The sequence below is a fragment of the Pinus tabuliformis genome, chromosome 2_1, assembly GCF_031772625.1.
Source record: "Pinus tabuliformis cultivar Carrire ecotype Pingquan chromosome 2_1, CPIR1, whole genome shotgun sequence".
Classification (NCBI taxonomy): domain Eukaryota; kingdom Viridiplantae; phylum Streptophyta; class Pinopsida; order Pinales; family Pinaceae; genus Pinus; species Pinus tabuliformis.
Genome location: NC_142299.1, coordinates 18,633,609 through 19,124,962, shown reverse-complemented (window position 1 = coordinate 19,124,962; position 491,354 = coordinate 18,633,609). Strand labels below are relative to the sequence as shown.

The window sequence follows — 491,354 nt, the reverse complement described above, 5'->3', positions numbered from 1 at the left end:
TCCGTATAAGGGATTGCCTAGATAAAATTGGCGACTTCACTGGGGAGCCTATAGCCCTTTCAACCCTCCTTTTGCATTTGGCCTTTTTTATTAGTTTGGACACCTTTCAATGATGCCTGGTTTTGATTTCCTTTGAGTTTATACTCTGAGTAGTCGGTCATTTAGGGTATCAGGTCTAGGATTTTGCTCAAGATCTACTTGTTTTTCCTAAAATTTCCTCGCTCAGCGTGTTTTATTAGTTACAGTCGTGTTGACAGCGCTGATTTTTCCCAATACAGTCACGCTGGAAACCCTGTCTTCCACTATTTGCACGTGTTGGTTCAGTTTCTTGTCCAGCATAGGTTTTGTTGTGTAAAGTAGTGCTACCAGCATGGATTTTGCTATGTAAAGTAGCATTGAACGGGTTTTGCTATGAAAAGTAGTGTTGGTCCTTAAAATTGAGAATTTGTAGGGTTTCTGCTAAAAACGTCTTAATCTCTGAGGTCATCCTCTTGCTCTGTGTACATCAGATCCTGTCTATTTGCCTTCAGTTACTTTATGGCATGTAAAAGTTTATCCCATGCTTGAAGTGGTAAAAAAAATCATTTTGATTGAGTCTTTCATACTTTGAGTCAATTAAAATATTTGTTTGTTGTTTATATGAGTGGGAAAATACTCATTTCCTGTTGATTAACTAGCAGTGGTACTTTTGCAGTCATAAGGAAATTGATTTCGCATTCATTTAGTTTTCATCTCATAATTAACCTTTCGTAAAGTGCATTAGATCACATTGCATTGAAAAGTCATTCTTTGATATTTATCATTGGACATAGATTACATTGTTTAGTGATTGAAAGCTAAAAGTGCATCGAGTGCATTCTCATTCATTGAAAGAAAAATGAGATTATTTCGCTTTTGGTGGTTGCATTTGGGAAATGAAAGTGAAAGTTCTAGTTAGGAAGCTTTGTTTGCTGCATTTTTTGTTATTGCATCACTGTTTGAATCTCTTCCCTTAATATATTATCTTTCATTGAAACGGAAATAATCATTTTATCACGATAGTTACATCATAGGTGCTTAGGTGACATCATTTTGAGCCTTAAAATCGAAACTTAATTGAAGATAAACTTAAAAATTATCTCAATTAACCTAAGGAGGATTTGTAAATTAATGCAAACATCTAGAGGTCTAGGCTAGAGATGTGTTCCAACATCGTTAAACGTAGGAGTTGTCATTATTTGCTAACATTGTATCCCGAGGGTGAAATCCCATTCCACGTACAAAAGTGTATAGGATCGCTCTTTAGTACTTTCGGGTACATCAGAGGCACTCCACGCATGGTAAATATATGGGAACGCTCTAATCAAAAGGTTACACATTATACAACACTACTACAGACTGCACTCCCACGTACCAACGCGTATATTTTGGGAGTCCCCTATAGGTTGTTATCCATCCATAGGTAACCGAGTTTTTCGCCTTGTATACCGTGATATACCAAACACAACATTCGGGGAGATTGGTTGTTGTACGTTAAGTCCTTGGTTCGCCAAGGTGTATATTGCAGTTCATAGTTACTTGGCAAACCTTTGTGCCTAGTTACCCCTTTTTTATTTATTTGTTGTTAATTTTTAAAAATTTATTGATTGTGGAATAATATCCTTCCTATGGAAATAATCCTTAGTAGACCTTAGGTTGAGACTAATGGCGATAGTTCCTAAGTCTACCAACCAAGGAAACCCCTTTGATGGGAATCCTAGTTATTTTCCTTCTTTTGGAAATGTTGGTGCTCCCTATATGGCGACTGTTGGGTGTAGAAATTTTGAATAATTTAACACATATTCAATGGAGATTATCCTGATCATGTACTAATGCGGAAAACATACACAATACATAAGCTCCTCTACGTTGATCAAGAATATAGCAGCATCAATAACAATAAAACATCAAGAGCATTCACACATTAACACAGTATGTATCACGGGGAAAGCATCTCGCTAAAAACCCCACACTATCTGTATATTAATGATTGAGTCATGTAACATTACACAGCATAATACTTCTCACAAGTATCTCCACCTCTGTTACACACAATACAGCTCAGATCTGATCTCCAAATCTCTTCCACTGCTTGCCTGCCTCCACTGCTCAATACCTGCTCAAGAACTGATGAGAATAGCTTCCCAAACTCGATTTTCACCTGCAAAATAGTCACTCACTCTTTGTGGACGTGAGCAAAGGCTAAAATGTGGGCCAAATACGTGAGCAAACTCATTGGCATACTCAATCCCTTGATTGTGCAAGATCTGGTGCACAACTATAGTCACAACTGATAGCAATCTGATTCTCTACCACCTGTCCCTGTTGAACTGAACATGCACTGACATGCAACTGAGTTAACTGATGTATTCTTTAGTTGTATTATGAGTTAATAATTAGTTTAACAACTCATCATTAGTCTATCTGCAGTTAGACTAACTACAACCAGTTTAACTAAGTTAAACTGAACACAACTCCATCAACTGTACCTCCAGTCCACTAAACTCAACTCACTTGAGTTCTAACTGAAGTCATGCATGCAACAACTCAACTGACTCATAAGAAAAACGAATTTCCTTCTGACAGCTGCATGTGCCACTTCCGTAGCTCAAACTGAAGTGCTCCAAGAGAATAAGATTAAGTTTATAGTCCAAATATTATTGTGAGATAATAATATTTGACTTTTCTATTTTTGACAGCCAGTCTAAAAATAGACTTGATCACTCACACTGTGATCACTCACACTTTCATCAAAAATAGAAGTCCATCTATTTTCCCAACTTGATCAATCATCCATAAACATAGACATGATCCATATGTCTAAAAACAGACTTGCGCCAAAAATAGCCTGCGGGCCCACTTAGTGAAGGCGACTCTTTTCACTAAGCTCCATCATCTTGTTGCAATCTCAACATTGGGTGTGTGTTATATTCTTTCCACGACTAGCACCAATATTGAAGCTGGGGGATTAAAGGGGGGGTGGCCAGTACCCCCTTTGTTGCATCAAGCACAATGGGGGGCTTAAGGGGGGTTGTAGGCCCCCTCTATGGGGTTCGGGGTAGCGTCGCAGGGAATTTTTTTTTTTTGACCCTATATTAGGTGGGTAGACCTACCTATGGTTTTGTGCATGGGTTTTTCACATGGTTTTGGGCATGATGGTTTTCTATCTATGGTATCTTGTACATCTGGTCAAGGGAACTATGGTTATGTTCTAATATAGGGTTAATGGATTGGGGTTTATGGATGTTTCGGCATGTATATATGTATTATAACATTGAAAGGAATATAATAAAAAATCAATCTGGTAGTCCCGGTTTTGGGATCCAGGGGAGAATCTTTTGTATGTCTATATTATGTTTTATGCTCTTGCTATTGTTTATTTTTTGTTTTTAGAATTCGTAGGCAAGTAATTTTTGTATGGGGTTAAAACCTACATTTGTTATCAGAGTTGTTTCGGCTTCAAGGGGATGCTTTTGTTGTTGAGGGTTTTGCTCGAGCCTGCTGTAGACCTTCTTCAGTGGGAGATCTGCGAGATCGATTCTTGTGGTGAAAGAAGATGGCGAGAAGTAAGAAAATAGAGGTCGAGAAATTTAATGGTCATAATTTTGGGTTGTGGAAACTCAATATGGAGGATCTGCTGGTGGAAAAAAGATCAGTGGATCGCGGTAGATCCGGGTACTATACAACCGGCAATGTCAGCTGAAGACTGGACAAAGTTGGATCGGAAGGCAAAGAGCACAATACGGTTGTCTATCTCAAATTCAGTATTGTTGAATGTATCAGGGGAAGCTTTGGTGAAGGCTTTGTGGGACAAGTTAGGGACTTTGTACCAACGTACGTCTCTAGTGAATAAATTGTTCCTATGGAAAAACTTGTATAACCCGAGGATGAAGTATGGAGACTCAGTGACATACCATATGAACGCATTTAATACTGTGGTAAGCCAGTTGTTATATGATGATATTAAAATTTCAGATGAAGATAAGTGCATCAGTTTGTTGTGTTCTCTAGCATATTCGTGGGATAGTCTGGTTGTTGCAATAGGTAGCAATGCAACTGCCTTGTAGTTTGATGAAATAGTCTTATCCTTGTTATTCGAGGAGATGAGACAGAAAAATATGGAGGGGCGAAAACAAAAATAAACAAAAATAAGTCATCGAGTGGGAGATCTAAATCTCGAGGAAAGCCTTTAAAGGTTTGTTGGAAACGTGGAAAGGAAGGGAACTTCAAAAAGGACTGTAGATTTAAAGCTCCTGAGAAAGGAAAGGGATCTGATTATGCTCCTTTTGTAGAGGTGAAAACCACCTCAAATGAAGGTGGGGATGTGTATTTGGATTCTTCTTTCAAGTACACATGTAGATCATGAGGCATAGTTGATTGACTCAGGTGCATCATTTCAATTCACTCCCCACAGGGAGTGGTTTTGTGGGTATGATAAATATGATGGTGGTGATGTCTTCTTAGGGGATGACAGGAAGACTAGAATATTCGGTCGCAGAAAATTCAAGTTGAGTTGCAAGGTGGAAGGATTAGAACACTTCTGGGTGTTCTACATATTCCTACATTGGCTAGAAATATGATTTTTGTAAGCAAGATGGCTGATGCAGTTGTAAAAACAATGTTTGAGAAAGATACCTGCAAGATGTTTTGGGGAGCACTTGTACCACCTTCGGCCAACCTTGATGGGGGCGCCCCATCACCCCCCACCTTCAAACCAAACATCCTAAAGAGCCCTCCAAGCATTTTCATTATGGACTAACGGAGCGACAATTGCTTAAATATGTTTGTATTGCTAGAAGAGCCAAAGGCTCAACGGGTCAGGTCTTATTGCAATTACTTGAAATGGATGTAGGGAGTCCGGATTGGAACTTTATACAAGCTTCAAGGTAGCACTATTATTGATGGATGCAACATTTTTGTGGTTCCTGAAAGTGGAGCAAAAAATCTAGTGGTCTCTGGAGAAAATACAATGCTATGGTATCAAAGGCTTGGACATATTGGAGATAAGGGCCTTCAAATACTTCATGGTAATGGTATGGTGGAAGGTATGTCGAATTGCTCTCTGGATTTTGATTTTTGTGAAAATTGTGTATATGGAAAGCAGAATCGGGTGAGTTTCCCCTTTGGTGTTAAGACGAAGAAAATAATTTTAGAGCTTGTGCACAGTGATGTGTTTGGACCTGTGTCGGTTTCGTCATTAGGTAAGTTTGTGTACTATGTATCATTTATAAATGACTTCTCAAGAAATAAATGGATATATTTCATCATGAAGAAATTTGAAGTCTTTAACGGGTTTAAAGAATTTAAGGCTCTGGTGGAAAACTAAACAGAGAAGAAGATAAAGGTGATGAGGACAGATAATGGTAGAGAGTTTTGCAAGAAGGAATTTGAAGAGTTTTTTAAGAAGTGTAGTATAGCACGACAGAAGACTACTCCATACACACCTCAGCAAAATGGAGTTACAAAAAAAATGAACAAGACGTTGATGGAAAATGCAAGAAGCATGCTTAGTGGTGTCGGGTTAGGACAAGAATTCTAGGCAGAGGCGATGGAGACTGCATGTTACCTGGTCTACAGATCACCTTATTTAGTATTGGAGGATAATATTCCACAAGAGGTATGGACTGGTAAGAAACCCTCTCTTTCACATTTGAGGGTATTTGGATGTGATGCATATGTACATGTTCCAAAGGAGAAGAAAACCAAGTTGGATAGTAAATCTGAAAGGTGAATGTTCATTGGATATAAGGATGCTTTAAAAGGTTATAAGCTTTGGAACCTAGAAACAAGGAAGGTTGTGTACAACCGCGATGTGGTGTTTAGAGAGGTGAAAGATGTTATTAAACATGAAGTCCTAGCAAAGGAACCTATGAAGATAGAGTTTGAGCTAAAGGAGGAGGAACTAGACTCTATAACAGAAGAAGAATCAGAAGATGGAGAGCCACAAAATCCAGCTATGAGAAGATCAGCTCGAGAAAGAAGACATCCAAAAAGGTATAGTCCAGTTTATTTTTGTTCAAGTTTTTCTCTATCTGTTACTAATGATGATCCTAGAACTGTGAGGAAGGAGTAGATACATAGGATGGAAAACTCTAGAAAGAGGCCATGGTTGACGAAATGGCATCTTTGCACAGAAATGAGGCTTGGTATCTGGTATAGTTGTCAGTTGGAAGGAAACCCATTGGCAAAAAATGGGTGTTTAAGAAGAAGATGAATGCAGAAGGAAAGGTGGAGAAATACAAAGCTCGGTTGGTAGCAAAGGTTATTCCCAGGTGTCAGGAATTGATTTTGGTGATATTTTTTCTCCTGTTGCCAAGGTAGCCTCTATTAGATTACTTTTATCTATTGTTGTTGCTTTTGATTTTGAGGTAGAATAGATGGATGTGAAAACGAAATTTCTTCATTGGGATCTGGAAGAAGAGATCTACATGAAGCAACCTGAAGGATTTGCGGTGAAGGATAAGAAAGAATTGGTATGCAGGTTAAGAAAGTCTATGTATGGGTTAAAACAATCACCAATGATATGGTATCATAAATTTGATACATATATATGGGGACTTGGCTTCACCAGAAGCAAAGCAGATCATTGTGTGTATTTTAAATTAATTAGTGACCGTGTTATTTATTTGATCTTGTATGTAGATGATATGTTATTCATTAGAAATAACAAAGAAATTATCCAAGAATTGAAGACCCAATTATCCTCCAAATTCGACATGAAAGATCTTGGTGCTGCAAACTATATTTTGGGCATGGAAATTAAACGAGATTAGGTAAAGAGGAAGCTCTAGTTAAACCAGAGGAACTACGTCGAGACAATATTGCAAAGGTTTAATATTCAAGATAGTAAGTCGGTGAAGGTTCTTATTCATGTAGGTGTAAAGTTATCCGTTGAACAATGTCCCAAGACACAAGAAGAGGAAGAGGACATGTCACGTGTTCCAAACGCAAATGCAGTCGGTAGTCTGATGTATGCAATGGTCAGTACTAGACCAAACATTGCACATGCAGTGGGAGTATTAAGCAGATTTATGTCAAAACGAGGGAACGAGCGTTGGACAACAGTGAAGTGGGTTTTTAGGCATTTGTGTGGCACTAGTGATTATGTTCTATGCTACCAAGGAAGACCAATATTGGACAGAGTTTTGGACATACGTGGCTTTGTTGATGTAGACTGGGTTGGAGATATGGATCAGAAAATATCTACAAGTGGGCATCTCTTTAACCTATTTTGAGGTGAAGTTAGTTTGATGAGTAAGAGACAGTATGTAGTGGCACTTTCAACTACAGAGGCTGAATACATGGTGGCCACTCATGCAAGCAAGGAAGTAGTTTGGTTGCAGAGACTGTGTTCAAGTATGGGGTTAGTACAACGAGCTATAAGGATAGACCATGGTAGCTAAAGTGCAATGTTCTTGGCAAAGAACCTTGCTTATCATTCAAAGACAAAGCACGTTGATGTTCAGTATCACTTTGTGATGGATATGGTTGAGGACAAAAAGGTGTTGCTGGTAAAGGTAGACAATTTAAAGAATACTGCAGATGCATTGACAAAGCCTGTGAGCACTGAGAAGTTCTCTTGGTGTAGAGAAACAATGGGAATTGCAAGGTTGGACCAATGACTAAGCTATCCAGTGGCCCCTTGTCGAAAGAAAATAACAAGTGGGAGAATGTTGGGTGTTATGCAACCAACTCACAAAATAGAAGAAAAGATAGATCAACGACTTCAAAATCAACCTCTTCGAGGAGGCAACCTCCTTTACATTACACAATTGATGATACCTCCTTTTTATATATAGGAGTCTAAAGGTTCACAACATAATCAGAGTCGACATAACAATAATAATGTAAGGGCACAACAATAACAATAATGGGTTTTTATGGGACACAATAATAACAATATGGGGACAACATGGGCACAACAATAATGATAAGGGGCTATAATGACAATACTAATAAGGGAATACACTAGTATTATAGGGACCTAACATGCCCCTCTGCTTCAGAAAATTGTTGTCCTCAACGCTTGAGTAGTTATGGACGCTTCTGTATAAAATTATCTTCCTCCCATGTGGAATCTTTAGTGGGTAAGTTCTTCCACTTGATGAGATACTCTGAAATTGATCGATTTCGTAGCTGTCGAGTCCTTGTTTCTGTGACTGCTTCAGGTTCCAATATGATGACACTTTTTCCTTAGGACTTGGGTAAACCTGTGATAAAATCCATTAAAACCTCCTCCCAACATTGACTTGGAATGGATAAAGGTTGTAATAGACCTGGGGTCTTAGTTGTTTCAACTTTATTCTGTTGGCAAACCAAACATTCTGCCACAAATTTTTGAATATCATATTTAAGTTCATCCCAAAAAATTCCTTCTTAACCCTGTCGTAAGTTTTTAAAAATCCTAAGTGCCCTCCTAAGGGAGAGGTGTGCAATTACACAAGAATATTTTGTTTGAGTTGGGAATTCTTGCAGAGGTATAAGCGATCTTTGTACCATAACAAATAATTTATCCAGCTAAATGTATCAGATGTAGTGGGATCTTGTTGTAACTTTTGAATGAGTACCCACACTTCTTTGTCATTCTTCCATTCATCCCTTGCTTCTTTTATCCAATATGGTTGGATAATAGAAATGGCGCAAAGAAATGCTTCCACATCCTCATTCTTTATTGAGAGTGCATCTGCAAAAACATTTTGCTTCCCTTTTTTGTAGATGATTTCAAAGTCATAACCCAACATCTTTGTGACCCATTTTTGTTGCTCTTCTAAAGATAATATTTGTTCTAAAAAGCATTTAAGACTACCATGATCTGTTTTTACCTTGAAGTGTCTTCGCATTAGGTAAGGTCATTATTTTCTTAAGTGCAAGTAGTATTGCTAACATTTCCTTCTCATAAATAGCTTTGTGTAAATACTTTCCATTGATTGGACGACTTTCGAAAGCAATGGGTCTTTCTTCTTGCATTAAAACAACACCAGTTCCATTTCCTGAGGAATCACATTCCAAAATAAAGGTTTTTGTGAAGTATGGCATAGCTAAGAACTGTGCTTGGCACATGGCCTCTTTAAGATGTTCAAAGGCCTTTGTTGCTTCTAGAGTCCATGAAATGCATCTTTCTTCAATAATGTTGTTAGAGGTGCTATTATTCTCCCATAATTATTAACAAACTTGAGATAATACCCTGTCAACCCAAGAAATCGTCGCAGATGCTTTATGGATGTGGGGATTTTCCATTCCTTAATGGCTTTACTTTTGCTAGGTTCTACCTTAACACCTTCATGCGATACAATATGACCCAAATATTCCACCTCTTGTACTCCAAAGAAACATTTGGAGGTTTTTGCATATAATTGTTTCTCCTCCAATAGTTTGAGCACTTTGTCAACATGTTGAACATGACCCTTCCAAGACTTGTTGTAGATTAGTATATCATCAAAAAATACTAACACAAATTTTCTAAGGAAGGGTTTGAAAATGGAATTCATCAAACCTTGAAATGTAGAAGGTGCATTAGTAAGGCCAAAAGGCATGACCAAAAATTCATAATGACCCTCATGAGTTCTAAATGTTGTTTTCGAAATGTCTTTTGTCTTCATTCTGATTTGATGATATCCTAAACAAAGATCCAACTTGGTGAAGTAAATTGATCCATGCAATTCATCCAATAATTCATTAATGATAGGAATGGGAAATTTATCTTTAATAGTGAGCTTTTTGAGCTCCCTATAATCGGGACACATGCGCCATGATCCATCCTTCTTGTGCATCAATACTAGTAGAGCAGAGAGAGAACTTTTACTACGTTGAATTATACTGGTCTCTAACATTTCTGCAACCATACGTTCAATTTCACTATTTTGGGCATAGGGATATCTGCAAGGCCTGATGTTTGGAGGAACACTTACCGGAATTAATTTATCGCATGATCATGATCATGAATAGGTGGGAGGCCTTTGAGATTCTCAAATACCTTGGAATCATTGTCCAACACTTTTTGGAGATCTCAAGAAATAGATGATTTCGATGTGGGAACCTCTAGCGAACATAATTGTGCAATTACGATGCGTTGTTCTTTCTTTAGAAGCTTTGTCATGTCGTTAGAGCTGATTATCTTTCCCAGTTTCCCTGCGATACCCCTTAATTCAATTTCCTTTCCTCCTGAAAAAAAATTCAAGAACGTTCTTGAAAATTAAAAGCTAGCGTACCCAAACATTGTAGCCATTAGACTCCTAGTACAACGTCAACACCACCCATTGGAATGGAAAGCATTGGACTATTCAATACATATTCTCCCATGGATAGCTTGATATTATGGTAATTTCTAGAGCAATTTATCGTTCCTCCATTTGCAACCATCACTTGACACTTTGGTGCTGGATATAGGAAGCAATTCAATTCCTTAGTTTATATTTGTTGATGACTATTCTCGTAAATGTTGGATATTTTTCATTTAGAAAAATGATCAAAATTTCACAAAGTTTTGTGAGTTTAAAGAATTGGTGGAGAAAGCATCGAGCAAGAAGTTTAAAGCTCTATGGAATGATAACAATGGTGAGTATGTCTCAAACAAGTTTAAGAACTTTTGTGCAGTGGAAGGGATTAAACAAGAGTTGATGACACCCCATAACCCTCAGCAGAATGGGGTGGCCGAGAGGAAGAACAGAAGCATAGTAGGGGTAGCGAGGGCAAGGTTGCATGATCAGGGCCTACCATTACACTTGTGGGTTGAGGCATGCAACACGTCGATTTATGTTCAGAATCGTGGCCCACATCGGATACTTGAGATGAAAACACCATAGGAGGCTTATTCCAATAAGAGGCTAGATGTTGGTGACTTCAGGATTTTTAGGTCATCGGTATATTTCCATGTGACCAAAGATGCATGGAAGAAGCTTGAGCCGACAGTAGAGATGGGGATATTTGTGGGGTACACTGATACACCTCACAACTATCAGGTGTAGTTACCGACAAACAAGATGAGAGTGGTTCGCAGGGATGTCAGATTCGATGAGGAGAAAGCCATGCGAATTTCCCTTGAGAGGGAGCTTGATCTACATGAAAATGAGGAGCTTTCAGCTCCTAAGGTTGAGGAGCCTCAGATTGATGTGGAGGAGCCACATGTAGAGGATCCAAGAGTGGAGACATCCACTTAGGTAGAGTCTTCTAGAGAGGGAAGAAAGTGCACCAGAGAGGCTGACAGATTGTTGGATGATGCACGGGAGAGTGTGGGAGCACCCACTTCTCAACGTAGGTAGAGGAGGTCACCTCAGAGGTACAGTGGATACATGGCTCTTATGGGAAAATGTGTTGTGTCAGAACCATCTTCCTTTAAGGAAGCAGTGCAGCAACAGGTTTTGGTTGATGTCATGGTGGATGAGTATGACTCCATAGTATGTAACAGTGTTTCAGATGTGGTCTCGAGACCGGAGGACAAGTCAGTGTTGAGCTCTTGTGTTGAAGAAAAGGGTAACTAGGTTCGATATTTGTTAATATAATTTTGATCTTGTACTTGTCAAGAAAAAAAATATTATTTTTATAAATTATATGAATGAGTTTCTTGCTCATTTTATAGGTTTAAGAAAGTCAAAGAGTCAAAATTATATTGAAGAGCTCTTCTTGAGAATTTATGTAATGAACATGAGTCAACCTAGTGTCAAGCAACCCTCCAAGACAAGCACCATCCTTCAAAGAAGAAGCCTGCAAGCAAAACAATGAAGAGAACATCATGTCGGCCTATATATATATATATCTATATATATATATATATATATATATATATATATCTATATATATATATATATATATATATATATATATATATATATATATATATATCTATATATATATATATATATATATATATATATATATATAACTATCATGTCAACTCAATAAACAGACACAACGTTTCACACTGTATGTCAGCTCATTTATGGAGACGTGACCACTATAAATACCCAGCTGGGGTATCCGCAAAACACAGAAGAATATTCGTACACCTCTGAAATTTCGTATGGTGCAGGAAGCTCTAAAATTTTAGATTTCGGATAGGTGCAGGAAGTACAGGAGGTATAGGATCTCAGATGTCTCAAGGATGATTGCAGTAAGGTATCTCGGATACCTGCAACGATTTGAAGGGCTGTTATAGTATGTATTTCAGAAGTCATTCCACCATATTTTCAGCCTCCTTACAGTGTCACAATATTCACCATAGCAGCATAATAGTTTCAACATACTTGTCAATGGAAGGTTCCTAAAGTAACACTCTTTGTCTCGACCTACTCTCTAGGTGTCACTACAGTTTCGACATACTTACCAGTGATCTCATTCCAGCATTCTAGACACAGTCAAGATCAAGGTGAAGTAGCAACGATAAACTCTGTCATGATCACTATCTCGGAGTAGCTCACATGCAAGTATAAAAGACCTCGTTGATATGGTGATGAAACAATGATATAGGTGGAAGTACAAGCAATGGTGAAACTACAAGAACCTCAGTGGTACTATGATGATGATCTTAGTCAAGCAACAATAATGATGATGATGATCTCTACAGTAAGAAGAGGATTGATGTCATTGTTGTTGGCTTGTTGGGGCCTAACCTAGGTTCAGAGTTAATTAGCCAAACAAATCCCTGTACTACTAGCCCTTTTGGCAACAGTTCGCGGAGCGCGGACTGAGGTCTCACCAAAGTAGTATGGGAGGGGGGGGGGGGGGGGGGGGGGGGGCGGGTGCTGGAACCAGATTTCTTCACCCTTGAGATGTTTGAGGGGTTGATTTGGTCCAACTGTGAATACCTTCATGCAAGTTACTTTGCGCACTTCCCTCGTCTGCAGGGCCTTCGCGCCCTGATATACTTGCCTTCTCGCAGCCCTAACCAACGGCTATGGGGCTTTCGCACTGGAGCAGCGATCTGCACTATTTTCCCAAGTCACAACATAGATCTTACTTATCTTCTTATACCAGTTAGTTATCTTCGCATAAGCAGAAGCCTTGTGTTATATCCACTTACTTAACACATTTATATAAGTTCGCAGAACAAATAAATAGAAATCTTGCAATTCATACCCAATAATGCATAAGACAGGAAAAGATACACATAAATATGGTAAAACTTCTCTTTATTAATACTTCCAAGGGTTACAGACTCGACCTGCCCTGCACAATCAGCTGTAGGGGTCTGCGCACTTAGCTGCGGACTACTAGGCCTCTACGCACTCAGATGCAGGGGTTTGCGCACTTAGTTGCGGACTACTAGGCCTCTGCGCACTTAGCTGCAGGGGTTCGCGCACTTAGCTGCGCACTACTAGGCCTCTGCGCACTCAGCTGCAGAGCCTTCTCCTACTCTACGACCCAAAGACACGATTCTAAACTTCGACTCAATGCTTCTATTCCTTTGTCATCAATCCATCATATTATTCTATTAGATCTCTTTTTACACTTAGAGCCTCACTCTATTTATACAATCCCATGGTCCACGGACCATGGGAAAATCTTTCAAGTCAACATTACATTACAAAAACAAGGGCGGACAAGCCTATGACTATTACAACTTCGCGCTTTTCACCCACAATTCGCGGAGTCTTTACAATGGACTTAGTCAAAACTTGCTCTTTAAACCCCAAGACATGCCTTGGGGGGATTCCACTCCCAACATGCCCCCAACACAAACATCGTGACTTGCCCTCGAGTCAATCTATCGACGAAGAGATCTTTGCGTGAAGAACCTCCAACTCTGCCCGGAGAGCTACAAGGACGGCAATGCACTAAACGACTGTCTGTTGAATCTCATGTGCTCGTTGTTCCGAGACCGCGGTGTCAGAACTGATCCCCCACATCTGTTTACAGTCCCGCGCCTTCTTCCAACTACTTGGAGCACGAAGATTGTGCTTTTGTCGGCTAGTCAGATGGTCGGGCCACCCGTGCTTGGCTTCAACCGACTGCCATTCACTTTGCCTGGGAAAGCTTCTCCGTTTAGCTTTACCAGCTGCATCGCGCCTCCATTTGTGACCTCCTTAACAACATACGCCCCCAGCCTATGCATTATGAACTTTTTCGGGAATTTATCAAACTTACTGTCATACAGTATCATCAAGTCATTTACCTTGAAGGTGTGCAACTTAATACGTCGATCATGCCAGGCTTTTTCGCGTTGCTTTTGTACATGTTGATGGAATCCAGGAAAAAACCGTTCCTCTTCGAGTTCCTCCAAATGTGCGAGCCGCTCCTCCAGGGCTCTGCAGTCCATCATACCTGTGAGCGCTGCTATGCGCAGACTAGGCACAATATACTCCATTGGCATTACGGCTTCCACTACATAGACCAACCAAAAAGGTGTCTGTCTCGTCAGTTTCTTGTAGGTTGTCCTATAAGCCCATAATAATGTAGGTAGTCGTAGGTCCCAATCACTTTGTTGCGCGTCCCATAATTTAGTGAGCGCAGTCTCTAGTATTTTGTTAAATTCTTTTACTGTCCCATTGGTTTGTGGGTGATACGGTGTGCTTTTCTGATGATACACTTGAAACTCTTATGTTAGCGCGCTGATTGTTTCGTTTAGGAAATGTGTACCGCGATCGCTCATCAAGATCTTCAGACATCCAAATCGTGTCAATATATGTTCGAACAGAAACTTGGCGACCATGCCGGCCGTGCAATCTTTTACCAGCTGTGTCTTTGCCCAACGAGTCAGGTACTCTGTCGCAGTGATAATGTATCTCACACCCGTCTTTCCCTGAGGTTTGATAGGTCCTACGAAGTCGATCGCCCAATTTTCAAAGGGCTGCAGCGTCATTTGTGGATTCATAGACATATCGTCCCTTCACGAAGGGTTACCTATTCTTTGACATACATCACAGCCCTTGCAATGTGCTTTTGAATCCTGATTAAGGGTTGGCCACCACAACCCTGTGCGAACGATCTTCTGTGCAGTTGCTCGTCGTGCATAGTGTCCTCCCGTAGCGCCCCCTTGTGCGTCTGCAAGGATCTGGCTTCGTTTAAATTCGGGTACATACCATTGCAGCATTTCATCATTGGCCATCTTATACAGGTGCCTCATAATGACAGAAAAATCTGTCGCGCGCATGACTAGTTCCTTCTTCTGCTGGACTGAGTATTCTTTTGGCGCAGTTCTCGTCGTCAGAAATTGGATTATATCTTCAAAGTGTCCATTTGTTACGCGCACAACAAAGAGTTTTTCATCAGGTAATCCTTTATCCAAACTAGTAGGTTCCTCTCCCGTCTCGATGCGCGACAAGTGATCCAGTCCCGCGTCTAGACTTCACAACGACCTCAAAATCATATTCTTGGAACAATAAGAGCCACCTGAAAATAGAGTCCATGAAATGCATCTTTATTCAATAATGTTGTTAGAGGTGCTATTATTCTCCCATAATTATTAACAAACTTGAGATAATACCCTGTCAACCCAAGAAATCGTCGCAGATGCTTTATGGATGTGGGGATTTACCATTCCTTAATGGCTTTACTTTTGCTAGGTTCTACCTTAACACCTTCATGCGATACAATATGACCCAAATATTCCACCTCTTGTACTCCAAAGAAACATTTGGAGGTTTTTGCATATAATTGTTTCTCCTCCAATAGTTTGAGCACTTTGTCAACATGTTGAACATGACCCTTCCAAGACTTGTTGTAGATTAGTATATCATCAAAAAATACTAACACAAATTTTCTAAGGAAGGGTTTGAAAATGGAATTCATCAAACCTTGAAATGTAGAAGGTGCATTAGTAAGGCCAAAAGGCATGACCAAAAATTCATAATGACCCTCATGAGTTCTAAATGTTGTTTTCGAAATGTCTTTTGTCTTCATTCTGATTTGATGATATCCTAAACAAAGATCCAACTTGGTGAAGTAAATTGATCCACGCAATTCATCCAATAATTCATTAATGATAGGAATGAGAAATTTATCTTTAACAGTGAGCTTTTTGAGCTCCCTATAATCGGGACACATGCACCATGATCCATCCTTCTTGTGCATCAATACTAGTAGAGTAGAGAAAGAACTTTTACTAGGTTGAATTATACTAGTCTCTAACATTTCTGCAACCATACGTTCAATTTCAATATTTTGGGCATAGGGATATCTGTAAGGCCTGATGTTTGGAGGAACACTTACCGGAATTAATTTATCGCATGATCATGATCATGAATAGGTGGGAGGCCTTTGAGATTCTCAAATACCTTGGAATCATTGTCCAATACTTTTTGGAGATCTCGAGAAATAGATGATTTCGATGTGGGAACCTCTAGCGAACATAATTGTGCAATTACGTTGCGTTGTTCTTTCTTTAGAAGCTTTGTCATGCCGTTAGAGCTTATTATCTTTCACAGTTTCCCTGCGATACCCCTTAATTCAATTTCCTTTCCTCCTGAAAAAAAAAAAAAAAAAATCAAGAACGTTCTTGAAAATTAAAAGCTAGCGTACCCAAACATTGTAGCCATTAGACTCCTAGTACAACGTCAACACCACCCATTGGAATGGAAAGCATTGGACTATTCAATACATATTCTCCCATGGATAGCTTGATATTATGGTACTTTCTAGAGCAATTTATGGCTCCTCCATTTGCAACCATCACTTGACACTTTGGTGCTGGATATAGGAAGCAATTCAATTCCTTAGTTTATATTTGTTGATGACTATTCTCGTAAATGTTGGATATTTTTCATTTAGAAAAATGATCAAAATTTCACAAAGTTTTGTGAATTTAAAGAATTGGTGGAGAAAGAATCGGCCAAGAAGGTTAAAGCTCTATGGAGTGATAACAACGGTGAGTATGTCTCAAACAAGTTTAAGAACTTTTGTGCAGTGGAAGGGATTAAACGAGAGTTGATGACACCCAAGAACCCTCAGCAGAATGGGGTGGCCGAGAGGAAGAACAGAAGCATAGTAGGGGCAGCAAGGGCAAGGTTGCATGATCAGGGCCTACCATTACACTTGTGGGTTGAGGCATGCAACACGTCGGCTTATGTTCAGAATCGTGGCCCACATCGGATACTTGAGATGAAAACACCATAGGAGGCTTATTCCAGTAAGAGGCTAGATGTTGGTGACTTCAGGATTTTTAGGTCATCGGTATATTTCCATGTGACCAAAGATACATGGAAGAAGCTTGAGCCGACAATAGAGATGGGGATATTTGTGGGGTACACTGATACACCTCACAACTATCAGGTGTAGTTACCGACAAACAAGATGAGAGTGGTTCGCAGGGATGTCAGATTCGATGAGGAGAAGGCCATGCGACTTTCCCTTGAGAGGGAGCTTGATCTACATGCAAATGAGGAGCTTTCAGCTCCTAAGGTTGAGGAGCCTCATATTAATGTGGAGGAGCCACATGTAGAGGATCCGAGAGTGGAGACATCCACTTAGGTAGAGTCTTCTAGAGAGGGAAGAAAGTGCACCAGAGAGGTTGACAGATTGTTGGATGATGCACGGGAGAGTGTGGGAGCACCCACTTCTCAACGTAGGTAGAGGAGGTCACCTCAGAGGTACACTGGATACATGGCTCTTATGGGAAAATGGGTTGTGTCAGAACCATCTTCCTTTAAGGAAGTAGTGCAACAACCGGTTTCTGTTGATGTCATGGTGGATGAGTATGACTCCATAGTACGTAACAGTGTTTCGGATGTGGTCCCGAGACCGGAGGACAAGTCAGTGTTGAGCTTTTGTATTGAAGAAAAGGGTAACTAGGTTCGATATTTGTAAATATAATTTTGATCTTGTACTTGTCAAGAAAAAAATTATTATTTTTATAAATTATATGAATGAGTTTCTTGCTCATTTTATAGGTTTAAGAAAGTCAAAGAGTCAAAATTATATTGAAGAGCTCTTCTTGAGAATTTATGTAATGAACATGAGTCAACCTAGTGTTAAGCAACCCTCCAAGACAAGCACCATCCTTCAAAGAAGAAGCCTGCAAGCGAAACAATGAAGAGAACATCATGTCGGCATATATATATATATATCTATATCTATATCTATATCTATATATATATATATATATATATATATATATATATATATATATATATATATATATATAGATATATCTATATATATAACTATCATGTCAACTCAATAAATAGACACAACGTTACACACTGTATGTCATCTCATTTATGGAGACCTGATCACTATAAATACCTAGCTCGGGTATCTGCAAAACACAGAAGAATATTTGTACACCTATGAAATTTCGTATGGTGTAGGAAGCTCTAAAATTTTAGATTTCGGATAGGTGCAGGAAGTATAGGAGGTATAGGATCTCGATTGTCTAAAGGATGATTGCAGTAAGGTATCTCGGATACCTCCAATGATTTGAAGGGCTCTTATAGTATGTATTTCAGAAGTCATTCCACCATATTTTCAGCCTCCTTAAAGTGTCACTGTCATCACCATAGCAGCATAATAGTTTTGACATACTTGTCATTGGAAGGTTCCTAAAGTAACACTCTTTGTCTCGACCTACTCTCTAGGTGTCACTACAATCTCGACATACTTACCAGTGATCTCATTCCAGCATTCCAGACACAGTCAAGATCAAGGTGAAGTAGCAACGATAAACTCTGTCATGATCACTATCTCGGAGTAGCTCACATGCAAGTATAAAAGACCTCGTTGATATGGTGATGAAACAATGATATAGGTGGAAGTACAAGCAATGGTGAAACTACAAGAACCTCTGTGGTACTATGATGAGCCAACCTAGGGTCAGAGTTAATTAGCCAAACAAATCCCTGTACTACTAGCCCTTTTGGCAATAGTTCGCGGAGCGCGGACTGAGGTCTCACCGAAAGTAGTATTGGCGGGGGGTGCCGGAACCAGGTTTCTTCACCCTTGAGATGTTTGAGGGGTTGATTTGGTCCAACTGTGAATACCTTCATGCAAGTTACTTTGCGCACTTCCCTCATCTGCGGGGCCTTCGCGCCCTGATATACTTGCCTTCACGTAGCCCTAACCAACGGCTATGGGGCTTTCGCACTGGAGCAGCGATCTGCACTATTTTCCCAAGTCACAACATAGATCTTACTTATCTTCTTATACCAGTTAGTTATCTTCGCATAAGAGGATGCCTTGTGTTATATTCACTTACTAAGCACATTTATATAATTTCGCACAACAAATAAATAGAAATCTTGCAATTCATACCCAATAATGCATAAGACAGGAAAAGATACACATAAATATGGTAAAACTTCTCTTTATTAATACTTCCAAGGGTTACAGACTCGACTTGCCCTGCACACTCAGCTGTAGGGGTCCGCGCACTTAGCTGCGGAGTACTAGGCCTCTATGCACTGAGATGTAGGGGTCTGCGCACTTAGTTGCGGACTACTAGGCCTCTGCGACCTTAGTTGCAGGGGTTCGCGCACTTAGCTGCGGACCACTAGGCCTCTGCACACTCAGCTGTAGAGCCTTCTCCTACTCTACGACCCAAAGACACGATTCTACACTTCGACTCAATGCTTCTATTCCTTTGTCATCAATCCATCAGATTATTCTATTAGATCTCTTTTTACACTTAGAGTCTCACTCTTTCAAGTCAACATTACATTACAAAAACAAGGGCGGACAACCCTATGACTATTACAACTTCACGCTTTTCACCCACAATTCGCGGAGTCTTTACAATGGACTTAGTCAAAACTTGCTCTTTAAACCCCAAGACATGCCTTGGGGGGATTCCACTCCCAACATGCCCCCAACACAAACATCGTGACTTGCCCTCGAGTCAATCTATCGACGAAGAGATCTTTGCGCGAAGACCCTCCAACTCTGCCTGGACAGCTACAAGGTCGGCAATGCACTAAACGACTGCCTGTTGAATCTCATGTGCTCGTTTTTCCGAGACCGCGGTGTCGGAACTGGTCCCCTACATCTGTTTACTGTCCCGCGCCTTCTTCCAGCTACTTGGAGCACGAAGATTTTGCTTCTGTCGGCTAGTCAGATGGTCGAGCCACCCGTGAATGGCTTCAATCGACTGCCATTCACTTTTCCTGGGAAAGGTTCTCAATTTAGCTTTTCCAGTTGCATCGCGCCTCCATTTGTGACCTCCTTAACAACATACGGTCCTAGCCAATGCATTATGAACTTTTTTGGGAATTTATCAAACTTACTGTCATACAGTAACATCAAGTCATTTACCTTGAAGGTGCGCAACTTAATATGTCGATCATGCAAGGCCTTTTCGCGTTGCTTTTGTACATGTTGATGGAATCCAGCAAAAAACCGTTCCTCTTCGAGTTCCTCCAACTGTGCGAGCCGCTCCTGCAGGGCTCTGCAGTCCATCATACCTGTGAGCGCTGTTATGCGCAGACTAGGCACAATATACTCCATTGGCATTACGGTTTCCACTTCATAGACCAACCAAAAAGGTGTCTGTCCCGTCAGTTTCTTGTAGGTTGTCCTATAAGCCCATAATAATGTAGGTAGTCGCAGGTCCCAATCACTTTGTTGCTCGTCGCATAATTTAGTCAGCGCAGTGTCTAGTATTTTGTTAAATTCTTCTACTGTCCCATTGGCTTGTGGGTGATACGGTGTGCTTTTCTGATGATACACTTGAAACTCTTATGTTAGCGCGCTGATTGTTTCGTTTAGGAAATGTGTACCGCGATCGCTCATCAAGATCTTCAGACATCCAAATCGTGTCAATATATGTTCTAACAGAAACTTCACGACCATGGCAGCCGTGCAATCTTTTACCAGCTGTGTCTTTGCCCAACGAGTTAGGTACTCTGTCGCAGTGATAATGTATCTCACACCCGTCTTTCCCTGAGGTTTGATAGGTCCTACGAAGTCGATCACCCAATTTTAAAAGGGCTGCAGCGTCATTTGTGGATTCATAGACATCTCGTCCCTTCACGATGGCTTACCTATTCTTTGAAATACATCACAGCCCTTGCAATGTGCTTTTGAATCCTGATTAAGGGTTGGCCACCACAACCCTGTGCGAAGGATCTTTTGTGTGGTTGATCGCCGTGCATATTGTCCTCCCGCAGTGCCCCTTTGTGCGTCCGCAAGGATCTGGCTTCGTTTAAATTCAGGTACATACCTTTGCAGCATTTCATCATTGGCCATCTTATACAGGTGCCTCACAATGACAGAAAAATCTATCGCGCGCATGACTAGTTCCTTCTTCTGCTGGACTGAGTATTCTTTCGGCGCAGTTCTCATCGTCAGAAATTGGATTATATCTTCAAAATGTCCATCTGTTACGCGCACAATAAAGAGTTGTTCGTCACGTAATCCTTTCTCCAAACTAGTAGGTTCCTCTCCCGTCTTGATGCACGACAAGTGATCTGGTCCCGCGTCTAGGCATCACAACGACCTCAAAATCATATTCTTGGAACAATAAGAGCCACCTGAAAATAGAGTCCATGAAATGCATCTTTCTTCAATAATGTTGTTAGAGGTGTTATTATTCTCCCATAATTATTAACAAACTTGAGATAATACCCTGTCAACCCAAGAAATCGTCACAGATGCTTTATGGATGTGGGGATTTTCCATTCCTTAATGGCTTTACCTTTGCTAGGTTCTACCTTAACACCTTCATGCGATACAATATGACCCAAATATTCCACCTCTTGTACTCCAAAGAAACATTTGGAGGTTTTTGCATATAATTGTTTCTCCTCCAATAGTTTGAGCACTTTGTCAACATGTTGAACATGATCCTTCCAAGACTTGTTGTAGATTAGTATATCATCAAAAAATATTAACACAAATTTTCTAAGGAAGGGTTTGAAAATGGAATTCATCAAACCTTGAAATGTAGAAGGTGCATTAGTAAGGCCAAAAGGCATGACAAAAAATTCATAATGACCCTCATGAGTTCTAAATGTTGTTTTCGAAATGTCTTTTGTCTTCATTCTGATTTGATGATATCCTAAACAAAGATCCAACTTGGTGAAGTAAATTGATCCATGCAATTCATCCAATAATTCATTAATGATAGGAATGGGAAATTTATCTTTAATAGTGAGCTTTTTGAGCTCCCTATAATCGGGACACATGCACCATGATCCATCCTTCTTGTGCATCAATACTAGTAGAGCAGAGAAAGAAATTTTACTAGGTTGAATTATACTAGTCTCTAACATTTCTGCAGCCATACGTTCAATTTCACTATTTTGGGCATAGGGATATTTGTAAGGCCAGATGTTTAGAGGAACACTTACCGGAATTAATTTATTGCATGATCATGATCATGAATAGGTGGGAGGCCTTTGAGATTCTCAAATACCTTGGAATCATTGTCCAATACTTTTTGGAGATCTCGAGAAATAGATGATTTCGATGTGGGAACCTCTAGCGAACATAATTGTGCAATTACGATGCGTTGTTCTTTCTTTAGAAGCTTTGTCATGCCGTTAGAGCTGATTATCTTTCACAGTTTCCCTGCGATACCCCTTAATTCAATTTCCTTTCATCCTGAAAAAAAAATTCAAGAACGTTCTTGAAAATTAAAAGCTAGCGTACCCAAACATTGTAGCCATTAGACTCCTAGTACAACGTCAACACCACCCATTGGACTATTCAATACATATTCTCCCATGGATAGCTTGATATTATGGTACTTTCTAGAGCAATTTATGGCTCCTCCATTTGCAACCATCACTTGACACTTTGGTGCTAGATATAGGAAGCAATTCAATTCCTTAGTTTATATTTGTTGATGACTATTCTCGTAAATGTTGGATATTTTTCATTTAGAAAAATGATCAAAATTTCACAAAGTTTTGTGAGTTTAAAGAATTGGAGGAGAAAGAATCTGGCAAGAAGGTTAAAGCTCTATGGAGTGATAACAACGGTGAGGATGTCTCAAACAAGTTTAAGAACTTTTGTGCAGTGGAAGGGATTAAACGAGAGTTGATGACACCCCATAACCCTCAGCAGAATGGGGTGGCCGAGAGGAAGAACAGAAGCATAGTAGGGGTAGCGAGGGCAAGGTTGCATGATCAGGGCCTACCATTACACTTGTGGGTTGAGGCATGCAACACGTCGATTTATGTTCAGAATCGTGGCCTACATCGGATACTTGAGATGAAAACACCATAGGAGGCTTATCCCAGTAAGAGGCTAGATGTTGGTGACTTCAGGATTTTTAGGTCATCGGTATATTTCCATGTGACCAAAGATGAATGGAAGAAGCTTGAGCCGACAGTAGAGATGGGGATATTTGTGGGGTACACTGATACACCTCACAACTATCAGGTGTACTTACCGACAAACAAGATGAGAGTGGTTCGCAGGGATGTCAGATTCGATGAGGAGAAGGCCATGCGACTTTCCCTTGAGAGGGAGCTTGATCTACATGCAAATGAGGAGCTTTCAGCTCCTAAGGTTGAGTAGCCTCAGATTGATGTGGAGGAGCCACATGTAGAGGATCCGAGAGTGGAGACATCCACTTAGGTAGAGTGTTCTAGGGAGGGAAGAAAGTGCACCAGAGAGGCTGACAGAATGTTGGATGATGCACGAGAGAGTGTGGGAGCACCCACTTCTCAACGTACGTAGAGGAGGTCACCTCAGAGGTACACTGGATACATGGCTCTTATGGGAAAATGTGTTGTGTCAGAACCATCTTCCTTTAAGGAAGCAGTGCAGCAACCAGTTTTGGTTTATGTCATGGTGGATGAGTATGACTCCATAGTACGTAACAATGTTTCGGATGTGGTCCCGAGACCGAAGGACAAGTCAGTGTCGAGCTCTTGTGTTGAAGAAAAGGGTAACTAGGTTCGATATTTGTTAATATAATTTTGATCTTGTACTTGTGAAGAAAAAAAAAATATTATTTTTATAAATTAGATGAATGAGTTTCTTGCTCATTTTATAGGTTTAAGAAAGTCTAAGAGTCAAAATTATATTGAAGAGCTCTTCTTGAGAATTTATGTAATGAACATGAGTCAACCTAGTGTTAAGAAACCCTCCAAGACAAGCACCATCCTTCAAAGAAGAAGCCTGCAAGCGAAACAATGAAGAGAACATCACGTCGGCCTATATATATATATAACTATCATGTCATCTCAATGAACAGACACAACGTTACACACTGTATGTCATCTCATTTATGGAGATGTGACCACTATAAATAACTAGCTGGGGTATCTGCAAAACACAGAAGAATATTTGTACACCTATGAAATTTCGTATGGTGTAGGAAGCTCTAAAATTTTAGATTTCGGATAGGTGCAGGAAGTATAGGAGGTATAGGATCTCGGATGTCTAAAGGATGATTGCAGTAAGGTATCTCGGATACCTGCAACGATTTGAAGGGCTGTTATAGTATGTATTTCAGAAGTCATTCCTCCATATTTTCAGCCTCCTTACAGTGTCACAGTCATCACCATAGCAGCATAATAGTTTCGACATACTTGTCAATGGAAGGTTCCTAAAGTAACACTCTTTGTCTCAACCTACTCTCTAGGTGTCACTACAGTCTTGACATACTTACCAGTGATCTCATTCCAGCATTCCAGACACAGTCAATATCAAGGTGAAGTAGCAACGATAAACTCTTTCATGATCACTATCTCGGAGTAGCTCACATGCAAGTATAAAAGACCTCGTTCATATGGTGATGAAACAATGATATAGGTGGAAGTACAAGCAATGGTGAAACTACAAGAACCTCTGTGGTACTATGATGATGATCTTAGTCAAGCAAAAATAATGATGATGATGATCTCTACAGTAAGAAGAGGATTGATGTCATGGTTGTTGGCTTGTTGGGGCCTAACCTAGGTTCAGAGTTAATTAGCCAAACAAATCCCTGTACTACTAGCCCTTTTGGCAACAGTTCGCGGAGCGCGGACTGAGGTCTCACCAAAGTAGTATGGGGGGAGGGGGGGGGTGGGGGGTGCTGGAACTAGGTTTCTTCACCCTTGAGATGTTTGAGGGGTTGATTTGGTCCAACTGTGAATATCTTCATGCAAGTTACTTTGCGCACATCCCTCGTCTGCAGGGCCTTCGTGCCCTGATATACTTGCCTTCACGCAACCCTAACCATCGGCTATGGGGCTTTCGCACTGGAGCAACGATCTGCACTATTTTCCCAAGTCACAACATAGATCGTACTTATCTTCTTATACCAGTTAGTTATCTTCGCATAAGCAGATGCCTTGTGTTATATTCACTTACTCAGCACATTTATATAAGTTCGCACAACAAATAAATAGAAATCTTGCAATTCATACCCAATAATGCGTAAGACAGGAAAAGATACACATAAATATGGTAAAACTTCTCTTTATTAATACTTCCAAGGGTTACAGACTCGACCTGCCCTGCACACTTAGCTGTAGGGGTCCACACACTTAGCTGCGAACTACTAGGCCTCTGCGCACTCAAATGCAGGGGTCTGCGCACTTAGTTGCAAACTACTGGGCCTCTGCGCACTTAGCTACAGGGGTTCGCGCACTTAGCTGCGGACTAGTAGGCCTCTGCGCACTCAGCTGCAGAGCCTTCTCGTACTCTACGATTCTCGTACACTTAGAGCCTCACTCTATTTATACAATCCCATGGTCCACGGACCATGGGAAAATCTTTCAAGTCAACATTACATTACAAAAACAAGGGCGGACAACCCTATGACTATTACAATTTCGCGCTTTGCACCCACAATTCGCGGAGTCTTTACATTGGACTTAGTCAAAACTTGGTCTTTAAGCCCCAAGACATGCCTTGGGGTAATTCCACTCCCAACATACCCCCAACACAAACATCGTGACTCACCCTCGAGTCAATCTATTGACGCAGAGATCTTTGCGCGAAGACCCTCCAACTCTGCCCGGACAGCTACAAGGTCGGCAATGCACTAAATGACTGCCTGTTGAATCTCATGTGCTCGTTGTTCCGAGACCGCGGTGTCGGAACTGCTCCCCTACATCTATTTACAGTCCCGCGCCTTCTTCCAGCTACTTGGAGCACGAAGATTGTGCTTCTGTCGGCTAGTCAGATGGTCGGGCCACGCGTGGATGGCTTCAATCGACTGCGATTCACTTTGCCTGTGAAAGGTTCTCCATTTAGCTTTACCAGCTGCATCGCGCCTCCATTTGTCACCTCCCTAACAAGATACGGTCCCAGCCAATGCATTATGAACTTTTTCGGGAATTTATCAAACTTACTGTCATACAGTAACATCAAGTCATTTACCTTGAAGGTGTGCAACTTAATATGTCGATCATGCCAGGCCTTTTCGCGTTGCTTTTGTACATGTTGATGGAATCCAATAAAAAACCGTTCCTCTTCGAGTTCCTCCAACTGTGCGAGCCGCTCCTCCAGGGCTCTACAATCCATCATACCTGTGAGCGGTGCTATGTGCAGACTAGGCACAATATACTCCATTGTCATTACGGCTTCCACTCCATAGACCAACCAAAAAGGTGTCTGTCCCGTCAGTTTCTTGTAGGTTGTCCTATAAGCCCATAATAATGTAGGTAGTCGCATGTCCCAATCACGTTGTTGTGCATCGCATAATTTAGTGAGCGCAGTCTCTAGTATTTTGTTAAATTCTTCTACTGTCCCATTGGCTTGTGGGTGATACGGTGTGCTTTTCTGATGATACGCTTGAAACTCTTATGTTAGCGCGCTGATTGTTTCGTTTAGGAAATGTGTACCACGATCGCTCATCAAGATCTTCATACATCCAAATCGTGTCAATATATGTTCGAACAGAAACTTGGCGACCATGGCGGCCGTGCAATCTTTTACTAGCTGTGCCTTTGCCCAACGATTCAGGTACTCTGTCGCAGTGATAATGTATCTCACACCCATCTTTCGCTGAGGTTTGATAGGTCCTACAAAGTCGATCGCCCAATTTTCAAAGGGCTGCAGCGTCATTTGTGGATTCATAGACATCTCGTCCCTTCACGATGGCTTACCTATTCTTTGACATACATCACAGCCCTTGCAATATGCTTTTGAATCCTGATTAAGGGTTGGCCACCACAACCCTGTGCGAAGGATCTTCTGTGCGGTTGCTTGCCGTGCATAGTGTCCTCCTGCAGCGCCCCCTTGTGCGTCCGCAAGGATCTGGCTTTGTTTAAATTCAGGTACATACTTTGCAGCATTTCATCATTGGCCATCTTATACAGGTGCCTTACAATGACAGAAAAATCTTTCGCACGCATGACTAGTTCCTTCTTCTGCTGGACTGAGTATTCTTTCAACGCAGTTCTCGTCGTCAGAAATTGGATTCTATCTTCAAAGTGTCCATCTGTTACGCGCTTAACAAAGAGTTGTTCGTCAGGTAATCCTTTCTCCAAACTAGTAGGTTCCTCTCCCGTCTCGATGAGTGACAAGTGATCCGGTCCCGCGTCTAGGCTTCACAACGACCTAAAAATCATATTCTTGGAACAATAAGAGCCACCTGCATATTGCGCCCCCCCCCCCCAACACAAGCTTATTGACCAAGTATTTCAGCACGTAGTGATTTGTATACATCCTGAAGTGTCCCCTTAGTAGATAGTGCCGATATTTTTGGAGCACGTACACCATAGCCAATCCGTCGCGTTTAGTGGTGTAATAGTTCTTTTCTTCTTTAGACAATCTGCGACTCACGAAGGCGATAGGGTGATCCAAGCCCTCTCCACCTCCTGTGTTAGTACCGCTCCCAACACTATACACGATGTGTCAACGTGGACATGAAACTCCTTGTCCCATTTCGAGAAGACCAGGATCGGTGCAGAGGCCAATTTTTCTTTTAGTACATCCAAGCTCTTCATGCAGTCATCATTCCAGCAGAACGTGACATCTTTTTTCAACAACTTCTCCATCGGCGTGGTGATGTGGGCATAACTTTTGATGAACTTCCTATAATACCCCATATGTCCCAGGGTAGCGCGCAACTGTTTGACACTTCGTGGCGCTTCCAAATTCAGAATCACCGCAATCTTTGCGGGGTCCACCATCAATCCCTGTTTGCAAACCACATGTCCCAACAGGTTCCCAAAGGGAACGAGGAACGTACACTTCTTGAGGTTCAGCGCGATTTGGTGTCATCGGCAGGTATCTAGCATCAAGCGTAAGCTCGCTACATGGTGCTTAACCAATCCAAATATAGTCCAATCATCCAGATAAACCTCCAGGAACTTGTGGATATATTCCTTGAATGCTGCAACAACTATGCGCAAAAAGATGGCCGGCGCGTTCTTCAACCCAAACGACATAACAGTGTATTGAAAGCAGCCCCACTCAGTCGCAAAGGTGGTCTTGCTCCTATCTTCTGGCGTGATTTTGATCTGGTGGTACCCTAAGAATCCATCAGTAAAAGAATATGCTTCTTGCCCACCAACATTTTCCAATACTTCATCTGTGAACAGAGTTGGGAATGGGTCATGCACACACGCATCATTCAATTTTCTAAGATCCACGCATATTCTTATCTCGCCCTTCTGCTTCTTTTCCTGCACCACCATAGGGCTTACCCAATTGGATTCTTCCACTAGTTTAATGATTCCTGCTGCGAGCATTTTGTCTATTTCTGCACGGACCTTTTCCTTGTACTTCGGATTCAAGCGGTAAGGCCTCTACTTAACTGGCTTCGCGTCAGGTTTTAATGTGATCTTCATCATCCCTAAATCGCCAACAATTCCCTTTAAGTCTGTGATCTTAGTCGGGAATAGGTCCTGGTACTCGCGGAGTAACTCAGCGACCTTATCCACCGTCGCGTCATCCCAGTAGTCACCGAGCGTTGCATACTTAGGTTTGGCTTCCGTACCAATGTTCACCTGCTTTGTCTTTACCGGCGCGGTTATGTCAGGGTCTTCAATCAGTGGTCCTTGAACCTCGCGATGGCCTTCTGTTTCTAGAATGTTAACTTTTCACGGATCCTCGTCGTCTTCTTCAGTGTTTACATTATAACATTCCAGCGCACAGCTCAGCTGAGTAGCCCATTTAGGCTAAACCAATTCTACTGGCTCTTGGGGTATCTTGAAGATTGCTACTTTTACTACTTGTGGCGCATCATCAACAATGTCCCACCAACGATCCTCAAAAGTGAAGGTTAATAGGAACCCTTCACGCAGGATATCCCATTCGCTCATCCCATGGTGCAGCTCTGTCTCTATATACCAATTCATGGGTATAACATCTAGGGTATGGCAGAATAGGTGCACACACTAAGGTTGTGGGTCATCCCCATAGACTTTTATCCACTTGGAAAGGTGTGCGCGCGGATCATCGTGTTTATCATACTTGTCTGTTAGACGCATTTGAGGTTTCCCAGAAAGCATGCAAATCATTCTCCTGCATTTGCGGCAGTTCTTAAAGCTTCCTTAGTGCGTACCCCACCACCTCACAGGCATAGCATGCAGTACCCATTTCAAAGCCTCGAAACATTGTTGTTCTAGCACCTCCCGTTCAAGAAAGCATCTACCTCACATAACCCATCATAAGTAGGGAGATCCCTTACCTCTGTCGATTGATCTGATAATCACCCTATGAGTGACCTCAGTTGAAGATTTATTAAACAAAAGGTATTACAGACTCATGTGATTGTGTGTGTTCTGTGTTATTTAAGCAATGGATCGATCAGATTGCCAATACACAAAAAATAAGTAGAAAGACAGCAGAGAAATACAGTAAGCAACATAAAGACACAAGCAGTTTTTAATAAGGAGTTCACCCTATTCTCCAGGGCTACGTCTCCGGTCCAGCTTCAGTGGTGGCCTTGTTTTATTGTGTCTTTCACCAGAGAAATTAAAATACAGGGACTCAATGTGAGTTCTCTTGAAGCAGATTTTGCTTGGCAGGGTGGTTCGAGTACACAAACTCTTGTTCTTCTTACCATCTCTGTGAATCTTGGTCTACAGTAGAAAGAGCCAACTGTGAGGCTCAATCTGGACAGATTCCTCTATGGGAAGGCTTGATTCTGCAAGCTCTCTGGTGCTCGATGTTGCGTGTGGTCAGCTCGGCCCTCTGTCTCCTCTGCTTGGCTTTACTGCTCTCTGTGTTCAGTCCTCCTCTCAGGGTTTACTGTTCACTGTCTCTCTTGGTCGCTTGGACTCTTCTCTATTCCTTCTCTCTTCTCTTAATTCCCCTTCGACTGTCTCTGTTCATGGTTTTAGCCATTCGATCTCCATTTTTGTTCGGTTCCTCTCCCACCTATGTCGATTCGCCTACTACCTGTGCGCTCGGAGTTCCCTGTTCGGAGTCAACATGAGTGCTCAGGAAGTAGCCACGTGTCTCCATCGGAACAGTGCCAGCCTGTTCGTCGATTTGTTTCCTTATCCACCGTGGCGGTCAACGAATTCCAAATCCCCTTAAATTGTGGCTTATTTCCTTGTCGATTCCGCTTCTGTCTATCGGGCGCAATCTTAGCTGTCTGATCTGGGCTCCTCCAGATCCAACTTCATACGCACGTCGAGTGCGGTTGACTTGCTTGACCGATAACACGCGATCACGGCGGTTTTTCTCTCACCTCCGCTGCCACGCGTCGATCGTTGAGTGGGATCGCTCCGCTCTCCTCCAAAACCTCTTACAGTTCAAGGGCGCCCCGATCAAACCGTCGGTTTCCAGGTTGTGGGTCCCACCTTCGTACGATGGCGCTTTTCGTTTCTCCGCCCACAGTCCTCTGTCTCCCAACGTGACCAAGTGCTTAAGGCCCTACCATTTCAGCCCTGTTCGCCAAGCGCTAATCGCGCATCGAAAATCAGCTCCATTTCCAGTTTTGGGGCTCCCAGGGGCTACATCGACCTCCTGCACAGTCTCCATGGGCCTCGGTCAGCACACTTTGACCGAGGTCCTCGTCGTTCCACGCCGGCTGCCATGGCCACTGGTTTAGGGTGTTTTCGATTGCTGTTTTGGATTTTGTTCGAGATTTGTTCGACCTGATTTAGTCACGGTTCTTTGACAATCGTTTATGGATCCGATTTGGATCACGACCTCCCTACTGAAAAGCTTTTGGACCACCAAAAGTTGGTTTTCTTAGAGCATCGACTAAGTGAGGAAACTATTGTCTCACTTGTCCAATCTCAATCCACTTCGCACTACTCAGCTTCAAACCTTTAAGCCCAATCTTGAGGTATTCCACCTGTCCACTGCGTGTCGTCCTTACCTTCCTGTCCAACACTGTATCTTCCTGCAACTCATTAAGATATTCATGTAGCAGGTCATCAACAGAAGGCAATTGACTCTGCTCTTCAGGGTCCTCAATCATTGAAGGTTCAAACAACCTCAAGCAATCTGCATTCACGACTGAGTAGATGTGCATGTAAGCTGGCAGATCAAGGCGAAAAGCATTTTCACCAATCTTCTCAAGTATCCTGAAGGGTCCATACCTAATAGGTTTTAGCTTCTTTCCTTCACCTTGCATCCTCTCCTTGCTGATATACAGCCAGACTTGGTCTCCAACTTGAAAACTATGCTCCATCCGATGCTTATCATGCCTAGCCTTGTACTTAGCCTGGCTCTTTTCCAGCTATTCCAGTACTACCTCGTGGATATCCTAGATCTATTCAATGAACCTAGTCGCCCTGTCCACATCACTGTGTCCATCAACCATGGTATCTTTACCAAAGATAAAATCTAAAGGAGACCTTGGTATGAAACCAAAATAGGTCTCAAAAGGAGATCTCTGGGTAGAAGAGTGTTTGGCTCTATTGTAAGCATGCTGCACATAACACAAGTGTTCATCCCAAAGCTTAGGGTGTTTTTTGCAATATCCTCTCAGCAACTGGATCACTATCTTGTTAACTACTTCTGTCTGGCCATCTGTTTGTGGATGAAAAGCTGTGCTTTTCTTTAATTTGGTGTCCATTAGTTCCCACAGACTGGACCAAAACTTTCCCACAAATCGGGTGTCTCGATCAGATATAATAGAAGTGGGTAATCCAAAATGAACCCATACATGTACAAAGAATAATTTTGCAGTTTGTTCAACTGTAATCTGTTTACTACAGGGTATCAAAATACACATTTTGCTGAACCTATCCACAACAACATATAGATAATCGTGACCTTTCCTGGATTTAGGCAGTCCTCCAACGAAATCCATGGAAATGCTTTCCCAAGGGTGAGAAGGAACTGGAAAGGGAGTGTATAAGCCCATTTTTCTGTTGCTGGGCTTGCTTTTAGCACACATAGCACACCCCTTTACATATCTAGAAACTGTCTCACTCATTCTTGGCTAATAGCATAATCTTTGCAGCTGTTCAACTGTTTTACTTACCCCAAAGTGACCTGATATCAGAGAAGTGTGTGCTTCCCTAATTATCTTTGCTCTCTCAGTTTGTGGAATGCAGAGTTTCCCACAATGATATAAGATTCGATGCTGTTAGCGCTTGAAATTTCACCTCAGGCTGAGAAAGGCAAAATCCAAGGAAACATCAAACCACTTAGCCTCGTAGCTAGCCCTACGGGGCAGGAGAGGGTTCTCTCCGGTCTATCTCGGCAAAGATCTTCTAAGGGCGGAGATAACCAATAAAGAACATTGATTTTAGGCTAGTAAACTGATAAAAGGTTTGATTTGCGATTTTATGGTTTCGGTGGAAAGTTGGGGAAAGGCAATTTTGGGTGCGGGGATTGGACACAGTTTTTGCAGGGGGTTCTTTGGGGCAAGGTAGGAGACTATATTGATGCCTTTGAAAGAGTCAGATGGGCAAGAATGACTGGTGAGGAGCTAAGGAGAGCAAGTAAACACCTTGAGTTCTCCTTAAACAGATGAAAACATTGATATTAAGCAAACTTAAAAGCAGAGCATGGCAATCATGAATTCTACTTTAACACTTCATTTGCCTAATTTGTAGAAGGAAAAGTAAGAAGATGATTCACATAACAAACTTACAAGTACAAAGAGAACACACCATCAATACATGTAACCACAGGAATCCCAAAAAGGACTGCAAAACCCTGGTCTTTCTTCCTTTGCCAAAAATGCAGAGATACAATGAGTAATACAATAGAAGCTTTTTCCCTCAAGAGTCCAACCATGAAAACGACCAACAAAGTACATAATATAGGCAATCTAACATCTTTCCTTGCCTCTAGGGGTTAAGATCACTATCCTAGGAGCTGTTTCAACCAATTCCAAACTGAGCACTAAAATCTAGGCAGTCAAAACAACTTGCCTCTATAAGCTAGGAAACCAATTCATTCATTAAATTTTGCCTATTTCATGAATGAATCTTCTATAAGAGATAAATAAGTGTCAAAGTATCATAAAATTACATCATTTACATCAAGGAGGATCAAAATCCACTCCAAAAAGTCAAACCTAGTCAAAACTGCGTTTTGCTGAGCTGTAGGTGCATTTCTGTGAAAATAGCCTAATGCGTAGCGCCCTAAATCTCAACGCGTAGCGCGCCTTTGGGCCTGCTTTTGAGGCACTTCCCGGAGTCCAAATGAGGCAAAAGTGGGCTTGTTGGAAAGGTCTGGATGTCTACTTTCCAACCCAAGTGTAATTTCTTAATTTGGTGACCATTTTCCCCTCCAAAATTGCAATCTCCCAAGACTGCTTCATGTGTGTCAAAAAGGTGGCAGAAAGTCATTTTTTGCTTGTTTTTTGACCTTCTGGAGGCTCAAAACTTGGTGAAATTTCTTGGCAATTGCTGAGCAAGTGTATTTTTGCATGACAAATCCAAAAATGCTGAGTTTTCATGAAATGGAGTTGCCCATCTTCAGGGTAGCGCGCGGCGCGCTACGCGTTGGGGAGGAAAACCTGTTTTTTGCCCAAAAAATTCACAAATGACCAAAAATGCTCAAATTTTTTTGAAATTTGTGCAGAAGGTAAGTCATTTAGCACCATGCTCCTTCAAGGAAGCCTCAGCCAAGATGTGGAGGGGATCGGGCCTTTTTCTTCGTTTTAGTGCCTTGGCCAACCGTCCTTTGAGCACCTTCATTTTTGCCTTACATACGTGCATTCGAGCCCAATAATGATTTTTCATGTTCCGGAGCATGTCCTTATCTTTGTTAGCCTTGGCCAGCAACCTCTCCAAATGAGCATTGACCTGGAGAAGCATAGCCTCTCGCTCAATGGGTACCAAATCATTGGGTCTCTTACGAGCCAAGTTGCGGTCTTCATGGATCCTCCGCAACTCATCAAGAGTGTGTTCATCTTCTAGTTGCTTGTTGCGCTGCTCTAAATAGGTGATTGTCCAATTTTCCATTTCCAACCTTTGCTGCAACGAGTCATTTTCAGCCCTCAGTTGCTGGATGATCTCCTTTGGCTCTAGGCTAGGAGAACTGATATCGAGGTCAACAACATCTATGCCTGGATCACCTGATGGCCCCTCATCAATCTTGGGCTGCTTGCCTCTCTCTTGTACCTGTGCTACTGTCGAAAATGAGGACCCTTCCACCTGGTGTGGAGATAACACTCGCGGTGCTGATGAAGAAGGCGAGACCCCTTCCACCTGATGTGGAGAAAATACTCGCCGAGCTGATGCAAATAAGGCCCTGTGGCCTCTCTGATATGTGACCAATGGAGGGGAGCTGACATGTCTGGGCTCAGGGATGTCATACTGCTATGAAGGTCCTCCCTCCTCATGAACAACCTCAGGGGGTGGTGGCGCTGTGAATAAATCTTAAGAGATGAAATCCTCCCACGGAATACCCTGCTGTGCCAACTGATGCATGACCACAATCTTGATCAAAGCATAATGGTAGATGCTCCTGTGTTGCTGTGTTGGGCTCTTTCTCTCCACCAAGGGCACCATCCTCTCAATATTCCGGCACATGAAGAAAGGAATGTTCATCATCCGTACCCATGTGAAATGCATCAACAAGCGGATATGGTACGAATACAAACGTGAAAATCTGCCTTCACAGGTGAAATAGCGAATGATGACCCTCATCAAGGGTGCATACTCATCCCTCAAGAATATGAAAGGAAATACACCAGTCATGTGCCTCATATATACAGGTTTAATGTAGGGCTCATACTGAAATCTGTCCAACAGCTGGCGCTTGTTCCACTCTTCTCCAACATTGGGTATCCCTATTGCTTGAGCAACAATCTCATGTGATAATGTAAAATCCGTCCCTGCAAGATTCACATGCCCGTTGTGCAAATGTAATACAAACAAGCGGACCAATTCCCTGTGGTGCTGAATTTGAGAAATTCTTTCGTAATATTCATAGCATGCTTGATGACGGAAACATGTGACTGCAAGTGGACAAGCTTGCAAATAGGCCAAATAGGTGGGCTCCTCTCTCACATGCTGACCACCCTTACCACCCCTGTGAGGCCTCCTTGGCACCTCAACCTCCGGTGTTGACTCACGGTCATCACTTTGCTCATAGTCTGTTTCGGTTTCTGACATGATTTCAAGAGCAAAATGGCTGAAATGTACTGTTGCTTCTGCTCAGATGACCTGCTGTTTTGACTGTTTGAATGCTGCTCCAAGGGGACAAAAAACACAAGGGAGATGTTAGGGAGGGGGAATTTTAAGGGGACTTAGGGAAAATATATATAAAAGGGAATTTAGGGAAGGAATTATGACACATACACCATCACATAATCATAGTTTGCAGGGGTTTGATAGGAGGTAGAGTTTAGGGAGATTTTATTGAATTTTAGGGATAGGTAGGGTTTTAGGGCTTTTGATTTTTTGTTAGGGAAATTAGGTGAAGATGACAAGGGAGGTGATAATGGGAATGTGGGGAAATGGGGGAGTGAAAAAGATGACCTTGGGCAGCAAACTCAAAACCCTAGCTTCACTTGCAATTTGAAATTTTTAACATGATACATATGATTTTCTTCATGCTTCATACTTGCTGGTATTTGACACATTTTCCATGCTAGGCAAGCAAAAAATATTGATGATTGGAGGCCTACTTGTAAAACTTAGGAGATTTGAGGTCGTTTTGAAGCTTCACTGGCGGTTTCTGTAGGTGAAAACCCAACGCGTAGCGCGCGGGTCCTGACGCGTAGCGCGCGCCCAACGCGTAGCGACCGATCAAATCTTGCACTCCAGAGTGTGCCTTGACGCGTAGCGCGCGCCCAACGCGTAGCGCGCAGGCCCTGATGCGTAGCGCGCAGGTGCTGTCGCTCAATTCGCCCAATTTCACACTAAATCGCCTTTCACACTTGCTCTTGGAGTCTTGGAGGCAAATGAATTACAAAATGAGGAGAGAGGGGCTTTTATAAGATTGATTTAAATTTATTTCCCTTCAAACCCACTTTATAATGTTTATAAAATGACACTTTTTAAAACTAATTACTGCTGACTTGTGGTTTCCTTTTTGTCATGAAATTGGTTGAAATGATGCTTTTTCTTGAAATTTTTTGCAGGGATAGCTTCTGAGGAGTCTTGGCAAAGGAGACCAAGGCCGCATGCCGACTTCTGGAGAATTTGAATTTTTTACAAATTTTTACAAAAATGAGAAAATGACCTTGCCTTCAAAAACAGGGTTTTTGAACTCAAGGTAAAAATTAGCTGTACAATATGAAATCTTCTCAAGTGGTGCTTTGCTGGACATCCCTCTGGCCTGCTGGGCATTTATTGACCTTAAAGACATGACCTCAAAAGACAAAATTGGACTAAACCCTAGACCTAGTACTTTGACTTCAAGACAAGACCAATCACCCTGTAAAGAATTTATTAACTGAAACAAACTTAATCCAGCAGTGCCAAGAGGGGAATAAAGACACAAGCTCCTCCATCAGGGTTAAGGCATGCCTAATGGAATGCAATAAGATGACACTGATGAGACACCTACTTATGCAAATGCAAAGAGCTTTGATCGCTGGTGGAGGGCTACTAGACCGACTCTAACAAGTCCTTCACATGATAGTCCAATTCTTCTTCTCTTTTGCCTTGACTCAAAGTTGCATATACATCTTTAAAGTCCATGTCTTGAGCATACTGTTCTATGTAGCTTTCATGCAACACAGAATTATGCTTAAGTATGGTAGATGCATTTATAATGGGTCTAGATAACATGTCTGCAACCTTGTTATGTATGCCCTTTTTATATCTGATGACTAAATGAAATTGTTGTAGAAAACCCATCCATTTGTAATGTCTTGATTGTTGCAACTTAGTTTGGGAGTGTAAATATTGAAGTGGCTGATGATCAGTATGTATTACTATTCCTTTGCCCATTAAGTAATGTTTCCACTTTTTCACACTCTGAACTAATGCATACAATTCTTATCATATCTAGGATAGTTGACTACTGCAGGATTAAAAGTCTCATAATGATAATATATGGGTTTACCGTGCTGTGTCAACACTGCTCCCATGGCATAGTCACTGGCATCAGTTTGGATCTCAAATGGTCTTTGTAGATCTGGCAGTGCTAGTACAGGTGCTGTACTAATTTTTTCTTTCAAGGTGTCGAAGGCTTTCTGCTGTTTGCCTCCCCACTGAAACACCTTGTTCAATCCTATCAAATCATGTAAGGGAGCTGCAATGGAGGAAAAATTTGAAGTGGACTTCCTCCAATACTGTGCTGCTCCTAAGGAGCTTCTCACTTTTGTAGCAGACTTGGGTTTAGGCCAGTTTACAATGACTGCCACTTTAGAGGGATCTATTTTCAATTCACCTCCCCCTACTATATGACCCAAATAATTTAGAGAGGTTTTTCCAAATTCACATTTGGAGAGTTAACATACAGTTTTTCTCTTTTCAAAAAATCTAATGTCTGCTTAACATGCTTTAAATGTTCTTCCCACGTTTTACTAAAAATCATAATGTCATCCAGATACACAATAACGAAATCATCAAGAAAAGGTCTGAGTACATCATTCATTAATCTCATGAAAGTAGCAGGGGCATTGGTTAAGCCAAAAGGCATAACCAGCCATTCATACAATCCCTACTTTGTTTTGAAAGCAGTCTTCCATGCATCTTGCTCTGCAACTCTGACTTGATGGTATCTGTTGTGCAAATCCAGCTTGGTGAAATAAAAAAATTCCTTCAATTGATCTAAAAGGTCATCTATGCGAGGAAGGGGATAACGATTTTTTATTGTTATCTTATTCAGTGCTCGGTAGTCAATGCACATTCTCCATGAGCCATCTTTCTTTCTCACCAAAACGATTGGTGACCCACATGGCGATGTGCTAGGCCTGATGAACCCTTTCTCGAGCAACTCCTGCACCTGCTTCTTGATTTCAGCATTCTCTAAAGCAGATAACCTTTTATGACTGTAGCTGCAATGATTGTTTCATCTCCCGAGTCTGACCCTAAATATTTCTGAATAGCTGCAACAGTCTTCTTCTTCTTGCCCTCAGACTTCTTAGGTCTCAGCTCTGGATGCAGAATTCAACCGTGCTCATCATCATGCCCCTCCTTTTTACAGTGAGTGCATGAAGCTTTGCCTTTCTGTGCAGTGTTAGTCTTCCTTGCTTTCCACTTCTGCTTTATTTTCTCCTTGCTCTTGCTTACAGTGGGTTGGGATGGTCCCCCAACTTCTGGATTTCCATTCTTTCCTCTAGCTTCTAGATGAGTGGCTTGTACAGATACCTCATCTATACTAGTGGGATTAAACATGAGGATGGTATGCCTCATGTAGCTGTGTAGACCACCAATGTACTTCAAAAGAGTTTCTGGTGAGTCTAATGAAATACCCAACATCAATGCTCTCTTTTTGAACTCTTGAGTGTACCCTTGCACACTTTGCCCTTTCAACTGCCGAAGAGTTTGCCAACTCATCATGGCTTGTTGCATGTAGGCCAATGGATAGAACTGCTTTTTGATTGCAATAACAAATTCACTCCAGACAGAGATGGTCCTACCATGCTTCCTCATATCAGCTTGGGTTCTGCCTTCCCACCAAACCAAGGCAGTGCCTCCTAGGCGTAGGCTTGTCATCTGAATCTTACATTTGTCCGAGTCTATGTTTTGTACTCTGCAATACACATCAATTTGTCTTATCCAATTGTCCAACTTTTCAGCATTTAGCTCTCCATCATATATAGGCAAATCAAATTTAACATCTAACTTAATCAAAGATGCTTTCTTATTATGCACGAGGCTACTAGGAGGTGTAGGGAAGCTTTCTTCTTTCCCCTTTCCTTTGGAGTGGTCATGGGAATGATATTTCTTCTTTATCTTGTTTAGAGCCTGATGAATCCCCATCCTTATGTTTTCTAAAGTCCCTATACATTTCTTCTACCATGGACTTTATAGCTAGGAAACTTTCTATGAATTGAGGGTCAGGCCCTATAGAGCCTTTTTCTGACATTGTCTTTCGAGAATAGACTCTCCCAATTTTAGGATTAGTTTCCACCAACTCTCCTTCTCCTAATTTGAGCTTTGATCTAGTGAGCATTCACAGCTAAACCAACACAAGCTTGTCTAACCTTACAACCCTGAGATTTGATACCACTTGATCTGATAATCACTCTATGAGTGACCTCAGTGGAAGATTTATTAAAAAAAAGGTATTACAGACTCATGTGATGGTGTGTGTTCTGTGTTATTTAAGCAACAGATCGATCAGATTGCCAATACACAGAAAATAAGTAGAAAGACAACAGAGAAATACAATAAGCAACACAAAGACACAACCAAATGTAAACATGGAGTTTGGAACACCTTGATTCACCGTTGCCATTGCCAAGAAAAGATGAGCTCGGTTGGGAAAGGGACAAATATTAAATCAAACTCATAATTAGGGCACAAGAAAAACTTTAAAAGTATTTGAAAATAACCATGAGCAATTATCAACAACATCATAGTATGATGAGAGGCTAGTAAGAGCTCACAGATTAGCCTCCATCGGAGCTAGAGAAGAAGTAATACCTCTATAGGATATTGGAAGGGAGATACAGGCAATGATTATAGCACCACAACTAGCATTCACAAAGAAGGATACAAAGTCGACTAAAGAAGCATTATCGTAGTATCTGGTGGAACCCACGAAGCTACATACGTGGCTCACATCGTTATTTCAGAGAATCCAACCTTATTTGGAGACAATGGGTGGAAAATGGTGCCTAATACATGTGAATATAAGGTCATCAACGAATGTTTAATTTCAAGAAAAGTGTTATTTATTGCAACAGACTATAAAGCTTGGCACATTCATATGTCCCGAGAGTTACAAATCCAAGTACAAGCCTTGTTAATTATGGAGTTGAGCTCAAATTAGGGTTTATTTTATTTAAAAGGTTATTTTGGCATTTTAATGTAATTATGTAATAATAAAACAAAATTTCAAAAAAAGCGTGAATTATAAATTAGATATGAGGGTACGGGAAAAGGCGCCTCACTTTTGTATAAATAAAACCCTCTAGTAATGAGAGGATCTTAGATTTTGGACCCTTGGAGGATTTATGAAAGGGAGAAGCTTGTAATCACCTTGAGGATTAAGTTTCACCTTTATGTATTCCCACTATTGGGATCCTTGAAGATCCTTTATGATTTGGAATTTGATGTTCAACTCTAATATTTACAAGCCCGAAGGGCCATGGCAAGAACTTTCTTATCATGTGTTATTAACTATTGTAAGAATTTTCTTTAATGTTGTTTGTTATTATATGATTGTTGTACATTTGTGGCATGTTACTGAACTATTTTGTTAGATATAATTTATTATCATTATAAGAATTTCTTGTTGGTTTTTACATGTATTTATGTTGGTTGTTAATTCTAAATTATTTAACAATTAATAGCTAGTATACTTTAGTTGTCATGTATCTTGATCAAATATTGTTATCACTCTTTCTTTGAGATATGTTTATTATAAATCTATTTTAGCATTATGCATACAAACTCATTCAAATCACTTTATTTGAAACCGATTTTACTTGCATTCCATCAAGGGCTTAATTTGGGCTTCCCATTCATACCCCATTCATCCAAAATTCTAACATTCACAAAAACGTAAGATGGTAACAGGGCCAAAAGTCGGATGGGACTCTCATCCCAAACAATGTGCAGCCTAATTGGGGCCTCATACCCGAGAGACCCCCTTAAGACTGTAAGTGGTGCATTGAGCCCTATCAACAACACCATCCACAAATAAACACAAGAGTTACCCTAGAAAACCCATTACAAGATGAGAACCCAACTAGAAGGTGAGGTCGTGATGCTCTTTTTTTTCTAAGATACAAATATGCTATTATAAATAAATTGATACCCTCTCTCGAGTAATATGAGACGTTGTGGCCTATAAGGCTGCTATAAAATCTTATTCCCCTCTGTTTTTCTCTCTAACTTGCCACCTCTAGTTGCTTTACTCAAATATGGAACAAATACAATGATGTGGAATTGAACCCCTTTATCTCTTATCAACTTAACATAACCTGATAGCAATCAAAGAGTATGGATTTTACTTCCTCAATCCTCACTGTGATAAGGCTTTGGGCGTTACAGAATCTTCTTGAAGTTCCTCATGTGTTTAGTGCCATACATGTGAGTAATGGGGGTTTATGGGTCATTCACTCGTACCATGGTGGTTAAAAAGGTAGGACAACTTCTAAGAGGTAACTTTTGCATGAAAGCTCCAATTAAGGCAATTTTCACATCATTGGAAAGGTCTCGATGTATAGATCAATATCAAGGGCGTGGAAATAAGTTATGGGCCTTGCACCCCTAAAAAATGTCGCTTGATGCCTCAAAATATCCCCAAAAGGTTTCTACCCCACTTTTTCAAACGAAGACCTATTTCTAAAATGGCATTGCAAGCTAATTCCTCCAAATTTTTCGACCCAAAAAGTATCGAGATGATTGAAAAATAATATGATGATCTAATCTCTATCAACAACATGACTAGAGATAGTTCCCTATTTTTATACAAATTACTGGTTAGTGCATAAAGAAAATGCATTAGATTAATAATTGCACTCCACCATGTGCAAATGCATTGGTTCATTCATGGCCATCACATATTTTCTATATACAAATTGCCTAGTCTTGGATTGCATTTAACTACAAAATAGGTAGAGGATTTCATTAGCAAACATGATGCATTTACATAGTATAAGGATGGTGGTCTTTAAATAAATATTTTCAAAAACCACCTTAAGATTTTATGCTACCACACACTTAAAACTTGTAGTGCTAGATACCTTGGTTCTAATATAAACACTTCAGTAGGAATAAGATACCACTCATTTGTAAGAGTTATTGGAAAACAAGATAATACTAAGGGGGGGGGATGAGTATTATGACCAATTTTAACCATTTGTATACATATTCACATATGGAGGAAATGATAATCTAAAAAATGCATAAATCACACAACAATACCATAAGCATCATACACATAAAAGAGAGAAAACCACCAATCTTCTTTTTAATTTTGATGAAAAACGCAAGCACTAACTTCCTTTTACACCATATTATGTAGGCACCAACCTTCAAGAGGCTCCAACCTTTTTTTATTTGCAAGCACCTACTTGCTGGAAGCACCAACTCCCATTGTTTATAGACACTAATTCACTAATATTTTTCCAGCATCTACTCAAAGGAGACACCAATCCCGTAATAATGGATGTAAATATTTGTTCTATCTAACTCTTATGGTCTTCTTTCTATAATACTCTCATTATTTTCGATCCTTTGCAATTTCCTTATACAAAACAACTTATGTTTTCACCCAATCTCCACCTACAACCTTTGTTTTGTGCTTTTGTTCCTTATTTGCTTCAGATTTTTTACATTTGATAGTTTTTTCATGTCCACTATTTATCTCTCTCTCTCCCTCACACATTGTTAATTTGATCAGGACAACAACAAAAAGTATATATTTTTTTAATTACAAATCCAAGAACTAGTTTATATGAGTCTCCTCGCATATGTTGTATATTTTCGCACTCACAATTATCAGGGATTAAATTGCCTCAGGTTCATGCTATGGGAAATTCACTAGTCTTGTTTCATATTCACATTGTTTTATATTCATTGATCATTTAATCGAAATCACTAGTTCCTCTCTTCATTCTTCCTTAACTTCAGTTTTATTCGCAACTATGAATTTGTTGCTCAAACACTAGGTTCCCTAAGACAACAAAATTTCTTTAATGTTAGATTTCGATAGCCTTAAATCATCAACTCCTTTAGCCTTGTGACCAGATTCGAGAACCAAGTGCTTAACCATTTAACGTTGAAATCCAATATTCGGGTATTTGTCCTTTGAAAGCAGATCTCAAATACCTCATATGCTTCTTCAAGGAATTTGATATCTGGTTGCTTTTGCAAGCAAGATAATTTTCTTCAAAGGTGTATCCTGAATACTTTGGATGGCTCTTGTTGGCCCTACTTCCCAATTACCAATATTTGAAAAAAAAATCATTAACACTGAAAAATGTTTACAAACTGACCCTTTTGGCATGAGTCCCAATACTTCACAACTTCACTTTTTGATGTCATCATGTCATCTTGCCCTCCACGTCAACTCCACCTATATGTGTTTCCTACCTGTACATATTATTTGACCTCGTCTTCCAACTCGATTAATTGTCAATTAGTCACCCTTCTGTTTGATCAATGAGTGGGATTAATTATGAGCTCGTTTATGCCCAACAGTTGATGGAGAGGGGTCCACATTTTGTTGGTTCTATGGTTGAACCCCATGCACCTTCTTGCAAGCGCATGACTAACATATTTTCCCCACTTGATCCGCTGGTCTATATGAATAGCGCCCCCACACCCCGCCCCCACTCCCAAATGCCTGATGGAGGGGTGTCTGGAATTTGGCATTTCGTGCATACGGAACGAACACCAAAAACCATAACATTGCCATGCCACCTCAACTTGTTCATGCTAGAGCCCACTTGTTAGTCAAGTTATCACCTATCATCACATCTACTTCCACATGTCTCTGAGTCAAATACCATGCCATCATGTCCTCATAACCCCGAGTAACTTGTCTTGTTAATGTCATTCTCACATAATGATGCCATCATCATGCCAATTGGAATCATATGAGTGGTGTCATGTATCACTCAACTTTAGTTGACCTGGCCACTAAGAAGGGGTAAAAACACCTGCCACACGTCTTGTGTATGGAATGTGCCACGTCATCGCCACCAAGTACTCCAACTCATCTACCAAGTCATCCTCATCATCCAATAGTATGCTTCCACATATTCTAGTACGAGACAAAATTTGGCATCCAAATGATTTCATTTTTCCCTTTATTACAATTTTCGCAAGGTTGAATGGGTGGATGCTCGAATTTACCCTTGCACAACGTGGAACTAAAATCGATGGAACCATGAAGAGACTCGTCGAACAGGCGAATGATCTTGTATAAATGAAAATGCGCATATTTCTCCAATGACCTGATGGACCGAGATGATTCTAAATGAACCAAGATGTTTAGATCTTCTAGATGCATGACAAATTGCTTGCACCCTGGATTGTCAAGGTTGCCGAATAAGCTTAGATGCCCATATTTATTGACTACTAAACTCGACTGAACTTAAGGGCTTGTTTCTCATAAACCCTTATGAGTTTTTCTAAGTGTTATATACATTGGAATGTTCTATGAGAGGACTACACATTGAAACACTTAGTTTTATAATTTGAGGTGAGGCATTAAGGCAAAAATTCCTTCAAAACTTCAAAGCTATAACCTCCATCCTTGACTGACATGGCTCCCGCTGAACTTGACACAACCAACATTCTCATAATTCTTATTTAACACAAACAAACAACATTGACTAAACTCTGGCATAAATGATAACATGTACAACTTTGACATGAATAACAACACTCTTTGACATCAATAACAAAATTTTTCTCAACAGTTCCCCCCTTTGGCAATGATGGCAAAGCAACCAAACATTTATAGTCACTGAAGGCAATACTACTTGGCAACACTCTTCTTCAATATCTTTATACAAAAAAAGACATCGCATTGCATTGTTTTAATGCTAATGTTTGCTCATTCTCCCCCTTTGACATCAATGGAAAAGGCCTGGATACTCTATCTCTGAACATTCTCCTCCTAAGAGAATATAATATGCTACTGATGATACAGTCTTGGTTTGACAACAACTTCCAACTTTAACCTTTGCTCACTTCTCCACTATTGTTGTATGTACATGTTGTAAGGAAACCAATGGTTGACCACCATCCATCTTCCAATTCATCTATGTACCAATAACAATAGTGTATCTCTCCAGTGTTGTTTCAATGTTTTCTCATTCTTTGATGCTGCACTGGTGTATGGATTTTGGCAGGGAATTACTGATTAATCTCCCTATCTGACCATGTTTCCCTTGAAAGGGTTGTTCAACAAACTAGAAGACTACTAAATTGAATTGTTGTTGAACATACTGAAATGAAATCAACAAATCGTATAGATATGTGGGTTTTTCACCGGCAACCAATCTAGTTTCTTCTCTCCATGTACTCCAAAGTTAAGGCTATTCTCATTTGATCGTGTTCTGCTTCAATATTGATCAACATACATGGGTTGCTCACTCTTTCTAACTACATATGCTTGCTCAATTCAATAACTACTCACGATTTTCTCCCACTATGAATGTTTCCATTTATGCTTCTTGTGAATGTTTCCATTTATGATGTTTTCTCACTCTTTAGCTTTGCTTTTTGAGAAGCCATTAGCTATTGAAATATGTAACTAGGTTCGGTCTTCATAATGGCATATGTAATCGTGATTTTATATATTTAATGAAAAGAGAAAAATAAATTTATTATTTGTGTTCTTGAGGCATGGGTTTCATGCTCAAGGAAAAATTATTTTTAGGTCAAGCACCCATTGAGTGCTTTTAGGTTTGTCATAAAATCAATAGAGTCATTGTCATGTATTGAAGACCCATTTGGGCATGCTACATATTGTAAAGAAAAAACTATTGAGTCAAAATAGAGTCAAAAGACCCTCCAAGATCTCATCGTGGCACAAATATCATGTCGGCCTACATGAAGGGACAAGTCAGTCTCAAGATAACAATTTGTACCCCTCACAAGTCCATAAATAAGAAGGAATTCGACCTCATTTGCACACTCACTCAAGCAAATTAGATCTCCTCAAGATAAAAGTTGGAAAAGGACGAAGAAGAAGAAGAAGATCAAGATTGAAGTTTTTGGGCCTCTCTCTCTCTCTCTCTCTCTTTCATTAGGGTTTCTACAATTTCTAGGATAGACAAGATTCTAAAGCTGCATCAAAGTTGTGAAGCTACAAGGTCGAAGTTGTGAAGCTGCAAGACAAAAGTTGTGAAGCCACAAGGTGAAACTGTGAAATTGCAAGATCAAAGTTGTGAAGATGCCTCTAGATCGAAGTTGTGAAGCTGCTAGGTCGAAACTATTGAAGTTGAATCAAGGTCAAAGATGTGAAGATGTTAGGTCGAAGTTGCAGAAATTGTTGTGGGGTTGAAGTTGTTGGAAAGGTCGAAGTTTGGTGCTGGAAGTTGTGTAAGGAAAGCTCATCAAGAAGGAAGGATGACTTGGTCTTGATCAAGGGTCGTAGGTCTTGGAATTCGTCAATTGAAGTTCTATAAGAAGAGAATGATCTTGGTGGGTTTTCCTCTCAGTTAGAGAGGTTTTGGCCCTAGTTGATGGCCTATATATTGTGTCTTACTGTCTCATTATTGTATATGATTTGGTAGTTGTTTGATGATAGGGAACACTAATAACAATAAAGGAAAAAAGTTGTTAATCAAGTAAATTAAAAATACATCAAAATAAGTTATCAAAGTAGGAGAAATCACCTACACTTGTTGCCCCCTAGATTTCTCAACACTGGAAAATCACTCTTCGCCTGAATATAACCAACCGCTGCTCCTATTAACCTTGTTGAGATAGAATTCTCACTTAGTGCACACTTACCATTTTCTCCATAAACCAAATATGTTACCGCTATATAAATGGGCCAAAAGCACACTAATAGTTGTTTCATAATCCAAATATTTATCATTTCATAACATGAGACTCGTCATATCAGTTGCAAAACATATAGGATATGCAAACATTTGATTTCTTGTTTTGCTTGAGCAATCAACTCTTCTCTAGGCCAAATAATGATGCATGATATTGTTGATTATGTAGCTCCCCTTGAGCTTATGCATTATCCTTCTTTTCAATATCCCAACGTAAAAATTGACTTATCACTACCTTACATCTGTCTTTTTTCCTTTTCCTATTGGCTATTCCTGTGTACCTGTCTCTTCAATCAGTGATCTCTCACAATTCTTCTCTTGAAGCTCACCCTCAAATATTTTTATCTTCCTTTTTTGTCATAAGGTGATGTTGTCCCTCACTTATCTTTTATTGATAATCTAAGAAAGATACTACTCTCTTACTGCTATCTTTGGACTTGACTTTATCAAGGACACATGCATTGTTTGGGGTCCTTATTGTTGTTGTTGCCAGTTTGCCAATTTCTTGCTTCCTTATTTTGCAACCTTTAGAATAAAATATGACTCCATGCCTACTATCCATCATTTAACTTATCCTTAGAATATTGTGCTTCAAATCTTCAACCAACAGGGCATCTTTAGCTTTAGCCTTTTTATTGTATAGACCAACTAGTCCTTTTCTCATTATTATGGCTAATGTTTTATTTTCAAGAATGACACTACCTCCATTTATTTTCTTCAAAGAAAGGAATAAACATTTGTCTCTTATCATATTATGAGGGAATCTACTATGCATAAAGTACTAGATCACACTTCTCTTTGTTCATCTTCCTTTCTTTACCATATTTCCATGCTTTCTTTTTGCATGATCTACGTTGGAGAATTAATTCAGTTACTTTTACTATCACTTGCTTTATGTCCACGATTATTATATTTGATACCTTTAGGGAGATTAATTTGCTTACCATTACTCTTATCAGATCTCGGAAGATCCAATGCACGACTTCTAACATTGAGTGCAAAACCATACTCGTATACCTTCTTATGTTTCTTTTCTTTCAATGGTTGAGTTACTTCTTTTATTAGCTCATTCTAGGAGGGAGATCTTACCTTGCCATAACTATACTCAATTGCTTTGTGCCCATAATTGGCACACTTATAACACTCAACATAGTTTAGGAGAGGAGAAAAGGTATTGTAATTTCTAATATCAATCTCACCATAATCTCTATTGTTGCTTACGTATCCATTCTTGGGTATAATATATGTTGTCTTGTTTTTGTTACTCAACTCATTTTGATTTCTTGCATAATATCGATATCTATTTATTTGTGTCCAAAATTATCGCAATTTCTAATATCATTCTCACCATAGTCTCTATTGTTGCTTATGTATCCATTCATGGGTATAATATATGCTTTCCTGCATAATATCTACAATTTATTGCTTTGTTTCCAAAATTATTGCGAGAAAAACAATAGCTATTGAAAAAGATTTGATACCTGTGAGCACTTTTCCCATGAGAGAGGAAGCTTATGAATATTTGATGACTTCAACCTTGAGAGAAATATAATATCTGTTGTTTTTTTACTTGTTCTCTATGGTTGTTCAAATTGTCGTTGCGAGCTTTACTTTGTTGATGTTGATACACATTTCTCTTATTTATTCTTCTTTAGTTTTATTGCTCCATGGCTGTTATTCACTTTAGTTTCCTACTATAGATTTCCTTGCTACTGTTGATGTCCATCACTTCCTTTGGCTTTATTACTTTAGGATCCTTTAACTGCCTCAGCATGGGTGACTGATTTTTTTACCTCTGCTTTCTCAAATGTTGATTCTTCTTTGAATCACAAACTAGTCTTGATTAGAGGGCATATTTGAGTGTTGAAAATTCCATCTGAGACTCTAGTTCTATTCCAATATTGATTTAGTTAATAATTAGCTTTTCTCATATAATTTTTTAACGAAAAAATCTCAACTTCTACTTTCTCACAATTATCAGTCAATTGGTTTGTCACTGCCTTATTCATTCTTTTGACTTCTTCTTGTCGAGTCTTTAGAATAACAACATTTTTTTCTTAATTCTTCAATATCAATTTATTTGTTTTCATATTTTTGCAGTTGTTCCTTTTGCTTTAGATTTGTTTCTGAAAGATTCTTAATATCTTCTAAAGCAGAGATGAGTTTTCTACTAAAATAGATATTCCTCTATCTCATTAGGGGAACTAACAAATTTACAACCAATACCTATTTCACTCTCATCTCCTTCTTTATCACTACTAAATTTACATTCATTATCTTCATCAGATAAAGATTCATCTTCTGAAGAATAACGACTCGTTCTATTTTGTTCATAAGATACTCTCTCAATTTTAAGTTCTTCTTCATTACACCTATTTTCAAAACGTGCTTTTGAACATTTAAGGATGATATGGACTATTTCTTTAAAAATTACAACATAATAACAACTTACATGTAGAGTGCTCCTCACAAGTATCTTCTTCACCCTCATCTTCTTCCTCTAAACGTACATTGTTCTTTTGAATGATCAACAACTTCAAATTTTACTACAAGGGAGTCTTCTTCATGATTTGATTCACTACTTTAGCAACAATTTTCTTCAATCCTCTCTAGTGCTAGCGGATTTTATCTATCATTGATATAATCCAACTTATCTTTTGCAATCTCACAATGTTTCACTTTATCAAAATTTAAACTTGACAGTCCACTCAAGATAACTTTCTTGGCTTTTGTATCATATTTATTCTTCTTTTCATTTTCTCCAGATAATCATACATTTACATCAAGAGCCATTAAATAAGCCTCCATCCTTATCTTCCAAAGTACATAACCTGGTCCATTTAAAAATGGTACTCCATGGGTAAGCCAATCATGATTATCCATGGTCTCTTGTGATCTACTTTCTAGAGTGGTGTTATACAGTAATTTGTCACACTCCCAGTCTCATATCCTAAGTGTCACACTTTGTGTCGTCAATGTTGCAAGTGTTGCAAAGTGACGAAAGTTGTCAAGTGTACCTATCATCATACACATACAAAAACATCCATGAAGAATAGAAGAAAAATTGCCCTTAGTCAATTATGGAGAAGTTTCCCTGAAACCCTAGTTTTAAGGACCAACGCTCTTTGCTCCATTGCTAGCTCGTGTTGATGGCAGGGTGCAGTTCTTTGACCTAGCATTGCCAACGCGGGTTTTGATATGAAAACCGACGTTGAACCTCTTTTGGAAAGTTTTCCCAAAATGAAGGAGAAGCTTTGTATGCTAGAAACTTTGAGAAACAACGAGCTGGATGTTGTTGGTTGCAGATATGGTCGAGCTCTCCCATTTGGAGCTCTTGATGCTACCTTTAGGGCCTTCCCTTGAGATGTGGAACTTCCTCCCTCTTTTGTGGATCCCTAGCTCCCTCTCCCTTCCTATAAATTAACTCCCTTCCATCCCCAAATGGTTGGTCATTGATTGCATGCATTCCTATACTGAGATTATGTTCAAATGTTGCCCATTCTAACTTGGAGAAGGAGTGATTGAAGAGTCTTGGCTTGTACTTGGACATCCACCAAAAGGAGGTCTCCAACATCAAGGCAATGGTTGTATGCTTCCCTTTTTAACTTATTAATGTATACATCTAATGTTCACTTTCCATAAATGTCTAAATATTTATGCATTTAGCTTAAGACTCCTTGATCTCTTAAGTAGTTTATGTTTGATATATGTCATGCATGCTCTTGTATCCCTCTTTGTATTTTGATCTCTCTTGCAGGTACTCAAACATAAGAAGCAAGCAAGGAGTGAGCCTGGAAGAGAAGGGATCGAGGTCACCATCAAAGGATTGAGCAATTAGCATCAGAGCTCTCTCTCTCTCTCCCTCTGCATTTTAAACATAAGCTAGGAAAGTCTTCATTAGTTTGTTCAGTTTGTTGCTAGACCCACTCATTGGGCTAGAGAGATTGCCTCTGTTCGCAAAGGGGATTTATCTTCACAACAAGTGGATTGTGCTGAATTTGATTGTTCTCCATTAGCATCTCCTGACACTTTACCACATATAGTACATTACTTGTACAATCACAACCTTTAACATGATTTTACGGCTTCTTATTATTCTTCCTTATATTGGCCATAATTTCTTGGATCTACCTTTTACTGGTTAAATTGTTCTCGAAGGAACCCACTCTAATACCAATTCTTGGGAATCTTGATTGCCATTAGACCAAAACTTGCAAGTGTTAGTCAATGATCGCATCGCCAAAGATAAGGATCCACGAGAGGCGATTAGTCCATGTCGCAAAACACACAGGGAGTGCTAGTTTATCCAATGCCCAACAAGAGTCTTCGTTGCCTATATTTTGTGAAATTTTATACGAGGAAGCATTTTTCAATTGGATTAATATTCTTTCAAGTAATTAAATATTGTAATTCAAGCTCAAGCCATAAGTTTTCATTCTTCATGTCCTCTTACTTATTGTACATTATTTATGTCATGAATGCTTTCCTTGGAATGAAATGGAATTGGAACCCTTTCCATCTTCCCATCCGTATATATTGTCACAATCTTTGGAAGACAAAGTGTAAAACTAGGTACTCTTTTCTCTACAACCAAATTTTACACCAAACCTATAAAATCATTTTCGGGGAAGTTGTTGGGAATTGTTATTAATGTAGATTGATGGATGACCTTGGAAGTTGACTTGCCAACTCAAAGGTTTTGATCAACTAGACATCATTGATTGAGGTTTCAACTAATTGGTCGTAAAATATGATGGGAAACATAAACCATCTATCTTTTCTTCTAAGTTGGGTGATCAACTTGACCAAATCAACCATGATCTAAGATATGGCTTATGCATTTAAGTGTAAAAATTCATGGTACATGGGTCAATGTATATGAGCAATTATGTAAAAAATGTTCTTATCTAATGTGATGTCTCAAAAATGTTTCTAAACATAACTAATCCTTGCATGGAATTGTTGAGCTCCCATATATTGGGCCATTACATTGTCACTATGATATTATTGCCATTATTATTGTTAACTCATTATTTGTAATTGCACCCTTTATCTACCGTGTATACTTAACTATTATGGTTATTGAGAGTTATTTGTTGTGAGGTCAGGAGGGTAACTCCACGAATCAATTGTATTTTTGCATTAAGAGATAACATTGATATATACATTGATTTTTCCTGATCACAAAGGTGTCAACATTCCCCCCCTAATCTGAAGGGATTTTGGTGAGCCTAAGTATCATTCTGAATCTTTCAAACTTTTCTCTTCCAAGCACTTTGTTGAAGATGTGTTCAATCTGCTCATTTGTGGAACAATGTCGTAGGTGGATTTTCTTAGCCTCAACATGATGTCGAATTAGATGATATTTTGTAATAATGTGCTTGGTTCGATCATGGAACTTTGGGTTCTTAGCCAAATTTATTGCATAAGTGTTGTAAATAAAAAGATGAGTTGAATGCACTTGTTTCTCCTGCAAATCTTTCGCAATTTTCCCGAGCCACACAATTTCTTTTGTTGCTTCATCTACTACCACATATTCTGCCTCAGTTGTGGAATCTACTGTAACTGATTGTTTGCATGACCTCTAGGAGACAACTCCTAATCCAAGACTCGTAACATAACATGAAGTAGATACTCCATTTTCTTTATCTCCATCAAGATTTGAATCAGAGTGTCCAATCAAGTTGAAGTCGTCCACCTATGTATATTTGAGTCCAAAGTATTGAGTTCCCTTCAAGTACTTTATGACTCTTTTTGTAGCAGACTAATGACTCTCACAAGGCTTTTGCATAAACCTGGAGAGGATTCCAACAACAAATGAAATGTTTGGTCTTGTAGTTGTCAGGTAATTGAGACTTCTTACGAGTTGCTTGTACTTTGTTGGATCCTCAGATTATTTTCCTTCAGCGAATGTAAGCTTTAAGTTATTTTCCATTGGAGTAGTCCAAGGATTGCACTCAGCCATGCCAAACCCGTTCAACATATCTCAAATTTATTTCTTCTGAGAGAGGAATATAAAATTCAGATGTTGGGTTACATCAATACCAAGATAGTAGTGAACACAGCCAAAATCTATCATTTCAAAACCTTTCCTCAGTTATTTCTTTATGGATGCAATGTATTTTTCATTGTTCCATGTCATCAAATGATCATCTAGAACCACCACAAGATATACAATTGTTTCGCCAACTTTCTTGACAAACAAAGTTACATCATCAAGATCATAATGTTTGAAATTGAGTTACAAAAGATGCTTAGTCAATTTCTCGTACTAGGCTCGCAGTGCTTGTTTGAGGCCATACAAGGATTTGACAAGCTTGAATAGTTTGTGTTCCTGAATCTTCACAACAAATCCTTCTGGTTGGGACATAAAAACATACTCTTTCATATCTCCATTCGAGAAAGAATATTTTACATCAATTTGATGGACTTCCAATTGTTCTGAGTTTCCAAGGCAAAGAGTGTTTGAATGGTATCCCATTTTTTTGTGGTGGGGGAGTTCTTTTCATAATATACCCCTCCCTTTCGTGTAAAACCTTTTGCCACAAGCCTGGCTTTATGCTTGGTGGATTTTTGCAACCAATTGGTTTGGTTCCCAATGGATGATCAAACATCTTCTAGGTGCCATTCGTTACCAAAGCATCATATTCTTTTTGCATCACTTCTTTCCATTCATTATGAGTAGCGACTTATTTAAAGGAATTTGGTTCAAAATATGTAGATAAATTTAGTTCACGATCATAATAAACATCCATATCAATAAGTGATCTGAAATGACCATAAACCATATATTGATGTCGAATTGATTGGCCATTAAAGAGTTTAATGTTAACTGAAAGCACGGAAATTGAGGTAAACTGCTTGAACAAAACACTTTATGACAGTTGATAAACCATAAGTTAGATGCAAAACAGAAGTGAAAACAAAAAATACATAGATATACCAGACAAAAATATTGATTACGGAATTCTTCCCTGATAGACTACGTCTCCGGGTCCGCTTTCAAGATGGGCGATTGTTTTATAAGGAATGAGAAGGAAGGAGTCGATTACACAGTGATTTAGTCAGATTGAACTTGCACATAAGCAATTCTGACCTCTATCATCAAATGGCTCTCTGAACAAGCTTTCCAACGCCGCTTACGATTTCCAATTACGACTCTGGATGCTCCTGAAACACTGAAAACAAAAACAACCTATGTCCTCCAGAACCTGCATACAAAAACCCAAAACCACCAAGCCATTCTTCAATGTGCAAAACTACCTCTTACAGGCCTTAAAGTACATGGAAACCTCCTTGACTGCATTTGAGGTGTATGAGCTAACTTCTAGGGTTGAATTAGGGTTTTTGGTTATGTTTTGCCACCTTGGTTCATTATGCCATGGTCCTCAAATTAGCTGAAAAACAAATTAACAATATAAAACCCAAAATAACTTTGGATTAACCCCGAAACCGCTAGTTGTCAGCTAAAACCGGACAGTTTGGACAGCTCATGTGAGGGCTGAACAAGGCCCGCGATTAGCGTGCCAGCGGTTCCGCTTTACAGTTACGATAAACTCCGTCCGGTTGATGTTTGACTCCCAACTACTCACATGCTGCGCGCTGCGGCTTTCTTCGATGCGGTTAAAGGCCAGCGGTTAGTGTTGTGGTCAAGACAACTGTTAACTCCAAGGCCTACACACTGTAGCTTTATCCATTCACATGACACAGTCCCGACGCAGCTAACCGTTGCGGTTAGGGACCTGTCATATGGTTATTTGTAATGTTTTGTTATGTTTTATGTTTTGCAAAGGCCCGAGGGTTATACATTGTTTTTTAATGGGTTGCACATGTATTGAAATACATAGGTTTTGGTTAGGACTAGGGTTTTAGCATAGGATTTGATTTGATACATGATTTTAGGCATGAATTTGATTAGGGTTTTAGGTTTAGTTTTAGCCATTAGGGCTTAGAAGTAGGATTAGGGTTTAGGTCTAGAATTTTAAAAACCATTTTACAATCTTTTGTCACAATGTGACTTGCAAACCCTGAAGATGACGATCATGGATCATTCTTGACACTCCAAATCCTGGCGAAACTGACAAACCCACATGCCTATCATTGACAAACGACAATATTGATCCTTTGCCACAATGACACCCATGTCGACACTAATTCTGCTTGTTTCACAACAAAACACATGTCGTCAACTATTCCTGGTGGAACTGTCGATGAATTCAAGTCAATAGCTAGGTACAAACCATATCAACTGAATGCCATGAACACTATCAACATTACCTGAACATCTGTGCAATTGGATCGACGGATCGTCCTGGATTAATAAGTGAATCAAGATCGTATACATTGCCTCCATTTTGTCTAACATAGCTTTGTGTTCCTGTCTTCCCAACCTCATTAGGAAGAACACTTTAAAGTGTCTTTGTTAGCCATTTTGGAGGACCTTTCTGAGATGGCCCAAGTTGCTCAATTGACTGAGATGAGGCTTAACCAAGAGTTAGCCTCCCAATTTTGTCAATTACATCAATAATCTTGATTAGTTGTTGGAGCTTCATGAAGGGGAGAGAGTGCTTCAGAAGGAGATTCCATAGACTAATCCAGTGTAGGGGTCCCCCCTTCAAGATGTGGAATCTCATTATCAAACTCTTGAAAGACTTTGCATGTACGAATCTATCCAAGAGATGAAATTGTCGCTCAACAACGTTGTCAGTATTAGAAGATGCAAGAAAGATCACATCTCTAGATATTATAAACTTTTTTTTTCACTTCATCATAGAGACGATATGCTTTGGAGGTATCTGAGTACCCTAAGAAGATATATTTTCAACTCCTTGCACCGAGTTTGTTTCTTTGTTCCTTAGGTATCAAGGCATAACAAGTGAAACCAAAAACCCTAAGATGCCTCACCCAAAGAATGTGGCCATACCACATTTCATGGGAAGTATTGTTTTTTATAGTACGATATGGACACCTATTCTTTATATACACAACATGTAATGTTGGAAATTAGATAAACCAACGCTCCGCGTGTGTTTCGTGACATGGAATAACTGGCTCTCATGGATCTTTATCTCTGGCGATGCGATCATTGACTAACACCTACAAGTTTTGGTCTAATGGAAATTGTGATTCCCAACAAGTGGTATCAAAGCATATGTCATGAGTTCGATACACACCCAACTCGCGTTGGGGGGGTGCAGATTGTTAGACATTGGATAAACCAATGCTCCCCATGTGTTTCGTGACATGGACTAACCGGCTCTTGTGGATCCTTCTTTGGCGATACGATCGTTCACTAACACTTGCGGGTTTTGGTCTAATGACAATCGTGATTCCCAACACATAAAACTGCATCAACCCAAAATATCAACTTAACATTCTTGAAAAATATCATTTAATGTATCATATTTAAAATTGTCATGATCTTCTTTCAGCTACTCTGTTCTGTTGGGGAATATAAGGCACAATTGTTTGATGTTTGATCCCATGTTGGCGAAGATAGTTTTCAAATTCATTTGAAGTATATTCTTTTACATTACCAGTACGAACAAAGCCAATATGAGATTGTGTATCATTTTCAATCTATGCATGAAAGTTCTTGAATGTTTCAAAAGCTTCAGATTTGTTCTTCAATAAATAAACCCAACACATTCTGGTGTAGTCATCAATAAATGTCATTATATATTTATTACCATTTGTAGAAGGAACAGACAATGGGCCACAAAAACCATAATGAATGAGTTGAAGCTTTCTATGCACTCTAGAATAAAAATAATGAAATGATTGTTTGTTATGCTTTCCTAAGATACAAGCATCACATTACTTAAGTTCCCTAGGAATTGTAGGCAAACCAGTAACACCATTTTTCTTCAACAAACAAAGGCTATCATAGTTCAAATGTCCAAATCTAGCATGCCATAAAAGAATTGATGGAAGTGTACCTTCATCATAGTGAGAATTGTATGAAAAGTTTTGTGCACGAGCAAAGGTTCCTTGCAGCTTCAGAAGTCTTTCTTGTTCTATCCCAATCATGACAAGTGAGTGATATAATTTTTTTTTTACCTCAACTTTGTCATCAAATATGTGAATGGAGTGTCCTTGCTAGCGGATGTGGACCAAATGCAACAAGTTTCTCCTATGGTACGGGAGGTATAAAACATCATGTAGAAGAAAGTTTGGAAGACCAGGCAATTTGAGCCTGATGGTGCCAAGCCCTAATGGCTTGAGTTTTGATTTGTCTGCAAAGTAGACTGCTCCATCAACATTGCTAGTGAATTCTTCAAAGAAATCTCTTCTGAAAGTCATATGGCAAGTTGCTCCTAAATCAAGCAAACATGCATCTTTCCATGAAGAAAGTGAAGCATTAAATACGTCTTAAGTTACTCCAATGTTGCAATGTGCCACAAGATAATGAACGGACTCGGGTGATTTCCCTTTCCCTTTACTAGGTCTTTTACCTTCCTTTTTTCATTTCTTTCGTGCTCGATTTTGTCCCAAGGCAACTTACATGTGGAAGCATCATGTACATTTTATTACACCGTATGCAATTACTTTCTCCTTGGAAATGTCTGCCCTCCCTGCCTTTAAAATTCTTCCTTCCAAATCCTCTTTGGCCACCTCTTCCTCTAGAAGAATCTTGTCCCTGATTCTTCTGTTTTTGTGTAAGGCATACAACTTCTTCAAGAGATTGAGCAGTTTTCTTATTCTTCCCAAAAGTTTTCTCTCTTTCAACAAACTTGTCCACCAGAGAGTCAAAATAAATATCTGAAATTTTTCCACTTGCTTGTAATGACTCAAGATAGTGGGAATAAGTGGTATACAATGCCTTGACAAAGACAGTGAGAGGAACATCTATTTCAACACGAGTGGCTTTTATGCCATGCATAATGGGTCTTATTTCTTATGTTAAGGCAAGAGGGTCATCATTTTTCAATTCAATATTGAACAACTTGATCATCAATTGAACAACTTCAAGCTCGTATTGAGAGTCATATAATTCTTTAAACTTCTTTAAAACACCAAAAACATCTATAAAGGAGTAATATGATGACTCACCTCTTCATTGATTGATGCTACGATCAAGGCATAGGCCTTGTCATTCTTGTTTTCCCATATGGCAAGCTCTTTGTCAGAAGTGAGCTTATGAGGTGGATTGCCTCCTCCTTCACAAACTCTTTTCCATAACTCATTAAAAATTAAAATGTGCTTTACCTTTCTCGACCACTCATAATAATTCTCTTTTCCAGAGAGAACTACTCCTACAATAGGGATTAATGAATGCATCATCAAAAATTACTATATACTTTTGATTTCCAAAATAATTATACCCTTACTTCTGCCTTCTTACCAAACTAATTTAAAAAATCTTCACTACCAACTTCACTCTTCATTATACAAAATCAAGACTTACTCATCAAATATATATTATAGGATAGTTCCAACATATACTTTTTCATTCCATATAACATATACCCATTAAAAAAAGCTCAACGAATTTCATATGTCATTACATTATGTATGAACCATTATATATGGCACATCCAATTTTTTTTAAATCCATTATATACCACCATAAAAAAATTCTCAATGTACTTTAAATACAATGCCACTATCTTTAAGGGAACTCAATGTACTTTAAATACACTACCACTATCTTTAAGGGAACGCACATGAGTCATGGCTTTAAAAAGGAATTTCCACATATATATTGACCATATATGTCTTTTATGACCCATATACAACCAATGCCAATGCATTTTCTGTCCCATCAAAGTATATTAGACACTATCACACGACCTTCAACAAAAAAAACACATACCATTTTCAAGAACAACCAACATTAAGGGAGACTTTAGTGCACATACAACTTCCAAATGCATCACGGGCACACGGACTATCGACCTTTACATCCTAGCACTCATAATGCACGCAAATGAACAGTCAAAGAGCCTTTAATATTTATGCACCAGTCGAATGGAGAATTTGTGGCAACGGGGCTATGATCTCTTCTCTTTTCAGGGAATTATACACAATATTGAAAAACAGAACCCACAGTCATGCACGAGTCACAATCACCGCTTCGACGCTAAAAAAAATACTCATTCAAACGCACACAGCTGGCAGATACCATGTGAGGCCAGGGGTAATTCAACAAATGAATTGTATTTTTACATTATGAGAGAATATAGATATATTACTAGAGAATATAGATATATAAGGACAGGGAGATTATTGGGATTCATTTCCTAATGTCTCTTCTACTATGTGAGGCGACAAGGTTAAATCCACAAATGAATTGTATTTTTACATTAAGAGAGAATATGGATATATATAAGGAGAGGGAGATTATTGGAATTCATCTCCTAATGTCTCTTCGTCTTCCAATTTCTTTTTTTTTGCTATTTACAATATTTACATGGATTTTTCTTAATCCCAAATATTAGGTGTCAACATTTGTAAATCTAAAATGTTAAGGAATTGCCCCTTGAAGTGACACTGCTATGTACTTATTTGGCTATTTAGGCCATGACATTTGATATTGTTATGAACAATCCTTGGTTCAGTACATTCAAATAAGAAATCTTGCCATTTTCATTCTAACTGTCTTTTGTGTCGTTTGAATTGTTTTGAAGTTTTTTTTTTTTAACAAAAAATTACAACTTTTTATTATGAGGAAAAAGTTACATTTTTCGGATGCATCAAGTGCATTAAGTCCTATCCAAAAAAGCCATGAGAGCATCATAATAAACATGAGTGACTAAGGCCATATACTGTGAGGCCCCTTGACCAAGAAACATGTCATAAGGTGTATATTTGACCAGAAAATATATATAAAAAAAATTAATACCCGCATGAGTGACTGGAGCAAAATATAGTCTGAAAACCACATATAAAGTGTTGAAGACACGATTACCGTTACACCAAAACCCGCACCCCCCCAAATGTGAGCCCAGTGTGTTTTGAACTTGAGACCTCTAGCTCTGATACCACTTGTTAGAGTCACGATTTCCATTACACCAAAACCTGCAGGTATTAGTAAACAAACACATCGCTAGATTTAAGCACATGCCACGAAACACACAGGGAGCGTTGACCTTCTACATCACCATTAACAGGGAGCCAACATAAAGTTTGCCCCTAGCATAATTGCTAGTCGTCCACAAAAAAGAAAGGACTATAATCCTGTAGCTTGTATAAAAAATAGGTCTTTATCAAGATGTAATCCATCTACAAAAGGTTGATGCATATAAACCTGATTTGCGCCATTCATGTGCTCTGAAATATGCTAGAAACCCAGAGGTTGCCTAACGTCCTCCTTAGATAATGTATCTGCTTCATGATTTCGTTCCTTGTAAATATGACAACATGTAATAGAGTCAAAATGTTGGGAAGTTTTTAGTTGACAAAGGAAAGATAGAAGTATATTGGTTTGAAGTTTCAAATTCTAGTTCACCATCATAGGTTGTATGAGTTAAATTTTTTGTTCAATCTTTAAGCTAAGCTTAAATCGGTGGTTTCAATAAAAACAATCATATCTAAACATTGTAAGAACCAAATCAAGTGTTAGTTGTGGGATTCAACAAAAGATAAAAATATTTATTCAAGCCCGAATTTAAAAAGGTCTACATAAACACAAAATTATAGGTGAAAAAATGTAAAAAAAGATACAAAAAAAAAATTATAAGCTTCCCTCTTTTTATAGAGCAGAAATTACACAAACATATGATTATATTTCAAAAAAAAAATGTTAAATAGCTATAATTAATATATATATATATATATATATATATATATATATATAGAGAGAGAGAGAGAGATAATGAAAAAAATTAGGCACTTTGCATTATGTCAAATGAGGATTACATAGACCAAAAAATTGTGCTACTCGTCTACTTGAAGGGAAACCAAATCAATAACATAAGTTTAGAGCCTTGAGGTTACTAAGACCTCGTCTAACTAGAGCATCTTGTAAATAGAAACTTATTAAAACAAGTTGGTTGTGTGAGACCTTGACATACATCAACATGAGAAAACAAAAAAGACCACTCGGGCTACAAACAAAAAGCCAGTGAGTCATATCAATAATTAGCTAGAAACTCCAGGCATCCGCACTGATTGTTCACTACGCTCATCCGAGGAGAAGGAGATGTTAGTCGATCTTCTGGTTATAATGGTTAGCCTGCTGTTTATACTGTCATTTTTTTCCTTCAGTTTTGCCAATATGATTGAATTTTCCTACCGAGTCCTCTTGTACCTCCGTATGCGGCCTGCAATATTCATATGATGTTTAACCTTGTGCTGACTTTGTGCCATAAACGATGAAGTGAGAGATGCACATATAATGGGCTAAAGCATAATGAAAGCCACAAACCCCTTTTGTGTGAATTTACATCACGTCAAAACAAAGGGCAAAAATGTCTGCTCCTTAGCACCCTGCTCGAAGGAACTCTCTTTATTTTTCAATATATACATGTCTATATATATATATATATATATATATATATATATATATATATTTCTCTCTTAAAAACAATATTATACAAATTCCTAAAACCTTTATTAAATAAAAAACAATAACATAAAAAATTCCAACCTAAAAATATCATTAAAAACAATGCTATACAAATTCATAAAACCGTACTTAAGTAAAAAACAATGACATAAGAGCGAGTCACTGATTAAAAACACCCTGATTAAAAAAAAAAACAATGACAATAAATGTCAAGCATGAAAAAATAAATAAAAACTATTCAACCAACATTTCCAAAGAAACGTAAATCTCAACATTTATAGCCCTTCTACTACGTCATCCTAAAAAAAATCCCTTGTACAGTGGTCATCAAAAAGTTTTCTTAAGCATCCTAAATTGAAGTAGGACCAATATATCTTTAACATAAAGAAAAATATACACGAGAAATTTATTGGAAAGATGATCACGTTGCTCCAAGGTAAAAAACAACACCTCCTTTGATTAACTCCCTCCCACTTTCGAACATGTGGTTAAATGAAATAGGATTAAAAGTTCTAAAAGTAATGCTCCCAAATTATTTCAACATCCATTTTCACTCCACCTGCGAAGACCCTCTTCTATTATGTTCTTTGTCCAAATATTTGGTTGAATATATGTAAATAGTGTAAATAGTAAATAATGGAGAATGAGAATATGAAGAGGCACTAGGAGGTGAAGCCTAAGAGACTCTCCCTCCATGTGTATATCCATGAGAAATCTTAATGTAAAGATAGTATTCGCATTGTGGAGTTACCTCCTTACCTGACATGGTATCAGAGCACAAGTCCCAACCTCTATTTTTGGCTCTCTTCCTGCCCTTGTAATTCCCTCCCTGCCTTTGTCCTGCCTATATTTTGTAGGTTGACACTTCTGTTCTACCATTCAAATCTCTCTGCTTACCCCTCTCTTTTCTTTCTGTGCCATAGTGTTATTCTCGCAACATAAGGAGAAGATTCATCTTTGTCATGGTGTGGTGTGGCTGGTACAATGAAGACCAAGTAGTGAGATGGCGCATTGAAGCAAGAGCGGTGAGCTCGTGCATCTACATGGAGCATTACTGTGGCACAAATGGTATGTGTTGTGTTGTATTTCATCAAGAAAAGTGGTATTGATATAACATGAACCCAATTATCGTGACTGTGTTAAGTTTATTTTCTGCATAACTCCTCTGCATAGTTAATACCCTCGAAACTGGTGGTATCACTGCTCCTCACACCAGTTATATGATGTAATATTACATTGAAGCATTGTTCGTTGTCCACGTTGTCTGCCTCACCTCCAATAGCAGTCCACATCTCCCACCGCCTCCTCCCACTGCAAAGTGATAGACCGCAACTGTGTCAAAATTCATGGGCATCTAACGCAACAGAAGCGTGATTGCATTGGTGAAGTTATCTACCTGTTGATGTAGTTATAGTGTCGTAGGGAAGCATGACTATGTTGGTGAAATTAGTTGGTTGTTGATGAAGTTACAATGCCGTGGCAGAGGTATGACTGACTGGCTCGATGAGTAACTACATCTACCTGTTGATGTAGTTATAGTGTCGCAGCGGAAGCATGACTATGTTGGTGAAATTAGTTGGTTGTTGATGAAGTTACAATGTCGTGGCGAAGGCATGACTGACTGGCTAGTATAGTTTCATTATTGTGTTTTGAAGTTCCCTAGTTGTGTATGTTCGTTGTTGTGTTTTTGTGTAACCCCTCGACCCTTCCACCTTTCGGCTTCGACTTCTAATCCATACTCCCGCACCATCGGCCTCCTCGGCCCCTCATCTCCTCGGCCATTATATTTTGTCATGTATCCCAACTCCCATACCGCTGTGCTCCTGTTTCTGCGTTAAACTTCCCATAACACTGTGCGATACCATTGATGCCTAGTGCAATGCAACCCTCCACTAATTGGTCGATACTTCTTGCTTAGTTGTATCTCTCCCCATACCACCATATCGTTGCTTAACAACCACCATACCACCGCTCTCTTTATGTGTTGATTGTGGTTGCACCATACGACCTTGCTCCCATACTCTATAATATATAACGCCTATATTATATATCCCACAGTTAATAACTCCTCTGCCATTTCAGTTAAACCTCCCCCATATAACCTTCCCCCAAATACTCCCTCCCCCACATACCAAATCCCACATGTTGATGTCTGGTAGTATCGGATGTGCTCTAAGCCTCAAAATTTGCAGGGAGGCTTGGACACATGTATTCCACAATACCGATAAATCGTTTTGGGAAATTCCAACTGGAGAAAGTTTTACTAAAATAATTAATTATTTTTAATGGGTGCCTAAGTCTAAACTTAGGAAATTAAAATAATTAAAGGGTATTAATCTAACTATGGGTGAAACTTCTAGAAGAAGACGGAGATCGAGCCCAAATGATTTGAGCCAATGATTAGAATCTAATCTCGGTCATTGATTACTCAACTAAAGGATGATAAGAAGGACATCGATGGGCATTTGGAAGATACATCGAGTGAGAGATCAGAGTTCAAATTTGTGAAGAGAGTAGTGCATCAGTTGTCGAAGAGAAATTCAAAGTTATTTCTTGTAGTTTCAGTTGGATATTTTTCCTGATCCGGGAACACTCAGTAGAGGAAGCAGAGAGAGATCTGGGAGAGGCGGTGTAGAGGCTACACTAGGAAGCGTAGGATGATGCAGAGGCAGTGCAGAGCCTTGAGGAGATCCGTATTTTTGTTAGAGAGGTCGATTTCTGAAGCCGGAAGCTGGGGTGTGAGACCGGGAGGACAAAATAGAAGTCTCAGAGGCAAATCAATTAGCAGAAGGGGTGATGTTGTCCCTAGACGCTGTGACACTGGGCCTACGCAGTACCGACATAGAGGCAGCAAGGGACTAGCCATTTCGTAGCTGGATCAGTCATGATCGCCAATGACAGTGTGAGGTATTTAGTCACTCATATTCTTTGTACTGGATAGCCAACAAGGCATCCAGAGATTGTATTAAGAAAACCACTGCTTAATAATACAAACCCTTAGCTACTGCATCGGTTTTCCCGCATTGGTTTTTCTGGGGACATTTGTCCAAAAATAGCAGTGTAATGTGTTGTGTATTTCTTTCTTACTCAATTTCTTGTTTTCGCATATAAATTAAATTGTGAATACTGTGGTGTATTAGTTTCGGTGTTTACTGTAGGAAACAATAAATAATTTCTTTAGTAATTAACAAATAGAAGGAACTTAATTAGTTGTTACAGTAGTGATTCAGGGTTTCTTGATTTTTCACATGCTATCAAAGTTGCAGGTGAAGCAAGAGAGCAGAGTGGGAAGAGCCCAACACTAAAGAGAAGGACGGTTAAAGCGCTGCATATGCAACAAATTGAATCCCGAGAGGGATTGCGTAGTCCAGGCCATGAGGGAAAATATTTTCGAGGAAGGTCTCTCTCTGAGTGAGTCGACAGAGAGATAAGATTTCCAGATCAAAGTTTGCCAATGTCAGAGGAAGCAACGCAAAAGCTTCAACGGAGAGGAGGTTTTTTGGTGTGACACAGTTTTTTGCAGCAGTTGCTTGGCAGAAAAATGTCAGAAGAGAGAAGGAGGCACTGTTGGGGGAATTCTTCCTTAGAGGAATTCCAACCAAGAAGTTTGAATTCTCATTTGCTAAGCAGCAGCAGGGAACAAAAAATCTACTAACTCCAGTAGGGAGTGCATAAAGCCAGCCCAGCAGTAGCGCAGAGGAGAGAGGAGACAATTCGACAATTCATTGGCAGAGATGTCAGCTAATGGGTTGCAAGATCAGGATCGGTTGGATGGTGCATCCAACTATGTGATATGGAAGGAAAGGATTTCATGCCTTATGGATGAGCACAATCTCAAGGCTTATGTTGACAATGTGGTAGCTAAGCATGCAGATCTAGATCCGCTCAAGAAGTACAAGGCCGAGATGGAAAAGGCCAAACGAGTAATCCTCGATGGAGTGAAGGATTAAATAGCGTGTCACATTGTCGGCAAGGATATTGTCCGACAGATGTGGGAAGCATTGGCTACGCTATACAAAGGATATTTCGAGCAATGGAAGATGTACTTGGAGTAGAAGATGATATCCATGCAGATGAGAAAGGGGGACTACATTGATCTGTTTCTGATGGAGCTTTAGGAAATCTGAGTCTCGTTGGCAAATGTGGGGTCAACACCTCAGCCTACCTCAACCTACAGAGATGGTGAGGCTAACCCTAAATTCAGTTTCAGAAGAATGACAAGTATTTTCCCAGAGCATCCTAGCTAATGAGAAATTGTCGGATTAGGAAGGAATGTGGGCTGCTCTTCAGCAGGAAGAGATGAGGAGAGATTTGGTCAAGTGAAAACTTGACAACAACAACAGTAGTGGGATGAAGCCCAAGGAGGAGGAAGAGAATGCAACCCTTGCATCTAAGGGGCAGAAAGAGCAGCGGAGGCAGACGAAGGACATCTCAAAGATCAAGTGCTTCCGGTGTGGCGAATTTGGTCACTACGCTACACAATGTCCTGTCAAGAAGAAGGACAAGGATGAGAAGCACGATCTGAAGGTTACATCCGTGAAGATCGAAGAGGAGGAGTTTTCCATGATTGCCCATATACCTCAAGGAGAGAGGTTGGTTGATCTAGAACCATAGTTCAAAAGAACTACGATTGGGCAAGGTCCTTGAGGAGTCCACCTCTTGGATCAATACCTTGCTACGCCAGCCCAAAATCATAAGTAGTAGGATGAACCAGTGTTAGTTCACGTAGAGGAGTGCAAGACTGGCAATTGCAGTGGGTAGGATCACCGGAGACTGAGCAACGCAAAGCAGAGTCGACAACAGTGCAGTTGACATAGCGCAGAGTCAACAGCTACGCAGAGACTAGCAGTAGTCAGAAATCGAACAACAGATGCATCATGCTGAACACATGTTCAATCATTTTGGATGCTTTTCCGTTGTTGAAGCAATAGCAACAACAATTGGAGAAGGTTGCGGTGCAGATGCAATGTTGGCAACGACAAGGCCAGCAACACAGATGTAGAATTTGAGAGGGAGTTGCATTACAATGCAATGTTGGTAGTGGCAGGGTCAACAACAGTACATATGCAGTGTTTGCGTAATATTTGGTGGGCAGTGATGTCAGACATCAGTAATGCAGAGGGAGGTGTTACAGAGTCAGAGTGATGCTTCAGCAAGTTGCATTACTATAGCACATTCCTCACTAAGAGGGAGTGTTGAATTCCAGTAGCATCGGATGTGCCCTAAGCCTCAAATTTTGCAGGGAGGCTTGGACACATGTATTCCACAATACCCAGAAATCGTTTTGGGAAATTCCACCCGAAGACAGTTTTATTAAAATAATTAATTATTTTTAATGGGTGCCTAAGTCTAAACTTAGGAAATTAAAATAATTAAAGGGTATTAATCTAACTGTGGGTGAAACTTCTAGAAGAAGATGGAGATCGAGTTCAAATGATCTGAGCCATTGATTAGAATCTAATATGGGTTGTTGATTATAAGAAGGACATCGATGGGCATTTGGAAGATACGTTGATAGGCATTTGGAAGATACATTGATGGTCATTTGGAAGATACATCGAGTGAGAGATCATAGATCGAATTTCTGAAGAGAGCAGCGTAGTAGTTGTCGGAGAGAAATTTGAAGTGATTTCTTGCAATGAGGGGCAGGGATAGTTCCGGTTGGAGATTTCTCTTGATCCGGGAATACTCAGCAGAGGAGGCAGAGAGAGATCTGGGAGAGGCAACATAAAGGCTACAATGGGCAGCATATGTTGACATAGAGGCAGCGTAGAGCCTTGAGGAGATCCGTATTTTTGCTAGAGAGGTTGATTTTTGAAGCTAGAAGTCAGGGTGTGAGATCGGAAGGACTGAATTGAATTCTCAGAGGCAAATCGATCAGCAGAAGGGGTGACATTTTCCCTATAAGCTGTGACACTGGTCCTACGTAGTCACTGTGCAGAGGAAGCAAGGGACTAGCCATTCTGTGGTTGGATCAGTCACGATCGCTAGTGATAATGTGAAGTAATTCTCACTAATATCTTGTTAGTCATATTCTCTATACTGGATAGCCAACAAGGCATCCAGAGATTGCATTAAAAAAACTACTGCTTAATAATACAAACCCTTAGTTGTTGCACTGATTTTCTCGCATTGGTTTTTTCCGGGGACATTTGTCCAAAAATAACTGTGTAATGTGTTGTGCATTTCTTTCTTGCCTAGTTTATTATTTCTGCATAAAAATTAAATGGTGAAGACTGTAGTGTATTAGTTTCAGCGTTTACTATAGGAAACAATAAATAATTTGTTCATTAATTAAAAAATAGAAGGAACCTAATCAGTTGTTGCAGTATTGATTCGGGGTTTCTCGAATTTTCTCACCCCATATACCACCTCCCGCAAGTCATACCTCTTTCCTATATATATCAGAGTGCTTTTTTTTTACAATAAATTACCACCAAAAGTGCATTTTTTGCCACTGGAAGTACAATTTTTTGTAGTATACATTTTTTAAATGCATTCATTGATCTCTAAAGTTGGAGTAGTTCTCTCTGGGAAAGAGAACTATCCAGAATGGTCGCGGAATATAAAGCACATTCTCATTTTCAATGAGTTGTGGAAAGGAGTTTGTGTAGGAGGAGATAATGAACCGACAAACCCACCTCAGGTAAGGAGATCACCATTTGGGAAAACAAGAGCAACAAGGCCTATGCCTTGATTGCAACATCTGTAAATGAAGAGGTGAGTCGCCATATTCAACCATTTTCAAATGCTTTTGAAACCTTACATAAGTTGAAGGAACTATATGACTCACACTCTGAACTTAAAGTTGTCGAATTGATGGTTAAATTGTTCAATCTTGAATTGAAAAAAGATGATCCTCTTGCTTTAGCATCAGAAGTAAGATCTATTATGCATGATATCAAAACCATTGCTGTTCAACTAGACATTCCTCTCATAGCTTTTGTCAAGGCACTGCATCCTACTTATTAAAATTATCTTCAGTCATTGCAAGCAAGTGGAAACCTCAAGGAGATTACCTTTCACTCCCTTGTGAAGAAGTTTGCTGAGAGAGTGAAGGCTTTGGGAAGAAGACAACTCCTCAGTCTTCTGAAGAAGCTGCGTGTCTTGCACATAAAGAGAATAATCCTGCTCAAGATTCTTCTAGAGGAAGAGGTGGTCGAAGACGAAGAGGAAGAATAAATTTCAGAGGCAGGGGGGGGCAGACACTCTCAAGGAGAAAAATATGATCTTCATTGCATACGTTTCCATAGATATGGACATGATGTATCTACATGTAAGTTGCCTTGGGACAAAATTGAGCAGGAAATAAATGAAGCCAAGGTAAAACCAATGACAAAGAGAAAGGTAAAGCACCTGAATCCGCTCACTATGTTGTGGCACATTGTAATATTGGAGTAATTGAAGACTTGTTCAATGCTTCACTTGCTTCTTGGAAAAATGATTGGTTGCTTGATTCAAGGGCAACCTGCCACATGACTTTTAGAAGAGATTTTTTTGAAGAATTCATTAACAATGTTGATGGAGTAGTATACTTTGTAGACAAATCAAAACTTGAGCCATCAGGGCTTGGCACAACCAGGCTCAAACTTCCTCATCTTCTAAACTTTCTTCTACATGATGTTTTATATCTCCCAGAGCTGAGGAGAAACTTGTTGTCCTTTGTCCACATCTGCCAGCAAGGACACTCCATTCATATGTTTGATGGCAAGGTTGAGGTCAGAAATGCATTAGATCACTCACTTGTCATGATGGGGATAGAAGAAGAAAGACTTTTGAAGCTGCAAGGTACCTCTGTTCGTGCACAAAGTTTCTCATGTAGTTCTCATTATGATGAAGGTACATTTCCATGAAGTCTTTTATGGTATGCTAGATTTGGACACTCGAACTATGACAGCCTTTGCTTGTTGAAGAAAAACGGTGTCACTGGTTTGCTTACAATTCCTAGGAAACTTAAGCAATGTGATGCTTGTATTCTAGGAAAACATAACAAATAGTCTTTTCATGATTCACATTCTAGAGCACATAAGGAACTTGAACTCATTCATTTAGATTTATGTGGTCCAATGTCTGTTCCTTCTTCAAATGGAAATAAATATATGATGACATTTATTGATGACTACACCAGAATGTGTTGGGTTTATTTATTGAAGAACAAATATGATTATTTTTAAACATTCAAGAACTTTCATACATGGATTGAAAATGATGCACAATCTCATATTGGCTATATTCACACTGATAATGGAAAAGAATACACTTCAAATGAATTTGAAAACTATCTTCGTCAACATGGGATCAAACATCAAACAAATGTGCCTCATAATCCCCAACAAAACGAAGTAGCTAATGTCGTTCTATGTGCTGTGTACATAAATAATAGATGTCCATATAATGTTATTAGAAACAAGACTCCTTATGAAATGTGGTATGGCCACATTCCTTTGGTAAAGCATCTCAGGGTCTTTGGTTCCACCTGTTATGCCTTGATACCAAAGGAACAAAGAAACAAACTTGGTCCAAGGAGTCGTAAGTGTATCTTCTTGGGGTATTCAAATACCTCCAAAGCATACCGTCTCTATGATGAAGTTAATAAGAAGTTTGTTGTATCTAGAGATGTAATCTTTCTTGAATCTTCCAAAGATGACAATGTTGTTGAGCGGCAGCTTGATCACTTGGATAGATTCGAACATGCAAAATCGTTTCAAGAATTTGATAATCATATTCCACATCTTGAAGGGGGGATTCCTATACTAGATCAATATGTGGAATATTCTTCTAAATCACTCTCTCCCCCACATGAAGCTCCAACCATTGATGATACTTTGAGTGATGTGATTGACAAAATTGGGAGAATCAATCTTGATTCAGTCCCAACTCAGTCAACTGAGTAGCCTGGGCCATCTCAAAAAGGTCCTCCAAAATGGCTGACAAAGACACTTGAAAGTGTTCATCCTGATGAGGTTGGAAAGACAAGAACAAGAAATTCAACCAAGCAAAATGGAGGTGGATGTTTCTTATGATTGTGAGTTGAATTTGTCTACAGAGTTTTGAACCAACTTCCTTTAAAGAAGTCACTTCTCATGATGAATGGAAAGAAGCGATGCGAAAGAAGTATGATGCCTTGATAAAGAATGGCACTTGGAAGCTGGTTGATTCTCCATTGGGAACAAAACCAATTGGCTGCAAGCGGGTCTATAAGAACAAGTATAAAGTTGATGGCTCACTTGACAAGCACAAAGCCAAGCTTGGGGCAAAAGGTTTTGCACGGAAGGATGGGGTTAATTATGAGGAGACTTTTTCCTCCACAACAAAATGGTCTACCATCCTGACACTCTTTGCCTTAGCAACTTAGAACGGTTGGAAAGTACATCAAATGGATGTAAAATCTGCGTTATTGAATGGAGACCTGAAAGAGAATGTTTTTGTATACCAGCCAGAAGGATTTGTTGTGAAGGGCCAAGAACACAAAGTATACAAGCTTGTGAAATCCTTGTATGGCCTCAAGCAAGCACCGCAAGCTTGGTATGAAAAATTAATTGAGCATCTTCTGAAACTCAACTTCAAACAATATGATCTTGATGATGCAACTTTGTTTGTCAAGAAAGTTGGCAAAACAATAGTATATCTTGTGGTGTATGTAGATGATCTTTTGATGACAGAGAATAATGAGAGCTACAGTGTATCCTTAAAGAAGGAATTGAGGAAAGGTTTTGAAATGAATGACTCAGGCTATATTCACTACTATCTTGGTATTGAAGTAACTCAACATCCAAAGTTTATATTCCTCTCTCAAAAGAAGTACATTGGAGATCCGTTGAACAGGTTTGACATGGCTGAGTGCAACCCATTGATTACTGTAATGGAACATAACTTGAAGCTCACATCCATTGAAGGAAAATAATTTGACGATGCAACAAAGTATAGACAACTTGTAGGAAGTCTCAAATACCTAGCTACTACCAGACTTGACATTTCATTTGCTGTTGGAATCCTTTCTAAGTTTATGCAAAATCTTTGTGAGGGACACTGGTTTGCTTTGAAAAGAGTTCTAAAGTACTTAAAGGGAACTCAAGACTTTGGACTCAAGTATACACAGGTGGGCGACTTCAGCTTGATTGGATACTCTGATTTAGACTTCGACAAAGACAAAGAAACTAGGGTATCAACTTCAGGTTATGCTATGAGTCTTGGATCAGGAGTTGTCTCCTAGAGATCACACAAACAATCAGTTCTAGCAGATTCCACAACAAAGGCAGAATATATGGCAGCAACTGAAGCAACAAAGGAAATTGTGTGGCTGAGGAAAATTCTGGAAGTTTTGCAGGTGAAAAGAGTGCATTCAACTCCCCTCATGATTGACAACACCTCTGCAATAAAGTTGGCCAAGAACCCAAAGTTCCATGATCGAACGAAGCACATCAATACAAAATACCATCTGATTCAACATCATGTTGAGGCCAAGACAATCCATCTATGCCATTGTTCCACTAATGAGCATATTGCAAACATCTTCACCAAGCGCTTGGAACAAAAAAGTTTTAAATATTCAAAATGATGCTTGGACTCACCAACATCCCTTCCGATTAAAGGGGCGAATGTTGATACCTAATCATTGGGATTGGGTAAATATATGTAAGTAGTAAATAATGGAGAATAGGAATATGAAGAGGCACTGGGAGGTGAAGCCCAAGAGACTCTCCCTCCATGTATATATCCATAAATAACCTTAATGCAACGATATAATTCACATTGTGGAGTTATCTCCTGGCCTGACACATATGTTAAGCTTGTAATGCTCTTGATCTCTTTCTGACCTGTTTAGTAAAAACAGAAGACATGATAAAATGAAAGTTTGTTTCTTTATTTGCATTGCATAAACCACACCAACCAAGACCATGCATATTTCTCTCTTGTAACATATCTAGGTAAGAGAATTATTATTAAGTAACAACCACATGAAAATACAAGACTTAGAAGGATGTTTGAACTTGTGGGACCTTCTTCCACCACCATTTCCATGGCTCCAAATTCCCTAGAGAGGCAAGAACCTTGTATCGTTCCTTTGGTGTATAATCCATAGAAGGATTCAATGACCAAACCAAAGTGCCTTCCTCATCCTCTAAATGAACAAAAACTAGATACAAAGGTTTAAAATTAGGGTTCCCAAATGGTATAACCTTTCTATATAAGACCTATATTCCTAGCAAAACAATCTTTCTTGATGCCCCCCTACACCCCCTGTATATATATATATATATATATATATAGTTTCCTTTTGGGATGACTGAGTGGTTGGCATAATGAGATGTTATCCCCTCCACCTAGTTTCAAATCTCACGCGGGGGGACATCTTTGGTTCATTGTGATAATGCTCAAAGAGTAGGCTCCCCCACCCTCACGAAGTCTTGGATCGATGCTAACATTTGCCATAACTGTCCCTGATGTCTTTGAAAGCATCACATTCTAAAAATGAAATGTTTTTCCGATTCCACTGCCCCATAAGTGCAAAAAGTACACACTCGTTCTTCTCAAGCTTCTTTAAGTCTTTTATGCTAACATTTGTCATAATTGCCCCTAATGTCTCTAAAAGCATCAAATTCTAAAAATGAAATGTTTTTTCGATTCCATTACCCCATAAATGCAAAAAGCACACACCCGTTCTTCCCAAGCTTCTTTAGGTTTTTTCCACCACCCCATTTCACACCAAAGTTCATGCGAATTAGTTCTTAATTGAACAATAAGAATACGTGCTCTCCACAAAATGCTAGATCTAATATACTCTTTTTGCTGGAGATCACAAGTGGGGTTGAATTCCTCAACATAATACTTCTTCTTTCTACCCAACTTTTTTCCCCATATACACTTACGAAACTTCACTTGATAGAAAAGATAGATGAAGTTAAGATTGGAGAGCATATTTGGGACTTAAAATCAGACCATAACCCAATTTATATAAAGTTATCATGGTTAGAAGAAAGACAGAATGGGAGAAAAACCCAATGCTCTCGACAATCACTATCAAGGGGCAAATTTCTTCTAACACAAGAAAATTGTACTATCTTCAAGCAATGTTAGAGAGACTAATTCAAAAGGAGAAAACTGGTTTCAAAAGTTTCAACAATCACGAGTTAACAAATATAATCCAAAGTGCACTTGAGAAGTGCAAAAGAGCAAAAAATAGGAAATTAGAATCAAATTGTTTTCCTGTAAATGCTTGGTTTGATGAGGAATACAAAATGGCAAGGAGAACCTTGTAAAAGGTAGGAAAGGAGAAGATGAGTGTAAAGTTATATAAGCATACACTAAAAAGGAAAAAAGACGAGTTCATGCAAACAAGGCAAAAAGAGTTATTATATCTAAGCAAGAATAACCCAAAGCTTTTCTAGTAGGAACTTCAACCAAGGAATAAGCAAATCAAAAATAATATTACAACCCGACAATGGTTTGAATATGCAAAGCAACTCTATGAGAAAGAATCATAGGTGGAGCCTCCCTCTAGGATTAATACAACTACAAAGCTCTTCATGTTACAGGAGGTGGAGATTGCAATTAAGAAGCTAAAAACAGGAAAGGCAAAGGACTTGGTTGAGCTTCAAGCAGAGTATCTAAAATGGGGAATGAACACTCTTGCACCACACATCATGGAAATATTTAACAACATCATTCAACAAGGATTCCCAAAGGACTCGACAATTAGCCTAGCAATATCCCTTTTTAAAAGTGGAGACATTAATAATCCTTCCAATTATAGAACCATTATGCTCAATCCTTTGTTTGCAAAGCTTTTCGGCAGCATGGTAGAAAATAGAATCAGTAAATGGGTAGAAGTAAAAGAAAAAAGGGCAAGAGGACAAGCGGGTTTTAGGCTGAAGCATTCTACAGTGGATCATGGTATCACGTTGAGACACATTGTTGAAAAGGTTTGGGAGGACAAAGAAGAAGCATTTTGTTGCTTTGTTGACTTCAAAAAGGCATTTGACATAGTCTTTAGAGATAAGTTGTGGTGTAGAATGGAAGAACTTGAAATTCCTTTGTATTATAGAGTGGCTGTCCATAGAATTTATGAAGAAGTGAAAGTCAAAATTAGAACCTTAGCAGGTATTTCAGAGAGCTTTAGAAGTGACATTGGAGTCAAGCAAGGTTGCCCTCTATCTCCTACTCTTTTTGGCTTATATATTGATAAACTGGAAGAGTGGATAAATATGAAAGGCGGAGATGGTGTTCGATTGGGGAAGTTTGTGATAAAGTTTCTTTTATATGCGAATGATCTTGTATTGATTTCTAAATCGATCCATGGATTGCAAAGGCACCTATATGCCCTTGAGCATTTTTGTAGAGAAGTGGGGATGCAAGTCAATACTAGCAAGACCAAAATAATGATTTTCTCTAATAAAAGGAAGCAAAGCCAACATACGTTCTTCTTTGAAGGCAACATTCTTGAAGAAGTAAATGAGTACAAGTACCTCGAGATTGATTTCAACAACAAACTTAATTGGGAGCACTGCAGAAATAAGAGAATTTTAAGAGGGTGGAAAGCATTATATCCTCTTCAAAACAAGTGTAGAGAGGCAGAGTTATAGGATTTGAAAACGACTTCTCCATAACAAAATTCTTTAACTCCTTGCTATTTGAGGGACAAACATTGAGGTAGATAACCTATTTCTGCATCCATTTTGGTTTTGTCTTATCCATGTTTTCTTTCTTTCACTCGTGCCTTCATTGAATATAACTTTAGACCATCTACCTACTCCCATTTGCTCAATTATTTTTAGATATCTTAGAAGACGCACCATAGCAATTGCTTCGATGAGAGATACTCTTGTTTCACTCAACATTATCTCCTAAAGAACTAAACTTTTTATTTTGAACTTGCTCATGATCAAAAGTTTTTGGATTTTCTCAATTGTTTCTATTTTGAGATGAGACACTGTTAGACATATAATATCACTAAACAAACTAGAAATCACCCTAATTTACGCCCATATAATATTCAACGGACAAACTAGAAATACAACGTAAACCTATATTCAGCCTCTAAGTCAATCAAACGGTCACACTCGCATGTATTAAATGAAATTAATTGAAACGTAAATCAAACACATAGCATGGAGCAGTGGGTCCTTTTTGAACTTTTGAAGATTTTTTTTACGAGTTTCGTTGTTTCGTAAGAACCAAAATAGTATATATTTTAAATTCATTTAACATTTGAAAAAACAATCCAAATGGTGAGTGTTATTCTAGTATAAGATATTTTCTTCCAATGATGTTACAACCCCTTTTCAAGTTAACATGATTTTGTTGCAGCACGGTCGAGAAGAAAAGGAATGGCGGACGGCGAGGACTACGAGATGTGCGTTGGTCCAGTCTGCTTCTTACAGCCTTATCCCAACTATGCGCCTCCTCCTTATTACCATACCATCCCTCACAGGGTAAGTGAGTCACTACCTTATCACGTGGTGATTCTTTACAGTGTATATCAACATAATTTCAACTGTGCAATAACATATAGGTCCGTCCCTCTCTTTAAAAAACTTCTTTGCACAATCTCTCAGAAAACGCTGTGATTCTTTGCTTTCTTACTGCCCTCTCTGTGAAACAGTCGGTATATCTCAATGAGAGGGAAACCAATTAGACAGCGAGAATGAAAAACCCAACAGCTTTACATACTAAACCTGTTAGAAGGAAACCCAACAGCCAAGAATGAGAGAGAACCCCGAAGATCACCGGAGAGAAAAAAAAAGAAAAAAGAAATATAATTCACAGAAAATAAAACACGCTGGAAAGACATTTTATGTATGCTTTACTTAACAGCTAAGGAGAGTGCTGGTTGTCATGTAGGTCGTGGTCAAGTGGTAAAATAAAAGTACTTTAAGTGGGCATACCTGGCCCAATCCCGCAGGCCCGCCTCCCGCCCCGGCAAAGTCATATTGCCCCCTCCCCAAAATGATATTGCGTTAATGCGGCTAACAAAGTTTTGAGAGCATGGTGGAATTCCTGCTGATCTTGACTCCCCATGGATGCAACATATCTCAACAACTAGGCCAGATGCAAATCCTTGGTAAATTTGACAGAACAAATATCACTTTTTCGTGACATCTAAGCGGAAGATAAAGCCCACTTTATTAACAAAGGGCCATTTACCAACTTGAAAAAACTAAGGTGCTGGTTAAGGGGGCAATTGGATCTCCCATGGTGGGAGATGGTGATTTCCAGCATGTTATGGCATCAATAAACACATTCTGCGGCCTAGTATAGGGATATATGTAGCTTCCAATTGACGAAAAAAGAATAAGAAAAAGAACAATCGAATAAAAATATTTTTGCTTTGGGTTAATAAATTAATAATTATAATAAAAGCACCAATATATTTATCTTATCTTTGGATCTATCAAATATTTATAAAGATAAAATCCTTCACATCCATGAATAAAAAACCAGAGTATATGCCTCCATTAACGAAAAATAATAACCAAAAGCATATTGCGAGTGAGGGTGATCACACTACAATAATGGGCTCCAAACCATGGTAACGCTAAGTGAATAAGCTAGGCACCCTCTGATAAATGATATAACTAAAAGGAGTGCCATCATCAAGTGAAATACAACCCCTTTTGCTAGGAGACATCATCACCTAGGCAAAATGTGTGATCAATATTATTTAATCACGTCTCAATAATCATTTGAAGTGCTCATACGATATATCAACTACTGCATCATACCACTAGAAATGCATCAAATTGTCATTGGTGCTCCTACTAAACTTTAAGGGCATAAGCGAATATCTATGCACTCTCCACTTCCCTTTTGACATCACATACCTAAATGTTAAGTACTTCGCCAGTATAAAAAAACACCAGAAAGGTAATAAGATAAGATAAGATAAGATAATTTTATTAATGTCCAACGAATGACCACAAAGTAGGTCAACGGGACTGCCGGTTACATAAGGGGCCGTGCCCAGTAGGAGAACCAATCGGTCTCCTCAGAAAGACAAATGCTGAAAGGAAGATAGAAACTAAAAACGAGGCGGGTTGGGAAGAGCGTATGGAGCTCCGATCCCGGCCACGCCTGTTGATCTCTAGACTGCGTCGTAGGATCACTGGTGAAGAAGACCCTGGGGACGCGGATGTGGGAGTCCGCTACTCCTAACATCCGAGGCCGAGAGAAAAGAACTGTGGGTAGTTCAGTAAGGTTTGCTGGTTTGAAGCGGTGGGCGCTGGTTGCCTCCCATTGTGTTGTCTCCGTGATCTAACGATCCTGGGCCGCCTCTCGGGGAGATGCCTGGAACGGTTCTGCTGCTGGGCCCTCGTAAGCAAGGGGCCTCTCCTCTTAACTGAACGAGGGTCTGTCGATCTGTGTGAGCCGGATTGATCGGTACTCGGACTGGTTGATCTCTTAACTCCTCGGGCTGAGGGGAGTATGCTGAAGAAAGAGGTGATCTGACGAGTAGTGTTGGGTCGGACGGGAGGCTGGAGGATATGCTCCCGATGCTTAAGAGTCTCCTGGATGTAAAGTGTGATGCATCTCTGGTCCATGTAGCTGAAGAAGCTGGATAGGTTCTGTGGTCCTCTGAACAGACAGTGGTAGCGACCTCTGATCTCATAATATATCGGACAACCGAAGATGAAGTGCCATTCGGTTTCCACCTCCTGTGTATGGCATAGCCGGCAAGTCCTGTCAACTCTCTCTATCTGGTGGTCTATCTCTACCCGAAGCCTATGTGATCCAACTCTGAACTGCCCGAGGGGGATCCGAAGAGCATGCATCCAATGTCGAAGCATGTACTGGGGGCGAACTATAAGCCCGTCTCTGATACTCAAGAAGTGCTCTGCATAGAAAGCCATCTTTGGGCGCAGGCCCCCCGGGGGGTTAATCCATGTGACCTGGATAAACTGCCTGTAGATGTCTTCCTTGATGATCTTATTTAGTTCCTGCCTGGGGGGGAGTCCTCTGGGGGCGTTCAGGGAATACCGAAAGGGGGGGAGATGATCTATATGGAGTCCCACTGCCTCGAGGAACTTCGAGACCCCTGTATACCAACACTTGGCTCTTCCTGGTTGGGTGCGGTCGATGGCCTCAGAAGAGCAGTAGGCTAGATAAGGGTACCTGTCGCGTCCTTTTAATGTATCTGCGAAGCTCCGGGCTCGGTGAAGAAAGGAGACCAGTCTGAAGGCTGTCTCAAGGCGGAAGGGCTGTGCACCAAATTCGGCCAGTATGATTTGTGTGTGTCCATAAAATAACCCTTCGAAGTGATCGTGGATGTCATCAAAATCTGTCCTATGCAATTGGATATGACCTTGTGTATGACATTGTGCAATATGAGGGGTTTCAATTGGCTTCAACATGGGGACACGTGCTCTGGAAGAGAGGTATGAGAATTTTTGAATCTTTATCATACCTTGATGCAACTCAACAAGGAGAAAGATGAAAGATAAGATACACATAATAGGGCAATACTCTCACCTTGATCCACCATTAAACATAATCAAAGCAATACACAATGCATAAAAATAACATGATGTCAAAAACAACTCTAAAACAAGACATTAGCCAATATCTCAAAGAGTACATGAAAGGGAACAACTATTTAAGCTACTACTTACACAAGCATATTCATTTCCTACTTCTACAGAGCTATCATGGCATTAATTGCCATCAAAATAATATTGCTTCAAGGTTTTTCCATTCATGGCCGGCTGCAACATTTATCCAACCAGGTGGCTGTGGTAGAAAGAGTCAATGTTGGCTGCATCCTCGATCCTATAAAGTCCAAGCCACAATGTGTCAAATTTATTTTGCTTCCCTGGATTTTCATTTCTCTTGTCCCACATAAGAACCAAATCTCCTTTCTATAAAACCATTGGATAAAAATTCTTGTCAAATACCGTGTTGACTTTATTTTGATATTGAATAAGGTGATCGAATGCTTTTGTTTAATTCTCGTCTAGCTCTAGAAGCTAGTTCACTCTTGCTTGAACTGCCTTTTGGTCTATAGTAAATTTTTCAACAATTGGTATATTGGGATCTTTAGATGAATTGATAGCATAACTCCCATCCTGCATACCAACTCAAATGGGATTTTCCTTCTAGCTTGTTTCTTTATTATTCTATCTAGCCACAAAACATACTTCATTTTACTATCCTAATACTTTTTGTTATCTCCCATAGTCTTCTTGATGATAGCCATTAATTTCTTGTTGCCAGGCTTTGCTAAACCATTCCCTTGCTGGTAATAACTTGATGAATGGGATAGGGCAATGCCATTGTCAAAGAAAATGCTAATAACTCCACTGAACTGGAAACCATGGCATTGTCAGTTGTAATATTAGTTAGGACATTGAACTTGGTAATAATCTTGTCCTATATAAAATTTTTGACCACACTGTTTGTTGCCCTCTTTGTTGGTATTGCCTTAACCCACTTGGTGAAATAATCTGTTGCAATTAGGATTCATTTGAACCCATCACTAGAATTATCTTTAGAAACCCCAATGAAGTCCAAGCCCCATTGCTGGAAGGGTGCTTCTACTACCACAAGATGTAAAGGTAGAGTTGCCAAATGGCGCCCTCCTGCAAACATTTGACATTGTTGACATGTTCTAACAAACTTGTAGAAATAGGCAAAGATAACTAGCCAATTTTATCTAGGTACCAAAATCTTATGTGTTGGCATCCAAGCCATGTAATGTACATTGTGGCTTTGTCTTCAACCTTTGAGCCTCCACATCATTAATGCATCTCAAGACCAAACATTTTGGGTTCTTCCAGTCCAGACCCTCTTAAACCATGCAATATTTTGATTCATTAGGTCTCATAGCTATTCTGTTGTAATCAACAAGATGATTCAAACATGTTACATTCTTAAAATAGTAGATGATGTTTGTATACCTCTTGTGTTGCTCCATTTCGTCTGAGATTATACATACCATCTTGGGGGAATCCTCCCTATCCAAGCTCAACATTTTCTCATTGCATTTTGTAAGCATATTTGCTAACTCTTGTCCCTTTATTGGTTTGTGGGTTTGACCTCCATGTTGTATTCTTGAATCCTGGACACCGACTTCCCTTCAATGCCAAGACAATCTTGTTGAGTCAATATCCCACATAAGCTTAGAAGTGTTTCAAAGATTGCACATGGACATATGCCTATTTTTCTATTTTGGTGCATTTCAGTTTTGAATCCTTGAGTGCTTTATTCATGAATGTTGTGTGTTGTTCTATGTTCCAATTATTCTTTTGCAACAACACACTAGCTGTCATGTCCTTCAAGGTGAGTGAGAATACTTGGAAATCATTCACATAATATGGGTTTACTAGGATCAATGCCAATACAATAGCATCCTTGATTAGTTTAAACACCCTCTTGCTATCATCATCCCACTTAAGTTCTTGATCCTTCTTTAGTAAGTTGGATATAGGTTTAGTAATTTTTGCAAAATTAGCAGTGAATCTTTGGATAAAGTTGATCCTTCTGATGAAACACTTCACTTCCTTCTTACTCCTTGGCAAAGGAATTTGTTGAATAGCTTGTATCCTTGATGGGTCTTGGGATAAAGTTCATCCTTCAGAAGAAGCACTTCACTTTGTTCTTACTCCTTGGCAAAGGAATCTATCGAATAATTTGTATCCTTGATGGGTCAACCTTATGACCTCCAAGATATTTTGGAGCCATAGGGCCACAAACATCAGAATGAATGAGATCCAAGATTTCCTTAGATCTTGAAACACTTCTTCCAAATGGTTTCTTCACATTTTTGTCTAATGCAATCCTTTACAGACTCCTTCATGTTCTTTCTTTAGTTTGGGGATGTCATTTGCCATAAAGTTTAATGGTGGTAAGATTTTGTAATGAAGGTGTCCAAACCTTCTATGCCAAAGTTCGCATGGGTTGACTTCAATGTGGACCAAGGCTTGAGAGAGAGGTGTAAGTAATCTGTAGAGCCTTCCTTCACGAATCCCAATAATTTTCGCATTGTTGATGTTAGAGCCCTTATCCCACACCATAACTTTTCCATCTATAAAAGCAACTATATCTCCTTTATCTTCTAAACATGAAATGGAAAGTAAATTTTTCTTCAAACCTGGAATGAATAGAATGTTGTTGAGATGTATGTTTCCTCCATCTTCTAGCTCCAATGATGTTGATCCAATTTCTCTTACTGCATAACCCTTTTTGTGTCCAAGCTCAACTGAATAAGAGGATTTTCCTCTTGATAGGGTCTTTAGTTTTTTTTTTTTTTCCCGTAGAAAAAAGTCGTAATTTCTATTAAGTCAAAAGAAATTACATTCTGTAGATGTCTGAGCATATGCATAATGAGGCTGGCTGCCTCTCGGACAGTAGCAAAAAAATAAAACAGTTTGTTTCAACCATGTACAAAATAGCACAAAAGATCCCCTGATTTTGCCTCCACGCAGGGAGTTTACTGGCCTCATTTAGAGATTGTATCATAAACAGAGATAAGCATGTATATGAACTCCACGCAGGGAGACTTTAGAGTATAAAACTGGAAAAAAACTAAGAAAGCTCCAGGCCTGTAGCAGCCTGAAGTAAAAAGCGTCTATAATGAAAGCTGTCAGCTGTTTACAGCAGCTGTATCACCGCTGCCCTGTAGAAGAAGTACCCCCGTGGGTCAAAACAAATGCGAAAAAACACAACAAAAACACACAGTGTGGATATGATGGGACCGCCTTCAAAGCTGTATCTCCCTTTGTGCCTGTAGATCTACAAAAGGCCTGTGATAGTGTTGATGGAAAGTTCCATCCACTTCTTCCTGTATTAACCAGTCCTCTTCTTGCCTTTGCGCTGCCTACTTGGGTAGGAGGTCCACCCTTGAGTTGCGCTCCCTGAAAATGTGATAACAATCAAATTTTTCAAAAGCTGCAATAAGTCTGTGTGTCTCATCCAGAATATGTCTCAAAGAAAAAACAGTGCAGGTAGATTTTCTGTTGAGCCAGTTGCAAACAAGTTTTGAGTCTCCAAACAGTTGTAGTTTGGTGCAACGATTTTCAAGTGCAAAGTGGATGAGGTGTTTGGCTGTGGATAGCTCGGCATAATTATTTGTGCCCCTTCCCAGATATATTTGTAGTTTGAAGCAGTGGTCTTCCCTAAGGAAAAGGAGGGCTCCACCCCCACATCCCTCCGCTTGGGCTGAGCCATCAAAGTAGGCCCAGGGGTAGGATTTATCAATGATTTCCGGGGAAATGGATCGTGGAGGGGCCTGTGGGGGGTCATCAGGGATGAGAGCGAAATCTGCAAGGATGTGGGAGACGATGGTTGGCCAGGATGGAATTTTTTGGTCAAAGATTGCGCGATTCCTCGCCGTCCAGATAGCCCAGCACATGAGGAGAGGGATGTTCCGATCTTTGCCCGAGTGGTGCTCCAGCCAATTCAGCCAAGCTTCGATGATTGACTGTCCTTGCCATCGTTTGAGGGAGGGGGAAAGAGAAGAAAGGAGGGACCATTGTTCAATGACTACAGGGCAGGACAAAAAAAGGTGTTCGGTGTCTTCCTCATTGCTCCTACACAAATGGCACCAGAAGGGCCCATGGAAGGATCGTTTTTTCAAATTTGAGCCTGTGGGGATTTTGTTGAAGAGGATGGCCCACATGAGCATACGCGATCTGGGAGCTGCTTTGAGATGCCATATAGCTTTCCACCACTGCTGAGCATTTTCTGGCTGAAATTGTTGCATGAGCTTTTGGTAGCCATCCTTTGGAGTATATGAACCATTTTTTGCAAGTGCCCAGACTATCTCATCTTCTTCTTCCGTTATCCTGATGTGTGCTAGTGTGAGGGCTTCAGTGTAGATCTCCCAATCTTGCCGCCACTGTTCCGGGATGTGGAGGTCTGGTGCAGTCTTCCAGGCCTGATGGAGAAAAGTGGAGTTTTCTGGGTCTGCAATATGTGCTATATGAGAGACACCCTGTTCCATAAGATGAGCCGTAAGCTGTTCTGGAAGTCGATGGGCATTGCCACATCCTATCCAGGGGTCTATACCTATGCGTACTGAGTTCCCCTGATGTATTCTCCATGTTAGACCCTCCCGAATGAGAGGGAGGGAGTTGAGAACCGCTTTCCATATGATTGAGTGTCTTCCACTTCCCCTGTGTTCCCTTCTAATCCAGCTGAAAATGCTTTCCGGGGCAATATATTTCTCCACTACTACTATTTTCCAGAGGCTATGGGATGTGATCAGTTGCCATCCTAGCTTTGCTGCCAGAGCTTTTGCAAAATATTCCAGTCTTTTTATGCCCCATCCTCCCCATTTCTTGGGCCTTGCTATTGTGTCCCATTTTACCCAGGCGAAGAGGTTCCCCTGTTTGTTCCCCTTCCATAGGAATCTGCAGCATATTTTTTGGAGTCTGGTTAAGATTCCTCTTGGTATCCAAGCCAAAGACATCCAGTATACAGGTGTTGCTTCCAGCACAGCTTTTATAAGAGTGAGTCTCCCAGCCCTGGTGAGATATCTATTATACCATACATTTAATCTCTTCTCCACCTTTGCAATTAGCCATATCCAGTCAGCTATTTTGTATCCCCCATGTTTCACTCGGAAGCCAAGATATTTCAGCCCTTCCTCCATAGGGTGAAGATGGAAAGGGAAACGGTTTTTTATATAGATGACCTCATGATGCGAGCAGCCAGTTGCTGTAAGGGTGGATTTATGAACATTTATTATCATACCTGTAGCCTTCTGGAACAGGTCAAATACAAGTTGTAAGGCTGAGGTGTCGGCCAAGCTTCCGTTTAAGAAGATGAGCACATCATCCACGAACAGGAGGTGAGTAAGTGAACAATTATCCGTGATTTTTATCCCTTTAATCCTGCCTCTCCTGTGTTCTGATGCTATCAGCCTGCTAAGCCCTTCCATGATGAGGAGGAACAGTAAGGGGGAGAGGGGGCATCCTTGCTGTAGACCTCTTTCGGCAGAGAAGAAAGGGGTGGGAGAGCCATTAAGAAGGACACTGAACGGCACATCAGAAATACAACTCATAATCCTCTTGATGAACATATAGGGAAAACCCAGGTGGGTGAGAAGCATTCTGATATAAAGCAGATTTTCCCTATCAAAAGCTTTTGAGAGGTCTACCTTAAGGATCATTCCTTTCAATTGCTTGCTCTGCATTGAGTGGAGAAGCTCTTGTGCAGTGCCAACAGCTTCATGGATCTGACGGCGATGGAGGAAAGCAAATTGTTCAGAGGATATATGGGCTGAAAGGATGGGCTTGAGCCTGTTCGCAAGGATTTTGGCCATAATCTTATAGAGGCAGTTGCAGAGCGAGATTGGCCGAAAATCATTGAAAGAAACCGGCTTATCGGATTTAGGGATGAGGGCGATGAAGGTGGCTTTGATGGCCGAGGGGATTTTTCCTGAGAGGCTGCAATGATTGATCACTTTGAGCAGGTCCTGGCCCAGAAGCTCGAAGAAAGCTAGATAGAATTCGATGGACCAGCCGTCAGGACCCGAGCTTTTGTCTCTTTGGAAACCCCGGATGGTGGCTTCCAGCTCTCCCATTGTAATTTCTTTAGTAAGCTCCGCTGCTTCCTCGTCATCCACAAACCTGGGGAAGAGTTCAGCCACTCTCATGATTTCTAATAGACTTGCTTCTCTCGGGGCCTTGTATATATTCCTGAAGTGTGATGAGGCTAGGAAGGCAAGTTCTCTGGAGGTGTGGACCTGATGTCCTTGTTCATTTTGCAGCTCCCAGATAGTATTGATCGCTTTTCGACCATTTGCAAACCGGTGGAAAAACTTTGTATTCTCGTCCCCTTCCTTGAGCCAGATGGCTCTGCTTCTTAATCTCCAGCTTTCCTCTCGGTCTCTGAGAACTTGTGTTCTCTGATTGATAAGGCCTTCATACATGACTTTCTGTTCCGGGGAGATATAGGTTCCCTCCGAGTGGGATTCTAGGTCTGCAATTGCTTGCTCTGCTAGGGAGATCGTTAGGTCATCCTGTTGCCTTTTCTTTTTAGCCCATTCTCTTGATAGCACCTTGATTTCAGAGAGGTTCCTTACAAAGCAAGTAGCTGGGTCTTCTTCCTCAGGGATCGGATGTGATTTCCAGAAATCTGTTATTAGTTTAATATAGGAGGAGTCCCGGAGCCAAGTGGAATTGAACTTGAAAGGGGCCTTGAGGTTCTGTTGTCTTGCTCCAACTTCCAGATATATAGGTCTGTGGTCCGATATCCCTCCACTTCCAACCCACTGCCTGGATCTGGGGTGATTACTATGGAAAACCTCTTTGATAATAAAGCGGTCCAGCCTCCTGGCAAGGCTTTGTTCTCCAGTTCGATTGTTCTTCCATGTGTGCTGTATCTTAGCCGAGGGGATATCAATCCAGTGGTGATCCTCAAGCAGCTGCTCAAAGAATTCAGAAAGTGGGTCGATTTGCGCCATATGTCCCCAGGATTCAGAGAAGCCCATAGAGAAGTTCAAATCTCCTCCCATAATTGTATTCTCGGCTAGGAGGAGAGGGGAGCTGAAGAGCTTTTGCCAAAAGAGCTCCCTGTTGAGACAAGGCCCATAGACATTTAAGATTCTTAGATCCTCCTCCAGGTCCTTGGAGTATATGTCCGCACCCAAAAAACCTCCTCCACCCCAGATATTCTTCAGTTTGATGGTGCAGTTCTTGAAGCCAATAGCTATTCCCCCAGATCGTCCAGATACATCAATGGCGGAGAAGGACCATCCTGGCATCCAGGAGCCTAGGATGGAGGTGACCGAGTCTGCTTTGCATAGGGTTTCTTGTAAAAAGATGATGTCAACCGGTTCAGAGAATAAGAGACGCTTCAGGGCCAATTTTTTCTCAGGGCTGGCCAGCCCTCTACAATTGAAGGATAAAATCTTCATGGAGGGGGGTGTGGGAGGGTGTCCGGTGCTCTAAGTACCCTTTCAATGGTGTGCTGTTTGCCCTGGATGACATCGTCCCCCGCTTGTTTCTGCGCTTTGTGGAAGGAGGATGGTCTGCCTCTCCCCTGTTTGGGCGAGAGGATGAGAGGCCCCACAGACAGCCCAATGGCGTCCGTCTCTTTCTGCTTGGTGATCGAGCGGGTGGAGTACCTCGGTGTAGAGTTTACCGAGGGGGAGGGCGAAGGAAAAGAGAGGGGAGGGATAGAAGGGAGGGAGCAGGAGGCAGGTAAGCCCGAAGGCAGCGGGATGGGGCAAGTCATGTATAGGGAGCGTGTAGGGGGAGGGGGCGGACGGGCGTCCTTTACCAGGTCGAGGGCAGACGGGGAAGAGGGAGGGGGAATCCTGATCGGGGGGGGCATGTGGCCGGGGAGTGATAAACTCAAAGAAGAAAGAAGCGAAGCAGAGACTGATAAAGGAAAAGACGTACCCGATGAGAAGACAACTCCTTTTGCAGCCTTTGAACGCGTCATTGGAGGAGATGGAGGCCGGATCGGGTTCGATGCTTGCTTCTTTTGCCGAGGTGCAGGAGGCGCTTCCACCGTGTCAGAGGTTATATTATGCTCCATTCTAGGTGCCACCGCTGCTGGAGGGTCAGGTAGACCTTCAGTAGTGGGCTGGTCCGGTATTATGGCTGCCTGCTGGGCTTTTTGGAGGAGGGGGCAGTCTTTGTAGAGGTGCCCCACCTGATGGCACCTTCTGCAGCGATATGGGATTCCTTCATAGTCGAGCTTCTGCTTCCTTGAGGAGGATTTCCACTGGATGGTGATGTGTTCCGGCAAGCCCCCTCTGGTATCTAGATGAACAAGAACCCTTGCGAACGCCATCATCCCCGTCGAGATGTAAGATTTGTCAGATTCCATGAAGGTGCCCAGAGAGTTCCCTATTCTCCTGAAGATGTCCTCGGACCAATACTGTAGGGGCAGGCCCAGTAGTCTGACCCAGACTGGCCCAACCCCAATCTGTTCCGTCTCCGGGTCGAAAAGGGGCGTCCATCGCTTGAGGAGTACCAGAGCTTTTTCAAAATGCCAAAAAGATGACAGTACCCAGCTCGTGTGGTCCGCCCTTGCGAACCTCAGTGCGAACCAGCCTCGCACGAAAGTCTGGACAGAGGGGATTTCCGCCAGATATTGGCCCCAAATCTCCGTGGCCCAGAGCTTCAGTTTTTCCGCTGTGATATGCCTGCCCCGAATGCGTCCTACGAGAACTCTGTCCGCCAAATCCATAGCGTCCCCCCACTGAATGTCTTCTTCAAGCCGCAGGATGACGTCCTCAGCTCTGGATTTGAAGCAGCGTTGTTTCTTTAAGGGGCGGGAGGACATGCGGCTAGGGTTTTCAGGTGTTCTGGAGCCAGCCGGGGGGGGCTAGGGGGGGTAGGGTTCGAGCGGGGGGGGGGGGGATGGCCTCCAGGAGAGGGGGGATAGCGTGGTAACTTCCAGAGGAGGCAGGGGGAGCAGGGGGAGGGATAGGGTCAGCGGGAGGAGGGTTCTCCAAAGAGCTAGCAGGTAGATGGGGGAGGGAGGGAAACCCCGGCTGAAGAGGAGCAGCGTCGGTCGGGGAGGATTGAAAGCAGTCCGCAAGGAAACCAAGGGAAGCCGGGGAGGGAGCAGCAAAAGTGGCCCAGGAGGAGGGCTCACCAGGGAGCAGAGAGGTGGGGAGTGACGGATCGGTCGTCTGAGTAAGGTCCTCTAAACTGGCGGACAAGTTTTCGCTGTACATACCTCCAGAAGTCGAGAACGTGGATCGCCAGATGGAGCTTTCCGCCAGCGGGGAATCCGAGTAATCCACCTCGTCCATGTCCATGTCGCCAGCTGCTTGAAACTGCCTCGAATCCAGGTAACCGCCTGAGACCGGCACCGACAGTAAGGTAAACCGTTAGGGTTGTACAAGCTGGAGTTTGTGGATCAGCAGAAGCACAGCCAGGTCGCGCAGACGGAAGGAAAACGACTGTTGCAGCCGTTAGCTGTCGGCGATTCTGTAGAGCCCTTGCGCCGTTCGGAGAGGGGTGAAAAGCCTGAAACGGGGTGAAAAAACAATAGGGTAAAAACGAGACTGAGGGAGATAAAGGGAGAGTTCAACCGGGCGGAGAGACAGGGGGGACAAGACCCGACACGAAGTCCAAGTGAGAGTACGGGGACGGGGGAGGCTACAAGGCCGTAACCGGCCTGCAACCCCGTTCATGCAGGTTCCGTTAGCCCATTTCGCAGAGCCAGGCCATCACCGCTCCAGTGTGTCCCACCAAAATTCGATAGGGTCTTTAGTTGCTTGTACTCACCTATTATATCTCTAGATGCTCCACTGTCAATTACCGATATATTTTCTTCTTCAAACGTACCTATAAGTGCTGAGAATAACCCTCTGTCCTTTGTAGTAGAAGTCTTGGTCATATAATTCTTGATAGACAATAGGAGATTCCCAAATGCTTTGATGCCTTGCTTGAGATGACTTGCCATCATAGAAACTACTTCAATGAGAACTTCAATGACTTCTTCAAGGATGTAGTGATCTTCATCATGAACTTTGTCAACCTTAGCTTTGATACCATGTTGAGAAATCAATAGGGGTACTATTGAGGTGATTTCTCTTAGACGTGATAACTGCTTGTGATATTCTTTTACTTTTCTTATTATTAACTTCTTCTTCTTTTGTTATTATGTTGTTCTTATCATCAAACAACTACCAAAACATGAAGATCAATAGTACATAAGGACACAAGATACAGGCAAACTAGCTAGGGTCAAAACCACTGTTTTAAAATTCGGCCGAATCGAATCCGAAACGGCTGAGTTGATCCGAGTCATTGAAGAATTTTATGACCCGGCAGAAAAACCAGTTCGAGAGGCCGAGTCATTACTGACTCGGCCGAGTTATTGCATGACTCGGCTGAGTCAGTCATGACTTAGTCAACCCGGCCATTTCCATATCTACTCGGCCGAGTTAGTCATGACTCAGTCAACCCGACCATTTCCACATCTACTCGGCTGAGTCATTAAATCCGGCCAGTCACCCAAAAAAACAACGATTTTTCTAATTTTTTGTTTAAACTTTTTAACATTTAGCTGATTGTTGGGGACTCCAAGGTGTTTTCTAAATTGGTTAAGTGATATTTGGGGTCCATTCCCCTCTCCTAGTATTGATATGCTATTCAAATTTCATGGTAATGTTAAATTCTTAAAGTAAAAGTGACATTCTCCTTAATCTTCATTTTCATCCTTTTAATTAAATTTTTAACATTACCATGAAATGACTCAGGATGTTTGAGAGTGGTTTCGGCCTCATTGGATTTCATATGGAGAAAGTAGAATTTTAGATTTCATTCAAAATCCAGCAGACTTATTAGTTTTTCAGGATTTCAGGATTGGAGGATTGCAATGATTCCATTGAATTTGTCATGTATTAGGGTATGGAACGCGTATTTAATCAAGAGCACCAATCACTCTATGTACCTTGATGTTAGTGACATTGGTTATCGAACTCCTCCGGGATTCGCTCCCAAACCAGGAGATTCTAAAAATGTCGCTTCCGCTCCCGTTTTCGCTCTCGCTCCCGCTCGCAAGTAACACTGAGCTAGATGATGTTGGCAACTCTAGCAGTAGCCAGTTGTACTGGTCACAAACTTTTGTTATAGAGGCCATTTATAGCCTCCTTGGTTATGTGTTTTTGTTTTGATCTCTATATCATCATCGTGTATGTATTGGACAGTGCACTGGGTGCCATTTTGATATAATGGATATATTCATGAGCCTACTTTGATCATATGTTGTCTTCTATCTATATTCTAATGCTGTGTGTTTGGAAACATGCATGAAAATCTTTAAAACTATGTGTTTTGATAAAAAATAAATATTTAATGTATTTTTTACAATGGTCGAGTCATTGAAATCGAGCCGGCCGAGTCGATACCGAGTCGGAGTCGACCCTCGGCCGAGTCGGAGTTTTAAAACATTGGTCAAAACCTCTCCTAGAGAGGAAAACACACAAAAATCTCTTCTCTTCTTATAGATGTTTCAAATGACGAATTCCATGACCTCTAGACCAAGACCAAGACCCTTCCAAGACCAAGTCAAACCTTCTGGAGGATGTGCGTTTCTTATGAAGTCAAACCATGCCAAATCTCTTCCAAGTGCAGAACTTTGACTCCTAGCTTCAGATTTTCGGCCCCTATTGTAGGTCTGAAATTTTCAGTCCCCGCAACAACTGCACTTTTCACACGTGTGGGAGAATTTAGGGCTTCCAAGACTTCTTCCTTCCTTCGCTTGGGCTGCTTCTTCTTCTAGGGCTTGTAGGTGACAAAATCAACCTCTCTTTGATCAATTTCGACCTTCTTTTTGCAACTTGAAAACTTCAACCTTGATGCTGTAGAAACCTTAGCCTTTCCTTCGCTTGTGTGTGAGAGTGAGAGAGTAAACTTAAGAAATTTCGGCCTCTTTCTTCCTTCTTCGTCCTTGTTCTTGCTTCACTGATGAGTGAGTGATGAATGCTCCAAATGAGGTCGAAATGTCTTGTTAATTTTAGATAACAATGGTATGTTCTATGCTTAGAGCAATTTTACTTCAATTTTTTTTATTAGCCCAATATCAATATCCAGTTTAGCAATCACATCATCATGATCGTAAAATGCAGATAGAACATAAGCAATAACAGTAGAAGACAAGCCAAACACAAGATATGGCACCAGGCAGGGACAAACCCTAATGTGGGGAAACCCTTGATCAATTCTTCTTATAATTCTTCAAAAGTTCAGCACAGAGAGAGTACAATATGCAATATTCACTTACCCAATCATAGTGAAATCTGATCAATCAAACAACAGAAACATAAAACCCTAACCAGAAAGTCAACATGGTAGATTTTGACCTCTAGAACAACTCGGTCAAACTCGGTCAACTCAGCCTCCAACAGCTAGTCAAATCAACCCAAAAACAGTGCGAACAGTCCAGTCAAATTTGGTCAACGAAAGTCAACGCAACAACAAGCCCTTCCATAGTCAACGTTGGTCAAACAATGGTCAAACAACCTTGGTTTTTGTGCCCAGAACGGCCTACACAAATAGAGATACCCCACACAAAACCGTAGTCAAAATTGGTCAACGCTGGTCAAAACAACCTTATGCAATTTTTGGTCAACGCTGGGACAGAAAAAGTACAGTCCTTTCTTCGCACGTGTGGAGAGAGAGAAGCCTCAGAAATCCGTACCCAATCAAGGAGAGAGAGATGTGTGAGTGAAGTGCCAAAAAGAGGAGGAGGCCTCTTGAATTTATATGCAACATTGAGGTGCAAATTAGATGATTGGTCGACCTTGACAATTTGTCCATAATCAAAATAAATTCATAATTCCATTTGTACATGTTAGAATGGGATGATATTTAGATCGATCCTACACCTCTCAGAGAGAGGAATCCAATAAAAATATCATCTGTGTCATATGAGCTGTCCAAGGTGAAGTTTGGCCCTAGTTGCCAAATTTAACACTCCCTCTCAATTAGGGAGAACTTCACCCGCCAAACTGTCTGACAATCTATACCATCCTTGTCTCTGCTCTACTGAACCATGAAGAAAGAAGAAATGATCGAGAATGTATCATACCATTCTCCACTGACCCGAAGTCAGTCTCCAATAATAGAGAGTGTGTCATACCACTCTTAACTGACCCGAAGTCAATTTCCATTGATCCCAAATCAATATCAACATCTTAGCATAGGGAGTACGGTAGTACACGATGCGTCCATCGGTAGTACTATGGTCCCTATCCTCATTTCCCTACTCATTGGCCAGATGAGAGGTACTTCCCATGAGTCCCAAACTGCATGGGTAGGATGTGTTGGCAGGAGAAGGTGAACCACTCATCCTGCTCATATGCCATAGGAGAAGGTGAACCACTCAACCTATGCATATGTCACCATGGGGTATCACAGGGGAAGGTAAACCACTCACCTTGTACATCTTGCACCATTAGGGGAAGGTGAACCTGTTGGAAATACTGAGAGGGGGGGTGAATCAGTATTTCTTTTCAATTGTTACTTTTACCAGTTAGATCACTTATATTTAGAACACAAAATGAACAATAGAAATAACTGCTTTTATTAATATAATCTTTACAATGAATCAAGTACAATATAAGTAGGGCTCCAACCCTTGATGAAGACACCCAGGCTCCAACCTGGGATGTGCCAAGCACCTACTTGGATTTTAGTGAGGCTCCGACCTCTAGGATTTCGACCCTATCTTATCCGAGGCACCAACCTTGAGTTTAGGAGCACCAACTCCAAGGACACCAATCCTATAGCTTTTCTTTGTCAAGATACGTTTGGTTGTACTTCACGGCTCCCCAAGTCTTCTTCACCGAGCCCTGCCAATCTTCAGCTTCACTGTAGTCTCCACTCTACATCATCAAGGACAACCTTGTTCTCTTAGAAGGTGTCACCACTGCTCTTCATCGTACCCAAACAATTTCTCCAAGATCACCTCATGATGGCTAGTGCATCATGGTCTCCAAGGGTGTCTCCAAGTATTTAAGAATGCTCAAAAGTCCAAGAGATTGACTCCAAGGATATCTTCGATAGTGCTTCCAAAACACCCTTTACTAATGCTCCAAGTTGCTTCCAAATTAACTCCAATAATGCTTTCAAGACTGTCTCCAATAGTGTTCCAAATTTTGACAAAGATGCCTGCTCTATATCAACTTGATAAGTTTTCAACAAATCTGCTCCAACACAGTGTTCAAGTCATCACAAAAATTCTTCATTGATTTCTTCACAAGATGCCTTTAAAACAGGTCCATAATATGAATTCAACACTGCTGTAAGATGTCTTTAGATTGCTCCAAAAAATATCTTTAGTCTGCTCTAAAAGATATCAGTGGCCTGCTCCAAAAGATGTCGTTAGGCTGCTCTAAAATGATTGTAGGACTGTTTCAAAATATGTCACTATGCTGCTCCAAAATGTCTTCTTCAACAGCCCTGCAAAAGGATCAACAACTCCTCTAGATCTGCTCTTCGATACTTTTATTTCTGCTCCAACGCTGTCCTCAAATGATGCCAAAAACAACCAAAAGGCTCCTTCAGATCTATCACTAGGTTGCTTCAAACAATGCTTAAAAAGCTGCCAGAAGTCTTCTTACAAGCACAAGCTGATTTGTCACTTCACACAAGTCTGAATTTGTCACTGTTCCAAGGTTTACATGTCACAGATCCTCTGCCACAGGTCCAAGCATTTAGATGGCACAAGTCCGAAATTTTAGGAACATGTCCGAAATTTTAGGCACAGGTCCGAAATTCTAGGAACAGGTCTAAACCACAGGTCTGAGCTGAGATGAGTGCTTTCTGTATCCTAGTTTGATTCCTTCCACAGATCTGCAAGTTTTTCCTTCTTTACTTGATCCAAAACAGAAATAAAAACACTCTTCAAACTGTGCATCTATCTTCTTCCTCGGTCCTAAAAATGTTCTCTGAAATTTGCACCAAATTGATGATGAAAATGGAGTGTTGGACGTCATATTTATACAGGTTTTGACTTATGACGAATAGACATGTCTGTTGGGTGAAGGGGTATGAGCCTACACAAGTCAGCTCACTAGAAGTAATAATTTTCTTAACTTAAAAATTCAATTTCTCCCAATCTAGAAAGAGTTAGAAGACAAATAATAGCTCATTGGAAAGAGGAAGAAGTCCTCTACAAGATAGTTAAGGAATCATTGTAAAATGATGTCTTTAAGAGGTCAAAAAGTAATTTTCTTTATGACTGTTTGGAATTTTTAGTACAGCCTTGGAGTTATTTGGATTTTTCATGTATAAGGTCAATGGGACTAGAATGAGGATTAGGGTAATTTTATTAGGACTTCAAGAGTGGTCTCCAACCATCATTCATATCATTAAGTCCATATTATCAAGTGTGTCATTCATGTATAGTCCTTCAATATCAAGGGTAAGGACATCATCCGGGTTCTAGGCTTCTTCATCAAGAGTAAGAACATCATCATGATTTCTAGGGCTTCTTCATCAAGAGCAAGGATACATGAGGTTACGGTGTCTTCATGGTTAGTTCAAGCATCTAGGACAAGACATCTTCTTAGTGGCTTGACATCCACTAAATAGCTTGACATCTTCATTAATGGCATCCTTATCAAACAAGAGGGACTTGTCATCGTGAGCAAGGACATCATCATGTTATGCATCACAAGAATATTTGCTATCCCAATAATGCCATGACATCAATGACAACCTTGATTAACGGAACCACTCACCTTTTACATCGCGCACCATTAGGGGAAGGTGAACCACTCACCCTATGGTCGCTCGTCGCTCCAAGAAGTACCCCAAGCCCCCCGGAGCTCCTAGAGCTCAATATCCATCTCATACGGGACCTTCATAAGAGGGTCTCTCCATGACTCCAAGTCGTTCATGGAAGGTTAAGAATTTGAGCTTCCCCAGGGGCTTCGTAAGAATATCGACGACCTGATCATCAGTCCCAATGTGTTGGAGCCTTATTGCTCCCCTTTGTACCATATTCCGAATAAAGTGGTATCTGATATCAATATGCTTGGAGCGGTCATGAAACATGGGATTCTCCGAAAGACGAATCCCACTTTGGTTGTCACAGAAAATCACGATGGTATCCAACACATGTCCAAACAACTCACTAAAGAGCTTCCTCAACCAAACAACTTCACAGGAGGCCATACTAGCAACAACCGACTTTTGCTTCCTGCTCATCCATGATATCGAAGTAGAACCTAGAGAGAAGCAACATTCAGATGTGCTTTTACGATCCACCAACTTGCTAGCCCAATCTGCATCGGAGTAACCATGGAGCCTCACATTCCCGGAAGTGTATCTTAGTCCATAAGTGATTGTGCCCCAAAGATATCTTAAGAGATTCTTGGTAGCAATCCAATGTATGTGATGAGGCTCGACCATAAATTGACTCAATGTATTCACTGCAAAACATATGTCCGGACGAGAGTTCACCAAGAACATCAGGGCCCCCACGAGTTGACGATACTCAGAAGGATTTCCCAAATCGGGCCCAACAACACTTCCACATAACTTCTTGAAGTTAAGTTCCATCGGAGTAGTCACGAACTTGCAGTCCACCATCCCAAATCTTTCAAGTATCTTCACAATATATTTTCCTTGAGAAAGGAAAATCTCACCTGGCTTTTGCCAGACCTCCAACCCTAGGAAGTAATGCATCAATCCTAGGTCCTTCATCTCGAATTCGGAAGCCAACTCCCTCTTACATTGATGAATAAGAGGGTCTGCACCTGTCAGAAAGAGATCGTCCACATAAAGTACCAAGATGAGAGGTCTATCATTCTCAACCTTAAAATAAAGGTTCAGATCAACTTCACTTCTCGTAAATCCCAACTTCATTAGATAGCTATCGATCCTCTCATACCAAGCCCGGGGTGCTTGTTTCAACCCATAGAGGGCTTTCTTCAACCTGCATACATGTGTCTGACAATCTTGAACTTCGAACCCCTTAGGTTGTTCTAAATAGATTTCCTCCTTAAGTGAACCATGCAAAAAGGCAGCCTTGACATCCATCAGGTGTAGATAACATCCTCGCGAGGCAACAAGGGCTATAATTGAACGAATGGTGGTGTAGCGGGCAACTGGTGCAAATATCTCATCATAATCTACACCTTCCTTTTGAGAGAAGCCTCGAGCAATGAATCTGGCCTTGAACTTTTCAGCACTTCCATCAGCTCCATGCTTGATCTTGTAGAGCCATTTCGAGGTGACAACGGATTTGTCCTTGGGTCTAGGGACCACATCCCAGACATCATTCTTCATAATCGACTCATACTCTTCGTTCATTGCATCCTTCCAAACTTGGTGCTTTGCAACTTCTTCGAATGTGCAAGGCTCAGATTGAACAATGGTGCTCATTGCAGTTAAGTACCCTTGGTACCTATTCTGTTTTTTGCTTTCACAAAATGCCCCCCCTAGGTGCAACATGTCTCTCGGCATCTTCGAGAGTCTCCCTAAGCAATGAGGGTGCCCTTTTTGAGGAGGGCTCATGAGGGAATGGGATCCATTGGTCCTTCAACATCGGGCATCGGTTCATCCTGCGGTTCTCCTTGCTTTCCTGAATCTGCTTCTTTGTCCTTCCTTGGAAGAGGAAGGTTACTAATCTTCCCAAGGGCAACATCCTCATTGAAGGTGACATCATGACTTATCTCTACTTCTCTTTGACTAGGCACGTAGATTCTATATGCCTTAGAAGTTTCACTGTAGCCCACAAATGTTCCTTTCTTCCCAGAAGCATCCAATTTGCTTCTATTTTCTTTCGACACATGAAAATATACGGGACTACCAAAAATTCTAAAGTGAGAAACATCACGTTTCTTATCGATGAAAACTTCTTCAGGAGTTTTGGAGTCCAATGCTTGATGAGGGCATCTATTTTGAACATACATGGCGGTGTTTGCAGCTTCGACCCATAAGAACTTTGAAAGGCTTTGATCATGAATCATGGCATGAGTGGCTTCTACGATAGAACGGTTCTTCCTTTCAGCAACACCATTTTGATCAGGAGTATATGTGGTAGTAGTGTCTCTCTTAATGCCAACTTCTCTACAATAATTACTGAATTCATTTGATTCATATTTGGTTCCATTATCGATCCTCAATATTTTGATCTTCTTCTCGGTTTGATTTTTGACCAAAGCTTTGAAAGAACGGAACCATGAGAATACTTCGTCCTTCTTCTTCAAGAAATATATCCAAGCCTTGCGAGAGAAATCATCCATAAAGATAACATAATATAAATATCCTCCTAATGAGTTCACGAGCATCATACCAGATAGATTAGATATGTCGGTAGTCTTGCTATCACTTGAGGGGAATGGTCCCCTTGTATGCTTTCCTTCGGCACACCCCTGACAAACACCTTCATGTTCTACTTTAAATTTGGGCATACTTGTCACCATCTTCCTCACATTGGGTAGAGCCTTATAATGTAGATGAGCAAACCTCTGGTGCCATAATTCGGATTGAAGTGATGTGTCGCAAGACATAGCTCCCAATGGACTTCCTCCAACTTGATATAGGCTATCAACCCTGAATCCAAGTGTAAATGCATCTTTGAAATTTTTATTCCACACACGTACCTTTCCATCGATGAATGCCACCTTGAATCCTTTGTCCTCCATCGCCGAGATAGATACCAAGTTCTTCTTTAGATTGGGTACATATATTACTTCTTGTACATGAATGGTGTTACCTCGATTTAATTGAAGAGTAACATTCCCAACTCCTTTTACGAGATAGGTGGCCTTGTCTCCAAGCATGATTTCCAAATTTGTATCCTTTTCAATCAGATTGCAAGAGCTTTCTTATACCCAGTGAAGTGCCTTGAGGCACCACTATCAATGAACCAATTTCCCAATGTGTCCGGAGGAGATGCAGTGGAGAGGGTAGATATAAGATAAAATTCTTTTTGCTTGTTATCAACAACATTAGATTCATCATACCTAGTGTTTCTTGATCTCTTGGGAGGGCGACCATTTCCTTGATGAGGAGCGGGAGCATTCCTTTTTCCTCGGTTGTTGAATCTGCCATTCCTTTGATTGTTGTTGCCCCTGAAATTGTTTTTGTTGTGGTTGTCATCATCATGAGGTGTATCCCTTCTATTAGGACACTCCCTAGCATAGTGGCCAAACTTGTTGCAAATGAAACATCTTCCCTTCCTTCCATTTTTGAAACCTGACCTTCCTTGACATTGCTTGTTTGAACCTACATTGTTCTTCTTTTTAACATGAGTGGGAATGCAGTAGGATCATTCCTATTTGAAGGTATATCTAGTTCCATCATCCTTGTTTCTTCTTGAGAACATCTAGTCAACAATTCTTCAAAACCTGGAATCCTGTCGTTGTTAAGAATAATGGTGTTGAACACGTGCCATTCACGAGGGAGTCCTCCAAGGGCAATGAGAGTAAGCTCCCTATCAGCAATAGCTTCTCCAATCGAAAGAAGATCATTTTTGATCTCAGTAATCCTCATGAAGTAGGATTGAATGTCTTCATTTCTTCCCTTCTTTATATCCTTTAGCTTGTTCTTGAGGAAAAGAACTTGGTTTGCATTGCTAGATTTGAACATGCCAACCAACCTGTCATATATCTCCTTTGATGTGTTCAAATCAGAGATGTAAGCAACTAAATGCTTATGAATAGAATCCCTGATGATCTTCTTTGCTTTAACTTCACCTTTCTTGTACTTTGTCTTAGCAGCAGCTGGTGCATTTGAAGGAGGTTCCGAAATCTTTCCCTGCACATAATCCATAACATCTTGCTCTTCTAAAGTCAAATCAAGAGACATCTTCCATGCATGATAATCAGACTTATCATGAAGCTTGTCATCAAACTTGAAGTAGGATGTGGAGGCCATTGAATCTTGTCCTTGATCAGTGATTTCTCCTCTTAGTGATTGCTCTTCTCACTCTTGCTTGGGCTTTGTCTTCACCTCAGCTCCAATACCATGTTAATTTTAGATAACAATGGTATGTTCTATGTATGCTTAGAGCAATTTTAGTTCAATTTCTTTTATTAGCCCAATATCAATATCCAGTTTAGCGATTACATCATCATGATAGTAAAATGTAGATAGAACATAAACAATAATAGTAGAAGACAAGCCAAGACAAGAGGACACAAGATATGGCACCAGCCAGGGACAAACCCCAATGTGGGGAAACCCTTGATCAATTCTTCTTATAATTCTTCAAAAGTTCAACAGAGAGAGAGAGAGTACAATATACAATATTCACTTGCCCAATCACAGTGAAATCTGATCAGTCAAACAACAGAAACAGAAAGCCCTAACCAGAAAGTCAATGCTGGTCAACAAGGTAGATTTTGACCTCCAAAACAGCTCGGTCAAACTCGGTCAACTCAGCCTCCAACAACTAGTCAAATCAGCCCAAAAACAGTCCGAAAAAGTCCAGTCAAATCTGGTCAACGAAAGTCAATGCAACAACAAGCCCTTCCATAGTCAATGCTGGTCAAACAACCTCGGTTTTTGTGCCCAAAACTGTGGCCTACCCAAACAGAGATACCCCACACAAAACCGCAGTCAAAACTGGTCAATGCTGGTCAAAACAACCTTCTGCAATTTTCGGTCAATGCTGGGACAGAAAAAGTACAGTCCTTTCTTCGCACGTGTGGAGAGAGAGAAGCCTCAGAAATCTGTACCCAATCAAGGAGAGAGAGATGTGTGAGTGAGTGAAGTGCCAAAATGAGGAGGAGGCCTCTTGAATTTATATGCAACGTTGAGGTGCAAATTAGATGACTAGTCGACCTTGATAATTTGTCCATAATCAAAATAAATTCATAATTCCATTTGTACATGTCAGAATGGGATGATCTTTAGATCAATCCTACACCTCTCAGAGAGAGGAATCCAATAAAAATATCAGCTTCCTCAGATGAGCTTTCCAAGGTGAAGTTTGGGCCTAGTTTCCAAATTTAACATGTCTTTTATATATAGATCTTCCAGGAGTACGAATTGTCCTAATTAGGTCGACTTCTCTACTGTGTGAAAATTTGAAAACTCGAATCCTATTGCAGCAAGTGGAAATTATTCTTCTAAATGTTATTTTTAATTAACAACTTATTTTACTGTTTCCTACAACAAATACTGAATAACTCACACTGCAACCTACACAAATAAAACTGTGGAAGAATAAATGATGGAAGAAATGCTAACACACATAAAATAACACAATTATTTTTGGACAAATGTCCCCGGAAAAACCCAACTCGGGAAAATCGATGTAGCAGTTGAGGGTTTTATTATTAAGCAACAGTGAAATCTGAGTACAATATTCTGGATGCCGAATATTGGCAATCCTGTAGAGAAAATACCGCCAAAATTATAGTGAGGAATTTTCCTCACCCCACAGGTAATCTCCTGACATAACTTGCCTTTAGAATTTCGACCCTCTGAGCCTCTGCGTCAGCCTTTGCGCTGCACTGCGTAGCTGGTTGGATGTCTAGCCTTGGACTGGACTCTGATGAAGTCGTTCTGCCTCCTTCTGACTAGAAAGACGCTTCTTCGACACTCTGGGACTCCTTCCCGAGCTCTGGAATTGAAAACGTCAAACTCTCCCACAAATTCGACCTTGCCTCTAGAGGCTACTGCGCTGCCCCAACGTCAGCCTCTCTATGGCTCCTCTGCCTCTCTGCAACTGCACTCACCGGAACTGGAATTCTTCCTCCGACTTCACTGTCCCTGCCCCTCTCTCACTGCTTCGATTTCTCTGGCTCTCTCTCTACAACAACTGACTGCTGCTACTCTGGAAATCGATTTGCTAGTGAAATCGAACTGCTCAAGTGTTTTCTCCATCACCACATCGACCTCCTCTTATAATCCTCTGTTGGAGCACCAATGACCAAGATTAAAACATAATCGATGGCTAGGATCATCTTGGAGTCGATCTGTGTGAGTTTCTAGAAGATTCACACCATAACTTAATTAATTTTGATTAATTAGTCATATTCCCTAAGTTTAGACTTAAGAAATATTTAAAAAATGACTAATAATCTAATTAAGTCATCTCTAGGTGGAATTTCCAGAAACGATTTATGGGTTTTGGAGATCTCATTTATTCTAACCTCTCCACAAAATTTCGTGGCTAGAACACATTTGATGCTACAAAAACTAACACTCCCTCTTAGCGAGGAATGTGTTATAGTGCTGATGCATCCTGGAGAAACACCCTGTCTCTGCATCATCTTGTCACGCTGCTGATGTTTGGCTGCTGTTGCCCATCAACTACTGCACAACTCTGATATGTGTTGCTTCTGTGCTGTTGCTGACCGTGTTGAACTGCTGCCAACATTGCATTTGCACTGCAACTCCCTCTCTATCTGCTGCTGCTGCTGCTGCTGCAACTGCAACATCTGCCACTGAAAAGCATCCAAAATACTGAATCAACTGTGATCAGTATGATGCATTTGTCACCCGAGTCTATCACTGCTGCTAGTATCTGCATTGTCACTGAGGCATCTGCGCTGCTGCTGACTCTGCATTGTGCAACTGCACTGCTGTCAACTCTGCACTACGCTCCCCAACATCTCACTGCAACTAGACTCTGCATCTATCACTCTGACATCTGACTGCATCTACTGCCACTGATCCATTCTGCTACAAAAATATTTTGGGCCCCGTAGCAAGGTATTGATTCAAGAGGTGGATCCCCTCACGAATCCTGCCCACCTGTAGCTCTCTGGGGCTACAAAACCAAGTCACCCCACTTCACTCTTGGGGGTATGTCAGCAAACATGGCGAAGTCTTCCTCTAGCCTGGAGGACAACCTATCAATCTCTGCATGAGCTGCCGCCTGGTCTTGCTTCTCCTCCTTGTCCTTCTTCCTGAGAGGACATTGGGTGTTGTAGTGACCAAGCTCACCACATCTGAAGCACTTGACCTTTGACAGATCCTTCTTCTTCTTTCATTGCCCCCCCTGTTCCTGGCTGGGATCCTTTGATGCGAGGGCCAGATTCTCCTCCTCCTTCACCTACTTCGACCCGCTACTGCTGCCACTAATGGAGCTCTTCACTAAGTCTTGCCTCAACTCCTCCTACTGTAAATCGACCCACATCCTTTCCCGCTTTGGCAAGGTTTCTCTGCCCAAAATGCTTTGGATGAATACATGCCACTCCTCAGAGACACTGTTGGGTGCCAATCGTCCTAGCTCTATAGCTTGAGGTGCTGCTCCAACAACTGACAACTGATCCCTGATCTCATGAATCGGGTTGCAGATAGGGGTCTATGCGTTCCCTTTCTGCATCTTGGTGCATCTCAGCTTGTCCTCCAAGTACATCTTCCACTGCTCGGAAGTGCCTTGGTATAGCGTGGAAAGTGTATCCCACATTTCCTTGGCCGTTCCCTGGCTCGCTATGTGTGATACAATGTGCTCTCGAGCATCGTCAAAAATCAACCTCTTTGCCTTCGCCATCTCCTTCTTGTACTCCTTTAGCTGATTTGCATCCGTGGAAATAACTACCACTGCATGAATATATGGCTTCAGGACATATTCATCTAGAAGGAAGGACATCCTTGCCTTCTAGAGCACTTTCCAACCTGTCCTGATCTCATAGTCCGACAGTGGCCATCTCAAATGATGTCGAAAATCTCCTCTCCCCTTTTGCTCAGCTGCTGCTAGGCTATTTGCACTCCCTTCTGGAGCGAGAAAAACTGCTCACAACGACTACTGATTAGCAAGGGAATTCGAACTTCTTGAGACTAGAAGTTCCTTGAGAAAAATTTTCCCTCTCATTGTGTGCTCTTCTTCCTGCCGATGCTAGTTCTGCTCTAGTAACTGCTGCAAAAACTACTGCGTCCAGCAAGAGATCTGCTTTGCGAAAAATACTCGCTGCTCCCTTTGCCTCTGCAAACCCTTGATTTGGAGAGATCAGAATTTTCCAGTCCCTCTCTCAGAAGAATCGATTTCTTCTCAAGAATTCGACCTCTTGGCCAAGGTGACTACGTTGTCTCTGGGGTTTCGAACTGCAGCCCCTCAATGAACAACGAAACTCCCATTTTGCTACTGAGTATTCCAGCTGCTCACCCTGGCTCTGATACCATGTGAAAATCCGAAAACCCGAATCCTATTCCAGCAACTGGAAATTATTCTCCTAATTGTTATTTTAATTAACAATTTATTTACTGTTTCCTACAACAAATACTAAATAACTCACACTGCAACCTACATAAATAAAATTGTGGAAGAATAAATGTCAGAAGAAATGCTAGAGCACACATAAAATAACACAATTATTTTTGGACCAATGTCCCTGGAAAAACCCAACTCGGGAAAACCAGTGCAACCGCTGAGGGTTTTATTATTAAGCAACAGTGAAATATGAGTACAATTTTCGGGATGCTGAATACTGGCAATCCTGCAGAGAAAATACTGGCAAAATTATAATGAAGAATTTTCCTTACGTCACAAGCAATCTCCTGGCACAACATGCCTGTTGATTTGGGGTAGCATCGAATGTGCTCTAGCTATGAAATTTGGTGGAGAGGTTGGGGCACATGAGATCTTCAATGCCCAGAAAGGGTTTGGGCAAATTCTAAACAGTTTGAGAAATATTAAAATAATTAATATTTTTAATGGAGTCCCTAAGTCTAAACTTAGGGAACTGAAAATATTAATGTGGATTAATATAAAACTGTGTTAGAATGGTCCAAAAGACATGGATCAAGCCAGATCTAATCTTAGCTGTTGATTAGGGACTTAATCTCGGCCGTTGATATGTCAACGAGAAAAGTATAAGAGGAGGCTTGAGGGTCACTTGGAGAACACACCAGATGATTAGTCATTCTATTTTCTAGAGCGGGGTTTGCTAAGAGAGATAGAATCAATGATCGGAGTTGCAGCTGAGGGGTAGTGAGTACAGAGAGACAAAGAGGCAGAGATAGTGCCGGGAGATCAGCGTAGGAGCCACAGAGAGTGATGCAATAGCAGCCAGGGCTCGCACAAGGCCACGCAGAGGCAGCCAGGAGCTGCGCAGTGCTTTAGAGAGGCTAGCGTAGCTGACGCAGAGGGCCAGAAGGCTGACACAGGGCCTCCTGACGCTGACGTAGGGCCAACGTTGAGCAGAGAGAGGCTGATGTAGTCCAGAAAGGCAGACGCTGGGGTTTCTGGGGCAGATTGGAGCTGAGGAGCTGTCGGTGGGTTTATCCGGGTTTCAGTCGGGACATTTGTCTCACACTGAGAGGTACTACTCCCAAGGGCATTCTCTGTTGGGTAAGTTGGATTTGGCACCCAGATTGTACTTTGAAATTGCTTAATAAGAAAACCCTTAGATAGTTGCACCGGTTTTCCCGCATTGGGTTTTTCTGTGGACATTGGTCCAAAAATAATGGTGTCATTTTTTGTGCTTGTATCTGTTTCCTTCAGTTGATGATCTGTAATATGTTGAGCATGCGCTAGTGTTTATTTTCAGTATTTACATTGTAAATAACTTGTTAAGTAATGGAACAAGTAGGTAGGAATAAATCAGTAAAGTGCATGGAGGGTTTCTAATTGGTAGACTTAGAAACTTCAACATGGTATTAGAGCTTGGTTGCATATCATAGGAGAACTGAGGACATCAGCCGAGCGGAGCAATAGCAGCAGAAAACAGCTGTCCCAAGTGATAGAAGCTGTTCCTAACAGAGCAGCAACAAGGGAAGGGTGATGCAGTGCTTGCGTCATCAAGGGTGAGCCAGGAAGAGGCAGCGCCGAGGCAAAGGGAGGCTCACGCAGAGCCATGCAGAGGGCCAGAGGGGTGTGACGCAGTTGGCTAAGGAGGCCGAGTTGCTGGTGTCGGGATTGCGCAGTGCTTAGGAGCTCTCACCTTCAGGTTGCTAAAGTTTAGGATGCTGTGGGAAAGTTGCAGAGTGGAGCTGGTGGGGTATTGTAGTCAGAACAATACCTGACAGGGCATGGCCAAGGAGGAGGGAGTTGCTACCGAGGTTTTCTAGCTGAGAAATCGGATCAGTGGTGCGGTTGCACAGACGATCAGAGTAGGGGGCATCTCGACATCGGCAGAAGGATTTCCAGGAGGGAAATTGAGACTCAGAGGGAGTCACATCGAGAACTTCTAGGAGGGAAGTAGAAGAGCAACATGGCACTACACAGAGTAAGAGACTAGGACAGACTGGACGGAGCCTCAAACTTCGTAGTCTGGAAGGCCAAAATCTTATCCGTACTTGACATAAATCGTGTCAAGCACTTCGCCTTGAGGACGATAGCTATTCCAGTCGACCCCGCTGAGAACGACAAGTACGAGGAGGCAATGGCAAGGGCCAAGAACATCATCCTTGATGGGGTCAAGGACCATGTAGTACAACACATTGCTGAGAAGGAAACGACAAATGAAATGTGGGAGGCCCTAAAGAAATTGTACTAGCATACTTCTATGCAGAGAAGGACGTTACTAGAAAATCAGATGAAGAAGGGAGAACCGATTGACATCTTCCTCGGAGGACTGAACGAGATCCGAGATCAGTTGACTTCCATAGGAGCCACGCTGGATCAGGTATTGATGGTGAGGACTGCCCTGAATGCAGTCTCAGAATACTGGGAGGTATTTTGTCAAGAGTATACTGGGCAGAGGAACACTTCCACCTTGGGATGAGATGTGGGCGGCTCTTCGCCAAGAAGAGATCAGACGACAGACAAAGGTGAGAAGCAGCAGTAAGGGGATCAAAGTCAAAAAGGAGGAGGAAGATGTTGCCCTAACATTTGAGGGAAAGCAAGAAAAGCGGAAGAAGAAGGATCTCTCCAAGATCAAGTGCTTCCACTGTGGGGAGCTGGGTCATTATGTGACCCAATGTCCAAGGAAGAAGAGTAAGGGAGAGTCTTCCGAGACTAAGGCAGCGCTAGCAAGGGCAGAGAAGGAAGTGGAGACAGATGATGACTGTGCCATGAGTGCACACACACCACTTGAGCGGAAGTGGGGAGACATCAAGCTGTAGTCAGGCGGATTACAGGCGATGAGGGGCAGGATCCTCGAGGTACCCAGCCTCTTGGATTAAACGTTGCTACGGGAGCCCCGAAGAGGAGTAGCAGGACTGACTGACATGGGTAGAGATGAATGCGGATGGAGCAGTAGAGAGAGCTACAGTGCAGGAGTTTCGAGACAACGCGAGGCTAGCAGGCTGCAACAGTGCGAGAGGAACGAGATTGTTGCACCAATGCAGGATGGCACAGAGAGGTGTGCAACGTTGCGATATGCAGGGAGTTGTTGCAGCAACGCAGAGGTCAGAGAGGGAGGACTTGTTAGCGGCAGAGGGAGCTTCAACATCAGGAGGGTCTCTAGCCCAACATAGAGGTCAGAATTGGGAGATCAGTTACTTACTTCTCAGTAACTGAGTTGCAATGCAGCAATGGGCAACACGATGCAGCATGATGAGAGGAGATGCAGTGCAGATGCAACAGTGGCAGTGGCAGTGGCAGTGGCAAAGCCATGGGTAGCAGCACAGATGCAGAGGGAGTTGCAATACGGATGCAGTAGTGGCAGTGGCAGAGCCATGGGTAGCAGTACAGGATGCAGCAGTGTAGAGGATGATGGGTAGCAGGCCTAGCATCAGCACAGGGACCGATGCCAAATGATCAGGGTGATACTCAGTAAGGAGTATTACTAGAGCATACTCCTCGCCAAGAGGGAGTGTTTATTTGGGGTAGCATCGGATGTGCTTTAGCCACAAAATTTGGTGGAGAGTTTGGGGCACATGAGATCTCTAATACCCAGAAAGGGTTTGGGCAGATTCTAAACAGTTTGAGAAATATTAAAATAATTAATATTTCTAATGGAGTCCTTAAGTCTAAACTTAGGGAAATTAAAATATTAATGTGGATTAATATAAAGCTGTGTTAGAATGGTCTAAAAGACATGGATCAAGCTAGATTTAATCTTAGCCGTTGATTAGGGACTTAATCTTGGCCATTGATATGTCAACGAGAAAAGTATAAGAGGAGGCTTGAGGGTCACGTGGAGAACACACTAGATGATTAGTCATTCTATTCTCTAGAGCGGGATTTGCTAAGAGAGATAGAATCAGTGATCGGAGTTGCAGCTGAGGGGCAGTGAGTATAGAGAGACAGAGAGGTAGAGATAGTGCCGGGAGATTAGCACAGGAGCCAGAGAGAGTGACGCAGTAGCAACCAGGGCTCACGCAGGGCCACATAGAGGCAGCCAGGAGTTGTGCAGTGCTTCAGAGAGGCCAGCGTAGCTGATGCAGAGGGCCAGAAGGCTGACATAGGGTCTCTTGAGGCTGACGCAGGCCCATTCAGGGTGACGCAGGGCCAACGCTAGGCAGAGAGAGGCTGACGCAGTCCAGAAAGGCAGACGCTGGGGTTTCTGGGGTAGATTGGAACTGAGGAGCTACCGGAGGGTTTATCCGGGACATTTGTCTCAGACTGACAGGTACTATTGCCAAGGGAATTCTCTGTTGGGTAAGTCAGATTTGGCTCCCAGATTGTACTCTGAAATTGCTTAATAAGAAAATCCTCAGATAGCTACACTGTTTTTCTCGCATTGGGTTTTTTCGGGGACATTGGTCCAAAAATAACAGTGTCATTTTGTGTGCTTGTATCTGTTTCCTTCAGTTGATGATCTGTAATATGTTGAGCATGCACTAGTGTTTATTTTCAGTATTTACATTGTAAATAACTTGTTAAATAACGGAACAAGTAGGTAGGAATAAATCAGTAAAGTGCATGTAGGGTTTCTAACTAGTAGACTTAGAAACTTCAACAATGCCTTCAAAATTTTGACCCTATGAGCCTCTGCACTGTTCTGCGTAGCTGGCTGGACGTCTAGCTTTAGACTAGGCTCTGATGAAGTCGCTCTGCCTCCTTTTGACTAGAAAGACGCTTCTCCGACACTCTGGGACTCCTTCCCGGTCTCTGGAACTGAAAACGACGAACTCTCCCAGCAATTCGACCTTGCTTCTAGAGGCTACTGCGCTGCTCCAACGTCAGCGTCTCTGCAACTGCACTCATCGGAACTGGAATTCTTCCTCCAACTTCACTATCCCTGCCCCTCTCTCACTATTTCGATTTCTGTGGCTCTCTCTCCGGCAACTGACTGTTGCTACTCTGGAAATTGATCTGTTAGTGAAATCGAACTGCTTAAGTGTGTTCTCCATCAACACATCGATGTCCTCTTATAATCCTTTGTTGGAGCACCAACGACCAAGATTAAAATATAATCGATGGCTAGGATCATCTTGGAGTCGATCTCTGTGAGTTTCTAGAAGATTCACACCATAACTTAATTAATTAGTTAGATTCCCCAAGTTTAGACTTAGGAAATATTTTAAAAACGACTAATAATCTAATTAAGTCATCTCTATGTGGAATTTCTAGAAACGATTCTTGGGTTTTGGAGATCTCATGTATTCTAGCCTCTACAAAATTTCGTGGCTAGAACACATCCGATGCTACAAAAACTAACACATTGCCTTGGCCGACTTGGTCTTGGAGGGGTAATTTGACACTTTTTGACTCAAAATAATTCTTTTGTCTTGTTACAAGATGCCCAATGGGGTCTTCTTCATATGACAATGACTATTGACTTTTTGACCTTGTGACAAACCCTAGAAGCACCAAATGGGTGCTTGACCTAAAATAATTGACCTTGAGCATGAAACCCATGCTACAAAAATAAATAATAATAATTTTTTCTTTCTCTTTACAATATACAAGAATCAAGTGTATTTTACATATTTATTTCCTTGGATCTTGTGTTACAACTAGTAAAAGGTTTCTTCACATTCTTGCCAAGAGCACATCCCTTGAGACTCCTTTGTGCTCTTCTTTCAGTTCAGGGATACTAGTAATCATATGATTCAATGATGGCAATATCTTATAATGGAGGTGACCATACCTTCTATGCTAGTATTCACAGGGGTTGATATCTAAATGTACTAGAGCTTGAGGATGATATGTTATAAGTCTATACAGTCTTCCCTCATGAATCACAATAGTCTTTGCATTTTCAATACTATATCCCTTTTCCCATACAATAACTTTGCCATCAACAAATGCAACCCTATCACCTTTGTCTTCTAAGCAAGAAATAGAAAGCAAGTTCTTTCTTAAACCTAGAACATAGAGAATGTTGTTGAGATGAATATTTCCACTGGATTCCATCTCCAAGGAGGTAGATCCAATCCCTTTGACCGAGTAGCTATTCTTGCCTTCAAGTTCCATTGAGTGAGAAGAGTTTCCTTTAGATAGAGTCTTGAGTTGGCCACGTTCCCCTGTCATGTGCCTTGTGTTGAGAAATCTATACGGCTATAGTTAGGATGATTTCTCTTAGACGTGATAACTGCTTGTGATGTCTTTTTACTTTTTCTTATTAGCTTCTTCTTTTTAGTATTATGTTATTCTTATCATCAAACAACTACCAAAACAAGAATATCAACAATACACAGGAACACAAGATATAGGATGCAAGCCAAGGCCAAAACCTCTCCACTTGAGAGGAAAACCCACAAATCTCTTCTCTTCTTATAGATTCTTCAAATGACGAATTCCAAGGCATCTAAGATCAATACCCCCCTCCAAGACCAAGTCTAACCTTCTTGATGATGTAACTTCCCATGTCCAAGTCAAACCTAGTCAAATCTCTTCCAGCACCACAACTTCGATCCCCAGCTACAGAATTTCAGCCTCTACTGCAGGTTTCAAATTTTCGGCCCCTGCGACAGTTGCTTCCTCCACACATGTGAGCAAATTTAGGGCTTCCAAGGCTTCCTTTGACCTTCGCTTGAGTTTCTCCTTCTTCTAGGGCTTGAGGATGACCTAGTAGACCTTCCTTCGACCTTCTTTCTGCAATTTCTCCAAGTTCGATCTTGCAGCAACAAAACCCTAGCCTCCTTCCTTCGCACGTGTGAAAAGAGAGAGAGAAAGTAACCCAAACACTTGTCCTTTGTCCTTCCTTCTTCGCTGCCCTTCTTCTTCTTCTCCTTCGCTTGAATGATGAGAGGATGAATGATGTCCATAGGAGGTCGAGTTCCCTCCTATATATAGGCTTCCAAGGTGGACGAAGTGCCCTAATTGAGGCTGACTTCTTAGTTTCTAGGTCGACTTGGTCTTGGAGGGTATTTTGACTCTTTTAAATACAAAAATAATTCTTTTTACAAGTTACAATGTGTCCGATGGGGTCTTCTTCATATGACAATGACTCTTTTGACATTTTGACCCTAGGACAAATCCTAGAAGCACTAAATGGGTGCTTGAGCTCTAAAATAAAAGACCTTGAACATGAAACCCATGCTACAAAAACAATAGTAATAATTTTCTTTCCTTTTACAATATACAAGACTCAAAAGTACAATTCATATTTCTGAAGACCGAACCTAGTTACATATTTTTCAATATTCCCCTCTTAACTAGGGAGGTATTCATAAATGGTACATGGACATTCTCAAACTGAAGAGATCTCATAAGAATGTGAAAATTTCTAACCCAAAAGTCTGCTGCAGGAATTGATTAATTTCACCTACTTATTCTTCACAATCAGCTATTTATGAAATCTCTTCAGCAAACATTAAAATAAATTCCACTGCAGTTATCACATAATTACACAGAGAAAATAACAACGATATACATGCACAAGAACCAATCACATCAACACAGTTTTTTTTGGACAATTGTCCCCGGAAAAACCCAATGTGGGAAAACCGGTGCAGCAAATGAGGGTTTTTATTAATCTTCAACAACAATCGCTTTACAAGGAATGATTTTACATAGAAATTGAGAGAAAACACCTGAGACTTTCCACTGGAAACTTTCTGACACCTTGGAGACCCTTCTCCCACTTCTGCGTGGTTCTGCGTCACTTTGCGTGGTTCTGCGTCCCTTTGCATCATCCTGCGTGAGGGTTGCGTCTTCCTCTGCGCTGTGTCTCAATGCCCCTGCGTTACCTCCTTCTTAATCACTGACTGCTGTTGATGCTCTCCTCTTCCTCCACGCTGCAACTCTCCCTCTGAAATCAATCTCCTTCTCTTTGAGAATCAATTTTCCTTGGGATACTGAGTATTTGCCGATCTGTCTCCAAATGATGCTCAAGTCTTCTCTTATACTTTTCCTGTTGACGAATCAACGACCGAGATTAAGTCTCTAATCAACGACTAAGATTAAAACAGACTTGATCCTCGTCTCTTAGAAGCTTCTCACCCTTATCTTTATTAATAACCATTATATTTTTATCTTCCCAAGTTTAGACTTAGGAACCCATTAAAAATATTAATTATTTTAATAACTCCTCATTCGGGTGGAATTTCTCCAAATGATTTCTGGGTCTTGGAAATCTCATGTGCTTTAGCCTCTCCACCAAATTTCAAGGCTAGAGCACATTCGATGCTACCCAAAATCAACACTCCCTCTTAGCGAGGAATGTGCTCTAGCAATGCTTCACCATAGAAGCATCACACTGATCTTCCGCATCGGTCCTTTGTGCTAATGCTTGGCCTGCTGCCCCACATCCACTGCACTGCTGCTTCCTGTACTACTGCCCATGACACTGCCACTGCCACTGCTACATTTGTACTGCAGCTCCCTCTCAACATGCTGCATCATGCTGCCCATAGCACTGCCACTGCTAACTGCTGCACTGCAACTCCTGATACTTATCCATTTCTGCTACTGAAATGGATTCTTCACCATCCCCATCTTCTCCCTGAAATAAACAAACTTTGTTCTTCCTAGAGCCTTGGTGAGGATGTCTGCCACCTGTTCTCCTGTAGGAGTGTACCTCAACTGTACTGCCCCTTGTTGGACACAGTGTCTAACATAGTGACGCCTGATATCAATGTGCTTCGACCAATCATGAAACACTGGATTCTCAGAGAGCTTGATGCAACTCTGATTATCACACAAATCCTGGTCGCTTCCATTCTTCTCATGAATAGATTCACAAGCAATTTCCTAAGCCATATGGCTTCGCACGAAGCTGTGCTAGTTGCCATATATTTTGCTTTAGCTGAGCTCAGAGCCACGAATTTTTGTTTTCTACTACACCAGGAGGTCATTCTTGATCCAATGTTGAAACAATGCCTAGTTGTACTTTTCCGATCCACTGAACTTCCAACCTAATTTGCGTCAGTGATCCCACTCAGCCTGCCGCAAATTAGGTTGGAAGTTCCAACCTTTCGCTGCTGCCCAGTGCGCCCTCTTGGGTTCCACCATGAACTGACTGAGGGTGTTGATAACGTAACAAATGTCTGGCCTGGTATTGACCAGATACATCAGGGACCCTATAAGTTGCCTGTACAAGGTGGGATCAACGTCTTTATCTTCTGATGCATCAATCTTCTTCCAGTTGGTGATCATTGGAGTAGCCATAGGTCTACAGTCCTGCATCCTGAATCTCTTCAAGATCTCTGTAGCATATCTCCCTTGTCCAAGGAAGATCTCACCCTTCTGCTGCCAAACTTCCAACTCCAGGAAATAATGCATCTGTCCCAAATCCTTCATGTCGAATTCTGTGGCTAGGTTCTTCTTGCAGTCTTTGATGAGCCTGGATGATCCTGTCAGGAAAAGATCATCCACATATAACACCAAGATTAGAGGCTCATTCTCTACGACAAGATAGTAGAGATTAGGACCTGCATCACTCTTGACGAACCCCACCTTCTGCAAGTATCCATCAATTCGATCGTACCATGCTCTAGTTGTCTGTTTAAGCCCATACAAGGCTTTCTTTAATCTTCATACATGAGATTTCTTCTCATGTGTCTGAAAACCCTCTAGTTGTTCAATGTATACTTCTTCTTCTATCACCCCGTTCAAGAACGTTGTCTTGACATCCATTTGGTGAATCTCCCACCCCATCTGTGCTGCAAAGGATATCACGGTTTTAATAGAAGTATACTTGGCTATTTGGGCGAAGGTTTCTTCGTAGTCTATCCCTTCCTTCTGAGCATACCCCTTAGCCACAAACCTGGCTTTGTATTTCTCCACACTGCCGTTTGCAACATATTTGACTTTGTAGATCCATCTCGAACCTACCACTGACCTATCCTAAGGCCTAGGTACCACTTCCCAAACATCATTGACCATTATAGAACTGTATTCCTCCACCATAGCATCTACCCATACTTGATGCTGAACGACCTCCTGAAAACTAGAGGGTTCCCCAAATTGAGCTACTAGGGCTTGGTATTTTTTTGGCTGTCTTCGCTCCCTTTTATCATTCTTTGTTGCACCAATGAAGTCCTCTGCATCCCGTAGAATCTGTCGGAGTTCCTGGCTCATTCTTCCACTGGTAGTGGGTACATCTATCAACTCTTCCTCTTCCTGAGATTCCTCTTGTTCTGAAGCTTTGCCTTTAGGAGAATTGCTGGTACTAGTTTCTGCACTTTCTTCATTGAAACTTTCACATGGTCTGCAAAACGGGATAGACTGATCAACAACATTGGTAGACTCAAGAGGAGTAAGAGGTCTTTGATCATTAGGAGGATTCCTTCTTGGCCATGGATTATTGTTTCCTCTTTTGTTATTATTATTTCTAGGCTAAATATTCTGAGCTTGATTTTGTTCCATCTGAATCAACCTAGATTGCATAGCACTTATTTGTTGAGCATCTTCAATTCTCATTTCCTTAACCATTTTCATTAATTCTTTAATGGGGTCATTCTCTACCTCCTTAATTTCCTTTCCTTTACTCTTGGCTGGACCTCTTTCAAAACTAGGAATCTCAGACTTACCTGAAGCCTTCTTATCTTTCTCTAATTCTTCCGATGTATTCTGAGAAGATGCTAAATTGGCAAGCTTGGTACGTCTTATCTCATATTGAGTGTCAACACAAAAGCTTCAAGATATTGTTCTAACACTGTCTTGTTAGGTGGCTTGTAATCTTGAGTTATGTCTCTGAGGATACTATTGAATCTCTAATTAAACTCTTCATTTGTCTCATTTTCCCTTTTATTGATGGAGTTAAGCTCTTTGACCAAATATTTAACTTCTCTCTTGTCCCCATATTTTTCTTTGAATGCATTGGTGAGGGCTTGCAAAGAATCAAAAGCATTATCAGGCTTGTCATGAAACTATTGCAATGCATCATCTTCTAATGTAAGGACAAACAATCTCATTCTGACATGTTCATGATTGTATGCAGTCGCATGGGCATATCTTTGTATAAAAGTTGTGAACTTTTTTATGTGCGCACCAACATTGATTGCATTATTCCCATGGAAAGTCGAAAGCTTGTTCATAGTAGAGTCATTTGGGAGATCATGAGGATATCCTTGAATGTTCGCAAAGCTGCAAGGCCTGTAATAATCCATGAAATCTTGATTGGAGAGATTTATGAAAAACAAGTGGATATCAGGGAGGGCCTCTTGTTTGAAAAATATTAAATGCTTACTAGAATGTACTTTGTTTAACCGAGCTCTCAGAGCCTTTTCAGGATTAGGAGCGGGGTTAACCAAACTACCAGGATTTCTTCTAGAGTAATCTCTTGTAAATGGATGAATAAGTGGAGTCACCACCCAAACAGGAAACCAACCGAAACGTCTAGGTGCTAATGGTGCGGATAAAGAAGATGAAAAGATTAGTGAAAGAAAAAGGATAAGGTGATGAAAAGATGAAGAGACAAGGAAAATGTCACAATGGTGCCAGAAAATGTGGCGTTGACGGGATAAGGAATTATGAGATAATGAGAAGGTGAAAATAATTAAGAAGAATGTCGCAACGCCAAGGTCCAATAAATTGATCCCCGACAACGACGCCAGAAAATGTTGTTGCTCAGGTTGTACAGCCATGGTGCGACAACGACTTAGGTCGGGGGTTGTCACTTTGATCCCCGACCTCTCCGTTCTAGCTGTCTCCCAACAACAGGCTATGGGGGGTAGTCCCTATGGAATGTGAAGATGAAGGACAAGTTGGCAACCAACAAGTCTGGGGACACGGTTGAATGGTCTAGCCACTTGGTTAATTTTAGCAAGTTTTAAAGATTCAATTAGATTTATGTGTGAAACCAATGCCTTATGGAGTCAACAACGTGCTTTATATCAATTAAGGACCAAATGACCTGATGAACAATCGCTGCTTAATGGATGCTTGACTATCCTAGATGAAATGCAAATCCTACAAACTAGGTGAAATGCAAGAATCTTTAGTGAAGTGTATCCCTTGATCTTTATCTATATTGAGCCCAGTCTCTAAACTAAGTGGTAGAGAGAAGTCAAGTTGAAGCAAGCAAGGGATTGTTTAACGATCGCTCTCCTTGAAATCTAATGTACCCAATGGCTCCGGCGCTGTAGAGACTATGGCTATGACGATTGTAAGGTCACCGTTTTAAATACTAGAGAGCCTAGTCTTCTCAAGGAAAGATGAAAGGGTGTTCCTATCTCTGTATCAACCAAGCTTATGTCGAAGAATCTAGGGCAAAATAGTGTAGTGTGATTCTTTGTTACTTGATAACAATTTGTGGAGTCTTTTTACTTTTCTTGTTAGTTTATGCTTCTTCTTCTTATTATTAGTGCATATGTGTGTACTTCATCAAATTGTTATCAAAACAAAATAACAACACAGTTTGGCTCTCTGCTAGGGACGAAATCTCTCCACTCTTGAGAGGAAAACCCTTGGTAAGTTTTCTCTTATTGAAGCTTCTTATTTGAACAACTGCCAAACCTTAGACCCTTGACTAGGATATCCTCCAAGCACAAGTCAAATCCTTCATCTTTTTGCACTATAACTTCCGGCACATGGACCTCTGTCTTCCGACACTTTGCTCCTTAGCACTTCGTCCTTCTTCTGCTGCTTGTCTAAGTTAGGAAACCCTAGAACATTACAGCTTCTTTACTTCGTTATAGAGAGTCTTCTTCGCTTTCCTTTGGATACCTTGTAGACCTAGATACACATCGAATGTTGCTGCCTTCTTCTGCTGTCAAATCTGCAAGGGTTTACTTGCTGCATGTGTGGACAGAAACCCTAAAACAATCTCTTTCTCCTCGCTGTCTTTTCCTTCTTCTTCGCTGGTTGGTGAGGCCTTATGGTCCTTGTTTCTTAGCCCAAAACCAAGATTCTTGTTACTGATGTAATGACCACAGGAAGCCTCCTTTATCTTTGCACATGTGGCTGCAGAAACCCTAGAAAACGCCTCTTCTTCTTCGCTGTTCTTCCGCCTTGCTTGTTGCCCTTGTAAACCCTTTACCTTGGCTTTCTTCGTCCTCCTTAGTACTCTTTTTCCTGCCTTATACCCTCGCGGATTTCAGAGAGAATTCGTTATGCTTTTGAGGAGTGGAAAACCTCTATAAATAGAGGTCTGTCCCTCCTCGTCAAGCCGACTTAAGTATCTATTAAGCCGACTTGACGGTTTTACTATAATTCATCTTTTCTTCATTATTTTGCTACTTGGAGACTTCGCTGATGCTAGGAGAAGATTTGACTTTGCTCGGAGGTGTTCCCATGACCTTGTACATTGATATACATGATGTAACATGCCCTCAAAGGGTCTTATCATAATTACATTTTGACTTTGACTTTCTAGAAGCACTTTAAAATGTGCTTGACCTATTTTCAATGAGCAAGAAACTCATTGACAAATACTATAAAAATAATTTTTCTTTACAAATATCAAAACTATATTTATGAAGACCGAACCTAATTACATTTCTTTCAACACTCCCTCTTAACTAGGGAGGTATTCATAAAACATTACAAGGTGTTTGGCAATTTTCAATCTTGAAGAATTCACATAAGAGAAACCGGATTTGCAATCCATCTGTTATAGCATCATATTCATCAGCATTGTCATAGTGCAAGGCCTTGACTAACAACTCCATCTCTTTACGAGACCGTGAGCTACAATGCTGGCAAGACCAATGATTTATAGACACCTTCATCATTGTCTCTCAAGGTACATACCCACCCGAGTGTTCTCCGAGTATGATCTTCTAGGACTATTCTTATCTTGGGTTCCCAACCCTCAAAGAATATCGGTCCTCTTGCCTACTCTTGTCTTGGATGCCCTACACATCCTCAAAGAGTACCGAATGTCAGATGATTATCTAATCCTCCCATTCTTTCTTCCCAAATGAAGACAAGAATGTTGTGTCTATCTTGTGTCTACATTTCCATTCATGGCCTTCATCTAGACTTATGGCTGTTAGTCCTGGTCTAGTGCATGACCCATGAAATGGAAAACACAATTGTCACTCCTTTGTAATCAGGGGTGATTCAAAACTCCCTCTTGATCAGGGACCTGTCAGAGCTCCCTCTTAACTGGGGACTCTTTCCTTCATCAGCAACTTCTTCTTTGTGGGTCCTTCAGCTGCTTGATCTCCTTCCTTTCTTGATGTCATGAAGTCTTTGTTCGAACTTCTTCCAGGTAGGGCACCATCCATCGAGCAACTTCTTCTCATGGATGCTTTGATGTACTTGCTAGGTTACATGCTTTGACCTAGTAGCCCATCATGACTTTATGTTAAAATTGGCAACAAGGGCCAAACTCCATGTGATCATCTTATTTATTGAAGCCGATATTTTTGTAGGATCCCTTTCATCGAGAGGTGTAAGATTGATCTAAAGATCATTTGATTCCGATAAGTATTCATGGAGTTATGAATTTATTTGTGTTATAAGACAATTCGTCAAGGTTGGCCAGCAACCAAATAAACCCCACATGTGCTCAATGTTTTAGTATAAAAGGAGATGACTTGAGAGTCATTTCTCACACACACTTCTATCTTGATTTCTCTCCACTTGTCTTGGGTTTTAGTGGAAGAGAAATCTAGGAGTCGAAGCCCTAGACGTTGGAGGAAAATAGGCTGCCCTAGACACAGATGGATGGCAGGCCTAGACACAGACTAAAGGCTGCTCTAACGTTGGTCTAATTCAGCCCTAACTGCAGTCAAACAAGAGAGTCTTAGCTGCAGCATGAAGGGTCAAAGGAACAATGAAGAGGCTGCCCTAGACAACGTGAAGGAGCTGTAGGGACAGCGTGGCCTTAACTGCAGTTAAACAAGCCAAAAGGAATAACGTAGGTGTGGAGGGTTATTCCCTTGGAGAGCCACAGTCTTTAAAAGGTTGTCTTGCTGATTTGTATGGAGGATAAGGTCTGTAGGGTGATGCCCTAACCTGTGATGTAGTGCAGTAGTGTAGAATGGTGAAACAACAGATGGTAAGCATGGAGCTGCAAGGGACAGTTGTATAGTAAATTAGGACAACAAAAGAATGCTAAGGCAAGACAGCAGTTGTGACATGGCAGCAAAGGTACATGGTGCTGCAAACTCATTTGGATAGCAGCAAGCATGGACAACAACATGTTGGGACAGCAGCATGTTGGGACAACAACTATGATGGGACAACCAACAATTGTGACATGGCAGCAAAGGTACACGGTGCTGCAAACTCATTGGATAACAGCAAGCATGGACAACAACATGTTGGGACAACAACTATGATGGGACAACCTAATGACATGCTAATTAGGACAACAATGACATTGTGCAGCTGTGGCACAATAGGACAACAGCAACAGCAAGTACATGGTGGCAAGCATGGTGCTGCAAACACATTGGGACAGCTAGGCTATGATGCTTGTTGGAGCATAACAGTGGGACAACAGTATGGCAAACATGGAATGGCTATGTCACCAACAGTGGGACAACAGTATGGTACATGGGACAGCTGTGGCAGCATGGTGCAACAAGTGCAGCATTAGGTGCAGCAGTATGATGTGTACAGCATAAGGTGCAGCAATATGATGTGTACAGCTTGAGGTCCAACATTGTAATGATGGGTGCAGCGCGGTGAGGTGCAGCATGATGACAAGATGCAACAATGATAGGTGAAGGAGTCACCTTGGAGAATCAGTTGAAGCAACATGTCTTCAACTGATCTCATGTATCATCTTCTTAGAGATGATCTATGCTCTTATCTAGATAAGTCAAAGTGTTGACTTCTGCTGTAAATGTACTATCTCTCTCTCTCTCTCTCTCTGTTGAACTATTGAAGAACATATAAGAAGAATTGATCAAGGGTTTCCCCACATTGGGGCTTGTCCCTGGCTAGTGCCACATCTTGTGTCCTCTTGTCTTGGCTTGTCTTCTGCGATTTATGTTTATGTTCTATGTGCAGTTTACTTTAATGCTGATGTGATTGCTAATCTGGAAAAGATATTGAGCTAACTGTGAAAATTGAAATAAATTGCTCTAAGCATAGAACATACCTAAAATTGACACTTTATCCTGATATTGCTTCAACATTGCTTTTTCTTTTGTTGGATGGCTTCTTTGTCACGACATCTTTGTGGAGTAGAATCAGTTATCTGCACCTTTTATATCTCCAAGGCCTTCATAGGTGTCAAGGGTCCTTTCTTCCTTTATCAGAGTTGTCCTGCCTTCTTTTGGGAGATATCTTTCAAGGCATTTTGTCAAATAGTGATTCTTGGTGATCATGGTGTTCTTCACATGCTTGATCTCTTTCTTCATTTGCTTCTTCTCAGATAGATAGGTCAACCATCTAATGCTTCTTGTGAGAGCATTCCTTCATTGCTTTCTTTCTAGACTTGTCAGCATTTCTTCTTGCTTCTTAGTCAGCAATCTTATGCTCCTTATGTGAGCATATTCTTTTGTTGACCTTCATTGCATTGTGGTACATGCCTTCGAGCATGTTCTTGGTGAAAGAGATTCTTTCATGCTTGATCATGTTATAGAACTATACCCATGACTTAATAATATACAAATGATAACATGACTTATTCTTTGATGCGTACATATCTCATCTTGATTCTCCTTTGATCATCCGTTGGTGTGGCCCTTCTTGCTTCATCTTAGTTTGCCTACATATCATTCTTTTCTTGAAACCCACGAATGGGATTCCCAATGAGACATCTGCTTTGGTCCATGAACCTTCCTTTGAAGATTCCATCATAGGATCTTAAACATCCTTGCATTGCAAATGTTTCATTTCTTTTGTTGATGTAGGTCTGCTAAGATTCTTATCATGATCAATTTTCTTTCATCATGTATGAGGTCCTATACTAGGTATGCTTCTTCTACACGAATATCTTGAGCTATATCTGCCATGCTCCTATATTCTAGAAGATATTTCTACTTATGCATTTTTGTTCTTATCATAAATGCTACATCTACATGAGTATCTAGAACTCTATGTACATCATGCTGCTAGATTCTAGAGGATGTTTCTAGCCATGCAATTTTAATTTATTCCTACATGCTCCTATTCTACTCAAAACTTTGAAAGAAGTCTAGAAGTAAAGAGTTTGACCTAGTCATAGTAGAGATCCGAAGGATCTTCCTTCTTTTGCTTCTTTCCTTCTTCTTTCATCTCTTGAGTTATGTGAGCTTCTTCCCTCTTCCTTTTGTTGTTGTTGTCCTTCTTAAGCTTAGGACAATTCCTTTTGTAGTGTCCATATTCTTGGCATCCAAAACATTGGATTTTGGACATGTCTTTGTTGTTTGTTCTTTGTGGACCAAACTTGCCAAATTTACCCTTTCTTTTGGCCATGGTAGCAAATGCTTGCTCCTTTGATCCCACATCTTCTTTTGCCTTAAGTCTGGTTTCCTCTATTCTGCATAGAGACCACATTTCACTGAGAGTGGTTGCTTCCTTCTTGGCATATATGCTAGATGTGAAGTTTCCACACTCCTCAGGTAGAGCATTGAGTACGACAGTTGTCATCTCTCTGTCAGACATGACTTCCCAAAGCTCTTGAAGTTGGTCTCTCATTTCAAAGATTTTCATGAAGTAGGGAGTTATTCTTTCATTTGTTATCTTCATCTTGTACAATTCATTCCTCAGAGATATTACTTCTCCGACTGTGGATACCGAGAATAGCTATACTAGCTTATCATAGATTTCTTTCGATGTCTCAAACTTGAAGACACAAGGAATGAGAGTCTTTGATTGATTCTATCAGAATCCTTTGAGCTCTTGTCTCATACTTATTGTACTTGGCTAAGGCTTGAGTCTGCTCCTTAGCAGGGATAGTGATATTCCATTTGACAAGTTCTAGGAGTTCATTCTCCTTGAGTAGTAGATCAATCCTCTTCTTCCATGCAAGAAAGTTATTGGTACTTACCAATTTATTGCATTCCTTGCAAAAAGACATTGATGTATATTCAGAAGGTGTAATATTCCTAATTAGCCATGGCTAATTGGAATATTCGATTTTGCTCAATTTTGCCTTCTATAGTTATTTATAAATAAAAAGGTGAGAAAAGGGGGTCATAACTCACTTTTGGAATAAAGTCACTCCCTAGTAGCACAACATTGTAACTTAAAGGGGGAGCCAAGGGGGCCAAAGGACCACGTAGAGGAGGGGCCCACGTAGACACTTGGAGGGACTGCACAGATGGAGAGGAACACGTGGCAAGAGAAAGGCTACATTGGAGGAGGTGGGCCTTGGGATTGAGAGAGGCCAACGCTATAAAGGAGAGAGGAGCCTCCTCATTTTGTCATTCGATTATGTGCATTTGAGCTAGTCACTTTGACTTAGAGCACACTAGTTGTTTAGCCTGTCTGCAGCACTGTTTAGTGCATCGAGTGTCTCCGTTCGGAGATCTCACCCTTAGCCCCGGGGGACTTCGAGTGCCTGCTCGGGCAAGGTAGTTTTTAGCAGTCTTTTGCAGTAGGATTGATCTTTGGCGTTGAGGAGGAGCTGAGCATTTGAGGACTGCGTAGTCTTGAGAGAGAGGGACGCAGTTCTTTTTGGTGGGAGTTCCGGATTGAGGGTTTGTGGAGGATTCGAGCTGGGAGATTGAGCAAGGGATCAACTCTTGCATATTGGAGGATTTTGGCAGAGTTTCGGGCTGAGTTTTGGAGGATTCTATTTAGTGGCAGCGCAGAGCCTTGAGGGACAACGTAGATCCCCAAGGGGGTGATTTTCGGGGGTCGGCTAATTCAGAAAAGCTTTCTGGTTTCTCTGGGTTTATTGGATAGAGGCTGATTCCAGAGTTTCAACATTTTCTGAGGAGGGGAAACAACCCCAAATCCTCATTTGATTCCAGTAGTAGCAACAACACAGTAGTTCTCCGGCAGCTTGGACGCAGTTCAGAGAGAGGCCATTCCTTTATCATTCTGGGTGTATTTCTTCACTTGCCTTGTGCAAGTCGAGGTGCTATCTTTCTGATCACCTCCTGTACTCATTCCATTACTAAGTATAATAAAATGGCTTAGTATTTCTCTCTGCATTTCTTGAGTATCTGTCTGTATCCCATGTTTACATTATTGTATGTTGCACCACTGTTATTTTTATCTCTTTGAGCTTCCCGGTTACTATATTTCTTGCATATTATTTGGTTGGAGTTGCTGGGGTTTGAGGAATATCCCTGAAACGGGATATTACAGTGGTATCAGAGCATAGATCTGGCTCAGCCTGTGGAGCTAGCAATCTATGACACTGGGGGAAAAGCCCTACATCTGTTACAGAGGTAGGAGATACAGAGACACTGGGCGTAGGTTGGAGAACACCTACGGAGAGGGAGACTGTGTTCGGGTGGTGGACACAGAACAGGAGGAGCCTGTGGTGGACGCAGAACAAGGGGAGCCTGTGGTGGACGCAGAGCAGGGGGATCCGATGGTAGATGAAGACGGAAAGAGATTTGCAGACATGCTCCTCAAATCAGTGCAGGATCTGTCAAGGCAGATCGAGGTGATGGGGCAGAGATTCACGACGGTAGAGGCTAGACAGCGTGAGAACCCACGGGTTTTCCAGGTTGGTGAGGGATCGAGTACATCCCACCATTTTCCAGAGCAGGGTGCCACTTAGCGTGATACTACTCAGCAGATGGCCTCACATGCCCCTCCACGCTCTACCATGCCTACTTTCCTAGGAGCAGACACGGGGGTTGGAGCCCAGCAGGAGGCAGAGCCTGGTCACATGGGCGATTATTTTGTAGAGTACCAGGCCTATGGGCAGGAGTTCAGGGATGCTCTTTCATTCAGAGACTTTGTTCAGCTCCAGCGGGATAGTAGACCCCGCGACCATCACAGAGGATACTGGCATTATCATGATGGAGACACCCACCGCACAACTAGTAGATTCCACTTGCCTATGTTTGATGGTTCATCAAACAGTTCGGCAAAGTCTTGGGTGGAGAAGCTGGACATCTATTTTCAGCTTAACCAGATGTCGGAGACAGAGGCCATCAAGGTGGCAACATTACATTTGGATGGTGAGGCCCAGGACTGGTGGTTCCACAGGTTGGTTACACTCGGACACTCCACAGTGACGACATATGCCGAGTTCACTAGGAGATTGATGGAGAGGTTTGACCGGAGGGATCCGGAACAACACTTTGTTGAGCTGACGAGGCTCAAACAGACCGGGAGCCCAGAGACCTACATTGCAGACTTCTTGAGGGTTTCAGTGATGGTGTCAGATCTATCCGCGGCACGGAGGATCTACATCTATGTTGAGGGGTTAGCAGAGCCACTTCGGTGGCTAGTCAGATCCACTAGACCAGCCACACTCCAGGATGCTATTAGCAGGACCCGGGACTTACAGGATGCATTGCCCAGGACACGGACACCTTACCCCCAGAGACAGGCTTTCCAGCCTAAGGGGAAGGACGTGAGGATTCTGCCTCCAAAGGGGAATCCAGGACGAGCATAGATTGATGTGATGCCAGGAGGGAGCTGAAGAAGAAGCGGTTGTGCTTTACCTGTCAGGAGCCGTGGGCATTGGGACATAGATGTGCTGCTGGCAAAGCACATTTTATTGAGGTCTTATCCGAGAGCAGCGGGGAAGAGGATGAGGAGGATGACGTGGAGGCAGGACATAGTCATGCCGCGCAGGATTCCTTGCCACCTCCACCAGCAGCAGCAGGTGGTGCAGCGTTTGTACCTACCGGAGGGGCCCTTGCAGCATTGCGAGGGGTTCCCAAGTATTTGACGCTACGCGTACGGGGGACAGTACGTGGCCAACGAGTATCAGTTTTGGTTGACAGTGGGGCAAGCCACAACTTCATCGATGCACAGATGGTTGAGCGGAGAGGTATACAGGCAGAGAGCTTCGATGGATTTTCAGTCTTGGTCCCAGGAGATCAGACCATGGTGTGTGCTCGTTATGTTCCAGAGTTATCAGTGACGATGGGCACCTACACATTGACTGACCATTTCTTTGTGGTCAATATTCCGGACACCAACATAGTACTGGGTGTTCAGTGGCTTATCACTCTAGGGAAGGTCACGATAGATTGGAAGGCCCTAGAGATGGAGTGGGATGATGAGAAGACAGGGAGGCATGAGAAGATACGGGGACAACACACATATCCGCCTCAGACTGTTTCGGCTCATCGGATGGAGGCAGTCTTCCGGAAGGGAGACGTAGAGTGGGCAGTGGAGCTGCGTGCATCAGAGGCAGGGACTACAAGGCAGACGGTGCACCCAGAGATACAATCCATCCTTGACCAGTATGCCACAATGTTTGGGGAGATTCCGCCGGGACAGCCACCGGACCGGGGGTTTGAGCACACCATTGAGCTTGAGCAGGGCATACAGGCAATGATTACTACCCCCTATAGGCATCCCAAGGCCTATCGGGATGAGATTGAGTGGGCCATTCAGGAGTTGCTGGCTCTTGGGCACATTCGGCCGAGCACGAGTCCTTTTGCTTCTTCCGTGGTGTTGGTGAAGAAGAAGGACGACACATTGAGGATGTGCATTGACTATAGGGCCCTGAACAAGAAGACACTGAAGAATAGGTACCCCATACCCAGGATCGATGAGTTGATGGATGAGTTGAGAGGAGCACGGTTCTTCTCAAAGATTGATTTGAGATCTGGGTACCATCAGATTCGCGTGAGGGAGCAGGACATTCCCAAGACCACCTTTAGGTGTCACTATGGGCACTTTGAGTTTTTGGTGATGCCCTTCGGGCTAACCAACGCCCCAACTACATTCCAGTCTTGCATGAATCACATCTTCCGCAGTCACTTAAGGAAGTTTGTGTTGGTATTCTTTGATGATATCCTCATTTACAGCAGGACTTGGGAGGAGCATCTCCAACGCATTGAGACAGTGTTGCGCATCATGGAGGAGCAGCAGTTCTATGCCAAGCTCTCCAAGTGTGAGTTTGGGTTGACGAAGATGTTGTACTTGGGACACATCATAGGGGTGGATGGAGTGAGGGTCCACGAGGAGAAGATCAGGGCCATCAGAGATTGGCCGGAGCCGGGGAACGTGACTGATCAGTTCATCTTCTTGATGACTGTTCACATTCCGGGTTCACCCAACCGCTGAGGATTAGGTGTCAACATTCCCCCCCTTAATCTGAAGGGATGTTGGTGAGTCCAAGCATCGTTCTGAATCTTTCAAGCTTTTCTCTTCCAAGCGCTTTGGTGAAGATGTCTGCAATTTGCTCATTTGTGGAACAATGACGGAGATGGATTGTTTTGGCCTCAACATGATGTCGGATCAGATGATATTTAGTATTGATGTGCTTAGTACGATCATGGAACTTTGGGTTCTTGGCCAACTTTATTGCAGAGGTGTTATCAATCATGAGTGGAGTTGATTGTACTTGTTTTACCTGCAAATCTTCAAGAATTTTCCTGAGCCACACAATTTCTTTCGTTGCTTCAGCTGCTGCTACGTATTCTGCTTCTGTTGTGGAATCTGCTGGAACTGATTGTTTGCGTGATCTCCAGGAGAGAGCTCCTGATCCAAGACTCATAGCATATCCTGAAGTAGATACCCCAGTTTCTTTGTCTCCATCGAAGTCTGAATCAGAGTATCCAATCAAGCTGAAGTCGTCCACTTGTGTATACTTGATTCCAAGGTCTTGAGTTCCCTCCAAGTACCTTAGAACTCTTTTTGCAGCAGACCAATGTCCCTCACAAGGTTTTTGCATAAACCTGGAGAGGATTCCAACAGCAAATGAAATGTCTGGTCTGGTAGTAGTGAGGTAGATGAGACTTCCTACAAGCTGTCTATACTTTGTTGCATCCTCAAATTCCTTTCCTTCAATAGATGTGAGCTTTAAGTTTTGTTCCATTGGAGTAGAAAGAGGATTGCACTCTGTCATGCCAAATCTGTTTAACAAATCTCCAATTTATTTCTTTTGAGAAAGAAATATGGATTTTGGATGTTGGGTTACTTCAATGCCAAGATAGTAATGAACATAGCCCAAATCAGTCATTTCAAAACTTTTCCCTAATTCTTTCTTTATGGATGCAATATAGCTTTCATTGTTCCCTGTCATTAAAAGATCATCTACATATACCACAAGATATACAACTGTTTTGCCAACTTTCTTGATAAATAAAGTTGCATCATCAAGATCAAAATGATTGAAGTTGAGTTTCAGAAGATGCTCAGTTTGTTTTTCATACCAGGCTCGTGGTGCTTGCTTGAGGCCATACAAGGACTTCACAAGTTTGCATACTTTATGTTCATGTCCTTTCACAGCAAATCCTTCAGGCTGGGACATAAAAACATTCTCTTTTAGATCTCCATTCAAGAATGCAGTTTTTACATCCATTTGATGGACTTTCCAACCGTTCTGAGCAGCTAGTGCAAAGAGTGTCTGGATGGTGGCCCATTTTGCTGTGGGGGCAAAAGTTTCCTCATAATCGACCCCTTCCTTCTGTGCAAAGCCTTTTGCCACAAGCCTAGCTTTGTGCTTGTCAAGTGAGCCATCAGCTTTGTATTTGTTCTTGTAGACCCACTTGCAGCCAATTGGTTTGGTTCCAAATGGAGGGTCAACCAGCTTCCAAGTGCCATTCTTTATGAGGGCATCATACTCCTTTTTCATCGCTTCTTTCCATTCATCATGAGAAGCAGCTTCTTTAAAGGAAGTTGGTTCAAAATCTGTAGACAAGTTCAATTCACAATCATAAGTAACATCCATATCAACAGGTGAATTAGAGTCATCTACATCACCTCCATTTTGTCGGTTTGAATTTCTAGTTCCTGTTTTTCCAATTTCATCAGGATGAACACTTTCAAGTGTCTTTGTCAGCCACTTTGGGGGACCTTTCTGAGATTGTCCAGGCTGCTCTGTTGATTGAGTTGGGACTGAATCAAGATTGAGTCTCCCAATTCTATCAATTACATCACTTAAAACATCATCCGTTGTTGGAGTTTCATGCAGGGGAGATTGTTCTTCAGAAGAAGATTCCACATGTTGTTCTAGTATAGGAATCCCCCCTTCAAGATGTGGAATCTGATTATCAAATTCTTGAAATGATTTCGTTTTTGCGAATCTATCCAAGCGATCAAGTTGCCGCTCAACAACATTGTCAGATTTGGATGATTCAAGAAAAATGACATCTCTAGATACAACAAACTTTTTATTTACTTCATCATAGAGGCGGTATGCTTTAGATGTGTTTGAATACCCCAGGAAGATACACTTACGACTTCTAGAACCAAGTTTGTTTCTATGTACCTTTGGTATCAAAGCATAACAGGTGGAACCAAAGATCCTGAAATGTTTTACCGAAGGAACATGTCCATACCATAATTCATAAGGAGTCTTGTTTCTTATAGCATTAGATGGACATCTATTCTTTATATATGCAACACATAGAACAGCATCAGCCCAAAACATTATCTCTACATTTTTGAAGAAAAGCATGGATCGTACCATATTCAAAATTGTTCTATTCATTCTTTCTGCTACACCATTCTGTTGGGGATTATAAGGTACAGTTGTTTGATGTTTAATCCCATGTTGGCGAAGATAGTGTTCATATACATTTGATGTATATTCTTTTCCATTATCAGTGCGAATAGACCCAATATGAGATTGTGCATCATTTTCAATCCATTTATGAAAATTCTTGAATGTTTGAAAAGCATCAGATTTGTTCTTCAATAAATAAACCCAACACATTCTGGTGTAATCATCAATAAATGTCATGATATATCTATTTCCATTTGTAGAAGGAACAAGCATTAGACCACATAAATCTGAATGAATGAGTTCAAGCTTCCTATGTGCTCTTGAATGTGAATCATGAAAAGACTGTTTGCTATGCTTTCCTAGAATGCAAGCATCACATTGCTTATGTTTCCTAGGAATTGTAGGCAAACCAGCAACACCATTTTTCTTCAATAAGCGGAGACTGTCATAGTTTAAATGTCCAAATCTAGCATGCCATAATAAACTTGATGGAAGTGTACCTTCTTCATGATGAGAAATATATGAGAAATGTTGTGCATGAGCAGAGGTTCCTTGCAGTTTGAGAAGCCTTTCTTCTTCTATTCCCCTCATGACAAGTGAGTGGTCAGATGCTTTTCTTACCTCAAGCTTGCCATCAAACATATGAATGGAGTGACCTTGTTGGCGGATGTGGACCAAGGACAACAAGTTTCTCTTGAGCTGTGGGAGATATAGAACACGATCTAGAAGAAAGTCTGGAAGACTAGGCAGTTTAAGCCTGATTGTGCCAAGCCCTGATGGCTTGATTTTTGACTGATTTGCAAAGTATACTGCTCCATCAACATTGTCAGTGAAATCTTCAAAAAAATCTTTCCTATGAGTCATATGACAGGTTGCTCCTGAATCAAGCAACCAATCATTTTTCGAAGAAGCAAGTGAAGCATTAAACAAATCTTCATTTACTCCAATGTTACATTGTGCCTCAATATAGTGAGCGGATTCAGGTGCTTTACCTTTGTTTGTATCATCAGTTTTACCTTTCTGCTGGTTTCTTTTCTGCTCAATTTTGTCCCATGGTAGCTTGCATGTAGAAGCATCATGTGATCCATTTCGTTTGCAGCGAATGCAATGCAGATCTGCTTTTTCTCCTTGAGAATGTCTGCCCCCCCTGCCTCTGAAGTATCTTCCTCTTCCTCTTCGTCCACCTCTTCCTCTTGTAGAATCTTGAGCAGGATGCTTTTCTTTATGAGCAAGACAAACAGTCTCTTTAGAAGATTCAGGGACTGTCTTCTTTCCAAAGGCTTTCTCTCTTTCAGCAAACTTTTTCACAAGAGAGTCAAGGTTATATCTTTAAGATTTCCATTTGCTTGTAAAGACTCAAGATAATTGGAGTAAGTAGGATAGAGTGCCTTGAGAAAAGCAATAAGAGGGATATCCAGCTCAACTTTAGTGGATTTGATATCATGCATTATGGATTTAACTTCAGATGCAAGAGCAAGAGGATCATTATTTTTCAGTTCAAGAGTGAAGAGTTTAATCATGCGCTGAACAACTTCAAGTGCAGAATGTGAGTCATAGAGTTCTTTGAGCTTTTGTAAAGCTTCAAAGGCAGTTGAATATGATGAAATATGGCGACTTACTTCTTCATTTGCAGATGTTGCGATTAATGCATATGCTTTGCTGTTCTTGTTATCCCAAATGACGAGCTTTGTCTGATGTAGGCTGTACTGGGTCATTGTCTCCTTCTCCGACACACACTCCCTTCCACAACTCATTGAAGATGAGGGTGTGTTTTATTATCCGGGACCATTCAGGATAGTTCTCCTTGCCAGTGAGAACTATCCCGACGATAGAGATGATTGAATGCATTCTGTAAAAATTCTTCTGCTAAAAAAAAAATCCTTATGTCACAGCCTTATGCACTTTATTTTCCTCTAACGTTTGATAGAAGCAACAACATCACTTCAATATATCATGCAATACTACTATGTTGAAAAAAACGCATAAGGGATCACTTCAATATATCACTTCAATATATATCAATGCAATACTATTTTGAAAGCAGCACAATATATAAATTTTTTTGAATGATACTGCACGTTTTAAACTCTCAGTCTTCACTGTTTCAGCAGATTGAGTCTCTTGCAAGCGCAGAGACAGTATACTCTGGCTGGGGATCGCATCAAATCAGGTAAGTGAATCATATTCTGGACACAGTCCCTTCAAATTCTAACCACGGAAGCTTATAAAAAAACAAATTCACTAATCTGATGCTTTCACACCTCAGAAAAGAAAATTTCCTCCTCTTGCGCCGAGTAGAACAACCCTTCCACCTCAAGTCCGCAGCTTATCAACAAATCTCCTCTTCACAGATTTCTGTGTCTACATGTGAAGCAACGGGGCATATATAACCCAGGTTCTGCGTGGGATGTCGAGCAACGACACATATATATCACAGATTCTACACGGGGTGAAACGAAACCCAAAAATCGAGGAATGCTGCCTTCAGGACCTAGCCAGTGTCTCAGCGATGGCTATGATTGTCCCGCAGATCCACAAAAACCACGAACAGGCACCAAGGCACCACCATGAATAAACACCACCACACTTCAGTTGTGTCCACAAATCCACGCATCCACCAGCATTGACTGCTTCTCTGATGTTGTACGCACTTAAGTAGTATAAGGACGAAGGTTTATACATATATATAAACAAAATCCATCGGAGACGACCTCATTTCAAAATATATATATATTATATTGGAAAACAAAAGTATTTGTATAACCAATATCCAACAAAGATAATCAATCTGCCATCCTGAGATTTGAAGTGGAGCTACAAACGCCGGCTCTCCAGCAATGTAAGCGGAGCTACAAACGCCGTGGTCTTCACCGTTTGCCCTTCATCCTCAACCACCAGCGTCGGGCTTCTCTCCTACACATTTGCAGCGCAAACCGACCAGAAAAACACCATTGTTTCTATTCTCAATGCGAATAGACCACGAGGTTTGGAGACTAGCCAGTGAGGAAAATACAGTCCGGCCTCGGCCTCAGGGAAAATGACAGAGCTTTTTTTCTCTGGTAGCGGGTTTCTTCGGATAGCAAGAAAGACTTGCTTGAAAATGTTTACCACGCAGATGCAGAATACGTAGCAGCAGCTGAAGCAACGAAAAAAATTGTGTGGCTCAGGAAAATTCTTGAAGATTTGCAGGTAAAACAAGTACAATCAACTCCACTCATGATTGATAACACCTCTGCAATAAAGTTGGCCAAGAACCCAAAGTTCCATGATCGTACTAAGCACATCAATACTAAATATCATCTGATCCGACATCATGTTGAGGCCAAAACAATCCATCTCCGTCATTGTTCCACAAATGAGCAAATTGCAGACATCTTCACCAAAGCGCTTGGAAGAGAAAAGCTTGAAAGATTCAGAACGATGCTTGGACTCACCAACATCCTTTCAGATTAAGGGGGGGAATGTTGACACCTAATCCTCAGCGGTTGGGTGAACCCGGAATGTGAACAGTCATCAAGAAGATGAACTGATCAGTCACATTCATGTATATAAACAATAGCTACCTAATGAAATATACGAATAAGATTTTTGCCTAATCTGGAGTTACTCCTGGTCTGACAGATTCATTGGCATTTGTACTTACTACAGGAAGTTCGTCAAGAGTTTCTCACAGCTTGTTGCACCCCTGATAGCTCTGACGAGGAAGGGGGCATTCAGTCGGTCAGATACAGCGCAGCGAGCCTTTGACAGGCTCAAGGAGGTTATGAGCAGTTGCCTAGTGCTTGCATAGCCGGATTTTACGCAGCCATTTGTTTTGGAGTGTGATGCGTCGGGAGAGGGGATCGACGCAGTGTTGATGCAGGGAGGTCACCCTATAGCCTTTGAGAGTCGGAAGCTCTTTCCGCACGAGAGGTTGTATTCTATATACGACAAGGACATGCTGGCCATCATGCACACATTGGCCAAGTTTCGGCAGTATTTGGTGGGTAACAGGTTCAGGGTGAGGACTGATCACAACAACCTCAGGTTCTTTTTGGAGCAGAAGCAGCTATAGGAGAGGCAACAGAAGTGGATCAGTAAGATCCAAGCGTATGACTTTGACATCGAGTATGTCAAGGGTAAGAACAATGGGGTGGCAGAGGCCCTTTCATGTAGACCAGCCACGTTGTCTCTTATGAGCTTGGACATAGATTGGAGGGCTCGACTCTTGGTGGAGTACTCCAAGGACAAATTTGCATGTGAGGTTCTGGATGGGCAGGTGGCAGATGACAGGTACAGGGTGGTCGATGAGATCATCTACTACAGGGACCGAATCTTCTTGACTAAGGATCTCAGCTCAAGAAGAAAATACTTCAGGCGTCACATGATTCACCATTGGCCGGCCATCAGGGGTTTACCAAAACCTACAGGGCCATTAGAGAGAGGTTCTCATGGAAGGGCCTCAAGGGGGACGTACTCCAGCATGTCTGGGAGTGCGATGTTTGCCAGAGGAACAAGGGGGAGATGAGCCAACCCGCAGGATTATTGCAGCCTCTTCCCATTCTGGAGGGGAAATGGGAGTGTATTTCGATGGACTTCATCACAGGGTTTCCCATGGTATAGGGAAAGGATTGCATCTTTGTAATCGTTGATCGACTGACAAAGTACGCACATTTTTTTGCCATATCCGCGCACTACACAGCAGAGTAGGTGGCCGAGTTGTTCTTCAGAGAGGTCTTCAGGTTACATGGTCTTCCTAAGACCATCACTAGTGACAGGGACAGCCGTTTCATGGGTGGATTTTGGCAGGAGCTTTTCCGGTTGGTGGGGACGGAGTTGACACCGAGTACCAGTTATCACTCACAAACGGACGGGCAGACAGAGATAGTTAACAAGTGGCTGGAGGGATACTTGCGTAACTATGTTAGTAGGCAGCAGCGAGCATGGCTGAAGTGGCTGCATCTGGGGGAGTACTGCTACAACACTACACATCACATGTCCATTGGTATGTCACCATTTTATGCTTTGTATGGATATCATCCCTTATCTTTTGTTGAAGTGATGTTTGGTGCTAGCAAGGGTTTGAGAGCCAAGATTTGGATCCAAGAGAGTCAGGATATTCTCCGAGCTCTCAAGGATAATATGGCTACAGCGCAGAACCAACAGAAGCTGTATGTCGACAGGGGTCGGGTGGAGAGACAGTTTGAGGTAGGGGACTTGGTCTACCTACGATTACAGCGATACCGACAGTGGTCATTGAAGCAAAAGGGGGCTGAGAAGATCAAGCCCCACTTTTATGGGCCATACACGGTGATACGCAGGATTGGACAGGTTGCGTATGAGTTGGAGCTGCCCCAAGGCAGCAAGATTCATAACGTTTTTCATGTATCATGCCTGAAGAAGGCATTGGGGCAGCATGTGACAGTGACAGATGAGCTACCACCCACGGATGATGAGGGGCATTTGGTGTTACAGCCAGAGGCTATTATTGATACCAGGGAGAGGCAGCTGCGGAGCAGGACGGTCCGGGAATTCTTGGTGAGGTGGAAGAATTTGCCGGATGAGGATGCCACTTGGGAGACTGAGAAAATTTTGTAACATCCATCACTTCAGTTGCTTGAGGACAAGCAACATTTTGCCGGGGGAGACTATAATATTCCTAATTAGCCATGGCTAATTGGAATATTCGATTTTGCTCAATTTTGCCTTCTATAGTTATTTATAAATAAAAAGGTGAGAAAAGGGGGTCATAACTCACTTTTGGAATAAAGTCACTCCCTAGTAGCACAACGTTGTAACTTAAAGGGGGAGCCAAGGGGGCCAAAGGACCACGTAGAGGAGGGGCCCACGTAGACACTTGGAGGGACTGCGCAGATGGAGAGGAACACGTGGCAAGAGAAAGGCTACGTTGGAGGAGGTGGGCCTTGGGATTGAGAGAGGCCAACGCTATAAAGGAGAGAGGAGCCTCCTCATTTTGTCATTCGATTATGTGCATTTGAGCTAGTCACTTCGACTTAGAGCACGCTGGCTGTTTAGCTTGTCTACAGCGCTGTTTAGTGCATTGAGTGTCTTCGTTTGGAGATTTCACCCTTAGCCCTGGGGGACTTCGAGTGCCTGCTCGAGCAAGGTATTTTTCAACAGTCTTTTGCCGTAGGATTGATCTTTGGCGTTGAGGAGCTGAGCATTTGAGGACTGCGCAGTCTTGAGAGAGAGGGACGCAGTTCCTTTTGGTGGGAGTTCCAGATTGAGGGTTTGTGGAGGATTTGAGCTGGGAGATTGAGCAAGGGATCAGCTCTTGCATATTGGAGGATTTTGGCAGAGTTTCGGGCTGAGTTTTGGAGGATTCTATTCAGTGGCAGCGCAGAGCCTTGAGGGACAACGTAGATCCCCAAGGGGGTGATTTTCGGGGGTTGGCTATTTCAGAAAAGCTTTCTGGGTTTTTTTGGGTTTATTGAGTAGAGGCTGATTCCAGAGTTTCAACATTTTCTGAGGAGGGGAAACAGCCCCAAATCCTCATTTGATTCCAGTAGTAGCAACAGCATAGTAGTTCTCCGGCAGCTTGGACGCAGTTCAGAGTCATTCTGGGTGTATTTCTTCACTTGCCTTGTGCAAGTCGAGGTGCTATATTTCTGATCACCTCCTGTACTCATTCCGTTACTAAGTATAATAAAATGGCTTAGAATTTCTCTCTGTGTTTCTTGAGTATCTGTCTGTATCCCATGTTTACATTATTGTATGTTGCATCACTGTTATTTTTATCTCTTTGAGCTTCCCGGTTACTATATTTCTTGCATATTATTTGGGTGGAGTTGCTGGGGTTTGAGGAATATCCCTAAAACGGGATATTACAGAGGGGGACATGTACTTGATATATTTTGAGATGTAATGGATTTGCTTCTTCCTTGAAGGTTTGATGGCTTGTCTTCCCTGGATCTTGATGTTCTTCAAGTTGCCTTCTCCAAGTGGACATGCTTGATGATGAGATTTGCTTGAAGACTTGTAGCTTGATGTAGGTCCTGCTTCAATCTGCTCTTCTTTGTATGTGCCTTTATGTAAGGCTCTTCTTCTAGCTTTGTAGACCTCCTTGATGGATGATGGATTGTAGACTCTTCTTGTCCTTGGAGTGATTGAGACTTGTAGGCTGATGCTTCAACTTTGTAGATGCTTTTCCTTGATGAATGTTCTTGAGTTTCCCTTTCCTTGATGTGTCACCTTAGCTCTGATACCGTGTTGAAGAATCTAGGGCAAAGTAGTGTTGTGTGATTCTTCATTACTTGATAACAAGAATAGAAAGTTTGGCTCTCTGCCAGGGACAAAACCTCTCCACTCTTGAGAGGGAACCCTTGGTAAGTTTTCTTTTATTGAAGCTTCTTATGCGAACAACTGCCAAACCCTAGATCCTTGACTAGGATATCCTCCAAGCACAAGTCAAATCCTTCCTCTTTCTGCACTATAACTTCCGGCACATGGACCTCTGTCTTCTGGCACTTTGCTCCTTAGCACTTCATCCTTCTTCTGCTGCTTGTCTAAGTTAGGAAACCCTAGAATATTAGGGCTTCTTTACTTCGTTATAGAGAGAGTCTTCTTCGCTTTCCTTTGGATACCTTGTAGACCTAGATACACATCGAATGTTGTTGCCTTCTTCTACTGTCAAATTTGCAAGGGTTTACTTGCTGCACGTGTGGACAGAAACCCTAAAACAGTCTCCTTCTCCTTCTCCTCGCTGTCTTTTCCTTCTTCTTCACTGGTTGGGGAGGCCTTATGGTCCTTGTTTCTTAGCCCAAAACCAAGATACTTGTTACTGCTGTAATGACCGCAGGAAGCCTCCTTTATCTTCGCACATGTGGCTACAGAAACCCTAGAAAACGTCTCTTCTTCTTCGTTGTTCTTCCTCCTTGCTTGCTGCCCTTGTAAACCCTTTACCTTGGCTTTCTTCGTCCTCCTTAGTACTCTTTTTCCTGCCTTATACCCTCGCTGATTTTAGAGAGAATTCGTTATGCTTTTGAGGAGTGGACAACCTCTATAAATAGAGGTCTGTCCCTCCTCTTCAAGCCGACTTGACTGTCTATTAGGCCGACTTGACAGTTTCGCTATAATTCATCTTTTCTTCATTATTTTGCTGCTTGGAGACTTCGTTGATGCTAGGAGAGGATTTGACTTTGCTTGGAGGTGTTCCCATGACCTTGTACATTGACATACATGATGTAACATGCCCTCAAAGGGTCTTATCATAATTACATTTTGACTTTGACTTTCTAGAAGCACTTTAAAATGTGATTTACCTATTTTCAATGAGCAAGAAACTCATTGACAAATACCATAAAAATAATTTCTCTTTACAAATATCAAAATTAAATCTATGAAGACCGAACCTAGTTACATTTCCTTCAACAACTTATGCTTGGAGGTAAATTATTAATGCAAAACTAATCCTAGAATGTTAATGCAAGATGAGTTGAGTGATTCTTAAGGTGAGATTGTTTAATGTTTTTTTTTTTCTTTCTAGTTAAGACTAACCTAAGTACCCACGGGGGATTTGAACCGGTGACCTATCGCAAGGAGTGCCTTAACAATGCACCCGTTCACCGTCAATCCAAAGCCCCGTGGGCTGAGATTGTTTAATGTTACTTTAAGTACTTAATTATGATTGATTTTAAGTTGCGACATTAAGTACTTAACAATGGTAAATAAGGGACAATCTCAACAACAAGAATTATGTGCCAATTCTACAAATGCCAACAAGATTCAAGAGATAACTAAGAAATAACTGCCCAAATGTTAGATAATCACAAGATAAATGCTCTTAAAGGAAATATTAACAATATGCCAAAGATTCACAATAGATATTAACCATAAATCAATAATGATAGTAATGGCAAGAAAGAGAAATGGGAGCACGTATCGACGATGTTATTCAAGATTATTATCCAATGACAACTACTTAGTAAAGAGACAATAAGATTATCAATGTTCTTTAGACAACAATTAGAACACATTACTTCAAATGCCAATTAGATTGATAGAGATAACAAGATCTTTAAAAGGACAATTGATGTAACCACGATACTCAATAATTTAACAATATGTTCTTGAGATTAATGTCAAGTGCTTTAGAGAGTGAGGTTAAGTGCACAATTAGGATTATGGGGTTACAAAACAAAACAATATTAGACAATAGCACATTAAACAATATAAGCGAATCCTTTCCACAATATGTAATTATCATGAACAAGTGTAAACTTATGTTCTTATGATATTCAATGAGCCACAATTAAATTTTATAACAGCAGTGAGTTAGAGCACTTTTAGTATGCAAAGAAGAGATGCATGTGCATGCAAAATGAAAATGAGCTATCTTACTATCAAACCAATTTTCCAATCACCAAATTCCCAATGTGTTGGGCCTTCTTATGACGCTAATGCCACTGTTTATATCAGATCTCCGTAAGCTTATGACAGTCAGCAAATAAACAATAAAATGAGCCAAACAATGAATGCCCACTAGATGCAATCAATTCCTTAGTATGTCAAGCAACTCATGAGTAAATTTTAGGGCACTTAAATAAAATTTCACCACTGTTATGAAATGATTATCTTGCTGTAGCAAAACAGTGAGGAGAATAGAGGTTTAGAGGTCAAACCAATAGGCCCTAAGCCTAGAAGATGACTAGGAGATTTTGTCCACTTGCTTGCCCAAAATTTCTTCAGTAGAGAAACCACCTGCAAACACAATGAACTTGTCCAATATCTTTGCAAAACACCAAGAATTAGCCCAAAAGTCAAGTATTAACTAGACAAATATGAGGAGGGGCGAATAGGGGCCAAGGAACAAGGGCTAGAGGCCAAGGGAAAGGCTAAGGAGGCCCACGACGGGGGAAGAAATGGCAAATGGAGGCCACGGCTAGGGCAGCGAAGGCCTTAGAGCGTACGCTAGGGCTGAATGAGGCTCTTTTAGGGCCTGCGGCACCCAAGAAGAGGCCTGAAGGGTCTGCGGCAAGGCCAGTAGGAGCCCTTTGGGCTTGTTGCAATGGAAAAGGGAGGATCCGAGGGCTCACGGAGGGGAAGAGGAAGCAGCGGAGGGATAACGAAAAGAGGTAAGGGCTAGCAAAGGCAGGGGGACAAGCTTTATGTGAAAATTCCTAAACTATAGGAACCCCTACTTTAGCAAATCTGAATCTACTTCACCTACATGATTTCTTAAATTACATCCATCAACTTATTCTTCTGAATATTGAAACAAATTACTTCTGTAGCCTACACTAATTAAATATTTGATCTCATGAAACAAAAAACAGAGCAAGGAACAAGATACATAGGACACACTTATTTTTGGACACAATAGTCCCTGGAAAAACCCAATGCTGGAAAACTGGTGCAATAGTTCTGAGGGTTTATTATTATGCAGGAGAAATATCTAAATACAAATTTAGGATGCCCATCTAGCAATCCTTTATAGAGAAAAATATTGGCGGAAAATCTGAGTGAGTTTTGCCTAACTTCACCTGACAGAATTCCGGTTGATCCGGCACAAGACTGGTTTACCCCGACTATTTTTGCGCTGGCTCTGTGTCAGCCTGTGTCACCTTCTCTGCCCTCTGCATCAGCTCTCCCGGCTGTTCCGGCAGTTCCGACAGTTCCCGGCAGTTCTCGATAGTTCCGACAATTCCCGACAGTGCCGGCTGTTTCGACAGTTCTTGACAGTTCCGACAGTTCTGGATTCTGTGTGACAGACAACTTTTCTGCTTTGTGCTGGCCCTTTTGGCTCTGCGTCAGGACTGCGTGGGCCCAAACTGGCCCAACGCCAGCTCTCCCGGCTACTGCGCTGCCTCTCTGCAAGCTCTCTCTGCCTCTTTGTTAGTATTCTCCAGAAGGTCCTCTCGGATTCTCACTGCCCTCTGCTACAAAATGATCACTTAGTTCGAATTTCTCAGCGTCCTAGCCCCAGAAATCGAATTCTAGATCAATTCTTTGTGTGTGTGTGTGTTTCCAAATGAACTGCAAGCCTCCATTTTATACTTTTTCTATTGAGTCTTCAACGATCGAGATTAAGTCTTTAATCCAAGGTCACTGCAAAATCCTTGATGCTAGCCATACAAACAAAATAGAGACTAGATCTTACCCTCAAGGGCCTAGATCTAGCTCAAAACCCCAACACTTCTTCTTGAGTAACTTGAATTTCACCTACACAAACAAGAAACAAAAATACCCAAAACCCCAATATATACAAAATTCAAAAAATAAATCCCAAACCCCAATAGCTACAAAGCAAGGGTTAGAAAAATTATTTTACAACAAAAAATAATTTTACAAAATATTTACAAGTTATATACAAATGTACAATGCTTGTGAAAAATAAATATTATTAGAGGAAATAATTTTTTAAATGATGAGCAATAACAATAGATCAAATGTCTTTTGAAAGTTATGGTGTTTCCCACAGCCTTAGTGAAGTAAGAAAGTCAAACAAAATTCTAGGATCCCAATCAAGGTCGACTTTTCTCCAAAGCCTGTGAACTTGGAGTCCAAGGGAGAGGGAACCTGCACACTCTATATATTTCTTCAAGAAAGCTTGTTAGACATAAGGCGAATCAAATCACCTAAGATAGACCTAAAATCTACCAATAGAATGTTCTTATCACCAGCTAATGAATAAACAAGCTTATAAAATTTTAAGCACAATATAGGAAAGCACATATTTAGTACATACCATAGATCATCGGACAAAGTACACCATGAACTAAATCCCAAAGTATTTTATTATGATATTTCAAATGTTCCTAGCAGATCAGTGGAACAACACTAGCGTTACCAAATTACATAAACCAAAGTTAGAGTTTTCATTATGACTTGAGAAGCAAAATGGCTTCTAATTTATAGATAAATCCTCCAAGTGGAAAATAACGATTGGTTGGCTGGATCCACGTCAAAATAATATTGGTCGTTGATAAATATTTGATCATCTTTTAATCTTTGCCGTCAAAAATATTTATTTTTGAGGAATTTTTGAATTTCCCATAAAAACCATTTTTTATTAATCCAAAAATAAATATTCTGGATTAATTTCCTGAAAAACTTGACTTTGACTTAATCCACCAAGGTCCAAGTGCTCAAGTTTTCTTAAAATATCAATTTTTGACTTGGTGGGGGTGTTGAGAAATTTGGGTAGTGAATAGTTAAAAGATTTCTTTGCTTGATAATTGTTTGTGATATACTTTTACTTCTTAGCTTATAGTCTTTTCTTCGTTATGTTATTATTGTGTTCTTTTCATCAAGACAATTATCAATATGCACAATAAGTGACATAGTATGTAGGCTTGTCAGCTAGGGCCAAAACCTCTCATCTCTTGAGACGAAAACCCGATTAAAATTCTTCTTCTAGATCTTCAATTGATGAGTACCAAGACCCTTGACTCTAGTATCCTCCCAAGAACTTTGTTACTAACCTTGATGCTCTGCCTCTTCCCTTTTTCGTCTTTCTTCTTGATCTCGAACTGCTCTCCTCGGCTCCTTCTAGAGAAACTCGGTCTCCCAGAACAAGTACCCTAGAAGAACTACTCCTTCGTTGACCTAGAAGAAACCTCCTTCGTTGCCCTAAAAGAGACCTTCTTCGCTACCCCAGAAGAAACCTTCTTCGCTGCCCCAGAAGAAACCTTCTTCGCTTGGCCAAAAGAAACCTCTCCTTCGCTTGCCTAGAAGAAACCTTCTTCGCTTGCACAAAAGAATCTCCTTCGCACTTCTTCTTGACCTCTTCTTCACACTTATGCTTAATCGAATGCAAGTTGAGTTGCTTGCCTCTAAGTGAGGCCGAGTATGGCTATATATACACTTCATCTCATGTCCTTTATGCTGACATGACCACAAGTATGTTGGACATTGGATAAAACAATACTCCCCGTGTGTTTCGTGACATGGACTAACCGCCTCTCGTGGATCCTTATCTCTGGTGATGCAATTGTTGACTAACACCTGCGGGTTTTGGTCTAACGACAATCATGATTCCCGAGTGGTATCAGAGCGTAGGTCACGAGTTCGATACACACCCGGCTCGTGTTGGGGGGTGGGGGGGAGATTGTTGGACATTGGATAAACCAACACTCCTCGTGTGTTTCGTGACATGGACTAACCGCCTCTCGTGGATCCTTATCTCTGGCGATGCAATCGTTGACTAACACCTGCGGGTTTTGGTGTAACGGCAATCGTGATTCCCAACATAATCAACGACTAAGATTAAAACTTGACTTGATCCACCTTCTAGATCATTCTCACCCATATTTTGATTAATACCCATTAATATTTTAATTTTCCTAAGTTTAGACTTAGGAACCCCATTAAATTTTTTAAATATTTTAATAAAATACAATCCAGGTGGAATTTCACCAAATGGTTTCTGGGTTCTTTAGAGCTCATGTGCATTAGCCTCTCCACCAGTTTTCAAGGCTAGAGCACTTTCGATGCTACCAAAAACTAACAGAAATGTGGATAGGGACCATAGCATTACTGATGGATGCATTGTGTACTGTTGTACTCCCTATGTCTAGGATGCATGGTGTTCAACAACTTAATTTGGGATCATTTGAGGTTCTGCCTCTGGACTGACTTCTGTCAGTGGAGAGTGGTAAGGTCTTGTGACTCACTCTCGATCGATTCTTCTTCATTATTACTTCATGGTTCAGTAGAACAGAGATGAGATGACGAAGATGGTACATGACGACTGGATGGTATGATGATGACAGATGGATTGGTAGGTGGAATTCTCCCTCGTTGACAAGGAGTGTTCCAATTGGCAACTGGCCAAATTCCACCTTGGGACAACTCATTTGATAGAGATGATAACTGCATTGGATTCCTCTTTTCGAGAGGTCGACTATTGATATAAAGATCATCTCATTCAGACAAGTAGAAGTGTGATTTTGAATTTATGCCCTCACATGTGCAAATTGATCAGGTCGGCTTAATCATTATGTAGGCTGAAGAAACCCAATGGATGTGTCTCTTCACCCACAACAAAGTGTATAAATACAAGAGACCTCACATTTCATTTAGACATCCATCACTCACACATTCATCTCTCTCTCTTCATCATATTGGTTCATATAGCTTGGGCAACCTCTCTCTCTCTCACACATGCGGTTAGGAGGACAAAATTTTTGGGTTAAATTGCAGAACCGAAATTGCAGAATTTCAGACAGTTTGACCAACGTTGACCGAGGTGATTTTGACCAATTTTGACTGCAGTTTTTGGGGCAGAATTTCGATTTCGTTAGGCCGCATTGACTGGCACAAAATTCGAGGTTTTCTGGGGTGTTTGACTTCTGTTCATTGCAGGTTGACCTTGTTTGACAAGAGATTTTGTGATTGTTTTGGGTTGACTTTGACCACTGTTGGAGGCTGAGTTTCACTGCCTCTGACTGAGCTTCAAAGAAGGTGTTTGACTGCTGTTTTGACCAACGTTGACTTTCTGGTTAGGGCTGAAGTTTGACTGTAGAAATTTACAGAGATGTTGACTTTGTATTGGGCAAGTCTATTTGAATTTTGTACTCTCTCTTTGTTGAACTATTGAATAATAATAAGAAGAATTGATCAAAGGGTTTTCCCTACATTGGGGTTTTTCCTTGGCATCCTCTCAATCCGGTGTTCTCTTGTCTTGGCTTGTCTTCTGCATTTTGTTTTATGTTCTATCTACCTTTACTGTCAATGTGATTATTGTGATTGCTATTGGAAATTGGAAATTGTTATTGGGCTACTATAGGAACATTGAAGTAAATTGTGTTAAGCATAGAACATACCACTGTTAACTAAAAATATTAATTCCTCTTACTTGATAATTACTTGTGGGTGTTTGTTGGCTTTTATTACTTTATTATTGTTGATTTTGGGTAGCATCGGATGTGCTCTAGCCTTGAAATTTGGTGGAGAGGCTAAGGCACATGAGATATCCAAGACCAGAAATCGTCTAGAGAAATTCCACCCAGATAAGGAGTTGTTAAAATAATTAATATTTTTAATGGGTTCCTAAGTGTAAATAAAAATATTAATGGGTATTAATAAAGATAAGGGTGAGAAGCTTCTAAGAGACTAGGATCAAGTCTATTTTAATATTAACTGTTGATTAGAGTCTTAATCTCGACCGTTGATTCATAAACAGGAAAAGTATAAGAGAAGGCTTGAGGATCATTTGGAGACACACCGACAGAAGGAAAATATATTCTCAAAGAGAAGGAGATCAATTTTAGAGGGAGAGTTGCAGGGTGGAGGAAGAGGAAGGCATCAACAACAGTCAGTGACTGAGGAGGACGTGGTGCAAGGGCATTGAGAGACAACGCAGAGGGAGACACAGTCCAAGGGAGATGTAGCCCTCACGCAGGCTGACGCAGAGGGACACAAAAGCACGCAAAGTGAGGCAGAAGTGGGAGAAAGGTCTCCAGGGTGTCAGAAAGTTTCCAGGGGAAAGTCTTAGGTGTTTTCTCTCAACTTCTCTGTAAAATCATTTCTTGTAAAGCAATTGTTGCTGAAGATTAATAAAACCCTCATCTGTTGCACTGGTTTTCCCATATTGGGTTTTTCCGCGGACAATTGTCCAAAAACAACTGTGTTGATGTGATTAGTTCTTGTGCATGTATATCATTGTTATTTTCTCTGTGTAATTATGTGCTAACTGCAGTATAATTTATTTTAATGTTTGCTGAAGGGATTTCGTAAATAACTTATTGTGAAGAATAAATAGGTTAAATAAATCAGTTGCTGATTTGAATTTCGGGTTAGAAATTTTCACATGGTATCAAAGCAGAGATCCGACAACAGGAGAGAAGAATCGGCTATGGGTCAGGAGCATGATGCAGAGGCATCAACTCAAAGGGACTCACGCAGATTTCCAGAAGAAAGCACGAGGGACATGGATCACGATTATTCTATGTTAGCTTCTAGATTGGAAGAAGAAGTTGCTTGCCTAACAAGCTCTGCCTCCTCTGAGGTTTGGTATATAGATAGTGGAGCTTCCTGGCATATGACAGGAATTCGAGAATGTTTTTCAAATTATTAGGAAGAAAGGATGAATTTTCAGATCACCATGGGAAATAAGGCAAAGTGTACCCCCATAGGAAGAGGTACTGTAGTCTTTCAAACCGAAGCAGGAGAGCGGCTTCGAGCAACCAATGTGCTGCATGTGCTAGGATTGGGGATGAACTTAATGTCCATATCCCAACTTCAAAACAAGGGTTATGACGTTTTCTTCATTAAGGAGAAAGTATATGTTAAACACCCGAGTTGGAAAAGGAAGGCCCATATTGGAATCAGAAGTAACAGGTTGTATAGATTATAACTAGAATCTCCAATGGCACTGATAGGCAACAATGGAGATAAATATTTGAATGAACTATGACACAGGAGGATGGGACACTTACACCATGGGGCTTTGAGAATTCTCAGAAAAATAGTATCAGGAGTTCCAGAATTAAGTACCGAACAAGATGATGTATGTAGAGGGTACGCTCTAGGCAAGTATGCCAAAGCAACGTTTTCCAGAAGTAACAATAGAGCTTAGAGTGTTCTAGGATTGATACACTCAGACATTTGCGGACCTATGTCCACAAAATCTCTTAGTGGTGTCGAATACTTCGTCACCTTCATCGATGACCATTCCAGGAAGACTTGGATCTACTTTCTGAAAACCAAGGATGAGATTTTTGGTCGATTCAAAGAGTTCAAGGCTCTAGTATAGAATCTGACAGGAAAGAAGATAAAAGTGTTGCGATCAGAGAATGGTGGAGAGTATGTTGAGAAGGATTTCACCAATTTTTGCACTAGGGAAGGCATCAAAAGAGTGTGTACAACTCCCTATAATTCAGCGCAGAATGGAGTAGCAGAAAGGAAAAACAGGGCTATTGTGGAAGCAGCTAGGGCAACGCTGTATGATCACGATATGCCCAAATTTTTGTGGGCAGAAGCATGAAGCACGACAATTTATGTCCATAACAGGACTCCACACAGGGCATTGGGCAAAATCACTCCGGAAAGGGTCTTCACCGGGAAGAAACCTGAAGTCAGTCATTTCAGGATATTTGGGAGTTTGGCATATTGCTGTATACCCGAAGGAAAGAGAAAGAAATTAGATCAAACTGTTGAGAAAGGATATCTTGTGGGATATAGCGAGAATGCTAAGGCATATAGAGTCTATCTTCCAGGGAGTAGGAAGGTAGTAGTTCGACGGGATGTAAAGTTCATGGAGGACAGAGCTTTTAGGAAATCTCGAGAAATGCCTTCCGAGGAGCAGTCAAAGATGATCCGTTGGTTCAACCACTTCGACCAGCAGAAACTAGTATCGACAATTCTCCTAAAGGCAAAACTTCAAAACATGAGGAATCTCAGGAAGAGGAAGAGTTGATAGATGTACCCACTAACAGTGGAAGAACAAGCCGGGAAGTCCGACAGATTCTACGGGATGCAGACGACCTCGTTGGTGCACCCAGGAATGATAAAAGGGAGCAAAGACAACCAAAAAGATACCAGGTCCTAGTATCTCAGGTTGGGGAACCCTCTAAATTTCAGGAGGCTGTTTAGCGTCAAGTATGGGTAGATGCTATGGTGGAGGGATATAGTTCTATAATGGTTAATGATGTCTGGGAAGTGATAACTAGGCCTCAGGACAGGTCAGTGGTAGGTTCGAGATGGATCTACAAAGTCAAATATGCTGCAGAGGGCAGTGTGGAGAAATACAAAGCCAAGTTTGTGGCTAAGGGGTATGCTCATAAGGAAGGGATAGACTACGAAGAAACCTTCGCCCCAGTAGCCAAGTATACTTCTATTAGAATCGCGATATCCTTTGTAGCACAGATGGGGTGGGAGATTCACCAAATGGATGTCAAGCCGACGTTCTTGAACGGGGTGATAGAAGAAGTATACATTGAACAACCAGAGGGTTTTGAAACACATGAGAAGAAATATAATGTATGAAGATTAAAGAAAGCCTTGTATGGGCTTAAACAGACACCTAGAGCATGGTATGGTCGAATTGATGGCTACTTGCAGAAGATGGGGTTCGTCAAGAGTGATGCAAATCCTAATCTCTACTATCTTGTCGTGGAGAATGAGCCTCTAATCCTGGTATTATATGTGGATGATCTTTTCTTGACAGGATCATCCAGGCTCATCAAAGACTACAAGAAGAACCTAGCCACAAAATTTGACGTGAAGGTTTTGGGACAGATGCATTATTTCCTGGGGTTGGAAGTTTGGCAACAGAAGGGTGAGATCTTCCTTGGACAAGGGAGATATGCTACAGAGACCTTGAAGAGATTCAGGGTGCAGGATTGTAGACCTATGGCTACTCCAATGATCACCAACTGGAAGGAGATTGAGGCATCAGAAGATAAAGACGTTGATCCCACCTTGTACAGGCAGCTTATAGGGTCCCTGATGTATCTCGTCAATACCATGTCAGACATTTGTTACGTTGTCAACACCCTTAGTCAGTTCATGGTGGAACCCGAGAGGGCGCACTGGGCAACAACCAAACATGTTCTCAGGATATACAAGGAACAGTCGAGCATGGACTATTGTACACCCAAGGTACATTGGGCTGGAAGTTCAGTAGATCAAAAAAGTACAACTAGACACTGTTTCAACATTGGATCAGGAATGACCTCATAGTATAGTAGAAAAGAGAAATTCGTGGCACTAAGCTTAGCTGAAGCAGAATATATGGGAGCTAGCACAACTTCCTGCGAAGCCATATGGCTTAGGAAATTGCTTGTGAATCTATTCAGGAGAAGGATGGAAGTGACCAGGATTTTGTGTGATAATCAGAGTTGCATCAAGCTCTCTGAGAATCTAGTATTTCATGATTGATCGAAGCACATTGATATTAGGTGTCACTTTGTCAGAGACTCTGTGCAACGAGGGGCAGTACAATTAAGGTACACTCTTACAGGAGAATAGGTGGCAGACATCCTCACCAAGGCTCTAAGAAGAACAGAGTTTGTTTATTTCAGGGAGAAGATGGGGATGGTGAAGAATCCTTTTCAATAGTAGAAATGGACAAGTATCGGGAGTTGCAGTGCAACAGTTGGCAATGGCCGTGCTATGGGCAGCATGATGCAACATGTTGAGAGGGAGCTGCAGTACAGATGTAGCAGTGGAAGTGGCAGTGTCATGGGCAACAGTACAGGAAGCAATAGTGCAGTGGATGTGGGGCAGCAGGCCAAGCATCAGCACAGAGGACCGATGCGGAGGATCAATGTGATGCTTCTATGGTGAAGCATTGCTAAAGCACATTCCTCACTAAGAGGGAGTGTTGATTTTGGGTAGCATCGGATGTGCTCTAACTTTGAAATTTGGTGGAGAGGCTAAGGCACATGAGATCACCAAGACCCAGAAATCGTTTGGAGAAATTCCACCCGGATGAAGAGTTGTTAAAATAATTAATATTTTTTAATGTGTTCCTAAGTCTAAACTTAGGAAAATAAAAATATTAATGGGTATTAATAAAGATAAGGGTGAGAAGATGCTAAGAGACGACGATCAAGTTTGTTTTAATCAATGTCCCACCAAGTTTCGGGGACGAGGAGGCGAGGGAGCGGGATGCGCAGGAGCGGCCTATGCAAAAGATCCCCACCAACTTTTAAGAAACGCGGGGGGACGTCGGGGTCTTAAAAACTTATAAATATAAAATATAAATCGATGAATCATATAACTGAAACAAATTTAAAACGAAAAGCATGATCATTGATATCATTTTCATATAAATTATAATTATACATCATACATGTAATTTTGTAACTGTATAGTGTAACTACTAGTCTACTAACTTACTAACAATGCACAATGAAAATAAATTATAAAATTATAAATTTTTAAAGTTTTAAACTTTAAACTTTAAACCATATTGATGTTCCACTTCCAACTATGAACATTGAATATTGAATAATATAAAAGTCAAGTTTGATACACGAGCGGTAGCGTTCTGTTCAACAAAGGGGCAGACAGAAGGCTGATTGGCGATGGCAGTAGTGTTCAGTTCAGCGAAAGAGCAAACAAAAAATGAAATTTGAAATAAACATAATGTAAACCCTTAACAATCGGTCAACAAATATTAAAAATTACGATTTTTTTGTTTCATAAAAAAATTGCGAATTTTTTCTAGGGAAACGACCCCTCAAGGCCCCTTTCACCTAGGAAATGACCCCAATTGGACGAAACGACCCCAAAAATGGAGGAAACGATCCCTTTCAAGTTTCCTCGTGTACCATGTTTTTTGGGAGCGTGGGGAAACATCCCCTCTCGTCCCCAAGTCCCTGGAGCGTGAGGGAGCTAGGAAACTTGACCCCTAGGTGGGGGGACGCGGCCCCATGGAACACTAGTTTTAATCTTAGCCGTTGATTAGAGACTTAATCCTCGGCCATTGATTCATCAACAGGAAAAGTATAAGAGAAGACTTGAGGATCATTTGGAGGCACCGACAGATAGTCAGTATCCCAAGGAAAATTGATTCTCAAAGAGAAGGAGATCAATTTCAGAGGGAGAGTTGCAGGGTGGAGGAAGAGGAGGGCATCAACAACAGTCAGTGACTGAGGAGGAGGTGATGCAGGGGCATTGAGAGACAACGCAGAGGGAGACATAGTCCAAGGGAGACACAACCCTCACGCAGGTTGACGCAGAGGGACGCAGAACCACGCAGAGTGATGCAGAAGTGGGAGAAGGGTCTCCAGGGTGTCAGAAAGTTTCCAAGGGAAAGTCTTAGGTGTTTTCTCTTAGTTTCTCTGTAGAATCATTCCTTGTAAAACGATTGTTTATGAAGATTAATAAAACCCTCATCTACTGCACCGATTTTCCCACATTGGGTTTTGCCGAGGACAATTGTGTTGATTTGTGGTAGCATCAGATGTGCTCTAGCCATGACAATTGGCGGAGAGGCTAAAGCACTTAAGATCTCCAAGGCCCAGAAATGGTTTGGGGAAATTCCACCCAGTTAGAGAGATATTAAAATAATTAATATTTTTAAGGAGTTTCTAAGTCTAAACTTAGGAAAATTAAAATATTAATGGGTATTAATATAAAACTGGGTGAGAATGTTCTAAATGACATGGATCAAGCCAAATCTAATCTTAGACGTTGATTAGAGACTTAATCTCGGCCGTTGAAGACTCAACATGAAAACTGTAAGAGGGGGCTTGAGGGTTAGTTGGAGATACACCAAGATTGATTAGTCAGTTTGATTTTCTGGAGCGGGGCTTGCTGAGAAATTAGAACAAGTGATCTGTTGCAGCGAGGGGCAGTGAGTACATAGCAGATAGGCGGGGATAGTGCCTGAGGGTTAGCGCAGAGACTAAAGAGACTAAGGCAGTGGCAGTAGAAGCTACGCAGAGGTAGCTAGAGACTGTGCAGAGGCTGAGGGACCTGCGTGGGTAACGCAGAAGGCCAGCGAGCTGACGCAAAGAGCTGGAAGGCTGACGCAGGGGCTTCGGGAGTGACGCTGAGGCTAGCAAGGTTGATGCAGAGCCGAGAGGAAGCGCCAGAAGGATTTTTGTGGGGTAGACTAGTTGAATATTTGTCTCCGCAAAGGGGTATTATTGTCGTGTAACAATCTCTGTTGGGTGAGCCCTTTCAGCACCCTAGTTGTACTCAAGAAATCTGCATAGTAATAAAACCCTCATAATTGCTGCACCGGTTTTCCTGCATTGGGTTTTTCCGGGGACGATTGTCCAAAAATAACGGTGCCCCTTGTGTGTTTGTCTATTATTTCAATTGATGATCTGTAGATGAGTTGAGACTGCATTTGTGTTTATTTTCAGTATTTATATGGTTAAATAACTTGTTAAGGAATAAACAAGTAGGTGAAATAAACCAGATAATGCAGGAAGAATTTATGACATGTTAGATTTAGAAATTTCAACAAATTGTCCAGAAACAACTGTGTTGATGTGATTGGTTCTTTTGCATGTATATCGTTGTTATTTTCTCTGTGTAATTATGTGATAACTGCAGTAGAATTTAATTTAATATTTGCTGAAGGGATTTCGTAAATAACTTATTGTGAAGAATAAGTAGGTGAAATAAATCAGTTGCTGCAGTAGAATTTCAGGTTAGAAATTTTCACAATTATATCTTTTTCATCAAGCAATTGCCATAAACATAAAGTGCATGAAGAACACAAGAGACAAAGAACACAAGATGTAGGCTCCAAGCCAGGGCAAAACCCCACGAGGGGGAAAACCCAAACAACTTCTCTTCTTATAGAATCAGATCAAAGTGAGACATCCAAGACGTAAGACCAAGACCAAGATCTCCACAAGGAACCAAGTCAGCGCTCTTTCAGATCTCCTCCAACCAAAGCAACTCAACAAGGATCAAAGCTGGTCAAACCTCTTCTAATTAGAATTTCATTCCTGCAACCTTGTAGAGTTTCCCCAACACCTTTGTAGAAACATAGTTTCCCCAACAACTTTGCAAAAACAAAATTTTGGCCGTGTAATTAGCAGAGTAACACCCGCAACTTTGCACATGTGAACAATGACAAGCATAAATTTGTTTTTCCTTCTTTCCTTAGATTGTTCTGTCTCTCCTTGACCTTCATTCTACTTTTTCTTCTCTCTTACACAAAAATTGACGTGTGAGTGTGTATTCAAATGAGGTCGAAGTCTCTTCCTTTTATAGCCATCCAGGAGGTCGAATAGGGCCTCTTCAAGGCCGACTTGACAAGGCAGGGTCGACTTGGTCTTGTGGGACAAAATGACTCTTTTTGACTCAAAATAATTTTTTTCTTTTTGTTACAAATTTTCCAAATGGGACTTTGACACATGACAAATTTTCTTCTTGACTCAATAAACCCTAGAAGCATGAAGAACATGCTTTGACTAGAAAATAATAATAATAAATTTTGTTTTTATTCTTTTTGCTTTTTACAAGAAATACATATTGATACAAGTACAAAGATAATTATGAAGACTAAACCTAGTTACATTTTCAACAAATCAGGCCCGCACCATCGGGTCTTTCCCTCAATTAAGAATATTATGGAGAAATCAGTGATTAGGTTCCATAACCTTTTCTCAAAGACTCCTTTATTCATGGAGTTCCCTTTGATATCCTCATGCTCATGCGGGAGGGATAGGAGGAAAAGGAAGGCTGGGAAGGGGAATTACACTAATCAGGCTATCTATTGCAAGGATCATATTGAAAAGGGTTAGCCAACATGTGCTCATCATTTTTAGTACTAAGGCCCAAGGGTTGCTCAAACGTGATCAACATTTCTTGATGACATAGAATATATTTTAAGTCAAGATCCTTATTAGGTTCATCATCAACATCATAAACAATGAATTTGTCAAAGAGGTAGCTAATAGTCTCCCGTTTCCCTTCTACACAATGCAAGCACTTTTCAATGTCAATTCTTAGGGGAGTCATGGGATCACCTTGCTCTTCAAGGGGCTCAAAAGGTGTATCATTAGGAATAATATCCTTGACAAAAATATTGCTAGCCTCACCTTCGCGTTCCATAGATTCGCGTTATTCCTTAGTGTCATAGATAGGATCTTTGTCGAATGATGGCCATTCATATTCCATTTCCCTTCATTTATACACATGAATTCACAAATGTCAACCTTTTGGGAATTAATGGTGTCCACCCTTTCAATATCTTCATGGAGTACATCATCCAACATCACTTCCTGTGCCAAAGAGTCACCTTCATCATACTCCACATTATTGACCAAGGTCTTCGTGGAGCTTTCCTCGTCTTTTCTATTATAGTTAATTCCTGAATCTATGGTCCAAAATTCTTCCATGTATCCCTCATCTTCCTGAGAATCTTTTACGTTTGTGGCTTCCTTAGGGTCATCCCAATCTTCCCCTAGTGCATCCAGCTCTAGGATCTTTGATGGATTCTTCGCATTTTCAGAAAGATGAAGACAAAAATGGTTAATGGCCAAGATGTTTCCTGCATCTTCATCAGTGATAAATTGTGACCTCCAAAAGAAAATTTTGTTTTCAATCAAAACTTCAAATGAACTGGTGCTATTAGGGTCACAAAGATCATTAATTTGACACGTTCCAAGAGATTCAATCAATAATTTAACCTAATTACCTTGGTGAGCATTGCCCTCTCTCGAAACATTTGAGATGAATTCAGCTATATGATCAAGTATGAATGATGGATTACCATTGAATTTTGGGATATCGGGAAATATGTCACACAACTTCCAAGGAGCCATTCTTTTGGATTTTTCATAACAATCAAGAGTAGAGTCGCCCGAGTGACTTTAATATGCCTTGAGAGATGCTTGCTCCACCCTACAAGCATTTCCCTTGAAGTTAAATGAAGAACTAGGGCTTTGTTTTTCCAATGGACTCGCTAGAAGAGGATCTATATTGTCATTAAAGAAATCACCTCTTCAAATATTGGACCAAGGAGGGAGACCTGCTTTCTCCCCAACAACGAGGCTAAAAATGTTACCACACAATCTAATAGGACCCTAAGGAAGGGAAAACCTAAGGGACAAATACTAGACTAAGTGACAACAATGAGACACTGATACACTGTCACCTCAATCAAAGTCCGTTGCCCTTTACGGACTTTCATCGATGGGAGGAGTCCCGGTAGGAAGAGAATTGCTTAGAATGAATAGGTCAATGATTTAGGCATGAAGTGATTTCACATTCACAAAGTCCATTCAAGGAGAGACACAATAATGGCTCAATGCTTCAAGGAAGCTAAATGCTCTCTAAGAAAGGCCTAGAAGGAGATGAAGACTTCGGGTTTAAGATTTGTGATTGGTAATAGGTATTCCTAAGATGAAGACTCTAAGTGATGGGGTAGGACCTCTCAAAGAAGCTCTATGCGATGTTTTAACACTTATAAGAGGCTCTTCTCTCCCTTTGAGAGACCTGTTAGATGATCCAAAAAATACTTTTTCATCATAGGTTATAAATTAGAATAAAATAATTATTAATTTAAGATATTAAATTAATAATTATTATTCTAGAATGTTTAATTATTTAATGGAGACTTTTAGAATTAGCATATTGTTGTAACTAGATATGACTCTCCAAATGTGTCGTATCTTAGGCTCTATTTTAGGAGATTAGTTAGCTAGTTGGTTTGAATAGCATTTATTGTAAATGGACACTTGTTATTGAATAAGTGATCCATAATTAGAGGTAGTTAGGACATGGAGCTTATAAATAGCTCATTGCAAGAGTGTTTGGTTGTTCGGGTGTAAGCTCTTGCAAATCAATTATGTAATTATTTTTTCTGATTAATAAAATTATGTGTCTGAGGACACTTCTGCCATTATTGTGGTATCAGAGCTCCAGTAATGCTGCAGCTGATGTGAGGAGGAGATTCCAGCTCTACAGGCACATGGAAAACTCCATTAATTTGGTCAGTTAATATTTGGTATGAAATTTATTGATTTGGTATCAATTTTTTTCCTGGAAATGAACTTTATTGACTTTTAATTTATATCATTGATTTTAGATTTTTCAATCTAAAAATCATTCTCTGTATTATTCCCCCTATTGCGCATTTGCTTGGTTGCCACGGATTAAAATTCATTTTCTTTATTATTCCCTCCTATTGTTCCAAAGAATGTATTTTCTCTTTGCCTTAAGACTGATTCAAGGACGCACATAGCTTTGAACTGTACCTGCCATACATGTGACTGGATTTTCACGTTAAGAGCTTGACTTAAAGAGGTAGAATCCAATTTTGAAGCCATTGCGAGGAAGTTTTGAATAGTTTCACAACCGGGTTGAAGGCGCACTCTGCCAGCTGTTGTTATAGTGAATGCTATTTGCAGCTTCTACGTGACAATCAGTACTGTATTCTATATCTGAGAATCTATCAGCAATTGCGGGGAGAAGTCCGCAAAAACCACAAAATCAAAACCACGGGCACGCCTGGTAGTCCTATCTTTCATGATCACGGCCTTACGAAACTTCGGAATGTCGTCTCTTCATTGACGCCGACAGGGAGAATTCTGCCATGACAGAGCTTGCTGAATGACAGAGAGAAGCGTTTTCATAACGTTGTATACGGAAACAGCGTTACAACATTTTTTGTTTGTTTGAGTCCGAAACAAATACCGCTGCCTACTCGGCAACCTGCTGCCCAGACACCGAGCCACTTAGCCGCCAAAAACCCATCGTTATTTTGTCCAAAGGTATAGCTGGATCAGTGCTTGCAAATGAAAGACAGTTTTCAAAAGTTTCAGATTTTTTCTCAGGTGCTTTTAAGGTGATTCAAAAGTGTTTAAAGGAGGATGAATCACAGTCGAAGGAAGCTTAAATTTATGTATATCGAAATTACCTTTCCCACCAGCGTTAGCCATTACTGTTGATTCGTTGATGCATGCTAACGTATTGTTTTCCCTTGCATAAGAAGCTTTGCATGTATATTTTCGACTTCAATGTGACGAGGTGCAGAGTTTCAGCAAGTTTCCGAGGCCGATGAGAGAAATGCCAGATGTTCGGATTGCAGATCCCAACATGACTATTAACAACCGTAATTGTAATTGAGTGATGAGTGAGCCTTTTAAAGTTTTTTTTTAAAAAAAAAAAAAAAAAAAGGGCCTTGTAATTTTGTATTTTTAGTGGAGAAATAAGGTGCAATAGCAATTTGTAACTTTTGAAGCAATAAGGAGTTTTTTTTTTTGTAATTTTTGGAAGGAGATAAATGTAACTCAAAGTAATTTTACTTTGAGGGGGGGTAAATTTTTTTTTTACCATATTGTGCAAAAGCACCATTGTAAAAAGTAAAATTTTGAAAGTTGTCCTGTAAACATTTGAGAAATTGACTAGAGCCAAGTGCAAAGGTCAGTCAATATTCTCCTGTTTTGACGACTATTCGAGGGTCAAGGCCAAACCCCGATAGATCGTGTTTTTTGCGTGGTGTGTTGAGCTGACTATCTTGTCCTTTCTGTTATGCTTCTTGGTGCATCTCTTCAACGCTAAAAATGTCTTAAGTTGATTAACTTATTTTCTGATTCTGACAAACTAGAAGGCACCAAATCTTATAAAACGTGGCATCGTCTTATTGAAAGCACACTTATTTACAATGAATTATGGCAAGGAATATGTGATGGCGATGTTAAGCCAAATAAACCCACAGATGCAGATCCACTGGCAAAATGGGAAATCAAGAATGCTAAAGCCTTAGCTCTTATTAAATCGTCTGTGAATGATGAAATGTATGTACATATAGAGAATGCCACAGATGCATGGACTGCCTTGAAAACTTTTAAAGACCTCTTTGATACTCAGCCAGAATCAAAGAAGGTTGATTTACAGTTAAAATTGTTGCAACAGAAATTAACTGAAGATGGTGATATTCTTGAATATCTCTCCAGACTTAAGAATATTAAGCAAGAAATTATTAATGCTGGTTTTCCCGCAATTGATGATAGCTTTATGGTCACAATTGTAATTGCTGGACTTCCTTCTTCCTATACGCATTTTTTAGAGACTTTACAAGTAACTGGGAAATTAGAAAAACTAAAGTTTGATGAACTTTGTGAAATGTTAAGTCAACATGATAAAACTTTTGGGAAGAAGAAGAAAGTTGGTGAAGATGTTTTTCTCACAGAAGCCAGCACAAGTAAGTCATCAGCAGATAGTTCTTGAGGAAGAGGCAGGTGGAATCAGAATCAAGCGGCACATAATCGAGGTCGAAGCCAAAGTAGAGGCAACAATTTTAACAGAGGAGGAAGAAATAATTTTCAAGGTAGAGGAAATAACCAAGGAAGAGGAAATTTTCAAGGACAAGGATATAATAGTCAAGGTAGAGGACAATCTCCAAATAGAGGTCAAAGCAGAGGCAGAGGACAATCTTCAGGACGAGGAAGAGACTTAAGTCAAATTGTATGTCGAAGATGTAACAAAGTTGGCCATTATGCTGAAGATTGTCGAACTTCACTTAATAAAATTCCCAAGTTTCAGCAACATTCAGCACAATTTGCAAATGATCAAGATGAAGATAGCTCAGAATATGTTTTTACTTCCTCACCAGCATCACAAATTTCATCTCATCTTAGAAGTGACTATGAAGATGCCTGGATCTTGGATTCCGGGGCAACTCAGCACATGACTTGTCGACGTGATTTTTTCTGGAATTTTCAAGAATGCCAACTTAATTCAATTTTTCTTGCTGATGATACAAAACATACTCCTTATGGAAAAGGAGTAGTAAAAGTTTTTCTCCCTGACATTGGAGAAAAATTGATTTCCAATGTATGGTATGTACCTAGTTTCAAGAAAAATTTGCTCTCTTTAGTCACGATTTGACAAGCAGGACATCAGGTGATTATGGAAGATGGTTTAGTGAAGATTAATTCAGTGAAACAGAACTTGAAAACAGTTATGACAGGTTATGAAGATGGAAAACTGTTACGGATAAAAGGGACAGTTATTCCAAGGCATTCTGATTTTGCAGGGGCAGTGACTACAGGTATTTCACCTATCAGACTATGGCATGTAAGATATGGACATTTGAATTTTGAGAGTCTTTCACAATTGCAGAAACAAGGAATGGTTAAAGGACTTCCCACATTCAAAAGGGAAAATGCAAAATGTGAAGCTTGCATTTATGGCAAACAAAACCGAGAAAGTTTTCCAACAAGTTCTGCCATTAAGACCTAGGAAATCCTTGCGCTAGAACTAGGGTTTTGTGAATAATCGTGGGAAGAAATGCTTGTAAGATACTCACTATGTTAAGGCAAGGGAGGAGAAAGGGTTTTTTATGATTTATTCCAATGAATACCATGCTCATACAACCCTCAAGGAAGTCTCCAAGTCAAGGAAATATAAGTTAGGATTTCTAGTTTAGGGCACACTTAGGGAAATAGATTTTATGGATGAGATTCGAGCAGATGCCACCAAACTTGGAGAATAGGTAGTCTAGTCCCTAAGCTTAATGCTTAGGTTCTCAGATTTTTGAAAAAACATCTCCCACTTTCACTGCAAGCCTTGGATTTCAGCCCTACCTTCAGGGGACTGAAATTTAGGAAGAGAATATATGGAGAAAGAGGAGTTTGATCATCAAAATCCTTGGATTAGTGCCTAGTCCTTTGGACGATGGAGTCCTAGATGCGTTAGATTGGCCAAATTTGTACTCATGGAGTTCAAAAGTTGATGCCCTAGCTAGCAACCTTCAATAATTACCTACTATTAGAATATGGAGTTTCATGAAGAAAAATAACATTTCATCACTAGGAACATTCATTGCATGTTATATCATGAGTAACATATGCAAGAGCCAAGCAAATAGCTTCCAAAAAATTTCTTCAACAAAATTAGGGCACAATAGCATTTACGTTAGTTGCAACAATTACATACATTAGACATTTTCAAGAGAAAGATTTCATAAACAAAACAACTTACAAAATAATCATGCAATATATCCATCAATATTCAAAAAGTAGCTCCACGACAAGATAAAAAATCAGCTCCAAATATCATAGTGCATTTGAGATACTCCAATAGCTTCTGAAGAAAAACGTGTGTTTCTTGTCAGGCCAGGCAGTAACTCCTCAAAATAAATTGATTCGTGTATATTCTTTCAGGTTGGTCTTTATTATATACATGAGGGAGAGACTGTTCACTTCATCTCCCGATGACTGTTCATATTACTTATTATTTATTTACATTATATTCACCTAATCCTGATGATTATGTGTCAACATTCCCCCCCTTAATCTGAAGGGATGTTGGTGAGTCCAAGCATCATTCTGAATCGTTCAAGCTTTTCTCTTCCAAGCGCTTTGGTGAAGATGTTTACAATTTGCTCATTAGTGGAACAATGACGGAGATGGATTGTTTTGGCTTCAACATGATGTCGAATCAGATGATATTTAGTATTGATGTGTTTCGTTCGATCATGGAACTTTGGGTTCTTGGCCAACTTTATTGCAGAGGTATTGTCAATCATGAGTGGAGTTGATTGTACTTGTTTTACCTGCAAATCTTCAAGAATTTTCCTGAGCCACACAATTTCTTTTGTTGCTTCAGCTGCTGCCACGTATTCTGCTTCTGTTGTGGAATCCTCTGTTTTACAACCCGCCCGTTTCGACTCCGACTCGGCCGTTTCGAACCGAGTCATTACCCTGAACTTTGACCCGGCCAGCTAACCGGCTCGGTTGACCGAGTCACATATGACTCGGTCAACCCGGCCGGGTCCGTTATGACTCGGCCGAGTCAATGCATTCCGGCTGGGCAGCGAAACAGTTAGAAAAATTTCAATTTTTTTGTGATTTTTGATAAAGTTAAATTCAGTTTATGGATTCCAAAGGGTCATGCTTCTGTAGACTGTGATGGAAACTACTTAGTGTGAATACAATGTTATATCTTCTGGGTAGGCTATGTAATAAAATAGCCTTGGTGCCATTTTCTTCTTTTTTATGTGTCTGCTTGTTGTATTAATGCATTAAGATGACAAGATAGTTTCTCCTTTAATTGTAAATCCTAAAAACAGTTTTGTAAAAGGAAACTCTACATTGTGAACCTCCAATCCAAATGATATATTTAACTGTTCTGAGATTTTTTGTTGTTTTTAAATAAACGTAAATGGTGAAGTTGAGTATCTGTCATTTCAAACCAATATTTGATTTTACATTGTCATCTTTTAACCATGTATTGTTAAATTTAAAAGCAACAGATATTTTTGATCTTCTTCAGCTAGTTGAAACAGGATTGGTAAGTGATCAGAAAGTCCTCCAATTACTAATCATGACTTATGCCTGCTGGCTTCCTCCAAAAGCTTACTGTTGACAAGAAAATTGTCCAACCTTTTCAAAATCCTGGCTCTTCCTCTTTTGGAGGTTCTTCATGTAGGAATAACCTTTATAGGCTTTACATCCATCAGCGTAAGCTCTCCAAACAACTGTAAGAACTTTTGGAGTCTGGTCACCATCACAGTTTACTTTTGTTGTAGAGGCCATTTCTAGCCTCCTTGGTTATTTGTATTTTGTTTTGAGTCTTTGATCATGTATGACAGTTGACTATGTATTGCCATTGGGTACCATTTTGATATAATGGATTGGTTCATGAGCCTACTTTGATCATATGTTGTCTTCCATCTATATTATAATGTTGTGTGTTTGGAAACATGAATGAAAATCTTTAAAATTATGTTTAAAATATTTAAAATTATGTTTTTTTATAAAAAAAAATAAATATTTAATGTATTTTTTACAACGACCGAGTCATTGAAATCGAGCCGGCCGAGTCATTACCGAGTCGGAGTCGGAGTCGGAGTCGATCCTCGGCCGAGTCGGAGTCGGAGTCGGAGTCGTAAAACATTGGTGGAATCTGCTGGAACTGATTGTTTGCGTGATCTCCAGGAGACATCTCCTGATCCAAGACTCATAGCATATCTTGAAGTAGATACCCCAGTTTCTTTGTCTCCATCGAAGTCTGAATCAGAGTATCCGATCAAGCTGAAGTCGTCCACCTATGTATACTTGATTCCAAAGTCTTGAGTTCCCTTCAAGTATCTTAGAACTCTTTTTGCAGCAGACCAATGTCCCTCACAAGGCTTTTGCATAAACCTGGAGAGGATTCCAACAACAAACGAAATGCCTGGTCTGGTAGTAGTTAGGTAGTTGAGACTTCCTACAAGCTGTCTATACTTTGTTGCATCCTCAAATTCTTTTCCTTCAATAGATGTGAGCTTTAAGTTTTGTTCCATTGGAGTAGTAAGAGGATTGCATTCTGTCATGCCAAACTTGTTCAACAGATCTCCAATGTACTTCTTTTGAGAAAGAAATATGGACTTCGGATGTTGGGTTACTTCAATACCAAGATAGTAATGAACATAGCCCAAATCAGTCATTTCAAAACTTTTCCCCAATTCCTTCTTTATGGATGCAATGTAGCTTTCATTGTTCCCTATCATCAAAAGATCATCTACATATACCACAAGATATACAACTGTTTTGCCAACTTTCTTGACAAATAAAGTTGCATCATCAAGATCATAATGTTTGAAATTGAGTTTCAGAAGATGCTTAGTTAGTTTTTCATACTAGGCTCGCGGTGCTTGTTTGAGGCCATACAAGGACTTCACAAGTTTTCATACTTTATGTTCATGTCCTTTCACAGCAAATCCTTTAGGCTGGGACATAAAAAAATTCTCTTTTAGATTTCCATTCAAGAAAGTAGTTTTTACATCCATTTGATGGACTTTCCAACCGTTCTGAGCTGCTAAGGCAAAGAGTGTCTGGATGGTAGCCCATTTTGTTGTGGGGGCAAAAGTCTCCTCATAATCGACCCCTTCCTTCTGTGCAAAAGCTTTTGCCACAAGCCTGGCTTTGTGCTTGTCAAGTGAGCCATCAGCTTTATACTTGTTCTTGTAGACCCACTTGCAGTGAATTGGTTTGGTTCCTAATGGAGGATCAACCAGCTTCCAAGTGCCATTCTTTATGAGGGCGTCATACTCCTTTTGCATTGCTTCTTGCCATTCATCATGAGAAGCAACTTCTTTGAAGGAAGTTGGTTCAAAATCTGTAGACAAGTTCAATTCATAATCATAAGAAACATTCATATCAACTGGTGAATTAGAGTTATCTACATCACCTCCATTTTCCTGGTTTGAATTTCTAGTTCCTGTCTTTCCAACCTCATCAGGATGAACACTTTCAAGTGTCTTTGTCAGCCACTTTGGGGGACCTTTCTCAGATGGTCTAGGCTGCTCCATAGGTTGAGTTGGGACTGAATCAAGGTTGAGTCTCCCAATTCTATCAATCATATCACTTAAAGCATCATCCGTTGTTGGAGTTTCATGCAGAGGAGAGTGTTCTTCAGAAGAAGATTCCACATGTTGATCTAGTATAGGAATCCCCCCTTCAAGATGTGGAATCTGATTATCAAATTCTTGAAATGATTTTGCTTTTGCGAATCTATCCAAGCGATCAAGTTGCCGCTCAACAACATTGTCAGTTTTGGATGATTCAAGAAAAATTACATCTCTAGATACAACAAACTTTTTATTTACTTCATCATAGAGACGGTATGCTTTGGAGGTGTTTGAATACCCCAGGAAGATACATTTATGACTTATACGACCAAGTTTGTTTCCATGTACCTTTGGTATCAAGGCATAACAGGTGGAACCAAAGACCCTGAGATGCTTTGCCGAAGGAACATGTCCATACCACATTTCATATGGAGTCTTGTTTCTAATAGCATTAGATGGACATCTATTCTTTATATATGCAGCACATAGAACAGCATCAGCGCAAAACATTATCTTTACATTTTTGACGAAGAGCATGGATCGTACCATATTTAAGATTGTCCTATTCATTCTTTCAGTTACACCATTCTTTTGGGGATTATAAGGCATAGTTGTTTGATGTTTGATCCCATGTTGGCAAAGATAGTTTTCAAATTCATTTGATGTGTATTTTTTTCCATTATCAGTGCGAATAGACCCAATATGAGGTTGTGCATCATTTTCAATCCATTTATGAAAGTTCTTGAATGTTTGAAAAGCATCAGATTTGTTCTTCAATAAATAAACCCAACACATTCTGGTGTAGTCATCAATAAATGTCATCATATATTTATTTCCATTTGCAGAAGGAACAGGCATTGGACCACATAAATCTGAATGAATGAGTTCAAGTTTTCTATGTGCTCTTGAATGTGAATCATGAAAACACTGTTTGCTATGCTTTCCTAGAATGCAAGCATCACATTGCTTAAGTTTCCTAGGAATTGTAGGCAAACCAGCAACACCATTTTTCTTCAACAAGTGGAGGTTGTCATAGTTCAAATGTCCAAATCTAGCATGCCATAATAAACTTGATGGAAGTGTACCTTCTTCATAATGAGAATTGTATGAGAAATGTTGTACACGAGCAGAGGTACCTTGCAGCTTGAGAAGCCTTTCTTCTTCTATTCCCCTCATGACAAGTGAGTGGTCAGATGCTTTTCTTACCTCAAGCTTGCCATCAAACATATGAATGGAGTCACCTTGCTGGCGGATGTGGATCAAGGACAAGAAGTTTCTCTTGCGCTGTGGGAGACATAGAACATGATGCAGAAGAAAGTCTGGAAGACCAGGCAATTTAAGCCTGATTGTGCCAAGCCTTGATGGCTTGATTTTTGATTGGTCTGCAAAGTATACTGCTCCATCAACATTGTCAGTAAATTCTTCAAATTTTTTTTTTCTATGAGTCATGTGGCAGGTTGCTCCTGAATCAAGCAACCAATCATTTTTCCAAGAAGCAAGTGAAGCATTAAATAAATCTTCATTTACTCCAATATTACATTGTGCCACAACATAGTGAGCGGATTCAAGTGCTTTACCTTTGTCTGTATCATCAGTTTTACCTTTCTGTTGGTTTCTTTGCTGCTCAATTTTGTCCCATGGTAACTTGCATGTAGAGGCATCATGTGATCCATTTCTTTTGCAGCGTATGCAGTGCAAATCTGCCTTTTCTCCTTGAGAGTGTCTGGCCCCCCTGCCTCTGAAATATCTTCCTTTTCCTCTTCGACCACCTCTTCCTCTTGAAGAATCTTGAGCAGGATGCTTTTTTTTATGAGCAAGGCACACAGCCTCTTCAGAAGATTCAGGGGCTGTCTTCTTTCCAAAAGATTTCTCTCTTTCAGCGAATTTTTTCATAAGAGAGTCAAAGGTAATGTCTTTGAGATTTCCATTTGCTTGGAATGACTCAAGATAATTGGAGTAAGTAGGATAAAGTGCCTTGAGAAAAGCGATAAGAGGAATATCCAAATCAATTTTAGTGGCTTGGAAATCATGCATTATAGACTTTACTTCAGATGCAAGAGCAAGAGGATCATTATTTTGCAGTTCAAGAGTGAAGAGTTTAATCATGAGTTGAACAACTTCAAGTGCAGAATGTGAGTCATAGAGTTCTTTCAGCTTTTGTAAGGCTTCGAAAGCAGTTGAAAATGGCGTAATATGGCGACTCACCTCTTCACTTACAGATGCTGCAATTAATGCATAGGCTTTGCTGTTCTTGTTTTCCCAAATGGCGAGCTCTTTGTCTGATGTAGGCTGTTCTCGCTGTTTGTCTCCATCTCCAATACACACTCCTTTCCACAACTCATTGAAAATGAGGGTGTGTTTTATCATCCGGGACCATTCAGGATAGTTTTCCTTACTAGTGAGAACTATTCCCACAATGGATATGATTGAATGCATTGTAAAATCTTGTACTGTAAAAAAAAACTGTGTACTGTAAAAGATACTTCTACTGGCAAAAATGTGCTTCAAAATAATACAGCCTTATTCTTCCTTCTTGATTAGGTAAGAATTTTATTTAATATACAAAGAGTAAAACTGTATTCTATATAGAATATCAACTGCTCAAACACCTATCATAACTTGAATTCTGATGTAAATACAATTGATGTAAATTGTAAAAAAAAATGGACCGATGCTTTTCACCGCACGCAGGTGTGCTGATCACACTCTATTATCACGCTCTTAAATAAATCTTCATTAAATATTGGAATTTGTCAAAAAAAAGGACGGATGGTTTTCATCGCAGGCAGGTGTGTTGATCACATTCTATTATCATGCTCTTAAATAAATCTTCATTAAATATTGGAATTTGTCAAAAAAATGATAACATCAATGCAGGCGTGCTTTGATACCGCACGCAGGTGTGCTTTGATACCATCAACGCAGGTGTGCTTTGATACCGCACACAGGTGTGCTTTGATACCATCAACGCAGGTGTGCTTTGATACCATCAACGCAGGTGTGCTTTGATACCAGCAGCAGCTTTCTTCATCCAATGCTACCACTGGGTCCCTTGCCGATATTGTTGTTCTAGAACTGAAGAGTGTATCTTCCCAAGCGAGCGTGAACGACTGTTCGGTGTCTCTCGGTCAACCGATTCTTAGGGATGAAACTTGTTCCTATGAACAGTGCAGAGGCATTATGCATTCGAATTTTCCACTTCGTGTTTCTCTTCTCTCATCCATCCCTCCTGAACAGCTTCTTCAACGCACCATTCAACGCAACAACTTTTCTTCACCATTCACGCAGTAAACTACGGCCTCAAGGCATTCAACGCAGCTATTCAGAATGTTTTCAGAGCTGAGGCATGGCAGAAATGGCGCAGAATTAATTATGGTAGACAGAGGGCAGAATGGCGCAGAATCAATTATGGCAGAGGGTAGAAGACAGACTCCATAGGGGCAGTGGACAGAGAGCGTAATAGGCAGAAGGGAGTTACAACTAATTTTGGGAGCTGGCTCTGATACCATGTCAGGCCAGGTAGTAACTCCTCAAAACAAATTGATTCATGTATATTCCTTCAGGTTGGTCTTTATTATATACATGAGGGAGAGACTGTTCACTTCATCTCTCGATGACTGTTCATATTACTTATTATTTATTTACATTATATTCACCCAATCCTGATGATTAGGTGTCAACAGTTCTTTTGCAAGAGAATCCAAGTAATGATGATGAGTTCTCACAAATGAGACTCACTTCTATTTATATGAGTCTCTCTAAATAGAATTAGCCTAATGAGTCCCCAAAATTATAAAATAATGTGCTAAAAAAAGTCTTGGTCACAAGCTGACTAAGTAGCTACCACAAGTTATGAATTGGCCATCCAAATGTCGAGTTGATGATGTAGGGCCATTGGAAGGCCACATTGAGTCCTCTAAGTGCCATGATGAGAGAGAGGGCTCCAATAAAGATGAATTAGGAGATGGCCCTATTTTTCCATGCAAGTCATCATGTGGAGCCCCCATGTGGTGTTGGGGCATGAATGTTGGTCTCATGGGTCTCTTGATGATGGATAAGTTGTATAATGCACCAAATGAGGGCTTCGATGATGGTGCTTGCCCTCCCATGTCTCAATGGGGGAGACAAACCTCTTTTTGGCCTTGGATCAACTGCCATAATTATGCTAAGCGCACTGGGGCACGTTAGTCCAAGTGCATCATCTCACGAATAATGTGTGGCAATGAACAAATTGTTGAAGGTGTTGAGGGTGCCCATGGTATGAAATGATGTTCTAACACATGATGGAGTCCCATGGTTCTAAACGCTTCCCCTAGAATTGTCAGTATGATCCTTTGGTGGGCTTGGGCCCTAATTAAGTTGCCCAACCCATGATGAAATCACTTGAAAATTACATATAAGATCTAATGAGCTTCCTCACCATCAGGTATAATAATTCATTAGTGCATCTAAGTGAACCAAGCTTGTTAATCAAGGGCACATTGAGACTTCCTAATGGTCTTCCCTTCCAAATTTGGAGCTTTAAGCTTGTAATAGTCTTACCTCCCTAGGTAGGAGTGGCTAATAAACAACCCTATTAGGTGTTCCTAGACACCAAGGGGAAAGACAGCTCACAGGTACATCCTTCATTTGATAGGGGTCATGTGAATCGTGATGAGATGGATAGGGACACAAGGGTCTCAAAGCTAAATGCCATGGGTTCAAGGATGGTAATGATGAGGGATGTCCACATATTTAGGTGTATAAATGTAGGAGGGAGCAATCGTGGATACATGAGTTACCCCGACCTTTGTTTTTCCACCCTTCTTCATTTGCCTTTTTCCTTTTCTTGATTTTTTCTTTGTATTACTACTTGGGGCTCTAGGAGATGAGAGCATGCTATGTATGATATAAGCAATTATTACCCCCTTAAGGTGTGACGGTTCATCACCCACCAAGGTTGGGACATGCATGAGTTCCTTAATAATTTGGGGGCACTTATGGGGCTCTTGGAACAAAGGTGATGGCCATGATGAAGGGGTATAGCTCATGTTTGGATTTTGCCCGCGTGCTATATTAAATGTCCCGACCATCTTTTGCATTTTATGATATTCTTTTCTTTTGTTTCTTGCTTGTGGCCATGATATGCTTTTAATGTTCTTTTAGCTGCATCAATGTCTGGGGAAACATTTTCAGGCGCAACCCATACATGTGGAAAAGGGGAGTGGCTGTCCCAGTGCCTTATGGACCCAGTAGTCATGTGGACCCAGAGAGGGAAAATGATGAAATAGGGCTTGTAATGTGTGGAGGGGAGTGAAAAATGTGAAATGGGAATGCGCTACCAAAATCAGGGTTTCCCAAGTAGTGCCCTTCCTAAAGCCATAAGCTAATAGGGGAGATCCTATGGGACTAGGATTGAGGATTAACCCCCCATTTAAGGTGAAGGAACAAAACTATAGTCAAAACCCTTCCTTCTTCCAAGTCACCAAATAATCCATGCCCAATATGCCTAGGAAAAACAAGCATAAGCACTTGATTGCACAATGAAAAACATACCTTTAGGATTGGATTGCCCACCTTCAAACATATGCTCTTGATAGATGGGCAAGGGGACATATGACTGATTCAGGGAGTAGAGATCAAATGGCACGATACATCAGCTACATTGGTGGCTGTTAGGGGCTGTTGGCTACCAATGGAAGAGATGTGGAGAAAAATTCTCCTATGGGATCACCCATTTTTGGTGGGTAACATGGCCATTGTTTGCTTTGTCCTTTTCTTTTAGCTGCATCAAACTCCCAGGGCCAAGTTCCGGGCCCTACCCAAGAATGAGGATGTATGGTGCCAATCCCAATGAACTAATGGTTAGTTGAACCCGAAGAAGGGAGGTGGAATATGGGCTCGTAATGTAAGAAGGAAAGTGGTAAATATGGAATAGGGAGAGATGGGACTGTGCTATCTCAATTGGGGTTTCCCAAGTAGTTGTTGAAATATGTAACTAGGTTCAGTCTTCATAAATATGAAATGTACTTTTATATATATTGTAAAAATAAAGAAAAATTATTATTGTTATTTTTGTAGCTTGGGTTTCATGCCCAAGGTCTTTTATTTAGAGGTCAAGCACCCATTAAGTGCTTCTAGGGTTTGTCCTAGGGTCAAGAAGTCAAAAGAGTCATTGTCATATGAAGAAGACCCCATTGGGCGCATTGTAACTTGTCAAAATAATTATTTTTGTATTTAAAATTGTCAAAAAACCCTCCAAGACCAAGTCGACTTGGTAGCTAAGAAGTCGACCTCATTAGGGCATGCCTATATATAGGAGGGAACTTGACCTCCTATGTACACTCACTCACTTCTCATCATCTAAGCAAAGAAGGAGCAAAAGAAGGCTAGCGAAGAAGGAAGAAGGACGAAGGACAAAAGATTGGGTTGTTTCTCTCTCTCTCTCTCTCTCTCTCACACGTGCGAAGAAGGAAAGCTAAGGTTTCGTTGCTGCAAGATTGAAGTTGAGGAAATTGTAGAAAGAAGGTCGACGGAAGGTCTATTAGATCACCTACAAACCCTAGAAGAAGGAGAAATTCAAGCGAAGGTCAAGGGAAGCCTTAGAAGCCTTGAAACTGCTCACACGTGTGGAAACAACAATTGTTGTAGGGGCCAAAAATTTCAGACTTGCAGTTTCTGTAGTTAGGGTCCAAGCTTTGCAGTTGGAAGAGATTTTACTGGGTTTGACTTGGACAAAAGAAGCACATCATCAAGGAGGTCAGACTTGGTCAGTGAAGGGTATTGGTCTTGGTCTAGAGGTCTTGGAATTCGACATTTGAAGAATCTATAAGAAGAGGAGATTTGCGGGTTTTCCTCTCAAGTGGAGAGGTTTTGGCCCTGGCTTGCAGCCTATATCCTGTGTTCTTTTGTATTGTTGATCTTCTTGTTTTGGTAGCTGTTTGATGATAATAACAACATAATAATATAAGGAAAAGATAATAATCAAGAAAATTAAAAATACATCACAAGCAATTATCAAGTAGAAGAGAATTCATCTTAGTTTTAGCCCTTTAGATTTCTCAACAGTAGTGCCCTTCCTATACCCATTGGGCCACTAGGGGGGGTTCCCACTAGACTAGGATGAAAGATTAACCCCCTATTTAAGGTGAGAGAACGAAATAACGGTTAAAACCCCAATTCCTCCCAGGTTACCCCATAATCCATGACATATGCCCAAAATAGAAACAAGCATAAGCACTCGATTGCAAAATGAATAAAGTACCTTCTGATAAAAAACCCACCTTCCAACGTGTGGTTATGCCAAATGGGTGAGGAAACATATAACTAATATAGGTGGCGGTGATATGAATGGCACATCATCATTGGCTATTAGTGGTTGTTGGGGGCTACTGGCTGCCAGTTGAAGAGATGGAAGGAGAAAAATTTCTCCTATGGGGTTACCCACTCTTGGCGGGTAACAATGTGGATCCTTGATTCTGTAATTTTGTTGTCCCTCCCTCTAAATTCTTTGATGTGCCAATGTTTGCCTTGACACAATACTTTGACACTTCCCTAGGCCACAGTTACTGTGGTTCTGGTACTTTGTTAAACTATGCAATGGAGAACATACGAAAGACAAGTGAGAGAGTCTGAGTGAGAGATGTATTATATCAATGTGTGTGTCAATTCCATAAAGTGATGTTGTATATATCTCTAGCGAATTTTATTATTCTCCACCTTATTACCTTATTACATCTCTAGCGAATTTTATTATATCAGTGATGCCATATATTGCATATGACTTATTTCCACCTTATTACCTTATTACTTAATACATTAATGAAGTCAACATTACAATATAGCAATTATAACCTAATTTTATCGTTTGTAGACAATAATATAATTTGACTGCAATTCAATTTATAGGTGTGTATTACGTCTAATTATTTTTGTTGTTTTCTCTTCATGTTGGACCTAACTTTACATGTTCAAGTATCCATTCTTCAAATTACTATTATATGTTTTGCTTTAGTCTAAATATAGCATAGAATGGTAAAAATTTTTGGCATGGCATGCGTCAGATTATTCATTCTCTTATATTTGTTTTCTCTTCATCTTGGACCTAACTTTACATGTTTAAGTATCCATTCTTGAAATTACTATTATATGTTTTTCTTTAGTCTAAATAGAGCATAGAATAGTAATTATTTTTGCGATGGCATGCATCGGATTATTCATTCTCTTATATCTATATATATATAGATATATGCACACATGTTTCTGTTTTTAGTTGCATGGATGTTCTCTATATCAAAGTTTGTGTATTAAAAGTATTACTTACAAGTGGTAGGGAAAGATCATCCTATTATTTAAGCATTGAGATGAGTATCGGATTATTCATTCTCTTATATATATATATATATATGCGCACATGTTTCTATTTTTTGTTGCATGGATGTTCTCTATATCAAAGTTTGTGTGTTAAAAGTATTACTTACGAGCGGTAGGGAATGATCATCCAATTATTTAAGCATTGAGATGAGTACAATATTTTTATTTTCTTACAAAAAATTGAATGCAGGAATACAAGTGGAAAGCAAGCGGAAAGTTAATTACACGACCTGATCTTCATTTAAAGTTTCAGCGCGTGCTTTCATTACCAAATGGTCTTGGATTGAGTATGTGTTGACCTTATGTTGAATCTATAACACTACTTCAATCAACTTGTTAGCTTGTGGATGAATTTTTTTTTCTTATATGTATAGTTTGCATTAATGCCATGCTTAGCAATGAGAATGAATTAGTGTTTGGGAACCTTACAAGGGATTTCAAAAAAATGTATCTTTTTTGCACTCATGCCTCCAAAGGGGACCATGCCTCCAAACATAGTATTTATTTCAATTACTTTGACATTTTGTGTTTAGTTTGGTGTCTCTCAAGCCTACCTAGTTGTCCATTTTGATGTACTTTTGTGGTCATTTGTTGTTCATTAATAAAATTATCGTTCTGAGCTAGGCTGGGAAAGCTTTTCAATCTTACCTTAAACAATGGTAAATTGTACTTAATTGCATTGATGTTTTACTATTAAAAGCTTGCCAAACAATGGCATGTTGGTCAAAGACTGTTGGTCAAAGTGGTCATTGATGTCAATATGGCATTGTTGGAAATGGAAAATATTCTTGTGATGCATGAATAACCCATTGTCCTAACCTCATGCAAACCCTAGGAGAAAACCCTAAGCATGAAGACGATGCACATTCCCTAGCTACATGATAAAACCCTAAAGCCCTAGCTTCATGATGCCCTAGATGCCAATGAAACCCTAGCTCTGGAAATAAAGCCCTAGTCATAAATTCTTGATGCAAGCCCTAGCCTAAGTGAAAATGCCATAGCATTAACCATATACATTGATGAAACCCTAACATTTGACCTTATGAAATAATGATGCATGGATGTTTATTGGATGGCAAATAAGATGAAGCCCTAACCTTATTAATTGATGCTCATGATGCCCTAGTGTTGAATGCCTAAGTCTATGAAGAAGGAGCCCTAGACATAAAATACCAAAGGCTGCCATAGATAAATTAATGATGACACTTCACAAAAATATAAATTTATTGATGGAAAAATGACCTCATTTAAATGTGGAATTGGCATCAGCTTGTAGAGGACTTTTCCTCTTTCCAACGAGTTATTACTTGTCCTCTAACTCCTCATAGACAGAGAGAAAATGAATTTTCAAGTTGAAAAAAAATATATTTTAAATGCTGGCCGATATAAGCCAACTTATGCAAGTCGGCTTCTCATCCAAGTGACGTGTGTCTTCATTTTAGGTCAAATTGTGTATAAATACAAGTTGAAATTCATCATTTCAGCCATCAAATTCGGTGAAAAATACAAAGAAGCAACACAAAAAAGGAAGGTGGCCGAGGAAGATTTTTAGAGCACTGTTTGGGCTAATTTTGTTTTCGGTGATTGGGCATACTTCTGTGATTATCCTTCCTCAAGCTCGGACAATAGGAAATTCTGTGTTAAGATTTCCTTAGCCTCGGACTAGAGGATAATCAACTGTGGGACTGTTGTCTTATAAAAAGAAAAGAAAAAAGCCCAGACTATTGACTGTGGAAAGACCTCAGGCTCATGACATACACCTGTGACCTCGGATTGCAGACCCACCTGTGGGAGAAACTTAGACATCAAATCTGTGACAAGTGTGGACTATAGGTGACTCGGATTTCCAAGTCTGTGGAGCTTGGACTACAGCACAAATCTGTGGACAGTCATTTGTGGATGCTCAGTTGTAGAAACCAAACCTGTGATAACTTCGATCTAAAGACATTTACCTGTGGAAGCTCATTTAGAGCTCGGACCTGCAGTCTTAGCATTGAAGGGTTGTTTTGAGGATTAGATCTTCCGACTTGTGACTGTAAATCTTGGAGGAACAATCAGGACAACTGCCTAACAATCATCTGGTGGCCCAAACAAACTTGTGGAGGAGGTCTAGTCTCAGGTTCAGACCTGTGATAGGCACAACTGTGGAAAATTCAGAACAATGATCAGTCACCTGTGTAGACCTTGAGCTACAGTTCTGGGAGAGATCAGACTTCGGATTAGAAGGGCAGTGGCATTTGTGAACAAACTTTTGAAAGCTCAACATTACACCTTAAAGACAACTCACCTCGAATTGCTGGAGAATTCAGACTGCTAGCTATGGAGAAAATATACCTTGGATCAGTCTTATACCTAAAGGACAATCAACATACAACTTGGTTGAAAGAGAGACTACACCTCGGATTTGGTGGAAGGCCTGGACCGATAAAACAACAAGACTCGAACAACTGCTTGTGAAGGCTGGACTTAACTCCGACCTGTGACAATATCTCATATAGCAGACTTGGTGCAGACTTCTTGGTGGAAATTTTGATATACATCTTAAAGGGAATTTGGAAGTGTCTTGGGATATCCTTGAGCATACCTTGGAGAGTCATCTAGAAGCCTATTGGAGACATTATTGAAGACCATGATGCATTACTGATATCATCATGAGGTGACCTTAGAGAATTTTGTTTGGGAGAAATGAAGAGTTGTGGTGACAACTTCTGAAAAGATAGAGTTGTCATTGATGAAGTGATTTGGAAATTAAGTGAACGCATTATTGAAGGTGAAAATATTCTCAGGGCTTGTTGCAGAAAATATTGGGAGTCTTGAAGAATTACTAAACTTATCTTGAAGAATTGAAGCTGTGGGTTGGAGCGCTAGAGGATAGGAGTCCTCAAGAAGACCAGGTTGGTGCCTGTAGCAAAGATAGGGTTGGAGCCTCAAAGTGACAAGGTTGGAGCCTTGTGAAGTACAAGTTGGTGCTTGGCAAAGTACAGGTTGGAGCCTGGGAGATTGAAGATGGTTGTCTTCATCTTGGGTTGGAGCCCTAAATTATTATTGTACTTGATTCATTGTAAAGAAGAGTATTTAAGTCCTCATTATATCTGATTAAGAAAATCCTTTATTCTATATTGTTCATTTTGTGTTCTAAATATAAGTGATCTTAACTGGTAAAAATAACAATTGAAAAGAAATACTGATTCACCCCCCTCTCAGTATTTTCAACAATTGGTATCAGAGCCAATACCTTCTCTCAAAGCCTAACAGCTTGAAGGTAGATCCTTAGAACACAAATGGCAAAGCCAAGGAAGAAAGCCTCGAAACCTTCTAAAGATGTCTCTTCTTCAACCATGAAAGAAGACGATAATAAAATTGGGAAAGCTCCATTGTTCAATGGAAACTTTGAAATATGGAAGGCAAGAGTGAAGAATTTTTTAATGGTGCAAAGTTTTGAAGTCTGGGAATTAGTGATTACTGAAACCACGATGGGAGAAGAATCCAAGGAATATAATGCAAGAGCGATGAAGGCAACCTTGAGTGGGCTACCAGATCTTATAAAGGACAAAGTGGGAAAAGGTTCATCGACTAAAGGTTTGTGGGATAAACTTCAAGATCTTCACTTAAAAGGAGCATTGATCATGACCTCTAATTAAGAAGATGATGGAAAGCAAGAAGGAAATCCAGAACCCATTAAGGAAGCTGAAGACAAGAATGAAGACATCAAGGCCAAGAAAGACCTAGAAGATGAAGAAAATGAGTATTGCATACCAACCACTGATTTTGATGTAGATAATAACTGGATATGGGAATCGAGGATGGAAGTACATTTGCAGGCACATGGAGTATGGGAATCAATTGTTTCTGGAGACAAATCTATCAACGAAGCTAAAAGGTACAATTCAAAGGCCATGAATGTATTTTGAATGTTTTGCCAAATTATGTGAAAACAAAATTTATTCAATGTTCAACGACTAAAGCCCTTTGGGAAAAGATTCATAATCTCTGTTCAACAAAGCAATTGGGTCAAGATGTTATTGAAAATTTAGATCCTTCTGATTATGATGAAGAAATTGGAGAAATGAGTAAGGCAGAGTTCCAAAATCAAGTGATCAAGGTGATAAAGGAACTCAAAAGTCAAAAGGAAAAGACAAGACTTCTGGAAGCATAATTGGAAACAACAAAAGAACTCAAAAAGAAAAATGAAGAATCAGGGAAGATCATTAGCAATCTTCGAGTACAATTGGAAGAAGTAAAAGATACAGAGACACAAGACCTCAGGAGAGAAGTCCAACAGAAGCAACAAGAATTCGACACAGCTTGTGCAAAGATTAATAGGCTCAAACAATAGATGCAGGGAGCAAAAAATGAAAGGAAGGAATCTGATCAAATATACATATCCACAGTTGACCAAAAGCAAAAGGAATTAGAAACATCTTCAATAGAAATAAGCAGGCTTAGGATTGAAAATGAGAAGCAAAAGGAATAGATATAGGTTCTCAACAGAGAAGTAGAGAAGACCACTCTTCTCAAGCTACAGGTTGAGGAGGCAAAAAAAAGAAGGGAGATCTTGAAAAGATGGTTTCAAGAAGATCTTGCTCAAAAGCAAGAGGAACTTGATGCAACGCTTAATGAGATCAACAAGCTCAAAGAAAAGGACCATTTACAAGTTATGGACAGGACAAATAAAGAATTCGCAAAAAGAACAGGTAAGGCTCCAATTGATGAAGGTACAAGCTCCACATCTTCGCACAGTGAGATTGAGAAGATGACTAAACCAAAGAAGAACGTTGTAACTCTGAAGAATGATGCCAAAGCAGTCAAGGACAAAGGACGACAATAAACTACAACACCGCTTTCAAAGAAGAATGAAAAATCTTCTAGGTATGTTCGTTTATTTAATGGTTATTGTTTTTTGTGTGCTAACTATGGACATATGGCCAAGGATTGTAAAGTTGTTGACATGTACAATTATCAAGGACCATTGCATCCAAATGAACCATTCAAGTATGCACATTTATTTAATGGTTATTGCTTTTTATGTGCTAACTATGGACATATGGCTAGGGATTGTGAAGTTTCTGGCAGGTACAACTATTATCGGCAAAACCCTAGAAGCAAGTTTGCAGGATCACGAGACAAACACCAAACGAAATCTTCTATGAATGACATTGAATGTTACAAATGTCATAAATATGGACACATAGCTCGTCACTACAGGTACAAGATGGAATCAACCATGAATGAAAAGCTTGACGACGAGAATAAGAAGGTTTGGAAAAGAAAACAGGTACAGGATGAACAAGTACAGGATGAGCAAGAAGAGCAAGAGGGCAAGAAGGTCTCAACAGTTATGCTTTTAGGATTTGTAACAGGTCGTAAGGAATCAACAGTTGCTTCGGTTAATGACTTGAGTCAAGATGGTCTGTTAGGTTACTCACTATTTTGAACAATCTAGCTTGTTGACTCCTTGAAGTGTGTAGAGGGGGAGTCTATGCAATAGTATATGGCACAAGTCTACGATTGACAGACATATAGTTTGAACAAGATGGGAGTTTCATAACAGGTTCAGGGGGAGCAGAATAGTTGAAGGATTATAGGTTCACAAAGGAAAGCTTCTCTTTAGGGAACAGGTCCACAGGAATCGTCATTGATAGACTATTACAAGAGGCTTCTCATCAGGGGGAGCACAGGCAAATAACAGGTCCAATTGAAGCAAGCAAATTCTTAGGGGGAGTAACACTTTGCCATTGATGTCAAAGGGGGAGAGAAAAACCCGATAAGGAGATTGAAATCTTTAAAAGGAGGTGAAGCATGAAGGCAGGGGGAATTGTACTCGCAGGAGGAGTATGTGTTGCCATCAATGACAAAGGGGGAGATTGTTGGATGGTGTTGTCATTGATATTAACACATGGAGTTGACTGGGTTTGACTTTGACAAAAAACACCAATCATTGATGTCAAATGGTTAATGAACGCTTCTTAGTAATTGTCATTTTACATCAAGATAGCAGCTATATTGTTGGATGGTTGAAAACCCAAGTCCTAGTGTTTGGGTTCCTTGGACTAAGGATGTATACCGACCTTGTCGAGGGTTTTTGAAGGATCAAACCATTGAGTTTGTCTTGGAGATCTAGGTCATTAGATTCTCCTCGAAAAGATGTTTTTGTTGATATGTGGTACGCCCCGAGAGGCCTCCTGATTTGGGAGATATTCATAATTGAAGTTAGTGACCCCAGTTTTTGGGCTAAAACTCCAAGGGGTAGTGACATCACACCTCCTCCTACAGTTGTCAACATATGACATTGTTTATCACTGTAATCTCACCCCATATAAGTTACATAACTTCAAAAACCAAAGACAATAAATCGATCATTGACTTAATGCACCCATGTGTCACCTACAAAACACACCAAAGAGGGTTGGTGTACAATTACTTAGAGTTTAATATTCAAGTTATTAACAATTAGTAAATTAAATTAACTTTATTAAACATCTAACTTAAGGTTTGAAAAGAACAATTATATTAAGAAATGTCATCAAACTACCTTCACTCACAAGGAGTATCTCTTCCTTGATGTACATGTATGATCTAATAATTTTAATGGCAACTTCTCTCTTATTAAGTTACAAGACATATTTTATTTAAAATTTTAATGCACTAAAGTTCCTATGGAACCCCTCTCTATCTCCAACGTTCACATAATAAAGCCCTCTCTAAAACACTATAAAACAAAGACATATCCTCCTCCAAAACATAACATTCTCACTTGTATTTAGCTCTGAAGTTCCTTCAACTTACCTGAGGAAATATTCAGCCTTCCGATGTAGAGATAGCATACAACAGCTTGAAGTTTTCAGCCTACCTGAGGATAGAACCTTTTTGGCCTCCTAAGGGTAGCAAGGTACCTTGAGAAAAGTGTCATTGTCTTTGATTTTTTTTGGGCACAAGATTCCGAATTAACTTGGGATTCGTTGGATTGTAATTTAGACTGTAATTGCAAACTTCTTACAACTCTATATTTTTGGTTCCTTTGCATATGGCTTGACATCTTAGGTGTTTGGCCTTGTTGCTTTCTTTCGTTGGTTTAAGGCTTGAAGAACTATTATAAACTTCAATTCTAGGACAACGAATTATATTAAGTCTGTTATGACTTGAATTGAGGCATCGTGTCATGTGTGTTAGGTTCCTATTAAGGCAACAACTTTTAGGACATAGGTTCTTGTCATGACAACGTATTTCTTGGGTGGTTTGTATGACTAGGACAGTGAATTACGTTAGGTCGGTTATGACTTGAATTGAGGCAGCGTGTCATGACATTTTGACTTGACCATTACGGTGATACCTACATCACTTATTCACAACTTTAATCCTTATATCCTAACTACAGCAGTCCCTTGATTTATGACTATAACATATGACTCTTAACTTGATGACACTTTTGACTTGACTTTTGTGCAGTTGCAAAACAGTGAAACATTGTATCCTCTTATTATCCTACAGTTGTCAATATATGACATTGCTTCTCATCATAAGGCAGTGGTTGTAAGGGGTTCATTGTTTGAGTGTCAGTATCATGCACTAAGCCAATCATTGAGTTCGAATTTTGTTGAAGTAACTAGTGATGTGCATCTTGTTGATAGCCTCTCATTGCAATTCTAGTACAGTGACGGATACTTAGCTTATGTGACTAAACTTTTGTTGACTGACCTAGGAAAATCAGTGACAAGGGTAGTAACATGTACATTAACTGTGTGTGTGACAACTTGACGTATTGAGAGTTGACCTGACATAGTGACCTTGTAAGACAAAGCAAAGTAGTTGCTTGAGTATAGATATGCACATAACCTGTAATCTCATTTTAGCTACAACACTTGGATCATTGACGTAAACAGTTGTTGAACATTTAAGCAGTAGAACTATGCCTATGACAATCATTATATATATATATATATATATATATATATATATATATATATATCTAAGGAATTATGCAATAACCTAGAACTGGAGTAGTGTGACAGACTTAAGTCTGAACCTTGACTTGATGATCTATGCATGAAACTGTATAATATATTATAGCAGTGATAAAATATACTTGGTGAACTGATACACATTTAGTGACTTGATACATTGAATAGTGAAATGAAAAATGACTGTGACAATGACAATAACATCATATGAGCTGATTGACTTGACACATTGATGCATCGATATATTAACTTGACTCATAGATCTGATATGTATAGACACTACGCATAATAAAGTTGACCTTTGACTTTGACTTGACATCAATAGAACTATGATGAATGTAATTTGACATATTGACGTACAACCTTGACATACTTGATATAGATTTGTATTATGTATCTTATAGTGATGACCTAGAGGGCGTACCATCATAATGACATGACTTTACATGGTAGCAGGTCTTTAAGGCAAATATCATTTTGTTATACAACCTATTGGAGAAGGATGGATAACAGGTCTTGACCAGTCAAACAACGATGTTTACTTATATGCTAGTAGCTCTCTGGGGACAGAGTTTGAAAGCACTGATTGCAGGGCATTGGGATGACCTGAGACACCTTGGCTTGTGTCATCATTTGATAGCAGTTCCAGATGGTTGCAGTATCATGTGCAGTGTGATGATAGCAGTATTTGAGCATTCATGACTATTCATTCATGAAGTGACATTCAAAGGCAGCCAACAATTATGCAGTGATTTGCAGTAACAATAATGACAGGTGTGGAGTGACAGTAATATGCAGTGTGTAGTGACAATAATGTGCAGTTGAATAGTGATAGCTTGATATGTAGCATTGTGCAATAATCAATTTGCGGGAACAATGATCAGTGGTTACCAGGATTCGACATTTAGTCTACATCTTTCTTACAACTTTTCTACATTGATTCAGAGTACAGGGGATCCAGTGTGAAAATTGTGAAACATGATCTATCAACTCTTCTGGGTGATTGGAGTCACCTTCAGGTCTTGAGAAAACTTCAAGGTGGAACAAACATAGTGATGACCACATCTTCTTCCAATTCCCTGCAACCTATGAAGTCGTGGAACAAACCAATATGCCTTTGGGGGTCATCATCCTTTGTGCCATAGAATTGGGGTACTTTGCCATGATCATCAGGGATAGGATGAGGGGCTCCTAGTATGTTGTCGAAACATAGGGGACAAAGCACCTGATCTGCCCATGGAGAAGGAATCCTACGCCTATTGACCATATCCAAGAAAGGAGAAGTAGGGGATTCATCACTCCTACATTGTTAGGTTAACACAATTTGGCCCTCAATTTTCATGAGAAGCTAGTGGAGTTGCCAAAAGAGGATCTATATTGTCGTTGAAAGAATCACCTCTTCAAATATTGAACCAAGGAGGTAGACCTGCTTCCTCCCCAACAATGGTGCCAAAAATGTTACCACACAATCTAGCAGAGGCCTAGGAGGGGAACATATGGGACAACTACTAGACCTCGTGACAACAATGGGACAATGACTCATTGTCACGTCAGTCAATTTAGCCTACTCTTTGCGGACTTTTACCGATTTGAGGAGTCTCGATAGGAGGGAAATCACTTGAAATGGATATGTCAATAATTGGGTGTGAAGTGATTTCACAAAGCCCATTCAAGGAGAGACACACTAAAGGCTCGATGCTTCGAAGAAACTAACATGCTCTCCAAGAAAGGCCTTGGGTGAGGAGATCAAGACCTATGGTTTGAGATATGCAATGGTAATATGTTTTCCTAAGGTCAAGTCTCTCAAATGATGACGCTAGATCTCTTAATGAAGGTTTATATGATGTTGTAGCACTTCTAGGAGACACTTTGCTTCCTTCTAGAGACCTACGAATAATTTGCACAAGATCTAGGGCTTATGAATGGTCGTGGGAAGATTTCCTTCCAAGGCTCTCACTAGATCAAGGCAAGAGAAGGGAAAGGGATTCTTACAATTTATCCCACCAAATACAATGCTCATACAACCCTCATGAAAGCCCCCTGTCCAAGGAAATACATTTAGGTTTCCTTCTAGGGCACACCTAAGGCACACAAATTTATGGATAAATCACTGTGAGATATCAACCAAAATTGGAGGTCCTATAGGCAAGACCTCAAAAAAGAGTTTTGTCTGAATGGAATCCAAAAATTCCTCTAGAGGATTTCACTTGATGCCCTAGCTAGCTGTCCTAGGAAAGAGGGGCTGAAAATTTAAAGGAGAGAAAAGATGGAGAAAGGAAGAATTGATCACCAAACTTCTTGGACCAGTGCCTGATTCGTTGGGCTATGGAGTCTAAGATGATTCAAAATTGGCCAAAATCGTCCTTAAGGAGGCTAAAGATTGATGCCCTAGCAACCAACCTTTAACATTTACCCACCCAAGATTTATGGAGTTTCATGGAAGAAAAACGAAATCTCATCCACTAGGAACATTCATCAATTGTCATGCAATGAGTAACACATGCAATTGCAAACAAAATAGCTTTCCAAAAATAACATTCAATAAATTAGGGCTCAAAAGCATAAACTAGTTGCACCAATTCCATACATTAGACATTATTCCAAGAAAAATATTTAACAAGAAGCACTTAAGAAATGACAATATGATATAGCCTTCCACAAATCATGAAGTAGCTCCAAAGAAGATTGAAATTTTAGCTCCAAATATCAAAATGCATCAAAGAATATCCACTAGCATCCAAGAAAAAGTTGTGAAGTGTTTTACAAGAGAAGAATCCAAGTGATGATGATGATTTCACACAAATGAGACTCTATTCGAATTATATGAGTCTCTCTAAATTGAATTAGCCTAATGAGCCCCTGAAATTATAAAATAATGTGCTAAGAAAAAGTCTTGGTCACAAGCCGAGCAAGTAGCTATGACAAGTTATGAAAAAACCATCCATAAGCACGCTGAATTGATGATGTCATGTTAAAGAGGGGCTGTTAAAGGGCCTCGTTGAGTCCTCTAAGTGCCATGATGAGAGAGAGGCCTCCAATAAAGATGAATTCAGGGATAACCCCTAATTTTCCATGTAGGGTATCATGTGGTGCCCCATAGTGGGTTTGGGGCACAACTGTTGGTCTTATAAGTCTCCAAACGAAGGAAAAGCCTGTGCAATGCTCGAAATGAGGGCTCTGATGATGGTTCCTACCCTCCCAAGTGTCAAAGGTGAGACAACCCTCCTCTAGGCCTTGGATCAACTGCCCTAATTATGCTAAGCCAACTGGGTCATGTTGGCCCAAGTGCATCATCTTGCGGATAATGTGGGCAATGAACAAATTGCTGAAGGTGCTCATGGCATGAAGTGATGCTCAAACACATGATGGAGTCCCATTGCTCTCAACGCATCCCCTACAGATGTCAATATGATCCTCTAGTGGCCTTGGGCCCTAGTTAAGACGCGCAACCCATGATGAAACAACCTACCATTTACATATAAGATCCAACTTGTTTCCTCACCATTAGGTACAATAATTCATTAGTGCATCTAAGTGAACCAAACTTGTTAATCAAGGGCACAAATGAGACTCCAATATGGGTTTCCCTTCCAAATTTGGGGCTTTAAGCATGTAATAGTGTCACCTCCCTAGGTGGGAGTGGCTAATAAACAACCCTATTAGGTGTTCCGAATCCCTAACGGGAAAAGGTCCATTGTTCAATGTTAGTGTTTGTAGCATCGAATGTGGTCTAGCCTTGAAATTTTGTGGAGAGGCTAGAATACATGAGATCTCTAAAACCCAAAAATCGTTTCTGGAAATTCCACCTAAAAATGACTTAATTAGATTATTAGTCAGTTTTTAAATATTTCCTAAGTCTAAACTTAGAGAATATGACTAAGTAATCAAAATTAATTAAGTTATGGTGTGAATGTTCTAGAAACTCACATGGATCGACTTCAAGTTAATCCTAGCCATCGATTAAGATCTAATCTTGGTCGTTGAAGTCTTAATAAAGGATTATAAGAAGAAGTCGATGGGCCTTGGAGAAATCACTTGTGTAGTTCGATTTCATGAGCAGATCGATTTCTTGAGTAGCAACATCCGGTTGCTAGAGATTTAGCCAGAGAAATCGAAGTAGTGAGAGAGGGGCAGGGACAGTGAAGTCGGAGGAAGAATTCCAGTTCTGGTGAGTGCATTTGTAGAGAGGCAGAGAAGCCACAGTAAGGTTGACGGAGAGTAATTCAGTAGCCTTTGGAGGCAAAGTCGAATTGCCTGGGAGAAGCAAAATTTCAGTGCTAGAAGCTTGGTAGAGGTTCCAGAGGTCAGGAGAGACATTTTCTGAGACAACAATTGGTCAGACAACTTGAGGAGAAGTTGTTCCAAGTTAAGAGTAGCAACAACTGCGCTAGGGTGACGTAATGACTACGCAAAGGCAGTTTGGACGACTTAATTTGAGTTGAGGTCAGTGTCGGGATTTGCCTGTTGAGTGAGGAATTTCTCCTCAGTAGAATTTTCTTGCTAGTATTTCTCTGTAGGATTGCTAGTTTCGGCATCCTGTTGTACTCAAGAGTATTTCACTACTGCATAATTATAAAACCCTCAACAACTGCACCTGTTTTTCCGAGACGTTTTCTGAGACAACTGTTGGTCAGACGGCTTGAGGAGAAGTTGTTCCAAGCTGAGAGTAGCAACAACTGCACTAGGGTGATGCAATGACTGCGTAGAGGCAGTTTGGACGACTCAATTTGAGTTGAGGTGAGTGCTGGGATTTTCTTGTGGAGTGAGGAATTTCTCCTCACTAGATTTTTCTTGCTAGTATTTCTCTGTAGGATTTCCATTTTCGGCATCCAGTTGTACTCAGATTATTTCACTACTGCATGATAATAAAACCCTCAACAGCTGCACCTGTTTTCCCGAGTTGGGTTTTTCCGGGGACATTGGTCCAAAAATAATTATGTTATTTTATGTGCGTGCTAGTATTTCTTCCAACGTTTATTTCTTCCGTAGTTTATTTGTATAGGTTGCAGTGTGATTGATTCAGTATTCACTGTAGCAAACAATAAATAAATTGTTAAAAAATAATTTAACAATTAGGAGAATTATTTCCAGCTGCTGCAATAGGATTCAGATTTCTGATTTTTCACATGGTATCAGAGCACAGATGATCAGCCAGAGAGCTCAGTAGCGAAGGAAGAGGGAGTTCCGTTGTTCATTGAGGGGTAGCGGTTTGAAACCCCAGAGGCAACATCGTCACCTTGGCTAAGAGGTCGAATTCTTGAGGAGAATTGATTTTTCTAAGAGGGGGATAGAAAAATTCGATCTCTCCAGATTGAGGGATTCTAGAGGAAGAGGGAGCAACCAATATTTTTCGTAGAGAAGATCTCTAGCTGGATGCAACAATTTTTGCAGCAGCTTGCTATAACAGAACTAGCATTGGGAGGAAGAAGAGCACACACTGAGGGAAAATTTTCCTCAGGGAACTTCTAGTCTCAAGAAGTTTGAATTCCCTTGTAGATCAGTAGTCATTGTGAGCATTTTTTCTCACTCTAGAAGGGAGTGCGAATAGCCTAGCAGCAGCCGAGCAAAAGGGAAGAGGAGATTTTCGACATCATCTGAGATGGCCACTGTCGGACTATGAGATCAGGACAGGTTGGATGGTGCCCCCAACAATGTCATTTAGAAGGCAAGTATGTCCTTCCTTCTGGATGAATATGGCTTGAAGCCATATATTGATGCAGTGGTAGCTATTCCCCAGGATGCAGATCAACTGAAGGAATATAGAAAGGAGATGGCGAGGGCAAAGAGGTTGATACTTGATGGTGTTTGAGATCACATTGTATCACACATAGCGGGCCAGGGAACGACCAAGGAGATGTGGGATACACTTTCCACGCTGTACCAAGGCACTTCTAAGCAACGAAAGATGTATTTGGAGGACAAGATGAGATGCCCCAGGATGCAGAAAGGGGAAAGCATAGACCCCTTCCTCACCAGGATTCAGGAGATCTGGGATCAGTTGTCAGTTGTTGGGGCAGCGCCTCAAGCCACAGAGCTAGTGCGATTGGCACTAAATAATGTCTCTGAGGAGTGGCAGGTGTTTGTCCAAAGTATTTTGGGTAGAGATACCTTGCCAAGTTGGGACAGGATGTGAGCCGATTTGCAGCATGAGGAGTTGAGACGAGCTCTATTGAAGAGCTCCATTAGTGGTAGTAGAAACAGGTTGAAGGAGGTGAAGGAGGAGAATGTGGCTCTCATATCAAAGGGTCCTAGTTAGGGATAGGGGGAGTAGCGAAAGAAGGAGGACATATCGAAGGTCAAGTGCTTTAGATGTGGTGGGCTTGGCCACTACAACACCCATTGTCCTCTCAGGAAGAAGGACAAGGAAGAGAAGCAGGACCAACAGGCAGTATCAATAGAGATCGATAGGCTATCCTCCAGGTTAGAGGAAGACTTCGCCATGTTTGTTGACTTCCCCCAGGAGTGAAGTGGGGTGATTTGGTGTTGTAGCCTCAGAGTGCTACAAATGGGCAGGATTCTTGAGGAGGTCCACCTCTGGAATCAATATCTTGCTATAGGGTCCCATAGTATTTTGTAGCAGGATGGATCAGTGGTAGTAGATGCAGTCAGATGCCAGAGTGACAGATGTAGAATCTAGTTAAACTCAAATGCTGGCCAACGCAATGCAGAGTTGGCAACAGTGCAGAGTGGCACAGTGCAGAGTCAGCGACAGTGCAGATGCCTCAGTGACAGCGCAGATACTAGCAGTAGTCAGAGACCTAGTGACAGATGCATCATATTGATCACAGTTGATTCAGTATTTACGATGCTTTTCAGTTGCAAATGTTGAAGTTGCAGTAGATGTGAAAATTTGGAGAACCGAATCCCTACTGCAACAAACTGATATTACTTCTCCTACTTGTTAATTCATGCAAGTTATTTATTGTGTTACACTGTAAATATCGAAGTAAATACGACTACAACCTTCACTAATTAAATTATATGCGAAAACAAGAACTAAGCAAGAAGAAATAACCACACACACAATTGACACCGTTGTTTTTGGACAAATGTCCCCGGAAAAACCCATTGTGGGAAAACCGATGCACCAGTTGAGGGTTTGTATTATTATGCAGTAGTTTCTGAATACAATCTTTAGATGCCTTACTGGCTATACGATACAGAGAATCTGACTTGCAGAGAAATTAGTGAGAAATACCTCTCACTATCACTGGCGAACTGACACTGATCCAAACCCATGGAAGGCTGGCCCCGCGCTCGCTCTACGCAGCCTCTACGTCAGCCTCTCTGGGGTCTGTGTCATCTCTTCCATGGATCTTTTGATGTCTAGAACTTTGTTCCTTTGGCCCTCCGGTCTCACACCTCGGCTTCTGGCTTTGGAACTCGACTTCCCAGTTGAATCTTAAACTCCCTCTGAAGCTCTGCGCTGCCTCTTCTGGATCTCTCTCTACCTTCTCTGCAATGTATCCTCGAATCAGGAAACTCTCCAATCGGAAAACTATCCCTGCCCCTCATTGCAAGAAATCTCCTCGATGACTTCTCCGGCAACTGTTGCGTTGCTCTCTTGAGAAATCGATCTCTTGATCTCACTCGATGTGTCTTCCAAATGCCCATCGAAGTCCTCCTTATAATCTTCTTGTTGAGTAATCAACGACCCAGATTAAATTATAATCAATGGCTTAGATCATATTGACTCGATCTCTGTCTTTTTCTAGAAGATTCACACCCAATTTTATTAATACCCTTTAATTATTTTAATTTCCTAAGTTTAGACTTAGGCATCCATTAAAAATAATTAATTATTTTAATAAAACTGTCTCTAGGTGGAATTTCCCAAAACGATTTCTGGGTATTCTGGAATACATGTGTCCTAGCCTCCTTGCAAATTTTGAGGCTTAGAGCACATCCAATGCTACCAGAAATCAACACTCCCTCTTAGCGAGGAATGTGCTCTAGTAATGCAACCTGCTGAAGCATCACCCTGACTCTGTAACATCTCCCTTTGCGTGGCTGCTGTCTGACATTACTGCTCACCAACTACTGCGCAAATGCTGCATCTTTGCTGCTGCTGACTCTGCATGCTGTTGCCAACTGCATTTGTATTGCAACTCTACTATTGTTGCAACATAAAAACATCCAAAATACTGAACCAAAGGTGTTTAGCATGATGCATCTGTTGCTGGAAATCTGACTGCTGCTAGGTTCTGCGCTGACCCTCTGAATTCTCTGCGTTGCTACTTACTCTGCACTGTGCCAATTGCACTGCTGCCAACTTTTCTCTGTGCTGCTCAATCTCTGGCGCTCCTAGCCACTGCAACTGTCACTCCAGCATTCCTCTGCACCAACTGACACTGGTCCATCCTGCTACTTCTGATATGGTCTCCCGTAGCAAGGTATTGATCCAAGAGGTAGATTCCTTAAGGATCTTGCCTATTTGTAGTTCTATCGAATTACAGTACTAGATCACCCCACCTCTCCCCTAGAGGTATTTGAGCAATCATGGGAAACTCCTCGTTCCTTGCGGTTGCAACTTGTGGATCATGTTTCTCGTCCTTGTTCTTCTTCTTGAGAGGACACTGCGTAGTGTAGTGACCAAATTCACCACATCGGAAACATTTGATCTTAGAGACGTCCTTCTTCCAGCGCCGTTGCTCCTGCTGCCCCTTTGATGCAAGGGTTGCATTCTCCTTCTCCTCTTTGGGCTTCGTCCTGCTGCTGCTGTTGCCATCATATTTGCACTTGACTAAGTCTCACCTCATCTCTTCTTGTTGAAGAGCGACCCACATCCCTTCCTAATTCGACAAATACTTTCCATTCTTCAGAGACTGAATTCAGGGCCAACCTCACGATCTCTGTAGGTTGAGGCACTGATCCTACAACTGCCAACTGATCTCAGACTTCCTAAAGCTTCGATAGGAATAGATCAATGCGTTCCCCCTTTTGCATCCTCATTGATCTCATTTTCTCCTCCAAGTACATCTTCCGCTGCTTGGAAAATTCTTGATACAACGTGATCCCTTACTCCCTCGAGGATCAACTGCTTGGCCTTCACCATCTTAGCCTTGTAATTCTTGAGCAGATCTGCATCAACGGGTTCAACTAACACACTATCGACATAGCCTTTGAGATTATGCTCATCTAGAAGGCAGGAGATCCTAGCCTTCCAGATTACATAGTTGGATGCTCCGTCCAATCGATCTTGATCTCTTAGCCCATTAGCTGTCATCTCTGCCGACAAAAGTCGAACTGCTCCCTCTCTCTTTTGTGCAACTGCTAGGCTGGCCTACGCACTCCCTATTGGAGTTAGTAGATTTGCTCCTCGCTACTGCTACTCAACAACTGAGAAATAGAATTCCTTGGCTTGGAATTCACTGAGAAAGAAATTCCCTCAAAAAGTGTCTTCTTCCTTCTTCTGATGCTTTTCTGACCCAGCAAACGCTGCAGAAAACTGCGTCCCACCTGAAGACTGCTCTGCTAGAATCTGCTACTGTGTTGCTCCCTCTGCCATTGACAAATCACGAACTGGAAATCTTACCTCTCTGTCAACTCACTCAGAGAGAGATTTTACTCGAGAATCTTGCCCTCCTGGCCTGGACTATGTAATCCCTCTGGGGATTTAATCTTCTGCCTATGCAACACTTCAATGTCCCTCCTCTTCTACACTGGGCTCTTCCGGTCTGCTCTCTTGCTTCACCTGCGCTCTGATACCATGTGAAAATTTGGAGACCCAAATCCCTACTGCAACAAACTGATATTACTTCTACTTGTTAATTCATGCAAGTTATTTACTGTGGTACACTGTAAATATTGAAGTAAATATGACTACACCTTCACTAATTAAATTATATGCGGAAACAAGAACTAAGCAAGAAGAAATAACCACACACACAATTGACACCGTTGTTTTTGGATAAATGTCCCCAGAAAAACCCAATGTGGGAAAATCGGTGCAACAACTGAGGGTTTGTATTATTATGCAATAGTTTATGAATACAATCTTTGGATACCTTACTTGCTATCCGATACAGAGAATTTGACTAGCAAAGAAATTAGTGAGAAATACCTCAAACTATCATTGGCGAACTGACACTGATCCAGACCTTGGATGGCTGGCCCCACGCTGGCTCTGAGCAGCCTCTGCGTCAACCTCTTTGGGGTCTGCATCACCTCTTCCATGGATTTTCTGCTGTTTGGAACTTCGTTCCTCTGGCACTCTGATCTCACACCTCGGCTTCTAGCTCTGGAACTCAACTTCCCAACTGAATCTCAGACTCCCTCCGAAGCTCTGCGCTGCCTCTTCTGGATCTCTCTCTGCCTTCTCTTCAATGTAAGCCCAGATCATGAAAGTCCCCAACCGGAAAACTATCCCTGCCCCTCACTGTAAGAAATCTCCTCGATGACTTCTCCGACAACTGTTGTGCTGCTCTCTTGAGAAATCGATCTCTTGATCTCACTCAATGTGTCTTCCAAATGCCCATCGAAGTCCTTCTTATAATCTTCTCGTTGAGTAATCAACGACCTAGATTAAAGTCTAATCAATGGCTCAGATCATATTGACTCGATCTCCGTCTTTTTCTAGAAGATTCACACCCAGTTTTATTAATACTCTAATTATTTTAATTTCCTAAGTTTAGACTTCGGCATCTATTTAAAAAAATTAATTATTTTAATAAAACTGTTCCTGAGTAGAATTTCCCAAAACGATTTCTGGGTATTCTGGAATACATGTGTCCTAGCCTCCCTACAAATTTTGAGGCTTAGAGCACATCCGATGCTACCAGAATTCAACATCAGCAACAGATGGAGAGAGAGTTGCAGTGTAGATGTAGTGTTGGCAGCAATTCGTCAAGGTTAGAAGCAACACATATGCAACAAATATCATAATTGCGTAGTAGTTGGTGGGCAACAACAGCCAGACATCAACAACGTGACAGGAGATGATGTAGAGACAGGGTGTTGCTATAGGGGGCAACAACTCTAGGACACATTCCTCGCTAAGTGGGAGTGTTAGTTTTTGTAGCATCGGATTTGTTCTAGCCTTGAAATTTTTTGGAGAGGCTAGAATACATGAGATCTCCAAAACACAAAAATCGTTTCTGGAAATTCCACCTAGAAATGAATTAATTAGATTATTTGTCAGTTTTTAAATATTTCCTAAGTCTAAACTTAGGGAATATGACTAATTAACCAAAATTAATTAAGTTATGGTGTGAATGTTCTAGAAACTCACACAGATCGACTTTAAGTTAATCCTAGCCATCGATTAAGATCTAATCTTGGTTGTTGAAGTCTCAACAAAGGATTATAAGTCAATGGGGCTTGGAGAAATCAATTGTGCAGTTCGATTTCATGAGAAAATCGATTTCTTGAGTAGCAACATCCATTTGTCGTAGAGAAGCCAGAGAAATCGAAGTAGTGAGAGAGGGGCAGGGACAGTGAAGTCGAAGGAAGAATTCCAGTTCTGGTGAGTGCATTTGCAGAGAGGCAGAGAAGCCACAGTGAGGTTGACGTAGAGCAGCGCAGTAGCCTCTAGAGGCAAAGTCGAATTGCTGGGGAGAAGCAGAATTTCAGTGCCAGAAGCTAGGCAGAGGTTCTAGAGACTTGGGGTCCCATTAAAAAATATTAATTATTTTATTAAAATCGTCTCTGGGTGGAATTTCCCAAAACGCTTTCTGGGTTCTTTGGAATACATCTGCCCAAGCCTCCTTGCAATGAAGCCTAGAGCACATCCGATGCTACCCCAAATCAACAGAGAGAATCCTCTAGCCACAAATCTTGCCTTATATTTATCAATACTTCAATCTGCTACATGTTTGATCTTGTAGATCGATTTGGAAGTTACCGCAAATTTGTCTTCAGGCCTAGGTACGATCCCCAAACTCCATTCTTTATTAGAGATTGATATTTTTCATTCATGGCATCCTTCCACACTTGGTGATTGACAACTTCTTCGAAAGTGGGTGGCTCTGCTTCTATTAGTTTTTTCATGTAGGTTGCATACCCAAAGTATTGTTTGGGCTTCTTACTCTCCTTGAATGTGCCTTGAGCTGTGTTGAAATTTGATGAATAAAAAGTTTCCTTCAATCCCAACCCGATTTTAATTTCACCTTATCACTCCCATTCAATTAAATGTTCTTTCCCATAAACATACATTCAACATATAGAATTCTGGAAATGAAATTTTCAAATTAAAACACATGGGACTGTCAACACATGCTGAAAATAAATATGGACATAAACAGACTAGCAACACACATAAAAAACACAGATTTTTGGTCAACTTAGACCCAGGCAAAACCCCATCAATCTTCTATGAGGAAAACCTCTCAGAGAGCTCTTCGAATTTATTTATCTTTCAAGTTCAGGAAAAATACATTTGTAGACAAAATAAAATAGCAAAATACAACTTATCTCTTCAGCCCAAAACTCTTTGAAAACCGTGCCCACTTTGCCTTGATTTTTGTGCCCACTTGAAGCTGAAAATATGTACTATATGAATACATACTGTACTGTACGGATTTCGTACGGACTGTACGGATTTCTGCACCGCTATATGAACTGTACAAATTTTTCATTGTTTTTCAAAAACTTCTCTCGAACTGCGTGCAACTCACAACATTAAATGCTGTTTGTACTGTACCTTCTGCTGTCTTCTATGCCTTGATTTCTGTGCCCAACTTTTCCTAGAAATCACTCCTTCAGCTCGCTGCAACAAATTTCTCCTTCAGAACTTTTCTCCAGCTCTCAACCTCCTTTCTCCAATTTGCTCATGAAGAATGAATGCAGTCTCTCATTTCTTTTCCCCCTTTTGTTTCCCTAAATGACTTTTGGGCAACCCTAAGATCTAATGGCTCAGATTCATTTAGATCAAGGGATGAGAATAATGTGCATTTAATTCTCACTTTCTATTTTTTAACTCACCCATTAAATAAAGTACTCACATTGTACTTTGTGTCTAAAGTCACTTTTCACTTTATAATTTAACATTGACTTTACCACTTATAAAGTCACTTTCACTTTATAAAGTCATTCTTAGGAAAAGAATTATTTTGGACACATTTCCCTAGGTAGAGACTAACCCATGGGAATCCACTTGTCCAAGGTACATTAAAAATCAACACTCCCTCTTGCTGAGGAAAGTGTTTCTCCCCACACCCATCTTGCCCCTGAAATGGACATGCTTAGCTCTTGGCAAGGACTTTGTGAGAACATCGACCACCTGCTCATCTGTTGATATATACTCCAGCTTCACTGCCCCCTTCTAAACATAGTCCCTAATGAAATGATATCTGATGTCAATGTGTTTTGACCTGTCATGAAACACTGGATTCTCCGTGAGTTTAATGCAACTCTGATTATCTTAGTGAATAACTGTCAGTCTCAACTCTGGATCAAATAGGCCATACAAGAACTTGCGAAGCCAAATGGCCTCACAACTAGCCTGGCTAGCAGCCATATACTCAGCCTCAGAAGAGCTCAAAGCAACTGACTTTTGCTTTCGACTGAACCACGACACAATTGCTGAACCCAATCCGAAGCAACACCCTGAAGTGTTTTTCCTATCAGAAGCACAACCTGCCCAATCTGCATTTGTGTAACCTGCCAACCTCACTCCATCTCCCCGCTTATAGTCCAGACCATAATCAACAGTCCCCTGCACATAGCGAAGAATGTGCTTTGCAGCTACCCAGTGCACCCTCCTGGGCTCAACCATGAACTAGCTAAGTGTGTTCACTGCAAAGCATATATTTGGCCTAGTGTTGACCAGATACATCGAGGACCCAATAAGCTGCCCATATAATGTGGGATCCACCAAACTAGAATTTGAAGCATGAAGCTTCTTCCAGTTGGTGATCATAGGTGTAGATATGGGTTATAGTTTGCCATGTGAAATCTGCTGAACACATCCACAACATGCTGCCCCTGCCCCAGAAAGATATGCCCCTCCTCCTGCCACACCTCAAGCCCCAAAAAGTAATGCATCAACCCAATGTCCTTCATCTTGAACTCCATAGCAAGATCCTCCTTTCAACCACTAATCAGTCTCTCTGCCCCAGTAATGAACAAGTCATCAGCATACAAAACAAGAATGAGCGGATCATCCCCTACAACAATGTAGTATAGGTTCAGATCTTCATCACTCTTTGTGAAACCCATCTGCTGCAAGTAAGTATCAATCCTCAAATACCAAGCTCTCGGAGCTTTCTTAAGTCGGTAGAGTGCTCGCCTCAACCGACATACATGGGTCTCTTGCCCAAGTACCTCAAAGCCCTATGGCTGCTCAACATACACCTCCTCTATAACTCTGTTCAGAAATGTGGTCTTCACATCTATCTGATGGATCTGCCACCAACCCATTTTTGCAGCAATAGAAATAAGGGACCAGATAGAAGTCTACTGAGCTATGGGAGCGAAGGTCTCATCATAGTCAACTCCCTCTATTTGTGAGAACCCTCTAGCCACCAACCTCGCCATGAACTTCTCAATGCTGCCATCCGCATCATGCTTGATCTTGTAGAGCCATCTGGAAGTCACAAATGACTTGCCCTCACGCATAGGCACCACTTCCCAGACATTGTTCTTAATGGTAGAGGCATACTCCTCCACCATAGCCTCTCTCCATACCTCCTGGTTGGCAACCTCCTCATAGCTAGTAGGCTAAGAGTCAGCAATGTTGGTAGCCTTGGCTACATAACAGCAAAACCGCTTAGGTGGCACACTCTCCCTGTTACCCCTCTTCGGAGGACCAACATACTCTGTTTCCTTCAAGGCGTCTTCAAGCCGCTTGGGCCTCCTCTTCCCTGAAGAAGCTTGCCCATAGGGAATCTCATCCTCTGCCCCCAAGTCTGGTGAACCTGAAGGTCTGCCCACTGACTCTGGTGTGCCTGTACCAACACCTGTCCTCGAAGAACCTGTATTGGCACTTGTGCCTGTGTTAGCTGAAGTGCCATGTGAACTTTGTACCAGTGGACTCCCTAAAGAAGTGCTCGGTGAACTCGCCACTGGTGCCCCAGATGTCACTGACACTGAAGTACCTCCTGTATCAGTCGATCCAGAACCCTGAGGTCCTGCTCCCTGTACTTGACCTCCCTGATGAGGAGAAGTCTATGACTCTCTCTCATCATACTCCCATGATCTCCGATAGGTCCTCTCCTCCTCGAACATCGCATCCCTCCTAATCACCACTCACTGTTTAGAAGGAATGAAGATCCGATAGGCCTTTGAAGTCTCGCTTTTGTTGACACCTAATCATCAGGATTGGGTGAATAAGTGTAACTGATGTAAATAAATAATAAGAAATATGAATAGTCACCGGGAGATGAAGTGAACAGTCTCTCCCTCATGTATATAATAAAGACCAACCTGAATGAATAGGAACAAATTGATTTTGAGGAGTTACTGCCTAGTTTGACATGGTATTAGAGCCAACGCCATTTTTGGCTTCTATCTGCCATTGTAACTCCCTTCTGCCATTTTTCAGAAATCTGGGTCTGCCCTCTGCATGATAATCTGGGTAATGCTTGAGCGAGGAGGCCATTTGTGAGTGGAGAATTATAGTTCGTCAGTCCCTGCAGAGAACAATTTTTTCCATCCAAAGCGCGACTGTCTATCCTCCGTGGGTTTTATCCTTGAAGAAGTTTTGGTATTACACTGTTGTCTGTCCGTTTGAATAATTAAATTCCGTGTTAATTGAATAATGGTGGCTGTTCGTTGAATAATGAGCTGTTTCTTAGTGTGTGAGCCTAGATATGTGGTATACGCCTCACCTCCACCGCCTGCATAATATATTATCTGTCCATAAACGCTGTTGAATACACCATACAACGTTGTCTCCAGTCTATGCGTTGTTTTCATATAACGCTGCTCTCTCCACGCTGCTGGCCTCCCTCCATACGCTGCTCTCTCCACGCTGATTGTCCTCCCTCCATACGTTGCTCTCTCCACGCTGCTGGCCAGCGTTCCATTGCCAGACCTCCAACAATACCCATTGCCAGATTCTGTACGTGGATTCCCAAGGCTGATCCGTTTTTCTAAATTCCTCACAGGCCAGAGGAACAGTCTAATCGAGGTGACTGATTTGTTGGTTCTTTTACTGGTCAAAATTCTTTAATGCTTTAACACAGTGTGATGCTTCTCGGCCTTTAATTGAAGAGTGCGATGTGTGGGAACATTGTGAGAGTGCATTGAATGTTATATGAAGCGAGGATATCATGGCATATCAATATGAAGATAAATGGTGTGTTTGATTGGTATGTTCACCTGCTATTGTGCGTTGAAAAAAAAAATATGTTTTGAAGGTCGATAGTTACACTATTCATGCATTGGTGTAATGTCGTGTAATGGCTATGAGTTAAGGCCATTGTGAGACCATGTGCACAATAGTACTATGTTTCAATATAGTTTGAATACTCTAAGTTTTTCATTATAGTACTATGTTTCAATATAGTACTGTCATACCAATGCCCCTTTGAATTGTAATTTTTTAAAAAATTACCAACAGAAGTACAATTTTACAGTATATTGCCAGAAGTATTTTTTCTCTCAGCAGAAGTATTTTTTTAGCAGCAGAAGTTTTTTTTGCCAGCAGAAGTATTTTTAAAGCACACAGATTTTACAATGCATTCAATCATATCCATTGTGGGAATAGTTCTCACTGGCAAGGAGAACTATCCTGAGTGGTCCCAGATGATAAAACACACCCTCATTTTCAATGAGTTATGGAAAGGAGTGTGTATTGGAGACGGAGATAAAGAGCCAGAACAGCCTACCTCAGACAAAGAGTTCGCCATTTGGGAAAATAAGAACAACAAAGCCTATGCATTAATTGCAACATCTGTAAGTGAAGAGGTGAGTTGCCATATTTTGCCATTTTCAATTGCTTTCGAAGCCTTACAAAAGCTAAATGAACTCTATGAACTCACATTCTACACTTGAAGTTGTTCAACTCATGACTAAACTCTTCACTCTTGAATTACAAAATTGAAAATAATGATCCTCTTGCTCTTGCATCCGAAGTAAAATCTATAATGCATGATATCAAAGCAACTAAGGTTGAATTGGATATTCCTTTTATCGCTTTTCTCAAGGCACTTTATCCTACTTACTCCAATTATCTTGAGTCATTGCAAGCAAATGGAAATCTCAAAGATATTACCTTTGACTCTCTCATGAAAAAATTTGCTGAAAGAGAGAAAGCTTTTGGAAAGAAGACAACCCCTGAATCTTCTGAAGAGGCTGTGTGCCTTGGTCATAAAGAAAAGAATCTTGCCCAAGATTCTTCTAGAGGAAGAGGTGGTCGAAGAGGAAGAGGAAGATATTTCAGAGGCAGGGGGGCAGACACTCTCAAGGAGAAAAGTCAGATTTGCACTGCATACGCTGCAAAAGAAATGGATCACATGATGCCTCCACATGCAAGTTACCTTGGGACAAAATTGAGCAGCAAAGAAACCAACCCAAAGGTAAAACTAATGACACAGACAAAGGTAAAGCACCTGAATCTGCTCATTATGTTGTGGCACAATGTAATATCAGAGTAAATGAAGATTTATTTAATGCTTCACTTGCTTCTTGGAAAAATGATTGGTTGCTTGATTCAGGAGAAACTTGCCACATGACTCATAGAAAATATTTTTTTCAAAAATTTACTGACAATGTTGATGGAGCAGTGTACTTTGTAGACCAATCAAAAATCAAGCCATCAGGGCTTGGCACAATTAGGCTCAAATTGCCTGGTCTTCCAGACTTTCTTCTGCATCATGTTCTATATCTCCCACAACTGAAGAGAAACTTGTTGTCCTTGGTCCACATCTGCCAGCAAGGTCACTCCATTCATATGTTTGATGGCAAGCTTGAGGTGAGAAAAGAATCTGACCACTCACTTGTCATGAGGGGAATAGAAGAAGAAAGGCTTCTCAAGCTGCAAGGTACCTCTGCTCGTGCACAACATTTCTCATACAATTCTCATTATGAAGAAGGTACACTTCCATCAAGTTTATTATGGCATGCTAGATTTGGACATTTGAACTATGTCAGCGTCCGCTTGTTGAAGAAAAATGGTGTTGCTGGTTTGCCTACAATTTCTAGGAAACTTAAGCAATGTGATGCTTGCATTCTGGGAAAGCATAGCAAACAGTCTTTTCATGATTCACATCAAGAGCACATAGAAAACTTGAACTCATTCATTCAGATTTATGTGGTCCAATGCCTGTTCCTTCTGCAAATGGAAATAAATATATGATGACATTTATTGTTGACTACACCAGAATGTGTTGGGTTTATTTATTGAAGAACAAATCTGATGCTTTTCAAACATTCAAGAACTTTCATACATGGATTGAAAACCGACTGGATCCACTCCCCGTGCTTTTCTTTGAACCGACTGGATCCACTCCCATGATGCGCTGGTAAGGATGCACTTCACTGATAAGGATGCACCTTACTGGTTAGGACCTTTAGGTGCTCGACTGATAAGGATGCGTAAGCAGGCTCGATGCACAATCATATTGGTTCTATTCGCAATAATAATGGAAAAGAATACACTTCAAATGAATTTGAAAACTATCTTCGCCAACATGGGATCAAACATCAAACAACTGTGCCTTATAATCCCCAACAGAACGGTGTAGCTGAAAGAATGAATAGGACAATCTTAAATATGGTGCGCTCCATGATGTTTTTCAAAAATATAAAGTTGATGTTTTGTGCTGATGCAGTTCTATGTGCTGTATATATAAAGAATAGATGTCCATCTAATGTTATTAGAAACAAGACTCCATATGAAATGTGGTATGGGCACATTCCTTCGGTAAAGCATCTCAGGGTTTTTGGTTCCATCTGTTATGCCTTGATACTAAAGGTACATAGAAACAAACTTGGTGCAAGAAGTTGTAAGTGTATCTTCATGGCGTATTCAGACGCCTCCAAAGCATACCGTCTCTATGATGAAGTCAATAAAAGGTTTGTTGTATCTAGAGATGTAATCTTTCTTGAATCATCCAAAACTGACAATGTTGTTGAGCGGCAACTTGATCGCTTGGATAGATTCACAAATGCAAAATCATTTCAAGAATTTGATAATCAAATTCCACATCTTGAAGGGGGGATTCCTATACTAGATCAACATGTGGGATCTTCTTCTAAAGAACTCTCTCCCCTGCATGAAACTCCAACAACGGATGATACTTTAAGTGATGTGATTGATAGAATTGGGAGACTCAATCTTGATTCAGTCCCAACTCAATCAACAGAGCAGCCTGGACCATTTGAGAAAGGTCCCCCAAAGTAGCTGACAAAGACACTTGAAAGTGTTCATCGTGATGAGGTTGGAAAGACAGGAACTAGAAATCAAACCGACAAAATGGAGGTGATGTAGATGACTCTGATTCACCTGTTGATATGGATGTTTCTTATGATTATGAATTGAATTTGTCTACAGATTTTGAACCAACTTCCTTCAAAGAAGCTGCTTTTCATGATGAATGGAAAGAAGCGATGCAAAAGGAGTATGATGCCCTGATAAAGAATGGCACTTGGAAGCTGGTTGATCCTCCATCAGGAAACAAACCAATTGGCTGCAAGTGGGTCTACAAGAACAAGTATAAAGCTGATGGCTCACTTGACAAGCACAAAGCTAGGCTTGTGGCAAAAGGTTTTGCACAAAAGGAAGGGGTCGATTATGAGGAGACTTTTGCCCCCACAGCAAAATGGGCTACCATCTGGACACTCTTTGCCGTAGCAGCTCAAAACGTTTGGAAAATCCATCAAATGGATGTAAAAACTGCTTTCTTGAATGGAGATCTAAAAGAGAATGTTTTTATGTCCCAGCCTGAGGGATTTGCTGTGAAAGACATGAACATAAAGTATGCAAACTTGTGAAATCCTTGTATGGCCTTAAACAAGCACCGCGAGCCTGGTATGAAAAACTAACTGAGCATCTTCTAAAACTCAATTTCAAACATTCTGATCTTGATGATGCAACTTTATTTGTCAAGAAAGTTGGCAAAACAGTTGTTTATATTGTGGTATATGTAGATGATCTTTTGATGACAGGGAACAATGAAAGCTACATTGCATCCATAAAGAAGGAATTGAAGAAAGGTTTTGAAATGACTGATTTGGGCTATGTTCATTACTATCTTGGTATTGAAGTAACTCAACATCCGAAGTCCATATTCCTTTCTCAAAAGAAGTACATTGGAGATCTGTTGAACAGGTTTGGCATGACAGAATGCAATCCTCTTACTACTTCAATGGAAGAAAACTTAAAGCTCACATCCTTTGAAGGAAAAGAATTTGAGGATGCAACAAAGAATAGACAGCTTGTAGGAAGTCTCAACTACCTAACTACTACCAGACTAGACATTTCGTTTCATGTTGGAATCCTCTCTAGGTTTATGCAAAAGCCTTGTGAGGGACATTGGTCTGCTGCAAAAAGAGTTCTAAGGTACTTGAAGGGAACTTAAGACTTTGGAATCAAGTATACACAGGTGGACGACTTCAGCTTGATTGGATACTCTGATTCAGACTTCGATGGAGACAAAGAAACTGGGGTATCTACTTTAGGTTATGCTATGAGTCTTGGATCAACAGCTTTCTCCTAGAGATCACGCAAACAATCAGTTCTAGCAGATTCCACAACAGAAGCAGAATATGTGGCAACAACTGAGGCAACAAAAGAAATTGTGTGGCTCAGGAGAATTCTTGAAGATTTGCCGGTAAAACAAGTACAATTGTCTCCACTCATGATTGACAATACCCCAGCAATAAAGTTGGACAAGAACTCGAAGTTCCATAATCGAACGAAGCACATCAATACTAAATATCATCTGATTCGAAATCATGTTGAGGCCAAAACAATCCATCTCCGCCATTGTTCCACTAATGAGCAAATTGCAGACATCTTCACCAAAGTGCTTGGAAGAGAAAAGCTTGAACGATTTAGAACGATGCTTGGACTCACCAACATCCCTTCAGATTAAGGGGGGGAATGTTGACACCTAATCATCAGGATTGGGTGAATAAGTGTAACTGATGTAAATAAATAATAAGAAATATGAATAGTCACCGAGAGATGAAGTGAACAGTCTCTCCCTCATGTATATAATAAAGACCAACCTGAATGAATAGGAATGAATTGATTTTGAGGAGTTACTGACTGGTCTGACAGCTTTAACCCCCATAAAGATACCCTTCTCTGCCATGGGTTCTAGCTTTGTTCTCTGCTCCTTCGGGATATACGAATATGTGAGACATCCAAAGATATGAAGATGTCTCACATGAGGCTTCTCTCCAGTGAAAGCCTCTTCCAGATTCATATTCCCTAATACTCTGTGAGGACTCTTATTTTGAAGATAAACAACAGTATTGCAGGCCTCAACCCACAAAAACAAAGGCAACCACTGATCATGAATCATCGCTCTAACAACCCCAACAATAGCTCTTTTCTTCCTTTCAGACACCCCAGTCTGCTGGGGGTTGTATGGAACTGTGAACTCTCTCTTATTGCCCTCCTGTGCATAGAAGTCAGAAAACCCACCATTGATGTACTCACCACCATTGTCTGACCTCAGGACCCGAATCTTCCTACCCGTCTGCTTTTCCACAAGAGCTTTGAACTCTATAAAGCGACTGAAGACCTCACCACTAACATTAGTATGAATCAAGTCTAGTATACCTGTAGATCTGCTGTCGCTCGCTGGGAATGGTAACTTGGTGTACTTGCCCAAAGCACACCCTCTGCAGACCTCATAATGCTCGACACTGAAATCAGGAACTCCAGTAGTGATCTCCCTTAGTACTCTCAAAGCTCCATGATGCATATGCACCATCCTCCGGTGCCATAACTCGCACAAGTCTCTACTGCTAGTGGTACTAGTGTGAGTGCTACCAGATGTGCTACTCACCAATGCTCCTGCCGACTGAAAACTGAACCTGTATAGTTTCCCAGAGCAAACTCCAATCACTTTGGCCGAAGTGATGGAAGCTCCCCTGGGATGCATCAATACCTGCCCTCCTGAGAAAGTGATGTCAAACCCCTTCTCCTCCATAGCAGACACTGAAATCAAGTTCTTCTTCATCCCCAGAACATACAAAACATCCATGACCTTCAAAGGAGGCAAAGACTCCCTCTCAAAGGTCACAGTCCCTACACCAACTCTCACAGTGTGGTCATCTATAGTAAAATTTCAATATCAAGTGCCCACTCTGCAAGCTCTGAAAAGAACTCCCATGCACCTGTCATATGATGGGAAGGCCCACTGTCTATGTACCAACACATCAGATGATGTACTCCTACTGGATGTAGAAGTAATAAATGCAAAGTCCTGGTCAATCTGTGAAGCAAACTGCTCCACCTTTGCTGAAGCTGCAATACCCTTCTTCCCCTTGTTCTTCCTCTCAGGACACGTAGAAGCATATTGTCCCATCTTCTGACATGCCCAACATTGGACTGTGGACATATCCGTATGTTTCTTCTTGTTCTTCTCTTTTCCCCTAGTCCCATCTGATGAGGCCCCTTTCTTGGCCTTCCCTTTGTTCTTCCCCTGGCTGTCAAGGCTACATCCTCCTCATCTGCTATCTTCACCCCGCCACTGCTAGTCTTCCATATCTCATGCTGCACAATCATCCCAGAATCTGTCCCAATTGGGAAGATTCTCCCTAGAGGTAACAACATCTCCAAAGACCTCCCAAGACTTAGGAAGTCCCGCTACAACTATCTTAACGAACTCTGTGGGTGCCATTGCCTCACCAATAACTATCAAATCATCATGTACCTATTCGACCTTGCTAAGATAATGAACTACACTTTTAGCCTTTGTCATCTTGATGTTCTTCAATTGTTCTTTGAGTACCATCTTCCTGCTCTCATTGGTACTCTGATAGAGAGTGGTTAGAGCTATCCACCTCTGATATGCATATGTGTTTCCTCTCACCCGAGAAACCACATGATCATTCAGACTGTTCATCAAAATCCTTTTTGTCTTTGCATTATTTTTTGTGAATTCAGCAAGTTCATCTACAACAGTAGGAGGTATAACCACTTGCCGCTCTATGTCCCAAACTGCTGCCTTCTCAAACACTGTCTGAATTCTGTCCTTCCAAACGACATAGTTGGATATCCCATCCAGTCTGTTCTCTATCCTTAAGAACATGGCCATGACTACTGTCCAAAATTTACAAAACCAAGAAAATGGAGAAATAAAATTTCCAACACACCTTGCTGTTCCAGAAGTTCAGTTTGTGTGAAATTTCACCTTGCTGTCCCAAAATATCAATTTGCTGTCCAAAAATTCAGTTTGTTGTCCCAACCACTGTTTGATGTCCCAAACTACTGTCAGCCGTTCAAATTGCAATTTTCAGCCTGTAGCTCTGATACCATGTTGAAATTTAATGACTAAAAAGTTTCCTGCAATCCCTACTCAGTTTTAATTTCACCTTATCACTCCCATTCAGTTAAATTCCCTTTCCCATAAACATACATTCAACATATAGAATTCTGGAAATGAAATTTTCAGATTAAAACACATGGGACTATCAACACATGCTGGAAATAAATATGGACATAAACAGACCAACAACACATAAAAATACACAGATTTTTGGTCAACTTAGACCCAGGAAAAACCTCTTCAATCTTCTCTGGGAAAACCTGTTAGAGAGCTCTTCAAATTTATTTATCTTTCAAGTTCAAGAAAAAAATGTTTGCAGACAAAATAAAACAACAAAATACAACTTATCTCTTTAGCGCAAAACTCCTTGAAAACTGTGCCCACTTTGCCTTGATTTCCATGACCACTTGAAGATGAAAATATGTATTGTACGTATATGGATTGTACGGACTGTACTGTACAGATTCCATATGGACTGTACGGATTTTTCATTTTTTTCAAAAACTTCTCTCGAACAGCGTGTGGATCACAACATTAAATGCTATTTGTATTGTACCTTCTGCTATCTTCTATGCCTTGATTTCCGTGGCTAGCTTTGCCCAAAAAATCATTCGTTCAACTTGCTGCAAAAAATTTCTCCTTCAGAACTTTTCTCCAACTCTCAGCCTTCTTTCTCCAATCTGCTCATGAAGAATGAATGCAGTGTCTCATTTCTTTTCCCCCTTTTGTTTCCCTAAATGACTTTTGAGCAACCCTAAGATCTAATGGCTCAAATTCATTTAGATCAAGGGATGAGAATAAATGTGCATTTAGTTCTCACTTTCTATTTTTTAACTCACCCATTAAATAAAGTACCCACACTGTACTTTATGTCTAAAGTCACTTTTCACATTATAATTTAAAATTGACTTTACCACTTGTAAAGTCACTTTCACTTTATAAAGTCACACTTAGGAAAAGAATTATTTTGGACACTTTTCCCTAGGTAGAGACTAACCATGGGAAACCACTTTTCCAAGGTACATTAGAAATCAACAAGCTGCTCCGTGAACTTCTGCATCAAGTAATGTAGACTTCAACCAGTTAGGTCTCTTTCTAGTTTCAGGGATAACCACAGGTTGTATAGGTTCACTGGGACCTTCATCTTCATGATTTGATTCTTCTTCTTCCCTAATAACTTCTTCTTCAAATATTGGAAGTTCTTCATCATCAAAGTCCATAGGGAGATCCTTTGATTTCTTGAATGCAATACTTTCATCAAATATCACATCTCGACTGACTTCTATTCGATGTCCTTCCTTTATGTAGATCCTATAGGCCTTAGAGGAGTTACTATAGCCAACAAATGTTCCCTTCATGCCTGATGGATCCAACTTCTTTCTTTTGTCCTTAGGTATATGAATATAGATAGGACAACCAAAAATTCAGAGATGATCTACGGTAGGTTTCTTCCCAATGAATACTTCTTCAGGAGTTTTGTTATCTAGTGACCTATGGGGACTTCAATTTTGTATGTATACAACTGTCTTTGTAGCTTCACCCCACAGAAATTTCGGTAAGTCTTGATCATGTAACATTGCTTTTACACTTTCTTCAATGGATCAGTTCTTTCATTCTGCAACTCCATTTTGTTCGGGATTATATGGGACGATCAACTCCCTTTTAATCCGAGACTCCTTATAGAAGGCTATGATTTCCTTAGATGTATATTCTCCTCCATTATCGGATCTTCATACCTTGATTTTTCTTTCTCTAAGGTTCTCTACTTCAGCGTTGAATTCTCGAAATTTTGTAAATACTTCATCTTGGGATTTCATTAAGTAAACCCAAGTCTTCCTTGAATGATCATCTATAAATGTGACATAATATAGATGACCTCCATGTGATTGAGGAGTCATAAGACCACATACATCAGAATGAATAAGATCCAAGATTTCTTTTGACTGTGAAGCGCTGCTTCTTACCCAATGCACATCCTTTGCATACTCCTTCATGATCTTCCTTTAGTTCGGGGATTCCATCTACTATTGGAAGGATTTTGAAATGGAGATGACCAAATCTTCTATGTCAAAGCTCACACGGGCTGATTTCAATGTGAACCAGGGCTTGAGCAAGAGGAGATATCAACTTGTAAAGTCTTCCTTCACGAATGCCAATCACTCTAGCATTTTCTATGCTTGAGTTTTTACTCCATACTACAACTTTTCCATCAACGAAAGCCACTCTATCACCTTTGTCTTGTAGACTTGAAATGGAGAGTAAATTCTTATGCAAACCTAGAACAAATAGGATGTTGTTGAGATGAATATTGCCTCCATTTTCCAGTTCTATCGAGGTTGATCCAATTCATCCTGTGGGGTAGCTCCTATTATCTCCAAGTTCAATAAAGTAAGGAGATTTTCCTGTTGATAATGTCTTTAGTTGCTTGTGATGACTAGTCACGTGTCTTGATGCACCACTATCGATCACCCAAATGTTCTCATCTTGAAATGTGCTAGTGAGTGTTGAGAAGAGTCCTTCATCCTTTGTCTTGGTCACTTCCTTCTTTGGAGTAAATAGAAGATTCCATGCTTCCTTGATACCTTTCTTGAGATGGCTTGCTACCTTTGAACACTTCTTGAGAAACTTCTTCAATGTAGTAGAGATCTTCATAATGCCCTTAGCCAACCTTAGCTCTGATACCATGTTGAGAAATCTAAAGGGCAATGATTAGAGTGATTTCTCTTTCTTTGATAATTGCTTGTGATGTCTTTTTACTTATCTTACTTATTAGCTTCACTTATTATTATTATGTTTGTGTATCATCAAACAACTACCAAAAACAAGAAGAACAAGAACACAGAATATAGGTTGCAAGCCAAGGCCAAAACCTCTCCACTTGAGAGGAAAACCCAGAAATCTCTTCTCTTCCTTATAGATTCTTCAATTGATGAATTCCAAGACCTTTAGACCAAGACCAGTACCCTCCAAGACCAAGTTCAACCTTTCCAGATGATGTACTTTCCTTGTCCAAGTCAAACACAGTCAAATCTCTTCCAGTAGCACAACTTCGGCCTCTAGCTGCAGAATTTTGGCCTCCATTGTAGATTTGAAATGTTCGGCCCTCCTACAGTTGCTGTTGCCATATGTGTGAGCTTGTTTTAGCCTCTCATTACTTCCTTAGATCTCCGCTTGGCTTTCTCTGACTTCTGGGGGTTGAGGATGACTTCTTGTGACCTTTGCTTGACCTTCTTGCCGTCTCTTCTTGAAGATCGAACTTGTAGAGGAAAACCCTAGATTTGCTTCAAAAACCCTAGCCTTCCTTCGCACGTGTGAGAGAGAATTATCCCAAAACCAAGTCTTCTTCGTCCTCTTCCTTCTTTGCTACCTTCTTCCTCTTCTTCCTTTGCTTGAATGAGTGAGAGATGAATGTGCTCCAAGGAGGTCGAGTTTCCTCCTTTATATAAGCTTCTCAAAGGTGGACGTGGCTCCTCAAATTAGGCCGACTTGCCAGCTTCCAGGCCGACTTGATCTTGGAGGATATTTTGACACTTTTAAGGACAAAAATAATTTTCTTTACAAGTTACAATGTGCCCTGTTACCACTCAAACCGGCAGGGGACCTAAAAAGGGTTCCTAAGAGGGCAACGATGGAGGCTTAGCCCACTGTCACCATAGCTAAGTCACCCTGCTCTTTACAGACTTTCAGCGATGGGAGGAGTCCCAGTAGTGTAGGCATCACTTTGTAAGATAGATGTCAATGGATGGGTGAGGAGTGACCCTAAAAACCCTTTCCCAAGGGTGGAGTGAAAAATAGAACTTTCTTGCTTTTTAAGCAAAGGACTTGATCCACCAGGGGTAAGGGGGGAGGATTGGAGGGTTGAGGGAGAAAGAATAGGCTTATAAAGGAGTTTCTCAATCCCTGTAATCCTTGGAAACTTGAATTTCCTAGTGGTCTTTGACAAATAGCCTTTATTGAGAAGTGAGACCACACGGGGCCAAGTGGACCCAGCCGAGGTTCGAGGATGAAATATAACAACCAATAATGTTCGTATCTTGGACAAGGTGAGGGGAAAGGACCATGTTAGTGTCGGTCTTGAGCCCTCCATCATGTGATCAATAACTCTTTGCATATGCATTTATAGGTGTCTCATCAGTGTCAGTTTTGCATCCCACTAGGCATGCCATAACACTGAATGGAGGAGCTGGTCTTTGTTCCCTTCTTGGCTTTGCTGGATCAGGTCATACAACAATGTAATTGAGTCATGCTTGTTCTTATTTTTTTTGTCTTGAGATCCCATGGTCTTAGGTCTAGGGTTTTGAGTCAAAATCATTTCAAGGTAATGAGTCATGGTCAGTAAGTGCCCAGCAAGCCGGAAGGAATTTTGTACATACGTTTCATTATCATTTTCTTCAGCTACAGCTCATTTCATGCCTTGGATTTAAAAACCCTGTTTTTAAGTCCAAGGTCATGTCAAATTTGTAAAAATAAAGAAATTTTCAAAAGTTTTCAAAAGTGCCGGCAACAACCCTGGTTCCTTCGCCACAGGCCGTCAGATGGTCAACCTGCAAAAAGAACGGAGCTGAAAACACTCAAAAGATCAATTTCATGCAAAGTGAAACTTAAAAAACAGTGTTAAAATGAATGTCAAAACATACAACATTATAAAGTGGGTTTGATGATTTAATTTTTTCTAATGTGGACCTATAAAGATTAAAAAATCCCTCTTCATGGCCTCATTATGCATTTGCAAACTTGCAAGACACAAGAGAGAGCAAAGGAAGGCGATTTTGCAGCAATTTCGGTCATTTCCTGGGGAGCGACCACTCGAAATAGAGGTGCGACCAGTTGGGCGGGGTGCGACCATTCAGCGCCGCTCCCACAGTGCGATTTCAGAACTGGTGCGACCACTCAGTGAGGTGCGACCACTCGAGCCTGGGGTGCGACCACTCGAGCTGGGTTTGCCAGAAAACCGCCTAATCACTTAAATCGCTCTCCCAACTGCCAAATCGACCAGGTAGGCTCTAAATTCATCCATGATGACAAGGAATGATTGAATGATGATATGTCTAATGGTTTTCTCCTTTAAGATTTGCAAGAGAAATGGTGAATTTAGCTGTTGTTAATGTAGGCAAATATGCTAGGGTTTGTGTGTTTTCTCAAGGTTAAATCCTTTTTATCCCATCCTTGTTTCCTTTTAAATTAAATTCACAAATGTTGCTACATGTTTATCTTTTATTTCACTTATTTCATTTGCAAGAAATACAAAGTTTTCCATCCCATATTCCTACAAAATCTATCCCTCCCCAAATCCCTTCACAAAACCCTAATGCCCTTCATATTCCAAACAAACCCTAAATGCCCTTCCCACTTCCCACAGCAAACAAACTAAATGGACCAACAGCAAGGAAACAAAACAAAAGAATAAAAAAAATATATAAAAAAAAAAAATTGATGTGAAAAGACAAATAGCAATATTATGCCAAAATGACAAAGTATGAAAAGAGAGATATTGCTGTGTATAAAAAGAGGCAGGCTGCTGTTATGACATTCATAAAAAACAAAAGAAAAATTTAAAATTGCAGCTGTATATATTTAGAAAGCTGTGGTTTTGGTCTACAAAATTATGTTGCTGTGCTTCCCAAAAACAAACCCTGTTTTCCCTTTTTATCATTCCCTTTTGAAGTTGTCAATCTCCTTTTGACAAAAATACAAATGAAGCCCTCTTTCCCCTACAACCAAATGTATATGAATCCCTTTCAAATAACAGTTTGCTTCATGATGTACATTAAAGGACACATTGAAGGACAAAAACTCAAATGAATAACGTGGTCTCATACCTCCCCCTGTTGAAATATATGTTCTTTCCCTCAGTCACCTATCATACATGTTTTCCCTTATGATAAAATCCTAATAAGGTATTTCGTTGCAAATGATTTCCTGAAAGATGAGATGATATGTTAACATTTTGTGAAATATCCCTAAAAATCCCTGTTTTTATTTCCCATTCCTTATTAAAAATCCCTCCCCTAACATTTTCCTTATGATTTTTTCCCCCTTGAAAACAGCATACTTCTCAGCATTTTGCAGGCAGAGGCAGCAGTTCTATTTATCTTTCAGCTTGCTCATCTTGTTCCAAAACCATGTCAGACACCGAGAGTTATGAGCCAGGTGATGATCATTCATCATCTACAGAGGTGGAGGTACAGCAGAGGCTTCCTAAGAAAGGTGGTCACCATAGGAGACAGGAACCTACTTCTTTGGCAGCATTGCAGGCTTGTCCTTTGGCAATGAATGGTTTTCGGTACATGTCATGTTTTCAGTTCTGTGAGAGGCTTGCTCAGATTCAGCATCATAGCGAGTTGGCACGTTTATTTGTTTTGCACCTTCATGATGGGCAGGTCACTCTTGCAGGGGTGAATTTTGTACTATCTCCAGAGATGATTTCAGAGGCTACCGGGATACCGAATGTGGGAGAGGTGTGGCTCAAGCGCAAATTGCTGGATTTTGTCTATTTTGAGCCATATGTTCGGCCAACATTTGTGAGTCATTTGTCAGGAGTCTTCCCTTTCAGATTCCTCCGGGCGGAGTATGCTTCGATCATGAGGCTTATCATGCAGTACTTTACATGTGAGGGAAGATTTTCACAGATCTTCTCTTGTCACATTCGCATGTTGATGCACTTTACCAGAGTGAGGATGATGAACATCCCGGTTTACTTCTTTCATGACATTCAGAGGATGTCATCCGTGTTTCAGAGGCAGACCCCAGCCCAGCAGCATAGGAGTTTGTGCCATCATGGTCTCATTCAGCTTGTTGTTTCTTATCAGTTGAGGCAGCAGGGCATTTCATGGGCAGACTTCATTTCTCATGAGGTCTTTACAGCGCCATCACAGTCACAGCGAGAGCCAGAGCCTATTCATGAGGTGGGAGGTCCATCACACCAGCCCGAGATTATTGTTCCGAGACATGTGGCTTCTTCACCTCGGGTCACCTATCAGAGAGGTCATAGGACCTTATTTGCAGCAGCTCGACGAGTACTTTCTCCACAGCCGGTGGAAGGGGTCTCGTCATCATCTTCAGAGCAGCGAGTGTTATCTCCACACCAGGTGGAAGGGGCCTCGCATTCTTCATCAGCAGAGGCAGTACGGGAGGGCAAGCAGCCTATGATTGAGGATGAGGCAGTTGGCGATACACTTGATGATTTCATTGGTCGTGATGCCCGCTCTCCTCCTTCAGATTTTTATGAGATTATCAGGCAGAGAGAGGAGGAGAACCTCGTGTTGCAGCAAAAGCTCCAAATGGCTCAATGGACCATCACTTATCTAGAACAGCGCACCAAACAATTAGAAGAAGAAAAAGAACTTGATGAGCTATGGAGGATCCGCAATGATCGAACTTTGAACCGTAGGAGGCCCGGTGACCCATTGCCTGCTGACCGGGAGTCCATGCTTATCAGTGTGAATGCACACTTGGAGAGATTGTTGGAGAAGGCAAATCGTGACAAAGAGCTGCTACGCAACATGAAAACACACTATTGGGCAAGATTGCATGTTTGCAAGGCTAAAATGAAAATTCTCCGAAGGAAGCTGTCAGAGGCCCAGAAGAAGAAGAAAAGGACAAACCCACTCCGTATCTTGGCTGAGGCGTCCCTCACTCACCATGGTACTCATTAGCCTTCATCCAGCATCAAAATCTGAAAATTTTGAGAATTTTGGAGCATTTTGCAAATTTTTGGTAAAATTACAGGTTTTTCCCGTGGAATGGTCTCACCCCGGGTGAGACCATTTTGGAGGACTGCTCGGAATTTTGAAAACTTGGCATTTTTGGAAAGGGCATGCAAAGAGAAAAATTACCAATACTTGGGAGAAGCCTGATTTTGAGATTTGAGCCTCCAAAAGCTCAAAATACATCAAAATTTTGACTTTCTGCCCACTTTTTGAGTTGCAGAAAGTGACCTTGGGAGAATTGACTTTTGAGGGGTCAAATCAACTCCAAATCCAGAAATTCCACTTGGGATGGAAAGTAGACAGACCAAGCTTTCCAATGAGCCATCTTGCACCTGATTTGGACCAGTGGAACCCACTCAAAAGTTGCTGCAAAAAGGTGCGACCACTCGAGCCAGAGGTGCGACCACTCAGGCAAAATTTGCCAGTTTTTGACCAGTTCGGCCAGCAAAGCACTGTTTTCACTTTGGTTGACTATTTGGGCATGTAAATGATGGATTCTTGTGTAAATGTCATGGCATTAGATACTTTTACTCTTCTTTACCACTTCTAGAAGCTTCTTTGATGTAAATAGTGAATATTTAATGCATAGATAGGCTTCCTAAGTTTTAGAGGTAAGTTGTTGAGCTGGCCTATTATCTAGTGACTGATTTAGAATTAGTTGCAACAGCTCCTAGGAAGCTGAGCTCGACCCCTAGAGGTGGGGAAAGGAGTTAGATGGTCTATATTATGCTCTCTCTTTCTCATTTTCATGGTTGGACTCTTGAGGGAGAAGCTCCTATTGTATATTTTACTTGTATCTCTGCAATTTGAGGAAAAGGAAGGCCAGGGTTTTGCAGACTTCATTGTGGATTCTTGTGGATCATTGTGTTGATGGTGTGTCTCCTACTTGTTACTGTAAGTTTGTTTATGTGTTACATCTCTTAATCTATTGCTGCTGATTAAACAAAAGAAGTGATAAAGTTTGAACTCATGTTTACATGCTCAGCTTTCAATTTTGTTTAATATTGATGTTTTCCACTGTCTAAAGAGGATTCAAAGTCCTTGTTTGCCCTCTTTAGCACCCCTCTCTTTCTTCCCTGATCACTCATCCAAGCCAAAGGCATCAGCACAAGTTCCTACCTTGCCCCAAAGACCCCCCTGCAAATACTGAGCCCAATCCCCGCACCCTGAATTGCACTCCCTCCAATTGCCACCAAAAACCCCAAAAATCATTAAATCAACCCCCCTATCAATTTACTAGCCTAAAATCTTTATTCTTAATTGGTCAGCCTAATCATACTGAAAGATCTATCAAATCTGACCCGAGAGAGCCTTCTCATACCTCGTAGGGCTAGCTACGAGGTGAAATGGTTTGATGTAGCCTTGAGAGTTTGTCTATCTCAGCCTAGGTGAATTTCAAGCGCTAACATATTGGCGACCATACTGGGGACAACCAAATTTGTAATTTGCTCATGGTAGTGTGATTTCTTAAGTCTTAGACGGAGCCTGAAGTTACGCCAGAAGCCTTCGAAAACGCTCTTGTTTTACATCAGCGTTAGTAGATAAACGCTGCTTCAGTCAATCTCCGTGAGCTTTTGAAACCCTCACTTCATTGACATTTTTGTCCCAGTATCATTATGGACTCTAAGCTTTGGATGATAGGCTAAGAGTTTTCATACGGCTGAGTGGTTTTTCCTTTCCTAGTCTATTTGCAAAAACAAGCTGGCTACTGATCCAAGACCCATTGTCAGATCTAATTCATGCCCAGCTATTTTTGATTATCTTGAAGATTTAGACTTTGATGAAAGTTTTGAGTTATCGCTGTTTAAAGCTAAGTCTGAAAGTGCACTCGATTCTTTAGTCCTTGATCCTGACTTTGCAGCTGCTATTGAATTTGAGAGGCATAATAAATTAGTTGAAAATTTCATTTTGAGGAATCTCCAGACACGTATACAAGCTACAACTCTTGCTGATTTCCTTGAAAATATCTCTGGTCATATCGGATCTTCTATCACGGCGCATGAACAGGCAAATCCCCCTTATATTGCCCTCACTCCCATAGTTCCTCATCCCCCATCTACAGTTGTTTCGCCTTCGGTTTCACATACAACTTCTCCTCCTCTTACTCCTCATACTGCCACACCTACTCCCCCTGCTACTCCAAGACCTACATTACCAAGAAAAATGGCAGCCCGGTTTGCCCCACTTGTATTGCCTGCTAATCTTCATGACATGCCAGCTGACTATCAAAGCAAAATTCCCATGTTCGATGGCGCTCCACAAAGTGTTACATCACAACAACATGTCGATAAAATGTCCACTTTCTTTGATCTATATGAGTTAGATGAAGAAGATGTTACCATGCGGTTGTTCGTGCAGACATTTGCCGGAGAAGTAAGAAAATGGTTTAGAGGGTTGGCAGCTAACAGCATCACCACCTTGCAAGCACTGGAAGATCAATTCTTGGACCGATGGGAAATCAGAAAAGACCCGCTACAAATCAATGCCGAGTACAACAACCTCAAGCGAAATCCGGGTGAGTCGGTTCAAGATTATATAATCAGATTTAATTCAGTGTATAACGCTATACCCGATGATTTGAAACCATCAAGAAAGTCTGCATTGCTTAAGTTCCCGGATGGTTTTGATCCGGAGATGGCCTACTCACTGCGGGACCGAGATCCTCCTACCTTGGAGGAAATGCAGAAAATTGCAGTCAGTGTGGAGGCTAATTTGAATGATAAAAGGGCAAGAATGAAAGCGGAAAAGAAGGTCACAATCAAAGAGGAGGTGCCATCCACTTCTCAAGTTATTCGGAAAATGGAAGAGGTGTCAAAGGCACTCCAAAATCTCAGTCTTGGCAAACCGGAACCACAAGTTCGAAATCCAAACTTCAGAGGCCAACAACAGCAGCCCCAATATAGGATCAAACAGCGGGAAACACGAGCACAAGAAGCGGCCGTGCAGCAGCCAATCCAACCTCCATTTCAGCAAAATTATGTCACTCAAGAATCTGAAGATGAGGGTGAAGGTCCTGGTGAAGAAAATCATTTTTTCACTCCCGATGATATGCCCACTTACATCACGGAAGAAGAAGAGCTGGTAAGTAATGCTTATACACCTCAAGATGAGCATTACATTCTATCTAATGATGTTGTACTTCAAGAAGAGTCAGAAGAGTATCAAAGAGGGTACTTACATGCTTTATCAGCTCAACAAGGCCAGCAGAGACAGTTGAGAAACCGGACAGTTCCCATACATCCAATTCAAAAGAGGGCAGAAAATTTGGCAAAGAATGGTGCTGCTGTTCCACTGAAAAAGGGTAAAGAAGTCATGGATCCCCCATCAACTCAAACAGTTCCAGCAAACAAGATGGATTAGCCATTAAATGTACCCAAAGATAGAGCAGAAAAACGAGATAATCCGGCAAAAGAAAGTGAGAAAAGTCAAGCATTCAGCATTGAGAACGAAGTTTCGAAATTGAAATTGTCCATTCCACTAACAGAAGTCATGAAGAACACTACCTACAGAGCACAAATTTCTAAGATGTTCAATACTGATCCAATGTTAGATGCGGTAAATGTGGAGGATGATCAGCCGGAATTAATCTTTGGGCCAGCTCTAAACGGTGAGTCTCCGGAAAGTGATGTCCCGCCATTCTATATCAGCTTAAGAATTCATGATTATGTGCTTCATAATGCTATGTTCGATTCGGGAGCATCACACAATTTAATGCCCAAGGCAATAATGGAGAAATTGGGACTTGATATAACTCGTAACTACCATGATCTATATTCATTTGATTCCAGTCGAGTTAGATGCATCGGTTTGATTAAAGATTTGGTTGTTAGCTTGGATCAAATTCCCGCAAAGAATCTCTTGATGGATGTGGTAGTGGCGGACATTCCTCCAAGGTTTGGTATGCTCCTTTCAAGGTCATGGGGATCAAAACTTAAAGGTACTTTACAGCTGGACTTTTCATATGCCACTATTCCGGTGTTTGGCCAAATGAGAAAGGTGTACCGAGAGCAAAAGATGAAGTATATGATTACTAGCAAGGAAAAGCCAGTAAATCATCCTGTAAATTATGTACAAACAGATTTAGAATCCTTTGTTTTATTTGCTGATAATTTTAATGAGGTAGATAGTCAATTAGTTCAGATAGAAGACATCCCAGGCATGGCAGAAAATTTCAGGGAAGTATTGAGAACGGACAGTGAAGAAAGGACTGCTGTCATAAAGTCAATTGCCGAAACAAATGAGCAGCAAGTCATGACTGCAACAACATCACAAGTGCAGCCCTTGGACGATGATGAAGATGGTCTTTGGACCATGGATTTTGATGGTGCAGTGGGCAGCGATGGAGCTGGCATAGGTGTATGGATTCGTAGCCCGTTTTCAGTCCCTAACCAAGTCCCAAGCAAGGTACAAGTGTGCTCTTATAAATTGGCTTTTGATTGTTCGAATAATGAAGCAGAATATGAGGCCCTTATAGCTGGTTTGAAAATCCTCCGGAAATTAAAAGCAAAGAAGATAGCAGTTTATGGCGACTCCGAGTTAGTGATCAAACAAGTAAAGGGGGAATTTCAAGCTAAACATCCTCGTATGCGGGCTTATCGCAATGCTGTTCTAGACATTTTGAAGCGGTTTTCAGAGCATACTTTAACATGCATACCCCGGATACAAAATGGAGTTGCGGATGCATTGGCCAGGGCAGCAAGCAATTTGAAAATACCAATGAATTCGAGCAACAAGTTTGAAATCTATGTAAAGCATCGCCCTACAATCCCGGACAACCAAAGGAGTTGGAAAGTCTTTCAGGATGATGAGGAAATCAAAGACTTCTTGCATGGAGAAGGTAAATTTGAAGAAATTTCAATAGACATGGAGCCTGAAGGAGTTAATCAAATGGATGTTTTGCAGCTGAAAGATAATCATATTCCTAAAGGGCTGATTCCTTTAGAAGAACTTTTTGATCAAGATGATGTGGCTCGCAAGCCAACTTTGATGCCAACAGAAGGTGTGGAAGATGTGAACCTTGGGACAGCAGAACATCCAAAGATGGTGAAATTATCAAAGGCTCTGCCACTCAAGGTAAAGAATCAATACATTAGATTGCTGTCATCATTTTCTAATGTATTCGGTTGGGATTATTCAGATTTAAAGACATATGATACAAGCATCATCCAGCACACTATTCCTATAAAGCCAAATCAAAAGCCTTTTCGGCAAAAGTTGCGGAGGATCAATCCCAAGTTGCTGCCTTTGATTGAGAAAGAGGTCAATAGGCTCTACAAGTCCGGAATCATAGTTCCCATTCGCTTTTCAGATTGGATCTCCAACCTAGTGCCTGTGAGAAAGAAGACCGGTGAGATTCGCTTGTGCATAGACTTCAGAAATTTAAACAAAGTGTCGCTAAAGGACAACTATCCGCTGCCTAAAATGGACCACATATTGCAGCGGGTAGTGGGTGCCTCAAAGATGTCATTGCTAGATGGATACTCCGGCTATAATCAGATCTTAGTCCATGAGGATGACCGTGATAAGACAGCTTTCACTACGCCTTGGGGAACATTCCATTATGCTAAAATGCCATTCGGTTTGAAGAATGCAGGTGCTACATTTCAGCGAGCTATGGATATGGCTTTTGCCAATGAAAAGGACATATTCTTAGTTGTATATCTTGATGACTTAACGGTCTTTTCCAAATCCGATGAGGAGCATCTATTTCACTTAACTAAAGTGTTCCAAAAATGCAGAAAATATGGCATTTCTTTAAATCCAAAAAAGAGTCTTTTTGCCATGAGTGAAGGTAAATTGCTGGGACATATCATTTCCAAAGACGGTATACGAATTGATCCCGCACGGGTGGAGGCAATTCAGCAGCTAGAGCAGCCCCGAAATAAGGAGGAGGTACAATCTTTTAATGGTAAATTAAATTTTCTGCGCCGCTTCATTCCTAATCTTGCAGAGCACCTTAGAGCAATGACCAACATGCTTCGGAAGGACAGCGAGATCAAATGGACCGAGGAGGCAGTCAAATCCTTCAATTTAATCAAGGTAATCTTGTCTTCAGCCCCGACCTTAATCAGCCCTGATTATACTCAGGATTTCATTATGTTTTCTTTTGCTTCCGAGCATACATTAGCAGCCGTATTAATGCAAAAAAGAGAAGGTGTTGAAAGGCCAATTGCATTTTTTAGCCGGATCATTAGAGATGGGGCATTAAACTATAATATCATTGAGAAACAAGCGCTGGCCCTGATTAAGGCATTGAAAGATTTCCGGGTTTATATTCTTCACTCTCATGTATTAGCTTATGTTCCTAGTGCAGCGGTAAAGGATGTCTTGGTACAAACAGAGCCGGAAGGTAGGAGAGGTAAATGGATTGCTGCTCTCTTGGAATATGATGTTGAAATCAAGCCCACCAAGCTGATTAAAGGACAAGGACTTGCTAAACTAATGGCTGAAACAAACCTTCATGCCCTTGATATCAACTTGATCGCTGCCTTATCCGATGGTGAAGGAGAAAATTCAGCGGTTCAGGTATCAGATATTTTTATTAATTCTCCTTGGTATGCTGATATAGTGTATGTACTTCAGAATGTGTCCGCGCCTCCTGGAATGTCGAAAAACAAAGCGAGGACTTTGAAATTAAAGGCTGCTAAATTTTGCATTATGAAATCAGCATTGTATTGGAAAGATCCCGGGGGCATCTTGCTAAATTGTTTGGTTGAAGAGGAAGCAAAAGCGACGGTAGAAGACTTCCATAAAGGTGACTGTGGAGGTCATTTATTTTGGAAAACTACAGCCAACAAGATTTTGCGAGCTGGTTTTTATTGGCCTTCTCTTTTTTCTGATGTGTACAAAGCGGTAAAGAGCTGCCATGAGTGCCAAATATTTCAAGGAAAACAAAAGTTGCAGCCATTGCCTCTCAAACCGGTGGAGATTAGTGCGCCATTTCAGCAGGGGGGCCTTGATTTCATTGGTGAAATCCACCCAGCTTCGTCCGGGTAGCATAGATGGATCTTAACTGCCACTGATTACTTCACAAAGTGGATAGAGGCAATTCCTACTCGGCAGGCCACAGATTCGGTAATTATCTCTTTTCTTGAAACTAATATCTTGTCACGTTTCGGCTGTCCATTCAAAATAATCACAGATAATGCAGCTGCCTTTAAGTCCAATAAGATGGTTGATTTCTGCTATAAGTACAACATCAGCTTGGGTCACTCCACCGCTTATCATCCGCAAGGTAATGGGCTGGCCGAATCATCAAATAAGTCACTAGTGAACATTATCAAGAAGATGCTGGAAATTAACAAGAAAAGTTGGCACAAGAAATTGGTCAATGCATTATGGGCTGATCGGGTGAGCCAAAAGAAGTCTATTGGAATGTCGCCATTTGAGATTGTATACGGAGTTGATGCAGTCTTTCCAACATCACTTAGTGTACCGGTCGCGAAATTACTTCAAGAAACGGGAGAAGATATGGATCCAATGCAACGGAGAATCAGTCAAATGGTCCACCTACAGCAGACAAGGGAAGAAGTCCTCCAAAACTCTTTGAAACTGCAAGAACGCATCAAGAAGATCTATGATAAGAAGGCAAAATCAGAAAATTTTCAGCTAGAGGATGTTGTTTTGAGATGGGATGCTCGAAATGAGGACAAAGGTAAGCACGGTAAGTTTGATAATCTGTGGAAAGGTCCTTATAAGATTGCTGCATATCGTGGTCCTAACGCTTTCATTCTTAAGGAGTTGAATGGCGATGAATGTCCCGGTGGGTCGGTGAATGGCCGGCTTCTCAAGAAATATCATGCTTGAGCGATGCTGCTCTAAATCATCTTCATTGTACATATCATTTTACTTTACTACAGCAAGTGTGAACTGATCTTTCATTCTTGGTTTGGGGCCCGAAGTGAAGGCTATAATTCCAAGCATGAAGATTGGTTGGTGTGGGATTTTCAGTTTGTTTATTTTCTGCAAAAAGTCAGTTGGTCTGAGTCATAGTCCTTTGATGGTTTTCCGCTTATAGTCAAAGTCAAATAAAGTCTTTTTGAGTTGGTTATTTTTTCTATTAGTTGACTCCATTGCCCAATGAATAAAGCACTGGGTCGGTGAATGGCCGGCTTCTCAAGAAATATCATGCTTGAGCGATGCTGCTCTAAATCATCTTCATTGTACATATCATTTTACTTTACTACAGCAAGTGTGAACTGATCTTTCATTCTTGGTTTGGGGCCCGAAGTGAAGGCTATAATTCCAAGCATGAAGATTGGTTGGTGTGGGATTTTCAGTTTGTTTATTTTCTGCAAAAAGTCAGTTGGTCTGAGTCATAGTCCTTTGATGGTTTTCCGCTTATAGTCAAAGTCAAATAAAGTCTTTTTGAGTTGGTTATTTTTTCTATTAGTTGACTCCATTGCCCAATGAATAAAGCACTGGTCTGCTCTCCCAAGAGGTCTGAGGTTCTTGGCACCTCCAAGGAGCTGTCATCCCCATTGGAGCCAATGTTAGTGTCGGTCTTGAGCCCTCCATCATGTGATCAATAACTCTTTGCATATGCATTTATAGGTGTCTCATCAGTGTCAGTTTTGCATCCCACTAGGCATGCCATAACACTGAATGGAGGAGCTGGTCTTTGTTCCCTTCTTGGCTTTGCTGGATCAGGTCATACAACAATGTAATTGAGTCATGCTTGTTCTTATTTTTTTTGTCTTGAGATCCCATGGTCTTAGGTCTAGGGTTTTGAGTCAAAATCATTTCAAGGTAATGAGTCATGGTCAGTAAGTGCCCAGCAAGCCGGAAGGAATTTTGTACATACGTTTCATTATCATTTTCTTCAGCTACAGCTCATTTCATGCCTTGGATTTAAAAACCCTGTTTTTAAGTCCAAGGTCATGTCAAATTTGTAAAAATAAAGAAATTTTCAAAAGTTTTCAAAAGTGCCGGCAACAACCCTGGTTCCTTCGCCACAGGCCGTCAGATGGTCAACCTGCAAAAAGAACGGAGCTGAGAACACTCAAAAGATCAATTTCAGGCAAAGTGAAACTTAAAAAACAGTGTTAAAATGAATGTCAAAACATACAACATTATAAAGTGGGTTTGATGATTTAATTTTTTCTAATGTGGACCTATAAAGATTAAAAAATCCCTCTTCATGGCCTCATTATGCATTTGCAAACTTGCAAGACACAAGAGAGAGCAAAGGAAGGCGATTTTGCAGCAATTTCGGTCATTTCCTGGGGAGCGACCACTCGAAATAGAGGTGCGACCAGTTGGGCGGGGTGCGACCATTCAGCGCCGCTCCCACAGTGCGATTTCAGAACTGGTGCGACCACTCAGTGAGGTGCGACCACTCGAGCCTGGGGTGCGACCACTCGAGCTGGGTTTGCCAGAAAACCGCCTAATCACTTAAATCGCTCTCCCAACTGCCAAATCGACCAGGTAGGCTCTAAATTCATCCATGATGACAAGGAATGATTGAATGATGATATGTCTAATGGTTTTCTCCTTTAAGATTTGCAAGAGAAATGGTGAATTTAGCTGTTGTTAATGTAGGCAAATATGCTAGGGTTTGTGTGTTTTCTCAAGGTTAAATCCTTTTTATCCCATCCTTGTTTCCTTTTAAATTAAATTCACAAATGTTGCTACATGTTTATCTTTTATTTCACTTATTTCATTTGCAAGAAATACAAAGTTTTCCATCCCATATTCCTACAAAATCTATCCCTCCCCAAATCCCTTCACAAAACCCTAATGCCCTTCATATTCCAAACAAACCCTAAATGCCCTTCCCACTTCCCACAACAAACAAACTAAATGGACCAACAGCAAGGAAACAAAACAAAAGAATAAAAAAAATATATAAAAAAAAAAAATTGATGTGAAAAGACAAATAGCAATATTATGCCAAAATGACAAAGTATGAAAAGAGAGATATTGCTGTGTATAAAAAGAGGCAGGCTGCTGTTATGACATTCATAAAAAACAAAAGAAAAATTTAAAATTGCAGCTGTATATATTTAGAAAGCTGTGGTTTTGGTCTACAAAATTATGTTGCTGTGCTTCCCAAAAACAAACCCTGTTTTCCCTTTTTATCATTCCCTTTTGAAGTTGTCAATCTCCTTTTGACAAAAATACAAATGAAGCCCTCTTTCCCCTACAACCAAATGTATATGAATCCCTTTCAAATAACAGTTTGCTTCATGATGTACATTAAAGGACACATTGAAGGACAAAAACTCAAATGAATAACGTGGTCTCATACCTCCCCCTGTTGAAATATATGTTCTTTCCCTCAGTCACCGATCATACATGTTTTCCCTTATGACAAAATCCTAATAAGGTATTTCGTTGCAATTGATTTCCTGAAAGATGAGATGATATGTTAACATTTTGTGAAATATCCCTAAAAATCCCTGTTTTTATTTCCCATTCCTTATTAAAAATCCCTCCCCTAACATTTTCCTTATGATTTTTTCCCCCTTGAAAACAGCATACTTCTCAGCATTTTGCAGGCAGAGGCAGCAGTTCTATTTATCTTTCAGCTTGCTCATCTTGTTCCAAAACCATGTCAGACACCGAGAGTTATGAGCCAGGTGATGATCATTCATCATCTACAGAGGTGGAGGTACAGCAGAGGCTTCCTAAGAAAGGTGGTCACCATAGGAGACAGGAACCTACTTCTTTGGCAGCATTGCAGGCTTGTCCTTTGGCAATGAATGGTTTTCGGTACATGTCATGTTTTCAGTTCTGTGAGAGGCTTGCTCAGATTCAGCATCATAGCGAGTTGGCACGTTTATTTGTTTTGCACCTTCATGATGGGCAGGTCACTCTTGCAGGGGTGAATTTTGTACTATCTCCAGAGATGATTTCAGAGGCTACCGGGATACCGAATGTGGGAGAGGTGTGGCTCAAGCGCAAATTGCTGGATTTTGTCTATTTTGAGCCATATGTTCGGCCAGCATTTGTGAGTCATTTGTCAGGAGTCTTCCCTTTCAGATTCCTCCGGGCGGAGTATGCTTCGATCATGAGGCTTATCATGCAGTACTTTACATGTGAGGGAAGATTTTCACAGATCTTCTCTTGTCACATTCGCATGTTGATGCACTTTACCAGAGTGAGGATGATGAACATCCCGGTTTACTTCTTTCATGACATTCAGAGGATGTCATCCGTGTTTCAGAGGCAGACCCCAGCCCAGCAGCATAGGAGTTTGTGCCATCATGGTCTCATTCAGCTTGTTGTTTCTTATCAGTTGAGGCAGCAGGGCATTTCATGGGCAGACTTCATTTCTCATGAGGTCTTTACAGCGCCATCACAGTCACAGCGAGAGCCAGAGCCTATTCATGAGGTGGGAGGTCCATCACACCAGCCCGAGATTATTGTTCCGAGACATGTGGCTTCTTCACCTCGGGTCACCTATCAGAGAGGTCATAGGACCTTATTTGCAGCAGCTCGACGAGTACTTTCTCCACAGCCGGTGGAAGGGGTCTCGTCATCATCTTCAGAGCAGCGAGTGTTATCTCCACACCAGGTGGAAGGGGCCTCGCATTCTTCATCAGCAGAGGCAGTACGGGAGGGCAAGCAGCCTATGATTGAGGATGAGGCAGTTGGCGATACACTTGATGATTTCATTGGTCGTGATGCCCGCTCTCCTCCTTCAGATTTTTATGAGATTATCAGGCAAAGAGAGGAGGAGAACCTCGTGTTGCAGCAAAAGCTCCAAATGGCTCAATGGACCATCACTTATCTAGAACAGCGCACCAAACAATTAGAAGAAGAAAAAGAACTTGATGAGCTATGGAGGATCCGCAATGATCGAACTTTGAACCGTAGGAGGCCCGGTGACCCATTGCCTGCTGATCGGGAGTCCATGCTTATCAGTGTGAATGCACACTTGGAGAGATTGTTGGAGAAGGCAAATCGTGACAAAGGGCTGCTACGCAACATGAAAACACACTATTGGGCAAGATTGCATGTTTGCAAGGCTAAAATGAAAATTCTCCAAAGGAAGCTGTCAGAGGCCCAGAAGAAGAAGAAAGGGACAAACCCACTCCGTATCTTGGCTGAGGCGTCCCTCACTCACCATGGTACTCATTAGCGTTCATCCAGCATCAAAATCTGAAAATTTTGAGAATTTTGGAGCATTTTGCAAATTTTTGGTAAAATTACAGGTTTTTCCCGTGGAATGGTCTCACCCCGGGTGAGACCATTTTGGAGGACTGCTCGGAATTTTGAAAACTTGGCATTTTTGGAAAGGGCATGCAAAGAGAAAAATTACCAATACTTGGGAGAAGCCTGATTTTGAGATTTGAGCCTCCAAAAGCTCAAAATACATCAAAATTTTGACTTTCTGCCCACTTTTTGAGTTGCAGAAAGTGACCTTGGGAGAATTGACTTTTGAGGGGTCAAATCAACTCCAAATCCAGAGATTCCACTTGGGATGGAAAGTAGACAGACCAAGCTTTCCAATGAGCCATCTTGCACCTGATTTGGACCAGTGGAACCCACTCAAAAGTTGCTGCAAAAAGGTGCGACCACTCGAGCCAGAGGTGCGACCACTCAGGCAAAATTTGCCAGTTTTTGACCAGTTCGGCCAGCAAAGCACTGTTTTCACTTTGGTTGACTATTTGGGCATGTAAATGATGGATTCTTGTGTAAATGTCATGGCATTAGATACTTTTACTCTTCTTTACCACTTCTAGAAGCTTCTTTGATGTAAATAGTGAATATTTAATGCATAGATAGGCTTCCTAAGTTTTAGAGGTAAGTTGTTGAGCTGGCCTATTATCTAGTGACTGATTTAGAATTAGTTGCAACAGCTCCTAGGAAGCTGAGCTCGACCCCTAGAGGTGGGGAAAGGAGTTAGATGGTCTATATTATGCTCTCTCTTTCTCATTTTCATGGTTGGACTCTTGAGGGAGAAGCTCCTATTGTATATTTTACTTGTATCTCTGCAATTTGAGGAAAAGGAAGGCCAGGGTTTTGCAGACTTCATTGTGGATTCTTGTGGATCATTGTGTTGATGGTGTGTCTCCTACTTGTTACTGTAAGTTTGTTTATGTGTTACATCTCTTAATCTATTGCTGCTGATTAAACAAAAGAAGTGATAAAGTTTGAACTCATGTTTACATGCTCAGCTTTCAATTTTGTTTAATATTGATGTTTTCCACTGTCTAAAGAGGATTCAAAGTCCTTGTTTGCCCTCTTTAGCCCCCCTCTCTTTCTTCCCTGATCACTCATCCAAGCCAAAGGCATCAGCACAAGTTCTTACCTTGCCCCAAAGACCCCCCTGCAAAAACTGAGCCCAATCCCCGCACCCTGAATTGCACTCCCTCCAATTGCCACCAAAAACCCCAAAAATCATTAAATCAACCCCCCTATCAATTTACTAGCCTAAAATCTTTATTCTTAATTGGTCAGCCTAATCATATTGAAAGATCTATCAAATCTGACCCGAGAGAGCCTTCTCATACCTTGTAGGGCTAGCTACGAGGTGAAATGGTTTGATGTAGCCTTGAGAGTTTGTCTATCTCAGCCTAGGTGAATTTCAAGCGTAACAGACCAAACAAGAATATTCACTTCAGAAGGTTGAATTGATCTTACTAAGGTCTATCCTTGGGTATATCTAGGCAAAATTCGGTCCTATAGCTAGGGCTTGGGATTCTCGGAGATTCCACTGTCAGAATGGCCTCAACATTGGAGAGGGTGGGGACCCACCAGCGTAGTAGCCTAGAGGAGATCGAAATTTTTCCTTGGGCCAATTGTTGGAAAAAGGGGAAAATGGTGAAAAGAAGGTTAATATGATCACCCTTTTATGGAACTAGTGCCTAATTCACTTGGGAATATGGAGTCAAGGTTAACGATGAGTAAGAACTTGGGTTTTTGGTCAAGGAGGCCCAAAAAGTCAACTTCATCCAATGTTGAGAGAAAAAAAGAGAAAAGTGACCTTCAAGCATTTATATTTCAAAGCAAATGATGCAACTTATTGAGACAAATAAATATCTAGGACATTTCATTCATATAACATTGGCCCATACATTAAATTAGCTAGAACATGTTTAATTCCACATTTCAATTATGCAGCAACTCGCCCTAATTTTAGCAGTATATGGCAACAAGAATAACCACGTCAAAATTTGCTTGCAATGTCAGAATATATCCAACCAACATTTCGTTTCGCAAATAAAAAGCTCCAAGATTGTAAGGTCCCACCTTACCAACTATCAATAATATAGAGAAGTAGAGGTCACATTAATCACTAATACTCAATTTTTTATTTACTCATAATATGATTAACGTAATTGACTTAGTTATCATGTAATCATGTTCCTTCATCTATTTCAATATAAGAATATCACATAAGAAGTCGGGGATAACTTTCCCTTAAAACCAATTCCAAAACACATTTCTCCTCAAGTTTAAAAGAAGCATGTGCTCTTTTCATACTTATATGTGAGCTCTAAGTAAGACTAGAAATAAATTCCACCATGTGTGAGCATTAAGCTAGATCAACCTATTTGATCTCCTAGATTATGCTAAATAATTTCTACTTATTGACTCTTGACATCATAACCACAAAAGTATGCCACAAGAACCTAAAATATTATGCTTCTATCACAAAAATCACATATAAGGGTATGAGTATTAACCTACTTGTAACAAGATAACTAAAGCAGGAATATGCCTCTCTTCATCAGTAAATCTAATTAAAAATTCCCAATAGCTTTGCTTCAATCATGAGACTTGTATAATGAATGTTGCAGTAAGCGCAACCATTGTTACAAATTCAAAAGCATATTATTCTCCAAAAAGTGCTAAATAAAATAGTGGACTTGCCGAAATTGGGTACACTGGTTGTTTGCTACAACCATTAAAACATAATATTACGCCCATGAATACATGCAGCGTAGACGAAACGTATTATGCTCACTTGGACAAAATCCTACAGAATTAGTCACTGTAAAATTGTTCCCAACAATAAATCTTTTTTAAATGAAAGATTTAGATAATAAAAGTAACAACTATCATATTCTCTATTCACACTTCAACAACTTATTAAATTCATTTTCACATTCATACAAAAACTTGCAGACATGGGAAGCTACACCCATTAAATAGTCTATTTATAAAATTCTAGGATATAAAAACTACAGTAAGTAAGACTTTTACACTAACAATTTATATGCACAAAAGCTACAGTCATTCAGGCCTTTTTACAAGCACTTTGCAAATATGCAATCTACAACCATTGAGGCCTTTTTACAAACACTTTGCAAACATGCAATCTACAACCATTGAGGCCTTTTGACAAACACTTTGCAAACATGCAATCTATAGCCATTGAAGCCTTTTGACAAACACTTTGCAAGCATGCAATCAAAAGTCATTGAGGCATTTTGTCAAACACTTGGAAACAATGAATTTAAGATTCTTCTTCAACCTATTTATCTCATAAAATTCATAAATTGAACTTCAAATGTTGGCATCTTAAAACAAAGACTAAATAATCTTAATCTTTCATCAAAAACTCGATAATAGGTGCACATAATTGACAGCAACAATCTGCAAAACCGCCCAGTTTTACGATCTGGGTTCTGAAAAGTCTTTTTTTTGGAATCAAATCGGGGGTTACTAGTCCTTATGGCACGGATACTTCCTGATGTTTGCCTAAATCATTACGAAACCATGCATATATGCATTTTTTTAAAACGTAGCACATATGTTGATTCGAGGAATTTCATTTACAAATTCTGTCAAATAGATGGCATGCAAGCTTGAATCTACAACTATGCAAAACAAATAAAGACATAGAATTAAATTATAGTTACTTATGTATTGTCTAAATGCTTTTCAAAATAATTTCATCCACTGTAAGTGAATTGAGGGCTTTGGGATTCATCCTTTTTCACTTTCATTCAATCATTCCTACAAACACATGGAAAGCACCTTGAACTATTGTAATACATAATGATTGAAAATTACCTCAATGATTCTCTTTGAAACTCTTGGCTGCCATCATTTTTTTTTGCATTTTCATTTTAAGGGTTGATCTAGTGAATCCTCCAGGTATATTTCGGGTATGCATCCATTTCCTACTCTGGTAGGCTGCAAGTTAACACTTATCCATGCATAATGATTAAAAAAATAATATCATTTCCCATTCATGGATTTTGTCTAACACTTTGCAAAATATCCAGAAACCCTTTCTAAAACATGCCTCTAATTACCTGAAAAAAAAACCATAACTCATGAAACTCTTACCCAAGTCCTTTGGAATTTCTTTATTGCAATTACTTTCAGCAATATTTGGCTTTCCTTTCTCAAATGCTACAATACTAAGGTTAGTACAATAAACTACACCAATAATAATTCCATATCTTGAGATCTGAACATCCATACATATAGACCACTCTTAGTCTTGATTTTGAACTAGCCAATAAGATTCCAGATAACATAAGCTTAAACCAAAATTAGATGCTTACAAAAATTTAAATTTCTACTTTTTATTTTATGCTAAAGCTATACTACAATTTTAGGACAATGAAAATTATACCTGAAGAGATATTCAACTCCAATCGCTGAGAATATGATCCATCTTTGATCCCTTAACCAACTCATTTGAACCATCCAGTTTTCCACCCAACCATATCCAAGGAGAAATTCTCCCCCTAGAACCCCCGAGCTATAAGAGCTCACAAGCAATACCAAAATATAGCAGTAGAGAGATATACAAGGCAAGCTGAGGAAGATAAGTTTCACTTCCTCCCAATACCACTCATGGTCAGCTCCACCAGGTATAGCTACTTAGTAATTTAGTTTAGGAATTTCAAATTCATTTCAAAAGAAATTTGATACTCTCCAAGTCTCTTCCTCTCACAATTTTTTTTTTAAACCTCTCAAACTCTTCATATCGCAATGCATCTCCCCCAAGTGAAAATACATGAGACACATATATAGGAGGAGAAACAAATTCTTGTCATAAAAGAGGAGTAATATGCATGCCTTGTATTCCATTTAGAGGAGTGTAACTCATGCCATTAAGGAGAGGTATGCATGCCTTAGTTAAGGAGAGTGTAAAATATGCATTAAAGAAAGTGTAAGAGGAATCCTTTATGACATGTCTTTAATGAGTGTAAGAGGAATATACATTCTTTGATGAGTGCATAAAAAAGAGTGTAATGTATTATTAAAAGAGAGAGAGTTATGTTATGCCATGAGAATCATCAAGGAAAGAGAGGTGTGAAGTAATTGAGGAGATGAACGTGACTTGTAATTCCCTTTTAATAATATCATAGCCTCATAAAAGATCATAGTAATATTAATAATATTGAGGATTAAATCAAGATATATAACTATTAGGATTGCTTAATTATAAGTTAAGTGATTTTCATTCAAATATACTTGACTACCAATTTATGCAAGGTGATTTACTATTTTTGGAAAGTCATGCTTGAGATGATAGACATGAGTTTCTATTTTTAGAAAGTCACTCTAGGATTGTTAGAAAAAAGGTTTTATTGAGGAATTTCATCCCTGCGCTGCCCATGAGTGGAAAAATTCTTCCGGAGAATAGGGATTCCGCACCCCTATTGCATGCATCTCCGTGCCTTAGTAGATTGAGGACTCCGAGCCGTGATCTACCCTAAAGATCCAAGGTTCCACGCCTTGATCTTTTTAAATAATTAGGACTCCATGCCCTAAACATTTTATTATAGATCCAAGACTCCACGTCTTTATCTTTCATGGATTTAGGACTCCGCGCCCTAATTTCCATAGCTTCTCATCTACTCTGCTTTGAAACTTTGTGCTTCACCTTAAGGTATTGATTGTGAGCTCATACTTGATGGTTCGTTGGTGAGGTCCAGTTCCAAGACCTGCACACATCACAATCTCATAGATCAAAGGAATCAAATGAATTTTATAATTAACTTATTCACATTTTACCAAGGATTGTGCATGACTTCCACAATTATTTTGGTTTTCGAGAAATGACTTTCGCAGTCATTTACAACTTGAGCATCCTTGTTTTCAAATAACCATGTCCGCTGTCACATCTTGCTCAATACAAGATTAAGCATATATAATCATAAAAATCATGTATCATGACTTCCACAGTCATTTATAATTTGAGTATCCTTGTTTGCAAATAACTATGCCCCCTGCCACATCTTGCACAATACAAGATTAAGCATATATAATCATACAAATCATATATCATCCATAAATCATAATTAACAATATGTTCCACATAACCATGATCATCCATGGATCCATGTGTCTCAATCCTTAATCACCATCCATGTCATACACCTATGTCTAAACTAGGATACCAAAAGAGAAAACAACGATAATATGCTCTTGACCAAAATCATTTCCTATACACACAACCATAGATATTATCATAAGCACATAGCAACCAGGTGACCCAAAATAGGTCTATAACATATAAGCATGTACATAAGTCTGTCATGCATAATCTTATATCATTATATCACAATCACCTAGTCTAAGTGTCCCAAAACTAACCTTGCCAAGGTGGGACACTAGAAAGATAGAAATAGCCCAAATCCATACATCAAAATTCATCCATCCTCCAAAATAATTCTCCAAGGAAAAAATGCGAAGCTCTCTAAAGATAGAGAGATCCAAATTCAAGTCATGATACAAATGAATGTATCTAACATCAATATATAGCCTCCTAAGTAGTTCGAATTAGCCTATGGGCCCCTAAAGATAAAATAATGTGCAAACAATAACTCCTAATGGTGACAAGCCCACCATACTAGCTCATAATGTAAAAACAAGCCTCACAAGGGGTCAAATAATGATCTATTCATGTCGTAGGGCCCTCCAAAGGCTCAATAACATCTTGAAGTGCCATATTGAGGAATAAATTCCTCGGAATATGATGGATGATGGGGTGGCCCCTTGTTCTCCAAGTAGTAGACTTATGGTGTTCTCAGTGGGTCTGAGGGCACATCAATGACCCCATGGGTCTCCATATGAATCAGAGATGTCTATAGAGCCTTTGTAATGGTTCAGGTGGTGGAATGAATGCTGCCATGACATCGTAAAAGTGTTGGGACACTCGCCAAGAGTGTGGGGATCTTGTGGGGGCGTGTTGGGCATAGTGTACCAATCGTGTTACCATCGTTCCAAAAGTGGATCGCTAGTAGTCTCGGAACATCCATGAAGATCTATGGAGTGCTGTCTGCCGCTGTGGAGGCCCATGGCTCTCTATGCACACCCTACATGTGCCAATGTGGACCTCTGGGGGTCAGGATCCCATATAGGGAAGCCAAACCCAAATGGAAACCACCTGTAATCTTGCATAAGATCCAATGCGTTCCCTAGGCTTCCAGTACAATTAATCATTAAAATAATCGGGTAAAAGAGCTTATAAACTATGGATAACAAGGTGGGTACTTCATAATAGCATGTCCTTCTGTAGTGGGCTTTGGCATGTGCTGGTATCTCCAAACTCCAAAGGGGGTTAGCCAAGGACCCTATTAGGTGGTTTCAGCCTTTAGAGGGGATAGTATGTTCAAGGTACACCCTTCTAACGGGGGTGGCAAGTGACAAATAAGTGAAATGGAATAGGGAATGGTATGTGCGAGTAAAGGAGTGGGACCACGCACCCAAAGTCGGGGTTTCCCAAGTAGTACCACCTTAAAACCAAATGGTCAATAAAGGGGATCCCACAGGACTAAGATTCAAGGGTAACAACCCAAAGTGATCAAGGAGACGAGTACAAACTAAGCCCACTCTTTTCACCAAATCCCCCCATCAATCCATACCCAGAAGTATCTATGATAAGTAAACCCAATACTCAATTATCAAATGACAAGACGTACCTTTAGATTCGAGAGACCCACCTTCAAACATACGATCAATACAGGTGCGTGAGGTATCACATGGTTGGCTCAGGTGGCAGAGAAATGGCACAAAGAGCTAGTAGGAGGCATCAAGGGGCTGCGGACTGAGGCTCATCATGGAGAAAATTTTCTCCTGGTATCACCCTCAAGGTGGTGGGTAACATTCCCATTGGGGTCTTCAACTTATGACAATGACTCTTTTGACTTCTTGACCTAGGACAAACCTTAGAAGCACTCAATGGGTGCTTGACCTATAAAATAAAAGACCTTGAGCATGAAACCCATGCTCCAAAAATAATAATAATAATTTTCTTTCATTTTAGAATTTACAAGAATCAAAAGTACATTTCATATTTATGAAGACCGAACCTAGTTACACGTTTTTCAACATAATACAGTAGTGTGAATTGGCCAGTTCACCTAGTGCGAGTTGCCGGAAGAGCTTGTTTCAATTGCCAGTGGTCAGATGAGTGCCCTTGAGGCAGAGCTGTGGGTTTTAGAGGCAGAGGGTGGCTAGACATCTCATTTGGAAGGGTTTTAGGGATGTATAATTTTATTTGCGCAGTTTGCTAGAGAGGGCCATATCAGCTGTAGAGGGAGACAAGGGTGTCTCCAACATATTTTGCCAGTAGATTGCTGGAGGTTTGCCAGTTTGGCAACCAATTGTATTTTTTCTCTCAAATTTCTGAATAATGTTAAAACCCTCATCCGCTGCACTAGTTTTCCGTTCGTGGTTTTTCCAGGGATAATTGTCCAATAACAACAGTGTTAATTTGGTGTGTGCACATCTATTTCTCTGTTCTGTATTTTATATTTCCGGGATGTTTTTATTGTGAAGAATGTAATTGTGAATTTATCGTTATTTGTTGAATATTAATTCAGAAGATAAATAAACTGCTAACAGTTAGAAGATAAATCTCCAGTTAATTGCATTCAAGGAATTTTCACAATGTCTGACTCCAAAAGAGGGTTCAAAACGTTGGATTAAAAGCAAAAGCATAATTCGCCTTAATGTCTCTTGGTCGAAATACAGGGGGGATCTCGTGGTATGTATTGATAAATATGACATGAAACTCAAGAAGAGTTTCATATTTTCTCCTCTTAATATGAGAAAATTCCAAAACTTCATCGTATGCCCATTATATGTACTCAACATCCATGATCAATCATGATATTTCTGCAATGAAGTCACCATGGACATTGTTAGGTGGTGATTCATCCTTATGTTTTGGAAGAGATTTTCAGGCTCATTAAGGCCCAAGATAATGCCTTATGTATGGTTGCTGGAATAACCGAGGATTAATGATGATCCCTGATCGTGGAACCAATTTTTTAGCACAGATTTTACCCCTTTGAAAGTGGATCACTTGGTAGGTGTAGGCCAAGAAATCTCAATGCATCATGTAGAAAAAATTGGCCTTTGTGTCACATGCAAACTTTTCTCTTTGCTTGAGTTAGCGCTTGCCAGCCATAGGGTGGTGTCCCTAGTTTTGAATGCATTGTTCTTCCTATAAATCTGCAAAACAAGACATAAAGACAAGGATGCAATGGTTGTTTTTGGTCAACAATTTCGTGGCCAAAGAAATTATAAAATAATGTGTGTTTGAAGTGGTGGAATTATCTCTAGCAGTAGCTTTAAAATGATGAAATAAAATAGACTGAAAGCACTTTAGATGGCATAGTTACAAACTAAAGAAAATATCTCGTAACTTCTACAATATTGCACAAGGAAACCGCCAAAATATCGATAAACTTACAGAGATAGATTAGATCAAAACTAATTTTTTTTTTTCTGCAAAAGCGAGGAGGATGGTTGTGCCAAGAAGACTGTTATGGAGCTAACACAGCGATGATCTTGCACAAGAGAATAGAAACTAGAAGAGAGAAGGAGAGAGAAATCCAGGAAGAAAGAAGTAATCTGGTACTGCCAAAGAAGATCCAGTTTGAGCCAATAGCCAACACCTGTATTTAATGATCCTTTCATCCTATGCGCGTTGTGGAAAGAGAGAGGTCAAATTCCTCATGCAAGATTAGCCAATGCGCACTGAGTAGTGAACTGGCCAACGAACTAAAGCTGCTTCTAGTCCAAGTGAGTGTGAATCCTGTAATCTCGGAGAAGAGTAAAGTGTTAAGTGCTGAGAGTTAAAACTGGGAGTAGTTGAGTCAACACAAGGTGAAATATCCTAGAGTATCAATGTGCATTAGCTCAGTGGAGAGTCTATTTCAATCAATTAGCAACGAACCAGAGAAAGAAAGCATGTGCATGGGTAATGTAGGGGTTTGGTGGAGTGAAGTGAGGAAGGGGATATACAAGAGAATACTGCACATGAGTAAGTACATGTGTGCATTAGTCAACTAAAGGAATAGGTAAGTGAAGTGGAGACATGTTAGTGTTAAAGTGGAAAAGGACTAGAGTGAGGTGGAGTGATTCTAGGGTTGAATTGATGGAAGGACAAGGCCATGTGCATGGGGGAAGATGGAGTGGATTTAGTCCAGTTGAGGTTGAACTAGAGAGAGAGAGAGAGAATTAGACTAAAGTGAAATGGAGAAAAGAGAATGCATGCATTTATTTAACTCGAGAAAACCTCGTAGACTCCATGCATGCATGTGACTTGGTTAACTCAAAAAGATGCCAAGTCACTCCTATGATATGCATGCATCCTAGTAGTGTGCAGTTGACCCACTCAAGCCACCTAGTTAACTCATTGACTGACCCAATCCAACTTAGATGACATGCTAATTCACTCTAGTCTTTGGGTCATGCATGCATTTAGATCTTACCATGGGTCACCCTCACAATCTACCTCACATCCGAATGCTACCACATGTGATCACTAGAGACTGCCTCATCCAATCCAACTTATATGACACGCTAACTCACACCTGTCTGAGGCTCATGCATGCATTTAGATCTTACCATGGGTCACCCTCATAATCTACCTCACATCTGAATGCTACCACATGTGATCACTAGAGACCGCCATGTGTCATAACTAGAGGATGCCAGGTGTCACCCCTACATGACATTTCTAAGAATAAAAAATTGTCCGTATGTTCACAAGATCATACTTACTGGACTCAATTTGCAGTGAGGAGTTTGAATACACCATCAGGATCAACATGTAAAAACTGCAAAAAATAGAAATGTCTGGGATGTCTATGAAATCACCCTCATTGGACTTGATTTCAGTGAGTTTGAATATGTGGCTAGATCTGATATGCAATCCCTGCTAAAAATAGCCCTATCTCACATGTTGCCTGTAAGTAGCCCATTGGAATTGTGAGCTCTCAAGGATTCTCAAATATGCCATCACAACTGACATGCCAGTCTCCAAGTCATTGTTGATTTTGGGTAGTGTTGACCTCTACTGGTCAACTACCCATGCAGTACACCCCCCTTTTCTTTGCAAAAAGGGGCAGCACCTGATCAGCGTGTCCGTGCCATCCAGCAGTCATCAACAGCTTGATCATCTGATTGTAAACCCAGTCTGCATGTATTAATTGTAAATAATCTTAGCAGACATGAGTCATGTATGTAAATTTGCCTAGGTGGACCTAACTTTCTAGTGGTAATCTACGTCCCGGAAGGTTTTTCGTCTCACCGATCCACGGATCGGCAGAGTTTTCCTTCAAACCTGACCCCAAAGCCGGGATGGATTTTGTCATTAGAACTTTAGGAGAATCCTAGTGTGTTGATCTGCTAGATTATAGTTGTGTCGCAGAACTGGGTGTTTTGTGAGGGTCTGTATTAAGTGGGTTTGTCCCCTTGAGATGTAAATTGTAAAAAGTCATCATGAAATGTGTCTTGAGGGTTGAAAATATTTTAAATCCCCTCTTGAGTCCTAATTCCTAGGTCCTAGGTGATGTTTCCAAGGGCTTAGTTCGATGATCCATTTAAAAAATGAAATAAAATAATAAAATAAATAAAAATTAAGAAATTAAAAAAAAATAAAAATAAAATAATAAATAATAAAAAAATTTAAAAAATAATAATAAAATAATAAATAATAAAAAAATTTAAAAATTTAAAAATTAAAAAAAATGAAATAAATAAAAAATAATAATTTTTTTTTTTAAATTTTAAAAATAATAATAAAATAATAAAAAATAAGAAATTTTAAAAATTTAAAAAATAATAATAAAAAATTAATTGAATAAATCGACGGATGAGATCAAGAGATGTCTTGATCCTCATCAACGGTCGAGATCATTTCTACATGGATCAATCGAACTAGCCGTTGGAACATTTCCTTTAAATAGGGTGCAAGGAGTCATTTTCATTTCATTCGATCTGTGAGTCAGATACTGAAGAAGCTCTCTTGTAAATTTGTTTCTGGTTAATAAAGGAAGACTTTGGGGTCCATATCTTGTTGGTGTTACTCTCTTGGAATGCTGTGAGATCATTTCATTTTCTGCATATGTTATTTTCAGCCATTAATAATAGCTTTTCGTAGAGCATTGTGAGCACAGGTATCTTGTTCACTTGCTGGGGTTTGGGTGCTGTTAGGGTTTCTGAAGTAATGGCAGGTATCTCCATTACTGTTTGAGATCTAGCAGCATTTTTGCCCTCTTTGTTGACGGTTGTTCTGAGCTGTGCAGAAAACATTTTCTGAAGGAAATTTGTGGGCGTTCGGGGAAGTTCTCGGCTGAACCAGCCAACTCCCGCAAGCATTTTTTTTGCTGAGCCCAGTTGGACTTGATCCTGGGTCTATCATTTGGTTTATTTTTCTAAGTTTGCATGAGAGATTTTCTGAAGTTCTTCACAGTGACGATCTGAAATTTCTATTCTTTAAAATGTTTTCCATGCTTATTGCTGAATCTGGCTGTTAAGGGGCCAAATCTGAAAATTAATTAGCTGATCTAGGGTTTTAATTTTTGCTTTATGCAGTTTTTTATTAGGGTTTAGGGTTTTTTTTTTTGGTTTCATTTTAGCACATTCATCTTTTCGAAGTTTTTTTTTAATCGCTGGATATCGTTTTGGTCATGTGATTAGCTGATGATAGATGGTTGTTGTCCATGGTCCATGTTCCTATATCATTTAACAAGTAATCGTTTCTACATCAATCTCTTAAGGCACTGGTCTGCTCAATTAATCAAATCCATTGCGTCCTTTTTATAGCGTATCTCGTGTCTCCCAACCAACTGGTTGACAGTTGGTCTCATCATCTCACAGGGACTACCCCCCTTAGCCGCGGGAGACAGGCTTAAACGGAGGGATCGGGGATCAGAGTGACAGCCCCCGGTCTGAGCGTTGTCGTGTCAATCCGTGCGACAACATTTTTTGGCGTCGTTGCCGGGGATAGAGTTTTTCTGTCCTTGGTTTTTCAATATCTTTTCATCATTCATCGTTCATCTGTCTATCATTCGTTTGAGCCGGCAACGACAACATTTTTTGGCGCTGTTGCCGAGGATACTTTTTTTCGGCGTTTCAACGACAATCATCCTTCTCATTTCTTATCTTTTTATCTGGCCCGGCAACGCCAACATTTTTTGGCGCCGTTGCCGGGGATACTTTTTCTTGGTGTTTTCAACGACTTTTCATTCATCTTCTCATCTCTCATTTGAGCCGGCAGATTCGACCTTTAAGGTTATCATTTGGATCTTTTATTGCCTTATTTTTCGCCATATCATCAGCATATCTTCGGTGTGTTTCTTGTTTGGGTGGCGACTCCATTTTCTTATTTTTTCCCAGACAAGAAGCCTCCCGCATATCTGTTGGTTGATTACTTCTTGGATCTTAGAATCAGTTTTATTGTTCAAGTGGCGACTCCACTTCTTTCATCTTTTGATTTTCTTGAGCAAAGAGCTAGTTCTATCATCCATATGATCCCTTATTGTTCATCATGGATTATTCATTTAAACCATGTCGTTTTACTCACCGTCTCCATGATCTTCCGGAGGAGGCCATTCCTGAATTACCTATTTTTTCAGATGGTGATCCAATCGCTGCTAAAAGGCATCTAGACTTGTTTATTCGCTTCATGATCATATATTGCAGACCCCCTCAGTTTAGTCATGGTGATATCAAAATGCGTCTATTTGTCCTTTCTTTAGAAGATGATGCTTTGAATTGGTTTAACAATTTTCCTAAGGATTCTTTTACTTCTTTAAACGACATTATAAATGCTTTTGAAGATAGATATGGTTATCCAAACAGCTTTCCTTCTGCCTCTAAAATTGTGCGACAGAAAGACGATTCATCATGTCAGAATGTGTCATCCACCGGAAATATTGCAGTTCATGATAGTGAAAAATCAGGGACAAATGACAATGAAAGGGAAGAGCAAAAGCAAATTTTACGAGATCTAATGATGCTGGTGAGAAATATGGAAATCAATCAAACTAATTATGTCAATGATGTGAAAACTTTATGCACCCATCTGGAAAAACGTAATAGGGAGTTGGAGGTCACTCAAAATCAGCATGCTAAGGAAATTGAGGCCATGAAAACTAAATATGAAATAGAAATTAGAAGCATGCAAAGCAAGATGTCAGTCTTAGAGGAAAATATGGTGACCATGAAAGCTGATCATGATAGGGAAATTGACTCTATGCAAAATACGTTATTCACTATGGATGAGGAAATGACTATCATGACATTCAATCATAATAATCAGTTGGCTGACATGCAAGCGAATCACAGAGAAGAAATAAATTTTATGCAGCATTGCTTGATGGACATAAAGGGAGGGAACAATAAAGTGATAAAAGACATGGAAGAACACCATGCCAGACAAATCAATGCTTTGAAAGTTGAACACTCTAGTCGGATGGATGCCATTAGAATACAGGTTCAAAGGTTTCAGCAATTGGAAAATGAGAGAAACCAGGGAACATCAACAGACCAGGAGCCTTCTCATTTGTTGCAACAAGCTCCATCTTATTATGAGGAGGTTATTGATTCGATTGAAAGATGGTTAATTGAAGGTGATACGGACAGACTTAAGAATGATAAAGATCAGATGCTGGCTAAAGAAAGACATATCATGCATACTTCATCTGATAGTTTTGAAACAGAAAGTTCCAGGTCATCAGTAATTAAACCAGCCAGAAAGAAAAAGCGCAAGAGAAGAAGATTTGACGCATCAGACGGCCGTGAGCAGCTTGATTTTCGGATAGGAAAGAGTCCTACCATATGCAGAATTGGACATGGCACATCCGACAAGCAGCCGACAGATTTGCCTGAAAGCAGGCAAATGCTCAATATGCACTATATTGATCACATCTGATGCCGTAGGGCATCCTTTGTATCGTATTTCTAACCCTACTCCTTGTCTTTTCAGCATTTCATTTCTGTTTTTAGGATTAGATTTACTTTTCATGTTATTAGTTAGTTAATAAATGAAGAGCTTTTATCTTTCCTGTGCTTAATGTATATGATGATTTTGGGTGGACGCTACTTATATTTTGTTGTGTGTTGCATGGATGCAGATTCTGGATTCTCACATTCCTGCAAGCAGCAACGTGTCCCCAAGTAGAGCCAGATGTTGACCTCTACTGGTCAACTACCCATGCAGTACACCTCCCTTTTCTTTGCAAAAAGGGGCAACACCTGATCAGCGTGTCCCTGCCATCCAGCAGTCATCAACAGCTTGATCATCTGATTGTAAACCCAGTCTGCATGTATTAATTGTAAATAATCTTAGCAGACATGAGTCATGTATGTAAATTTGCCTAGGTGGACCTAACTTTCTAGTGGTAATCTATGTCTCGGAAGGTTTTTTGTCTCACCGATCCACGGATCGGCAGAGTTTTCCTTCAAACCTGACCCCAAAGCCGGGATGGATTTTGTCATTAGAACTTTAGGAGAATCCTAGTGTGTTGATCTGCTAGATTATAGTTGTGTCGCAGAACTGGGTGTTTTGTGAGGGTCTGTATTAAGTGGGTTTGTCCCCTTGAGATGTAAATTGTAAAAAGTCATCATGAAATGTGTCTTGAGGGTTGAAAATATTTTAAATCCCCTCGTGAGTCCTAAGTCCTAGGTCCTAGGTGATGTTTCCAAGGGCTTAGTTCGATGATCCATTTAAAAAATGAAATAAAATAATAAAATAAATAAAAATTAAGAAATTTAAAAATTAAAAAAAAATAAAAATAAAATAATAAATAATAAAAAAAATTAAAAATTTAAAAAATAATAATAAAATAATAAATAATAAAAAAATTTAAAAAAATGAAATAAATAAAAAATAATAAAAAAAAATTTTAAAAATTTAAAATTTAAAAAATAAAAAATAATAAAAAAATTTAAAAATTTAAAAAAATGAAATAAATAAAAAATAATAAAAAAAATTTTAAAAATTTTAAAAATAATAATAAAATAATAAAAAATAAGAAATTTTAAAAATTTAAAAAATAATAATAAAAAATTAATTGAATAAATCGACGGATGAGATCAAGAGATGTCTTGATCCTCATCAACGGTCGAGATCATTTCTACATGGATCAATCGAACTAGCCGTTGGATCATTTCCTTTAAATAGGGTGCTAGGAGTCATTTTCAGTTCATTCGATCTGTGAGTCAGATACTGAAGAAGCTCTCTTGTAAATCTGTTTCTGGTTAATAAAGGAAGACTTTGGGGTCCATATCTTGCTGGTGTTACTCTCTTGGAATGCTGTGAGATCATTTCATTTTCTGCATATGTTATTTTCAGCCATTAATAATAGCTTTTCGTAGAGTATTGTGAGCACAGGTATCTTGTTCACTTGCTGGGGTTTGGGTGCTGTTAGGGTTTCTGAAGTAATGGCAGGTATCTCCATTACTGTTTGAGATCTAGCAGCATTTTTGCCCTCTTTGTTGACGGTTGTTTTGAGCTGTGCAGAAAACATTTTCTGAAGGAAATTTGTGGGCGTTCGGGGAAGTTCTCGGCTGAACCAGCCAACTCCCGCAAGCATTTTTTTTGCTGAGCCCAGTTGGACTTGATCCTGGGTCTATCATTCGGTTTATTTTTCTAAGTTTGCATGAGAGATTTTCTGAAGTTCTTCACAGTGACGATCTGAAATTTCTGTTCTTTAAAATGTTTTCCGTGCTTATTGCTGAATCTGGCTGTTAAGGGGCCAAATCTGTAAATTAATTAGCTGATCTAGGGTTTTAATTTTTGCTTTATGCAGTTTTTTATTAGGGTTTAGGGTTTTTTTTTTTTGGTTTCATTTTAGCACATTCATCTTTTCGAAGTTTTTTTTTAATCGCTGGATATCGTTTTGGTCATGTGATTTAGCTGATGATAGATGGTTGTTGTCCATGGTCCATGTTCCTATATCATTTAACAAGTAATCGTTTCTACATCAATCTCTTAAGGCACTGGTCTGCTCAATTAATCAAATCCATCGCGTCCTTTTTATAGCGTATCTCGTGTCTCCCAACCAACTGGTCGACAGTTGGTCTCATCATCTCACAGGGACTACCCCCCTTAGCCGCAGGAGACAGGCTTAAACGGAGGGATCGGGGATCAGAGTGACAGCCCCCGGTCTGAGCGTTGTCGTGTCAATCCGCGCGACAACAGGTAGCATCGGATGTGCTCTAGCCTTGAAAATTGGTGGAGAGGCTAAGGCAAATGAGATCTCCAAGACCTAGAAATCGTTTGGAGAAATTCCACCCGGATGAGGAGTTATTAAAATAATTAATATTTTTAATGAGTTCCCAAGTCTAAACTTAGGAAAATAAAAATATTAATGTGTATTAATAAAATATGGGTGAGAAAGTTCTAAGTGACGAGGATCAAGCCAATTCTAATCTTAGTCATTGATTAGGGACTTAATCTCGGCCGTTGAAGACTCAACAGGAAAAGTATAAGAGGAGGCTTGAGGGTCAGTTGGAGATACACCAAGTGATCAAAGAATTTGATTTTCTGGGGCGAGGTTTGCTGAGGAAATCAAGTTAGTGATTAGAGTTGCAATGAGGGGTAGTTCAACAAGGGATTTTCATCCGAGGCTGAAGAATACATAGCAGAGAGGCAACATAGTGCAAGAGAGACAACGCAGGCCCTAGAAGGGTTGACACAAAGGCTGAAGAGCTGACGTAGAGGATGCAGAAGGCTGACACTGGGCCTCAGAGGCAATACTGGGGAGATTTTGTGGATCAGACTTGGAGCAGATCAACAGACTCTAAGCTGGGAGAGGGTGACGTAGCTACTGGAGGAGTGAAGCAGTTCCAGAGCAGCGTTCGTTGTCTAGCATAGGGAACAACCAGAGTCACTGTGGGGTTTGATCATCCGGTTGTTTATTTGCAGGAATATCTGTCTCCGCATAGAGGTACTACTGTTGAGGATATTCTTTGTTGGGCGAGCCATTTCTGGCACCCTAGTTGTATTCACGAAATTTGCTTAATAATACAAACCCTCTATATGCTGCACCAGTTTTCCCGAATTGGGTTTTTCCGGGGGACGATTGTCCAAAAATAACAGTGTCCCATGTGTTATTGTGTTTGCTTATTTCAGTGCATGATCTGTATATTTGTGAAGGCTACAATACTGTTTACTTCGATGTTTATGCAATTAAATAACTTGTTAATGTAAAGAACAAGTAGGAGATTGTAAACCAGCAATTGCAGTAGGAGTTTCTGATGTGTTAGATTCAGGATTTTTTCACATGGTATCGGAGCGATTGCAAATCATAGGCGACTGAAGACACTAGCCGAGAAATCCGAGAATTTGCAGCAGAGAAGTAGCTGTCCTGAGAGACAGTGCTGTTCCAGAGCTGAAGAGGCAAGAGGATTGATGCAGTGCTGAGAGTGTGATGAAGAGGCTCACGCAGTGCCCGTGTCAGCATTCTGAGCTGGAAGAGGAAGACACAGTAGCTGGGAGGAGCCCATGCAGTAGCTGCATCAGCCATCAGGGCCAGCGCAGAGGCAGAGGAGGGAAAATCAGGCTCACACAGAGCCACGTCATCCTTTTGAGCCAGGAAGGATTGACGCAGTTGGCCAGGAGGAGCAGATTCAACCCATGTAAATATTGTGCAGAGCTTGAAGGGCTCAGATTCTTCTAGTTGTCGGGGCTAAGGGAGCTGTGCAGATTTTGATTTGAAAAGCTGGTGGGACACTGTATCTGTTGGTGCAAAACAATGTCTAAAGAGACTGAACCAAGGTAGAGGGAAGCACTACCTTGATAGATTTCTAGCCAAGAAATCTAGATCTGGGTTGCAGCGGCAAAGGAGGATTGGAGAGGAGTGATTCGACAGTTGGCCAGAGGATTTCTGAGAGGGAAATCAGGACTCAGAGGGAGTCTAGAGAAGAGGAGCAGAGATGGCAGTGAACGGATTGAGGGATTAGGACAGATTGGACGGGGCTTCCAATTTTGTCATTTGGAAGGCCAAGATCCTAGCAATCCTGGATAAACATCGCATCAAGGACTATGCCTTGAAAACAATAGCTGTCCCAGTTGACCTTGATGTAGTTGAGAAGTATGAGGCCCAAGCGAAGGCGAAATGCATGATCCTAGACGGGGTCAAGGATCATGTCATACCACATATTGCTGAGAAGAAAACAACAAAGGAGATGTGGGACACCTTGACCACCTTATACCAGGGCTCTTCCGTGCAGCGGAAGATGTTATTGGAGAATCAGCTGAGGTCATATCAGATGCAGAAAGGAGAGGAGATAGATCCATTCTTCTCAGGTTTCAAGGGATTCGCGACCAGCTTGTTAAAATTGGAAACTAGGGCAAAACTCCATGTGGGTCATCTTATTTATGGCAACTGATATTTTTATTGGATCCCTCTCATCGAGAGGTGTAGGATTGATCTAAAGATCATCTGATTTCGATAAGTATTTATGAAGTTATGAATTTATCTATGTTATAAATCAAATTGTCAAGTCGACCAGCAACTTGAGTAGGCTCAGAAACCCAATAGACGTGTCTATTCATCATCCACGTTTTAGTATAAATTGGTGAGGACTTGAAGTCATTTTAGTCATGTATTCTTGAGGTGATCTCCTCCTCTCCGCGTCTTGGGTTTTTGGTGAAGGAGAGAGACACCAAGGGTAATACGTTGGCCTACAAATGAAGCCCTAAATCACAGATATTAAGACGCAGATGAAGGGAGATCCCAGCCGCAGTTAAGGGAGATCCCAGCCGCAGTTAAGGGAGATACTATACCCTAAACGCAGTAAAGGTGAAGTCCTAAATCCACAGTTATGGAGTCCCTTATCCGCTGGACAAGAGGCCCTTACACGCAGTTAGGAGGAGCCCTAATACGCTGATACACAGTCAAAGATGGAGGCCCAATGCTGTCCTAAATGAGGAATGCCCTAACTGCTGTTCTAACGCAGTCATAAAGATAGATCCTATTGTTGTCATGAAGAGATCTAAACACAGAGATCTGGTTGATGTCTAAACGCAGTATCCTAGCTGTGACACTTAAGGTTAAGGCCGCAATCCATGAGGGCATATACGCAGCAAGAAGGGACACACTGGTGCCTTAGGCACAGTCAAGGAAAGACTCAGATTGAATGCCCTAATCCGCTGTCCTAGAAAGCTCCCATAAACAGTTCTAAAGGAGAGTAAGACACTGTCATCTGAAGGTTCTCATATGCAGTCCAAAAAGGAGAGACTTAGCCACATTCAAGGGTGCCCTAAGCCACAATCAACAAGTGTTTTATGCAGCAAAGGAGGCACGAATACACAGGAAAAAAGAAGCCTTATCTGCTGTTATGAAGAAACCTTATCCGCAGCAAATGAAGGACTGATTAGCAGCCCTATACGCAATAATAAGGAGACCCTGATACACGGGTTAGAAGGAGACCAGATCTGCTGTTCATGCCGCAGTCCAACCATGATTTTGTTGTGCCCTAGCCGTAGTAGAAGGAACCATAATATAGCAAGGTTAAGGGACTGTTTGAGAATCCCTGTTACATCTGTGTGAGGGTGGTTGCAACAGGAAGACTGCGTGTTAGGCCGCAGGCCATAACACCACAGTTAGCATTTCGTATGGTTATTTGAGACCTCAGATTAATACCTTAATATATGGAGCTGTCATGCATTATACTATTGAGATCTCAGGCTATTAAAGGGTTGTATGATGCTGCTGTAGCATGATGATGAAAATGATCATGGACAAGGGCAGCATGATGATGAATAAGATCATGGGCATGGGCAGCATGATGATGAATAAGATCATGGGCATGGGCAGCATGATGATAATCATGATTAGTGCAGCATGGTGCAGTATGCAGTGGTGCAGCAAGTGGACCAGATGCAGCACGATGATAGGTGAAGGAGTCACCTTGGAGAATCAGTTGAAGCAACATGTCTTCAACTGATCTCATATAGATATAGAAAGTCAAAGTGTTGACTTCTGTTGTAAATGTACTATCTCTCTCTCTTTCTCTGCTGAACTTTGAAGAACATAAAAGAAGAATTGATCAAGGGTTTCCCCACATTGGGGTTTGTCCCTGGCTGGCGCCACATCCTGTGTCCTCTTGTCTTGGCTTGTCTTTTACGATTTATATTTATGTTCTATATGCAGTTTACTTTAATGCTGATGTGATTGCTAACTGTGAAAATTTAAATAAATTGCTCTAGCATAGAACATACCTAAAATTAACATTACTTTTGTGGGGTCTACACCGGATCCAGAGTTCATGGTCAGGACTACCTTGAATGCAATCTTCGAGGAGTGGGAGACATTTGTCCAAAGCATTTGGGTAGAGCATTGTTAACTGTGAAAATCTAAATAAATTTCTCTAGCATAGAACATACCTAAAATTAACATTACTTTTGTGGGGTCTACACCGGATCCAGAGTTCATGGTCAGGACTACCTTGAATGCAATCTTCGAGGAGTGGGAGACATTTGTCCAAAGCATTTGGGTAGAGCAACTCTCCCTAGTTGGAAGAAGATATTGGAAACTCTTTGACGAGAAGAGCTCAGGAGATTGACCAAGGCAGGGAGTAGCGTTAAGGGAGTTCGAATCAAGAAGCAGGAGGAAGAGGATGCAACTCTCGCATCAGCGAGACAATAGAGGCTACAAAAGAGGAAGAAGAAAGACATCTCCAAGGTCAAATGCTTCAACTGTGGGGAGGTGTGACATTATGCCTTTTAGTGCCCTAGGAAGAAAGGCAAGGGAGAAGCTTCCGACTCAAAGGCTGCTCCAGCAAAGGCGGAGAAGGATGTTGAGATTGATGACGATCGTACCATGAGTGCTCATGCGCCTCTAGAGAAGAGGCGGCGAGACTTGAGCTGTAGTCAAGAGGACTACAGAAGTGGGGCAAGATCCTTGAGGTGCCCAAACTCTTGGGTCACATTCGGCTACGGGAGCCCTTAAAGACAGTAGCGTGGTGTTAGGGGTTGGGTGGAGCAAGGTGTGATGGAGTGGCAAGGTAGTGCTAGAGTGCAGAAGTCTGTAGCGGCACAGTGGAGGTTGCAGTAGTGCGAGAGGCACAGAAGAGGTTGCAACAACGCAGTGGCAATAGAGGGAGCACAGGATAGCAACAGAGGTAGCTTCAGCATCACGAGGCTTCCAGATTGACCAGGATATTAGTGTTTGGGTGAAGTCAGTTACTTACTTCTCGGTAATTGAGTTGCCATGCAGCAGTTAGCAGTGGCAGTGCTATGGGCAGCATAAGGCAACATTTTGAGAGGGAGTTGTAGTATAGATGTGGCACTGGCAGTGGTAGTGTCATGGGCAGCAGTACAGGAAGCAATAATGCAGTGGATGTGGGGCAGCAAGCCAAGCATTAGCGCTGAGGACCGATGCCATGGATTAGTGTGGTGCTTCTATTGGGAAACGTTGTTAGAGCACATTCCTCACTAAGAGGGAGTGTTGATTTTGGGTAGCATCGGATGTGCTCTAGCCTTGAAAATTGGTGGAGAGGCTAAGGCACATGAGATCTCCAAGACCCAGAAATCGTTTGGAGAAATTTCACCCGGATGAGGAGTTATTAAAACAAATAATATTTTAATGAGTTCCTATGTCTAAACTTAGGAAAATAAAAATATTAATGTGTATTAATAAAATATGGGTGATAGGGGGGAAGACGGCAGCTCTGGTTCTAGGGTTTAACGAAACTAGTGGCAGAGAGTACCAAGCATCCATGGAGACACAGGGAGGAGGGAGCTCCACTCCCTCCTACAGTTACATGGTAGCAAACAGAGGAAGAGGAGGGAAAAAGAACAAACCTCCACAGCCCTTGGAGGTCAAGACAAAAGACACAGAAACTCAGAAGGCGGAAGGTAGCAAAACCAATGTAGATCAAGGGGCCCATGAAGAAGACTGTCGAGAGGAGAAAGAGGAAGACAAAGGTCAAGGGTCAGAGAACAGAGCTAAGATGGGGCCCTGTAAACCCAAGACCACAACTAAACCTCGGGTTATTCTGAACGATCCAGCTCTGCAAGCGCATAGGGATCACATGGCTAACTATGCCATCATATGTAAATTTATGGGAATCTGGCCATCAGAGAAAGCGTTGTACACTTGGATAAAATACAACTGGAAACCAAAGGGGGAGTTAAATATTCATCTTGGATCCAAAGGTTTTTTCACTGTGGTGTTTACGAACATGGAAGACAGGGACAAAATCTTTGAAGGAGGGCCATACTTCTTTGCAGCTGCTGGACTCTATATGAGGCCATGGACGATGAACTTTGTGCCAGAACGAGAAACCTTCACTTCGGTACCGGTATGGATTCGACTATACTCCTTACCTTTAGATTACTGGATGCCAGAGTCTTTAAAAGCTATAGGTAATAAATTAGGTCATTTCTTAAAAATTTCAGAGGCAACTCTAAGGGGAAAATATACATCCTATGCCCGTATATGTGTGGAGATGGACCTATCAGGAGCCCTTCCAGATGAGGTCATTCTAGAAGTCTATGATGAGGAATGGGTTCAAGCAGTTGACTATGAACATATCCCGTTCAGATGTCACAAATGTCATGAGCATGGGCATTTATCCAGAGACTGTCCTCTCAATCGAAGGGAGGAAAACCTAAATACCAACAAAGGAAAAGACCAGACAGGTTTCACCAAAGTAGGAGGAAAAGGAAAAGGAGGAGGAAGGAAGACACAAAAGAACCCTAGTGTGAATGATAAAACAAAAAGTTACAACAATTTTGAGATCTTAGGAGAAAAAGAAGCTGAGGGAGGGGATAAAGAGAGTACAAAGAATCAGACAGCAAGGGGGAAAGAAAAAGAGACCAGCATGGAGTACATTCAGGAACAGAATGAACACACAACGGACCCTTTGAGTACCATGGAAGTAGAAAAAGACCAGGAAATGACTCAAAGTGAAAGTGGTACAGAGGATCAAGATTTACAGGAGATCCTGGAAAGGGAGAACCTAGAGTTGGAAAAGTTTTTAGAACAGGGCGACAACCTGGGAATAAACTCCATCCCTCAGGAGGACGTGGACAAAGTCCAACAGATATTCCTTAACAAGGCACATCAAACAGCTGCAGGAGTCAAAAGAGGACATGACAACCAGGAAAACAAAGGAACTTCCTCAATAGGATTAATAACAGGAAAATTATCAAAGAATCCAGGCAAAAGGAGGGGAAGAAAAAGACAGAAAGAATTACTATTGGAGTGTGGCAAGCTCATGATTGATTCAGGAAGGATGAAAGACCTTTCTAGTTACTCCTTTATAACCCCACCTCAATGAAGATCACAACCTGGAACATTAGAGGACTAGGGAGCAGAAGAAAATAGAGGAATCTTGGTAAAAGGATTAGAGAGGAAAAACCTGACATAGTATTCATACAGGAAACAAAATGCTCAGTGGAGAGGATCTGCGAAAAACATAGCAAATGGGTAAATAGATATGAATACCTTGAAGTTAAGGCAAATAAATCTGCTGGTGGTATTCTCACTCTCTGGGATCCACAGAAATTTGGTGTGATTGATGCGGAGGCATCCAAACATCACCTTTCTCTGATTTTCCAACCGGTGGGTGACAGGCAATGTTACATGATCACCAATGTCTATGGTCCACAACCAATGGAGGACAAACTTCGACTCCTCACAACACTGGAGGATATGAAAAAGAGATACCCAGCTCTACCATGGATTCTTGGAGGTGATTTTAACATAACAAAATCACTCATGGAGAAGAAAGGAGGAACTAGAATACTTGGGAGAGATTCAATTGCCTTCCAGCACTTCATCACCAATATGAAATTGGTTGATATGGAAACAAGCAATGGAATCTTTACTTGGAATAACAAAAGAGGAGGTCCTACCCAAGTGGCCTCAAAATTGGACAGATTTATGGTTTCAGAGGAACTTCTTCTCAGGGGAAGCAGCATTACTGCACTCATACTACCTTTTGGGGGTTCAGATCACTGGCCTATCCAATTGGAAGCTTCCCTTTTTGGCAAACCAAGGAACACCCCCTTCAGGTTTGAGAATGCTTGGCTCACACACTCAGATTTCCTCACAAATATTGAACAATGGTGGAAGGAAGATCTTCACCTTCAAGGCACAAAGATGTTCCTGCTTCACTGCAGGCTCAAACACATTAAAGGCAGACTCAAAGAGTGGAACAAAAAGGAATTTGGTAACATCTTCAAAGCTAAAGGAGAGGTGGAAAAGAAACTAAAGGAAATAAACCAGATTCTTATCACAGAAGGCTACACAGATGAAAGGAAAGAGATGGCAGAGTCACTCTAGCAGGAGTGGGACAACAGATGCCTTCAAGAGGAAATACTCTGGAGACAGAAATCCAGAGTACAATGGATTAAAGAAGGGGAGAGAAACACCAAATTCTTTCACAGATCCACCATAGCTCACCGAAACAACAATAGAATTGTGAAACTTACAGATCAACATGGTATAGAGAGAGACACTCATGAAGAGATGGAGAAGGTTCTACTCCAGCATTTTCAGAAAATTGCTGAGGAAACCTCGGAAGATAGATACCAGTTTACGGAAAAATTCACTCAGTACATCCCTAAATTGGTCACCAGAGAAGATAATTTCAATCTCAATAGACTAGTAACAGTGGAAGAAATTGAGGAAGCCGTGAAAGAGATGCAAAATGGGAAAGCACCAGGCCCGGATGGCTTTAATGTGGACTTTTTCAAAGCTTGTTGGAAGATAGTGAAACAGGACATCCTGGAGGTAGTGGAAGACTCTCGAAGATTTAAGAAAGTCTTAAAGGCGCTCAATGAATCTTTCATAGCCTTAATCCCCAAACAGGAGAAGGCCACCTCTCCAGACAGATTTCAACCTATAGCATTATGCAATGTGATCTACAAAATTATATCCAAAGTCATTGCCAACCGTCTCAAACCTCTCCTCCCAACCCTAGTGTCAGAGGAACAAACGGGCTATGTGGAAGGAAGACAAATTCTAGATAATATAATTCAAGCACATGAAACAATTCATTCACTCATTACCAACAAACAGGCAGGAATGATAATGCAGTTGGACATAGCAAAGGCCTATGACAAACTTAGCTGGTCGTACATAAGAGCAATTTTAAAAGCCTATGGCTTTGATCACAATTGGATTAAATGGGTTATGGCGCTAGTTACCACAGCCAGCTGTTCAATTCTTCTCAATGGCGCTCCTTCCAAAACCTTCAAGCCTTCTAGAGGTCTCAGACAAGGAGATCCTCTTTCTCCTTTCCTCTTCATTCTAATGATGGAAGGGTTAGGAAGAGCTATCAGAGCTGCTAAGGAGGAAGGGAGAATTCAGGGTCTGAGACTCACTCATGGTGGGGACACGGTGACACATCAGCAATTTGTGGATGACACTATGCTTCAAGGCACACCCACTGTTAAGGAAGCCAAAGCATTCAAACAGATTCTGAGTGAGTTTGCTAGGGCAGCAGGCACTGAGGTAAGTCTCACTAAATCAAAAATCTTCTTTTTCAATACAGATATTTCAATTCAAAGAAATCTTTCCAGAATTTTGGGCTTTCAAAGGGAGACACTACCTGTGAAGTACCTGGGAGTTCCTCTCACTGACAAACCGCTTCACAAGGATATCTGGGAGCCTGTTCTTAATAAGCTAAAAGATAAGATCAGCAAATGGACAAACAGAGCACTAAATCTAGCAGGGAGACTAGTTCTCATGGGACAGATTATGCAAACCTAAGTCCCACGGTGGCTTGGGTCTTCATGACCCAGGAATTCTAAATAGAGTTCTTGGCGCCAAAATCTGGTGGAGATGGCTGAAAGAAATTCAAGCCCCTTGGGAAAAACTCTGGAAGCACAAATATGCTAGTGAATGGCAGGAGGAAAATCTCATCAGAATGACAGGACAGTTAAAAGGTTCTGCAATTTGGAATAGGGCATGGGAGAACAGAGCCCTAGTCCAAAACCATAGTTTCTGGGAGATCAGAAATGGGAACCTGGCTTGGTTCTGGGAGGACAATTGGCAGTAGGAGGACAATCTCCGAAGTGAAGAATTAGCAGACATTCACATCGATACCATCAACAAAGGACTAAGGTGGGTAAGTGACTATTGGGATCAAGCAAGGAATGATAAGAAATGGAGAACTTGGAAACTTCCAGATTATAGTGGAATGGGCATGTTGCATACTCAAGCTACAGCCCTTCAAGGTCTTTTAGACAAGAGACAAATCTTGAACTCAAACTTGAACGATCAACTAAGATGGGGAAAGAACAAGACAAGTCTCTTCAACCTTAAGGAAGCCAAAAGAATAGATGCAGGGCTAGACCTTCCTAACACTGATAAGACGTGGAAAGAAATCTGGGAAAATCCTCATTGGATGAAAGTAAAACTGTTCAAGTGGCTGGTTCAACAGGGCAAGATTCTGACATGGGATAACCTAAGAAAAAGAGGCTTTGTTGGCCCCTCAAGATGTCATTTATGCAGACAACAAGAAGAAACTACAAATCATCTACTGAATAGATGCACTTTTACCACAATACTTTGGAATTGGGTTGGAGAAGTCTTTGAGCAGACAGACAGAAATGTTAATGATATCACTACTACGTTGAAGAATTGGCGGAAAAATATTTCGGACAATGAGATCATTAACTCCGCCTGGATGCTGACCCCAGGATTCATAATCTGGAATGTCTGGAAGGAGCGCAACAATAGGATTTTCAAGGAGAAAACGAGTCCGGTGAGCAACATCCTAAAGCTAATCCTTAAACAACTTAAAGAGACTGTTCATATCATGGGAGGTGCAGCTACTGGCAAACCCATCGGTCAAAGAGAGGCCAGAATTTTGGAGAAGTTAGAGCTCAAGGTTCATCCCCCTCAGGGTTCTATACAGATTAACAAGAAGACCTCAACAGAAAAGTCTTCTTGGCAACCCCCTTCTCATGGCTTTTTAAAATTCAACATAGACGGGGCTTCAAAAGGGAATCCGGGAGAAGCTGGTTATGGAGGGGTCTTGAGAGATGAAGAAGGAAACATACAAATCATCTTCCATAGTTATCTAGGAGAAGCAACCAACAATATGGCTGAGCTCATGGCGATGGAATCATGCCTGGAAATACTGCTCAAGCACAACATTCACAATGTCATCATTGAAGCTGACTCAGAATTAGTCATCAACTCAGTAAAGAGGATAAATGCTGGCGCTACTCCTGAGAAAATCTCAAAACACTGGCGGCTTCTGCAAGTCTACCAAAGAATCCAAGTGCACCTACGAAGGCTGAGAACTCTTAGGTTGGTGCATGTTCGCAGGGAAGCCAACAAAGTTGCGGACTGGCTTGCAAATGAGGGAGTACGAAACAAGCATACCGACTTGTGCTGCTGGTGGACAGAGATTACGGATGATAGGTTGAAGGAGGGATGCTCATCCAGGGCCATCAGCAACCAACAACAGCATCAGGAAAAATCAAGAGACAGAATTTCCGAAGCAGAGCCACACGGAAGGGGTCTTGTCGATCTGGATTCATTATGAAATGCTATGACATATGTGAGGTCCTTTTTCGAATGCAGGTCTATGTCGATCTCCTTAACCCAGGTAACAGCAAACCAGCAGTCTCAGAGGGATGGCCGGAAGGAGGGATCCTCATCTTCCTTTGGCCCTTGTGCCGGAATCCAGACTTTCTCGGCAGGCGCAAAACCCCTGTTTGTTTTCCGGTGATCGCTTTACTACCCTTTGGGCAGTTTCCAGGTTATCGCAAGCTCTTTAGGCCGGAAGTGGTTTTTCACAATCGGGAGCGATTCCACTCACCACGCGACACGTGGCTTTGGGTGGGGAGGAAATACCGCCCTCATCGCGCGCTAACTATCGGTGCTTTTAGTCTGCGTGATATGATCCTGAACTGTTGGATCAAGCGAGGGCATTCAACGGCCAGGATTGAATGTGCATGTTGGTGGGACCGATACAACGGTTATGTTTCGAGCTGTTTGCATGACCTCATGGGAATCGCGCGCAAATGGTGGATTTCGGGCAGTAAAAGTGATCGCTGGTTATGCCAAAAATGGACCCGATATGATTATAAATTATGGTTTACAGGATGCATCGGGTCCGATGTGTTGGTTAAGAGGTGAGCATGTTGGCCACCCGATATGGTTTTCATCCGCTAGATCTTTAGCTTAAGATCCAACGGTCAGTTTTGGACTGCTGGTTTGTTTGGCCGCGTCCCTGGGTTCATTTTGTCGTTTAGCGACCAGGGATTGGGGTGGGCCTGTCCTTATGGTGAGCCCCACCGCCGAGGTTGCTGATTGTACACTATTTCTCTTTTTAATTGAATAAGAAGGATCCGCTCTTGCCTTAGCAAAAAAATAAAATATGGGTGACAACGTTCTAAGTGACAAGGATCAAGCCAATTCTAATCTTGGCTGTTGATTAGGGACTTAATCTCGACTGTTGAAGACTCAACAAGAAAAATATAAGAGGAGGCTTGAGGGTCAGTTGGAGATACACCAAGTGATCAAAGAATTCGATTTTTTGGGGCGAGGTTTGCTGAGGAAATCGAGTTAGTGATCAGAGTTGTAGTGAGGGGCAGTTCAGCAAGGGATTTTCATTTGAGGTTGAAGAATACATAGCAGAGAGGCAGCGCAGTGCCGGGAGAGACAACGCAGGCCCTAGAAGGGCTAACGCAGAGGCCGAAGAGCTGATGCAGAGGACGCAGAAGGCTGACGCAGGTGACACAGAAGCCATAGAGGCTGACGCTGGGCCTCAGAGGCAACATTGGGGAGATTCTGTGGGGCAGACTGGGAGCAAATCAACAGACTCTGAGTCGGGAGGGTGACGTAGCTCTTGGAGGAGTAACGCAGTTCTAGAGCAGTGCTTGGAGCAGCGTTCATTGTCCAGCATAGGGAACAACCAGAGTCACTGTGGGGTTTGATCATCCGGTTGTTTATTTGCAAGAATATCTGTCTCCGGATAGAGGTACTACTACTGAGGATATTCTCTGTTGGGCGAGCCATTTTTGGCACCCTATTTGTATTCACGAAATTTGCTTAATAATACAAACCCTCTATATGTTACACGAGTTTTTCCGAATTGGGTTTTTTCGGGGGACGATTGTCCAAAAATAAGTGTCCCTTGTGTTATTGTCTTTGTTTATTTTAGTGCATGATCTATATATTTGTGAACGTTGCAATACTGTTTACTTCGATGTTTATGCAATTAAATAACTTGTTAATGTAAAGAACAAGTAGGAGATTGTAAACCAGTAATTGTAGTAGGAGTTTCTGATGTGTTAGATTCAGGATTTTTTCACATGGTATCGAAGCGATTGCAGATCATAGGCGACTGAAGACACCAACCGAGAAATCAAAGAATTTGCAACAGAGAAGCAGCTGTCCCGAGAGACAACGCAGTTCTAGAGCTGAAGAGGCAAGAGGAGTGATGCAGTGCCGAGAGTGTGACGCAGAGGCTCACGCAGTGCCCGTGTTAGCATTCTGAGCCGGGAGAGGAAGACACAATAGTTGGGAGGAGCCCATGCAGACAGTGTGGAAAAAGTCTGCAAAAAATCGCGATTTAATCCTAAAAATGCGATTTTTTGAACTAAACGATTTAATCCCCCGACTTTTTGGCGACTTTTTCAGAAAGGAAAAAATCGCAATTTAATCGTTATACTCCTGATTTAATCGGGAGTCGACCCAAAAAGTCGGCCTCCCTTCCCAGGCCGCGGATAAAGAGGCCGCAAAGGCGAAAATGATATTATTTTCTGCTGTTTTCTCTCCCATTCGGTGCTGTGGAGATTCATAGGGGTTTGCCATTGCCCTAGAGGAGAATATTTGTGAGTTTTGTGGTGGAGATTTGGAGATTTTTCCACTGCTCATCGTGGGAGATTCAAAGTGCCGAATTGCTGCTGCCAAGTATGTATTTTAATTTCTCTCTTAGTTTTTTTTACACAAATGATTTCTTAAATCTTTCTATACTTCTCTAAAATTCTATTAGTTTGTTTATGTCTTATTTTTGCCTAGAATTTTGAAAGGGAAACATTGTTTAGAATCTAGATTGAAGCAAAACTTCAACTTTCAAGAATAAAATGACAAAAATTGAAACCCTTGTTTACTGAATCTGAGTGTTTTCAAGTGACTGAGAAGAGGCATTTAAAATCTAAAATCAACTATTGCATTTGTGTTTGCTTTTTATGTGATGGGAAATTTTTAATTTGTTTCAATTTTATTTTCTGCCCAGGTTTAAATTCAAGTTGAAAGTTTAAAACAAAATGCCAAGGCTTTTGGACGCTATGTGGGAATATGGTTAACCTGATACTATACATGAATCTGGGGGATCAATAGAATGCATTTGATTTGCAAGTTGTATCAATAGATTAAAATTCCTTTTGGGGCAAATTCCGAGGCAAAATGTTGACCTTTGCCCAAATACAACTCCAGAAATCATCCGACGGGCCATTCAATTATTGATGGATAAAGAGGAGGGAAAAGACACCAAGGCAGCACTAAAATTCCAACTTGTAGGGGCCTCAAGAGTGGGGGAATTGAGAGTGGCAGTGCTTCTTCAACATCACCTTCCTCACCCATAGGTCCCAACCCCTCATCTATCTCATCTTTTTTTGTTCCTAGAACCACAGCTGGTGCACAACCTGGCATCAAATCAACACTTAAAAAAAAAAGAAAAGGCAGAAGCTGACAGGTTGGTCAGTAAGTGTCTTCTATGGAGTGATGTTCCTTTCAACATTGCCAAGACAAACCCATTCTACCAGCCTATGTTTGATGTTGTTGCTGTCGTTGGCCCAGGGTACAAAGCCCCCACCTTTGCAGAATTGAGAGGGCCTCTTCTTCAAGATGAAAAGACTGATTGCACTTCTAGATTGGAGGAGTTTAGGGCATCATGGGAACAAACTGGATGCACAGTCATGTCAGATGGTTGGACTGACCAGAAGGGTAGGACCCTTCTTAACTTCTTGGTTAGTTGTCCCAAGGGGACAATGTTTATGAAATCTGTTAATGCATCTGCACACATTAAAGATGCACGTACATTATGTGAGTTGTTGGACATCTTCATTTAGGAAGTAGGCCCAAGCAATGTTGTCCAAGTCATAACGGACACCGATGCAAATTATGTTGCAGCTGGCAAGTTGCTTATGGAGAGGTATCCTAACTTGTTTTGGACACCTTGTGCTGCTCATTGCATTGACTTGATGTTGGAGGATATAGGTAAGATTCCTATTGTGAGGGATATTGTTGAATCATCCAGGAGCATAACAAAATTTATATATAATCATGCATCTGTGCTTAACTTGATGAGAAAATACACCAAAAACAAAGAGTTGGTGCGTCCTGCCATTACATGATTTGCCACTACTTTCATATCTCTCCAGTCTCTGTTGAATTCTATGTGGGATGTGAAGAGCATGTTTCTTTCAGTGGATTGGCGTGCTTTATCTATTAGCTGCAAACTAGAGGGAGAGGGCATATGTAGACTAGTTTCATATGATCAGAGCTTTTGGGCAGGAGTAGAGGAGGTGTGTGCCATTTCAGAACCTTTGGTAAGGGTTCTTCGATTGGTTGATGGAGACAAGCCCGCAATGGGCTACTTGTATGAGGCCATGGATAGGGCCAAAGAAACCATTCATGTTTATTATGAAGATAAGGGAGACGAGGGGTTAGAGAAACAACATGTCATATGGAGAGTGATTGATGAGCGATGGAACAATACCCTCTATCGCCCCATTCATGTTGCAGGTATCTACCTCAACCCTGCATTTTCTTAAGCCTGTGGTTTCAGATTTGATGCCGAGGTGATGGATGGGTTCTTCACTTGTGTCGAGAGGATGGTGTCATTTGAGCAAGAATGTGAAGATATTTCTAAAGAAATGGAGGTCTATAGGATGGGAGGTGGCACATTTGGTTTTACCATGGCTATTAAGACTAGGACGACCAAACTGCCAGGTAATCTTCAGTTTGTTTCAAACTTTCAGGTTTAGAATTTCAATGTTTTTTTTTATGTTTCTCATTTTTCTTTTAACTTGTAGATGCTTGGTGGACAAGCTATGGTGCCAGAGTACCCCATCTCCAAAAGCTTGCCATTCGAGTGCTCAGCCAAACATGCAGTGGTGTGAGCGCAACTGGAGTGTATTTGACAAAATACACAGCGAAAAGCACATCAGGTAAAAAAATTTCAAATTAAATTTTTTGAATTCATTTGATTATTTTTAATATTTAAATTTTCTAAGTACTAATTTACAATCTATGACCCTAATATAGATTGGAGTCCCAACGCCTCAATGACTTGGTCTATGTCTACTACAATCTTCGACTGTGGGTCAGACAACTTCAGACACCTACTGATGTGGAAGCCATCTCATTTGACAATATTGACACCATCGTTGCATGGAGGGTCGAGACTGAGAGGCCGATCATGGACTCGATCCCGGATTGGTTAGGTGTGGATTTAGAGGATGTAGCAGTTGCAGGGGAGGGAGAGTCGGAGGTAGAGGAGGAGGAGTAACATCAGGGTCAGGAGGCAGAGCTGGTTGAGGATGATGAGGAGGAGGAGACACCATCTAGGATGGGCAACATCAGCATAAGACAGAGGCCACCTATTCCATTGGCTTCTAGAGGATGATTGAGTCCATTTGTATCCCAGGGCAGGGCCTTCTTCCTCTAGAGGAAAAGGCAAAGCCATTCCCTATTCCTGTAAAAGGGGAAGAGGATCTTAGGGACTGATTACTTGATGACTTTGAGATGACTCATGATATACATTTATTATATTTTTTGTTGATATTTTGACTTTTGAGAGTTGAGACTCAAACAGGACTCAAGATTCAGGAGTTGATTCACTATTTTGATATGTGATGTAGCACTAAACTTCATATACATATTATATATTAGATTTCTTTACATGTTTATGTGGAAATGCATTTATTTGATGTTGTGGATGCTCTAGATGTTTAAAAAAATTAAAAAAACTGAATAATTTTGTGTTTTTTTTTTTTAAATTTTGCAGACTTTTTCAAAAACTAAAGAGTTTTTCAACTTTTGGACCCTTGTCGAATTAATCCCGACTTTGACTTTTTCCAAATTGCATGCAGTAGCTGTGTCAGCGATCAGGGCCAGTGTAGAGGCAGAGAAGGGCAGATCAACCTCACGCAGAGCCACGTCATCCTTCTGAGCCAGGAAGGATTGACGCAGTTGGCCGGGAGGAGAAGATTCAACCCACGCAAAGATTGCGCAGAGCCTAAAGGGCTCATATTCTTTGAGTTGTCGGGGCTAAGGGAGTTGTGCAGATTTTGATTTGAGAAGCTGGTGGGATGCTGTTTCTGTTGGTGCAGAACAGTGTCTAAGGAGACTGAAGCAAGGTGTGGAGGTTTGCCGTTACACCAAAACCCGCAGGTGTTGGTAAACATTACAAGCCAGTAACTAGGATCCCCAGGGTGGAAATTACGGATTCTATAGAGGTGCGGTGATTCTTCCAACACCCCCCCTCAAACGCAACTTGGGGGAATCGAACCTGGGTCCAAGCTCTGATACCATGTGGAGGTTTGCCGTTACACCAAAACTCGCAGGTGTTGGTAAACATTACAAGCCAGTAACTAGGATCCCCAGGGTGGAAATTATGGATTCTATAGAGGTGCGGTGATTCTTCCAACACAAGGTAGAGGGAAGCACAACCTCGACAGATTTCTGGCCAAGAAATCTAGATCCGGGTTGCAGAGGCAAAGGAGGATTGGAGAGGAGTGATTCGACAGTTGGCCGGAGGATTTCCGAGAGGGAAATCAAGACTCAAAGGGAGTCTAGAGAAGAGGAGCAAAGATGGCAGTGAACGGATTGAGGGATCAAGACAGATTGGACGGGGCTTCCAATTTTGTCATCTGGAAGGCTAGGATCCTAGCAATCCTGGATAAACATCGCATCAAGGACTATGCCTTGAAAATAGTAGCTGTCCCAGTTGACCCTAATGCAACTGAGAAGTATGAGGAGGCCCAGGCGAAGGTGAAATGCATGATCCTAGACAGGGTCAAGGATCATGTCATACCACATATTGCTGAGAAGAAAACAACAAAGGAGATGTGGGACACCTTGACCACCTTATACCAAGGCTCTTCCGTGTAGCGGAAGATGTTATTGGAGAATCAGCTGAGGTCATATCAGATGCAGAAAGGAGAGGAGATAGATCCATTCCTTCTTAGGTTGCAAGGGATTCACGACCAACTTACTTCTGTGGGGTCTACACTGGATCCAGAGTTCATGGTCAGGACTGCCCTGAATGTAGTCTCCGAGGAGTGGGAGACATTTGTCCAAAGCATTTTGGGCAGAGAAACTCTCCCCAGTTGGGAGGAGATGTGGGCAGCTCTTCGACAGGAAGAGCTCAGGAGATTGACCAAGGCGGGGAGTAGCGGTAAGGGAGTTCGAATCAAGAAGGAGGAGGAGGAGGATGCAACTCTCGCATTAGCGGGACAACAGGGGCTACAGAAGAGGAAGAAAAAAGACATCTCCAAGGTCAAATGCTTCAACTGTGGGGAGCTGGGACATTATGCCTCTCAGTGCCCCAGGAAGAAAGGCAAGGGAGAAGCTTCCGACTCAAAGGCTGCTCCAGCAAAGGCGGAGAAGGATGTCAAGACTGATGACAATTGTGCCATGAGTGCTCATGTGCCTCTAGAAAAGAGGTGGGGAGACTTGGAGCTGTAGTCGAGAGGACTACAAAAGTGGGGAAGGATCCTTGAGGTGCCCAAACTCTTGGATCACATCCGGCTATGGGAGCCCTTAAAGACAGTAGCATGATGATAGGTGTCAGGTGGAGCAAGGTGTGATGGAGCGACAAGGCAGTGCTAGAGTGCAGAAGTCTGTAGCAGCACAGTGGAGGTTGCAGCAGTGCGAGAGGCACAAAAGAGGTTGCAACAGCGCAGTGGCAGCAGAGGGAGCACAGGATAGCAGTAGAGGTAGCTTTAGCATCACGAGGCTTCCAGACTGACCAGGATGTCAGTGTTTGGGTGAAGTCAGTTACTTACTTCTCGGTAACTAAGTTGCAGTGCAACAGTTAGCAGTGGCAGTGCTATGGGCATCATAAGGCAACATTTTGAGAGGGAGCTGTAGTACAAATGGGGCAGTGTCATGGGCAACAGTACAGGAAGCATCAGTGCAGTGGATGTGGGGCAGCAGGCCAAGCATCAACATAGAGGATTGATGCCATGGATCAATGTGGTGCTTCTATTGGGAAACGTTGTTAGAGCACATTCCTCGCTAAGAGGGAGTGTTGATTTTGGGTACATTGGATGTGCTATAGCTTTGAAAATTCGTGGAGAGGCGAAGGCACATGAGATCTCCAAGACCCATATATCATTTGGAAATTCCACCCGGATGAGGAGTTATTAAAATAATTAATATTTTTAATGAGTTCCTAAGTCTAAACTTAGGAAAATAAAAATATTAGTGTGTATTAATAAAATATGGGTGAGAAAGTTTTAAGTGATGAGGATCAAGCCAGTTCTAATCTTAGCCATTGATTATGGACTTAATCTCGGCTGTTGAAGACTCAACAGGACAAGTATAAGAGGAGGCTTGAGGGTCAGTTGGAGATACACCGAGTGATCAAAGAATTCGATTTTCTGGGGTGAGATTTATTGAGGAAATCAAGTTAGTGATCAAAGTTGCAGTGAGGGGCAGTTTAGCAAGGGATTTTCATCCGAGGCTGAAGAATACATAGCAGAGAGGCAGCACAGTGTTGGGAGAGACAGCGTAGGCCCTAGAAGGGCTGATGCATAGGCCGAAGAGCTGACGCAGAGGACGGAGAAGGCTCACGCAGAGGACGGAGAAGGCTGACGTAGGTGACACAGAAGCCATAGAGGGTAACGTTGGGCCTTAGAGGCAGCGTTGGGGAGATTCTGTGGGGCAGACTGGGAGCATATCAACAGACTCTTAGCCGGGAGAGGGTGACACAACTCCTGGAGCAGTGACGCAGTTCCAGAGCAGTGCTTGGAGTAGCTTTTGCTGTTCAACATAGGGAACAACTGGGGTCACTGTGGGGTTTGATCATCTGGTTGCTGATTTGCCGGAATATCTGTCTCCGGATAGAGGTACTACTACTGAGGATATTCTCTGTTGGGTGAGCCATTTCTGGCACCCTAGTTGTATTCACGAAATCTACTTAATAATACAAACCCTCTATATGTTGCACCGGTTTTCCCGAATTGGGTTTTTCCGGGGACGATTATCCAAAAATAATGGTTCCCCTTGTGTTATTGTCTTTGTTTATTTCAGTGCATGATTTGTATATTTGTGAAGGCTACAATAGTGTTTACTTCGATATTTATGCAATTAAATAACTTGTTAATGTAAAGAACAAGTAGGAGATTGTAAACCAGTAATTGCAGTAGGGGTTTCTGATGTGTTAGATTCAGAAATTTTCACAGGCATGTCTCCTAAAAATAAGGACATTGCTAAAATTAAAAGCTCTCTCCTATCTAATAAAAAATTGTGCAACATATGTATTTAAACAACCATAGTAAGAACAATATGATACATAGACTATAGGATGTTCTCAAACAGTGTATGGTATTCACTTAGCATTGTAACTAGCTGGGAATTTTTAGATATCAAGGCAAATTTCAAGGAAGATGACAGGTTGATGATGATGTAGAGTTGAAATATTCAGATGATGAGGATGTAGACCCATTTCAGGATATGCAGTTAGGCCTACTCTCATTGTCATATCAATAGAGTGATAATTGATGAGACACTCAGTTTTGTATTCAGTTATTCCTTTTGTACAAGGCATGATTCATCATGATTTCAGTCTTCAGATTTATAAATTATTGACTGATTTTAGTTATATTATTGTGATTCATGGATGGTTTTGATTTTTAACTTTGAATATGTTTTTCAAAATTAAAAATAATAGTATTGTTTTATATGAGGCATTTGCAATTTTGCCCACCGTATCCAGATCCTGGCTTTTCAAAAATCTGGTGGATCTTATCCATATCCATTTCCTGGTAACTTAGGTTATTATCAAGGTAATGTAAGATATATTTTATCTGAGAGTAAAAGAAAATGAGCTATGCCTCTTGTTGCTGCCCTGCAATAGTGTAAGGGCTTTCTTCATATTACTCCGTTGTGCTTGATACTAGATAAACATGCAACGTAACAGTAACTAGCACTTTATGGCACTTTTAATTCGACGAATGCTTTCTATTGTTAATGATCATATGTGTTGTCCTTCCTTGCTCAGGCATATTATGTCAATCAACTGTCTTAAATTTTGTAGTGTGCCATTATGTATAAGGTTTCTTCATATTAGTCCATGTTATTGGTAAGTCTAATTCTAGACTGTAAGCTATCAGTTGCTTTTTTTCATATTACTCCATGTTATTGGTAAGTGTAATTCTAGAATGTAAACAATCTTGGATTGCCTGAGTTATGCTGTTCATTGGTTATTGATTAATTCTTAATACATATTAAAGAAAACAAGTCAATGAAGTGTTGAGTAGTCCAGCCTTAGTCATATTACGTTACAATGTTTGGTCATGTTCTAGGCATATGATTGATGTGTATTGGGTAAATAGGAGATGATGCCAGATGGCGATGGCAATGGGTTCCTCTTTCTCTTCTTGTGGGTTTGAAGATAGATTCAATAATCCCACGACAGCTGGGAAAGGAAAACATTCAAGATGGAAATTACTCCAATCAGAGTGCATTCCAATGGCCATATGTTCGCGTCAAGATTTTGACTCCAATCTTTGGCAAACTAGGTGAGGTTGGATCTTTCAATATTTTAATGGTATATTGTGGGTTTTGAAAATTACGATATGTAATTGCAGCCTTTGCCTTTTTTGTAAATCAAACCCTCACTGTAGAAGCAACTCTTTAAGTTCTTTAACATATCATTATTGGTACCTCATGATCTACCAGCAGTGTCAGTGAATCTTAAAATTTAAATTACAATGTATCATACATCTTAGGATAGCTGGGGTCTGGCAGGTGAAGCAGTGCCTATGGTTTGTTGGTGATCTGAAGATGTTGGGCTGTGCAGCCCTGCAGCCTGCATTGGAGCTTTTCCCAATTCTGATGCTGTCTGTTAAAAGGGAGTTTGAATTAGCTGGTACAAGGTTCACGGTTCAATCTAATTTTGAGGTAAGTAGTTTTTGGGAAGATCTACCATGTCTGTTAATTTCTTTCACTTTTTTGGTTATTATCCTAATTATATTTGTTTCCTTGCATCATTTGCATATTTGGGTGTGCTATTGTCTTAGTCTTTATTATATGCTGTGAAAAGTTAGCAGAAATTCTATATTTTACAAATCTTCAAGTATGAATTGTTTCTTTCAGTGCCAGGAAACTCGATACAATAATCAGAGAATCTGACATAAATAACTTTTGTAGGTTAATAATAGTTCAAATAGAATGAAAAGACATTGTTGGATGTTACGTCTTGATTGGCATCCTGCAGGCAGTGTAAGTGATTATGTATGTTTTTTGAGTTCACAAGCATTTTTTAAAGTTTCATGCCCACTTAATCATGATGTTAATACATGTTATTGAGCAAAAGTCACATTGTTTGCTTTTGCAGACAACAATACAGTGTCTTTCTGCTCAAGATTCAGTTGCAGTTAAATATTCAAAGGGTTTGGCTTTGAGTGAAGATTGTAAAGCGGTAATTGTTCCTTACCTTTTGTTTGCCCATTGCTGGATAAGTGATTTAGTTTCCGTTTTATGATGCAAGAGTTCTTCCCACAACAAAGCAGCATTGCTTATTTTCTGTTTTCATCCAGAATGGGGCAGGAAAGAGATATTTGTTACTGTTACTGCTTGAACTCTCAGAGCAGGAAAAGTCTTAGACTCTTAACCCCAACAGGAGAACCTAGAGTCAACTCTCAGGCAAGCCAGCCAATGTCAACTTGGTGGCCTTGCCCCACTCTTTAGAGTAAGGGGTTAACCTAGTCAGAGGGGGAAACCCTACAAGTCAAATCAACCTAGGTTGTTTTATAGGAAGAAGAGTTCTCCTAAGTTAGACTTGATGAAGGCTACCAATTTGAAACTACTTACTCTCAAGGTGTAAGACAAGTTTAAGCATGTGCATGTAGTTTATCAAATCTCTAGGTTCAACAAACATTAAATGATAAGTTACATAGACAAGTGAGCTTGTTATAAAGTGTGATCATATTATGCCAGAAAATCCAAAAGAAAGAGTATGGAAAATTAAACATGCTCAACATGTTGGAAATACTGAGAGGGGGGTGAACCAGTATTTCTTTGCAATTAGTAACTTATTAATCTTTTCAGAGCATTAATTATCCTTTAGCAGTATTCGAAACAGTAAATAAATAGTACACAATGAACACAATAATTTTTAGGTGGAAAACCCCCTTCGGGTCAAAAACCACTGCACGATTTTCTAATAGTTAGTTTTAAATCTTCAGCCCCAATTGTAAAGAAAGCTACAACTTCCTAGGACTCTAGAAAAACATTCTTCTCCATCACACACTGGAAGGATGCCCCAACACCCTAAGGTTTTATCAACAATTTGCTGAATGGATGCACCAACACCATAGCAAGCACCAACTTTCCCTAGCACCACCCTACCACCCTAGAAAGACAAAAATAAAATACAAAAAATTGTGGACTCCTGTACCAGGGACAATGGTCCACTTACACTGATATACAATGATTTTGTATTGACTGACTGACAATTCTAAACACAACTACCCTTGACTCAACAGACCTTATGACCAAAAACCCTTGTTTCAACTACTACACAAATTCTTTTACCAGAACAAAATTGACTTCTTTAATTGCGCCAAGAGGCGCTCTACAAACCAGTATGGGGGTAGATCTTGCATAAAAACGTAAACGTAAATTTAAACAACCCAGTATGGGGTAGATCTCACATAAAAATGTAGAGATGTAAACGTAAACGTAAATGTAAATGTAAACGTAATACTTAACATTTAACATTTCTAATCTAATGTCGGCCCTATTTAAAAATCAATCTAATTATTAGTATGTATAAACACAATATAAATTTAAAGTATAGAGAGGTTTATGAACACTCAAAAAATATGTATGATAAATAAATAAAAATATAAATAAACTAAAGGTATGATAAATAAATAAAACATTTTTTCATATTTACTCCAGAGGTATGGTAAATAAATAAAAATATAAATAACCTAGAGGTATGGCAAATAAATAAAACCTCTTTTTATATTTATTCCATAAACCTCTTTATATTTAAAGAAAACTCAAAAATATGTTTTATTTATTAGAATATATCTCTATATCTCTATTTAGTAATGCTTAGTCTTTTAGATGTTTCTATTCTTATTCTTTTAGCAGTTTCTTAGATGAAACTGTTTGTTCGATATTCTACATAGAAACCTGATGTTTCTATTCTTGTAAATATCTTTGTATTATCATTGAGCTGTTTGCTCCATGTGAATTAATTCATTCGACATTCTTTTATGGTATCAGAGCAAGGTTGAGAGATTTCCTGAACAGTTATTATCTCTGCATCTCAATCTCTTGAGTCCTTTCTAAGGTCGAGCCCTCTGTAAGCCAGGCAGCCTTCACTGAGTCTTAGCCTCGGCTTTGCTCGCTGTGATAAAAGCTTACAGTCGTCCATCTCGATACAGAAATGGATTCTTCCCCTGCATGATCATTTTTTCAAGGAATTAACTTTGTGGCGGTGACTGTTTAGTGGGAGCGAGATTTTCTTGGCTGGACAGTTTGCTTGGAATCGTGAATTGAATCCGGCTATTTTCTTCTACGCCTGGTGGCTACTCAGCTCGTATCTACGGTGGAATTCTTCGGCAAATGTGACCCAGGTGTTTTTTCTCTCATTCAAAACGCATTTTTTAAAAAATAAGCTCTGCGGACAACAGTCTTTGTTTGAAACCCGTGAATTTATGGTGGCCTATCGTGGCAAATATATATCAAATCCGTGGATACGCAACAGTCTATTATTTATTTTAAACACGTGTGGCCCTGGCAAATACATCGTAGTCGTCATCTCAGATCTAAACGGAAACACATTGCGATCACACCTCTGTGGTCCTTCTAATACGAAACCAGAGTGCGTGGAGCTGAGTAATTTATTTAAGCCAGCAGTCTTGAGATAGCAAATCACGACATCGTGGTTAGTTATATGTCAAACCCGTGATCGTAGCTGAGACCCGTTAGCTGAGACCAGTACCTGTATTTGGAAACCGTTTTTTGGAACCGTGAACGTGTGTAGCTGAGGCGTAAATTTTTGGCTCACGTGGGTCCCTTCTTTCAGCGTTTTTGTTTGCCGGCAGTGCAAATCAGTGGAAACGTGAGCTGCGTAAAAAAAAAATAAAATTTGACGGCTCACGTAGACCCATCCTTTCAGCGTTTGTGTTTGCGGCAGTACCAATCAGTGGAAACGTGAAGCTGAGACAGCTCACGTGTTTTTTTTCTCAGTCTTAGTATTTGCTGTATTTATGGTTCCGGTTGCCGGCAGTGTTACCAATCAGCGGAATTGTTTTTTCCTGTGATCCTGACAGTCTATATTACAAACTCAGATCGGATTATGGTGCAGTTCCAAGGACCTGAAGCATATCTGTGACATCTGTTTATTGCATCAGTATATAATTGTGGTAGACTTGCATTCTCCTGTGGGAAACTATATTCTCAGATCTGTATTTTGTGCTAGCAGTATTACTATTGTTTTAGGCTGCAGAGATATTTTTTGCTGGGTAACAATTTTTTTTTTAGCAGAACAAAGTCTGTTTTTGTTAACTACACCAGGATAAACAGGCAGCTACATTTTTCTTGTGTGTCAGACTTCTGTATTTTTGAGAAAATGGCCACACTTGCCAATCTGATGTTAGAAGGAAATCAACGTTTTAATGGCAGCAACTATAACATTTGGAAACAAAGACTGTTGACCATTTTTGAGTACAGGCGTCTTGATCAACTCATTTTGGGCAAAGAGCTTCGTCCCGGTACAGCCGGGACCGATCAAGATAAATTTGATGATCGAAATCGAGAGGCTGTTATGCTTCTCAAGCTCTCTGTAGCTGATGATCAGTTACCACAGATCCCTTCTGGCAAGACAGCTGCTGAAATCTGGCAACAGTTGAAAGAATTGCATGAGACATCTGATAAAAGCAGAGCTTTTTTTCTCAAAAATCAATTGTTCTCCATCATGATGGATGAACATATGTCTTTACAGGAACATCTCAACAAAATTAAAGACATTCGAGATCAGCTCGACGCCATTGGTCGGACCATGGAGGAAGAAGATATGGTAGTCATTACCCTGAAGAGTCTACCAAAATCTTATGAACACTTCATTGAAACACTCAACATTACAACCACAAATGTTGATCTGAAGTTTTCAGATTTATGTACCAAACTTCTGCAGCAAGATAGGTGGAAACAGCAGTTTGGTAGTGGTACTTCATCAGTGCCCTTGGAAAATGCATTTGCTGCAAAATATCAGTCCTCTCAGTCTTTTCAGCAGAGAGGATCATCTCAGTCTTTTGATCCTAACAGGAAGAAAAGTGTACAGTGTAATTACTGTCACAAGTTTGGTCACATGAAGAAAGACTGCAGGCAGAGGATTGCTGCTGAACAAAAGAAACAGGGAGGGTCACATCAGACAGCGAATGTTGCAGAACATTCCGAGCAGACAGATTCTGCCTTTTACGCCTTTATGGCTAAAAGGTCTTCAGAACATGTTCCTTCCTCTGCATGGTACATTGATTCTGGTGCATCACGCCACTTCTCTCACAGGCGTGACTGGTTTATTGACTTTTCACCTTTCAGTGATTCAGTTGTATTTGGTGGAGGTGAAAAGTACACTGTTGCTGGCAGGGGTACAGTTCAAATTCAGTCTGGTGGACGCACGCTCATATTTCTAAATGTATACTATGTTCCTGGTATGGAGATTAATCTGCTCTCTGTCAGTCAGATTATGAGGAATTCTCCTCAGCTTGATGTTATGTTCAGTGCACACAAGTGCTCCATCATTGACAGGGAGACCAGTCTGACAGTTGCTACTGGCCTCGAGGACCATGGTCTATATAGGCTACTTGACACCGGTGACTTTCCAGAAGTGGCACTAGCAGCTCGTGTCTCTCCCATCAGTACTCTATGGCATCAGCGATATGGGCATCTCAATATGCAGTATCTCTCTCAGCTCTCTCGGGAGGGACTTGTGTCAGGATTACCTGATATTCAGACTCAGCAGTTGGGGGTATGCAGCGCCTGTCAAGCGGGAAAGCAACATCGGTCGTCATTCAAAAATGGAGAATCTTGGCGCGCATCCCAGGTACTTCAGTTACTTCATGCTGATATTTGTGGTCCTATGAATACAGCTTCTATAACTGCTTGCAAATACTTTTTACTTATTGTAGATGACTTCAGTCGAAAGATGTGGGTGTATTTTTTAAAAAATAAATCTGATGCTCTTAGTACCTTTCAGAAGTTTAAAACTTTAGTTGAAAACGAATCTGGTTGAAATATCATGACCCTTAGGACCGACAATGGGGGGGAATTTTGTTCCTCAGCTTTTGCCAACTTCTGTGATATTCATGGCATCAAACGTCAATTCACCACACCTTACACTCCCCAGCAGAACAGTGTTGTCGAGCGTCGCAATCGCATGGTTGTTGAAATGGCTCGTTCCATGTTACAACACCGGAGTGTTCCAAACAAATTCTGGGCTGAAGCAGTATTTACTGCTGTTTACCTTCTTAACCGATCCCCTACTCAGGCTGTTAAAGGGAAGACTCCTGAAGAAGTGTGGTCTGGTCGTAAGCCTAAGATCAGTCATCTCAAAGTTTTTGGCTCAGTTGCATATGTTTGGATTCCATCTGCTAAGTGATCTAAGTTGGATTCCAAAAGTCAGAAACTCATGATGACAGGATACAGTGATCATCACAAGGCTTATAGGCTGATAGATATAGCCACTGGTCGACTTAGCTTCAGTCGAGATGTAGTATTTGATGAAGACAGAGGATTCTTTCAGTCTTCTTCTTCTGAGCAGCGTTCTGAGGATCCGCCTCACAGTGTTCTTCTTCCAGTCAGTCCATCTGATGGGAGGGATGATGTAGCATCAAGATTTGATACTACTCTATCTGAGCTTCCTCCAGAAGCTAATCCCCCTCTTGCTATCCCTATTGCTCTTGAGCCTGCTTCTCTTCCTCCTGATATTGGTCCCTCTAATCCTGATATTGGTTCTTCTTCTCTTCGGCCAAAATGGTGGGCTAAAACCATAGGTGATCTCCGGGATGATGAGCTCCTTGAAGGTAGAACTTCTAGGCATAAGAACCGACAACAGTCTACAGTCAATTTTGCTCTTATGGCTAACCTTCACAGTACTTTTGAGCCTCAAACATATTCAGAAGCTAAGGGTATATCTGAGTGGGAACAGGCTATGGAAGCAGAATTTCAGAGTCTTCAGAAGAATCACACATGGGCTCTTTCTGATCTTCCCGCAGACAAAAAACCCATAGGCTGCAAATGGGTGTATAAAGTCAAATACAAAGCTGATGGAACCTTAGACAAGTATAAAGCTCGGCTTGTGGCTCGAGGATTTTCACAGCAGGAAGGCATCGACTATGAGGAGACTTTTGCTCCTACAGCCAAGATGAGTACTATCAGGCTTGTGCTTGCCCTAGCAGCTCAGTTCAATTGGAAAGTTCATCAGATGGATGTAAAAAGTGCTTTCCTAAATGGTGATCTCCAAGAAGAAGTCTACATGACGCAGCCTCCAGGATTCAAGGTTGCTGGTCAAGAACAGAAAGTGTGTCGGTTAGTTAAAGCAATCTATGGATTGAAACAAGCTCCTCGGGCTTGGTACATAAAAATTGATCAGTATCTGACAAATCAAGGTTTTCAGAGGAGTCCATCTGATGCAAACCTGTATATCAAGCATACTGATAATGATATCTTGTTTGTAGTTGTCTATGTGGATGATCTTATCATTACTGGCAGCTCTGCACATTTGATCCATGGGATCAAACAAGATCTATGCAGAACTTTTGAGATGACAGACTTGGGACTTCTTCATTACTGTCTGGGGGTTGAAGTGTGGCAGACTGAAAATCAGATCTTTCTTTCTCAGTCCAAGTATGCCAAAAATCTTGTGGAAAGGTTCAGAATGCAGGATTGCAAACCGGCCACGACTCCTATGGAACCAGGGCTCAAACTTTCAGCACAGTCATCCTCTCCTCTTGTGGATGAAACTTTATTCAGGCAATTAGTGGGCAGTCTCATCTATCTTACTGCTACCAGACCTGACATCAGTTTTGCAGTAAGCTACATTTCTCGCTTTATGTCAGCTCCTAAAGCTGATCATTGGATAGCAGCAAAGCGGGTGCTACGATATGTGCGTGGTACTTCTGATTATGGCCTCTTATATACTCACAGCTCCACTTCTATTCTCAGTGGCTACACTGACTCTGACTGGGCCGGTTCGGTTGATGACCGTAAATCTACAGCTGGGTATGTGTTTAGTCTAGGATCTGGAGCTGTTACTTGGACTAGTAAGAAGCAACAGGTTGTGGCTCTCTCCTCAACAGAAGCAGAGTATCGGGGAGCAGTTAAGGCCGCCTGTGAGGCAGTTTGGCTTCGTCGTATGCTTGCAGATATGCATGTTTTTCAGACAGGGCCTACTTCTTTGTTTTGTGATAATCAGGGAGTGCTCAAACTTGCCAAGAATCCTGTCTTTCATGAACGAACAAAGCATGTGGAAACTCACTGCCACTACATTCGACAGTTGGTTGAAGACGGCTCAGTCCAGTTGCACTATGTTCCCACCACAGAGCAGCCCGCCGATATTTTTACCAAGCCTTTTGGTCCTGATAAATTTGTAAAATTTCGCGGGTCTATTGGTGTTGTAAATAGATTGAGCATTAAGGGAGGGTATTAGAATATATCTCTATATCTCTATTTAGTAATGCTCAGTCTTTTAGATGTTTCTATTCTTATTCTTTTAGCAGTTTCTTAGATGAAACTGTTTGTTCGATATTCTACATAGAAACCTGATGTTTCTATTCTTGTAAATATCTTTGTATTATCATTGAGCTGTTTGCTCCATGTGAATTAATTCATTCGACATTCTTTTATTATTTAGGTGAAGCCTATGGGCGAAATACCATGGGACAAATACCATATTTATAAAAGAGGTATGGTAAATAAATAAATACAAAAAATGTATAAAGAGGTATGATAAATAAATAAAAATATATCAAATAAGATTAGAAATCAACATCTAATTATATACCAAGCCTATGGGCCAAATACCATGGTAAATAAAAGAGATATGATAAATAAATAAAAATATAAATAAACCAGAGGTATGGTAAATAAATAAAACCTCTTTTTATATTTACTCCATAAACCTCTTTATACTTACTAACACTCAAAAAAGAGGTTTATTTAGGTGAAGCCTATGGGCCAAATACCATGGGCCAAATTATTATTAATACCATGCAAAAAAACATTATTAACCCTAATATTAATATTAAAAGATTATTATTATTATTATTAAATCTAATATTCATATTAATATATTATAATATTAATATTATTAAATTTAATAACTTTGGATTAATATAATATTAAATTTGTTATATTATAATATATTATAATATATCATGATATATATGGGAGGGAAGAACAAAGACACAGAGTGATAAAAGTGGAGAGGTAGGGGGAGTGACAAGGGAGAAATGGAGATAAACTTAAGGATAGGGGAGAGGAGGAATGAAGAGAGAGAGGGAGATGAGTGTGAGAGGTAGAGCAGGGTAAGAGAGGGAGAGGGAGACACAGAGGGAGAGGAGAGGGAGAGGAGAGAGAGAGAGAGAGAGATGGGGGAAGAGAGAGGAAGGCAAGAGAAAAAGGGAGAGAGAGGAAGGATGAGAGAGAGGACTTGTAAGAGAGGATGAGAGAGGGAAGGAAGAAGAAAGACATAAAGAGTGAGAAGTGGGGAGAGAGGGAGTGTATGTTTAGGGGTGAGATAAGGAGACAAAGAAAGAGAGATAGAGAGAAGGGGGGAGAAGGAGAGAAGGAGGGATATAGTAACATAGTTGGAGAGAGAGAGAGAGAGAGATGGGGGAAGAGAGAGGGAGGTAGGAGAGAAAGGGAGAGAGAGGAAGTACGAGAGAGTGGACTTGAGAGAGAGGAGGAGAGAGGGAGGGAAGAAGAAATACATAGAGTGAGAAGTGGAGAGAGAGAGGGAATGACAAGGGAGAGTTGGAGAGAGAGTGTGTGTGTTTGGGGGAGAGAAGGAGAGAGGAGAGAGGGAAGGATATAGTAACAGAGTTGGAGGGTGAGGAGAGAGAGAGAGAGAGAGAGAGAGAGGATGTGAGAGAGTGGAGAGAGGGAGGTAAAGAGAGATGGAGTTGGAGGGGGAGAGAGGGAGGTAAGAAGAAATAATTATAGAGCTAAAGGTGGAGAGAGAGAGGGGGAGTGATAAGGAAGATGGAGAGAGAGGGAGAGAGGACAACAAGAGGGAAGAGAGATAGAAGCAGGGGAGAGGGAGAGAAGGGGAAGAGAGAGAGAGAGGGGGGGAGAGGAGGAGGGAGGGATAGATAGATATATTGAAGAAAGAGAGTGTATGTTTTGGGGGTGATATAGAGAGACAAAGGGAGATAGAGATATAGATGGAAAGTGAAGAGAGGGAAGAAGAGAGAGATGGAGAGAGAGAGAGGGAGGGACAGAGAGATTGATAGATATGGAGTGAGAGAGTGTGTGTGTTTGGGGGGTTGAGATAGAGAGACAAAGAAGGAGAGATGGAGGGAGATATAGATATAGATGGAGGGGGGAGAGAGGGAAGAAGATTTATTGGACTAGATGCATTGATTTCAGTTTAGATGGTGATTTCTAATCCTATTTCATTGCTTGCACTAGATGCATTGATTTTAGTGTAGATGTTGATTTCTAATGATATTTGATTTCTTGCACTAGATGCATTGATTTCAATGTAGATGATTTCTAATCCTATTTGATTGCTTTCACTAAATGCATTGATTTCAGTGTAGATGGTGATTTCTAATCCTATTTGATTGCTTCCACTAGATGCATTGATTTCAATGTAAATGTTGATTTCTAATAATATTTGATTGCTTGCACTAGATGCATTGATTTCAATGTAGATGATTTCTAATCCTATTTTATTGCTTGCACTAAATGCATTGATTTCAATGTAGATGGTGATTTCTAATCCTATTTGATTGCTTGCACTAGATGCATTGATTTCAGTGTAGATGTTGGTTTATAATCCTATTTGATTACTTGCACTAGATGCATTGATTTCAGTGTAGATATTGGTTTATAAATCTATTTGCTTACTTGCACTAGATGCATTTATTTGAGTGTAAATGTTGATTTCTGTTGAAATTTCTAAGTATTACCCAATAGAAATTTTATCTGTATTCTCTGGTTTATTTCGCCTAATTGTTTAATCACTAACAAGTTATTTAATCACATAAATACTGAAATAAACACAATATAGTCTCAACCATCTACAGATCAGCAACTGAAAGAAATGAACAAACACACAAGTGACACTGTTATTTTTGGAAAATCGTATCCAGAAAAACCCAACTTGGGAAAACTGGTGCAACAGTTCTGAGGTTTATATTATTATGCAATTTTTCCTTGAGTACAACTGGGTCCCAAACTGGCTCACGCGACAGAGAAAAATAACCTCGCAGTAATACCTCTCTATTCGAAAGTAGATATTCACAAAGTCTGCTCCACGAAACCCTCTCTAGCACAATCTGAAGCTAAACGTCAGCCCTCCTGGCCTTTGCGTTAGCCCGAAACCCTCTGCATCAGCCCTCTGAGGCTTTGCGCAACCTCTATGGCCCTCCGCGTCACTCCTGCAGCCTCTGTGTGGATGACGTAGGCCCTTTTGGCCTCTGCGCAGTCTCTTTTGCCTCTGCGTGGCTCCCTATGGCTCTGTGTTTGCCTCTTTGCCTCTGCACTGGTCTTCCGACACTATCTCTGCCTCTCTGCCTCGTACTCACTGCCCCTCGCTGCAATCACTGATTCAATTTCTCTTAACAAACCCTGCTCTAGAAAATCGAATCACTGATCACTCTGGTGTATTCTCCAACTGACCCTCAAGCCTCCTCTTATACTTTTCCTGTTGGTCCTTCAACGACTGAGTTTACATCTCTAATCAATGACTAAGATTAGATTTCGCTTGATCCATGTCATTTAGAACCTTCTAACCCAATTTTATATTAATACCCATTAATATTTTATTTTTCCTAAGTTTAGACTTAAGACTCTGTTGACCACTACGTGTCAACTACCCATAACAATACACCCCCTTTTCTTCGCAAAAGGGATAGCGCTTGATTGACATGTCCGTGCCATTCAACAGTCATCGTCGACCTGATCATGTTATGTTGTAAACCCAGTTTGCATGTATAAATTGTAAATAATCTTAGCAGAGTTGAGTCATGTATATAAATTGCCTAGGTGGACCTAATTTTCTAGTGATAATCTACGTTCCGGATGGTTTTTTGTCTCACCGATCCATGATCAGCTGAGTTTTCCTTCAGCCTAACCCCAAAGCCGGAATGGATTTTGTCATTAGAATCTTAGAGGAATCCTAGTGTGTTGATCTGCTAGATTATATTTGGTCGCAGAACTGGGTGGTCCTTGAGGGTCTATGTCAAATGGGTTCTCCCCCTTGAGATGTAAAGTTATAAAAGTCATGATGTAAAGTGTCTTGAGGATTAGAAAATGTTTTAATCCCCTCATAAGTCTTAAGTCCTAGGTCCTAGGTGATTTTTCCAAAGGCTAAGTTCGAGGATCCATTTAAAAATAAATTAAAAAAATTAAAAACTAAAAAATTGAAAAATTAAAATAATAATAATAATAATAATAAATAATAATAATAAAATAATAAAATAAAGTAAAAACCTAAAAATAATAAAATAATAATATTTTTGAGTAAATAAATGCAGAATTTCAATTTTTTAATGCATTAAAAATTCGACGGATGAGATTAAGAGATATCTTGATCCTCATCGACGGTCGAGATCATTTTGACATGGATCACTCGAACTAGCCGTTGGGAATTTTTCCTTTAAATAGGGTGCTAGGGGTCATTTGAGATCAGATTAGATCTGAGAGTCTGGTGCTAAAGAAAGCTCTCTTGTAGTCATTTTTTGTGCAATAAAGAAAGACTTTGGGGTTAAAAATCTTGCTGGTGTTACTCTTCTGAAAGTGTTGTAAGATGATTTATTTTTCTGCATAATTTTATTTTCAGCTATTGATTTTAGCTTGATGAAGATTGATTCAGGCACAGGTATCTTGTCTGATCTCTGGGGTTTGAATGATAGTTTAGATTTTGAAATATAATGGCAGGTATCTCCATTTGATCTGGATTTCACTATCGTTTTTTCCCTCTATGTTAATGGTTGATTGTAAGCTGTGCAGGAAATTTTAGTTTTCAGATTACCGGGCGTTAGGGGAAGTTCTCGGCTGAACCAGCCAACTCCCGGATTGTGTTTTCTGAAAGAGCCCAGCCAGTTCTTGATCCCAGGCTTATCATTTGATTTTTTTTTTTTTAATGAATGCATGCAGAGTTTTCTGAAGTGTCTCACAATAAAATTAAATTGTGATAATACTACTGTGATTATTGACAAATCTGGCTACTAAAGAGCCTTAGATTTGTAAATACTGTAAATTTTGTAGCTGGTTTTTAGGGTTTTATTTTCAATCCTTGCATATATTTTCTGGGTTTTCGTTTTTCTTTTGCAGATTGCAGGTACAGGGTTTTGAGAAACAGTTTCAGGGCTGTTCCCTCTTCATCATCGTTTCCCTGCCATCAATCTCTTGTCAAAGCTGTGGGAAAACGTCCTGTTGCCATCATATCTGCTGTTTCAGGCCAACTTTCTCATTATCAAACGCATCTTCTTCAGCAGCAGTTTATATTCAACATTCAACACACCTGAAAGCATTACGCCACAACAAACTCGCGTTTTTTTTTGGGTATACGAATGGTAAATTTCGATTTGGCAGGATTTGGCAGGTTGTCCCTTGTTCCACGCTGCTATTTCCAGCTATAAGCCAAACCCTTCCACGCAGCAGCAACTCCCACGCTTCTTCCTGCGTCCGTCCAACCTCAACAATACGCGTGGTTTGAACTTCTCGTCTGCAAAGCTCCCTGTCCGCTGTTGAAAACACACTGCTGCCATTACCTCACGCTCCTCAGCTCCCTTGATTACCTGCGTATTACCTCAAGCAGTCCTCATTGCCGCAGTCTATTTCTGCCTCAGCCACCTGCGTTTTCACTTGTCCATGCAGCTCCCTCCATCAACGTTCACCTGCAAATCGTAGCTCCTGCACACATTACGCACAAACCTGCTAACGATTCCTGCTTTCTACATGGGCCAAGGATCACGTCGGGCAAAAATTTGTATGGTAAGCTGAGGTTATTGACTTTCATTTGCTTGCGTACTGTAAATTTCGTTTTGCATAGGTTGATTTTTTTTTTAATAGATCTAAGTTTTAGTTTAGTTTAGATATGTCATCGTATTTCTTGGTTAGGGATTTGCGTAGGTCTTCTTTTTATTTATTTATTTGATTTAAGTTTTAAGTTTATTTAAAAATAAAAAATAATAAAAGTGACAAATCAATAAAAAATAAAAAATTTAAAAAAAGTTAAAAAGTGCATTTTTTTAGACTTTTGTTTAAAATAAAAAATTTCATAAAAAGCTCCATTTTGTTTTTTTAATAGATTTTAGTTTTAAATTTAGATTCAAGTTTAGTTTTTAGATTTTAGTTTTACTTTTATTTTTTAAATCTTTATAAAAAATATCAAAGTCGATTTTTTTGTTTTAAATTAGACTTTATTTGGATGGTAAGTTTTGTTTCATTTTAAATTTAAAATTTTAAAATCATAAAAAAATAAAAATAAAAATGTTTCTTTTAGTTTAGTTTTATTTAGATTTTTTGATTCAAAGTTTCGTTTAGTCTTTAATTTTCTTTGAAAAATAAAAAAAAAATATTTTTTTTGAAAATTTTTGCCAGTTTGAGTCTTGGCTCAGGAATTTGTTATGTTTTATCTTTTCTGCTAAGGCTAAAATTTTGACGTGGGAATTAATGTTTATCATTTTTAATGCTTAAATGTTCATTCGAAGATTAACTATATGAATGTAATCTCTGGCTAGCATCTTACATGATTGTTTAAAGCACTTTATCTTTCGAAGTTTTAAATTGCTGGAGTATCATTTAAGCATTTTCTCGCATTTGATAAAATTTAATCTTTGTTTGAGTTATTTGATGATAAATGATTGCTCTACATGGTTTACATTTCTGCAACATTTAGTAAGTAATCATTTAAACATTAACTTCATAAGGCACTGGTCTATTAATTTAATAAAATCATTTTAGTGCTGGTTGTCCTTCGTGTCTCCCAACCCAACTGATTCACAGTTGGTCATCCATTTTCCTATAGGGTCTACCCCCCTTAGCCGCGGGAGACAGGCTTAAACGGAGAGATCGGGGATCAGCGTGACAGCCCCCGGTCTGAGCGTTGTCGTGACAATCTGTGCGACAACAGACTCCATTAAAAATATTAATTATTTTAATATCTCCTTAACTGAGTAGAATCTGCCCAAACCATTTTTGGGCCTTGGAGATCTCATGTGCTTTAGCCTCTCCACCAATTTTCATGGCTAGAGCACATCCGATGCTACCCCAAATCAACAATTTCAAATCATATTTGATTGTTTGCATTAGATGCATTGATTTAAGTGTAAATGTTGTTTTCTAATCTTATTTGATTTCTTGCATTAGATGCATTGATTTCTGATTTGATGTAATTGGATGTATGATGGTGCATTAATTTTAAAGTGATTGGATTAATATTATGCATTGATTTCAGTGTAAGCATACAAAATAAAAACAATGTACATTGATTTTTGTGTTGTAGTAATTCAACCTATTAATATTGGAGAGAAAGAGAGACAAGGTATGATGCTTACTACTATATCTCGAGCTAAAGATTTAAATGGTTTAAGGTTTAACTTGTCCTTTTCATATAATTGATATGAAAAGACCACAAAAGTAACAATGGTGACAATAAGAATAATAGAAGAAAATAGTTTGAGATTAATCACAATGAAGACTATTTGTAATTTACGATATTCTTATTATTCACATTTTCTATCATTCAACACTATTACGTTGTCACTTTACATTCAAATTTTTTATTTCATCATTTTTCATAATTAAAGTTATTCACAATATTTATCACTTGACAAACTAAGGTAGCTAAGCAAATTTAAAATTAAAATGACCAGATTAATCTGAGACATATTTAGCATATTTAAAATGATTATATTAATATCAAATGATTTTACATATTTTTGATAAAATTAATCATATGTTGTCACACACGACTGAAACCAGCCTAGATCCATCTTAACTCTGGATCTATCAAGCACTGAGAGGGATCAAATCCAGTGTTGCACACATCGCGATAAAATCGCGATTAAATCGTAAAATCGCGATTTTTTAATTTCGCCGATTCAAAGCGCGATTTTTATCGAAAAAATCGCCCCTTTTTTTTATAGCGATTTTTATCGAAAAAATCGCGATTTTTTCACTTAAAATCGTGAGGGCGCGCGGCAGCGGGGTTTTATATGGGAAAAACGATTTTTTTTTAATTCATTTAGCAGTCCGCCGCGGAGGAGAAGGAGAAGAAGTGAGGGAGAGGGTTGCCGTCGGTTGTGGGAGCGAATCGAAGCGATTTTAGGAGGAATCCAAGCCAAGATCGCCAATTTGTCCATAAACCAGGTATGTAGATTAATTTTTTTTTGTTTTGGTTCCATAAAAACTTTGTTTTTCATTGTTTTTAAAGAATTTTTGGAAATTTTTCATTGATTTGGGATGGGTTATTTGTTATGACTATGAGAACCAATTTTTGATTTTTATTTTCTCATTTTCTTTAAACATTGTTTATTTTTTTTGATTTTTCATTGTTTTTTGGCATTTGGTTGGGTAACTTGGGTTTAGAAATTAGGATTTTGGAAATAATTAGCTTGTAATTTTGCAAATGCTAAATTGTAATTTGTATTTACTATTATCATTTATGTAATCCTAAATTCCTATTTCCTAATCCTTATTTTTCCATAGGTTTGCAAATTCAAAATTCAAAAACAAACATGCCAAGGAAATTGGATCCTTTCTGGGAATATGGTGACCCTAAAACTCCGAATGATAGACAAAACTTGTATTGCAAGTTGTGTGGAAAGGAAATATTCGGGGGGGTGTACAGGTTGAAGTTCCACCTTGCACAAATCCCTGGACGTGATGTGGGGCCCTGTCTAAAGACAAATGCTGAAATTATCCAAAAAGCCATGAGAGCATTGGGAGAATTAGAGCACACTAGAGACGCCAAAGAAGAACTCAAAAGGCAACTAAAAAGGTCAGTTGAAGGAAGTGGGCCAAGTGGCACAGGTTCTACTGCAGCGTCAGTCAATCTGGTAGCTGCATCATCATATTTTGTTCCTCGAACCACACCTGGTTCACAACCAACTATTGGTTCAATGCTAAAAAGAACTGAAAAAGAAAAAGCTGACAAGTTGATGACAAAATTTCTCCTCTGGAGTGATATTCCTTTCAGCATTATAAGGAATAATCCATTTTTCCAACCTACTCTTGATGCTATTGCCAGTGTTGGCCCGGGGTACAAACTCCCTTCTCTTCATGATTTCAGAGGCCGGCTTCTTCAAGATGAAAAGCGTGACTGCACCCAAAGATTGGAGGATTTTAGGGCATCATGGGCACAAACAGGATGCACTGTTATTTCAGATGGTTGGACTGACCAAAAGGGGAGAACCCTTATAAACTTCTTGGTTAGTTGTCCCTTGGGGACTATGTTTATCAAATCTGTTGATGCAACTCATCAAATCAAAGATGCAAAAACTTTATGTGATTTGCTGGATGTGTTTATTTTGGAGGTGGGTGCAGAAAATGTTGTCCAAGTCATAACGGACAATGCTGCAAATTATGTTGCTGCTGGTAGAATGCTTATGGACAGGCATCCTACTTTATTTTGGACACCTTGTGCTGCCCATTGTATTGATTTGATGTTAGAGGACATTGGGAAAATTCCCTTTGTCAAAGAGGTTGTTGACTCATCAAAAAGCATCACAAAATTTATTTACAATCACACATCTGTGCTTAGCTTGATGAGAAAATGCACCAACAACAAAGAGTTGGTGCGCCCCGCCATTACACGGTTTGCGACGAGTTTCATATCTCTTCAATCCCTCTTGAATTCTATGTGGGATTTGAAGAGAATGTTTCTTTCAGAGGAGTGGCGTGCTTCGTCAATGAGCCGCAAACCAGAAGGAGAGGCCGTCTGCAGACTAGTTTCATACCAGGAGGACTTCTGGGCGGGAGTGCAGGAGGTGTGCACTGTTACAGAACCTTTGGTAAAGGTTCTTCGGTTGGTTGATGGTGAGAAGCCCGCAATGGGCTATTTGTATGAAGCCATGGATAGGGCCAAAGAAGCCATTCGGTCCTACTATGATGACAAGGGAGATGATGGGTTCCAGAGACAACTCCTTCTATGGAACGTCATTGATGAGCGATGGAACAACACACTCCATCGTCCCATTCATGCTGCTGGCCTTTTCCTGAACCCTGCATTTTCTTATGCATGTGGGTTTAATTTTGATGTTGAGGTCGTGGAAGGATTATTAACCTGTGTCCAGAAGATGGTGAGAACTTCAGAAGAACGTATGGAGGTCTCTAGACAAATTGAGCAATATAAGTTGTCAGCTGGCACATTTGGCTTTGAGATGGCTGTCATTGATAGGACGGTTAAAATGCCAGGTATTTTTTAGTTTGTAGTATGTACTTTGTAACTTTGTTTCAAATTTCATTGTTTCTTCAAATTCCATTTTTTTCTTATGTTTATTTAAAATTTTCTTTGTAATTTTGTTGTAGACGCATGGTGGAAGATGTATGGTGGCAGAGTACCCCTTTTGCAAAATCTTGCCGTGCGGATCCTCAGCCAAACATGCAGCTCCTCGGGATGTGAGCGCAATTGGAGTGTATTTGAAAAAATACACAACAAGAAGCGCAATAGGTTAACACTTAAACATTTAAAATATTGCAAATTTCCAAATAAATTTTTGAATTCATTAAAGTTTTAAACAATATTTTTTTTATAATATTAATTATTAATTTATTATTTCATGAACTTTGTACAGGTTGGAGTCCCATAGACTTAATGACATGGTCTATGTCTACTACAATCTTCGATTGTGGGTGAAACAACTAGAGAAGACACCTGATACGGAAGCCATCTCATTGGATGGGATTGACACCACTGCTGAATGGAGGGTTGAGACCGAGAGGCCTCTCATGGATCCCACTGAGGATTGGTTAGTGCAGGATGAGGGGGAGGAGGAGGAGGAGGAGGAGGAGCAGGAGCAGGAGCAGGAGCAGTTGGAGGAGCAGGAGGAGGAGGTGACACCGCCTACCCGGGCTACCCGGGCTACCACTACCACCAGTAGAGGACGTGGTCTCCGTCCACCTCAGCCTCCTGTAGCTGCTACTACTAGTTCTTCAGCTTCTAGAGCACGTCAGACTCCACTGCCATTTCCACCACCACAGGCACCAGCTTCTACATCTAGAGGGAAAGAGAAAGTTGTGCCATTTTCTCGCAAGAGGGGCAGAGGAAATCAATAGGATTAGACTTTCATTTTATTGTATATGACATTATGACATGATGAGATACATTATCATATTTTTTGTTGATATTTTGAGGCTGAGTTGGACTTGGGACTCAGGACTTACTATTCAGGACATGATTCAATGTTATGTGTGATTTTAGCGCTAGAAATGATATTAAACATCTTATATATTAGTTTTTTTATCATATTTATGTGTCAATGTATTTATTTTATGTTGTAGATGGTTTAGATATTAAAAAAATTGAAAAAAATTGAAAAAAAATGAATATTTTTGTGCCAAACGATTTTTTCCCGCTTTTTTCCGATTTTTTCCCGATTTTAACGATTTTTTCCGCTTTTTTCCCGGCGCCGATTAAATCCCGATCGCGATGTGTGCAACACTGATCAAATCTCTCGAGTGCAAACCTTTCCTCAAATTTTGCACTCAAAAAAGAGATTTGCACCTCGAGAGATTTGATCCCTCTCGACGCTTTATAGATCTAGAGTTAAGATGGATCTAGGCTGGTTTGTACAATAGTACAAAGTACAAAACTTTTACAATATTTACAATTCTTTATACGATAACTTGTTCAATGACCTGTACCTCTGCCTTTGATGTTGATTTGAAGCCAAATATGAAACAAATGTATCTGATCTTCTGCAACACTGAGAGATGCCAAACTTTTGCACTGTCCCACAACAATTTTCCCTCAATGATGAAATCTATTTAATATGCTCTGCGTTTGATGATATGTCTACCCTATCCTTGATGATAAGGCTGCACTGTACTAAAGACAGTCCTGTAGGTCTCACTCCTTACTTCTTGAATCTGTTGCAGATTACCTTCTTTGATAACGATGATGAAACTCTGCTCTTGTCTTACCAGGCTGCCAATTTAGGTGTAGCTATCACTGCTTTGATGCCCTTGATCTTGTTGTCACTGTTATGAATATTTGCACCTGCAATGGAGGATATACCCAAGCGAATCCTAATTTCTAAAATGAAAGAAAATGACCCTAACTGTATGCAATATAATTATGAAAAGAAAACAATAAAGAAGCAAACCCTCCAAAGTTTCAACAGTCAATCAAAATTCTGAATATAAGCCCTAGATCTACTTGTAACTACACTTATGCCTAAATGAATTTCAAATGCAAATGAGAATAGACTTACCTATGGATGCACCTTCATATAATCTCTTCTACATGCACTATTAAACACAAGATAAGTCCAAATTAAATGTTACCTTGACTGGAATCAAAGCACGATGTATATAGTTATGAAATTCCATAGATGCGAGCCTCAAAAGTATGATCAACCCGAGAAACTGGGTTGGAGTTTGCAATTGGACCGAACCAAGGAGATTACATATGACTGAAGCTTCAGGACGGAGCATAAAGGGATACATAGTGACAAGATATGCTGAGTTTTATGTCTGCATTTCGTTCCTTAATCACAGATCTTAATTTGTTAACTTTGCAGCTCTTGGAAGTGAGTAGTCTGTGAAAATTTCTAAATAGTAATCTTACTGCAGTGATTAATATTATTTCTTCTACTTATTATCTCAGAAATAAGTTATTCACAATGTTCTTATAGAAAATATTGAAATATATTCTACTGCAGCCTTCACAATTAAAATATTGGAGAAAGTAAATGCAAGGAAAAACACTGGCACAAATACAATCACAATGACAGTTATTTTTGGACAATCGTCCCTGGAAAAACCCAATGTGGGAAAACCGGTGCAGCAGATGAGGGTTTCTTTATTATTCTTCAGCAAAATCTCATGTACAAATTACAACCAACAAAACAGGAGTGAGAAAATTTACAGACACTTCCTGACAAATTTCTGATCTAGGTGAAGTACCCCTCTTTCCTCTTAATCCTTCTGCGTCCCTTTGCGTCAATTTTCCCACACTGGCCCAACGTCTAGCTGCCCACGCAGTCTCTGCGTCAACCTACCTTTGCGTTGCCTCTTTCTGCGTTAACTTGTTCCTACTCCGTGTCTTGCTGTCTTGCACTCTCTAAGGATGTTGATGGTCTCTCTCCCTTTCTCACTTGCAACTCTCCCTTTGATTCGATTTTCTCTTGCCGAACTTCGACCAGTGAGAAAATCGATCTTACTCGTGTAACTGAGTATCTGCCTCTGATGTGTTCTCCAAGTGCCCATCAAGTCTCCTCTTATAATCCTCTCGTTGATCAATCAACGACCTAGATTAGACTCTAAGCAATGGCTAGGATCATATTGACTTGATCTCCACCTTCTTTTAGAAGTTTCACACACAGTTTAGATTAATACCCATTAATTATTTTAATTTCCTAAGTTTAGACACAGGGTCCCATTAAAAATAATTAATTATTTTAATAAAACTGTTTTTGGGTGGAATTTCCCAAAATGATTTCTGGGTATTGGAGAATGCATTTGTCTAAGCCTCCCTGCAAAGTTTGAGACTTAGAGCACGTTCGATGCTACCAGAAATCAACATAGTCTTCCACAAAAAATGCTTCAAAAAGGACTAGATATGAACTCGCTCTTCCTTAAGTATGGACCTGTAAGAGAAATATTTCAACGAACCTTCAGACCCAAACATAAATTGACCAAACTATGTTCTATATTTTCAACAGAACTTGGCTCTTCTTGAACTCAGACCCTGCACCTAAAGACCTGCAATAGATTGAATCTTTAAACTCTCAAAAACCAATAACCAAACCCTATTTTTAAAAGTGTTGTGTTTGTAGCCCAAGGGTAGCTGAAATAATTTCAGAGCTAGCCTTTTATTCAATATTCATTGAAGTGCATATTATGATAAGAGGCATAGGCCTCTTTTTATAAACTAAGATTTAATTGGAAGGGGCTCCATAGGTGACCATTAGAGATTAGAGAAGGCTTCGATAGGAATTAAAACATTAAAATCTTTAATTTATTTGTGTCGTGTGTGCTAAGTAAGGGAGGCTGTGAGCCTTATGGAAGAGATATTAGTCTTTAGGATAGGAGAGATACTTCTTATGAGGTAAAAATAATTTAATATGCTTCCTAAGATAATGCTCCCACTAAACTTGATCAATTACCGTTAATAACCCTTAAATTAATTAAGTAATGACCATTTACTAATGAATGTGTGTGCCATGACACAACCCTATGGGGTTTTAGCCCACAGATGGGGGTCTCCAACTTTAAATGTGAATAACTCTCAAACTGTGAAGAACTACGTGGCGTGCCACATACCACCGGAAAGATCTTCCCGATGAGAATTCAACTAGAATGATTTGGACACGAAAATCCCGAATTTCCATGCCATATTTATTGATGAATATTGGGGTAGCTCCTGGTGCTACTTGGGTTGACATAAATAACAACCACCTATCAACACAACATTCAACATCTCATTAATCATGGAAACATGGAACTACTAAGTCTAATGAAGGTTATCATATGAAGCAATTATATCCAAAGAACCAATATAGAGTGGATTTACAATTTGAATTTTGAGTCTTAGAGAATGACAATGTGAATATAAAACTTATGAAATTTGATGAAACATAGTGATAACTCTCAGACTCTACTCTAGAAGGAAAAGTCCTATCCTCAAATAGGAGAACCTAGAGGAACAATAGGAAAGCTACCCACTGTTACCTTGGTAGCCTTGCCCCATGCTTAAAACTAATGAAAGAAGACAATACCCCAACCTTTTGGGGAATTCCTATGGTGTATCTAGCCTAACCAGTTGTAGTAGTGCGAGTTATTCAGGGTAAATTGACTTTAGATAATTGATCAAGTTTATTTATTCTTAATGATAAAAGGAGAGTGCAAGCATGTGAATAGTTTGTCAATTTACCAATTGTCAACAAGCCCTAAAGGATATCAGATGAATATGCTCATTTAAGGTTATGCTTGTAAAAGTAAATTGCAATTGAGAGATAAGTTTTACTCTATAGCAATGTTGCAGATATCGTGATAATATCGTAATTATCATGATATTATCGCCAAACAACCCCTTGTTGATATTATCATCATAAATTATCGTGATAATTTCCTTGTTTTGACTTTATTGCAATAATTTAATTTATGGCAATAATTTAGGTAATTATTGTGATAATTTGGAAATTATCGCCCTATCCCTATTAATTTCAACTTTTTACCATTTTTTTCTTTTAACCCTAATTTTTTAAAAGTGAGTTAGGGAATTGAGCTGTGAGGATACTCTGCCTATTTCCATCAAGCAAACAAGGAGAAATCTATTGTTTTCATTTCCCAAGATTCATCTCATGAGATACATACCCTAGTAGTTAATGGTAATATTAAATTCTTAAGATAAAAGCGACATTTTCCTTTATCTTTCATTTTCATCATTTTACTTAAATTTGTAACATTACCATTAATTGACTTAGGATGTTTGAGAGTGGTTCCGCCACATTGGATTTCATATGGAGAAAGTAGAATTTTAGATTGCACTCAAAATCCCACAGACTTACTTTTGAGGATGTCAGGATTGGCGGAATTGCAACGTTTCTACTGGACTCTATGAAGTATGAGGGTATGGAACTAACATTTAATCAAGATCACCAAGCCCTCTATGTACCTGGATGTTGGTGGCATTGATTGTTGAGCTCCTCCTTTGTGATCTTAGTAAAAATGTACATTTCACTCAAGCAAAATCATTGATTAGGATGTTAAGCCTTTTCTATCTTATTTTAATGCTTAGTGGGTTATCTTGATGAGTAGGATCCCAATATAGGCAATGATTTTTATGTTATGTAGCTATTTGTTGCAGCATGATTTCTTTGGATTTAAGAGGCCATTTAGAGCCTCTCAGTCTCTTTTTATCTATTTTGATTCAGAGATGGATTACACTCGGTGATATTTTGGTTATATGCACCCTTCCTATACACTTGAGAATGTTTGCATTTTTGTGTATAATAATTTGGATTCATATGGATGCACATTAGGTTCTTTTCAAAATTTGAATATTTTATGTATTTTTTCGTTGATCAATCCTTTGGTCGAGTTTTGATAACGCTGAGGATGATATGACCACTTTCCAACAAGCAAACAAGAGGAAATCCATTGTTTTCATTGCCATGATTCATCTCATGAAATACATTTATCTTTGTTTTGATATAATTTTGCATCATTCTATTAGATCTTATGACTTACGCCAAATATCATATTTCAATATCTATATCTGATTTATCACCTGACATCTTATACATCTTATATATCAATTTTATTTTCATATTTATGTAGCAATGTGTTTGTTTGACGTTGATGTTGTTTTATAAGCTAAAAAATGATTTTTATTTTTTATTTTATAAGTTTCCTGATAATTTCTGATATTTTCCCCAATATTGCCAACAATTTAAATTTTGGATCCCTGGCGATAAATTGCCAACAACAATAAATGTAACATTGATCTATAGACCATACAGTGCAAGTGCTCAACTGCTCCATGATATCTAAAATGTATCCAATGCATTGAGTGTTGTTCTAGTTATGCAATAAGAAATCATGAAAATGACGCTGCTGTTGTGAAGAAATATTTCCAGAACTATGGATTAGATTTAAAACTATAACATAAACCATAGTTATTCTATCCACCAGATGCGCTGTCATAAGAGTCTGCTGTGTAATGAGATTAAAATCTTGTGAAACTGCAAGATATCTTTAAAATTTCAACGAGCAGCATTGATTGGAGGAAAACGCCATGACATTCCACAGGAATACTGAAGAGGCTACTCTAAATAAAGTACTGCTTAATAGAATTTGCCCTTCATGAAATGCTCAAAGTTTACTATTTAAATGTTGAACTTCCCAAGAAATATACCATCTGTTATACTTTAAGGACAAAAGTAAGTGGAATGCTTTTGTCTTTTTGCAAATTATTCATACCATTAACACTTAAGTCAACACATATCTTTGATTGCAAACCAAGTTAAACAACTTGGAATAATAGCATTGATGTATACTAACCCAGGTTAGACTATGCACGGATTTAAATATTCAATTTAGTTACTTGCATATTTATCCATGAAAGAAATCAATTCAACCCACTTAGTCATCGTCAAATCCATTTAATTTGCAGGTAAAGAAGATGTGAAACTCAGATTAAACCTTCAAACTGGAATCCTATATAGAATATTTATTATTTACGATATTTTAAGCCATCACATAACAAATGAATAAATCTTGATTTGTTAGCACCATGGTGTGAGTCGCTGAGGTTATCATGTGAAACCATTAAAATGACCAGCACTCAAAAATGTGAAACATCTCATCAAATTAAGATGTCGTTCTAGTAAATGAACCATTGATTTTATTCCAAAAATGGATATGATTATTAACATGTGAAATGTCCTTCAAAAAGTGCATATGAGATAATATGTGTTGAATTTACTGATCAATCCCATTATGCCATAAAAGTAATGGGGATGCCAGCACGTAAATTGTATGCAAATAATGTTCAAAAGCATAAAGACACTAGTGTCGAGGTACTGTTTTGTCACTGTTTTAGAAGGCCTTATACAACGATAATATTGTTTCATGTCAACAGTGTTCAAAGACCATAAATGTTATCAAAATTAAAACAAGTTACTACAACCAAATAGGACAGGTTGCCATAAAAAAACAGTGGCTAGAAATTACGTTTTAAAACACTTCACAATAACAATTATTTACATCAATTGTGCTTGTTGTCTGTGTGTGTAATGTTCCAAACTAGGAAAAACAGTGATATGCAAAGCAAAAACAAATTCAACACCAGAAAATTGAAACAATCAGCAAACACCCATATAAACTCAAGAAGTAAGAACCAGCTGAGCCATTTTATTAATCACTTGGAGCAAGTACAATAGTGTGGAAGAAGTGCACCTGGGCTTGCCTAAATGGCAAGCGTGACAAAGCCCAGGTGATCAAACAACAAGCCCAAATGCTAAACAACTGCTGCTCCAATGATGCTCTGCGCTGCCCAGAAATCTGCACTCTCTGCTGGAACCCCACCTTCGATGCTCAGAAAATTCTGCAAAATTAGCCTCAATCTCCTGAACCAAAACCCACCAAAACCCAGAAAGGGTTTGGCCTAGTTCTGACCCCCGAAATTCGGCCCCCAAATACCATGTCCTCCTCCAAGTGTTGGGAAATATGGCTTGCCTGTAGCTTGCTGGAAAAGCCCCACAAATCACTCCCAAAGGCTGAGATACTCTCCTCCAAGGTTTCCCTTATTTCTCCCAGCAATCTCCAGCTCTTCAACTCCACCCTCAAGCTCCCACATGTGCCCAGTGAGAGCCCTCTGCGCAGGCCCAGGTAGCTGCAAATTGTGCTGCCCACTAGCAACAATCTCTGGTTCTGAAACTCCTACAAAATGCTGATCCTCCACTCAAGCTCCAATGCCAAAATTCTCCCAGAAAATGTTGCCCGGAAGATTCTCGAAACACCCGCTGCGTGCTCCCTTCCTGCATCCTTTAGAACATGCACTAGCTGATCCAAAAGCTAAAAGATGAGCTTTGAGATCCCTCCAGCTCTCCTCCAAGGTGGTACAAATTGCCTTCCTAGAGTGGCATTCGAAGTCCCTCGAAGAAAGGTTGAGTTCTCCGCTTGGAAAACTCGGTGCTAAACAACAAGTAACCTAGCTAGGTAGCGTGAGCAACAAAGTGAGTTTGATAGTCAAAAGACCCCTTGAGTAGATGAGCCCCTCCTATTTATAATTTCTTCGGCCTTTCCTCCCCATGTGGGCCCCTCATCCTTGCCTTCGATTTTCTCTCTAAGGCTATTCCAATTCCACACTTAGCCAAGTGCGTTTTTCCCATGTGGGTGGCCCCCAAATTCCACTAACAAAATAATTCAGCCTCTTTCTCTCCTAAGTCCTTAAGTCAAAATTTGGATGGGTTCCAAGGTCACCAAAAATTATCCAAAATTGTGGGAAATTAAACTTGTGACAAAATAATTTAGGAAGGGACATTACAGTGTGAAAGGACTGTGAAAGAGATATATCATAACATAAAGAATCTCAGTTTTATTACCACTGTCCACAACTGCTGATGAAACCAGAACATGGGAATGATGATCTTCTGAGTCGCTTACTAGAGTTCTGTGTTGATTTGCTTTGGGTTGCGTTATTGGCGCTAAGTATGTTTAGACATTGCAAGATTGATATGTATAAACACAAATTTTAGATCCTTAAACAAATCTTTATCACCATTGCCAGCGGTGAAATTTTAGTGCATCATTTGATGTTTTCTATTGATAACATATGCACCGACTTACAAGCTGATCAAGATCTGAAACACATGACGGTATTAAGTGCCAAATCACCCCTCAATATTATGCATCAACGTGCTTAAATTAAAGTTTAAAATTCTGAACTCAGCATTGACGTCAATATGAGAGCTGATGTATTAAATTTCTTCATATGATTTATGTTTTTAGGTGAGCGCTTAAGATCATATTATGCCATAGAAACATTACCATGAGCAAGACATTAGCTTAAAGAAATGGAAATGAGTGCTAAAGATGTGCAAGCTGTTTGCTTCCTTAGTAGTGTTAAAATTTAAATACCAGGTCTGATTTATTTTTACCTCAACAGTTATTTTATATCCAGAAAATTATTCATGCGCAAATAAATTTTGAAATTGCATTGAAATAAAATTCACTGATATTTTAATTTTTCAGGAATAAATTGCAGCGGAAATAAATAGGAGAATATCAAAATAACTACAAGAACAACAAAATTTTTCTGCCTAACAATTTCCCTTCATTTTTATTAATCTGGAAAATTTAGGGTTTGACCCACAGAGAAATACACAGAAATTACAGCAAAAATTTAAACTTGGAAATGGTCCACTGGATTTTTGGGCAAAGGAAATCAGCTACTCTAGAAGATGACTCGGCCCTAGCAAAATCTCAACCCCTGGTTGGAGTCTCAGATGCCAGCTTGAAATCTCAGCCTCTCTCCAAGTTTCGGCCTGCACAAAATCTCAGTGTCTACTTTCCTCCCAAGTTTTTGCCTGTCTCCTCAAACTCAACCCTAACAAATTCTCCTTCTGAAAAACCCTTGCTGCGCATTTTCGTCTGCTCTTCAATCATTGAGTCTCTCACTCCTTAAGAAGTCTCTTTGTCAATTACAAATGTGTCTTCACCTTTCCCTTAGGCTTATTTTATAATTTCATCTTGGGCCAAATCCCTAATCCTCAATTCCATAGTGATAGATGATTAGGATTAATTCCTAACCCACTTATTGTTAGATATTGTAATTGTTGAAATTTGTAACTAGGCTCGGTCTTCATAATATCTTATGTACTCTTGATTTTATATATTTGATCTAAAAGAGAAAGAAAATTATTATTATCATTTTTATAAAGCATGGGGTTTCATGCTCAAATTCAATTTGTTTTAGGTCAAAGCACCCATTGTGTGCTTCTAGGATTTGTCATCATTGTATAAGGTCAAAAGAGTCATTGTCATATGTAATAGACCCTATTGGGCATCTTGTATCAAGTCAAAATAATTATTTTTGAGTCAAATGTGTTAATGTATCCCTCCAAGACCAAGTTGGCTTGCAAAGAAGAAGTTGGCCTCATTAAGGGCAATTCACACTCCTAGAAAGCCTATATACAAGAAGCATTCAACCTCATTTGAAGAACACATCCAAGCAAGTCTGTTGAAGCTACAAGGGAAGACAAGGAAGTCAAGAAAAAAAGAAGGAAGATCTATGGAAGAAGAAATTAAGGACTAAATCCTAGTTTTTGTCTCCTTTCTCTCACATGTGCAAAGAAGAAGCTAAGGTTTCTGCAGTGTCAAGGTCGAATTTTCTGACCTCTCAAGAAGGACCGAAATCCAAAGTAAGGAAGCCTATTTGATGGTCTAGTAGCCTAGAAGGAAGAAACATCTCAAGCAAAGAATAAGAGGAGACCAAGAAAGGTCCTAATCACTCACACGTGTGAAATTGCAGTTTTTGAAAGGTCGAAGTTGTTGGGGGGGGGGTTCGGAGTTGCAATAGGTGCTGGAATGTCGAAATTTGTTGTTGGAAGCTGTTTAAAGAAGGCATATCAAGTAAGGAGGTTGACTTGGTCTTGGAGGGGTCTCAGTCTTGGGTCTAAAGGTTTTGGAATTCGTCATTTGAAGATTCTATAATAAGAGAAGAATTTCTTGTGGTTTTTCCTCTCTAGGAGAGGTTTTGGCCTTCGCTAGCAGCCTACATCTTGTGTCCATTTGTTCAATTGATCTTCATGTTTTGGTAGTTGTTTGATGATAAGAACACCATATAAGTACAAGAAGTTATAGTAAAAGAACGTCACAAGAAGTTATCAAGTTTAGAGAAATCACACCTGATCTAGCTGCCCTAGATTTCTCAATAGTAATGATGATTTCATTGTGCCGAGAGGCGCTCTCTGAGCAATGAATAAATCACATTGCAATTTTTTACAAATAAAATACGTTGCGGAAAGTAAAACTGGAACTGAGAAATATAGAGCGCACACACAATAAAAATGACGTCGTTATTTTTTGACAAATGTCCCCAGAAAAACCCAATGTGGGAAAACTGGTGCAACAAATGAGGGTTTTATTATTATTATGCAACAGTGAAAATATGAGTACAATTTGGATATCAAACTAGCTATCCACATCAAGATAATTTGGCCAAAATTATTAAGGGAGATTTTCCCTTCTCCACAAGCAATCCCGACACAACCTGCCTCGGAAAACTGGCCCTCCAAGAACCCTTGCGTCCTCACATGCACAGTATGGAATTGCCTCTGATAACATTGCTTTTACACTTTCTTCAGTGGATTTGTTCTTTCTTTCTGCACTCCATTTTGTTTGGGATTGTATGGAACTATCAATTCCTTCTTAATCCTAGATTCCTTACAGAATGCTATAATCTCTTTGGATGTATATTCTCCTCCATTATCAGATCTTAGTATCTTGATTCTTCTTTCTGTAAGGTTCTCCACTTTGGCTTTGAATTCTTGAAATTTAGTAAATACTTCATCGTTGGTTTTAAGTAAACCCAGGTATTTCTTGAGTGATCATCTATGAATGTGACATAATAAAGATGTCCTCCAAGTGATTTTGGAGTCATAGGGCCACACACATTAGAGTGAATGAGATCCAAGATTTCTTTCGACCGTGAAGCACTGCTTCCAAATGGTCTCTTGGTATTTTTGCCCAATGCACATCCTTTGCAGACACCTTCATGATCCTCCTTCAGATTTGGTATTCCATCTACTATGGAATTTAGAGTTGGAAGTATCTTGAAATGTAAATGACCAAACCTTCGGTGCCAAAGTTCACATGGACTAATCTTAGTGTGGACTAGGGCATGGTTTACAGGAGATATTAATCTGTAGAGCCTTCCTTCTCGGATGCCAATCACTTTTGCTTGTTCTATGCTTGACCCTTTTTCCCATACAACTACTTTACCATCAATGAAGGCTACTCTATCTCCTTTATCTTCTAATCTTGAAATATAAAGTAGATTTTTGTGCAAACCTAGAACAAACAAAATGTTGTTGAGGTGGATGTTGCTTCCATCTTCGAGCCTTATGGATGATGATCCAATGCCTTTCACTGAATAGCTTTTGTTGTCTCCAAGTTCCATAGAGTATGTGGATTTTCATTTTGACAAGGTCTTCAATTGGTGGGAGTGACCAGTCATGTGCCTTGATGCACCACTATCAATCACCTAGATGTCTTCATCTTGGAATATCCCAGAGAGAGCCGAGAAGAGTCCCTCATCTTTTTCTTTGAGTGATGCCTTCTTTGAAGAGAATATGAGACTCCATACTTCTTTGATACCTTTCTTGAGATGGCTTGCAATCCTTTTGATGACCTTCTTCATTGTATATGAGATCTTCATAATGCCCTTAGAGAACCAAAGCTACAATACCATGTTGAGAATTCAATAGGGCAATGTTGAATTGTTTGTGTTACCTTTTTACTTATTAGCTTTGATCCTTCTTATTCCAATGTGCAATACATCAAACAACTACCAAAATAGTAAGAACAATGACACAGTATATACACTGCAAGCCAGGGCTAAAACCCCTCCTCCTGGGGGAAAACTCGTGAAATATTTTCTTATCTTTTAGATCTTTCAATTGACAAATACCATGACCTAGACTCAGACAAATACTCTCCAATATCAAGTCTTTCTCGGCCTCCTGCTGAAATCTCTTCGACCTCCCAGTGGATCCGAAATTCTCCTCCCCAACAACTGCTGTTGCTTCTCTAGGAGACTTCGATCTCCCTCTAACTACCTTCCCCTTGACCTTGCTTGCCTTGACTTGAGTCCTAGGGCTAGTAAGATGCCCTAAGAGACCTTCGCTTGCCTTCCTTCTTTCTTGCTTCCAAAATCAAACCTTAGACTAGCCCAGCGCAAAAACCCTAACTTCGCACTTCCAGAAGAATGGAGAGAGACCCAAACACTCTACTTTCTTTGTCCTTCTCTTCTTTGCACTTCCTTCTTCGACCTTCTTCTTCTGCCTTCTTCGCATAAGAGATGAGTGAATGAATGATCCAAATGGAGGACGAGTTCCTCTTATATATAGGCTTCCTTCAAGGGTGGACGTGACTCTTCATGTAGGCTGACTTGACAACTCATTAGGCCGACTTGATCTTGGAGGTATTTTGACATTTTCAAGACAAAATATATTTTCTTTTACAATTTACAATGTGCCCATAGGGTCTTCCATATATGACAATGACTCTTATACCTAGGACAAACCCTAGAAGCACTCAATGGGTGCTTGACCTATAAAATAAAATAACTTGAGCATGAAACCCATGCTCCAATAATAATAATAATTCCTTTTACATTTTATATATACAAGAATACATTTCATACTAATGAAGACCAAACTTAGTTACACATTTTTCAACATATCTCTCGCTCTCAATTACGGAGGATACATCACCCAACCAAGCTTGTCTCTCAAGTACACAAGCTTCTTGTTCGGAAGTGACTTTGTTAATATATCAGCTACCTGGTCATCAATGGAGATATACTATCGCTGCAATACACCATTTTGTACTAGCTCTCGAATATAGTGATATTTGTTTATATTCTCTGTCTTTCTATGAAACACTGGATCTTCAGGCAAACGTATACAACTGGTGTTATAAAAAAGTATCACTGTAGGGTTCATTGGTCCTTCAAACAGGTCAGATAACAACTTCCTCAACCATACTGCTTCTCTGCTAACTTCACAGGCTGCAACATATTCGGCCTCAACACTACTCAAAGCAATCGTGTCTTGCTTTCTGCTCATCCATGAGACCGTGGAAGATCCCAAATTGTAACATCCTTCTGTAGTGCTCTTTCCATCTTGCTCACTGCCTCCAAATTTGTATATCCAATTAGTTGGACATCATTCCTTCTATCATACTTCAGACAATAATGGATGGTTACTTGCAGATATCTCATAATATGTTTTGTTTATATCTAATGATCATGCTTCAACTCCACTTGGAATTGACTGAGAACATTTACTACAAAGCATATGTCTGGTCGAATATTCACCAAGTACATCAGTGAGCCAATAAGTTGTCTATACTTGGAAGGATCCACAGGGCTTGATTCAAAACTCCTTAGTCTCTTCAAGTTTGTAATCATCGGAGTGGTCATAGGTTTGCAATCCATCATGTCAAACCTTTTTAGCATCTTGATCACGTACTTTCCTTGTCCCAAATAAACTTCATCAAGTCCTTGTCAAACTTCTAGTCCCAAATAGTAATGCATTAGCCCAAGGTCCTTAGTATCAAATTCTGCGGCTAGTTGCTTCTTACATTCTTCAATTCGACCTTCTACACCTGTCAAGAGAAGATCATCTACATATAGAAGAATGATTACGGGTTCTCCATCTACAACCTTGATATAAAGGTTTGGATCAATAGAACTTTTTGTGAAGCCTATTCTTTGCACGTATGCATCCATTCTAGCATACCATGCCCTTGGTGCCTGCTTGAGGCCATATAATGCTTTCTTCAATATGCAAACATATGCCTTCCTATCATTAACTTCGAATCCCAAGGGTTGCTCTATATTGATCCGAATTGGATCCATGAAGATTATCACAGTACCATGACTGTATCAAATTAGGACAAAAACTTCAAAATTAAGAGCATAGAGCGATCAGGAAGACCTCTGGACAATAACAGTTGGAAGCCAGCGAGGAACGATGAGGACCTCGATCAAAGCACGCTGACTGAGGCTCATGGAGACCGCGCAGGAGGCGAAACTGGCACTTGGGAAGCCCGGATTGGGAAAAGGAGGCCATTTCTGATGCGCGATTAGCGTTTAGATCGCGCATCGCCGGGCAAAACCCCTCGAGAAGGAAAGCCCCGGAGCGCTCGGTCGCATGGAAGCCGGGAAAACCGTGGGGAAAGCGCTAAAGGCTAAAGGCTAAAGGCGGGACCCGCGCTCCAAAACCAACAGTATATCGGGGGCACCCTTGGGCTGTAAGCGGATTTGGAGGAAAACGAGCGATTTCATTCAGTGCCTGACGCGTGGCAGGCGGCTGAGAGAGAAAACCACCGCTCATTGCACGCTAACGGTTGAGCAAGTCAACTATGCGAAATGAGCAAATGTCGTCGGATCTGGCGGCTCCAGATCTAACGTTGGAGATCGCGCCCGATGGAGGAACCAGATTTAACAGGGGATTAAGCTGCGACACATAAAGAGTTTGAAGTCCGATTTGATGCTGAGATGGCGGATGAGTCATTTCCCGACGTAACCGAAAAACCGAACCGACGAAGAAGAGCTGGCGCAGTTCGCAAGAGGACAAGTGGCCACTCCTTGTGAGCCGTTGATGATGACGCAGAGACAGGGAACCCCAAGCAAGCAGCAGCAGGCGATTTGACGGGGGCGGAAGAGGAAGCGAGCAGTCCTGAGATCAATTGGCTTTAAAGCCATGAACAGAGATAGAGAACAGAGGACACCGAGAGGAAGAACCAGAGAGAAGAAGACGAAGACAGAGAAAAGAAAAGACAGTGAAGCAAGAAGCAGAAAGACAGAGAGCCGAGCTGACCTGCAGCATAAGGCAGCATCGAGCAATCCTTGAGAGGATCTGTCGGGAATTGAGCACCACATTGGGCTCCTCCCATTAAAGACTAGAGAGGTCAAGACTTGGATAGGAAAGGAGTCTGTGCACTCTAGTGGCTTGGGGAATCCAAGAACCACCCTGCCAAGAAATTCTGTTCAGGAGACTCAGATCGAGCTCCTCATTGTAATTCTCTGCTTTAAAGACATAATAAAAGAAGGCCACCACTGAAAGCTGGACCGGAGACGTAGCCCTGGAGGATAGGGTGAACTCCTTATTAATTGTTGTGTTCTTGTATTTTCTTACTGTGTTTCTCTTGCTGTTTTCCATTTTCCAGTGTCTATGTATTTTGCAATCTGATCGATCCGTTGCCTAAAATAACATAGACACACACCAACACATGAGTCTGTAATACCTTCATTGAATAATTCTTTATCTGAGATCACTCAAGGGTGATTATCAGATCAAGTGGTATCAGAGCTCTAGGCTGTCAGGTTAGACAAGCTCGTGTTGGTTTAACTGTTGAATGCTCACTAGATCAAAGCTCAAATTAGGAGGAGAGTTGGTTGAAACTAATCCTGAAATTGGGAGAGTCTATCCTCGGAAGACAATGTCAGAGGAAGGTTCTATGGGGCCAAACCCTCAATTCATAGAAAGTTTCCTAGCCATAAAGTCCATGGTAGAAGAAATGTATAGGGACTTTAGAAAACACAAGGATGAAGATTCATCAGGCTCTAAACAAGACAAAGGAGAAGATGAATCACATTTCCATGACCACTCAAAAGGAAAAGGGAAAGAGGAAAGCTTTCTCACACCTCCTAATAGCCCTGTACATAACAAGAAAGCATCTTTGATCAAGCTAGATGTTAAATTTGATTTGCCTATATATGATGGAGAGTTAAATGCAAAAAAGTTGGACAATTGGATTAGACAAATTGATGTGTATTGCAGAGTGCAGAACATCGACTCAGACAAGAGCAAGATTCAGCTGGCAAGCCTACGCCTTGGAGGCACTGCCTTGGTTTGGTGGGAAGGCAGAACCCAAGCTGACATGAAAAGACATGGTAAGACTATCTCTGTCTGGAGTGAATTTGTGTCTGCAATCAAAAAGCAGTTCTATCCATTGGCCTACATGCAACAAGCCATGATGAGTTGGCAAACTCTTCGACAGTTGAAAGGGCAAAGTGTGCAAGGGTACACTCAGGAATTTAGAAAGAGAGCATTGATTCTAGGAATCTCATTAGACTCACCAGAGACTGTTGAAGTACATTGGTGGTCTACACAGCTACATGAGGCATACCATCCTCATGTTTAATCCCACTAGTATAGATGAGGTATCTGTACAAGCTACTCATCTAGAAGCTAGAGGAAAGAATGGAAATCCAGAAGTTGGGGGACCATCCCAACCCACTACAAGCAAGAGCAAGGAGAAAAGAAAGCAGAAGTGGAAAGCAAGGAAGGCTAACACTGCACAGAAAAGCAAGGCTTCATGCACTCACTGTAAAAAGGATGGGCATGATGATGAGCATTGTTGGATTCTGCATCCAGAGCTGAGACCTAAGAAGTTCGAGGGCAAGAAGAAGAAGACTGCTGCAGCTATTCAGAAAGATTTGGGGTCAGACTCGGGAGATGAAACAACCATTGCAGCCACAAGTATAAAAGGTAAGAATTCTGAAGCATCTACTAGTAATTCTGCACAATCTGTTATTGATGAAGAAAATGAGAGAAAAAGACATGAGCTTTTCCATATTTGAGTTATTTCCAAACATCAAAAGATTGATACTTTGTTTGATAGTGGCTCACAAGTAAATTTAATTTTTGAAGCAATTGTAAAGAAATTGGGATTAGCAACTACACCTCACAAGAAACCATACCCATTAGGATGGTTGAATGATAAAGCACAACTACAAGTGACTAGACAGTGCAAACTCAAGTTTTATTTTGGGTCAGCATTTGTAGATGAGGTTGAGTTAGACATAATTCCTTTGGATATATGTGGAATTGTTTTAGGAAGTCCTTACTTGTATGATAGAAAAGCTATTTTCTATAGAGCTGAGAACAAGTATCTACTCGTTAAATAGGGAATCAAATACTTTGTAAGAGCTCATAAGCTCAAGAATAATTATACTCTCATAAACTCAGGGCAGATGAAAAGAATGATAAATTCATGCAAACAATTCTTACTGATGGTTGTAAAGGAAAAGAAACCTGAAAAAACCAATGTATTTGAGGGCTGTAATGCTAAACAGCAAGCTGATTTAGAAAAGGTTGTTTCAGAATATGATATCTTGTTTCAAGAACCTAAAGGTCTGCCACCCAAAAAGGAAATAATACATGATATTATTTTGCAGCAAGATGCTCCTTTGCCTAACATTGGAATGTACAGGTTGTCTGCTTTAGAGAATGCTGAAAGCAAGAAGTAGGTGCAGGAGTTGCTCGAGAAGGGGTTCATCAGGCCTAACACATCACCATGTTGGTCACCAATCGTTTTGGTGAGAAAGAAGGATGGCTCGTGGAGAATGTGCATTGATTACCGAGCACTCAATAAGATAACAATAAAAAATTGTTATCCCCTTCCTCACATAGATGATCTTTTAGATCAATTGAAAGAAGCTGTTTATTTCACTAAGCTAGACTTGCACAGTGGATACCATCAGGTCAAAGTTGCAGAACAAGATGCATGGAAGACTGCTTTCAAAATAAAGCAGGGATTGTATGAGTGGCTGGTTATGCCTTTTGGCTTAACTAATGCTCCTGCTACTTTCATGAGATTAATGAATGATGTACTCAGACCTTTTCTTGATGATTTTGTTATTGTGTATCTGGATGACACTCTGATTTTTAGTAAAACGTGGGAAGAACACTTAAATCATGTTAAGCAGACACTAGATGTTTTGAAAAGAGAAAAACTTCATGTTAAACTCTCAAAATGTGAATTTGGCAAAACATTTCTGAATTATTTGGGTCATATAGTAAGGGCTGGTGAATTGAAGATAGATCCCTCTAAGGTGGCAGTGATTGTAAACTGGCCTAAACCCAAGTCTGCTACAGAAGTGAGATCTTCTTAGGAGCAACACAATATTGGAGGAAGTTCTTTTCTAACTTTTCCTCAATTGCAGTTCCCTTACATGCTTTAATAGGATTGAACAAGGTGTTTCAGTGGGGAGGCAAACATCAGAAAGCCTTCGACACCTTGAAAGAAAAGATTGGTACAGCACCTGTACTAGCACTGCCTGATCTTCAAAGACCATTTGAGATCCAAACAGATGCCAATGACTATGCCATGGGAGCAGTGTTGACACAGCACGGTAAACCCATATGTTATCATTCTGAGACTTTTAATCTTGTAGTAGTTAACTATCCTACATATGATAAAGAATTGTATGCATTAGTTCAGAGTGTGAAAAAGTGGAAACATTACTTAATGGGCAAAGAGACAGTGATACATACTGATCATCAACCACTTCAATATCTACACTCCCAAACTAAGTTGCAGCAATCAAGACACTATAGATGGATGGGTTTTCTACAACAGTTTCATTTAGTCATCAGATATAAAAAGGGCATACACAATAAAGTTGCAGACATGTTATCTAGACCCATTATAAATGCATCTACTATACTTAAGCATAATTCTGTGCTACATGAAAGCTACATTAAACAATATGCTCAAGATATAGACTCTAAAGATATATATGCAACTTTAAGTCAAGGCAAACGAGTAGAAGAATTGGATTATCATGTAAAGGACCGACTCTTATACCATTGTGGGAAGTTATGCATTCCACAAACTGAGAGAGTAAAGATAATTAGAGAAGCACACACTTCTTTGATATCAGGTCACTTTGGGGTAAGTAAAATAGTTGCACAGCTGCAAAGATTTTGTTATTGGCCAAAAATGAATGAGATAGTTTCTAGATATGTAAGAGGGTGTACTATGTGTGCTAAAAGCAAGCCTAGCGACATAAAACTAGGCTTGTACACTCCATTACCAGTTCCTTCTCACCCTTGGGAAAGTGTTTCCATGGATTTTGTTGGAGGACTGCCTAAATCTAGGAAAGGTCATGATTATCTATATGTTGTTGTGGATAGGTTCAGCAAAATGTGTATTTTGATACCTTGTAATAAACAGATTACAGCTGAACAAACTGCAAAACTGTTCTTTGAACATGTATGGGTTCATTTTGGATTACCCACTTCCATTGTATCTGATCAAGACACCCGATTTGTGGGGAAGTTTTGGTCAAGTCTGTGGGAACTGATGGACACCAAACTAAAGAAAAGCACAACTTTTCATCCACAAACTGATGGCTAGACAGAAGTAGTTAACAGGACAGTGATCCAGTTACTCAGAGGATATTGCAACAAACATCCTAAGCTTTGGGATGAACATTTGTGTTATGTGCAGCATGCTTACAACAGAGCAAAACATTCTTCTACACAGAGATCTCCTTTTGAGACCTGTTTTGGTTTCACACCAAGGTCTCCTTTGGATTTTGTCTTTGGTAAAGATACCACAGTTGAGGGACACAATGATGTGGACAAGGCAACTAGGTTCATTGAACAAATCCAGGAGATCCACCAGGCAGTACAGGAACAGCTGGAAAAGAGCCAAGCCAAATACAAGGCAAGGCATGACAAGCATCAGATGGAGCATAGTTTCCAAGTTGGTGACCAAGTCTGGCTGTATATCAGCAAGGACAGGAGGCAAGGTGAAGGTAAAAAGCTAAAGCCTATCCGGTATGGACCCTTCAAAATACTTGAGAAGATTGGTGAAAATGCTTTTCGCTTTGATCTACCAGCTTACATGCACATCTACTCAATCGTGAATGCAGATTGCTTGAGATTGTTTGAACCCTCATTAATTGAGGATCTCGAAGAGCAGAGTCAATTGCCTTCTATTGATGACCTGCTACCTCAATATCTTAATGAATTGCAGGAAGACACAGTTCTGGACAGGAAGGTGAGGACGACGCGTAGAGGAGATGTTGAGTACCTCAGAGTAGGGCTCAAGGGTTCAAAGCCGAGCAGTGCAAAGTGGATCGAGATTGGACAAGTGAGACAACAATACCCTCACTTAGTCGATGCTTGAAAACCAACTTTTGGTGGTCCAAAAGCTTTTTCAGTGGGAAGGCCGTGATCCGAATTAGATCCATGAAGATTATCACAGTACCATGACTGTATCAAATCAGGACAAAAACTTCGAAATTAAGAGCACAGAGCGATCAGGAAGACCTCTGGACAGTAACAGTTGGCAGCCAGTGAGGAACGACGAGGACCTCGGTCAAAGCGCGCTGACCGAGGCCCATGGAGACCGCACAGGAGGCGAAACTGGCACTTGGGAAGCCCGGATCGGGAAAAGGAGGCCATTTCTGATGCCTGGGCAAAACCCCTCGAGAAGGAAAGCCCCAGAGTGCTCGGTCGCATGGAAGCCAGGAAAACCGTGGGGAAAGCGCTAAAGGCTAAAGGCGGGACCTACGCTCCAAAACTGGCAGTATATCAAGGGCACCCTTGGGCGGTAAGCGGATTTGGAGAAAAACGAGCGATTCCATTCAGCGCCCAACGCGTGGCAGGCGGATGAGAGAGAAAACCACCACTCATCGCACGCTAACGGTCGAGCAAGTCAACCGCACGAAATGAGTGAATGTCGTCGGATCTGGGGGCTCCAGATCTAACGGCGGAGATCACGCCCGATGGAGGAACCGGATTTAACAGGGGATTAAGCTGCGACACATAAAGAGTTTGAAGTCCGATTTGACACTGAGATGGCGGATGAGTCATTTCCCGACGTAACCGAAAAACCGAACCGACGAAGAAGAGTTGGCGCAGTTCGCAAGAGGACAAGTGGCCACTCCCTGTGAGCCGTTGATGATGACACAGAGACAGGGAACCCCAAGCGAGTAGCAGCAGGCGATCCGACGGGGGCGGAAGAGGAAGCGAGCAGTCCTGAGATCGATTGGCTTTAAAGCCATGAATAGAGACAAAGAATAGAGGACACCGAGAGGAAGAACCAGAGAGAAGAAGACGAAGACAGAGAAAAGAAAAGACAGTGAAGTAAGAAGCAAAAAGACAGAGAGACGAGCTGACCTGCAGCATAAGGCAGCATCGAGCAATCCCTGAGAGGCTCTGTCGGGAATTGAGCATCACATTGGGCTCCTCCCATTAAAGACCAGAGAGGTCAAGACTTGACTAGGAAAGGAGTCTGTGCACTCTAGTGGCTTGGGGAATCCAAGAACCACCCTGCCAAGAAATTTTGTTCAGGAGACTCAGATTGAGCTCCTCATTGTAATTCTCTGCTTTAAAGACACAATAAAAGAAGGCCACCATTGAAAGCTGGACCAGAGACGTAGCCCTGGAGGATAGGGTGAACTCCTTATTAATTGTTGTGTTCTTGTATTTGCTTACTGTGTTTCTCTTGCTGTTTTCCATTTTCCAGTGTCTGTGTATTTTGCAATCTGATCGATCCGTTGCCTAAAATAACATAGACACACACCAGCACATGAGTCTGTAATACCTTCATTCAATAATTCTTTAACTGAGATCACTCAAGGGTGATTATCAGATCATATATAGACTTCTTCATCTATCGTGCCATTCAGAAAAGCAGTCTTGACATCCATTTGGTGGATGTTCCATCCCATCGATGTTTCCAGAGAGACTAATGAATGAATCGTTGTATACCTTGCTGTAGGAGCAAATGTCTCTTCATAGTCGATGACTTCTAGTTGAGAGAAGCCCCTAGCCACAAATCTTGCCTTATACTTATCTATACTTCCATCTTCCACATGTTTGATCTTGTAGATCCATTTGGAAGTTACCACAAATTTGTCTTCGGGCCTAGGTACGATCTCCCAGACTCCATTCTTCATTATAGATTGATACTCTTCATTCATGGCATCTTTCCATTCCTGATGATTTACAACCTCTTCAAAAGTGGATGGTTTTGTTTCTATTAGTTTTGTCATGTATGCAGCATACCCAGAATATTTCTTGGGTTTCTTGCTTTCTCTAAATGATCCTTTCGTTGCCCCATGACCTTCTGCATCAAGTAGTGTAGATTTCAACCAATTAGGTCTTTTCCTTGTTTTAGGGATGACCACAGGTTGAATAGGCTCACTAGGACCTTCTTCTTCATTGTGTGATTCTTCTTCTCCCTTGTCAACTTCTTCCTCAAATACTGGAAGTTCTTCATCATCAGAGTCTATGGAGAGTTCCTTTGATTTCTTGAATGCTACGCTTTCATCAAATATTTCATCACGACTGACTTCTATGTGATGTCCTTCCTTTGTGTAGATCTTATAGGATTTCGATGAGTTGTTGTACCGAACAAATGTTCCCATCATACCTGATGGATTCAATTTCTTTCTTTTTTCCTTAGGTATATGAATATATATTGGACACCCAAAGATCCAAAGATGATCTATAGATGGCTTCTTTCCAGTGAACACTTCCTCTGGAGTTTTGTTGTCTAGGGACCTGTGGGGACTTCGATTCTGAATGTAAATAGTTGTCTTCGTGGCTTCTCCCCATGGAAACTTAGGTAGATCCTGATCGTGTAACATTGCTTTTACACTTTCTTCAATGGATCTATTCTTTTGTTCTGCAACTCCATTTTGCTCGGGATTATATGGGACTATCAACTCCCTCTTAATCCCAGACTCCTTACAGAATGCTATAATCTCTTTAGATGTATATTCTCCTCCATTATCAGATCTTAGTATCTTGATTCTTCTTTCTATAAGGTTCTCCACTTCAGCTTTGAATTCTTGAAATTTTGTAAATACTTCATCCTTGGTTTTCATTAAGTAAACCCAAGTCTTTCTTGAATGATCATCTATAAATGTGATATAATATAGATGACCTCCAAGTGATTTAGGAGTCATAGGGCCACATACATTAGAGTGAATGAGATCCAAGATTTCTTTTGACCGTGAAGCATTGCTTCCAAATGGTCTCTTGGTATTCTTACTCAATGCACATCCCTTACATACTCCATGATCTTCCTTCAAATCAGGTATTCCATTTACTATGGAACTTAGAGTTAGAAGGATCTTGAAATGTAGGTGACCAAATCTTCTATGCTAGAGTTCACACGGGCTAATTTCAATGTGAACTAGGGCTTGGGCCACAGGAGATATCAGTCTATAGAGTTTTCCTTCTCAAATGCCAATGACTTTAGCTTGTTCTATACTTGAGTCTTTACTCCATACAACAACCTTTCCATCAATGAAAGCTACTCTATCACCCTTATCTTCTAAGCTTGAAATGGAAAGTAAGTTCTTATGCAAACCTGGAACAAATAGAATGTTGTTGAGGTGTATGTTGCTTCCATTCTCTAGCTTTATAGAGGTTGATCCAATACCCTTTACGGGATAGCTCTTGTTATCTCCAAGTTCCACTGAATAAGTGGATTTTCCTTTTGATAAGGTCTTCAATTGTTTGGAATGGCCAGTCATGTGTCTTGATGCATCGCTATCGATTACCCAAATGTCTTCATGTTGAAATGTGCCAGAGAGAGCCGAGAAGAGACCTTCATCTTTTACCTTGATTAATACCTTCTTTGAAGAAAGTAAGAGACTCCATGCTTTCTTGATACCTTCCTTGAGATGGCTTGCTATCTTGGAACACTTCTTGATGAACTTCTTCATTGTAGAGGAGATCTTCATGATGCCCTTTGCTAACCTTAGCTTTGATACCATGTTGAGAATTCAATAGGGCAATGAATATGTTAATTCTATTTAACTTGATAGTTGTTTGTGTTTCCTTTTTCCTTATTAGCTTAGTTCCTTATTATTATAATGTGAGATACATCAAACAACTACCAAAACAATAAGAACAGTGACACAGTATGTAGGCCACAAGCCAGGGCCAAAACCCCTCCTCTTGAGGGGAAAACCTTGAAATCTCTTCTCTTCTTATAAATCCTTCAATTGACAAATACCATGACCTTGTCTCCAAGCTCAAGATCAACCACCAACTTGGCCTCCTGCTGCAAGAACTTTGACCTCCTACTACAAATCTGAAATTCTGTCTGCCTGACAACTGCTGTTGCCACACTAGAAGACTTCGATCTTCTTCTTTGGGGCCTCTTCTTCCCTTTGCTTGCCTTTATTTGAGACTTAGGGCTAGAGAGATACCCTAAGTGACCTTCGGTTGACTTCTTTTCTCTCCTCCTTCCAAGATCGAACCAGAGATGACCCTTGTGCAGAAACCCTAGCTTCGTCTTGCACGTGGGAGAGAGAATTAGCCGAAATATTTCGACTTCCTTCGACCTCTTTTTCTTTGCATAGAATGAGTGAGTGAGTGATCCTTTGGAGGACGAGTTTCTCTCTTTATGTAGGCTTCTTCAAGGGGTAGATGTGGCTCTTCACTTAGTCTGACTTGACAGTTTCTAGGTCGACTTGATCTTGGAGGGCATTTTGACACTTTAAAGACAAAAATAATTTTTCTTTACAAGATACAACGTGCCCTTTGGGGTCTTCAATATATGACAATGACTCTTAGACCTAGGACAAACCCTAGAAGTACTCAATGGGTGCTTGACCTATAAAATAAAAGAACTTGAGCATGAAACCATGCTCCAAATAATAATTTCTTTTCATTTTATAATTTACAAGAATACATTTCATACTTATGAAGACTGAAGCTAGTTATACATTTTTCAACACCCCTTGTCCACACTTTAGGTCGAGCCTAGAATGATGCTTGGAGGTTGATGCAGTTAAAAAGAATTGTAAAAGCATAATTTTGCCACTTACAACAGGAAATGTACTACAAAATGCAAAAGATGTCCGAGACATAAAAATTTAGCGCATGGGCAAAAGCCAAACATGAGCTCTACCCGCTATTAGTATGGCCATCACCCTGGTTCCTAGGGCCCCTATGAGTGCCCCCTGCATCATTCAGGAACCCATGATTGTCCCAACCTCTGCTGGGTGATGAACTGCCACACCTTAAGGGGGTAATCATTGCTACATTATACGCATCATGCTCTCATCCCCTGGAGCCTCGAGCAGTGAAAGGAAGAAAAATCAATAAAAGGCAAAAGGCATATGAAGAAGGGTGGAAAAACAAAGGCCGGGATAACTCATGTACCATGATTGCTTCATTCTACATTCACACACCCAAGGTGTGGGCTTCCCTCATCATAGCTCCCCTCGTACCATGGCATGTGGCTTGGAGCCTTCCCTCGTGCCCCACTCCATTCCATCATTATTTCACATGACACCTACCATTTGATGGATGTACCATGGACCTATCACTCATAGGTCGAAACCACCGGGTCCTTCATTAAGCTCTCTTGTTGAGCAAGGTAACACTTGTACATTTTAATGCCCATTTGGAAGGGCATGCCACTATGAAGTGTCCACTTCTTCCCTTGATTAGCAAGCTTATTTACTCAGTCGCACTAATGATTAATTGTACTGGAACATGAGGAGACACATTGGATCTTAGACAAGATTTCAAGTGGGTTTTCATCTTGGACTTGGTCTCCCTATACAGGGTCCAAGCCTTTAGAGGGTCACAATGGCGCTTGTAGGGTGAGTGTTGACAACCATGGGCTTCCACCATTGCAGAGCATTGATTGCCACATCATGGGCCTCTTTAGTACCACACATTGCTTGTTTGTGCCTCAGTCATACAGAGGTGATGATGCACTTGGACCACGTTGCCCAACCGACAACACATTGACACCCGACACTTTGCAATTGATCCAGAGCCCAAATGAGGTTTTGTCTTATCCGGAGAGACATGGGAGGGCATGTGTCATCTTCTATCCCTCAATGATGGAGCAATGACTTGTTATGAAGCCACTTGGAGACCCATGATACCATTGCTTGTGCCCCACACCCACTTGGGAGCACCACATTATGCTTTGCATGGAAATCAATGGGCCACGCCCTTGATTATCATTTTTGGAGCCCTCTTCTTCGTCATGGAACATTGAGGACTCATCATGGCTGTCCAACAACCCTTTCTACTCCATTTTGCGCTATTTTGTCCCTCTTGGTATTGCTTATCATTCACTCTAATAACTATTTGGTGGGCTTGGCACCATAGACATGTTGTTTCGCACTTTAAATAAATTTCGGGGCTCATTAGGCTAATTCAAATTTGTAGAGGCTCATATAAATAAAGTGGAGCCTCATCTGTATTGGATCATCATCACATTCTTGGATTAGCTATCTCGAAGAGAATTTCACACTTTTTCTTGGTTGCCTATTGGAGATCTCTCGATGCATTTCGATATTTTCAGAGCTGAAATTCTCGTTCTCTTGGAGCTATCTTCTTGATCTTGAATTTGGATATATCTCTTGTTGTCTTGTAAGTAATCTTATAGAAGATTTTTGCATGAAAAATGTCTAATATGTGGAAATTTTGTAACTAGCTCTATCTTTTGTGCCCTAATTATTGAATATCATTGTAAAGGATTGTTAGATTGCAGATTTGTGTAGGTTACTCATTGATAACAAGTAGATGAATATTCCTAGTGGGTTAGAACTTGTTTTCTTTCCCTGAAAGTCCATAAATCTTGGTTGGGTAAATGCTAGAGTGCTTGCTAAGGCATCATTTTCTAGCCTCCTTGAAGACAATTTTGGCTGAATTTCGAATCACATAGACTCCATAGCTCTAGGACAAGGCATTGATTCAAGAAGTTTTGGGGATCACCCTCCTTTCTTTCTCTTTTTCTCTTTTTTCCAAATTTCGGCCCTAACCCTAGACAGCTAGCTAAGGCTTGATGTGAGTTGCATTTGAGGGGTGACTTTCGAAAACCTTTTGTATAGGCTACTGCAGTGTTGTTTTCCCTACTGATCCTCCAAATTTGAGCCCTTTCCCACAGTCAGATTGGGAGAAAAGTCAAGCCCTAGTCATATCTCGGAAAATCATCTTGAACGTCTTGGTTAGTGGTCTCCTTGAGGGTTTCACACATAATATTAGGTGGATTAAATCATTCCGAACGCTTTCTCTAGCTACCTTGACCTAGTGAGCTCCTTGGAGGGCCTCCTCCTGCGATTTTCCATAAACCCTAAGTCTTGTGTGGACCCAACCTTGGGAGAAAAGTCAAGCCCTAGTCATATCTCGGAAAATCATCTTGAACGTCTTGGTTAGTGGTCTCCTTGAGGGTTTCACACATAGTATTAGGTGGAGTAAATCATTCTGAACGCTTTCTCTAGCTACCTTGACCTAGTGAGCTCCTTGGAGGGCCTCCTCCTGTGATTTTCCATAAACCCTAAGTCTTGTGTGGACCCAACCTAGGTCTCTCAATTTTAGCAACACATTTCTCGAAGCTATTTCTTATTTCAAAGAGCTTATTTGAGAGGTCCTATATCATTTTGGAGATCTCGACTCTAGGTACACCTAACCTTATGGTAACATCATAAACCCCTAGATCTTAATTCTTGCCTTTAGGTCTTTATTGGAATTGAGCTTCATTGAAGCAAGAGAGCCTTGTATTGAGCTTCTCATTTGAATCGGCCATGGAAATCACTACAGACCTCATAACTGATCCATCATCCTAAGTAAGTTCCTCCATATTGGGACTCCTCCTGTCAATGAAATCTGAGAAGAGAAGGGGACGTACACTGTGGTGACAGTGGGCCTTTGTCCCAGCTAGTTGTTGTGCCCTCTAGCTCTAACCTATATACTAGGCCTGCTAGTTTGTGCAACAATAGGGCCATTTAATGGGACAAGCGCCATGTGGTGTGAATGTGTTGGTGGATGGGAAAAGGGGGTGGCAAGCTTCAGTGCGAGGAGTGTAACGCCATGTTGCTCGAAAGATCGTCCCTGGAAGTTCAATGGGGAACAATGTTGAGACCTGTCGATATTTAACTCTTGGGGTGACGTGGTCATGGAGGGCCTGCACCTGCGTCCATTTAAATGAATAATATATGTGTGCATTTGTGCATGTATGGGTTAGTCCATGTGGACCATAGAAAGGGGGGTTGATATGTGACCCCACTATGAACGGGTTGGCAGTTGTGTGGATTTACCACTTGGGTGGTGACAATCAATATCACCAACATCAAGGTACATAAAGGGCTTGATGCTCTTGATAAAATGTCAATCCCATACTGTAATACATAATATAATCTAATGAAAATATTGCAATCCTACCAATCTTGGAATCCTGAAAATTGTAAAGTCTATTGAGTTTAATGGGATGTGAAATTCTACATTCTCCATATTAAACCCATTGAGGTTGGAACCATTCTCAAACGTCTTGAAACAATAGATGGTAATGTTAAATATTTAAGTAAAAGGATGACTTAAGAATTTGGCATTACCATTAATTGCTAGCATTTTTGGTGCAAATTGATGGTGAAACCCTCTTTTGAAGAAAATTTTTAGTCGTAGAGGCTTCTAGAAGTCCTATTAATTCATAATTAACCTCTAATTCGATATTAAAACCAAAAATTTGAGTCATATCACCAACATCAAGGTACATAAAGGGCTTGATGCTCTTGATAAAATGTCAATCCCATACTGTAATACATGATATAATCTAATGAAAATATTGCAATCCTACCAATCTTGGAATCCTGAAAATTGTAAAGTCTGTTGAGTTTAAATGGGATGTGAAATTCTACTTTCTCCATATTAAACACATTGAGGTTGGAACCATTCTCAAACATCTTGAAACAATAGATGGTAATGTTAAATATTTAAGTAAAAGGATGACTTTAAGAATTTGGCATTACCATTAATTGCTAGCATTTTTGGTGCAAATTGACAGCGAAACCCTCTTTTGAAGGCTTTTTTTAGTTGTAGAGGCTTCTAGAAGTCCCATTAATTCATAATTAACCTCTAATTCGATATTAAAACCAAAAATTTGAGTCCCAACAATGAAATTTAGGCAAAATAGAACAATTTTTTTTGGAAATACATTGTACATACATTGACAGCCAAACCCTCTTTGGAAGAAAAATGTCCAGTTGTAAAGGCTTCTAAAAGTCTCATTAATTCATGATTAACCTCTAATTTGGTATTAAAACCAAAAATTTGGGTCCCAACAATCAAATTAGGCAAAATATAACATTTTAGTTGTAGAATGAAACACGACTGATACAAGGGGGTGCACATTTCCTGCAACTTGTTTTTGTCTCGTGCGAAAAGAACATTGTCATTTATACTTCTCATTTTTCATGCAGGTTGCATCTGCAGTTGCAGAATTGCCTTCAGATATTCTTCAGTCTAGAATTTGTAGATTTTGTGACAACCTTCCAGTCAAATTGAAGTTTGATTCTCTGAAGATCTCACAAATCATAGGCACTAAGGTATGCGTAATGAAGCAAAGTTTCAACTTGAATATTTTCTACTTGCTCTCAATATTTATCCACTAAGCAAATGATATTTCTGCTCATACTCTCCATTATTGGTAGGCAAAGAGGGTTCCTCCACTTCCACCATCTTCATATTTGAGAGCTGCAAAACTTATAGGGAGTAAAGATGTTATTACCGTTGTACCTGGTCATTGGATTGATCCTGGAGTTGAAGTTGGGGCACTGGGAGAACGAGAGTTCAACTTAGAGGTTGACAATTTTTCAATGAGTCTGTCTTTTTATGTTCTTTTGCTCTGGAATGATAATCTGGATTATTAATTGTATAGAAACAAGAAGAATATGGGTAAGTGGTTACCAGGATTGCCCTTTCATAATCTGTTAATCTAGAGGTTGGGCATGGCATCCGTCATGCAGGTTGCAAATATGCTTGAAAAGCAGCTGCGTGGAAATGGCTGGGAGGTTCTCCGGCCAGATCGAGATGCCCCTCTTTTGTCCTGGGAAGAATATCTGAATTGGGTGTCAAAGCAGGTAATTTGCTACTGAAATCTAATTAAATTTATTATGTAAGAGGGGATCTTTGCTCTTATTTATAATCCTTTAAAAATATGCCATGATTATGCTAGACGTATCTTTTACGGGGAATTACATGCCTTGGCATCAGTAATCAGGACTCTAGAGATTTTTAGAAATGAGCAATGTTGAAACTAGATAGGAGCTATATCTCAAGCTTAAAAGCAGTCAGACCTCAGTGGAGTCCCTAACTATAGATTTCAATCTGCAGACTCTGAAAGGGATTCCAGTGGTTGAGATACATGGGCAGGTATGAACTTGGATTTTCAGTGGCTATTTATTGTGTAATATCAACATGTTAATTATTGTGCTTATTGATTACAGGGTTTATAAACATCTTTGCGTATGCAGGGATCATCAGCTGATTATAGAGGACTTGTCCTGGGAGTTATTGGAGATGACAGAGCTCCTTTGACTAAAGTACATTAAGAATGTGAACAGTTTTATGTGCAAAAACTTTGATTGGGTTTTGGCTATTGATGATATGTTAATGGTTTTTCTTTCATAAAACACTCTTTCTTGCTCATGGTTTTACCTATGAGTTGAACCCATGCTTAGACAAGACAGATAATTTCTTTAACTGGAAGTTAGTAAATCAATAATAGATATTTGATCTTATTGCTAACATTTCCCCTTGCATTTTATCAGGAACTTGCTTTGAAATTTGGTTATTTCCAAATGGATTGGAGGGAACTTGGTGTTCCTCGTCGAGGAGGAGTTATCATTGAGAGTTTCAATGCTGATGAGGTGAGATTTGTGACCACTGTCCAAACTTGTACGCTTGTTTGTAGCGTGTTTGCTAAACTCTCTTGTTTCATCTCAAGGTGTGTATAGAACCCTTGAGAGCATAATTTGGATTTAATATCTTTCTTTAACCCAGGTTCTTCAAATGGCACCTTGGCATCGGAAATGGGCTGTGAGAAGGCTCTCTAATCGTATAGTTTCATCTATTGAACGAGCTAGCCGTCAGAATCGTGTTGCTCGTGGTATTTATGCAGACCTGGAGCTTGAAGGTGATCTTCTCCACATTGATGAGGATTAATTTCAAAGAAAATACGTGATTGTTTGAATAAAAGGAGGCTAGTATTTTTTTAATCGACTGGTTTACTTGAAAGCGTGTATAAGGAATGATAGTTTATGGCAACTATGACCTTATTTCCCACGTATTATATTAATTTATTATGAGTCATTACATTTATCTCCCTTCGTCACAAATCGATAATCTTTTACCTCATTTTTTTGAGGTTGGCCATCTCTTTTTTTCTTCCAGTTTTCTTTATCTTTAAAGTTAGTTGTTCACCTGACGGCTGGAGTGTCCAATCAAACGTCGATTTTTGAAAATCTTACACGAATTAAATTCCAAAATGTCTCTGTTAATATGATGGACTATGAAATTCTGTATTCTCAAAACTCTTCTTTTATTGTGTGATGGGTCAAAAGCCATTTTGTTTTATTCTCTCAAGGAACTATGAAAAATTGGGCAGTATTTTTTACTCCTTTCATTTTGAAGCAGGGCTGCTCACCGAAGTTCTAGATAGTTTTTCATCATGATCATGCATTTTGGTTGTTTAGAAGAAAGCTCATTTTAGCTTGCAACAAGGGGGCGTGCCAAGTTAGTTTTTCTTGGAAACGCTTGATAGTATGACTCTGAAGATTTAACCTGACATGGAAGATAATGTAGAAGAGTCGAGACATGACATTTCGATTGGGTATAGAAGATACGTTTACAAGGAATCCCATTTGGACAGCGCTAATGCAAAACTGGAATTTGGCATTGAATAACCTAAATCCTCAAATTACCAGGATATGATCTGTCATATTTTTGAGAAGCGAAGATCTATATAATGCAGGAATGAAGACAATAAATATATAAATACATTTTTATAATCTGTAAAAACAACACAAAAAATTCAGATGAAGAATCAAAACACAGTTATATATATATAAAGGAAAACACAGTTAGTTAGTTAGTTTATATATAAAGGAAAGGAGAAGTACAGAAGGAGCTTCTGCGTTATTTATAAATTTAATTTATTAGTTAAACTAAAAATCATATCAATTATCCATTTAATGAATAGAAAAAACTATCCATTTAATGAATAGAAAAAACTATCCATTTAATAAATAGAAAAAAGTAATTAATTGTGTAGCAAATTTTATATATAGTAATGAAATATTCTAGTGGAATAGTTTAATTAATTTAAAATATCAATTTCAAGATAAAGATTGTTAGATTATGGCAAAATCTCATTCAGTTAGGGTATAAGTTAATTTCTTTAGACAATAATGGTATGTTCTATGCTTAAAAGCAATTTTACTTCAATTTTTTTATTAGTCCAATATCAATGCCCAATTTAACAATCACATCAACATGATAGTAAAATGCAGATAGAACATAAACAATAGAAAACAAGCCAAGACAAGAGGACACAAGATGTGGCACCAGCCAGGGACAAACCCCAATGTGGGGAAACCCTTGATCAATTCTTCTTATAGTCTTCAATAGTTCAACAGAGAGAGATAGTACAATTTACAACTCTGATAATTTATAACAGCAGCAAAAGAGCCATAACCAAAAAATTTAATGCCAGTCAATAGGACAGATTTGATCCTCAACAATTTGGTCAACTTTAGTGAACTTCGGCCTCCAAACAGCGAGATGAATCAGTGTTCGAAATAGTCAAATTCAGCCTAGTCAAAATCTGGTCAAACAGTGAACCTGCGGTCAGTACTAACCACAGTGAACGGTTGTCAAACAGGCAATGGTTTGCCTTGATTTTTGTGCCCAGAAATGCTACCTGCCCAATTAGAGATAACCCTCACAAAACCGCAGTCAAAGGTGGTCAACGCAGTGAAAACAACTTCCTGAAGTTTTCGGTCAAATTTGGTCAATGTAGGGACAACAAAAAACAACCTTTCCTTCGCACGTGTGGAGAGAGAGAGAAGCCCATAAATCTGTACCGAATCAATGAGAGAGAGAGATGTGTGAAGATGAGTATGTCCAAATGAGGATGAGACATCATGTATTTATAGCAAATGTTGAGGATGAATAGACGTGCTTGTTGGGCTTCTGAGCCTACATGAGTTTGTTGGCCGACCTTCACAATTTGTCCATAATCAAAATAAATTCATAACTTCATTTGTACATGTCAGAATCAGATGATCTCTAGATCAATCCTACACATCCGGAGAGAGGAATCCAAGAAAAATATCTGTTGTCATAAATAATATGACCCATATGGAGTTTGGCCCTAGTTGCCAATTTTAACAGTATATGTGGCGGTTCAATAAAATTTAGCTAGGTGTTATTCACAAAATTTGAAGAAGTTTTTTGAGAGTTTTAATAATTAGATAAACTGAGAATCATATCAACTATCCATTTAATGAATAGAAAAAGGTAATTAATTGTGTAGCAAATTTTACATATAGTAATGAAACATTCTAGTGGAATAGTTTAATTAATTTAAAATAATCAACTTCAAGATAAAGATTGTTAAGTGGTTATGGCAAAATCTCTTTGGGTTAAGGTATATGTGGAGCTTCAATAAAATTTCCCCGGGTGTTGTTCACAAAATTTGAAGAAGTCTTTTGAGAGTTTTACAAAAACATTTTCCAAGTGGAAAAAAAATAACAAGGAACATGTAATTACTATTTGATGATCTTTAAAAGCTTAGAATTTATCCAATATAGCACATATATTGAAATTTATAAATATTATTTGAAAAAAATTAGTAGTGAGACCATCATATCTCACCATTGTACATAAAAGACATAATACTCTTGCAATTACATAAAATACACAACAAAACTGAAGGGATTAATATATTCTAATGAACTTTTGAACTCTATTTACAATTCAGTAAGAAATATATACATTGTTGAAATAAAAAATGTTAGCACACAAAATTTAGTAGTGACATCATTGTACATAAAAGGCCTAGGAAATGTAATTAGTATATAAACAACAAATGTGACATAGAATTACCTAAATCCTCAAAATACCAAAATATGGACACAGATGGTTATATTTTTTAGAAACAAAGATCTATATAATGCAAGAACGAAGACAATATATATATAAATACAATTTTATAATCTGTAAAAACAACACAAAAAATTCAGATGAAGAATCAAAACACAGTTTATATATATATATATATATAAAAAGGACAAAAGGAGCTTTTGCTTTCTATCAATTATCCATTTAATGAATAGAAAAAAGTAATTAATTGTGTGGCAAATTTTACATTTAGTAATGAAATATTCTAGTGGAATAGTTTAATTATTTTAAAATAATCAATTTCAAGATAAAAATTGTTAAGAAGTTATGACAAAATCTCTTTTGCAATAGGGTATATGTGGTGCTTCAATAAAATTAATTATTTTAAAATAATCAATTTCAAGATAAAGATTGTTAAGAAGTTATGACAAAATCTCTTTTGCAATAGGGTATATGTGGTGCTTCAATAAAATTTATCCATTTGACATTCACAAAATTTGAAGAAGTCTTTTGAGGGTTTTTACAAAAAACATTTTCCAAGTGGAAAAAACACAAAGAACATATAATTACTATTTGATGATCTTTAAAAGCTTAGAATTTATCCAATAGCACATATTGAAATTTATAAATATTATTTGAAAAAATTTAGTATTGAGAACATCATATCTCATTATCATACATAGAAGACATAAATACTTTTGCAATTACATAAAATAAACAACAAAATTGAAGGGATTAATATATTCTTTATGACCTCTTGAATTGTTTACAATTCCGTTAAGAAATATATACATTGTTGAAATAAAAAAAAAAATGTTAGCACACAAAATTTAGTAGTGAAATATATACATTGTTGAAATAAAAAAATGTTAGCACACGAAATTTAGTAGTGAGATCATTATATGACATCATTGTACAAAAAAGGCCTAGGAAATGTAATGATTATATAAACAACAAATGTATAGAAATAAGAGCTCGTTGATAGCTTGCCAAATGATATAAGCTACAAAATACAAGTTTGATTTATAACAATAATTCATATTCATTGCCAATGATGAACCAAAATCATTGATGTTATTCGGTGTTCAAAACATTGCAAATTGTTTAGAGTGAACACATGTGAAAGGTTTATTTATAGCTCACTAAATAAGATAAGTTGTGAAAGATAGGCTTAATTTGTAGCAACAATTCATGTTCATTGTGTGAAAATTTCTACACTCGAAGGAACCCCTAATGCAACAAATTTGAATCTACTTCGCCTCCTTGATTTTAAAATTACATTCATCAAGTTATTCTTCTGAATATTGAAGCAAATTACTTCTGCAACCTACACTAATTAAATATTTGATCTCATGAAACAGAAAATAGAGCAAAGAACAAGATACATAGGACACACTTATTTTTGGACACAATAGTCCCTGGAAAAACCCAATGCGGGAAAACTGGTGCAGCAGCTCTGAGGGTTTATTATTATGCAGGAGAAATATCTGAATACAAATCTAGGATGCTCATCTAGCAATCTTTTAGAGAGAAAATATTAGCAGAAAATCTGAGTGAGTTTTACTTCACTTAACTCGACAAAATTTCCACTGATCCGACACAAGACTGGCTAACCCCAACTATTTTTGTGTTGGCTCCACGTCAGCCTTGCATCACCTTCTCTGCCCTCTGCGTCAGCTCTCCCCGCTATTCGGACAGTTCCAGTAGTTCCCGATAGTTCCGATAGTTCCCAACAGTTTCAGGTGTTTCGACAATTCTGGATTCTGCGTGGCAGCCAACTTTTCTACGTCAGCTCTCCCAACTACTGTGCTGCCTCTGTTTCAGTTCTCCTGACTGTTCCGGCAGTTCCCGACAGCTACGACAGTTCCGACATTTCTGTATTCTGCGTGACAGACAACTTTTCTACGTCAGCTCTCCCGAATATTGCGTTGCCTCTGCGTTCGCTCTCTCTGCCTCTCTGTCAATATTCTTCGGAAAGTTCTTTCGGATTCTCACTACCCCTCAGTTGCGAGATCTCCCCAATTCATTTTCCTCCTGAGAATTTCTCACCTCAGAAAATCGATTTCCTCAATCTCTGTGTGTGTGTTTCCAAATGAACCCCAAGCCTCCATTTTATACCTTTTATGTTGAGTCTTCAACGGTCGAGATTAAGTCTCTAATCAACGGTTAAAATTAAAACATGACTTGATCTGCCTTCTAGATCATTCTCACCCATATTTTGATTAGTACCCATCAATATTTTAATTTTCCTAAGTTTAGATTTAGGAACCCCATTAAAAATATTAATTATTTTAATAAAATACAATCCAGGTGGAATTTCACCAAACAGTTTCTGGGTTCTTTAGAATTCATGTGCCTTAGCCTCTCCACCAATTTTCAAGGATAGAGTACTTCTGATGCTACCAAAAACTAACACTCCCTCTTAGTGAGGAAAGTGCTCTAGCAACAATGTCCGCCTGCATGTTGCTCTGTTTCTCAAACACCTCCTTTCTGCACTGATGCTGCCACCAACACTGTGCTGTTGCTACTACTGTACTGCTGCCCATGACACTACCACTGCTGTATCTGTACTACAACTCCCTTTCAAACACTGCATCTGTTATGCTGCTAGCACTGCCACTGCTAACACTGCATCCGTACACAACTGAGTTGCTGAGAGAAGCAACTGAAAAACATCCAAAATTCGCTGAACTTAACTGTGTTTAGCATAATACAATGAATGTTGGAATCTCCCTGCCATTGGTCTCTAGCCCTTTGAATCTTCTACGCTGCTGCTGACCACTGCACTGTGCCAACTAAACTGCTTCCAACCTTGCTCTGCGCTGATCAGTCTCTGGTCCCAAGCCACTGCATCTGTCCTCCAAACACTCCACTGCATCATCTGACACTAAGTCATCTTGCTACTGTTGAACCTTGGGCACCCATAGCAAGGAAATGATCCAAGAGGTGGACTCCTCAAGGATCGAGCCCACATGTGGCTCTTTCGAACTACAACTCTAAATATCCCCACCTCCCTCTTGGAGATGTCGCTGCCATCTCTGCCAAATATTGAATGACCTCCTCTCTCCTCTGCACAACACTAGACCGGCCTACGCACTCCCTGCTGGAGCTTGTAGATCTGGCCCCCTCTGTTGCTGTTCAGCAAGTGAAGATTCAAACTTTGCTGGAAGTCCTCTGAGGAGAAAATTCCCCTTCTATGTGTCTTTGCTCTTTTCTAGCGGATTTCTAGCCCGGTAGAAACTGCGCCCTTCAAGCACTGCGCCGAGGCTCTACGTCACTCCCTCTGCCTTTGCAAACTCTCGAACTAGAAATCGTACCTCTGTCGTCTCACTCAGAGAGAAATTTCCTCGGATTTGCTTCTCGTCAAGGATTGCGCAATTCCTTCAAGGGGATTCGAATTGCTGCCAAGTGCAGCTTTCAGTCTCATTGCTCAGCACTGGATCTGCTCTTTCTATTTTAAAATCAATCCTCTGATACCATGTGAAAATTCCTACACTTGAAGGAACCCCAACTATAGCAAATCTGAATCTACTTCACGTACTTGATTTTTAAATTACATTCATTAAGTTATTCTTCTGAATACTGAAGCAAATTACTTCTGCAGCCTACACTAATTAAATATTTGATCTCATGAAATAGAAAACAGAGCAAAGAACAAGATACATAGGACACACTTATTTTTGGACATAATAGTCCCCAGAAAAACCCAACGCGGGAAAACCGGTGCAACAACTATGAGAGTTTATTATTATGCAGGAGAAATATCTGAATACAAATCTAGGATGCTTATCTAGCGATCCTTTATAGAGAAAACTCTGGTGGAAAATCTGAATGAATTTTACTTCACTTCACCGGGTAGAATTCCGGCTGATCCAGCACAAGAATACACACCCCGATTATTTTTGTGCTGGCTTTGTATCAGCCATGCGTCACCTTCTCTACCCTCTGCGTCAACTCTCTTGACAGTTCCGATAGTTCTCGACAGTTCTGGATTCTGCGTGACAAACAACTTTTCTGCGTTAGCTCTCCCGGCTATCGCACTGTCTCTACGTTGGCTCTCATGGCAGTTCCGGCAGTTCCCGACAGTTTCTGTAGTTCCCGAAAGTTCTGACAGTTCTAGATTCTGTGTGACATGTAACTTTTCTGCGTCAGCTCTCCCGGCTACTACGCGGCCTTTGCGGCAACTCTTTTCGCCTCTCTGCCAATATTCTCCGGAAAGTCCTTCCGGATTCTCAATGCCGCTCAGTGGCAAGATCTTCTCAATCGATTTTCCGCCTGAGAACTTCTCACCTCAGAAAATCGATTTCTTCAACCTTTGTGTGTGTGTTTCCAAATGAACCCCAAGCCTCCATTTTATATTTTTCCTGTTGAGTCTTCAACAACTGAGGTTAAGTCTCTAATCAACGGCTTAGACTAAAACATGACTTGATCCGCCCTCTAGATTATTCTCACCCATATTTTGATTAATACCCATTAATATTTTAATTTCCCTAAGTTCAGATTTAAGAACCCATAAAAAATATTAATTATTTTAATAAAATACAATCCAGGTGGAATTTCACCAAACAGTTTTTGGGTGCTTTAGAATTCATGTGCCCTAGCCTCTCCACCAATTTTCAAGGTTAGAGGGCTTCAAATGCTACCAAAAACTAACACATTGTTAGCAATGAGTCAAAATCCTAGGTGTTCATTTGTGATCAAAATACCAAATTGTTAAAATGAAAGTGTATCAATTGATAAATATCTATTGTTTTCTAAAAGCTATATATTATTTTAAGGAATTGTATATTCATTCACTAAAGATGAGGGATGAAACTAGTGGTCATTTTAGCAAAGATGATATATAAGACAATCAATAATGGAGAGAGAATGATCAAATGTGCTTTTTCCATTCTTATCATATTAGAAGCATTTCACAACAATGAAAGTTAGCAAACATGATATATAAGACAATAAATAATGGAGAGAGAATGATCAAATGTGCTTTTTTCCATTCTTATCATATTAGAAGCATTTCACAACAATGAAAGTGAGCATGTTGAGTAGAACCACCTATGTAACTTTTGTCGAGTTTGAAGTGTAATATGCCTATTTTGACATATTACCATATTAAATATATTGATCAATATTATTGTTTGTTAGTAAACTAATATGTTCACAACACTTCATCATGACCACCTTTTTTTTGTAGCTATATAAACCCTAGTGTTGATTCATTGTACTCATCCATTTTATACCAATTATAATATTTTATACTAAATAATTTTATTTGATTTGCCCCTTTTATTATAATTTAATGATGATTTTTTCTGAGAATTGTTAGATGTTTAACAAGGGGTATCAAAGTTGTTCATTCCAAGTGTCTAGTGCCAAACTTTTGTTGGTTTCAATGCCTATATTCTAGACACTAAACTTCTACATGTTTTTCATTGGGTGCAACAATTTTGTGAAGAAGTAATACAATTTAGGTTAGGGGACCACTAACTTCACACACACTTGTATTCCATTATGTTGCCATTTACTAGAGTTTAGTTACAATTTATTAAAATAATATAAAAAAATAAAACAAGTTATGAAAATATCGAATGATACAAGCCCTGAACAAACTTATGCATATATTATCATTACTTCCTACAAACACTGAACAATGACACTATTACAAACAAACAAAATAGCTCATGTGTTGTAAACACAATGGTAGATTATAAAAAACAAATAACTTTTTTAGTGGCTTGTTGCAGGCTCATTTTCAAACTTCAGTTCCTCTTGTGATGCCAAAGGAGGTTTAGGTTGAGCTTATGTTGGCCTCTTGTCCATTGAGTTTTAGGCCTTCATTTTTGGGCCTTTTTTTGAGCTACAACTAGATCATAATCCCTTTTCCTTCCTTTCCTAGCCATTGGCCATCATAGCCATTCACCTCATGAGCTTGGAATTGATGCCTCTAGTGTTCTTTTCAAAGCCAATGGTGGTCTCTTCAGGAAGTATCTTGTGAGTCGAGCCTAGTTAACTTGACTTTGTTATGGCGTTGGCTTCCATAGTGGCAATAGAACATGCTTACTTGATCTCTTGGATAGCTACTTTAAACTTCTTCAAGATATCTTCGTTCACTGCCAAATACTAAGATAGATGAGCAATCACTTCGGCAAACCTCTCCTCTTTCCAATTATTTAGTTGAGTGAATTTCTTCCTGGATTGTAAGAGTTGCAATTTACTCCTATCTAAGTCTTACCTCATTGTGATGAAGGTCTCCTAGTGTTTGGCAAGTTATTTTTCTAGCTCATCTGATTTTCCTCTTGGATTTCCTATTGAAGTATTTCAACTCTTCAACTTCTCCCTCTTAAAGGATTTTCCCATGGAAACTACTTCAACGTCTTTGATGAACTTGTTCTGATATCATATGATTTGTAAATGGTAGCCCTATGGCTTGTCCATTTCATCAATATGGATCCCTGTAACAAATTATATTTTGTATTAGTGCTCTTGATGCCATTATGAGTGCAAAATTCCTTAGTTGTGAATCATCAACATATAGAAAAGACTCTACTTCCAAATTGTCTTATAATTGGGTTTTCTTTGCTTGTGGCAATCATAACACTGCCCAAAAAGGGGCAGTAAGTGCACTTTGTAGTGCCCAAATTATGAGCCAAGGAACAAAAATGCTAATTATGTTTAGGTAAATCAATTCATTCAATGTACAATGATTCCTTCTAGCAAATTCTAATTTTGATTTAAGTAGCTTGCTAGCTCCAAAGAACTAAGACAATGATTTAGTTAGAAAGGGATGGAGTTGTGTAAAGATGTTGTGGGTATGGTTTAAACAATTTAAAAATTATTGTAGGTGATTATTAGCAATCCCCACAAAGAGTAAAAAGACTAAAGATGAATTTTGAACCGAGGAGAGTGGGATTGAGCTAATACATCTTGTATCTACTAACTAAAACAAAATTTTCAAGAAATCAAACTCAAACTAGAACCACTATACATCTCCATAGATTAGCTTATGCAAGCACATAGTATAAGCAACATAGATTTATTTTTCTTGGAAAATGCCTTATAAAGGGTGAGTTATGCATGCTAAAAAATTTGTGCATTGTTACTCATTAAAAAAATTGCAAATGGCCATGGCTTAGAGATGCCTTCACTCATCATGGATAGGCTCCTTGTTTCCTTCGTCATGTTATCACCTGGATTGAACCTCAGGCCGAAGGAAGGCAATGCCAGGGTAACCACAAACCACGCTTAGCCAAGTAGCTAGCCCTAATAGGACAAGAGAGGGCTCTCTATGTAAGGATCTCAGCCAAAATGACTGGATCAAGAAAATGATATTAGGCTAGGTATAGTAGCACAAGGTTTGATTTGATTTTGAAAGGTTTTGCTGGATCAGGAGGAGCCAGAGAGTTAGGGCAAGGAAATTAGGTAAAAATTGCAGGGTGTTCGATGAGGCAAGGTAGGCACAAGGTTCATCACTCTAGGGTTTGATGGGTGAGGTGATTTAAAGACAGGTGAGGAGCTAGAAAGAGCATGTAAGCAACATGGATTCTTCCTAAACTAAAGAAAACATAGATTGTGAATATTCCCCAAAAACAGAGCATAAATATTACGGGTTCTGTCTATCAACTTGAAAACATCCACTTAAAATCAATGAAATGATTGATGAAATACAAAAAATATTTAACATATGATCACAATAGAGAAAACTGAACTGAACATCATACCACATGGATCCCAAAGAAATAGCTGCAATTTTTCATTAATCTCCTGCTAAAACTGATACAAAATGATGTCTACTCAAAGCATAAGCATCCCACTGAGTCCAACCCTTTACAATGAGAAAGAAAAAGAAGATATAGACCTCAATTCAACCTTCTCCCATCCTCAGGGGTCGAATCCATAAGATGAGGAACTAATCCATCAAAAGCTGGACAAGAAACTGGAATCTAGGCAACCCTAACAACTTGCCTCTAAAAGGGAGGAAACTGATTCATTTGACCTCAAGATAACTTTTAATCTAATGAATATACCTTCTAGTACTTATTATCCATCCTATTTACATGCCTAGTCACCATTTACATTAGTAAAACACCATCCATGAGAGGAAACCCAAAATTACAGTCAAGGCACAGTGAAGTGGAAACCCAACACAATTTTTGTCCTATGCGCAACGCCCAAGCTCTATGCGCAACACTTTTTGTAGGACCATTTTGGAGGTCTTCCCGGTGTCCAAATTGAGCTCATGATAGCTCATTGGAAAGCTCTTCAAGTCTACTTTCCAGAAAATCTTGAATTTTTTCATTTGGAGTTCATTTGACCCCTCAAAAATGGATTCTCCCAAGACTGCTTCTGTGTGTCAAAAAGAGGGCAGAAAGGTCAATTTTTGGGTGTTTTTTGACCTTTTGGTTGACTAGTTCTACTCTAAAAGCTTAGAAAATGCATAGGGTGCATGTAATCATCATTTTGAATCCAAAAATGCTGACCATTTCATCATTCGATGCCCCTAGGAAAAGCGCAATGCTAGTGCCGCTGTGCATAGGGCCAAAATTTCCGTGTCAAAAATTGCCAAATTCTTCAAAAGCCAAATTTTTTTCAAAACTTGCTTAAAATTTGTGGAGAACACCACCATCAAGTGTCTTGGTTAGCCAAGGAAGCTTCAGCAAGCAACCTAAGCCTATCACCCTCCTTTTTGCCTTTGAGTGCTTGTTTTAGCCTTGTTTTCATTTGCTTGACCCTTATGTTGCAAATCTTATTATGGGTCCTGTAATGGCAAGCCAAATGCCTAATGATTCGATTGTCCCTATTGGCCTTTTGTAGCAGCTTCTCCAAATGCAAATTGACTTTGTCAAGCCAAGTTTCTCTATCCTCAATTTCCTTCTCAATTCTTTGTTTTGTAGTCAAGGTGGCTGGGGTTTCTTCCTCTTGCATCACTGAGTTGCCTTTGTCACCTTGCCTCTTTGCTTTGAGAAGTTCCAGCTCCATGAGGACTTGTTTGTCACTTAGCTGCTTGTTCTCTTGGTCAAGGTATGAAATGACATACTTAACTCTCGCCAAGTTGTCCATCAGTGCTTGGATCTGTGCATCTTTTTCCCTTATGGTTATATTTTCATTTGTTGCCTCATTTTGGGCCTCCAAGTCGACTATCTCAATGCCATGATGAATGTGTGGCTATTCTGGTTCATCATGTTCCATTAAATCAAATTCCCTTTCCTCTTCATCATTGAGGTTGTCCTCCAACATCTTTTCCTTCCCTCTATGCACCTGTTGCACCTCATGTACCTGTTGTGTTGATGAAGAAGGCAAAGCCCCTTCCACATCAAGTGGAGTAAACACTTGCCTATTCGCTGCAAACAACTTTCTAGCCCCTCTCTGATAATTTTGCCTCCCTTATGTGGTTTTCTCTGATGCTGAGGTTTATCTCCCATGCTTTCACTGCCACTGTTTTCCTCCACCTCATAATCTCTATCCTCTTTATCCATGTTTTTTGAATTTGCAGCTTTAGAAACCCTATAGGAGGTAATCAAGAAGTGAGTTATGGTGAATAGGGATAAGGGAAGGGGAGAGGAGTTTTGAGTGATCTAGGATGAGATATGTATGATGTGAGAGTGAGAAGGAGGGTATTTTTTGATAGGGATTGTTTAGTAAATAGGGGTTTAAGGAGTTTATTTTGGCATTAGGGTATGGGGATAGGTGTAGGGATTTTGTTTGGGGGATTAGAGTGAGTATAGGAGATAGGTGTGATATTTAGGGATATGACAAGGGAATGATGGATGTGATAACAAGATGTGGGAATAAGGGATATGGTAAGCAGGGAGGGTTTTTAGACAATCTAGGGTTTGAAATTTCAAATAGAAAACTAACTTCAAAATGATGAATTGAATGCCAGGAGGATAGTTCAAGGATTACACTTACTTGTTTAGAAGTTCTAGAAGGCAAAAAAACATGATTTGGATGGTTAATATGGTGTTTTGGTGCTTGCTGGTCATATCCACAACACCCTCTATAGGTGCGTAGTGCTCAAGCTCTATGCGCAACGCCGTGCAAAATTGCACTATGCGCAGCGCTCCGTCCCTATGCGCAACGCTCCAGCCTTTGTGTGCAATGATCCTTCCTCTGTGCTCAACTCTTTTTTCAGGCCACGTTTGGAGGCGTTAACGGTATCCAAATTGAGCCCATGATAGATCGTTGGAAAGGTCTCTCTCTTGGCTACACAATGGACCTATCAAGCACTGAAAATGATCAATTATAGTCCCTAAAAAGTCAATTCTCCCAAGATTGGTCAAAAAGTGCAGAATGAGGGTGCAAAAATGAAGTGTTCTCTTGTAGGAAACTTTTGGAGGTCTTCCTCAATTCCAAATTGAGTGCATGATAGCTCATTGGAAATATATTTTTGTCTAGCTATCATTTAACTCATCGCGAAAGTCATTTGGAGACCCCAGATAGAAGAAAAAGTGATTTTTCCAAAGTCACTCTAGAAGTGCAACAACTCTCTTGTAGCAACTGTATTTTTGACATTTCTCTAAAACCATGACACCTGTGTAAAAAGTGAAGGAGGTTTTTCATCCTTGGCCTATTATGGACAAAAACCTCTCTCACTTTTGCCAAATTCATCCCTGTTTGGTCTAAAACATAGTTTGAAGAAAAACTGGCCCTATGTGTGGCAAATGATTTGTCCCTTGGAATGACTTCTTGAAAAATGATGGAGACATGATGTTTATGAGTTGGAATGTCCTCATACTTGCTGAAATGACCTCCCTTATGCCTCATATACTTAGATGTCTCTGATTCCATAGCCAACCCTAGCTTAATCAGTGAGAAAATTAGGGTTTAGTGCTTGTGGAAAATGATGATTTGGACACCCTTGGGAAAAGACAACTCCCTTTGGCATGCACTTAACCCTTTGAAACTTTACCCTTTCACTTGACTATTTCCTTTGACAAATTGATCTTTTGATGGTCTGGCATCTTTGGAACACTGAGTTAACAACTTGGGATGGTGAAATTATTACATTTGAAAGACATAAAATTACATAATGAAATAAGCATTTCTCTTTACAAATCATCTTCACATGGTGAAGGGATGTTATTTGATCACCCTTTACTTGCTAGTCTTATGCAATGGAATGGAATCTTGGCAACCCTAATGACCTAATGAAACCTTGAAAAACCCTAAAATACCTAATGAGACCTTGAAGGATTGAATTTCAAGATGACATAATAACCTCATGACTGATATAAATGGCATGATAAAAATAACTTTATGAATGATGTACAGTCAACAAGACATGAAACTATGCCAACAAGTAATCATATTTAGGGAAGAGTGATGTTTTTCGATTAGGACTACCACCAGTGACTAATTTTTTTGCATGACCTAATGGAATGATAAAAAAAATTCTGTGTAGGACACCTAAAATGAATATGAAAAGAGCAATTTTGGTCACTGATGGCAGTATGCAAATACTGACTCTAACATTGGCTCCAATGGGGATGGTAGCTCCTTGGAGGTGCCAAGAACACCATAGACCAAGTAGCCTTATCCATTGGGCATGGAGTAAAAAAAAACACAATGTGAAATACATGATTGAATACTAATGACTCAAAGACACAAACTGGCTTTTACTCAACTGAAAACTGACTGAATACTAAAACACAACTGAGAAACTGAAAAGATGCTCAAAATGGAGCTTATTCAATAAAACCTACTCTAACTGTTCCATTCATCACCTGATCAAGTGAAATGAAACAACCAATGCAACCAAGTAAGCATTATAGCTGCTGTTTGAATTCTCCGCAAGTGCTTGTTTATGAGCAAGAAGAGAGAACTACTGAAAGGCAACTCCCATGAAAATTTGTCAACAAATTGAATCTTGATGAAATTGCAAAGCACGAGCCCACCTGCTGACCTCAAGAATGCTGCGAAAGTATCTTCATAGGAATACATATTGATTTCCAGCCCATCTAATACGTTACTGCTCTGCTCTAGGTAGTCTTCGTACTTTCGTTTTAAAATTTTCCTAACATCTATGTTTTCTTTCTTTGATGACTGCAACAAATTGACAAAAGGATCCTAAAACTCATGAATGACTAATTTTTCTTGATGATCAACAACAAAACAAAAATATTCTTCATTACTCTCGTGATATGATTGCAAATCTCGGTATGAGCTTTGTAATGAAACTCCTGCTGAACAAGACAATGAAGTCGATTGTCAGATCAAGTTTATAGCAACATTCTCTTCAGGCTCATAGTTAGCTAATGGAGAAAGACTTTTACTACAAATATCATCAAACAAATCAACTATTGGGTCATGGAAAACTTGCAAAGATTGCTGCAACCTATTTTCCACAAGTTTTAATGAGACTGCATAACAATCTACAGGCTGCTCGTCCTTTGCTTTTTAGATATTATGAAAATTTTTCTTTAAAAATTGAAATGTTTCAAAACATAGTGGTACAGAGTCATCTTGCATCATTTGATCATATGTTTCAGCTTCCAAGCCTTCATCTGCAATTTGAAATTCAATGGAACTCGGTGGCTGCAAATCTAGAGCTAGGGAGGCTTCTATGTCGCAAATGATTTCCTCGACCAATTCATGAGAAGGTTTATCCTTTATAGTGTTGACCACTCACTTATCTTCTTGCTTATAGTTTTCTCTTATTTTTGCAAATGAGGAGAAACACAAGGGTAAGGAGCTCTGATAAAAAAATTGATTATCCTCTTGATTGTCAAGATCAAAACTCAATGAGTGCTGATTTCTGATCGCATCAAAGTTACCTCTGATGAACTGAAATGAAGTAAAACAAAGAGGCAAAGATCCTTCACTTACTTCCAAATTTTCTGCACTTTCCTCATCATTATCATAACTGATATGCTTCGGCTGATTACTGTATTCGGGTTGCTGAAACTGAACTTCCTCCTCCCACAAACCAACTGCTGATTGCTCTGCAAGATTAGCTTCTGTTTGGAGAACATAATATTTGTTGTACTGATCAAACTTTGGAAAATCATCAATATAAGTAATGTTACCAGTCATACACATTATATTATCAGATTGTTTCTCCTCAGATTGATCTACAAATCCATTTTCAAATCTATGGTAGCAAGGATTAGCAAGAAATTTTTTAGGGCTAGCAATCTCTTCTTTTTCTGGGACAGGTCATGGTGATCTTGAATAGAAAATTCATCTCTCGAGGTGATTCTTTGCATCATTTCTTCCATTTTACTTACCAAAATGTCAAGCTTTACCTTTGAAAATGTTAGGTACTCTACAATGTTCTCCCTCTCTTCTTCCTTCAGCTCTGCCCTTCTGATCAAAATATTAGCCTCTACATCTACTACACTGTTCTGCATCTCTTAAAGTGTTGCAAGGTTCCTTTCCCTCAGCTGAAACTCCATTTCTAGATCAAAGGCATCTGGGTAGTGCAAGAGAGCGGATCTAGGAGGAGGCCTTATATTAGCAGGCATCGAAAAATAGACTTGGTTAAACCTGGCAGAAAACTGTTGTACTGTCTCCCCTGGCAGTGTTTTCAGCTAGTTATACTCTTCTAGAATCAAGAAAGGGTTTTGTTTGACCACCCACTTGTCGAGGAAAACTTTGACGAACTACTGGAAATCTGAGATGCTCGCATCAGGTAGGTTTTTGAACCAACTCTTGACTTTTCCTTGCAAAGAAAGAGTGAATAGCCTGATACTGACATCCTCTTCGTCGACTTCAAAAATGTCGAGGAAAGTCTCAAAATTCTGCATATGTCTCTCAACAGTGATATTGTTATATTCACCATCAAACCTCGACAGGTATAGGTAATGATTTTCAGGGAAAGCATGGAGTATAGGAGGTAAGATGAGTGGTTTGTATTGATCTGGAATTTTACAAGGTGTAGGAGTATGTACAGAAGCTGTAGAATCAGTCTTGGTCTCTTTAGGCTCATCAAGTTGAAGATGGTCATCATAAGTTTCAGGATAAGGGTCTTGATCAAGATCAAAGGTGTACGAAGAATTTGTTTTCACAATCTTTAAAGGGAAGGAATCACATGCAGGTCTAGGATATTTTCTCAAATACAGTATACTTTGTAAAACCTTTTTGACATTCTCGGGAAAAGAGAAAAAATAATTGATGACAAAGAACATAATGTCTTGGATGAAATTCCAACTTGAATACCTGATATTTCCATATTGTCCTTTCATGTTTCTGTTGGTCGGGTTCATCCTCTAGTGGAGTCTTTGGATATGATCTCGAAACTGATTTGGAGTTGCCAGGTGAATGATTTCAGCATTCCTGTGTCTGATCGTTGTCCACCATCAACAATCAGATCTAGATCTAAACTTTGATGATATTTCCCAGGGTATATGAAACCTTTCACTTGTTCCCCAGTATGGTCGCCATTATGTTATCACCTTGATTGAACCTCATCCTGAAGGAAGGCAATGCCAGGGTAACCACAAACCATGCTTAGCCAAGTAGCTAGCCCTACTAGGCCAGGAGAGGGCTCTCTCCATAAGGATCTCAGCCAAAATGGCTGGATGAAGAAAATAATATTAGGCTAGGTATAGTAGCACAAGGTTTGATTTGATTTTGAAGGATTTTTCTGGATCAGGAGGAGCCAGACAGTTAGGGCAAGGAAATTAGGACAAAATTGTAGGGTGTTCGATGAGGCAAGGTAGATACAAGGTTCAAAACTCTAGGGTTTGATGGGTGAGGTGATTTAAAGACAGGCAAGGAGCTATAAAGAGCATGTAAGCAACATGGATTCTTCCTAAACTGAAGAAAATACAAACTGTGAATATTCCCCCAAAACAGAGCATAAATATTATGGGTTCTACCTATAAACTTGAAAAACATCCACTTAAAAGCAATGAAATGATTGATGAAGTACAAAAAACATTATAAAATATGATAACAATAGAGAAAACTGAACTGAACATCATACGACATGGATCCCAAAGAAATAGCTGCAATTTTTCATTAATCCCCTGCTAAAACTGATACAAAATGATGTCTACTCAAAACATAAGCATCCCACTGAGTCCAACCCTTTACAATGAGAAAGAGAAAAATATATAGACCTCAATTTGACCTCCTCCCATCCTCAGGGGTCAAATCCCTAAGATGAGGAACTAATCCATCAAAAGCTGAACAAGAAACTGGAATCTAGGCAACCCTAACAACTTACCTCTAAAAGGAAGGAAACTGATTCATTTGACCTCAAGATAAATTTTAATCTAATGAATCTACCTTCTAGTACTTATTATCCATCCTATTTACATGCCTAGTCACCATTTACATCAGTGAAACACCATCCATGAGAGGAAACCCAAAATTATAGTCAAGGCACAGTGAAGTGGAAACCCAATACAATTTTTGTCCTATGCGCAGCGCCCAAGCTCTATGCGCAACGCTTCTTGTAGGACCTGTTTGGAGGTCTTCCTGGTGTCCAAATTGAGCTCATGATAACTCACTGGAAATATCTTCAAGTCTACTTTCCAGAAAATCTTGAATTTATTCATTTGGAGTTCATTTGACCCCTAAAAAACAGATTCTCTCAAGACTGCTTCTGTGTGTCAAAAAGATGGGATAAAGGTCATTTTTTGGGTGTTTTTGACCTTTTGGTTGACCAGTTCTGCTCTAAAAGCTTAGCGAATGCATAGGGTGCATGTATTCATCATTGTGAATCTAAAAATGCTAACCATTTCCTCATTGGATGCCCCTAGGAAAAGTGCCACTGGGCCAAAATTTCTGTGTCAAAAATTGCCAAATTCTTCAAAAGGAAAAAATTCTTCAAAACTTGCTCAAAATTTGTAGAGAACACCACCATCAAGTGTCTTGGTTAGCCAAGGAAGCTTCAGCAAGCAACCTAAGCATATCATCCTCCTTTTTTCCTTTGAGTGCTTGTTTTAGCCTTGTTTTCATTTGCTTGACCCTTATGTTGCAAATCTTATTCCGGGTCCTGTAATGGCGAGCCAAATTCCTAATGATTCGATTGTCCCTGTTGGCCTTTTGTAGCAGCTTCTCCAAATGCAAATTGACTCTGTCAAGCCAGGTTTCTCTATCCTCCTCAATTTCCTTCTCAATTCTTTTTTTTGTAGTCAAGGTGGCTGGGGTTTCTTCCTCTTGCATTACTGACTTGCCTTTGTCACCTTGCCTCTTAGCTTTGAGAAGTTCCAGCTCCATCTGGACTTGTTTGTCACTTAGCTGCTTGTTCTCTTGGTCAAGGTATGAAATGACATACTTAGCTCTCGTGAAGTTGTCCATCAGTGCTTGGATTTGTGCATCTTTTTCCCTTATGGTTATATTTTCATTTTTTGCCTCATTTTGGGCCTCCAAGTCGACTATCTCAATGCCATGATGAATGTGTGGCTGTTCTGGTTCATCATGTTCCATCAAATCAAATTCCCTTTCCTCTTCATCATTGAGGCTTTCCTCCAACATCTTTTCCTTCCCTTTATGCACCTGCTGCACCTGTTGTACCTGTTGTGTTGATGAAGAAGGCAAAGCCCCTTCCACATCAGGTGGAGTAAACACTTGCCTATCCGCTGCAAACAACTTTCTAGCCCCTCTCTGATAATTCTGCCTCCCTTATGTGGTTTTCTCTGATGTTGAGGTTCATCTCCCATGCTTTCACTGCCACTGTTTTCCTCCACCTCATAATCTCTATCCTCTTTATCCATGTTTTTTGAATTTGTAGCTTTAGAAACCCTAGAGGAGGTAATCAAGAAGTGAGTTATGGTGAATAGGGATAAGGGAAGGGGAGAGGAGTTTTGTGTGATGTAGGATGAGATATGTATGATGTGAGAGTGAGAAGGAGGGTATTTTTTGATAGGGACTGTTTAGTAAATAGGGGTTTAAGGAGTTTGTTTTGGGGGTTAGGGTATGGGGATAGGTGTAGGGATTTTGTTTGGGGGATTAGAGTGAGTATAGGGGATAGGTGTGATATTTAGGGATATGACAAGGGAATGATGGATGTGACAACAAGATGTGGGAATAAGGGATATGGTAAGGAGGGAGGGTTTTTAGACAATTTAGGGTTTGAAATTTTAAATAGAAAACCAACTTCAAAATGATGAACTGAATGCCGGGAGGATAGTTCAAGGATTACACTTACTTGTTTAGAAGTTCTAGAAGGAAAAAAAACATGATTTGGATGGTTGATAGGGTGTTTTGGCGCTTGCTGGTCCTATGTGCAGCGCCCTCTATAGGTGCGCAACGCTCCAGCTCTATGTGCAGCGCTGTGCAAAATTGCACTGGAAAAATTGCCCTATGCGCAACGCTCCGTCCCTATGCGCAACGCTCCAGCCTCTGTGTGCAACGCTCCATTCTCTGTGCGCAACACTTTTTGTAGGCCACGTTTGGAGGCTTTCCCGGTGTCCAAATTGAGCCCATGATAGCTCGTTGGAAAGGTCTCTCTCTTGGCTACACAATGGACCTATCAAGCACTAAAAATGATCAATTATAGTCCCTAAAAAGTCAATTCTCCCAAGACTTGTCAAAAAGTGCAGAATGAGGGTGAAAAAATGAAGTGTTCTCTTGCAGGAAACTTTTGGAGGTATTCCTCAACTCCAAATTGAGTGCATGATAGCTCATTGGAAAGCTATTTTTGTCTCGTTATCATTTGATGCATATAGAAAGTCATTTGGAGACTCGAAATAGAAGAAAAATTGATTTTTCCAAAGTCACTCCAGAAGTGCAGCAACTGTATTTTTGACATTTCTCTAAAACCATGACACTGTGTAAAAAGTGAAGTATGTTTTTTTATCCTTGGCCTGTTATGGACAAAACCTCTCTTACTTTTGCCAAATTCATCCCTATTGGGTCTAAAACATAGTTTGAAGAAAAACCGACCCTATGTGTGGAAAATGCTTTTTCCCTTGGAATGACTTCTTAAAAAATGACAGAGACACGATGTTTATGAGTTGGAATGTCCTCATACTTGCTGAAATGACCTCGCTTATACCTCATATACTTAGATGTCTATGATTCCATAGCCAACCCTAGCTCAATGGGTGAGGAAATTAGGGCTTAGTGCTTATGGAAAATGATGATTTGGACACCCTTGGGAAAAGACAACTCCCTTTGGCATGCACTTAAACCTTTGAAACTTTACCCTTTCACTTGACTATTTCCTTTGAAAAATTGATCTTTTGATGGTCTGGCATCTTTGGAACACTGAGTTAACAACTTGGGATGGTGAAATTATTACATTTGAAAGACATAAAATTACATAATGAAATAAGCATTTCTCTTTACAAATCATCTTCACATGGTGAAGGGATGTTATTTGATCACCCTTTACTTGCTGGTCTTATGCAATGGAATGGAACCTTGGCAACCCTAATGACCTAATGAAACCTTGAAAAACCCTAAAAGACCTAATGAGACCTTGAAAAACCCTAAAAGACCTAATGAGACCTTGAAGGACTGAATTTGAAGATGACATATAACCTCATGACCGATACAAATGGCATGATAAAAATAACTTTATGAATGATGTACAGTCAACAAGATATGAAACGATGCCAACAAGTAATCATATTTAGGGAAGAGTGATGTTTTTATATTAGGACTACCATTAGTGACTAATTTTTTTGCATGACCTAATGGAATGATAAAAAAAAATTCTGTGTGGGACACCTAAAATGAATATGAAAAGAGCAATTTTGATCACTAATGACAATATACAAATACTGACTCTAACATTGGCTCCATTGGGGATGGTAGCTCCTTGGAGGTGCCAAGAACACTGTAGGCCAAGTAGCCTTATCCATTGGGCATGGAATAAAAAAAACTCAATCTGAAATACATGACTGAATACTGATGACTCAAAGACACAAACTGGCTTTTACTCAACTGAAAACTGACTGAATACTAAAACACAACTGACAAACTGAAAAAGATGCTCAAAATGGAGCTTATTCAATAAAACCGACTCTAACTGTTCCATTTATCACTTGATTAAGTGAAATGAAACAACCAATGCAACCAAGTAAGCATTCTGGCTACTTTTTGAATTCTCCGCAAGTGCTTGTTTATGAGCAAGAAGAGAGAACTATTGAAAGGCAACTCCCATGAAAATTTGTCAACAGATTGAATCTTGATGAAATTGCAAAGCACGAGCCCACCTGCTGACCTCAAGAATGCTCTGAAAGTATCTTCATAGGAATACATATAGATTTCTAGCCCATCTAATATGTTACTGCTCCGCTCTAGGTAGTATTTGTACTTTCGTTTTAAAATTTTCCTAAGATCTATGTTTTCTTTCTTTGATGACTACAGCAAATTGACAAAAGGATCCTGAAACTCACGAATGACTAATTTTTCTTGATGATCAACAACAAAACAAAAATCTTCTTCATTACTCTCCTGATATGACTACAAATCTTGGTATGAGCTTTGTAATGAAACTCTTGCTGAACAAGACAATGAAGTCGACTGTCGGATCAAGTTTATATCAACATTCTTTTCAGGCTCATAGTTAGCTAATGGAGAAGAAATTTTACTACAAATATCATCAAACACATTAACTATTGGGTCATGAAAAACTTGCAAAGATTGCTGCAACCTATTTTCCATCAGTTTTAATGAGACTGCATGACACTCTACAGGCTGCTCATCCTTTGCTTTAGAGATATTATGAAAATTTTTCTTTAAAAATTGAAATGTTTCAAAACATAGTGGTACAAAGTCATCTTGCATCATTTGATCATATGTTTCAGCTTCCAAGCCTTCATCTGCAATTTGAAATTCAATGGAACTCGGTGGCTACAAATCTAGAGCTAGGGAGGCTTCTATGTCGCAAATGATTTCCTCGACCAATTCATGAGAAGGTTTATCCTTTATAGTGTTGACCACTCACTTATCTACTTGCTTATAGTTTTCTCTTATTTTTGAAAATGAGGAGAAACACAAGGGTAAGGAGCTCTGATAAAAAAATTGATTATCCTCTTGATTGTCAAGATCAAAACTCAATGAGTGCCGATTCCTGATCGCATCAAAGCTACCTCTGATGAACTGAAATGAAGTAAAACAAAGAGGCAAAGATCCTTCACTTACTTCCAAATTTTCTGCACTTTCCTCATCACTATCATAGCTGATATGCTTCGGCTGATTACTGTATTCGAGTTGCTGAAACTGAACTTCCTCCTCCCACAAACCAGCTACTGATTGCTCTGCAATATTAGCCGCTGTTTGGAGAACATAATATTTTTTGTACTGATCAAACTTTGGAAAGTCATCAATATAAGTAATGTTACCAATCATACACATTATATTATCAGATTGTTTCTCCTCGGATTGATCTACAAATCCATTTTCAAATCTATGGTAGCTAGGATTAGTAATAATTTTTTTAAGGCTAGCAATCTCTTCTTTTTCTGGGATAAGTGGGTCATGGTGATCTTGAATAGAAAATTCATCTCTCGAGGTGATTCTTTGCATCATTTCTCCATTTTACTTACCAAAATGTCAAGCTTTACCTCTGAAAATGTTAGGTACTCTACAATGTTCTCCCTCTCTTCTTCCTTCAGCTTTGCCTTTCTGATCAACAGATTAGCCTCTACATCTACTGCACTGTTTTGCAGCTCTTCAAGTGTTGCAAGATTCCTTTCCCTCAGCTAAAACTCCATTTCCAGATCAAAGGCATCTGGGTAGTGCAAGAGAGCTGATCCAGGAGGAGGCCTTATATTAGCAGGCATCAAAAAATAAACTTGGTTAAACCTAGTAGAAAACTTTTGTACTGTCTCCCCTGGTAGTGTTTTCAGCTGGTTATACTCTTGTAGAATCGAGAAAGGGTTTTGTTTGACCACCCAATTTTCGAGGAAAACTTTGACGAACTGCTGGAAATATGAGATGCTCGCATCAGGTAGGTTTTTGAACCAACTCTTGACTTTTCCTTGCAAAGAAAGAGCGAATAGCCTGATACTGACATCCTCTTCGTCGACTTCAAAAAGGTCGAGGAAAGTCTCAAAATTCTGCATATGTCTCTCAACAGTGATATTGTCATATTCACCATCAAACCTCGACAGGTATAGGTAATGATTTTCAGGGAAAGCATGGAGTATAGGAGGTAAGATGAGTGGTTTGTATCGATCTGGAATTTTACAAGGTGTAGGAGTATGTACAGAAGCTGTAGAATCAGTCTTGGTCTCTTTAGGCTCATCAAGTTGAAGATGGTCATCATAAGATTCAGGATAAGGGTCTTAATCAAGATCAAAGGCATACGAAGAATTTGTTTTCACAATCTTTAAAGGGAAGGAATCACATGCAGGTCTAGGATATTTTCTCAAATACAATATACTTTGTAAAACCTTTTTGACATTCTCGGGAAAAGAGAAAAAATAATTGATGACAAAGAACATCATGTCTTGGATGAAATTCCAACTTTAATACCTGATATTTCCATATTGTCCTTTCATGTTTTTGTTGGTCGGGTGCATCTTCCAGTGGAGTCTTTGGATGTGATCTCAAAAGTAATTTGGAGTCGCCAGGTGAATGATTTCAGCCTTCCTGTGTCTGATCATTGTCCACTATCAACAATCAGATCTAGATCTAAACTTTGATGATATTTCCCAGGGTATACGAAACCTTTCACTCGTTCCCCAGTATGGTCGCCATTATGTTATCACCTTGATTGAACCTTAGCCTGAAGGAAGGCAATGCCAGGGTAACCACAAACCACGCTTAGCCAAGTAGCTAGCCCTACTAGGCCAGGAGAGGGATCTCTCCGTAAGGATCTTAGCCAAAATGACTGGATCAAGAAAATGATATTAGGTTAGGTATAGTAGCAGAAGGTTTGATTTGATTTTGAAGGGTTTTGCTGGATCAAGAGGAGCAGACAGTTAGGGCAAGGAAATTAGGTCAAAATTGCAGGGTGTTGGATGAGGCAAGGTAGGTACAAAGTTCAACACTCTAGGGTTTGATGGGTGAGGTGATTTAAAGACAGGTGAGGAGCTATAAAGAGCATGTAAGCAACATGGATTCTTCCTAAACTGAAGAAAACATAGAGTGTGAATATTCTCCCAAAACAGAGCATAAATATTATGGTTTCTGCCTATCAACTTGAAAACATCCACTTAAAAGAAATGAAATGATTGATGAAGTAAAAAAAACATTTTAACATATGATCACAATAGAGAAAACTGAACTGAACACCATACCACATGGATCCCAAAGAAATAGCTGCAATTTTTCATTAATCTCCTGCTAAAACTGATACAAAATGATGTCTACTCAAAGCATAAGCATCCCATTGAGTCCAACCCTTTACAATGAGAAAGAAAAAGAAGATATAGACCTCAATTCGACCTCCTCCCATCCTCAGGGATTGAATCCCTTAGATGAGGAAATAATCCATCAAAAGCTGAACAAGAAACTGGAATCTAGGCAACCCTAACAACTTCCCTCTAAAAGGGAGGAAAGTGATTCATTTGACCTCAAGATAATTTTTAATCTAATGAATCTACCTTCTAATACTTATTATCCATCCTATTTACATGCCTAGTCACCATTTACATCAGTAAAACACCATCCATGAGAGGAAACCCAAAATTACAGTCAAGGCACAATGAAGTGGAAACCCAGCACAATTTTTGTCCTATGCGCAGCGCCCAAGCTCTATGCGCAATGCTTCTTGCAGGACCATTTTGGAGGTCTTCCCGACGTCCAAATTGTGCTCATGATATCTCATTGGAAATATCTTCAAGTCTACTTTCCAGAACATCTTGAAATTATTCATTTGGAGTTCATTTGACCCCTCAAAAATTGATTCTCCCAAGACTACTTCTGTGTGTAAAAAAGATGGCAGAAAGGTCATTTTTTGGGTGTTTTTGACCTTTTGGTTGACCAGTTCTGCTCTAAAAGCTTAGAAAATGCATAGGGTGCATGTAATCATCATTGTGAATCCAAAAATGCTGACCATTTCCTCATTGGATGCCCCTAGGAAAAGCACAACACTAGTGGCGTTGCGCATAGGGCCAAAATTTCTGTGTCAAAAATTGCCAAATTCTTCAAAAGGAAAAAATTCTTCAAAACTTGCTCAAAATTTGTGGAGAACACCACCATCAAGTGTCTTGGTTAGCCAAGGAATCTTCAACAAGCAACCTAAGCCTATCACCCTCCTTTTTTCCTTTGAGTGCTTGTTTTAGCCTTGTTTTCATTTGCTTGACCCTTATGTTGCAAATCTTATTCCGGGTCCTGTAATGGCGAGCCAAATTTCTAATGATTCGATTGTCCCTTTTCACCTTTTGTAGCAGCTTATCCAAATGCAAATTGACTCTATCAAGCCAGGTTTCTCTATCCTCCTCAATTTCCTTCTCAATTCTTTGTTTTGTAGTCAAGGTGGTTGGGGTTTCTTCCTCTTGCATTATTGACTTGCCTTTGTCACCTTGCCTCTTTGCTTTGAGAAGTTCCAGTTCCATGAGGACTTGCTTGTCTCTTAGCTGCTTGTTCTCCTTCTCAAGGTATGAAATGACATACTTAGCTCTCGTGAAGTTGTCCATCAGTGCTTGGATCTATGCATCTTTTTCCCTTATGGTTATATTTTCATTTTTTGCCTCATTTTGGGCCTCCAAGTCGACTATCTCAATGCCATGATGAATGTGTGGTTGTTCTGGTTCATCATGTTCCATCAATTCAAATTCCCTTTCCTCTTCATCATTGAGGCTTTCCTCCAACATATTTTCCTTCCCTTTATGCACCTGCTACATTTGTTGTGTTGATGAAGAAGGAAAAGCCCCTTCCGCATCAGGTGGAGTAAACACTTGCCTATTCGCTGCAAACAACTTTCTAGCCCCTCTTTGATAATTCTGCCTCCCTTATGTGGTTTTCTTTGATGCTGAGGTTCATCTCCCATGCTTTCACAGCCACTGTTTTCCTCCACCTCATAATATCTATCCTCTTTATCCATGTTTTTTGAATTTGCAGCTTTAGAAACCCTCGAGGAGGTAATCAAGAAGTGAGTTATGGTGAATAGGGATAAGGGAAGGGGAGAGGAGTTTTGTGTGATGTATGATGAGATATGTATGATGTGAGAGTGAGAAGGAGGGTATTTTTTGGTAGGGACCATTTAGTAAACAGGGGTTTAAGGAGTTTGTTTTGGGGATTAGGGTATGGGGATAGGTGTAGGGATTTTGTTTGGGGGATTAGAGTGAGTATAGGGGATAGGTGTGATATTTAGGGATATGACAAGGGAATGATGGATGTGACAACAAGATGTGGGAATAAGGGATATGGTAAGAAGGGAGGGTTTTTAGAAAATATAGGGTTTGAAATTTTAAATAGCAAACCAACTTCAAAATGATGAACTGAATGCCGGGAGGATCGTTCAAGGATTACACTTACTTGTTTAGAAGTTCTAGAAGGAAGAAAAAACATGATTTGGATGGTTAATAGGGTGTTTTGGCACTTGCTGGTCCTATGCACAGCACCCTCTACAGGTTCGCAGTGCTCCGGCTCTATGCGCATCGCCCTGCAAAATTGCCCTATGCGCAACGCTCTGGCCTCTGTGCATAATGCTCCATCCTCTGTGCACAATGCTTTTTGTAGGCCACTTTTGGAGGCTTTCCCGGTATCCAAATTGAGCCCAAGATAGCTCGTTGGAAAGGTCTCTTTCTTGGCTACGCAATGGACCTATCAAGCATTGAAAATGATCAATTATAGTCCCTAAAAAGTCAATTCTCCCAAGAATTTTCAAAAAGTGCAGAATGAGGGTGCAAAAATGAAGTGTTCTCTTGCAGGAAACTTTTTGAGGTCTTCCTCAACTCCAAATTGAGTGCATTATAGCTCATTGGAAAGCTAGTTTTGTCTAGTTATCATTTGACTCATCACAAAAGTCATTTGGAGACCCCGGATAGAGGAAAACGTGATATTGCCTAAGTCACTCCGGAAGTGCAACAACTCTCTTGTAGCAACTGTATTTTGACATTTCTCTAAAACCGTGACACCTGTGTAAAAAGTGAAGGAGGTTTTTCATCCTTGGCCTATTATGGACAAAAACGTCTCTCATGTTTGCCAAATTCATGCCTGTTTGGTCTAAAACATAGTTTGAAGAAAAATTGGCTCTATGTGTGGCAAATGATTTGTCCCTTCGAATGACTTCTTGAAAATGATGGAGACACGATGTTTATGAGTTGGAATGTCCTCATACTTGCTGAAATGACCTCCGTTATGCCTCATATACTAGATGTCTCTGATTCCATAATCAACCCTAGCTCAATGGGTGAGGAAATTAGGGTTTAGTATTTGTGGAAAATTATGATTTGGACACCCTTGTGAAAAGAAAACTCCCTTTGGCATGCACTTAACCCTTTGAAACTTTACCCTTTCACTTGACTATTTCCTTTGACAAATTGATCTTTTGATGGTCTGGCATCTTTAGAACACTGAGTTAACAACTTGGGATGGATAAATTATTACATTTGAGAGACATAAAATTACATAATGAAATAAGCATTTCTCCTTACAAATCATCTTCACATGGTGAAGGGATGTTATTTGAACACCCTTTACTTGCTGGTCTTATGCAATGGAATGGAATCTTGGCAACCCTAATGACCTAATGAAACCTTGAAAAACCCTAAAAGACCTAACGAGACCTTGAAAAACCCTAAAAGACCTAACGAGACCTTTAAAAACCCTAAAAGACCTAATAAGACCTTGAAAAACCCTAAAAGACCTAATGAGACCTTGAAGGATTGAATTTCAAGATGACATAATAACCTCATGACTGATATAAATTGCATGATAAAAATAAATTTATGAATGATGTACAGTCAACAAGACATGAAACTATGCCAACAAGTAATCATATTTAGGGAAGAGTGATGTTTTTGGATTAGGACTACCACCAGTGACTAATTTTTTTGTATGACCTAATGGAATGATAAAAAAAATTCTGTGGGACACCTAAAATGAATATGAAAAGAGCAATTTTGGTCACTGATGGTAGTATGCAAATACTGACTCTAACACATCCTTTGATCTTCAAGCAAGATGAACTCTCCGAGCTTTCTTCTTTATACTTCAAGTTTCCTATGTTCTCATCACATATCCTTATTAATGTCCTTCTTCACCACATCATTAATTTTTAATGGGCTGCCTTGGGATATCAATCATCACAATGGCTCATTTCAACTTGCAATTGAATTTGGAAATTTTCCAACTTTGCCAAAAAAACAACTCAATGCTTATTATAGGATGTTTACAAACTATTTTAGTAAGGATGCGATTTGGAAATTTAAGACAAGGACATAAGTCTATAGAAGTAACCAACAGGGAAACCTCACATAGAGCACTCCATAATACAAGGATGTACATGTGTAAAACTAGTGCTTCTCTAACCCCTAAGGTTAAATGGCCTCCAAGCATGATTTTCCTTAGGCTTCATGCCCTTCCTCCATGATGGTGCACTTTATAACAATATGTTTCCTCTGCCACTATGGTCTACTCTTCATTTTTGCTTATGTGAGGTGATCCTCCTTTAACTATGTGCCACATATTCTTTGATGTGCTTAATGTTCCTCTCATGTGCACTAATGTGATCAATATGCTCCAATGCTTCTCTTAAACATATATGTCAAATTCCACAACCAACCTTCATGAAGTATGATCCTTAACCCAATTGTTTTCAAGTCAAGTGTCTAACCTGCAAGGCATATATCATATGGTTTCAAGCTCCCAGTTTTAGGTTTCCTCCTCCAAGCACCCAATGCGACTCCTAGGTAGGTACCTTTCTTAATAATATAACTAACTCCCCAATTGTGTGCATCGAATGCGTTAATCATCATGTTGATTAGGTTAACCTCCTCCTACGTAATGGCACTATGCATAGTACTCTAATGATGGTCAAACATCCACCCAAACTGAGCCATCAATATGTCCATAAAGCATCACCAAGGGGGAGGCATTGTGCTCTTCTAGCAAGGTGAAAACACTTTTGGAGTAACCCTAAAAGTCAACATGTAGAGGAAGATAAGAATGAATATTTATACAGACCAATGGGATTAACAAAGACTAAGAATATATTAGGTAATTTGCAAAAGGACAAGAGGCCAAGGCTAGATGGTTTTCTATTAGAATTTTTCAAAGGATTCTTAGGAATCATGGGTAAAGATATCATTGTAGTTATAAAAGAATCTAGGCTAAAAGGAAAGATACTTCAAGCCTTAGCTCAACATTCACTATCACAATCTTAAAATAAAATGACTTAGCTCACTTTGAGTAATTCAAACTCATCTCATTAGGAAGTTGTATCTACAAGTTGATTACTTAGATTCTCTCCTCTCTAATCAAGTCTTCACTACCATATGCCATTTCTCAAGAAAAAATCAAGGCTTTATGAGGTAGATATATCTAATGTGTGATTTGTATTGCTTAAGATGTTACGTAGTCTATAAAGGTTGGGCATAAGAGAGTATTCATGACTTTTCTAAATATTTTGATAGAATAATGTATCATTACCTTTAACTCATAATGATGCATTTAGATTTCTCTGTGCCTTTTATAATCTTGATAGAGGATTGTCACAATTTAGTAGACTATATTGTCTTATTGAATGGTCAACCACTAGCCTACAAGAGGGTTAAGGCACGAGTTTTCATGTTCCATAACCTGCAGAATTGAAACGAAAACTAAGTATAGAATGTGCAAATGTAGAAAACTATATACAAGAGAAAAATAAGATGAAATATGAAAAATATACACTTGTAATAATGATTATTAAAAAAAGGAAAGAAATGTTAACTTGCCTCTTAAGGTGGTGTGACCTTTTAGTGAGTAGAGATCCCACTTCAACAACGCTCTCAACAAATAATTTCATAGCCTCCTAGCTCTTTAAATATATATTCAATACTAAAACCTTAACTACTCGTCCTCCCCTCATTAACCAACTACCTAGTGGACCTTATCAATAAAGTGGATCCTTTTACATTAAATAGCTATCCACTACTATCTAATGGGCCTTATTTAAAGAATGTGGAAACATGCAAGTTATTAGTAACCTAAATTACGGAGGTTGGGGTGGACCGTAACATGCCCTCCTCTTTCATAAGAAGCATTATTCTCAAGGTTGAAGATGGCGAAATTGTTGTCAAAATCATTGCTAGTTCGCAAGAAGCATCTTCTATTTTCATATCTTTCTATTGGATTGATACTTATTGAATTGTGTGAGAGTGTAATTGACACTGTAGTGGTCAATACTATTTGGGGCTAGATCCAAATGGACCCCTCTTCATCAAGTTTTGGTAGGTTAGTTTGCGCCTTGCAATGTGATCTTGATACCTTTTTTAGATATGACACATGAAAGACTAGATGAATCTTTGACTGGGGTAGAGGAGCCAATTTGGAGGCAAACTATCAAATTTGTTGGATCATCATATAAGGTCGATAGAACTTTGGTGCTAGCTTCTTGTGGATTTTATTTATGAGGGAGGTTTATTTATAAGGTTGAAGGTGAAGAAACACCCTATTAGCTTCTTCAAAAGAACAATTAGAGTGACATTGGTCAACTTGTTGCTTCATTTGATTTTGAGCCATAAACAAAGTGCCCTTAAGTGTGTAGAGAATGACTTCTCTAGTGTGAAGTGTGCTATATATTGTATGAATGTTGGAGATCCTTGGTGAGAGTGGTTTTTGGCCATAGACATCTTATGGAGTCATTTTAGTAGTAAAATGATACATGATATTACAACACCATTTTGAATGGGGAAGCCATTGTGCCTATTGTTGTTTCTTTTTAAAAGTGAAGCATCACAAATAGGTTTCTAAAAAAAATTTAACCACTTTTGTTTGACCATCGATTTGGGGATGATATGTAATGTTCATTTTCAACTAAGTTCCTTGAAGTTTAAATAGGTCCTACCAAAAGTTTCTAGTGAATGTGGGATCTTGATCTAATATAATGGAAGTATGCATGCCATGTAACATCTTATCCATGAAGACATGGGAATTGAGAAATTTGTTAATGTGTGCAATAAAACACAGAAGTGAGCATATTTGTAAAGGAAATTGACTACATCCATTATGACTAATTTATTAGTATATTTTGGAAGGCCCATTCTTAAATCATGTTCGTTTATAAAAATAGTGGTTGCAAATCCCTAGTTGTATTCATCGTGTTGTTGAATTTGTAACTATGATCAGTCTTCGTAATGTACATTTGGTCCCTTGATGTAATGAATTTATCATTGTAAATCATATTTATAAATGCTTGAGTCAAAGGAAAATTTATTTTCAGTCAAAGTCCCAATGCGACATTTTAAAGATGAAAATTTGAATTTTTGAAAAATAAATTTTGGCTCCAAAAGTGACAAGTCGACTTCCCTCCAAGTCAAGTCGGCACCTGGCCAAGTGACATGCCCATTCACCCTAGTCGGACTACCATATAAAGGTAACTTGACCTCCTGCATTTGGGCATTCACACTCTTTCACACAAGATAGTTTTTGAGCAAGCAAGCGAAGGACAAGAAGGACGAAGGAGGAGGCTAAAATATCTCTTCTCTCTTTCTTTTACAACACACAAATGTGGATTAGTTTCTCTCTTTGTAGTTCACATTTTTCTCAGGAAATTATTGTAGGGGACCAAAATTTCTGGGTTATTGGGGAAATTGTTGTAGGGTTGAAATTTCTGGGGCAACTGACTATTGCAGGAAGGCCAAAATTTTGGGTCAGATAGTAGAGCAAAGAGTAGGATCATATTGGGTGACTTGACTTGGAAGAGAAGCCTCAAATTGACCATAGGTATAGTTGTGTCTCTCATTGAACAAGAAGAATTTCTCTATTGAAAAAGGTTGTTGGGTTTTTCCCCTTTGTGGGTTTTCCTAGGGTAAATCTTGTCTTCTTTTGTGTGTTGTGATCTCTATTGTTCCACTATTCTTTATGGTTGAATTTTTGAAGTATAATTGCTGAATGATATATTGGAATAAGTTAAAAGAAGATTTACATCAAAATTAATTATCAGAATTTCAGAAATATTTGCTAACCCTAATTACACTAAGAAAATTAACAAGGTACCAAAGCTTTGGTGAAAGAAGGCGTTAATTTTTGGTTAGCATGTTCTTTGCTTAGGACAGTTACTTCAATGTTCCATATTAGCCCATTTATCAATCCATTTCATTTCCATTAGTAATCACATGAATCATTATTACATTGATAGTGACTGAAGAATGAACATAAATGATAAATGCATAAGACAAGCCAAGACAAAAGGACACAAGAATATGGCACCAGCCAAGGAAAAACCCCAAGATGGGGAAAACCCTTGATCAATTCTTCTTATTATTAATATCAAATATTGAGAGAGAGAGAGAGTACAATAATTCAAAGTCAAAATTGACTTGCCAATTTGTAGATCCAATATCACTACCCTTAGACAAGTAGATGGCCCAATCAATATTGCAAATCTGGCACACTATCAACAACAAACAAATTTTGCCGCGTCCAATGGTCATGATATCAACAAAGTAATCTCTATCAAGATCAAACTTCTCTAGTAGCAGATTATATACTGGTTAGGGTTTATTGCCTAACTGCTACAACTTCTCTACTCACCTCCAAACCTCCTTTCAAGATTGTGACTCCTCTTCTAGTAATTTTTTCCATGCTCTTAGGTTGATCTAGGGTAGATTCAACCCTCAAGATTGCCACTAGCCTCTCCTATTGTCCAAATTAGAGACTGCAACCAACCCTAGGTTGTCTCTTACTCTTTTTGACCCTTGACCAAACTCAAGCCTATGGCTTGCCTAAATCAACCTCCCAATGATGCGGCCTACATACACAAGAGAAACCCTATATATAATAGCCCTGAAACATCTCCCAAACAACCCTTAAGCCTGAAACTTCCTTGATGTAGTATCTTGGTCCGTAAAAGAGGATGAATGCTGCGCATAACTGTTCTCCAATTAGGCCAAACTTGTCCCTTTCAGCCTCATCCTCTAGCTTGAGGTATTTGACCCATCAAACAACCCAACAATGATGATAACCCAGGGTTTCCTCCTTCGTTGGAGTCTTCTTTCTTCTAGGACTATTTCAGAGAGAAGAATTATGTGATGGATGTGTCAAATAAGGTTGGAGGACACTTTCTTTTATAGGATATGGAGAGGGGTTCCACTTGATTAAATTAACCCCAAGTCGACCTTGATAAATTACACATGAGTGGGATTACTCTTAATATTATATTTTTCCTTATCCAAATTTAATGATCTTTAGTTTTATTTTGATCCTCTCGAAAAGAGAAATTTAATATAATAATTATCTCCATCAACTGAGCTGACCAAGGTGGAATTTGGGCCTAGTTGCCAATTTTAACACTCCCTATCAACTAGGTGGAAATCCACTTGCCAATATTTGACCATTACTCATCATGCCATCTTGACACCATGTACTATCTCTGCATCCCATCTCAACTCTGCTAAACACTGATACAGATAATGAATAAGAATTGATCGAGAGTGAGTCACAAGACCTTGCCACTCTCCACTGACAAAATTCAATCTACATAATCATGGGAAGGACCCCTAATCAGACTTGATCCCAAGTGATAAAGTTGTTGTTGAACATCATGCATCGTAGACATAGGGAGTACAATAGTACACGATGCATCCATCGATAGTGCTATGGTCCCTAACCACTTTTCCCAGCTCATTGGCCAGATTAGAGGTACTTACCATGATTCTTGGACTACATGTGCAAGATGTATACTGGGGCATCCATAGGAGAAGGTGAACCACTCATTCCGCCCATATGCCATAGAAGGTGAACCCCTCATCCTATGCATATCTCATCAATCGTAGGGAAAGGCGAACCACTCACCCTAAACACATGTCAACCACCATAGGGGAAGATGAACCACTCACCCTATGCATGTTTCTTTTTCCCAAAAACACAACCATCATAGGGAAAGGGTGAACCGCATCTTATGTGCATGCAAACCACCGATAGTAGGGACAGGATGAACCACGTCCTACATGCATGCCAAACAACAATTGTAGGAAGGATCCTGCACGTGGGAGATGAACCACATCCCACCGACATGTCAACCATCGATCATAGGGAACGAGCATCATACATGTGGGGAAAGGATTGTTAAGATATGGTATGTTCTATGCTTATAGCAGTTTACTTATCTTTCTTATTATTATCCACAGGTTAACAATCACATGTACATAAAGTAAAGTGCAGATAGAACATTAAACGATCGACATAAAACAAGCCAAGACAAGAGACACAAGATGTGGCAGCTAGCTAGGGACAAACCCCAATGTGGGGAAACCCTTTGATCAAATCTTCCTTTATCTTCAATAATTCAACAAAGAGAAATAGTACATAAATCTGATTTACATCAGTAGCAGCAAACCCTAGATCAGCCCTAAACTAGGACAACAAACCCTAGATCAAACTTGTCAAGTTTCCACTAGTGAGTCGTTCACTGCGCACCAGTCAGAGACTTCGCTGTGCACCAGTCCAAGATATCTCCATGCGCCAGTGCAAGATTTTTCCGCGCACCATTGCAAGATTTCGCTGTGCACCAGTGAAAGATTTCGTTGCGCACTAGTGCAAAATTTCACCGCGCACCAGTGCAAGATTTCGTCGCACACCAGTGCAATATTTTGCCGCGCACCAGTGCAAGATTTCTCCGCGCACCAGTGCAAGATTTCGCCGCGCACCAGAGAGAGAGAGAGAGAGAGATGTGATGATTAGTGTGTGTCCAAATGAGGAAAAGGCCTCCTGTATTTATACACAACTGTTGATGATTGAATAGATGCGACTGTTGGGCTTCTGAGCCTACATGAGTTGTAGGTCGGCTTGATAATTATTCCACAATCAAAATAAATTCATATCTCCATAAATACTTATCGGAATCAGATGATCTTTAGATCAATCCTACACCTCTCGACAAGAGGAATCTAATAAAAATATTATTAGCCATGAATAAGATGACCCACATGGAGTTTGGCCCTATTTTCCAATTTTAACAGTCCCTCTCAACTAGGGAGAACTCCATTTGCAATCTGTCTGTCTGTCGCTACTATTCATCCATCAAATGCACTTCTCTTTACAGCTTGACCCTTGCTCTGCTATGCTCTGTCCTGCCTACTCTGCTCTATTATGTTCTACCCTGTTCTGATCTTCTCTGCTCTGCTTTGCTTTGTCCGAATTATGAAGAGGAAGAAATGATCGAGGATGTATCATACTGACTCAAAGTCAGTCTCAGAGTGTGTACCAATGGTCCCAGACTAATCCTCAACTGACCCGAAGTCAGTGTCATAGTGGGTACAACTCCTACCACTGGTCCCAGACCAATATCATCCTCCACTGACTCAAAGTCAATTTAGAGTGTGTACCACTGGTCCCAGACCAGTCTCAGTCGACCCGAAGTTAGCGTCATAGTAGGTACTACTCCTACTACTGGTCCTAGACCAGTCCTTCACTGACCCGAAGTCAGTCTCAGAGTATGTACCACTGGTCCCAGACTAGTCTCAACCGACCCAAAGTCAGTGTAGTAGTGGGTACAACTCCTACCACTGGTCCCAGACCAGTATCATCCTCCACTGACTCAAAGTCAGTCTCAGAGTATGTACCACTAGTCCTAGACTAGTCTCAACCGACCTGAAGTCAGCGTCATAGTGGGTACAACTCCTACCACTGGTCCCAGACCAGTATCATTGATCCTAGATCAATGAAGGTCATCCTAGCATAGGGAGTACGGTAGATATAGCGATGCGTCCATCGGTACTACTATGGTCCCTATCCTCATTTCCCTGCTCATTGATCAGATGAGAGGTACTTCCCATGAGTCCCAGACTGCATGGGTAGGATGCCTCGACAGGAGAACTAATCAATCCTGTCCTCACAGGAGAACTAATCATCCTGCTACACAATCGTCATGGAGAACACATCATCTAGACCTCACAGGAGAACTAATCATACTGCTACATAATCGTCATGGGGAACACATCATCCAGACCTCACAGGAGAACTAATCATCCTGCTACATAGTTGCCACAGGGTGATACAAGGAAAGTTTTGATTCTTTTACCCTGTGATCATATGTCGCTCCAAGAAGTACCCCATGCCCCTCGGAGCTCCCAGAGCTCAATACATCATACAGGACCCTCATTAGAGGGTTTCTGAACGACACCAAGTCATTCTCGGAAAGTAAAAAATTTGACCTTTCCTAGGGGCTTTGTTAGAATGTCGATGACCTGTTCATCTGTACCGATATGTTGGAGCCTTCATGAAATACGAGATTCTCTGACAAACGAATCCCACTCTGGTTGTCACATAGGATCACGGTGGTATCCAATGTAAATCCAAATAGCTCACTGAAGAGCTTCCGCAACCAGACTGCCTCACAAGAGGCCATGCTAGCAGCAATATACTCTGCCTCGGCGGTGCTCAAAGCCACCGACTTCTGCTTCCTGCTCATCCAGGATATCAAAGTAGATCCCAAGGAGAAACAACACCCAGAAGTGCTCTTACGATCCATCACACTACCTGCCCAACCAGCATATATGTATCCAAGTAGTCTCATATCTCCGACAATGTATCTTAGCCCATATGTAATTGTGCCATGAAGATATCTTAACATATTCTTGGCACCAATCCAATGTATGTGATGAGGTTCAACCATATGTTGACTTATTGTGTTGACTGAAAAACATATATTTGGACGGGAGTTCACTAAGAACATTAATGCTCCAACGAGTTGCCGATACTCAGTAGCATTTCGTAAAATAGGTCCAGGAGCACTACCGCTTAACTTCTTGAAGTCAAGCTCCATCGGGGTAGTAACAGGCTTGTAGTCCACCATACCGAATCTTTCCATTATCTTCACCACATATTTTTCTTGAGATAGGAAAATTTCCCTTGGCTTCTGCCAGACTTCAAGTCCTAGGAAATAGTGCATCAGTCCTAGGTCCTTCATTTCAAATTCATAAGCCAACTGCCTCTTACATTTGTGAATGAGAGGGTCTGCACCGGTTAGAAAGAGGTCATCCGCATACAGCACTAGTATGAGAGGTTTTTCATCTTCAACCTTAGAGTAAAGGTTAGGATCGGCTTCACTCCTAGTGAATCCCAGCTTCATCAAGTAGCTATCGATCCTCTCATACTATGCTCGGGGTGCTTGCTTCAGCCCATAGAGAGCCTTATTCAACCTGCATACATGAGATTTTCGATCATAAATCTCAAAGTCTTTGGGTTTCTCCACGTAGACCTCTTCTTTGATCGAACCATGCAAGAACACGGTCTTGACATCCATCTGATGTAGGTTCCATCCTTGTGAAGCCGCAAGGGATATGATCGAGCGGATGGTGGTATATCTGGCAATAGGTGCAAATATATAATCATACTCTTTTTCTTTCGGTTCCCTGGTGTCACCTTCTAGAGAGCTCCTCACTGTAGGAAGATTGTTCACCTGGCTGAGAGCCATATCTTCGTTAAAGGTGACATCATGACCAATCACAACTTCCCTTTGACCGGCTACATAGATTCTATAGCCCTTAGTATTTTCACCATAGCCCACGAAGATTCGTTTCTTTCCAGATGCATCCAATTTATTCCTTTTCTCTTTCGGCACATAAAAATATACACGGCTTCCAAAAATTCTAAAATGAGATACGTCAGGTTTCTTACTAGTGAACATTTCTTTAGTAGTCTTGGAAACTAAGGCTTGATGAGGGCATCGGTTTTGTGCATATACGGCGGTGTTTGCAGCTTTGGCCCATAGAAACTTTGGAAGTCTTTGATCATGGAGCATGGCACGGACAACTTCCACAATCGTATGGTTCTTCCTTTCCGCCACACCATTCTGTTCAGGAGTATATGGTGTAGTAGTCTCCATCTTAATGCCAGCCTCAGAAGTCATGAAACTCGTTACATTCATATTCAGTCCCATTATCAGCCCTTAAGATCTTGATCTTCTTTTCAGTTTTATTCTTGATCAAGGCTTGAGATGTGTCACATGACATGACACCTAGCGGACTTCCTCCAACCTGATATAATGAATCAACTCAAAACCCAAAAGTGAAGGCATCTTTAATATTGTTTTTCCATGCACGTACCTTGCCATTGCTGAAAGCCACCTTGTAGCCTTTGTCTTCCATAGCCGAAAAGGACACCAGGTTCTTTTTGAGGTCAGGTGCATGTAATACATCTTGTAAGTGGATCGTATTGCCTTGATTCAATTTAAGAGAGACATTTCCTACACCTTTCACGGGATATTTCATATTATCTCCAAGGACAATTTCCAGGTTAGTTTCTTTCTCTATCAGATTATGGAGAACTTCTTTGTAACTAGTGAAGTGACTTGAGGCACCACTATCAATAAGCCAAATTCCTAGTGACTCCAAAGGAGCAGAGGTAGATAGAGCAACTGGTAGATAATATTCATCCTACTTGTTTTCAACAATGTTGGATTCATACTTGGAATTTCTAGCCTTCTTGAATGGTTGTCCTCTTCCTTGATTTCTAGCACTCCTTTTTCCTCTGCTATTAGATTTTCCATTCCTTTGATTGCCATGAGAGGGATTTTGATCATCGTCCCGATGTGAGTCCCTTCTATAAGGGCACTCCCTTGCATAGTGACCTGCTTTATTGCAAATGTAACATTGTCATTTTCTTCCACCCTTAGGTCCATTTGTTCCTAGCAGCAGCAGATGCATTTGATGGAGGCTCAACAATATTGCCTCTCACATGGTCCAACACTCCTTGATCTTCTAAGGTTAGATCGATAAACATATTTTATCCGTGATAGTCAGCTTTCTCACGGAGCTTGTCTTCGGTAGGGAAGAGTGTTGAGGACCCCATAGTTCTTTTAGGATAGCCTTGCCAATCTTCTCTTCGGTGATTGCTCTTGCTCTTGCTTGGGCTTTGTCTTCACCTCAGCTCTGATACCATGTTAAGTTATGGTATGTTCTATGCTTATAGCAGTTTACTTATCTTTCTTATTATTATCCATAGATTAGCAATCACATGTACATAAAGTAAAGTGCAGATAGAACATTAAACGATCGACAGAAAACAAGCCAAGACAAGAGACACAAGATGTGGTGGCTAGCCAGGGACAAACCCCAATGTGGGGAAACCCTTTGATCAAATCTTCCTTTATCTTTAATAATTCAGCAGAGAGAAATTGTACATAAGTCTGATTTACATAAGCAGCAACAAACCCCAGATCAGCCCTAAACTAGGACAACAAACCCTAGATCGAACTTTTCAAGTTTCCACTGGTGAGTCGTTCACCATGCACCAGTCTGAGAGTTCGCCGTGCACCAGTCCAAGATATCGCCGCATACCAGTGCAAGATATCGCCGCGCACTAGTGCAAGATTTCGCCACACACCAGTGCACCAGTGCAAGATTTCGTCGCGCGCCAGTGAAAGATTTCGCCGCGCACCAGTGCAATATTTTGCCGCGCACCAGTGCAAGATTTCACCGCCTACTAGAGAGAGAGAGATGTGATGATTAGTGTGTGTCCAAATGAGGAAAAGACCTCCTGTATTTATACACAACTATTGATGATTGAATAGATGCGACTGTTGGGCTTCTAAGCCTACATGAGTTGTAGGTCGGCTTGATAATTATTCTACAATCAAAATAAATTCATATCTCCATAAATACTTATTGGAATCGGATGATCTTTAGATCAATCCTACACCTCTCGATGAGAGGAATCTAATAAAATATTATTAGCCATGAGTAAGATGACCCACATGGAGTTTGGCCCTAGTTGCCAATTTTAACAAGGATGAACCACGTCCCACTGACATGTCCATATGTAACAACAGACAAATTCCTATATGCATATCTTACTGGGGTAAACACGTACAGGGAAAGGATGAACCACATCCTATACATAGTGAACCCATAGGGAAAGGAGTGAATCCACATCTTATGGTCACATGCAGCTCCAAAAAGTACCCCAGACCCCCCAGGAGCTCCCAGAGCTCAATGTTCAACTAGTATCCTCATAGTAGAACCTTTCCACGACTCCTAGCCTCTCTCTAAAGGACTTACAAAGATGATTTGTGAAGATAACATTAACCTATACATCCATCTTGAAATTATGGAGCTTCGTTGTTCCTAGTTGTACCATATCCTAAATAAATTGGTACCCGATGCGAAAATGTTAGGAGTGGTCATGGAACATGGGATTCTTAAAAAGGAATGAACCCCACTCTACAATATACAACGAAGGTGTGCTCTAGTGGCTAACTAAAGAGATTCCTCAAATGGCTTCATAATAAGCCATGCTTACTGCTTTATACATTCAGCCTCAATGGTGCTCCGGAGCAACAAAATTCAGTCTTTGATTTGTTCATGAAATAAAGTTGGTCCCCAAGAGATATAGTAATTACATGTGCTCTTTCCATTTACCATATTTCCTTTCCAACAATTCTCAGTAGCGTACTTCAGAACAAAATTAATCTTAATGAGAAACTATCCAATTTGTGAGGCTTAACCATAAGTTTCTATATCCAGATGAGCAACTTCTCCATATTTTAAGCTTAGGAACAAAGCTAGGTCTTTCATTTTGTCTTCAACTACCTCTTACATTGATAAACGAGAGGGCCATCAATCAAACATCATCACTAGTTTCATCTTTATAATCCAATCAACATGGCTTGTCCATAACTCATTTTCAATATAGGGAAAGTGACCTTTCCAGAACATTATCATTGAGCCACCTGTAACATGTCCCTTTTCCTGCTATGGACCCTTAGGTCCATGTCATCAATCATAATTATGCAGCTTTCTTGCAGTCTCTTAAGTAACGGGGATATATCAAGGCATGATTAGAGTCATCATAGTCATAATTAGCTGCCATAACTTTCCTTCATCAAGAAAGAAGAGTCATCGGGTCATACTGCTAGGGATTCTATAACTCCATCGAAAGTCTTATTCCAGTTGGAAATCTAGTCTTTATCAAGCTGCTCCTTAATTTTAATGCAACAAACTTATAATTATCAACTCCCAACAATCCACATGCACTAGCAATCTCTCTTACATGCTAAGCCCATTCAACTGACAAACCATATGTTGTTGTTTCTACAAGGTTTGTTATCAAGATAAGGTTAGAATGCTTACATATCATTATCACAAATTATTTCATGCAAGGGTTAGTTGCCATGCCATGTCAAGGGTTACAGTCATACACTAAGAGTTTTTCATTATCATGTTTTGAGACAATATCATGAAGAAATCTCTATATTTCCAACTTCAAGATTGGCTGAGTCATATATCAAGGTTAGAGTCATGATTTTAGATTATGAAAAAGGTAATTGTACATCAAGAGTTTTAAAAACATTTAGTCATGAATCATCAATATTACTATTGCAAAACAAACTTTTTTGACACATAGATCAACTAATGTGGTTGCTATAGAAGATATGAGATTTCAAGTGCCCATCCATAAGCCAAACCTTAAGAACTCCTAAAACAATAATGATTAATTACTAGATGAGTATATCTTGGTGGGGAACAAAACCAAGGTTTTCTGAAATTATCCTTGGCTCAACATGATTTATGGATTGAATTCTTCACAACAGAAGGATAAAATATCTTTCCTTCAATTGATGTAGACTTCGAATGAAGACAATTCCGACTCAACTCATTTAAAAAATCAAACTAATAGATATCTGTTACATGTTTATTGAATGCAAGAGTCCATTTTTAAGTTTTCTTTAGGACATAGGCAATTTTCTGTGCAAAGTAGTCTTCAGGACAAATTGACACCTCAACAACTTATATTTCTTGATTTCCATAGAAATCGTTGCCTACAACTTGAGGGTATCTGTCAGGCCAGGGTAACTCCAGATTGAGCGGAGGAAAGAACTGATTGATTTTATTCATTAGCTAACATATTATTTATATACATACATATGATGGATCAGTTCATCTTCTAGATGATTGTCCAGTTCACCCATCCGTTTCGGATTAGGTGTCAACATTCCCCCCCTTAATCTGAAGGGATGTTGGTGAGTCCAAGCATCATTCTGAATCTTTCAAGATTTTCTCTTCCAAGCGCTTTGGTGAAGATGTCTGCAGTTTGCTCGTTTGTGGAACAATGACGGAGATGGATTGTTTTGGCCTCAACATGATGTCGCATCAGATGATATTTAGTATTGATGTGCTTAGTACGATCATGGAACTTTGGGTTCTTGGCCAACTTTATTGCAGATGTGTTATCAATCATGAGTGGAGTTGATTGTATTTGTTTTACCTGCAAATCTTCAAGAATTTTCCCGAGCCACACAATTTCTTTCGGTGCTTCAGCTGCTGCCACATATTCTTCTTCTGTTGTGGAATCTGCTGGTACTGATTGTTTGCGTGATCTCTAGGAGACAGCTCCTGATCCAAGACTCATAGCATATCCTGAAGTAGATACCCCAGTTTCTTTGTCTCCATCGAAGTCTGAATCAGAGTATCCAATCAAGTTGAAGTCGTCCACCTGTGTATACTTGATTCCAAGGTCTTGAGTTCCCTTCAAGTACCTTAGAACTCTTTTTGCAGCAGACCAATGTCCCTCACAAGGCTTTTGCATAAACCTGGAGAGGTTTCCAACAACAAATGAAATGTCTAGTCTGGTAGTAGTGAGGTAGATGAGACTTCCTACAAGCTGTCTATACTTTGTTGCATCCTCAAATTCCTTTCCTTCAATAGATGTGAGCTTCAAGTTTTGTTCCATTGGAGTAGAAAGGGGATTGCACTCTGTCATGCCAAATCTGTTTAACAAATCTCCAATGTATTTCTTTTGAGAAAGAAATATGGACTTTGGATGTTGGGTTACTTCAATGCCAAGATAGTAATGAACATAGCCCAAATTAGTCATTTCAAAATTTTTTCCTAATTCTTTCTTTATGGATGCAATATAGCTTTCATTGTTCCCTGTCATTAAAAGATCATCTACATATACCACAAGATATACAACTGTTTTGCCTACTTTCTTGACAAATAAAGTTGCATCATCAAGATCAAAATGATTGAAGTTGAGTTTCAGAAGATGCTCAGTTAGTTTTTCATACCAGGCTCATGGTGCTTGTTTGAGGCCATACAAGGACTTCACAAGTTTGCATACTTTATGTTCATGTCCTTTCACAACAAATCCTTCAGGCTGGGACATAAAAACATTCTCTTTTAGATCTCCATTCAAGAATGCAGTTTTTACATCCATTTGATGGACTTTCCAACCGTTCTGAGCAACTAGTGCAAAGAGTGTCCGGATGGTGGCCCATTTTGCTGTGGGGGCAAAAGTTTCCTCATAATCGACCCCTTCCTTCTGTGCAAAACCTTTTGCCACAAGCCTAGCTTTGTGCTTGTCAAGTGAGCCATCAACTTTGTACTTGTTCTTGTAGACCCACTTGCAGCCAATTGGTTTGGTTCCAAATGGAGGATCAACCAACTTCCAAGTGCCATTCTTTATGAGGGCATCATACTCCTTCTGCATCGCTTCTTTCCATTCATCATGAGAAGCAGATTCTTTGAAGGAAGTTGGTTCAAAATCTGTAGACAAGTTCAATTCACAATCATAAGTAACATCCATATCAATAGGTGAATTAGAGTTATCTACATCACCTCCATCTTGTCGGTTTGTATTTCTGGTTCCTGTTTTTCCAATTTCATCAGGATGAACACTTTCAAGTGTCTTTGTCAGCCACTTTGGGGGACCTTTCTGAGATGGTCCAGGCTGTTCTGTTGATTGAGTTGGGTCTGAATCAAGATTGAGTCTCCCAATTCTATCAATTACATCACTTAAAGCATCATCCGTTGTTGGAGTGTCATGCAGGGGAGATTTTTCTTCAGAAGAAGATTCCACATGTTGATCTAGTATAGGAATCCCCCCTTCAAGATGTGGAATCTGATTATCAAACTCTTGGAATGATTTCGGTTTTGTGAATCTATGCAAGCGATCAAGTTGCCGCTCAACAACACTGTGAGATTTGGATGATTCAAGAAAAATGACATCTCTAGATAAAACAAACTTTTTATTTACTTCATCATAGAGGCAGTATGCTTTAGATGTGTTTGAATACCCCAGGAAGATACACTTACGACTTCTAGCACCAAGTGTGTTTCTATGTACCTTTGGTATTAAAGCATAACAGGTGGAACCAAATATCCTGAGATGTTTTACCGAAGGAACATGTCCATACCACAATTCATAAGGAGTCTTGTTTCTTATAGCACTAGATGGACATCTATTCTTTATATATGCAGCACATAGAACAACATCAGCCCAAAACATTGTCTTTACATTTTTGAAGAAAAGCATGGATCGTACCATATTCAAAATTGTTCTGTTCATTATTTCAGCTACACCATTCTGTTGAGGATTATAAGGCACAGTTGTTTGATGTTTAATCCCATGTTGGCGAAGATAGTGTTCAAATTCATTTGATGTATATTCTTTTCCATTATCAGTGCGAATAGACCCAATATGAGATTGTGCATCATTTTCAATCCACTTATGAAAATTTTTGAATGTTTGAAAAGCATCAGATTTGTTCTTCAATAAATAAACCCAACACATTCTGGTGTAGTCATCAATAAATGTCATGATATACTTATTTCCATTTGCAGAAGAAACAGGCATTGGACCACATAAATCTGAATGAATGAGTTCAAGTTTCCTATGTGCTCTTGAATGTGAATCATGAAAAGACTGTTTGCTATGCTTTCCTAGAATCCAAGCATCACATTGCTTATGTTTTCTAGGATTTGTAGGCAAACCAGCAACACCATTTTTCTTTAATAAGCAAAGACTGTCATAGTTTAAATGTCCAAATCTAGCATGCCATAATAAACTTGATGGAAGTGTACCTTCTTCATGATGAGAAATATATGAGAAATATTGTGCATGAGCAGAAGTTCCTTGCAGTTTAAGAAGTCTTTCTTCTTCTATACCCCTCATGACAAGTGAGTGGTCAGATGCCTTTCTTACCTCAAGCTTGCCATCAAACATATGAATGGAGTGACCTTGCTGGCGGATGTGGACCAGGGACAACAAGTTTCTCTTGAGCTGTGGGAGATATAGAACATGGTACAGAAGAAAGTCTGGAAGACCAGGCAGTTTAAGCCTGACTGTGCCAAGACCTGATGGCTTGATTTTTGACTGATCTGCAAAGTATACTGCTCCATCAACATTGTCAGTGAAATCTTCAAAAAAATCTTTCCTATGAGTCATATGACAGGTTGCTCCTGAATCAAGAAACCAGTCATTTTTCGAAGAAGCAAGTGAAGCATTAAACAAATCTTCACTTACTCCAATGTTACATTGTGCCTCAATATAGTGAGTGGATTCAGGTGCTTTACCTTTGTCTGTGTCATTAGTTTTACCTTTCTGCTGATTTCTTCTCTGCTCAATCTTTTCCCATGGTAGCTTGCATGTAGAAGCATCATGAGATCCATTTCGTTTGCAGCGAATGCAATGTAAGTCTGCCTTTTCTTCTTGAGAGTGTCTGCCCCCCATGCCTCTGAAATATCTTTCTTTTTCTCTTGAATGCATACTGCAACAAAAATTATTTTTGCTGATAAAAATTACTTCTGCCAAAAAAATCCTCACTTTACAGCCTTTTAAATCCCTCTAATATGTGACAGAAGGCATCAGAATTTCATTGAAATATTATAACATTTTATGCTTCAATACAGCATAGAAAAACTGTGCAAATGTTCTGACTGATATGACTTTGATTGCTTTTGAAAACTGCTTATATAACCCCTTTAAAAACTGCTTACAATACAATACTCAAGAACTGCCATCATAAATACATATCAACAGCACAACATTATACCGCCATTAAAATCATCTTTCTTGTCATTCTCAAACTTTTTGAGATGAATCAGGTTTAAAGTCATATGCATAAACAAAATGCGCAAGTCATTTGGTTATATGCATAGTCAAACTGCGCAATACCATATGGTTATATGCATAAAACTAAACTGCGCAATACCATATGGTTATATGCATAAAACTAAATTGCGCAATACCATAATTATAACAGCTTCATAATTGGCACAAGGATTGATATATCATTTTCAATGAGGACAACAACACCCACTGAGGCACAAGCAGTCACAAACGTTAATGTTGCAGTAACCCCGTCACCAACAAAAAATATGCTAACAAGAAGGGGATTTCGTAGACTCCGTTTCAGAGTGGCGCAACTCTTACAATAAAACTGAGGCCTGTTTTGGACCTGGAATGAAACAAAATAGAGACCGGCAGACAGATCTATTCAACGCAATGGAGGGCCTGTACACTCACCATCCCATTAATAACAAAAAGCTTTATATTTGCAACAACAATATACCATGTCAGTCCTCAGAAAAAACACCGTATTCAAAAAAATATTCAAGCAGCTCCACATTCAATCTTCCGGCACCATCAGACAACGACAGCGCAGGATAACCACTACACTTGTTGACCGACCACGTAAGTTATGACCGCTACTGCCACCATATCGAAATTATAATAAAACTCATCAGCTAGAATATGAACAAGGCTCTTACGAAAAGACTGACCAGCCATTTTTTGAAGCACCGAAACCCCGGCCTTATCGACAATCCACGACGTTCAACGGATCATTTTCAGGCAGATCAGTCTTGTAAATGCCGTAAGCCAAGGCAGTGGCTGTGGTCTCGTGCATCAAGCGGAGAGGATCTCTGACTGGATCGAACATGGTCAGCCCACGCTCTCACTCAACATGGTCAACATAGCTTCTTGAGAAAACTAAGAGAAGAATACGTTGCCCAGGTCCGGGAGTGCGCTGTCGGACCTCACGCAGACATGGGTGAAACGCAAAATCTCAAACGCACGCAGACATGGGTGAAAACCGGACCGGACAGGGCCTTCTGGATTATTAAACCGGGTCGGAGAGCTTCGATGGGATGGGTCTACGGATGCTTGTCAGGCCAGACACCTCGTTTGTGAGATAAAACGCCTCCAGGTCTTCCAAGTGCGAGAGCAAGAGCTTGGAGATTATGTTTTCTGCAAATTCGATAATGGGGATATTAAAACGATTTTCAGCGGCATAAGTCCAGTGCAAGAGATGAAAGGGCGACAGAATGAGGCATGGGTATTCATGTGCAGAGAGGTGTATTCATGCGAAGAGAGGCAGCAAAAAGTATAACAACGCTTCTATGCATTCAATAAAAAACGCATCAACGCTCAGGTGTATTGCACATTCAGCAGGGCAGAGGGCACAGTGTCAAGATAGAGGCAGCTGGTGAGCCAGAGAACATTATGGGCAGATGCGTTGGCAGTGCTCAGGGCAGAGAATGAAACGCATGATAGAGGCAGCGCTCAGGTATGAGCAGCTCTCAGGACAACAGGAGTTACAACTATTTCTGGGACCTGTCCTCTGATACCATGTCAGGCCAGGGTAACTCCAGATTGAGCGGAGGAACAAACTGATTAATTTTATTCATTAGCAAACATATTATTTATATACATACATATGATGGATCATTTCATCTTCTAGATGACTGTCCAGTTCACCCATCCGTTTCGGATTAGGTGTCAACAGTATCAAACATTTGATCAAGCTTCAGATTTGCCAAAAATGCATATAAACAACCAATGAAAAACACCATGAGTACTAACCAATGCATATAAACAACCAATGAAAAACACCATGAGTACTGACCAATATTTTTCCCAGATCTTGCTAATTGTTCCACATATCCACACAAGGATAACTTTAGATAAGGTTTCCAAACATATCATAAAACAAAACCCAAGATAATATTGTTCTCAAGCTTTGTTGATGATAATAGATATTTCAAAATATAATTCGATGTTTCAGAAGTAGGACCAAAACCCTTCCGCTCAGACTTTAATGTCCTAGACAGAGGTTGAAGTGAGACATCAAACAAGTCTTCCTTCAAGAACGAGTTGGATGGAAGTCATAGATTAAATGGCCTTATAACATGCTTTGTCAAAAGGAAACCCTTTACATGCAACATATAGAATACATGACTTCTTGATATGGTAAGAGTAGAAACAAAATAATTTTAGATCAACTAAAGAGCCATCACGACAAGTATCTCAGGGCACATACTGTTGTAGATAGAACATAGCAATACCATGCTAGAGCTAATTGTGTAGTGACAACCATACATAATTCTGAGTGCATATAGGAATGAAGAAGTTTGAGCATATAGGTTGATACTCGTTATTGCCAATATGGGAAGCCATACCAATATTGTTCTATATGTGAATCAATAACATACATATGATTGAAGCAAAAGACATGTCGATGAGGAACTTATTGAATTGATGCCATATATAATTGGAACAATGTCATAATTCAATGAATCATACTGTACCAGGACATATGCCATTATAGTCGATCATATACCATACTCCATTGCAATGAGACAAATATGTTATTACAAGAAAATCATACGAAGAGAAAGAGTGAACACCCAATTATTCCAGAGATGCAGTACCAATACATTGAGAGTATATCTGTAACATATGAGAGTGCAAACTTATGGCAAGAATCCTATACTTTCAAGAGTGAGAGATCTGAGCCATAGGTGGTGCGAGACCTTAACATTGATCTAGGAGCAATATTTTGAGTTAACGTGAGAGATCATTGTTGAACATGACCTTCTAACTTGCATATTCTTCAAATGTAGGGGCCCTAAAAAAGTCCTGGTTATAACCTGATCTTGCACAAGGTTGCCTAGAAAGATAAGTAGGTATCTCGACCTTGTAAGATCATTACAGCTGGAAAAATTAGCAACTGTCTGAGATCCATCCTTCCTTATGTTGATCAATTAGGCAGTCTGCACTCATAGTCCACTTCATTTTGCCTTATCTTCATACTTTCATAGGGAGGGGATCATGGATACTTTGTCAATGAACTTCTTTCAATGATTGCTTTCTCTTTTTCTTGGGTTTTTCCTCACCTAAGCTCTGGTACCATGTTAATTTTTGGTTAACATGTTCTTTGCTTAGGGCAATTAATTCAATGTTCCATATTATCCCATTTATCAATCCATCTCATTTTCATTAGCAATCACATGAGCCATTATTACATTCGCAGTAACTGAAAAAAGAACACAAATGATAAACACAAAAAACAAGCCAAGACAAAAGGACACAAGAATATGGCATAAGCCAAGGAAAAACCCCAATATTTGGAAAACCCTTGATCAATTCTTTTTATATTAATATCAAATGTTTAGAGAGACAGTATAATAATTCAAAGTCAAAACTGACTTTCCAATTTGCAGATCCAGTATCACTACCCTTAGACAAGTAGATGGCCCAATAAATAATACAAATCTTGCACACTGTCAACAACAAACAAATTTTTCCCTGTCCAATGGTCCACCATGGTCATGGCACCAACAAAGTAGTCTCTATTAAGCTCAGACTTCTTTACTAGCAAAATATATCATGGTTAGGGTTTATTGGCTGGCTGCTAAAACTACTCTACTCACCTCTAGACCTCCTTTCAAGACTGTGACTCCTCTTCTAGTAATTTTTCCCATGCTCTTAGGTTGATCTGGGCTAGATTCATCCCTCAAGATTGCCACAAGACTCTCCTGCTATCCAATGTAGAGACTGCGACCAACCCTAGGTAGTCTCTTACTCTTTTTGACCCTTGACCAAACTCCTTAGGCCTATGGCCTGCCTGAATCAACCTCCCAATTGTTGAAGTTTCTAAGTTGAGTTAGTTAGAAACCCTCCAGGCACTTTATCTGATTTATTCCTACCTACTTTTTATTTTACTTAACAAGTTATTTACAATGTAAATATTGAAAATAAACACTAGTGCATGCCCAACTTATTACAGATCAACAACTAAAGGAAACACAAAAAATCACACCATATGACACCATTATTTTTGGACCAATGTCCCCGAAAAAACCCAATGTGGGAAAAACGGTGCAACTATCCAAGGGTTTTCTTATTAAGAAATATCAGAGTACAATCTGGGTGCCGAAACTGGCCTACCCAACAAATAATTTCCTTGGCAGTAATACCTCTTAGTTTATGACAAATCTCCTGGCTGAAACCCCAGATAATCCTTCTGGCAGCTCCTCAGCACCAATCTGCCCCAGAAACCCCATCGTCAGCCTCTCTCTGGATTGCGTTAGCCACTCTCTGCCCAGCGCTGGCCCTGCGTCACCCCGGATGGGTTTGCGTTAGCCTTAGGAAGCCTTGCGTCAGCCCTCTGGCCCTCTGTGTCAGTAATGCTGGCCTCTCTAAGGCTCTGCGCAACTCCTGACTGCCTCTGCGTGGCCCTGCGTGAGCCCTAGCTGGCTCTGCGTCACTCTCCCTAGCTACTGCGCTGCTCTCCCGACACTATATTTGCCTCTCCGTCTCTTTGTACTCAATGCCCCTCAGCTGCAACTATCGATCACTAATTCTATCTCTCTTAGCAAACCCTGCTATAGAGAATAGAATGACTGATCACTCTGGTGTATTCTCCAAGTGACCCTCAAGCCTCCTCTTATACATTTCCTGTTGACATATCAACGACCAAGATTAAGTTCCTAATCAATGACTAAGATTAGACCTGGCTTGATCCATGTCTTTTGGACCATTCTAACAGTTTCATATTAATCCACATTAATATTTTATTTTTCCTAAGTTTAGATTTAGGGACTCCATTAAAAATATTAATTATTTTAATATCTCCTGAACTGTTCAGAATCTACCCAAACCCTTTTTGGATATTGGAGATCTCATGTGCCCCAACCTCTCCACCAAATTTCGTGGCTAGAGCACATCCGATGCTACCCAAAATCAACACCAATGCTGCGACCTACCTACACAAGAGAAACCCTATATACAATTGCCCTGAAACATCTCCCAAACAAATCTTAAGCCTACGTCTTCCTTCATGTAGGATCTCAGCCTGAAAAAGAGGATGAATGATGCCCATAATTGTTCTCCATTTAGCCCAAACTTGTCCCTTTCAGCCCTAACCTCCAACCTGAGGTATTCGGCCCATCAAACAACCCAACAATGATGATAACCCATGCTTTCCTCCTTCATTGGTGTCTTCTTTCTTCTGTGACTATTTCAGAGAGAAGAATTATGTGATGGATGTGTCAAATAAGGTTGGAGTACACTTCCTTTTATAGGAGATGAGGAGGGGTTCCATTTGATTTAATTAACCCCAAGATGACCTTCATAAATTACACGAGTGGGCTTACTCTTAAAATTATATTTTCCCTTATCCAAATTTAGTGATCTTTAGGTCGATTTTGGTCCTCTTGAAAAGAGGAATTTAATGCAATAATTATCTCCATCGACTGAGCTGACCAGGGTGGAATTTGGCCCTAGTTTCCAATTCTAACATAAGGGAACATTGAGATCACCTTAAAAATCCCTAGAGAGCATTTTATTCAAGTCCTTCTTGCATATTGGTTTCTATGGTTTTCACTATGAAATCTGATAACAAGCTAGAGGGAGGATCAAATTTTAGAGCTTGGAAAGTTAGAATAGATATTGTTCTTGCCAAGAACAAGTTTTTTGACATTGTGAAAGGAAAGGTTGTTGAACCAAAAGATGGTGCCATAAAAGCAAAGTTGAAAGAGGATGACATCAATACTATGAGCATTATAGTGGACTCCATTAGAGATCATTTGATTCCATACATTGCAAAACTTGATACTTCAAAGAAGATGTATGATGCCCTAATGGATCTCTACACTATCAAGAACATTGGTCAGTCAATGAGTTATAAGAATGAACTTTGAAATACAAGGATGACTAATGACGATCTTTGGCTTCTTACTTCGTAAAGATTTCTCAAATAACAGATCATATCCAAGCAATTGGTGAATCTGTTAGCCTCCTATACCAATAGGTTCTCATCTCTCATGATTGACAGTGGAAGTGCCAAAAATGTCTACCTTCCATGCTGCTAAGGTTCCATTTTTGTGAAAGAAATAGACAGTTTAAAAAATGTAAAGAGGGTATGCCTTAAAAGAAAAATCAAAGGGCAAGAAAATGAATTGGTCAGAGAAAAAATAAAAGAAATGAACCCCAAACAAAGACCATGAAAGTGGCTATTTCAAATTGCCACTGCTACTTTGATGGGTGGCCCAACAACTCAAGCTGGGCCTCTCCATGTTTTAAATTTTATGTTGTAGACTAGAGAAGAAGTACCTGTTCAAACAATTCAAGCTTGACAGATGACTAGGTGGATAGAGAAAGAAAGGAGCCCAACTGCTTAATCTGGGCCCTTGGAAGTCATAAGGGTAGACTTAGATAGGAGGGCAGCAAAAAGAAAAAGAATTATCAGGGTTTGCAAGACCAAGTGCACCCATCAAAAATGAAGAAAAAATGTTAGGCATAATAGACAGGGTAGACAGTTGAAAGTTGCAGAAGGCATCATCTAAGTATATCAATTGGCAAGAATTACAATGATGTTACCAGCAAAAGAAAGGCAAGTCCAATGGCTCATTGAGCAAACTACTGAACTATCACTAACTCCCCTCATCTCCTTCAAAGTTTCTTACTAACCTCCCATGAGCACTGCAGGATCTGCCTGGCCAGTCCTCCTTATACTCTTCATTTGTACAAATTTTATGTCATAAATGACTTCTTTATTTGAAAAGAAGCCACATTTCTGGTGTAAAAATTCTTTTCATTTTGATCTACTTCATAACTAAGTTTGATTCCTGAAAAGCTTAGTAACTACCACTTCCCATTCTCATCCCCCCCTCAGTACTAACTACTAACTGTATTTACATCAAATCCCCTATGTTTCCTTTTCCCCTACTATTATAACACCATGGTGTATAAACCCCAAGCAATGTATAAATATCCCCCCCTTTTAGCACTATAGCTAAATAAGTTTGTCTAAGGGAGACATTAGTCCACCAGGGACTATGGTCAACCTTGTTTTGGGATTTCTCTAACCTCTGGTCAGAGTGATAACCTACCCTAAACCCTCATTTACCCTTTTTTCCTAAAACATTTCACAAAAAACCCCTTTCCCTCTGCTCAAACCTAATTCTAACCCTTTTTCCCCCGACAGATTAATTCAAAAACCCACAAAAACCCCAAAACCCAAAGTCCCGCGTCCCAAATATTAAACTAAATATTTTAATGGTCGGGCGGGACCCAACCCAAAGTTGCGCGATCGATCAACAGCACCCGCCAACCGTCGATCATCCGCCGCCCCCGATCCGACGGTGGGCGGTCTTTTTCAAACCCCGACATGCCTCCCTTTAACGTCCGGGGAGATGGCGGTATTGGTGGCCGTACCCGGGACGCGTGGCAAGCAGCGAGGTTGTTCGGAGCCCCCCTCCCCGATACCGCCTTCGCCCAAAGTTGGTGCGGGGAGACCGCTTACCACCTCCCTGCTATGTCACCCGCACGTCATCATGACGTCGTGCTACCTCCGCCCGCCCCCACGCCTCGTGGCCCTCCACGTAGCCCTGCCACCGTTCTCCGACCACCACCGTGTCCAGCCACGCTGGCCTCAAGCTCAGCGTCCACGTCACCCTCCGTACCCCAGGCCCCGCCATGACGTCATGCTGACGTCATCGGCGGAAAAGCGCCAATGTCCCTTTTTGTCCAAATTTGTCGTTAAAAAGCCCGTTTTTTGCCGTTTTATGTCATTTTCAAGCGAAAGTGACTGAGCCGTTGTAAGCCTTTTCGCCACGAAATTGCTTCCTAAACACCAAATTCAAAGTTGGAGCCGCCACAACTCGTCAATTCAGCTGCATCGAGCACCCCTGTCCGACCCGAAGGCTTTCCATGCTGTTTATCCAGGTATTCACCACAATTCCCTTGTTTTGCCCCTATGCATACCATTTCTCTGCAAATTCTCCATTAAGCACCTGTCAAAGTCCCAAATTGAAGCTGTCTATTACTTAAATTGGAACTAAATCAACCCACATTGCCCCAGCTCCATAAATTTGATATTGAAACAATAAATTCACGGGTTAAAGTTGCAAATTTATCCTTGAGCTTCCCAGTATTGTTCCCTTTTGCCGGGTGCATGCCCAAAGCTGCATTTCACCAATTTGAATCCTTCGTACCCTCTGCAATTCATCTTCATCAATTCACAATCCCTGTGAATTTAACCAAGCAAAGCAGAGACAATCCTTCATAGCCTGCCTATTCCACTTGAGGAAAACTTCTAGCACTACCTGCATTCAATCTGTCATTTGAGCTTTCGGGAACCTTGCAAGTTATTACACTTGCCTTGTTCAATTCAGACCACATAATGGCTGCTCCTGCACCCACAACCCTCAGTGTTGCTCCTATAAATGCACCAAATAAAGACCTGGAGTCCTTGCCTCTTACTGACAGGGACTACCTCATCCAAGACTTTGCGGGTAACAGGGACCATTTGCAGACCTTCAGGCAATTGAGAGATGACTACCTGAATGGCAAGGATACATATGGGATATGGGAGTCAAATCTGCCATACTACTATCTCCCCTCTGTCAACATTTTTCCAGAGATTATTCGCCTATGTGCTGAAAATTATGATGTGTAGCACAGAGCTGTTAAGTCTCCATCTGGGAGCATCCTCTTTCACATTAATGCTGAATCCATCAACCAGATGCTTAACTTCAATCAAACTGAGCTGCTGTTCCTTTTCTCCATGAACTATCTGCTGGACACAGGTGCCAAGATGTCCAGTGAAGACATTCAGAAAATCACCAAGATATTTATGAGGCCTGACTGCCAGCCCACAGGGCCACCTCCCTACTTGGATGTCTATTTTACTGATATAGGCAGACTTCTGTTGGACATGATTGCTTATGTGCTGGGATACAGAACCAGTGAGCATGTGGATGGAACAATGTTGGTATTTTTAGCTACTTATAGCCCAGGCCAACCCCATGCCTGCAAATATAATTTTGCCAAATTCATAGCTAACAAGATTCATGAGCAGCTGTGCAAAGTAGACAGAGAGGGCATCTTCAAGTATTCATCTTATATCTACCACCTTTTCATGTACTATCAGTCCGAGGCTTTCCCATGCTACATCAAAAATCTGGACTCTAAAGGGGAAAGAAGATCTGTTATCTTCTGGACATCTATCTATCATCAAGTGCAAAGGTCACCATATTCATATTGTGAATTCGTTGATCAGTTTGTTTATCCAGTCTCTTGTTTATTAATGAGGTCCCCTCCTCCCAGAATATCATTTGAAATACAGAAGGTCCTGCAGATCTCCAAGAATTACAAAATAGGTGATTGGTACCTATATGAGGATCATACAGTCATCAGAGTCTATGGCTGTGAGCTCTGTCCATACAGGCTCCCAAAATATGTGCCCATGAGGCTATTTGCCTTGGAGTATTATAGGCAGCTAATTCACTCTGACCTCACTCACTTTCATAGCTCCAAAAAGAAAGCCCATCTCAAGTTCAAGCACCACCTGGGCCCCTTCATAATGAATAAAAAAGAGGGATGGCAAGATGCTGAGCTAATCCTTAAAGATAAGTACATGCTCTCAAAAAGCTTCCGTTGGGTCCCCTATGACCCTGAAGGCTTCATCACTGCTAGAAGGGTTAAGTACAGGCTGTTAGGCTATGAGCATTGCAAGTACCCACATATTGAAAAATATGCCAATCAGCAAGAATGGCTGCAAGACACTTTAATTGAAAAATTAACTGAAGAAGAGATAATGCAAAAGAATGTCAAGGATTTGGAAAAGACTCTTGAGTTGGATTCTGTGCAGTAGGTACCCTTCAAACGACCGCAACCAGTAGGAGAAGGTACCTCGGCCTCAGCAGCTGCACCAACCACACAAACATCTTCCACAGCAACACCAAGTACAGACAAGGGTAAAAGAATAATGGGTGCTGAAGAAGAAACAGTCAAAGAACAGCCTGCCTCCTCAATAGGGCAGCAACAAGAGCACACCCCCCCTCCACAAATTGAGCCACCAGCAGCTCCAATCTTGCAAACCCTAGCACATGAGGAGAGGGGTATGAAAAGAGACAGAGAAGAGTCCACTCCTGCTAGCGGATCCTCCCAACAACCCCAGGCCAAGAGGCAAAGGGTTGATTCTCCAGAGATAGAAGAAATCAGTGAAGAAGTCCTTGACAGTTCAAGGAAAGATGGAGAAGGCAGCCAACATACAGGTACAAGCTCCTTTCAGCAAGAACAGGGATTACAACTTGGTTGGAAGTGTCCTCCTCCACTCAGCAGAGCAAGAAGCCCAAAAGCACTAAGGCTTTTTTCAAGCAAATAAAGGCACAAAATGACTTGCTGAGGTTGGAAGTCTATAAACAGTTTCTGAATGCAACACCTGCCCAACAAGAAATATTGATGTCGGTTTATGACCTGAAAGAGGAGAAAATGATCCTCAGTCATTTCAAGCCTAAAGTGCCGCAGCCAAAATCAGCTGCAGATTTTGTGAGGACTAGGGTGGAGGTCATGGCCAAGGACATCCATCCCATGGACCAAATAGAACTCCACAAGCAAACTGGAGAAATGGTCTATGCCACCTTGGTGGACAGGGCAACCATGGCCCATGAGTTAAAAGAATCACTGAAAAATACCAACATTCAGTTGGATTTTGAGAGAATGTCCTCCATGGCCAAGGACAATAGAATAAAATCGCTGGAGGACATCATCATTGACTTAGGACATGATCCTAAGGATCCAAAGGGCGTAAGGGCCCTCCTCAAGAAAAAAGAAGATGACCTCAATGCACTGAAAAAGAGGTTAAAGCTGCTGCCCACAGAGCACCCTCAAACAAAAGAGTTACAAAAGGAAAAGGAGGCCGATGAGCAACTGGACCTTATAATGCAGCGCAACTAGAAGGTCCTCAATTTGGAGAAGGAACTTGAAGGGGCATTACAAGATAAGCAGGGAGAATCTACATCCCAAGTTCCTCCAACCACTTCAACCACAGCAGCAACAACGGAGGCAGCAGTAGCCCCTGTCACAACCACAGACGCAACAGAAGCAACAACAACAACAGCTCCAGACTCCAGTACAAGCATGGAAGACTTGACCAAGGCTATTAAAGAAATGGAGCTCCAGGCCACTGAAATAAGGCAGGCCAAGGAACAGTTGGCAGAACTAGATGCCAAATATGATAAATCAAAAATGACTGTGGCAGAACAAGGCAGAGAAATAAAGGCCTTGAAAGAGAAAATAAAGACTTTGGAAAAGGAGCTCAAACTAGAGACTGCTATGGCAGAAATCAAAAGAATTTTGTGGGCCCGCATTGACCAATCCATCACCAAGCAATGGAAATCAATTAAGACTGTGCATGAGCAGATGGATTTGATTGGCCAAGCACAGATAGAGATTCAAAGGGCCAGATTAGTGCTGGGAAACATGCCGGAGCTGACCAATAGATTGATAGATTTTTTGAACAGGTAGACGAAGGAAGAACTGGCAGCCATCAATATTGTCAACAGAACAGAGGCTGTCCTTACAGTTAAAAAGGTACTCACTCTCAGAAATCATGTACAAACTGTGGAGAGGAAGTGCTATTAAATTCAGGCTGAGGTGGATGAGTACAAGGCCAAAATGGGAGCACTGCAAGCCAAGGGACTACCTAGCCTACTAAACAGCACGGGAAGACTGCTCCCCCGTGAGAAATATGCAAACAGGATGTCCACCTTTGTGGAAAATCAAATTACTGCAGCTGGCAGTACTTCTGAGGAGGCAGGGCCTCCAATAGGGCAGAGTCTTCTACAGAAACTTGAGAATATATTTTTTATTGAAAATGAAATCCACCACCTTTTTGAGGTTCCTCCAAATTTTTACAGATATACGGAAGCAGATGAGACTTTGGTGAAGATCCGAAGACGCCAAATGCCCAAGGAGGATTGGTGGCAAGCAATGCTTCAAATTTTGCCACAATAACTTCAGATGTTCCATCCCAGTCAGCTACAACTCAGCATTAAAGACAACATTAAAGGCAGCTGGAAGGTGACTCAGCAAAAGGCAGCGGCAGCAAGCAAAGAATAAGATATACGCACTTTTTGGACAGCGTATCCTCAACCGACTCCAACCAGCCACAAAGTCAACATCTTCTGACCATTTTGAACAGCTAAGGCACTGAAGAGTTACTACAGCATTTACTCCCTCAGCTACAACGCTTCAGGAGTTGGCGTGACATTAATGAAGCATTTACTCTTCAGCTAGATATTTTTCTTATGTAAATTGTGTATATATACTTCCCCTAGCAACGTATGAGGGGTTGGTGATTTTCACTCTGAAGCAAATGTATTGTATACTTTCAGATTTTCTAATGCAAAGGGCTGGACAAGCTCAGTGATCTCCTGAATGTTTGATGTCTTGCTGATGCCATGCGTGCTGTTGCAGAATTCTTGTGCTGTCTGATGGAATAATAAGTTTTTCTCAATCTCTGTTTTGTCTCCTTATGTTTATTAAATCATACGCATGTCTCAATAATATAGCAATCAAGAAAAGGAATAGTACAGGATATGTTTGCTTACACCTTGTGCTCAATCTTTACTGCTGTAAATGTTTTCTTCAGAATTAATCGTGGACATGAATTCTTAATTGCTCATGTTTTCATTAATTCTATAAATCTTGAATGTTATATAGAAATTCTTCACTGCTTCTAAATAATATTCTCACTGTTTCTCCATACCAGTTTGTTGGAAGATTCTTAGATGCCTTTCATAGCCTGGCTACATCACACTTAATCACAATTTCGAAACTTTTTTTCTCAGACACTTATCTGGCTCTGCAGCATCACTACTGTATCAACACAACATATCAAACAACTAAAGGAACACTGACTCCATGCCCAATGGCCTAAAACACTCTAGTGAGCACATATATATATTGATTGAAGTCATCACCCAACAAATTCCAAAAAAAAAAACCTTGAGCATCATAGCTAGCCTAATATTTTATACAAACAAAGCTAAAGCATACAGAGAGAGCCCTCTCTAGTCACAGGTAGGCTAGAACCTGTGACCAAAAGATTGGTTAGTGGTTACCTCGGCCGTATTCCCTTGGGAGTCAAAGGGAACGACCTGAGTGATAACAAAATCCATTCGTGATTAAGAAATAGTAATTACAACACTCAATGGTGTTCCTAGATCATGTGATGATTTTGCAACATGTATAAGTAGTTGGAAGGAAGCTCCTACATTTGAAAAACTATGGACATCATGTGCTCAAGAAGAAGGAATAATGATGACTAGAGATCATAAAGACGAGGAATTTCAAGCCCTTGCAATTCATTTCAATAAGTTTGGGCCTGTTGTCGCCGCGACATCGACCCTCCAATTTTTTTCCTATGTCAATTTTGGAGCTTACAATAACTGTCGTTTCAAGCCCCTTTGAGTCGTCATGTTGTTTGATTTCTTATCTATGTATTTTCTCCTTGTGTCAGATCCTCCTAAGTCAATGTTTCCTAAGTGTCGTTGATGAGGCTCATCAATAGGTATATCATAAGGGTCATAATGCCATCCTCAAGCTTTAAAATTCTCTTTCTCACAATTATTTACAATTCTTGCTATTATATGCTTAGTGTGAGGAGTGAAAGATGTGTTGCTATGTCATGTGGCCTAATATGGGTTAAATGCATGAATTGGAACAATTTTGAGATAATTTCAATGCAAAATATCGGAGTAGACAACAGGGAGAGATTCTAGGAGGTTGTCCACCTCCTTAACTCCTTCAATCAGCCAAGATCACCACTTTATCTCTCATCAACTCGAATTCATTGGCAACCAAGCAGGATGAGGTCATTGGCAGCCAAGCCAGTGCAGTTCAAGGAAGATCTAGATCCACCTTTCTCAAGTTTTGGGAGACAAACATCTCTATTTTCTAGGGAGATGTTGGTAGCTACCCTTTTGTATAAATAAACATGCCAAGGAACTCATTAGGATTCAAATTTTGTTTGCAGCTAAGAAGCTATTGAGCTCAAGCACTTGTGACTACTATTTTTGACTTATTATGTGATGTATTTGACATTTCTGCAATGATAATGAGAAGTTTCTTATTGATCCATCATTGAGTTAGTTCAGAGGGCTGAGGCTCTTGGGTTTGGGCCCAACCCCAGTAGCTTAGGTCCCTCTTATGTATTGATATTTATTTTATCTTAGAATGTTTGATTAGTTGCTGCATTTTAGTAGAATATAATTCCTCAAAAAGTCTGTGACTGTTGCCTCTATCTCATCTCTCTCATGGGAGCCTGATTAGAGGACTCTACAATCACAACCCAAAAACACTATGTGATGATTTCTTGGAAAAAGGTATACATTAGTTATCTTGTTTTACATATGATTGTTGTAGCTTAGAAGTTAATTCATTCCATAGATCAGAGTTTTTAGCACTAGTTTGATAGTTTCGAAATTCAACTCATCTTTTCCACCATTGGTTATAATATTTTGTAAATGAAAAGAAGAGAAGGTGCATGTGATGTTGTAGGACTGTTGGACTTGCAGGAAAGGGACCTTTTCACCATATCCATTGAGGAATTCTCCACTCCCTTTAGATGAATCCCAACCATTGTTCTTGATCTCTTCTTTTTAGGCCAGTGTGAGCAGCCCTCTTAGTCTAAAACTAGCCTTATTGAAGTGTTGAGATTGGTTAGGGGTGTTGGTCACCTTCCATCCATCCACCACAACCTTCATCCATCTTTCCATCCCTTGATACCATCATCCTTACCTTCCAAACGCTCTCGGAAACCTTCTTGTAACATTACAGGACTTCTTGTAGCAGCTTCCTGTAGCATGCCTGTAGCAACCTGTTTTTCCCTTGTTTTCCTAGGCCATTCCCTCCATTCCTTTTCCTTCATTGCAAGAGAAAATAACATTAGTTTCTTCATCACAGATTTGGAAAATTGGACATTACTTTATATGCAAGTGTGAATGAGATAGATGATGCATGAAATCTTAAGTTGTGATTTGGTAGAATAATTTTCTGTTTTCAAGTGATTTTGATAGCTAGATGGTTGACTGAAATTAATGTAGTTTCCTTTCTGCAGGTAGCATCTCTCTTGTGTTCTTTCATGAATTGATTCAGTAGCATTTACAAGTTGATAGCATTTATAAGTTAGATTTGAAAAGCATTTACTTTTTCTACACTAGGGCTAGCTTTTGAATTGCACTTTGAGTAGTTAATTCCCCTTAATTCAGTAGAAGAATGGTCTTGGAGCCCTAATGATCAAATGATCTAGTTGAGGGTGGCATGAGTAGAATTATATCTACTATGTATATAGTACTATCACCTCGAAGTTTGTATGAACCCCGCGTTGATAAATAGAGTCGAGGAGCCTCTAGGAGTTGCAACACTCTTGGTACAATACCATGGCTCATCACTTTTTGGCACTGTTTCCAGGGAGGTGTCTAGGTAGATGTTATTTTTTCTTAATCATTTCTTTCTGTTTTGCATTCATTTTTGAAAAAATCATGTAAAAGAAGCAAACTTTTCAAGGAAAGTTTTTGCCAAACATCCCCACACCCTCAACAATCAATTTTCACTCTTCTTCGGTGATTTTCAACTTCCCTCTCTGACTACAGGGGAGTTAGAAGACCCCTTAGGTGAACACCCTGAGATTTCTAAATAACCTATTGGGGAAGAACAAGAATCCATTACACCTACCCAAATCATGACTGAAAACAGGAATGAGGAAGTTTTTCCTATCAGAGAGACTAATGGGGAGGCTAGAATGAAGAATATAAGCCCTACTACCCTTCCTCACTTCCATGGATTAACCTCTGAGGACACTAACACTTTTATGTTTGAGTTTACTGTTGTCTGTAGGATCTATGACTACACCTCTGATGACTAGAAGCTGAATTTGCTCCCATCTACCCATAAGGATGCAACCTTGCGCTGGTTTATGGGTCTGCCTGGGGATAACATCACTACCTGGAATCAAATGCAAAAATCCTTTAATAACAAGTAGAGGGACTACTGTAGGTCTAAGGAAACCAAAGAAAAAATCTTTAGAATGACCCTTAGACCTGATGAAACCCTAGAGGACTATGAGGAGAGATTCCAGATTAGTTATAGGAGGGTCAGAGGCACCCTTGATCATGAATCACTCAAGTTAGTTCTTGTCCGAGGGATCAGGGAGGACATGTTGGAAACCCTCAACATGCTATCTGGGGGGGACATCTACCAGTTGTCCTATGAGGACATCAAAATAGTGTCCAAGAACCACTCTAGGGTTGCTAGGAAGAAGGGTAGGGCTAGTCAAGCTTTGGTTAGTTCCTCTCCTTCCACAACATCCATAAAGAATGAAATTGGAAACATGTTGGAGGACTTTAAAAGTGAAATGCTGCACACCTTTAATTTGCAAATGGATGCCATGTAGATCAAGAGGAGTTAAGAGGAAGCAAAGAGGGCCTTAGCTACTTTTTGCCCTAAATGCATTAGAAGGCACCCCAGAAATGAATGTCCATTAAATGTCATAGAGGTATGCTCAGTCTGTGAGGAAAACCATGCCACAAATAAATGTCCTTCTTTGCCTGGATTAAAAGTTGTATACCAAGGGGTAGAAGGTGGAGCTGAGCAACTCTATTTAATAAATCAAAGGATGCCTCAAGGTCCTCGGCTATACCAGTAAGGCATGCAAAGTTCATCCTACTCTTATTACCATCCCAACCAGAATGCACCCTTGCCACCTTGGTACTCTTCCACTCATCCATCATGGTTCACACCTCCTTCTTGGCCTTATGCTCCTCAATATCCTCCCCAACCTATCAATAAACCATTTCAGCCATATGCTTATCTACATCCTTAGTGGAATAACTCATCATAAGGGTGGAGACCTCAACTCAAACAACCTCCTACTTTACTACCTCCATCTCCATATCAACCACAACTCACTCATCCTACCCCACCCAAGCAACCTCAGATGCCTTCTCAACCCAATCCAAACTCGAATAATAAGAAAGCACAATAGGTCTAGAATCGAGAGACATCTTACCTTGCCTATGCTGTGGAGATTCAAGAAATCAACGTTAGGTTTGGAAGTGTTAACACCCAGGTTGTTCCCTATGACTCCCAAGGGAATACGGCCGGGGTAACCACTAACCAGTCTTTGGATCACAGTTTCTAGACAAACTGTAATCAGAGAGGGCTCTCTCTTTATGATTTGTCTCTGTTCTGTTGGTGTTTTAGGCTAGCTGTTAAGTTCAAATTTGGTTTATTTGTTTGGTTGGAAAAGTTTCAGTTAAAACTTGCATGCTCTTATCAAGTCTTATATAACATTGGGCAATGGAGTCAGAGGTCCTTTGGTTTGGTGTGTTGTGTTGATCCTGTAATGAAAACTGCAGAGCGGGCTAATTGTCTGGGAAATAACGCTTTGAATTTGAGGTGAGGTGTGATATGTTCAGGATAAGAAAGGCATTTAAGGATCTTTCTATAAACTGATATGAATGAAAGTAATTGTTACCTGGAAGCATTTAAGAATTTCTAGATAATAGTCACAACATGGAATTAAATATAACATGAGCATTTAAGAATTCATGTCCGTTTTAATCCTGAAGAAAACATTTACAGCAATCTCAGATTGAGCACAGGGTGTGAATAACATGTCCTGAACTATTCTTTTTCTTTATTGCTAGATATGATGAAAACGTGAAAATGAAATAACATAGGGAAACAAAACAGAGTTTAAAGAAGACATATCATTCCACCAGACAACACAGGGATTCTGCAACAACACTTAGATCATCAACAATACACCAGAGTTCCAGGAAATCACTGAGCTGAAATTGCTCTTTGTATTACACTTTTCTGAAAGTATAGAGTATACATGCCTCAGAGTAAAGTTACCAACCCCTTATGCGTTACTAAGGGGAGTATATATACAAAAATTTACATCAAAATATCAATGAAGATGAGTTATTGCCTCATTCATGATATGCTAATCTCAAAAATTTAGTAGCTGAAGGAGTGAATGCAGCAGTAACTCCTTTTGCTTTAGCTGGCAGAAGTCAGAAGATATTTTGGTCTTTATGGCTGCTAAAGTCGGCCGAAAATGCGCTGTTTGATTTTGGCACAGCTGTCATGTATGTGAGATAAGTCACCTTTTAAGTTGTTTTGATTGCTGATAATTTGTCTTGTCATTTGTCTTGTAGTGACCTGGAGGTGGAAGTGACAAAACAGCTGGAGCTACCGTGGCAGAATTTGAAGCATTGCTTGCCACCAATCCTCCTTAGGCATTTGATGCCTCCGAATTTTTATTAGAGTCTCATCGGCCTCTGTATACCGCCAAAAGTTAGGAGGAGTTTCAAACAAATGATTTGCCTCACTTTCAATAAAAAATAGGCCTTCAAGTTTAGTGTACAAGCTTTGTGCTGTTGGAGGTCCTGTTTCCTCAGGAGTACTGCCAGATGCAGTGATTTGATTTTCAATGTAAGTAGCCATCCTGTTGGTGAAATGATCTCTGGTAATCAATTTCCCTGTGCTGTTCAGCAGGCCAGGCAATCCCCTTGCTTGCAGCATTCCCATTTTGAGTTTATACTCCTCCACCTCAACCTGTATTTCATAGCATTTTCTTTCTACAGTCTGTACGTAACTTCTGAGAGTTAGCACCTTTTTAGCTGTAAGGATGGCCTCTGTTCTGTTGACGATGCCAATGGCTACCAGCTCCTCTTTGTCTTGCCTGTTCAAAAAATCTATCAGGTGGTTTGCCTGCTCAGGTCTGTTTCCTAGCACTGTTTTGGCCCTCTGGATTTCTGTCTGTGCTTGGCCAACTAAATCCATGTACTCATGGATTGTTTTGATGGATTTCCATTGTTTGGTGATAGCTTGGGTAATCTTACCCCACAAAATTCTTTTTATGTCGGCCATGGTACTTTCCAGATTGAGCTCTTTTTCCAGGGCCTTTATTTTATCCTTTAGGGCCTTAATTTCTCTGCCCTGTTCTGCTATAGTTACCTTTGATTTGTCATACTTGGCATCCATCTCTGCCAGTTTGTCCTTTGCTTTCTTTATCTCATCTGCCTGGAGCTCCATTGCCTTGACAGCCTTGGTCAATTCTTCTACACTCGGGTGGGCATCTGGAGCTGCTGTTGTGCCTGCTGCTTCTGTTGTAGGGGCCACTGTTGCTGTTGCTAAAGCTGTTGGAAGAGTCTGGAGTGTAGATTCTCCCTGTTTTTCTTGTAGGGTTCCTTCCAGCTCTTTCTCCAATTCTTTGATCCTCTGATCTTGCTGTAGAAGGAGGTCAAGTTGTTCATCAAGATGTTTTTCTTTTTGTAGTTCTGCTGTCTGAGGGTGTTCTGTAGGTAACAATCCCAACCTCTTCTTCATGGCATTCAGATCATCATCTTTCTTCTTTATGAGGGCCTTTATACCTGTTGGATCACTAGGATTATGCCCTAGATCAATAATAATCTCCTCCAGAGACTTTATTCTATTGTCCTTGGCCTTAGAGGACATCCTCTCAAAATCAAGCTGAGTGTTTGTGTTCTTCAAGGAATCTTTCAGCTCGTGGGCCAGTGTGGCCTTCTCTACCAATGTGGCATAGACCATCTCCCCAGTCTGCTTGTGGAGTTCAATCTGGTCCATAGGATGTATGTCTTTAGCTAGGACCTCCACCCTTGTCTTGATAAAATCTGCAGTTGTCATTGGCTGTGGCCCCTTGGGTTTGAAATGGCTGAATATCATTTTTTCTTCCTTGAAGTCATAGACCGACATCAATCTTTCCTGCTGGGCTGGTGTAGCATCTATGAACTGTTTGTAAACCTCAGCCCTTAATAACTCATTTGCTGCCTTGATCTGTTTAAAAGAAGCCTTAGTGCCTTTAGGCTTCTGGCTTTGGTGAGATGAGTATGACACCTCCAAACCAAGCTGTAAAGTCTGCTCCTGCTGAAAGGAGCTTGTCCCTGTATGTTGGCTTCCCTCCCTGTCCTTTCCTGTGCTGTTTAAGACATCTTCAGTAATGTCTTCCACCTCAGGGGAATCTGCCCTTTGTCTTTTGGCCTCTGGCTGATGGGAAGGTCCACTAATAGGAGTGGACTCTTCTCTTTCTCTTTTAGAACCCCTCTCCTCATGGGCTGGGGTTTGCAAAATAGGTGCTGTAGGAGTCTGAGTTTGTGGAGGAGGAGTTTGATCTTTCAGCTGCTCTGTTTGTTCCTCCATCTGCAGCTCATTTTGCTGCTTAGTTTGCTGTTCAGTTGAAGGGGCTGCCTTCTCTTTCAGTGTTTCATGTTCTGCATCCATTATGCCTTTGCCTTTATCCACTGCTGCTGCCGATGTAGAGGGTGCCTGTGGTGCTGTCCTTGTCACTGGGGTCCCTTCTCCCACTGAGTGAGGCGGCCTGAAAGGTACCTACTGCACATAGTCCAGGTCAATAGTCTTCTCAAGCTCTTTCATGTTTTTAAGCATTCTTTCTTCTTCAGTTAAACTCTCCACTAGAGTGTCCAGTTGCCATTCTTGCAAGTTGGCATACTTTTCTATGTGTGGATAGTGGCAGTGCTTAATACCTAGGAGTCTGTACTTATTTCTCCTAGCAGTGATGAAACCTTGAGGGTCATAAGGGACCCATCGAAAACTATAGGACAACTTATATTTGTCTTTGAGGATCAAGTCTGCAGACTCCCATCCTTCCTTCTTGTTCATAATGAAGGGGCCCAACTCATTTTTGAAACTAAGGTGGGCCTTTTTCTTGGAGCTGTGGAAATGGGTGAGGTCTGACTGAATTAGTTGCCTGTAATACTCTAAGGCAAACAACCTCATAGGTACATACTTGGGGAGCCTGTATGGACAGAGCTCACAACCATAAACTCTGAATACAGTATGGTGTTCATATAGGTACCAGTCACCTATTTTGTATTTTTTAGAGAGCTGCAGAGCTTTCTTGATTTCATTGGATATTCTAGGTGGGGGGGACCTCATCAACATGCTAGAGACTGGGTACACAAACTGGTCAACAAATTCACAGTAGGTATAGGGTGAATTTGTGACTTTATGATAAACTGAGGTCCAGAAGATGACAGATCTTCTCTCCCCTTTATTATCCAGCCTTCTGATGTAACATGGGAAGGCTTCAGAATGATGAAACATGAACAGATGGTAGATGTAAGCTGAGTATCTGAAGACCCCCTGTCTGTCCACTTTGCTTAATTGATCATGAATCTTATTGGCTATAAACTTAGCAAAGTTATACTTTCGGGCAGGGGGTTGACGCGGGCTGTAAGCAGACAGCAACACTAGCATGGATTTATCCACATGCTCACTGTTTTGGTATCCCAATACATAGGCTATCATGTCTAGTAATAGCTTACCTATATCATCGAAGTGCTCCCTCAGATAGGGAGGTGGCCCTGTAGGCTGGCTTTCAGGTCTCATGAAGTTCCGGGTGACCTTTTGCAGCTCCTCACTGGTCATCTTATCACCAGTTTCCAGCAAATAAGTTGTGGAGAACGGGATCAACAACTCTGTCTGATCAAACTGTAACATCTTGTTGATGGAGTCAGCATTTATATAGAAAAGGATCCTCCCTGATGGAGTATTGACAGCTCTGTGCTGGACATCATAGTGTTCAGCACATAGGTGGATGATTTCAGGGAAAACATTCACAGCTGGGAGACAGTAATAGGGCAGGTTTGACTCCCATATCCCATGTGTACCATGCCCATCCTTATAATCTTCCCTTAGTTGAGTGAAGGTCTTCAAGAAGTCCCTGTCTCCCTCAAATTCCTCAATGAGACAATCCTTGTCAATAAATGGCAAGGCCTCCAGCTCCTTGTTGGTTTGATTTAATGGAGTTACACTGAGGGAAGAGGATGCAGAGGCTGCCATGCTATAATCTGAATTTGTGCAGGTGGAAGTACTGGTTTGACAAGTCTATAAAGACTTAAGTAGCAGGTGAACTGTAAACACCGTCTGGTGTTCTCTTTTAGTGAATAAAGGCAAGCAGGCTTGTGAGTTGCTGAAAATTCACAGGGATGCGAATTGCTAATAGATAAGTTGCAGAGATATTGATTTTTCTTTTTATAAAGAATGCAGGTGGCCTGTACTCGGCAAAAGGGAACAATGCCGAGCACCTCGGGGGAAATTTTACAGTTTTAGCCCGCGGATTGATCGCTCCATTGTCGAATTGTGGTTTAGGGATGGTGCAGATTGCTTGGGTTTAGTTTAAGTAATCAGGCAGAACTGAATTAAGTAGTTTTGCCAGTCCTTTAATGGTGATTTTTACAGACAATTGGAATGCAGGGGCAAAGTGGGAAACTGGCAAAATACCTGGAAAAAACGACTCGGAAGCTCGCGGGCCGGGCTATGGAGACTTAGTGCCGTCGAATTCCAAACTTTCAGCGGTTGAATCGTCGAATTTGATGGCTGGCTGAGAAAATTCGCGGCAGTTGTTGGCAACGGATAGTTTCTCTCTTTTACATGAAAATGACCGAAAACGGCTTATTTAGCCGTTTAAAACGTTAATTTTGGTAAAAGTGTGCATTTGGCGCTTTTCCGCCGATGACGTCAGCATGACATCATGGCGGGACCCGGGTACGGAGGTGACGTGGCAGCGGAGGTGTCTGCCAGGGTGGCAGGACATGGTGGCAGGCGGATGTGGTGGCAGGTGCGCGTGGAGGGCCACGGGACGCTGGGGAGGGCACGGTGAAGTGACGTCAGGGTGACGCGCCAATGACGCAGGAGGGATGGTGGTAACAGGGGTGGCGGTAAGCGGGTTCCCCGCACCGCCTTTGGGCAAAGGCGGTAACAGGGAGGGGGGCTCCGAACAACCCCACCGCCTGCCACGCGTCCCCTGTACGGGACGGCCAAAACCACTTTCCCCGGACGCTAAAGGTCGGCAGGTCGGGGAGTGAAAATGACCGCCCACCGTTAGATCTGGGCGGTGGAGATCTGACGGCTGGCGGGTCCTTCGACAGATCGAGCAGGTTGGGGGGGGCCCGCCGGCACAATATAATATTCAATTTAATATTTGGGGTGGAGGGCTATAGGAAAATGGGTTTTTCGTAGTGTTTTGGGTTTTCCGGGTTTTTTGCAAGGGTTTATACAAGAAAAAGGGGTTTTGTGTGTTTTTTAGCAGAGGGATGGTGAGGGTTGAGGGGAAAGATTTCTGCTCATAACCAGAGGTTAGAGCACATCCAAGACAAGGTTGACCACAGTCCCAGATGGACTAGAGTCCCCTTAGACCTTTATTTGGCTATAATGCCAAAAGGTGAATATGTAGATAATGCTAGGATTTATACACCATGGTGTTTAGTATTAGTAGGGGAAAGGTAAGATAGGGGAGTTATATAGTAGAATTAGATGTTAATATGGATGGGGGAAGTGAAGGGAGGGAGAAAATACTAAGTTTACTTGAAGCTCACTTAGTTTAGGGAGTAGATCAAAATGAAAAGACTTTAGACAAGAAATGTGGCTCCTAGAAGATTAAGAACCACCATGAAACCATAAATTTTCCATGAATCTCAGCTGATGAGGGGGTGTTAGTAAATGACATGAAACGGGAAGAGAGAAGTTAGTCATGCTTTCTGTTGCAACTTGATGAAGAGGAACACCTTGTCAACTGATTGGCTTTGCTCTGGTAAACATAGTTAACCCATTTGCAATGGTAAAGATAACCCTTCTGCAACCACCACTACTTACCCAGCTACTTGCCTAGCATTTTTTTATTTCTTCTTGGAGGGTGCTCTTGGACTTGCAGACCCTTACTTGCCTTTTCTTTTCTTTGGCTTTTCCTTTGTTTTTGCTATCTACTTCTACCCTTATTTCTTCCAAGGTCCCAGATTAAACTGTTGGGAGCCTTTCTTCTCTACCTGAACTACTTGTCTGCCAAGATTAAACAATTTGGACAGACTCCTTTCTCTATTTTACAACTGCAAATTTAAACCATGGAATGATCTAGATTAGGCTGTTGAATCATCCATCAAAATTTGAAGCTCATACCAAGCTATAAACATAGATTGAGTTTCTCTTGGAAATATGTGATCTTTGAGTCATCAAAGCAGAACAAATTTGGACCTTCCATAACCAATCATGAAATATGAAACCTATTGGTATAGGTAGCCAACAGTGGCTCCACATGGGGATGGTTTTTCTTTTGAAAGACCAAGAACAGCAGGTCAGATTGCCTTGCTCCATGGCTGCCCATATCATCCTTGAAGTTTGCTTGCCTTGAAGTACCAAATTCTGTGCTTCCCTTCTTGGTAGACCTCTGATTCTATTTACATTTTGCTGGTTAGTCAATAGCTTGGAAAGCTGCATTTTTACAATCTAAACAGAAAATAATATGTACATCCGCATATATACAAGGGGACCTCAGGTTGCACTCATGGGAAATAGTCAAAATAGTGCTTCAGCATCCTGCCATTGACAGGACCTTCATCCAAGTCAACTTCAGTTAGGCTTTTTAGGAAGTACGTGTTATTACCTTGCACTGCTTGGACAGCAAATGGTCCTCTCCATAAGGAATCAAATTTTCCATGTTTTCCTTTCTCTTCTCTTCTTGCATCCCACTTGAGGACTTTATCACCAATACTGAAATCTTCTGCTTTGGTTCTTCTGTCAAAGGCTTTCTTTAGTTTTTCTTGTAATACCTGAACTCTGCTAAAAACTTGATCTCTGGTTTGCTGCAGACATATGATTTGATTTATCCTTCTTTGCATATCATTTGGTTCAGCTTGGCTTTCTTGAAGAAGCTTCATGACAGGTACTCCTAGTGAAGAGGGGAACTTGGCCTCTAATCCATAAACCAACTCATATGGGCTGGTCCCAATCGATCTTTTGGTTGTTAGTCTATCTGCCCATAAGGCATTGACTAGTTTTTTGTGCCAGTTCTTTTTGTTCTCTTCAAGTACCTTCTTTATAATGTTTACAAGGCTTTTATTTGATGATTCAGCAAGGCCATTTCCTTGGGGATAGTATGCATTAGAATGGCCCAAAGTAATATGAAACTTATGGCAAAAGTTCACCATTTTCTTGGATCTAAAAGCAGCAGCGTTGTCTGTAATAATTTTATCAGGGCAGCCAAACCTAGCCAGTATGTTGTTCTCCAAGAACTGAATGATTACTGAATCATTTGCTTGTCTGCATGGGGCAGCTTCAATCCACTTAGTGAAGTAGTCTGTGGCTGTTAAGATCCGTCTATGTTGGCCTGAAGATGAGGGATGAATTTCCCCAATGAAGTCTAGGCCCCATTGTTGAAAAGGTCTCTCTGTTGCAATAGGCCTCAAGGGAAGTGGCAGCAGCTGTCTTTTTCCCTCAAAGACTTGACATTTATGACATGAGGTAGTGAATTTCTTAACATCAGAGAACATGGTGGGCCAGTAGTAACCAGCCCTTAGTATCTTATCCACAGTGGACTTCCAGTACAAGTGTCCACCACAGTCTCCTGCATGAAACTCCTGCATGATGTTGTTAGTTTCCTTTTCAATTAAACAGTGCAGCAATATCCCTTCATGGTTTTTCCACAGTAAATTGCCATCCATCACACAAAATCTTGATGTTTTCATTTTTAAGAACCTACACTTAGTTTTGGACAGTCCTGGGGGAGCACACAGGTTTTGTAATACATAACAAATATCCGAATACCAGGGGGATTGTTCAAAGGCTGCATTGATCTTTGGAGTCGCCAGCTCTGTTTCACTGTCCAGCTGATTGATGTCTAAGGCTTGAAAATTTGTTTCCGTCATTAATTTGGCCAAGCCTTGCCCTTTTATTAGTTTTGTAGGTTTTATCTCAATGTCATATTCCAAGATACTGGCAATCCATTTTCCTCTTCTGCCTTCTAAGTTTTCTTGGGTGAGAATGTCTTTGACAATAGGACTTGGCACATATGCTTTCACATGGGAGTAAAGGATATAAATCCTAAAGTCTTTGATTGCTTTGACTAAAGCATAGGCTTGTTTTTCCATGATTTGATACTTCAAAGGTGCATCCCTAAGAGCTTTGCTAAAGAAAGCAATTGGCTTCTCATTTCCTTGGTCATCCTTTTGTAATAAAACAGCTGCAATGGTATGTTGGGAAGCAAAAGAGAAAATGATAAATTCTCTGTCAAACTGAGGGTTGGTTAAGACTGGGGTTTGGGTGAGGGCCAATTTTATGCCTTCAAATGCTTGATTGGCTTCAACAGTCCACTTTACTTTTGAATCCTTTTTCAGCATGTTGTTTAATAATCTGGTTAGCTCTGCTAGGTTTGGGATAAACCTTCTTAAGAAATTAATTTTTCCCAAGAATCCTTGCAATTCTTTGACATTTCTTGGATGAGGCATTTGTAGGATAGCTTGTATCCTATCTGGGTCAATTCTAATGCCATCTTTTGAGATGATGTGTCCTAAGAGCTTGCCTTCTTCTAAACCAAAGAGGGATTTCTTAGGGTTCAGGGAGATGCCATATTTTCTGCATTTTAGGAAGATCTGTCTTAGATGTTTTATATGTTCTTGGTCTGATTTTGAAAAAGGTGTTAGGTCATCTAAATAAATGACTAAAAAGTCATGAATTTCCTTGGCAAAAGCTATATCCATTGCTCTTTGAAATGTTGCTCCTGCATTTTTCAAGCCAAAAGGCATCTTTACATATTTGAAAGTTCCCCATGGGGTTGTAAATGCTGTTTTGTCCTGATCATTAGGGTGAACTAAGATCTGGTTGAAACCTGAAAATCCATCCAGTAATGAGATCCTTGAGGCCCCTACCACTCTTTGGAGAATGTGATCCATCTTGGGTAATGGGTAGTTATCCTTTAAGGATACCTGGTTTAGATTCCTTAAGTCCAAACACAGCCTGATCTCACCTGTCTTCTTTCTTGTAGGGACTAAGTTGGAAATCCATTCAGAAAATCTGATTGGTGCTATGATGCCTGCTTTGAACATTTTATGTACCTCTTGTTCCATTGCTGGTAGAAGCATAGGATTGATTCTCCTCAGTTTTTGTTTAAAGGGCTTTTGATCAGGTTTGAGAGGGATGGTGTGTTGGATTACAGAGGTGTCATAGGACTTTAGGTCCTCATAGCTCCATGCAAAAACATCCTGGAACTCTTTGAAGAGGTCAATGTATTTTGGCTTTTGGTCCAGAGGTAAGGAAGCCGATAATTTAATTATCTTGGGTTTGTCAATTGTACCTATGTTGCATTCTTCAATGGCTGCATTCAAGGGCTGCATTTTAGGCTTCCTGGGAATATCATTTGAATCAAAGATGTCTTCTAGTGGGGTTAAACCTGTTGGTAGAAAATTGTCTTTTAGCTCAATGATTTCAGTTTCAGCACTGGACACCCCCTCTTCCCAGTCAACTTGTTGAATTTGCTGGATGCTTTCTGTATTGAAAATAGTTGGATTGAGCATTTGTTTTGCAGTACTAGGTGACATTGGCTGAGCAGTCTGTTGAAAATGTATTTGTGATGGAGTTGCTCCATCAAGCATTTGTGATTGACTTGCTGTCTCATTGTCAATATTTAATCCTGCAAATTCTTGCTGTAGAGTTAAAAAATGGTTTATTTGCTTGTCATCTTCAAATACTTGCCAATCATTGATGTTGTTTGGTATGGAGGGTCTGTGTTTTGTTTCAGCCGTGAAACAATGGTGGGGTTCAAAGGGTAATTTGCAGGTACTTGCAAAGGTAGCTAAACTATGAGCATGTAGATTTTGGGTTCTGGGAATTTTAGTAATTTGGAATTCAGAGAAAAAGTTTATTACCTCAGCAACAACAGACCTATAGGTCCTTAGTCTTTTATCATTGGTGACAAAGTTTCCTTTCACTTGTTGGATAACTAAGTCTGAATCTCCCATGATTGAAACCCTGGCAGCTTGTAAGAATTTTACTAACTTGAGTCCTAGTAGAAGGGCTTCATATTCTGCCATGTTATTGGTACATCTGAAATTCAATCTACAGGCTCGGCCTTCTGCATAACTATTTTCCGTATTGTGTACCCAAACTCCTGCTCCTGCCCCTAATTTGTTGACTGAGCCATCAAATTCAAGGAACCATAGAATATTCTGTTGGGGAGGAGGTTTTATGATTTGTTCTTGGGCTGGTAGTGTAAGTAGCAGTTGTGGTTTTTTATCTGACTTGTCTTCTAGGACAGCTCCATCCTTCAATTGGATGTTTTTGACAACTAAGGCAGCAGTATTATCAAATGTTTGTTTGACTGTTGTTTCATGAGTGATACTACTCTCCATTGCATCTCCCTCCTGTATGAATATCTTGGCTTCAACTTCACCTTTTGAGGGAGTAGTTGTATCATTGAAGAGAATGTATGAGTCTATGTCTGAATGGACAGCATATATAGGAAAATTTTGAGGTTTTTCTTCACTGCTGACCATGTACTTCATTAGTGTTTCTCTGTATAGTCTTTTTGGTTGCCCAAACACAGAGATGGTGGCATATGACATGTCTAATTGTAGGGAACCTTGGAGTTTGGCTCCCCATGATCTTGATAACAACATTCCATACTTAGGTGGGATATCAGCAACTACCATATCCATTAGGATTGTCTTGTTTGGGTATTGAACCAGAGACACACATAAGTCTTTTATGAGACCTAAGCACTTGACTTGGCTGGAGTCAAAGGAAAACAGATCCTTGTATGGTCTTGTTATGTCTAAATTCAATCTTTCCATGACTGCTTTTGGCATAAGATTGTGAGAGGCACCTAAGTCAAACATTGCATTATGTAATACTTTGTCATGAATATGTAAACTGACATAGAAAGGCAGCACCCCTGTGACTATTGTTTTTCCATCTACTTCTGGGCCAAAAAGGAGTTCTGGGGTGTCATCCAGTACATTGACATCGTCTTTGTTGCTAGTGAGTTGTAGGGACCTTTTGATTTGTAATTTGTAGCCGTCATGCTTGGCTAATTCCGAGAGAGGAATAGCTATTTTTATTTTGCTAATTTCTGTTTCAAGGTCAAAAGGTTTTTCAGACTGGGTTTCGGGGTTATAGGTGACAATTCTCTCCTTGTTCATTACATCTTCTTCTTGATTTTTATTTTGTCTTTGGGATTTATCCTTGTTAGTTATTTCTTGAGGAGTAATATTTGAATTGGGATGAGAGGGCGAAGTGTCCAAAGACTGCTGTCTTGAGGACAGTGGTTCAGTGATTTCTTCAACAATCACTTCTTTGGTAGGTAAGTTTAGTTGGTCACTAGGTTCTGTGACTATAACTTCTTCAGGCTGCTGATTAACCTTTTTCTTTTCAGGCTGGTTGATATTCACAGTTCTGCTCCTCAGCTTGTATTGTTTATGGACTTCATAAACAGCAGTGTCATAGCCTTGTTTAAAGTCAAAGGATTCACCTGATTTAGTTTGGAACAGTTTTATTTCCTCATCCTCATGATCTTCTTGTGTTAAGAAAACTTGACTTTCACCGTCTAGCCCTATCAAATTAATCTCAGGATCTTCATTTGGCTCAGTCAATGTGGAAGTTTCAGCGTAGTTTTCCTGAAATGGAGGTCTGATTTCAGGATCAGCGGTGGCCCTGCCATTGTTTGTGTTTGGGTTCCTCCTAAAATTTGGGTTTCTAGGAGGGTTATTTTGTGGTGCTTCCCATGATGCTTTTCTTTCAACTGATTCCACCCTATCACCCAATATTTTCATGCTATTGAGTATGGCATCAAGCTTTTGGTCAAAGGCTGTGGGTTCTTCTTTGTATATGCTTCTCTTTTCTAACCTTGCCCTGTTTCTTTTGGCAATCAAGTTTGCTTCTACTATGACAGCAGCCTTTTGAGCGTCTTCAAGGGTTTCAGGTTCTCTCTCCCTCAACTGAAATTCTATGTCAGAATCAAATCCATCAGGGAATTTGTACAAGGCCAAATCAGGGGGGGGTCTCAAGTTTTGTGGTATTGCATTGTACACATTGTTGAATCTAGCACAATACTCCAGAACAGTCTCTTGAGGACCTCTCTTGATTGTTTCATATTCACCAAGTATGTGCAGGGGATCTTTCTTCTTTTCCCATCTGGTAATAAAGGCCTGATAAAGCTCATCAGGGGTTGTGATAGTATTTGCAGCAATCGACCTGAACCAGGTCCTAACATCACCTGTCAGGCTTTGGACAAAAATTCTCATCCTCACACTGTCATCATCTATCTCATAGTTTTCAAAGTGATCTTGCATCCTCTTAGCATGTTGAATAGCAGAGTAATGGCCAGTGGAGTCAAAATATATGATTTTGGTTTGGTAATCCTGGGGCAGAGCTACAGGGTTAGCAGGTAGCTGCAAGGGTGCATACCTATTTGCCATATTTGGTGGGTTGGGTGTATTTGTAGGGATTGCTGGGATAATAGGAACAGTGGGTACCACAGGGGTAACAGGTGAAGTTGAACCTGACTGATGGTTGAAGGGGATATGTGCAGTGAATGAGGATGAGGGAGGAGGACTTTGAGATGTGGATGGTGAACTAGGAGAACTCGGGACAGACCTAAAGAGGACTTTAAGTGGAGTAGAAAGGTTGGGAAAATCTGCAACTGAGGTAAAAACAGCAGGCTGATCCTGTTTTTGTTGCTTTCTGGTGTTTCTAGGGATGGTATTTGGATTATCAACAATGATGGGTGGATTTGGGTCAGGATTAGCCCTAGTATGCCGAGGATTTTTCTTAGGAGCCAGTTTCTAACTGTTTTTCAGGACTTTTGTAGGAAGTTTTTATATATGCAAGGACTGGATAAAGATTTTGGAATGGCTATATATGTTTCGAAGCTAAGATGAAGATTCCCTAACTAGCTCTTCCCTAAAGCTGTCACTGTGCTACAGAAACTGTTCTAAGGCCTCTTGGCTGGTTTCAGGCTTGATGGTAGCCTTGGAAGATAGATAGTAATCGAAAAATCCTAAGAAGTCCCCAGTGGAGTCGCCATTTATGTTAACACCCAGGTTGTTCCCTATGACTCCCAAGGGAATACGGCCGGGGTAACCACTAACCAGTCTTTGGATCACAGTTTCTAGACAAACTGTAATCAGAGAGGGCTCTCTCTTTATGATTTGTCTCTGTTCTGTTGGTGTTTTAGGCTAGCTGTTAAGTTCAAATTTGGTTTATTTGTTTGGTTGGAAAAGTTTCAGTTAAAACTTGCATGCTCTTATCAAGTCTTATATAACATTGGGCAATGGAGTCAGAGGTCCTTTGGTTTGGTGTGTTGTGTTGATCCTGTAATGAAAACTGCAGAGCGGGCTAATTGTCTGGGAAATAACGCTTTGAATTTGAGGTGAGGTGTGATATGTTCAGGATAAGAAAGGCATTTAAGGATCTTTCTATAAACTGATATGAATGAAAGTAATTGTTACCTGGAAGAATTTAAGAATTTCTAGATAATAGTCACAACATGGAATTAAATATAACATGAGCATTTAAGAATTCATGTCTGTTTTAATCCTGAAGAAAACATTTACAGCAATCTCAGATTGAGCACAGGGTGTGAATAACATGTCCTGAACTATTCTTTTTCTTTATTGCTAGATATGATGAAAACGTGAAAATGAAATAACATAGGGAAACAAAACAGAGTTTAAAGAAGACATATCATTCCACCAGACAACACAGGGATTCTGCAACAGCACTTAGATCATCAACAATACACCAGAGTTCCAGGAAATCACTGAGCTGAAATTGCTCTTTGTATTACACTTTTCTGAAAGTACAGAGTATACATGCCTCAGAGTAAAGTTACCAACCCCTTATGCGTTACTAAGGGGAGTATATATACAAAAATTTACATCAAAATATCAATGAAGATGAGTTATTGCCTCATTCATGATATGCTAATCTCAAAAATTTAGTAGCTGAAGGAGTGAATGCAACAGTAACTCCTTTTGCTTTAGCTGGCAGAAGTCAGAAGATATTTTGGTCTTTATGGCTGCTAAAGTCGGCTGAAAATGCGCTGTTTGATTTTGGCACAGCTGTCATGTATGTGATATAAGTCACCTTTTAAGTTGTTTTGATTGCTGATAATTTGTCTTGTCATTTGTCTTGTAGTGACCTGGAGGTGGCAGTGACAAAACAGCTGGAGCTACCGTGGCAGAATTTGAAGCATTGCTTGCCACCAATCCTCCTTAGGCATTTGATGCCTCCGAATTTTTATTAGAGTCTCATCGGCCTCTGTATACCGCCAAAAGTTAGGAGGAGTTTCAAACAAATGACTTGCCTCACTTTCAATTAAAAATAGGCCTTCAAGTTTAGTGTACAATCTCTGTGCTGTTGGAGGCCCTGTTTCCTCAGGAGTACTGCCAGATGCAGTGATTTGATTTTCAATGTAAGTAGCCATCCTGTTGGTGAATTGATCTCTGGTAATCAATTTCCCTGTGCTATTCAGCAGGCCAGGCAATCCCCTTGCTTGCAGCATTCCCATTTTGAGTTTATACTCCTCCACCTCAACCTGTATTTCATAGCATTTTCTTTCTACAGTCTGTACGTAACTTCTAAGAGTTAGCACCTTTTTAGCTGTAAGGATGGCCTCTGTTCTGTTGACGATGCCAATGGCTGCCAGCTCCTCTTTGTCTTGCCTGTTCAAAAAATCTATCAGGTGGTTTGCCTGCTCAGGTCTGTTTCCTAGCACTGTTTTGGCCCTCTGGATTTCTGTCTGTGCTTGGCCAACTAAATCCATGTACTCATGGATTGTTTTGATGGATTTCCATTGTTTGGTGATAGCTTGGGTAATCTTACCCCACAAAATTCTTTTTATGTCGGCCATGGTACTTTCCAGATTGAGCTCTTTTTCCAGGGCCTTTATTTTATCCTTTAGGGCCTTAATTTCTCTGCCCTGTTCTGCTATAGTTACCTTTGATTTGTCATACTTGGCATCCATCTCTGCCAGTTTGTCCTTTGCTTTCTTTATCTCATCTACCTGGAGCTCCATTGCCTTGACAGCCTTGGTCAATTCTTCTACACTCGGGTGGGCATCTGGAGCTGCTGTTGTGCCTGCTGCTTCTGTTGTAGGGGCCACTGTTACCCCTGAAGTTGTTGCTGTTGCTGAAGCTGTTGGAAGAGTCTGGAGTGTAGATTCTCCCTGTTTTTCTTGTAGGGTTCCTTCCAGCTCTTTCTCCAATTCTTTGATCCTCTGATCTTGCTGTAGAAGGAGGTCAAGTTGTTCATCAAGCTGTTTTTCTTTTTGTAGTTCTGGTGTCTGAGGGTGTTCTGTAGGTAACAATCCCAACCTCTTCTTCATGGCATTCAGATCATCATCTTTCTTCTTTATGAGGGCCTTTATACCTGTTGGATCACTAGGATTATGCCCTAGATCAATAATAATCTCCTCCAGAGACTTTATTCTATTGTCCTTGGCCTTAGAGGACATCCTCTCAAAATCAAGCTGAGTGTTTGTGTTCTTCAAGGAATCTTTCAGCTCGTGGGCCAGTGTGGCCTTCTCTACCAATGTGGCATAGACCATCTCCCCAATCTACTTGTGGAGTTCAATCTGGTCCATAGGATGTATGTCTTTAGCTAGGACCTCCACCTTTGTCTTGATAAAATCTGCAGTTGTCATTGGCTGTGGCCCCTTGGGTTTGAAATGGCTGAATATCATTTTTTCTTCCTTGAAGTCATAGACCGACATCAATCTTTCCTGCTGGGCTGGTGTAGCATCTATGAACTATTTGTAAACCTCAGCCCTTAATAACTCATTTGCTGCCTTGATCTGTTTAAAAGAAGCCTTAGTGCCTTTAGGCTTCTGGATTTGGTGAGATGAGGATGACACCTCCAAACCAAGCTGTAAAGTCTGCTCCTGCTGAAAGGAGCTTGTCCCTGTATGTTGGCTTCCCTCCCTGTCCTTTCCTGTGCTGTTTAAGACATCTTCAGTAATGTCTTCCACCTCAGGGGAATCTGCCCTTTGTCTTTTGGCCTCTGGCTGATGGGAAGGTCCACTAATAGGAGTGGACTCTTCTCTTTCTCTTTTAGAACCCCTCTCCTCATGGGCTGGGGTTTGCAAAATAGGTGCTGTAGGAGTCTGAGTTTGTGGAGGAGGAGTTTGATCTTTCAGCTGCTCTGTTTGTTCCTCCATCTGCAGCTCATTTTGCTGCTTAGTTTGCTGTTCAGTTGAAGGGGCTGCCTTCTCTTTCAGTGTTTCATGTTCTGCATCCATTATGCCTTTGCCTTTATCCACTGCTGCTGCCGATGTAGAGGGTGCCTGTGGTGCTGTCCTTGTCACTGGGGTCCCTTCTCCCACTGAGTGAGGCGGCCTGAAAGGTACCTGCTGCACATAGTCCAGGTCAATAGTCTTCTCAAGCTCTTTCATGTTTTTAAGCATTCTTTCTTCTTCAGTTAAACTCTCCACTAGAGTATCCAGTTGCCATTCTTGCAAGTTGGCATACTTTTCTATGTGTGGATAGTGGCAGTGCTTAATACCTAGGAGTCTGTACTTATTTCTCCTAGCAGTGATGAAACCTTGAGGGTCATAAGGGACCCATCAAAAACTATAGGACAACTTATATTTGTCTTTGAGGATCAAGTCTGCAGACTCCCATCCTTCCTTCTTGTTCATAATGAAGGGGCCCAACTCATTTTTGAAACTAAGGTGGGCCTTTTTCTTGGAGCTGTGGAAATGGGTGAGGTCTGACTGAATTAATTGCCTGTAATACTCTAAGGAAAAAAACCTCATAGGTACATACTTGGGGAGCCTGTATGGACAGAGCTCACAACCATAAACTCTGAATACAGTATGGTGTTCATATAGGTACCAGTCACCTATTTTGTATTTTTTAGAGAGCTGCAGAGCTTTCTTGATTTCATTAGATATTCTAGGTGGGGGGGACCTCATCAACATGCAAGAGACTGGGTACACAAACTGGTCAACAAATTCACAGTAGGTATAGGGTGAATTTGTGACTTTATGATAAACTGAGGTCCAGAAGATGACAGATCTTCTCTCCCCTTTATTATCCAGCCTTCTGATGTAACATGGGAAGGCTTCAGAATGATGAAACATGAACAGATGGTAGATGTAAGCTGAGTATCTGAAGACCCCCTGTCTGTCCACTTTGCTTAATTGATCATGAATCTTATTGGCTATAAACTTAGCAAAGTTATACTTTCGGGCAGGGGGTTGATGCGGGCTGTAAGCAGACAGCAACACTAGCATGGATTTATCCACATGCTCACTGTTTTGGTATCCCAATACATAGGCTATCATGTCTAGTAATAGCCTGCATATATCATCGAAGTGCTCCCTCAGATAGGGAGGTGGCCCTGTAGGCTGGCTTTCAGGTCTCATGAAGTTCCGGGTGACCTTTTGCAGCTCCTCACTGGTCATCTTATCACCCGTTTCCAGTAAATAAGTTGTGGAGAACGGGATCAGCAACTCTGTCTGATCAAACTGTAACATCTTGTTGATGGAGTCAACATTTATATAGAAGAGGATCCTCCCTGATGGAGTATTGACAGCTCTGTGCTGGACATCATAGTGTTCAGCACATAGGTGGATGATTTCAGGGAAAACATTCACAGCTGGGAGACAGTAATAGGGCAGGTTTGACTCCCATATCCCATGTGTACCATGCCCATCCTTATAATCTTCCCTTAGTTGAGTGAAGGTCTTCAAGAAGTCCCTGTCTCCCTCAAATTCCTCAATGAGACAATCCTTGTCAATAAATGGCAAGGCCTCCAGCTCCTTGTTGGTTTGATTTAATGGAGTTACACTGAGGGAAGAGGATGCAGAGGCTGCCATGCTATAATCTGAATTTGTGCAGGTGGAAGTACTGGTTTGACAAGTCTATAAAGACTTAAGTAGCAGGTGAACTGTAAACACCGTCTGGTGTTCTCTTTTAGTGAATAAAGGCAAGCAGGCTTGTGAGTTGCTGCAAATTCACAGGGATGCGAATTGCTAATAGATAAGTTGCAGAGATATTGATTTTTCTTTTTATAAAGAATGCAGGTGGCCTGTACTCGGCAAAAGGGAACAATGTCGAGCACCTCGGGGGCAATTTTACAGTTTTAGCCCGCGGATTGATCGCTCCATTGTCGAATTGTGGTTTAGGGATGGTGCAGATTGCTTGGGTTTAGTTTAAGTAATCAGGCAGAACTGAATTAAGTAGTTTTGCCAGTCCTTTAATGGTGATTTTTACAGACAATTGGAATGCAGGGGCAAAGTGGGAAACTGGAAAAATACCTGGAAAAGACGACTCGGAAGCTCGCGGGCCGGGCTATGGAGACTTAGTGCCGTCGAATTCTGAACTTTCAGCGGTTGAATCGTCGAATTTGATGGCTGGCTGAGAAAATTCGCGGCAGCTGTTGGCAACGGATAGTTTCTCTCTTTTGCATGAAAATGACCGAAAACGGCTTATTTAGCCGTTTAAAACGTTAATTTTGGTAAAAGTGTGCATTTGGCGCTTTTCCGCCGATGACGTCAGCATGACGTCATGGCGGGACCCAGGTACGGAGGTGACGTGGCAGCGGAGGTGTCTGCCAGGGTGGCAGGCGGATGCGGTGGCAGGTGCGCGTGGAGGGCCACGGGACGCTGGGGAGGGCACGGTGAAGTGACGTCAGGGTGACGCGCCAATGACGCAGGAGGGAGGGTGGTAACAGGGGTGGCGGTAAGCGGGTTCCCCGCACCGCCTTTGGGCAAAGGCGGTAACGGGGATTGGGGCTCCGAACAACCCCACCGCGTGCCACGCGTCCCCTGTACGGGACGGCCAAAACCACTTTCCCCGGACGCTAAAGGTCGGCAGGTCGGGGAGTGAAAATGACCGCCCACCGTTAGATCTGGGCGGTGGAGATCTGACGGCTGGCGGGTCCTCCGACAGATCGAGCAGGTTGGGGGGGGCCCGCCGGCACAATATAATATTCAATTTAATATTTGGGGCGGAGGGCTATAGGAAAATGGGTTTTTCGTAGTGTTTTGGGTTTTCCGGGTTTTTTGCAAGGGTTTATACAAGAAAAAGGGGTTTTGTGTGTTTTTTAGCAGAGGGATGGTGAGGGTTGAGGGGAAAGATTTTTGCTCATAACCAGAGGTTAGAGCACATCCAAGACAAGGTTGACCACAGTCCCAGATGGACTGGAGTCCCCTTAGACCTTTATTTGGCTATAATGCCAAAAGGTGAATATGTAGATAATGCTGGGATTTATACACCATGGTGTTTAGTATTAGTAGGGGAAAGGTAAGATAGGGGAGTTATATAGTAGAATTAGATGTTAATATGGATGGGGGAAGTGAAGGGAGGGAGAAAATACTAAGTTTACTTGAAGCTCACTTAGTTTAGGGAGTAGATCAAAATGAAAAGACTTTAGACAAGAAATGTGGCTCCTAGAAGATTAAGAACCACCATGAAACCATAAATTTTCCATGAATCTCAGCTGATGAGGGGGTGTTAGTAAATGACATGAAACGAGAAGAGAGAAGTTAGTCATGCTTTCTGTTGCAACTTGATGAAGAGGAACACCTTGTCAACTGATTGGCTTTGCTCTGGTAAACATAGTTAACCCATTTGCAATGGTAAAGATAACCCTTCTGCAACCACCACTACTTACCCAGCTACTTGCCTAGCATTTTTTTATTTCTTCTTGGAGGGTGCTCTTGGACTTGCAGACCCTTACTTGCCTTTTCTTTTCTTTGGCTTTTCCTTTGTTTTTGCTATCTACTTCTACCCTTATTTCTTCCAAGGTCCCAGATTAAACTGTTGGGAGCCTTTCTTCTCTACCTGAACTACTTGTCTGCCAAGATTAAACAATTTGGACAGACTCCTTTCTCTATTTTACAACTGCAAATTTAAACCATGGAATGATCCAGATTAGGCTGTTGAATCATCCATCAAAATTTGAAGCTCATACCAAGCTATAAACATAGATTGAGTTTCTCTTGGAAATATGTGATCTTTGAGTCATCAAAGCAGAACAAATTTGGACCTTCCATAACCAATCATGAAATATGAAACCTATTGGTATAGGTAGACAACAGGAAGTGTGCTCCCAGATAACCAACCTCCATCTCCACCTGAGGAGCTAGAAGAGGAAAAGGAAGAGAGTAGCCCTCAAGTAAATCCACCTCCTTTTCCTGAGAGATTGATCCATCCTAATTAGCAGACCCTAGAAGAGACTGAAATTCTGGGGGAATTGAAGAATCTATGTGTTAACATACCCCTCCTCCAAGCTATTAAGGATGTTCCCATCTATAATAAGCTTATTAAAGATAAATGTTTCAAACACCCTGGGAGGAGAAAGAGAGACACCCCCACCATCAATGTTATTGGTCAATTATCTGATTTGATGCTGGGGAGAGTGATTTGCCCAAAATATCTAGACCCTGGAAGTCCAGTAGTAGATGTGCACATAGATGGAATCATTGTCCGTTACACCCTGATTGATCTTGGGGCTGCCATCAATGTGATGAATAAGGAAACCATGCTAAAACTAAACCTCCAAGGATCCTTGAGAAAGACCACTATAGTGCTGCAACTTGCAGATAGATCCACAGTAGCTCTCGAGGGAGTTGTTGAGGATGTAATGGTCTCTATTGACTCCTGGGAGTATCCTACTGACTTCTTGGTTCTCCAGCCCAAAACCAAATTCAATGGTTATCCTCTCATCCTGGGAAGGCCATGGTTAGCCACTGTTGATGCTTACATAAGTTGCAAGGTCGGGAACATGACCATTAAGAATGGGCATTTGTCCAAACAATTGGTATTGTACCCCCCTACTTAGCCATCCATTGAGCATGACTTACCCCTATGGTTAGAAGAGGAGGAGGAAGATGAAGTGTATCATACAACATCCCATCCAATCTATACCCTAGATGTTGTTATAGGAGGGGGGAAACCTGATGAAGATGACCTCATTGACCAAATCCTCTAGAACCAACCCCCCAATACCATGCCTCTTGTTGAGCTTGTGAAGGAATCTGAGGGTAATCCTTGGACTGAGTTATGCCTAGTTGACCCAAGTCCTGCACATGTCAAAGTTGTAGAATTTGGTCCATCTAGAACCTTGAAGATTAACCCCTCTCTCTCAGCCAACCAAGAAGAGAAGTTGTGCAAAATGTTGAGAGAGCACTTAGATGCTTTTTCTTGGAGCTATAAAGAAATGAAAGGGGTGCATCCTTCAGTTTGTACTCATCACATCTACATCAAGGAGGGATGAAAACTTGTGCGCCAACCTCAGAGGAGAATGAACCCAAACCTTAAGGACATAGTAAATGAAGAGTTGCAAAAGTTGCTGGATGCAAGGTTCATATACCCCATCTCAGATAGTGAGTTGGTGTCCCCTCTAGTTTTGGTCCCAAAGAAGAATGGGAAGTGGAGGATCTATGTCGATTACAATGAATTGGACAAAGCCACTAAGAAAGACCATTTCCTTTTACCTTCATTGATCAAGTGTTAGATCGTCTTGCAGTGAATAAGTTATTTTCTTTCCTGGATGGATTCACTGGCTATAATTTGATCCAGATCAGCCCTGAGGATCAAGACAAAACTACATTCACATGTCCTTGGGGTACCTTTTCTTATAGGGTTACTCCTTTTAGTTTATGTAATGCCTCTACCACTTTCCAAAGGGAAGTTCTGAGCATCTTTGCTAAGCTGGTCCATGACTCTATAGAGATCTACATGGATGATTTCACTCCCTATGTGTGTGACTTCCTGGAGGCTCTCTCTAACCTGGGGAAAGTCCTGAAGAAGTACATTGAAATGAATCTCTTGCTTAGTCCCGATAAGTGTGAATTCTTAATGAATGCATGGACTGTCCTTGGCCATTCAATATCTAAGGAGGGACTACAAGTTGACCCAAACAAAATTGACATCATAAAAAGGTTCCCTACTCCTCAAAACAGAGGGATGTTAGGAGTTTCTTGGGCTTAGATGGATACTATAGAAGGTTTATCAAGGTCTTTAGCAAAGTTGCTTCACCATTGTTTGGGTTGTTTGCCAAGGACTCAGAATTATGCTGGACAGATAGCTGCCAAGAGGCCCTTGAGATCTTGAAAGACAAATTAACCACTGCACCTATACTTAGGGGCCCAAATTGGGCTTTGCCTTTCCATGTCCATGCCGATGCATCCGACAAAGCTATGGGCATAGCCTTGGGACAAATATATGGTGAGTTACGTTATTCCATTTACTTCATTCGTAAAAATCTGTCTAAGGCTAAATTGAACTACACTGTAACTGAGAAAGAACTCCTAGCTATTGTACACTCCTTGAACAAATTTAGACACTACATCACTGGATACCAAAATTTTGTGCATACTGACCATGTAGCTATCAAATACTTGATGAATAAGCCTGATGTGAATGCTAGAATCATTAGATGGTTGCTATTGTTACAACAGTTTGATTTAACTATCATTGACAAGCCAAGAAAAGAAAATGTAGTTGCATATTTTCTATCTAGACTTGCTTTGCCTGTAGGTGATGAAGGGATGGTCGATGATCAACTTCTATATGAGCACTTATTTACTATCTCAGTGCTTTCTCCATGGTTTGTTGACATATCCAATTACCTATTTGCTGCAATATTTCCTCCAAATCTGTCATCTAGGGAAAAGAGCATAATTGTAAGGAAGAGCGTCCCTTTCACTTGGATTAGGGGCAATCTCTTCAAGCTGGGAGCATATAAGATTTTAAGGAGATGTGTCAAGGAAGAGGAAGTATTTGAAATCCTCTTATCCTGTCATGATGGGCCATGTGGACATCATTTTTCTACCAAGAGAACAACTTTCAAAGCTTTACAAGCTGGCTATTATTGGCCCACCCTCCACCAAGATGCAAAAAGGTATACCAGTAAATGTGATTAGTGCCAGAGGATGGGAAAACCCACACCCAATGATGAAATGCCCCTACAACCCCAAGTGGCTTTAGAGCCATTTGATAAGTGGGGCATGGATTTCATTGGTCCAATTGATCCACCATCAGGGTAGAAAAAGTACATCATTGTGTGCACTAATTAGTTCACAACTTTTTTAGGTACTGGTCTGAAGAAAAGAAAAAATAATAAAATTCGTGGATGAAAACCTTTGTGAGGCATCTAAGGCCAACACTTGGGTTGAAAACCTCTCGGAGGCAACCTAGGGGTAAAGAAAAAGAAGAAAATAAATATCCCCAGGTGAAAACTTCTCTTAATGCGCCCAGGGTAGACACACAAGTTGAAAACATTTCCTGAGGCAGCCTGTGTGTCTAAAAAGAAAAAGAACACAAAGAAGAAGCCTAGGACATGGATCCACAACATGTCTATTAATTATTTTTTCATTTTGCAGGTTTGAAGATAGTGGCGGATTCCATAGCTACATGGCCAACATCCTCAAGATTCTCTCCACTTCTCCCATCCAATCTCATGTGCTCACCACTCTCCATCATCCTAGTAGCTCAACAATCAAATTTCATCCCCTCTCTAGATTGCTACATGAAGACTGTAATTGTTACAGGAAGATCCTGTAGCACTACAGGAGGGCTTCGAAAATCTACAGGAAGAAAATCTGAATGAAAAGACCACCAAGCATGACCTTGCCAAAGGTAAATAAGGTTCTCCCACCATGGTCCACCATCTATCCATCATTTATCCATCCTAGTTCACAAGAAAAATTAATATTTTTCAAAAACAAACCCTCCACTCTGTCTCACCTTGAAGAATTTCTTGAAAAACACACAAAGCACACCCTCTCCATTTTCACAAACCTACACTACTCCCTCAGAGCCCTAACATCATCCTCCAAACCCTCTACATCCTTTTTCATCACTCCCATGCAATTAAAAGACCTTGGAAGAGAAGAAAAGGATTGCTACAGGAAGAAAACCTCCTCTTGTAGCAGCTTGTGCAACCATTATAGAAAGCCATAATCCTATTTTTTTCCCTTTCCCATCAAGTAGAGGGGGTGATACCAACTCATGAGGCACTTTGTAGTAACCATACCACTCCAAGTAGGACTCTCCACCAACAACAACACCTGGGACATCAACAAAGGACCTACACACATAGCAACAACAATAGTCAAATGCCATGAGAAGAAAAAGATATACACGAAAAGGTAAAACACAACAAGACAACTCCCTTGGTGACAATACAAATGTCCAACTCCAACATGCACATCCCTGCATTATTCGATCACGAGGTAGGCACAGGTATGGAAACCTCTCATCTCCTCCCATGTGTAAATAATGAAAAATGTATAAATGTTGAGAGGAGGTATTTTTATAAGCTAGAGGTGGTCAGTTAACTTGGCCACCCTCAACCAGTAAACAAAAAGTGATTATGAGCCCTCATGCAACATGGAGGTGTCACATCAGTCAAGTTAGGATCATAGAGAGTGGGTGGTGATTACGAGGGACGAGGGAATGATTACTCCAGGTGGGGACAACGGTCCAAAAGAGGAAACCTCGTGCCTCTGCCAAGTCATCACAATGCTCCAAGCCCTAGCCAAAAATGACATATAATGTACTGGGGCTTGAATTCTCTTGCATTTACGCTCATTTCAAAAACATTTAAGGTGAGGACAAGCTTGGGGAGTCATCGAGGAGAGTCGAACCCTGCTCTGCCATTTCTACAGGAGGAAGCTACAGGAAGCCTGCAAATGCTACAGGAAGTCCGAGGAACTGCTACAGGAAGCTTAAAGGAGTGAAAGAATGCCACCAAGGGTCGAATTTATCTCCAATTTTATATATTTATCCCAAACAATGTGGTAAAGTAAGTGAATCCTCTCCCTCATCTGTCCATAACTTGTATGCTGGTGCACCCTAAATTCTATAGGAAATATCAGTCAAATTGTGGATTGAAAGAACTTTTATGGCCATAGATTAGAGGGAATATAGAAAATTGTCATCAACTAGAGATTTCTACCCTCTACTTCCACTGAATTTCACATCAGAGCTATCACAGGAAGCATCCCTCCTTCACTTAGTTGAAAATAAAGAAAAGAGATGGGTGGAGGATTCAATAGAAGGGAGCCCTTAGACACTAAAAGAATTCATCTTCACCCTTCTATATTAGACATTTTTAGAAGATATCAGTGGCTAGGATTATTTGAATCGTTGAAGGGATATGATGATGACATTGCATATGAATTTTCCATGACTCTAAGCTCTAAGATAGAAGTCAGTGCCACCACTGTGGTGAGGGGATTATCTATTTCAATTAGTCTTGGGCTAATTAGCAGGGTGGCAACCCTACCCCTAGGGATCAAATGGAAAAGACAAGACAAAACCATAAGTGCCATTGCCAAAAAGAACTTCTCTGCCAATAAAAGACCTATCAAAGAAAAGAATGGATTTAGGAGAGAAAGGCTATCCTATACGTGGGATGAGGTGGCCTAACATATCCTAAATTACATCCCCTTTGAAGGAAGGCTGAGTGTACTCTAGGGCTATCATTTTAGATTACTCCATGACTAAGTTTTCAAGCAGAATTTTTGCTGGCTCAAATACTCAGTGCTCCATACTTCCTCCTACAATCCATCAGGGACATGAGTTAAAAAGTGAGAGATGGCAAACACCAGCACCTGGGCCACCACGACCTCATTAAACTGATAGTGGTGGATGCCTTGAACAAACTAAGGATCCATATCCTTTGGTACAATTTCATTGATATGGATAGAGAGACCTTCATTGACACTTAGACCCTCACACCAGGTGAGACCCCAACCTCTAGTGTTGGAGGAAGAGAGGGGAAGGAAGAAGAAAAAGAGAGGGCAAAGGCAGAAGAGGAAGGAAATATATATGCAAAAAAGACAGAGGAAGAACCAGAGGAAAAGGTAGAAAAAGAACAAGATGAAGAGGAAGAGGGAGAGATATAAGAAGAACCAAGCCCTGCGAAAACTACTGAATCTAGAGAAGCAGGGGTATCCCCAGAACAAACAAATTTGTCTCCAGGACCTAATGAAAAAGAAGTAGCTGCCACCTTAGCTACCTTGAGCACCCCAGTTAAACCCAAAAAGAAGAGGCAAAGGCAAGCTCCCCTCTAATTTAAAACTAGGATCAAGAAAGGAAGGCCTCAGACTCCCACAAAGGCCCCTATCACAATTGAAGAGTCCCCAAGTAAGAAAGAGGAGGTGGGGCCCACTGAAAGAAAAGTTGAAGAGGTCACCTCTCCAGAAAACATATCAAAGACTCCTATAGCATATGTAAGGAGGCCCACCACTAGATCAACCTCCTTTAAACAACCCAAGACACCTACCACCCTCCAACAAAAAGGAAAGGGGAAGCTACAAGAAGAACAAAGCATGCTACAGGAAAAACAGAGCATGCTACAGGAAAAACAGAGAATTCTACAGGAAGAACAGAGTGTTCTATAAGAAGCCCAGAATGAGCAATAGGAGGGGCAAAAGGCACCACATCAGCTATGAGAGGGGGCGACTTCCCCAAAGACATTTGATAAGGACTTCCCAGAGATCCAGGAGCCTAGTCCACAACCTAATTTGAGCTCCTATTATAAATTTATTAAAGAAGGCAAAGTTATTCCTCAAAAATTTGCAATTCCACTTTTATTTGAACTAGAAGTAGAAAGAGGAAGGACCCACAGATATGCAAATAGCCAACTCTAGAAAGGTGGAAGATGTGAACCTCATGGAAGAAAAGGTCCTTGAAATGAGCAGAGTTAAGTGAGCGAAGAGAGAAATAATCCACAATGAGGGTACAACTACAAGAATACAATAGATGGTTGAGGTGGAAGCTGCAGGAGAAGGAAACCTAGCTAGCCACAATGACAAGCCTCTCCCTGCAGGAATTACAGTGCATGCAACCATCCAAGTCCTATGCACTCTTCCTCAAATAACAATGGATGCAATTTCAAATCAAGACCATAGCACAATGTGGATCTATGCCATTTCAAGATTACAAGCAATTCAGTAAATTATGTGACCAAAGTAGCTTATAAGACAGAGAAAAATTGGCTGAGTTTTACATGCATAACGTCACCTTGACTAATATGATTGTTTGGGATCCAAATGAAAAGTTGGGGGATATGTAATTGATGGCCCTAGCATCTTGGATGACTCACGAGGATGCCAAAGCTGAGGAGGTAAATATAATAATGGCAAAGGAAGAGAAAGAACCACTACATATCACGACAGAGAAGATAAGCCCAATCACTGTCATTAGCATTCATAGCATCATCTCCAATGATGCTAATCTAGCATCCAGATACCTTTCAACCCAGGAGCAAGATATCTCACATTTTGAGGACATGCTCAGGCTGTTAGGGACAGAAATCCAGCAAGCCTGCCAGAGAAGATGGAATGCCTTAACCCACAGTCTCCAGATCAGGGAGTATCACTCTCATGAAAGGTTGATTAATGCATTGGAAAGAACACCCTTGTACAAAAGGCTCATGCAAAGGTTAAAAGTCAACTGGATTGGACTCAGTCTCAGTCCACCCATGCTGCTGGGCCTACAGGAGGGAAGAAATGAAGAAGAAGAAAGGAAACAATGATCAGAGATAGAAATGAATGCAAGCTTCTATCCTCAAGAAGGCACACCATTTGAGGAGCCTTGGGATGTCAGAGATGCCACCAATGCCATGAAGGATATGGACATAGATGACTAAGTTGCTCAAAGGATGAACAACAACTTCAGTAGAGGGGTGATGATGAGGCTCATGAATAGGTATATAATAACAATCATAATGCCATCCTCCAACTTTAAAATTATCTCTTTCTCACATTTATTTACAATTTTTGCTATATTTTGCTTAGTGTGAGGAGTGAAATATGTGTTGTTATGTCATGTGGCTTGATATGGTTTAAATGTAGGAATTGGAACACTTTTGAGATAATTTCAATGCAAAATCTCAGAGTAGACAAGAGGGAGAGATTCTAGGAGGTTGTCCACCTCCTTAACTCCTTCAATCAGCTAAGATCACCACCTTATCTCTCATCAATTCGAAGACATCCAAGCAGGACGAGGTCATTGGCAGCGAAGCTAGTGCAATTCAAGGAAGTTCTCGATCCACCTTTCTCGAGTTTTAGGAAACAAACATCTATATTTTCTAGGGAGGTGTTGGTAGCTACCCTTTTGTATAAATAAACATGCCAAGGAACTCATTAGGATTCAAATTTTGTTTGCAACTAAGAAGTTATTGAGTTCAAGCACTTGTGACTGCTATTTTTAACTTATTATGTGATGTATTTGACATTTCTGCAATGATAATGAGAAGTTTCTGATTGATCCATCAATGAGTTAGTTCAGAGGGCTAAGGCTCTTGGGTTTGGGCGCAACCCCATTATCTTAGGTCCCTCTTATGTATTGATATTTCTTTTAGATTAGAATGTTTGATTAGTTGCTGCATTTTAGTAGAATATAATTCATCAAAAATTCTGTGACTGTTGCCTTTATCTCATCTCTCTCATGGGAGCCTGGTTAGAGGACCCTACAATCACAACCCAAAAACACTATGTGATGATTTCTTGGAAAAATGTCTACATTAGCTATCTTGTTTTACATATGATTGTTATATATTAGAAGTTAATTCATTGCATAGATCAAAGTTTTTAGCACTAGTTAGATAGTTTCCAAATTCAAGTCATGTTTTCCACCATTGGTTATAGTATTTTGTAAATGAAAAGAAGAGAAGTTGCATGTGATGTTGCAGGACTGTTGGACCTGCAGGTAAGGTACCTTTTCACCATCTCCATCTAGGACTTCTCCACTATCTTTTCAAGAATCCCAACCACTATTTTTGATCTCTTCTTTTTAGGTCACCGTGAGTATCCCTCTTTGTCCAAAACTAACCTTCCTGAAGTGTTGAGCTTGGATATGGGTGTTGGTCACCTTCCATCCATCCACCGCAACCTTCATCCATATTTCCATCCCTTGATCCCATCATCCTTACCTTCTAAACCCTCTCAGCAACCTTCCTGTAGCATTATAGGACTTCCTGTAGCAATACAAGGATCATGTAGCAACTTCCTGTACCATGCCTGTAGCAGCCTATTTTTCCCTTGTTTTGACCTGTAATGCCAGTATGGATTAGTTTAGGAGTAGGTTGAGCTCCCTAGCCTGGACTCCATGATTAGAGGTACCACCTAGGGCATTTCCTCCATTCCTTTTTCCTTCACTGCAAAAGAAAATATCATTAGTTTCTTCATCATAGATTTGGAAAATAGGACATTACTTTATATGAAAGTGTGAATTAGATAGATGATGCATGAAATCTTGAGTTGTGAGTTGGTAGAATAATTTTCTATTTTCAAGTGAATTTGATAGCTAGATGGTTGATTGTAATTAGTGTAGTTTCCTTTCTGCAGGTAGCATAACTCTTGTGTTCTTTCATGAATTGATTCAATAACATTTACAAGTTAATAACATTTACAAGTTAGATTTGAAAAGCATTTACTTTTTCTACACTAGGGCTAACTTTTGAATTTCACTTTTAGTAGTTAATTCCCCCTAATTCAGTAGAAGAATGGTCTTGGAGCCCTAATGATCAAATGACCTAGTTGAGGGTGGCATGAGTAGAATTCCATCTACTATGTATATAACACTGTCATCTCGAAGTTTATATGAACCCCAAGTAGATAAATATAGTTGAGGAGCCTCTAGGAGTTGCAACACTCTTGGTGCAATATGTTAAAATTGGCAACTAGGGCCAAACTCCATGTGGGTTATATTTTCTATGGTAGCTGATATTTTTATTGGATCCCTCTCATTGAAAGGTGTAGGATTGATCTAAAGATCATCCGAGTCTGATAAGTATTTATCAAGTTATGAATTTATTTATGTTATGGACAAATTGTTAAGTCGACCAACAACTTATGTAGGCTCAGAAGCCCAACATTCATGTCTATTCATCCTATACGTTTTAGTATAAATAGAAGAGGACTTCAAGTCATTTCTACACACACTTGGATCTCTTCCTCTCTCTACTTGTCTTTGAGTTTTAGTAGGAGGAGAGATCCTAAGGAAAAGCCGGAAACGCTGGAAATGTCTTCAACTAATCTCATGCTGATATCAAAAGTCAAAGTGATTGACTTCTATTGTAAATGTACTATCTCTCTCACTTTCTCTGATGAACTTTAAAGAACATAAAAGAAGAATCGATCAAGGGTTTCCCCACATTAGGGTCTGTCCCTGGCTAGCGCCACATCTTGTGTCCTCTTGTCTTGGCTTGTCTTCTGTGATTTATATTTATGTTCTATCTGCAGTTTACTTTATGCTGATGTGATTGCTAATGTGGAAAAGAAATTGAAATAAATTGCTCTAGCGTAGAACATACCTAAAATTAACATGGGATCAGAGCTAAGGTGAAGACAATGCCCAAGCAAGAGTGAAAAAGCAATCACCAAAGACAATAGGGACAAGACAAAAGGATCAATGGGTTCCACATCTATCTTCTAAGTTCACAAAGGGTGAAGTCGAAGCAGAGCATATTATCAGAATGGCGTAGCGGAAGTTTCTGATGACCCATCTAAAGATCACTTCATTGGGAAGTTCAAATCTAAGGGTGGAAGGAAAGGTGGATGCCTTGGTTGCAATAAGTTCAGTCGTTATGCGAAGGGGTGTCCGAATGGCAGAGACACATCTCTTGATGAAGATAACAATCATTCCAGGGAATGACTGGTAATGTAGGTCATCAAGGAAATGGTCAACTCTTCAAAGAAAGCAAGGAACCCTAGAATCACTTTTATGTACTTGATCAAAAGAAGAACCTGGTGTCCATTTCAGAAATGGAAGTCAAAGGTGGCACTCATCGATGGAAAGGTACATGTTTGGAAATAAGAATTTTCAAAGATGTTTTTGAGTTCAGGGTTGTATCAAGTTGCAGGAAGTTGTTACACTAAAAAATGTCACCTTGACTACTTACAGTTAGTATGGCTCAAATCAACAGTCATGCTACCCTCTTAGGCAAGTCTATGCCTCTGTTATCCATCTCAAACTCAAAGAAGAGAGAAAGTCTTGTAAAAACTATGTTTATCTCTGGGGTCGCAGGTTCTCTCTAGCCTTACCTGCGGGGACGCTGACCATGTTCACAAAAGCTGCGTCCATGGACGCTCTGTATGTTAAGGGACAAGTGCGTCCTTCTATAAAAGGCAAAATGCGCGAGTTTTATCTTGAAAAAGTTACTTGTGGTTACTTCTAGAACATTCTAGAGGTCGGTTTGATGAAATGGATGCGCCTCCAGTTGGTTCATGTATCTCTATTAAGAGGGAACTTATCCCATCAATAAGGGAGCTATCCCACCCAAAGAGGGGGATTATCCCATTGATAGTGGACCTGAATAACCTCTTTACAACACTATAAATAAAGACATTGAGCCAGAGGGAGGAGAGGTTGGAGCTATACATTTTCTTTGGGTAAATGCTGCAGGATTTAGGTCTTCCATTAGAACCTTTGTGAGGAGAGATTGTCTTTACATGATTCTACTTGGAAGTGGGTGAGCTTTGTCAAAGTAGAGGAAAACCCTTGATGGACCCTGGGAGGAACTTGCACAACACCAAGGCCAGGTTGTAAGAGTTTCTTTGTTTCGTTATTAATACAAACTGGTTTATTTTTCTCAATAGCTTGTGTTAATGAGTTATTTCATGTGTTCCTTGGTCTGCATGTTGAATGTATGTTTTATTATATGAAATACAAGTGCTTGGTAATTGTTTGATTGTTTGTGGTTGCAGGAATTGACTTGAAGGAGGAGCTCATCCGGATCGGCAAGGACGGACTACAACAACAGCGTTTTGGAATAAGGTAAGCCTAAACACTTGTAGTTTTCATGTTGTAAAAGGTATATTTAGAGAAAGATTACTCCATTTTGTCTTGTTTGTCGCTAGAGAGTTTAGACTCCTAGGGAGGTCAGTTGTGTCCGCCCAAATGACTTTTTCCGCCACGACAAATTGGCGACTCCACTGGGGAATCCATTAATGAGAGAGTCTTTTCCTTTGTGTGAACTTTGCTCTGAGAAAATCATTTTTATTTTCTGGTTTTTGACTGTGAGAATTAGTATTTGGGTGGCTTAGCTTTAGATTTAGTTAGATTTGGTTTTTCTTCCTTTTTCCAGAAGGACGCACCCTCTGAGTACTGCACAGTGCGTCTTTGGACGCGCTGTTGCCGTTTGCACAGAGCGGGCCCGCACCTGTGATAACGGGTGGCCTGCGTCTTCCTGTAAAATTTAAGAAAATTCCATTTTTGCTTTAAATTGCTTTTAGATTTTGTTTTTCCTTAGTGTTTTCTGCCCAGATCCTTTAGTACCCTGTCAAAAATTTTCACCTGAACTTGTTTTGTGAGCTTTGAGTGTTTTAGTGGATTTTAACGAAGTTTAGACCTAGGGTTTGATTTTTGGATAGGTTTTGTAGTGACTTTGATAGTAGAAAGTTGTCCAGCCTTAGATCTCTCTGGTTAGTCAACCTTCTTAGAAGTCGGGCCTGTCGTAAAGTCTCCTTGTGTGAGCAGCTTGCCATTTAAGTTGTTTTGGGTCAAATTTCGAATTGCTTGTTTATAAAGTATTGATTTCCATTTTACAAAAAGAACAAAAAGATTAGAGTTTTGTTTTGGCTAGTTTTTGGTTCTGCAATAAGCTAGTCCTTGATTTGATTGTGATCAAGTAAAACACCTTAGAATAATCATTGTTAGTTTTGGCCTCGTTAAAATTGCTTAGAATAAATTTGCCTTTAGTTTGCTTATGAGTGGATTTTCGTAGATTTTAATAGTTGTTAAGATTGATTTTTGGTTATATTAGATTTATTTGTTTTATTAAAAGAAAAATACAAAAACATCTTCTTTAAAAAGTCTTGTTTCAAGTAGCTTTTTGTTTTTGAAAGAAGAAAAGAGTTTTTTTCGTGCATGTAAAGAGAGGTTATGTTTTTATGCTTGGAAAAGAAAAACGAATTGTTTCTTTGATTGTCTTCAATTAAGAAGTTGCTTTTATAAAGATTGCATTCTCTCAACTTTTTAGTTAAAACAATTCATCGAAAAGTAAAGTAGTGGATAAATCATCCTAGGTGCATTTTGTAGTGGTTTTGAGTCGAGTCAACACACCACTGGTTTCACTTCCATCACCTTTTGACTTAAGAAACAACCTTAAAAGTAACGCTTAAAGTAAAATTGAACTAGTAACTTTTATTTTTTAGGGCTCTGAAACACCAACATAGCTTAGGCTAGGGTCTTGGAGTAGGTGAGTACTTAACTCTCCAAGACTACAAAACCAAACAGATAGTCTATCTTGAGTAGAACAAATCCAATTGTTTCAGTTACATTCTGGGAAAGCTCCTCTTAAAGGAGAAGCACGAGCTCGTGTCCGAACCAGTGAGGGGATCATTCCTCCCTCGTTGGGAACGACGCCAGACAGTACGTATTACAAACGGTAAACCTCGGATTAACCATTGTCGAGGAGCCAGGGGTCACTTATCGGTAAACCTTGGATTACTGTCAAGGAGCCGGTAAGGGGATTGAGCTTGTTACTCTGCCCTTGCGTGCTGTCGGAGTTTAGACTGTTCCCCCAGGTGTAATTGTTGTGATTGGTAACCTTAGTGGCCATAATATCTAGGATTCTACCCAAGGTGACGGTGGAGGGAAGGTCCCACTGTACCTGGAGCAGACGTCGGCTATACTCACTTGGATTTTCTGGGGGGTTCACTTCACTTCGAGACGGTTAAAGTGGAGGAACTTGGTCCAGTCTATTCATTAAGCAGGTTGTCGGCGTAACTGTTCCACCCGCCATTTCTGTACTGAATCCTGCGAGGTTGGACCTAATCACCAACTAGCGCTTTTGGTCCGGAAGATACTGTTTGTGTGTGGTTTGACGCTCTAGATTCTTTAGGCGTGTGCTTCAAATTTGTTTGCTTCTTTAGAAGACTTTAGGTGGTTTGATTTGAAATTTTTACTTTGTTTTCGTGTGTTGTAGTTAAAAATCTTTAATTGTGGCGGAATTACCGAGACGGTCCCGTCGAATTGGGGGCCAGTCTCCTGAAGTTGTTTCTGTGGCCGAATTGTTGAGAAGATCCCGTAAACTTAGGGGTTCACCTCCTCGAGACAACCCTGGTAATTTAGAAGGTTTAAAGGTCCTTGTAACTCCTCCTAGTGGCAGTAGAGTAGGTTCACCTGAAGAAGGAGAATCTTCCTTGGTAGTCCATCCAGATTACCAAAGTTTAGAAACAGGTTACAATCCCGAAGCTGTTACAGTTTCCGAGCTTGCTGGTAGTTTTTCATCTGCCAGTGAAACAGGCGAAGAACCTGAAATTTCCGAACCTGTTACTCCAACTCCTAGTGTTCCTGATTCACCAAGAATAGAAAGAATTATCACCGAAAATCTTCCTGTTGGATTAATTGCTATAGAAGAACTTGTTCCAGAGGAAGAAATAGGCGTTTCTGATTCTGAAGATCAAATTACCCTTGATCTAAGGGAGCGTGAATCCATCTTTTACAGTCCTCCTAGAAGTGAATCTTGGTACCTTGCATTAACCAATTTTTTAGACAACTCAGTAGGTTTTTCTACACCTCGTACTCCTTTCCACCTGGAGGAATTCATACTCCTGTAAATATGTCTGGTCAGTCATCTGTGTTTACGCAAAGTCCTGAATCATTTTTACATGGCGGTCCTTCTGTTCCTACTGGGTATCAATCACTTTCTGGTACCTTTGCGGGAGCATCTCCTCAACCCATTGATCATGGGTTATTAGTTGGAAACAGTGGTAATGTACCATTGAGTATAGGTGATGTTTATATGATGTCAGGTTCAACTCCCGTTAACCAACCTCAAGGTGGCCAATTACCGCCTGGGGGGCAACCTTCGTTAATGCCTGGGGGGCAACCTCAAGGTACTTCATTCGTGTCTGGGGGGCAACCTCAAGGTCAGTACGCTCCTATGGGGCAATACATACCTCAAGGTCAACCCCAGCCTCAATATGTACCCCAAAGTCAACCTCAGTATCAATATCAACCTCAAGGATGGCAACCTCAAGGATGGCAACCCCAAGGGTATCAACCCCAAGGGTATCAACCTCAAGGATACCAACCTCAAGGTCAAGGTCAACCCCAGTACTCGTATTTACCTCAAGGTTATCAACCTACGGGTCAATACCCTGGTCAAAGTTATCAACCACCTCAAGGGCAATCATATGGGACTGCACCTTACAGTTATCAACCCTATCCTCAATACGGCTATGGATCTCAGTATCCTCAACCTGTTACGAGTCAATACCCTGGAATGTTAACATGGGATCCGTCACAGGGTCAACAGATGTCGCAACCAAGTATACAGTCGGTACCTCAAGCAGGACAACCTGTAGTTCCTGGTCCACCCCAGCAACCGCAACCTGTCCAGTCAAGTGTTCAGACCCCTGTAACTTCAGTAGTTACTCAGCCGCCAATTGCACCTGGTACTCCACCTCACACGGCTGCAGCAACTACCGCTTCATCTACCATGCTTACTTCTGGAGTATCGGCAGCTCCGGTTTCTACTGTCCCTGTAACCACTCCTCAGACATCTGTACCGTTGTCTGGATCTACGGTTCAAACCACAGTCCAGATGCCTGTAGGCCAACCTGGTACAAGTACGGTTGTTACTACTCAACCTCAATTTGTTCAACCTCCGTACCAGGGACAGTATCAACCTGGGCAAGCTGCCCAACAACCGGTTTACCAGTATCAACCGTATCCTGGGTACACTTATCAACAACCTCAGCAACCCCAGTACGGTCCGGTTAATCCTGGTTTTCCAGGAGGATATAATATCCCAAATGCGACTCCTGTTCCTAGTTATCCTGGATATCCTCCTCCTGGGGCTGGTATTGTGACTCAGAGTTTTAGAGATCCTAACCGGCAGTTACCGTTTATTGCGACTTTAGATTTACCCGACTTGACGCGCCTAACGAACGATCCAATTCAATATCTTCAGTTCTGGCCGCCAATGCCAAATAAGTTGCCCAGCGATATACCCAAGTTCGAAGGTAAGTCTGGAGAGGATCCGTCCAATCACGTGATGACTTACCACCTCTGGTGTGCATCAAATTCCATCTCAGATGATTCCATCCGCTTACGTCTTTTCCAGCGTACACTCATTGGTCTCGCGGCCAAGTGGTACATTGAGTTACCACGGGCCTCTTTTTACAACTTTAGCCAGTTAGCTACCTCGTTCTTAACTCATTTTCAGTTACCAGTCAGATACGATAATGGTACAGAATTATTAACTTCGCTAAAACAATCGACATCCACGTACATTTCTGATCACATCCATGAGTGGAGACGTCGAAGGAGATTAGTGAAAGTTTTTATCCCGGACCAAATCTTAGCTGAATGGTTTGTCAAATCATTATTACCAAGAATTACTGAAGATGTAGCTAAGGCCGGAGTAGTTACTGAGGAGCAAGTCATTGCTCAGGCACAATACCTTGACTTAGTTTACACTCAGTCGGGTACGTTACACGAGAAAATTCCGGATCTTCCAAAGTCAAACCAAATCGCTGCTGCTCCTTCGGGATCTCATGCCGCTGATGGTATGATTGGTATCGTGACTACGAAGAGCAAGAAGAAGTCTTCCAAGGCTTCAACTACTCCAATTATCACTTTGCCTGATTCTCCGACAGGAGAGTCTTCTCCTGAACTTACCGCCGACATTCACGCTGTAGAGTCATCTACGGCCAAACCAAAAAACGGTGGAAAGAAGAAAGGAAAGAAGAAGGCCAAAGCAGACAAGGCTCCAAAGGAGAAAACGGAAAAGTCGGAAACCAATGACGAAAAGCGCAAACCTCGATATCCTTGTCTCATTTGTGAAGAAGATCATTTTACGAGAGACTGCCCTCATCGGGCCGAGGTAGTGAAAATAGTCAAAGGTTCTCCCACTCCTGCTGTGTTAAAAAATCCATTTCCAGAGCAGGAGAATAAGATGATAGGTTCTTCTTCGAATGCCAGTGAAGAACCCATTTTGATGATGTCTCATGTCAGGATTGCGACTCGATCGCAAGATTATGGTAGTAAGGCTCCTGTTGATGGTAAGGAAGCAGAATCTTCTCACTCTAACCCATCAACCTCAGCTCCTGGTTCCGATCCACTACAGATCGAAAAACCTAACCCAGACTTAGTGATTAAGCCGCCCGCCAAGGGTGTACTTCGAAGGTCTGCTTTCAATCCACATGCGAGAGCAGCCCAGAATTACAACATTGTTGAAGACTTAGCTGTTTCACCTTCAGCAATGTCGGCACTCGAAGTGCTGCAATCATGTCCAGCGCAACGAAAATTGCTTTTGTCGGCTATCGGAGCTGTCGATGTTCAGGACCCGAACCTAATGATCTTTGATCTAGAAAATAGTACACCACGTCTCCCCCATCAAATGGCTTTCCAAATTCCAGTGATAGTCAAAAACAGGCCTATTCATCGGACTGTGATTGATGAGGGAGCTTCTACGTGTATTATGTCGATTCAATGTTGGAGATCGCTTGGTTCTCCTTCGTTGAACCAATCCCCCACCATCCTTAAGGCCTTTGATGGCCGTGGGTTCCGTCCGTTTGGTATTCTACAAGAATTGCCTATAGGGGTCGAAGGTAAAACCGTTAGTCTGGATGTGGAAGTGGTTGATGCCCCTCTAGACTACAACCTTCTTTTGGGTCGAAGTTGGTCATATGCTATGACAGCGGTCGTTTCATCGGTCTTCAGAGTAATTAAGTTTCCACATAACGGTAAGATCGTGACTATTGATCAGCTGACATACTTTTCATCCGACCCAACCTCTTCAGAAACTATCCAACATGTTGGTAAAACGACAATCCCTTATAGGGACATTGGTGTAGGTTTAGTTAAGGATTCCGGTTTACTGGGAACTTTTCCTCTCCCTCCACTCAACGCAGACCCTTCGTTTGCAACGATTCATATGATCACGTCAGAAAACATTATTTATGATGATCCTTGGTATGTTCCATCTGACTCTGAGCTAGACTCACTCGGTGATGTTATGCCGTTGAGTCCGTATGAAATTGCTTATGAAGCTCTTATGTCTTTTACCGATTTTCATTCAACCGAAACCGACCAAATGAATGTGGTCAGTGAAGAGTCACTTTTCACCTCACCCTTAGAACGGATAACGTTTCCCGAAGAAGTGTCATCTGACGAACAACTTCGCGAAATCCTAAGTGTAGATGATCTACCATGGGAAGATCTCCATCACAGATCTTCGTTTTTACCTAAGGGCGATGCATTTGAAAATGATTTTTCATCTATCTTTACCGCTGAATATGTCAAAGACGCTCAGGATCCAACGAAACATTCTGATTCAGAGTTGAATTTAGGGAATATTTCTCGTACTATTCCCATTGATATTTCAGTGAAGCCCGGAATCGAGGAAACATTCATATAGGTGCCGCATGTACTGAAGAAGAAATCCAAACTTACAAGGCCCTATTCCAAGAATTCCGCGACGTGTTTGCCTGGTCTTACGAGGAAATGCCAGGAATCGATCCTGCCATTGTTGTTCATGAAATCAAAACCTACCCGGATGCTAAACCCATTCGGCAACGGTTGCGTCAGATTCACCCTCGAAAAGCGGCTGCGATTAAAGCAGAAGTCGAAAAGCTGTTGAAAGCAGGTTTCATTTATCCGATCCCGTTAACGGATTGGGTATCGAATATTGTTCCCGTCAATAAAAAACAAGGAACAATAAGAATCTGTATCGACTATAGGGATATCAATCGAGCTTGTCCAAAAGACAACTATCCTACGCCTTATATCGATCAAATAATTGATGATTGTGCCGGAAGTGAGATGTTTTCCTTCATGGATGGTTTCTCAGGCTATAATCAAATCAATATTCTACCTGCCGACCAACCAAAAACGGCATTCATTTGTCCATGGGGGACATTTGCTTATTGCAAATTACCTTTTGGGCTTAAGAATGCCGACGCTACTTTTCAACGGGCAATGTCTTATGCATTTCATGACATCAAGCACATTGTGCAACCCTATCTCGATGATTTGCCTGCTCATTCTTTACATCGAGCTGATCACCTTGTCCATTTACGAGCAATCTTTATGAGGTGTAGGCATTATCGAATTCGGTTGAATCCCCACAAGTGTGTTTTCTGTATAGAAACAGGTCGATTGCTGGGATTTGTTGTTTCAAAAGCCGGCATTCGCGTCGATCCCTCGAAAGTCGAGGCTATCATCAAATTGCCTCCTCCTTCGAGTTTGCGCCAACTCCAAAGTTTGCAAGGGAAAGCGAACTTTTTACGCCGATTCATCCCAAACTATGCCGAGGTCACTAAAGGTTTTACACGGTTGTTGAAACAGAACGTAACATTCTTTTGGGACGAGATTGCCCAACAATCTTTTGATGCATTAAAACACGCGTTGACCCATGCACCGTTATTGCATCCTCCCAACTACAACCAGGACTACTTCTTATACCTCGCAGCTTCGCATTCCACCATTGGAATGGTGTTAGTTCAAGAAGATGAATTCAAAGCAGAGCATGTGATATATTATCTTAGTAGAACCTTAAATCCCACTGAGTTAAAATATTCGCATGTGGAGAAATTGGCCCTGGCAGCCGTTCAAGCTGTCCAGCGTTTTCGTCACTACATTCTTCTCCGCAAAACTACCGTTATTTCGGATTGCAACCCTATGATTTATATTTTGACAAAACAACTGCTAGGGGGCAAGTACTCTAAATGGATTGTCATCCTGCAAGAGTTCGACTTGGAGTTCGAGAAGTCCAAGTCTAAGAAATCTTTAGTTTTTGCGGAATTGATGTGTGATTTCCCGAGTGCTGACACAGAGACTGTGGCAGAGGAGTCCATTGTGGACGAATCTTTGTTTCTTATTAGCACTTTAGATCCGTGGTATGGGGATATAATCATCTATCTCCAAACCCAAACCTTTCGGCCTGAAGCTTCCAAGGAAGACCGTCGAAAAATTCGGTTTCGATCCCAGCAATACAAAATTATTGGAGATACACTTTATCGCCGGGGGGCAGACTTAGTTTTTCGACGTTGTTTAACTCACGAAGAGGCTGAGAGAGTTTTGAATGATTGTCACTCTGGAGCATGTGGCGGTCATATGTCTGGGTATGCCACAGCTCAGAAGGTGTTGCGCGCTGGCTATTTCTGGCCGTCTATGTTTAAAGATTGTATCCTTGCCGTCAGAAAATGCCACAACTGTCAAGTGTTTGATCGAAAGATGCGCGCTCCACCTGCTCCTCTCCACCCTATAATTGCCGCTGGTCCATTCGCCAAATGGGGTATTGACTTTATTACTTGTAACCCTCACTCGGCCGGGGGGCATGCGTATATCATCCTCGCGGTTGATTATTTTACTAAATGGGCCGAGGCGATGCCTACATTCGACGCAAGCGGCAAGACAGCTGCAGTTTTCGTATTCAATCATATCATAACTAGGTTTGGTGTCCCACAAGCAATCATTACTGACCATGGAAGCCATTTTCGAAACGTCATGATGACTGAGCTTACAAGCCAGCTTGGTTTGCGCCACGATAGCTCTACTCCTTATTATCCGCAAGCCAACGGTTTGGTTGAGTCAATCAACAAAGTTCTAGTCATCATGATTCGACGGATCATTGGTATCCATCGAACGAATTGGCATAACATGTTATTTTCGGCGCTATGGGCATATCGAACTTCAGTGAAAAATTCAACAGGTTTCACCCCTTTCCAGCTAGTTTATGGCTTAGAAGCTGTGTTACCTATTGAATGCGAAATCCCATCACTTCAAATGGCTGTCGAATTACTTCCAGCTACTTCCGAAGAGGAGAAACGGTTATTATACTTGGCTAAATTAGATGAGACTCGACGTGACGCTACTTTAGCTATCGAGACTCACGCGAAACGAATGAAAGCTCAGTACGATAAAAATGTAACCCCTCGAAGTTTTTCGGAAGGAGACCTAGTACTATTATATGATCAAGCTAACGATAAGCTAGGTGCCGGAAAATTCGTTCCCATGTGGCATGGGCCCTACATTGTAAAGCGAAAGCTAGCAAAAGGGGCTTATGAGCTAGTTGATTTTGATGGGGACTCTTTGGGTAAACCCAGAAATGGACTTTACCTAAAGAGGTATTATGCTTAAAATGATGGGTATGGAGAAATTTTTAGATAGGTTAGATTTTCTTTCTAGCTAGCAAGTGTGTTAGTTTAGTCAGTGTGCTTAGCTTAGCGAGTGTGGTTTTTCGTCATTATTCTGGCTTATCTTGGTTTTACTCTTGATATTGTAGATGTCGACGCCTCTCCAAACATACATTGGATTTGCTGATGGTGCTTGTCGTAGTACACGGAATATCTCTTCCGCAGCTTGGGTTATCTATTCGCCCTCTGACGAGTTAGTTTCTATGCATGGGGTAAGCCTCGGTCAAACAACGAATAACATTGCAGAATACAGTGCAGTGGTTGAATTATTATCCGAATCTATTTCATTTGGAATTCGACGTTTGATAGTGAGGTTAGATTCTGAACTTGTTGTATTACAGCTTAATAGAGTTTATGCCATTAGAAATCCTGTGTTATTAAGGTTGTTTTTGAGAGTGCGTCTCTTGGAACGTGAATTTGATTACATTGAATATCAACATATTCCAAGGTCCTTGAATACATTAGCAGATGCAATTGCTTCTCGAGTGTTGGACAGACATTTATAATAATCATGCAAGTAAATTTAAAAACATTTCATCATATATGTTAAACAAGATAAGCCGGTAATAGTGATATATATAGATAGAAGTGTGTCAAAAAATATATACATCGTCTTCGATCATAGGTTGAAAACACCTTATGATCGGCAAAATGATAGTACAAAAAGTCAAAAATGTCACATGTGACTACAAAAGTGACTAGTCAATCACTGGTGGTGCTCTCTGTATGACACCACTGCGCGGGCTACCTTACGCAAAAATCTCCTAAACGGTCCAGGGACCGCGACTACAAAACGCTGAAGCCTGATAGGAATGTCGTCCATAGTAGTCTCAGGTATGTCTGCCGTGAGACGCTCTAGATCATGCTCCAACTCAGCTAGTACGTCTGCAGCCGCGTCCTGTGGGGCCGGTACCGGTGCAGCTGGATGTAGTCTATCATAAGGCCGGAGGTTGGCTGGACGCTGTGGACCAACATCTGCATTTTGAGAAAGTTTTACTATTAGTTTTGAGACGATATATATAAAAAATACATAATTAGAAAACTTGTGAAAATAAAAGTACCTCTGTCGTCCCATTGTTCTCCCTGTGGAAGAACCATGTCCGGATCACCTCTGAAATCCATTCCGGCATACGGAAAGTCCTGTATCACAAAAAGCTGGCCCTCTAACCAGTCAAAGTAACTGTCTGAGAATCGAACCACTGCCGCACCCTCGTCAGGATGCCGGGCCATCACCGCAACCCATCGTATCAGCTTTGGCTCCCGAGGACCCAAGTATCAACAGTGAGTTGCTGAGGGATCAGCATTGGAACTCTCTCCAAGGCAAAGCTCACGACTATAGGCCCATATCCAAAAGTCTTTAGTCGTCCGTTCTTTGCCTTGGTCAGTTGGCTCTTCATATGAGCCGACACAGCTTCACACCAGTTGAAAATGGTGCCTTGGTAACAGTCAATTGCCATCCGCATTTGGGATCCGGAAGCAATGTGTAAAGCGGCCGCGCCGCAAATCCTGGTGACCGTGAACGCTATGACTTTGAGTTCAGGCAGAGTGATGTGTTTTATCTCTATGCCTTTTGAATGGTGAGCCCCACGTGTGCACCAATCCTCGCGGAGACTATCAAGGGATTGGCCACCCGGCCTAGTCCCCGCAAGATTGAGTTGCTCACCTCTGTTTGGCAAGCCAGTGAGAAAGTATACATCCGAGGGCTCTATCTCGAGCTGGTGCCCTCCTATGTAAAAGCATTGTTCTTGAACGTTCCATCGCTCAACCAGCCATTCCAAGAATCTTACCTGGCCCCTCATGCCCGGTATGGTCCAATATTTGTATAACCCGCATGCTCTTAGGGCATCCAGAGAAGGTTGGTGATTTATTGCAGCTTCATCTTCCTCTACATGCTCTCTCTCTCTCCAGTCTAACATGATTAATGCCCTGCATATCAAAAAAGACAATTAGAAATTGATTTGAGGATTTTTGGTAGTTTTTTGAGGGAGTTGGGGTTTTGAAATGCGCACTTCTCGGAAGACGCACCCCAGCTTTGTAGCACAGGGCGCCCGGACGCAGCTGGCCTGAAGGCGGGCTGCGTCCCCCGACCGTTTTCCCGTATGAGAAAAAGTCGGGGGACGCAGGTCACCCGAAGGGCACCTGCGTCCGCCGAGAGGCGCATTATAAAACCAAAAACCCCCAAAAAATGAAACTAAGACCTAAAAATTAATTCTAAACGGATAGAAATGCAGAGTAGGATGTGTAAAATACCTGGATGAAGCGGCGTTCGATTCCGACGGTCAGATTTTCCGCAGCGACCACGGGAAGTTTCTTGTCAAAAGCTCCTTTTTCAACCTCCAAAGTCAAACGGTAAAAATGACATGGTAAAAGGTCTTTTTATAGGTTTTTTGGGTGAATTAGTTCATTTTTTACCATGAAAAGATGTTTTTCGACGTATTTTTGCCTATTTTAAACAGGTATGAGTAATGTGTTGCTTTTGTACAGGACAAAAGGACTTCGAGGGAAATTGTCATTTTTCACAAATAAAAATATCAGAGTCATCTTTTAAGCCCTTTTCTGACTCCTAAAACATGAAAAGATTGCCGAGTGTTTCTTTTTCAATTGTTAAAACGGAATTAAAAGACGGTCCCCTTTTAGCTCTTTTCTGACCGTAAAATCAAGAAAAGATTGCCGGGTTTTTGTCGTTTCAAACTCGATAAGGAAATAAAACGACGTGTCCTTGATCGCTTTTTACTTTTCAGGTCGACGACACTATTATGAAAGTACTCCTTGGTCGCAAGATCAAGCGGTTCCCCCAGGTATTATTTTATACTTTTTCGGGCTTGAGGGACACAAATTTACGAAAAAGTTCAACGTGGAGTTTCCTTAAGTTTTTCAGACTCTCTAAAATTGAAAAACGCCGAGTTTCTCCTATACTGGGCTCGTTAAACTTTTACAGTAAAGGACCTGTTCAATTACAAACAGGAACGAACCACTCCTTCCTAGGGTTCGAATTTAAACTAGGTTGGACTCGTCCGAAGGATGAGCTTATAATCAAGCATATGTTATCCTCCTCAAGCTTGTTAAAAATAAAGAGGTACTTGCCAGAAATGGTGGGGGAAAAGAGAGAAGAATGAACCTATTTGTTACCTTTATCTCAAAAGAAACTTTATTACCACTCTTGAACACGACACTTTTTCATTCACCTGGGTTGGGAAATCTTTTACCTCACAGTTGACCAAATCACTTTGAAAGTCTTTAACCGGGTTCCGGGGGTTAACTTTGAGTTATTCGTCACCAAACCATCTGTCGTGTCGTTATGTGTTCAAGAGGTCTGCAAGCAAAACTTTCATCTGCAAAATACTTGTCATCCATTTGACTATCCCTGAGTCAGTCCTTACAGCAACATTTCTTCAACTTGAACAATGATTTCGTGTTGCAGGCTTGCCTGCAACGGGTCGCTTTCTATCGACATCGACACATTATCTAGAAAGATGACTTAGAAATCGACAGTACCTTGAAATCTGCATGCATCAATGGCAGGTTTCTCGCCTTTGACGACAGTTTACATCATTGACTTTCGATCAAAGGATTCCGTGAAGTGTTCGACATCAAAACATCTATTCACATTTCACGGGTTGTGCTTGGTACTTTGAGAACCATTGACATTACTGGTGGTCTCTCTCACGCTTGTTAACAGTTTACATCATCGACTGGTAATCAAGTGGTTTCTAACATGTTCGACATCAAATCATTTAATCACATGTTTAGAATCGTACCAATTCGGGAAGTAGAAGTGAAGACCCTGGATCTAGTTTCTACCATCCAGGCTGCGAGGAGTTTTGTATTCATTATCTATGTAGACTAATCATAAACAGATGGCTGCGTCCATACTGTGTCTACAAAAGTCTATAAAAATGATGTACTGCAAGATCATTCCTGTATCAGAATAGTTAGTCCATTAGTTAAAGTTTTGAATCTGAGTATGGGAATGCCTACCTCAGTGATGATATAATCTTATACATGTATTTTGTGTTGAAAATTGCAGGTTCCAACCAGGTCATCCACAAGACAATCCTTGAAATGATAAAGCGCTTCACCCTTCCTAGAATTACAAAACCCTAATCTATTCCAGGCTTCGCACTTTAGGGGGCAATCTGTTACACTAAAAAATGTCACCTTGACTACTTACAGTTAGTATGGCTCAAATCAACAGTCATGCTACCCTCTTAGGCAAGTCTATGCCTCTGTTATCCATCTCAAACTCAAAGAAGAGAGAAAGTCTTGTAAAAACTATGTTTATCTCTGGGGTCGCAGGTTCTCTCTAGCCTTACCTGCGGGGACGCTGACCATGTTCACAAAAGCTGCGTCCATGGACGCTCTGTATGTTAAGGGACAGGTGCGTCCTTCTGTAAAAGGCAAAATGCGCGAGTTTTATCTTGAAAAAGTTACTTGTGGTTACTTCTAGAACATTCTAGAGGTCGGTTTGATGAAATGGATGCGCCTCCAGTTGGTTCATGTATCTCTATTAAGAGGGAACTTATCCCATCAATAAGGGAGCTATCCCACCCAAAGAGGGGGATTATCCCATTGATAGTGGACCTGAATAACCTCTTTACAGCACTATAAATAAAGACATTGAGCCAGAGGGAGGAGAGGTTGGAGCTATACATTTTCTTTGGGTAAATGCTGCAGGATTTAGGTCTTCCATTAGAACCTTTGTGAGGAGAGATTGTCTTTACATGATTCTACTTGGAAGTGGGTGAGCTTTGTCAAAGTAGAGGAAAACCCTTGATGGACCCTGGGAGGAACTTGCACAACACCAAGGCCAGGTTGTAAGAGTTTCTTTGTTTCGTTATTAATACAAACTGGTTTATTTTTCTCAATAGCTTGTGTTAATGAGTTATTTCATGTGTTCCTTGGTCTGCATGTTGAATGTATGTTTTATTATATGAAATACAAGTGCTTGGTAATTGTTTGATTGTTTGTGGTTGCAGGAATTGACTTGAAGGAGGAGCTCATCCGGATCGGCAAGGACGGACTACAACAACAGCGTTCTGGAATAAGGTAAGCCTAAACACTTGTAGTTTTCATGTTGTAAAAGGTATATTTAGAGAAAGATTACTCCATTTTGTCTTGTTTGTCGCTAGAGAGTTTAGACTCCTAGGGAGGTCAGTTGTGTTCGCCCAAATGACTTTTTCCGCCACGACAGAAGTCCACTGAGAACCATGTCCATTGACATATAGTACCGAAGGTCTGTGAGTCAGATGGTGATAGGGATGCCTGAATTCAAAAAGAGCATGAAAGTACATGTCTGAAATGTACCAAAGGAAATCTTACAAGGGGAACATTCCCCTCATGTAGCAGATCCATAGGTCTGGAACAACTCGAGGGGTTTGAGATTGATGATCAGAAATCTCACATATGCAGGTGGAAGATAGTCCTCTATGGCTTGAAGCAAAACACCCCAGGCATAGTATGAGAGAATTGATAGCTGTTTGATGAAGCTGAGATTGACTAGGAGTGAAACCGATCCAAACCATTACCCGAAGGTTGTGGATGATAGACCTCTCATACCAGCACCTTATGTGTACGAACTATTTCTGACAGGTGCAGACCCTCTCATTTGTAGAAGTAAGAGGGAGTTGGATTCCCGACATATGTTTTGTAGTTAGCATGGTGAGCTCATATTTGGTTGAGCCTCACAGGAGCACAATCTCTCATGGATTGAGGTACATTGCCGGAAATATGAAAAACTGCATGATTATTTGAATGTTGACTGGACAGGCAATGTGGAAGATCACTAGAGCACTTCTCAGTGCTAGTTCTCTTTGAATTCTTCTTCGATATCATGGATGAGGAGGAAGAAGAAATCGGTTGTTATAAGTACCACCGAGACCGGATACATAACTACAACTATGACCTCGTATGAAGTTGCCTGGTTGTGGAAATTCTTCAGTGAGTACACATGATGAATACCACTGTGATTCTCTGTGACAACCAGAGGTGGGATTCGATTATTGAGGAATCCCGTATTCAATGATTGCTCCAGCAGATAGACATCAGATACTGCCTTATCTGGGATATGGTAAGTCGATGAGCAAGGAGGCTCCATCACACTGAGATGATGTACAGGTCGCTACACTTTGTTAAAGCCCCAGGGAAAGATCAAATTTGTGATTTTCCTGAATGACTTGGAGTCGTCGAGAGACCCTTGTAAAAGGGTCCTGCATGTTGCATACATTGAGCTCTGGGAGATCTGGGGGCTTGCGGTTCTTACTAGAGCAACATACGACCACAGGGTGACTCACCCTCCCCTGGTGGTGCGCACTGGGACAGGATGATTCGCTCTCCTGTGGACAGGATGATTCACTCTCCTGTGGATAGGATGATTTTCTCTCTTGTGGGACAAGATGATTTGCTCTCTTGTGGGACAAGATGATTTTCTCTCTTGTGGGACAGGATGATTCGCTCTCCTGTGGACATGATGATTCGCTCTCCTGTGGACAAGATGATTCGCTCTCTTGTGGGACAAGATGATTCACTCTCTTGTGGGAAAGGACGATTCGCTCTCCTGTGTAGCAGGATGATTAGTTCTCCTCTGAGGTTTGGATGATGTGTTCTCCATGACGATTGTGTAGCAGGATGATTAATTCTCATGTGAGGTCTGGATGATGTGTTCTCCATGACGATTATGTAGCAGGATGATTAATTCTCCTTTTAGGTCTGGATGATGTGTTCTCCATGACGATTGTGTAGCAGGATGATTAGTTCTCCTGTGAGGTCTGGATGATGTGTTCTCCATGATGATTTTGTATTAGGATGATTATTTCTCCTGTGAGGCATAGATGATGTGTTCCCCATGGAAATTGTGTAGCAGGATGATTATTTCTCTTGTGAGGGCAGGATTGATTAAGTTCTCCTGTCGAAGCATCCTACCCATGCAGTCTGGGACTCATGGGAAGTACCTCTCATTTGATCAATGAGTAGGGAAATGAGGATAGGGACCATAGTAGTACCGATGGACGCATCGTTGTATCTACCATACTCCCTATGCTAAGATGACCTTTATTGATATGGGATCAATGATACTGGTCCGGGACTAGTGGTAGGAGTTGTACCCACTATGAAACTGACTTCGGGTCGGTTGAGGACTGGTCTAGGACCAGTGGTACATACTCTAAGACTGACTTCGAGTCAGTAGAGTACTGGTCTGGGATCAGTGGTAGGAGTTGTACCTACTATGACACTGACTTCGGGTCGGTTGAGGACTAGTCTGGGACCAGTGGTACATACTCTGAGACTGACTTCAAGTCAGTAGAGTACTGGTCTGGGACCAGTGGTAGGAGTTGTACCTACTATGACACTGACTTCGGGTCAGTTGAGGACTGGTCTGGGACCAGTGGTACACACTCTGAGACTGACTTCGGGTCAATGGAGAATGGTATGACACATTCTCGATCAATTCTTCTTCTTCATGGTTCAACAGAGCTAAGTTGAGCAGAGCAGAGCCAGTAGAGCTGAGCAGAGCCAGCAGAGCTAAGCAGAGCAAAGCAGAGCCAGCAGAGCCAGCAGAGCTGAGCAGAGCCAACAGAGTTGAGTAGAGCAGAGCAGAGCCAGCAGAGCCAGCAGAGCAGAGCAGAGTAGAGTAGAGCCAGCAGAGCTGAGCAGAGCTAGCAGAGCTGAGCAGAGCAGTGCAGGGCACTGATGGCAGAGATAGTACAATTGGACATATGGATCAGCGGATGGAGTTCTCCCTAGTTGAGAGGGAGTGTTAAAATTGGTAACTAGGGCCAAACTCCATGTGGGTCATATTATTTATGGTAGCTGATATTTTTATTGGATCCCTCTCATTGAGAGGTGTAGGATTGATCTAAAGATCATCCGATTCTGATAAGTATTTATGAAGTTATGAATTTATTTATGTTATGGACAAATTGTTAAGTCAGCCAACAACTTATGTAGGCTCAGAAGCCCAACAGTCATGTCTATTCAACCTCTATGTTTTAGTATAAATAGAAGAGGACTTCAAGTCATTTCTACACACACTTGGATCTCTTCCTCTCTCTACTTGTCTTTGGGTTTTAGTAGGAGGAGAGATCCTAAGAAAAAGCTGGAACGCCGGAAATGTCTTCAACTGATCTCATGTCGATATCAAAAGTAAAAGTGATTGACTTCTATTGTAAATGTACTATCTCTCTCAGTTTCTCTATTGAACTTTGAAGAACATAAAAGAAGAATTGATCAAGGGTTTCCCCACATTGGGGTTTGTCCCTGGCTAGCGTCACATCTTGTGTCCTCTTGTCTTGGCTTGTTTTCTGTGATTTATATTTATGTTCTATTTGCAGTTTACTTTATGCTGATGTGATTGCTAATGTGGAAAAGAAAGTGAAATAAATTGCTCTAGCATAGAACATACCTAAAATTAACACAATACCAGGGTTCACCAGTCGTCAATTAACCATTAGAAGCACTTGAGTTAGTTAGTCCATGGTTAGGTGAGCTCATGATTTTTCTTGACTTAGAAACTTGATATTCTTCCTTTTTCTTTCTTCTCCAAATCTTCTTGTACCCGGTTTTAGGGTTGAAGGATTCCATCTTGAACTTGCAATCACGAGCTATATGCCCATTGTTATGGCATTTGTGACATTCAATGTTGGGCTTGAATGATTAAGCTAGTGACATAAATTTTTTGCTAACAAGGTTTGTTTCAAATTTGTCTTCCGATCTAACAAAACTGCTTCTATAGTTTTCATAATATATTTAATAGTTACCCATATCATGCATTATGCAATCCCTAGCCATATGCCCAAAGTTGGAACATGAAAAGAAATAACCGTTAAACATGATAGGGTACTTGGATGAGATGTCCTATCTTGATGATATTCTATGGTCATCCTTCTTTGGAGGATGTGCAACCTTTTGTTGATTACTTCTTGGAGCAACAATGTTTCCTTCTTCTGTCCTTCATTTTTATTTTTCCTATGAGGGATCTTTCTATTAGTCTTCTCATCAATATTTTTTTTGTGGGGACTTTGAGTTTGTTCCTTCATCACATGGAGCTTCCCCTAATTCTTTTGCCTTCATATTCAATTTAGCCATGTCATTATTCTTCCTCTTGTCATCCAATAATTTTTCCTTCCCGTGCTCATCCATTTCAGTTAAGGTAGTGTCAAGCTATTTTTTCTTTTGAACAATATATTCTTGAAACCGAGTTTTCAAGAGTTTTCTTCTTTCTTCTGCCTCCTCTACTTGTAACTTTAGAAGAGTGACCTTCTCTGCTACTCTATAAAGATCTTGTATTTGTTCCTTTTTCCTTTCATTTTCTTTTATGAGCTTGCTAATTTATGATAAAGATGCATCTGCTTCCTTTTGTTTTTGATCAACTTCACTGATGTACCTCTAACTAGATTCCTTTAATTGGCTTGCCAAGTATTTCTCTTTCTTTTCTACTTCCTACATTTGGAGTTTCAAGAGAGAAACTTCTTCTTTGAGTGTGCAATTTTGATCCTTCTCTATGTTCTTCCATTCTTTGAAGGCATTAATTAATGCTTTCTCCATGTCCTCTTCACCTTCTTCTTCATGATCATTGTCAAATTCTTTGATATGAGGATTTTCTCGATTTGAAGAATGATTATCGACATCTTTATCTTGACCTGTATGTTTTTGACTTGCATAGATATTTTCAAGTTTCTCCTAAAGATGTTAGGCTGATGAGAATTGACCTACATTGGATTTCATAGAATCTGGTACAACACTTGGAGTGATACTCATGGATTTTGAATTGTATCTTCTTAATTCATTAGTATATGTTCCTGCATTAACAAATGAACACCATAGATCACATCCAATAGATCCCAAATAGGCTTCTATTCTGTCTTTCCAAAATTCAGAACATAATTCACTGAATAGCGGAATTGGGCCAACCTATCTCTCTTCGTCAACGGTAATGGGATCTGAAACTATGTCAATAATTGGGACTTCCTTTGATTCCTTTGAATTCTTGGAAACTTACTTGTTTGAGTTTCCAATCTCTACAATATGAGATTTTCCTTCCAGTTGTTATGCTACTATTGAAGGAACATGCTCTCATTCCAATTGTTGGAAATACTGAGAAGGAGGTGAATTAGTATTTCTCTTCAATTAATATATTTTTAACTTCGTAGGGAATTGATTAACATTATCATCAAATGTAACATAATTCAACAGTAAACAACACTATTCAACAATGTGCAAACACCAAGAAAATAGACAACTGATTTTTAGGTGAAAATCCTTTTGGGAGAAAAACCACCAAACACTTCTTAATATTTTTCCTTCAATAAAACATTCATCAATATTTTCATCTCCAATTAAGGAAGGCTCCATCCCCCTGGTTTACAAGCACCAACCTGAAGGATCCTCCAATGCCCTGGTTCTCCAGCTCCAACTGGAAGGACGCTTCAATGTCCTAGTTTACATGCTCCAACCTGAATGATGATCCAACACCATATTTACCAGTTGCAACTGGGAGGATGCTTCAACGCCCTATGAAGGCTCCAAAATGCCACCCTAAAGTATTCTCAGGCTCCAACCTAAATTAGAATCCACTCTCCTACCTTGCACCACCCTACCACCTTAAAAACCGAGAGACCACATTTCATAATTTTGAGACCGGATCCACTTGTGCTCAAAATAAATAGAAAAAAAAATTGTAATACAATCTTTGTCAATCAAATCTACCTTTGCTCAATCTACACATCAAACCCTAGCTGTTAGCATCAACTCTGCCCAAGCCCAAACTTGACATCATAGTAGCACTCAACACTTTCCTTCTTTCTGTTCTTCTGTCAACAATATCCTCTGCCCATTTTTCACATCATCTCAACTTGTAAAGTAAACTTTTCCCAAAGAGTAGTTGTATCATAGGAATTAGCAATCTGGAACATGGCTATGCATGATCTAAGAACTCTTGGAAGCCACATGCATACTCATATCAATTACTGTACCAAACCCTAGCTGGACAGCCTCAACGCCTTTATCAAACTCTCTGCTCTTTCTTCAACAATCAAACCCATTAGTGATCATAACAATATGGTTGCAACATTTGATAATTATTTTCATACACAAATATCAACTAGTAGCCACTAGCTCTCTGCTATAATCACAAACCCTAGTCCATCAATCTCAACAATAGAATCATCAATATTTTCTTAATAAAAAAGGCATATGATTTATCCTCTCAATGTCTGTTTCAACATGTCTTAACATACACACTTTCATGTTACATGACTTCATTGAAACATATTTTGATCCAGGGATACAATTGTATATCAAGGTTCCTACTATAATGCCATATCACCAAGGTCACCTCACTTAGAAGAAACAACTTGCATTACTCAACAATAACTCATATTACTCAGTATGTCAAGGACTATATATCATTGTCATACTTTTCATTACATATCATTGTCGAGTCTAATCATACATCATATATATATATATATATATATATATATATATATATATAAAGAGGTCACTGCCATATTGACATCACAACCATACACCATTGACATATTGTCATATGCATCCGGCCATATCAATGTCAAGCTACCTATATATCACTATCATGTTTCCACACATTAGATTGTCATACTATCATAGAAAGAGTATACATTATACTTTCATAGCTGTCGAGTTAGGCCATAAATCATGATTCACTACTGTACTATCACATATATATATATATATATATATATATATTAATGCTATATATTAGGGTTCATAAATCGAAGTTACAATTATATCTCAGGATCTCTTGTCATATATACTATCGAGGTCTGTCAATACATTATCGAGGTCATTGTTATACCTTATGAAGATCATTTCTACACTATCATACCTTGCAATATTACTACTATATACATGCCCTTGTCGTAACTCATATTTTATTACAATCAAGCCAAGGAGATCGCATTGCATTGCAATCATGCCAAGGAACTTACATATATTATAGTCACGTCTTCACACATACCTTAGAAAGTAACTTGGGTTACATTCATACCTCAAAAAGGAATGATTCAATTTACTATCAAGTAATGGATCAAATAATACAAAAATAACTCATAGATATCACAATTAGATCAAGGGAGAAACAACTCGCATTAACGAGTAGTAGGAATTTGCATCCACTAGGAATAAGTCCTCCAATAAAATTTGCATTCACTTGCATTATTGTTATGTCAATAGGAAATTCACGTTATTGGGAAGAAAAAAAACTTTCAACACTTGCACTAGTAGGGAACTCACATCTCTGTTTGGAGAATAACAAGAAACTTGCATCAAAAGTTTGATTCCACAAAAATTTAGATTAGCCTAGAAGATTGTCTCCACGTAAATTCAGATTAGCACAATAGTATGCCTCCGCAGAAGATTCACGTTTTACCTCAGGAAGATATGCTTTTATCTCAGGAAGAATCTTACATTACTTCAGGTGTATAGACCTCATAAACCCTTACAAAATATTCACCAAATTACTTCACTAAATTGTTGACGGTGTTGGAAATCCATCAACCAAGGGGGTCTCCCTGATGTGAAATCCAAATTACACCTCACACCATTTGGAGTAGGAGCCTCAATTGGAAATACAATTATTTTCCATTGTCCTTAGGGATTTGCGTTGGCTTCCATTATTAGCATAAGAGGTAAGGAAATTTTATGGCAAGGAGGAAGAAAGTGAGCCTCTAGAAGAAAAGTAATAGTACTATCCTAAAAGAGACACACACGAGCATAATAGGATCATTAGTTAACCTACAAAATAGTTCACGATCATACAAACAAATAAAACACACTCTCAACAAGATAAGTACCAAAGCCACTGAAATAGTTCAATTTCCTTAGTACATATATGAACAAAATGTATAATGCAAACACCTAAACATGCATGAAAATGTGTAGGATCATCGAGATTCATATATTAAGTGGAAGTTCCAAGATATATAAGTACAATGCTTCCACAATAGCCCAAATAGTGGAACATTAAGTCACCACTTGCTCCTCCAAAGAAATATCTCCTCTCCTATGCCAATGCTAGAGAAGCCAAGGTGGGAAGTTCAAGTCCTAGAAGTCCCTTTGCTTGAGTTATGAGGGTGTATTTATAAAAAATGAGGTTAATCTCCACCTCCCTTGTTAACCTCCCTCATGACTCTTGAGCTTCTACAATGACTTTTCGAATTCTTACATTACCTTTGAGTTTCTATATGACTTTACAATTCAATAGTGATTCCTCATATTCCATGTGGGACCCTTGGTCTTCCACATATTTACATTTTCTCATTTTGGAAAATTACACAATTACATTCCACAAATGATGTGGAAAGGTACTATGACACATGTGACTCTTGAGATGACTCTTGACAATGATGACATGGAATTTCATGATGATGTGGCATTGCTAAGCTGCTCCTTCGCTAGTTTCTTTCCATCTTCATGATGGATCTTGCACGTGTTTTATCTTCATCCTCCAAGGGGATGATCGATATGGAGTCTTCATGTGATCTAGATCTTTGATCTTGTGGTAAGCTTGTGCACCTTCATCTTCTTGCTTGAGGAATCTTTCATGGTTCCAGCTTCACAAGTATCTTCTCGTATGATCTCCTTCTCTTCCTTTCCAAGCATCATCATGTCATGTCAAGATGTAGTACTTGTAAGTGGAATCCACTCATGACAAGATGACATCAATCTAGAAATCTCCTAGTCTAGCTTGCTTCATGAAAATGACTGATTGAGTTGGGACTTGGAACAAGACATGAAGGAAGACTTAGGGATTGCGTGGTGCACAGTTCCAAGGGTTAGGAATGATGGATTAAAGCTTGAGACTGTGTAATGCATAGTTCTGGAGGCTTGGAAAAGATGACTACATAGTTGAGGAGCTTAGTGAGGCAATATTGAGCCTTGAAGTTTCCCAATGTGCAGTATAGGAGAGAGAGAGGCCTAGGGATTGCACAGTTGTGAAGCTCAATGGGCGAGGATGACAACTTGAGGCTTTCCACTACGCAATAAGTAGAAGGAAGCTGACTGAGAGGATGAACTACACGGTTGTGAAGGTCAAAGGGCTAGGGTTGAACACTGATACTGCATAATGCAAATTTCTAAAGGGAGACTGGTTAGTGGATTGTGTAGTTGTGCAGTTCAAGGACTCAAGGAGGCAACTTTATGACTGAGACTGCAAAATACACAACAAGAGACTTGCTGGGAGGCAGGATTACATAGTTTCTGATGGTAGGGAGGCAATCCTTGAGCACTAGGACTGTGAAATACACAAAGTCTTGGAGGCAGAAATTGTGCATTGTGCAGTTCCAAGATGCAAGGGATTAACTTGAGGTTTCCTACTGCGCAATGCATAGTTCAAGGAGGATGAGTGAGGTAAAGGTTGGTTGGGCAGAATTTTCCAGAATTTGATTAAGTGTGGGATCAATGAGATAGAAGTGAAATCAGGTTTGGATTTTATGAATGATCACACACACTTAGAATAATTGATGAGACAATATTGAACATTCACTACACATGAACAACCATGATCCCCTCAATGCGACGACAATACAACAACCTCCTCTAAGTGCAACACTTTGGATACACTTTGCGATGACAGTGGCGACAATAGTGGAAAAATGCTCAAGATTTTAGAATATGACTAACATATGTATTGATGTTGAATAGGACCCAATAGTGTAGGATAATGCATCAAAACTTCGCTTTTAAGAATGTACATTTGACTCCCTTTGGCTAAGTGCGACACTTAAGATACACTTTGCGACAGTAGTGATGACACTAGTACAACACTGCATAAAACTCTGGGAATAGGTCTATTGTATATCTACGTGGTAAATAGGACCAATTGGTGCCAAAGATGCCTCTCGCAATGAACCACAACTCTACTTTTACAATGTGTAACACTTCCCATGCAAAATGATGACACTTGCGAAAGTAAGAGAAACATGCAAATGACACTGGAAAATGTGAATAACATTGAAAGTGACACATGCCAGAGCAAAGATAACATGAAAATGACATTGATTAAAGTGAAAAAAATCAAAAGCAATAGTTGTAAGAATGAAAGCGAAACTTGCAAAAGTGAATGTGCACAAAAGCGATAGTTAGAAAAACTCATCGAAATAGAAGTAAAACCGTAACCAAAAGTGAGAGAATGTCAATGGAAGTGTGCACTGACTGTTGACATAAGTTAAACATTGCACAATCACTATCTTGATGGACAATGTTATGCCTGTTCAAGCTTGCATAAAAGAATGTGCTCATGAACTTGTTATGGACTGAACATGTGTGAGCAAGTGAATTAGACACTTAGAAATTGAGAAGAAGAATTAAACACTTAGCATAACATTAATCGATCATGAAGTGAATATGGAATGATAGATCATTAGATCCTCATTAGGCTCCAAAATTCATATGTAGCCAAAATTTTGGAGGGTGTTTATCGTAGCGTCAACACTTGGTGCCACACTAGTAGAACCCCATATTCTCTGTTCAGGTTTTATCCTTAAGTGAAATGTCTCAGTCTTTTAGAAATTATTGATTCATCACACAAATTACCTTGGATTCCCCATTTGACCCAATTATGGATATAGTCCCCTCTCTTCATTTTCTTAGCTAAACACGTTCACAAAGCTTGCCAAATCACAATTGTTTCGATTAAGGAGAAGGGTAATATAAAATTGCGAGTTTAAGATAATCAAAGTCTTAATTTTCATCTCAAGTGTTGCTTCGCTACCAACAGGCCTGAATAAACCTCGATGGAGTCACTAAAGGAACACAAGAATTTATTCTCTACAAGTGAGCTTGAAAAGTACCTTGACGAAGTTACTTGCTTCACCTCTTTGCGCATGAAGCCTTTCTCTTCTTTTGCCCTTTATTTATTTATTTATAGGACTATGCTTAGGCACTTATTTATTTCATTGGGGCAGAAGAGGGATCCCAACTTATTGAGATCAGAAGAGGTTGTTCCCTCAGAGAAGGTTATATATACCTCTGATATTGGTTTTCTCGCTATTGATTTTCCCCTTTCCCTTCTTCTACTCGATTGGATCGACAAGAAGAACACCATTTAATTACAACACCGAGTCAAGGAATGAAGATCCTAGAATAGATATGGGCTTTATGGTTCGACCAAAGGATTTTCATTTGAATGGATTGTATTTTCCATTCAAACATCATTGAATTTAAAGATATGTAAACCTAAGATGGAAAAGAGGATAACAAATAAACCAAGCACTGTTGGTCATCACAATTTCCATTTTCAAGTTTTGCCACATTGTCTTTTGAGCCAAGAGAGCATTTTCATGCAGAGTCAAAAGAAAGACAAGACATAAGAGAAAGAAAAAAACAAAATTAGAGCGTAATTAAACCTTAACTAAAAACTAGTGTGGGAGACAACAAAACAAACACACCAAATGCAAGGACTAGTGCAGGGTGAAATGCAGGATCATGCAATGCAACTAGAGAACTAGAATGTACCTAAACCTACTCCTAACTTAATGGGCTAGAAGGTCAGGGCTAAGTGTAATGGAATGTCCAGTGTAGCCATCGTAAATTATCCGGATTTGAAATAACAAGGATACAAGAAATTAAAAGCAATATAAAGCATCGTGCAAGAGTAAAGAAAACAATTTGAAAAGCTTGCACAATGAATTGAAGGTCTTGCTTATTAACAAAAGAATGTGACATACCAACTAGCTTTAACCAGTCTTGAGCTTTACCTTGTTGCTTGAAATTATGATCATACAAACCTTTAAGGTTGCTCATGGAAGTAAATTCATTCGAATTTTCAATTTCCGCAAACATCAAGAAATATCAAAACTGATTATTTGTGATGGAGCTTTCCAGGTAAGATTGCTCTAACCATTCATTGATTGTATCTTGATATTTAGAACAACATATTTGAAAACCAAAATACTCATGAGAAAATGAACTTTCAAATAACACATTCAAATCATAGGGAGAATATGCTAAGGGGAATTTTATCTCTCTTGTTTAGAAGCCTTGTTAAGATGGTGAGAACTTGAAATAACCATCAACTCAAGTTGAAGTGCCTCAACTATTTGACAAATATCCCAATTGTGAAATGATAAACCATGAAGATCACTCAATTTAACAAAAATCAATCAATGTAAAATGACTATGACCAAATTGGTAACTATATGATCCTCAATTCTCCATTGGTTCGCTTTGTATCTGATCAGACACTATGCCAACAATATGAAAGCTTAAGGCATTTAAAAAAAGTCATTGACATCACAACATTAGGAAACCAATTAGGATACCTGGCTGGAGAAATATTGGAAACAAGGTTCAAATAAAACTAGGTATATGTATCAACACAATGGTTTTGATTCAATGAATGACTCAAGCATTTTTTATCATTCAAGAAGAGAGATTGTGCCAAAAATATGATTATCCTCATGACATACATAAGAGGGATAAGAAGGTGATCGATCTCATAAGTGTTTGACAAAGAGAAATCCTTCAACCTGGAATGACCTTCATCATGATATTCAAAAGCTCAAGCTTTGAAACTATGGGGATCCGTGAAATTTGCGCTCTACAACCCTTGGTATAACACAAGGGATCCACATGAAAAGGTACTAACCAAACAAGAATCTTAAAAATCGTGAATATCAACTTGAAAATATTGAAATTCCTTTAAGAATGAACTCTCAACTAGTAGAAGACTATCGAGGAAAGAGTTATACGTGAAAATCCAAATCCAACTTAATTAAGAGATCTCAACAGGATTGCAAGAACCTAACATAACCACTAGCAGGGGCTGAAGTGCCTCAAATTCCTAACCAATGTCTAAACTTTCTAGTGGTGGACCATTGAATTTGGGAGGCTTAGAAAAATCAATAGGTAAATATGCACCACTATCATCATATGTATAAATGAAAACACTATTAATGCCTTGGTTTTGATTAAACTTAAGACTAAACATATCAGATTCTTGATGGATAGACCATTGAGGTACATCGGTAAAACAACTCCCTTGATCATTTCGAGTTGTAACATCTTCCTGCTGACATATGAAAGATTTACTATTGAACAAACCATGAATAATAGATCCCAGATTTTCATCCTCTAATCATAATACTACACCATCCCGTACCTGACTACAATCAAAACCAATAGGAAACTGATCCAAAGAATTAGAGAGACTTCTGGCATAACATACTTATCGCACATATTTGGGTACAATGAGTAGTGTGCTAGAGATGAGGAAGGATAAAAAGACCCAGGATGATATGCATCCGTTGTAACTAAATAAGATTGAGTTTGTGAGAACAATGGATAAAAATGCAGGTTATACCTCATGATATTTTTTTGATAATCATAATGATCGAAGATAAACATACCAATGTAAAATTCATATTGATCTTGGTTTTCATCAATAAGGTATACCAAAGATTCAAAATCCTGACAATTTGTTTCTTCAAATTTGATATCTAAAGATGCATGACTCAAAGAAACTTCAGAATCATTCTGAATTGAAAGAGACTCCCATCACATAAATTGAGATTGTAGACTACGAGAAACATATTCCAAATTGATATCGTACAAATCCAAGTCTTCAGAAAAACAAATATATCGTTCGACATACTTAGATATCCATCATCACATTTGTTAACAGAAACAAGGATGTCATGGTGATGGTTGTCTAAAATCTCAACTTGAATGAAGGATATGGAATCATTTGACATGTTATCAAGATTGCGAGATTAGTGATAAATCAGAAATGCAAGATTTTCATCCTAAAAGAGGGAAGAAAGATGAAACATATCTTCGTTGCTTTTCTCCTCTACCTATGAAATGAAACTACCTTGTATATGATCACTACTTGAAACAAGAGGTTGAACATCCTTAAGAGTTGGAATAAGTGGGTCAAGTAGATCATGAAATAAATAATCATGATATATAGATAGTAGAGGTTGAAGGGTATACCTTGAGGTAGTCAATTTTTCCTTTGGATCATATTCAAGATTAGATTTATGTGCACTAATATGATCTTGAAAATCCAAGGGATCAAATTCCACTTTAGGCTCCATGCCATTATTGTACCAACCCAATTTATTCTCAATAGGATATATATCATCAGAAAAGGGTGGAGGTTGAATGGATGGATCAACAATTTGTTTTTCAGATTTTCCAACTTCAACATTTTCACCAAGAGGCACCCAAATTGATACTAGAAAAGGAGGAAAAGGAACAAAAGGAATAGCAAGTTCCTCCTCACAAATTTGGGGTGTCTCATGATCAAAATAATTTGGAATAGGGGAATCATCAAGGGGTTCAGATGCAAATTGATGTAGGGTAAATTTTTAAAAATATCTATCCCACTTCTGCACCCTTTTCCTGCTCTCAGAAGTCTGATACAACATCCTCTGCATTCTTCTTTAATCAACAAATATTTTCTCTCACAACAAACTACAATGCTGTTACAGACCCTCTCAACAAACTACAATGCTGTTACAGACTCTCACAGCCAACTACAGTGCTGTTACAGGGTCTCACAACAAACTACAATTTTGTTACATACTCTCACAGCAAAATAAGGTGTTGTTACAGACTCTCACAACAAACTACGATGTTGTTACAAGAAGAACACATTGTTTTTTGTTTTAATCACGCAGTCTGTAAAAACATAGTTTAAAGATCCCTTCGTAACTCCAAAATGAAGGATATTTTTGGGAAATTGCTCATGGGTTACCAAATAAACCCCGCTCTGAACAAAACCTAGATGCCAGAATTTTGAAATTCGTCTTCCTTTGATCAGAAATCGACCCGCAAAATTGGTGACAGTTTTCTTTTACGAATTTTCTTTCTTCTGTTTGCTAGATACATACTCGAATCTAAAAGATCAAATGACTATTTCCAATACACAATCTTGGATGCAAAAGTACTGGATTAAAATATTAACTGAAATATGATTCTCCATGTTCTCATTTAAATGTAAATAATAGAGAAAATACAATGCAAGAATTCCTCATTCAACACAGCTATTTAAAGACCAAATCAATTTCAATCTCTTGGTATTAATATTATGGTTTATAAACCTCACAAACACATAAGAAAATAACTATATCACACACACTTACAAATTCAATTTGCTGCTACAAAAACCGCTGGTCTAAGAAATGATGTTCAATTAACTTCAACCTCACACCAAAATTTCCAGCACCCAAAAATGTTCCTCCTCTCTCCTCCAAAAGCTCAAAATCCACTGTCCCCTCTGGACCTCTCTCTTGTTGATCTCATCTCCCTCTTTTTCAACTACCAATCTGAGCTTATCTAACTCTCACAACCAACTCCTACAAACTTGTAATTAGTTCCTAGACTAATGCAACAACTTATATTTTAATAAAACTACCCTTATCTCTAACTTATGACTCATTTAACTACTAACTACAAACAACAAATACTCTTTCGAGTCATCCCATTTCTTCAGGGATATCATTAACTGATACCTAACAACTAAATAGATTCCCTATCTATGCTTGCTAAGAAATAAACACTGTTTGACATGAAATTTTACAATGGCCCCTTCTTGGGCTAACATCTATACCTTTAGGTTTGACTGGATACTTCGAGCTTGATCTTTGAGAGCCAATGCTCTTGCATCAGACTCCCAAAGTTGAAAACATTTATGATCTCCCGATCATGTGATTTCATATGCTAACGAAAACCTCCAAGATCCCAAACTTTTGTTTGTTGTTGTCCATAAGCTTCATTGTCTTCATGTCTCTTTGGCTGTAACTTTCCAGGCTTCCACACCTTATGCTGTAGTGCTCCACTATCTTTACCTTAATCATTCTTTACCCTCCATTCAACTTTACAGTGAATTACTTGCTTGGCTCTGCCATAGCTTTTCTTAGGTACTCGCATCAAATCACATAGTTCATATATGGCCTCTTGCAGTTCAATCCTTTGCTGATAACAAATCTTGCTTTTATTACTCTGCCACTACATCTCACTGCTCGTTGTCACTTCATATTTAAACTGTTGATTACTTTCTTCAGCTTTTTTTGCTTCAGCTTATGCTATTACTCTTGAGATTTCTCCAAATACTGTTGTAGATATTGCTGCCACCCAAACTTCCTGAATATCCTTGAAGATATCTCCCTCTGCAACATCTAATTTCTGCTCCTTGTCTACAAATTTACTTTCCAATGATTTAATGTTTTCGTTCCATGGGCTAAGTACTATCATGGAATCTTCCTTTTCCTCCTTCATTTGACTTTTTTCCCGTGCCAAATATTTTTTAGTCTTTGCAGCAGTATCTTCATCACAACCTGCAATAATACACCAATTATCAAACTTAAAAGTATAAGGCCTCATTGCCTTTTCCTTCTCTAGAAACATCTCAATTTGATGTTCTGAGTTTTCCTCTAACTCCTTTGTTAGCAGATCAACATGCTGATTTAAATTCTCAAAAGAATTCATGATACTATTAGCTAGTCTCTCCTCCACATCATCCGTTCCAAGGATGTCTCCTCGCTCTAGTTCACAATAGTGAACTTATTCTTCTGTAACTTCCACTTGCTGCTTCATATCTTCAAATTTACTTCCTATCATCTTCATGACTATATACTCATCCACTTTTTCTTCTCTATTATCCAGTACATCAGAATCAACCAATTCATTAAGCATAAATGTTTCACCATATTTTCTTTGTTTTCCAATATTTTTGACAATTTCTTTTCCACATTTTTTATCCATGACAACCTCTTCATTCTCATTCAACTCTGATTTTATAGTCTGGATACTTATTCTTTGGTTTTCTATCATTTTCTCCAAAAGACTTAACTTATGCCACAAATCTGCCATCTCACTTGGAATTTCTCCCAAAAACACTATACAACCCTCGCTATCTTCTTCTTTGTCAAAAATCAACTTATGCCACAAATCTGCCATCTCACTTGGAATTTCTCCCAAAAACACTATACAATCCTCGCTATCTTCTTCTTTGTCAAAAATCCAATTTCTTGGTGACACTACTTCTTTAATCTTCATCCGAATAAAAGTCTGATTCTCCATCTGTGTGACAGCTTTAGATGTCTATCCAACAATCTTTCTTTGGCCAATCAAGAAATCCAATTCCTCTTTTTCCTTACCAATAATGGGTTCCTCATCGTAATACATAAGTGTCTCATCTCCATTGAAGATATTTCCTTCACTAAGCAAGGAAATTATGAACTCCTTCTGCTGCCATAACTCATGTTGATCTTCATCTGAAAGACAATCATCATCATACTTTTCTTGGCAACTTTCAGCCTCAGTTAAGACAACTCCAAAGGATGGTTTGTCTTCGGCAATACCTGCAATCACACATAACTTGTCAGTTTTAAACCCACAAGACCTCATGATCTCATTTGATGATTCAATCATCAAGTCCTCCTATTGTTCCAAGTCCTCTACATGTCTCAGAAAATCTTCAATGGTCTTCTTCTCAACCTCTTCAAGCCCTTCACTTAGCTGCTTGATATCCTTCTCCACTTCTTCTTGCTTTTGGTCGTCATCATAAGTCAAACTTTCTTTACTCTTATCCCTTACAATATGCTGAAAAACAACATTTTCCCCAATTGTGTATGGACCTTTATATGAGACCTAGTTATCCCATCTTCTTTCAGAACAGAGTTTAGATTTTGCCTGTCTTCTTCCTCCTTGATGACAATGTCAGCAAATTGTCCTTCCTCACATGTTCCACCTGCAAACATACACAAGTTATCAGATTTAACACCATAAGACCTCTTGGTCTCACTTAAAGTTTCAGTCTTCAAGTCTTCCTCCTGATACTCACTTATTCTGAGTAATTCTTCCTTTAGTCGAGCATTCATCATTTGCTCTTTCCTCCTCTGTAGCCTATGCCACCTTATCTTTCTTCTAATACGAAAACCACACTTCTGGTATTTCTCATTCCTCTGTAACAGTTCCATCAATACTTCAAGATGGACTATTATCTCAGCCTTCTCCCTCTCATATTCTTCATCAGTCAACTGCTTCCATATGCCATTTGCCTTGGCATCTTCTTTCTTCACTTTTGTTCTAACCTTTGCTATGACTTTCAGTAGTCATCTTCCTCCTCATCTTCATGAGCTTCTCATGCTCACTATGAGCTACACTAAGCCTTTGCAACAAAAAATCCTCCGTGCTGCCACTTACCTCACCAAGCTTTCCTCTGGACTCAGTCTTTTGGCAAGCACTGGTTCTCTATCTCTGGAACCTCTTTGAGCATTCCTCTACTCCTTCTAGGCTTCAACTCATCTACACCTTAGAGAACACAACTGTCCTCTTGTATTTCAATCCTAAATGAAATACTAGGTTCTGGCCACACTCTTCTTTCACTTAGAAATCCTTACCAGCTTCCTTCATCACGGCTCTTAAGGTTGTGATTTTCTTGCTGAGATGCTTCACTAATTATTGTTACCTGCATATCAATGATATTTAAAACAAAGACCATTCCAAGCTTTCAAAAGCTTGCTGCTGCCAAATTTCTATGGCCACTTTAAAATGCTTATGCTCAGCTTCCTTCTGAGAACACTCTTGTCCTCTCTGTCCAACCTTCCGTCGGATTCTTCAGGTTCACTGGCACTTATTTATTTATTTATTATTTTATAGTCTTTCATTCACTTTGTTCTTTAGAACACATACATCTTTCCTTATCTGTTTGCTGCTATCAATCCTTACTCTGCCTTTGACCTGCAAAACTCAAACCAGAGTTAAATAAAACAATACTTGTATGATTTCACAAGTAGTCTCCATCCACTCTTCACATTCGAGTGAATCTCCATTTTCCTCAAGAAAACAAACATCGCTGTGCTTTCTTTATGCTTCTGCAATCTCTTCTTAAGAGTATCACTTACTCTCATCTTCTGTCATGCCTTCTACTTATCAGATTCAAATAACCTGATCTCCTCTTTGCAATATCTCCGTCAATTTTCTATAAAGCACATTTGCTTTTACTGATCTCCTCTTTCTTTCACAATCACACTTGCATTCTGCACAATTCTGCTTTAATTAAAAAGAGCTTTAACCAAGCTCTGATACCAAATGATGTAGGGTAAATCTTTAAAAAGATCTATCCTGCTTTTGCACCCTTTTCCTGCTCTCAAAAGTCTGCTACAACATCCTCTGCATTCTCCTTTAATAAACAAATATTTTCTCTCACAACAAACTACAGTTCTGTTACAAACCCTCTCAACAAAACTACAATGTTGTTACAGACACTCACAACCAACTACAATGTTGTTACAAGCTCTCACAACAAACTACAATTTTGCTATAGACTCTCACAAAAAACTATGGTGTTGTTACAGGATTCTCACAGCAAACTACAACGTTGTTATAGACTCTCACAACGAACTACGATGCTGTTACAGGAAGAACACATTGTTTTTTTTCAATCATGTAGTCTGTAAAAACGCAGTTTAAAGATCACTTCGTAGCTCCCAAACAAAGGATCTTTATGGGAAATCACTTGTGGGTTACCAAATAGACCCCGCTCTGAACAATACCCAGATGACATAATTTCAAAATTTGTCTTCCTTTGATCAGAAATTGACCCACAAAATTGGTGACGATTTTCTTTTACGAATTTTCTCTCTTCTGTTTGTTGGATACATAGTGCTTTGTATTCTCGAATATGAAATATCAAATGACTCTTTCCAATACACAATCTTGGATGCAAAAGTACTAGATTAAAATATTAACTGAAATATGATTCTTCAGGCTCTCATTTAAATGTAAATAATAGAGAAAATATAGTGCAAGAATTCCTCATTCAACACAACAATTTAAAGACCAAATCAATTTCAATCTCCTGATATTAATATTATGGTTCATAAACCTCACAAACACATAAGAAAATAACTATCTCACACACACTTATAGATTCAATTTGTTGCTACAAAAACCACTGGTCTAAGAAATGTTGTTCAATTAACTTCAACCTCACACCAAAATTTCCAGCACCTAAAAATGTTCCTCCTCCCTCCTCCAAAAACTCAAAATCCACTATCCCCTTTGGACCTCTCTCTCGTTGATCTCATCTCCTTCTTTTTTCTACTGCCAATCTGAGCTTATCCAACTCTCACAACCAACTCCTACAAACTTGTAATTAGTTCCTAGACTAATGCAACAACTTCTATTTTAATAAAACTACCCTTATCTCTAACTTATGACTCATTCAACTATTAACTACAAACAACAACTACTCTTTCAAGTCATCCCATTTCTTCAGGGATATCATTAACTGGCACCTAACAACTAAATAGATTCCCTATCTATACTTGCTAAGAAATAAACATTGTTTTACATGAAATTTTACAATGGCCCCTTCTTGGGCTGACTTCTAGACCTTTAGGTCTGACTAGATACTTCAAGCTTGATCTTTGAGAGCTAATGCTCCTGCATCACAAATGATCTCATGGAGAGAAAAATCAACCTCTGAAACTTTTCACTGATAAAATTATACTTAAAATATTCTGTAGGAAACTCGTAGCAAATGTGAAGAAACCAATTAAGAAAATCCTCTATAGGTTCACCAGGTTTCATCCTATCACATACATATTGATAATCATACCTGTCAAAGGCTTGATGAAGCGCCTTGAGGAATTGATCAAATGAATGAATAGAAGTGGTTAGCAAGGTATGACACCATTTCTTAACTTGGCCTTCAAGAGTGAGGGTGAATAATATACAAACAATATATTCATCATCAATTCCATGATTCTTAAGAAAACCAAGAAAATCGGATATATGTTTGGCTATGCATGTACCACCCTCGCCATCAAACTTGAATTGAGATAAGTCATGAAATTGCTCTGCGGAGAAGACAGTTTACCAAGGGATAGGTTATAAAAAAAAATCGGGATTATGATTTGGGAAAGAGCCTTTTGAGATAAGAGATTCAAAATAGGCTAAATGGGCACAACTTGTCATCTGGCCCTCCTAGTGTCAACTGTTGACAGTGCTAGAAATTCGTCAACCAAGGGGGTCTCCCCGATGTGAAATCCTAATTAGACCTCACACCATTTGTGTAGAATTTTCTCTACAAATTAGCTAGCTCACTGATATCATGTAGAAATTTCACCTGCAGATCAAATTGATATATGCAATGTACTAAAGCATAATACTAGATCTACATCTACAATAAAATTTGCGGAAGCTAATAAACCATGAGCAACATCAAGCATGAACACATATAACAGATAAGAAGGAATCAATCACACATAACATAGAATAATTTATCTGGGAAAAGCACCAGCCTAAAACCCCATCTCTGTATTATCAATCAAGTGGAAATCCTCAACAACATACAAAAAGAATCAGCTCAAAAGCTATCCTACTCTCTCTGTACTCTGATGATGTAGATCATAGACTCCCTAGGCCTCAATATATAGGCCACAAGTCCTCCAATCCCCTATTTCCTTGCGCAATTTTGATTGGGGTCCAATTACAAAACATATGTGAATTGGCCCCAGATCATACCTGCTGTCAACCTCAGGTCCAACTACGCAATCCTTGAGGACACTAGTTCCTCCTGCATGCAAGGAATATTCACTAGGAAGATCCAAGCATCTGATAGTACACTGTCCCTCATCTGATCTCAACTGGGTCTCTGTCTGAACTGACATGCATCAGTTATCCATGAGAGAATACTCAGTTATCTGAAAAAGCAGTAGTCACATGCATGCAAGCATTAACTAACTGTATCTCATTAATTTAACAACTTGTTAAATTAATCTAACTGAACTTGACTAAGTCAACTGATCCTCTCAATATAGAACTCATCCTTAATTCCTCAATCAATGGAGCAAATCAAGGACACATTCCCCAATCAGTGGAGAAATAATTGCATGTTCTCACAAAGACTTCAAGTTTGCTTTTCCTTAACTAATTAACTCATGGAGAATTAATTAATTAATATTCCAAACTGCTGGTAAGACCAAATTCGAATTTACTTCCTATAGATAGACCAGGGACTGCTATAAATAGGAAGGGACCTAGAAATGCTATTTTTAGTAGTTTCACCTCTCACCCAAGGTGGCCAAAATGCTCATTGGCCAAACTGCTATTTTTAGAAGTGCTATTTTTAGCAGTTCTATTTTTAGTACTTTCTAAATTTAGCATTTCTTATTGCACATTTTTCAACACTCCCTCTCAACAAGAAAGGCTTCCTCTTGAACCTGATCCTGTAACTCTGGAATGTTCTGCATGCAACACATCTACCAAGTGCAGTTGCTCCAGCAACACTTGGAACAAAAAAAAAAACTCCCAACTGACCACTCTATTGGGCTAGAAACATACTCTGATGCTAAAGCTCTACCTGCTGCCGACAAGTGCTCCCTCTCTGACCTCTGCGCTACTGAAACATCTCCATGCATCTTGCACCGTTGCACCCTTCTCTGTGCTACCCTGCACTGTGCAACACACTTTTTCCTCTCGCATTGCTACAGCCTGCATCCTCTGCACTGTCCTGGGATTCCCTGCACTGTAGCTCTCTCTGCCACTCCATCCGCATCTATCTCTACCCAATCAGTCAGTTCCTGCTACTCCACATAGCAAGGTCTCATCCAAGAGGTTGGGTACCTCAAGGATCTTGTGCCTCCTCCTTGGGGCGATCACTCTATATCGCCCCACATCCTACCTGGAGGTATGGTTGCATGTGATTTCTCTGCCCACCTGGCTCGAATTTTCCCCCTACTGGAGGTCTCTGCATGAGTAGATGTCTCTACTCGATCTCCACTCAGCTTCCCATGTTGTGGCTGCTCCACAACCTCCTGAAGTTGCTGCACCAATTGTGGCTCCTCCAAAATCTTCTGAGACTTCTTTTGGCACTGCATATTGAGAAGTAACATACCCTCCCTCTCAACCACCGAGCCTCCATCAGTTGCCTTATTGCTCAAGGCTTTGCATGCATCTTGAACCTCAAGAGCATACAAGTTCTTGACCCGTGAACCGATCTGCTTCACTTGTCTAGTGATGATAAGGAAAACCTTTCCCTTACTGAAGACTACATCATAGCCTCTGTCTTTCAGCATCGCGATCGACACCATGTTTCTCTTTAGTCTTGGTACATACTTGACATCGGTCAAGGTAAGGCGAGCTCCATGCTCCCTCTGAAAAATAACCGTGCCTACACCTGAGACACTATACTTTTCATCATTACCCATCACTATGAGTATCTAAAGATATTTCTCCTCCAAAGTACTAAACAAACTCTTGTCACCGGTCATGTGGAAAGAAGCTCCACTGTCAAGAAACCAACCACTTACCACCATGGATGAAACCATGCATGCGAAGAGTGTGAAATCCAACTCGAACTGTGAAGCAAGTGCCTCACCTTCAGATCCTTCCCTGGATCCCTTCTTGGATTTCTTCTGTGAATAATTTGTAGCAAAATGGCCCACCTCATGACAACGAAAGCATCGCACTTTTGATTTGTCAAACTTCTTCCCACCATGGGAAGAACTGGACTCGGAAAGAGAAACCTTCTCCTTCCCCTTCTTCGCTTACTCGCTAAGGCATAGTTTTCTTCATTGTCCATGGATGAAGAACCGTCTCTAGTGCTTCGTCTGATCTCCTCCTGCATCAAATCTGACCATAGTCGTTCCCAATCTGGCAGTTTCTCCCTTCCATTAGCCGAGTCCTGGTAGCTATTCCAGCTCTTAGGAAGGCCAAGGAGTACTAGACTCACCATGCCATCATCAGATGTCACGATCCCTACACTTGCAAGCTCATCCCTGCATGAGGTGAGCTTGTTCAGATACATAGAGATCATCTCATCCTTTTCACACTTGATCTTTCAAAGTTTGTCCTTCAGTGCCAGCTTCCTTTGATCACTGCTATTCTTATAAATATCTTTCAATGTCTTCCACATTGAAAAAGGAGTCTCCTTCCCATGGAGGCTTGAGACAATGTGATCTTGAACTCCCTCCAGGAGGATTCTCCTAGCTCTAGCCACACACTTCTTCCATTCCGCCAGTTGAGTAGCATCAGTCGGCTTTGGGACTTCTTGATCAATGAATTCCTTAAGGCCATTATCTTCTAATACTGCCTCCATGCGATCCTTCTAGGCTATATAATTCGAACTGCCATCAAGGGCATATTCGAGTCTCAAACCATAGAATGCCATCGGTGAAATAGATGTGATAAGAACTCAATTCAATATTCAGAAACCACAAACTTCTTCCTTCTTGTATACTGTTCTTCCTTGATCACCTGTGCTCTGATACCATGTATAATTTTCTCTACAAATCAGCTAGCTCACTGATATCATGTAGAAATTTCACCTGCAGATCAAACTGATATATGAAATGTACTAAAGCATAATACTAGATCTACATCTACCATAAACTTTGCAGAAGCTAATCAACCATGAGCAACATCAAGCATGAACACATATAACTGATAAGAAGGAATCAATCACAAATAACATAGAATAATTTATTTGGGAAAAGCACCAGCCTAAAACCCCACCTCTGTATTATCAATCAAGTGGAAATCTTCAACAAAATACAAAAAGAATCAGCTCAAAAGCTATCCTACTCTCTCTGTACTCTGATGATGTAGATCATAGACTCCGTAGGCCTCAATATATAGGCCACAAGTCCTCCAATCCCCTATTTCCTTGCGCAATTTTGATTGGGGTAAAATTACAAAACATATATGAATTGGCCCCAGATCATACCTGCTGCCAACCTCAGGTCCAACTACGCAATCCTTGAGGACACTAGTTCCTCCCACATGCAAGGAATATTCGCTAGGAGGATCCAAGCATCTGATAGTACACTGTCCCTCATCTGATCTCAACTGGGTCTCTGTCTGAACTGACATGCATCAGTTATCCATGAGAGAATACTCAGTTATTTGAAAAAGCAGTAGTCACATGCATGCAAGCATTAACTAACTGTATCTCATTAATTTAACAACTTGTTAAATTAATCTAACTGAACTTGACTAAGTCAACTGATCCTCTCAATATAGAACTCATCCTTAATTCCTCAATCAGTGGAGCAAATCAAGGACACATTCCCCAATCAATGGAGAAATAATTGCATGTTCTCACAAAGACTTCAAGTTTGCTTTTCCTTAACTAATTAACTCATGGAGAATTAATTAATTAATATTCCAAACTGCTGGTAAGACCAAATTCGAATTTACTTCCTATAGATAGACCAAGGACTGCTATAAATAGGAAGGGACCCAGAAATGCTATTTTTAGAAGATGTTATTTTTATTTGTTTCACCTCTCACCCAAGGTCGCCAAAATGCTCATTGGCCAAACTGCTATATTTAGAAGTGCTATTTTTAGCAGTTCTATTTTTAGCACTTTCTAAATTTAGCATTTCTTGTTGCACATTTTTCAACAATTTGGAGTAGAAGCCCAAACTGGAAATATAGTCGATTGTCATTATCTGTAAGGATTTTCCTTAGCTTCCTTTATTAACATAAGAGGTGATACAAAAAATCTTTGGAACAAGTAAGTTGACATTGTGAGGCATAAAATTGCAAGGTATATAAGGCACTTTCACTGCAAGGAGGAAGAAAGTGAGCCTCTAGAAGAAAATTAATAGTACTATCTTAAAAGAGACACACAAGAGCATAAGAGGATCATTAGTTAACCTGCAAAATAGTTCATCAGGAAACCAAGATCATAAAACCAATTACAACACAACCTCAACAAGATAAGTACCAAAGCCACCAAAATAGTTCAATTTCCTTAGTACATATGAACGAAACATATAATGCAAACATCTAAAGAATAGTTTTAATATGACATTCATGATACATGCATGAAAATATGTTGGCTCATTGATCTTCATATATTAAGTGGAAGTGCCAAGATATACAAGTACAATGCTTCCAAACTAGCCCCAATAGTGGAACATTAAGTCAAATTTTCTCCTCCAAAGAAAGAACTTATCTCCTATGCCAATGTTAGAGAAGCCAAGCTGGAAAGTTCATGTCACAAAAGTCTCTTTTCTTGAGTTATGAAGGTGTATTTATAACAAATTAGGTGAATCTCCACCTCCCACGTGACTCTTGACCTCCCTCATGACTCTTGAGCTTCTACAATGGCTTTTCAAATTCTTACATGACCTTTGAGCTTCTATATGACTTTACAATCAATAGTGACTCCTCATTTTCCATGTGGGACCCTTGGTCTTCCACATATTTACATTTTCTTGTTTGGGAAATTGCACAATTACATTCCACAAATGATGTGGCAAGGTATTATGACACATGTGCCTCTTAAGATGACCCTTGAAAATGATGACGTGGCATTGCCAAGCTGCTCCTTTTGCTTCTTTCTTTGCATCTTCATGATGATTCTTGCATGTGTTTTAGCTTCATCCTCTAAGGGCCTGATTGATATGGAGTATTCATGTGATCTAGATATTTTATATTTTGTGGTAAGCCAATGTCACTTCATCTTCTTGCTTGATGAACTTTTGATGGTTACAACTTCACAAGTGTCTTCTTGTATGATCTCCTTCTCTTCCTTTCTAAGCATCATCCTCTCATGTCTAGATGTAGTACCTACAAGTGGAATCTACTCATGACAAGATGAAATTAGTTTAGAAATATCCTAGTCTATCTTACTTCATGAAAATGACTAGTTGAGCTGGGACTGGGCACTAGATAGGGAGGAAGACTCAAGGATTGTGCAGTGCACAGTTCTAGGGGCTTGGAATGTTGAACTGAAGCTTGAAATTGCACAATGCATAGTTCAGGAAGACTGGGCAAGCTGACTGCATAGTTGAGGAGCTCAGTGAGGAAGTGTTGAGGTTTGAAGTTGGCCAATGCATAGTACATGAAAGAGATAGGCCTAGGGATTACGCAATTGTGTAGCTTAAGGGGGCAGGATGACAACTTGAGGCTTGCCACTATGTAATGCACAAAAGGAAGATGATTGGGAGGATGAACTAAATAGTTGTGGAGGTCAAGGGGCCATGGTTGAGCACTAAGATTGTGTAATGCATAGTTCTAGAGGGAGACTAGTCAGTGGATTACTCAATTGCATAGTTCAAGGACTTAGGGAGGCATATTGATGACTGAGAGTGTGCAATGTGAATGCAGGAGCATCTGAGCACTCATAATTGAAGGAGGAATCCAAAGCAGAGAAAAGAGGAGGATGTGGACCACCGAGAAAAATAGGTACAATTCTGTTTAAAACAGAGCTAGATTGATGGAAATAATAAAGTCTCGAGAAGACTTTAGTTAACGTAATATGCCATATGTATTCTATAGCGTGCTTTAGGGCTTTAGTTGAGAGATTTTAGGAAAGGATGCGATCAGATCCTTCTCAGTGATCCAATCCAATGTTTCCTTATATATATAAATATAGATGAACCTGCGTGTTTAATATAAGGAGAGAGAGAGAGCAGTAGATAGAATTTGTGTAAACAAAGTGTTGAAATGTAGTCGAGAGGAGAACCCGTGCTAAGGCTGAAATGCCTTAGATTTGTAACTATGCTGTGGATAATATATAGCGCGTTTAAGTGTTGAATTGTGCCTATGTGTGTATCTTATAAACTGTCTGAATGTTCCTGTGTTGTAGGTTTTTGATCGATCATAGATCATCGTCGGATTGATGGAGATCCAAAGATATAGAGTTAACTGTTCATATAACTGTTGTGCGTGTCATAATAGAGTAAGGGTGGCAGAGAACTGTCTTTTAACGAGAATCCATCAAAGGCGAGAGTAAACCCGACTTACACTAAGAACTAGCGCAAAACACAGTCGGATCCGAGAATCCAGACTTGAAATTTTATAAAGAGTGGCTTATACCCTTATCGGGTCTGGAAGATTGATCGGATCGACGTTTTGAAGTGGAAGGGGTCTGACCATAGAGGAGAGCGATTGCGATAATGCAATGGATCCTGGACCATCGGATTGAGAGTCCAGATCGACGGTCCAGATGCGATCGGCGATCGCATGTTGGAGAGGTCAAAGGACTAACAATAGTGGTTAAGTGATGGCCGATACGACGATGAGCGATATGGCGATGATCAGAGGTCGGGTGATTGGAGTAGCGAAAAGGGTTGGAGTGAAGAGCGGACCCGATGGATATATAGATCCGGGTGAATTATTTTTGAAGTCCGAACAAAGGGTTCAGAGCGGGTTTTTCACGGTTTTTCCATGTATTTCCTGTGTTCCAATAGTTGTATGGCCGCGGGTTTTTAAGGCTTAAAAGTATATTTTAAAGCTTCCGATAGTGTAATGGATCTGATAAAGTGTAAGTCCATGGTTTAAAGGCTTAAAGCCTCAATGAACGCTTCCGATAGGCTTTGTGGGCCATAACCCACAAGCCTCAGGATCAATAATTATAAAGGAAAAGGGATTTTGATTAACCCCCAAAATCTCTTTTCATCAAGTGGTATCAGAGCCGAAGAAGATTCTGCGTGCAGGGGGAAAGTTTTCCTGCGAGAATAAGGAAGAAGAGTGCAAGCAGAAGGAGAAAGAGGTACAGTTGATAGAGCCAGAGAGTTATGGTCTTACTGTCGCACAGAGAACGACAGCAGAAGGTGAGAAAATTGCAGCAAACCTAGAGCATGGAGTGCTCATATGGTTCCAGAGGAGAGAACCTGAAGGATGCCAAAATACTGAGTGAGGAGAGCTTGGTGAGGTATCATGTAGCAGAAGGAGACTGTTACTGCAGAGGCTTGGTTGTAGCTCACAGAAGATCATGAAGGCAGTTCCACTGAAGAAGTGAAGTGGGTAGAATTGCTAACGGATAAGGAGAAGCATATGACCAGGAGGTCATAAATTTTGTGCCTTGGGAGTCTGATGCAGGAGCATTCGAGCACTCATAATTCAAGGAGGAATCCAAAGCGGAGCGAAGAGGAGGACGTGGACCACCAAGCAAAACAAGGACAATTCTGTTTAAAACAGAGCTAGATTAATGGAACTAATAAAGTCTTGAGAAGACTTTAGTTAACGTAATCTGCCATATGTATTCTATGGCATGCTTTAGGGCTTTAGTTGAGATATTTGAGGAAAGGATGTGATCGGATCCTTCTCAGTGATCCCATCTAATGTTTCCTTATATATAAATATAGATGAACCTGCATGTTCAATATAAGGAGAGAGAGAGAGCAGTAGATAGAATTTGTGTAAACAAAGTGTTGAAATGTAGTCGAGAGGAGAACCCGTGCTAAGGCTGAAATGCCTTAGATTTGTAACTATGATGTGTATAATATATAGTGTGTTTAAGTGTTGAATTGTGCTTATGTGTGTATCTTATAAACTGTCTGAATGTTCCCATGTTGTAGGTTTTTGATCGACCATCGATCACTGTCGGATCGATGGCGATCCAAAGATATAGAGTTAACTATTCATATAACTGTTGTGTGTGTCGTAATAGAGTAAGGGTGGTAGAGAACTGTGTTCTAACAAGAATCCATCAAAGGCGAGAGTAAACCCAACTTACACTAAGAACCAGCGCAAAACACAGTCGGATCCAAGAATAAAGACTTGAAATTTTATAAAGAGTGGCTTATACCCTTATCGGGTCTAGAAGATTGATCATATCGACGCTTTGAAGTGGAAGGGGTCTGACCATAGAGGAGAGCGATTGCGATAATGTGATGGATCCTAGACCGTCAAATCGAGAGTCCATATCGACGGTCCAGATGCGATCGGCGATCGCATGTCGGAGAGGTCAAAGGACTAACGATAGTGGATAAGTGATGGCCAATACGCTTGTTAGGCCCCTATACCAATAGGTATCATATATCATGATTGACTTGATGAACTATGTAATATGTTCATACCTTTTCTTGTTGCAAAGGTTTTCCATATTTTCAAAAAAATAAAAAAATTTAAAAAATGTAAAGAGGGTATACCCAAAAAGAAAAATCAAAGGGTAAAAAGAATAAAAGATGGTCAAAAAATGAAAGAAAATGAACCACAACAAAAAGAAAGACCAGGAAAGTGTGCAAGTCTAAATGCCACTAATTTTTACTTTTGTGTAATAAACAATTGTGTGCATTTTGTCACCTTTGGCACAATTCATGAATATTCAAACAGTTTAAACTTAGCTAATTCATTTTTCAATTTCATGTTGTCGAAATAGAGAATAAATAATTGACCAAACAGTTTAATCTTGGAAAGTAAGTAGATAGGTAGAGTGAATAAAAAAAGCTCAACAATTTAATTTGAGCCCTTGGATGTAATAAGTGTAGATTTAGATAGATATCACTATGTAAAGAAAATAAAAGTTTAAGTGCACCCTAATAAAGAAGTGAAAATGCTAGGTTAAAGTAGGCAGGGTAGGTAGATGATGGTTGCAAAATAGCATATGGTGAATGATGATGCTCAAATATGCAAATCTTTTATTTTCATCATGAAGCAAAGGCATGCAGTACATGCAGACATATCAAGCAAGAAAAGTCAGAATAATTAACTTCCTTACTTCAGTTTTCCCTAGAAATTCACTAATTTCCCCTAAGTACTAAAGGTATCTACAACAGGTTAGAGGGGCTCAGAGCATTTCTCTGACTTTTGGAGGGACCAAACCCTCGGCCCAATAATTTGGAATGCCTAAAGTAATTAAGTCCCTTTCATCAACATTACCCCCCATAAGATCACTCATTCCTTTGATAAAACTTTTCCTTAGTAAAATCCGATTTTACTTAGGAAAATTGAAATAAATGTTCATAAAAATACTTTTATACACTCTAGCCTAAGTCAATATGTTATATGTGTAGAATTTTTGAATAATTTAACACATATTCAATGGAGATTATCCTGATCATGTACTATTGTGGAATACATACACAATACATAAGCTCCTCTACGTTGATCATCAATTTAGCAGCATCAATAACAATAAAACATCAAGAGCATTCACACATTAACACAGTATGTAACCCGGGGAAAGAATCTCGCTAAAAACCCCAACTATTTGTATATTAATGATTGAGACCATGTAACATTACAAAGTACAATGCTTATCACAAGCAATCCAGTACCAGCTCCATCTGTTACACACAATACAACTAAGATCTGATCTCCAAATCTATTCCACTGCTTGCTTGCCTCCACTACTCAATACCTGCTCAAGAATGAATGAGAATGGTTTACCAAACTCGTATTTCACCTCCAAAGAATCACTCACACTGTGTAAGACGTGAGAAGAGGCTATAATACTGGGCAAATACATGAGCAAACTCATTGGCATACTCAATTCCTTGATTGTGCAAATCCTCATGCACAACTATAGTCACAACTGATAGCAATCTGATCCTCTAACACCTATCCCTGTTGAACTGAACATGCACTGACATGCAACTGAGTTAACTGATGTATTCTATAGTTGTATTATGATTTAATAATTAGTTTAACAACTCATCATTAGTCTATTTGCAGTTAGACTAATTACAACTAGTTTAACCAAGTCAAACTGAACACAACTCCATCAACTCCACAATCAACTCCACCAAACTCAATTGATTGAGTTCTAACTGAAGTCATGCATGCAACAACTCAAATGACTCATAAGAAAAGAGTACTTCCTTCTGACAGCTGCATGGGCCACATCTGTAGCTCAAATTGAAGTGCTCCAAGAGAATAAGATCAAGTTTATAGTCCAAATATTATTACGAGACAATAATATTTGAATTTTCTATTTTGGACAGCCAGTCTAAAAATAGACTTGATCACTCCTGCTGTGGTCACTCCTACTGTGATCACTCCTGCTGTGGTCGCTCCTGCTGTGATCATCCCTGCTGTGGTCACTCCTGCTGTGATCATCCCTGGTGGGATCCAAAAATAGAACTTGCGCCATAATTTTCCTGCGGGCCCACTTAGTGAAGGCGACTCTTTTCACTAAGCTCCATCATCTTGTTGCAATCTCAACACTCCCTCTCGACAAGATATGGATTATCAGAAACCCCTATCCTACCTCAGTGGTATTTGAATTTGCTCCTAGTGAGAGCCTTCGTCAGAATATCAGCATCCTGATCCTCCGTTGGAATGTATGAAAGCAACATGATCCTCCGCTGCACACAATCTCTAATATGATGGTACCTAATGTCAATATGCTTAGATCTATCATAAAATACAGGATTAGCCGAGAGTTTAATGAAACTCTAGTTATCACAGTAAATCATAGTAGGATCCAAATGAGAACCGAACAAACCAACCAGGATCTTCCTCATCCATATAGCCTCGCATGCAGCCAAACTTGCTGCCATATACTCAGCCTCCGCTGAACTGAGTGCCACGGATCTCTGCTTCCTGATGTACCAAGAAACTGCTGTCGATTCAATACTGAAGACCCCTCCTGATGTGCTCTTTCTATCCGTTGGGCTCCCTGCCCAATTTGCATCTGTGAAGCCACATAGCTTCACCTCATCCTCCTGTCTGTACCAATCTCCATATCCCGATGTGCCTCTGTTGAGCCTACACACATGCGACTCCACCAACTGCTGGTAACTAGTGGCATCCACTACCTCTGCTGAAGTAGCATCCTCCTTCCTCCAACCTCTAGGAAGGAAAACAGTCTTCACATCCATCTAATGAATGTGCAACCCCATCTGCATCACTTTGTAGATCCATCTCAAACCCACCACTGATTTCCCTTTTGGTCTAGGAACAATCTCCCATGCACTGTTTCTGACAATAGAATCATACTCTTCCACCATGGCGTCTACCCATGCGGGATCCTCCAAAGCTTCCTCGAAAGAGGATGGCTCAGTCACAACACACTTGCTCATAAGAGCCATGTATCCAGTGTACCGATCAGGTGACTGTCTCTGCCTGCGTTGGGCTGTAGGTGGTCCTACAACTTTCTCTGCATCTTGAGCTAGTCGCTCAGCTTCTGTCAAGCACTTTCTCCCTTTGATGGTTGGCGCTGCATGAGTGGTCTCTTCCACTCCATGAACCTCGTCCTGTGGCTGATCCACGTCTTGAAGCTCATCCTTAGGAACTAATAGCTCCTCATCTGCATGCAAGTGTAGCTCCCTCTCAAGCGAACACTTCATGGCTTTCTCCTCCTGAAATTTTATATCCCGTCGCACAACAGTTTTACCACTGTCTGGCAAATACACAAGATAGTTATGGGGCGTATCAGTGTACCCCACAAATATCCCAACCTCTTCGGTTGGCTCCAACTTCTTCCTGGCATCCTTCGTCACATGCATGTAAACGTTAGCAACAAAAATCCTCAAATGAGAAAGATCAGGCTTCTTACCATAATAAGCCTCCTCGGGTGTACTCATGCCAAGTATCTTATGAGGACAACGGTTCTGCACATAAACTGCTGTATTGCATGCTTCCGCCCACAAGTGAAGGGGTAGGCCCTGATCATGCAACATTTCCCGTGCAACACCCACAATCGTTCTGTTCTTCCGCTCAGCTACCTCGTTCTGCTGTGGGTTATGGCGAGCTATGAGCTCTCTTCGAATCCCTTCTGCCTTGTAGAAATCCTTGAACTCGTCCGAGATGTATTCACCACCATTATCGCTCCTAAGAGCCTTCACCTTCTTCCCCGACTCCTTCTCGACTAGTGCTTTGAATTCACAGAACTTTGAATATGTCTCGCTCTTCTTCTGCATGAAGAAGATCCAACACTTACGAGAGAAATCATCAACAAAAATCACATAATACCTGTGTTTTGCTGTCGAAGAAACTGAGAAAGGTCCACACACGTCTGTGTGAATTCTCTCAAGGATTGTCGTGGCGCGACTATCCTTCTCGTGAAAGGTGGATTTCACAAACTTCCCCAAAGTACACCCCTTGCATTGATCTGAATGCGCAAGTGTGCCTTTAGGAAGCCTTGTAGTGATCTGCTGCAGTATCTTCAAGGCTCTATGGTGAAGGTGACCCAATCTCCTGTGCCATAACTCGCCATCATCCCGGCTCACCAATCCTTCTGCCTTGCCTGCCATTGCTACGCATCCATCTACATGCAACTGATAAAGGCTCCTCACTCGAACCCCTATCTTCCGGGTTTCACCAGTTGTCTTGCTGTGCAGGAAAGCCTTTCCCTCGCTGAAAACAACATCATACCCCTTGTCTTCTAACATCGCCACTGAGATAAGATTCTTCTTCAATCCTGGAACATGCATGACTTCCTTCAATACGAAGGGTTTACCAGACTCCCTCTCAAAGGAAATGGTACTGATACCGGTCGCACTGTATCTACCATCATCACCCATCTCGATGTGCACTCCAAGATCTTTGTCCTCCAGATCAGAGAACAAATCTCTATCTCCCGTCATGTGAAAAGATGCACCACTGTCCAAGAACCACACCGATCCCATCACACTTGAAACCAAGCATGTGATCAATGAAAAATCAAGCTCAAACTGCGAGGCTAGAGCCTCTCCTGCTGCAAATCCAGCAGCCTGCTTGTTCTTCTTCTTCTGCGGACAATTAGTGGCATAGTGTCCGTGCTAGTGACAGTGAAAACACTTCGCCTTGGACATTTCTTCCATTTCTTTGCTTTGGCAGCCAAAGTGAAATTTTCTTCATCAGCTCCCTTTGACGAAGATCCATCCCTGGTACTCCGCCTGATCTCCTCCTGCACAAGATCTGACCACAGTCTTTCCCATCCTGGCAATTTCTCCCGACCATTGACAGAGTCCTGATAGGAATGCCAACTCTTTGGAAGACCAAGGAGAGCCAAGCTCACCAAGTCCTCATCATTAACAGTAACCCCCACACTTCCCAGCTCATCTCGACACTGAGTGAACTTCGTGAGATACTTGGGCATACTGTCACCCTTCTCGCATTTGATGTTTCTGAGTTTATATTTGAGTGCCAGCTTCCTCTGATCGCTCTTGCTTTGGAATAGATCTATTAAAGCCTTCCACATCAGATATGGAGAAGTCTTTCCATGTAGGCTGGACACAATGTGATCCTTCACGCCCTCCAACAGAATCCTTCGACATTTTGCGGTCTTCTTTTGCCAAACTTCTGCTTCAGCGGGCTTTGGAACATCCGTCTCTATGAAGTCCTTCAGCCTGTTATCATCCAATACTACCTCCATCCTGTACTTCCATGCAATATAGTTTGATCTTCCCTCAAGAGCATACTCCAATCGCAATCCGTTGAAAGACATTGCTGCAAATTCGAATTTCCACCAGCTCCAACTCAAACGCCTCGGATCTAAGATTTGTGAGAACACAATATTTCTCGTATAGAGATTGACTGTATGGGCATTCACCGGATATCTCACATTCCAAAGGAAGGATGAATCCAGAGGTTACCTGGCCCGATTACAGACTCTCCCTGAAGAAATAGAATGTAAACACTTCCTGAATAGTAGATCTGATGATCAACAGCTTTGATACCATGTAGAAATTTTGAATAATTTAACACATATTCAATGGATATTATCCTGATCATGTACTATTGCGGAATACATACACAATACATAAGCTCCTCTACGCTGATCATCAATTTAGCAGCATCAATAACAATAAAACATCAAGAGCATTCACACATTAACACAGTATGTAACCCGGGGAAAGCATCTCGCTAAAAACCCCAACTATCTTTATATTAATGATTGAGACCATGTAACATTACAAAGTAAAATGCTTATCACAAGAAATCTAGTACCAGCTCCACCTGTTACACACAATACAGCTAAGATCTGATCTCCAGATCTATTCCACTGCTTACCTGCCTCCACTGCTCAATACCTTCTCAAGAATGAATGAGAATGGTTTACCAAACTCGTATTTCACCTCCAAAGAATCACTCACATTGTGTAAGACGTGAGCAGAGGCTATAATACTGGGCAAATACATGAGCAAACTCATTGGCATACTCAATCCCTTGATTGTGCAAATCCTCATGCACAACTATAGTCACAACTGATAGCAATCTGATCCTCTAACACCTATCCCTGTTGAACTGAACATGCACTGACATGCAACTGAGTTAACTAATGTATTCTATAGTTGTATTATGAGTTAATAATTAGTTTAACAACTCATCATTAGTCTATTTGTAGTTAGACTAATTACAACTAGTTAAACCAAGTCAAACTGAACACAACTCCATCAACTCCACAATCAACTCCACCAAACTCAACTGATTGAGTTCTAATTGAAGTCATGAATGCAACAACTCAAATGACTCATAAGAAAAGAGTACTTCCTTCTGACAACTGCATGGGCCACATCTATAGCTCAAACTAAAGTGCTCCAAGAGAATAAGATCAAGTTTATAGTCCAAATATTATTATGAGACAATAATATTTGACTTTTCTATTTTGGACAGCCAGTCTAAAAATAGACTTTGATCACTCCTGCTATGATCACTCCTACTGTGGTCACTCCTACTGTGATCACTCCTGCTGTGGTCACTCCTGTTGTGATCATCCCTGCTGTGGTCACTTCTGCTGTGATCATCCCTGGTGGGATCCAAAAATAGAACTTGCGCCATAATTTACCTACGGGCCCACTTAGTGAAGTCGACTCTTTTCACTAAGCTCCATCATCTTGTTGCAATCTCAACAATATGATGAAATACGTTCGGAAAACATTGGACTTAGCGCTTTCCCATTCATTCGGTCATATTAACTATTAATGTTTTATTATATAATTCCCAAATAAAAGAAAATTACCCACGCCCATATTATTATACTATGCAAAACCCCAAATTATTATATATCCTGCCCCGATGGTTAAGTATAACCATAAAACAAATAATAAATGGGATTAATTAACTAACCTATAGTTGATTAAGAACTCGACCCCGCCACCTTTAATGAGGATTAATTTAGGCATCCGAACTAATTAATAACTCTCCCAACAAATCAAATCGCCCTCGATATGATTAATTCCTTTAATTAATATTGGGCCCGCTCCTGTTATCCATCAGTCACATCATTACCCCGATCACAGTCCGATCGGATCCTTCAGATCCGACGGCCTTCGCTCATACCGCCCGGGCCTTTTGGTTGAACTTTAGTACGCGATGTGAGCGGTTTCATGAAATAGTGTCGATGCTACATGTCAAAAGATGTATGGCGTCGCACTGCTCCCCCAAATACCACTTACCCTCCAAAAGCAGTGCGATATGAAACTGCTTACTGCCCTCCCGCACGCGACAAAACCATCTACTGTTCAGTTCACGCCATATTTTGAAAATTTTCCTGTTAAATTTCAAACCCCAAGAACCTAGGTTTTCTTGCCCTTCGCCCATTCTACTATGTAAACTTATGTAACCCATCTGCGCCACCTGAAACCTCTGTTAACCGATTCAAGCATGCTTTACCTCCTGAAAAGCATTCTAGACTCACTCCACAGACCTTTCAAGCTCAAATGAAACCTTTTTGGCCTCCCATGCAAGCTAATGCTTTCTTAACAGTTTGTTTTGTTTTACAGATGATCAGAAGACCACAACCTTGGATAAATAGTCTTAATACTAGTCATAAGACCTGTTTACTCCAAGATTGTTATCAGGTCTATTAAAATAGAGATGGAAGGGAAAAGGACCCAATAAAGAATAGTCAAAGTGTATCAGGGTTAAAGAGTATCAGATTGAAGACCAAGTCAAGTAAATCAACTAGGATGAAGATAAACAACAACGAAGATAGTTACAAAACAGAACATACAAATTCATTTCAAAGTGAAGACAGATGGAAAGACAAAGTGGTAAAAGTAAACAACAAATAGTAAAAGTAAAAATGGATGCAGTAAGGGTTAAACAAAGATGAAAACACTATCACCAGAAACAATGAAGTTTATCCAAAGTAAAAGTGAAAAATAGTGAAAACAAATTCAAGGTTAAAAGATGAAATTAGAGCAAAAATGGTACATTCTTCAGAAATTTCCTATTTGAGTCATAGTTTTGTAGAAACTGTTGTGGCCAATCCAAGAAGTATTTTGCGAAACTGGAGGAGGCTTGTGTTCCTAAAAGGTTAATCTACAAAAAATCTCTCACTTTTTACACAGGTATTACCAAAAGGGAGATAATTGCATGTCTTCACAACCTATTGTTCAGTTTGTGTAAAGTCCTATTTTTGACATCTTTTTAGAGAGAATATTGTGAACATCTGGAGTTGAATTTTGGGAAACTGAGAGAGGTTTATCTCAAAAACATTCTTATCTACAAAAACCTCTTTCATGTTTTACATATCTATCACGGATTGAGACATACAAGCATATCATTGGACCCTAAGTTTGCAGAATTTCTGGGGCAGAATGCACGAAGGAAGGATGCAGTTAGTGACTGGGATGCCTCATCATCAACTAAGAGTTGCTATAAAATTCGACTTTCTCTTCTTTGTCACCATAAATCCATAGAAATAGTGCCAAATAGATTAATTAGTTTTGAATGTCCTTTATTTAAGTTCTATTATTGTAAAACAGTTTGAGATATTTGTAAACCAATCTTGATATTTTTTCAAGATATTTTAGTTTAGAATTAGTATAAATACTTCTTCATTTGAAGTGTTTTGGGTGGATTCTTTGACATTGCTGTAAAACTGATATTTTGGAAATAAGAAGTGCTGTTGGACAAATTTTTCATGGCTGGCTAGATGAAGGATTGATGTAAAGGACTTTTCTTAGGATTCATGTGTTGGACATCAAGCAAATAAGTATCTTATATCTCACGTGTTAATGTTTTCATGTTTATTATATTCACTATGTTTCATATCTTAACATAAAACGAAAAAGAATAATTCAGAAAGTGCTTCAGTGCAATCTGTCTTCAATCGTTTTTGTTTTAATTATTCTCTTCTGAACTAGCATAAACAGAGAATTCTTAATTGCTCTTTATTGATGGTTAGTCATGTTCTACTCTCTTAAAGTATGTTGAAGGATTCTTAGTTGCCCTTTAACCCTTTAAGCCCATCCCATCTTTTTAAGTCTCTATTTGCTCCCTGTTCAACTATCTTGCCCTGTGAAACCATCCTTTATTGAGAAACCAAATCCAGTTGAGCCATTTTCCCTGACTCCATTAGCCCAATGGACTAAACTATTCAGTTCTACCCCTTTGCTATTGAACTTCACCAACAAATTCAAACAAAACCCCAAGCTCTAATAACTAGCCTAAAACCTTATCAAACAAAGCTAAAACTTAAAGAGAGAGCCCTCTCTGGATATAGATTGGCTAGATTCTATATCTAAAAGATTGGTTTGTGGTTACCTCAGACCCCTTTCCCCTTCTTACAACTTCTGGGAAAATCTGAGTGATAACATAGTGGCGACTCCACTGGGGAAGAACAAATCCTCAGTTAAAATAAACCTTTGAGAAAGCACTAAATTAAATAATTTATGTATCTTAAAGGAATGATTTGAAGTTGTTTACTATTTTTCTTCAGAATTGTTTTACAGGTTTAGATCTGATCTATGATGGTGGACAATGATCAGACACACAAAGGTTAAAATCATCCACCTGGCGACTCCACATCAATTTCACAACTAAGACTCCACTGGAGGAATGAACCTGAAAGAACAATACAAAAAGATCAGGCTTTTAACTTGGATTGTTATCCAAGACATTATGTTATTTCTAAATTGATAGAGTTTTCCAATGTATATTGTATTTTAGAGAAGATTTTAGATTAATTTTATTTATTTTTTAAATATTTTCCTTTGAAAATTGTAAATATATATCCTCACTTTGAATCTTATGATGACACTTTCCAATCAAGAAGCCTCAAATACTCAAGACTCCATTACTAAAAGAATCCATAATTGTTGAGAACCTATGGTGACTCAATTTTAGCATTAAGTGTCTTCAAGATGAATTTAACAAATCAACGCAGGTATGCTCCTTTGGACACGTCAAAGATTCTAGGTTTTCCAAACCCTTTGCCCAAATTTGATTGGTCAAAAAATCTTCCATTGTTTAAAGATGAAATAGGAGATGATGTTGCTTTACATTTATTAAAATGTCATATGCACATTCGAAAGTTTAAAGTCAAATTCCATGAAGATTGTCTTATGAAAATATTTATGGTAACTTTAGAAGAAAAATCTAGATCTTGGTATGAAAATTTACCAGCCTCCAACATATGTTCTTTAAAGCATTTTCATGCTGCATTTCATGACAAATACAAGGAAAGTTATTCATCTCTATTGCTAATTCAAGACTGCTGTGACAATTTTGAAAGTTTTATTCAATATCTTGAAAATTACTATGATGATGATGATCAATTCATGGATCATGAAATATTAGAGGTTTTAGAAGAAAAGCCTTTTCAAAAAGTGGAAGCCTTGCTTGAATTATATGCCCCTAAAAAAGGAAAAGATGATGTATGTTGTTCAGAGGCCCATGAATTTTCCCCACAGGAAACAATTCTTGCAACACAACAAACTGATCAGAATAAAGAAGAAATTCAGGTCCCTGAAATTTCTCAAATAGAAAACAACAATGAAAACCAACAACAGTCCAGAGATCTGGAGGTAGAGGCGATAGAGCTTAAAAATATTGAACCACAAGACCATCTTCAACAAGTAGTGGTTTCTTCAGAAATTAAAGAGCAGTGAAATTTATTTAATGAAAACCATGTCGCAAATTTTCTTTCCTTGCATGTAAATGAAATAAGACAACATACTTTGATAGATCATGATCTTTCATCTAAAATTAATGAGAGTTTGCAACTCCCTTGCAAGATTCTATGTGACAAAGATAATGATAAGGATTTTCCTGTTGTATGTGATAAGGTTGTTATATTTGATGAAGATCAAGAGTATTCAGAGCACTTGGCTACACTGGATAATAAGGAGGAGAAACAATTGAATAATCACTTAAATCAAGCAGTAGTTTGGAATGAGGTTTGTTTTCCTGGTACAAATCATCCAGAAGATCTTATATGGCAGGATTACCATTATCCTTTGGTCAATATATTGCAGCCATCAGTACAAGAAGAGATTAAGAATCATGAACAAATTTCTGCTAATTCCAACTACCATAGATCAAAAGATAGATTTATAAAGCAATATGTGGAGGAGAAAGCTCCTGATCTAATGTGTGTGTTTGATGAAATTACTTCTTTTGATGATTTGCCCAAATATGATCAGTATGATGATAATTATGTTCTTCAAATCCAAACTAACTTTATAGAGCAATCAGAGGCTAGTTTTGGGAATAAGGAAATTCGGTTTCACCAACTTGAGAATAGTGATCAACTTGTTCATTTTAGCTATGAAAGTGAGGAAGAAAATGCAGAAAAATTGGAAATAAGTGAAGCTTCTTTGCCTCTTTATTTTCAATCATTTCAGTTTTTAAAGGGAATGTGGTATAAAATCTCTAAAGAGAAGGGTAAGCAGCTTGTAGAAACTTATGAAGTTCCATTTAAACCTATATGTAATAAGTTGCATCAATCCTTCCAAGTTTTTCATGATCCCATAACTAATGAGTTTGATAATGAATGCAATCATACTTTTTCTCCATCAACAAACTATGAAAGTCGAAATCAAGATGATAATGGTTTCACCAGCCAGACATTTCAATCAATAGGAGTATCATCACAATTCTCATTTGAAAGTCTACAGGGTGGTAAAGATGAAAGTGACATTTCCGTTTCATGGCATGAAGGCTATCCAGAACAATTATATAGTTGTTTGAATCAGTTTAAAAATAGTGTGCGCATTTTGGAGGATCCTTTTGTATAGTTTTTGGAGCCTACAAAGGAAAGCCAGTATTTACTTATCTTATCTTTGGTGGACAAGGTTATATTTGACTTTAGGATCTCAGTTTCAATCACAAACAAGCCCAAGCAGCAAAATCCATCAACATATATACTGCTTGAGTGGTTGCATTGGTTGTTTCATTTTACCTAACCAAGAGATAGAACGCTGATTAGAGTAAGTAGGTAGGATTTTAGTTTGATTTAATTCAGTTTTCAGTAGATTATGAAATAAATCCTTAAAGATTTGAATCCAATCAAAAGGCCCTAAGATCTTTATGATTTACTAATTTGGTTTGAAGGTTGCAACACCTTTTAGTTTCAGGTCAGATCTCGAGTTGTGTAGGAAAAGGTTAAAAAGATTTTTAATAAAAAGACCAAGGCTGAAGATTCCTACCTAAGTGACAAGGTGCTCAAGTGGGATTCGAGAAGGGAGAATAAAGGTTTGGTGTTGATTGGATGGTAATTTTGGAGCTGAAGCCCGAAGAGAATGCCCTAAGCTCTAGAAGCTTTACTGTCATACATACAAATAAAGAAGCAGGAAAAAGAAGATTGCAGAGCATAGACAAAGTCATTCAGAGGCCATCTGATCTACTGTTCTTGACTTTCCACCAGGGAAAGCCATCCCCAAGTGGAGCCACTGTTAGGCCCTGTTGAAGCCTCGAAAATCGGGTCGACAACAAGGGGGATACCCACCCGGTCCGGACCTTGGTTGGAAGCTCCTTATCTGTTTGGTATAGCGGGTCCGACTGGGGATAATGGGACCAGTTTCCCAATTTAAGGGTGTGTGTGTGTGCAGATTTGGATGATGCTGATCTAAGAGTACTTAAAACTAATTTAATTCAAACTTTTAAACTAACTCTATGCTACTGTAATCTAATGAGAAACAACACATCTAATCTACGCTAACCCGGGGTGTATTTCTTCTGCTATGCGATCTAAAGAGATTTAAAACAATGACTAGTAATAAAGATCATTCAGCTATCATAAGAATAGAAATCAATTAAAATAAACCACTTTGCATAAAAAGTTAGGCAAAACAATTGTGAACAACATATCGCATAATAAGTTATTCATATATCAAACATAAATAAATGACTCCACCGTACAAAAGTGCCAAATGGTAACTCACACATTCATGCAGTAACATATAAACAACTAAAAACTGTATATCACTTTAAGAATATAAACAGAAACGGTCAAGAGATAAAAGTACCATTTATGACTGGTTCCACTCATAAGCTTCAAGCAACAATGATTTATCTCTCCTTGCTCTAACATCTACTAAGAGTACAAAAGTGAAACATCAGTAGCAGATATCAAATGCAAACATTAATAAACCTTGATCCATCCATTCATCAAAACCTCCTCCGAGGGTGCAAAAGTGCATGTTCTGAGGACAAGGTTTTTGACAAATTTCTTGACCCTTCTCCAAATGCCTGAGAAGGGTTTAAATACTGCTAACTAATTAACTTAATTACATAAATTTAGGATACAGTTTTAAATGACCGCCCTTCTGCTAAAGAAAAACTATTTCTAAAAATTGAATCTAATTCCTAACCATTTCTGTATTTGCTCCTTAGTGATGCAAGCATGCAACATTCGCCTGGGAAGAGTCGGCTGGTCGCCTTCTGCTTTTGTTTGAGCTACGAAAATAGAAATAACAAGTTCTGGCACCACTTTCTGGTAAACTAGAAGATATTTTCGAGAATATTCCTCTGGCTGGGTGTATTCACTGCGTGTATACTTGGTAATAACCCAAATTTCTCTCAAACTGATTCTGCTTTTGCTATTTCGGTTTCCGGCCTTGCGAATGACTGAACAAGTTAGGGACTTTGCTCTCTGAACAATTTTTTTAGCGATGCTACCTCTGTTCTTTGTTCCGGGCTTTTCTGGTGTGTTTTCCTTCTTTAGCGCCTTTTTTTCCTTTACCGGGCAAAAGCTTCAGGATCTTTTATAAACATGTTGCTTTTGTGCACTTTTGACTCTGAGCGTTGGATGGCCTATTGACATCAGCATCTGTTGAGTGATACTCTGGAATCTGTGGTCCTGTTGCATGCGGCATCCGTTTATGAAGGCATCTCTTATCTGTTCTCCGAGCATTGACGCTTTCCCCTTTTCCTTAGATGTTTCCTGCACATTGCTTCATGTTATTTCATGTCTTACAGTTTACGCAAAGGAAAAGAGTAATGATAATAAATATTGACATGAAAGCTTTAAGCTCTTATGAATGTATAAAATCATGACACCCATAGCGAACTGACTCTTCAGAAAGCACAAAACTGTCACTCTTGAATACTTTGGCATACATTCATTAATTTCTTTTAAGGCGTGCGCCCAATTTTGGTTTACAGACAACTTTCCTTGAATATTGCGCAGAGGAAAATTTGCGATGGGTGATTGCTGTGACTCGCATTGCAGCATCGCGGATCGCGTCGTCAAGATGTGTCATCGCAGAAATTCATGATCGCATTTATCGCAAATCGCATTCATCGCAGATCGCAGCATCGCGGCATCGCAGATCGCAGCATCGTGGCATCGCAGATCGCAGCATCGTGGCATCGCAGATCACGCTTAGTCATTCAATCATTGTGTGCTGCTTACGCGATTTTGCGATATGCGACGTCGCATATCGGCCATCGGAGATTTCTTAATATTTTTCATTTAAGAGCGCTTCATAATGTATGCAATGCGATGAATTTCACGTTTCTTCTTCGCGGTTTATTATGCTCATAAGAAAATGTTTTATTCTCTTCTCGCGATGCGATACAATTTTAAGGAGTTGAATACAAAAATTTTCATAAAATGTTTTTTTGGATTTTTTATTAAGGGTCCCCGTTTGCTTGGTGTTATTGCTAATACCAAACAAAGAGGGGGGTTGTTGGTGGCCACAACAATGGCGATTCACTGGGAAGAACTAGTTATCTCTGCTTTTCTATTGAATTTTAACTTCCAAAGCAGAAAAATTTTCATAAGTCTAAATTTTGTTATGGGCAGATAGAGTACATTATGCCTTATCCTATCAATGATATTTTGTTTCAACCTTTTTCTATTCCAATTGTTTGCTTCCTCAGGCTTTGTCCTTGTATTTACATTAGCCATTACTTGGTCTTTTAAAGATAAAATGAGGTCTTCTCTGTGTGCTAGCTTTTAAAATATGCTCATTTGTCGTAGGTAGAGCCTCTGCTGCCAGCAGGCGTCCATAGCCATGACAGGGTTACCTGTTACCCAGCAATGATCCTTTATCCTGCTTAAGGCTATTTACAACTTTTCAGAGAAAAACCCATTTTGAAACTTTTTTCCTTTTTTATTCTCTAAAGAACAATGTCTTGGTTTGGTGGCCAAATTATGACACAGTCATTCACTTGATTTACACTTTTGCTGAACAAGCTGGCTCGTGATGAGACCCCTTGTCTTTTGATTGCAACAATCTTGAGTCGTTGCCCTTTTTTGGTAGACAATATTGGAAAAGTCAGCAAGTTATAATATCTGTGATCATGATAAGTCGGCTCGTGATGAGACCTCTTATTCTTTGAGATATAGTGTTTTCTCGTATTGTTCCTCTGAATGCTGCGATTTTCTTTAGCAGGGAGGAAATCATTGTTTTTCCTTAAGAAAGCTCTGGACGACAATAATAGAGTTTGAAAACAACAGTTTTACAGAGAATCTTTATTTTATTATTGATACCTTTCATTGTGCTGATATAAAACAATTTTTTGCCAAAGGTTGCTTTCATCAAATTTTTTGAAGTTGAAACTAGTATCATATCTAGGCTAAAGTTTTTTTTATTTTTTATTTTTTTAACTCTATCTGTCAATATTAAAGATCAGATTTTTCGAAAAGTTTTACTATTTGTACAAGCGAAAAAAAATCAAAATCTGATAGAGAATTGGTGTCTTTTTCGTGAACCCCTGTAGTAACCATCTACAACTGGTTTTATTTATAAGGAAGAAAAGAAAAACTAAAACTATCCTACGAAATAGAAGAATAATCTTCTATGGAAAATATATTTTAAGGATTTGTCCATTAACAGGCAAAGAATCCCTTCTACCTGCTAAATCCTGAAACACAAACGTTGATGGGCCTATGACTTCTACAATCTGAAAAGAGCCAAGCCACATCTTCTGAAATTTTGTATGTTTGCCCTTTTCTTCATGAGCCTTATCCCATTTCAAAACTAGATCTTCCATCTGAAATTTTTTTCTGGTCATTATGCTTGAATCAAAAGAGGATTTTATTAGCACTTGGTGATGAGCATGTGTTTTCTTAGCTTGTTCTCGTCGTTCTTCTAATTTAATTATTTCCATTTGTCTTAATTGTAAGGAGGAAGTAGATACTTCATCGATGTATTGTACTAAAGAAAAGGAGGGGATCACTAAGTGAGTTGGGAGAACCACTTCCTTCCCATAAACTAAATTAAAGGGAGAAGTGCCGATTGAAGCTTTATTTGTTATTCTATCTGCCCGTAAAGCATTTACTAAAGTTTTGTGCCAATTCTTTTGGTTCTGGTTAACTGTTCTTTTAATAATCCTGATTAGGTTTTTATTTGTTGACTCAGCCAATCCATTACCTTGCGGATAGTAGTTGGCCGAATATTTCAGTTTGAACCCTCTTTTAAGTGCAAACTCAGTCATTGCATTCCCAGAAAATTATGAGGCATTATCAAACATTAAAGCCGTTGGCAATCCAAACCTAGTGATTATAAATTGATCTATGAATTCAATGATGTTTTCAGAATTAGCTGTCTTGAGAGGAACTGCTTCTACCCATTTAGTAAAATAATCTGTTGCCGTGAGGATGTATCTATGCTGCTTAGAAGAGTGAGGAACAATCTCACCTATTATGTCCAAGCCCCACTAACTGAATGGTTGCTCGATGTTTACCGGCTGTAGTGGCATGGACGGTTTCTTTTGTCTCCCTGCAGTAGTTTGGCAGACTTGACATTTCCTCATGTAACTGTGGGAGTCTTTGAACAGCGTTGGCCAATAATATCCTGCACGTAAGATTTTACGTGTAGTAGCATCTCCAGCATAGTGTCTGCCCGCTGGTCCATCGTGGAGTTCCTGCAAAACCTTTTCGGCTTCAGTTTTCTCAAGACACCTAAGAAGAACAGAATCGTAATTCTTTTCAAACAGAACATCATTTATGAGCTGATATTGTTTAGCTTTCAATCTCAGAGCTCTTTTCTTAGTGTGATCCAGGTGTGATGGAGCATACTCGTTCTTAAGATAATAAATGGTGTCAGCATATAATGATTCTGCATCGTTTAGGCTTACCTCATACATTTGTACCTCTTCAGATGAATTTTCAGGAATTTGCGATGCTCCGGCCAACATTTTGCAGAAGCCTTGACCTCTTACAATGCTTGCTGGTTTGATCTCAAGGTCGTATTCTTGTAAAGCAGTGATCCAATTTTCTCTTTTTTCACCCACATCCTTCTGTACTAGAAGATTTCTTACCGCTGGAAACGGTACTATGACCTTAGTATGGGTTTTAAGTAAGAAAGATCTGAAATATTTGAACGCTTTGAAAACCGCATATGCCTGTTTCTCCACATCTGAATAGTTGAGTTCAGCACCTTGTAAATTCGAGCTAAAAAATGCGATTGGAGCTTCCGCTTTCTCTTGATTTTCTTGAGTTAGAATCGCAACATATGATTTCTCTGAGGCAAATGTGTATAAGATAAAAGATTCTGAAAAACTCGGGGTTGCTAAAGATGGAGCATTAATGATAGCTTGTTTGATCAAGTTGAATGCTTCATGCTCATCTTGATCCCATTTAAAATTTGAATTCTTTTTAATCATGGTTTTCAAAGGAGAAACAATTCGTGAAAAATCTGGGACAAATCTCTTCACAAAATTGATTTGACCAAGGAAAGATTGCATGGCTTTTGTATTATGAGGTAGGGATATTTCAGAAATTTCTTTGATTCTGTCAGGCTCAATGTGAATACCAGATTTTGACACTATGAATCCTAGAAGTTTTCCTTCACTTAATGCGAAAAAAGATTTCTTTGGGTTAAGTGAAATCCCATACCTTAAACATCGTTGAAAGATTTGTTTCAAGTCTTTGAGATGGTCGCTTCGCTTCTTGGAGTACACTGTTATATCATCCAAATAAATTACTACAGATTTATTGACTAAACCCTTGAATGCGATGTCCATGGCTCTCTGAAATGTAACGCCGACATTGATCAAACCAAATGGCATCTTCCGATATGCGTATGTGCCCCATTTAGTTCGGAATGTGGTTTTTAACTGATCATCGGGATGTACCAGCACTTGATTGTATCCTGAAAATCCATCCAAAAAAGACATTAGTTCTGAGCCTGTTACTGCCTGTAATATCTGCTCCATAGGTGGGAGGGGAAAATTGTCTTTTTGACAGGCTTTGTTGAGATTCCGAAAATCGATGCAGATTCTATATCTCCGTTTTTCTTTCTAACGGGTACCATATTGGAGACCCATTTGGAATTTCTGACGGGGAAAATTATTCTGGCTTTTAATAACTTATTTAGCTCGGTTTTTATCTGATTTTCTAAATTGGGGTGGATTTTTCTGAGTTTCTGTTGGACAGGTTTTTCCTTGTCAATCATAGGGATAGTATGTTGAATGATAGAAGTGTCGTATGTCTTCAGCTCATCGTAATTCCAGGAAAAAACATTTTTGTATTGTCTCAAAAGACGAATATACGCTAGTTTTTCTTCAGGGGCTATGGCCTAGATTAACGTTTTGTGGTTTATCATCAGTTCCTAGGTTTACTAATTCGTAGTTCAGAGTTGAACTGTAGAGCTTAGAATTGGTAGACCTTTTAAACCAACTTTTCAAATCGTATAAGTCTTCCAACTTAACCACCGATTTAGGTATAGCATTATCAGTGCTATCTTGTTGTATTTGTCAATCGTGATGGTCTTCGTCAATTATTTGATTGGAGTAGGATCCTTCAGAAGTGAGGAAATTTACAATATCAGGATCGTCATTGAATACTCTCCAATTTGTAATGTTGTCAGGGATGGACGGTCTAAAGATTAATTCTATTGAGAATCTATCTGGACTAAAATTTTCGGAGGGAATAAGTCTAGAGGCTACGTTAGCTAAAAGGTTTGCGCTTGCGTTTTGGAGTCTTGGGATTGATGAAATATTGAATGCTATGAAATGCTCAGTCAGATCTTGTACTAAAGATTGATAGTGTTTCAAATGACCTGATAGGCAATGTATGGTGTTACGTACCTATTTGACGACAATCTCAGAGTCTCCGAAGACTTGAAGATACTTGACGTTCAACCCGATTGCTTTGTATAGGCCTTGCACCAAGGCCTCATATTCCGCTGTATTGTTTGTGCAATCGAATTCAAGTCTGCACGTAAGCATGGTCTTATTTCCTTCTGGACTAATCAGAACGCATCCAGCTCCTGCTCCTTCGTAGCCATCAAAATATAATTTCCAAAACAAAGATATATTTACAGGTTTATCTACAAAATTAACACACTTTGAATTATCAGTTTGGGAAAAATTTTCGACTTGGGACAAAACTGAATTTTCTAAGGTGATGTATGAGCACTGAAATTGCCGAGGAAAGAATCTACCGAGTAATTGTTTATGATACTGCTGTTATATGCTATTGCTTCATTTTCTCCCTCCAATTCCGTTACTATGTACTTCTGGTGTAACTCTCGTTCAACCTTTATTTGATTTGGTTTACCATTGTAGGGTAACCACATGTGCGACCAGTCGGTTGAGAAGTATCCATGGAGTTTTTCGGACCAATCCCTGCTAAGAATCAAGCCATAGAATTTTGGGATATCAGCTACTAGAATGTCAATAACCTGACATACCTTCGGGTTGGACGACAATCTTATGGTTACTTGATTAAGTTCACCAATCACTTCGACTTGAGATCGATCAAGCTGAACTATGCGCACTGCGGATTTTTGTGGTTGAACATTCAACTTGGCACATATTGATCTGGGTAAAATATTCGTTGAAGCACCAGAATCTACCAAACAATTGTGCACATTTTTATTGAAAATTTCATAAGTGAGAAGAAAAGGGGGAGTGTGAGACCTTGATCTTCCTCCAATCAAGGCGATGTCATTTGGATCAATCTTATTGATCGTGTTGGTTGGAGGTCTTCCCATGTTGTGGGAATCTACAACTGTAGGCAAAGATGTAGTAGGCACGGCATGTAATTCTTTCATCATTATCTTCTATTGATGTTTCAATTTGCTCAATTCATAAAGAGTGATATTAGCCCTAGTCTTTTTCATGTCATCAATAATATTGTATTCCATTTCATCCAACACTATTAGTGTTCTTGATGGAGTTGTTTGATCTGGTTGGACTGGGCTAGGTTGAGTTGCTTTAGCGGTCATTTTCTTTGTTGCGACTTTATCTTTTGCTGCAGGGCTTGCGCCCTTCTGTTTAGGGGTAGTTTGGGGAGGATCAAGTTGATTTTAACTTCGTGTGCTAACCGGAAATGCTTCTTGATCTTCTTCTTGTGGGAGGATGAAATCCCACATTCCTTGTAGTTCCACAACTTCTTCGTCATCAGTCTGCCCTTCAGTGGTACTCTCTTCTTCTTCCTCTTCTTCTGATTCGACATTTGAGATAGCTTTGGGTGGTTTCACATCCATTGAAGGGCCTCTTTTAAAAGCTCTGTAGGGCTTTTTTGAAGAAGTTTCTGCTACTTGTTTTTTTATGTCAATCATCTCATTGGACATGGTCTTTAATACTTTTTTCAATCCTTCCAAATCGAAAGGGTCTTTAGTTTGTTTCTTCTTGGAGTCTTCCTTGAAGGTGACTTTTTTAGATTTGCGTTCCTCTATCGCAGATCTCTTTTCCAAGGCTACTACGCATTTCTCTACTGCTATCGCCTCTGTCAGGTTTTCAACTGAGGTTGTTTTATTTGCCCTATCCACGAAGATTGCTAAGTTTGATGGTAAGGCCGTAATATACCATTCACATCGTACTTCTTCACTGGGTTGGGAAGCAGTGGGAATTTTGTTGAGGATCTTATTGAACCGTAAATTGAAATCTTTGATGGGTTCTCTAGCCTCGGATTTAAGATTGGATAGGTCATTGATTAACGTTGCCGTTGATCTGTCATCACCAAACTTGGTAAGGAATTGACTTTGAAAAATGTCCCAACTTGTGATAGACCCGGAGGGTAATGAAAAGTACCATGACCCGGCTGTTCCTTGCATTGTATAGGGAAAAAGCCGGACAACAACATCCTTGTTGGTAACTCCGTTGAGATTGACAGAAAGCATGAAATTGTTAATGTTCTCTTCAGCTAGCATGCTTGCTTTTGGATTGAATTTGGGTAGTCATTTCTCAGGATGGGCCGGTATTTGGCTCAGGGGTGGAGGCATTAAAACTGCCCCAGGATTGTTCCATGGAGACTGGGCCATCGTTGAGCTGCTAGTAAATGAAAGTGCAGAGGATGATCCCTGAGGCTAGGAAGATGAAGATATTATGATCTTAGATGATGGAAGAAGAGGGGTTGTGGAAGATGGATGGGTGGTTTGGAATGAAGATGTTGGTGGCTGACTTCGCGGTGAGGGAGTTGAAATGGACGATGTAGATGAAAGAGTCTCACTGTCAGAGTCTTGTGGTGTTTTCCTTGCTCTTTTCCTGGTGGGGAGAGGGAATTAAGTTGGTTGGATGCCAAATTTTTCACTCTTTAATCTGATGAGGGGATGAGCAGGATTGTACTGCGAAGTCACGCTGCTTTGAGATTTATCAGACATCTGTGTAGAAATAGAAAATCCCTGGAGTTTGTGAATTAGAGTTTGAACTTCAGGGGGTTCAATGGTAGATTGATCTGAAATATTAGGGTATGTAGCAGCGGTTAATACTCGAGCGACTTCTGACTCTGGATTTAAACGTACTGGGGAAGTCGGGGGAGTTGATGAGGGTGATTTACTCTCAGAATGGTATTTAGATTTTGATTTAGGTGCCATTCATAGTTCGGGCCCTCCTTTTAGCGCCCAATATGTTGAAGCCCTGAAAATTGGGTCGACAACAAGGGGGATACCCACCCGGTCCGGACCTTGGTTGGCAGCTCCTTATCTGTTTGGTATAGCGGGTCCGACTGGGGATAATGGGACCAGTTTCCCAATTTAAGGGTGTGTGTGTGTGCAGAGTTGGATGATGCTGATCTAAGAGTACTTAAAGCTAATTTAATTCAAACTTTTAAACTAACTCTATGCTATTGTAATCTAATGAGAAACAACACATCTAATCTACGCTAACTCGAGGTGTATTTCTTCTACTATGCGATCTAAAGAGATTTAAAACAATAACTGGTAATAAAGATCATTCAACTATCATAAGAATAAAAATCAATTAAGATAAACCACTTTGCATAAAAAGTTAGGCAAAACAGTTGTGAACAACATATCGCATAATAAGTTATTCATATATAAAACATAAATAAATGACTCCACCGTACAAAAGTGCCAAATGGTAACTCACACATTCATGCAGTAACATATAAACAACTAAAAACTGTATATCACTTTAAGAATATAAACAGAAACGGTCAAGAGATAAAAGTACCATTTATGACTAGTTCCACTCATAAGCTTCAAGCAACAATGATTTATCTCTCCTTGCTCTAACATCTACTAAGAGTACAGAAGTGCAACATCAGTAGCAGATATCAAATGCAAACATTAATAAACCTTGATCCATCCATTCATCAAAACCCCCTCCGAGGGTGCAAAAGTGCATGTTCTAAGGACAAGTTTTTTGACAAATTTCTGGACCCTTCTCCAAATGCCTGAGTTATGATTCAGGTGTTGTACTTGATGGCAAACCCATTCAGGTGATAAATCAAGAAGGACGCAGGAAATATGTTCAGCAAGTGCGTCCCCGCAGGTATACCATACAGAACCCGCGTCCAGGGACGCAGGCCAGCCGTTCAGGAGGTGCGTCCGCCCAGTGCACACATTTCAAGGCAGAGAAAAGCACGTGGGGGTTTCTTGTGTGGTATCTAGCCGACGGTTTTGTGTTTCTATGTGGTCGGCTCGTGGTATTGTTCCATGTTTTGGGGAGAAGCTTGCCTATATAAAGCAAAGGAATTCATTTGGATTATGCATCATCTTGGTTGAATATCGTTTGGTGAGATCTAGTCCAGATCTATGAAGGCGAATCTTCTAATGGACTGTGATCTCTATGGCGCATGATCAGATCTGTGGATCTGAGTGTTTGGGTTGGTTCTGAAGTCCTCTTATCTTCTATATCTGAAGGGACGCAGATTCAGTGAAGGGAAAGTGCGCCGGGACGCAGTACAGTAAAGGCTCAGGTGCGTCTCTGAGGCAAAGGACGCGGCGCGACTGTGTTATTGGGTGCGTCTCTGAAGCAAAAGACGCGGTGCGACTGTGTTATTGGGTGCGTCTCTGAAGCAAAAGACGCGGCGCAACAGTGTCTTTGGGTGCGCCGGTCGCAGCTAAGCATAGAGGAACAGTGCGTCTGCACGCAGAGCAGCGGAAGGTAGACTGCGTCCAGTCGCAGGCCACAGAAATAAAATATGCGTCCCTGTCTTGAGATGATCTGTTGACTGTATATTTCTATTCGTAAGGTGTTCTGGGTTATTTCTGTAATTACTGATCTGATATCTGTAGTGGAATGTATCTGTTGTATACTTGTTGATCATTTGATTCTTCATGAAAAGAAGTAGGGGGTTGTAGCTCCCTTCCAGGAGAGACTGGAAAACGAGAGAGAGTTGTAGCTCTCTGCAGGTTGCGGCCTGCGTGCTGGTAAAGGACTGCACCAGCACAAAATCATTGTAAAAAGAATTTCTTGAAAGAAGATAGAGACATATTGCAGCAGGTGGTTTTCTCCCGCATTGGGTTTCCACCTTACATCTTGTGTTCTTTGGTGTGACTGTCTATTTTCTTTATTCATGCTCATTTTTTTATGGTACTGATATGCAAGAATAATTCAAAAGATCAAATAAGGAAGATTTGGTAAATTGCTAGATAATACTGATTCACCCCCCCTCTCAGTATTATTTCCAACAATTGGTATCAGAGCCAGGTCCTTCAGAAAAGCTTGATCGCTTGAAGGTAGATCGTTCATCATGAGCAACTACGAGAGAGAAGCATCAATCAGGCCACCCGTCTTCGATGGGACAAACTTCAATTATTGGAAGGTAAGAATTACTGCATATCTTCAATCTCTTGGTACAGAAGTTTGGAACATTGTAGAAACAGGCTATGCCTTTCCTTCAGTTACTCCTACAGATCCAGCTGAGAAAAAGCAGTATGAAACAAATGCAAAAGCAGTCAGTACTCTATTAGGAAGTATATCCCAAACAGAGTTCATGAAGGTCATGCACTTCAAATCAGCAAAAGAGATATGGGACAAAATGATCACTAGCTATGAAGGAGATGAACAGGTAAAAGAAGCTAAACTTCAAACTCTCAAGATTCAATATGAGACTCTCAAGATGTACAATGATGAAAGTGTGGCTAATTATTTTCTTCGGGTAGATGAGATTGTTAATTGTATGAAAAATTTGGGTGAAGAAATAAAAGAGACTATAGTAGTTCAAAAGATTCTAAGATCATTATCCCCCAAGTTTGAATCTAAAGTATCTGCAGTAGAAGAAAAGGAAAATCTCCGTGTTCTCACTATGTCTCAGCTGCATGGAATTCTAACTGCTTATGAAATGAGAAAGGGAGGTCCATCAGACAGAAGGGAAGCTGCTTTTAAAGCATCAGGCAAAGAAGATCACTATGAAGCAAGTCATGTTCCAGAAGAAGAGGAAGAAGAATCAAATTTTGTCAGAAATCTTCAAAGGGGTTCTGGAAGGTTCAGAGGTAAGCTACCTTTCAAATGCTTTGCTTGTGGAAGAGTAGGTCATTATGCTGCAAAATGCTCTTATAAGGATAAAGGAAAGGAACCAGTTAGATGGAACAAGAAACAGAGTGCAAATAAGAAAAGCTACTACACCCATGAAGATAGTGATGGCTTATCAAACAGTGATGAAGATGAACAAGGTAATAAATATAGGTTGTTAATGGCATTTGAAGATGATGATTATGAGGATGCTGTAGATGTGGATAACCTTTATGATGAAATTACTAGACTCAAGAGATGCATAGAAGAAAAGAACATGATTATTGATACTCTACAATTCCAAATTGATGAAAAAGAAAAACATCTTGAAAAATTAGAAGGTGAAATTGTTGGTCTTAGAAAAGAAATTGAGAAAACAAAAACTATTAATCTCAAGTTTGTCAAAGGATCTGAAACTTTGGATGAGATTATCAGTGTGCAGCGGTCTCCACTAAATAAGACAGGTTTGGGCTATAATGGAGAAACTTCTCAAGCATCCACTTCAAAAAGTTATCTTGATGCAGCAAGAAGAAATGAGCAAGAGCACAAGGAAGATCATCAGGTAAAGCAGGGACAAATGTCAAACAGAAACTATCAAGGGCAATCCAGCTCAAGGGTGAACAAAAGCCACAACCAGCCACAGGTAAAATCTTCTCAATTTGGTTCAAGAATAGATGAAAATAGAAATTACAATCAGTTGGCTGGTAGATCCAATAATCGCAGAAGCTTCTTCAATGGACAATGCTTTTCTTGCCATAACTTTGGTCACAAAGCAGCTCAATGTGTTGCGTATAAAACAATCATGACTAGGGAAGCTCAAAAACAAAGAAGTATGACAGGGATTACAAAAAGGACCTATAACAACTTTTCAGCTCTTGAAAATGAAGTTGAATGTTCTATTTGCAATAATTTTGGACATAAAGACTTTGAATGCAGAAGCAGGTTTCCGGAAAGAAAGGTACAAGAGCAGAAAAAGGAACAAGCCTCAGGCGCCAAAACATGGAGAATAAAGGAACCTCAAACAGAAAGATGTGGGATAGCATTTTATGCAGAAGGACAAGAAAATCTATGGTACATTGACAGTGGATGTTCGAAGCATATGACAGGTGATAAAGAAAAACTTGAGTCTTATTCTAATTTAGAAAAGGGAAAGAAAGTCTCTTTTGGAAATGATACTCCTGCAACTATAAAAGGAAAAGGTATTGCTCCTTTAAAAGAAGATGTTAAGGCTGGAAATGTTTTATTTGTTGATGGATTGAAGCATAATCTACTAAGTGTCAGCCAGATGTGTGATCAAAGAACCGAGGTTATATTCAGATCAAATGGATGTCTTGTTCGTGATCTTGATACAGGGAAAACAGTTCTCAAAGGGAAAAGAACTCCAAATAATCTGTACATATTTGAAGAAGGACAACAACAATGCTATCTAAGCAAGGATGAAGAGCACTGGTTATGGCATCGAAGGTTGGGACATCTAAGCTTCTCACAAATAAGGAAAGCATGTAAATATCAGGCAGTTCGCGATCTTCCAGATATCAAAATTCCTGACAACACCATATGCAGATCATGTCAGTTTGGAAAACAAACCAGGACTAACTTTCCAGAGAAAGAAGGATCAGCTAGCATGCCTCTTGAGCTAGTACATACAGATGTATGTGGGCCATTCAGGAAAAGAACACCTAGAGGAGAGGAATACTTGATATTATTTATTGACGATTTCTCCAGGTTTGTTTGGTTAGGGCTTATGAAGCACAAAGATGAAGCATTCGAAAAATTCAAAACCTTCAAAGCCTTGGCTGAAAATGAATCAGGTCACAAAATTAAGTGCCTCAGATCTGACAGAGGTGGGGAATTTACTTCAAATGAATTTTTCGATTTCTGTGATGAACATGGGATAAGGAGAGAATTCTCTACAGCTAGAACGCCTCAGCAAAATGGAGTTGTTGAAAGAATGAACAGAACAATCCAACAAATGGCTCGTGCTATGCTTGATGAATCAGGAACCCCCGCAACCTTCTGGGGTGAGGCTGCACATACTGCGGTTATTATTCTCAACAAGACAAATGTCCGGGTGAACAGCACTCAAACCCCTCATGAGCTCTGGAGTGGTAAAACTCCTTCGGTAAAGCACTTCAAAATCTTTGGGAGCAAATGCTATATCAAGAATACTGAGGAGCAGCTTGGCAAACTTGATCCTAGAGCAGATGAAGGCATTCTTCTTGGCTATTCTCCACATAGCAAAGCATACAAATGCTACAATAAAAGACTTGACAGAATTGTTGACAGCATTGATGTAGTGGTTGATGAGAAGGGATACATTCCTAGGCAAATACATCTTGAAGACATCGAAGAAGATGAAAGCTACCCTCAAAGACAGAATGATGAAGAAGAAGAACCGCAAGAAGAATCTCAAGAAGAACCTCACGAAGAAGCAGAAGAACGAACAAGAATAGAAGAAAAGACTCCATCCAGATATGTTCAAAAGAACCATCCAGAATCTCAGATCATGGGACAAAAAGAAGCAGGTATACAAACTAGAAGAACAGTTGCAGAAGCTTCAAGTTATTTGGCATTACTCTCCTCTACTGAACCACAAAATGTGAAAGAGGCATGCAAAGATGAATGTTGGGTGAAAGCAATGGATGAAGAACTCGAGCAAATCGAAAAGAACAACACTTGGGAGCTGGTTCCTAGACCAAAGGATAAGAATGTTATCGGAACAAAATGGGTTTTCAAAAATAAATTGAATGAAAATGGAGAAGTAATTAGAAACAAAGCCAGACTTGTTTGTAAAGGGTATGCACAGCAAGAAGGAATAGACTTTGAAGAAACTTTTGCTCCTGTTGCAAGACTTGAGGCCATCCGAATGTTCCTTGCTCTCTCAAGTTTTCAGAACTTCAAAGTATTTCAAATGGATGTGAAATCAGCCTTTTTGAATGGAGACTTGGAAGAAGAAGTGTACATTGAGCAGCCAGATGGGTTCATTCTTGGAAATGATCCAAATCTTGTATGCCGATTGAAAAAGGCTCTCTATGGTCTCAAACAAGCTCCAAGGGCTTGGTACTACCGGTTGGACAAATATCTTCATCAACAAGGTTTCTTAAAAGGTTCAGCAGATAGCAATCTGTATATAAAAGTTGAAAATGACAAATTGCTAATACTTGTTGTGTATGTAGATGACATTATTTTTGGCAGCAATGAAGAAGCTATGAGTCAAAGCTTTGCCTCAGTCATGCAGAAAGAATTTGAAATGTCCTTGCTAGGAGAACTGACATATTTCCTTGGTTTGCAAATCCAACAGAAGGAAGGAGGAATCTTTTTATCTCAAACCAAGTATCTCAAGCAGATTTTGAAGAAATATGGCATGGAAGATGCAAAACCAGTATGTACACCCATGGTCACAGGATGTAGTCTCAGTGCAAATGATGAATCTGCAGCAGTACATCAACCAACCTACAGATCTATGATTGGAAGTTTACTATATTTGACAGGTACCCGACCAGACATCATGCATGCAGTTGGAATAGTTGGAAGATTTCAGGCAAATCCAAAGGAGACTCATCTTCAAGCAGTGAAGAGAATTTTCAAATATCTTCAAGGGACTCAAAATTATGGCTTATGGTATCCTAGAGATACAGATCTCACTCTTCATGCTTACACAGATGCAGATTGGGCCGGAAGCGTGGATGACAGGAAAAGCACAAGTGGCGGTGCATTCTTTATGGGCTCCAGACTGGTATCTTGGTTCAGCAAGAAACAGAGTTCAATTGCCTTGTCTACAGCTGAAGCGGAATATGTTGCTGCTGCATCTTGTTGCACCCAACTTCTTTGGATGATGCAGACTTTGCAGGATTATCACATCACTTGTACACCTCCTATTCCTATCTTATGTGACAACACAAGTGCAATCAGCATCTCAAAGAATCCGGTTATGCATTCAAAAACCAAGCACATACCAATCAAGTACCATTTTCTCCGGGAACAAGTACTTGAACAGAAGGTCAAGTTGGAGTATGTTCCTTCTAAGGAACAAGTTGCTGATATTTTCACCAAACCGTTGCCCAGGGACACTTTTGAATACCTCAGGCAAAAGATGGGGGTTGTTGATGCATCATCTTACTGTTGATCATCTTCCTATTGGTGGTATAGGCTCAGGGGGAGCACATAATGCATTGTTGGCATTATGGAGAAGGAGATCTTGGAAATAGCTGCAATATGTCTCTATCTCCTTCATGATGGATTTCTGGTTACAGATCTGGAGATGCATGAGCATAGGGGGAGCATACCCTTTGCCCTTGATGTCAAAGGGGGAGAATGAAGCTGAAGATTATGTGGTTGCCATCAAGTCCAAAGGGGGAGATTGTTGGCATTATGATTCAGGTGTTGTCCTTGATGGCAAACCCATTCAGGTGATAAATCAAGAAGGACGCAGGAAATATGTTTAGCAAGTGCATCCCCGCAGGTATACCATACAGAACCCGTGTCCAGGGACGCAGGCCAGCCGTTCAGGAGGTGCGTCCGCCCAGTGCACACATTTCAAGGCAGAGAAAAGCACGTGGGGGTTTCTTGTGTGGTATCTAGCCGACGGTTTTGTGTTTCTATGGTGTCGGCTCGTGGTATTGTTCCATGTTTTGGGGAGAAGCTTGCCTATATAAAGCAAAGGAATTCATTTGGATTATGCATCATCTTGGTTGAATATCTTTTGGTGAGATCTAGTCCAGATCTATGAAGGCGAATCTTCTAATGGACTGTGATCTCTATGGCGCATGATCAGATCTGTGGATCTGAGTGTTTGGGTTGGTTCTGAAGTCCTCTTATCTTCTATATCTGAAGGGACGCAGATTCAGTGAAGGGAAAGTGCGCCGGGACGCAGTACAGTAAAGGCTCAGGTGCGTCTCTGAGGCAAAGGACGCGGCGCGACTGTGTTATTGGGTGCGTCTCTGAAGCAAAAGACGTGGTGCGACTGTGTTATTGGGTGCGTCTCTGAAGCAAAAGACGCGGCGCAACAGTGTCTTTGGGTGCGCCGGTCGCAGCTAAGCATAGAGGAACAGTGCGTCTGCACGCAGAGCAGCGGAAGGTAGACTGCGTCCAGTCGCAGGCCACAGAAATAAAATATGCGTCCCTGTCTTGAGATGATCTGTTGACTGTATATTTCTATTCGTAAGGTGTTCTGGGTTATTTCTGTAATTACTGATCTGATATCTGTAGTGGACTGTATCTGTTGTATACTTGTTGATCATTTGATTCTTCATGAAAAGAAGTAGGGGGTTGTAGCTCCCTTCCAGGAGAGACTGGAAAACGAGAGAGAGTTGTAGCTCTCTGCAGGTTGCAGCCTGCGTGCTGGTAAAGGACTGCACCAGCACAAAATCATTGTAAAAAGAATTTCTTGAAAGAAGATAGAGACATATTGCAGCAGGTGGTTTTCTCCCGCATTGGGTTTCCACCTTACATCTTGTGTTCTTTGGTGTGACTGTCTATTTTCTTTATTCATGCTCATTGTTTTATGGTACTGATATGCAAGAATAATTCAAAAGATCAAATAAGGAAGATTTGGTAAATTGCTAGATAATACTGATTCACCCCCCCTCTCAGTATTATTTCCAACAAGTTGTGAACAACATATCGCATAATAAGTTATTCATATATCAAACATAAATAAATGACTCCACCGTACAAAAGTGCCAAATGGTAACTCACACATTCATGCAGTAACATATAAACAACTAAAAACTGTATATCACTTTAAGAATATAAACAGAAACGGTCAAGAGATAAAAGTACCATTTATGACTAGTTCCACTCATAAGCTTCAAGCAACAATGATTTATCTCTCCTTGCTCTAACATCTACTAAGAGTACAGAAGTGCAACATCAGTAGCAGATATCAAATGCAAACATTAATAAACCTTGATCCATCCATTCATCAAAACCCCCTCCGAGGGTGCAAAAGTGCATGTTCTAAGGACAAGTTTTTTGACAAATTTCTGGACCCTTCTCCAAATGCCTGAGAAGGGTTTAAATACTGCTAACTAATTAACTTAATTACATAAATTTAGGATACGCTTTTAAATGACCGCCCTTCTACTAAAGCAAAACTATTTCTAAAAATTGAATCTAATTCCTAACCATTTCTGTATTTGCTCCTTAGTGCTGCAAGCATGCAACATTCGCCTGGGAAGAGTCGGCTGGTCGCCTTCTGCTTTCGTTTGAGCTATGAAAATAGAAATAACAAGTGCTGGCACCACTTTCTGGTAAACTAGAAGATATTTTCGAGAATCTTCCTCTGGCTGGGTGTATTCACTGCGTGTATACTTGGTAATAACCCAAATTTCTCTCAAACTGATTCTGCTTTTGCTATTTTGGTTTTCGGCCTTGCGAATGACTGAACAAGTTAGGGACTTTGCTCTCTGAACAATTTTCTTAGCGATGTTGCCTCTGTTCTTTGTTCCGGGCTTTTCTGGTGCGTTTTCCTTCTTTAGCACCTTTTTTTCCTTTACCGGGCATAAGCTTCAGGATCTTTTGTAAACATGCTGCTTTTGTGCGCTTTTGACTCTGAGCGTTGGATGGCCTATTGACATCAACATCTGTTGAGTGATACTCTGGAATCTGTGGTCCTGTTGCATGCGGAATCCGTTTATGAAGGCATCTCTTCTCTGTTCTCCGAGCATTGACGCTTTCCCCTTTTCCTTAGATGTTTCCTGCACATTGCTTCATGTTATTTCCTGTCTTACAGTTTACGCAAAGGAAAAGAGTAATGATAATAAAGATTGACATGAAAGCTTTAAGCTCTTATGAATGTATAAAATCATGACACCCATAGCGAACTGACTCTTCGAAAAACAAAAAATTGTCCTTCTTGAATACTTTGGTGTACATTCATTAATTTCTTTTAAGGCGCGCGCCCAATTTTGGTTTACGGACAGCTTTCCTTGAATACTACGCCGAGGAAAATTTGCGATGGGTGATTTTTGCGACTCGCATCACAGCATCGCGGATCGCGTCGTTAAGATGTGTCATCGCAGAAATTCATGATCGTATTTATCGCAAATCGCATTCATCGCAGATCGCAGCATCGCGACATCGCAGATCGCGCTTAGTCATTCAATCATTGTGTGTTGCTTACGTGATGTTGCGATATGCGACGTCGCATATCGGCCGTCGGAGATTTCTTAAGATTTTTCATTTAAGAGCGCTTCATAATGTATGCGATGCGATGAATTTCGCGTTGCTTCTTCGCAGTTTATTATGCTTGTTATCACTCAGGTTGTCCCTTTTGACTCCTAAAGGGATACGACCGAGGTAACCACAAACCAACTTTGGACTGCAGGCCCTAGCCTACCTACAGTCAGAGAGGGCTCTCTCTTTATGATTTAGCTTTGTTGAAAGGGATGATTTTAGGCTAGATGTGATGCACAGGGGTTTTAATTGGGTTTTGGTGGGAAAACTGACACTTTCAGGTAGAGAGGCAGAGCATAGTCTGAATCTTTCAAGCCATTGGGTGTGGAGTCGAGGAGGGGAACTGTCGGTGTACTTCCTTAATAATAGTGAGGGAACATGGAGCGAGATAACTTAGGTTGAAGCAATTTTCAGGTTCAAAGGATGGAAGGAATGCTAAAGAAAGAGAGGCAGTTAAGAATCTCTCCAACAGATTAGCAGAGAAAATAACAGGGCGCTACCTAGGGGCAGTTAAGAATCCCTAGATAATTGGCCAACACAGGTGAATTGGGGTAAACATGAGCCGGAAGGAATTCAATGTTCATAACCAATTCTTTTAGAGGAAAACATCAAGAAACAGCAGAAATTGAGCATAGAGAGTATTTAAACTAATTCTAGGCTATTCCTTTTTTCTGCTATTTAGATAATGGCAAACACATAAACAGAGATAAGAGGCACTTATTGCTTCAGGCTGCAGCGCAGGAATTCCATCTTCAACTCTTCAAAACATTCATCAACAACAGACAGTTCGCTCTCCAAGCTTTAAGCAATCTTTGATTACAGAATATTTCAGGTATACATAGCGAGTCTCTAGTGAAAATTCTCAATTAACCAACCCTTAAAACTATACAAAGGGTGGTATATATAGGGCAAAAACTCTCTGCAGAGTTCCTTTATTACATCTTGACCTAATTAGGTCATAAAAAATGACTACTTAACCTAATCCTATCCAGAAATAAATGCAAAAAATATCTCGGGCCGTGCTCAAGGCCGATGTATCAAAACTGAATAAATGATGATGTCTTTGGTGGCTCGCTGCAATGTTTTCTGCAATAAATGAGTATGGGTTTCTGCTTTCTTGCTGTCCTAGTGCTTTGAATGCCTTAATGGTGATTTTAAGGCAAGGATGGGCTGATGCTTATTGATTTGACTTTCTGGGGGCTTCATCAATGTTCAGGTGCCTCGAGCCCCTAAAAAATCTTGACTGATACTCTCTGGTGTCTTTTCTTCCACTGATACTCTCTGAAAAAATCTGGACTGCTGATCTGATATGCTACGGGTCTAATCACTAGTAAATGGCCGCTGTTCGGCCTCTGTATCATCTGGAATTGTCTTATGATCCTTTTGGTATGCTCCGTGAAGAAAACAGATCATTTTTGCGCCTTTTCGGGCTTCCTGGGGCCACATGGTGAGAAGATTCCTTAAAGATTCCCTGAAGATTCTCCATTTCGGCCTAAAAAATCTTGCGCTCATCAAAAACTGCCTCAGAATTGGATTCTAGGGTTCCGAAGTGCGACTTTCGCGCCTCTGTGCCCAAAAAAGTGCTGATGACATCAGCATGACGTCAGCACTGTTCGGCGGGTGACGTTAGCATGACGTCAGCAGGGCGACGTGGCAGGATGACGTCAGCATGACATCATCACATACGGACGATGACGTAGCAGGTACGGTAGCGGGGACATGTGGCAGTGACGTGGTAGGAGGCCACGTAGGCAGGTGACTCATCGGGTGACTGGACAGGGGTGATGTGGGGTATGACGTCACAAGGTGGTAAGCGGTTTCTGGCGCACTGCTTATGGGCAAAGGTGGTTTCGGGGGAAGGGGCTCCGCCATGCCCCAGAGCCTAACGTGTGGCGGAAGTACGGCGGCAAAACCGCCAGACTCCCGGATGCTAAAGCCCGGGCGTGTCGGGGATGGGGATGCCCGCCAGCCGTTGATCTGTGGGGCGGGCGATCCAACAGTTGGCGGCGATCGCGAGGTAACGGCGGGTTAGCGGGTGGGAATATTCGCAGGAATATTCCAAATTTGATACGCGCAGCAGATGGGTCTTAGACTTAGGTTTAGCGGGTTATGGGGTTTAATAAAGGGTGCATTAATGTATTTACAGTCGGACTTAGGGATATGAGTAAAATATGGGTTTTTGAATGTTTTTTAGGGGTTTTTGGTTTTAGGGAAGAGGTTATTGTTCTGACCAGATGTCAGAGTAATCCCTGGACACGGATGGGCTAAGAACAGTCCCAGATGGACTGTGATTTCCCTGACTTAGTGAATAATATGGCTATATTGCCAGGGAGGGGTATTTACATAGGGGAGTTTTATATACATGATTAAAATAGGGGAAAGGGGAAAATTGTTAGGGAGTTATATAATAAAGTTAATAGTTAATATGGAGATGAAAAGAGGGCGCTAAGGTATGAGACCTTAGGCTTTGTTGGGGAAAAGAAGGCTCACAAATGCTGAGTGAGCAATCCTTGAGTGAAGCAGATGTTCACCAAGGTACATGTCATGGAAATGATGAAACTGAGAGGCTCAAGAAGATCTTGACCTCTTGGGGGGTGTTAGTAAGTGACTTTGGGGTGATGAGAAGAAGGGAGAGGTTAGTGAATTCCAGCCTGAATACCTCCAACTGAAAAACTGCCTTAAACTGAAAAATGGATTGCTTATCAAAATTGGAACACAGCAGTGGCACTTAGACTAGCACACTCTTATGGACACTTCTTTGGCCATCTGTAGCAAATATGGAGCATTGCAGCATGCATAGTATGACATATTTGGCATGTAAGAATGTCGATCATGAAAGATGATTAACCTGGTGCAGCAGGAGGCTAACAGTGGCTCCACTTGGGGATGGCTTTTCCTTGTGAAAAGCCAAGAACAACAGGTCAGACTACCTTGTATTCAATTGTTGCTGTGTTCTGCAAATTTCCCTTGGCTGGCTGCCTTATTGATCCTGTTATCACTGAAAATAGTGTTGCCAAAATTTTTCAGTTTAGCTTAAGGGCAAAGTGTTTCCGCAGCGCATAAATCCGTTAGCAGTTTCGCAGCGCCACCTGTTTTAGTGATTTCGTAGCAACAACATTGCCTTTGCACTGGCTGCGCTACGAAATTGGTGGAGCTATCCAGGATACTGTAGAATTAGAAACAAAACAAGATGACAAAGACTACTTAAGAAATGAAAGACACGATGAAACTGTTGTTTGGCCTAAATGTTGAGTTGAGAAGCAAGGACAGTGGAAAATGTCATCAACAAAGAAAATATTTTAATTGCTAAGAATGATGACATGCAAAATCTGGGTGAAACAGAGACTGCTTGTATTTCAGATAATGGACCTGTTGATGTCATTAGTATGAATGGTGGATTTGTTTCTTTCTTGAATTAGTGGGAGCAAGTTAATGAATTTTGTTTTGATCTGCATTTCAGTAATGCAAGTGAGGGAGATTCATCAGCAGCGTTTGAAGGTGTTTGCTGGGAAAATTCTCCGGTATACTACCTTAATTTCTCTAGAAGTTTTTTAGAGGAAGATGGATGTACCACTTTTCCTAAGGGTGAGGAAACATTGACTGCAATGTCTTTGATGTTGCTGCCTTCAATTGATATTGAAGAAGCTATAGATATTTGTATTGTAGCATGGCTGCTTTGGTCAGATGAACGCTAGAGCAGAGAAGCAGTTAATGTGGTTCAAGTTATTGTGGCACTTTTATAGCTGCCAGATGCTCAAAAAGGGATTGAAGGGATTTTTAATACCACAGCAGTCGAGCTTGATATAGTTGATAAAGATCATCTCCTACAATGTGTATCTGAGGTAGATGTTGTGACAATCCTATTACCTGCCAGTTGTCACACGCCAAATTGCGTATGCATGCATTGAGTTAGAAGAAAAATACATCTTGACACGGCAGGCTATGTCGGTAAAAACATGTTTATCTGGCGTTGAGCTTCTTAAAAAGTCGAATTGCTGCCTCGTTTGTGGCTGGAATATGTTTTGTAGTGCGTTATTGGTATCCTGGTCATTGCATTAGCTATACAGTGGTGGTTTCAGCGTTGTTAGGAGCGCGGTTAGTTAATTGGAGAGCAGGGCATTGGACATTGGTAAGAGCCGAAGCCACGCTGAGCCAAATAGAATGCAGAACCCAAGATAGCATCATAATTACACGGATTCATGCCTTCTTGCTATGCAATTACAGTAGCAGCTTTTCGATAGTTTGGTGAATCTATATCTCTGCCCGGCGCGCTCCATGACAAGTAGTTTCAATTTAGATGGTGCGGCTAACTACATTCATTATGCATTCCCGCACGATGAGTTAAAGCCTCTGACAAAGACTTTGACAGATTCACTTGCAGAGCTTGGCAATCTTCAGTTTCAACGTTTACCTGAGAAGTACAATGGGTTAGCTTTGACTCTTATGGAATCAATTTCAAGCTTAATTGTTCTGGGAAACAGTTCGGAATTTGGAAAAGCGGTGCTATGGCTCGAGGACCTGAGTATGAGGCAGCAGTATTGCGTGGGAATACTTCAGAGAGAAGATGTAAAGCTGGAAATTTGAAATGTGGACCAGAAACCGGCCAGACCAAGTCTCTCAAGGCGATGAATTGTGATATATGCTGCATCGGATTTAGTTTTTGCCGTGAATGCTCTTGTATTCTCTGTGGGAAGGCTACTGATCAGAGTGTGGCAGACTACTGTAATATCAGATGCGAGGGAAAGCTGAATGAAGAATTTGTTTGTGGGCATGTTGCTCACCTAGAGTGTGCTCTACTTTGTCATATGGCAGGCGTAGAGCCAAGCATTGGTTTAGATGTGGAGTATCATTGTAGACGCTGTGACAAAAAGGCGAACCTGATGATGCTTGTTTCCAGCATACTTCATGCATCTGAATCCCTGGAAATACGAGCTGATGTTGAGAAGAATTTGTGTCTTGCTTTACGTATTATACAGGGTACAAGGCAGATTGTGGGAAGAAGCCTGCAGAATAATATGGAGTTATCTCTAAAGAAGCTTCGCATTGGAACGAATCTGGCAATTCTGATGGCATAAATTTGATCACTCAAACAAGATCCCACATCAGTGATATACAGAGTGTTATTTTGGCTCTCAGAATCCATGTTTTTGGCCGGTTTAAAGATCTGGTTACTTGCGCAAATGGTCTAGTGTTAATTATGGCCATTTTAATTATTCACACTCCAGTCGCATATCAAGTTCTAGAGCACTTGAAAACTTGTTTGGTTCCGGCATTTGGTTACAGCGTTAACACTATTTGAGCCTATCCTCAGTTTGATTGCAGTTCTGTCAAGGGATTTGCGTAAGGAGTTCATACCTTTTCTCCATAAACTAATGGAAACCATGGGAAACCTTCTAGAATCTGGTGGAGATTGAAATCCTGAAGTTCTTGAACAGGTTTTCACAGCTTTCTCTTATATCTTGAAGTACATGCAGAAGCTTCTTGTAAAGGGCATTGCACTTGAACGCAGAAGGCTTGATGCGACCGGAAGTGTTGGAATATGAAGATGGCAGTTGCAATTATGGTATCATGGCTTATATGTCGCTATCCAATATCCCTCTTAAATGCAGTAAGATGCGCAATTACCCTTTCAGGTTACATTTTCTATGGATATGTGAGACACAAGCTGAGCGTCGATAAAAATCTTATTGAGGTATTTGTGAAAGATGTGGACAAAGACCATGTGGTTTTGCTTGCAGCTAGAGCTTCCAGAACTGAAGATCAAGATGCCATTGATGCTGCTATTGTTGGAACGTTGGCAGATCCAAAAGAGGCTCGAGCGGGGGGTTACTGAGATCCATTTCTTACCTTTTAATCCGGTTGACAAACGTACAGCATTTACATATGTTGATGCTCGTGGAAAATGGCATCGTGCTAGTAAAGGAGCACCAGAGCAGATTCTTGACCTCTGCCATTGCAAGGAAGACGTGAGAAATAAAGTACATTCAGTGATTGATAAATTTGCTGAGCGTGGACTTCGTTCCCTTGATGTAGCTAGACAGGAAGTTCCTGAAAGGACCAAAGAGAGTGAGGGAACCTGGGATAGTGTTTTGGGAGGTGCTGTTGAAAAAGACACCAATTTACCAGTTCCAAACACAGATGCGTTTCTACCAAAGCCATTAGAGTCTGCATTGGTTTTAGAGGTCCATCATATTGCTTATGGAGTTAGACATGCTGCTCTTGTTACAGAGTTTATACTTGAGGAATTTCCTATTGAGGATGGCATGGTGGAGGGACTTGCAGATTCCACATCAGAATTAAGGTCATTTGAACACCAGCACTTAAAGGAACACAGTGATACATGTCAAAATGAGCAGAATGGATGTCTGGAAAATACACAGGGCTCAATGTTAGAAGGTTCTGCTTCTACTAATGAACTTCCTGTTGGTCCACTAGATTCTGGTAAAATTGTCACTACCTGCGGTAATGGTAAACCGATTAGTATACAAGCAAAGGTTACAGCAAGAAATGTAGAGCTATTTGATTACAGCAGAAATTGAAGGATGACAGTGAACTTTGTTTTAACCTCTTATGTCAGGCAGCTATTCAATTTTGTGAGGAGTTTAGAGGAAGACTGTGTTTTCTTTAAATCACACAGCAGTTTCGTAGCGCGCTACGAAACTGCTGTAGGTGATGATTTTAAACGCAGAGCAGCTATTGTGATACTGTGAGCGGGAGTTGAGGAAGAGAAACACCTGTCCATCAATACAACCTACAGCATATCAGAAACATGGCAGCATTCCATACCTGGGGTTATTAAAAGAGCTGGGACATGTTGCTGAACTTTCGAAGGATGGTAGGAGACAGGGACCTTAAAAATAGGTGTCTTGACCCTGATGATAAATGATCCATCAGCGCTAACAGGTATCCAAAGTCAGCGTTCCTTACATCTGTAGCTCAATCATCTCAGCCTAACTGAAGGAGGACAGCTGTCAAGGATCCAAGAAGAATCATGTTACGAGGAGAATGGAATTAGTGTTTTAGTTTGATTAGGATTTTGTGTAATTACAGCTCAGCGCTTTTGTAATTAATGAATTAGTTAAATAGCATATAGGAGTAGTTAATAGAGCCTTTGAGTTCGCTCTAGAAAGGGAGGAATGTATTCCTATAAATAGATCAGATTAGAATGTAATGGGGGTTGGAGATTTATGAAAAAACAGAGTTTTTATCAGCTTGTGTAAGAAGACTTTTGACAGTAATATAAGAATTACTTTTTCTTCCCAAGATTCATCATGTGTTCAATGCTCAGAATATGTATGGTTTTGTTATTATCCTTTATGTATTTTACAGCTCACCAAATATGCAATCACTCTGAATTCACCTAGTGCTCAGACTTCCTGTGTATATTTATGAGTTGAGGTTCTTTTTGAGAGATGTTTTGAGTGTTAAACATTATATGCCTTGGCTTCTATGATTGAGTGGTTAATAGTTTACTGCAGAAGTGTTTGACTCCATGAGCCCAATGGAAGAAGTGTTATTTTGTTGTTCCAACCAGCTTGTTTTCATAAACTGTTTGAAGAGTTAGCCATCTTTTCTTTTTAATATTTCCTATCAAAAATCAGTGAGAGAGCCCTCTCTGACTAAGGAGGCTAAGCCTTAGTCTAAAGCCTGGTTGAAATAGTTACATGAGATCTTGCTAGGTAGCAGCCCTTAGTACTGATTTTGTGATAACAGATCCTACCTACCTACCTACCCTAACCAGTGCTTACTTTGTTGTTAGGTGAAGTGAAATAGCCAATGCAGCCACTTAAGCAATAATAACATGAGTAGGCTTTGCTGCTTGTGCTTGCTGGTGAGACCAACTGAGATTTTGCAATTTGTTATGGCTTTGTCAATCTTTGAGAAGATCAGGAAGCTACTGACCTCCTTTGCAGTGTTTAAATACTGTACAAAACTGTCTTGCAACATATATATACAATCTCTAGCTGAATTAAAGAACTGTACAAAGGTTGAGGATCGCTACCATGCCTTGGAGTCGGGAGATCATCGACAACTCGATACTGAGCCTTGCAACCTGTTAATGGAGAAGAGCACTGATCTCTTTCATCATTCTGCCTGCCAGCGGATAGGTCATTTAGAACTTACAGGGGTGCTTGTAATTTATTACGATCTGGCTCGAATAGGACTTGACTGATTTGTGCAGGCTGCTGGTCTTCTTCTTCTTTGAACAACTCAGATGGCTGAAAACAAAGAGGCAGGGGATCCACTTGGATCATTTGGTCATAAGCTGCTGCTTATGGGTCCTCCTCAATCTGATATTCAATGGCTCCTTGGGGCTGCAAAACTAGAGGCAATACCTTTTGAACAATATCTTGATTATCCTCCAGACAGTCAATAGCAACACACGGTGACGCTTGATCATATACAGCATGATAGTTATCCTTGATAAATTGAAAAGATTCAAAACAAAAGGGTAAAGTTCCTTCACTGAAATCAACACACTCTGCGTTTTCTTCCTTTTCTTCATAGCTGAGATGGGCATGTTGATCATTGGGTTAAGGTTGCTGGACCTGAACACTGCTTCCTGCCAAAATAGGATCTGTTTCCTCTGCAAGGCTGATTTGGTCGTTAGGCTCATAATCATCATCATACAGATCATATTTGGGCGGACAGTTGAAAGAAGAGAAGCTATTATATTCACACAGTATATCAGGAGACTGCTCCATCACGTATGACTGGATGAATATGTCATCTGTTTTGTGGCAGGTTTGTTCGTGAATGTCACTACTTTCCTGTTGCGAAACAGATCTGTTCTGGAGCTCTGAACATTCCACTTTCATTGTAATCAGCTGCATCATTTCCTCTGTCTTTTGTAACACACTATGAAATTTTTCTTCTTGCTCTGCTTTGCGCTGTTCTTCCCTCCTTCTTAGATTTGCCTCCATGTCCACAGCTATGTCCTGCATCTGTTTCAAAGTGGACGGGCATCTTCCTCTCAAACAAAATTCCATATATGTGTCAAATTCTCTAGGATATTGCAATAGAGCTAAATCAAGGGGAGGTCTTATATTTAAAGGCATGGACTGATAAACTTGATTGAATCTGTCTGAAAACTGTTGAACAGATTCATCTGGATGCCTTTCTAAATGATTGTATTCTTCGATGAGCACGAAGAGACTACCTCTGATCATCCATCTATCAAGGAAAAGCTTGGCACACTGCTGAAACTTAGAGATGCTCGCCTCAGGCAATGCTTTAAACCAAGTCCTAGCTTCGCTTTGCAAAGAAAGGGCAAATAGTCTAAGACTGACATCTTCATCTTCCACTTCAAATATATTAAGATAATCTTCAAAACCCTGGATATGTTTCTAGGCAGTAATACCATTTTCTCCATCAAATCTAGGGAGATATTCAGGATGATTTTCCGGCAGAGGACCAAGCACGGGAGGCAAAATGAGCGGCTTATATCTTTCAGGAACTTTACGAGGCACGGGAGTCTGTACAGGAACTAGAAGACTAGGCTCTATTTTTGGTTCCTCCTTGGCTGTATGATGATCTTCAACAGCATTTGAAAGCTGCTGCTCTGATGTGTAAGGAGGATTTTCAACAACCTTTTCCAAAGGAAAAGCATAAAAATCTGACATGAAATCGTTTTTAAAGTACAATATGCACAGCAAAATCTGGTGCTAGAGAAAGAACATGATCTCTTGGATGATAGTCCAAGTCAAGAGCCTGATCTGCTTATATAATTCCTTCGGGTTCATTTCTTCAGCGGAGTCTTTATTATGAGGATGATGTGGAGTCGCCAGGTGGATGAATCAACCTTGAAGTGCCTGATCTCTGTCCACCGTCACAGATCAGAGCCGAACATGAAAAGCCCTGAAGAAAGGAACACTTTCTCCAGAAAACGAGGCGAACTGGTCAAAATTGAGGATTTACACTAATAAACACATGATTCATCTCCCCAGCGGAGTCACCATTATGTTATCACTCAGGTTGTCCCTTTTGACTCCTAAAGGGATACGGCCGAGGTAACCACAAACCAACTTTGGACTGCAGGCCCTAGCCTACCTACAGTCAGAGAGGGCTCTCTCTTTATGATTTAGCTTTGTTGAAAGGGATGATTTTAGGCTAGATATGATGCACAGGGGTTTTGATTGGGTTTTGGTGGGAAAACTGACACTTTCAGGTAGAGAGGCAGAGCATAGTCTGAATCTTTAAAGCCATTGGGCATGGAGTCGAGGAGGGGAACTGTCGGTGTACTTCCTTAATAATAGTGAGGGAACATGGAGCGAGATAACTGAGGTTGAAGCAATTTTTAGGTTCAAAGGATGGAAGGAATGCTAAAGAAAGAGAGGCAATTAAGAATCTCTCCAACAGATTAGCAGAGAAAATAACAGGGCGCTACCTAGGGGCAGTTAAGAATCCATAGATAATTGGCCAACACAGGTGAATTGGGGTAAACATGAGCCGGAAGGAATTCATTGTTCATAACCAATTCTTTTAGAGGAAAACATCAAGAAACAACAGAAATTGAGCATAGAGAGTATTTAAACTAATTCTAGGCTATTCCTTTCTTCTGCTATTTAGATAGTGGCAAACACATAAACAGAGATAAGAGGCACTTATTGCTTCAGGCCGCAGCGCAGGAATTCCATCTTCAACTCTTCAAAACATTCATCAACAACAGACAGTTCGCTCTCCAAGCTTTAAGCAATCTTTGATTACAGAAAATTTCAGGTATACACAACGAGTCTCTAGTGAAAATTCTCAATTAACCAACCCTTAAAACTATACAGAGCGTGGTATATATAGGGAAAAAAATC

At 40.2% G+C, this 491,354-nt stretch overlaps 2 protein-coding genes across 5 annotated transcripts; both read left to right on the top strand.

Moving 5' to 3' along the window:
- The first annotated feature begins 75,549 nt into the window (after positions 1–75,549).
- On the top strand, positions 75,550–308,978 carry LOC149198465 (uncharacterized). 4 transcript variants are annotated; one of them, XM_089399285.1, is made up of 14 exons: positions 75,550–75,730; positions 168,555–168,651; positions 258,126–258,311; positions 258,593–258,693; positions 258,943–259,014; positions 259,130–259,213; positions 306,425–306,550; positions 306,656–306,805; positions 306,971–307,084; positions 307,338–307,376; positions 307,478–307,546; positions 307,775–307,873; positions 308,007–308,139; positions 308,640–308,976. In XM_089399285.1, exons 1-14 carry the CDS (start codon positions 75,626–75,628, stop codon positions 308,675–308,677), a joined length of 1,413 nt encoding a protein of 470 aa, XP_089255411.1. In that variant the 5' UTR covers positions 75,550–75,625; the 3' UTR covers positions 308,678–308,976. The 4 variants fall into 4 exon arrangements, with proteins under 4 accessions (XP_089255411.1, XP_089255412.1, XP_089255414.1 ...); XM_089399286.1 differs by lacking the exon at positions 308,640–308,976 and having other exon boundaries at positions 75,551–75,730; positions 308,007–308,324; XM_089399288.1 differs by lacking the exons at positions 75,550–75,730; positions 258,126–258,311 and having other exon boundaries at positions 168,579–168,651; positions 258,541–258,693; positions 308,640–308,978.
- On the top strand, positions 275,988–276,978 carry LOC149198466 (uncharacterized). Its single transcript, XM_089399284.1, has 2 exons — positions 275,988–276,655; positions 276,780–276,978. Exon 1 carries the CDS (start codon positions 276,036–276,038, stop codon positions 276,408–276,410), a length of 375 nt encoding a protein of 124 aa, XP_089255410.1. The 5' UTR covers positions 275,988–276,035; the 3' UTR covers positions 276,411–276,655; positions 276,780–276,978.
- Positions 308,979–491,354: the final 182,376 nt, after the last annotated feature.

Coding starts and splice junctions, on each gene's coding strand:
- LOC149198465 (XM_089399285.1), top strand. CDS start 75,626: ATGGCGGACGGCGAGGACTACGAGATGTGCGTTGGTCCAGTCTGCTTC. Junction 259,214..306,424: donor TGAGTGAAGATTGTAAAGCG/GTAATTGTTCCT, acceptor TTTTTCATGCAG/GTTGCATCTGCAGTTGCAGA. Junction 306,806..306,970: donor AACGAGAGTTCAACTTAGAG/GTTGACAATTTT, acceptor TCCGTCATGCAG/GTTGCAAATATGCTTGAAAA.
- LOC149198466 (XM_089399284.1), top strand. CDS start 276,036: ATGGGCTATTTGTATGAAGCCATGGATAGGGCCAAAGAAGCCATTCGG.